General features: G+C 45.8%; 1 protein-coding gene, 1 long non-coding RNA gene and 1 other non-coding gene across 5 annotated transcripts; 1 reads left to right on the top strand and 2 right to left on the bottom strand.

Moving 5' to 3' along the window:
- Positions 1-11,084: 11,084 nt before the first annotated feature.
- IL34 (interleukin 34) lies at positions 11,085-364,190 on the bottom strand. Of its 3 annotated transcripts, XM_069654908.1 has the most exons (6): positions 363,541-364,176; positions 206,488-206,600; positions 165,386-165,466; positions 118,148-118,321; positions 32,379-32,508; positions 11,085-14,328 (listed from the first exon to the last, which is right to left on the bottom strand). In XM_069654908.1, the coding sequence occupies exons 1-6, from the start codon at positions 363,602-363,604 to the stop codon at positions 14,123-14,125; spliced, it is 768 nt and encodes a 255-aa protein (XP_069511009.1). In that variant the 5' UTR covers positions 363,605-364,176; the 3' UTR covers positions 11,085-14,122. The 3 variants fall into 3 exon arrangements, with proteins under 3 accessions (XP_069511009.1, XP_069511018.1, XP_069511024.1); XM_069654917.1 differs by lacking the exon at positions 165,386-165,466 and having other exon boundaries at positions 363,541-364,190; XM_069654923.1 differs by lacking the exon at positions 118,148-118,321 and having other exon boundaries at positions 363,541-364,188.
- TRNAG-GCC (transfer RNA glycine (anticodon GCC)) lies at positions 81,486-81,556 on the bottom strand. The gene has a single exon. It is a non-coding gene; the product is annotated as a tRNA-Gly (tRNA).
- A 42,299-nt stretch (positions 364,191-406,489) lies between the features above and the next one.
- On the top strand, positions 406,490-451,843 carry LOC138567313 (uncharacterized). Its single transcript, XR_011302169.1, has 3 exons — positions 406,490-406,784; positions 407,268-407,353; positions 451,716-451,843. It is a non-coding gene; the product is annotated as an uncharacterized lncRNA (long non-coding RNA).
- Positions 451,844-576,716: the final 124,873 nt, after the last annotated feature.

Genomic DNA, 576,716 nt, shown 5'->3' on the forward strand with positions numbered 1-576,716 from the left:
CAGTAGGCCTCACTTAAGGCACACCCCTCCACCTCTTTCCACCAACTCACACCTGCTTGAAGTTCGGATGGTACCACACCTAAAGCTTGGTCTCTGACATGAGGGCTACCTGCATTTCTCTAGTTCAAACCCAGCAGCAGCTGGGTCCACTTAACCTTTCATAAATTCAGTACCGTTCAAATGAGGGTTATTAATCCTGCTATTGCATTGCCTACAAGCTGAAAGTATCTAGCATGAAGCACTATGACCAAAGTGTTATTATATTCCATAATACAAACTATTACCAGCACAGACCTGAACGCTGTCCCTGCCCAAAATAAACCATTTGTTGGTGCCCATCCTGCGCATCTCTCAAAAGAAATCCAGCGCAAATCTTCTGTAGGTCTTGGCTAAGCTTCACTGTTTTATTCAGCCTGGCTGTTTCTGTCAGTGTACTTGAGTGGTCGCAGTGCAATCAGATTTTGGGGGTAGAGCCTCGGCAGTATGGGGATTTAGTGACTTCTCTGTCTGTCCCCCCTTCCAAATATCTATGCTCCTGACTATTTCTTAAGAGTTAATGCTTGCAGGTATCAATGGGCCCTTTAAAGGTCATGGATCTGGCACGCCTGTTCCAGCTTATTCTGAGAAGCTATATGGAGTGGTTGGTCATGCAAGGCATGCAAGAGAAAACCTGTGAAATGTAAGCCAGGATAGTGAGGGTGCTCTGAAGACTGAAGAGAAAGTGCTGAGTAAGTGTACAGATGAGAGTTGTGGGGTGCTGGCCATGGGGGAATGGGAAGGGAGGGACTGGGCTGCAGTAGAGTGTGGGACTGCAAAGTGAATAAGGGTAGAAAGGGTGCAGAGGACAGAAAAAGAGAGGAGCAAGGGAGGGGAGAGATGGGAACAAGAACGGAGTGCAGATGAAAGATAGGGATGTAGTACAAGAAGGGAAAACTCCAGGACTCAGCGCCATTAACTATACGTATGCTTGATTTTAATGGTCAATCAAACAAAACATTTTATTAGCCCTCTTTAGGTTGATTACACGTGTTTCGGCTCGCCTGAGCCTTTTTCAAATCAGGACCGTGGATAACGTGAAAGATCAAATCCCCAAGTCCAAAAATTCCTTTTGTTCTAAAATTGCACATGTCGGCTGGTGTCCATGCTCACGAGGCCTGCAAAAGGACGATTAGAAGTCGTTTGTTGAAATGATTGCAGATATATACACTACACCATACCTGTCTGTGCATTAATTGGGCCTGATAATACACACAGTGACCTCCCTCTCCGAGGTGCAGGCCGGCATGGGGAGGATTTATTAGAAGGAACGTGGGAGTACGGGCTCGACGCTCTCCCACTGCCCCAGTGTCATCTGCGCTCCTGTCTTGTTCCTCTCCAGGAAGCGACAGTCACAGCAGGCTGTTCCTGCATCAACTCCCTTTTCACTCAATCCTACCTGCATACCAGGTCTGAAGTCAGAATCATGTTATTTGGGCTATCTTAGCAATGCCAGTTCTGGTTTAGATAAAGCCATTGACTTAGGGATGTGTACTACAAAGCCCTGTGTAGTTAATAACTTAATTGGAGCTGGGAACATACTACTAGTGTAATACAAATGTCTTAGCCAGGGATGCCTTCATCCACTCTATTAGCACTATGCATGTCCTTCACTGAAGTCCTGCTAAAAACCAGCAATGGCAAGTGTTTGCTTGTCTATACCTATTGGGCATTTGCCAGGCACTGCTATTAAATGTCCAGGTACTTGCACCATTTTGCAGCTGCTACCATCAGTGGGTACCTAATACCACTATGGCAGTGCTTGGCAAGTGCCTTTTCCATGCCTACATTAAAGCCCAAATGGTTGGCGTTGCCAATGCTTGTTTTAAAACTGCATGTTTGTTACCCACCACCAGCTGACTAATGCATTGTAGACAAGTTTTAATAGCGGCCGCCATAAGCTGTCTTGGTGACCCAGAAAAAAATAAAGCAGGGCCTCGAGATTCAAACAGCACTTGTTCCGCTATCCATGTAAATCCAAAGAATACCCTGGTGCCGAGGTATGATTGCAGCCCATACACTGCTGTAAAGGGGCTCAAGTGGAATAGGATAGGATGGGTTGGCGAAACTCCATCAAGAATCTGCATTTAAAGCGCAGGTGAGAGTATTATAAAAGATCTCTCTAAATATCCATTGCTGGGAGGATTTTATACTCTGAACTGCTTTTCTTTTTCTTAATTTTCTTCTGTGTTGTTTTCTTTATTCTCTTTTATACTTTGATGATATATGTCATTTAATACATACTGCTATTTTAATTTTGTGAAAAGTCGAGTTCTTTAAAAAAGCAAAGTCCCCAAGGTGTCCCCTGTCCCCCCCAGATTTTATGGGTCTCCTACGCCCCTGAACGTGATAATAGTCGTGTTATATATTTCTTTATGGACTAGAAGGGACAGGCGAGTGTAGTGGATAGGCATCGTAAAAAATGTTTCTTTTCAACTGCACAGTTGATTAAACAGCATACTTGTGTCGCAATTTGATTGCTCAACGAGTTAAAAGCACCACTCTGCCATCCTCCAGGCCTGCACTTTCCAAGTTCAGATTCCATGTATCAGCCTTTCATCCTTTTGAGGGTTATAAATCAAGTACTATTACATTTGGTACTAATAACAGCTACTTTTTACAGCGCTTAGAAGAAGGATGAGTCAGACATAAAGCACTATACATACAAAAATAATAAAATACCAACTATTATGCCTGGATACAGGAAAATATAGGACATAGTGACATGAAAACATAGAGTATTTTTGACTCAACCAGTTGACTCTAAATAAGAAGCTCTGGGTCTGGGGCATCCATTCTGCCAGGCCTAGCACTGCACTCCAGATGCACCTTTCTGAATACAGCACATCAGAAGAATCGAAAGCACACATGAAATAAGGACGGTTTCTGCCAGGGGGTATTGAGATGGAAATGTCATACTGCAGCTCACAGTCGCAGAAATGTGCAGAGTTTATCTGACGAGAACATTCAGGGTAGGCTCATGGCTCAGGACCCCAGATACTGGTGGACAATTACATATGCTGGGCAACCATGAAATGATATTTGCAAGATTTTCGGTGTGTTCAGTTTCCAGATCTATCCTGCAAATCGTTTTGATGGTAAGTGCAATGGACCAACAGCATGTTTTTAGCTTAGCCCAGCTGCATCCAGAGGACCTCATCAACATACCTAGGCCCCCCATGCAAACTCAAAGGGAGAGTTTTCTCAAGTCCTAGTCGCGGTGTGGCTGGCACGGTGTAACAAATATCAAGGGGGCCTCACCACAATTTTCCACCGGCCTCGCCAAAAGCTAACAGTTAATCTTTTGGCAATGGTTAGACAATGTGCTCTCTTTTGGAAAGTACTGACATCCTTAGTTGTAAAGGCTAAGCATATCTTTAAAGGACATACTGGCGATGTTATTAAATGTAAAGGTTTTGTATGTAAACCATATACTATAAAAATAAATAAAAAAAGACATATAATTCATGTATTAACAGCAGTTAGGACCCAGGAGGCAGGACATTTTAAGACATAGGGGGTCATTACATGGTGGGCGGTAAGGGATAACGGGCACCGGTAAGGAGACCGGTGCCGCTAATCCCTTACGGCCCTATTCCAAGGTCCCTTGGCGGGGACCGCAAGGAACGTGTGGTCTGACCACACGACCCTTACGGGTCCCTCTAAGGGACCAGGGCGCTGGTCCCTTTGCAAGTTGCAAGCCCGTTATTAGCGCCCTCCCCATTCCCATTGAGCACTAGAGGGCTCAAATGGGAATGGGGAATGGCATGTTCAATGGGGACTTACCGGTCCGACCAGGGTCGGACTACACTACACCGGTGCCGGACCCGTTATTGGTGGTAGTCATGGCGCTAATAGCGCCATGACTACCACCAACCTCGGAATGAGGCCCATAGACAAACCATGTGCAAGCACGGTAAGAGGCTCCTGGGTATGTGTCAGTCAACTCTGAATGCACTCACTAATACGATATTTCAGAATGCAGCAAGGCTTCTCCTAGTTATCAGGTCATGTAGTATGGTTCTCTACTTGCCCAGTCCCAAAGTGACACCGATGCTTGGCACCCTCGCAGCTCGCGTGGACAATCCTTCCCGTCTCAAATGTCTAGATGAGGGTCCTATCCCAATGTTTACCCTCAAACCTGTCATGCCCGAACTGGTGACAGCAGTCATTACTGCTACAAACCTGACCACTTGTCCAGGCGTCCCCTATCCCTCTAGCATCCTTACAGTGTGCTGCCCTGCCACCATCCCATTCATCACAATCCCTCATCCCTATCCCCAAAGATTTAAAACACCTGCGGATCACTGCGCTTCTCAAGAAGCAATCTTTAGATCCACGAGAGGTAGGCAATTACATGCCCATCTCCAATGGTCCGATCCTCCTCAAAATTCTTGATAAAATTGTTTCTATTGAACTCCAGGAGCATAACCTTTCACTCAGTGATTTCCAGTCTGGCTTTGGGCCCGGCAGAAGCAGCGAAACTGCACTGCTGCATATAAAGGATCGTCTCCTACACATCACGGACCAAGGCTCGTCCGCTTCAGGCTGTTTCTTCATTTATCATCAGCATTCGATACCCTGGACCACACTATATTGCTATCACAGTTAATGGTTATCACAAATATGTCCGATTTCGTATTACGATGATTTACCTCATTCCTAACTGACGGTACAACCTCTGTCAGGATTAATCAGTCTGACTGGAACACGCATCAACTTGATTGCGCAGTCCCACAAGGAGCGTGTCTCTCCCCCCTTCTTTCTAACATCTACCTCAGACCTCTACTTGACTGGCTTTAGGATAATGACATCACGTTCCAGAACTATGCCGACGATACCCAATTCATCTTCGGCATATCACCCCGCAATTTGGACCAAGTCCATGCTAAAATAAATTACCCCTTGAATCATAATGAGCACTGGATGGACATTAAGCGACTTAGCCTTAACATGTGCAGAACGGAATGTCTCAGCACCTACGTATCTAGAAAGCCCAAATCACCCAATGGGCATCTGCTATTAGACAAGACCAATAGTGAACCCTCCCCAGTCGTGAAAAACGGATGCGCGTACTTAGACCAACATCGCTCCATGATCAGCCATGTGAATGAATTGGTTAGTGCGGCCAGTTACTATGTCATGATTTTAAGTCAGATCACACAATAAATATCGGAAGGTCATGGGGCCAGCATTGTCCGCTGCCCCCAAATAAGTCGTAAATAAAATACGAATGATCCGAAATGCAGCTGCACATGCCACGCCTAGAAACACTTGTGTTGCGGCCACTTTATAAATGTCACATCACATCATATCACATCATATCACATCATATCACATCATATCATATCATATTATTTATCGGACTCCCTCCTAGTATACACATTTCCCTTGTTCTAAAAAAAAAATCTGTTTAGTTGTCTGTAGTGGACAGAATTCAGTTCAAATCATTAATACTAGTCTTTAAAGCTTTGCAGAATGCGCGGCCAAAATACGTCACCAGTAAATGCCAGTGGCACTCTCCCTTACGCAACTTGCGCTCATCGCATGCCTGCCCAGTGGCGGAGCAAGGGCCAGGGGAGATCCTTCCAAGCTCTGGCATGCACTACTTCCGGGTTTGAGGAGCAGCAGTAACCTTTTGGCCTTCAGGAAGGAATTGAAAACCTTCCTGTTCGTGTAACCTTTCCCTTAGGTCTCATCCCTCCAGACCTGTACCAGCGCTTTTATGCCTCGGACGGAAGCAATATGCAAGCACCCATGGACATGGTCACTAGGGACGAAGGGAGTAGTGACGTGTGTATATGTAGGTTTATTGTAACATTCATAGCTTGCAAAAGGTAAAGGGCATAGCAATGATTGTTGCTTCATCTTTGTAAATAGAAGTCCAGTAAGCGGGGTGCTCCCGATGATGTGGGGTTCTCTCGCCTAGCATTGCATTGGGCATATGTCGTGTCAGAGGAAAGGTGTGGCGGGCCGCCTTCTTCAGTGGTCTTCATTATGGTCCTTGTGCGAGTAACGAGTAACGAGCAGCGAACGAGAAAGGGGAGCCGGTGATGCCACACCCCAGCTCCACTCCAGCAGATGTGCAATGGCACCCTTGACACCTGCTGTTAGCTCTTTTAAGAAACAAAAGCAAACCATGGGAGTTAGAGGTGACCAATTGATGTCTTTTGACAAGGTATTGTCAATCACATTTTAGGCTCTGCCCCGCCTGGCTGGGCTCACTACACTCCAATCTCCCAGACCTCTTGGCAGGAAGGTGCTTTTGCTAAAATGCCAGACTGGCATCATTGAAGGATTAAAAGCAAGACAATTCTACCCATTCGGGAGTCAACGTACCAGGGCTCTGTATGACGCGGAAGGATGATTATTACCTTGATATACCCACATTCGATAGCTCAGCGGGTTGAGTGCTCGCTGCTGCGATCTGAGCATGATCTACAGGTTGCAGGTTCGAATCCCGGCAAGGCCAACGCAGCATTTCATCCTTCCGAGGTTGATAAATGAGTACAAATTCGGTTGGGTGATATTGTATGTAAATATGTGCTCTGTAAAGCGTCTTGGATTAAGGCGCTATATAAATAACATATCATTATCATAGTCCCAGGTCTTAATGCTCCTCCACATGTGCGGTGCACCCTTGGGGGTGGGGTGGGGTGGGGTACACTTCAGTCCAGGACCAGCATCCACTGCACCTGGCAAATGTATCTGTCCCCTGCTTAGTCAAATTTGGGAGTCCACAGGCTCGGAATCCCAACCACTCGCACTACACGACACTGAATATAACTCCTTCTGAAATAGCCAAGAGGCTTAACTGACAAGCCTCCTGGCTGCCTCCTGGCTGCCTTCCTTTTTGTCTGTTTTACCAGCAACACCTTGCAGCATGGGCAATTCGCTGTACACAAGAGTATCTCTGGTTTGAGCTGGCGTGTGTTCTGGTTTGCTCTCATGAGCCTTGTTTCACATAGCCGCAAGGGCAGCGTCTCTGTGATGCATTGGCAGAGTCACTAAGCAGGGACTGGGAGAAGTGCATGAATAGCAGAGGGCATAAGCGAGGCCTTTTGTGGCAGAGTTATTTCTCAAAGGGGTTACATGGTCTGTAGGTTTGCCCAGAGCAATGCCAGTGGTAAAGATTCATTCTAAACCTTCCAGCCATCAACTATTTTGTCTTGCTGTAGTCACCCCGGGTGGGACTGGTATGCCCAGATGTGGGTCCTGTGCCTGCTGGACCTAGAGACCCAAGCTATTCCTCACTGGTGAGGCCCAATAAGGCCAAAACATGCTTGGGATGCTTGTGGTTGCAAGCAAAGGGGATGTGACCAAGACGTTTGGGATGGACTGCCCCTTTTGGGGTGGGACTAATCCTGATTTGCATATGCTCTTTTGCCTTCTGTAATGGCTTGGCAGGCGAAGAACGATGGTCTGGAGGGTTGCCCAGAGAAACGACAGAGGTTAAGATGAATTCTAAACCTTCCAGTCATCATCTATTTTGTTTTGCTGTAGTGACCACGAGTGGGACAGGTATGCCTAGACGTGGGCCCCGTGCCTGCTCAGCCTAGAGACCCAAGCTACTCCTCACTGATTAGGACCAACAGGGTCGAACCATGCTTGGGGATGCCTATGGTATCATGCAGAAGGGATGTGACCAAGCAGTGTGGTGGCATGAAGCCTGATTTGCATATGGTCTTTCCCCTTTTGTAATGGTTTGGCAGGCAAAGAACAATGGTCTAGAGGGTTGCCCCGAGCAATGCCAGAGCTTAAGGTTAATTCTAAACCTTCCAGCACCACCTCTTTTGTTTTGCTTACATTATTTAAGCACAGCATGAATTATTTTATTGGGTGGGGCAGCCATGAGTTTTGTATGTGCAACTTGCGGTTGGCGAAAGCTTACGTCGCTCTTGTGAAAGCTGTAATGTTCGAGGTAGGGTGTATGGTGCAGACTTAAAACTCACTGTTCAAGAACTACCCTGTCATGCGCTGATGCATATTTCATTTATAAAATATAGTATTTTGATTCGCTCTCCACTCTTCGCTTTGGTTGTTATACAACTCATCCATATACTTTTACAGTGTATAGCTATATTGATTTCTTAGTTCAAATTGTTCTGACTTTTCTTGCATTCAATGACAATTTGCACAGCAGTCTGTTATGTTTAAGACCAACGTCTTTTTGTTATAAAGCATATCTTTAGTAAATTCTACATTTTCAAACCAAACTTGGGAAATTCTAAATTGACATTCTTCTCTCATATATCATTCCTTCAAGAAACTGTGAAACCAATCTTGGGTTAAGATCTTCTAATATCTATTTGAGACACAGAGCATTTCTCTACTAGTAACAATTTTGTATCCTATACTCATAGAATGTTTGATTAGAGTTTTGTGTCACATGCCTGCCTATATTATTACTTCAAGAAATTGTGAGAACAATCTTGTGTTAAGATCTTCTAATAGCTGCTGGAGATAAACAGCACTTCTCAAATAGAATGTATGATGACAATGGTGTATCCAATACTCATAGAAACTTTATCAACAGTTTTGTGTCATATGCCTGCCTAAACACGTTTCACTCAAACCACATGTAATTGTGTGGACCTTTATGTGAGCTTCTTCAGGGCTTCCTGCTAGCGATGATCAAAATATGCTTGTTACCAATCAAAATAAAGGATTTTGTAAATGAAATATGCATCAGCGCATGACAAGGGAGCTCTTGTATAGTGAATATGTGATGGTTTTGATACACACAGGTTTGGTGTCATATTAAGCAGATTGTCAGAAATATTGTCACTCTAGAGAAAGATGCAATTGCACGCATACTAGCGCAACCAGGATCATTATGGGACCTGCTTAATTAGATTATGTATTGTACAGAGTGTTAACCTAGCCTGAAAGTGATTTTAGAAATGTTCATTTTGTCTGGAACATGGAATCATGTTTCCCAAATGTCTGGAAGCCAACAGGCTGACGTGGAGTCGCAAGCAATCACCATACTGCCCTTGCGCCCTGTGAGAAGAGAGTATTCGAAAAGACTGAGAATGTCTACTATTATTAGCACCCGATTAGCATTTGGTGTGGGTGTGACTGCCCGCAGGTTCCTCCAAGCTCGTGCTGAATCACACGATTCAATCCCGGGTTCAGAGCAATGCCTGCAGCTCACACCCGCTGCGCCATCTTCCCACCAGCGCCCCACAGCTCACAGTCCCCTCGCCAACCTCTGTTCGCTTCCCACGCCCATCCCACTCCCTGTCAGTTTCGCCGCTCCTCAAGTGCTCCTGGGTCGCCTTGGAAATTGCGGCCATCTTGGGAGAGTATTAATCACCCCCACCTGTGGACTTCACGGGCCAGTAATGGCACCGGACCCACCGTTAATGAGTGAATAACTTGGGCCCTGGCCTGCTATCGGCCTGTGAAACCAGCAGGGTGTCATTATTGCTGTATTAGTCACTATGCTGGTGCAGATGTTGACAATGCATTGGCGTTGCCATGACATGTGTTGCAGGGAACCTTCTCTTGGAACAACTAGAAATAGTTTATAAGCGCAGATAAAGCTCAGGTGAGTAGCTACAAAGGTAGGGTTTTAGAGCAGAGGCAGTGGAGTAACTTTGCTGAAAATGTTGGAGGGGACATGACATCTGAAGAAAAGGTGCCCCAACCAAATGCATGGGGACAAAATGGTATGCCATGAAAGTTGAGGGGGACAAACAGCCCTGTTCCCCCCTAAAATTACGCCCATGAGAGAAGCCTAGAAAAGTGGAAACAGACTGAAAATCAAAGACGCGCATGCTGAGAAAGAGTCGTAGGCAATCACCACACTCCCCTTGCAGCCCTGTGAGCAGCAAGCCTTGGAAAAGGCTGGGACCATCTACTTTCATTAGACACGGCCGCTGTTGCGATGCGGACAAAGCATTGGGTTTGCTGTGCCGTGTCTTCCAGGGAAGATTCTCTTGGAGCAGTCCGAACCAGTTTGCAAGCTCAGATAAAGACCAGACGAGTCACTGCAAAGGTGGGGGTTTAGAGCAGAGGCCACACCGAGGAACCCCTAGTTTATGGGTCGACAGACCAAAAACCTAAGGCGCTCATCCTTGGACCAGTGAAGGCAATACAAAAATTGAACAGATGATTTTGTGAGACTGCATTTGTTTTGTTAGTGTTGGCTATTAGGTGGCAGAAAACCCGCTGCCTATAACTTGAAGCTATTGTTACGGGCAGCGAAGCGAGATGAGATATGAGGTGAGACGCACAGCCTGTGGGTGTTGTTTGATCATTCACCCACCTCGGAAGGATAGTTCAGGGGCAATAACCTATCATATCACCCATTTGAATGCATGTGGCCATTCCTAGGCGCCGCCATAACATTGAAGGTGGAGGCGCTAGTGTTCTCTGTCATTCTTCATGGTCTCTATCCCCTAGCCCAGCTCAGCTGCCTCTTCGTCCTCCTTTAAAGAACATTTCTCTGCTTTCCCTAACCACCTTTCGCTCCTTATTCTCTCTCGTCCTCTTATTAGTTTCTATGAAGGCCTAGACTCTCTTCTATTGTTGCTTCTGTGGTCTTCTTCTCCCTTTCCACGTCATGGCGACTGCAATCTTCATCTTTCCTCTGTTCACTCCTTCTCTCGTCTGCTTTCTCACTTGGATTCCTGTCAGCGTAGCCACATTTCCACCCCTCCTTCTCATAGATCCGGGTCATCTCTCGACCTGAGCGGTTCACCTCACTCATGTGATACTGTGGCTCCCCTTTGTCCATCTGACCACTCTTTACTTTCTTTCTCCCCTCGCCTTTCTCCTATTCCGTGCCTTCCCCCTATCCGGGTGACATTCTCTGCATGTGGCCTGTGCGCCTTTGAGCCCTCTTATTTTCCCTCCTTGCCTAGAAACACTTGTGTACGGGCGCTTTATAAATGACTTATCATATCATATCTCATATCCTCACTCACACTTGGCTCCTCTAAGCCACGCCTTTATACGTTTGCCACACTGCGAGCACTCGAGGGAGCCATGCTCCCATGTATGCAAAATATACCATACAAAAAGAAATCAAGTGAGAAATGTTTACTTAAAACTTTCTTTTTAGTAGAAAATGAACAATTACATAATTCACAAGCAACAACTGTCATGAGTATGAAACATAAACACCATATCATTATGGACCTAAAAGTCAGAGGGCCTCATTCCGAGTATGGCGGTAAGGGATAGCGGCCACCGCTAACGAGAGCGGTGGCGGTAATCCCTTACCGCCATACTCCGAGTTCCCTTAGCGCCATGGTGCTTTTAACACCTGCTTTTAGCAGGCGTTAAATACCATGGCGCTAAGGGACCTTGATGTTAATTACGCCACCGTAATTTACGGTGGCGTAATTGACGCCTTCCCCACTCCCATTATGCCCTATGGGGCAAGAATGGGAATGGGGAAGGGTAAATGGGGATTGGGGAATTACCGCCCCGCCAACCTTGGAATGGGGCGGTAATTCCGCCAACCACCAAGGCGCTGCCGGTCCGGGTACGGCGTCAACCAAGGCGTTAATAGCGCCATTGGTTAGCGCCGTACTCGGAATGAGGCCCAAAGTCTGCAAAATGGCGTTTTATATAATGTATCTGGAATAGCTGAGATGTGTTCTTATGGGAAATCTGTGGTCATTGATTAAAGGAATGTTTCTATTATCACAATGTGAAAGGGGCGGCCGTTATATGTTCAGGTTCAGGCGGTCTCTATTAAGGAAAGGGAATTAGACAAGTCATTGTGTGTGTGTGTAAGAGGGGAAAGCATGGGTGCGAGGTGGGGAGTGGGCAGAACAGTGATGGGGCATTAGTGTACGTGACAGGATAAAGCACCCCCGACAAGTTTAGAAACAATGCAAAAAGTCCCCCTTTTTTGTGTCACCTCCGTCCTCTTGCGTCCTGAAGTCACCACCTCTGTGACATTTTGCATTTTCAGTATCCTTGCTGCTCTGATAAGAGGGAATGTTTCTGTTGATGAAATTGGCCCAATCAATCCATCAACCAATATCCTTACAGTGGAAAATCAGAAGAGGAAATGCAAAGACTCATTTGCATTTGATCAGACAAGCCCACCCCCTTCCTCCATTAAAAAATAAACACTCAGCGGCGCATGCACTTTTAGCTTTTGTGCAGGCATGTCTCTGCCATGATGGCACTATTTAACTATAACATGGCAACAGCTGGCACATCGTGCGAGTACCTGGTCACATGAAAACAGTGCCTGGCAAACATGCCTGTTTCAGATGCCTCTTATTTGAAATATGTGAGAAGAGTTGGGGTACAGCTTTTCAGGGTGCAGTTTACTGGCCTTCGCGTGCAAGGCCACTCTTGCCTCTTTCTCGATCAGACGTGCCTGAATTTACTACATGAAGTCAAAGAGTTGAGTGAGATTGTGAGGGTTTTGGGTGCAGCAGTGACACCAAGATGATGCTTCCCCAATGTGAGGCTCCAGCCAAGATAACGGGGTCATAGAGACTGGCCATGAGTAAGCAGGGGTGCACTGACCTCTGGGGAACTCTGGAGATTTCCCACTAGGTCTCTGCACCATGGGCTTCTTTTGTGTAGTATTTCCAAATGTTCCCATAGGAAAAGGGATGGGCTTGCTGAAAATGTGCAATATCGGGTCACTTTGTGAGTAAGACTGTGAGTGACGGTATGCCACATGCACCCAAAGAGGAAGGCTTGAAGAGCCCATGGATGCACGCATTTGCCCGTGCTTGGGTTTTGTAGAAGCTCACTTCTTGAAACATGTTCTTTCCTAGTATGATAGCAACAAATGTCCCCCCACTCCCTTTACTTGTTCCCCGCAGCACTATCTGAAATATTGTCAGGCCTAGTACGATAGTCGATTGTTTTGTTCCTCTCCCTCCTTTCTCCTACCCCTACCTCGCCTCTTGTTAATCTCCGGCTCTACCAGAAATGTCATCAGGCCTAGTACGATAGTTGCTTGTTTTGTTCCTCTCCCTCCTTTCTCCTCCCCCTACCTCGCCTCTTGTTAATCTCCGGCTGTACCAGAAATGTCGTCAGGCCTAGTACGATAGTCATTTGTTTTGTTCCTCTCCCTCCTTTCTCCTCCCGCGCCTCTTGTTCATCTCAGGCTGTACCAGAAATGTTGTCAGGCCTAGTACGGTAGTTGCCTGTCTGTTTCCCATTTCCTTCCTATCTGTGTTTTAGCTCTTGCAATATTTTAAATGTCGTCAGGCCGAGTACAAATGTTAATTTCACATTCTTGCTGTTCATGGCCTGTAAGAATGTCATTGTATTTCCCTTGTTCCCTCCCTTGCCATGAAGCGCTTTGAAACACATTGTGTATAGGCGCTATATAAACAGACTATCATATCATTAAGGGAGGCTCCTCACGCTGCCCTGCTGGCCCCACGCCCGTTCTCAGCAACCGTACTCATAGAGTAGTAGAGAAACCTACAATGTGAGAAACATAATTTTGGATCCGCAGCCAGGGGTGGACTGGGAACCAAAAGATGACCTGGGAATGTAGTTCAATGTGGCCCCATATTACAAAGTGTGAGCAAGCCCAAGCCCTTTCCCTTAAGAAGATGTGGAAACAATATAGGCAACCACACAAAAAGAGGCCCTTGGTGCAGAGGCCCCCGTCCGCAGCCCGTGTGCCATACATTGTCTGGGGATGTCCCTTTTCATAAGCAGTGTATTCAGGGTGTGTTTGTGTGTCTGGTGTATGTAATGTGTAACTGGTCCCTGCTCGCTACAGTTGTGTATCTTTCTGGGATATTTCAGGATCGAGACAGTCATACCCCTACTCCTTAGCCGCATACGGGGATCATGATCGCTCATGTAGTTCCCTACCTTGTGCTTTTCAAAACTCAAGGAGGCATCAAGTTGGGCAACTGGCAAAAAGGGGACTAGGAGGACCTCCGGGTAGTTGTGCCCACCAAGGTTAGTTTCATCAGAGGTGTTGACAAGTGCCAAATAAGCACTAGCCTACACCCAGGATGAGAGGCCAGGGTGTTCATCTCTTCTCTCAGTCATTGTCCAAGTGACGATGTCCTCTGAAAGTCTGCAAGGCTTTCTTTTCCCGGTCTTGGCACAATCCATTGGGGCTCGACGACACATTTCAGGCGTCCTTCACTCGCTCCGTCCCTCCACGAACCTGTCTTTGCTGCCAGGCTTTGCCGTGGACAGTAGGCCTGCGCTGCGGAAGATGCCAGAGGACTGGAGGAACAGAAGCGTCAGTGTGGTGAGTAGGCGCAAGAGTAGATGACAGATTAGGCACAACTGCATCAATATGATTCCGAACTGAAGTGGTGTCCTTAAAGTTACCTAGAAAGGGTGAAAAAAGGGGCAGAATGAGTGCGATGAGTAGCCAAAAGGTAGAACCATGGGCAGGGAAAGCCCAAGGGAAAAGTAGATGCAGGAAAAAGCGAGTAAACAGGGAGAAAGGACGAGAAACGAAGGGGAGGGGGAAATGAGACTGAAAAGGGAGAAGAGAAGGGTAGAGGAAGAGAAGTGCAGGAGTACAAGGAGGAAGGCTTGAAAAGTGGAATGCAAGAAGAGAACACATAAAAAGAGATAAGGGGAGGATCAGTACAAAGAATGGTGGAGAGAATATGGGAGAAACAATGAAAGATCAAAATAAACTTCTCTGCCGCCATATTCATGACTTACAGGTGCTGTGAACCATCTCAAGTGGGCGCTGATGAACTGTGGGAAGAATATTGTTGTATAAGACTGTGGGGTCGGTGAAGTGAGTGGTCCTGGGATGGGGTTGTGTGGCTTGGACACCTCTAGGGCTGCCTCATCTCCTACCTGTAGGACTATCATGCTATAGGTCTGGGCGGGGGGTGGGGCAGGGTGTAACGTGAGTAGTCCTAGCAGGGGAGGGTGAGGTGAGGCCCTGCCTACGTTCTATCCAGTGCTTAATTTGTGCGAGTGCTTTCCAGGGCTCAGCCCTGCACCTATCTTTGAGCCCAGGGACGTATTGGCCCTCATTACAACCCTGGTGCCAAACCATGGCGCTATTAGCACCATGGTTGGTGCCGGTGTTGTAACGAGTCCGCCATGGTGGAATGGGGAAATACCGCCCCATTCCAAGGTTGGCGGGGCGGTATTTCCCCATTTCACCATGGCTCTTCCCCATTTTCGCCCCATAGGGCTCAATGGGACTGGGGAAGGCGCCAAGTACGGTACCGCAAATTGCGGTACCGTAATTAGCACCGAGGTCCCTTTGCGGCACCCTACTTTAACGGCTGGTAAAACCAGCCGTTAAGGTCGGGTCCCGCAAAGGGACCCCGTAATCAGGCGTTAAGGGTTTAACGGCACCGACACCTTTTACGGCGCCGTTAAACCCTTAACGCCATGGTCGTAATGACCCCGATTGTCTCAAACTCACTTTAATTATGAGGAGCTGATAGTCAGTGCATCCATCAACCACAGTGAGCAGGTGGGAGCTGTGGCGTAACCCCAAATATGTCGACACTGCGACTGTGGGGAGCAGCTATGGGTGTTGGCAGCAATGGTGGTGGGGGGGGACTTCCCACCCGCCGTGTCACAGGAGTGTTAGAAAATATTTAGGCCCTGGCACTTATTTTTATTCTACAAACTACGCACTGCTTCTACCTGTAGGAATGCCATGGTACAGGCCTCTGGGGGGCTAAGTGAGTAGTCTTACCAGGGGGGTAGGGTGAGACCCCGCCTATCACGTCGTGTTGAGGAGGTTCAGGGGCAGGAGGGGGCCAGGCCTTCCCCATCTCCTACCTGTAGGAATGCTATGGTACAGGCCTCTGGTACAGGAGCCGAAACGGAGGGTGAAAAGCACGTAGGACAGAGAAACAGCAGGGAAGGATGAGAGAGAGAGAGAGAGAGAGAGAGACCTAAAACAGAGGAAATGGCCAAGGGAGACAAGGAAAGAGAGGAACACATAAAGAAAAGGGACAAGGAGAGCGCCAAAGACAAGAAGACGACAGGGAACGATGGCAAGATAACACCAGAGAAACTTGTGTGGAAGTGGAGAAACAAAGCGAGAAACAGAAAGAATTCTAAGACGAGAAAGAGAGCGAGATGTAACAACAAAATGGGGGGATGATAGCAATCGGGGAAATAAAGAGGGCGGTAAAGAGCCAAATGAAGGCACTGAAACAGGAAACAGAGAGAGAGAAAAAATACAATATGGCAGGGAGAACACACACAAACACGCGCGCGCACGCACGCGCACAAACGCACGTACACACACTCGCGCACGCAGGCACAGGCACATCAGGCACGCAGCAGAACATTGTTGTCAGATTTCATATGCAGCAGAAAGGCTTTCATGGAGTATTCCGAACGGCTTTCAGATAGGAAATGGTCGGTACAGTTACTGCGACCCAATTCTGTGAAACACTGCAGAGGGTGGTGGAAAGACGGCATAATCAATCACGAAATTTAACAATCCACTGTTTTAGTTTATCTGAGCAAATTGGGTATCTGATAATGGCCCTGGAAAATATTGGCCAACATTTATTGGCATGCATACTTTAAGTCCATCACATGTATGACTTCCTTGGTTTTCAGTCTCTGCCACAGTCACTCATTTTGTGATAGATTTCAAAGAAGCGGTAACTTTACACTGGTTGTATTCAGCTTATTTACGATCATCTAAAGCCTTTGTTTCATCAGTGACTGCTCAACAATTGCACCAAACCACATTGAAAATCACTGCCGAAAGCGTTATCTGAAACCCTGAGTCGCCTCCCTCGTCTCTATACTCACTTCAGCGAGGTCTTCTACACCTCCTACAAACGATAGCACCCGTTTCTACATCGACCAGACCCTCCTCTCCATGTCACAGCCGGGGGTGGAATGGAAACCAAAAGAGGCCCTGGAAATCATTTTCAAAGTGGCCCACATTAGACATTTTCAGCAAGCCCAACCGTTTTCCACGTGAACATGTGGAAATGCCACACAAAAGAGGCCCAGCGTGCAGAGGACTACCGGGGAATCTCCAGAGTCCCTATAGGCCAGCCCACCCCTGGTCACGGCCCTTTTACTTTGTGACATAAAGTGGATCCACCCATCCAATGATCTCTTCCTGAAGTATCCAACTTCCTGTTGCAACTCCCCCAGTCCTACAGTCGGTGGGGGGGCGGGGGAAGCTGTCATTATCGAAGGTGGGATTACCATATGTAACCTAGGCATTGCCCCAAGGTTGTCTCTCCTCGTCCAATACTCACATTGTTAAGTATGTACACACTTTATACAGGGGCCAAGACACATGCAAATACAAACAAAAACTCACACAGTGCTTTATTCATACGTTCGTACCAAAGGAAAAGTGTCCCTCAAGGCAAACCTGCTGCGGGGAGTAGTGTATTAGCCATGCTTCTTCCCAATTTACGCGTAGTGTGTAATGGGAACTAGAAGGGGTCGCCCTGCACACATTCCCTGGAGGGATTTCCAAGCCCCGGTCCATGGGCCTCTGATGACCCGGGTGGATCTGCCCTGTATGATGAGCGTAAAGGAGCACGCCCTCTTGCTCATACGTTTTAGGGATGCTCCTCCTAATCCACTTGCTAAGAGTGGCCATAAATGGTTTCAAACTCTTCCTACTCTGACCATAGGAAACAAAAAGCTTCTCACACTCCCTGATGTTCTACGCCCTCTCCCTGTAAACCAGAGCTCCTCAATTGAAGCCCAGGGACTGCACAACCCTCAGGGAGCCTAATGCCCCTCTGTGGGAAGAGCTGGCAAAACCACTTCTTCAGCAAAGATGAAATTGTTCATACCTTGGGCATTAAACCCGGGCAAGGTCTGAGAATGAAAGCCTCAGGAAAGACCCTGAAATAAGGAAGGGAACATACCAGAGCGCCCCAATCGCTGAGCCTATGGATAGAAGTTACGGTCGCTAAAAAGAGGGCTTTCCCTGACAGCCCTTCTAGCTCTGTTCCCTGAGGTGCTCAAAAAGGGGGAAGCCGCAGGGTAATAAGAACTAGAGACAGGTCCCAAGGAGGAAGTGGAACCTTAAAAGGATTTTCTCCTTGAGAAAATCCAGGATGACTAACGGAGGAGAGGACAAAGGGATCAACTATCTGGAAGGGCACCAATTTTGAAACCAATGACCCAATGCTTGCCATAGCCCTGCCTGGCGGACCCGAAGGGTATCTGAAACCTCCTCTGTGTGTCCCATTCTTATCAGTCCCTGCTTCTCAACCCGAGCTTGGACGGGGCCTGCACAGATAGGGCTCAGAAAACTAGGGGGAGGGAACAGTCTCCAAGCAAACACAGGAGCTTCCTCCCACTTCTGGAGAATGGGAAACCACTGTGGCTAATGAGGAGCTACCAATATATTCTCCTATATCTCTACCCTGCATTTGCCCCTCAGCACCCTGTTAAAGGGAGAAGGCAAACAGAAGAGCTCTGTCCTATGGAAGAGAAAGAGCATCCACCCCCTTGTCAAGGGCCCTCAATGCTGAGAGCAGTAAAAGGGGCACCTTATGGTTGGACCTGTGTGCAAAACGGTTGATGATGGGGGATCGCAAACTTCCTGCAGACCTCCAGAAAACACACCTCGCGAGCCAGCAATCCATGTGGAACAGGGAACCGCACAATGCGACTGTATGCTGCCTCATTGACAATCCCCTAGATGTGGTCCGCCTGGAAGGAATGAGCATGGGATTATGCCCACTGCGGGGACAGGGAGTGAGCATAGGTACCCTCTGTTTGCCTATGCAATATCTGGCCACAGTGCTGTCAGTTCTGATTAACAGTACATGGCCAGTCAGCCGGCTCTGAACATGAAGGAGCTTGAAAGACAGCACATACCTCCTTCCACGGGGAAGACTGACTGTTCAGGCTTGCACCTCCTCTGCCCTGTGCTGAGAGAGAAACCAGGCTGCCCCCCCTCTCTGCTGGCATCCATGGTAAGAATTAAAGTTTGCTGTGCTTCTAGCAGAACTTCCTTCTCTAAGGAAACCTTCTGTAAACACCAGTTCAGATCTGTCCACATGCATGGTGAACCCTCTGTGTTGAAATCCCCTGAAGACTGGTCTCTATATCTGTCCGGATATACCGTCAGCGGCCTATAATGTGTGTGTAGGCCCCCCTTGCAATGAGCTGGGCGATCTGCTGAACCGTCTCCATCTTGAGCAAGGTTGTGCGCAGTCAAACGTTGAGGCGTTTCAGATTCAGAATAAGTCAATAGACTCCCGAGACCTCCTCCACCATGAACACTCTTGAATAAAACCCTTTCCCCCATTTCGACCCATGATCTCTCAGTATAGCTTGACGTTTTGGTATCAGGTAATATTATCCCCATATATGGTCGCTGTAAATAATATCGCTGGGAAAAGGTCGTGGCGATATTATATGGGTGACCATATATATGGGGACAGGGGCAAAAAAAATTGGGGGTTGCGGGGGTGTCCCCCGCATGTTCCATGCAATAATGTCGGCACAAAAAACGGCAATTTTTCGGCGATATTTTTGCATGGCATGATTTTTGTGGCGACATTATTACATGGAACCGACGTTTTGCACTCTTCCTCGTGCCCCAAGCCTGGCCTAGGGTGTTGTCACAGTTGCTGGTGATGGTGGAATTGACATAATCTTCGAATAGGGCCCCTGTGCCACAACTCTGCACACCAAAGGGTGTTTGACCAATCCTTCCAAGCTGACCTCAATGCTGTAATTCCTCCCCTTATTGGCATTGTGCCCAAATTAGGGAGGTCTTCATTGTCAGGACTGCTGAGACTTGGATGGTGCCGGTGTTGCGGCTGCTTTGCTCCTGTCGCCATAGGAAGGTGGAACTTTGGTGGAACCAGCCTTCTAGTACTGCTGAGACCCCAATTTGAGGGAAATCGTCTTCGTGGGGGCCCCTTTGGATGGACCTTCAAGAGAAGAGGTGCATTTCTTACCCTCAAAGAACTTTTTGACTGGAAAGTCCAGCTTTCCTCCAAAAAGCATGCCCCCGGAACATAGCATTTTTAGTAAAATGTTCATCTCGCCGTTACCAACCTTCCGGTCCCTGACGTAAATATTGTAGCGACCCACCACTGCCATGTCCCCTTTTAGGGCTGCTGCTGTAAAACTCTTCATGGAGGGATCTGATGCCAACTGGATCTGTGCCTCCATGGTTGGAAGCATGAGAGGCGGGTTGGACGCCTCATTGATGGTAGTGTTTAGTAGCTATAAGCCCTTTAACGATTGTACAAGTTCGACCATGGTGCAAAGAGATACATTTGACCCTGCATAGGCTTTCACTCCAAAGGGTTCCTGGAGTCATATCCTCTGCTGCCATGACCTGCGTGGCCAATGAAATTTGGAATAAGTACTCTACCGCCTCCCTTTTACCATCTGCCTTCAAAAACAACTGGGCTTCACGCCAGCATTACATTTTCATGCTGACGTAAAACCAATTAGTTCCTATGGAATAAGCCTGCTTTCGGTGCCGGCAAAGGGCAGGCAGATTCCACAAGAAATCATTGTAAACGCTGCCTACCATGCACATTTGGCAGGCGGTGTTTATTCTATTTGCACTGCGGAGTGCAAAAGAGAGGTGTAAAGAGGCTCCCACTATCTATTTACACTTCTCATTTGCACTACGCAGTGCAAATGACAAATATTTCTCAGAGGGGACCTGTTTGCACATAAGTGCAAATGTAAGTGTTGCGACCCCGTCGTTGCAAAGAAAATAACGAAGGGAGGCCACGCACACAGACACGGACAAGGGGAAACTTGAAACCTCCTTTATTCCTTACTTTACATCAAGTGCCCCACCTTCCTTTTCTCCTCCCCTTCATCCTCTCCCCCCAGGCTTTCCATGGCCCCCCAACACCCTTCACGTACAGAGGCCCTTACTGGGATTGGCACCTACAGGAATATGTTTTGATTTGATTTGTTTATTGAATAGTTTTGTTTTAGCAGATATTTTCACCGATTTATCACAGTATTACAAATCTCGCATCAACCATCCTGCATGCAAGAAAATGCCGAATTCGGCAGTGTAAAAAAAAAAGGCAATCCCAAAATGTTGAAGAAGGGGAGCAGGGTTGCCGGGGTGTCCCCCTGCTCCCTTTCTTTGACATTAAGGGAATTCAGGAGTGGCGGGGGTGTCCCCCGCTTCTATAAAAAAGAAAAGCGGGGGACAAAGAAGGATATTCCGAAGGAAAAAACAACAGATCCTACGGCAGAAGTTCCGCCCCTCAAAGGGGAGGCGGAACTCTTGTTGCAGGGACGGAGCTGTGGCCATGCGAATGAAACACAGGTAAGTGATAAGTGGAGGTACGTTTTTAAGGGTAGGTGGTTGGGGGATATTGGGCAGGTTTTGGGGGTCTCTTAAAGGCCCCACTTGCGATTCCCGTGAGCCCCCAAACCCTCACTCAGCCGGAGACGTCTGCTGTGTTCGGGCTCCCTGGTTACACTAACGCGGCCGGGAACGCCCCCTTTATTTATAGTGCACACGGTGGAGTGCAACTTCATTCCGCCGCTTGCTATTCCCTTAAGGGGACAGCACCACACTCTTCCTTTTTCATGAGGACAACAAACTTACATTAACACTTCCAACAGTAACAACAACACCTCAAACAGTGGAAATGAAAACATATTAGCCTGCGGCACCCCTTTAATTACAGCCACCCTTGATCCCTTTAACGACTACAACGACCTGCGGGTCATTCAGAATACTTGTCCTACCAAGTAGACGGTGAGGCGAGCAGGTTTCCCTCGTCCTGTCCTCAAGGGGTACCTTCTGCTGGTCTCCGGCACGGGCGGTCCATCAGCAGGTGTTCCCTCGGCGGGAAACAACAGGAAAGGTCCAGCACCTCCACCCTCATTGGGTACCTCCATGCTGTCCTGCTCCTGGGGTGGGTCAGTCCTTGTGTCACTCAGTCTCTTAAACTCACGTTCCTGGTAACGGACGATTTGCCATCGGATGCTGTCACCATGGATCCTTTGACAGCCACCACGTCCAGAGGCTCCGGTTCATATGGGAGGGACAGCTTCCCGTGGGGATGCCTATTTCTTATCAGCACCTCATCCCCGGGTGCCAGGTGTTGTGGGCGGAGTTCTCTCCTCACATTTTCTTGCTCAGTCCTCAGCCGGCGATCATGCTCCACTTGCTGGTCATCGATAACTCCCGGCTCCTTCTCGACAACCTCTGGCAGCAGCCCCCGGGGGCACCGCTTGAACAGGGCTTCTGCTGGTGTCACCCCTGTCGATGTGTGGGGAGTGGCCCGGTAGACCCTCAGAAATTGGTACAGCACTCTTCTCAGGCATCGTCCTTGGCCTTGTGCTATGCGGAATGTCTTGTTCAAAGTCTGCATCAGCCTTTCCGCCTCCCCGTTGGCTTGTGGCCAGAGCGGGGTGACCTTCTGATGTTGAACCCCATACCCGTCCATCAACTCTGCGAACCGCTTACTCTGAAAGGGCTCCCCGTTGTCCGAGCACAGGGTATGGGGAAAAACATGAGCGCAAAGACTTTCTCGAGGGCCACCATCACATGTTCAAAAGCCACAGAGTCCACAAACTGCACCTCTGGGTATCGGGAGTACTCATCCACCACCATCAGGAAATGTGTACCCTGTGTGGTGGACCCAAAGTCTGCATGTACCACCTCCCATGGGCACGTCCCTGTGGGCATGGTCTCAATGGCAGGCTCTCGTTGTACGCGGGAATCCGCCTGGCACCAGACGCATGCGGCTACATGTTCATCGACCCACCGCTTGACCGTAGTCAGGCCTTGGTCTTCGCGGCCCCTTGATGTCCTTGATGGGCCAGACTTATTACCTCCTGGATCTTGGCTTGGGGGACAACAATACGGTCTCCCCTCAGCAGGAGGCTTGTGGCTGTGAACGACAGTTCCTCCCTCACCTTCCACAATTGTTCTAGCGCCCCTTTTGCTTCTTGGGTACGTCCAGCCAGGGATTCAAGCACCGTCTTCCACGACCCCTGTTGTATGGCGGTCTTCAGGATGTAAAAACATTTATTCCGAGCCACTGCTGCCTCCAGTTCTTCCATGGGCATGGCGTTCGGGGTGGCTGCTTCCATCACCATCTGCACATGGTCATCCGCTTCTTCTGCACATGCACCCGGTGTATCTATGCTGCCGTTCCTCGGGTGTCGGGACAGATAGTCTGCCGCATTGTTTGCGCCGGGTCTGTACACCAGCGAGACCCCGTACTCGAGGAGTGCGAGTATCCACCGTTCAATTCTCGCCGGTGGTTTTGACGAGGATCCCGCCAGAATGGGAAGCAGTGGCTTTTGGTCAGTCACAACAGTCACAGGCAGGCCTAGGACGTACAGCCTGAAATGCCTGCACCCCACACTACGGCCATGGCCTCTCACTCGATCTGGGAGTAGCGCTGCTCGGTGTCAGACAGCGCCTTTCTTGCATACGCCACTGGGCGAACGCTGTCATCCAGGCTGATCTGCATCAGTATGGCCCCCAGGCCGAACAGGCTGGCATCAACCATTATCTCCGACCGGAGTGTTGGGTCGAAGAACGCCATGGTGTCTTCGGCTGTGAGGGCGCTTTTGATATCTTCAAATTCCGCCTGTTCGAGAGGGCCCCACTGCCACGCCGTCTCTTTCTTAGTGAGGGCCCGTAGGGGCTCCGACCTGGATGCTAAGTTCTTGATGAACTAACCACAGTACATCACCATCCCAAGAAAACGCCTCACCTCAGACACATTCTCCAGTGGTCGGGCCTCTTTAATGTCCTTTACCTTCCTGGGGTCTGGTGACACACCACCCTCCTTGAACAAAAATCCAAAGAATTCGATAGTCGACCGCAAAAATTCACACTTTTCCCGATGGAGCGTAAGGCCTAGCGACTGTAGCCTCTCAAAAGTCCTGGCCATCTTGCGTATATGGTCTACCTCATTCTTTGTTAATAGCAGGATGTCGTCACTGATATTCAAAACTCTGTCCAGGTCAGCCAGGGCACCTCTGATGATATTTTGAAATACCTCGGCTGCCGACGACACCCCAAAACTGAGTCTCTTATACCATACAAGCCTCTGTGGGTGGTAAAAGTCGTGATGTACCTCGACTCTGGATGCAGGACGACCGTGTGTTATCCGGCCCTGAGGTCTAGCTTTGAAAAGAATCGAGCTCCCTGCAGTTCTGCAATGATGTCGTCGATGGTCGGCGTCAGGTGTCTTTCCCTCCAGATGGCCTTGTTGGGAAGCCTCATATTGACGCATATTTTTTCAATAATGTCCAAGTTTACTAAATTGTCCAGCTCTTTCTCCACCAGTTCTCTCAGATGTGTTGGGTGTCTTGACCCACGTTCAAGTTACTATGCTGCAACATTTGGTGCTGTGGGCTTAGAAAATCCAAGATGGCGGAAAAGCCCACATTTGCGCCAGAATCCGGGAAAACCACGCCATTTTGCGCACACAAAAATGGTCCCCTGACATGCCACCCACCAGTGCGAGTGGGGTGGGCCAGAAGCGCCATGAGTGAAACGTGGTGCCAAAGGAAAAACAGCAGTGCCGCTTTGAAATCACCTTTGTTTCTCTGAAATGCAAGCTAAAAATGCCTATTTTAAACATTGCAAGATATTAAAAAATCTCACTGAACACCAGCAGACATTTGGCAGAATGTATTCTTGTGTGCATACAAAATCTGGAAAGATGAAGAGCCCAAAACAATGTTTATAACAAAACTGGCTGAGCTGTGGATGTCAGCAGCTTAACTGAAATTGGATTTAAAACCACTAAAATTGAAATGTTTAAAATAAATGAGTGACCTACTTTTGAGTGTCACATAGGTTGCAACTGTTTAAAGGTCATAGTTTTGAACTTAGAAACAGCGTTCTAGCTGCATGTGTAAAAATTGTAAGTTTGATTTGAATGAAGAAAACTGGAACAAAAGTGACATTTAGCTGAAGCCGGGAGTGAAGAGATTCAATTTTGCCTGGCAACTACCCCCGACAGGAGTTGAAACTTGCCCCGCAACTGCATTCCAGGCCTGCCTGCCTTCTGCTGTTCCCACCAAAAGGAGATGACACCTCCCTGATTGAATCAGGGGAGGAGCACCTGGGAGCAGGGAAAAGAACAATGAGCCTTCCTTGGCTCAGGCAAATGTTAAATTAGGGGGGGTCGTAAATGGCTTCCTCTTGAGAGAAACTGGGAGGGGCAGTGCCTCTGTGAGCAACTTGAGTTGGAGGAAGTGGACAAACCAGAAATTCCACCATGTGCTTTGGGAAACTACACCCCTCTGGGCCAGAGCATAATTTTAAAAAGATGGATAATTCATAGTACAGACTTGTCACAATTATATAATTAATAACATTATTCTTGTGATTTTTCTGTGCACATTTTAAGAGGTGTTAGGACTCTGTGGTATGTTCTGGGGGGTAGTAGCGGAAAATAAGTTATTACTCTGAATGTCTGTATGTTAAAAATCTGACACTTTATCATCTGATGCCCATATTCTTTGTGCATGTTTGTGTAAATTCTGGAAAAGTTTTGAGGTTGTGTTCTTGATGAAAAGGGCAGAATTCTGTCATAAGTGGACACAACATCTTACAAAGACAGGGATCAGATGGTTTGGTGCTACAGAAAATATGTTAACTGGACATATAATATTAGAAAAATGGTACATAGATAAATATGTATTTGGATCAAAAATAGATTTGGGTGCAAATTGACAAGGGGAGTGTTCTTTCTGTATGCCATAAAATTAATGCCTGATGACACTCCATTCCTTCCCCCAATCAAGGGAGAGAGGAGAGCTTGGCCAATGATAAGTTGTGAGGGGCAGGCTTAGTTATGCCCAAGCACACACCCATTTTCAAAACACATAAAAAGAGACTGCTGTGGACAGGCAAGAGACTCACCTTCCATTTCTTGCGAAGCATTTTGCCGGACGACTTCAAGATCCAGAACTCAACTCCAGAACTTAGAATCCAGACTTCAGAACTTGTAGCATTGAGGCCTGAACCACCAGCTGAATCCTTTTTCAGCAGGCCTCAAAATCTTTTGCAAATTATTCAAACAGCCGGGCTGAGCTGTTTGATTCTACCTCGAACCCTGTGCCGGTACCCAGAAAGCAGTGCTGTATTCAGAATCCACTTGATCCAGACCAGCAGAACCAGAGACCAGACCGCTGTGAAGTGCAGAGCAGAGCTGACCCAGAGAGCTGTGACTTCAGAACCACCCGCCAGGAGTCCAGTCCAAACCTGATCAGACCTTGACGGCCTATTTCAAATTTATAGTGTGAGTACTCAGCCAGAACTGTGCAACCCAATCTCTTAGTTTAAAATAATCTAATTGAAACCATTTCCACCTATCTGGAACTGCATCATAGAATCTATCTCCACAAAATCGTCCGTATCTTTGGAACCGCGTGTGCTAGGAACGTGGTTTAACTTTCATCTTAAAGCTACGATGCTAAGTTTTCCAACACGCCTTAAACTGACTTGCTACTCCTTATAGTTCCTCCGTAATCGCGATTGACGCACTCGGAAAAAAGTGCCACAAATTGACAGTTTGCTTCATTTCAACCACGTGTAAAAATATCTGTCTTTTGCTTCCATTACTGAATCCCGTTTTCAACCTGATAAACATCCCTGAATCATTGGTAGGGCTGACCTGAACTGATTTAAAGTATCTCTCACTCACCCTGAACCTCTAGAGGGAATTTAAAGAATTTTCAGCATATTTTTCACTTCATTGCCACCACATTTAAAAGGATCTTGCCTGCTTTAAAATCATTCCTGTTTTCCTCTAAGCTCGCTGGGGGGAACTGGAAATTTGTATTGCATTTTGTATTCCTGAGAATTGTGCGCTCTCCTTCCATCTCTTTATCTTGCATAGGGGGGGGGGAATTGTCAAAGAAAAAGTGATCATATTATCTCTTGTTGAAATCATATCAAGTTTATTTCTGTGCTGCATTTTTCCCTCATTGCTTTTCCTAGAAACCATAAAAGTATTTTCTGCTACCTTATCCTCCCTATACTAACTCTTAAGTAATTAAATCAGTGTGCTAGTGTAAACTCATCCATTGTTGATCACTGTCATATGCCTAAGTGTGCTATCAAATATTAATTTATTATAAAAGTGTGATATATATATATTGTTTAATTTTTCCAATAAATCTTTTAAATTACAAAACAAACCTACTTCTCAGTGAGGTCAGGAGGATTCAAAGAGAGGGGAGTTATATAAGGGTTTATCATCCAGAGTATAACTTGTCATAAAAACATATAAATAAGGGCTTCCCTTGGGCATCCCAGACGAGGCACTGAGTTAGTGGGATTGCTGAATTGAAGTCACTTAACAGATGGAAGGGCACTCTGCAGTGTTTTAGGGCGATCGGCTGCACTCATCTATGTGCAGCCTCACTGGATCACCAGCCATTTGTCCGATTCCTTGGAACAGGGCAGAGTACTTATCCAGTAATTCATGTATGTCTTCCATGTACACGGAGTATGCAAAGCTTACAATGCCCAAGGCCTCCGTCGCGGCGCAGCTCAGCAGCGTGTTAGTGCTAAGTGGTGTTACATTGAATCTCGCCGTGACCTTTGATCCTGCATGCTCTACTTTGGCCATGAATGCACCATCGAGGGGAATCAGCTCTGATCCTCCGAATGTGAAGATGTGAGCCCTGGGTGTGACCAATTTTGGTGTCCATCGCATCATAGTTTCCACAGGCCATCACGTTGACAGATGCACCCGTGTCCACCAGCACCAGGACGGGGGACTTGTTTACCACAACAATGCACCTTGGTTGCCGTCTGCTTTTCGACTTGAGAGCCTCCACACTTGATAAGAAGAAGATGTTCTCCTCCTCTTCTTCCTCTTCCGCTTGGGCACCTTCCTCTCCTTGGTCGACTTGGGCCACATTAGGGGGGCGGGATTGACACAGGAATGCGGACCGTACTGGGCCTCTGGGCACCATTACTGGCAGAGACGCCTTGCACACCCGAGCATAGTGGTCAGCAAGGCTGCACCGCGCACTGGTTCTTCCCACCGCTGGACATTCAGCAGGGTGGGGCAGGTCATAGCCACACTTCTGGCACGCTTCCCCAGCTCTCCCACCCCTGTCGGGGAAGCTGCTGCCGGGCCTCCTGGCACCTCTGCCGCCACACCCCATCGCACATACCTCCTCTGTTTTCACTGGGCGTGTTCCTGCCTCCAACCTGGATGCACGTGTCTCTGAGACTTCATGGCAGCGCCCCAGTTCCAGGATGCGAGCATGGGTGGTCCCTGGTTCCCTCAGTACTTGTCGCCTTAGTTTCCCCGACGAACAAGCATGAAATAGGAGAGTCCTGATCATGTCATCTGGATCACCCCATGCACACTCCAGAGACAGGCGTTTCAAACGACCATAAAAAGTGTCCAGAGTCTTGTTTTCCTTCTGGCGAGCCGACAACATAACAAACCGCTCATAGTCTGCGTTGGCTAATGGGATGAAATGGTTTTGGTGGGTTGTCTTGGCAGCACCATACGAGGCATCAGCAGTTTGAAGTGACTCAAATATTTCCTGCACCACAGGCCCTGCAGCATACAGCAGCGTCGCCAGTTTACTGTCGTCGTTAGTCTCCATGGTGGCCCTGAAATACATGTTAAGGCGGTCCATCCACCGTTTCCATCTGGGCCCCAGACTGGATGGAGGGCCTGAGACATCAATCTCCGGGATTGGCTGGAACCTACATTTGTGCCATTACTTGGGGCACAGGCTGAACAACTGGTTTGTGCCAGAGGTGGGGGCTGAACTTGAGGTAACTGCTGGTCTGCAGGCTGCCCACCTCCTTGATCACCAGGTGCAATCATGGGTTAAAGCGCACAGGCATTCCCGCAAAGGAATGGGGGCCGCAACTCACCCAGCCAGCACAGTCATCGAAGGCCGTGGAGTACACCAATCCAGACACACACAAACAAAGTCCAATGTCTAGACCTGATGATGATGATGATGAAGATCTGTAGCAGATACTGCAGGCCACAGGGTCCACCAGTCTAAGATTGTGCTTTTACATGCAGCAGCTGGTAATGATGATGATGATGATGAAGATGACAATCCTCAGCTGCAGAACAATGTGGAGGATTCACAGTCCAGCACAGACGGTCAAAAAATTGAGCCAGGGAGGTCAATGGATCAAGCAGGCCTCAACATCCTTCCCCCTAGCACCTCGCCTTCACTCCACGTAACTCGCCCAAAAATAAAAAATAAATAACAATCTGGGCATGTGTGGGGAGATATAGCTGTCCGCTATCATTGTGTCCAAAAATTGGGCTTGGATGTCAATCACGGGCCCCACCGGAGCACTGCGAACATCCACTGCCTAGGTTTCAAAATGGCCGCCTGCCGCGTGGTATCCACCCGGCCCGCAGCATGGAATGAACAAGCCTTCTTATCCGCTCCGTTCAAAAATTGTTCCGAGTATCACCGCTGGGCCCAGGCAACATACCGGACTCATCGCCACTGTTGGGGGTCTCTCAATGGCCCCACTCGCGATTCCTGTGAGCCCCCAACCCCCAGAGACTTAGCCGGAGACGTCTGCTGTGTTCGGGCTCCCCAGTCGCACTAATGCGGCCGGGAAGCCACCTTTATTTATACTGCACGCGGCAGACGTCACTCCGCCGCCTGCTGTTCCCTTTAGGGGACAGCACCACAGTAGGGATCATGTACGTGATTATTTCGCTACTGGCATGTCAAACTCGTGATTTTCGAATTCGACATTTTCGTATACGAAATAATCAAGTACATCCATTTAATACACATTTGAAATAGATTTTCTACATTTCCTGGAAGGTATATTCTGCAATAGATCAAACACTCAGTCGTGCCTGTTAGGCCACTCTTTTGGTTGCACAGACCACGCCCCTTTTGTAAGTTCCTTAATAACTTGAACATCTTAGGTCACGCGACACGCCTCTTAGGCCCTGCTCTGAAATATTGTTTTGTGTCTTTTTAGGGCCAACTTCGATTTCTTATCCCACGTAAAGCCTTGTAGTAATGTATATAGTAGGGGATGAATTTCTGAACTAATGGCACGGCCCACCAGACTTTATGCACCATGAACCTTTATGGGGTGGGGAGTAAAGGGATTTGATGCAATGGTTGTGCAAATGTAATAGCTCACTCAATAATTACGTAAAAGGGAGGGTGATAGCAACGGATGGTGATGCAACTGGAGGTTATAATTATAATTGTTCTTTGATAGCGTCCTTAATACCAGCGAGTGGTATTTTGAGCGTGGGATCGGTATACGAATCTGTGTTGCGATGCCTTGTCTCGCTTCCAAGACAAACGTGTTGCCCCTGAGCTATCCTTCCTCCTTAAAGATAGATTACTAACAAAAACACAGGACAGTTATGTAAAATTGACATAATGATATATTGATATAGACAAAGAACTTTAAATGCTGAGCACCGAAACATATATGACGGGCCAGAACGGCAAAGCAAAAAGATACCACGACTTGTTATGTCTGAGTTTTCTCCTTAATTCCAGCTACATCCGAGGTATTATTGGACCCTTTCATTGCCATTTCCCAGTTTCTGAATCTATTTCAGGAGCAATGAGAATAGATACATCTTTTCAGGGAGGTATGTCCTTTTTTTGCAGAGTACTCTGGTGCACTAATAATACATTCTAAGGATGATGCACTTGGAACAATGTTGGGGCCATGGTGTCTCTGTTGTCCTTACTCTTCTTTTTCCTTTGCCATCTACTGCTGGTTCTCTCAGATACTCTTTTCCCACCTTCTCTTCTCCCCCTTCCTTTCCATCCCATATTCCCACACTCTCTTTCACCTGCTCCTCTCTCTTTATTTTCTGAGCTCTTTGATCTCTTGGAAGCAATAGGAGATGCTGACACTTACACTGCTTCTTCCTCATACACGCTCTTCCTGTAGGTAGGTTCTGGCCGGCATCCACTTGTTACCAGACAACTGCGCTCGTAAGGATTTAGCTTCAAAGCCTATTCTAAAAAGTGGGGCACTTGACTTGTTTGCTGAAAACATCTTGGGGCAACGGGACATGGGGCCTCATTACGGCTTTGGCGGTAGCCATGCCCTTAATAAGACATAAGGGCATGGCTGCCCCCAAAACCGGGTCCGGGTCTGGGTTCCCTGAATGGGGAATTACTGGGCCATTCTGAGTTTGGAGGGCCCGGTAATTCCTCCTTCAGGGAACTCGGGGCAGACCTGCCCCATTCACATTTGACCCCATAATGGGAATGGGTGCAGGGAGCTAACAACGGGCCGATTACGACCGGCTCGTTGTTAGCTCCCTGGTCCCCTCGCGGGACCCGGTAAGGACGTCTGGTAAAACCAGACGTCCACATCGGGTCCCGCGAGGGCACCTCGCAATGAGGCGGAATGGGTTTAACGGGTCCACATCCATTAGCGGCACCCGTTAACCCATTCCGCCAATGTTATAATGAGGCCCATGGTGTGCTAAACAGGGACTTCCCCCACTAAACCGGTATATCTGGTGGCCCTTGTCCAGTTCTCTGCAACCTGTGGCTCTCCAGGTATTTTTCACTTGGACGCCCGTGTTGTCCCAGACATTTGCAGAGCCAAAGGTTGCAGACCCCTGCCCTACTTTGTAGAAGCGGAATTGGTGCTACCTACTCCTCACAAATCCACACAGAGATACCTCTTTTAGCAACAACAACACTGGAATATCTCCCCACTCACAGCATTAATACTCCCAGATCAGCTTCTTTCCAGCATCCCTGTCACTAGTACTATCTTGATTTTTATTGCATCGCTTATAGTGCAAACCTAGCTCAAGAGCAGGAGAGCGCTTTAGAACAGGAGGATGCAAGCTTGGGCTTGGCAGTGTATACAGAAGCTCAGTACTTCTTGGTGGAGGGAGAGGGATGTTTATTCGTCCGGCAGGTATTGTTGAAAGAGCCACGTTTTCAGTGTTTTGTGGCGCTGGAAGATGGGATCGAGTTCCGGATGGTCCTGCCATGGCAGGAGAAGGACTGCTTGCGGGTGTTCTCTTTACAGGCTAGCTTAGACTCTACGTTTTTGATAGTTTTGCTACATGAGGTACTAACTTCACTGGTTCCCTTCTCTGCATTGCCCAATCCCAGAACAAACATTCTCATGGACCCTTTCATGCTGGCATCTTCAGAAAGGCATTACTACCAAATAATGGCCCACCGCCCATGCGGTTACTTCTCTAAGCCTTCATAAGGCCTTCTCATCCATGCAACTGCAGATCCAGGCTAATTTCGTGCAAGCCTGCCTTTGCACCTTCCCCATATTCCCCCGATAAGTACTTACACACACACCCCCATTCCCATGCCCGACATATGGCAAGGCTTCTGCACAATAACCCTCATACCGGGTTGTGCACTTTTGCTCTGAGCATTCTGAGGATGAGGGGCAATTTCTGAAAACGCCATGCTCTGCAGCTCCCGGGAGCAATACTCACATGCCTCCTTGTAGAGCATCAGGAAGACCTTGCGGCAGTTGTCCACGAGGGCTTTAGGGCGCACAGCCTTCAGGGTGTCTTTTGGCGCCGGGCTCGAAAGGCAAGTTATTCTGCGCATCACAATCCCAGACTGAAGATGCAGAAGAAAAAACAGTTGTTACACCAGGTAGTATAAAGTGCCCATGAAAGGGGTCAGGGGAGGACAGGTTAAAGGGGAAAGGTGGCGAAAGAGACAGGGACATTTCTGATGATTACGTAATCGGAACTGGGGACGCCATAATGTAGTAACACTACTGCACAGTACACATAATAAGCAACAGGTTCAATACCCAATGGAATCAATCAGACTAATTAAACGAATCTTCATCATGCGCATCCTGTATTGGTGCAATTGTGGTATTTTTGGTATTACCCAAATTGGTCGTTTACAATTGTTCGAATGAACAATTGACCGAATTTAAAGGGTCACAATTGACCTTTTCACAATTGACCGAATATATATATATATATATACATATATATATATATATATATATATATATATAATGGTTTGGTAATATATATGACAATGCATTACTTACCGTAAAAGCATTTCTGATGGTTGTATCTGCTTAGATTCACATGCTGTGCATAGGTCCGACATCCAGTGGTCACTGCGGAGTATTGCATTTTGTTTTTCGTAGTCGAAAAAGGGGACGTCGACAAGGCGTGTCTGTAACACTATCCCTATAGTGACGTGCGTTGTACCCACAATCCCTCACGCGTCGAGGTCCCTCTGTTTGTATTTTTCTGCCCTGAGGGAGCCTTTTAGCCGTGAGTGAGTACAGAAAAGAGAGAAATATATATAAAAGGATGTCTATGTTCCTTCCATCCGAGCGGGGAGGAAGGGTGGGCGCATGTGAATCTAAGCAGATACAACCATCAGAAATGCTTTTACGGTAAGTAATGCATTGTCTTCTGATGTTTGTTAATCTGCTTAGAATCACATGCTGTGCATAGACTAGCGAGCAGTACCCGGAGTTGGCGGTGGGTTATGAGAAGGAACAGTAGAAAAAAGATGTCTTAATACTGCCTGCCCAACCTGGGAATCAGATCTAGAGTGTGCATCTAGACAGTAGTGTTTTGTAAAGGTGTGCACAGAACTCCAGGTTGCCGCTTTGCAGATGGACTCAAGGGGAACATTTGCAATGAATGCTATGGAAGCCCCCGTGCCTCGAGTGGAATGTGCTCTTGGCTTGAAGGGTAGTTCTCTCTTAGCAAGAGTGTAACAGAGAGTGATGCATTGAACAATCCATCTAGATATAGTGGATTTTGAGACCACATCTCCTTCTCTTCCTGCTGCCACCGAGACAAAGAACTGATTAGTCTTTCTCAGTGGTCTGGTTCTTTCCATGTAGAACATGACAGCTCTGCGTACAGCTAGTGTATGCAGACTTTTTTCTCCCGAGCTGGAAGGGTTTTGAAAGAACGTTGGTAGTTCTATAGTTTGGTTTACATGAAATTTCGAGATGAATTTAGGTGCAAACCTTGGGTGTGTGCGTAGAACCACCTTATCTTTGTGAACTGTTACGAAGGGGTCTAGTACAGAAAGAGCCTGTAGTTCACTTACTCTCCTAATGGAGGTGATAGCTATTAGGAAAGCAGTCTTAAGGGTGATATCTTTAAGAGTTGCCTTGTGCATGGGTTCGAAGGGAGGGCCCATGAGTCTGGAAAGTACCACATTTAAGTCCCATCCGGGAGCTGGGTTAGCTATCGGAGGGTGTATCCTCTTTACCCCCTCCATGAAGGCTTTGATAACTGGTATCTTCCACCACGACACTTTAAGTTGGGAAGTGGTGTATGCAGAAAGTGCCGCTAGGTGGACTTTAATGGAATTGAACACTAAACCTGAATCCAGTAAATGGGTCAAGTATAGAATAATGTCAGTAGGAGAGCAGTCAACTGGGTTGATGCTAGTACCTCTACACCAGATAACGAATCTTTTCCATTTGCTAGAATAGCAGTGTCGAGTATTAGGTTTTCTGGCTTCCCTGAGGATGTCCATACATCTCTGTGGGAGTTGTAAATGTCCAAATTCTATGATCTCAGGAGCCAGGCTGCTAAGTTCATGGTCTGAGGGCATGGATGCAGTGTTCTGCCCTTGTCTTGTGACAGCATGTTGTACGGGCAGGGAAGTTTCACTGGGGGAGATAGGGACATCTCCATCAAGTGAGCGAACCATGGCTGCCGGGCCCACATTGGGGCCACTAGTATCATTGTAACCTGCTCCTGATGCATCTTGTGCACCACTTTGTTGAGAAGGGGAGTCGGGGGAAAGGCGTAAACAAATTTCCCTGACCATAGAATCGACAGACCGTTCCCCTTGGACTGGTTCTGGGGGTACCTGGAGGCGTAACTTTGGCATTGTGAGTTTTTCAGAGTTGCGAACAGGTCTATTTCCGGGAATCCCCATTGAGTGAAGACGTCTAAGACGATGTCTTTGTGTAATTGCCATTCGTACTCTCCGGGCAGGGGGAAGTCTCTGCTGAGTTTGTCTGCTAGAAGATTGAGTTCCCCTGGTACATGTTGTGATAGTAGGAACATGTTGTGTCTGAGAGCCCACTTCCATATATTCTGGGACAGTTTGGACAGTCCTGGAGAGTGAGTGCCTCCTTGCTTGTTGAGGTAGTACATGGCTGTGGTGCTGTCTGTGAGGACCATCACTGTCTTTCCTTGTAGCTGTTTCTGAAAGGCTTTCAGTGCTTTGAACACCGCTAGTAGTTCCAGCAGGTTTATATGCTTGGATGCTAAGCTCGGAGTCCAAACTCCGTGGGCCGTCTGATGGGATAGGTGAGCCCCCCATCCTGTAAGGGATGCGTCTGTGGTTAGAGTGGCTTCCACTGCGGGTGTGGCAAAAGTTTTCCCTAATAACAGGTTTTCTTTTGTCCACCACCGTAGCGAGAGAACCAAGGCCTGCGAGACCACCACTAGATCGTCCCATTGTCCGCTGGCCTGACACCACTGGCTGTAGAGCCACTCTTGCATTGGGCGCATGCGCAGGCGCGCGTGAGGTACCAAATAAATACATGACGCCATCATCCCTAGCAAGCGCATTGCTTTGCGTACCGTCACCTCTCGGCCTGCTACATAATGGGGAATCTGAAACAGCATGTTTTGGACCCTCTCGTTGGAGGGGAATACGAGGCCGTCCTTTGTTCGAATTAGAGCCCCTAGGAATTGTTTGATTTGGCTGGGGTCTAAGCTGGACTTCTTTTCGTTGATGGAGAAGCCCAGTTGGGACAAAAGGTCTACGGTCTTTTGGGTATTGGAGAAGCATGTTTCGTAAGAATCCCCTGTTATGAGCCAGTCGTCGAGGTAAGGGTATACCGGGATGGATAATCTGCGCAGGTGGGCCGCTGCCACTGCCAGTACTTTCGTGAATACCCTTGGTGCAGATGCTATCCCGAAGGGTAGTACTCTGAACTGGTAGTGTTTGTCCTCTATCTTGAACCTGAGGTATTTTCTGTGCGATGTCAACATTAAAATATGAAAGTATGCATCTTTCATGTCCAGTGTTGTCATGTAATCCCCTTGTGATAACAGTGGGATTACCTCCTGTAAGGTCACCATACGAAACTTTTGGGGTTTGACAAATATGTTCGCTGGGCGCAGATCTAATACAGGGCGCATGGTTAAGTCCTTTTTGGGTACAAGGAAGTACACTGAATAAATACCGTCTGTTACCTGTGATAGGGGGACGGGCTCTATAGCTTCTTTCTTCAGTAGTTCTTCCACCTCTTGAAGAAGAATGGAGAGGTGTTGCGGTGTCATGCGTCGGTTCCGTGGGGGTTTTTACTTCGGGGAACCGTTGAACTCGATGCAGTATCCGTGGGCTATGGTGGATAATACCCAACGGTCTGACGTGATTCCCTCCCATGCTGAAAGGAACGATGTTAGCCGGCCCCCGACCGGTGATGCATGGGAGGGGACCCGAATTTTCGGGTCATTTGCTGGTATTGGGCGTGGAACCTCTGGGGCTGGAGCCACGACCTCTTCCTCTGCCACGGCGTTGGCCTCTTTGACTGAACTGGGTGTTACCCTGGTTAGTGGGCCAGTTGGAGCCAGAGTAATATTGTTGTTGTTGGTTCTGCTGCTGTCTTTGGCCACGAAAGGAGCGTTTATTACCATAGCCTCGCCTGTTAGGGGGCCTAGAAATTTGATCAAGAGTCTTGATGGTATCAAACTCTTTTTTAGCATGTTCTAGGGCCTCATCTACTGCTTTCCCAAACAGATGCGTCTGTTCAATGGGTTTATTTATGAGGGAGGCTTGGGTTTCGGGCTTAAAACCTGAATTGCGTAGCCAAACGTGGCGTTTGAGAAGTATTCCCTGCACTAGGGAGCGGCCAGCCGTCTCAGCGGCATCTAGGGAGTTCTTAACGATGCCCTGGTTTACCAGTGTGCCCTCTGATATTATAGCTAGCAGGCGAGAACGCAGAGGTTCAGGTGCTTCCTCTGCTTCGCTGCGCAGCTTGTTCCACTGTGCATCTGCGTAGCTAGCTAAAAGTGAGTTGTTATTAGCAATTCTAGTAGAGAAGGCGGCGGAGGTCGTGATTCTCTTCCCCAGTGCGTAGAGTTTTTTGCCTTCTTTGTCTGGAGGTGCTTCACTAGTGGATAGTGGCACCCCTGCTCTTTTTCTTGTGTTGGTAACCACAAGGGAGTCCGGAATAGAGTGTCCTCTGATGTATAAAGGGTCAGAGGATGAAGGGCTGAAGAGCTTTTCTATTCTAGGGTTGACCCCTCTTACTAAAGCTGGGTTAGTAAGGGAAGGAGAAATTCTTCTTTTAATAGAAGCCAGGAGTGGAATAGATTGGCTAACAGGGGCTTTTTCTTTGATGACTTTTTCTACAAAGTCAATGTCTGGAAGAGTTTCCCCTGTATCAATTTCAAAATGCGCTGCTGCCTTGCGCAATAGTGCATTGAGGGAAGGTTGGTCATCTATGGGAGAGGAGTTCCCATGTGAATCCTTGAGAGGAGAAGGGAGAAAGGCATCAGGGTCTGAATGTACTGATGGGGATTGCCAAGGCTGCACTGACGGTGAATGCCAGGGCTGCGAGGTAGCTGTATCCTCTTCAAAACCTGTAGCAGTGGTATAAGGATCTTCTTCGAACCCCTCTTCCTCAAGTTCTACCTCTTCTTCTCCACCCAAACACTCCTCATCTTCTTGGAGGTATTGCTCCTCCTCAGTGAGGTCAACCAGCCTAGGAATCTTGACTCTAGGGTCATCCTGTGGCCATTCTCTTTGTCTTTTGTGAGTGGGTGGGTCTTGGTTTCCTAGAAACCTTTCCATTTTCTCCATGCAAGAATGGAGTCTTTCAAGGGTCTCATGGGGTACCCCTGAATAGTCTAGAGGGGGGAAATTAGTGTTTTCGCCTTCGAATCGTTTCGAACGCTCCCACAACGTCGACGAGAGGTTCCCGTCTCCTTCTGAAAAGCCTTCCACGTACGTTTGTCTTCGGCGACAATTCTCGCTAGGCTCTCGACCACGATTTTGTCCGTCGAGGGCTCTGGTGTCGACGTTGTGTGCGTTGCGCGTTGTACCTCGACGGTCGCTCTATGGAGCGTTGCGTCGGATGTTTTTGGGGTAGCGCCCGTGTTAGATGGAAGCCCAATCGCTGGTCGTGGCTGCGTTTGCGGGTGGGGCTTGTGACCTTTACGGTCTGCGGTAGACGCCGGAGTGCCCTGCGTCCCCTTCGGCGCTGATGGATCCTTCGTTCTCGACGAAGAAGAGCCGTGGGTAGTGTGTTTAGCCTTATGGGGTTTGTGTGCGTCCTTGTCGCCGGGGTGTTCATCCCCATAAGCAGGGCGTGAGCCGAGCCCGTCGGGGCCGGGGACGGACGACGAGGAGCGGGAGCGCTCCTTCTGGGGGTTCATGACTTCCGTAACGGACGTCGAGTTATCGCACTCCTCGTCACTTTCAGTAACAGCGGCAGCGGGTGAGGAAACTGACTTCGACATCGCGTAGTCCGCCCACCTCTTAACCCTACGTTCTTTAAGAGTCCTGGGTTTTAAGAGCTTGCAGGCTGCGCAGCTGTTCTCTATGTGATCGAGGGGTAAGCAACGATTACAGAGCTTGTGCTTATCTTTCCAAGTATATTTGCCCCTGCAGCGTGGGCAAAACTTAAATGGTGTCCTCTCCATAGCTGAGGCAATAATAGCTGGCGATAACAACCCCAAGGGAAAGAAAGGGGAGAAAGAAAGACATTCTCAAAGAGAAGAGACAAAGTTCTAACCCCCACTCTCCCTACTGTAAGTTGGCCGTCGAGGCCAGGCCACGTGTTCGGCAGCGCCGAAGGATCTCCTCCGCTCTTCCTCTCCGTCGAAAATCAGTTCGGCGGAGAAACAGCTTCACAGCTAACGTCGAGGGGGAGGGATCGTTATCAGTATATTAAGTTATGACAAAAGGACCGAGGTCCGTGGCAAGTATAGCAATGTCTCTCTAGGAGCTCCGCGAAAGGCGACCAGAAACTGGGCGGAAAAAAACAATCTGAGGGACCTCGACGCGTGAGGGATTGTGGGTACAACGCACGTCACTATAGGGATAGTGTTACAGACACGCCTTGTCGACGTCCCCTTTTTCGACTACGAAAAACAAAATGCAATACTCCGCAGTGACCACTGGATGTCGGACCTATGCACAGCATGTGATTCTAAGCAGATTAACAAACATCAGAAATATATATATGGGTTTTGGGGGGTTTGGCGTTGGGTGGGGGGTTTTGGGGGGTTTCCCCCCACATATATGGTACAATTGACCTTCACAATTCGGTCAATTGTGAAAAGGTCAATTGTCATTCGAGCAGTTGTAAAACGATCAATTCGTATACAACCGGTATTTTCATAGCTGAGACAGCAGAGGCCATAGCCGATGCATTTCGGACCACAGGTCCATCGTCAGTGGTCAAAGTGGGCGGGAGCGGTCGGGAGGCGGTGCTCCTCTACTTCTTTTAATTACGTTTTACCATTCCTATACTTTTATTTTAATAAGAAACAGTTCCGCAACGGTTTCGTTTTAAAGTAAAAGTCTAGGAAGAGGTTGGAACTTGCACTGTCAGGGCACTGCACAGGACGTTTCCTTGAAGAGCAGACACATGTGTTTTCGGGGTTTTATTGTGCATGGGAGGGGGCGCGGCGATGGGGTCTCTGGGGAGCGGTGCACGCCAGTAGGGAACATAGTTCCACTACTTCTTTTTGTTCACTTCGACCACTGTCCATCGTCAGGGTGCAATTGAATTGTGGTATTTTCATAGCTGAGGCAGCAGAGATGATAGCCGGTGCATTTCGGACCACAGGTCCATCGTCAGGATGCAATTGTGGTATTTTCATAGCTGAGGCAGCAGAGATTATAGCCGATGCATTTCGGACCACAGGTCCATCGTCAGGGTGCAATTGTGGTATTTTCATAGCTGAGGCAGCAGAGATGATAGCCGATGCATTTCGGACCACAGGTATATCGTCAGGGTGCAATTGTGGTATTTTCATAGCTGAGGCAGCAGAGGTTATAGCCGATGCATTTCGGACCACAGGTCCATCGTCAGGGTGCAATTGTGGTATTTCCATAGCTGAGGCAGCAGAGGTTATAGCCGATGCATTTCGGACCACAGGTCCATCGTCAGGGTGCAATTGTGGTATTTTCATAGCTGAGGCAGCAGAGATTGTAGCCGGTGCATTTCGGACCACAGGTCCATCCTAAGGGTACAATTGTGGTATTTTCATAGCTGAGACAGCAGAGATTATAGCCGATGTCAGGGCTAGTTCTGTCCTTCTAAGAGTAATGACACACCCGAAAATGATGCAAAGCCTGATGGGAAGGGGGAATGCCCCTCCATGTCAGGATGCCTGCTTATTCCTCCCCCGGTGCTCGAAAAATAAGTCCAAAAAGATTGGTGCAAGTCGTGAAATAGTAGCTGACCTCGGGGACTGAAAGGTGGCGAAAGAGGGCAGTCATCGGCAAAGGGTAGCACAGGAGAATTCCTAGATGTGCCACAGAGAGCAGAGTGCCCAGGAAAGGTGGCACTAGTAGCACAGAAAGTTGGCAGATGATAGCAAAGTCCTTCCGTTCATGCTCAGAAGAGTGCCCAGGAAAGGTGGCACGGGATGGTAGTAGCCCAGATAGTTGGCAGATGATAACAACGTCTGGCACACTTTGCACATCACTTCAAAAAAGTGCACAGCAGGCTATAAATACCCATGGAAGGTGGCATAAAGAGGACAGCTGTGCCCATGAAAGATCGCACAAAAAGGCAGCAGTAGTCACCGGAAAGGTGGCAGGGGTGGGTAGTCGAGTTCCATGAATGGTGGCACACGAGAATTTCAGAGTGCCTAAGAAGGAGGGCACAGGAAGGCAGCAGAGTGCGGTGGAAGTTGGCACAGTGGGCAGCAGAGTGCCAGGAAAAGGTGGGTGGCGCATGATATCATTTGAGAACCAGGAACAGTGACACAGAACTGAAGCTGTGTGCCCGGAAATGTGGTATTGAAGGGTAGCAGAGAGAATAAGAGAAGTGGTAGCAGAGTGCTTTAGGAGAGCTGAAATGGGAATGCAGACGCCAGCCTAGGAAAGATGGCATTGGAGGGTAGCAAGGGAAATAAGAAAAGTGGCACTTAAGGGTAGCAGAGTGCCTGGGAAGGTGAAACGGGAATGCAACCGAGTGCCTAGAAAGGTGGTATTGTAGGTGGCAGAGACAATCAGTGAAGTGGCACTGAAGGGCAGCAGAGCAGCTAGGAAAGGAGAGATGGGAGTGCTGCTGCATGCCTACGAAAGGATAGCCAGAAAGACAGCAGCACAGAGACAGGAATAGCAGCACCGCTGGGCCTCGTTAGGAGTGTGGCAGTTATTAGCAGTGCTTATACTGCCAAACAGAATTACAGTTACCACCAGTGTGAATGTTTCTGGTTATGGGTGTTTGTTACTCCCCTTTCTGAAGTACCATTGGACTTCCTTGGGGAGTGGCTGGGTAACACAATGGGGTAATACTTGTCGGGGTGGTCCAGAGGGGTCCCCTTTATTACGAGGGATTCATGTTGCGCATGCCATATTGATGACGGGGGGAGGGGGTTGGCAGTAAACTGGGATAGTGTTGCAAATCCATATGAATCGAATGGAGTAAATGATATGTTACTTCTAGTGTTACAATTATTTAGAATTTATACTTCTTCACGCACTTAGGAAAATACAATATCAAAACTGCAAATGCAATACGAACACAAATCCACACAATGGGGTGCTTTTCTCCGCAGTTAGCTGCTACGCATGCATTCTAAGTAGCAGGGACATTCTTGGCAGAAAAGAGAATTGGTTACCTAGTAATAAGGCTGTACAAACAGGGCAAGGTTTACAGTCCTTGCAAGGGAACATATGTTATCTTGCCCTTTGTATTAAAATCTTTAGAGGCGGTTAGTCATTTGTTTGGTGGTAATAAACATGAGGCCCGAGACCAAGGTCTGACCGTTAAGTGTTTTCCCATCAGAGGTTTATGTGGCCGCAAAAATTACAAGGTCTTTTTTTAAGATGCCAGGAGTCTGTGGAATGAAGATCGCAATCTGTAGTTCAAAGAAAATCCTGTTTATGCGGAACATCCTCTATTTGCCGAAATATGTCATCAGGGCCATGTGCAATCATATGTAAAGTTAAAGGCCTTAGGACAGTTATTACTAGCAATTCATTATGTTTACAATACCAATGTTTAACCATGCACTTACGTCATAACCTACTAGAATGAATCCTAAGAAGAGGTGTGTTTTGAATATGATCCGAAGATAATAATGAAGATAAGCCTGGCCAATGGAAAATGGAAGAATTGCGAAAAGATGTGATTTCTTGAAGATGTTTTGTCCAGTCATATTTGGGGGTGTATGGTAATAAAAATATCTGGGAGTGTTTAAAATTGTTGCAAAAGGTATATAAACTGCCAACTGATGTTGTATTGTTGAGACTTGGGTTAGTTTGGTTCTGCAACACGATCCAACCGCTCCACAGAGCTTTTGTACAATAAACTTGCTTTATGTACAACCACGCACTCACTTCTTGAGTGGTCGGCCTGTTTTGGGTCAAGGTGTTTAAAGGCCCATCCCCAAATACTGCCAGCACAATTACCGCAATTGTAAGAGGAGGAAATACCTCCGCTCACAAGCAGGCATTGTTTTGCCCATTGTGTGCAAACCCATAATCTGGTGACGAGGTAAAACAGGATGCATTTGGAAATACCACGTTTTATATTTACCGCTATACTCCTAATGAGGCAAGCTATCTGTCAATAACATTTTGGCCCGTGCAGACAAATATACCGAAGTCAAGGCAGGTTCGAGACAATAACATGATTTGGGAGAAACACTAGAATGCGCCGCCTCCCCACACCTAGCTCCTATACCCCAAACATGCATTCCATTCAGGATATGTTGGGTCAGGGCTGTTCATTTCCTTTGCATTCTGGGACTTGTAGCCCTGGATTTATAATGGTGAAATCCTAGCCTACAAGTCCCAAAATGCAAAGTAAACACTTAGACTGGACCACCACCTCCTAAACGGAAGGGAGTATGTTTGCAAGTATGTGCAAACCCTGCACTGCAATACCTCAACAACCTCACTGAATTCTTGGGATTTTGATAAAGTGTTACTGACTTGGGCCTAAAGGTAGTAAGGAGAGAGCAAAATAGAGCACCTGACTACACACAAGACTGTGGTTTCATTATCTCATGTTCATGTAATTGTCTAATGAAGGGCATGCTCGATAGATTTTGCTCCCCAGAAGCATCTATTACTGACTTATTTTGAAACAGCAATTCGAAATGTAATCAGGCTGAGAAAAAAGGTATTTCAAGTACATATGTAATGTTTGACTACCCACACCACTTAGATACGGTTCCAAATACTCACAGGAGAAGAGGGGAGCGAGGGGGAGGTGTGTGGGGGGGGGGGGGGTTACAGGGTGAGCAAATAGGGGAAGTTCCAAGACTTAAGATAAAATGACATGGTTGCAGTGGCGTGTCCAGACTCTTTTTGACTGTGGTGACCCAAGTGGGGCACTGACGTATGCAGGGGTGGCATGAAGTATGAGCGCACACACAGATAATGATCATAGTTTAGGATAATGGTGTGGCCAATCAGATTCCTGGGGTAGCAAGTGCCACCCCAGGGCACTCACTGAACACGCTTCTGCATGGTTGACGCCTACGAGCACCTTGAAGCTACTTCGAAGCGCTTATGGAGGAAGAGAGGAAAGAAGCAGGTAAGGTTGGGAGGTGATGTAGTCATGTTGTCAGATGATGTATGTACTTAGTCAAACAATAACAATAACTGTCAGATAAAAAGTGTGAGTACATGGACATATAATGGTAAAACCTGTCAGACCTTCAGAGCACCAGAGTATATGATACCACTATCTGGAAACATCTGGGACGAGTAAGTGGGCCTATGAATACAATAGGTGTCTAATGAAGTTAGTACTTGGGCATATATTCCCAACATCTGGAAATAATGGCAATTGCTGGCAAGTAGTGCACGTATATTTTCTTCTGACCTTTTCTTATGCTCAGTTGCTCCTCTTGTATTTTATTTATTTTAATTTCAATTTTGCCTGCTAATTCTGCTGCTAGGCCTGCCCTTTCACAGTTAACTGGATCATCTTATCGTTTCTAGCTTCATGGTTAATTCTTTATTTCGTTTTCTTCTCTTTGTGCTATATTTGCAATTGTATTGTTCATCGTTTCTTAATTTGTACCATCTCATTGATTATGTACAGCGCTTTGGTTTAAAGAGCTTTAGAAATTACATAAACAAACAAACATGCGCAAGTTAGCAAAATACCTCACAAACCGTGCAAGTTACTCATGGCAAAAGCTAACAGTGTGTACGAGTAACAGGACATGATGCAAACACCTTGCTCTATGATGCCAATAACTTTAATATAATGTAAGTATGTGAACATATGACAACACCTGGCAAATTATGGTAACCTGGCATGTGATAGTAACACCGGGCAAAAAAACATTTTCATGATGCACAAGGCAAAACCATTAACTTTGTCAATTATGGTTATTTACGTGTGCGCAGACATATTTTTCACATAAATAGCACACATGCATGATATTGTGTCCAGCCACTTACAAAGTCAGATGTTCTTTATGTATAAATGCGCATTTGACCTAATGTCTGTGTTTCTTCGTGGTGAGTGTATATGTGCTTCATGGCTGATGGATACATGTATGCTTTTCTACCGTCTAGGTGGTCATTCTTGCCATCTTTATCTCACACTGTGTTTGTTATTACTGCCCCTGCGTAGAGTATGGGTGATATGGTTGTCTAAGTGAATAACGCTTCTTATATTTACAATATTGGACCGGGGTAGGGGAAAGAGCTCTGAGTGGCATGTTCATCAGTCCATTAACAGGTGGAGGGGAGGTAGCTATTTGTCTACCCTTAACAATGCAATTTAATGGTATCCGGTCTTTCCATCGAAAGGGTTTCCATCGGAACCTTTTCCAATGAAAATTCTGCATCAAATGTTTTTGCATCGAAGGCACATTTTTTTGCATTGAATGCACGTATGGATGGGGTAAAGGGTTCTTTTTCATTGGGGTGGAGTTCTAAGGGTAAAAAACAGGGTGTTGGGGCGACCCCCCCAAACAAAATGAAAAAAAATGCATTTGATGCAAAAAAATGTGACGGAAAATTTTCGTTGGAAAGGGTTTCGATGGAAACCCTTTCGACGGAAAGACCATACACCAAATTTAAGGCGTGTGACCTCTAACAAACTACCTACTGTTTTTAAACGAGGTTGAGTGTGACTCAAGCAATGCTTAATCAGACTGGTGCGTAAACCAGAGCTGTGTGTGAGCCAGGATCTGTTTGAGCCAATCATGTCTATTACACCCGATGCCCCTGCCAAACCTCTTATGTGCTGACTAAGGTGTGCGTTGTAAGCTAAGTTCTTTGCATGCTAGACATTAGGCTGCAGCAAACAAGGTTGTGTGCATACTAGGCTGCTGTAATATCCTGTGATAGCATCACAGTGTAGCTACAATCCCCTTAAGGTGTGGTGGCTTAAAGACACCCGTGCATGCATTCAGGTGAAGACAGACAAAATATCGGTGCATTCAAACAATGCATGTCTGCCTCTAAGCTTGTGTAGGCAGACCAAGCTAACACAACAATGTGTGAGTACACATACTTCACCCTTTGGCATCCCAGACTAAGCCGGGACACAAAAGACTGAAAACGCTCATGTAGCTGAAAAAAAAGTTTCATTAGAGAACATGGAAAAGAGACCAGTTCAAATGGCCACTGTGCAAAAGCCATTTATAACCCTGGCATGCCAACCCATGCATTCCCATGCCAACAGTCGAACATCTATCACACCAGTTGAGTGTGACTACTGAGTAGGTGGCCCCCAATTCTGGCCCAATGACCTGTCAATGTCCACACGTTTTCAACAATGGTAACACTGAGCACTTTGTGAAAGTCTGCAGAGAACTGAAAGTATTCACACGGGTTAGGAAGGGAGGAATAGGCCCACATTCTGAACCTGCCCAGATAAACACGTTGGTCAGACCCATGAATAGCATAGCACAAGAGACGATGATGCAGAGAAGGAGGAAGATACTTTCTTCATCTTGACAGATGGAGGCAAGGCTATGGTGCTGATGCAAGCACTTTTTAAAGTAACTACTCAGGTTATGGACATGACTGCACAAATTGCCACCAGACTGGTGCCTTTGTGGCATTGATGGCGAAGGTGAATGTGATGGCTTCGGTTCTATTGCTTCTAGTGATACCGGGTCTATTACTCAACCCTTAGAGCTTGTTGCTGCTACAGCTCGTCAGAAAGTGGTCGCCAGTTTGGACTGGTAGACCCTTTAAGCGGGACGACCTGTCCAACTGATCAACCACTTAGTGATGGGCAGGGACCTGTGAGGAGTCAGTAATGCGAGATGGACAACTGCTTGTGTTTTCCTCAAAATTAAACATTTTACTAAAGAAAAAGGTTTCAAATAAATCCTTGCTAGTCCTACTCTATCAGGGAATTCCCTATCTAGTCTAAAGGCTAAGGGAATAACTCCTGTCATACACAAACTGGCCCTCACACTAAACAACAAAACATTGAAAGGAAATCATAAACAACATAAAAGAGTGAACAACAAACAACGAGTATTTTGGATGACCTTCACCTGTCCTGGGTAAATCCCAACCCCAGTGTTGTCCAAAGTCAACTTCTGGAATGTTCAAAAGGAAAAGAAAAGTCTTGAGCCAGTTCTTGTAAATTCCAAATAAAAACAAAAGTTGATCAAACAAAAATACACTGGAAACAGTTCTTTAGCTTTACATTAAAAAGATCCCATTCCAATTCCAGCCAAAAAATAGCACCAATTGTAATCCTGGATATCCACTTTCCAAGATTGTTTTGCCACAGTTGAAATAATAGATAACCAGCTTCTCCTTCTACAACTTTACAAGTGGTTATGATCTCTGCAGTGTATTTGGTGTAATTGTCAGGATGCTTCTTCTTGGGTTGTTGCTTTCGTCTTGACAACCACCCTTCTACTAGTGTTACCGTGGGAAGGTACTCCTTTGTTCCACAGTATACTACAACTTCAATGTAACATCCACTATTATACATTATTATACATAACCACAGTTTAGGTATTTCTGCTTTAACTTTATACTTCACGATTATTAGGCATATAAAGACAAGAGACTTCAACCTCTCCAGGTAGACAAGGCAGTCTTCTTTCCTATAATCCAAGAAAAGGGCAGCCTCTTCTGCCTTTCTTACCGCCTCTGCTTCAAGACTGACTCTCTCTCTCAACTTCAGCAGACTCAGCATTACAGATTATTTGTTCAATCTTCTTTACAAGCATGCTGCTTCCTTCCGCAGCTTTATTCACACCTTTTTGGTTCCAGTAGCTACCTGAAGCTGTATTGTCACACTTCCAAATTCAGGTTACAATGTTACACTTGTATCAGAAGACACCAGACCTTTAACAACTTTGCAGATCAGGTGGATAGATCCAAACAGGACTTGCTTCACTATATAAAGGGTTCGTCTCTTGGCATGGGTAATGCTTGTTCTTCTCATTAGAACAACTTCTCGGTTTAAAGAATAATTGTTCTTAATACTACAAGGTACGTCTTCCAATAAAAAACATATTTGGGCACACATGACCACTCTTTAAGGTAGATCTTTAACCTTAGAAGACTGCAAGTGATTATATTCCCACATAATATCACAGAAATGCTTTCTAACTCCTGTCTGGAATCACAATTGGCCACACGCGACCTTCCTTTGATGCTGTATGTACTTGTAACATTTGTGAAAATCAGCGTTAGGGTTTTCAGAAAGTTTTAAGCAGGAGTCCCCTCTTTAATTGGGGACACGCAACCACTCCGGCAACAGTAATAGTTCAACAATGGAAAATGCGAACACTGCTGCTTACATTATTAGTGCGCATGATAAATTTCAATTTTTAGCAATACTTTTCACAACGATGAACAGTTTACATCGCTTCTACTCTTACACTAGTTAGTTTAGAGCTGGTAACAGTTATCAGCAAGGTTTTTTGAGTGAACCTGAACACTGAGCTTCATTTACCGGCTCCAGGAAAACTACGGTTGCGGGTTCCTTCACCTTCCCGACTTCTTCCACTTCTTCTACAGCTCTCGGCACAGTTGGGACCCACACCCTTCTGCAGCACGGGTGTTTCGGGTCCCGCCACGTTAAATGGGAGTCTCCTTCACTTCTCCACCCCTCTTCTTGCTTTTGCTATGGGACTCGGGCTTCAGGACAGTCGCGGCTCTGCAATTACAGCTACTACGCGCACATGGGAAAAGCACGTCTTTCTCAGTGGAGCTATGGCAATGCAGACTTCGAGAACACAGGACCCTCTCAGAACTTGCAGGTGAAATATGTTGCGCCACGCTCCGGCGTCCTTTCTGTGATCACATTTTCTCATGAATTGCCAGCCGCCTGCTCTTCTTCTACTGCTAATACTGCCAGCCTTCCAGCTCCTTCTTCCTTCCCTCTCTTGCTGCAGCCTTGTATGCCTCCTCGATGGGGCATTTGGTTTCAGATCTAAGCCATTAATGTCAATTGCCTAACCCTTGCAAAAGCTGTTAGGCCTAATTGCCTGACTTCTACACCTACATGCTTCTTCAGCCCTCTTCTTCATCCCAGTCCCTATGGGATTCTGGGACATGTAGTTTACTTAATCAAAGTCAGGTTTTTCCAATTCTTTAATTTGGCAAAAAGTCATCAAAGGGGAGGGATTATGGGGAATGTTAAAACGAGTTCCTCCCAGTCTTCCTGGTCTGGGTCTCCCCCCATGTGATCCTCCCGCAGTACACCAAAAAACAGGGGCGGGATCAGAAAGCACCTGCCTTTCCCTGGCCACATGAGGAGGGTCCCAAACCAGGTTTCCGGGGAGATTCCCATCAGATTCTTCACAGACCCCTTCCTACAAGGTGAGTAGGGGGTTGTAGTGGGAGGGAGTGGGGAGAATGTATGGTGGGGCTATGATTTTAAGAGGTGTGTAGTTTTGGGTGAGAATAAAGCATGGTAGGGGTATAATTGTCTCAGAGCTTAAGGTGTAGGCATGCCCAACCATTTGGGAAGGAGGGAAAGTGAGACGCAGGAGTACTTACATACCCAAGTATATGCATCGTTTTAAATTAGGCTATCTTTCTGCTATCATAGTGTCAGTCATTTTCAGTTTATTTCGGATTACATATACTCCATAAAACATCTCAATAAAAAGACAATATAGTACATACATAAAGCAAAGAGCATAGTAGATTCATACAAATTGTCGTAAGATCATATAGTATTTTGTATTTGTATTTATTTGGCATTTATAGGGTGCTTTACTCCAAATCGCTGTACAAAAAAGTTACAGTACAATAAAAATGAGGATTGATTCAATTACAAACATTTTCAATGTAGAGAATTAGGACTGGAGAAGATTTTCTTAGAGAAGTACGTAATGAAGAGTAAGAAGTGGTAGATGGAGGGGGAAAGAGAGAGAGTTCTGGTGGTACGGTGCAAGAAGAGAAAACAACCAGAATCTAGATTAGGCACATGGAGGGCGAGGGACAGATAATAGAAATTCAGACTGACAGAAAAGAGAGCCAGTGGGGGCATAGAAAGAGACTAAAGATGACGGATAACTGGGTGCAAGACCTTAGAGGGATTTGAACACAATGCAAAGAAAATATTTGAGCCGAAAGGGAAAGGAAAGCCAGCCAAGCGGGATATCTGATAGAGAAGGCAAATAGAAGCATTGAAGATGGACTTAAGTGGGGCCAAACGAGCGTGAGGAAGACCAACAAGAATAGTAGAACAGTAAAAAAAGGCAAGAATAAATAAGAGATGAGATCAGGAGTTTGGTAGCACCAAATGTCAGAAAAGAATGAGCTTTATGAATATTTAAGAGATGGAAGTAACAGGAACGAGAGACAGTAGAAATGTGAAGAGAAAAGGATAGGTCTGTGTCAAGGTAGAGGCCGAGATTACGAGCAGTGGTGGAAAGAGATGAAGAAAAAGGGGAAAAGACAGAAGAGGGAGGGTAAGGGGGAGAGGAATAGTGGTGGCAGGGAAGAACAGAACTTCAGTTTTAGATGAGTGCAGGACAATGAAGTGGTCTGACATCCAAGACTTGATTGCAAGCAAACAGGAAGTGAAATTATCACGAATAGCCAGAGTAAACAAAGAGAAGGAGAGAAAAAGTTGTGTGTCATCGGCATGCAAGTGGTGAGAAATCCCAAAGGACAAAATAATTGCAGCAAGAGGAGCAGTATAAAGAGAGAAGAGAAAGGGGCCATGAACAGAGCCTTGGGGGACGCCATGAAAAAGAGGAAAAGTTTTAGAGGAGGAACCAGCCCAGGAGACAGAGTAAGTACGGTTAGAAAGATAAGAACGAAACCAAGCAAGAAAAGTCAGCAAACCCAAAAGAAGACAGAAGATACAAGTAACGTTTGATCAACAGTGTCAAATGCAGCAGACAAGTCTAAAAGTATGAGAAGAGAAGAATGTTTGATGTAGTGGGCAGAGAGCAGAGACTCACAAACGGAAAGAAGGGCAGTCTCAGTATAGTGGCAAGGACGGAAGCCATGCTGGAGAGAAGGCAGGATAGATTTATCACTAACAAACGTAGGTAACCTGAGTATAGGCCAATCGTTTAGAAAGGTAGGAAAGGAGAGAGATTGGGCAGAAATTAGAAGGAAGTGAGGGGTCAAGAGATTGTTTCTTGAGAATAGGGAGAACAGAAGAATGCTTAAAGCAAGAAGGAAGGATTGATGTGAAAAGAAAGGTGTTAAGGAGAGTGGTAAGATAGGAGACAAGAGAAGGATCCACTTTGGGTATTAGAGAAGAGGGAATAGGATCTGAAAGGTGATCCAGTGGGATGGGAGCGAAGCAGAAGAGAAGATCTCCAAATTATTAATGGGGGACAAGGAAGAGATTAAGGAGGTGGGGAAAAGCAGAGGAAAAGGATGACGGAACAATATCAGCACAAAGAGAAGCAACTTTAGTAGAAAAATAAGTTGCAAGATCAGAAGCAGGAAGGGTAGCAGTGAGTAGAATGGAGGAAATGATCAGTGGTAGGAGGTGTAAGTAGACGGGAAAGAGATTGAAAGCGACGAATGGGGAAAGCAGACTGTGCATGCAGATGGTCAGAGTAATAAGTATGTTTAGCTGCAAGAAGACCCTCATTGTAGAGAGAATGATAGGATGAGAAATAGAGGGAATCAGACTCAGAGAGGGACTTACGCCAGCGATGCTCCAGGTGGCAAAGAACTTGTTGCATTGAGCAGAGATGGGAAGAGAGCCATCGTTAAGGGGGAGCCCAGGAGACTCAAAGCTGAAGCCACCACAAACATAAATGCAACATTGTTGTATTTAAAAATGCTGTGGTTTTCTTTCTAAGTTTCCCGGGCTCCTCTGACCTCTAAAGCCTGTTTTCATCAGTCTGTCCCATAACATGAGTGCGCTGTTTGAGGTAGCAAGGTCCAGCAAACGTGGCCATAGTGTCACAACCGGATTAATCCCAACTGCTTTACGTATTGCAATTTATTTACATCAGTTATGGCTTTTCTTTTTCCAGCTACAATATATGGGGTTCGGGAAACACAACACCCCTGTAGTATGAGTACATTTCACCAATATATGATTTCCAAGAGTGGGCTTGAGCTAAAGAAAATGTAACACGTGTACAAAATGTAAAAAATGTGCTCACATGTCAATGGTTCCTCTATACTTCTCTCTTCGCCCACGGATGTCAACTGGTGCACATGGGAACTTTCATATACTGAGTAGACCAATAGTCTTCGGTGTCAATTATTTCTTGACCCTTTATCCCAATATGTGGACTTCTTCCCGACACATGTCCTCCGGATGAGATCATACATAAAAGAGACAACAGCTGTGCTGAATTTTTTTGAAAGACAAGCCCTCTGATAGAGCAAAGCAAACCCTGTTAAGCCTCTCTGCACCCAGATAGAAACTCTTTTAACTATTTGAGGCATTTTGGATAATTGAGACATGTGTCTTGAGGTCCCTACGATATCAATACGTCTTTTGACAGAGTTTGTGCTCACGATAAACATTTTCCTACACAGGACCAGTTCTTTATGCAAACATCTGCAATGGCCAGGGGCACGACTTTTGCACCCCATCTGGCTGACCTTTGTGTCCATTATGTTGACTGTTTTGAACAGAATGTCATCTGTAATGCGAGAAATCCCTACCACACCCAGACTGAATTCCGGATGCGATATATAGATGACATCCTCATGATCTGTGCTGGCACAGATGCAGCACTGTTTGTTTGTGAATCAATGAGCAGAATTGTTTTCTATGGTTCTCTCAAATTAATGACCGGTAGCAGAAACGGCGAGGACCACAAACTGAACAAATTTCTTTTGTATTAGCCTTCTCATTCATGGCCACTAAGATTAAAAATAAGCATGAATAACAAACATTGGCAGATCCAGATAATGAGAATGGGGCCAAATTAAGTTTTGCTTTCAAATGTGGTGTCAATTTCGAGATGACTGTTTTTCACTGTAAACCTGGAACATACACAAAGGTAAGACAGCATGTTGTGTCATCTGATAGGCCCACAACTCACTGCCCTTTGGTGGCTCTGCAGTCTGTCATTTGATACAAAGATCCAGAGACCTCATGGATTCCAAAACGTTTTTCTCGTTCCAAATCAGAGATAATGATCTACTTGATCGCAAGCTTCCTGCAATCTAAAATATATGCGATGACTTTCTGTGAGATAAAGACCACGAGCATAGAACATGTGTCCTGCTAATATCTGAAACCAGACTCTATCATGTATTGTTTTGGGTTGCCATTTTCGGAGATCATCAATCCCCTGGGGAGTTCAAAAAGGAGAACTCTGCGCATTCGGGCAAGCATTGTGAAAGTGCAGTCAGAGGTTTTGGAGAACTCTGGCAGTCTGACAGCGTGACAGTGGTAGAATTTAGAGTTCCATTTATGTGGCCTGGAAACTAAAAGGTAAAAAAGAAGAACGGCAAGTGTAAAAAACACGATTGACATTATAAGATTGGAACTTGCCAAAAGCAATTTAAGAGCTCGATTGCTGTGTGATGTATATTATCTGCAAAGTGCAAACATGCATGAAGAGTCTTGTGCTGCTGATGCAATAGTGGAATCTGAGCCGGCAAATAATGATTTCACCATTTCCTCAGCAGAAATTCTCTTAGCTGTACCGCTTGGTAGCGGTACAGAGCCACAACAATTGGAGGACTCTTTTAGTAATGTAACACACAATTTCACATAATCAGCTCCCTCCATTAAAAAAAAAAGATAACAGACTTTTTTCCTAGGCAAAGGAGTATGGGCATGGGTGATTTGCCGATGCCAAGGGGGATGTGTGAGGTGCACAGCCTATTCAGATTGTTAATTTAATAGCAGGTACATATGTAATAGTAACCATAAATACAATTTCCACGAAGATTGGAACAATACACTACAGTTAAACCCACTGTCGCCAGTAGGTGGCCCAAATGCACTCCTGTGGAGAAATCTCCCCTAATTAGCGTAATAAAGTAATACATTCACTCATAAGAAACATGTTAAAATAAATATATACCATTTAGTGATAAATTCAAAAATCTTTATAGCACAACACAATGTTTATGATTATAAGCATTTCAAACGAATTTCACCTGCATCTAAGTTGCAGTTCTACAATCTTATAGAAAACAAATGCTTTAACTTCTCGATCTCAATATCCTTAAGCGTTACCCAGTCACACTTCATTCTTTTTCATCAAAAAAATCAACAAACACTGAACATTATTCTTGTCAACTGAGGTAAGCCTGGAGATATTCAATTAGACTCCTCGACAAATTATTGCCAACGCGTTTCGGGATTCAGTATCCATCTTCAGAGCCATTATAGTGTTCTTCTAAGCTTGTATTTCATTGATTAACCTAGGTGACATGTATACAATTACTTTCTAATGACCATAGACAGTCAGTCAAATGAATGTTGAAGGATGTAAATTAAGTAAGGTACACTAACCTTACCATTGTAGACAAAGCACTCCTGTTTTTAAAACCTACACTACAAAGTAAGACAAACCTATGTAGCCATTCACCTGTCCACAGTATTGGTCAATTGATAAATGTACCAGCAACGTAAAACAGCTCATCTCTCAGCTGTAAAGGCTCTCTGGTCCTCAACAGGCTAATTCCGTCTGTTAGTGGTTTCCAACAAGATTCAAAACTTTCATCTTATTAGAAAGTGACATATAGATCAATTACTAGTCACTCCACAAATAGGGAGCCTAGTCCATTCCTTGCACCCAATCTACACACATTATCCCTTATTCATCTACTTACAGGTACAGAGTCTCCTCTGCGCCCGAAAAGGAACTCAGTTGAATAACCAAGCCGTGTGGATGTTCGCTTTTTTTATACATTCCTGACATCGGACAATCACGTGTCCTTCTGCAATAGGCGCCGGCAAACCGTTAGTTTGGCGCCCATCTTGTAAGACCCTACGTACAGTGTTAATTGTTTGGAACAACCAGATTACTGTCATGTTCCCAATCTAATATGTTATTTATTGATATGTTTCACTGTGGTAATAAACACAAAAAACGAAATCAATAACCGTTGCGGGACCCGGAACAGGCCCCCTTTGCCCTCAATTTCATCTTGCTCCCTAAATGTTGTCAAAGAATAGATATAGAAATATACCAAGGTCTCTTCATTAAATTAACAACTTATGCGGACACTCAATCACGCGTGCAGGTGGTAGCTGGCGTAACCCAAAGTCGGCGAGCCAAGCGTGGGCCCCATGGCCACTCCCCTCGCGCTACGAAGTCCATACTGTAACGAAGTTGAATGGATTGATCGTTTGGATTGTGTGGTACCAAGGGGGATGAACATTGAGTGTGATTTAACTTGCTTCATTTAGATTGATTGTTTAAATATGACCCGGAACAACCGGATTTGAAATTTTTCAGTGGTTAGATTGTGAGCAGGCGAGGTACGATCCATGTTGAAAAGCTATAATCCAGTAAAAGAGGGTTGGAATTGTCAAGTGGTCATGATTTGATGTATGCCATAAGATTTATTTACTAGCATTCATAAAGCACGCAGCAGCCCGTGGGCATTGTGGCGCTGTTATAGACAATTGTATTTAGTTGCATAGAGGAGAACATGCTTTGTTACAGTAGCAAAACATTATACATACATATTTACAGCAGGAAACAGAGGAAGCAAAGAGAAGGGGATAAGCGATGGTAGTGGTGGCAAGGTTAGTTGAAGAGCGAGGTTTTTAGTTCTTTGCGGAATGCTGCAAGAGAAGTCTCAGCTCTGAGTGCATTGGGTAGAGCGTGCCAAAGTTTGGGTGCTAAATGTGGGAAGCCTGTGCCCCCTGCTTTGTTCCTTTTGATGGGTGGGATGCGCAGCTGGTTGGCAGCTTGGGAGCAGGGGGCACCTGACAGTTGGACGTTGAGGATTTTTTAATCCCTATATTGTAGATATAAGGTATACTTTTCCTAACATATCAATGAGGATAGAGACAGAGAGGGTGTGTAAGAGGGTGAGAGGGAAGGTAATAAAAAAAGTCTTCCAAAGCACATGAGTAATTTGTTGGCTCTGGTTCCCCCAGTCACCCATGTCCTGACATGGTTTTTTTAGGCCAATTTGTGGACATGGTTGTAACAGCTACGGACTATTCTCTGGGGGTGGTTCCACCCGCTTACATTGAAGAGGACAACATTACTGCTAGCGAGCGTACGGCCTCACATGCTTTATTTGTGACCCAAAAACCAGTTTGGTCGATGGATCTCTCCTGTTCCCCTCAATCCCCGGGGATAACGGAGAGCCCTAGTCAGCCCGCTGTAAGGGGCATTGATAATCATAGAACACTTCCTGCTTTGCAGTATGTTTTAAACTGGTTTGTAAAAATACTAGAAGTAGTTAAGGAAGAAGTCAGGGCCCATTCCCTGATGGTTATTGACTTGAAAGCCGGACTGGAGTTCTGTTTGCAGTTAATTACTGACACGAAAGAACAATGTAAGAACACAAATGAAAGTTCCCTTGACTTTATTAGGCAACAGCTGGAAAGGCATTTGTCAATTTTTACGGCTTCCAAAAATAATCCATGTAAAGGTATACGATGCGAGCAGCACTCCGTTTCCACTACTGATGAGATTTCAAACTCTGATATGGACAGGTCAGTTGAGGTAATTGAAGAAGACGCCATGAGTCTTGCAAACGACACACCGCCCTCAACGGCCTTTCTACAGGAATTAATTGGGGGAAGAACCATTCCGGCCAGGGTATGGGAGAGAACTGGGAAGTGTTTCTTCCCTGGTAAATGCAGTAGTGCTCACCAGAAGGCAAGCAAGAAGAGAAAAGGACGAAAGGGGGCTGACATTCTACTAGTTAAGCCCAAAAATGCTGAACAAAAAAAAGATAAATAAAAGCTCTTTTTGAAGTTTCTGCGGTCCTTAACTATCTCGGAAGAGGATGAGGCCCCAAGTTAGGAGTATTAACTAATTATGCATGCTACTCCGGATCCTCCTGCCAAACCTATAGCTCCAATATTCATGCGGGGGGGTGGGGGGGGCAGGGAGAAAAAGAAAAGAGCAGAGGACCTAAATAAAGCATTGAATTCTGCCCTTGGGTCAGTGCTCACCGATGGCATCAGGTAATATTATCCCCACCAATAATATCGCCATATATATGGTTGTGGGGTATGGCCATAGAGGATATTATTAGTGGGGATAATGTATTGGGTTATTGGGACTGGGGGTTGCAGGGGTGTCACCCACTCCATTACAAAAATGATGGGGTTTGCGGGGATGTCCCCCGCAGTTCCAAGGCTTAATATCATTCATAAATATGGCGATTTTCTTGTATGGCGATATTTTTGCGGGGATATTAACACATGTAACCCTCACAGAGCAGGATGCTGTAAATCAACCTGATGTGTTATGTCCTCTTGTTCTACAAATGGAAGAGGGGGTCCCTTAGTTGAGACCGCAAATCGGGTTCCAGGGGACAAGGGGGCAGGGGCAGTCACCTTCGCTCCCATTACATTATGAATTACTACTGCAGAATTTGGACGGGAAGGGCACACCATTGCCTAAATCCTTCACTAGTGTTTTGGTCCAATGTGGTGACACCTTCTTGCAAACTAGTGGAAATAGTTTAGGTGGGGCCGCAAATTCTATTTCTGTGAATACTCAGTGCGACATGGAGGCTATGGGCAGTCGGGAGCAACCGCCTGTATTAAATCAGATAAGGTACATTATGGAATCTGTTTTCACAAAAAGATCATTTCATCATGAACAGAAGTACAATATTGGCCTTATTATTTGACATTCCTGATTTGAGGATTATTGCCACATCTTCAGAGTGGAATTGATTTTTTGAGGACAGGCTTGATGTCGCAGTTATTGACATGCCATCTGCAATAGTACAAAAGTACTTATTAAACAGTGTGGATAAGCTCAGACAAAAAACTTTTGTGGCCACAAAAAGTTGCAGTAGAACTTCTGTCTGACAACTTGGTGTTACAATTACCCGCTGTTGAAGTAAACATTCTCCCGGAAAGTAGTCGTTAAGGATAACCAAGTAGGTCAAACAGCCATAAGGGGTTGGTCCTGGGTAACAAATTCTTTGGCAGCTACAAGTTGCCTGGTGGGCACTAGGAGGCTAGGTTTTTAACATAATTTCATTGAACTCCCGAGGTTTTCCTCACCTACAAACACCCCAAGTGTCATTTCTAAGTTTAAATTGTGAGGAGCGGGCTTAACTATGATTCACAAAACATTTTTAAAATCAACTGTTACTCTTCATGGGTTTTCTACGGGCCAACAATTGGCTTTGGGGGGTTGGTGGGGTGACCTTGAAGGGGAGGGCAGAGGGGTTTAAAAGTGGCAGCTAAACACTCTGGGGCAAGTGAAATGCTGGTGCTATATGTTCTCGCGCTCTGTCTACTTGTGACGAAAGTAGCTGCAAACGGCCTTCGTTGTCCTATTTTGATGGTAAATACATATTGCATCTATATGGAGATTATGCAGGAGGAGCTCAAGGACAAAATGTAGGTTGTTTTGCTAAACTGGCAAACTCCTTATAATGGTAGATTGATCATAATGGTGGGGGATTTCAACACTAAGTGTCTGCTTCATACAACCTCAAGGGGGGCAAAAGTAAACAACCTTGGTAGGCAGTGGGCTGTTTCCTACAAGAAATGGGGCTTAATTCCACTGAATGGTAACATTGCTGGTGATTTGGAAGGGCCGATGCATTGGGCAGAGGGTCGCAAAGTACTAGAATTGATGTTATATTTGTTTCTGAGGAGTGGTTTAATTTTTGTAACCACTTTGAAGTATGTGACAGTTCACCCAGTGATCATAGTGTCCTTAAAGGGAAATTTAAATGTTGAAATACCTCCTCGGTTCCCATCAGGGGGCTATCGGTTGTAGTAAATGCAGGGAAAAATAGGCTAAAATGGACTGACAGAGTCATTGAAGGTTTTATGCAGGATATTAAGAGGAGTTGGGAAACCATACAACTCACTGAGATAAGTGAATGTGACAGCTAAGGATTTTTGGTTCCATGTCATTTCATTGCGGGATGTTTTTTCGCTGGGTTTTTACCGTGAATTTCTTATCGAAAAGACCCATTGAATTTTTTTTTATTTCTTTATGGAGGTCTCAACCCAACCCCCCATTCCCTTTCAGTTTATATCTATTACCAAAAAAAAAACACATCGCATATATATAATTTTTTAAACCCCGCCCAAAAAAAGTGATGTTTTTGTTTTTTATAAAAAATGTGTGGTAAAAAAACCACGAAAAAAACGTCCCGCGATGAAAGGACGCTGTACCAGATTTTTCTGGTAATATGCAAAGTACAATTCAGGCATATGCTTTACCAAACTTTAATAAATCAGATAGAGATACTAAATACGTGCCACAGGTACAGACTTTGAAGAGAGAAATGCGTAGGGCTGTACGACATTTATAAAAAATAGAACATCTGGAGGAGAAGCTTAGTGACAAATTGCTAAAGAAAAGCAACATTCTGAGAATAAAGTGAAAGCCATGTGTCTTCACATTAATCAAGTAGACGGTGAGGCCATGCTAACAGCCATCTTAAGTAAATCTGATAAAAAATGCTTACTACCAGAATGCTACTCAAGAAAACCCAATATTGGAATACATTTGGGAAGATCAAGTGTGCATAAAAGGACTGACTTAATCATGGTCCCTGGGAATGGTGCATTTGTGTTGCCAGTGGTTTTTGTATAAAAGATGCACTGTGTCACATATGCAGACGACAGTCTGTTAGTGGACTTTTCTAGGATGGGCAGTTCTTGTCTCTTGAAGGCCTTTGAGAGGTATTCTGAAAATAAATGTCTTAATAGTTAATGCAACAAAATCTAAAGTTTGAACTTTAAGTGTGGGATCTAAAATTCAAACCTCGAATTGGATTTTAAATGGTAATAAAATTGAGGAGGTCTCTAAATTGAACTATCTAGGGTTCCAAATTCTGGCTTCTCCAGGGAAAAAGGAATTGATCGACTTTGTGCTTGAAAAAGCAGGGTATTACAGCACCTAGATGAAATATATACATGTACACAAATATATATACATACACATATATATATATGAATATATATATACAGTATGGAAAGTTCTCTCAAGCCTGTAGTCGTTTAGTCGTTAAGTTCTATGAAGCAAAGGTTGTCTGACACGCAATAGGCCTCCACTGAGCGGTTCCAATGATAGTAATTCATTATCAACTAGGCATTCTATGGTTTGGAAAAGAGTGTTGCTGTGTGACAAATTATTTAATCCCCTCAATACTCGATTTATAGAGTTTTAGATGTTAAATGGCCTAAACTGTCAAACTCTTTTATGACAATTTGTAAGACACAAATAGAAGAAAAACTATTGCTCACCATAGAGGAAGCGATTGCAAATTGATCAAGGTATAAAGGCCGCCTATGGGATCACCACTGGTCAAATACTTGTGATAAACTAAGCACTTATAGACATCTGGGAACATGCGATCGCAAAAGAGGGCACATAGCGAAGATTGTAGTTAAGTACCCCTCATGGCATTTTGCAAATCTGATTTTGCGTTTTCGCTTTAATCTTTTACCCACAAATGAAAACTGTTTTTATGGAAAAATAAGGGGCGAAGTAGCCCAGAGTGTAGGTTCTGCCCAAAAGAGGTGGAATCTATAAAGTATTTGTTGTTGGTTGGTCCTATTTTACATAATCATCGTACACACTGTTTTAAGCACTTTATTTGTGATTTACGGGTGCTTCTTTGGAATTTTCTTTAGGAAATAATGTTTTTAGATCATTGTCCTATAACAGTTTTATTAACGTATTGATTTTTAAAATTGATTTATTAACTAATTAGCAAAAAAATGATATTTGGATTGATATGTTGTATTTATGTGATTGTGAATAATTGTGATGAATTTTGAAATAGTGTATTAAGGTTTATATTTAAACCTTATGACAGAATAAAGAAATAAAAAATAAACATTCATGAAGCTTTCAGTGAACATTGGGGGTGTCTTGTCAGTATAGTCAGATGCTTCAGAGGTGGAATCCTTCCGATATGCCTTTTGATAAAGAAGACAGTTTTCCACAACATCATAGGAAAGCAAATGATGAATATTTAAAGAGTGCCGGCAAAGACAGAAAGGACATAAGATACATATAAATATTGCATGCACAGATATATTGGTGAACCATATGATTAAACAGCCTGGGTTGTGTTATACTATGTTGGTTTGTTTTGTTTATTTGTTTGTTTGTTTGTTTGTTTATTTGATTTATATAGCGCACCTAACCCTTAGGTATCTGGGCGATTACATTTTGCATGGTTGCATAAAAACATTTGCATAATATAAGAGGCTGATACTTTAAAGGAAATTAGTAACAGTTATTTACAACATATACTCACTGAAGTGAGACAGGCATACAGTGAAATGCAGAGTTAAATTACTGACTGATACATGAGTATTTAGCTGCAGACAGAGTATTTCGAGTTAGCAGTGCAGGCTATGTTATACATCAAGTGAGAATAGCCATGTTTTCGTTTATTTTCTGAAGGTATAGAGCATGGGTGCACAACATACGGCCCGCAGGCCAGTTGCGGCCCGCCATGCCGTTTTGTCCGGCCCGCGAGGCACAAAGACTTTCCTAATGGAGGGCGGCCCGCAAGCAGCATCGGCCGCCCTCCATTAGGAAAGTCTTTGTTGTCTTTCGGGCCGGACAAAACACTGGCCCTCATTGGTTCAGTGCACACGAACCACGCAGCTCCTACGAGCCACATAGGGCGTGTGTGCTGCACCAATGGAGTGCCAGCACTACGGCTGGCGTGGCCAGTAAGGCTTGATGCTGGAAGGCATTTCAGCCTTGCTGGCCACGCCAGCCGTAGTGCCAGAAGCCTGGCCAGCATTCCAGCATGTCTGGGTAAGTACATGGGGGGGGGGCTGTATGTTTGTGTGTGTGTGTGTCTGACTCGGGTCCGTCCTGACTGTGTTTTTTTGTTTTTGTTTGTATGTTGAGATGCAGTTTGTGTGCTGAGTTGGGTGTGGGGGGTTCCGGTCTGTATGGGTGCATGGTGTATACTTGTTGAGATGCGGAGATGGGGGGGTGTGTCGGGTGTGTATGGGTGTGTTTGTATTTGTATGTCTGCAGTGTATGTTGAGATGCGGGGGTGGGGGGTGTGTCGGGTCTGCCTGAATGTGTTTGTGTGCAAGTGGATTGTATGTTGAGATGCGGAGGGGGGTGTGTGTCGGGCCTGCCTGGATGTGTTTGTGTGCAAGTTCAGTGTATGTTGAGATGCGGGGGTGGGGTGTGTGTCGGGTCTGCTTGAATGTGTTTGTGTGCAAGTGCAGTGTGTGTTGAGATGCGGAGGGGGTGTGAGGGTTGGGTCTGCCTGAATGTGTTTGTGTGCAAGTTCAGTGTATGTTGAGATGCAGGGGTGGGGTGTGTGTCGGGTTTTCTTGAATGTGTTGGTGTGCAAGTGCAGTGTGTGTTGAGATGCGGGGGTGGGGCGTGTGTCTGGTCTGCCTGAATGTGTTTGTGTGCAAGTGAAGTGTATGTTGGGATGTGGGGGTGGGGGGTCTGTATGCGTGCATGCTTGTGAGTTTGTTTGGTGAGTTGGGGGGTGGGGGGTTCAGGTCTGTATGGATGCATGGTGTATGCATGTGAGTTTGTATGGTGAGTTGGGGGTGGGGTCTGTATGGGTGCATGGTGTATGCTTGCGAGTTTGTGTGCTGAGTTGGGGGTGGGGGGGTTCGGGTCTGTATGGGTGCATGGTGTATGCTTGTGGGTTTGTGTGCTGAGTTGGGGGTGGGGGGTTCCGGTCTGTATGGGTGCATGGTGTATACTTGTGAGTTTGTATGGTGAGTTGGGGGTGGGGTCTGTATGGGTGCATGGTGTATGCTTGTGAGTTTGTGTGCTGAGTTGGGGGTGGGGGGGTTCGGGTCTTTATGGGTGCATGGTGTATGCTTGTGTGTTTGTGTGCTGAGTTGGGGTGGGGGGTTCGGGTCTGTATGGGTGCATGGTGTATGCGTGTGGGTTTGTGTGCTGAGTTGGGGGTGGGGGTTCGGGTCTGTATGGGTGTATGGTGTATGCTTGTTAGTTTGTATGCAGGGGTGGGGGGTTGGAGTCTGTATGAGTATGTATGCATGGTGCATGCTTGGTGACATGGGGCATAGTGTTTGCTTGAGGGGTGGGTGCCTTGGGGCATAGTGTTTGCATGAGGAGTGGGTGTCTTGGGGCATAGTGTTTGCATGAGGGGTGGGTGTCTTGGGGCATAGTGTTTGCATGACGGGTGGGTGTTATGGGGCATAGTGTTTGGTCGGGGAGTTGGGGCTATGGGGCATAGTATTTGCTTGAGGGGTGGGTGTCTTGGGGCATAGTGTTTGCATGAGGGGTGGGTGTCTTGGGGCATAGTGTTTGCATGAGGGGTGGGTGTCATGGGGCATAGTGTTTGGTTGGGGAGTGGGGGCCATGGGACATCGTGTTTGCATGAGGGGTGGGTGTCTTGGGGCCTAGTGTTTGTATGAGGGGTGGGGGCCATGGGGCATAGTGTTTGGTTGGGGAGTGGGGGCCTTGGGGCATAGTGTTTGCATGAGGGGGGTGTCATGGGGCATAGTGTTTGCTTGAGGGGGGTGTCTTGGGGCATAGTGTTTGCATGAGAGGTGGTGTGCCATGGGGCATAGTGTTTGGTTGGGGAGTGGGGGCCATGGGGCATAGTGTTTGCTTGAGGGGTGGGGGCCTTGGGGCATAGTGTTTACATGACGGGGGGTGTCATGGGGCATAGTGTTTGCTTGAGGGGGGTGTCTTGGGGCATAGTGTTTGCATGAGGGGTGGGGGCCATGGGGCATAGTGTTTGGTTGGGAAGTGGGGGCCATGGGGCATAGTGTTTGCTTGAGGGGTGGGGGCCTTGGGGCATAGTGTTTGCATGAGGGGTGGGAGCCGTGGGGCATAGTGTTTGTTTGAGGGGTGGGGGGCTATGGGGCATAGTGTTTAATAAAAATTAGGGGTTGAAAAAGCCTCCTGCCATGCCACGCCACGCCTACCGCCCCACCCACATTTACTTTTCGGCCCACTATAGCCATCATGTAGGGTACTTTCAAAATTCAACGATTTGTGAGAAGGCACTCCTGGCAACTGTGTGGACATTGAAAAATGACTGCCCATTCATCCAGGGGGATCACATCACAGTGGAGACTCCACACCAGCCTTTGCAATACCTCCAAAGCGACAGAATCCTGGCAGGAAATGTAAGTAATTCCAGAATTACCTCCTGGATTCTGTCCAGGCAAGGCTTTCCTGTGGAGGCCAGCTATGGCCAAAACAAGAAGAGTCCCCTCGCGCAAGGTCCGGCTGACTTGCATGATTGTGCCAGAGAAAACTGTCTCGAGGACGAAAGTCTCAAAAACCCAAGCCAACATGGGGGCGTATCTGAATTCCCCGCACAAAGTCTATGAAGAAGACAAGTGCGAGGGGATGCCACAGTTTATGTGGACGGGTGCTCCTACAAGTTGACAACAACGGGGAAAAGGAACTGGGGGCCAGCATTGGGAATGCCTCGGTGAATGATGCCCTGGAACCCTCCGCTGGGTACAAAATCGGTCCCTGCAGTAGTCAGCTGGCAGAGTTGATGGCTGTTCATCAGGCCATCCTCACTGTTTTGCAACACCGACTCCACAAACTGGTCATAATCACTGATTCAGATTATGTCCGGAACGGGTTTGTGGAGCACCTGATTAATTGGAAAACCAGAGGGATGCTACATGCTTATAACAAACCACTTAAACATGGCAAGCTAATTCAAAATATTGATGATCTGGTCACCTCTAATGGGAAGACCAATTATTGGAAAAAGATTAAGGGTCATTCCAGGATAGAGTGGCCAGACATAATTGGAAACGACCTGGCTGATCAGCTGGCCAAAACCAGAGCCATCCAGGGGCACCTCCTTGAGATCGAGTCCCTGTTGGGGGAAATCCAGGTCACTGCTGTCACCAGGTCCCAGACAATTGCTCACAATGAACTCTCAACTGCACAGTGGAGTAAGGAGACCCCAGATGCTGATTTAATCACGGCACAAAAAGGGGATCCGATTATTGGGAAATTTTACCAACACATTGAGGACCCTGAGAACTTTCCTCTGATGGAAACCAATTACATTGGGAAAGAGGACCTCAGGGTGTTATGATAGTTTATTTATATAGCACCTTTACACAATGTGTTTCAAAGCCCTTCACGACAAAGGGAGGAGCAAGGGAAAAATACAAAACATTCTTACTGGCCATGAACAACAAGAATGTGAAAAAACTATCATACTCTGCCTAGCGACATTTCAGATAGTGCAAGTGCAAAGACACAAATAGGAAGGAAATGGGAAACAGATAGGCAACTACCGTACTAGGCCTGACGACATTTCTGGTAAAGCCGGAAAATTACTCAAGGTAAGGGAGAGGGGAGGAGAAGGGGGCGAGGAACAAAACAAGCGTTGATAAAGTGTCCCAAAATGTTCCAAATGCAAGACAGTTTGTTGGTAAGGAGATCCATCTCTGGATGTGACCAGTGGGTGGTTCCTACCTCATTCCAAAGCCTGATGCTAAGTCACGCCAATGACGCGGCCACAGCCGGTCATTGGGGGTTTCATACTACTCTAGAAATCTTACCGGAGGTTGCATACTGGCCACACATGGGGCAGGACCTCGACCAATATTTGAAGGGGTGTCTTGTGTGTGAACAATTTCAGCCAAGTTCACTCACACACCCAGCTCGCTTCCAGAAGAGGGGGATGACACTGCCTTGGTCATATTTACAAGTAGATTTCATCTGGCCCGTGATTCGCTCCTCTAGGGGGAACAAGTACATGTTAGCAGTAACATGCTTGTTTACCAAATATGTGGAATGTCTCCCGGTCCCAAATTGCAAGGCAGAAACAGCAGCTGCCCTGATGATCAACCACATCTTCTCGCATTTTGGCCAACCCCAAAGGATTGAGTCAGACCGAGGAAGTCACTTCACCAGCGAAGTGATGACAAACATGTGGGAGATACTTGGGGTAAAAAGGAAACTTCATATTGCATACTGCCGGTCCTCTAGTGGGGGAGTTGAGAGGTAAAATAAAACAATTGTGAGCATTCTAAAAGAAGTTTGTGGCAGATTCTGGACCAAGTTGGGACATCTGATTACCGCTTGTCCTGATGGCCATCAGATCTACACCTCTTCTGCAACCAAAATGTCTCCATTTGAGCTAACGACTGGTTGAAAAATAAATGGTGCTACCTCAGCATCTGCTCTATAGAACACAAGAGCAGACACTGATAAATGCCTCCACAACACATGAATATGTAGAGAATATAAGAAAACACCTTCAGCATGCTTTTGCATATGCTCAGCAGAATCTGGAAAAATCAGCATTGGGGATGAAAACTCAATATGATATAAAAACAACCAAAAAGGAATACCAAGTAGGAGACAGGGCCTACTTGTACAATTTTCAGAGGAACCAGCCTAAGGAGAGGAAATGTCTTCCTTCCTGGCGCGGTCCTTTTGAAATTGTAGATAACATTTCACCTGTCGCCTACAGAATCCCCATCCCCAAAGGAGAGCTGTCAGAAGAAAAATGGGTCCACATTAATCAGTTAAAAAGTTGTCACCCTAGACACACTTTGCAGGTGATAGAGGAGCCCAAGGAAAGTCAAATAGAGGATACCCATGAAGAATAAGAAGCAAGAAAAAAAAAGCAGAAGGTAATAGGTAGTACTTTTCTTCAGTGTTATTGAAAAAAATCTGTAATGGAAATGTGGTGTAAAAATGTATTGTCTTTGTATTGTTAAGTGAATTGTTTGCTGATGTTGTTCAAGTACCCTCATGAATGTAAAATGTTTTTTTTTGGTCTTCAAACCTTCTGGGAAAACTGTCAGTGCAATATTCTAAAACCTATTAGATTACTAATTCCATTCCCTCGTAGACCGATGAGGACCTCCTCGGGGACCCGGAAAGGGAAGGAAGGAAAGGGAGTGTGGCTCCACACTCTCCAACAAAAGACGAAGGGAGGATCCTGGTGTACCACTCTCTGATGGAAGAAGAACTCCACCCGATGATCCCCACTTTGCCCTACTCTCCCTCAACAAGAGTCTCGGGAAAGCAGGGGGGAATCTGTGGGGTACATTTACCAGCCCAGCAGAACTCCCCTGAACCACCAAACTGCATTTCAGCAGTTACAAGAAGAATGGCTACGCTGGCTCTGCTGAGCGATATTCCCTTGCATTAAAAGTGCGCTTTGCAGTTACAAAAATAATGGCTGCGCTGTCTTTGCCGAGCACATATGGGGCGAGATGGCACATGGAACACCATGAGAATGGCTGCCTGTGTTTTCTTCATGTGCACCAAAGAAAAGAATTCAAAGGCAGCGCTGCTATGCTGGCAGCTCAAAACTTCCCACTGAAAAAGAAAATGTTCTGCATTTAAAATGACTGCGCATTGACGCCCTTTCCATCTTTTCAACATTGCACAGTTTGTTTCGAGTAAGACACATCCATGTTCATCCATATTCAGGGTGTACACCAGCAAATGGGGGCATTCCTCACTGAATGGCATGTTGTGTCAGGTAAAATCTGTGAAATAGCAGTGAACTTCACTCCAGGCCGTATGGCAAGCGCTTTACTTTTTGCAACAAAATAACACAGGCAAACCCTTCCCTCTCTCTCTTTGCTTATCTCAGTTTCAAAGGACCCTTGTGTTGAGCAGATTCCTGTGTAGTTGACTAGGGCCATAGAAATGCTCAGAATATAGATGCGAGAAAAACTGCATTTGAAAGGGACATTCAAGGAATATTAACCCACGTGTAAAATGGTGCTTTTGCCAAACAAGAAAATGCCTTTTAAAAAGTGAAATGTTAAACTAAGGCTTTGTGCTTGCATAGGAATGTGATGTGGGTTTGCTTTAAAATATATATTGCCTATTTATTCCCAAAAGACTTGCTTTTTGGTTAAAAGAAAAATAAATAAATAAAATTACTGTGAGACCAGCAGAACAGGTTTGGCAGGCTCTGACTACAAAGGGCCCTGCCTTTCCTGGGAACAGAATCACCTTCCCCCAAGTGGACCAGTCCCCTGGAAACTATGAATGGGCCAATGGGGAGAATCTAGCACCCTCGTCAGATGAAGCTGCACTGCTCCAGCCTGAGACAATGGACTGCCAGGCACATAGGTGTGAATTCCTGGTGATACCTCCCCTCAACTCAAACTGAAAGACTTCAAAGGTGAATCCATGGCAATGCTGGGCTAAACTGACCAGAGCCTGACATTGGGCTGTGGGCTGGAAAGGGATGCCCATATTTGGAAAACAAAGCCAGCCCAGTTGATTTCAGAGACTATTCAGTTTATGACATTTATTTCAGTAATTAATGTGAAATTATGACAATTTAAATGTCATGTTTGCGCCATTAAAATAAGACGTAATAGGTTTTTCTAGCATGTTGGGGGCGCAAACGCCAGGAAAATGTCAATTCTGGGGAAGATATACATGGTACAACTTTGAAACTTTGAACTTTGAAAATTAATGAGAACATGACCAGTGATAATTTGCATACATATATAAAATTGTAGAATTTTAGGTGAAATATTTTCCATGGATATGGTGAAAGATTGCCAGGATGACTAAGCAGCATCGCACCGTCTTGGGATTTGGATCAGCATGTGCCTTGTGAAATATGTAGTCTGCCCGTATAAGTTTCCTGATGATGACAGTTGTAAATGTGAGTGCTATGTTCCATAACTGATTTTGGCAAAAGTAACTTTGGTAGAACAAAGCACATTGTAAAAAACACCCACCATAAAACCGAGTCACTTCCTTCAGTCCAATCTGCTTCCAGGGAGGGGGCGACATACATAGACTAACCTATCCCTTTTTAGATGTATGTCTAGCTTAGTTCAGCCCACAGGGTAAAATCCTCTGATGTCATGCTCTTTATATAAAGGGGAGGCAGAGGAAACTCTAGACTCTCTTCTGACTGTTCCAGCTCCTGCGCATCCAGAGATCCAGACATTCCAGATTCACCCTGCAAGATTCCAGATTCCACTGCCAGGCCAGAGCTAGCTGATCCTATTCAGGCAGAACCACTGATCCAGAATTAAAACCCCACAAAAATCCCAATAATTCAAGCAGAGCCCAGCTGATGCACCTCACTATCAAGTGACCAGAATAGGCCCAGCTGTCCCCTTCTAAGAGAGCCTGCCGCTGTGTGCAGTGACCAGATATTGCCTCGCTGTCCAGAAACCCGGCCCGCTGTCCAAGCTACCCCATTCAAGTGCTTGTTATGAGTATTTCCCTTCCCCCATAACCACAAACTGCATCCATTGCTTTGTTCCCTTGTATTAGGTCCAATTCCATAAAGATCCTATAACTGCCCTAACAAAATCCTTAAAATTGTCAGAATCCTCTGTGTACCTTGTTCTTAGGAAAATCTGTAGTGATCACTATGTGTTAGCGCTGTTCTTTCCAATCCTTTTAGTCCGTGGTATAAGTCCCTAGTACTATTTTGAATAAATTAAATAATTCCCACATAACGAGACACACAGAGTGAGGAGGTTACAACTGCAGTTTAACCCTTTTCACGGGTAGTGTTTTTCATCTTGATAATCTAATCAAGAAAATATAGTTTTGGTAGAACTGGTCCTTTTCCTTTTGAAACTGATTTTCCATGTGCAATTGCTTTAATTTGAAAACCGATTTTTCCTTCCCCTTTAAAAAGCCCATCCTGTCATTTCATTCAGAGTTACCCTTTACCTTTTATATCCTACCTGTGAGGTGTCTTTGTACCTTAGCATCAAAACCTATTTCCGATTTTTAGGCTGATTCATGTAATTCCTCACAAAAGTGTAGCACGCGGCTGGCGCACAGCGTGCCCGTGCGAATGTCTGCGCCAGCCGCGTGCGATAAAATCAATTTCCGCGCACAGCGTATTCATGGATTTTCGCCTCCAAAAGCAGACGTGGCGCAGAGTGGCGCAGCGGCCCTGCAGCAGCGCCAGTTACGCCCCAAGAACGCCCTCGCGCAAGGAAAAGCCATCAAGATCGCAAAACCATCGCAAAGGGCCGCGCCAACCCTGGACCAGTTTACCGGACTGGCAAACAGCAAACGCAAAGTGGGGAACGTGTATTACGGGTTTCGGGAACACGCGTGCGCGAGAAGTTTCACACGCGATCTGGCTTGGGGGAGCGTGTGCGTGTATTTCAGAGGTGCGCGAAAAGTTTTACACGCGATCGGGCTAGGTGCGTGTATTTCAGGGGTGCGCGAGAAGTTCCACACGCGATTGGCCTGGGTGCGTGTATTTCAGGGGTGCGCGAGAAGTTCTACACGCGATGGTGCTGGGCGCGTGTATTTCAGGGGTGCGCGTGAAGTTCCACACGCGATCTGGCCTGGGGGAGCGTGTGCGTGTATTTCAGAGGTGCGTGAGAAGTTTCACACGCGAACGGGCTGGGTGCGTGTATTTCAGGGGTGCGCGAGAAGTTCCACACGCGATTGGGCTGGGCGTGTGTATTTCAGGGGTGCGCGTGAAGTTCCACACGCGATCTGGCCTGGGGGAGCGTGTTCGTGTATTTCAGAGGTGCGCGAGAAGTTCTACACGCGATCGTGCTGGGCGCGTGTATTTCGGGGGTGCGCGTGAAGTTCCACACGCGATCTGGCCTGTGGGAGGGTGTGTGTGTATTTCAGAGGTGCGCGAGAAGTTTCACACGCGATCGTGCTGGGCGCGTGTATTCCAGGGGTGTGCGGGAAGTTTTACACGCGATTGGGCTGGGTGCGTGTATTTCAGGGGTGCGCGAGAAGTTTCACACGCGATTGGGCTGGGGACGTGTATTTCAGGGGTGCGCAAGAAGTCTCACACGCGATTGGGCCTGGGGCAGCGTGTGCGTGTATTTCAGGGGTGCGCGAGAAGTTTTACACGCGAATGGCCTGGGTGCGTGTATTTCAGGGGTGCGCGAGAAGTTTTACACGCGAATGGCCTGGGTGCGTGTATTTCAGGGGTGCGCGAGAAGTTTCACACACAATTGGGCTGGGTGCATGTATTTCGGGGGGGCGCGAGAAGTTTCACACGCGATTGGGCCGGGTACGTGTATTTCAGGGGTGCGCGAGAAGTCTCACACGCGATCGGGCCTGGGGGAGTGTGTGCGTGTATTTCAGAGGTGCGCGAGAAGTTTTACACGCAAATGGCCTGGGTGCGTGTATTTCAGGGGTGCCCGAGAAGTTTCACACGCGATTTCAGCAGGGTACGTGTATTTCAGCGGTGCCGGGGAGTCCTACATGTGATTTGGCAGTGTGGGTCCTCCAAGGTGTTCCCTGTATACCCTCCACGGCCCCTGCAGTCAGCCCACACCACAGGGGACTACCCTGCATCCCTGGTCATGTCCCACAGGCAGCCCACCCAACATGGGCATGCCCCCCAGCAAAGGCACATGTCTCCTTGCTCTACTGATCACCAACTCATGTCCCCTTGCACCCCCACCCCCCACCATTGTGGGGCACCTGCCAGCAGGCCCCCACTCATGTCCCACTCATGTCCCCCTGCACCACCACCCCCCAGAATTGCGGGGCACCTGCCAGCAGGCCCCCACTCATGTCCCACTCATGTCCCCCTGCACCCACACCCCCCAGCATTGCGGGGCACCTGCCAACAGGCCCCCACTCATGTCCCACTCATGTCCCCCTGCACCTCCACCCCCCAGCATTGCGGGGCACCTGCCAGCAGACCCCCACTCATGTCCCACTCATGTCCCCCTGCACCCCCACCCCCCAGCATTGCGGGGCACCCTCCACCAGGCCCCCACACATGTCCCCCAGCCAACATGTCATCACAATCTAGATCCCTGGCCCTTATGGTCAGCCTCCAAATGCCAAACACCCACCCGAGTATTGCATCCACCCACTTAGAAATGGCAATAACATGATAGAACCCCAATTGCAAGTTTGGAAATGAACACATGTCCCTCACATACACCCAATGGGTATCAGTGAATCTCAAAACCCATATCATGATATGCATGAAACCAATGAGATGATACTACACATTGAAGTTTGATGAAAAAAATGTATTAAAAGCAGCATAAATGGAATTAAAAATAAACAAATGACAATGGGAATCAAAAACCAAAAGCAGCATGTCCATAAAATAATGAAAAACCACAAATCATAATCCAAAGGAAAGGTGTCCAAAGTCACAGTTCAAGAAAGTAAATCCAAGGTAAAAACAAAACCGAAAACCATTGCTCCATGGGTAAATCCAAAAAAAAAACTAAAATCCAACAGTCAACTATATACAGATAAACAATCCAGCGTCCATGATCCCAACTGAAGAAATGAAACCTATATAAAAATACTACCTAATAAAAAAACTATATACAAAAATGTGGTCCATTGTCCAAAAGGTCCAAAATAAATGAAAAAAGCAAAGGAAACCTAACACTAACTACATAAGTATTTACAAGGGCAGCGGGCTAGTCCGACGGCTCACTGGTTGTTGTCATGGGGCAGGGCATCATCGAACTCCTGTTCAATGGCTAGGAGGCGGGCATGTTCCCTGGCCCCGAGGTCTTGCAGGGATAATGCAGTGTCCAGCTCCAACTCCCTGCGAAGACCATCGAGGCACTCAGCCCGCCTCAGCGCCCTCCGCATGGAGTTCTCCGCCATGACCATTGTGAGCCGTTGCTCCTCTGCCCGCTGCCGCTCCGCACCTATCTGCTGGCCCAACCGCTTCCACACGGAAGCCACTCCCATTCCAGGGTTCTCCTGCCCTCCGGCCGATGCCTGCACCCCTGATGTTGATGGCCCCGAGCCATGATGCCTCCCACGTCGAGCCTGCCGCTGCCTCCGACGCAACTGCCTGTGCCAGCACGATGGCATCCAGGCTGATGGAATCCACCGACGCCGGCATGCACGTGCCCTGCCCGATGATGCCGTCACATCCTCCATCTGCTGGGGTCCAGTTGTTGGTGTGTCCACCCCTGCTGGACCTCCGACTCCCGACTGTGGCAGGGATGGGATCCCCACCGAGTTGGTTGCATTGGTCAGGGCAGGTCCACAGGGGACTCTGGTGGCATCTGGGCCGGAAGACGGCATGGAGTACGACTGGCGCATAGCCTCCACAGAGGAGGAGAGGGTCGCCAGAGTGCCCGACACATGTACGAGTCCCCCGACCATGACCGCTCCCAACTGGGCCACGTTGGCACGGTGCTCTTCGTGATGACGTGCGTGATCCCCCCGGGAAGCACGCACCTCATCACGAATGACAGCCGTGCGCAACGCGACACCAATCAGGACCTTCTCCATACGGCCAGGGGTCCCCTCGTCCGCAGGTGGAGAGGAGTCAGATGACATGGACATCCCCCCTACCTGCGAACGGGCCTGGGATGGGGCATCCCTGCTGGTGCATGGTGGTGCAGTCACAGTGTCAGGGACAGTGACATGCACAGGCACCTCCACGGCGACCTGTGATGCCTCCTGCCCCTGCCCCTGGACTGCACCACTTGCACCAGCAGGGATGCCCCCACCAGGCCCCATGTACGGCTCAGTAGCGGCCTCCTCCTCCTCTGTGGAAACCACCAACCTGGATGGCTCCACACCGTCTTCCGCCGTTGCAAGCCCCTGTGCGGGCTCACCCACCCCTTCCGCTGCAGCCGTGGGGCCATCCCCGCCGCTTAGCTCCACAGCGCCGTCTCCGCCCACTTCTTCACTTTGCGCTGTGTAGAGGGAGACATAGAACACAAGCATCAGGGTATTGTACAATGGTCCCCTAGACAGGAAGCAATAGCAGATGAGTGGCACTGTCAAAGATCACTTCCATCATGTCCCTCCACAACACATGGGTCAGTGCAGGCAAAACACATGCAGTAAAAGGCATGGCGCATGCTATGGACATAAGCAAACATGTCCAAGGGACTCTTGAAGCATACAATGTTGTTTTTGGACTCACATGCACACACTTCAACGTACTTTCATCCATCTGGACTCGTACACCCCAGACACAGTGGATGCAAGGATAACTAGGCTGCATCAGTGATTCTGAACATTGTCACAGACATGTGTCATGCATCCATGGCATTCACAAGTCACAGACACGCAGGTCAGAAACACAGGCATGGACACCATACATGTACATGGCATCAGCACCCACCCTCACCCCCACCCATGTCCAGGAACCAAGAATGGCATGCTCTCATGTGTCCATTCCGCATAGGGCTCCCCATGTTGCATTTAAACACATACACCAACCGTGTGCTTCACACATTACTGGTCTCACATGCATGACCATGATGTCCCTGCACACACACACGCGCGTACATGGCCTATGTCACACGTACAGGTAAGTATCAGACAACCAGCACACTGCAACATGCCCTGTCTCACACAGCAATGCTTGGCCACTTACCGCTCGACTCCAGACGGGTCTGCCTCTCAAGGATCTGGACATGGAGCGCTGGGCGTACGCGTTCCAGGACCCTCAGCTGGATGGTACTCATGCTGCCCCGGCCCCCCTCCACGAGGCGCCGGGCCTTTATGAGGGTCCTGGACCTCAAGTCCTCCCAGCGCTTCTTGACTTGCTTGATGTTGCGGGTTGCCACCCCCTCCGCGTTGATGGCAACCACAAAGTCGTCCCAGATCCTGTCCCGTCCTTCCTTGTCGGCGCGTGGTGATCCGAAGAGGGCATCATAATGCCCCAGGACAAGCTCCACCAGGACACCAACTTCCTTCTGACTGAAGCTGGTGGCCCTCTGCCCCTCTGGCTGGGGGTCGCCAGTGGTCTCGGATGGTGTTTGCCCCGACATGGTGACCCCCGAGGCAGGCGTGGGTGGGCAACTGGGTCCTGGGGCTGGGCTGTGGAGCGATGGTATCCCAGTCGGGAGTGTTCTGTTCCAGCAGGGGTGGACACAGCAACTGGACCCCTGCAGATGGCTGATGTGCAGGCACCAAATGGCAGGGCACGGTGGCAGCAGGCAGGCAGGCAGCAGCAGATGGCTCGTGGGAGGCTGCTCGGGGCTCTGGGGGGCAGTAATTCGGCCTTTTGGGCAGGAGCGTGGTCTTCCGTGTGCTTACGCGTGGCCAGTTTGATACGGAGTGATTTGGCACGTGAAAATTCTGCACGTCAGCGTGTAATTCGAGGAAAGGCCCTTAGCGCGTAAGCGTGTCAGCACGCATACGCGATTCCATTGGACCAAAGGCCCTTAGCGCGTATGCGCATCTGTGACGTATCGCGCACGGGCGTTGCCCTGGCAGGGCTTGAAGATCCCACGTGGATTTCCATTGTTCTGTATGTGCTTTTCGTGGGGTGCGGTGCGTGTGTTTTGCAGGCGTTGGGGTTCACACGCTATTACTTCACAGTGGGTGGGTGTTGGCTACGCGTTCTTCTACACGCAAGGCAGACGGTGAGTGGTACCCTGCTCCCCCAGGCCCGATCGCGTGTAAAACCACCCGCGAGCCCCTGAAATACACGTACCCCGCTCCCCCAGGCCCGATCGCGTGTAAAACCACCCGCGAGCCCCTGAAATACATGTACCCCGCTCCCCCAGGCCCGATCGCGTGTAAAACCACCCGCGAGCCCCTTAAATACACGTACCCCGCTCCCCCAGGCCCGATCACGTGTGGAACTTCTCGCGCACCCCTGAAATACACGCGCACAGGCCAATCGCGTGTAAAACATCTCGCGCACCCCTGAAATACACGCACACGCTCCCCCAGGCCCGATCGCGTGTGGAACTTCTCGCGCACCTCTGAAATACACGCACACGCTCCCCCAGGCCCGATCGCGTGTGGAACTTCTCGCGCACCCCTGAAATACACGCGCACAGGCCAATCGCGTGTGAAAATTCTCATGCACCTCTGAAATACACGCGCCCAGGCCAATCGCGTGTGGAACTTCTCACGCACCCCTGAAATACACGCACCCAGGCCATTTGCGTGTAAAACTTCTCGCGCACCCCTGAAATACACGCACACGCTCCCCCAGGTCCGATCGCGTGTGGGACTTCTCGCGCACCTCTGAAATACACGCACACGCTCCCCCAGGCCCGATCGCGTGTGAAACTTCTCACGCACCTCTGAAATACACGCACACGCACCTCTGAAATACATGCACACGCTCCCCCAGGCCTGATCGCGTGTGGAACTTCTCGCGCACCCCTGAAATACACGCGCACAGGCCAATCGCGTGTGAAACTTCTCGCGCACCTCTGAAATACACGCATCCAGGCCATTCGCGTGTAAAACTTCTCGCGCACCCCTGAAATACATGCACACGCTCCCCCAGGCCCGATCGCGTGTGGAACTTCTCGCGAACCCCTGAAATACACGTGCACAGGCCAATCGCGTGTGAAACTTCTCGCGCACCTCTGAAATACACGCACACGCTCCCCCAGGTCCAATCGCGTGTGAAACTTCTCGCGCACCCCTGAAATACACGCACCCAGGCCATTCGCGTGTAAAACTTCTCGCGCACCCCTGAAATACACGCACACGCTCCCCCAGGCCGGATCGCGTGTGAAACTTCTCGCGCACCTCTGAAATCCACGCACCCAGCACAATCGCGTGTAGAACTTCTCGCGCACCCCCGAAATACACGCACACGCTATTATTCACACAGCGGGTGTCCGTGTTTGTCGCGTACCCCTTTGCACGTCATTTGTCCAAGAGGGCCCAGTATGGGACATTCATCAGAGCTGTATATAGGTGCTTTATGTTAGCGCACAATTTGGCGCACATTTTTTTCCTGCGCAGGGACGCTACCGCCTGCTTTCGTGTGGCGGACATGTATGGGCCTGTGCGCGTCTTTGGCCGTGCGCTGTTTTTCCCTATTCGATTCCATGAATACGTGTTGTAGGCGAGCGTGTGGGTGTTCCGCGCACTTGCCTCCTGTACTTCCCCCGTGACGCCCACATTTTCACGAGTTGTTCCCCATTCTGCGTGTAATGCCCCGTATTACGCCTACTTTTGTTATGTGCGCCGCGCTATGTGCGAATTCGCTGTGGCCTTATCGCACGGCGTTCGATGACCTGTGCGCCAGCGTGCGCCAGCGTGCGCCGCACACTTTTTCAGCGCACATCCCACATTTTGCTCATGCAAGGACTTCCATGAATAGATGTGCGCTGTTTTCTATGCGATAATCGCACTTGCACTGCGATTTTCGCGATTTCACTGCGAATCGCACGTTTTCGCAGGCGTGCGCCATTTTTTCAGCGCACATTCATTCCATGAATCGGCCTGTTTGTCTTTTTCACCCATTTTTCAAGCTGTTTTGTCATTTTAAACCCGTGAAAATAAGCAAATGCAATTTCTCCACGTGGGATTTGGCTGCACTGTGTTTTTCCTTCCCAAGTCGATTTTCAAAACTGTATGCCTGTTATTAGTACATTGCTTTGTAGTTTGCTAGTGTTCTTACATATGTGACACTGCTATACTCATTTCTACCTCATTCATTCAACCGCACATGTAAAACAAGTATTTAGTAATTCTGAGTGCTGTTTTACTCAATTTCAAAGGTTACAATCCGATATTGCCTCCCATTCAGAGGGGGAAGATAGGATTTGGATCTGTTTGTTGCTTGGTATACCTGACTCCTTGCTACTCCTTTTTAGCCACACAAAATTCGGTTAACAGGGGTTTGAGGGAGCATTGCAGGGGGAAATAGTAACTGTGGTGCTATCAGAAAATAACTTCCAAAAAAGTAATCTTGCCCGTATTCAATTGTGCATTATATATCTTATGTAACAAGTTAAAACTAAGTGTATTCTATCAAATTACAGTGTAATTATCACCACACTGGTGATTGCTGCCCTATATTAAATTTGTGTGATGATTTTCATCAGAATTTAAAAATAAATAATTATTGTATTATTACACACCAGCCTGGTTCATGGTCCATTGTGACCCAGGGTGTTTGTAAAGGTGGGTCTGAGGCGGGCTGGGTACCTTCTCATACTGAATTCGTAATAAATAAAATAAAAGTGTTTTACTTGTGCCTGCCAATAGAAAGAGTCCTGTTCTGGAGTGTACCCTGCCTTTGAAATCATCAACAATGCACATAGATCTGCAGTGCAAGAGGAGCCTGCTGTTCCTGCCAGGTCAAAGGGAGGAGGAGCCTGAGAACAGATTCCTATAAATGGGGAGGAGTCAATCTTTGCCTTAAGTAAGAAACGGAGTCCCCAAAAACAGGTAATCGCTGAGAGGTTTGCAGCACAGCATCTTCCTTTCAAACTAATCTGACGTGATTCCAGCTAGATTCTGAGGAGTGAGACAAAAAAACGAGGGGGGGGTGAGGGGCGGCCACATTGCAAAGCAATATTCCGGGGTGGGTCATACAAAGAGCCTGACAGTCTCAAAACGCCAAGTAGGAAACTTTAAAACATGTCGGGCCATAGCAGTTAGTGGCCTAACAGCGATGGTTGAGTTTTCATGCCAGGAAGGAAAGGGATTGAAATCTATTTTACAGAATGTGTTAAATATAATTATTGTGCAGTCAATAAAAATATTCAAATATAAAATCTAAATAAAATCTAAATAAGTCAATGCACATTCCAGCCCCTCCGTTCCTTTTAAAGGAAATACAGGATGATTGCATATTCATATTATTAAATAATTCTAATAACAGTAGTTCAATATAATATGTTGAAAAATCTGAAAAGTATTCTCTATAAAATACGTTCTCTTCCCTTTAGTGTTAAAAACAAATAAGATAATTTCAATTCTCTTTTACTGAGGATGTGTCTCTAAACATGGCTGCTCGTCTGAGCAGTATTGTCACTCATCATTTTTTATTGTCGGTTAGGTTGGCACTGTCAGTTCCATTAAGCCCCGACAGGGCCCTGGCTCAAGGATATTAGGTGACTGCCAGGTGCATGCACCGGCTAGGCCTGGCCCACTCTAAGACCAGACCCCAACCCCCCAATCAACCCCTGCTCACTATGCACCATTCAATGTTTTTGCAACCATGGAACCATGATTGGCTAGCAACAGTGCCGGCCCCAGGTATACTAGCGCCCAGTGCATGATTTTTGGGCACCCCCATAGTCTCTCGCCCGGCCCCTCACCGTTCTGTAGACTATAAACAAATATCAGACTGCAAAGAAAAAAAAGTACAGTTCAATGTGGGAATGGGAGTAGTTGCTCGTGTACTCACCTCTTTCTCTGGGGTGCAGGGGTCAAAGTTTGCAGGGTGCTGCTGCATTTGAAAGAGACACAAAGATCTACACTTCAGCAAGTCAGGAAATGACTGTGAACAGGTTGTAGTGTGTTTAGGGCCACGCCAAGCGTAGTGTGATTTTTGCATAGACATTGGTGCAACGCCTCTGTCAGTCACTGTCATGTGTAACGTGTCAGTCAATTACTTTCTATGACTCACTAATAGAAAGTCATTGACTGAGACTTTACATCGGGGCACTACAGATACCCTTGGGTGATTTCTGCAATCACGCTTTTGCCACTTAAGAAGCCTTTTGCCAATCCTTCCTCTCTGTCAAACTATCACCCTATCTCCATCATTCCTTTCCTGGGCAAACTCCTGGAAAAGCTGGCCATCTCCCAGCTAAATCTACATCCTGAATCTGTTGGTTGTCTCAATGACCATCAGTCTGGCTGAAGAGCATTCAGAAGCATGGAAACTGCTCTCCTGAACACCCGTGAAGACTTTCTCTCCAATATTGACTCTAACCTCTGAGACAACCTGGGTCAGGCCCTTGCCTGGTTGACCTCCTTTCTCACTGATCGACCCTCCAAGGTCCAACTTAGGTCTTTCTTCTCTTCTATCCCTCTCTCTACTTGTGTTCCCCAGGGTATTAACCTCTCTCCCTGGTTATTTAACCACTACCTGGAACTTCTGGCCCACCGCATCTCTACCTTCTGCTCTAACTTTCAGTGTTATGCGTATGACTCTTCTTCAGGCTCCCCTCAGTCTCTACTGCTCCTTCTCTCATACCAGACTCTCCGCAATTCAGGAATAGTGTGCCTCTAACGATCTCTGCCTTAATGCCAGTAAGGCTGAGATCGTCCTTATTGGGACTCCTTCTCCCACCTTCCCTCTCTCACTCTGGCCACCCACCCTGGGCCCTCCACCAGCTCCTTCCAGTAGGGCTAAGAACCTTGGGGTCATCTTCGACTCCACCCTCTCCTTCTCTCCTCACATCTCTGATGTCTCTAAGAAGTCACACTATCAGCCACACTTCCTCAGAGGTATTCTTCCTTTTCTCACTTTCCCCCAGAAGCTCACTGTCTCCAGAGCCCTGGTCCTCTCTAGTTTGGACTATAGCAACAACCTCTTTCTAAATCTTCCTGCCTCTAAGCTTCGCCCTCTACAATCTATCAGAACAGGACTGCGAGACTTGTCCATGGACTCAAGCCCAGGGATTGTATCTCTCCAGCCCTGAAATCTCTCCACTGGCTCTCTGTGGCTGTGAGGATCAGGTTCAAGACCCTCTGCATCGTCCACAAGACTTTCTGGGACCGGGGATCACACTACATCTGGCTTTTTCTTCTTAAGCCTCTTCCTTCTCGAGCCCTCCACTCATCCACCTCCAACTCTCTGAGGATCAGACACTTTTCCAGGCAGAGAGTGGGAGGTAGATCTCTGTCCTCTGCTGGGGCCCTCCCTCTGGAACAGCATCCCTACCTCTCTCAGACTTGAGCAGGATCACCTAAGGTTCTGGAAGCAACTCAAGACCTTCCGTTTTGCTTCCGCTTTCTCTCTCCCTTGTTGATGTCCCTGTCTGCTGTGCATACTGGTTACCTGTCCACCCACTGAACCTAAGGGACCAGGCTTCTGCATGACCGGTTTCCCTTGCACTGCCTCCGGGCCTCCCAACCACTTGAGGGACTGTATATGCAACCCTACAGTGCCATGACTCTCTGCACTCATGAGCTACCTCCCGGCTGCACTTACTAGTTCTTTGCACTCTCCCTTCCCTTCTCAAGCCCCTGGCACTTCTTCCCCTCCCTGCCCCCTGCACTTGAGTGATCTGAATGACACAAGGCCTAGTAAGATCGTTGATTTGTCCTCCTTCTGTCCTCCCTTCCTTGTCTTGTCGCACCTAGAAACACTTGTGTACAGCCACGTTATAAATGATTTATATCATATCATATCATATCTGCAGCGCCCCTGTGCCACTGCACCACTTGATCGCCCAGCTAGCTCTCCCTAGCAAACTCCACTTTTGCAGGCAGACATACATGCATGTGGACTGAGGTCTCTGAGACATACCTCTCAACTTGCAAGCTTTTGGCGGGTGTCACCCGCCAAGTTTGGTACGGTGTCCAGTCAAAGGGTCGAATACATTGATTCGAATTACAATAGTTTCAAGTCAAAAGGACCGAAAAAAAGGTGGGCCCCCACCCAAAAAAAAAAAATAATTCAACCTTTTTTTTCTCAGTCCTTTTGACTCAAAACTATTGCATTCGAATCAATTGCAGTCGACCCTTTCACCTACAACCGCTTGGTACACGCCCATAGGAATCAATGGGCTTTCACCCGCCAAATGTAAAAACAGGTGTTTTCACCCGCCCAAGGATCATGAAAGGTTGAGAGCTAAGTCTGAGAGACTTCCAGTCAGAATGGGTGTCACTCAGTCAAGGCACCTTTGTGGGATCAGGAAGGAGCACACATACGAAAACATTTTCCCAATGGTGTGGAAAAAGCCTAAAAAGACTGAAAAATAACCACAAATAAGAAAAGAATAAATCCAAACGTGTTTTTAGTTATATATAATATGTTAAGGAATGTATTTGATTACAGGTTGTGGTATGCAACGAAAAAAATAACTTTAAAATGATATGATGAACCGGAGGGATTTTATTGCTAGGTAAACACATAGCTCTTTATAAGACCACGATCGGCTTCACAAGGATGGACGCGTGTATTTTTAAAGGGTTAATCTGTTGTGCTTCAAATGTGAAAGTATGAACGACTTAGAAATAATAATGTATTTGGCAAAAATACAATTGAATTAAAAAATATATAAAATTTGGAATTAGAAAAAATATTATGCTTGCATTGGCCGGGAATCGAACCCGGGCCTCCCGCGTGGCAGGCGAGAATTCTACCACTGAACCACCAATGCCTCAGCTGGAAAGTAATGTGCATATCTCCTTCATATAGCTTTACAGCAGCGCTGGGCAATGCACACGTACAAAAGTTATGATAAGGCAGTTTGTCTCCTTTCATTCAATAAGATTGTGCGTGAGAGGGGATGATGTGAACGGCAATTACAAGGTATAAGGGAAGAGACAGCGAAATACAGAGCTCGCCAGAGATTCCATGTCATGTGTAAGGGATTTCTCCAGTCCTGGTTTTATTAATTGTACTGCAAGTCTCCGACAGTGAAAGGAAAATCGGGACTGCATTAATTGCACTTTACACCTGGCGTGCTTACACAAATTGAAAACGACATGCGAACGAGATAAAACGTGTTATATACACGGGTCTCGTCCTTTAAGCGAAAAACAGTCCACTAGCTAAGAAAATGAAGGTGAGGAGAAAACAATTTTTTCTATATAAATGGGGATCTCGCTTTCATAATTTTTTTTAAAAAAAACAGGCTGGTCTTGGGGATTGTACGTGCCCGTTCTTTTGGTTTGTGGCGATGTGGAGTTAAGACACACACATCTCCCTTGACACTAACAGACACACCCCGCAACGTCGCTGCTGAAGTGAAGCGCTCAGTTATGTAACATCCAATTGGTCATGAAGGGGAGAGATCCCGATCCACCTAATGCCCAAACCTCAAAGATGCTTATTTACGTGGCATTGTAGGCAAGTTACATGTTTCTCCAGAGTCCAAACATACAGTTGTCAACCTTTGGAAATGAAAATGCGTTTCGCGTGTGTGCTCTCCATTGACATCTATTGGTGGTCAAGGGGAATTGCAGGTGAGCGAGCTGACTCAGTCACGTGCCATACACGCCAACATTCAGTTGCACCTGGGAGGGAGACTTCCTCGGGGAAATCGGGAGACATATTTCCCCATAGGAATGCATTGGGGCTACAGTTATTTTAGGCGGGAGACTGAAAAATAGCAATATTTTTCACCTCAAAATCGGGAGTCTCCCACCTAAATCGGGAGGGTTGGTAGTATGACGTGCTTCACCCGCCAAAAGCTGGTCAATTGACAGGTATGGGCCCATTTCAATCTGTAGGTGCTCATTCCAAACCTGTCAAACCTTTGCGTTGCCAAGGTAGGTGAAAAAAGGTATTTCTTTTTGTCAGATGAGCGCCCCATTGACACATGCAGGTAAGGGGATTGACGTTGAGTGATCTGACTTTGTGGCAGTTGAGTTGGCAGGTATGTTATCCAGTCCTGTTTTTTTTGTTGTCGTCTGAACTTTGTAGTTAGAGTTTTATAAAGGGAAAAGCAGCTGCGCTGTTACACGAGCTGCTTGCAGGTGTCAGCTTTTCTTTTTTCTAAACCGAATTGCTGACACTTGCAAGCAGCAGATGTAACTGTGCAGTCGGGCTGTCTGATGGCTCTGTACTCTGAAACAGTAGGTGGGCAGTCCAGCTCTCCTTCCTTTTGTTTGTGAGTAAATAGCCATCCCCAGCATGAAGCCATAGCTCTCAACCATTTGGGTCGCGAAGGCGGGTGAAAACACCCGATTTTAGTTTTGGCGGGTGAGACGCCCATTGAAATGAATGGGCGTGCTGGAGGCTTGGCGGGTGAGTCAGCTGTTTACAAGGCGGGTGACACCCGCCAAAAGCGTGAGAGTTGAGAGCTATGTGAAGCCCTTTGGCTTCTCATGCTGGGTAATGACTATTTACTCAGAAACAAAAGGAGAGCTGAGAAGTCCAGCCCTGCTCCTGTTTCCGACTACAGAGCCATCAGCAGCAGGCAGCACTTTCATTCAAGGAGCCCTTGGCTAAATCGTTGCACCACTTTTCTGCCTGCTCAGTGTGAGCTGGGGCATACTGGTGTCACACCTTTGGTGAGCCAAGCCCCTTGTTTTGTTTAAAAGTAGGGGCTGGCGCATCAACAGTAATAATGCCAGTGTGTCCCAGCTCTACATTTTTATTTTTATTCACAAAAAATGATGCAGGTAATTCTGTTTCTGAAAGGAACTTCTGCTCATCAACCCCCCGCCTCCCTTTCTTAAATGCTTCATGGCAAAATGATAGTGTTCATGTATATGTGCCTTTTCTGTACATAGTCTCCTGATAGCTCCAGCTCCAGTTCTGCAGTGGCAAAGAGCAGGTTCAAAGTTCACATTGGCATCCCTGACAGCTGTTGAGACACAGTCCCTGCAGGAAATGGTGGATTTTTAATCTCCTGCACCTCTGATCTAAACTATAATTATTGTATGCCTTAATCAGCCCAGTGGAATATACATCTTTAAATATAAGGCATGCTTGGTTGTAGCATGGTAACTACTAAGAGCACACAATTGTAAATCCACAGCAATTTGATATCACACTAGTGCTAGCACTGTGAGCAGGACTCAACTATGACAGGACTGATGTATATTGGTGTCTGGCCTGACTGTCCCCACCACAGCCATGTTTAACAATAGCCAGGATGCCACCCCTTTCATTCTCCAGCAGAAAGAGTAATGCCTCCCCCCAGGACACAGGAGCTTCCCACAGGAGATCCCCTGGGAACCGTGCACTGGAGTCCCTTTGAAGTCAGCAGACATAGAAATAGGTGGAGTTAGAGTAGCCAGAGAGGGAAGGCAGACCTGGAGAAGGGTCCCACCTTCTTAATTTCTGTCAGGGCTCTCTTCCTTTTTCCTGCGGGCAATGTACTGTGTATGTAATTAGACAACTACTGATATTGGAGCTTAACAGCAGATTTGCTTGGGACCAATCTCATGTGAGATTTTGTTTCTAACAGGAGAGCGGCACCCTCTCATTCTTTCATTCAATTTTGGACTTCTACAAGAACAAGAAGGATTCACTGGACCTCTAATGGAAGTACTGGCTACTTCAAAGTCCTCTGTCTTATAGGTGAAGAAAAATAGCATCCGAGGCAGAGGAAAGCTCTGTCCCCTAACCAGCCCCAGGGAGCAGTAGGGGTGACTGCTGTTGGACCCAGGGCTCACTGTTGGCTGCACTGGAAGTAAAGGATCCCATGTAGATAACATCCAGACTCCCTGCAATGGGAGTATATAACAGAAGGACTCCCCTTGTCCTGGAGCCCCTGAATTGGGACTCCCAGCAACCACAGAATCAAGGAAGCTACGCCTGACTTTCCAAGCATCGCCAAACAGCCTCACCGTCAGTTTGGGCACCTTCAGCACTGTCCAAGCGGTTGCATGGGAACAGCCAAAGTCCACTCGGACCGCGACAGACGTTTGCTTGATGCCGAAGTTCTGCATCTCCGCATCTGAGACCCGTCGAGTCTTCTAGCACCCTCGACTCAACATCCCCTGCCATCCTGACCTGCATGATGTTGCTTCTGCTGAACAGCACTCCATTGTTGAACCCGGCACCCCCACTCCTCAACTCAACATCAACCTGGAACTGAAAGTATCCAGACTCCTGGTGCAACGCTGAAAAGCCTGCCTCAATAGTGTTCACCCCCAAAACAATAACATTAAGTACTGTGCATAGGCCCTCTCCCCGTGGTCATCTTTCAGGACCACTGTGACTTTTAAGCCCCCTTCTTTAAAGATATATCCTTCAAGCAGTGACACTGTGCCAATTGTGCACCTGAACACCTCAGCTTATCTACCAAGAGTGCCCTTTCACCAAAGTCGGTATTCTCTGTATTCTCTCTTACATTGGTGTTTTTATCCTAGCGTTTTCTGATTAGTTGTTTGCATTTGATTGTTTCATTAAAAATGTATATTTTGGTAGTATCTTGATGGGGCATTCTTTTACTGTGAACTATTGTACTTATGTTTTTTGGGATGCTACTCTTGTCAGCTCACACGCCTCCTGAAGATGTTGCCCCCCGTTCTCCTGCAGTACCACACAAGGAGGTATACATTTCAGGCTGTGTCTGTTTCACCTTTATGATTGGGACCATAGTAGTTGTGTGGGGCTAAGTAGACGGTTTAGCTACTACTCATGGCTGTACTCCTGCAGAGCAGTAATCATTTCATCACATACAGTACATCCATTTTGTCCATGGCTAAACGTACTGCCACCCAGTGTATCACCATGTGCACAGATGGAATATGCCACTGAGAAAAACCGCTCAATCAACATGAGACTCAGCACTGTTAGTATGAAAAGGTTTGCTTTAATATGATAGCTCTTAGCTAACAAACACATACACACTGCTTGCTCCTACCAAATTCTCAATTTGTTTGTTCAAAGTTCAGGGTGCCAAATATTTGGCCCCTCATTACGAAAATGTCCACCATCTTTTTTCTGCAATAGGCCTTAACGTAAAATTAATGTCACCATTGATTCGTGCAATTATATTAGGCTGGCATAGGCTTGCTATTAATGCTACACTTTCCATACCCTTTTAAGGTACAGATGAGGGTTTAGCCCTTTTGTTTACTGTTAGGGGAGTTTTCCAAAACTATCCCAATGGTTTGTAGTTCCCCAACTCTTAGTATCAGTCTGTACGGATCATTGAAACTTGTTAGAGTGGCAGAGCAGCCAAGCTTATCATAAGAGGAAGATGTGAGCTGCAGGTAAGTACACTGAACCTAGTTAGTAATGCATATCAAAGAAACACTTACTCAATAAATGTACATTAAAATATATATGTATTATATTTAAACAAGAATCACTTTTAAATACTTAGCAAAATAAACCAAAACACATAAGATTACTGTAGAATACTTTTCAAAGGCCACTGCTTAGTTTGTAGTTGCTTGCAGTGACAATTGTTACAGCTTTTGACAGTAATGACAGTTCTATTGTATTATCAGTAATAACACACACTCGCGAAACTTAAAGTAAGTACATTTACTCTGCAAACTCACATAAGATAATTTTGTGGAACGAAAATATTTGGTTAGTGTAAAACTAGCAAGGCTCAAGGTTCTAGAGGCAGTTTCTTTGCACAGCAAGGCTTTTAAAGTCCAAAACACAACCCTAAGTAAAGGCAGTCTGGAGAGGGCATACAGTCTTGACAATCAGCAGAACAACGAAAACTGTGGATATTTTCAAGTCTCTGGTCTCTAAGATGGAAGTAGATACAACCAACATTGAAGAGCCTGTTAAAGGACTTGCTAAAGGGACAGACACAGCAACTTGGGTTAGAGGTAAGATGGGATTTGCCCTGTACAACGCTATGTGCACTCCCATGCTCTGGAGCGACTTTTCGGATTAAGGGAAGCATTGCCTTTTTCCTCACAGTACCTTTGGTTTGAAGAAATGTTTTTGGCTGGATTCTCCTCGATGTGGCAGTGCTGGAACCGACCGCCAGATTCCTTGGTCTGGTGACGAAAGGCACAGTGATGGACAGGACCTCTCAGCAGCAGTCTCGAGGGAGGACCTCGGGCCCGGATTTCCGCAACTTCTCTGGTCACTGTGTGGTTTTGGCACCTTTTCTGCAGCACCAACAAAGGACACGATTCGCCCTGACAATCTTGTTTGGTTCCTGGAGTCCTGCACTCTGGTGAGCAGACTTGGACGGGTCAGATTGTGTCTCTGGAGGTTCACCTGGAGCTCAGCAAATACTTGGATGGATTCAGCCTTTCCACGACGATGCCCTTCAATTGGGTCAGAGGTCTCCTGGTATTGGGGTTCCACATCTCTTGAGAGGCACAGCACCTCGGGAGATGGCTCCGATTAAAGATTGTCTTGGGACTGGTTGTTCCCACCAGTCAAAGGGAAGAAGTCATCCTCTTCGCAGTTCTTTTGTCACACAGAATACGGGGCCAGGATAGCAGTGGTCGCCTCTCGATGTTGCAAAGGGTCTGCAGGTATCTGGTCGTTTTCTTCTTTGGTTACTTCAGTTTCCATTGGCCGACTTGCCTTTCACCTCAGGAACCTCACATTGTATACAGTTTCGACATTCGCTCCTCTACAATCTTTCTCAGCAATGTACAGAAACGGGCAGGTGGCTTGTCCAATCAGGACAGCCAGACCCCCAGTGGGAGCTTGTTCCGTTCAGACACTCTGGCAGACAAAGAGCAGGGGAGTGAAAAACTCCTCCCCCAATTCCTGCCTGCCCAGACACATTGGAGCCTAGGCGAGGCCATCCAAGGTTTCCCGTCAAAGGCAAAACACTCACACAGGCCTCTCCCTCCCAGGACGGTAGAAGAAGGGCTGCCAAAGAACAACCATGCTAGTAAAGGTGAAAAAAGAAAGGAGCCTCCAAGTTAGTACTTGGGTGACCCTATTGTGCACTGCTGGGGCTATGAACATAGCCTGCGGTAGAAAATGCACAAAATAGTTCATAGAACATGTCCACTGCCACCAGCCATTACTAGAAGGCTGTCTATATGACAAAACATTCACAGGAGCAGAGAGAAGTATTCCCTTGGCACTCCACATAAGGTGGTGTGTGCCAATCCCTCAAACTATAACGTTTTAGGAGTGATACTAAGTATCTCTCTAGCCTTAAAACATGTAGTTAGTCTAGGATATAGAAATAATCTCAAAGGAGAATCCACATGGTTCCCAGCAACACTGCTGTGGGCTGCAAAAGTAAAATACAAAGGCCTTAAAAGAGATATGGAGGAAAGTAGACTCCATAGGACAGTAAAACACAGAGAACAGAGTTCCAAAAGACAGAGTCCATAAGAATGGATGAGTGGAAAAAGGCTGCACTCATTTAGGATAAAAAGAAACAGGTCCAGAAGTCCAGCAAAAAGTGATGGGGGTCTCACTAGGAGAGGGGGTGAAGCATACAAATTATAAATCTCCCTAACATTTACCAATGCTCTTCCCTTCGTAACTTCCCATTGCACACACTTTTACTATTTCCTACTCTGAGAGCAGCAAGATCCAGGTGAGCGAGGTAAGAGGTGGGACAAGGTGACAAGCAGGTAACGCATGTTTAGCTTTTCTGTCGAGAGGGCTATTTTGCATAATGTCATCACAGTGCCTGTTTGCCCACCTAAGCATGTCTCAGCTCACTCATGTGCACACTTGTTCCATAATTATTCCTCAGTCATGTGGCTCCAGTGATAATTGCACTTGCCATATTCAGCTGAATGTCTACTCAGTTCACATCAGCATGTGAGAAGGCCATATGCTTTCTGGTTCAAATTTGACCAAAATGATCGCCCCTCGCATCTTTACCAAGTGGTGAACGACTTCATCTTTAAGAATAGTTTCCAAGGAGTGCATGCAGGTTAGTCAAGTTGGTGTATACAGCATTCGTGTGCGTTTCTTCAGCTCTAATGTTCGTGCAGTAATCATCTGTCTTTACCTTTAAGTGTAACTGCTTCTGTTGACATCTCTGGCCAGGCATGTGTATGTTGTTTACAGATGCAGACCCTTCATCATCTTTGCCCTCTTCCATCTGCCCCAATTTCCTGCTACATCTTTTGTCCCTCTAGCGTGAGTCAGTGTATGATTGCGAAGGGGTTGAGTTTTCAGTGGGTCTTTGGTGTGACACTTTAGTTGGCAAAACGTACTCCTACCAACTTCTCTATCTTTTTGTTCAAAATATTTGGGTCCTCAAGATTCGAATGCCCTCCCTCTCTTTCCTGCCATGTCAGACTGTGCCGCAAGAGAAGGCTTGATTCCTGATTGATGCAGGCCGCACCCAGGACTGCACCAATCCCGGGTTCATGTTTCCTATAAAAGGGGTCAGATCTGATTCTCACTCCTATCATTGATTATGCCTGTAGGTCTGTTGGGAGTTGTAATCCAACACATCTGAAGAGCGAGAGTTGCAGACCCCCGCCCTATTAAATCCTGGGGCCTGAAAATATTTAATAGGTTTCCCGGGAATTTCAGTAGGAAGACGAACTGTTAATTTAGGTGCATAGATGGCCTAGAGTAATCTTGGTATAGGCACTAATGTAAAAAGGAATACTTTGTGTACAGTAATCCACAGGAATATCTTGAGTTCACAACCAGATTTATGGTCCAAGCTATTCCATTACTAACAGAACAATTTAGAGAAAAAGGTTGGTACCACTGGGAGCAGTACCCATTGATCTAGCACTGATGACCAGCGAGCTAGAGGTGGAACAAAGCATTGTTAGCCAGAGTCGTAGGCCTGGTCCACATGGAGTGTCCCTTACCAGTGGTTTTTGTTAGGGAGAATTCTCTGTTTAGGCTGAATTTCCTAACCTAGTGAGTCCCCCAGCAGCTTTGCTGGATTTTTGGGGTTTATTTTTTTCTCCTGCCAAGAGTGAGACTCTTTTACCCTCACTCTTGGACATGATTTGAGTGTGTTTCTTTGAATCTAGATGTGTTTAATGGGGGTGGGCAGTCATAATTTCGAAAAAAAAATGTCGACAAACAAAAATGTCGACAAAAAAATGTCGAAAAAAAAAATGTCGACTTTCGTTTTTTTAAATTATATATTTATTTTAGGGGTTCGGGAGTTAAAAAAAAGGGAAACATTAAAAAAAAATTAAAAAAGGGGGGTTGGGGGAACCCCCCATTTAAAAAAAAAATGCATTGAAAAAAAAAGTCGACATTTTTTTCGAAATTTTGACTTTCGACATTTTTGTTGTCGAAATTATCACTATAAACCTTTAATGGGCTATGGGGTCTGTTACTCCATAGGGTTTCATGTGTTTTTGTGATGTGTGTTACACAGCACCCTCTGTGCAGTAACACAGGGGTGTCATAGTGACCCCCCAGTATAGACTCCATACCCTGGGACTGACTACTGTCTCCCAGAGCATGTAAAGTCACCATTGACTTTACTAGTCTTAAATTCTAAACAGAACCAGTACAAACCATCATATTGTGGACGTACTGGCTGGGGCAATTCAATTGCCCCAGGGTCTGTTAGTCGAGGGGGCACGTCTCCGTCCCCCCTGATCGAGTTTTGGCTGGTGGCAGTGGATACTACTTTTTATATTCAACCGCAAATATTTTCCTATGGGATTTCCCATTGTTTTAGGCTACTATCTTTATTTAATTATTTAAGGTAGCCTCGAACATAGCGCCGGTTTATTTAATTAATATTAATTCTCCGGTTGGTATTTTTTGCCAAAACTTGATTCTAAAATGGCGTTTGTGTTCTCTTCTGTGACTCCAACCCAAGTCGAGCCCTTTGTTCCACTTTTTGGCGGGCTTTTCCATAGAAGCCCTCCAAAGTGGTGCCACTATGTCTGGGGTACTTAGGAGGGGTGGAGGGGAATTTAGGCACCCTGGACTGAGTTGCCTAGGCAACTCAAGTCGCACTCCGTCCTGATTGGCCCCGGCTCACCAATTAGCATGTTTGAGTGACAGCTAGGCTGAGTGAATGGGGGTTTGCTGCATAAAAGCAGGGCTTTGGGGACTGGAACTTCAGAAGTCGCCACAGGACCTAAGAATCCGACGAGGGAGAAGCTGAGCCGACCTGCCACGACACCACGACCGGTGGAGCCCTGCTGGACCGTCTCACCACTTTTCCCAATGACAGAGGAGATCTCCCGCCGGAGAGTCTTCTTCCTTTGACTGGTGTGGATAACCAGTTTCACCGTCTTTTCGCTTTCCCGACGTATCTCGTTGCCGCCTTGCCCGTGCTAAGCACCCCGTCAACCGGGATACCACGTTTTACCACGATCGCGAGATAAAGGTACCACCTTTTACCGGAAAACTCAGCGGCTGGTTTCTGCCGAAAAAAAAAATGTCGACTTTCGTTTTTTTAAATTATATATTTATTTTAGGGGTTCGGGAGTTAAAAAAAAAGGGAAACATTAAAAAAAAATTTAAAAAAGGGGGGTTGGGGGGAACCCCCCATTTAAAAAAAAAATGCATTGAAAAAAAAAGTCGACATATTTTTTTCAAAATTTTGACTTTCGACATTTTTGTTGTCGAAATTATCACTATAAACCTATAATGGGCTATGGGGTCTATTACTCCATAGGGTTTCATGTGTTTTTGTGATGTGTGTTACACAGCACCCTCTGTGCAGTAACACAGGGGTGTCATAGTGACCCCCCAGTATAGACTCCATACCCTGGGACTGACTACTGTCTCCCAGAGCATGTAAAGTCACCATTGACTTTACTAGTCTTAAATTCTAAACAGAACCAGTACAAACCATCATATTGTGGACGTACTGGCTGGGGCAATTCGATTGCCCCAGGGTCTGTTAGTCGAGGGGGCACGTCTCCGTCCCCCCTGATCGAGTTTTGGCTGGTGGCAGTGGATACTACTTTTTATATTCAACCGCAAATATTTTCCTATGGGATTTCCCATTGTTTTAGGCTACTATCTTTATTTAATTATTTAAGGTAGCCTCGAACATAGCGCCGGTTTATTTAATTAATATTAATTCTCCGGTTGGTATTTTTTGCCAAAACTTGATTCTAAAATGGCGTTTGTGTTCTCTTCTGTGACTCCAACCCAAGTCGAGCCCTTTGTTCCACTTTTTGGCGGGCTTTTCCATAGAAGCCCTAAACTTCTAAAAGTTCATAAAAGCAGGGCTTTGGGGACTGGAACTTCAGAAGTCGCCACAGGACCTAAGAATCCGACGAGGGAGAAGCTGAGCCAACCTGCCACGACACCACGACCGGTGGAGCCCTGCTGGACCGTCTCACCACTTTTCCCAATGACAGAGGAGATCTCCCGCCGGAGAGTCTTCTTCCTTTGACTGGTGTGGATAACTAGTTTCACCATCTTTTCGCTTTCCCGACGTATCTCGTGGCCGCCTTGCCCGTGCTAAGCACCCCGTCAACCGGGATACCACGTTTTACCACGATCGCGAGATAAAGGTACCACCTTTTACCGGAAAACTCAGCGGCTGGTTTCTGCCCTGGTAGTGCAACGACCTGCATCTTTCCTCCACGTCGTGATCTTCTCTTCCCCTGGACGACGCCGCAACTTGCAACCACTACCAGGAACAACTGCCACCGCTGGAGGATCCTTCCCACTTAAGGTACCGTGTCCCGCCTGGCTTCCCTTGCAACCGACTGTACGGGGTAGATTTAGCCCCCGGCTTTCGAACCTGGGTTAGCCTGGGACACCCTGGCTAAACTTTTCTAAGCCTCTCTAAACTCTTCTCTGAACCCTCTGCAAGACTTTCTAAGCCTAGTGTAACTGTGTGATCTTGGGCGCATTTGTGCTCTGCTCTCTCTAAGAGTGGGCCCAGCCTTTGGACTTTGGCTCACCAGTGGCTTTTTGCTCTCTGCCTTGCTAATAGTGTTCCTGAATCGTAGAGTGGTGTAATCCTGCATATTCTGTCTTTTTCCCTCCCTTTTTCACAACCTTAGTATAGTGCAATCTAGTTAAGCGCTCACCTCTGTATGAAAATAAGTGGTGTCTTACTGTGATATTCTAATAAGGGAAAAAGGGGTGTATATATCATAATAGTATCTGTGTTTAGAACATTTTACAATAAGAGTGCTGGAGTGTTTCAACTGTGTGTTTATAAATAAATAATTATATATTTTGATACCAAAGCTCTGGTCAGTGTTTGCTTGTATTATTGTATCTGAGTGCCTATTGAGTATACTTTGCATACTGCCTAACTCTTCTTGAGGGAAGTCTGACTGCTCAGCCACAGCTACCATGTAAATCTGGGTGGTACGGACTGCTACCAAGTGGGTTTACTGCTAACACCTGTAGTCTTAAATCTTTTGCAGTGGTCCCTAAGGGAACTGCACAGGTTTCTGCCTAACACTGGTGTACACGGTGGGATTTGTATTGAGTATACACTTTAGAGTGCTTGAGGATACCTTAGTACAACTAACCACAAAGCTTAGCACTGAAAAAGTAATCTTTCTAACATGTCAACTATGGAAACTTATAGTCAAGAGTCCCTTGCTACAAAAACTGCTGATTGTTTAAGAGTATTGTGTAAGCATAAGAACCTCCTGACTAAAGGCAAGAAAATGGAGTTAATAGAAAGGTTGTTAGCTAACCAAAGTCTGGATGATGGGTCTGAGGAACCTACCATGCCAGAAAATGTAGATAACAGTATAGAAATTGACATTGATCCAAATGTTGATAATCTTGAGCAAGAGCCAGAAGAGGAGGGTGAGGCTGCTGTGACTGTCCCCCCTAGGCCTCTGTCTGCCCTACCTGCTGTACCAACCGGGCCTTTACCAAGTCCCACACTAAGTCCTCAATATCTCGAATTAGAGAAAATGAAACTTGAACTAGAGTTCAAGAAACTGAATACTCTGGCTGAACAGAGACATCAGGAAATGAATCAAGAACTAAGGCTAAGGGAAATGGAGCTCAAACATGAGCTAGAAATGAAGAAATTGTCTGTCGAAAATGCTTCTCTCTCTGGCTCCTCTAGAAGTTCCAGTCCTAAAAGACCCCGGATGCCTAAAGAATTGGTTGGTATGTATGAGCCTAAGTTGGATGTGTTGGATTGGTTGTCTCTGTTTGAATATAATCATGGGCTCCAGAACATCACAGGAAATGACTTACTCACCTGGTTGTTCTCTAGGCTACCCCCTGTTGCAACTGATGTGGTAATGGAGTTGGGGGAGGAGGATAGGAAAGAGTATGAATGTGTGAAACTAGCTTTGATAGCTAGGTTTGGGAAGACCCCTTCCTAGTATCTTAAGAGATTTAGAACCCTCAAAAAGCATGATGGTACCCCTTGGGCTACCTGGGTGAGTGAGGGGTTGAAAAACTTAGAGGGGTGGATTAAGGGTTGCAAAGTGAACACTTATGAAGGTATGAAGAATCTTGTTATGTTGGAGTCAATTTATGATGCCTGCTCTCCCGAGCTCAGACAGCGCTTGGCTGATTCAAAGGAATTAGATTCCCGAAAACTAGCTAAGGCTGCTGACTTGTGGGTTGCCAACAGGGCCACTCACAAGGATTCTGGGGTAACTCAGAAAAAGGATGAGGGGAAACAGCCTAAAAAGGACTCCAAAGAGAATTCTAATACTGCAAATTCCAAAGAGGGCCCCAAACAAAACCAGAAGGGTAAGCCACCAGGGAAACCACAGCAGAATAGTGTCTCATCTGGTGCTAAACCAGAGGGAGGTCAGAACAAGCCTCCATTCCAGAAGGCATTTGGTAAATGCTTTGTTTGTGGCTCTACTGACCATGTGAAAGGAGATCCCAGATGCAAGGGTAAACCTTCAGGGATCCAACTTGCCTCCTTAGCCTTCGCTCCAGAAGAAGAAGTCCCAATGGCAAGTGGAAACTTTCTACTACTGGCTGATGAACCCATTGGAGTCTCAGACAGTGTTTCTTTAGTCTCTCTGGGGTTGTGGGAACAACAGAATTTAGATGTGTATAATTCTATCCCAGATAATACTAAAGAGTATTATAAGGACAGTGTCCAGGTAAATGGTCAGGAGACTCCTGCCATTAGAGACACTGGGGCCAGCATAACTGTGGTGGATGAATCTTTTTTCAAGGCAGAGGATGTTGCTAAGGCACCCAAATGCCTCACCAAGTTAGCTGGAGGGCCTGTGCAGATGTGTCCCCAGTTACCAGTTCTCATCCAGTGTAATGACATGGCTGTAAAAATACCTGTCAGTGTACAATGTGAAGTGCCAGGTAGGGTTCTGATGGGTAATGACCTGAAAGCTCTTGGAGTTGTGTCACATACCCCCAGACCACCTAGTAAGAGGTTACAGGAGCTCACAAAACCTGCAAAGGAGAAAACCCTGAGAGGGTTATCTCAGGAGATGATGACAGAGATCACTCCTTTGCCACTGGAGCAACTCACTGCAGTAACTACCCGATCAGGAGCAAAGGGGCAACCCAAGACTCCTAGGAAAAAGTCAGCAGCAAGCACTCCAGTGCTTCCAACAGTTACACCTGTAACTCCCCCTCCAGCTGAGGCTGAGAGGGAGGTACAATCCAGTATGGTTGAACTAGACTCTGAAGAAGAGCTAGTGGGAGGCCAAGAACTTATTGGAGATCTAGACCCTGAGGACCATCCTGAGCTGCAGTCTTTACTGGCAGAAGGTGTGCCCAGCAGGGCAGCTTTCCGTAAGGGACAAAGAGAATGTCCAACTCTGGAGGGTCTCCGCCAACAGGCAGCTGCTCAGGCTGATGGGCAGGAGCCTGGGAAGTATAGGTTGCACTGGGAAGATGGCCTCTTCTACAGTGAACCAACTGAGTCTGAACCTGGAGACTACAAACGCCTTGTAGTACCTCAAGAAAGCAGACAACAGTTCTTGCACTTAGCCCACGAGATTCCTTTGGCTGGTCACTTGAGTTTCAAGAAGACCAAGGAAAGGCTCTCACTCTACTTCTACTGGCCAAAAATGGGGGCCGAAGTAGATAAGTTTTGCAAGAGCTGCCATACCTGCCAAACTTCTGGTAAGGTTGGCGCCAAGAATGTGGCAACATTAGTGCCTCTCCCAGTAGTGGGAGTCCCATTTGAGAGGGTAGGGATTGACATTGTTGGTCCCCTTGATCCCCCTACATCCTCAGGCAACAGGTTTATCCTTGTTGTAGTAGACTATGCTACTAGATATCCTGAGGCAATACCTATGAGAACTGTTACAGCTCCGGCTGTGGCTAAGGCCCTCCTTGGTATTTTTACCAGGGTTGGGTTTCCTAAGGAAGTAATCTCTGACAGGGGATCAAACTATATGTCCCACTACATGAAAGCCATGTGGAAAACCTGTGGAGTTACTTACAAGTTCTCAACCGCCTACCACCCCCAAACCAATGGGCTGGTAGAAAGATTTAACAGAACCATGAAGAGCATGATAGGTGCTTTAGAGGAACACCTGAAAAGAAAGTGGGACCTTCTACTGCCATGCCTTCTCTTTGCTTATAGAGAAGTCCCTCAGGAGGGAGTAGGTTATTCTCCCTTTGAACTTCTCTATGGCCATCCGGTCAGAGGTCCATTGGCCCTGATTAAGGAGGGGTTGGAAGGCGCTCCCCCCCTCAAGCCAGTCAGAGTGACTGACTATGTGACAGGTCTCCGAAGGAGAATGTCACATGATGGCAGAAGCTAGTGATAACCTGAAAGCTGGACAAGCTTTGGTCAAGCATTGGCATGATCAAAAGGCTAACATGGTTGAGTTCACTCAAGACCAGCTAGTTCTCGTTATGCTCCCCACAAGGCAGAGGGCCTTGCAGGACAAATGGATGGGGCCCTTCAAAGTTGTGGGAAAACTTGGAGAGGTCAACTATCTGGTGGATCTGGGCAGACCCAGGGAAGCTCCTAGAGTCTTCGACACCAACCGACTGAAGGCGTACATCTCCAGACCTGAAGTAGGAACCTTGCTTCTAGCTTCAGCAGCAGAGGAAGAAGAGAGTCAGTCTCTCCCTGATCTCCTCAGAGGTGTACTCTTGGATGACAAAATTGAAGGAGTCAATCTCTCTTCAGATCTGACACCTGAGCAACAAGAGGAGTGCATATCTATGTTAAATCAGTTTGCCTCCCTGTTCTCACTCTCACCAGGCTTGACCCCTTGGGGACAGAACGAGATACTCACTGGTGACTGTCTGCCAGTCAAAAGCAGAGGATACCGAATGTTAGAAAATGTGAGAACCCATATCAAGGGGGAGGTCAAGAAGATGCTTGATCTCGGGGTAATAGAACCCTCTACTAGTCCATGGTCTAGCCCAGTTGTGTTAGAACCAAAGGCAGGGTCCAAAGACTTGAGATTCTGTGTGGACTATAGAGCTCTTAATGCAGTCACCAAGACTTATGCCCACCCTTTACCCAGGACAGATGAGTTGGTGGATAAACTTGGTGCAGCCAAGTACCTCAGCACATTTGACCTTACGTCAGGCTATTGGCAAATAGCCTTGACAGACCATGCCAAGGAGAAAACTGCATTTCCCACCCCAGTTGGCTTGTACCAGTTTAAGGTCATGCCTTTTGGATTAACAAATGCACCTGCTACATTCCAAAGAATGGTAAACCAAGTTCTAGCTGGGATGGAGGACTTCTGCATGGCATACTTGGATGACATTGCAGTCTTCAGCCACTCCTGGGAGGATCATGTGAACCACCTAGGACATGTTTTGCAGGCTCTTGGACAGGCCAATTTGACTATCAAAGCAAGTAAATGCCAGATAGGTCAAAGTAAGGTGGTCTACCTTGGACATGAGGTAGGAGGTGGAGAAATAAGGCCTTTGCTCAGCAAGATTGAATCTGTGCAAAATTGGACAACACCTACTACTCAAACCCAAGTGAGAGCCTTCCTAGGCCTCACTGGGTACTACAGGAATTTCATTGAGAACTATGGGACCATAGCTTCTCCACTGAATGTAATCTCCTCTCCAAAATTCCCTAAGAAGGTCAAATGGAATGAGGAGTGCAATCAGGCCTTTGAAAAACTGAAGAAAGCTCTTTGCCAAGCTCCAGTATTGAGAGCTCCTGACTACCACCAAACTTTCATTGTACAAACTGATGCTTCCAATGTAGGTATAGGTGCAGTCCTCAGCCAACTGGATGAGAAGGGTAGGGAGCACCCCATTTGCTTCATCAGCCGTAAGCTGAAGGATCCTGAGACAAGGTGGGCAACAATAGAAAGAGAATGCTTTGCTATTGTGTGGGCACTGAAGAAGTTTAGGCCATATTTGTATGGGTCTACTTTTGTCATTCAGACTGACCACCAACCCCTGAGATGGTTAATGCAAATGAAGGGAGAAAATCCAAAACTAATGAGATGGTCAATCTGCCTGCAAGGGTTTGATTTCACCATTGAGCACAGGTCAGGGTGTCACCATCAAAATGCTGATGGACTCTCGAGGATGTATGTCATCGACTAGAGGTATGAGGTTCATCCAGGAGTGGATTAAATCCTCCTGTCCCTTAGTCTGGGGGGGGGGGGCGAGTGTTAGGATGAATTTCCTAACCTAGTGAGTCCCCCAGCAGCTTTGCTGGATTTTTGGGGTTTATTTTTGTCTCCTGCCAAGAGTGAGACTCTTTCACCCTCACTCTTGGACATGATTTGAGTGTGTTTCTTTGAATCTAGATGTGTTTAATGGGCTATGGGGTCTGTTACTCCATAGGGTTTCATGTGTTTTTGTGATGTGTGTTACACAGCACCCTCTGTGCAGTAACACAGGGGTGTCATAGTGACCCCCCAGTATAGACTCCATACCCTGGGACTGACTACTGTCTCCCAGAGCATGTAAAGTCACCATTGACTTTACTAGTCTTAAATTCTAAACAGAACCAGTACAAACCATCATATTGTGGACGTACTGGCTGGGGCAATTCGATTGCCCCAGGGTCTGTTAGTCGAGGCGGCACGTCTCCGTCCCCCCTGATCGAGGTTTGGCTGGTGGCAGTGGATACTACTTTTTATATTCAACCGCAAATATTTTCCTATGGGATTTCCCATTGTTTTAGGCTACTATCTTTATTTAATTATTTAAGGTAGCCTCGAACATAGCGCCGGTTTATTTAATTAATATCAATTCTCCGGTTGGTATTTTTTTCCAAAACTTGATTCTAAAATGGCGTTTGTGTTCTCTTCTGTGACTCCAACCCAAGTCGAGCCCTTTGTTCCACTTTTTGGCGGGCTTCTCCACAGAATCCCTCCAAAGTGGTGCCACTATGTCTGGGGTACTTAGGAGGGGTGGAGGGGAATTTAGGCACCCTGGACTGAGTTGCCTAGGCAACTCAAGTCGCACTCCGTCCTGATTGGCCCAAGTGGTGAGCCGGCCGGCTCACCACTTAGCATGTTTGAGTGACAGCTAGGCTGAGTGAATGTGGGTTTGCTGCATAAAAGCAGGGCTTTGGGGACTGGAACTTCGGAAGTCGCCACAGGACCTAAGAATGCGACGAGGGAGAAGCTGAGCCGACCTGCCACGACACCACGACCGGTGGAGCCCTGCTGGACCGTCACACCACTTTTCCCAACGACAGAGGAGATCTCCCACCGGAGAGTCTTCTTCCTTTGACTGGTGGGGATAACCAGTTCCACCGTCTTTTCGCTTTCCCGACGTATCTTGTGGCCTCCTTGCCCGTGCTAAGCACCCCGGCAACCGGGATACCACGTTTTACCACGACCGCGAGATAAAGGTACCACCTTTCACCGGAAAACTCCGCGGCTGGTTTCTGCCCTGATAGTGCAACGACCTGCATCTTTCCTCCACGTCGAGATCTTCTCTTCCCCTGGACGACGCCGCTACTTGCAACCACTACCAGGAACAACTGCCACCGCTGGAGGATCCTTCCCACTTAAGGTGCCGTGTCCCGCCTGGCTTCCCTTGCAACCGACTGTACGGGGTAGATATAGCCCCCGGCTTTCGAACCTGGATTAGCCTGGGACACCCTGGCTAAACTTTTCTAAGCCTCTCTAAACTCTTCTCTGAACCCTCTGCAAGACTTTCTAAGCCTAGTGTAACTGTGTGATCTTGGGCGCATTTGTGCTCTGCTCTCTCTAAGAGTGGGTCCAGCCTTTGTACTTTGGCTCACCAGTGACGTTTTGCTCTCTGCCTTGCTAATAGTGTTCCTGAATCGTAGAGTGGTGTAATCCTGCATATTCTGTCTTTTTCCCTCCCTTTTTCACAACCTTAGTATAGTGCAATCTAGTTAAGCGCTCACCTCTGTATGAAAATAAGTGGTGTCTTACTGTGATTTTCTAATAAGGGAAAAAGGGGTGTATATATCATAATAGTAACTGTGTTTAGAATATTTTACAATAAGAGTGCTGGAGTGTTTCAACTGTGTTTTTATAAATAAATAATTATATACTTTGATACCAAAGCTCTGGTCAGTGTTTGATTTTATTATTGTATCTGAGTGCCTATTGAGTATACTTTGCATACTGCCTAACTCTTCCTGAGGGAAGTCTGACTGCTCAGCCACAGCTACCAGGTAAATCTGGGTGGTACGGACTGCTACCAAGTGGGTTTACTGCTAACACCTGTAGTCTTAAATCTTTTGCAGTGGTCCCTAAGGGAACGGCACAGGTTTCTGCCTAACAGTTTTAAATGAGCTGCGTGTGTTAGCCCAGGACTTTCAGAGCAATCCACCCACATGTTTCGCATCGCTGGACCGGATTATGAACCTCCCCACCTGTTAGGAAAGATTTCCATTTATGTGTAATTTTCACTCCAGTTAGGAACCCTACCAACTTTTTGCTGTTGTCTGACCATCTTAGCCTGACTTTTGCCAGTGGAGCACAGCCTTCTGCTGCACTCCGCTGTATTTTCGCTCACTTTGTTATGGGGAAACTGACATGCCCTTAAAGACGGTAAGTACTGGGAGACTTTGTTTCCCTTAGTCCTTTACTTTGCTGCTAGTTCTTAGCAACATTTTATCAGCGCACAAGGTACCTTACAGTACAGTGCAATGGGGTCTTCCTTTCATTTTTAAGGCCCTAGACACCCTCAAAGGATTTTTCTGTAGAATGTGTCTTGGACAGAGCTGGTGGCAGCTGTTATTTTTCCCATATTTTTAACCCTCTCTTGTGGACCATATCGCATTTACCGCATCTGGTCCTGGACAGTGGCTTGGCCCCAAAATGGCCATTCCACAAGGTCCTTTGTTCTGTCCTTTGGCCATCTTGTCCCTTTGCCTTCCCCAGGTCGAGCAGACCCGAGAAGACCCTTATTTGGTCATGCAGATCCCCACGCAAACCAAATCTTTTGCGGGCTTCTGCATGCCTTTTGCCGGCTTCGGCATGCCTTGTGTGTGTGCCTCCAGGATGTGGGCTGGACTGTCTAGTTCCAATACATATCCTGAGTGTCAGCGAGTCTGATGTGCTGGGACATCTGGCATGGCTGTATGTGAGCAGATCTCTCATTGGGTCCTCTTCGTGTTGGTGCAAAGGAGATTTTGGATAAGAGAAGTCCCCGAACACCCGTACCAGGTCGATCTCTTGAGTTCACAACGAACCCAGGAAAGGATCCAAGCATCCTGAAACCACGAAGCAGAGTTGAGGAACCGCTGGTGACACCCTGGACGGTTTGGCACCCTGAGCCCGCTGTTGTCCTGTTGGACCCTTCTGTTTCTGATCAAACTTAGGTCTGCAAAGGCGCTTCAACCCATTTGAATAAGGGGACCAATTATTCCCAGCACCTCCACCCTATCCTGAAAGCAAGCCTTCTTGGAAGTGTTCCTGGGCCAACCAGTGAGCTGACCAGCTTGCATGGGACCTTTGCTCTGGAACCGCCACTGTCTCGAGTTGACACTTGAGACTTTGGAGATCGTAAGCACTGGGTAAAAGGCACTCTCCTGCCGAGCTTCGTACACCTAGGCGTCCTATGTCTGGAATTAGGAGAGAACTCCTGAACCCGAGTGCACACGATCACAGTGTCACCCAGCCGTGATGACTGACTTCGAGGTTCCCCTGATGCTGTGCCCCCCTGTGCCCTGAGACAAGCTGCAATGAATTCAAATTGATCCCTTCACCAGGAGAGGAGAAATTGCCACTGTCCCGCCATGGAAGAATCTCTGGAACTCAGCCGCTGAAAGCTGCAGAGCCGCACAATTGCAGCATTTGAACCCGCAACCGAAGTGGACTTGGCTGACAAAGTTTGGTCTGGAGTGCGCCTAGGGCCAGGGAGTACCTGCAACCCTTCCCAGTGGCCCCTGGCGTATCCATCCATTGTTACGCACAAATGTCCCCCTGAGGGCCACTCTCCTTTATCGAGGTAGCCATTTGCTACTGTCCTATTCCCAACTCTTGGATCCTGTTCTACCCACTTGGGGAGACCCTGCTCGAATATTGAGAACTTATTCTTCAATGCTTCACCCACCTTCCTGAGTCGATACAGCCACTGCAAGAGACCCCTTTTTCGCTCTACCACACAATCGCGTGTGTCTGCACCGAAAGTACTTTTGAGCGCAAGGCTCCACTCTTCTTAGGGATTGGACAGCCTCTTAGTCAGGGTTTGGTAAGTGAAGGATTGCCTAAAGTATATTCGCACTGTATGCTCCCTTTCTTTACAGGTTGTGGACCCTTACTGTGTGCCGTTCCTTTAGGCCATTGTTAACTGTATATATGTTCTATAGTAGTGTTGTGCTGGTTTAAGTATTACTGCTGATCGTGATTTGTGTTTGATTTGAAAGGCCTTTAATAAATGTAAATGTATTTTTACACCTGACTGAGAGTAATTTGTAGTGCCCTTTGCTGTGTGTGCTCATTGTGGGCTTTCAATCACCTGCACCCCTCCTGAGACCTAGTCTCGACCGCTGCCAATGCTACCTTGAGTGGTCTGGCTTGTCCAGAAGGTTACCCCGTTCCAACGAACTAGGCTGGCCTTCTGAACCTCTGCCCACCAGGTCAGAGTTCAGAAATCCATCTTAACAAAAAGGTGTACAGCGGTGGGATAGGATCGAAGGTACCCAGTGTTGCGCACTGGTAAGGGAACTCGTATTACACTTACCCAGGACACATATTGACCTTAGTAGTAAAGTAGTGTAAAGTCCAAATGACCTATCTTTAATTATGGAAACAATTACCAGCATAACCTTAAATGCTTCTAGGTCAGAAACATTGGGAAGAATGCTATGTACTGAGAGAGGTTTGCCTGCTCAAGGTACAAAGAGTGAAATGAAGGATCATGGATTGGCAAGAGGTGCAACTCGATGCCATTACCACTGACGAAAGTGCAGAATGTTGTGGGGCTGCTATCACTGACAGATCTGACAGATGTCTTGCTGTACTTGTCCATGGTGCCCATGATGACAGGGATGATGTGATGTCCCAAGCTTCCTCTGCCAGCTCTGATGCTGATGCCATGCTTGAATTCAAGAAACAAGAACTGCTGTTTAAGCAGAAGGAGCTTGAATTGAACATGGCAAAGCTGAAAGTAGAGCAGGTAGAAAAACAGAAGGACAGGGATCACCAGTTGCAAGTGGCCAAGCTTCAGGTTTCAAATGGTGCCTCAAAGGGATCTGGAAATGGGTCTGGTTCCTTCTCCCATCCAAGGTTTCCTAAAGATCTGTTCAGTGTATATGATGAGAAGAATGACATTATGGACTGGTTGAATGCATTTGAGTATGCATGTGAGGTGCAAGAGGTTGTGAATGCTGACAAGATTACATGGTTGCTCAGTCGACTACCCCATTCTGGCTGTAGTGCTATTATGGAAATGTCTAAGGCTGAAAGAGTAGACTTTGCAAAAATTAAAGCAAACTCTCATCTTAAAGTTTGGGAAGACTCCTGCCCAATAGTTAAAGAGGTTTAGAGAGTACAAGAAGAAAGAAGGTAACACTTGGGTGTCCTATGTTACTGATTCCTTGAAGAACTAGACTGGCGGGTTGAAGGCTATAGGGTCTCCACCTTTGAGGGTATGATTTCTTTAGTCATACTTGAACATATCTTTGCATTTTGTTCTGAGCTTAAGCAGCACTTGGCTGATTCAAAGGAGTTAGATCCTAATAAATTGGCCATGGCAGCAGATTTATGGGTGTCACACAGAGTGTCCCATAAGTACAAGACTACTCCTGGTAAGCAGGAGATGGGGGGAAAAGAACAAGGATAAAGAGGGTGGTGGATCTGATAAAAACCTCCTCCCAAAAAGCCCACAAAAAGAAATTCAAGGCTAAATCCCAAGAGAATGTACAGGGTATTGGAAATTATCCTTCCAAGCAGAACTCTGGTTATAGTACGCCTCCCTATGTTCCAAAACCCAGTGGGTCTTGTGTGGCTTGTGGAGCAAATGACCAAGTGAAGGGGTACCCCAAATGTAAGGTCAACACCTTGGGGGTCCACACTGTGAACCTGGCCTTCCCCGCCTATGAGGAGGAAGAGATCACAGGGGCATTCTTCTCCTCAGACTCCTTCCCAAGTAGGATTGAATCTGAGGTAGTCCTAGTTTCCCTGGGTTCCTGGGAGCCAAAAGTCTCAGAGGCCTATGCTAGCTTTCCAGATAACACCAAGCACTACTTTAAGGACAGTGTGCTGATAAATGGGGTTGATACTCCTATCTAGGCATCATGGTATCCACAAAGATCAAAACACTGTATAAAGACAACTACATAAAAGTACTAGAAGCCCTGGAACAGAAGGTAGAGTCATGGATTTTACTTCCAATTTCCCAAGCCGCCCGTATATCCCTAGCTAAAATGGGTATATTGCCCAAGATGCTCTACATTTTCAATAACGTTCCAATGTGGCCCCCAGCCCGCTATTGGACTCGCACTAAGAAAATCATGATCCCGTTGGCGTGGGCAGGCAAACAACCTCGCATAGCATACGATACCCTAGCAGCCACATACAAACACAGAGGACTAGAATACCCAGAAATACAAATGTACTATCTAGCAGCCCAACTACAGTATATAGCGGGCTGGAACCCCTAACACCCCACACACAATGACAGCTAAAGTGGTCTCCCTCCCGGAAGACCTAATGGGAATGCTCTGGGGAAATAGGAGTGCGGGTCTGAGAGATGAGGTTCAGCCGATTGCTGTGTCGTGCAAAGCATGGGAGCGTGTGGGCCCCCTGTTGGAGGCCCCCCCAGCTATCACCCAGAACTACCGATATATAGCGTAAATGGCATCGCGCTTACTCACAAAAAGTCATTCGAGGAACACTTCCAAAGGTTGAAGGTGCAGGCACCTGGAGACCTGGTGGTAGACGGACTGCTCATACAATGGGAGGAGTTAAGAACTAAGGGGGAGCACAACGTGTTGACCTTGCTCCAGTATTACAGGCTCGGAGGGTTACTAAAAACAAAATGGCCCGATTTCCTGATTGCCCCTGTCCCCCATCTGGTCCAACAGTATGTAATCCAGCCTCTTAATATCTAATACACTAGTCTCAACCATTTATAAGATGATTAGAGATGGGAGGGGGATGCAGAGGCAAGGGTACAGGGAAGCGTGGGAGACCTCCTTAGACAAGGCGATGAGTAAAGATCAATGGAAACATATTTGTATGCAAACATGTCAAATTTCACTAAACGCCCTCTACAGACTGATTCATTACACAAGTCTACTACTCCCCATAAAACTCAGAAGATTCTAGCCCGAGAGCTCCCCAGTGTGCAAGAGATGTGGCAAAGAACTAGCAGACTTTTACCATATGGCTTGGGACTGTCCCCGTATTAGATCTTATTGGACAGAAGTTGACGATACAATGAAGGCAATGCTCTCCCCAGCACGGGGCTACTCACCTGCACTGTGGCTCCTGGCACTAATCGAGGGTGAATCCCAGAGTGAAAAGAGACTGTTGGGCATGGTCTCCGGTGTCGCCAGGTACCTTGTAGCTGGAACGTGGGACAAGAGCAAACCCCCCACATTTAAGGCTTGGTTAGAAAATATGAGAATGTGCAAACTTAGAGAAACCAGATACGCGGCGACACTACCCATCACCAGCCGCCCAATGGACTACTGCCCTCCGTTCCAACAATATCAAGCAGACGCTGCCCGGCCAGCACAGTCCCCTGAAGAAAACGGGTGACACTGTAAGTAGACCAACTGCGAAGAGAGTAGAAACACTGGTTTGCAGCTAACCAAGAACTAAGAGGAAAATAAACTAACAGTTGCATGGCGCGCACCACCAGTACGAGTGGAAAGACTATGGACCCTGAATGGTATACTGCTAGTCGAGAAGAGGGAGTAGGGGGGAGGGAGATGGGTAGGGTAGGAAGGGAGGTTGGGGGGAAATGTTAGTAATTGGTTGTAACTTGAAAATCAATAAAGAGCATTTTTTTTAAAAATGGGGTTGATACTCCTGCCCGTAAGGGTAGTGGGGCTAGCTGCACAGTGGTGGATTCTACCTTGGCAATCCCAGAGGAACTTGCCAGAGCTCCTTTGATGCCCACCAAATTAGCTGATGGCCCCCCTCTCAAGTTCCCAGTAATGCCTCTCAATCTTATTATCCATGGTACTATGGTCAGGATTCCAGTGAGCATTCAGAGGCAAGTCCCAGGTAAGGTCCTGCTGGGGAATGAGCTCAGGGACCTTGTCTTGTGGGTGGCACAGCAAAGAGACCATGCACAAGGTCACAAACAAGGGCTTCATTGGCCAAGACCAAAGCCAAGCCCAAGCTAAAGGGGAAACCCAAGGCTAAAGGAGTCAAGAAAGACAAAAGAGAGAATGAAAACATTCACCTTAACTCACCTACCACTAAGGTGGAGGTAGTTGGCCAAACACCTAAACCCGACGAGGAAGAGGTGTTGCCTGAAATTGTCAATCCACATGACCATCCTGAACTCCAGAGTTTGTTGGTGGAAGGTGGTCCTGGTAGGGTTGAGTTCAGTAAACGCCAACGCGAGTGCCTATCCTTGCAAGGACTAAGGAGACAGGCCTGCTCCCAGCTTGAGGGTGAACCTCCTGGGAATCACAGGATTTAGTGAGAAGGTGGGCTCCTCTACAGTGAGCCCACAGAGTCTACAGAATGAGACCACATGAGGTTGGTGGTTCCTCTTGCTGTAAAACCCTTCCTCTTGAAGTTTGTGCATGAAGTCCTCCGTGCTGGTCACTTTGGCATCAAGAAAACCAAGCAAAGGGTATCCATGCACTTCTACTGGCCCAAGATGGGGGTGCAAGTAGAAAGTCACTGCAGGAGTTGTGCCACATGCCAGTTATCTGGGAAAAGTGGCACAACAATCCAAGCCCCTTTGATACCACTCCCAGTTGTGGGGGAACCATTTGAGAGGCTAGGTATTGACATTGTTGGTCCCCATAACCCCCAAACATCCTCAGGCAATAGGTTTATTCTGGTGCTGGTCGACCATGCCACCAGATATCCTGAGGCCATCCCATTGAAGACTGTGACTGCCAAGTCAGTTGCAAAAGCATTACTTGTCATATTTATTAGGGTTGGCTTCCCTAAAGAAGTTGTGTCTGATAGGGATGGCAACTTTATGTCCAAGTATATGCAGGCCATGTGGAAGGAGTGTGGGGTTACTTACACGTTTTCCTCAGCACACCACCTCCAAATCATTGGCCTAGTTGAGAGGTTTAATAGAACTCCCAAAAGCATGATAGGGGCTCTGGAAGAGCCGCAAAAGGAGAAAAAGGGATCTTCTTTTACCATGCTTGTTGTTTGCCTACAGAGAGGTACCTCAGGAGGGTGTTGGCTTCAGGCCCTTCGAGCTTCTTTTTGGTCACCATATGAGGGGACCCTTCGCTATAGTCAAGGAGGGGTAGGAGATGCCTACTCCCCCTACCACTACCAATGTAGTGGACTATATGCTAGCACTCAGAAAAATAATGGTACTCCTAATGGGTCAGGGTAGTGAGAAGGTGAAGACTGGGCAAGCTCTGGTGAAACACTGATATGACCAGAAGTCTTCCCTGATCAACTTCCCACCAGGCCAGCAAGTCCTGATCAGAGCCTTACAGGACAAATGGTCAGGCCCTTACACAGTGGTGGAGTCACTGGGTGAGGTTAACTATTTAGAGGATGCTGAAAGGGCTGGACAGGCTCTAAAAGGGTCCAATGTAAATAGACTGAAGGCTTTCATCCCAAGATTTGAAATAGCTGCACTGCTGTTGGCTTCTGATGTACAGGAGGAGGAGCCTGAACCTCTTCCTGATCTGTTCCAGGGCAGTCCTTCACCAGGCCAGAGTTCAGAAATCCATCTTCACACCACCCAGTGCTTGTGCAGCAGTCCAGACAGAAGAAGATGCACAAGAGTATAAGCCCGACTTCCACACTGAAACATGTAAGGGCCTAATCACCCTCCCAGTGTTTCCTGCTTCATTGCTGAATGAAAGAAACCAATGCAATTGTTTATTCCTACATTAGCAGTCTTTTAACACAAAGACTGTATTTGTTGAGAGTTTATCTTGGCACTAAACGCTTATAGTCGATGTTTATTGTTACCCAAATCAATGGTACTAATTTTATTGACCTCAGAAGTATATGTGGCTGAGTAGACCTGCAGGGATTTGAACTTGGAACCATGAGGTCAAACACAGAGCCTCATAGTAGAAGCAGCAGTCACTGAGCCACAGACCCAGCTTAGAGGCTGAACATGTAATTACTCAGTGGAGGAAGTCTCTACCATGCTGCGCTGGTGTCAGTGCATCATGAGGAGGCCTCACAGCATCTATCCAGTTTGATAGTGGAGACTATCTGTGCACATGGCACCTCACCGTCTGCAGCCCTGAGTACCTGACCGTCCGGAGGCCTGACTAACTGACCGTCCGCAGTCCTGACTACTTGACCATCTGTAGCCCTGACTACCTGACCACCCACAGCCCTGACTACCTGACCGTCCACAGGCCAGACTAGTTGGCAGTCCACAAGCCTGACTAGCTGACCATTCACAGGCCTGACTACCTGACAGTCTGCCGTCCTGACTACCTGACTGTCTGCAGTCCTGACTACCTGACCTTCTGCAGTCCTGTCTACCTGACCGTCTGTAAACCTGACCATCTGCAGTCCTGACTAAACGAACATCTGCGGTCCTGACTGCTTGACCATCCGCAGTCCTGACTACCTCACCGTCCGCAGTCCTGACTACCTGACCGTCCGCAATCCTGACTACCTGACCGTCCAACGTCCTAACTACCTGACGGTCTGACTGCTTAACCATCCGCAGGCCTGACCACCTCACCGTCCGCAGTTCTTACTAATTCCCTGTCTGCAGGCCTGACTAATTCACAGTCTGCAGGCCTGACTACTTCACTGTCCACAGGCCAGACTACCTCACTGTCTGTAGGCCTGACTACTTCACCATCCTCAGGCCTGATCACCTCACAGTCCGCAGGCCAGACTACCTCACTGTCTGTAGGCCTGACTACTTCACTGCCCGCAGGCCTGACTACTTCACTGTCCGCAGGCCTGACTACCTCACCATCCGCAGGCCTGACCACCTCACCGTCCACGGGCCTGACAACCTCACTCTCCACAGTCCTGACTACCTCACTTTCCGCAAGCCTGACTACTTCACTGTCTGCAGGCCTGACTACTTCACCGTTGAACGCACAGTTCAGTTTTTTAAATAGCGCGCCGCCTGGCCAAAGCGTAACATTCAGAAAACGATACTGTAGTTGTGGGAGTACAACCATTTTTAGGAGTGCTACTCAGCCTGCAACTGTTATCGTAGTTTCGTCCAGTTGTTCAGTTTCAGAGCAGCGTCGCCAGGAAAGCCCCATAATTACGGTCAAATAGCAGAGAAACAGTGATACCTAGATATTTGATCTCGTTTGGGGACCATGCAAACACCATAAGGTCCTGTGGAGCTACCGTAGCGTCAGTCAGCGGAAACTCGGACTTAACACAGTTGACCTAGAGTCCAAACAGTTCCAAGAAGAGTTGGACAACCCGCATGATCAGAGCCAGGTTCACAGCAGGGTCAGGGACGTTTAGCAGTGCGTCATTAGTGTATAGCAACACTATTTGTCGGACTCCTCTGCGTGCATGACAATGACGAATATAGTTGGCCAGGGGCTCCATAACCACAGCAAATATCAGGGGAGAGAATGGGCAGCCCTACCTGGTTCCCCCTAGCGATGTCGAACGAAGTGGACAACAGCCCGTTCGTACAGAGCCAGGCCACTGAGAGCATGTAAAGCAGCTTCACCGATGAGAAATAGTGGGGACCGAAGTTGCTTTCCTCAAGTACTGCCCACAAAAATCTCCAAGACACAGAATTGAAGGCTTTCTGGATGTCGAGTGCCACTGCCACCGCCTGTGCCTCGGGGTCTATTTGGGCCAAGATGTCAAATAGCTGCCTCAAATTGAGTGCTGTAGATCATCCCGGCACAAACCCTGCCTGATCCGGATGGATGATGTGTGTCATGTATGGGGCAAGGAGGAGGGCCAATACTTAAGCAAAGATTGTCACATTGCTATTTATCAGTGAGAGGGGGCAATAGGAGCCGCACTGTGTAACTGGCTTATCCAGTTTTAGCAGCAACATTATGACTGCCTCCCACAGCGTAGGAGGGAGGACACCCAATGTCAACAGCCAACCGTGGGGCCAGTCGGTTTTTATAGCACTTATATCCATGGTCAGGCCGTACGAGCCGGGACCCTGACAGACGGAAGTGCCTCAATAGCAAACATTATGTGCTCCTTGGACATCGGCCTGTCCAGAGCCTCCCTGGCCTCATCGAATAGCACCAAGAGTGGAAGGTCGTCGAGGAATGCCTCCACCTCGGATATAGGTGCCACATCTCTATTGGCATATAGCGAAGCTTAGAAGGAGCGGAACACCTGATTAACCGCATGCGCAGCATGCACCAGCACTCAGCAGACGTCCTCCACTGCCGGGATGTGATGAGTCCCATTCTTCATAGTATAGTGAGTGGGGGTTGCGGGGGACACCACTGCAGCCTTCCGTTTAAAAAAAGAAAAGAAAAGGACCCTGCGGCGCCAGTTCCCGATCACGGAAGTGAAAGGGAACTGGCACTGCAGGAACCTAGCGTGAAGAGGAAGGTAAGTGGGGTTTGTTTATGATGGGGTTGTGGGTGGGGGTGTGCTGAGGGTGTGGTGTGGGTGTGTTGTGTGTGTGGGTGTGAGTATGTATGTGTGTTCGCATGAGAAAGGTGCAAACCTTTGGTAGTTCGCACCTTTCTCATGCAAACGTTCCAGTCGCGGCTAATTCGGCCGCAGTTGGATCACTTAGAATCGGGGGCAGTGTGACCCAGAGAACAGTGATTGGTTTATGGGAGATATACAGTTTGTAAGTGAAAGTGAACCTGTTTTTCTTTTACCAAGGATTTCCAGCCTGATGACAGGGAATATTCATGAGCATGTGAATCCATGCCAGACCCATACTGGAGAACAATAGTTAAGGTAAGTAACTTGTTCCTTACTCGCCCCTGCTGTGAGCTGTGGGAGAGCCTTAAACAAGTTGTTTTTATCCATCTGGGGACAAAGCACATACTATGCCCTCCCTGCCCCCTTATGCATTTGGGGCATCTGCATCTTCGCTCCACTTCCCACACCCTTCTTCACAACTCCCATTTTCCTTGCTAACACCACCGGCTGACCCTATTCCTCAACATGCCCCCACGAGCCTTCTACTCTAGGGACATTCACAGACGCCTCTTCACCCCTTCCGTCTCCTTCACCCTGTTCCTCATCAAATGTGCCATCGTCGTCCTCCCCCCTCTCATCATTTCCCAACACCTTATTCTTCTGTCCCAAAAGTATCCACTTATCCTTTCTTCCCTTCTCAATACATGCGTTTCTTATTCCGTCATTATCCATCCTGAGCAAGAAGTCCCCTGATTTCCATTCTTCTGATTCTTGTTCCGACACCCTTACTTTCCTCACTTCTCGTGAGGATACCTGCACCCTGTTCAGCTCTGCTCGCAACTCTGCCAACATTTCTTTGAACTCTCTTTGCCTGACACCTGCGTGTGCCGATACTTCAGGTGGGTGTGCATATGGGGGTGAGGGAGCTGTAGCCTTTGGTGTTACTGATGCTGAAGGGGCCCCTACCACAATGGGTACATAGGTTGGATTTGTGTACCCTTCTGCGGGACACGCTGTCAAGGGATATAATCCCCCTGAGCTCCGCTGGCTCACCACTCTCTCCGTCTCCTCTCCTGTACTTTCCTTCTTTCTGTGTCTGTGCCCCCACCCTGTCCCCTTGGTCCTCTATGTCCTGAAACATTCACCACACGTCCAAAATGTATTTTCTGTTCTGTAGCTGTTTCCCCTTATACTAAGCTACTGAGAATGTGGACATATGTTCCAAGACGCTCTTATTGTGGGAGGCGTGCTCTGGCCACGGACAGGGCATGCTCCTGTCTCCGCGACCCACTGCTTATGGTATTTTTCCACCCTGTCACGATACAGTGGCAGGGCCTTGTACATATACTCTATTGGTGTTTCTCCCTCCATGCTGGTGATGTCTATGTCTTACTGACCCCGCAAAGCTGTGCTGATATGCCGCGCACGCTGCCACTGCTTGTGACAAAAAAGAAAATGAACCCCCCCTTTTTCTGTCCCTCCATGTACACACACACACTACTTCACACAACCATCCCATGCCAGACCACGCCACGGCACACAAAATGAATGCCCCTGTTCTTCATTCAATAAAACACAAATACAATAAGCTAAAATAACAACCACTTCTTATTCCAGGCCCAATATTTACACATGGCGCACTAATTATATTTCTGTATTCCTCCTTTAAATAATATATTTTATCGTGGTGCCCCCTTCCCTCCTCTACGAGGAGGGGCTCTCTGCCTTACCTTTGCCTTACCCTTTCTTTACCGCATAATGCCGTACCAAAATAATCTCTTTACAATCCAACAACCACTAAGAAATAGCACAAACCACACCCACGTCACATCAACAAACTTGCGCTCCACGTGTTCAAGCCTCGCACACTTCCCCATGCATCTGTCCCCTACTGGTTATCGCTTACAAGAGTCTACTCATATGTGCGTGCTCACCCAAATTCCTCCGTCACAGCGTTCCAACACCGGCCTGCACTCCACTCGGAGCTGCGTCCTGCTTCAAAGAGCAGAGAGGACTTCTCTTACAATGGCTCCTGCTAAACCACTCGGAACATGTGTTTTTTTCAGGATCGGACACTGTAGGTGGGCACGGCTCCTTCTGGAGAAGCGGCCTGGAAGCCTACGCAAATACAGGGGCACTGGGATCACATCGGGGTCACCAATTGAAGTCACACCCCCGAACGCTCAAACTCAAAAAAGTACAGCCTGCTAGGGAAGAAAGGCCCAAGACAATCTTGTAAGCATAACAAGTTTTAATCTCACAAAAAAATGAGAGCAACAGTAAAGAACTCTGCTGGCAAGAACATTCTGCCGAAAAAGGGTACAAGCAGAGGCTTAAGAGGAGACACATCATCGTGACGCAATACCATACAGTAGAAACCTGCACGGCTGGTTGGTGTGCGCCCTAACAGGATCTGCCTGCTTCATAAGGGATGCCAGGTCATTGTTTTCAGCCCAGTCTGTCCGTCTTCCATCACATAGGTGCTGCAGCGATTATCTTCTTCTCGCTGACGAAGGTCAAAGAACAAATTAACTACACTCCTAACACAATGCTACTTTATCATTATACTGTGCACCTGGCATGCTTTAAGACTGGCACAAAGGAGGTTCTGAGGCACTCTGACCACCAGACACCCATTTCACTCACTTCCATCTGCGCCATGCAGCTCCAAAGTCTCCACCCTCATTTTGAACTATAACTTATCCCTCCCAGCACCTTGCAATACAAATCATATGATTGTAGCTCAAAGACGTGCAATGTCCATTCTCTTTGAACATTCAAGACTTGTTACTTTTAGGGTTGGTGGTCGAGGGTCACCTGGTGCTATGGAATTCAGCGATCTTGGGGCTTAGTCAGTTATATGGGCTATAACTCATGGTCGCCTGGGAGTGGGCCGAGTCATGCTTTGGCCAGTGTGAGATAACATGCACATCAGGCGCAGGTCTACGATCGCGGCCTTGTAGGGCACATTCCTTTCGGGTAAAAAAAACATCTTTGCAACACTGTTAGAACAATGAATGAGCTTTATGGCGGTTGGGGGTGTGGGTTGTTCTCATGGAGTTCGGGGCATGGCTGGATGTTTCTCTCATCTCGCAATTAGGGCCTAGTGCATGAAAATCTGCAGTTGCCGCACAGGCCTTATCTCCTAACTATGGTTACTAAGATCTACGCAAAATGGCAGTCTTGCTCGCGCTCTGTGCTACACTATGTGGGTTGATTATATTTGGGTGGGGTCCTACCGCCGCCCCTCCTCCCCCTGGTCCATCATTGTGCTTCAAATGCAACTTGCCTTACTCTAAACCGCTTAGGGGGGTGGGACGGGGACGCCGCCTTCCCAACATTAGCCAAAGGGCAGAAGAAGGTGGCAAAAAATGTAGATTTTGAAACATTAAGACTGGAGGGAGGAAGAATGCCCAAAAGGGTGAAGAAGGTGACAAGGAGAGTGGGGACTGGAAAGGAGAGTATACAGATCAGAGATGGTTATGAAAGGGGAGAAAACTGGAAGAAAGAGATACTGAGATTTTATAGAAAAACTAATTGCGGAAATTGACACCTTGAACAAAGAAATACGAGCAGGTGAAACTGAAATGGTAGATGTTGAAAGGGAGCCAATGAGGAAGCAGAAGCCTGGAAAAAAGGCAGGCAGAGAAATTAATCTGCCATGACTAGAGTCTGCGATTTTATGGAGAGGAGCTTTAGGACAAGTAGTTGCCCTCCTTCTCATCCTGTCAAGCACACCTGCTCACATCCAGGACTATGGTAGGTGGTATACTTGCTACCCAGACTCCTTATTCCTTTGCTACAGGAGATTGACGATTCCACTAAGAGAAAACCTTTTGAGGATCAGAAAGCGGGGATCCCAAAGAAAGACAACTGACAGCAGACCAGTATGACCAGGTCACAGAAGAGAGGGAGAACGAAGGGGAACATCCCAGTGAAACGAGTACTGGCCAGGTGTGAGGAATTCGACCATCCGCACAGGGAGAGTGCGCTCGCCTGGGCTTGTTTTTATTTTTTGATCTATGAAAATGAATGATGGGAGACCAACCTCTGAGAAATGAGTGCGACCATTCCACGCCCATTTCATCTGATTCCGTACCAAACACATAGTCACCTGTACTCTGGGAAGACACAGCCTACAGATTCCGTCTTCCCCTGTCATATTCACATGGAATGTGACAGCCCTGGGTACATCAAAGCATTCCAAGTAGGGGGAGGCACACCTTCCTCCAGCCATGAGCAGCCTAATTGAAATATCAAAGGCTCCATGGATCTGCATTCCTTTGTTCTCTGGCTGTTGGCCGTGCATAATAATGAGAGATAATTGAGGCTAGCCTGCCGAGTGGGCTTTGGTTGCCGGAGAGCCAACAGGAATGCGGGAATAACACCGCTTTGGTGTGCAATGGGTCCATTTAACGCTAGTTCCCACCCCTCTGTATGAAAGGCAGTGAAATGCATGTCTGGGTCTACTATTTACCATAGGCAAACCACTGCAGAGCTGAACCCTTTAAGGGGGGAGAAGTATGTGGATTGAGCTTTAATCAAGAGTCACAGAAGGCTCAGTTAACCAGAGAGACACTTTGATCTACAACAGCCAGGTAGGTGGGTGGGACCTAGGTATATGCTGTCACCCCCTTAACTGTCCTTTTGCAGAGCACGCTGGTCCTGACTTCATGCATAACAGAAGATTGTTGGTGGGGACCCAGGATTGGTTCATTAAGTTAGGCTTAGCCTATACCAATCGATGGGGCCCATTTGGCTTTAAAAGACAGCTGAACCCCTCACTTAGCAGATCATCTGAAGATTTTGCAAGGAGTAAGGACTCATTTGGACCCGAGCTGAAGGTACAGTCTACCTTACATCTTCCGCCAGAGAAGGAAGGTTAGGAGTTCCAAGAGGGAAGCAAGATCCCTCCTCTAAACATCTCCCAGGGAACAGAGAGAGGTATCAGACTCAGAGGACCCCTCCAGCAGCTCCAGAAAAGGTACCCAGCCAGCACACAACGTGCCCTGGTATGTTCTGACGGCAAGTTCCCTAGGTGGGAAGTGCCGGAGAGTCTCTGAACAAAGGACAAAGCTGTTGCCTGATAACACCCTCCTGAGCTTTGGGATGTCCTCCTTAAAAGGACACAAGCCCTGCAAAGAAGCTAGGAGGAGTGCCACACAAGAATCATCCAGCGTCCATCTTTTTAAGCACAATTTCGAGACTGTTGAGTCCTCGAACTGCATCCGGCTGCACCACTGACTGTTGTCACGTCGCAGTCACCAGAGCCGTCCGAGATGCCTTAACCAGCATTCCAGATCCGCCAACCAGAACGTAGACAACAATTCTTGGTCCTAAGCCGCTGCACCAGACATCCTGCAGACGTCTGTCCAGTCTCGCTTGACGAACTGCCTGTCGCCTTGTACCTACAGCTGTCTCCCACCACTAACTCTTGTCTCCAGGGCTGCAAAACGCGCTGGAACCGCCTGAAAGCTGTCGAGCACCAAGAACATCTTCGGCACCAGGTACATTGTGGTTCTGCCCCCTGGTCCTTCTTCGAAGGCCCCTAGAGACAGTTACGACCCTTTGCCCCTTTAGTGCTGAAACCAAATAATCTTGAACTGTAAGACTGATTACTTTACCAACTACCCTCCTGTCAGTATCCAGAGTGCATCCCTTTCCTTTGTGAAACTGTCTGTCCTCTGTGTTCCTTTACAGCGTGGGTTGTAATTGTAGTGTGCTAGAACTGTCTGTTGTAGTAATAATAAAGTAGATATTTTTATACAACCTTGACTGGACAGTCCCTTTTATTATTGGGTAATAATTGTATTTTTGCTGTCTTGCAACGAACCAACGATCCACAACCTTGCGGAGATAAGCCTGCCGTTCCGTCCACGTTGCCAAAATTGGACAAGGAGGTCTTATAATTCACTTGTATTGTAATCTGCTTGGATCCCGTTCTGGTGTACTAGAGGTGTGGGGTTGATTGATGGTTTAGAAACCGATAATAATCCATGGACCACTGGTGCCCCAGAAATTGATCCGTCACACCAGGAGTTACCAAAGAACCTGGAAGAAGCCATGTATGACTTCCCCTTGTTAGCAAAGCCCTGGGAAGGGAAGCAGAGGAACCACCCAAGACTAGAGAGAAGCCATGTCTGAACTTCTAGATTCCCCAGACTTTATGTTCAGCCATTGAACCCTGACATTTCAGTTGCACTTTATTGATACGCCGTTTATTGCTTTATTGCTACTCCATTTATTATTTTGCTCTACACTGTCAAAGTTCCCTAAGAAAACATCTTACACTTAGGTTTTCTGTGTTTGGTCATTTGCTCCCCATCACAGGCGTGACAATGTACGTAGACACACTAGAGTTACTGTACATATTTCATTGGTTAGGGGTCCCTCAGGCCCAACAGAATTGGTGGCGGTATGATAGTGCTTTGGTATCCAAGTGAGGCTCTATGAGGCAAATACATCATGCATGCCAAAGACACTCAGGTAGTGCTCCCTAGAATACACAAAAACCAGGGTTACAATAAGCCTCGTCTGTGCGGGAAGAAAAGATGGCGCTCATTTAAGGGAGGGGTACGGGATGAGTATTGCTCATTGTCATGTTTTGTAAGCTCATGACCTGTCACATTATGGAGCCATTTACACACATATAAGTGGGCTCATTATGAGTGAGCCGGTCCGGTAAAAATGCCAGAATAAATACCAGAAATACCAGCTCAGGCATTTTTTGGACCGGCTCACTTCAAGTCTGCCAGAAGGGGCTGAGATCTTACGCAATGCCTGACCTGCCGGTAGATAAATGACCGAATCACCAGTGCAGCAAATGCTGGTGCTTGTGATTCAGTAGTTCCCAATGGGAACTTACTGCCGTTGTCGGCACCTGTAATATCCCGGTAAAACCAAGCTATCCGGCGCTGGTAACAGTAAGGCGGGTTTGCTGGTAACTCACCAGGTTACCGGCAAACGCGTAATGACCCTCATTGTGTCTGTATGGCTTGCATCACCTCTCCCAAAAAGAGGGGTTTGTTGAGAAATGGTCACGACTATGGAAGGAAGAGCAGAAGCACTGGTAAATAGGATGTTTACGAGTTTAGGATTAGAGTAGGTATTTTTTCTCTAGGCATCAGGAAACATGTAACAAAAATCACATCAGTATCCCAGCCCATGAAAGGAAAAAACACTGTACCACAGCTGCTGACGCTACTGCCTGGTTATGAAATTCCACTCCATGAGTACACGGGTAACAGTATTGTTCTAGGGTTATTGGCAGCATCTGCTTACATAGGCGCACTGCACTATCGCTATCGCAGGACAGAAAGTGCCCAGGAGTAGGTATTGAACTGAGGTAAAGTGTGGTGGGGTCTCCCTTTTCTACTGGAGTAGGGATTTGCAAAGCATTTAATTACCTGCGGCTCGGGCATGTTTGCCACCATAAGGTTGATGTCCTCCTGCAAGCCTTTGGTGAAATTCCAGGAGGGGTGCTTGTACGGCGTTAACACTGCGAGAATCTTCCCAAGAACCTTTTGGCTCACTGAACCCCACAGCAGACGCAGGTCATCCATTTTGACTTGCCACTCCCTCTGCAAAGAGACAGGGTAGAGCATAAAAGGTGAGACAAATAACCAGTTAAATACAATAGCCTCACAGTGGCCTCCAGCCCAAACCATGCCACCAATCCACCAAGATGCCTCTACAAGTCTAACCCATCAAGGGCCTAATCCACTCCGTGGTTTCAGGATATTGATACAAAGGGCATTTAAATAGAATGGATATAAATGGGAGCAATAGACAATCTGGTGTGATGTTACTCTTGAGGCCCCGATTTGGATGCCTCTGCTTCACAATATGGCGCAAGTGCAGGGATCTCCCTCTCTACTGAAAATGGAATCCATACACTAATCTAATCTAATCGTGGGTGGACTGGGAACCAAAACAGGCCCTGGAAATAAGCTTCAAAGTGGACCTACATTGCACATTTTCAGCAAGCCCAACCCTTTTCCTATGAGAAAATGTGGAAATAAAATAGGTCACCATACAAAAAAGGCCAGGATGCAGAGGCCTACCGGGAAATCAGAGTTCCCCGCAGGCCAGTACACCCCTAAGAATCTGTCACACACTTCCTTATTTACAATTTATATATGATTGTGAGGGCAGTAGGTTTTTCAGAGATTGTAAGAATGGGCAAAGACTCAGAGAAAGGGCACCACCTGGAGCCTGAAAGATCCTCTTCCACACGGTCACGTGAGAGACACAGAAAGAGGAAGAGGCATGAATGGATCTCAGAAAAAAAGTCTTCTTGAAATATTTAAAATAACTATTAAGGAAGAAACAATCAAACTCTAGCAAAGGTATGGACACATTCCCATTCTTCATTCACCTCTTCATCTTCAGCTACTTGTAGTTCTTTGGATGACTTCTTGTACTCAGTGAGTGAGGAACGGAAGGGAAAATACTCGCGACAATGAGGTGTGGCTACAATTTTGTTCCAGGTAGCTACACAATGCGATCTGGTCTTCCTCTTCTTATCGAGGTTAAAGAAGCAATACTTGGAGAATATAAAGAACCAGATAACACTTCAGTCCCCAGATATTTGGCAAAGCTCTACCCATTGAAGTGGGAAAGAGATGTTCATGCCACAGAACATTCAGATGGCCACTATTCCTCTGAGCATGGTTGGGAGGTTTTCAGTTGCCCTAGAGGAAGCTGTTAAAGATCCTACGGACAGGAAAGAGAATGGGGCCCTGGTAAATGCCCATGGGGAACCCATTTGACATCCAGGATAGCGATATATTCCTTGTGCACCGCGGAATCAGCCCTTGGGGGCAAACAATCCCTACAAGACACAAGAGAAAGGAAGTGATCCTCTGCCGCGACTCCAGACTGTCAAATCACAAGTAGAATTTGTTTTGGAATTGGCATATGATGGTGACTCATCAAAAGACTATGCGGAGATTCCATCAATCACATATACCTTGTGGTCTTCTACTTCGACTCTTCTTGGTTGACTTTTTTGGTGTGTGTGTGTGTGGGGGGGGGCATTATGGGGGAAGTGGTGAGGTATGCGCAGGGTGGAATATATTATTGGGGAACCCCTCATTAAAAGAAAAAAATGAGGAATAAGTTGACCAAGAAGAGTTGAAGTGGAAGACCGTGAGGTAAATGTGGCAAAAGACAATTGCTATGAAGATTCCTTTTGAGGGTTGGGTGCTCTTCAGTGACTCTGTTGAGAACAAAGTCCATCAAGTTTTTAAAATGGATAAGCACATGGGAAAATTCAGGAAGAAGACAAGGACCAGACCATCATTCTCCTCCAAGAGGACCACTAGACCTCAGGTCCCTGGTCCAGGTTCCCGCATGGGAGCTGGGAACTGGCAGAGTAGATGTCCCTCATCCCCCACAATGAAGCACAAGTCCTGACACTAGACCAGTAGGCAGGTCACCTGAGATGGCTCTAGGACAAATGGTCGTCACAGTCTAGAGATCTTGGGTCAACAGACTGGTATGATGGGGGTACAAGATAGAATTCTCCTCCACACAGAGACCATCGGGGACCATCTGTAGTCATGTCCCTGGGGGACAAGTCAAGAGGGCAGAAATGCTTCAGGCTATTCCAGAGTTGTTGCTGAAGAAGACTTACAGATGAGTACCTTCACTGGACAAGGGGAAGGGGAAGGGATGTGCTCCATTCTATTCTTAGTTCCCAAACCACTGAAAGAAGCTCCAACAGTTCTTGAGGTTTTTCTGTAGGTAAGGGACACTACCAGTTCAGAGTCTTCCCGTTTGTGTTGAAGTCACCACGTCTGGTGTTCACAAAGGTCATGGGACTGAATGTTGCCTCTCTTCATCTGCAGGGGTCTAGGTGCTCCCCCCCCATTTTGATGATTTTCTGACCAAGGCATCACCCTAGGACCTCTTGGTTCAGCATGTGGAACTAACTTGCAGAATGTTATCATGGGGTTCCTGATCAACAGGGCCAATTTGCATCTTCTGCCGTGTCAGGATCTCCAGTTCATTGGAGCAAGGTTTTCAACTGCAGAAGGGAAGATGATGCTATCAGTCGACAGGGAGGACAGGCTGCAGGAATCTACTTTTGAAACCTCCGGGCTTGGCAAGGGACTCCTGCAAATACCCAAACTTCTGAAGGGATTTCCAATAAAGCAATCACTTTAGACCCTTGTTGCCACAGACGCTGGATGGGTTGTGGAGCTGTCATTCAGGACCAGCCTTACCAAGCGTTGTGGACAGGGCAGGAGGCATCCAGCTCCTCCAATTGGAAGGAATCAGAAGCAGCATCAGGGGTCCAAAGAGCATTCACCCCAATCAAGGTGAATGCAGAACAGTGTCTTATGTCAACAATCAGAGGAGTCTATGCTCGAAATCCCTGGGGCTTCTGGCACAAGAATTGGAGAATTGAGTGCAGTTCAACCTCCTATCCTTAATGGCAGTAAACCTCAGAGGAATGTAGAAATCGGTAGCAGCCTAGCTGAGCAGGGTTTTGAACATTTGCAGGAAATATGGGTTCCCCAATGTGGATATATTTGCATTCCTGCAGAATGTGATTGTCTGCGTTCAGCTACAGGTTCCCAACCACAGGTGCCTGGAGGGTGGATGCAATGTCTATAGTTTGCCCAATTCGGCTGCTTTATGCCTTCCCTCCTCCTCCGTTGAACCCAAAGGATTTGCTGAAGGTCAGGATCTCAGAAGCAGATATCATATTAGTGGTCTCATTTTGGATATGCAGAGGTTGGACTGGACCTAACGATATCGCCAGTATTTCCCCACCCCAGGTCTAGGGATCCCTGATGCCATTCTCATGGGCTAGAATATTCAAAGAAGTTGGTATGGGGGCTTGGAAGTTGAAAGGGAAAGGCTAAAACCCAGAGGGTTATCTATGGAAGTAACAAGTTCCGTTCAAAATAACAAAAAGCCTTCAACCATAAAGGCATATGAGAGGCAATGTGGAAAATGTGAAGCTTGGTGTAGGAATAGGGGTGTTTCGAAAGTCTTAGGTCTGGTTGGTTTCAAGCATCCTGCAATTTCTCCAGCAGTTTTTTAATTTGGGTTTCGAAGTGTTTAGATTGAGAGCTCAGTGTGCTGCCATTCGTACCCCTCAGAGAGGTTGGTGGGAACGACTCACAAGCCCAGGAGTTAATCAATAGGCCCCTGAAAAGGTTCTCCCTCTCTTGGACCTACACTTGTTTCAGGTTTGCCTCCCTGGTATCTCCCTCTGGTCCTCAGAGCCTTGCAGGCTGGCCCGTTTGAAACTCTGGAACACATTTCGGTACATTTTCTAACACTCAAAGCCATTTTCCCAGTGGCCATTACTTCTGCAAAACATCTGGGGGAAATCTGGACTATAACTTGCAAATTTCCATATCTGGTTGTTCACTCTGATGCCCTGTTTTTTAGATGTCACCCATCCTTCTGAAAGTGATTTCCAAATTCCATAGATCCCAGGAGACTGTCTTCCCATCCTCCCATCCGCCCATTCCTAACCATTTCTCCCCAACAGAACTGGGATGGAGTAAGCTGGATGTCCGCAGGGCAGTCCTGGCCTATCTAGGGAGGAGAAGGGTGTTTTGTTACTCTAGTAGCCTCTTTGTCACGTTTGGTGGGTCCTCTCCAGGTAGACAAGCTATGGTCCCCATGATTAGCCAATGGCTGAGAGAAACGATCTCCTTGGCATATGAGTCTTATGGTTCGGGCCCCCTTCCTGGAATACAGGGAAGGTCAACACGGGCTATGGGGGCCTCATCGGCAGAGGAAGAGGAATTTCTACTTAACACAGTTTTAGGACTGCTACGTTGTCAGACCCTAACACGTTTATTTATTTAAAAATGTTATGTACTTATAAAGTGGCAAAAGCTCTCAGGCAACGGGGCGCATCACAAAAAACTGGGTTACTACATAAAAGATGTATACAACCTAATCTAAACTGATCACCTTACTCATGATGGCCCTCATTTACCTGAAGAGGAATGTATTTAGGCTCCTTCTGAAGGCCCTATAACTGGGCTCGATTCTAAGGGGAAGGGGGAAATTATTCCATTCCCTTGCTGCCAGAACGGGGAAAGCCCCGCCCAGCCCAGTTGCTTGTCTTTGTGGTAGCACTATGATCCTGCCCAAAGCCTCTGATCTCAAGGGGTGATATCATGCAATCTTTTTCTTTATGTATTCTGGTGCTGTACCATAGAGACACTTATGCAACAAACTTAAGGATTTGAAATGAATCCGATCTTCAATCTTTAGCAGAAGGAGGTAGTTGGAAGCAGCTGACTCTTGACTAGCTTGCCAGAAATTCAGTGTGGCTTGACGACTTGACGACTGTTTGCTACATTCTACGAAGAAGTGGATGAAGTTGTTAGGTCCTTTCCTCGAATTCCTCGAATTCGAACGTCTGATCCGAGAGACAGTACACCGTCCGGGGCCAAGACCACGGTATGGAAGATTTCAGGGCTGAACGTCTTGGTGGAGCCAGAGGTTACGGCAGTGGCTGCTGGGACAGTGTGTTGCCAGCGCGTTGCCTGAGTGAGACGCCAGCTGTCTGTGAGCATCGGAGGAAAGGCTGGTCAGTTGCTCAGTGAGTAACGGAGAAACGCAGTAATTATGTTGAATCCAGCAGTGTGTAGTGTGCACTAGCAGCGTGCATCACTACTGCTGGCTTGTGGCGTATAGGGGTTTAGGGTATCACCTTGTGGTGGTTAGGGCCGCCAAAATATACAATCCCTTGCCCGTTTGTCAAGCGGCCTGCTCGATCAGCGCCTTTGATTAAGGCCCTTAAACTGGCTGATGCAGTGGCTGACCTTTAAATAAGGCATAAAATCAGAGTTAAAGAATCTAAAGTTCCAACAGCAGTCAATGTAATTCCAGTTGGGGATATAACAAAGCAGCTGCCTGCAGAAAAGTGCCTGGTTCCTGTAAGGTGTTGCAGAGAATGTGGGGCTAAGGCCCTTTGATCTGTGTACACAAGTAAGCTTAAGTACTGGGTGACTATGCTAGCTGCTATTCTTTTAATCGAAAAGACTATTAGTAGTGTGTTGTCGTAAAGCACTACTATATAGTGAAGAAGTTGTGCTCCTATTGCGGGCAACGGAACAATTGTAGATCAGCTAATCTCTACAACTATTTAAAACAGTCATTAGCTGTAAAGAGAAGCACTGCAATAGGAAAGATGCCTGCCTGTAAGAAGGGCGAGGCGTCTAATTATAATTTACGAAGAAAGAATGGGAAAGAACGTGCAGTGAAATCGGGAAGAAAGGATGAAGAAAGTAAAATTGAGAAATTTGCCCCTGTAAATGCAGGGTCCATTACTTCTAATTTTCATCCTAACCCGGGAAACCCGGGAAAAGAAAAGAATCTCACTCCACCAGAGATGGGCGATACAACCAGCATGAGCAGTAATGATCTACACGAGAAACAGAATGAAGAAGTTATTGACAACAATTCATTGTTAGAATTATGTTTGTCAGTGCAAACATGATCAATGGTTCCCCCTATTGTTATGGAGGGGGACTCACTGAGCTTGCTGACTAAAGATAACCATGAGCCAACTATTCACGTGGAGCAGTTGTCTATTTCACCAAATTTGGCGGCCCTTGCTGATCACACTGTAATAGAAGTCACTAGTGATTCCTTTTCTTGTCCAAATGCACTGATGGAACTAAAGTCATCGGTGGCCTTGCTCCAATTTGCCCTAAAGATCTTATTGAAGATGTGTGGACGAATATTGGAGAATATCATTAATCCTGCTCCCACCATCAATACTAACCAAAGCTTGATTGAAGAGGCAGAGGGCAATTTATCTGAGGAAGTAAGGCTGGCTGTGGAACCTAATATGATACAGATGCCAGACACAAACGGGGATAATAACTCTGAGATCTATTTCTCTCGTAAACAGCGAAGACTAGGTAAAAGGCCTGCGATGAGAAAACGGCCTTGAATGGTTGCTTCTTCTCTACCGCCTACGCTTCCAGTGGAAAAGCAGATCAAAAGAAACTAAGAAAAGAGCGTCAAGGGCTAAAAAACACAGTCAGATGAGTGAAGGTTGCCTAACAAGTTGGTTAATTCCTTATAGGGACGAGGCACCAGTGATAGTGGAAGAAATTACGGACCTTTGCCGGTCCTCTCTGGAAGAACAGCCCGATAAGATCTCATCAACACCACTCAGTACACGGCAAATCGAGGCACCTAGAGACTAAACAAACTTGATGGCGGCAGCCAAGGGGTCGGCATCAGAGGGGAGTAAGAATAATACTCTTTTAGTTAAGAATTTGTATCAAAGTAGTGACCACGATTGGCTCACTCGAACCGACTTCTTGACTAGACTGCATTCAATTCCCCAAAGAGTGCCAGGGGACCACTCCGGTGGTGATAGTGCGCGGTACAAATGTCCTTTAACATTAACATTAACATTAACATTAACATTAACTGAGAGTACTGCAATCCGCTGCCTTTAAATTTGTCTTGCCTCTCAATAGCCGGAACACTAATGTATCGGCTATACATTGTAAATTTCAGTCTACGCCCCAAATGATCCGGACATACAAAGACAACTTACTAGACGTGGAAGTGGATGCTGATCCTGATAAAGAGGACTTGACTTGTCCAAGGGAAGTGATGTTGATACCCAAGTTCAAACCCACTGTTCCCCCGATTTCAGCGGGCAAACCAGTACAAGTTGAAGACATTCAAAATATCCTCAAGTGGTTAGCTGAATCCCTGCCCGTGGCCCTGAATAAAGAATGAGATTACACAATTCTATAATGAATTGTAGAGGGTTCAGCCACCTACTTTCGTCAGGAGGCTCTCCCTCATTTATCACTAAGTTCTCGCTGGTTTGCCTCCAAGAGACATGGCTTACCACGCAAATTGCACTGAATGGGTACACTCTGTATCAGTCCTGTGCTAAAAAGGGTCCGCATGACAGACCTTATGGGGGTTTAATTGTTGGAATAGCTCATAGGGTCAAGTCCCGTCATATTTCTACAAAGTTGGATGATTTTCTTATAGCTGTGGAATTCGAAATATTAATTGAGGGACTGATAAAGTCCTGTTGTGGAATCTGTACTGCCCTCCCGGAGCTGTTCAGAATGAAGCAATGCAGGAAACATTGCATGGGGTCATGATTGATTGGTCACTAATGCAGGAAAATAAATGCATTATTACTTTGGGGGATTTTAACTGTCATATGACGTGTGGGTACTAGCCTTCGAATAATTCTAACTTAAAATCAGTATGTAAAATGTTACACTCAATTTATGACTATGTGGGCCTCCAATGGCTGAGTTTCTTTAAACAGTGGGGCATGGAAATGATCAATGGTCGGACGATTGTACCCTGGTAAATCAACATGGGAAAGTGGTAAAGCTAAAAGCACTCTGGACTATATTTTTGTCACCCCAGAAATTGCGGGAGTATTGAGAAGTATTTAGACGAGATAAATTGGACTATTAGAGTGGGAGAATATTGTCCTGCAGTAAAATCTGCTTTAACAAGGAAACTTGATTTGGGGGACTGGATAGAAAATTATGCCCGATTAGAAGGTCTAAAAAAATACCAGTTTGTACAGTATATGTTATATACTTGCAAAAAACCACAGCAATATTTGAACTTATGCCCAGCGATAAGACTAAGACGATTTATACTTTTAGTTAGGATTAATCAGCTCCCAGTCTTGGCTATTACTGGCGCAATCGGTCAGCTCCCCATTGCGGATCGCTACTGTCGGCTTTGTAAGGATAATAAAATTGTCGAGACTGGGAAACTTCTACTGACTAGATGCCCTAAAATGTTGATCATGTACAAAAGATACTACAATAAATATGTGCATGACATCGAATATATAAGGGAAGATATTTTTTGGTGGTGAAGTGTTAATGCTTCCAACTTGAAGATTTTTATTGCGATGTCTAACATTTGGCTTGTGATCGAGAATCTGCTTGGGATTTTGATTTACGTGGCTTGGGTGTGATGGGTATTTTGCTGTTGTCCATATGATGTATCGCCTGAGTAAGCAAGAAATTAAGTAGGTGTAACATAAAATATCAAGTCTATAATTATAAGTTTAGGATGTATTTTTTAATCTTTGTTTTTAATTATGCTAAGTGCATGATTTTAGTAGATAGGATTAATGAAGTTAGAAAATATTTTAAATATCTGTATTTGATTATGTACATGGATTATAAATGTACTTATTTATTATGTTTATGATTTATATTATATGTGAAAAGTTTATTTATAAACTATAACACATTAATAAAATAATAAGAAATCAATCTTTAGTCAGTGCAGTGCTATCCTGTCCTTTGAGAGGTGTTCACTTTTGGACTTTCCTTTTATTATTCCAATGGCATTGTTCTCCATGACCTGGCATTTTTCCAGACAGTTCTTACTAGCCCCGAGCATGAGTGGATTGCCGTAATCCAAACAGGACAAAATAGTGGCTCTTGCAATTGTTGCAGTGTTCTTCTCGCTCAGGAAAGGGCGAATGGCTCCGAGTAGGCGGAGATGAAGGGAGTTGCTCTTATGCAGATGATGTACCTGCGCATTTGCTCCCAACGAGGCTTCCATGACGAGTCCAAGAGTTTTTACCTGCCCCAACACCTGAATGCAGGTGTCCTTGATGACAAAAGCCTCATAATCGGGCCCTAATTTGGCTTGCACTTGATGGGTGCCAAATATCATCATCTCCATCTTCTTGCTGTTGAGGCACATCCAATTACTTTCCATACAGTTTTCTATGATGTTATATAGCATCGTGATTTTAGTGCTGTCCTCCAGGTAGTCACCGCCCAGCTCAACCACTAACTGGGTGTCATCAGCGTATTTTGTACAAAACGCTCCGAACCCTTCCAGTACCTTGCACAGACATCTCATGTACAGTTTGAAAAGGAGTGGGGATAGACTCGCCCCCTTAGGGACTCTGTACTTCCGTTCTTTATGAGAGCTGCCTTGGAGAATTCCCCCCCCCCCTCAGTGAATTTTGGCTTCTCTGTCAGCCAGGAAAGATGCCAGCCATGCAGTTGCTTCCTTAGAGCAGTTTGCCACATTTTCCAGGACCAGTTGTAGCAACTGGTGGTCTACTAGATCGAATGCCGCACTCAGATCCAGCAACATAAGCAACCCTATCTTGCCTTTATCCAATACACTGAGCATGTGGGTCTGCAGATCCAACATGGCTGTCTCTGTATTATGTGCGGTTCAAAAGCCAGATTGTTGGTCATGCAGGATGTGATTAACTTCCCCGTGCTTCTGTAGTTGAGCTGTTGCTAATTTATCCAGATCTTTCAACAGGAAATTGCAGTTCGTAATGGGTCGCACATTCCCTCGGTCCTTGGGGTCTAACCCTGGCTTTTCTATAAGGGGCGTGATGGTGACTGCTTTAATGCTCCTAGGGACAGAGCCTTCTCTAAAGGAGGCATTTGCTATTTTTGGTCAGTACTGGAGCAAAGATTTCCTTATTCTCAAGTATTATTCTCAGAGGGATTACATTCCCAGTGCATGAGGTTGATTGCTGCTAAAAACTTCATCATGTCTTCCTCAGAGATGTGGAGGAACTGGAAGTTCTCTACCTCCAGCTGACGATGTTCCCCTATCAATAAGGTTGTCTCTCTATTGGGGGTTTCCCTGGCTGTTATTACAGTATCTCTGGACTTCTGAATTTTCTGCGCGAAGGCCTTTTGCGCCATCTCACAGTCTTCCTGGATAGGAGCAAAAGGCAGAGACAGGGCCTGTGGCTTCTCAAAGGATTTTAAGATGTCGAATAATTTGCTCTTGGAATTGGAGGCTGATGTAACCTGCTTGTTATTAAAAAAATTCTTGGCTTCCCTAATTTCATTTTTATAATGTTGTTTGATGCCCTTTCACAATTCTTTGTTTGCCTGAGTGGGATGTTTGCACCACCTACTTTCCATGCCTCTTTTCTCTTTCTTGAGTTTAACTAGCTCACTATGGAACCATTTCTGATGGTTACTGTTTTTTCTTACCATCTTCGATTTTAAGGGGGCCTGTTGCTCCACTAGCTCTTGTATCGTGTTGGTATCTTTCAGTAACAAGGCTTCGCAGGTGTCCCCGTCCTGAAAACTCTCGAGTATCTTATTCATACACTGTTCCAATTGTGCAGGCCTTAAGTTCTTAAAATTCCTGCTTAGGACTTTTCCTTGACTATTCAACATTTTCTTGTGATGCAGAGTCTATAGTCTCTGATGTTTGTCAGACACTATAGACTCAATCTACACCGTCAAGAAGCAGGTGCTTTTGAAACTGTCATTGAGTGCTTGTATCCCTCTTCCCTATTCATCTTGAATAGTGTAATTTATGAATAAACAGGTGATGGATGGTGGCCCATTCATTACCTCAAGTGAGCAGACCTCACAATTAATTATTGGGACGTGGAAGGACTACATGGTGGTAATGCACGGATTACTCACCGGTAATATTAATTACTCAGAGTCCTGCTCTTCCTCATTGCAGTGCTTATGCCCTCTCTCCCTCGTGACTATTTGAATAGCAGGCCTCCACGTGCAGTTTAAAGTAACTGTCATTGATCATGTTAAGGGGTCTGATATGCCCTTGAGGGAGGAGGTGGGATCCATGTGAAGAAGCATGGAAAGTGAAGAAGGATTCCTATTGAAGAAGTAAGGCTTCTGTTATGAGGAAGAGCAGGACTAGGAGTAATGAAGATTACCAGTAAGTAAGCACTGCGTTGTACACATAGCCATGTTTTATATTGTGCAGGAGTGTCTGAGACTGCTGTAGACGCTGGGGCAATTGGACACTCCCAGCACATATTGCTCAACACTTAGAGAAAAGATCACTGTTTCTTGAAACTCTGAGGAGATGGTGTCCTCTTTGCGATTTTTTACAAATCTATCAATCCATCAATGTGTTCAAAAATTAAGGATGGCTTTGCAAACACAGTCTTTTTTTTGTATTAACCTCTTTATTAAGTATTTACAGGATAACTCAAGTGAATAAATATCAACTCCAGTTTTCTTAACATCGTGGTATATGAAATATACATTAGCACGTTAGCCTCTTTTGTGACAAAATCATCAAACAGATAAACAGTTTAAAGTTATTAAGACAAATATTTACATATCCATATTCAAGAATCTTTCCCAAATTTGTTCATACAGGTTTCTTTTCTTATTCCTTTTTAAGATTACCCTCCCTAATTTTGACATTTGCTGTAAATCTAATAACCATGTTGTTACAGAGGGCACTTGCTCACATTTCCAATTCTGCAGTATGATTTTTTTTGCCAAAAACGAAGCTCTGAAGAACCAACACCTTTGCGGAAAAGACATATCCGCAACCAGCTCCTCCTCCCCCAGGATATGCTTGCAAAACCATATTCCACATCAGTCATCAATACTTTATTCATTGTCAATGACACTCTGTTCCAAAATCCCCTCAAGCCGCAACACTCCCACATCATATGCTCAAATTATCCCACTATGTGTTTGCATCTCCAGCAAGCTTCTGATTCCAATAGACCCCCTTCAAACAATTTCTGTGGAGACACCTTATTTTAGATCTTGATTTGTCTTGCACCTTCACCTCATTTCTGAGTCTAGCACCTCTGACCATTTGTCCGGCCATTTCCCATTAGCTACTTTATATTGAGCCAGGTGTTTATATACCTTAGAGGCAATGTGGCCATTGATCTTGAATTCTTGCCACCAGTCCATCCAATCTTTGTATTCTTCTGGAATTCTATCCCCCACAACTCTCTTCAGTTTCCAATATTCTCCAGAAGTGCAATCCTTTCGCTCCTTATACGTGGCCAATCTTCCAAACGGGATCCATTTATTTCCCCTCGATGAGATCACCCAGCCATTGAACACCACTCAAAAGCCAATTCGACCAAAACAGCGTCTTCCCTTCCAGTTTGAACTCTGGGTTTAGCCACAACGATGAGATTTTGAAGCTAGAAACCTCTTTCTTGCACTGCTTCAACAGTCCTTTCCAGCATTCCCTCAAGTATTTGGTCGCCACTATGATTTGCAACCATTTGCATCTTTTGTTGTCAGTATTGCCTTCTGGGCCAGTGGTGTACACCTGCAGGTTTCTGCTTGCGTCCAAACATCCAAAGAATTCTCAATGAAAGGAAGCAAATTGTTTGCTCCAAATGTCAGGTGATAATTCTCAAAATCTTGAACAGCCAATCCTCCATTTTCAGTTGAAACTTGTAATTTCCATAACTTCAGATGAGGTTGTTTCCCTTTCCACAATAATGACTGTATCAAGCTCTCCGTTTTCCTCATTAACTTCTTCTTTGCCACTATCGGGATCCTACTCAGGATATAATTAATGCGTGGTGTTGAAGTCATCTTGATTGCGTTCACTCTCCCCCATAGGCTCAGTTTCAGTTCATTCCACCCATGTAGGCCATTTTCCAGGTTTTCAATGGCTTGATGCAAATTTACATCCATCATACGATCCACTTCCTTTGTCAGCCAAATACCCAGATAGCACATTTTCTCTGGGCACCAACTGAAGCCATAATCACTTAGCCGTTGACTAGTACATGTTCTAGAAGCCGGCATCGCCTCAGATTTTGACCAGTTTATCTTGTATCCAGAGTACTCATGAAAAACATTGATTTGATCCATAGTTGCCTGTACTGATGGGTCTATACCTTGTAACACCAGGAGCATGTCATCTGCATATAGCTAAAGTCTTTGTAATGCATCTCCAAATTGAACACCTTGGATTAACAGATCTCCTTTTATCTGTGCAGCTAGTGGCTCCATTGCAAGGGCAAATAGCAGTGGTGAAAGTGGGCATCCTTGTCTTGTTCCTCTGCCCAGTACAAAACTTTCTGAATCATAACCATCCATACTTATACTTGCCGTTGGTCCCGAGTACAGTAGTTTAACCCATCCAAGTATTTCCCCCAATAGAAAACCTTCTAAAGTGGCCATGAGGAATTCCCATTCAATGCGATCAAATGCTTTTTCAGCGTCCAGTGAAAGTACCGCCACCTCTGCCGAAAGCTTCCTATTTTCACGTAGTGTCAGGATCAATCTTCGCGTGTTTTCAGATGCATGTATCCCTTTAACAAAACCAGCATGTTCTTGGCCAATTATTGTCGGCAACAAGTTTTCCAGTCTCATAGCAATAGGCTTTGCCAGAATCTTATTGTCTGTATTAATCATGTTTATTGGTCTGTAGCTACTTAAATTCTCTGCTGCTTTCCCTTGTTTCAAGAATAATGAGATGGTGGCGTGTCGAGTGGTTGGTGGAAGTAAGCCTTTCTTCTGTGAGGAATGCAACATGGCCAACACCAGCGCATATACTTCATCCGGCATGATCTTTTAAAAATCTGCAGGTACACCATCCGTTCCCGGGCATTTACCAGAGTTTACGCAGCACCCTTTAGTTCATCTAGTTTCAGATCCTTTTCCAAATTCAATCTGTCCTCTGGCTTCAGTTCATTTAGGTCGCAACTTTCAGTATATCATTTCCTGAGCTCTGGGGTCAATTGTACTTCTGACAAATATAATTTTGTATAGTATTCTCTGAATTCTTTGTTGATCTGAGTCAGCTCAAGTGTTATAACTCCAGACAAGCCTTTGATTGCATTAATATATTTTTCATTTTCCATAACCTTTAGACGATGTGCAAGGAGACGATCACACCTCTCTCCTCCATCATAATAATTGCTTCTTGTTTTAAACAATAGTACATCTGCCTTTTCAGTTAGTAATTCCTCTAACCTCTGTTTTGTGTGTTTAAGAGCAGAATAAGATTTCACAGAATAACTATTAATTGCTATTCTCTCAATTTCTACAATTTCATCTTGCAGTTTCTTCACTTCCGACTTCCGTTCTCTTTTCTTTTTACTAGAAAGGCCAATCAACATGCCCATCATGTAGCATTTGAATGCCTCCCATACAGATTCCACTACTACTTTTTTCGTCCAGGTATTCGCCTTGAAAAACCTTGCTTCCTTCGAAATCTTGTCCGCAATCTCTACATAATCAAGTAGCGTGACATTCATCTTCCATGGACTAGTCTTTGGTAGTGGGAATGTTAATGGCATTTCAAGCGATAATGGAGCATCGTCAGAGATTAAAATTGTATGAATATCTCTTTCTCTGTAATTCTGTGTGCATAAACCTGAAGTCAGAAGCATATCTATTCGTGAGAACATTTTATGATGACCAGAATGAAAAGAATATCACCTGTCCAATGGGTGTTGGTTACATTCAAACTGTCAAAGCCTTCCGTTTCAACATACTTTCCATATTCATAGAGCTTACACATTTATCTAGCTTTGGGTCAAAAGTAATATTAAAATCTCCTCCCACAGCGAGACTGGGTTGACCTTTATTCTGTATAAACTGCGCCAAAGAAATATAAAATGTGCCAACCCCATTAATTAGGTGCATACACATTGCAAATACAATAAAATAATGATGCACACATTCTCCCTTCACTGTTCTTTTTACAATCCACCTAAGATAAGATCCTTATCAGAATACAAACTCCTATAGAGCTTGATGTAAATGCGGAGCAAAAAACCCTCCCCACCCAACCCTGTTTCAGGTTCTCAGCCTCAGATTCCAGCAGATGTTTTTCCTGCAATAGGGCTATGTCAGCCCTCAATTCGTTTAACCTGTTTAAAATTATTTTTCTTTTGTTTGCACAATTTGCACAATTTACATTGCATGACATTATTTTCAGGTTATTTTTGCTATAATGTGCTATATTTAAACTACTTGATACCATCACATTGAAGAAACAAAGAAACACATACATAAATAAACAGACAATACATAAAAACAACAATACATATATCCCCCTGGTTTTGTCAGTTACAACTCTTGTTAAACTCCCTTCCAAGAACTCTGTCCCTCCGCCTCCCCTTGCATTCTAAATAGTTCTAATTCACATCCTATGTCAAATTGAGTACCTAAATTCCAATCTCTCTACATCCCACAACATGTATTCCATAGGTGAACCAAACTATGCCTATACATACAAGTAATTATCATCACGCCTTACAACAGTTTTGTTCTCCGTAACCCAGGTCAACAGTGCCTCTAATCATCCCCAGGATCATGACTCTCCCTTTGATGCCATACACACGCAAATTGTAGCCCTCTTCGCCCCATGTTTCCACCTTACATCGTAGCCTATTTTTAATGCTGCATGAATCGCCTCGTTCATCAACAACAAAGTATTTTTTCTGATTCAATAAAAGTGATGCCACTCCTCACCAATATCCTCTTCGGCAGAATAATTCATGTCCTATAACTCGACAACCTTTTACAATCCATTACTTGCATTGGTGTATGTCTGTTCCCTGAATTGCTCTATGACATCCAACTCTATCCACACAATAGACCAGCCCCACCCTAGATCCCTCGTGCTTCCCATTTAGTTAATTTATGTAAAGTGCAGTCCCTGTAGCACGTTGCAAGTCACTTTACAATTGCCTCCCTAGGACAATTCACACACTGAGACACAGTACAACCCCTCCATACTTGCCTGTATGCCCAAATGAAAACCGTGAGATCTACATCACCGGAATGTCCCGTCCCCATGTTTGCAAGGGCACGCCCACACGTTTACAATATATTATCTTGCTAAACTTTAGTGCTTTAAAAACTTGATATAGTAATCTCTATTGCGGCGGCCGTAACGTGTGGCCTTCATTACAGTTAACTCCTTTATCTGCCTTGGTCTGTCCTTCATGATTTTCTCAGCTCTGTATGAATAATCCAAGTCACAAGGGCACACAATTTATTTTCCCAACACCTCTTTCAAGGCCCCGAGCACTCGTGTATCCAGATCCTTGTCCAGCTCAGGGCTTTCTTTTAATCCAAGCATGAGTAGATTTAGGTTCCTGTTTTCAACTATAGGAACATGTTCCTTTTCTTTAGGCCTGAGATTTCAGATCATAAGTCCTTATATGCCCTGAAGCTTCCTGCCACTTCTGAAGTCAAGGCTTTGTTGCCAGATTCAACATTTAAAACACACGCGCGCACCAGGAAGTGAACAGAAAGTGACTGTTGACTGTGTCACTCTGTTCGTGTGGAGCTCGATTTGCGAGCAGGAGGAAGGATTTCTTCGTGACGCATCCTGTGTCTTGAACTTGCCCCCTGAACACATTGTTATTGGCTCGGAACGGTGAACCCACCTCCCGCCCACCAGGAAGTGTGCAGAAATACCCGCCTGCCAGCGCACCAACGCGTGCACCATGAAGTGAACAAAAAGTGACTGTTGACTGTTCACTGGGCGCGGCGCTCGGTGCGCTGACTGCAACTAGGCATCCCGAACTTCTGTGACCCTTGTTTCACCGCTAGCCCCCCTTATTAACATCTTCCCTGAGCCATTGTGTAGAGAGTCTCCTTGCCTACCATGGAATTACGTTCATATAAAATACCTCTGCCAGATACAAGTGACCCCCAAGAAATAAACTCGGATGAGTATGCCCCTTCCAAACAAACACACACTGCCAGGACCAGCTGGGCATGAAAAAGGAAGATTATCACACAGCCCGGGTTGTTAACAGAAGGTAAGCTGGCAAAAATGACATCATTTTTTGAAAAAGTTGAAAATGTGCAGAAATCTCCGTTCGTACCTACTAAGAATAGTATGACTAGCAATGACATGGATATCTGTGTCGCTGAAATCATGGAAGATTTATCAGCTGCTTTTCCATGTCATGGCTGTAAATTATTTACACAAATCCTAATGCCCATAACACCTGAACTAGTCTATTCTACTGATGCAGATGAAAGTGATACCCATAGAGAAAAAATGTTAGCAGTCGAACCGATTGCAAACCCCAAAGTAAATAACAATACATTGAGGCAAATAGAAGATAGTGGTTCTCCATTCAGTCAGGAATCTGCCAAGAAAGAGACAGCTAATATATCTAATACAGATATACTACAAGAAGAGGTAAAGGAAAAATATGAGCCACTCAATCCTGGAGAGAGATTCGAAATAGATCCCGTGTCCGGGCTAATTGTTATTGGAAAAGTACATCTCACAATAGACAATAGAGCAAAGGATAACTTGATTACTCAACCTATAGCGAACAACGCCTGTGCTCACATACATGACATCTCTCATGATGCCAGCTTTGCAAGTATGAACACAGAAGAATTATTTCAGGCACTCGAAAATGTGTTGGTCTCACTGGTTGAAAAATGCGAATCTATAGATAACAAATTAGCTATTCGCTCCCTCCTGCTATATGATATCAGTAAAAGAAGCAACCAGAAATTATGTGATAGTAGCACTAATACAGATATTAGAATAAATTCAGAGCAAGAATTGTCTAAATTAAAAATAAACAATAAACCTGAAAAAGAAGAAAAGAATAAATCAAAGAATTAGCTATTAAAGATATTGGACCTCATTCCGAGATTGATGGTAGTCATGGCGCTATTTGCGCCATGACTGCCACCAATAACGGGTCCGGCACCGGTCTAGTTCAATGGGGACTTACCTGTGTACTCCGACCTTTGCGGGACCGGTAAGTCCCCATTGAAAATACCATTCCCCACTCCCATTTGAGCCCCCATAGGGCTCAGTGGGAATGGGGAGGGCGCAAATAATGGGCTCGCGCATATCAAGCCCATTATTTGCACCCTGGTTCCTTTGCGGGTCCCGTCCAGAACGCCTGGTCAGGCCAGACATTACTGGAGGGACCTGGTAAGGGACCTTGTAGTAGGGCGTTAAGGGATTACCGGCAGCAGTCTCCTTACCGGTGCCCGGAATCCCTTACCGCCCTACTCGGAATGAGGCCCATTGAATACAATATTACAGAGTATGATACAAATGAGAAATTTACTGGAAATATACTGGATCAAATGTGAGCCGTAAAACTAAACGAACACTGAAACAGAAGATGACTATTAAGAAAAAGAGATACCAATACACTGACAGAATTAAACAAGATGGCAACAGCTGAGACAGAAAAATACACACAAGTAGTAAGCAGCGAACCCAAAAGCATATCAATGTATAAAGAAGCTAATTATGTGGGAATCCATCAGGCATCCATACATGAACCACTTGGCAAAGTTGTTAGTAGACAAAAAACAAAAAAACCAGTAAGACTCCTGATACTGACTTCTTGATCCAGCCTAAGAATTCAAGCAAGAAGCAGTCTAAGATAAATAAAAAAAGTCCGATCAATACAGATGAGATCCAGGTAGATGTACATAAGCTATATGAAAGTATACCTAGCGAGGATAAAAGCAATGCATGCATCGGTAAAACAAGTAAAAAAATCAGCTAAAAATAATTTAAAAAACTGATGAAACGCCACAAATAAGAAAAAGTATAAGTGAAAATATTATAGACAATAACAACGCAACTGCACCAAATATGAGAGACACAATTAAGGCTCTGCAAATAGAAAAAACAGACACAACCAAGATGCTGGTCCTTAATCGAAGCCGCATGCTGCAAATATGCGTGTCTATAGTACCTTTGAGGATGATTGTCACAGAAGATTTCAAAATTGTTGACCAAGTAGTTAGCTCTACCAAAATTATCACTAATTTAAGGTGTCTTGATGAGTCAATACACAAATGTATACTTAGAAACCTGTTTGAAAATATTGGATATACATGCAAAGAAATATGTATGCCGAAAGAGAAGTATGAAAAAAAATGATAAAAGAAGCAGATACTAATAAGAAGGACTTGTGTAAATCCAATGAACAGACTAATTTAAATAATAAGAAACCTGTTAGTGACATGCCTGTGAAACCAATTAACCAAGAGATAGCTGATGGTTATTGTCAGTGGCTTCCATCAGCCTTTAAAGCCCATTTTGAAATGAGTTCCTGAAGTCCCCGATATCATACTTTCATGGAATACCCGAGGAAATTCTCACTACACCTGTGACGAGAGATTGTTAGATAACATAAAGACTTTTAGAATTATTGCCTTACAAGAAACCTGGCTGACTGCTACTGCGAATTAGATAGGCGTAGTAATCATGTTAGCACGGCTACACAAGGACCACGAGGCTGGCCTAAGGGCGGCCTCTTAATCTCTATTAAACAACCGTGGAGTGGAGTTAGACATCTGGAATCTACAAAAATTGTACTAGCTGTGACGGTCTCATGTAAGACGCCAGCAATAGATACATTTGTCCTCATTAATATATATAATCCTCCCGATGCTAAATACAGCAAAGAAAATATTGCCACGCTAACCAAAATACTTGCTGAAACTGGTAATACCATGCCTCTGATCATCATAGGCGACTTTAATGTAAGAATAAACTTTAGGTCTGATGTAGTCTTAGAGGAAAATGTATCCGAACCAATATCTAAAAACATTAATAACAAAGACGCCAAAAAATGGATCATGCTGTTAAATAAATATGAGCTGACTGTTTGGAATGGAAATACCCGAGGTGACTGTGAGATGAATGTGACTCAGACATCTGGAACTAGCATGAGTACCATAGATTACATGATTGTGAACAAAAGAGCGCGCTGATGGGTAAAGGATATGACTGTAGGATGCAGAGATGAAAGTGATCATCTCCCATTATATCTACTGCTGTCTAGTAAGATTTCTATGAGTGACAAATATAAAAAAAATGGAGATATTGGAGTAAACTCAGCAGGGAATAGAATAAAATGGAATCCAAAAAATATAGACAAAGGCAATGTTATTGCCCAACCCCTGTTGCAACAATTTATTGAAACATTTGACTCAAGCGAAATGTACGATGCAAACAGCATATTAAGCATGTTTGAACAACTGACAGAGCAGATAAGAGATGCCATTAGCATTAAACAGAGATACAAGTCCACAAATGAAAGATGGAACATAGAACATCAAAAGAAATTTGATAAAATGATACAATTAAAAAGAAAAACCCTCAGGAAAGATATCCGAAATTGTATTAAAGAGAATGATGTGCAAGCTACAAATAAGATACACAGATGTAAGACTGAGTATAGAAAATGGTTGAAACACCATTTTTAAAAAAAGGAAGAAATATGGCATTTGCTGGCCCATGCATCAAATGGCAAGAATTAGACCCTCCAGCTTATAGCGATTTTGCGATCCCACAAAATGCAGCGAAAACATCTGTTTTGCGCAAAAATTCCACAAAAACAGCCGTTTTGTGCAAAAATTGCATCTTTAAAAAAATATATATATTTGTTTTACATATTTTTTTTAAGTTATCTGCAAAAATTACTGTTTTAAAAAAAATAATACTCAGGGTGACAGGTACTCAACTTTTTTTTACACAAGTAATGAAATGCGCTAACACATCTCATCACTTGCGCACCAAAAAAGTGCAGCCCAATCCACAAGGGACACATGAATGGGCACATTTTATATGCGCGCCCATTCAGATGGCCGGCGTTTCTGTCAATTTAAAAGCGCATCCCTCACTTCCAAGCAAGATGCACTTTTAAATGTGCAGAAATTGTAGGCAACCCTATGCGCACGGGATGTGGGGCTGCCACTGCATGACAGGGTCTTTCCTGGCCCTGTCATGCATTTCTTTTAAGGTATGAACCGCTGCTGTGCCGCTTGCATTTCTGTTCCTCAAACAGGATAAAAATGCATTTTTTGAGTCGCATTTTACAGCGGCAGGCACCTGGAGGGCATGTCCCTGTGAAAGGCGCTAGGAGCTTGCAGAACACTGTCGGGAGAGTGATTCTATTCAAATTACTGCCCATTTTGATGACATAAATCTATCGAATGTTACAATTTTACCTATTTCGTCCAGTACTATTCGATCAATTTTTATAAATACTGAACATGTGTTGCGGGGGTGTCACCCGCTCCCCATGTTCAGTATTTGTGGTCTAGGGTGGTTTCAGAAGTGTTTTCCCCTTTTTCCTCACAATTGGAACCGGGGACAAAAAAAAGAAAATAACGAAAAAGGGACCCTGCAGAGTCGGATCCGACCCGCATTAGAGGGACGGATCTGGCACTGCAGGGTTGCAGGGGAAGTGGCAGCGACCAAGCAGTTAAGTAGGGGAGGGGGTGGGGTGGTGGTGAAAGGTACATTTTGGGTTGTTTGTCTGAAGTGCAAAAAAATTTGCAGCGAAATTGATTACGGTCAATTCTGCCTCAAATAATTACACTTCGGTCAAACAACCCAGAGCACCATTCAAGGCAGCTGGCCAACGCACAATTTGCGCTACAGCTCAAGCCTGTGGAAATGCGCCGGTCACCTTTGAGAATAAGGTGACCTGCTCATTTCCAAAAATGGGTTGTCTAAAAATAGCATATCCTCCGTTCTTTTTTTAAATGCCCCATTATTTGAGGAACTGGGTCAAAATCTACATTTAAAAAAAATAAAAAAATGGTTACACTATGAAAGAGGGAGAGTGATGGGTGAGATGTGAAGTGATAGGCAAGAAAGCAAAGGGAGAGCAGTGGGTCAGAGGAGGAAGCGCTGCACAAGAGATCAGAGGAAGCAATGATGCGGTGGGCCAGAAATCTGAGAGCGAGCAGAGGTACAGAAAGTAGAGGGAGCGTGTGGTCAGTGAGCCAGAAAGCAGAGAGGAAGCGGTTGGCCAGAAAGAGGCAGTGAGCTGCAGATTGGGAAAAAGGATGAGGGAAGAGTGTGATAGAATGGGAGAAAGGATGCAAGATGCAGAAGCAGCACAAAAGAATGAAAGACTGTATATTGCGGGAGGAATTGTAGATTGTAAGGTGTGAGTTGGGAGTATGATTTGGAGTGTGGCAGGGGCTGGGCAGTGCAAATTGTGACTTGACAGTGTGACATAGCACGTGAGTATTTGTATGACAGAGTGAGAGGTTAAGGAATGTAAGTTGTGATGGAGAGTTGGTGAGATGTGTGTTGGTGAGAGAGGTGTGTGGGTGTTTGGGGGATTGGAGAACATAGAAGGGGAATATTTTCAGCATTACAATTGATAATGATCAATTTAGTTAATATTATTAAATAGTTCAAAGAAGGTAGCAGGCGCTCCTCTCCAGAAAGAACATGGCATGATAACACGTGTATGGGGTTGCTTTTGGAACTCTTGTTCAGAGAGGAATTGCCATAGCGTTTCGGTGCTGGACTGCCCATGTGGGCGGGACAAAGACTGATATGCAAATGGACATTTCCCATCTGTGAAAGGTACAGTGAGCAAAAGCCATGTGCTGCAAACTCTCATCTCAGAACAGTTTATCATGCCATGTTCTTTCTGGAGAGGAGCGCCTGCTACCTTTTTTGAAATACTATTAAATAGGCATGAACATTAAACCAGAAATGTAGCCAAATCAAACACTGTTCTGCCAAGCCACAGACATCTGGGACTCTTCCTATTAAATTAATACAAAAGATACACAATAATGATACCGTGGCTCTCTTGTAGCCTTGTACTCCGCCTATTTCCTGCAATGTGGCAATCTTACATCCTCCAGTTAATACAAAATGTCCGCAAAAATGCCGCAATAAATTAAGGTTTGTGCCACAAAATTTGCCATTTCATGCCACAAAATTTGCCATTTCATGCCGCAAAATCCTGGAAGGTCTGAAGAATAGCCAAATAATGTGGGATATTATTAATGAGAAAAAAGAAAAGACAATCCCCATTAATTGTGTACTAGAATATAGTTGGATCACCCATGTCAACAATACAATTGGCACCCTAGGGAACGACGAAAATGAATATCAACTAATAAGAACTAAATGGGAGGGTAATTATACAGTAGATTCTCTAACCAACATAATAAGAAAATTACCCAAGTCCAGAGCTGCCGGACCTGATAGCACCTGCAATGCTCTATTACATCAGTCTCCCGAAAAATGGGCTAAGGTCCTTCATATTGTTTTTCAATGGATAGGAGCAAATGGGAAGATACCTGACACGTGAAGGAAGAGTATTATACTACCTATCTATAAAAAAGGCGACCGTAAAGACCCAACCAATTATAGGATGCTAGCCATGCTGGATATCTCAGCAAACGTTTTGGGTAAAATCTTGCTGGGTGAGTTGAATCAGTGGATAGCCAGCTGTGGGATCCTACCGGAGTACCAATCTGGATTTAGATTTGGGTCCTCTACTGCCCATAATATAGCCATTTTATTTAGTACAATTGAATATTCCTGGAAAAATCGAGGGCTGCTAGTGTATGTAGCCTCTATTGACTTCTCTGCAGCCTTTGATAGGATTGCTCGAAGTAAATTATGGGCCAAACTAGTGCGTTGGGGGAATACCTGGTGGGCTGTTCTATATGATACAGCTGCTCTACCAAGAAACTTCTGTTAGAATATGGTTAGACGGTGAGGGGCAATTATCGGAAGAATATCCAGACTTCACGTGGTGTAAAACAGGGGTGCACCTTAGCTGCTACCCTGTTTAATTTATATCTGGCAGATTTCCTTAAAAATGTTATTAATACGCATATGAACGACATTAAGCTAGGCAATCTTATGTTAAGGTGGCTGGGAAAGGATTACAGGCAAAATTAGATGAACTAGAAAAGTTTGCTATGGTTAATAACCTTGTTATCAATATTAGAAAAACTAAAATCATGAGGTTTGAAAGGAACCATTCTAATAAGAAAAGATATAATGGTGGGTGGTCATTGAACCCACAATCGATTGAAGTGGTTAACGAATGTAAATATTTAGGAGTTATTATAGATAATAAACTCACGTGGAAAAAACATTGGTTTGAAATTAAAAGAAAATGTATGATTGCAACCATGGCCTTAAGCAAGTTCACAGGCACTTTTTCAGTCGCAACAGTTGTTAAATTGTACTCGGCTAAAATTGTCTCTTGCTTGATTTATGGAGCTGAAATCTGGGGAAATAAATTCGGAAATGACCTAGATACATTTGAGGCAAAAATGCTGAGGATATTGATGCAAATGCATAAAACATTGCCCTATGATTATATATTGCTGGAATGCGAGTTAACCAGTGTAAGAAGTAGAGTGCAATTGTCTAAAGCCATGCTTTATGATATGATATGATATGATATGGCATTTGTAACGCGCCTATACACAAGTGTTTCAAGGCGTGACGAGGCAGGGGGGGGGAACAAGGGGAGACAGACAACAATCCTACTAGGCCAGGTGTCATTCAGATCGCGCAAGTGCAAGGGTAGAGGGGACTGGGAAAAGTGCAAGGGGAAGGGGAGAGGGGAAAGTGCAGTACATGGTTAGTAGAATACAAGATAAATAATAGCGCCAGCTGGTGGCAAGTGCAAGGAAAGTATAGTACATGGTTAGTAGAATACAAGATAAATAATAGGGCCAGCTGGTGGCAAGTGCAAGGTAAGTGCCGGGAGAAGGGGCTGTAGGATACAGAGACAGTCCTGTAGTGTAGGTAGGCAGTGCAGCGAAGAGTGGCTGGGCCAAGGACCGAGATCGGTGAGTGGCCCAGTTGCAGATTCAGTGCAGGTTCAGTGGTTTTAGCAGGGGAGAGAGGGAGAGAAAGCGGCGGCAAAGAGGAAGGTTTTGTGGTGCTTCCGGAACCGGAGATGGTTCTCCTCAAGTTTTAGGGAGGCAGGAAGGCTGTTCCAGAGGGAAGCCCCTGCTGCGGAGAGAGATCTACCCCCAGCTCGTTGCTTGGAGAAGCGGCTGACCCTGAGGTAGTTGGAGGCAGATGAGCGAAGAACTCGAGAAGGAAGATATTTAGGAAGAGAGAGTTGAAGGTATTTTGGCCCAAGGCCCCAGAAGGCCTTGTGGACAATGCAGAGGGTTTTGAACTTAATCCTCGCAGCCACTGGGAGCCAGTGTAGTGATTTCAGTCTTGGAGAGATACGGTCCCTGGGCTTGAGGCCAAGGACAAGTCTCGCAGTCCTGTTCTGGATGAGTTGCAAAGGGTGGAGAGTAGAGGCAGGAAGATTTAGATAGAGGCTGTTACAGTAGTCCAGCTTCGAGAGAACCAGGGCTCTGGAGACAGTGAGCTTCTGGGGAAGGAGAGGAAAGGAAGGATACCTCTGAGGAGGTGTAGCTGGTAGTGTGACTTCTTAGAGACGTCAGATATATGAGGGGAGAAAGAGAGTGTGGAGTCGAAGGTGACCCTGAGGTTTTTTGCCTTGCAGGTAGGAGCAGGAAGAGGGCCAAGAGAGGCCGGCCAGAGAGCTGCAGGGGAGGAGGGAGTGGGTGTGCCAATAAGTAGAATCTCAGTCTTACTGGCATTAAGGCAGCGGTCGTTGAGGCAGAGGTTAGATCCCTGGGGGACACCACAGGTAGAGAAAAAGATGTCAGAGAAGAAGGAACCCAGTTGGACCTGGGAGGGTCGATTGGAGAGGAAGGAGGTCAGCCACGCCAGAGCCTGACCAGTGATACCCAGGTTATCACGGAGACGGTTGAGCAGGATGGTGTGGTTGACAGTGTCAAAGGCAGAAGAGAGGTCGAGTAAAATGAGAACACAAGGGGTGTTAGAGTCAAGGTTTGAGAGCAGGTCCTCACGGATGTTCAGGAGAGCAGTTTCCATGCTTCTGGCAGCTCTGAAGCCAGACTGATGATCATGAAGACTACCAACAGATTCAGCATGGAGATTAAGCTGGGAGATGGCCAGTTTCTCCAGGAGCTTGCCCAGGAAGGGAGTAATAGGGATTGGGCGATAGTTAGCTGGGCAGGAGGGGTCAGAAGAGGGTTTCTTAAGAAGGGGGTGCACAAGGGAGTGCTTGAGGGGGGATGGGAAGACTCCAGAGGCGAAGGAGTGATTGCAGAAGTCAGCCAGGGCAGGAGCCAGGGAGTCAATGTGGTCCTTGATAGTTTTGGAGGAACAGGGGTGGAGCTGTTTTGACGAGACTTTCATAGATCGGACTTGTCTCGAAACCTCGTCAGCAGAAAAAAGGGGAAAGGCAGAGAAGGAGGGAGGAGGGGTGGCTGCAGAAGGGCCAGAAACTAACTCGGCTAGCTAATAATACTTTTATGTTGCGAATGATGGAACAATATGAGGCAATTGATACTAAAACTGATTTTGAAATGATAGATAGATGGAGATCAACTTACCTCAAATGGATAAACAATGAGAGCCATTGTTGGCTGCTATACTCTGTGGCCCAGATAAAATGCAAACTGAAAAAACGAATATGCGAAATAGATCGAGAACAAAGAATAGTGAATCTGGCAACCAAATTCAACAGTGGGGTATTTGTAGAGCATCTGCCATTAAGAGTGACTAAACCTAAATATCAGTTGGCGTATCCTAATTGCTCCACCATTCGTTGGTACTTGCTGTTCAAATTTAATTCCTGTTATGTTTTAGAAATATTAGGCGTTAGAGTGGGTATTCCCCGAGAACTAGGCTTTGTCGTCTTTGAGGAATAAACATTTTAGAATCAGCACACCACATAATATGTGTGTGCGAAAGTTTAGACAAACTACGGAGACAATTTTTGATGACATATGACAATTCAATGTATACTTGTAATATGCATACTATGTGGGAAAAGTTATTAGATGGGAATGACTTGAATCTAATTTTTTATATGATGACATTTTATGTGATGATTTTAGAAATTTTAAAAGAACTATCGAAAGATATTTTATATTATTAGATGTGTTACGATTCTTATGAAGTATATTTTTAGATGGAAATATTTATGATGTGAAGGGACAAAATATGTAAAACTTTATTGTTGTTTGCATATAATAAATAAATAAATAAATACTAATTATTTTGGTATTAGTATCGATAGATGGGAGGGAGCAGGAGCAGCTGGCTTAAGCTGCTGCTAGGTCGGCTGACATTCCAGAATCTTGCAAGCACAATCTTTACCCACTAGATGGCCGCTTGGTTGAAAAACTCATAGAACAGTGGTGATGGCTGGATAACGCAGGCTGATGAAAGTAGTCAGACGTCCAGGATGGACAATGCAGGTAGAGGAAAGGACCCAGAGACACTGTTCCTCTTTCTCATCGTTCCTTTCATGCACAGTTCCTTTTTGTCCTCACTCTTACACATGCACGAACATCCCTGTGCAGCACCAGGATGAAGGGGAATGGCCGCAGAAAGGTGAACGGTAAGGGAACTTGTTGCCAGAAATGATGGGGTGTGTTGGCTGGAACAAGAGCAAAGCGGGTGCTCTGCTGTTTTATAGACACAACAATATTAAGGGGAATGAGTACAACCCCCCTTCTCTAAAACGAGGCATGGTACCACCTGCAAGATAGGAGTAAAGACATGAACGCAGAGAAATGCAAAAGCACAAGCAACGGGAGGATAGCTCAGGGACAACATGCTCGCCTTTGAAGCAAGACGACATGGAGCAACGCAGGTTCGATCCCCGGGTCTGCGCTTAGAAACCTCTGGGTATTAAGAGCGTTATAAGTAACCTATCATATCATGATTGAGCAGTATATTTAGGCCATCCTCTGTTCCATCCCTCACTTTATCAGTCCTAGTCCTCAGCTCTCAGTCCTACTCCTCAATCATCATGCCTACTTTTCAGTCATCATGCCCACTCTTCAGTCATCATTCTTTGTTCAGTCATCAGCCCTAGTCTTCAGTCATCAGCCCTCATCCCCAGACCATGTTCATAAATCCTAACCGCACCCATGATTCCTAGTTCTCAGTTACCAGTCGTACTCATCAGTCATGATCCCTAGTCATTATTCCTCGGTCCTACTCCTCAGTCATCATTCTTAGTCATCTTTCGTCAGTCCTATTCTTCAGTCATCAGGCCCAGACAACAGTCATTTGCCCCAGTCCCCAATCATAAATCCTAACCTCAGTCATCAGACTTAGTCCTCAGTCATTGGTCCAAATCCTCAGATATCAGTCCTAATATTCACTCCTCGGCCTTCATTCCTAGTCCTCTGTCATCACCCTAGTCCACAATCATCAGTCCCAGTCTTCAGACATCAATCTCAGCCCACAGTCATCAATCCTACTCCTGAGTCATTGTTCTTAGTACTCAGTCATCAGTCCTTGTCCTGCATTATCAGACCTCATCCGCTGTCATAATTCCTTCTCCTCAGACCTCCTTCGTCCCCCTCAGTCCTCAATTCCTAGTCCTCAGTCCTACTCCCCAGTCACTATTCCAAATTAGCACATGGAAATGGTTATTGGCCTTCTCTAAAGTCAATTAGAATGTTTAGAGTGCAGTCAATAACTATTGGTATTGACTGCATTCTGAATATTCTGTTTTCAGAAGCGCAGAGGGAAACAATACAATTTCCAGGCAAGATTGTGTTTCAACCAGACCCTTCCTCTCTGGGAGGACCTTTTTTTGCTGCACCTTGTTATTTAACACGAAAGAGAAAGAGAAACGCATTGGAAAGTGCTTTTACTTTCTTATGGAGAAACTATTTTCTTTTTTCATGACACCTCATCCATGGTCATGTTGAACCTGTTCTAGGTCAATCAAGTTGCAATTAAAATGCTTAACTTGAATACAATACCATGTTATTTAAATACTGTAAAATAAAAACACATTTAATTTACTAACCCAGTTTGTCTATTTACTTTACCCAGTATTAAAGCAACTAGTGTTACTTGAGCACAACATTTCTAAAACATGTATTGCTCTACTAGTATCATGTGCTAATAGCCTTATAAGCCTTATAGAACTCAGAAGGGGTCATTATCGCTTGGGATAATGACCCTTCTCCAATTTATGGCCTCAGGCCATAACTTGGTGGCAGGTCATTATCCTGCGATAACGTCCCCCCATCAGTCTATAAGGCTATATTGTCAGTTATCAGCACTAGTCATCAGTCATCAGTCCTAATCCAGTCACCTGCCTCCTACCTCATCATTTCTGTATCCTGTTCCTCCCTTTTTGTCCCTCCTCATTTCTGATTCCCAGGTTTCTACACACCCCTTCATTCTGATTTGTTCAAGGTGACCAATAAACACAATGCTGTCTATTCTGCACACTGTAAGAAAACACATGTGTTTAACAACGTAGGAGGGAAGTGGTTTAGCTGACCTGTGCCATGGGAGCGGAGACGGGAGGGGAGAGTGGAGGGGTTAACAACAGGCCTGCCATACCGCACGAAACACCAACACATTAAAATTGGTAGGTGGATAAAAACGTCTTTTCTTTCCAGACTGGTTGGTCTGCAGCTCGCACCTGCCACGGGAAAACGTGGCTCCCCTGCTGTTTTCAGTTCTTTTTCCGTACTTATATCACTTTCTTTTTCAAATAATGTAAAACAAAGCTGTGCATGCAAGTCTAGAGTACGCAGATGTGTGTAAGCATGTGTTGCGGGATTGCGGCCCCGACGTTTTATAATGGCGCAATCCCATAGGAAAACGTTCTGTGAATCAGCCCCTAAGCTTCACTCTGGCAACTCTTGTTGCTTGAAAGGTGTAGTCTGCACAGTCTTAGACATATCCTCAATGGAAGGGGGTGGGCGGGGGAGAGAGATTTTACCCAAACACAGAAACACGGAAAAAGAAATTCAACATGACTGTTTGCTGCCCTCTGTATTTCGACACCCCTCTTGTAACTGGATTCTCCCAGCACCTTCCTTTTCTAGGAATTTTGGCTGACTGATTGACTTTGAAAGCCTTGGGGTCCAGGAGATTCCTTTCGACCACCATTTTCTCATGCTTGGTACCAACAGCTTGGTGTTTCTTAGAGGTAGGGCTTAGAGACAGACATTTCCTAGTAGCTTTACAGGATGGTGCTTGCGTCTACAAGGGAGCTCATTTTTGTCAGTGGGCGTAACATCAATGGAAGGCTTTTACGCCTTAATTTAAAATCACGCCCCATTTTCTTGCATCTGTATGGCGGAGAAGAGGGGCGGAACGCAACTTGCGTTTCCCCCACCTTCCTTCCTCTCCACCATACAAATGCTGGGGACCCCTATGGAGCCCGCCGGCTTTATGCACCTGCATAAAGCCGGCGGACTCCACAGGTATTCAGTCTACACGCTGCCTGCATTGCTCATAAGGCAGGCAATGTGTATAATTAAACTGTGCCTGCTAGGCTAGCATGGCAGGCAGCGTTTGCAATTACAATTAAACACTGCCTGCCACGTGCGCATGGTAGGCAGTGTTTACTCATCTGCATTGCAGAGTGCAAATGACCAACATTTGGTGGCAGGAGCCACCTACCTGTATGTCTACATGTAACTTCTTCCCACCGCCAGATTACATTATGGAGCAAAATGAGCTCCCAAATATTTCACTTTTCATCCCGACCTAATTTCTAGTGAGATATATCGATTTACCCAATGTTCTCCAAAGAATGTGGTTTCTTCTATTGATGGCTGAATTAGACGACACCAGACCACGTTCCGTGGAGGTTGCTAAAGAGGTGCAGGAGAAAACGAGGGACCTACTTACGAGTATCATGGCGAATGCCTAGCAGTGAAGATGCTCTCTTCAAAGACGGTGGTCTCTTGTAAAATTGCTCTTTTAGTTTTACTTGCAGTGAATGATGCATTCATATTTTTTACCGGACCTGTGATATACCAGTACTGTAAATGTCTTTATATACCTCACACATGACTGGTTTTGTAGTTATTGTAGCTCTGACATATTGGTTCCTATAAAGGAACTGAGGCCCTCAAATATGCACACATATTTGCGCAAGAGTACACCATTTGTTAACGTTGTGAAGGCGCACTTAGAGCCCTGCTCCTTTTTCCCACATAGTTATCCATTAAAACAAGTTATCATCCTCTTGTACAGATGACTTTTACATTTTTTAAAAATTCTAAACCCAATGAGGGTTTGGGGCGATATCTGGCCTGAGCACCGCTCCCAATCCTCTGCAGGGTGTCGGGTCTTTTTATGGTGTGAATTTAAATGACTCCTTATGATGCATGTGGCTTTTTTTCATTTAACATAATCGTATACTTTATTCGGGAAAAATAATCCATAAATGTTCATACACAGTGACAAATAAATCACAAATGCACATATAAAAAGGAAATACATTAAAAAGACCATGTTAAATGTTAAAAGGATACCGTATACAGTTCATTCACATGCCTTTTGATTTAAGCACATGTCCTAAATACATTAACAAAGCCCAGGCTATCAATTGGGAATCAGCGTGCAGAAGGCAAAGTAGTGTCAGTCTGCATTGTCTAAAAGATGTGAAAACGCTGGGCAAAAAAAAAAGAAATGCATCCAATCCTCAGCAGGGTCATTGCATAGCAAGCTGATTACATGTTTTGCATTAGGCGCTCCTCACGACTGCCATAAGCATGCAGGCGCCCTAAATGGTAGCTTTGCCCTGGTAATGAGCATTCATTCTTTCTTAAAGTTAGTCCAGAGCAGGTCAACAGAGATCATTTATCTTTGCCAATTCTTTCTGCTCTCGTTCAAATTGAAAGAGCTGTTTAAAATTCATCATATTGTTTGTGAAAAGGAACTCGGTCGGTTACTGTCAAAGGGTTATCAAAACCTCCAGAAGCATTTATCAAAGTCAACTATTTCTTTATATAATACAACCGCGGCACTAGCAAGCTGTTAACTTCACGTGTAATTGCGTATTTTAAGATCCTTCACGTTAGCCCATATTATTTTAAGCCACAGCTTTACAAATTCCAAATGCAGTTCGTTTTCAAGATGTGACGTCCCTAATTGCTTTTGCACCGAATAAGAAGCCCAGGTTTGCAAACCAAGCCGATTCTTCAAAAAGATGTTTTCTGCGACATGTTAACTTGATACACTAGACCATCTCCATAAACCAGCCCCATATGTTGCTATGGCCTTGGATTTGGCTGTGTAGACTCCGTGAAGTGAATCCATCGGCTGCGCTTTGCATGACCTGGAAATTCTGTTTATGCCCCCTAGAGACTTAGGGCCTCATTACACGGTAGGCGGTAAGGATTAATGGTCACCGGTAAGGGTACCGGTGACCGTTGACCCTTACCGCCTTATTACGAGGTCCCTTTGCGGGTTGGTACTTCAACGCCTGCTTTTAGCAGACGTTAAAAAACCAACCTGTAAAGCGACCTTGGTGCTAATTACGGTACCTCAATTTGCGGTACCGTAATTAGCGCCTTCCCCATTCCCATTATGCCCTATGGGAGCAAAAATGGGAATGGGGAAGGGCCTTGGTGAATGGGGAATTACCGCCCCCGCTCACCTTGGAGTAGGGCGGTAATTCCGCCATCCACCAAGGCGGACACAGTAAAATACCGGCGGCAACCATGGCGCTGATAGCGCCATGGTTGCCGCCTACCGTGTAATGAGGCCCACAGTCTTTTTTGTATGCACCTTTGTTATATGTTATGTGCCCTCTCTTCTGGGATTAAAGGTAAATCCTAAATATTCATATGGTATACAAAGTTTTATTGTCTCCTCAACCAACTGAAAGGTTGGGAACTTGATACTTTTCTCAACAATTTGGTGCACCATTATTGCCGATTTGGAGACATTTATGCCCAAGTCCAAATTTCCCATATAGTCAACATACGGCGGTTTTGAAGCAGTTGTAGTTGTTTCCACCATTGTGGTTTCTTCTAGAGCACATGTCATCCCACCTGCACAAGTGTGGTTTACCGTTTTTCTTATTTCTTTAAGAGGGTCCTTGAGGGGACGATTTAGTATAAAGACTAGTTCCAGCATGTTGCTCATAATGAGCCTCTCTGGATGTTCCATATTTTTCTTTTCATTTCTGGAAAAAGGTTAGTCAACATATGCAGTTATAAGTCTTTGCCAAGCTAAGGGTGTTCTCGCTATTAGGACAGTATCATCTGCATAAATTAACATGGCAACAGGAGTTTAATGGAACATCCGAAGAACAGTTAACCAAATAATCATGTAAATCATTATTATAAAGGGAAAACGAAAGGGGAGCTAAAAAAAAAGGGAGAGCTTGTCGGATATCTCTTTGCACCGGGCACCAAGTAGTAGAATGATCTTTGGGTCCAGCACAAACTCAAGCCATGTTATCTTGGTGCAAAACAACAGGGCACTAATTCGGTCCTCGGGACAGTTCATAGATTGTAGTTTTTGCCAATCTTTAGACCTGTTTAAAGCAGATCTTAAATCGATGAGTGCAACGTAAATTGTTCCCTACTTGAGATAGATGGCATTAGCAATAATTAAGTACAGGTTTAAATCTTGCTTGTTTGTGCCCAGGCCCTCACGCAAGCCCAAACATCACTTTGCCAAGATGTTTTCCTTATCTACCCAATCCTGTAACCTTCCCAAGACTGCCCTCCACATATTTAGAAAGTTGAGTCAAGGAGAGAGAGGGGTCGATAGGACTTGGGTGACTCCCTTGGCCCATTATTATGTATTGGGCAAATAGTGTCAGATCTCCAAGAGTTAGGCAAGGACTTGTACTATGGTTAGAGCTAAAGACCATTGCCAGCAAAGGGCAGGCTTTTATCAAGACCTGCTAGTGTATGGCATTCAATATTTCCCCAACTGTAAATCTGTAAAACCGTCATTGTCCCCACTTGTGGGAGCATATTCTCTGTAGAATATCACAAGACAAACCCTGGTCAAATGCATGTAATTCGGATAAATGCATGGCCCAATCATGGTCCTTGATAATTGTTTCAACGTGGACTTTGCTATTACAATAAATGGGACCGGAATTCACTAATTGCCAACCTTTCTTGGACCTTACATCCTTTGCTGCAACAGAGAACTCCCTCCAAACTAATGCATCTAAGTATTTCCCAATCTGAGGTGGAGATTATACCAAGGTTGAGTCGATTTTTCTATTAGTAGATCATCGCTTGTGAGAAATATCCTAGAAGGTTCAGAGCAACGTCCAGACACAACACATCGCCTAACCCCTCCCGCCCCTGCAAATACAATGGATTCCCTTCATAGCTACCTATGCTTGTAGACCAAGGCAGAAATGTGTTCCATGAAGAGGGCGATACCCTGTGCACTTCACAGAGATCAATCCTGCCGGTAAGATAACCCAGCACGTTTGGTGCCTATCAAGGCCTTTGTCCAGCTGAGATCTAGTAATGGAGAATCATTACACTTGGTAATAACAGCTCCTTTTATTGCCATGGACTCGCCCTGCCCAGCCTAAATGGCCTTAAAGGTCCTGCTAGTGTTAATGAATTTGGAAATGCAGAACCCTTAAATATGTCAAGCTTCGGCAGCGTCCCTCACTGTTTAGAAACTTCTCTTTTGATGGACCCTGTCTCAGCCCACCAGTGCTGGCATCGTCCTCTTTAAATCCCCTTTGTCCCTTTTCACTGGAGCCTAGTCTGGAGAAATAGCACCCCTTTAGTATCTGCGCCTTGGCATCTATTGCATGTCAGAACCAGCAGCGGAGCCAGGGGAGGGGTGGGGGTGGCTGCCCCCCTGCACCCCACTGGTGCCCAGTCAGCCCCCACAGCCTCCCGCTGGTACCCTATTATTCGCCCCCTCTGGCACCAAAAGCTGCCTCCGCTGCTGGTCAGAACCTGCCATGTCGTAGCCCAACTTTCCTATCAGTATTTTTAAAATAAATCAATTCTCGCATTAGCCTCCCAATGGACTAAATCATCCCCCAGCTCAACTCGACTAGCAGTTGGCCTCTTCAAAATAAAGTCTCAGCTTATCACCATAGCTCCGTTGGACTGGGTTTAAAAATGCAAACCTTTCCTATGTATAGAGCTGGCTGGAGAAGCCTGCCAATGGACTGACATTTTCCCAGATATCCAAGAGGCTCTGCATTGTTAAACTCTATAAAATGGGGTATAGTGATAATCAGACAGACTTTTTTGGGCTGGGGATAGGCCAGTCATTTGTCAGACTCCTGACATGTGACTGATCCTTCCCTGGTCCTCGATACCCAAGGTATCTGCATTCTAAAACTCAGTAAAAATGCTACTCTTAAATCCAGCGATGGCCTCGCAATCATCCACAAGACTTCATGCACATGCAGGCTCTGCAAGCTCCATGACCTCTAACTCCTCAAATCTATGGAGTTCCTGGCATGTCACTTTACACTCTCCCACTGTCAGATAAACTCCTACTTTCTCCCAACTTCACCCCTGTTCCCCGTCTTTCTTTAATTCCTTCCTGCTCACCTGGGGGTATCTCTTCCGGTTCTGCTCCAAATCTCCTTCTCCAGACCGCTTGCTCTCTTGTCTGATGATAAGACCTACCCCGAGAGGAAGCCACCCTGCCCCTCTAACTCGGGGCAAAGGGGGCCCCCGAACTGGGGTAGACCGGTGTAGGGGAAAAAGCCGAGCAGGCACAAAAAACCCTTGTTGCAGGTCTTGTAGTAGAGCTTGGCAGGACCACTGGGCAGGGCAAAGGCAGGAGGACCTACTTCAGAAAGCAGAGCGGCTAAGCAAAGAGCAGAGCCAGCAGGGAACCGGGCACAGAGAGAGTGCACGGGGAAAAAACACACGCTAGCCAAGACGAGGGAGAGGAAGAACGAGAAGGACGTGGGAGGCAATGAGGAGTGGAAGGAGAAGGTATGAGAAGGGAAGAGAAGCAAAGGGAGAGAACGGTGGCAGCAGCCACAGAACGGAAAACTGCAGCGTACCCACCCGGAGCCTGACGCGAAGGGTTGGATGACGTTAAATGGGCTCCGCAGAGGAGGGGCGGAAGACTAGACCGCTACATGCTGGACGCCGGCAGCGTGACGGCCGAATCAATGGCCGCCCCATCGCCAGCGTCTCCACAGCCGCCAACGGCGGCCGAGCGTGACAGTATGCCCCCCTCCAGAGCCGATCCCCCCGGGCTTACCCGGATGAGCCCGGTGAAAACTCCTGACTAGTCTGGGTGCATGAATATAGGAATTAGGCTCCCAGGAGTCCTCGGAACTGGGGTAGTTCTTCCAGGAAACCAGGTATTCCAACCTGCCCCTGCGATATCTGGAATCACGGATGGCCGATACTTCGTATTCTTCGGGCAGGGATTTGGCATAACTAGACAGCCCTGTAGCCTTCTTAACTGAAATGTGGGGATCAACAGGACGGAGGAGGGAAGAGTGAAAGACCGGGTGTACCCGGTGCATGGACTGTGGAAGCTGTAATTTATAAGCAACTGGATTGATCTTCTTGATGATCTTATAAGGCCCTACAAATCGGGGGGTCAATTTGGTCGAATGCACCCATCTAGACAAGAATCTGGTTGATAACCAAACCCGATCACCCTTCTTCCAATCAGGGCAGGGCAAGCGAGCCCTATCAGAAAAAACCTTATACTTGTGCCTAGCGGCCGCCAAACTCCGTTGAGCGGTAGAGTATGCGGCCGTTACATGATCCAAGGTAGATTCAATAGTGGGTATATTAGAGGGTGAGGAAAAAACAGGAAGTATACTACGAGGGTGAAACCCATAAGAACAGAAAAAAAGGGCTAAGACCCGTCGCCGAATGTACTGCGTTATTGTATGCGAATTCTGCTGTGGGCAGAAGGCTAACCCAATTGTCCTGATTCTTGTTGATGTAACACCTAAGGTACTGCTCGAGGGAGGCGTTAAGTCGCTCCGTCTGACCATTGGTCTGGGGGTGGAAGCCAGATGATAAAGCCCTTTCTATCCCTAGTCGGTGGCATAGGGCTCCCCAAAATCGAGATGTATATTGACTACTTCTGTCAGAGATGATTTTATCGGGAAGACCATGGAGTCTGAATATGTCCCTAAGAAAAACTTCTGCCATCTGAGCGGCAGACGGTATTCCTTGTAGTGCAGAAAAATGCGCCAGTTTAGTAAACGTGTCTATGGCAACCATGAGACAGGTCGAACCCTGGGATAAAGGCAGGTCTACAATGAAGTCCTTAGAAATCTGAGACCACGGTCTGTTGGGTAATTCTGGTTGCGTCAATAACCCATATGGTTTGCGGGTTGTATTCTTATTCCGTGCGCACACCATACATGTTCTACAGTGATGTCTCACATCCTGGGAGAGCGATGGCCAAAAGAATGAGCGAGAGATCAACTCTGTAGTTCCTTTAACTCCTCTATGTCCAGCGGTCACATGGTTATGGCCCCAGACCAGGACCTTCCGCTGTAGGGTTTTGGAGGGAACATACAAACGCTGTCCGACAAGCAAAAGTCCTTCCGACCAATGGATCTGTGGACGTAGATTCCCAGGTACTGAGGTGACTAAGTCCGGTCTGGTTACCATCTTGATTTCTTGCAGGAAGGAAGAAACTAATCCCACAATCCTGCTTCGGGGAAACAGAGGGTTACAGACTGGAGGTGTGAGGTACTCGGAAGACTGACTTCTGGATAAAGCATCGGCCAGACTATTCTGAGTGCCTGGTATGTACGTTATAGTGAAATCATACTGGCTAAAGAAATGTGCCCAACGGGCCTGCCTTGAGTTGACACAATCCATACTTCTGAGTACCTTCAGGTTCTTATGGTCAGTACGTAATACGAAAGGATGGGTCCCGCCTTGTAGTAGGTGTCTCCATTCTTCACAAGCGACCTTGAGAGCCAAAAGTTCTTTTTCTATTACAGAGTAATTCCATTGGCTTGTTGAAAGAGTTTTAGAAAGATAGGCTAACGGATGTTCCTTGCCATCCTTAAGTTGAAGGAGAACAGCTCCCAAGGCGTTGGCCGAGGCGTCGGCCTCAACTATGAAGGGCTGATCCTGATCCGGTTGAGACAGAATCGGCACTGAGCAGAATCTTTTCTTCAGATCCATAAAGGCTTGGTTGGCCGATTCCGACCAAAGAAAGGGCTTGGCATCCTTCTTCAGTAGGGCGGTTATGGGAAGCACGATCTGTGAGAAATGATTGATAAATTTTCGATAGAAATTGGCTAACCCCAGAAACCGTTGGACGTCCTTTAGGGATGCAGGAACTGGCCAGTCCAAGATGGCAGATACCTTCCTCGGATCCATAGAGATTCCTTTCTGAGAGAAGATGTATCCTAAGTATGGAATAGAGGGCTGGTAGAAGAGGCATTTCTCAAGCTTGACCAATAGCTGTTGCGACCGTAAACGCTGGAATACTGTCTGAAGATGACACACGTGTTCAGAGTCGGTCTTCGAGAACACCAAGATGTCATCCAAATAAACTATGACACTGCAATACAACAGATCGGAAAACAGGCGATCCATAAAGCGCTGGAATATGGCGGGTGCGTTTACTAGGCCGAACGGCATCACCCGATACTCAAAAAGGCCAAACGGGGTCCGAAAGGCAGTCTTCCATTCATCCCCATGTCTAATTTGTAGGAGATGATAAGCACTACGGAGGTCCAACTTAGAAAATATTGTGGAACCCTGGACTGCTTCCAGAATGTCTGCTATCAAGGGCATGGGGTAACGGTCTCGAACCGTGACCTTGTTCAGGCCACGATAATCAATACAGGGCCTTAGCTCCGAAGAATCCTTCTTAGGTATGAAGAAGAGAGAAGCACCGGCCGGGGATTTGGAAGGTCGAATAAGGCCATTAACTAAATGGGAATCCAAATATTTGCGAAGGGCCCTCTTTTCCATAAGAGACAAGGAGAACATGCGACTGAATGGCACCAGGGCATCAGGCAGCAACTCGATGGCACAGTCTTCCGGCCGATGTGGGGGTAGCTCCAAAACCGAGTTGTCTTTGAAGAGGTCCGAGAATTCAGTCAATTCCGGAGGGACCTTACAAATCTCGTTTACCCCTTCTTGTAGAGGAGTAAGGACCTGTACCGGCTCTTCTGAGGGATGGAGTCCACAATTGTGTTTACAAAATGAGGAAGTGAAGGCCAAAGTGTTCTGTGTCCAATCTATGAGCGGATTATGCATCCTCAACCAGGGGATTCCAAGAATTACTGGGAAATGCGCTGCTCGGATTAAGTCAAACTGTAGCTGTTCCGAATGGTGGAGGATGCGAACCGTCATGGTTTCTGTGGAGTGGGTGATAGGAACCGACGAAAGCGGGGAACCATCGACTCCTTCAACCTTCTGGACTTCCTCCCTTTGTACAAGAGGGAGCCCTTGTTTGTGTGCCCACATAGTATCCATAAACACTCCTGCAGCGCCACAATCCAACAGAGCCATGGTGGTAAGGACCTCCGTCGAGGTAGTCAATTGGATGGGAACTGCCATGAGACGTAAGTCCAGTGTGGTTGGGTGAGGAGCCACCGTCACTGTAAGATAGGGACTAATAGTCCGACCTCGGTCACTCGTCCCCTTTAGTTCCGAGGTCGTTCGTTTCCCGACCGTCTCGGCGGTACTTCGGGACAATTTCGAAGCAGGTGGGAATCCGAGCCACAGTACATACAAAGCCCCAATTCTCTACGGCGTCTTCTCTCTTCGGATGACAATGGAGTTCTGGCTGACCCGACTTGCATAGGTTCTTCCTTGTTGCTGGGGTGAGCTAGAGAAGGTAAGGAATGGGTACCTTGAGGAAGGGAGACAGGGGACTTATGCTTCTTTCTTTGTGCCTTGCGTTCGCTCAAACGATACTCAATCTGGGTGACTATGGAGAACAAATCCGACAGGGTTGTGGGACGAGCTATTCTTGCCAGTTCGTCTTTTATCTCCTCCTTCAGTCCACGACGGAATACAGTATACTGGGCCTGTTCTGGCCATCCTGCGGTGGAAGCCAAGGGCTTAAAGGTGGATATATACGTCAACAGGTCGCTGGAACCCTGTTGAACGTCCAATAGCTCTTCTGCTGCCACATGAGTAATCTCAGCTTGTTCAAAGGTCTGGCGCAATAAGGTCACAAAACCACCGTAATTATTAATCACAGGATCGTTGTTTGACACCAAGGGAGTGACCCATGCTAATGCGTTCCCTGTCATGTTGGATACCATAAACCCCACCTTGGTGTGATCAGTTGAAAACAAACTTGGTCTGAACGTGAAATACATAGAACATGCTTCCAGAAATTCTTTGAGGCGCTTCGGGGTCCCGTCAAACTTGGCAGTAGACAAAGCCATGGGAGGCAAATCGTGATCCCTGGGTTCTCGAGAAGTGATCAACTGTCTCAATGCTAGATTGTCAGCCTTAACATTCTGTAATTCGACGTTCAAGGCCTGGACTGCGGCCACTAACTCTTGTACTTGTTCGGGGGTGGCCATAGTTGCTTCCTGGCGTTGCAATCTGTCAGATAAACTCCTACTTTCTTCCAACTTCACCCCTGTTCCCCATCTTTCTTTAATTCCTTCCTGCTCACCTGGGGGTATCTCTTCCGGTTCTGCTCCAAATCTCCTTCTCCAGACCGCTTGCTCTCTTGTCTGATGATAAGACCTACCCCGAGAGGAAGCCACCCTGCCCCTCTAACTCGGGGCAAAGGGGGCCCCCGAACCGGGGTAGACCGGTGTAGGGGAAAAAGCCGAGCAGGCACAAAAAACCCCTTGTTGCAGGTCTTGTAGTAGAGCTTGGCAGGACCACTGGGCAGGGCAAAGGCAGGAGGACCTACTTCAGAAAGCAGAGCGGCTAAGCAAAGAGGAGAGCCAGCAGGGAACCGGGCACAGAGAGAGTACACGGGGAAAAAACACACGCTAGCCAAGACGAGGGAGAGGAAGAACGTGAAGGACGTGGGAGGCAATGAGGAGTGGAAGGAGAAGGTATGAGAAGGGAAGAGAAGCAAAGGGAGAGAACGGTGGCAGCAGCCACGGAACGGAAAACTGCAGCGTACCAACCCGGGGCCTGACGCGAAGCTTGCAACGCGCGGGCTTCCGGGTTGGATGACGTTAAATGGGCTCCGCAGAGGAGGGGTGGAAGACTAGACCGCTACATGCGGACGCCGGCAGCGTGACGGCCGAATCAATGGCTGCCCCATCGCCAGCGTCTCCACAGCCACCAACGGCGGCCGAGCGTGACACCCACACCGCAACTGCTACCTGGTCTGCCACCCGCCACAGAGTAATAAAGCCTACCTTCATGAAATCACAGAGCTCAACTGACAACTGTCAACCCTTCCATAAATGTTCACAATCAACCTGCCAAGAACTCAAGTACCGTATATTCCGGCGTATAAGACGACTGGGCGTATAAAACGACCCCCAACTTTTCCAGTTAAAATATACGGTTTGGGATATACCCTCCCTATAAAAAACAACACCCGGTGTATAAGACGACCCCCAACTTTTGAGAAGATTTTTCTGGGTTAAAAAGTCATTTTATACACCGGAATATACGGTAATCAAGAAAGCCAAACAAGCCCCCTTTAATCTCCAGCACACCCTCCACATCACACAACTCATCACTGATCCTAACAACACCAAAACCAGCGCTCTCAACCTACAACTCTGCATCTCCAGACATCATCTATGTCCCACCTTTACAACTCGACTGGGCCAACCACGCAGCCATACATATCAAGCTGCAGCACTAAAAACCCTTCAATTGAGGGCAACTGAAACAAAAAAAAAACCTTGGCGCTTATTCAAAAACATCCCCTGGACACCTTAAAAGAAAACCTCGACAACCATGCTTCCATACTAACTATTCATCCAACGTCAACATCATTCTCAACCAGCTCAACCGTACATTAACTAACTCTTCAAGACCCATGCACCATTGAAACTACAAAGTGACCAAACAAATCCATGAGCATCTTGGAATGCACAAGAACTTACTGAGAGTAAGCATGCCAGGCTCAAACAAGAAAACATCTGAAATAAAGAAGATACTACTAGAAGCACTCTTCGCCTTGAAAAGCCTCTGTATTAGCCAATAGAACACTCTTCGCCTCAGCCACAGCAAATTACTAAACTGCATCCATATCAGAAGCCTCCAGCAAGAGCAGAACCTCTTCAAGGCAGTCAAACACAGCATCAGCCCTCTACCAGAACCTTCAGTACCCAAATCTATAGGGCAATTCAACACAATCAAAATGTTCTTTACAGAACAAATCAACGAGATCCAAAGCCATATTGAGGACACCTTATCCACCATTTACATCCCTGCAAAGATAGGTCAATGCAACACCCATAGCCAATTCTCCTGCTATGCTCAGATGTGCTGAACAACCTTCCTGCCAACATCAGGCTCGTTCCCTCTCTCTTGTGATTTAGGAAGGAACGGAAAACTCTGCTCTTACAGAAACACTTTACCCACAAGTGAGTGCCAAAGACCTATAAGATGACCCTTTGCTCCCCCCACTATGTACCACTCCCTCTATTATAGAGAACTCTGTTGCTTTCTAGCTAGGTTTCTATAGGTTTTTAAATAACATACATACATACATACAATCTGAGAAAGAGGTCAATGCATGGTGAGTTGGGCTAGGGTTGGTCTATTGGCAGGCTCCCGAGATGTGGCTGACACTTCCCCAGTCCCAGATATGCAAGGTGCCTGCTTTCTTGCACCATGTAAACATGCTAAACTGAGGCATTATTTTGAAGAAGCCAGCGAGAGGCACGGTGAGCTAGGGATGGGCCACTCAATGGCCATGCTATTGGCATGTGACTCACTCTTCTCCATCCCACCTCTCCGCATGCACCATGATTCTTGTAAGTATGACCAAGATCTTGTTGGCACACTTTGTAGAAGAAGGCTTGGTGGTATATTCGCTTTTCAATCGGGGGATAGCTCAGGGGCAACGCATTTGTCTTGGAAGCAAGACAACTCAGCACAACACAGGTTTGAATCCCGATCCCTAGCTTAGAACCCAATCTCTGGTATTAAGCGCGTTATAAAAGAACAATTCCAATAATATTATAATCTGGGATCAACAGAACAGCCCACATTATCTTAAAGAAAAATCAGCAAATTGATATAGCCCACTAGAATTGGGTTAGGATGAGAGGTAAAACACTTTGTAGGTACAAGCACCTGCACATCCCTAGATTACCCCTCCGTTTGGGGGCCTCCAGGGGTGGGCAGAGTACATCTTTTCAGCAACAGGAGTTGCCAGAGACAAGCCATAATACGTAGTCATGGAATTTGGAAGTGCATCTCTACACCATTCTGCTTCCTCTAAACGTGCATGCACACATTTGTCATTCATTATCTGAAAGAGAAAGTGATGGCAAGTACAGGAAAAACAAACTGAAAATAGCACGAGAGAAAGGTTTTGCTATGTTACGTAAGAGCAGTATCCGGTCAGCGACAGAAAATACCTTTTCCCATAAGAGGACTTTCAGCCAATGTAAAACATGAAAGCCTGGGACCCAGCTTGGCAATTTCAGTGTTTTCTTTATTGGTGTTCAGTGTGTGCACTGCAGGCCTGCTGTTAACCCCTCTTCCCAGTCCCACCCTCTCTGCTCCCTCCAAGGGAAAGGCTAGCTAAACACTTACCTTCTAAGCTGTGTGCTGCAAACTCCACTCTCCTAAAATGTGTGTTCTAACAGTGTGCACAAAGGAAAATGATGCGCTCATTGGTTAACTTCAACCAATCAGGGTGAAGTGGTGTGTAGAAAAGATGGAATCAGAGAGGAGGGGAAGAAAGAGGGAGGAGCGGGCAGCAGGGTGATGCAGTGGCAGGGGTGGTGACTGCGGACTAGAACTGATGACTGAAGACTAGGGCTGGTGACTGAGGAGTAAGAATGAGGACTCAGAATTTGAATTCATGACTGGGGAGTAGGACTGATGGCTCTGGACTAGGAATGATGATGGAGGACTAATAATGATGAGTGGAGAGTAGGACTGATGACGGAAGACTAGGACTGATGACTGACTACCAGGACTTATGATTGAGGGTTGGGACTGATGACTGCAGACTTGTACTAATGACTCAGGAGAGGGCTGATGATTGGGGACTAGGAAGAAGGATTGAGGACTCAGGAGTATAACTAATGGTAAGGGATTAGGACTGGTGACTGATGAGTAAGAATGATGTCTGAGGACTAACAATGGTGACAGGGGTAGAACTGAGGACTATGACAGGAAATGATGACAGAGGAGTAGGGCCAATGACTGAAGACTAGGAATTATGACTGAAGACTGAGTACTAGGACAGATGACCAAGAACTAGAAATTATGGCTGAGGACTAGGATTTATTATAGGGAATGACAACTGAGAAATAGGATTGATGGCATAGGACTAGGAACGATGAGTGAGGAGTGGGACTGGTGACTGGTGCCTAAAACAGATGGCTGTGGACTATGAATGATGCCTGAGGACTGGAATGGATAACTGATGACTAGAAATGATGACTGCAGAGTAAGACTGATGACTGAGGACTACGATTGGGGATTAGGAATGATGACTGGGGAGTAGGACTATTGAGTGAGGTCTAGAACTGAGGAGTGAGGCATGGGACTGATGATTGAGGATTAGGACTGAGGACTGGGAAGAATGACTCCTAAATCGGGCTGATGAATGGTGGCTTCGAAGGAGGACTGGGAATAATGACTCCGGGATAGGGCTGACGATTGGGGACTATAAAGGAGGAATGAGGACTGGGGAATAGGACTGATGGCCAAGGACGAGGAATGATGACTGGTGAGTAAGAATGATGACTGAGGACAGAGATGGATGACTGGGGAGTAGGGCTGATGTCTACGAACTAGAAATGATTGCTGAGGATTAGGACTGATGACTAGGAATAATTACTATGGAGTAGGATTGATTGCAGAGGACTAGAAACGATGACTCAGGAGTAGGACTGATGACCCGTGACTAGGACTGACAACTGTAGACTAGGGTGGATAATTGAGGATTAGGAATGATGCTTGGAGACTAGAATGGTTGACTGCGGACCAGGACTAATGACTGCGTAACAGGAATGAGGACTGAAGACCGAAGAATAGGACTGATGACTAAAGACTAAGAATGATTACTGATGACTAAGAATTATAAATTGTTGTTGGACTGAGGGCTGGAACTGAGGACTAGGACTGATGGCTAGGAATGATGACAGATGTAGCAATGATGACTGAGGAGTAGGAATGATTATTCAAGACTAAGGATCATGACTGAGGGTTAGGACTGATGACCAAGGATCAGAAATGATGATGGAGGACTAGGACCGAGCATTAGGATCGATGATTGCAGACTAGGACTGATGACTGTTGACTAGGGGTGATGTCTGATGGCTAGGGTGGATGACAGAGGACTAGATATGATGACTGACGAGTAGGACTGATGAGAAAAGACTAGAACCGATGACAAACGATTAGAACTGAGGACTTGGACTGATAACTGAGGCTCAGGATGATGAATGACGAATAGGAATGATAACTAAAGAGGAGTGGCCATGACAGATGCATGAGTTGTGAAGAGGAGCATTAAAGTATAAGGAGTGAGGACAACTGATGACTGAGATCGAGGTTGAATGAGCAACAACAATGGCAAGTTAGGAAGAGGAATGACAATGTTCTAAAATGTTCAGTGTATGATGAGCGAGGAGGACTGACCTGTGAGAAGGGGAAGTGAAGAGTGAGGACTGATGAGTGAGGATGAAGACTCAGGAGGACAAATGAGGATTACGGAGTAGGACTAAGGGGGAGAACCGAGGATGTCCTAAAATGGATGCTCTGCAACAGCAACAATGGAAGGCACGCCACCCTGCCCATGGTGAGTACAGGCAGTTTTAAGAGGTAGTGATTCGGACGTCCGCCATTCACAATGTGGGCGAGACACATTTCATTGAACATGGTCAGTGTGAAAATATTTGTACGGACAGGGATTCGGAGGGCGATGATAAGGGAATGGCGTCTGAAGCCCTGGAACACAAAAACGAAAAGGAAAAACATTATAGTGGCTACACCATCCTTTATTGGGGCAACACTTGGAGAAAAAACAAACTTTAAGTAAAGGACTCAAAGCAAGGCTCTCCTTTTCTGCATGGATGAGCACAATAACCATTACGCCAATAAATCCCATCAGCCAGTGTGGATGTTGGGACACTCTTTATATCAACTCCTGGAGACCCAGGCCGCCCAAAATGCCCATCAACATTTTGCTAGGATATCAGCAACAGTTCCCCCTGAACTCCAAGTCCCAGAATGTCTCTGTCTACACTGCCTAGAATTGTGGATGGAGCGTGCGTCATGTGTGCCTAGGCAAAGCAAGAGCCGTTTAAAATCACAGGGGGGGGGAGAATACTTTTGCTACCAATCTATTGTCCATGCTGGGTTGCCACAGCATGGCAGGACTCTGTAGAGACGCATCACGCTGCCACCAGGGTTCGCATTTCACTCTAGTTAACTTGGGAGCATATGCAGGGACATGCAAGGTGGGAAACCTGCAAGGGTTTCTCTTCTAGAGTAGGCTCTGGGATGGGGCCTGTAGGATTGATGGCATATCTTAGGTTAGTAGGCTAGGACAAAACAGCTCCCTTCAGTTTGGGTATCCTCAGAACAGATTCCAGTGGAGAGAAAGCTTCGCAGGAGTTGTCTCCTATTTACTAATGTAATCCTGTTTGGGGCACTGTCCCAATGGCAACAATTTGTAGGGAGTAATTGAGGGGATTCACCCAACAAGCAATATATTAATGCAATTGTGAACCTTATCCATCTGCTTAAGAGTCATAGCGGAAACCTTCTTACCCTGGATCGACAAATCAAAAGCGACAAAAGACTCTTTGGTTTATGAAGAAAAGCTGTTCTCTCTAAATAGATCAACACAGCTCTCCTAACACCAAAAACGGAAAGAATACTGACTCCTCAGAGGAAAGAGAAGACATGAACGAATGGAGCAAACCTCTGGATGCCGAAAGGCTGGGCCCGTGCACATAGCTGACGTCCCTGGTGTCACAGTTAGGAAGGATCCCTAAACAAAAGTGAACCTAATTCACCCAGGAGCCTTTCAGACATAATTGTCACAGGAAAATCCCCTTCATTGACCACACCTTAACACGCACAGTCCCAGAGGGTTCGAAAGGATGCGACGGAAAAGTCCTCAAGACCTGCAGTGAAGCACAGGCAAATGCCGTAAACAAGGACAAATAGGATGCCACTAAAGAATTAACGTCCCGTGGTCATCCAAGTGACTTGATAGCTCACCTGCAGCTGAGTAATGTTGCTCTTCCGGAAAACCAGAATGTGAGGGACGCCAAGAGTGTAGTTAATCGGGAAGTTGTACTTCTGTGGAGAAGAAAACAACAGAAGACCAGTTAGGACCAAGGCATGGCAATCAACTATTTCAAACGGATCCTGGATCCCTCAGACAAGTCTGCTGCAGCTGGTATTAGGGGCCTGGGGCACTTTCTTCACCAACACTTTGAGGGTGATATCAATTGAGTGGATCAGACATGTCATTGCTTTAATGGAATGGCGGCACACATTCTCTGAAAATGAGCATCATGATTGTTCAGGTATGTGACGCTTTCAAATGGTACAAGAGCCACTGAGCATGGTCAGCAGTTTACCTTTGTGTGTGAGACTCCCAGCCAGTGAAAGAAATTACAGGCTCAGAGTATCTTAGAAAACTGAAAAATCATCAGGCAAAAAACCACACACCCTTGAGGGGCACACACACAGGTACAAACGAAAACACAAGCAGCCATAGACACAAGCAGAGAAAGGCACGCTCACAAAATGATATTTGCACACAGGTACAACTGTATTTATATGTGGATTTTGAGAAGTTCAATCCCACCTCAGGAGCAGTTAAGTAATGTGCAAAGAAAGAATTCTGCCATATTTGAGAGCGCAGAGGGGAAAGGGTGCAAGACGGTAGCCTGGGAACGAGAGTGCCGAGAGGGACAAGGGGTACAATTCAAGACTATGTACAAGTGAGGGAAACGTTCGGGCTGGGTGTTAGGCTAATCGGTCAAGAAAGGGAGAGTAATCTATGTAAGAGGGGGTGTTCATTAAGGGGATTTGATTTAATTTATACATTTGAAAGCGCAGCTCAGCAAAGTGGATTGTCCCTAAGCTCTTTGAGGAACCAAGCATTAAATGAAGGATGCTAATGATTTTTACAGCTCCTGTGTGCTCAAGTTAGTTAGATCGGATATACAGTTAAAGGGTGTTCCATAATGTAGGGGCCTGAACCGATAATTAACTGTCGCCTAACAGTTTGGATTTAGAAAGTGGCAAGGATGAGACCAGCAGACTCACGGAACAAAGGGATCTTCTTGAGATATATGGCTTGATTGTATTCTTCAGATAAAGCGGAACCAATTCATGCATTTATTTAAGAGCACGGTGGGGAATCTTGATAGAATGCAACCGCCGACTGACACCACAGAAGACCAATAATGTCTCTCTTTCAGAGTCCACAAATCAATTGAATGGCAGCGTTCTGGACCCTTCAAAAGCATTGGAGGTGATGTGCTGGAATTCCCGCATAGCAGTCATTAGAGGAATCCAATTTAGAGTCGTATGAACATCCTACAAAAAGATGGTGCAAAGTTGAAAGAATGAAAAGTACAACTCCACAGAGCTGACAAAGCCAGTGGCAGGAGTTCATAAGAATAGAATCGACCAGTCGTCTCGAATCACAACTCGTCCGCAAAGGGAGGAACCGCAAACAACCCTTCCCTTGTCACGCACCCACCCTCCGGAACTCGATCCCGGTATCGGCTTGCAATGCTCCAACAATTCTCCAAATTGCACATCTCACAAAACGTGCCTTTTTCAACAACACCTAACCTAGGACTAATCCCAATGGACACACATACCGACGCGCAGACAATGCACTACTGTGCTGCTGTTAAAAGATGCCAGCCCGCTACCCACACCTTATACAGCACTCTGCTGCTCTCGAGCTAGATCCACACTTTACACAATAAAATAAAATAAATAGATAGAATGAATCTGGCAATTCATATTTATATCCGAAACCCACTAGAACATTAGGCACTTCAGGTGTACCCCAGTAGGGATATATTACTTTAAAAAATCTAGATTTATCAGGAAGTTTGGTGGGATTCTGCATCAGGGGAGTAGGTCCTAACAACAAGACCTCGGCCTACGATGCATTTAATTTCAGTTTGCTTTACCTCTTCTCAAAATAGGTATTTCTAACCCCGAAGGATAAATTAGCAAAATCCTCTTCAAAAAATCTGTATATCATTGGCATAGACGTGATACTGGAAATTGAGAGACACTAGGAGGTCTATTGGGGGATGCAGGTGGAGAGAGAGACACGAAGAGAGACAGAAAGGTAACACTTTAGAACTTCATGCTTCACTTCAGCACAAAGTAAGCAGAATTCACCAATTTGTATCCTTGGATGGTGATTATGGAAAACAGAACCACACCTTTCTAAAGGGTTTGCTATCATTGATCCCACAGAATTCAAATGCTCCCGCATCAGGTCATGATTGACTGCGTTGAATGCTGCCCATATGTCTAACATCACATATGATATGATATATGATAATGATACAAATAATTTATAACGCGACATCATGCAAGTGAGATACGCAAAGGTGCAGGGGGGAGGACAAGTGCCAGGGGAATGGAAAGGGAAAGTACAATTAGGACAGTGATGCTCTAAGTAAGTGCAAGAAGGCAGGGCATTATAGGGTTCCAGATCCAGCCCCTGAGTGCGCGGTAGGCATAGAGGCAGTGCAGGGGCTACTGGTCAAGTGTGAGCCTGGTACCAGTGAGATTCTGAGGGTTGCCAGGCAACCAGTCAGCGCAGCATACAGGTTGGTCAGCAGGGGAGAGAGAAAGCAGAAGTGAAAAGGAATGTATTGAGCTGCTTCCGGAACCTCAGCCGGTCTGGCTAAAGTTTGAGAGGGGCAGGGAGGCCATTCCAGAGGGAGGCACCTGTAGAGGAGAGAGAAATACCCCCCACTCTCTGCTTGGAGAAACCTCTGACCAGACTGAGCGAAGTGCTTACCAAGGAAGGTGTTTAGGAAGAGAGAGTTGGATGTAGTGCGGGCCCCGGCCACAGAAAGCCTTGTTGCCAAAGCAGAGGGTCTTGAACTTGATCCTTGCAGCCACTGGGAGCCAGTGGAGAGATTTCAGGGCTGGAAAGATATAGTCCCTGGGTTTGAGGTCAAGGACAAATCTTGCAATCCTGTTGTGGATTAGTTGCAGAGGGAGGAGAGTAGAGGAAGGGAGATTGAGAAAGTGGCTGTTGCAGTAATCCAGCCTAAAGAGAACCAGGGCTCTGGAGACAGTGATCTTCTGGGGGAAAGTGAGGAAATGAAGAATACCTCTGAGGAGGTGCAGCTGGTAGTGGGCCTTCTTGGCAAGGTCCGTGATGTGAGGAGAGAAGGAGAGAGGGAAGTCAAAGATGACACCAAGGTTTTTAGCCGCACAGGAAGGCGAAGGAAGAGGGCCCAAGTAGGGCAGCCAGGGAGAGAGAGGAAAAGCGGGAGCATGGGGGTCAATGAGAAGGATCTCAGTTTACTGCCATTAAGGCAGAGATCGTTGGAGGCACGCCACTCCTGAATCGCGGCTAGGCAGTCAGGAATGAGCAAGCGAGGAGAGGAACCTGAGGGTAGTCAGAAGGAGAGCTGAGTGTCATCCGCATAACACTGAAAGTTAGTCAAGAAAGTCGAGATTAGATGGACCAATGGGGCCAAGTAGACATTGAAGAGCGAGGGTGAGAGGTTAGAGCCCTGGTGAACACCACATGTGGAGAGAGAGGTTCTGGAGAGAAAAGACCTAAGTTAGACCTGGGAGGGTCGGTCCAGGAGGAAGGTGATGCCTAGGTTCTCATGGAGACGATTGATCAGGATGGTATGATTGACCATGTCAAAAGCAGAGGAAAGATCAAGGAGGATGAGGACAGAAGGAAGGCTAGAATCGAGATTAGTGAGCAGATCTTCACAGGTGTTTAGGAGAGCAGTTTCCGTGTCTCTGGCTGCTCTGAAGCCAGACTGATGGTCATGTGTTATGTTTGAGCTAAAACATGGCGCTGGTGCGCAGTGCATTCTGGGGGCACTCAGAACCATAATGGATATTTATTCCATGCCTCAGTGAAATCTGTACTTACTTTGCTGAGAGCTGAATTTGCTTTGCTGAAAAAACATGCTTTCCAAACCTGGTATGCAGCCAGTCAAGGACATTCTGCTGGGAAAGCTGGTTTTGTTATGTCTTGCTATGAGTTATGGAACTGTTTTCCGTGGCGTTTGTTATTAGGATAGGAGGGAAGCGCTTTGCTCCTTGAGGTTACCGTCGGTTGACCCAGCTGGCAACCAACAGTCACTTATCAATGTGCAAGCGCATTGCTAGAAGGTTCGAGAAATTGCCACCCCTGTTTGAGGAGTGCATATATGCGGAACCCCTCAGCGGTCAGACAAGATAAGCACAAAGACCTCAGTCGGAAGGGAGACGCCTTTGTCCGACATACCTGTGGGCTGTTGTGCTCTTGGCCTGGCTGTTACCGGGGTCTTCCAGCCGCTTCTGGCAAGATGAGGGATTCAGTTACGCCCACAGGGATGTATTTTCTTTTGAATTCTCTGTCTTTTCTGTGATTTATTTCTGTCTTATCACTTGTTGCTTTGAGCTATGAATAAATAGCCGTATAAGTGCTCATTATTTTCTAAGCGTGCGTGTGGTTGTAAGTCATTGCGTCGTCTACCTGCGTTCAAAGTATTGGCTCTGCAACTGCGCTGGTGATTAATGACTGTCCGTGCACTCTGGGCGAGCAAAACATTTTGGCGCTGTGAGCAGGGTATTTGTGATGAATTGTTTCCAAATATCAAGGAATCTGTTTAAATGCAGATAGGCTTTGCTTTCATTGCAGACGAAAAATTGTTTTCAGTTGGCAGTGAGTGTTGGGCTGTGTTAATCTGTTTTTTTTTTTGTGTGTGTGCGGGCCTGCATGAGTAACTGCAGTGTTGAAAGGAGAAAGAAAAAAGAGAGGTTTTGCCAATTACTGTAATGATGAATAGCTTGTTCAGGAAAAGGGGCCTTCCCGCTGGCGGTGAATGTCCATATGTTATCATTCCAGGTTGGGCTAAAGGCCCATATGAAAAATTAGCCCAAGTGTGGGCGTGCGGAGCGGGACTGTGTGAAACATGGGATCAGGGATTGGGAGATGCTGATCCGTCTGATGTAATGTCTTGTTTACAACAGGTTTCAGTAGAGAGGGGGAGGAATGCACCGCGCTGGGTAGGTAGGGTTGGGTCCTCCTGTATGCCTATAGGAAAATGCATCAAAGAAATGTGGAAATGAAAAATGATATTTTGCGATTAGAAAAAGAGTTGGCTGCAGAAAAGCAGATTGTGTTAATGCAGCAGATTCAAATGAAACTTTTCAAAGATAAAGCTGATAAATATCAGGCTGTGGCAGAGAGGGCTGCAGTCAGAGTAGCCCGGTATAAGTATAGGAAAAGACGGGGAGGGGTCAACCAAAGAAAAGTGGCAGCTGTAATTGCTACCGCAGGTGTGGATTGGGATCCTGATAAGTGGGATGAAGACATTTTTGACTCAACAAGCCCAGAGAGTAGCTCGGCAAATGAGTCAGATCCCAAAGCGGAATTTAATCAGATCAGAAGACAGTGGTGGCTAAGCCAGTTAGAAGACGGCGAGCCGGGCCCCACCCGCAGAATCCTGCGGGCGGGGTTGTGGATTTAACCACGCTGGAGGATTACACCCAGCAAGAGGTTGGGGAAATCATTACTCGTTTGAGGCAAAAATCAGGGGAACCTTTATTAACATGGATGGTAAGATTGCTAGATGGGGGCGCCACAGGGTTGTTGGTAGATTCCACGGACTCACCGCGTTTTCTACCTTTGTCAACTGGCACCAATGTACAGGTGGTCTTAAGGGCAGGGCCACCCCCTGATGATAATGGCCAAGATTCACAGGTGTCTTTGTTGCACCTAGCAGCCCAAGCATGTAACCGTAAGTACCCCATTACCACAGATTGGCCTAGCGAGGAAACAAAGTGGTATACTTTGAAAGAGGCGATTCAAAAGGTCAGAGAGCATGCTATGAAAGCAGCAATTCATGTAGATGCTCCAGGACACAACGGGGCCGTGCCGCTCTCAGTTTCAACTAGAAATATGGTGACCAGAACTGCACCGCCCGCAGACAAAAGTGTCAGTATGACTTTGCTCGTAGGTATGATGGGCAAACCCACTGGTGAGGTAGTGGATGCCATTTGGCAACTGGGTGATTTAGGGGAGTGGGACAAGAGTGATAATAAGCCACGGTAGAGAGAGGGGCGTAGTGAGAGAAGAACTGAAGGCAGGAGGCAAGATAGTAGAGACTCCCGAGTGTCCAGGAAAGACATGTTTTTGGCTTTGTTAAAAGATGGTGTGCCACGAGAAGAAATTGATGGCATTGAAACTAGGGTAATGTATGAACTATACAAAAAGAGAGGGCTTGCAGCCAAAGAGCGCTATAAACAGGTTAAGAAACAGGTAGTAACCAAGCCACAGGAGGACACCTCACCTTCCGCTCCTCCTGAGGAAGAACAAGAAGAAGGGTCTATGGGGACACCTTCCCCGTACCAGCCAACATACGCTGATTTGAGGAAGGTGGTGAGTGCAATGCTAGAGGCAGAGTCAGTTCACACTCATTCAAAATGTGACTAGGGTCATGGCCAAGCTCCGGCAGTGTCTGCTCACATAAAAGTTGATAGACGGCCCCATGTTAATGTTAAGATTTTTTGGGGGCCAGGAAATATGCAAGGGGTGCGAGCATTGATAGATAACGGGGCGGAGGCCTCTCTGATTCATGGAAATCCAGCACGATTCAAAGACAGACAATTTACTATTACAGGTCTCGGGGGAAAGGAGACCCCCTCAGTACAAACTGAAGTGGAGATGAAAATAGGCAATTTGACTAGGCAGAAATACCAAGTGTTGATTGTCCCGATACCTGAGTACATAATTGGCTTTAACATTCTGGAAGGGTTGACTTTGGGACTTGGAGGTAAAACGTACCAGTTTGGGGTGAGTGCATTGATCTGCACACCCATTACCGTAGGAAAATTGAAGATGCCCCCAGTACAGGTGCCTGTAGCAATGAAGCGGGTAGCAATGAATCAATACCGCATTCCTGGGGGGCACAAGGAAATTTCAGACACCATCAAAGGGTATGTGGAGGCGGGTGTGTTACGCCCTATTACTACCGCATGGAACAATCCTCTCTGGCCTGTCAAAAAAGGGGATGGGTCTTGGAGGATGACGGTGGATTACCGTGAGTTGAATAAACACACTCCTCCCTTAGTGCCCGCGGTCCCAGATGCCATTACCTTGATTGAGAATGTCCAAAAGTTTGAGGGATCTCATTTCTCAAATGTCCCAAGATCATACTTGGAATTGGTGGGATTGGTTATTTTCATGGATTCCTGATATTAGGGGTACACTGCGTTATGCTTTTGCTTGCATTTGTATTATATTAGCTATCATAATAGCTTGTTGTTGTTGTATTCAATGCATTCCCAACTTAGTTCTAATGTTTCGTCGGTTCCAGAGACCGGCTCCTCTGCCACTGGGCTATGGAAGATAAATATCCAAGGGTGGAATTGTTATGCTTGAGCTAAAACATGGCGCTGGTGCGCAGTGCATTCTGGGGGCACTCAGAGCCATAATGGACATTTATTCCATGCCTCAGTGAAAAGCTGTACTTACTTTGCTGAGAGCTGAATTTGCTTTGCTGAAAAAACATGCTTTCCAAACCTGGTATGCAGCCAGTCAAGGACATTCTGCTGGGAAAGCTGGTTTTGTTATGTCTTGCTATGAGTTATGGAACTGTTTCCCATGGCGTTTGTTCTTAGGAGAGGAGGGAAGCACTTTGCTCCTTGAGGTTACTGTCGGTTAACCCAGCTGGCAACCAACGGTCACTTATCAATGCGCAAGCGCATTGCTAGAAGGTTCGAGAAATTGCCACCCCTGTTTGAGGAGTGCATATATGCGGAACCCCTCAGCGGACAGACAAGACAAGCACAAAGACCTCAGTCGGAAGGGGGACGCCTTTGTCCGACATACCTGTGGGCTGTTGTGCTCTCGGCCTGGCTGTTACCGGGGTCTTCCAGCCGCTTATGGCGAGATGAGAGATTCAGTTACGTCCACGGTGATGTATTTTCTTTTGAATTCTCTGTCTTTTCTGTGATTTATTTCTGTGTTATCACTTGTTGCTTCCAAGCTATGAATAAATAGCCGTATAAGTGCTCATTATTTTCTAAGCGTGGGTGTGGATGTAAGTCATTGCGTCGACTACCTGCGTTAAAAGTATTGGCTCTGCAGCTGCGCTGGTGATTAATGACTGTCCGTGCACTCTGGGTGAGCAAAACATCATGGAGACAACCAACATATGTAGTAAAAGAGCCATTACCAACTACGGAGAGCATTCCGTCACAAACCGATTAGAGTGACCTCTCATTTCCATGTCCGGCATGACATCCTGACTGGCAGGCGTCCAGAAAGTTAAATTGCTCCACATGAGCTCAGAGTTGGTTCACCACCATTTTCTCCTAAATTTTTGAAAACCAAGGGAGCCTAGCAATGTGCATGACACTGTTAAAAATACCTGGGTCTAGAGATGGTTTCTTTAAATGAGGGCAAGAAGGACATATTTTAAAGGATCAGCTATGACGTCATGAGCAAAGGAGGCAAAGAGAAATGCAAAAATATATGGAGCAAGCAATTCAGCATGTTCTTCGTTGGCCATGGCAGGAGCAGCATCAATGCGGCAATTAGTCAGGCATAAGGTACTTAAAAGATCGACAGTCTCCTCCTTAGGTGCCAGATCCAACAAGGTGTGTCCTCTTGGTTAGAGCTGCTCAGAGAGGGGGAATCAGTAAAGTGTTCTGCTTCCAGTTGAATCTGAATGCCCTGAACCTTTGAAGTATTGTAAGAATTGTGACCCCGCAGTGATGGATTAAACACTACTGCAACACAGGAGAACGAAGCACTGTAACACATTTCTGGGACTGTTCAGGGAATTCAAGATTTTATTAGCCAGGAATGGCATTTTAGCCTCAAAATCCCTTATCATAGTCGCTTGTGGCTTACCTGGCCATTATCATGACTGCATCAGCCCAAGATGCCCTGCAGGCTGCCTCGGCACGCCTGCAATCAAGTTTACATTGGGAAAGCTTTGGTATAAACCAGGAACGATTCTTTCTGTTTGAGCTCACAAAGGGGGTTACCAAGTTAGTGCACATTTGCAGAACAAAGATGATTAAAACAGATAATAGACTATGCAGGTTCTTGCAAGAGACTTCTAGGTTGGAGGATGGATATTTCAGCTATGTGGACAGTCACACAAAATGGACAGAGCACAGGACTGGTCTTCAGTTCTTTTACAGTACTGGAGCAGCAGTGGGGTGAGACTGGTGGCTGATGCTATGTTCTTTCAGAATTGTGTGGCACAAACACATGCAAGGACAAACACACACAAGTGGACTGATAAACCATGCATACTGTGATGAATCCAATGGAGCCATCACGGATTCCCCAGTGGTAACCTCCTCCCATGCGGCCAGCGAATGGCAGTCGCTACCTGATCCTGACCCTGGGGGCAGCTATATAAAGGAGGATCACAGGACAGGAGACAGCCTCCTAGGAGATGTCATGCTCAGGAAGAGGATCCCTTGATACCCAATACCCTAATGGCCTATTGCCATTCATTTGTATTCCCTTCTAGGGAAAATAGAGAAACCTTTTCCCAAAGCCCCTTTAACCAAACGTCCATCCCTGGACAAAAGAGTGCAATCTCCAAGATTGTCTTTTCCAGGTTTAATTATCATACATGTAGAACTGGCTCATCATTTGGAAAGATTGCAAGTCATTTGTCAAGTAATTTGCATAGGTCATCATCAATGGCCTTCAACTATCACAATTACCCAAGTACTGGGACGAGGAAGAGCAATAAGAGAGACATACAGAGCAGGATGGGCCTCAAGTTCAATGAGCATGCTAGTTGTTTTCACAAGGAACCTGTGTGCGGGACATTTAAAGATTGAAAACCAATTGCAAGAGGCTGCTGTTGGAAAGAATTTGTCTTACCTCTCTGCGAAGCGTGTGGTCCCTCGGAGCACAGACCGGCATGACAGAGCCAAGGGTCTCACCAGCAATGAGGAGGAGAAATGTTGGACGAGCAGAGCGTGGCACAGACACGCCAGGAACTGAGGGAAGATTCCGGGGTGGCTTCCGGAGAAAGTATTGCTTCACGGGACCTAAAGGAAGGCAGGTGTGCTGACGGGAAGTCGCGAGAGGAATGGGAACAACGTGGAAGCAGTCCAGAGTAGAAAGCAGGTGGCAAAGCTTGTCCGCATAAATGCAAACAGGACTGAAGACAACACACAGAGCCGATGAGTCATCCAAGCAAAGTAGGGCATTTCGGCGACCACGCCAAGCACAATTTGTAAACTTTAAAGCAACAGAAACAAAGACATTAAGAAGATTGTTTAAAAACCAAGAAGGGATGTTGCAAAATACAAGCCCCAGCTATATATGAAAATATGGAATGCAGATTTGGGGAAAGCCAAGGGAGAATGTTGACACAATCAGATACACAGAACCAAAGAAGATATATGCAATAGTGAAATTAAAAGAGGAACTTCTTATGAATATAAGAAAACCTGGCAGGTGAGTAAACAAAGTAGTTACAAGTACATGAGAAAACCTGGCAGGCACATTATCCAGCTGGCTGTAAGTGCATAAACGGTCCTGGTAGGGGAGCATACCAGACAGTTAAAAATCTACAGGAAGTCCCAAGGAAGGACTGTAGAGAGGCAGATGTACACGTCATCTATGGAGCCCACCCCCTCACCTCCGTCATATTGGAAGAACAGCAAGAAAGCACTGTGTTTGACACCTGGTATCATCACAATACCACATCGAACTTAGATGAGACGTTATGCACTGAGACAACCTTACCAAATGTATCCCCGAGAAGATGTGGAAGACACGAGTCTGCAGACCTGACTAAACATAGAAGAACTATTAGTAAAGTCTGACAAGTCTGAAGTGACATCTTGAAGAAGAGACGACACGTAGATGCACTAAAACTGATGTAAGGGTATCTGGAGAATGAAGATGTGACTAAAGTGACGGCATAAACATATATGCGAATAATGAAGAAAACCATTTAGAAGATAAGTAACTAGAGATGCAGTAAATGTATATACACAGAAATGCAAGGTAGATAAGACATCGTAGAAGCTTGCTAAAGTAGGAAATATAACGTGAGTAAAGCAGCCATGTAGAGAAAATGGATGTTGGCATTGTATAATGGTATCCAGTCATTTTACCGTACCCATTTTCAGAGTGGTGCATTTTACCGACACCAAAATGCCGAAATAATACAGAAAATGTCATTTTATATATATATATATATATATATATATCATTTTCTGTATTATTTCGGCATATATATAATGACATTTTCTGTATTATTTCGGCATTTTGGTGTCAGTAAAATGCACCACTCTGATATATATAATGACATTTTCTGTATTATTTCGGCATTTTGGTGTCGGTAAAATGCACCACTCTGAAAATGGGTACGGTAAAATGACTGGATATAAATATGGGAGTGGGGCAAAGGGTTAAAATGGATAGAAAAATGGGGAGCTTGAGGAGGGGTCAAATTAAAGAAAAATAAAATATCAGTATTTTTTTGGTGTCAGTAAAGCATACCACTCTGAAAATGGGTTCAGTAAAATGACATAACCCGTATAATAGTAAGTGAGAGGCCTAGAGGAGAAAGACCAAGGCTGCAGAGCTGACAGACACTGGAATACATAATACAGATGTTTTGCTTGGCTCAGAATCAAGGATGCCACAGCCAGAAGCAACTGCAAGGCACAAGAGGAGTCGAAGAGGATAAGACATATTTCTCTTAGATTAAATGTTAAATGTTAAAGGTATTTGTACCGCCACGGTCACCAACGGAGTTGGTCCCCAGGTGCTCTGGCAGATCTGCAAGGGAGAAGGCGGGATGGGTTAGTAGAGGGAAGAGGGAGTAGGATAGTTAGAGGAGTAGTATTCTGTTGGCAGCTTCAACTCGGTATACACCATGCGCTGAGCTTTGGTGCGCGTATTGGAGCGATGTCAGTTCTTGTGATCTGTTGGTGCGGTATATGTGTTGTTGCAGTGTGGTGAAGTGAGAGCGGCTTCCGGTGCGAGAGGTGGTTGTGTTAGTTTGTGAGTGAATTAAGTATGTAGAAAAGTGAGCTTTTTTGGTTATTGGGTTGTATGTTATGCAGCTAATCATCATAGTGTGGCTGGATGCCTCGATTTCGGGGTCCTGCTTGGTAAGGAACAGCTAGGTATGCGAGTCCCGTTAGTAAGTGCAGTCCTAAAGCACAGCTAGATTAGTGGGTACATCCTGTATGGGAGAATGGGCTACGCCTGGCAGGGGTTTAGGTTTTTGGTGTGACACGCTCGTTCTTCTATTCTAACAAGCTCTGTTTAGTGTTCTAATTCTGATGAAGTGAGTATTGTGGGGTTGGTGTCTGTTCTCCTCCTTGGGTTTTGGAACAGGTGTTGTGGTCTCCTCTTACAATCCTGTCTATCTGAATGTGTCTGCTGGAAGTTTGGATATGGTACAGGCCGGGAGGTTGTGGATGAGTCGTTTAAGTGCTTTCATCTCGGTCTGAATATGTGATCAGTCTTTAGTGTCCTCCTTTTGTGGCTGTTTCTCATAATGTCTTATGGTTTGTCGTAGGGTCCGTTCTTTGGGTTCTGTGCGTGTCTGTTTTTGGGAGAGACTGAGGTCGGTATCTTTATTTATCGTTGTTTAGCGGAGTGGGCATTCTTGTGCGTCGGTGTTGTAGTTACGCTGTGAAGAGCCAGGATTTGAGGAGTTTCCTGAATACTAGGTGGTTGTTTTGTTCCGTATACTCTTTGGTAGGTCATTCCAGGTTTTTTTAGTGCCTAGTGAGAGAAAGAGAATCCTCTGAGTTTTCTTCTGTTATAGGGTTTTCGGTTCCAGGTGGGTGTCGGTGCTTGATCTGAGTGTTCTTGTCGGCTGGTGTAGGCGTACCTTATCTCTCAGGAACTTTGCACCTTGTTTGTGTATTGCTCTGTGCGTGATGCACATTGATTTGAACTTTATTTGCTGTTTTTTTGGTAGCCAATGTAGTATTTTTAGTGCAGGTGTGATGTGCTCTCTTCTGGGTAGCTTGAGGAGGAGTCTGGCTGCCGCATTCTATATGCGTTGTAGTTTTTCTAGAAGTCTTTCAGGCATGCCCAGGTATAGGCTATTGGCATAATCTACTCTGGACAGGACCAGAGCGATGATGGTTGGTGTTTTGTTGGTGAATTACAGGAACAGTAGGATCCTTTTTGCTGCTCGCAGGAGAAAGAAACATTTCTTGAGTAGAGCGTTTACTTGTGGCTCTAGAGTGAGGTTGTTGTCCATCAGGACCCCTAGGTTTTTACAATTGACAATGGCGCTGGCGTGGTGTCAAGCTCTCTTGGCCAAGGGATGTAGTTGATGTCTCCTCTGCTTTTTGTAACAATCATTGTCTCTGTTGTGCCTGGGTTAATTTTGAGGTGGTCTTGAGTGTCTTGTATGTTGAAGATTATTTGAGCGACATCCGCATAGTTATAGCATGTGAGGCAGTGGGCCTCATTACGACCCAGGCGGTAAGTTACCACCTGGGTCGTACCCTTACCACCATGGTGGATGGCGGATTTACTGCCCCATTCCAAGGTGAGTGGGGCGGTAAATCCCCATTTCCCATTTTACCCTTCCCCATTCCCATTTTTGCCGCATAGGGCATAATGGGAGTGGGGAAGGCGCTAATTACGCCACCGTAAATTACGGTGGCGTAATTAGCACCATGGTCCCTTAGCGCCATGGATTTTAACGCCTGCAAAAAGCAGGCGTTAAAATCACCATGGCGCTAAGGGACTTTGTAATCAGGCATTAAGGGTCGGCGCCGTTTACGGCGCCGTTAACCCCTTAACGCCTGACTCATAATGAGGCCCAGTCTCTTTTGATGATTTTGATTAATAGGTATAGGTAGATGTTGAAAAGACGCAGGGAGAAAGATGATCCTTGTGGTACTCCGCACGTGGAGTCTCTTGGTTTGGACTTAAAAGCTTTCATCCATACGGTTTCGGTTCTGTTTGTTAGGAAATATTTGATCCATAGTAGGGCAGTATCTGTTACTCCTAGTCCTTCTAATCTCTTCATGAGGATGTCGTGGTTGACAGTGTTGAATGCTGCAGATAGGTTGTAATCCAGAATAGGGGTCCCCAACAACATGACTCCAGGGGAAGAACAGAGCAATGAGCACAAGAGAAAGAGGGGGGGGGGGTTCACGTGAATTAATCCCTTGAACAAATCAACGGAATAAATTGCTCACTATGTTGGAGCTAAATGAGGGGATAGATCAGGTCAAGGAGAATAAAAATTCAATCAATCTTTAATAAACATATATTCAATTACATTACACATGGTGCTGAAATCACGATAAAAACAGCATAAAAACACAGTCAATACTAAACATTTCCAATTAAAGTACATATTAGTCTAATAAGCATCCTAAAGTGTAAAAGTGGACACACTATGCATAAGATAATTCGAAAACATATTGCATCAGAGGACAGCTTAAATCTCAAATTAATGCCCAATCTATATTCAAAATCAAAATTATACTATCGAGGTCAGATTGGAGACAAGTATTGCATCCGTTTTAGTATACACTGATGCATTTCAACTTGTCTGTTTATAATAAAATTGATTTTTCGATTGGGGACAATTTTTTTACCTCGCAGGAAACATTGACTGTCCTGACCTGCGTGGGATGGTGCCCTCTATATATATATATATAATTTTTTGTTTATTCCTTTTTACTATTTTTCTATTTATCTATTTTCCTTGCTCTTTTTTCTGCCTTATTTTTGTTATATGATTTTGATTTTGAATATAGATTGGGCATTAATTTGAGATTTATTCTCCTTGACCTGATGTATCCCCTCATTTAGCTCCTACATAGTGAGCAATTTATTATGTTGATTTGTTCATGTGAACCCCCCCCCCTCTTTCTCTTGTACCGAATGCTGCAAATAGGTCAAGGTGAATCAGGGCACTACTGTTGTCCGAGTCTGCGTTTGTTTTTAGGTCGTCCCATATTAGGTCGTCCCATATTTAAGTAAAGGCATACACATTTGTGAGTGCTAAGTAATGCAAGATGGAGCAACCAAGTCTCCAGAGGCCGAGGAAAGTAATAGCACCCAATCTAATTGAATAAAATAGCACTAAATAAAAGGACAGAATGGACAAAATGGACAAAATCACAGTCTCTGTGATTCAGCACTGAAAAGCAAGGCCTATTCATAAAGCTCCACGCGAAGATAGCAATGTACCTTCACTCCCTTTAAAGTTCAGAGGAAGAGAACAGTCAGCAAGGTCAACTACAGAGAAAAAGCCTTTGGTTAGGGCCTAAATGATGAGTGATGGTAGGCTAATTAGCTAAGGAGGGCAGTTGTCTGACGTTGTTCCCTTGCACCTGGGTTTCATTGCTTACGTGCTGCTAACAAGCCGAATGTCCAAGGTTGGAAGGGAGTGCCAACCAATCATGAAGGCCTATGTGATGGTGGACTATACATTGTTGCAGAAGTCTATCTGCTGCTATTGTTATGCTATTATCAGTATTTTACGTAGTTAGAGGTTGTTCAAGCTGTGCCTACCAGATAAGGGGCAGCCAATGATGATACTAACACATATATGAACTATAGGTATATATGTTACCTTAACCAATCCTTCTGCCCGATAGCTTTTACTGTTTGCCACGTAGGATGACATCATAGCTGACGTACATTGAAGCATATAGCCTTTTGCGTAATGGAAGTGCGCTGAGAGTGTGTGAGCTACAATCTGTTTGTTCGCCAGGTTGCCCTACTTTATTGAACTGATGATAAAGTAGTATTTGGCCATATTCTTTGAGTCTGTCTGGTTATTTTGAACTGGTCGATTGCGGAAGAGTCGATACCGAAGGGCTTGAACTGAGCAACGGATGTAAGTAGAACATCCAAAGTAGCAAGTAAAAGGGGAGGCATTGTATTGCATGTGTAAATATATATGATAAGGAATCGGGAACAGGATTTATTTAAGAAGAAATTGCCTCAATACCTATCCTCAAGGAGCTAGAAAGGAACGCATCAAACTCCAAGTGGGGTATTTTTAGGGATTCCTGAGGCAAGGCCGATATGACGGATGTGTCGCACACTCCAAAATGAGGTATAATGGAGATGAGACACTTTTACTAGATAAAGTAATGAAAGACGATCATAGAAATTGCTCTGCACATTTGGTTGGGGTAATGAATCAGTGTAATTGTGATAAAAGAGGTTGAAAACTAGAAATATAGAATGATAGTAATAATTTGATTACTTATCAGACACTAAAAACAATTGGTTGGCGCCAATCAATTATAGGAGGGGAGCAGTTGAAAATCGATAGACAAAATAAGATTGTTAGGTTTTCTATAATAAAACAGGACGACAGTGAAGATTGATAGAATTGTAAACAAAGGAATAAAGAGAATATTACTGTATAGGCTTGGAAATTGTTTGAAGAATTGCTTTTGGGGTAATGGGTGGAGATTGATAGTGCTTGCCCGAATTGATTGATGAGACACAATTAATGAAAGTAATATCAGAATAAAACACCCAGTAAGCATTGACAATTAAAAATGATTTGTCATCATAGAGGACACACCTCTTTTATACTTGTGCAAAACTTTACCGAGGTACCCACCTAAAATTAGGAAGTATCATGCTGAATAGGTAAGAGGCACGGCTGACAAAATGTTCATGCCTTGGCCTCAAGAGGGTTCACTATCACGAACAGTATTGCAACACATGACAACATACTACATGCTAGAAGTTACAAAAAAGGTTAGCTATTTTAGAGCTATGGAAAATACATCAGAGCGAAAGATATGACGCACCTGAGAAGGAGTAAATGCTTGATCAGCATGAGCGGGAGTGTGCCGCTCTCTCAGCTCCTCTTTCTCCTTCTGAAAACAACAGTACAGATGCTGAAAAACAGGGATTCTATCCTCTAAAGGAGTTAAAAGCAGCAGCGGGTATATTAATCTGATATATGCACCCCTGCTTATAATAGTGAGATACTACAGAAGAAAGTAAGATTAAAGAAAGCAAATATATGTCCAGATGTAGTAAATGCGAGGAGCGTAATGAAAGAAGGGATAGATTGATAGAGATAAACAAACAGATCAAGAATACAAAAATGAGAGAATGCAAGTGAAGTGACAATTGCACAGAATGGGCCTCATTCCGAGATTGGAGGTAGCCATGGCTGCCTCCAATAACGGTACCGAGTCCGCCCTAATTCAATCTGGACTTACCGGTCTATTCGGACCTTTGCGGGACCGCTAAGTCCCCATTGAAAATACCATTTCCCATTCCCATTTGAGCCCCCACAGGGCTCAATGGGAATGGGGAAGGTGCAAATAACGGTACCGCAATTTGCAGTACCATTATTTGCTCCCTGGACCCTTTGCGGCTCCCACTAAGGCCGCCTGGTAAAACCAGAAGGCCTTAGCAGGAACCGCAAAGGGACATCGGAATAGGGCGCAAAGGGATTACCGGTGTTCTTAACGGTGCCCGTAATCTCTTTGCGCCAGCCTCGGAATGAGGCCCAATGAGTGGATGGAAGGACAAATATTACCTAAATTAGATGGAAAGGGTATCAATGAAGTTAAAGAAAGAGAGGAAAAGGAATGAGAAAGGGCATACAAAGATGAGAAGAAAAAGAGAGGAAGCGAAAGGAAGAACGAAGAAGGTATGAAGAGCATGTAAAAGAGAGCGAGAGAAAAGATGGGGAGAAGTAGAAATGAGAGGAAATAGAAACACAGAGATGGAAAAAAATCCCATTCGGTACTTGGAACGCGCCAGGTGCTACTGCCTATTTTGGTAGAGGTGCAGATGGGTCAGATCCAGACTCTCAGATTTTTTACGTCTACTACCATTAGCCAGAAGATTGCAGAATTTCCTGTGGAGAGCGGACAAAACATGTGTGTAAAATGAGACAGTCAGCAGGTGCCTCTTTGAAGAAATTCATGCCCGGGCCCCATGGGCGCCCCACGGATTGAAGGTGAACTGGTTTATTGGGGAAAAGTTGATACCTAAGGGCTCAAACTGAGCAACGGATGTAAGCAGAACATCGAAAGTAGCAAATAAACGGGGATGGATTGTAGTGCATGTGTTAATATATATAGTAAGGAAATGGTAACAGAATTGATTTAAGAAGAGATTACCTCGATACCTATCCTCAAGGAGGTAGAAGGTAACGCATTAAACTCCAATTGGGGTATTTGTGGGGATTCCTGGGGCAAGGCCGATATGACGGATGAGTTTCACACTCCAAAATGGGGTAAAATGGAGATGAGATACTTTTACAAGAGGAAGTAAAAAAAGACAATCATAGAAATTGTTGTGCACATTTGGTTGGGGTTATGAATATGTTAGTGTAATTGGGATATAATAGGTTGAAAACTAGAAATATAGAACAATAGTCATAATTTGCTGCTTATCATACCCTAAAAACAAGCGATTGGCGCCAATCAATCATAGGAGGGTGGCAGTTGAGAATCGATAGACAAAATAAGATTCGGAGGTTGTCAATAATAAAACAGCAGGAAAGTGAAGATCGATAGAGTTGTAAACTAAGGATTAAAGAGAATATTATTGTATAGGCTTGGAAATGTTTTGAAGAATTGCTTTTGGAGTAATGGGTGGTGATTGATGGTGCTTGCCCGAATTAATTGATGAGATATAGGGCCTCCTTCCGACTTTGGAGGTAGCCATGGCGCTATTAGATGTCTATGTGACTAAAGGGAGTATGGAAGGATCTATACCGAGAGAAACAAGGTATAGACCTGGATGACGTAATGATGGACAAGCATAGAACGCTGTCCCTAAGCAGACTAGATCTTGATGATGTGTAAAGGGATAACAGCCATACATGATGGGGTATAATGATGTCAGACAAAGAAAGGGAATAAAACGAGAGAGCGTGAGAAGAGGGCACATGGAAAAGGGGTTAAAGTGGTCACATTTAGAAGAACCGGAAATAAAAACACCAGAACCTATATCATATCCCAAACTACCACAAGAACGGTTGCAGGGTATAGGGAAAATGTCCTCAACTTTTGTAAGTATATTGTGGACATTGCCTGGATGAAAACGAGCAGGCAAAACTAGCTCCACCTGGAAGACAACAAGCGTAGGTGAATACGATTGTAGAACATGGTTCACACAATTCCAGTTATTAGAGAAAGGGAGAGGACGACCACAATATATAACTGGGCTGCAGATGGATAATGATAATCTAAAAAGCAAGTTACCTAGTTTGACTAGGAGCCTGTACATGGATTTATGAGTTTCAAAGAATAACAGCAGGAATGACATTAGCATTAGGTGATGTAAATGGCCTACTAGCAGCTATTTTAGGGAAGAGAGATGATGACGTTTGGAGACGAACCAGATATGTGACTATGACAGCACAAAACACGACACCTGATGGAGCGCCATTTATTAATTGTGGAGCAGATGTATAGAGAGCACTTAGAGCAAAGTATCCTGATACGTCAGATATGGGCGTGATTATGACAAAGAAAATGGGAGAGAATGAAGATCCTGTTGCTTAAATTCGGCAGATTCAAGAACATTGGCATCTTGAGACGAGAGAACCATTGGATAAAACAGTAGCATTATTTTATCATATTTTCTGTCAGGAACTGCCCAAGCCAGTGCAACGGCAGATGAAAAAACAGGTAGGGATGGAAGCGAATTAGAAAAAAGCAGAGAATAGGAAGCTTAGTTCCAAAAATATTGTACAAATTCACCCTAGAAGGAGCAGTACTGACGAGCGGTGAATTAGTGGTTACACAAGAGTTACAGCCTACACAGCCAATCAATGTAGGGTACCCAGTAAATCAGGGCGTGTACAATTTTTGGCCACGTGGTAGATGGAATGGACCTAGAGGACGAGGAGGCAGATTTCAAAACCCTCAAGATGGAGGAGGATTTAATGGAGGTCAGTCGAATCGATGTTGGAATTGTGGGAGAATGGGACATATGTCCAACACGTGTAGAAGTGGCATGCAGCAGAACTGGCAAGCTGCAAAATGGGGGATGGGCTATTTTACACAGTATAGTACAGAACCACTGGAGTATTATGCCCAAGATCACACACTGTATCAGACACATACGCCACAAATACAGCAAACGCAGCAGATTCTGCTGCATTCACAGTCACCACAAGGGCAATCACAGCAGGCGCATATGCAAAAACAACAAATACAGATCCAACAGTGCACTCCTAGACAAAAGGCAACGATACCACAAATATAGGAGCCCCACAAACACCTACAACCAGGATAGGGAGTGTGATAGTAGTGGGAGGAAATCCTTTTTTATAGGTGCAGGGATGAATTTATATCCACAATAGGAAAGCCCACAGAGTGAGCTGATGTGTTCAGTAGTATCAGTGACACCAGACCCCCAAGAGGAGCCGAGGGTCAGGGTAACGATAGGAGGCAATACATTTTCGTTTCTTGTAGACACAGGAGAAACTCGATCCTGTGTTCGGGAGGGAAAGTATCCAATGTTTGGCATTGACATGAATGCACAGGGATTCTCTGGGGCTAGAAGTTTAGTTCCTTTTACTGACAAATTAACAGTTTCATTAGAAGAACATGATGTATCTATGCCACTATTGTATTCTCAACAAACACCAGCTAACATATTATTTTTCTATTTGTATTTGATTCTAAAAGAACCTTTACAAAAGAAAATTTAAAATTGTTGTTAAATATAAATCCAATATATCACCAATTCAATGCAAAGTACACATGTTAAAAATACACACGATCAAAATCACATGACACACATCACAAACATCACATACGGCTCACTTATGGGCAATGTGGGCACTGGAGACTCACCAATATAGGAAATTCAATATTCAACTTTAAAACAAAGAACTTTAAAAAGTCCAACATTAAAAAAAACACACATCTTTGTTGGAGCGACTATTTCCATGTCTACATTGCCTACCAACAGTATTAATTACACATTAAGTGGCCATTCACCAAACCAAAGTTGCTATACCTCATCTAACCAATTAACTGGCCGGTGGTCCCTCCCTGATGTAATACTTTCAAAATGTGTCTCCACATCCAATATAAATCAATGTGTACCTCCTCTGATTCCGAGATTAAACAGTAATTCCAGAAGGCCGTTGTTCTAATAGAGTATGGGTTATGTACCTATTTACCCCATATACGCATATAGAACACCCCAAAGGTTTTACATTCTGTGAATACGTGTTAGCATATTAGGACGTGACTTGATGACGAAACTAAATATGACAATGGGCCTCATTACAGGTCTAGTGATAACCCTGCTGGTGCTACCGGCAGGTTGCAGCCAGACCCGTAACATTTAACCAGCGCCTGACTTCCCGGTGCCACTGGGAGATTACAACTCGGGCGGCTCAGGAAGTCAGGCGCAGTAAAATGTAAGTCCCCATTCCCATAGAGTCCCACAGGACTCTATGGGAATGGGGACACGGAAGCACTGGCACTGTTGCTAACAGTGCCAGTGCTTCCATGACCGGTCTGCCCACCGTGGCCACTGTGCCCAGCAGGGTCAGACCTGGCGGGCACAGCGGCTCTGGCAGGCAGACCTGAAACATGCCGGTCCAGAAACAACGGTGCCGTTGAGCTTACCGGACCGGCATGGTCCTAATGAGGCCCAATTTCATTTACTGACAAAGGGATAACATGTTCCACTCCTGGGATATATTACATGAGTACAAGAGAATTTATACTAGCCTTCACAGGCCAAAATGCATGGCAACGAATTCCTTTAGACAGAGAAGTATTTTTGTATGAAGTAAATATTTTTTAGACATGGCTTCCTGGATTCATAGGTAAATTGCTGAGGATACCTAACAAATGTTTGTTTAGACAGGAAATACCTATGGATGACAATCCCACAGAACTAGAGGCAGCAGTGGTAAGAGAGGAATGGGTGGTTGTTCATGGGAGGGATGATGAGTTGTTCAGAGATGAGTATTCATATGATGAACTAGTATTTTTTTGTAAACCTTACGTATTGGAAAAAGTTTGAGAATAGGGAAAGACCACAGAGAGCGGCATTGGTAAGAAATAAACCGTCATTTTTCTAGGTAGGTGCCAAGCATCTTATGGACCAACAGCCGAGCTGGAGCAGTCAAAATGATGCTTAAGTCACAAGCAATTTTACCACAAGCAAAACAGTACCCCATGTCCACAGGAGCAGATGACAGTATATTTGAAACCATTTCTGCTTTAATACAGCATGGAATACTAATACTATTAGACTCCATATCTAACACGGCTGTGTACCCAGTAAAGAAATCAATGGGGGGGGGGGTTGTGGAGATTTGTTCAGGATCTACGCCCCCTAAACACAATTGTCAAAGCAGAGTTTCCTCTGGTTCTGAATCCAGCTACGATATTATGTAACATCCCAGCTACAGCTAAATATTTAACAGTAGTAGATTTTTAAAAAAGGTTTCTTTTTGATTCTCTTTCATGAGGACTCCCAAGATTTGACTTCCGTTTTGTATGGAAATCAGCAGTGGAAACGTACAAGATTACCACACAGGTACTGTGAGTCCCCATCGATCCTTAATAGAGTCGTTCAGATGGACCTATGCAACATACCCATTGAGGGCACAATAATTCAGTATGTAGATGACATATTAGTGTGCAGTGAGTCAGAAGAAAAATGCAGAGAAGATACAGTTCAGTTAAGAGCAGTATTGGCAGGGAAAGGATACAAAGTGGACAAAGAGAAACTACCGTATTGCCAGGAAGAGGTCCTATGCATAGGACAGCTAATCTCTCGAGAGGCAGAGAAAAGTGGCACCCGAGAGAGCAGAAGCAATCATGAAAACTCAAAAACCTAAGACAGTGAGGGAAATGCAGCCATGTTTAGGCCTATGTAATTGTAGAGCCTGGGTATTTGATTACAGTACATATATTAGACGGTTTATGGTCATAGCATCGAATGCCAAAGCATCGAATTCCTTGCCATCTAAAAAAAAAGCATCGAAAAAAAGCATGGAATGCATTTTTTTAAAAAACATTTTAATGGGGGTCCCCCAACCACCCTTTTTTTAACCTTTCAAAACCCAATAAAATTAAAATAAACCCATACCTTAAAAAAACTTCATTAGATGCTTTTTGTAATGCTTTTTTTTAGATGGTAAGGCATGCAATGCTATGACTAGATACCATATTAGACCACTTTTGTAAGGACTTTAAAAAGCACAGCTAGGTAATGTGGACAGACGAGATGACAGAAGGATTTGAAGAGTTAAGAATGGCGATTTGTACAACCCCTGTGTTAGGGATTCCAGACTATAAAGAGGAGTTTTATTTATTCTTGCACTCAAATGGAGTGATAATGACAGCAGTCTTTACGCAGAAGACAACAGTCAGACACTGGCATAAACCATTACCTTATTACAGTGGAATTCTAGAGCCAGCAATTAGAGGTATTATTCTGGCGAACAAGCATTAGTTGCTGCTGATTTCGTAATTGAAAAGGCTGCAAGTATTTTGATGGGTTGTTCAATGACGTTATACGTCGAGCATTCCTTAATCGCCATTTTGGAGAAACCTAAAAAACTTGTTGACTACAATATGAGGTGATTATTTTGAACCCAGCGACATTCACAGCAGAACCAGTAGAGAAGGAGGATTATGTACATGAATGCACAATGTATACTGAGTTTTTTTTATGATGATTTTTCCCACGTTAAAGAAAATGCTCTAGGAGGGGGGGGAATTCTATTCATTGATGGTTCTTTGAAAATTGATCAAATGACAGGAGAAAGGCATATGAGATCAGCAGTAGTGAAGCTAAAACCGAATCGTGAATTTGAAGTAGTGACACATGCAAGTTTGCCTTCACATTGTTCAGCAGAGGCTGCACAATTAATGGTGCTTATCACTGCACTACAGAGATATGAGGATGAGGAAGTGACAGTGTACTCTGACTCCGCCTAGATGATGTCAACCGTTCACACAGGGTTGTCACACTGGAAAAGGAGGGGCTTCTTCCGCACAGATGGCACACCAGTTCAACATGCGCTGCTATTGGACAAACTTATTAAAGTACTAAAGCTCCCATTGGCTGTCGCCGTGGTCTAGTGCGCAGCCCATACTAAGAGGGCAGACATGATTTCTCATGGTAACAAAGCCGCAGAAGTTGAAGGAAAAAAAAACATATTTTCCAAATATATTTTGAAGTAGTGTTAAGCAAATGTCAGAATGTTGCATGATGATAAAAAGAAGGCTTTAATATGTTATCCATTGTACAGTTAATTGAGCTGCAGGGTCAAGGCCCGCAAGAAGAAAAAGGCTTATGGAAAAGGAGGGGTGGTCTTTATCCCCCAGAGAGGCTATATGGATACATGATAGTAGTGAAAAGCCAGTTATGCCTCTAGCATTATTGAGAGTTCTGCTGGATCAGCTTCACTATCCTGCGGATACAATCAGAGAAAATCTTGCTGCCACAATCGGAGAAGACTGGTTTTCACCTATTCATTAGAACATGTTGCACAGTTTATTGTGAACTGCATTGTCTGCCAGAAATTCACAGCAGGGCATACTTTGAGAACAGTGAGAGGAGCAATACCCCAGCCAAACAGAATTTGCATATATGTTATGTGGATTTGTTGCATACCTGCAATGGCTACATATATATGTTAATAGTAGTGTGTCCTTTTTCCTGATGTATTGAGGCAGGTCCATGCATGCACCCCAATGCCACATGTGCTGCCACATGTGCTGCCAAATTTCTCGTAAGTGAGCTATCTCCTAGATGGGGTGTATGTGAAGTCCTGCGGTCTGATAATGGGCCACATTTTGTAAATGAGATATTTAAACAAATTACTCTATTCTATTAGGCATAAAGCATACGTTTTCATCTGCTTATCACCCACAGGCAAATAGTATTTGCGAGCATTTAAACTGACTCCTTAAAGATAGGATAGCCAGGATCAAGATAACTTTGAAAAAGAGATGGCTATTTTGGCTACCACTTGCCCTATTTGCTTTGAGAAATTAGCCTGTCTCAGATCACCATCTGATCTTCATGAGTTGGTGACAGGATACTGCATGAGAGTACCACTTGATCCTCCCACTCAAATAGAAACTGATGCCCATAGTGTAGCAAAAACATTAGGGGATGGGGTGCATGATTATTTGACAAATATAACCGCTAGTGTTTCTTTTATTTCCCAACAGATAAAAAATTGGAGGAACGGGTTGAAAAAGATTGAAAAAGACATCAGGCAAACAATCAACCCTATTGATTTGCTAAAGCCACCTAGTTTGTATCCAGGGGACCAAGTGCTTGGTAAGAGTTGTGTACACACTTGGAATCAGCCCTATTGTGAAGTACCTTACGTAGTAGAGGGGATCACCCCAACTGCTGTGAAGATCCAAGGAAGATGAGCTTGGCTGCATCTGAATGACATAAAGCCTTACAAAGGAGAGACCCTTACCCCTCTGTCACCCATTGACAGTGAAGCAAGAGGAGATGTTCCGTGAATGCAGACTAGATTGGCTACCAAGAGCCAACAAGAACAGATGAAATAAAAACAATTTGCGCTTTCGATTATTCCCAAGTTTAAAGGGAACAAACAAACTTTGCAGTGTTCACAGAACTATTCCTGTTAGGTAAAAGAGACAGTGTTTTGAAGACAGAAAAAGAAGAAGGGCACACAACACTTTATGCTGCCAATAACGTTGCACACATTCTTGTATGCTGTTTTCACTTATATAGTTCAATCCTATCCAGCTCTAGTGAGATGAAACCTTCATATTGTCACCTTTTTTGAAAATCCTAAAACAGCCTCCATTCATCAAAGGATCATCATTGCAATACTATTACAATTTCCGTTATAAAAATGTGTGATTGTTATAAAGAGTCACACAAACTAAACGTTAAGAAAAGAGAATGGGAATTTTGCAGTTCGTAAGAAACACACTGTCAGCAAGAAGATCAATGAATTCTTTGCAGTATTTCTTGTAACTACGTTTTGCACAATGTGTTTTCTTTTCTTCCTTATTATTATAGCATTTCGTCAAGTTAGGTTTTACAATATAGATGAAGTGTCTGAAAATGGGAAATCTAGTTCTATCCCTAACAAAAGCACAAGTGATATTTTCCCAGATATTTCAAAACAAATTAACCGACTTAAGAGGGATGCTGGATAAGATCATGAGGATATAAATACATACCTTGATAATTCAGCCCATTTAAAAAATAACATGTGGTATGAACACATGAGTGAGGTGGGGAGAATAACATCAGATGAGAGCTGCCATGTATGTTCTCTCATTGCTTATGCCATGAGCACAGCCAGAACATTTATAGAAAGAGAAATACCTGCACATGATGCAAAGTGTCTCCGCAATCTAGCAGCATGCATGACAGGAGGCCAATTTGAAGGAAAATGGGCAACCTTGCGATGGATGTCAAAGAGAACGTTCCCATATTAAGACACTTACATAAAAAAAGCACAAGATGATAAAAGACCCAGGTTGGAAAAGCAGAATGCTCCTGTACTCATTTAGTGGTCTGACTGGAAGAGAGATGAGGATTGTTGACCAAAAGAGACTGGATTGTGCAGGCAGTTTGGAAACAGGTTGGAAACAGTTTGGAAACACTAGGATTGCCCGGATTTTGGGAAAGACCTCAGCTATTAGTATATGGACAAGCAGTCACTGGTACAGGATGGGAAAAAGGAATAGAATGCAGTGCACACTTATTGATGACAGCACCTGTGAAGATAGTGCAAATAATGAATGATGAATGCCTTAAGGAATGGGCCAAGTATTAGAAATTATTAACATGGGTTGAAAATAAAGCTGGGACTCTGTCCGTACTGCCGATGAAGAATACGACACTGTGTTTCAGAAACAGTGGTCTGATCAAAGCTGAAGAAAATAAAGGATGCAAGCAAATAATTGATGTACCAGGAATTAATGGAGGAACTACCGTGCTAATGGACCACTATTGGGCCTGTGGATCCAATGCTTATATGAACCTACCCAATAATTGGGGAGGAATATGTTCTATAGTGATAATACATGTTAATGCATTAGTGATCCCCCAAAGTGATCTACACATCACTGACATTCTGAAAATAGATCCACATCAAAGGAAGAAGATGTCATTCACCCTCACCCGGCAGAAGAGAGAGAACTATTTTTCAGCAAAATCAATAGTAGCTTATCACGACATTCCAGATGAGCACACATGGTTCAGCAGGATGGCAGTGATATTTACAGCCATATTTATGCCAGGAATTCAAACTGAAGTGAATGCCAAGTGGTTACAAATCACAAGGTGGGAGCAGCTACAAACAATTAACATGACAATAAAAGGATTTAATGCGATTAAAGAAGAATTGAGGGCCATCAGACCCATGACCCTCCAGAACAGGTATGTCCTGGACTTAATTATAGCAATGGAAGGAGGTATGTGCACCAAGATTGGGCCTTCTTGCCGTACATACAAACATGCCCATAATGTAGAAAATGGAACCCTGACAGAAGCTATAACTCTGTTGTTAACCCTGTATACGAAAATGGTGGAAGAAGTAGATGAGACCGAAGATGATGATTGGTTTTCATCTCTATTCTCGTGGGCTCCAACCTGGATGGCAAATACCTTCAAAATGTTAGGGGCAATTCTAGTGTTAGTGTTGCTAGGATTCTGTCTTATAGGAATAATCAATGCAAGAAGACAGCGAAGAAAGATATTGGAATGGAGATAATGATCGATGTTAAAGCAATGGGGAGTGAGCTTAATTTAATGTAAGTGACAGACTTCCTGATTGTGGTTGCTGCAGTGAAGGAGCTCTGGCTGTATCAGCCTCGGTATCACAGGGAAGAAGGGGCAGTCGTATCGCCCCGGGAAACACATTGGCATCCTTCCCACCAACCCTTCAGAGTTAGTAGAAGCATGGCAGAGTCAGATACTACACTAATCCGCCCCCCTCAGGATATTGGTTAATTGATTTCCATATTTTGCAGCAAGAGAAAGGAAATATTGTGGCACAAATATGTATATTGTGTGGTATTTACGCATAATCAAAGTAGTTATAGGTAGCTACCTAGTTCCATTTCTATTTTCTTTATTGTGCCTCTGAATTGCAAAAACTCTCACAAAGGGAGCTCCTTCAAGAAAGTGACATGTGGGGCTTGGAATATCTGAAATTGACATGGATTTGTCAGTCACACTAATTACAAGTGGCAGACGGGTTTGGTTAAAAATACTATATTTTGCACCTTTTTACTGGCATTTCACAAAGTTTGCAGCATATTAAATAATGGCAAAGTTTGCGATTCTTAGTTGCTAGTGCAATATTGCTTTAAGGGTGGTGGTTTAAAGCAATTCCATAAGATTTCCTGTTCCACAACAGGAGGATGTTGGAGAGGCTAGACAAGCAGTCAGTGTAGATGAATTTATAGAGAACATGGAGGGATCGGCTAGAGTTTGTGGGGTGAAGGTGCAGGTAATGTTTGTATTCCATCTGTTTGGGTCGCACTCTGTCACAGGAGAAAGCACCAGAAGCATGAAGTGCGCCCTGAGAATACACAGCAGCTCGATTTAACTGCATCAGTACCAGTTGGTGTCACACACCTGTCTGGTAACCATGTAAATGAGGATTACAGCGCAACCAGCACTGTAAAGGCACCAAAGTCTCTCTTTGTTGTGGAGCACCATGCAAGCACTGACATAAAATATCAGATAAGGCCCCCTCGCCTTTCCAGTCCAATGGGCCTCATTCCAGGTATGGCACAACGGGTAAAAAGGGTACTTAAATGTCAGTAAGTGGGGTGCAGCAGGGGAGCGTGGCCAAGCGGAAAACATGGTGGCCGCACACTACCTTTGCTCTGACGGAAACTTCTCTGTTCCCCCACTAGAGCACTGACATACTTTCTCAGGCACACTTAATCCATGAGACCACACTGACTGTGCAGCTTCCTGCCAGGTGCGGGAGTCCGGATTTTGGTTGGGGCTGCTACGCTGATCCCTGATCCTCGAATACAATAGGCTGCTGGAGCATGGCGCTGACCACCGTGCCTGATTGTGCCTGCTGAGCATCCTGGCTGGAGCCGGCGATGAGCTGTGGGGTGTTGGTATAGGTGAGGTAGGACTGGGCCACAACCGGTAGGGTGGCGAACCATCCTGTTTTCTGCAGAACTGTCTCGAAATGACAGCTTGGGTTCCATGTTCTGCAGACCCCCTCTCTGGGACGCTTAAAGTCATGCTTTTGCTTTGGTGGCCTGACAGAGGGTCTGCAGGATGCGGGACTCAACCTGTCAATTAGGCCTTTCCAGTGCTCACCCTTTAATGGGGAAGTTGGAGCTCGGGGGAGCGCAGCAGCTCTCCCAGGGATCTGATCCATTGCTCTGTGTCAATATAGAGCATTATAATGGGAGCCATTAAACAGTGATGTGTGGGAGGAGGACTATTAGCAGGGACTTTTGCTCATGTGAATGGGGTGATAAGTGAGAAGGGTGCATAATGCTGCACACTTTATGAAATAATTAGTATGGTTTTAAAACCCAAGGGGGATTTGTTTACGCTCCCATTTATGTGCATGGTGCAATTGTGACTTTCCATGCAGAATGGGGGGTGGGGGATAAAACTATAGCCATACTAATAGTTCTCAACATATTTCTATGACAATTTATATAGTGTACAGTTCGTTTATTATGAAAGGCTATATGAAGTGGGTTCTTTTCAAGGCATTGCTAAAAACAAAGTATTATTTAAGCACATGAAATCCCAAGCAAAACCTTACAAAATGTTCATATGAGGTAAACCGGGGAATAGAAGGGTTCAGTTACTTCACTTGTCCGTATCTCGGTTTCACCATTAAACTAAAATGTGATCCCGGGCAAATCATTTAATCTCGCTGTGTCTTATCTGGAGCCTCTGTAAGTGATTCAGTTCATACCTTATGTTAATATATCAAAAAGCCTAAAGACCTTAGAGTGGCTTTCTATAAAATAATAGTGCCATTCATGTGGTTAACACCACACAGGTATTCACCACTCAGCCTACTTAGGGCAACTTCTTGTAATGTCTTATGATGCTCCTTGCAATGCCCTTTTCTGTGAAGTCACTTCTGTTGGTTTCAACGCATATGCAATTTAGGAGGTTTGCATGTATTTTGCCCCAGTGGGCCTGGGCAGAGTTCTAGTAGGTGAGTTTTCTGCATCTGTAATGGCCCTGCAGTTTTTTTTTTATTGTTATGTGCATGTGTTAAAATATCATCATCCACTAACGTTACCAAAAAAGCTGATGGGGCGTGAATGAGACCGTATGAAAGCCTGTGTGCTCCAGCCCACTTCTAGTACGCTACCACGTCCAAAGTGTCTTGCAGAACCATTTTGAAAAGTTGGCCACCCTAGTAGGACCTGGTGCTTGCTCCAGTCCCCCGGCTTGTGGGGGAGGCATACTCGAATACGGCTTTGGAGGGGGAGTGGCACAGGTCATCAGATTATTTGGAACCAAGGCACTCCCCAGACACGGGGGGGAGGGGAGGCTGCGGCCATCTCTGCCAGAGAATGCATTGGTGAGAGTTGCTACGGCACCGCACCCAGTTCTGCATGTGCAGGAGACGGGAGCGTGACGTGTCTGGGCCATAGACAGGTTCACAGAAGAGGAGCCACGGGCCTTGATAAGTGTGTAGGCTTCACACAGATTACCTTAGAGCTTACTGCCTGGCCTAAATCTTCTGAATCTACAATTAGAGCCAGCTTGCTCAAGTGAATCGTCTCAATTCCTTGTCCCATTGGATGATCTGATTCCATCTTGCAAATTTGCTGTTCAACTTATTTTAACTTTTTCCCTGCGTATTTAAGAACTCTAACAGTGGATGTGATTCAACTTTGCCCATATATTTTACAGCATCATGGCTAAATAGACTAGAAATGGCAAATCAGGGGACATACTCTCTGGACAAAACTAAAAGAACCAAGATCCATACTGAAGCACAACTTCATATCAGTCCGGACTCCGACCCATCGTTGAACACACCCACTGCAAAAATCCAAAGGTTCCAAAGGCCGGCGAGAAACGCACTGATAAAATGGAGAACAATGCTTGCGAACGATCATATAAACTGGCCGAATTGCCTACTAGAGAATATCACTAGCTGTTACAACTGAAACAAGAAGATAGCAAAAATAGGGCTTGGAGGAACAACATATGACTAAGAGGTATCCGATTCACGTCCGGGATCAAGATTTAGAAGAGTTACTTCATGGCCTCCAACGATGTAGTACCCCTCCCTGTTGAAGAACACATTGTTCTGGACTGGCCACACGGCCTGTATTCCTCTTCTGAGCGCACAAAAGCCTTATCCGAGGTATAAACGAGAGTTCACTATTTCAATGTGAAGTAAGAGATTCTTAAGGCAGCCACGCTCTTTGTTTTTCAGGACTTAGTAATCTCGACCCTGGCCAAACGTTGTTCTTTTGAAGAAGTCACCTCATTGCTCAGAGAAATAAATATTGAATATTGCTCGGATTTCCCCTGTTCATTCAGCTTCTTCTATAAACCGAAACTGGTCAATTTCCACAGCGTGCAAGGCCAAATCCTTAGTGAGCCCAGGAGATTCATCCTCTTTGTCAACAGCCCAAGGAGCTACACCTCGCCCTCGAAGAGCTGGTAAAACTCCTAATGATTGGAATGATGCTGGGAAAACAAAGAAAACTCAATTTACTTGAAAGAAAAGTCCTCTCTAAATGAAGTTTATCAGTCATCAGCCTTGATGACACCGCATACTTTATGCACAGCCCAAGATAAACTTGTTCTCTGAAGTTTCAACATTAAAGCATTTATCCTTCGTGCTCCACATGGGGGAACTCTAGGTCGAATGGTCTCAATCTCGTGGCATATCTTAAGTCACATACAAGGTTAACTATGTTTCTACAATTGTGTCTCCTTTTTCTCGTTGTTAATGTGTTGTATATATTTACATTCCAAGGCCTGAGAGGCAACAAGAGTTATTTTGAATGAAAGGAGACGATTTATGTACACCATTTACTACAATGACTGTCCCCACCAGTGGAATGGATATATGTAATGGAACCTGAGAGACTTGGAAGTTCCATCTTAGGCTGCTAGAAGGGGCTTTACAGGAGAGAGCTAATCTGGATGGATGCTAACACTACTGCTCTCCTATTTACTATCTTTATCTAAACTGTAACTTAATAATAGAAGTTTCCTTTTATACAACAAGTCTTCTGCCTCATCCTTACCTCCAGTGTGAACTAGCTGATGTCTGAGGACACTTCAACTTATGAAATAGATGCTAAACTGGCTAAACTGGCTTGTAACCTGTTAATTGCGAATACTACAGCCATTGCTACTTGGAAAATGTTGGGTCTAAACTCCCCTATACAACGACAAAGTATACTGTCCCGTTTGGGCCATTTGTCCGCCACATACATTCTTTGACAAGAAACTCATCTACTTTCGATAAAGGATATTAATTTTCTAACTCAATTATTTGCTTCAAAGAAGGTTAAGAAATGGGCAGTGGCTCTATTAGTAGGCAGCGATGTCCCTGTTGTGAAACAGACCTGTCTGAATGATCCAGGTGACTGATAGCTATTGATTACAGTTCTCCTGCACGGGCACCAAGTGTTTATTATTTGTTTTATGTTTTATTATTTGTAATGCGCAAGCGTACCCGAGGGTATCAGGGCGCAGCCTTTACAAGAATATGCGAAGCTTGGTTACAGTAGTCATAGAATATACAGAGAGACATGAAGGTACACCGATATTATATAAATATCAACAAATAATTACATAGATATTATATACATATAGACAAGTGAGCGCACAAGGTTACAGTGTGTGTGGGTAGCACGAGAAGGGGCTAGCCTGGCGCTTAAGTATCTTTGGCGGCCTACGTTTTCAGCCATGAAACTACATTGGATCGGAAGTTCTGGTAGGGCAGGTCCGCTCTGAGATTTGGCTGTAAGGAGTTGCACAGTTAGGCTGCTTTCACTGGGAAGCTGTTACCCCCTATGGTGGCACATTTAAAGTTAGGGACAGAAAGGCAGTCTTTGTATGCAGTTCTGGTGGGTCTCAGGGAGGGTTGTCTGTGGAATCTATTTATCAGGTAGGTAGGGGCAGCATTACTAAGGGATTTGTGAGTGAGCGATGCGGTTTTTAAGAGAATTTTGTTGTTGATAGATAGCCAGTTGCTCTGTTCACTAAGTCCTGAGATATGCTCTCTTCTGGAGATGCCCAAAGCCGCTCTAAGGGCATTATTCTGGAGAGTTTGTAATTTACTAGTGGTAGCCTTGGATGATCCCAGATAGAAGGCGTTACAATAGTCTAGGCGGGACAGTATAAGGGCTCTAGCGAGGGTTAGGCAGCTAGTGTCAGACAGAAATAGTTTAGCTGTGCGGATTAATTTACACGTATATGCCGTGGAGGAGGCCAGGGAGCTCACCTGTTTTCTGAAGGAGAAATTAGAGTCCAGGTAAAAGCACAGAGTTTTGACCTCTTGTCCCACCTTGATGTTGTTACCATTGATCGTGAAGGAGTTGTAGGCAGGGCCAAGTTTCTTTAAAGTGGATGTAGTGCCTAGGATGATGAGTTCAGTTTTATCATGATTCAGGCGTAGTCCATGTATGGCCATCCATGCCTGGATGATGATGTACACCCTATTTAGCAAGGCAAAATCCTTTCCATAATCTCCAGAAAGCGGAAGGAGGATCTGGGTATCATCTGCATAGTTGGTGTAGGTGATACCGAGATGATCCAAATCATCGAAAAGGGGCTTGGTAAATATGTTGTATAGTGTGGGGGAGACACAGGAGCCTTGCGGGACGCCACAGGTGATGGGTATAGGGTCTGCGGCTGCAGTAGGTGAGAAGACCCTCATGGTTCTACCGTTGAGAAAAGAGGTAATCCAGGTGATGGCCTCAGCCGAGAAGTGAGCTGATGTGTGGAGGTTTGTGCATAGGACAGAGTGAGCGACCAGGTCGAAATCTGCAGACAGATTGAGGAGGAGCAGTAGGGCAACTTGGCCGTTGTCTCTGGGCGTATCGATCTGGGCTTTCAAGTCGATGAGGGCTGTTTCGGTTCCATGTTGAGGGCGGAACCCTGATTGTCTTGAGCCTAATAGATGGTGTTCTTCCAAATATTTCTGTATTTGTACATAGGCGACCTTGTCCAGGATTTTTAGTAGGAAGGGAACGGTCGTTATACGTCTGTAGTTAGTGGGTGTGGCTGGGTCAAGTGTGGGTTTTTTTAATAGTGGAAGTACCCAGGATTGTTTCAGATTGGTGGTGATGGAGCCAGTGGTGAAGGAGGTGTTAATCAGTTTCGTGATGAAGGGGGAGAGGTCGCGGGCGGCATCTTTAATGAGCAGTACCGGGCACAGGTCTCCCTGACAGTTGGAAGGTTTCAGAGACAGGATGATTTTTTCTACTTCAAGAATTGTAACTTTAGAGAAGCTAAAGTGAGGGAGATCTGTGAGCGTGGGCGTATCTGGTGTTTTTGAGGGACACTTTTTTACAGGAAATTTTGGTTTGGAGGGTTGCGATTTTGTTGGCTAGGGCACTTTGGATTTCTGAACACCAATTTTTGTCTTTAGTACAGGTGTCCGGAAGTACTATGGGGGTTTCAACTTCCTTAAGGATGGAGAATAGTTCCTTCATGTTTAATTTCGCTTGGGATATGCGAGAGTCAAAGGAGGTTCGTTTAGCCAGGTAGATTTCTTTTTTGTAGAGTGTGGCTAGTTTGGAGAGTTTGAGTTTATTCACGGCTAAAGGGGATTTTTTCCAAGTGGCCTCACAGTTCCTTTTTTGCTGCCTTAAATGTTTAAGGAATGGAGTGTACCATTTGTTTAGGTGCGTATTCGGTTTACTTGGTCTCAGTTTGAGGGGGCAATTAGGTCCAGCGAAGTGGCCATGATCTTGTTATATTCTTCAACCAGGGTCTCTGGGTCCAGGTTGTCTGGAAGTGTGTTGAGTGTAGGGAGTAGGTTCGGGATGAGTCTTTCAGCTGTCATATTCTTCTTATTTCTAGTGAGGGTGGGCGGGGCCCTGATAATGGGTGGGGGTCTGTCAGTAGAGAGCAGGAACGAGACCAGGTGGTGGTCGGTCCAGGCTAGTAGTGAGATATTTGTAATGTTCGCTAGACAGTTGTAATCAGCCACCCAGTCGAGTGTTCTGCCTTTAGAATGTGTAGGTGCAATACTTCTTTGCGCGGAACCTAGTTGCGAGAGAGTGTTGACTATGGTGCTGGCAGAATGGTCTTCAGGATCATTGTAGCCCATGTTGAAGTCACCCAGGGTGAGGACTTAGGTAGAGCTGGTAAGGTTACGGGAGAGGATAGTAGCATTGGCTTCAATCTATGGCCCCAATGAAGGCCAAGATGTCTGTATACAAAAACTGGCTTCTGATGTAGCGGCCTTTGCGGCAGGTTTTCTTATTATGGGGGGCCCTTTAACACTACACTCGACCCAAAGATAGACAAGATTCTTTTTCCTCCATCCAGAGACTACCGCAATGCCAAGCTATGACACACATGCTCAAGGAATTGAATGTTATTGACGCCTGGAGAGTTTTACATATGTCTGAAAGAGATTTTACATTCTTTTCCCCAGTTCACTGAGGACACTCAAAGTTAGTATCACCCATCATCCTTACCTGTTCCCTTGTTCATCAGGGAGACTTGACGATGTAAAGCCAGTTCCTGTGGGACGCCACAATGTTTCAGAGGTGTATCAAAAACGCATTGATGCATCACTACGCTAATGATGCTGGCGCGATTCCCATACAGAAAGGGCAGGAACCTGACTTGCATCCCATACAGCTGGTGACAGGCACGGTGGTGCGGTGCCATGATGTATTTCCCCTCCTCAGGCCAGCAAGTCCGGATTTAGCAGGATAAAACCGATGGAATTGGCAGTGAAGACGAGGAGCAGAGACATTACTAGCAGGTTCCCAAGACTTATCAGCGGGATGGAATCATTCAGGTACTGGAGATGACTCCAATGTATCCTGGAATCACATATGCCTTACACTTTGTACTCAGATCCAGAACAGGTGTTAATCAGAGGAGGGAGAGGTAATGACTCAGTGGGAAAATGGCTTTGGGTGAAGTGTTTCAGAAGAGACACATAGAAGCTAGGGTGCATCCTCTTCCAAGAAGGAGGCAGACGAAGACGGTAAGGCGCAGGGTTGACCTGAGCCAGGATAGTAAAAGGAACAAACTACTTAGGTCCCAGTTTGGTTACTGTGAGCCGAGTGGGTAAGTATTTGGAAGCTAACCAAACCTTCTGTCCTGTGGAGTATACCGGCTCCTGTGAACAACACGTACATCTGATTTCCTTTTGTGCACTTCCCTGGTGTCCATGGCCTTTTTGTATCCTTCAGGAATGAGATCCGCCAAGGCTCTTTATATCCTGGTTGCCCTGCGATAGGGTGAATGTAGATGCGTCATTACACTCATGACACAGTTGTGACACTCATACAGGAAGCAAAAAAAAAGAGGTGATGGCTGGAAAGTTTAGAATGAATCTTAACCTCTGACATTGCTCTGGGCAACCCCCCAGACCATCGTTCATCGCCTGCCAAGTCATTTCAGAAGTTGAAAGACCATATGCAAATCAGGTTGGTCCCACCCCAAAAAGTGCAGTCCAGCCCGAACTGCTATGTCACATCCCTTCTGCACCAGACCATAAGCATCCCCAGACATGTTCCGGCCTTGTTGGGCCTCATCAGTGAGGAGTAGCTGGGCTGCTACCATTGGTGGAAGTACCTGACTGATTTGCATATGGCTGGAGCCCTACTGAAATGGCGCAGACAGACTAAAAAACAGGGGTGTGGAAGGTTGCCCACAGCAATGCCAGTGCTTCAGATTTATTCCAAACCTTCCACCCATCACTTTTTTGGTTGTAGTTTGTCTCCCTATGTGAGAGAGGGTTTGCCCAGATGTGGGTCCCTTGCTCAGAGCGCCATAGGGAACCAAGCTGCACCTCACTGAGGAGGCCCAACAAGGCTGAAACATGTCTGGGGTTGCTTGTGTTTCCGTGCAGAGGGCACCTGGCCTAGCAGTTCGTGCTGGGCTGCTACCATTGGTTAAGTACCTGACTGATTTGCATATGGCTGGACCTCATTTGCAATGGCGCAGACGGGCTAAAAAACGGTGATGTGGAAGGTTGCCCAGAGCAATGCCAGTGGTTCAGTTTTATTCCAAACCTTCCACCATCACGTTTTTGGTTGTAGTTTGTCCCCCATACAGGAGGGGCAGGCACCTGACCTTCGTCCCATACAACCAGTGATATGCATGGCTGTGTGGCACGGCAACAGTTAGACTTTCTTCTTTTCTCACCAATATTCGTACCCCGCTGGCAGAAATCGAATAGGGCCAGGACTCCTAACTGATCATTCCCAGCAGCTTGGCAGGCTCATCAAATAATAATACCCCCAATCCTCCTTGGTGCCTCAAAGAGACGTTTTTAATGGACCTGGTCCAATGATAAGAAATAGTGGGCATCATTAACCAAGGACTTGCCCGCTCGCGAAGACTAGTAACAGTGTTAGTCCTGGTGTGTGGGACACTGGAAAGGCAGCACCCAGAACCAATGGAAGAAGAGAACTCCAAAAACCTGTGAGCCAGCAACAGCAGAGAAGGGGCAGGGGGTGCAAACACCCAGGAGCTCTAAGATCTGAGGTGCCTGAGGGTTCAAGAACCCTGCGAGTCTGCCACTGTAGGACTGACTGGACCTTTGATGCAAGAGGCAGAGTGGGGGGGGGAAACATTTACCTGGAGAAGACCATGCAGACTCTTATTATTACTGTTATCCTGTATGGGCAGTTCCTGTTACCCTTGGTTACCCACAGTGTGCACAATCCCTAATGAACCTGGTAGAATGCAAGCAATGTGGTCTTGGCATCCTTCCTGGTCTTTGCTGTGCAAGTGACAGTACACAAAAGAAATGTTCAGTTGTGTCATCATTGTTACATCACCAAATGTAGAAGTTGAAATCAATGTGTCTTGTTAATGAGCCTATTAGGATGCAATAACAGTTGTCAAATGTCACATGAGAGCAAGAGCTGGCACGTTTCATTTAAAGTGACAAGCAATGAAAACACTGAGCTTTTCCAGTCTATATATTTTTTCATGTCATGTTTAAACTTAATCCAAGTCCCCTTTAATTAGATTCACCATCACCTTTGTTTTTACTTCTCTTAGAAATTTAGTTTGGTGGGATTTCCCTCCAGTGGATTATTCTAAGCCACCCCTCGTCCCCCGGCACCCCCTTCCAGACACCGGTGAAGTGAAATACCGAGCAACCCCTTTTCACTTTCAACTCCAATGATGTAACACTGCCTCCGACCATGTTATTGTAAGTCGAGCTAGTTGACTACTGTAAAATGGTATTGTTGCAACTGAACAATATCACTGTTTGCTACTAATATGAGACTGAAGGAACAACTACTTACCAGAATGTATATACATTTGAAGTAATAACATAGAAAAAGCAAAAATCCTATCAGGAGAGCGTGTTCAGTGTTTCACATTACGTTTGTATTACAATAAAAAATGGTGTACCAGTAGATTGGGAAGTATGTGTTTATGGAAAAGAAATATTTTTAAAATAGGGATGTTTTTCCATTATTTTTGTTTGTTTTTTTAGGGATGTTTATATATTTCTCGCCTAACTCCACATTGAAGTGGATCGCTTCCCGCAGGACAAGATTTACATATGTGAGTAGCAGGTTACATAGGCACGCTGGACGGATGTTTTCACAAGTCACATAATGTCTGTGCTAATCACAAGTTTACATACATCGTGGTTTGCAATATGTATGGGAGTTGAGGTAAACAAGAAAAGGAGAGGATGATAAGGGATTGTGTGTACGCAGGATAAGGCGAAGGTTTGTCGGTTCCTTCCAGAAATGATGGACAGGAGAAGCGGGCCTGTGGCATGGAGCAGTTTGTTCCATAGGTTATGCCGCAGATGGAGAAGTCTTTTCTTCTGAAGCAGGTAATGGGAGGTTTGTAGGCCGGGCACCTCTGGACGCCCCCCCCAAACCCATTCTTATCAGGAACATGTGCCCAAGTGACTAGTTCCTGGGACATCAGGTGATCAGGATGCGCAAGTTGCTCCTTGCCACGCATGACCGAAGCTGATTGATGGATCGAATGCACGCAATCAGCCTTGTGCATTGGTGGCAATCCACCCATGCGCTCTCTGATTGCATGATGTTGTCACAGCTTTCCACACACTCGTGAAATGTGCATCTGCTAAATTATGGATTTGTGGTAGGTGCCTTATGGCCACAAATCCCAAATAATCCGACCCCTGCTCTTCCGCTTACAATCTTTGGGAATGGAGTAAGCCCATTGGTGCTGTGGCTGGTGCCGGAGCCTTCGGAGAGAGGTGACGTTTCTCGGTAGGCAGCCATTATGTGGCTGACTAGAAGCAGACCACGAATTTCGCAGGACCAGAAGTTATGCATAAGATCCAGAGTGTAATGGCTTGAACACTGCAGCAGCAGTGACAATAACCCCCCCCACCCCCAAATGAAATTGGAGTATTCTAAAATACCCAAGCGAAAAGCTGAGCTAGTCTGATTAGTCTTGCCCCCAAAAAGAGACCAACCATGGAACATAGGGAGCGGGCTGCGTCTAGAACCGACTATATTAAATACATTGAATTAAGCAGTTTCAAAGATACTGCACGTAAGTTCCCTGAAAGTGACATAGAACATTAAAGAATTGAGGGCTCTCAATGCTTCACTTTTACGGGAGAGTAAAGCATTGGAGGGCCGTACAGAAAGAACTGAGACCTACTAGACTAGAGAGTCACCTTCATAGGGATTCTAAATGAGTTCCATTGCAATTCGATGCAAGCATTCGAGGACCAGGGACAGGCAAACATGAAAGTTGAGATTGTTGCTGCTTAAGAATTGAGTCTAAGTGGAAGAGTCCACCACAAAAAACGGGACCACCTACTAAGAGACACAATTAAGAGTAGTCTGATGCTAGGGAAGGTGTGAAAACAGAAACGGACATCTTTTCCCAAGTAGCCACTGAAACAAGCATTCAGGGGCTATGAAGTCACAGCGGTAACGCACTTCTCTGCAAACCTTAAAGTAACCTATGGGAAAGGAACCCACATTTTCCAGAAACGAGGTCAAGGCCAAAATATTGATGGAACCATGGAGAAATGAGAAATAAGTGGACCCAGATGAGTAAGGCCAGAACCAGAAAAGGACAACACAGACATCAAAGTGTGAGTGTAACTCATATGAGTATCTTTGTGAAGAAAGGGGAAACTTAGCTGAGAATGTGCCGCCTTCTGTATGCAGCGAGGGCAATCGTGCATTGGCAAGTGGAGATTATAGAAACGATTCTTGCTGGCATGGTGAAGCTAAAAGACTTCCCACAGATATAAACTAGAAGGTTGGGGACCAGCAGATTAAGGAATTCATCTTTTCACCAACTCCATCCTTTCTACTCCCCAATAACCGAGTATGACATGGAGGAAGAGTCTAGACAATTGCTGTGAAGTCAGATCTATGATCCATTCTAGGGGCTTGCCCAAAAGATGTTTTATTCTGCTGCTTTCATGCACATGAAAACCGTAATGTACTCTTAAAAAGGAATTTACAATTACTTTCTGGAGAGGTATTTCAGATCTAGTATTACCTACACGCATATTTTTTATTTGGATCCTCGGTCATATCATGATTCTTGAAAATAACCACTGCTTAACACTGTGAGTACACTTCTCTTTCAGATATCATCCACAATCAAATAGAAGAATGGAGCACCCCTTTTAATGTGATAGATCTGACCTCAGTCGTATGTTATTCAGACGGGTATAGGAATCCTCCTCTTGGTGTGACTTGAAGTGAGTTGTACCATATGGAGAGAGGCAGAAGGACATCAGCTTTTGATGCGATGGCTATCATTTGATTCTGGCAATACATAACGCTATTTTAAGATCATGCTCTTGTTCTGTGGGTTACCATATAGTCTTGAGTAGAGTCAAGGACTGGTTATGTCGTGGGAAGATTATTGTTGATATTGAAAGGGGGTTTTAGACGGGTACCATAGAACAGTGCATGTTATCAGTGTTTACAGAGTAATGTAGCAAGCCTACTGTGTTAGTGACTCATAAGCATCTTACCATGAAGGTCACCCGATTCTCGTACTGGAGCTTTGCATGAAGATATCGTGGAACATCGCATTCCTTGGCAACTGCCTCCACTCTGAAAATGACAACCACCTCTGTAATGACACCTGTTGGAGAAAATGGCAGCGTCAATGACAGAACCAAGATACCCTCAATGGGGTTGCAACCCCAGCCTACATCTGCATGTTGCCTGGAGTATCCCATTAGCTCTTGTCCGTTACCCAGCCATGCTGATCGTTGCCACCCATTAGCTGATTTCACCCAGACTATTTCACTATTGAAATGTCCGTATGCCACAGTTCACCCCTTGCCCTCACTAACATCACCTCAGCCTTAGAACACTCTGTGTTATAATTGGTGCAGGGAAATATGCGTCCAGAACCTCACCTTGCTGGTCGCAGAGGTTTTAAGAGCCCATGGGCCTGATTACAAGTTTGTCAGCAGTGGAATCATGCAGACCCTTCTGGGTACTGGACATCTCCTGCATGTGGAAATGTTACACGCCACTGAACCCACAGAGGATGTCCCCACATTCCCTCTACAGTACACGCAACTGAACCCACAGAGGATACCCCCACATTCCCTCTACATTACACCCCACTTAACCCACAAAGGATACCCCCAAATTCCCTCTACAGTACACGCCACTGAATCCACAGAGGATACCCCACAATGCCTCTACAGTACACCCCACTGAACCCACAGAGGGTACCCCACATTCCCTCTGTAGTACACCCCACTGAACCCACAGAGGATACCCCCACATTCCCTCTAAGGTACACGCCACTGAACCCACAGAGGATACCCCCACATTCCCTCTACAGTACACGTCACTGAGTCCATAGAGGATACCCCCATATTCCCTCTTCAGTACACGCCACTGAACCCACAGAGGATACCCCCACATTCCCTCAACATTACACCCCACTTAACCCACAGAGGATAACCCCAAATTCCCTCTACAGTACACGCCACTGAACCCACAGAGGATACCCCCACATTCCCTCTACATTACACCCCACTTAACCCACAGAGGATAGCCCCAAATTCCCTCTACAGTACACACCACTGAACCCACAGAGGGTACCCCACATTCCCTCTGTAGTACACCCCATTGAACCCACAGAGGATACCCCCACATTCCCTCTAAGGTACACGCCACTGAACCCACAGAGGATGTCGCCACATTCCCTCTACAGTACACCCCACTGAACCCACAGAGGATACCCCCACATTCCCTCTTCAGTACACGCCACTGAACCCACAGAGGATGTCCCCACATTACCTCTACAGTACACCCCACCGAACCCACAGAGGATACCCCCACATTCCCTCTTCAGTACACGCAACTGAAACCACAGAGGATACCCCCACATTCCCTCTTCAGTACACGCCACTGAACCCACAGAGGATACCCCCACATTCCCTCTACATTACACCCCACTTAACCCACAGAGGATAACCCCAAATTCCCTCTACAGTACACACCACTGAACCAACAGAGGGTACCCCACATTCCCTCTGTAATACACCCCACTGAACCCACAGAGGATACCCCCACATTTCCTCTAAGGTACACGCCACTGAACCCACAGAGGATGTCCCCACATTCCCTCTACAGTACACGCAACTGAACCTACAGAGGATACCCCCCATATTCCCTCTACAGTACACCCCACTGAACCCACAGATGGTACCCCATGTTCCCTCAACAGTACACCCCACTGAACCCACAGAGGATGTCTCCACATTCCCTCTACAGTACACGTCATTTAACACACGGAGGATACCCCCACATTCCCCCTACAGTACACCCCACTGAACACACAGAGGATACCCCCACATTCCCTCTAAGGTACACGCTACTGAACCCACAGAAGATACCCCCACATCCCCTCTACAGTACACCCCACTGAACCCACAGAGGATGTCCCCACATTCTCTGTACAGTACACACCACTGAACCCACAGAGGATAACCCCAAATTCCCTCTACAGTACACACCACTGAACCAACAGAGGGTACCCCACATTCCCTCTGTAATACACCCCACTGAACCCACAGAGGATACCCCCACATTTCCTCTAAGGTACACGCCACTGAACCCACAGAGGATGTCCCCACATTCCCTCTACAGTACACGCAACTGAACCTACAGAGGATACCCCCCATATTCCCTCTACAGTACACCCCACTGAACCCACAGATGGTACCCCATGTTCCCTCAACAGTACACCCCACTGAACCCACAGAGGATGTCTCCACATTCCCTCTACAGTACACGTCATTTAACACACGGAGGATACCCCCACATTCCCTCTACAGTACACCCCACTGAACACACAGAGGATACCCCCACATTCCCTCTAAGGTACACGCTACTGAACCCACAGAGGATACCCCCACATCCCCTCTACAGTACACCCCACTGAACCCACAGAGGATGTCCCCACATTCTCTGTACAGTACACACCACTGAACCCACAGAGAATACCCGCACATTCCCTCTACAGTCCACGGCACTAAGCCCACAGAGGATACCCCATATTCCCTCTACAGTACACGTCATTTAACACACGGTGGATACCCCCACATTCCCTCTACAGTACACACCACTGAACCCACAGAGAATACCTGCACATTCCCTCTACAGTCCACGCCACTAAGCCCACAGAGAATACCCCATATTCCCTCTACAGTACACGTCATTTAACACACAGAGGATACCCCCACATTCCCTCTACAGTAGACACCACTGAACCCACAGAGGATACCCCCACATTCCCTCTACAGTCCACGCCACTAAGCCCACAGAGGATACCCCCACATTCCCTCTACAGTCCACGCCACTAAGCCCACAGAGGATACCCCCACAACCCCTCTACAGTGCACGTCATTTAACACACGGAGGATACCCCCACATTCCCTCTACAGTAGACGCCACTGAACCCACAGAGGATACCCCCACATTCCCTCTACAGTCCACGCCACTAAGCCCACAGAGGATACCCCCACATTCCCTCTACAGTAGACTCCATTGAACCCGCAGAGGACCCCCCATTCCCTCTACAGTACACGCCACTGATTCCACAGAGGATACCCCCACATTCCCTCTACAGTCCACGCCACTAAGCCCACAGAGGATACCCCCACAACCCCTCTACAGTACACGTCATTTAACACACGGAGGATACCCCCACATTCCCTCTTCAGTACACGCAACTGAAACCACACAGGATACCCCCACATTCCCTCTTCAGTACACGCCACTGAACCCACAGAGGATACCCCCACATTCCCTCTACATTACACCCCACTTAACCCACAGAGGATAACCCCAAATTCCCTCTACAGTACACACCACTGAACCAACAGAGGGTACCCCACATTCCCTCTGTAATACACCCCACTGAACCCACAGAGGATACCCCCACATTTCCTCTAAGGTACACGCCACTGAACCCACAGAGGATGTCCCCACATTCCCTCTACAGTACACGCAACTGAACCTACAGAGGATACCCCCCATATTCCCTCTACAGTACACCCCACTGAACCCACAGATGGTACCCCATGTTCCCTCAACAGTACACCCCACTGAACCCACAGAGGATGTCTCCACATTCCCTCTACAGTACACGTCATTTAACACACGGAGGATACCCCCACATTCCCTCTACAGTACACCCCACTGAACACACAGAGGATACCCCCACATTCCCTCTAAGGTACACGCTACTGAACCCACAGAGGATACCCCCACATCCCCTCTACAGTACACCCCACTGAACCCACAGAGGATGTCCCCACATTCTCTGTACAGTACACACCACTGAACCCACAGAGAATACCCGCACATTCCCTCTACAGTCCACGGCACTAAGCCCACAGAGGATACCCCATATTCCCTCTACAGTACACGTCATTTAACACACGGTGGATACCCCCACATTCCCTCTACAGTACACACCACTGAACCCACAGAGAATACCTGCACATTCCCTCTACAGTCCACGCCACTAAGCCCACAGAGAATACCCCATATTCCCTCTACAGTACACGTCATTTAACACACGGAGGATACCCCCACATTCCCTCTACAGTAGACACCACTGAACCCACAGAGGATACCCCCACATTCCCTCTACAGTCCATGCCACTAAGCCCACAGAGGATACCCCCACATTCCCTCTACAGTCCACGCCACTAAGCCCACAGAGGATACCCCCACAACCCCTCTACAGTACACGTCATTTAACACACGGAGGATACCCCCACATTCCCTCTACAGTAGACGCCACTGAACCCACAGAGGATACCCCCACATTCCCTCTACAGTCCACGCCACTAAGCCCACAGAGGATACCCCCACATTCCCTCTACAGTAGACTCCATTGAACCCGCAGAGGACCCCCCATTCCCTCTACAGTACACGCCACTGATTCCACAGAGGATACCCCCACATTCCCTCTACAGTAGACGCCACTAAGCCAACAGAGGGTACCCCACATTCCCTTTGTAATACACCCCACTGAACCCACAGAGGATACCCCCACATTTCCTCTAAGGTACACGCCACTGAACCCACAGAGGATGTCCCCACATTCCCTCTACAGTACATGCAACTGAACCTACAGAGGATACCCCCCATATTCCCTTTACAGTACACCCCATTGAACCCACAGAGGGTACCCCATGTTCCCTCAACAGTACACCCCACTGAACCCACAGAGGATGTCTCCACATTCCCTCTAGAGTACACGTCATTTAACACACGGAGGATACCCCCACATTCCCTCTACAGTACACCCCACTGAACACACAGAGGATACCCCCACATTCCCTCTAAGGTACACGCTACTGAACCCACAGAGGATACCCCCATATCCCCTCTACAGTACACCCCACTGAACCCACAGAGGATGTCCCCACATTCTGTGTACAGTACACACCACTGAACCCACAGAGAATACCTGCACATTCCCTCTACAGTCCACGCCACTAAGCCCACAGAGAATACCCCATATTCCCTCTACAGTACACGCCATTTAACACACGGATACCCCCACATTCCCTCTTCAGTAGACGCCACTGAACCCACAGAGGATACCCCCACATTCCCTCTACAGTCCACGCCACTAAGCCCACAGAGGATACCCCCACATTCCCTCTACAGTCCACGCCACTAAGCCCACAGAGGATACCCCCACATCCCCTCTACAGTACACGTCATTTAACACATGGAGGATACCCCCACATTCCCTCTACAGTACACGCCACTGATTCCACAGAGGATACCCCCACATTCCCTCTACAGTAGACACCACTAAGCCCACAGAGGATACCCCCACATTCCCTCTACATTACACCCCACTTAACCCACAGAGGATACCCCCACATTCCCTCTACAGTCCACGCCACTGATTCCACAGAGGATACCCCCACATTCCCTCTACAGTCCACGCCACTAAGCCCACAGAGGATACCCCCACATCCCCTCTACAGTACACGTCATTTAACACACGGAGGATACCCCCACATTCCCTCTACAGTAGACGCCACTGAACCCACAGAGGATACCCCCACATTCCCTCTACAGTCCACGCCACTAAGCCCACAGAGGATACCCCCACATTCCCTCTACAGTAGACTCCATTGAACCCACAGAGGACCCCCCATTCCCTCTACAGTACACGCCACTGATTCCACAGAGGATACCCCCACATTCCCTCTACAGTAGACGCCACTAAGCCAACAGAGGGTACCCCACATTCCCTCTGTAATACACCCCACTGAACTCACAGAGGATACACCCACATTTCCTCTAAGGAACACGCCACTGAACCCACAGAGGATGTCCCCACATTCCCTCTACAGTACACGATACTGAACCTACAGAGGATACCCCCCATATTCCCTCTACAGTACACCCCACTGAACACACAGAGGATACCCCCACATTCCCTCTAAGGTACACGCTACTGAACCCACAGAGGATACCCCCACATCCCCTCTACAGTACACCCCACTGAACCCACAGAGGATGTCCCCACATTCTCTGTACAGTACACACCACTGAACCCACAGAGAATACCCGCACATTCCCTCTACAGTCCACGCCACTAAGCCCACAGAGGATACCCCATATTCCCTCTACAGTACACGTCATTTAACACACGGAGGATACCCCCACATTCACTCTACAGTACACACCACTGAACCCACAGAGAATACCTGCACATTCCCTCTACAGTCCACGCCACTAAGCCCACAGAGAAAACCCCATATTCCCTCTACAGTACACGTCATTTAACACACAGAGGGTACCCCCACATTCCCTCTACAGTAGACGCCACTGAACCCACAGAGGATACCCCCACATTCCCTCTACAGTCCACGCCACTAAGCCCACAGAGGATACCCCCACATTCCCTCTACAGTCCACGCCACTAAGCCCACAGAGGATACCCCCCACATCCCCTCTACAGTACACGTCATTTAACACACGGAGGATACCCCCACATTCCCTCTACAGTACACGCCACTGATTCCACAGAGGATACCCCCACATTCCCTCTACAGTAGACGCCACTAAGCCCACAGAGGATACCCCCACATTCCCTCTACAGTCCACTCCACTAAGCCCACAGAGGATACCCCCACATTCCCTCTACAGTAGACTCCATTGAACCCGCAGAGGACCCCCCATTCCCTCTACAGTACACGCCACTGATTCCACAGAGGATATCCCCACATTCCCTCTACAGTAGACGCCACTAAGCCAACAGAGGGTACCCCACATTCCCTTTGTAATACACCCCACTGAACCCACAGAGGATACCCCCACATTTCCTCTAAGGTACACGCCACTGAACCCACAGAGGATGTCCCCACATTCCCTCTACAGTACATGCAACTGAACCTACAGAGGATACCCCCATATTCCCTCTACAGTACACCCCACTGAACCCACAGAGGGTACCCCATGTTCCCTCAACAGTACACCCCACTGAACTCACAGAGGATGTCTCCACATTCCCTCTAGAGTACACGTCATTTAACACACGGAGGATACCCCCACATTCCCTCTACAGTACACCCCACTGAACACACAGAGGATGCCCCCACATTCCCTCTAAGGTACACGCTACTGAACCCACAGAGGATACCCCCATATCCCCTCTACAGTACACCCCACTGAACCCACAGAGGATGTCCCCACATTCTCTGTACAGTACACACCACTGAACCCACAGAGAATACCCGCACATTCCCTCTACAGTCCACGCCACTAAGCCCACAGAGGATACCCCATATTCCCTCTACAGTATACGCCATTTAACACACGGAGGATACCCCCACATTCACTCTACAGTACACACCACTGAACCCACAGAGAATACCTGCACATTCCCTCTACAGTCCACGCCACTAAGCCCACAGAGAATACCCCATATTCCCTCTACAGTACACGCCATTTAACACACGGAGGATACCCCCACATTCCCTCTTCAGTAGACGCCACTGAACCCACAGAGGATACCCCCACATTCCCTCTACAGTCCACGCCACTAAGCCCACAGAGGATACCCCCACATTCCCTCTACAGTCCACGCCACTAAGCCCACAGAGGATACCCCCACATCCCCTCTACAGTACACGTCATTTAACACATGGAGGATACCCCCACATTCCCTCTACAGTACACGCCACTGATTCCACAGAGGATACCCCCACATTCCCTCTACAGTAGACACCACTAAGCCCACAGAGGATACCCCCACATTCCCTCTACATTACACCCCACTTAACCCACAGAGGATACCCCCACATTCCCTCTACAGTCCACGCCACTGATTCCACAGAGGATACCCCCACATTCCCTCTACAGTCCACGCCACTAAGCCCACAGAGGATACCCCCACATCCCCTCTACAGTACACGTCATTTAACACACGGAGGATACCCCCACATTCCCTCTACAGTAGACGCCACTGAACCCACAGAGGATACCCCCACATTCCCTCTACAGTCCACGCCACTAAGCCCACAGAGGATACCCCCACATTCCCTCTACAGTAGACTCCATTGAACCCACAGAGGACCCCCCCATTCCCTCTACAGTACATGCCACTGATTCCACAGAGGATACCCCCACATTCCCTCTACAGTAGACGCCACTAGGCCAACAGAGGGTACCCCATATTCCCTCTGTAATACACCCCACTGAACCCACAGATGATACCCCCACATTTCCTCTAAGGTACACGCCACTGAACCCACAGAGGATGTCCCCACATTCCCTCTACAGTACACGATACTGAACCTACAGAGGATACCCCCCATATTCCCTCTACAGTACACCCCACTGAACACACAGAGGATACCCCCACATTCCCTCTAAGGTACACGCTACTGAACCCACAGAGGATACCCCCACATCCCCTCTACAGTACACCCCACTGAACCCACAGAGGATGTCCCCACATTCTCTGTACAGTACACACCACTGAACCCACAGAGAATACCCGCACATTCCCTCTACAGTCCACGCCACTAAGCCCACAGAGGATACCCCATATTCCCTCTACAGTACACGTCATTTAACACACGGAGGATACCCCCACATTCACTCTACAGTACACACCACTGAACCCACAGAGAATACCTGCACATTCCCTCTACAGTCCACGCCACTAAGCCCACAGAGAATACCCCATATTCCCTCTACAGTACACGTCATTTAACACACAGAGGGTACCCCCACATTCCCTCTACAGTAGACGCCACTGAACCCACAGAGGATACCCCCACATTCCCTCTACAGTCCACGCCACTAAGCCCACAGAGGATACCCCCACATTCCCTCTACAGTCCACGCCACTAAGCCCACAGAGGATACCCCCACATCCCCTCTACAGTACACGTCATTTAACACACGGAGGATACCGCCACATTCCCTCTACAGTACACGCCACTGATTCCACAGAGGATACCCCCACATTCCCTCTACAGTAGACGCCACTAAGCCCATAGAGGATACCCCCACATTCCCTCTACAGTCCACGCCACTAAGCCCACAGAGGATACCCCCACATTCCCTCTACATTACACCCCACTTAACCCACAGAGGATACCCCCACATTCCCTCTACAGTCCACGCCACTGATTCCACAGAGGATACCCCTGGTTAGCATGCACAAGCAGTGTGTCATTCTGCGGCTGGGGTACACAATGCACAAGTAGGGGTCTGCTGCAGACCATAATTGCATAATATTCCTAGCTCAAATGGATGCACATTTGCAAATAGCATTGCATGGGATCTTTTCAAGGCAGCGCTGACACTGTAGCCGTCCACCGGCTGATTGCAATATTCAGATCCTGCAGATATGAGAGTCCATCTTGACTTCCTCTGCCGTTCACGTCGGAGATGGCTGGAAACTTGTGGATGGTTGTTATGTTAAGTTGTGTAATGTTGCCAATGTGTGGGGTTGGGGAGAGAGTGGTGCCTTTCGGCCTTGTGAGTGGTAATATTGATAAATTGCAGACTCGTATGGAACAAACCATCTCGATGTTGGTGGGGAGAGACCTATCTCATAATGGCTGCAAAACTCGCCATGAAACAGACAGAGGAGGCTAATCTAAGGGAGCAGGCGGTGCTTCGGGTCACTTCTGAAGCAAGGTGATTAGTTCTCCAGATGAGCACCACAGGGTGGTATAAATCGCAGAGTTGCACTTTACAAATTCCATGTGACATAACATTGTTCAATTACGGCACTAGTGCGTATTTTCCAATCTTGCAGACAAAAACCTCTGGACCTTCACAAGGAGCCAATGCCGTTTTTACTAAATGTGATCATGTATGGGTACGAACCACCACCCCCTACATTCAGTTAAAGGCGGTTTTCTGTGCTGTCTGTCGTTAATGTAAATGTCAGTTTAGATGGGTGGCATAGAGGCCCTTGCACTAGCACCACCATGGCACAGTCCTCCAACGAGACACAGAGACCTCCCTGTAAACAACATAATAGATCCAGGCCTGGCTCAATGGCATGACCCTCCGCAGCTTCCACGCGACCTCACCAATCATGCAAGGATTCTGCATCGGGTGTGGCATACCCTTCAAGACGGACATAAACATGAACATTACACCTGCATTGGCACCAACTATCCATTCTTCCGAATTTGGAGCTGTACTGTCCTGAAGGAAGGGTCAGGATTGTACCCATGAACTAGTAATCACTCCCCTGCCATGAACTAGTAATCACTCACCTGGATGGAGGCAACTCTCTTCTCGCTGCTGTCCCTGTCACCAATATGCCTCCTCCCTAAGAGCTGCCTGCACACTGCAGCTTGACTCATAGAAGACTGGAGAAGTAAGACTACATCACCCAGCCCAGACCCAGAGAGAACTGCACTGGCTACCCAGCCTGAAGACAGCCTGCATCCCCTTCAAGGCACCAAGTGCCAATGACCCCACGTAACCCACCAACCGGCTTACCATCTCTAGAGACCAACAAGAAGCCTAGACATGGGTAGATTGCAAATCAAGAACCGCAAAAAAAATGAAGCACCGGGAAGAAAGCCTTCTCTAACTGGGCCCCGAGCATAGGGAACAGCATTGCACGGGACATCAGACTGGCTCCCTTCTCAGAAAACCACAAGAAATCCATCTCTTTAAAGAATATCTCGTTGGACCGATCCTTGCAGAGCCTCCTGGAAGCAGACTGCATCCGCCTTTCCCTCCTCAATCTGTATCCCCACACTGCAGCCCTCTGTAGCTCTCTCTCTCCATATCCCCTACATTCTATCCATGTCATTGAATCCTATTACCGTTGACTGTGGTTGTACAACGCTCTTTTGATTCCAAGCTTGGTTCGCACTATATAAAATTGAATGCGTACGTACATACATACTGTCATGTGGTTGACATTGAATAGCATTCAAAATGGCCAGACAGTAGTATCTTTATCAAAAGATTTATTAAGTACTGTGCACGACCTGAGGCAAAACTTATGTAATGGTAGAGCCTGCACTACACTAAAATGGCCAGGATGGTTACTCTCCAGACTGTGGGCAGCCCTTCAGAAAACGTAGTAAAGTTAATGGCCCCGTGGAACTACAACCATGTGTCAGAAAAGGTTCACCAGTCCTTTCTTCCTGATCTCATAACTTTCAGTTTCTCACAAAGCCTCAGTCTCCCATAACTTCCTTGGAGATGTTCCAGGCACATCCCTGGTAGCGTGGAAACCTGATGGGGAAATACACACCTATCTCTCGTAACCAGAACTACTGTCTGGTAGAGGGACTCCCAGGACCCCCCGTGTTCATTTGCATATTTAAGTAACTTTGGGTCTCACCCTAAGTTACTAGGGGAATCCAGACGTGGACCCCTTGCTCACTATACTTAGAGGCGCCCTACTGATGAGGTCCAACCAGACCGAAACACGTGTCTGGGGATGCTGTTGGTACTCTTGTTCAGAGGAGAATTGCCTAGCATTTCGGTGCTAGACTGCCCCAGCACAGGACAAAGACTGATATGTGTGGGATATTTCTTCTCTGTGAAAGATAGTGAGCTAAAGACTCTGGGTAGGTCTCTCGTAACCAGGACTAATGTCTGGCAGAGGGACTCCCAGGGAACCCCCTTGTTAATTTGGCATACACACTTGACCTGCCTTCAGAGTCACACAGAAGTTGGCCTTTAACCAAGGCTTGGGTCTTATGACGTACAGGCGGCTGCACTGTAATCATAACTAGGCTCTTATTCCACACTTCATGACTCCTCCTCTTCTAAACTCCTTCACTTCCTTCACAGCTCACCACACTCTCATTCCTCCACCCCCACAGAGGTGTCCCTTAGTGATGTAGGGTCCAGCATCCTCTTCTCCTCACTACTGATCATCCTCCTCGCGCTTAATATAATATCTCTCACCTCCTCCTTAAAACTACCCCACTCCTTCTCCACACTAGTCTTTTCACCTTCTCCTCTACTTCTTTGACGTTCCTCCTCCTCTCTTCTTCATCACCTTCTACCACCTCCTCCTTCACCTCTGAAGATGTTCTTTCAAGTTTCCCCTTCACTTCTCCCTATCACCTCCTTCTTCTCCTTCCAGATCTGTCTCTACTACTCCACTCCTCTGAATACGTCTTCATCAAACATGTCCCTTTCTTCATCCCCCCTCCTTTTTTACTCCATTTCTATGCACTGTTCACCAACTCCTCATTAAGCATGTCTTCCTCTTCTGCACAACCTCATTCCAAATCTCTCCTGCTGTACCAGCCTTCTGGGCTCCTATCATCCAGCCTTCTGGCTATGTCCTTTCTCAGCCCTCTATGTCACTTACTTCCCCTTCTTCAAGAACTGCCTTTTCACGGCCTCCCATGTAGACTTCCATCTCCTTCTTGTCACATCATTCTGGGCCTTCCTCTCCCCATCCCCTGAGCCTTTTTCCTCCCAATCTCAAATCTCCTCCTTAACCAGATTTCTGTGTTTCTTCGCTGGCCTCCTGTCTCATGCTTTCTCCAGGCTCATGTCTCTCTCCTCCAGCCTCCTGTCTCCTGATCCAGCTCCGTCTGTAATCGTCTCCAGCCTCCCCTGCATTAGCTCTTCTTCTAGGCTCCTCCTACCACACACTTCTTCTGCCAAATGCTTTCATTTTTATAGGGCATTAGCCTCACCGTCCAGCCTTTTAGGGGCTTGAAATATTTTATTTGCTCTAGCATGATGTGGAGGATTTGGGAGTTGGAGCTTCCTTTGTCAAAGTGGTAGATGCTGGATTGGTAATAGTGTTTGCAATTCCCAACCTCTGTAAGTATTCATGAACATGCAGGACGGTCCTATAGGACTCCGCCAAATTCCCGCAGGGTGCTGGAAGTATCATGACGGAGCAGTTAATTCAAGTAGGCGGTAAGACTCAGGTAAATATATAAGCAACTCTCTCATTCCCTCCTTAGAATTAACACCCTCATTAATACACCCACCGGAATTGATCGTTCTTCTTTTACTCCGGACTCACCAACTGTCAAACCTGGAACCAGAATACAATTACTCCACGCCCCAACATTCCACATTTCACTGAACGCAGGAAGCCACACATCACCCTCCCTATAATGATGGAGGCATGAAAACCTTGTGCACTACCCGACGAAAGAAATGACCACCGCTGGACCCAACTGCATCCAACCATTCACATACAGACAATCCAAGAGATCGTCACTGCTATCACCACGACAACATCCCAAACCACCGAAACCAGAAAAGAACACACACTTAATCCAGCACAAACCTGGTAATGCACATAGCTATCTCAGAACATGAGGTATTACATTCCCCAATCATCTGGGTAACATTCAACATTTAGGGTATCATTCTCCAAAACCACGCATCCCCTGCCTAACCCAATCACCACAAGCACCAACCACACATCCCCCTTCTACAGAACACACAAACAAAGGAAAGGACAGGACAGTGACTAACACAACAGAAGATCACATGCAAAACAAATGTCAACTGCAAGACAGTAGTCACATTGCAAAGCATGCAGATATGGGATAACTACATCCATATCTACATGGCAAGGTAGGAATAACTCTTGACACCATTTTTTAAAAGTGGTATCTAAAGCCAATGGCATGCATACGACATGACACCAAGAACAGCACTTAAATATTTCTGGGATGTGTGCCGGATCGCCTCAACACCAGCGATTCGTACTCTCTTCTTCAAAGAATAGAGCATACACACACTGCCGATTTCCTATTCCCATAACAAAATTGCAAACTAAAATGACGCTGAGCAATAGAAATAGAAAAGGGCTGATGTCCCTTCACTATTTCCACAATGCAAAGTGAGCGGGAGGGACATGGCTCTGGATCTGGACATGAGTAAGTGGAGGAACATATTTATAATTAAATAAACAAACAAACAAACATGGTTAAGGTGGTGGTTGCCAGGGGGAGGGGAGAGGTATTCCATAGATGCTGGGGGTGAGGGGAGGAGAAAAAAATCCAGAGGGTTGGAGTTGTTGGGTGATGGGGTAAGCAGGAACTTATATTGACTTATATAGTATGCATTCCTAACCTCCTGAATGGCTGGTGTCCCTGCCCCTACTGCTATTACCAGTTACTGTCGAACTGGTGGCAATGAACACAAATGCTTCTTACATTTCATCATGGTGTGGCTTCTGGTGTTCATCCATGTTTTGACTAATGAATAACCATCATCGGAGCCCAGTTCAGCTCTTCAGAGGACGTTTTTAACTCTCCCCATCTCGTGGGTATCAATTTCCATAAAGTAGTTGTCCGCACAGAGTGGACCTCCTAAGTTTGCGCTTGCGTGCAATTGTGCCCCCTCTATGCAATTTTCCACACTTGTAAGTAGTAGTGTAAAAAAAGTGGTAAAACGTGCATGCTTGCCTTAACACTTTTTTGTACACTACGGTTTAAAAAATTCTAAATGCAGTCTGCCATTTACACATGGCAGACTAGCATTTACAACACATTGATGTGGAATCTGCCTGCAATTGTCAAGTGCTAAAAATCGGTGGATTGCACAGGAATCCATTGATTTTACACCAGAATGAAAGGTGTAAAACCAAACGTTTTGTAGGAGGAGCGAGAATGCACAGCAGAAACAGACATCCTGTTCTATGCCCTCTTTCCACCTGTAAAAGCTTTGGAAATCTCCCCGGCATACATAAAAGTGTTAAACCTGGCGTAAACTTTTTGTAATAGGCTTTAACACCTTTACACTCCAAGATACTTACACTACGCCTTGCAAAAGTGGAAAATAGCACACAGGGAACACACTACACATAAGTGCAAACATAGATGGTCCCACTCCAGACAACTCCCACTTCATGGAAACTGATGGCAATAATGATCCGGGTAGGAACAAAAAATCTAGGGTCTTACGACCGGGCCTTCCCATCTCTTAAAAGCACAGTTGCCCATCACCCTATAGGTACCCCAACGAGCAGGCCTAGTACAGTGTTCAGGCCGGTTTGGCCCCATATCCCATAACCATAGCTGTCTATATTTATCACACCCGCGCTTCGTCTGGTCGATACAGTGAGTAGTAGACCCAAAGGGGAGCAACAAACTAGAGTGCAGGACCAGATGACCTGGAGCACCACCACAGACAAGAAGAATAATTCAATCGGGCGATATAGTAATATAGGGCTACCAAGCACCCACAGGTACTAGCTCCCATTGGCCAATAATGCATAGGAAACACCTCAAATAAGAAGACCTTCTACAAAGAGTGAAATCGAACCAATCAGCAAATTGGAACCTTCAACGCCAGATGAGCCAATAAGAAGGCCATAAATGTCCACCACCTACTGAGTGACTTCAAGTTAGATTTCCAAAGTATCACAGAAACCTGTCTCACATCAATCTAGAGGGCGGATCTTAACACCATGATCCCCGAGAGATACAAAATCCTAGAACACAAGAGAGAGAACAAATCAGGAGGGGGTTCGGGCTAGTATTCCCATCCAAATGTTGCTCTTCACCCCTACGCATTATGCAATGGACCCCATTTCAAGCCCTACAGCCTGATGCTATCTCTGCTATGGCAATAGTTACGGCATACCACCCTCTTGGCAACAGTAAAGGTTTCTTAGATCAATAGGCAGAATGAATGACTAATCTCTCAAATTCTGCAAAGAAAATGGTTATCACAGGAAACCTCAATGGATGGCTTGAATGTACAGATGATAAAGCAACCAAGCCTTACCTGACCTACGTCCTCTCGTGGCCTCATACGCGGCATGCCCAGCCCCATTCACAAAGACAGCCGTCAACCAGAACCAATATCTACCTGTAGCATAGATCTCAACTCAAGGGAGTAAACAAAAGTGCAATCTGGCACCAGCCAAATTTACAAAAAATTCAAAGACAGCTAGAACGAAAGAGGCGCCACTCAACCAGAAAGAGGCCCTTGTTTGCCACATGCATGCTAGAATTTACTGGCAAGCCATCCAGCACAAAACTACCAGAGGAATACACTCAAAAGCATGAAAGCTCTAAGCAATACAATCCAACTCTTCCTTATCGTGACACAGCTGTCAAACCCCGACAACGCCTTCCATTTCATAAGGGTTTTGCCCGAAGTGTGCAGAAAATATAGCAACCTATTTTAGAGACAAAATGGATTCCAACAAAGCGACCGCTAACTTGCACCCAATCGTACCTACCTCCAACACTCCCTGCCCACAGTTGCAAGCTCTATTTTTGTGTTGTAGATCTCTTTATTGGGTTATATAAAAAAAGTACTGATCATAAGCATCCATCTTATGAATAAGACACATGCCGTACCACTTGTAAAGAGGATAACCATTAGGCCAGAGTTTACATGTAACATCAAGCTGCATACATCTGCCACGAAATCACAGCAACCTTCAAATGACCCGTTGCATGTGTATATTCCAGGAGATGTCCACTACCATCCAGTACATATGTGTGCATCAATATAATATCCCAAGAAATCAACTGATTTACATTGCACTGATTCCAGTATATATAATACCAGCGCAGATGTTAGTACACCATTAGACAACAGCATAACACCCCAAAGACCCCCACCCACTGAACTTTCATTGAAAAGTGTTAAAAACCTGGTTATAGCAGCATGTACTATTTCGTTCTGTTCAGTGAGAGGATGTATGGTGGAGCTGGGCATACCAAGTGACCAGTCACAGATAATCGCTTTGGTTACTCCTGCTCATGTTCACTCTCTGCAACCTTTTTCAACCCCTAGACTCTAAATTTTGGCCGGTACGATTCGGCATCTCGGATTATGGAGGCTAAAATATCAGTTTCTTTTTCACTGCATCGTGTCATGTCAATCATCCATTCCGCCAGTGCAGGCGGTGACCACCCATCCAGTACATTGATATACGGCGTTGTGCTACTAACAGTGCAAGCTGTAGAAATTTAGTATTCTGTTCCCTTGATGTTTATTGGGGATCTTTGAACAATTAAAGAGGAGATCAGGAAATAGGATTGTTAATAATTTTCCCGACCATATCTAGAACCTCTTTCCATTAACTCTCGATGTACGCACAGGTCCACGCCATCTACATGTCAAGCAATCAGTCAAAGCCACCCTTTAATTACTGGACAAGAACCTGAGCCTAATTGATCTCTAAACTGCTTATAACACCATGATCACAAGAGTCCCCCTTACAATTCTGCAAACCCCCATCAAATTCCAGAACCCATCATTGAAATAGATGAAGCCAGTCCTATAAGACCGCACATTACGGGTAAATCTGATTAAACCCCTCTCCTCCAATAGCCCCATTACCCTTGGAGTCCCAAAAGGCTCTTCCCTCACTCTTTGGTAAGTCGGTGTGTACAAGCGAATGCTTGCCAACTTCTTGGTAATGAATGTAGAATGTTCCCAATTCTACGCAGGTGACCCACAACTACTCTTCAAGGTCCATGACAAGGAGTGATACCGTAAAAGTGACTAAATCCAATGTTTTTGAGGAATAAGTGTGTTAGGTAAGAATTAGTGCAGTTCAACTGGTGTGAGACTACACAAGACCTATCCTCTTGGTATTAGGTAACCCACCTTTTAATATAGGCCTGTACTACACAAGTTGGTAGTATGATTCAGCAGCCAGGCTTATCTGAAGAGGGGTAATGTGAGCTGTAGAGCTGTGCAATTGAAATCAGTAAGTACAAGTATCCAAGTAACACTTACACACTAAAAGTCATATATACATATTTATGTATAATATACACAAGGTTTAAATGAGCATTCTTTAAAAAGTGTTATCTGCTAGTAACATTCAATCAAGGTTAGCATTCAGTTTTTCAAAGACAATAAAAGTTGGTAAAGACTTTTCTTCTGCTAACACATGTTGCAGCACATGGAGTGACTTCAGCAAAGGTCAGTATTGCACTTATCTTTGGTTACCAATTCAGTTATTGAGTTGTTTAAGGAAGGAAAGGTTGGAATCAGATTCAGAAAATACTTTCAACAGTTTGTAAAACAGTTACACTCTTCCAAAGGGAGGCAGGTATACTTTTATCCCAGCAATAATAGTGTCAACAATTAAAACCTATGAGGGAACGAGTACTGCCAAAGCCACTTGGTTCAGAAGAGTGATTTTAGGGAGCCAGGACTGCCAAAGTCAATGGCAAAAAGACAATAGTTCTGATGCACTTATGACATGATATGATATGATATGGCATTTGTAATGCGCCTATACACAAGTGTTTCAAGGCGTGACGAGGCAAGGAAGGGGAAACAGAGGGAGGACAGTGACAACGATCTTACTAGGCCAAGTAACATTGCGACTACACAAGTGCAGGGGAGGGGGAAGGGGAAAGTGCCAGGGGAAAGGGGAGGAGGTAGTGCTGTACATGGGATCAAAACAATAACAAGAAGTGCGGTGAGCAGGTGGCAGATGCAAGGGTAAGTGCAGACAGCAGGTGTTCAAAAGTGCAGGTAGGGGGAACTGTAGGGTTGCAGATACAGACCCAAGTGCATTGGTTTCCGGGAGGCAGAGGGGGTGTGCAACTGGGCAGGTAGGGACCTGCGCCCGAAATCAGAGGGTGGCCAGGTGACCAGTGCAGTATCAGACAGGAAATCAGCAGGGGAGAGGAAGAGAGACGGCAGAAGCAAAGAGAAAGGCTTTGAGGTGCTTCCGGAACCAGAGATGGTTCTCCTCAAATATCAGAGAGGCAGGGAGGCTGTTCCAGAAGGAGGCCCCAGCCGAAAAAAGAGATCACTACAAACTTGTTGCTTGGAGAAGCAATTGACCCTGAGGGAGTTGGAGACGGATGAACAAAGAGCTCGAGAAGGGAGATATTTAGGAAGAGAGAGTTGAAGATCAAGGCTACACCCCCGCAGGAGCGGTTGGACCTGGGCGCAGAGAGGATCATGTAGCCGTCACGGAGGAGAGTGTCAAAGCTCATGACAGAGCTGGCCGTGAACCATATGTCGGTGAGACCGAGGACATCGAGGTCAAGTTCCGCCGGAAGGCGGCAGATGTCATAGGAGTGTTTGTGTGGCAATATGGAGAAGGTTGCCATCCTTGAAAGATTTCCAAGGAGGGGTGCAAATCAGAGGTAATGCCCTGTGGAGGTGTAGAAGAAGCCCGAGGGGGGGTGCATAAAGGGAAGGAGGAGAGGGCAAGGTAGCCAAGGAGGAGGCAGCAGAGGGAGGCAAGGAAGCCGTTTAGGGGGGAGAAGGGACAGCAGGAGAAGAAAGGAAATTGATGAGGAACAGGAAGCTGTTTTCGGGTAAGAGGTTTTTGGATTGAAGTGTGTGATGTATGTGATACGATTGCTGGAGGGGGGTCCACCTTGGATTTCAAGACAATGATCCTAGATGATGATTCTGGGTTGTCAGATCTCTGTTCTGCCCTTAAAAAGTGGCTTTTTAGGGGTGCCATTGTGGGCAAGAAATTGGTACTTCAAGGTTGGAAAAGTCGGATTCCTCCTCTATATGTGGATTGGGTCCAAGAAATGCAAGGATTGAAAAAATGATTTATAAATTGAAATGCAAATTGACCTTGTATGATAAGATCTGGAATAAGTTTAATGACTTTTTTTTAAATGTTTTTTTTTTCCTTGGTTGTTTCTCTGTACTTGTATGGTTTTTCGATTTGCTATTTGTGATTGATGTGTTCAGTTTGTTTACTCTTGCTTATGTAAATAATTGTAAATATATATTTTTAAAAAATCTATCGAAGAGGAGAAGGTTGGCCTGAGGGCCTTGGACCAAGACAGTACCATTCACATAAACATTAATGATGACCTTAGAGGAGTGGAAGGAGGACAGGAGGGCCTCCCACCGGGTGCCACCATTAATGGGCAAGGAACAGAAAGGAGAGAGCACAGAGACCATATGCAGAGTCCATAGGTCTGGCGAGGGAATGACAAAGAGGATGTAAGTGAAAGGAGGCACTGGTATAGGTGTCAGCTATAGGGAGGCCTGGGTTGGCGACCTAAACTTCTTCCTACCAGATTTTGTGAGGAGTGTAGGATACTCGATAGCGAAGCAGTTAGAGAAAATAGGAGATGTGAAGATAGACCAACTTACACCTAGCTCAATTCATCATACTCTAGGTTCAAGGTACCTCAAAGAAATTCAGAATTATACTCTGCGTAGTAGTTCCCCTGCAGAGAATTGCTGAGGAAAATGCATTATGGAATTGTGATGGGGCAATTAGAAGCTTGTCTATGTGCCTCTTTATGCATACTCTTGCCTTTCACTGCATCATTACATCCCCCTTTCAATCCACTTCCCTAGGACATCCCCTCTATTATTCTTTCTTTCTTATTTCTTTCTCCACACCTGCATAAAGCAAAAGTATTCATGCATGTGGTGCCTGCATAAATTAAGACGTGGACCACTTGCTCACTGTGCTTAGAGAGGCCCAGCTACACCTCACTGATGAGGCTTGACTAGCCAAAACACTTGTCTGGCGTTGCTGTTGCTACTCTTGTTCAGAGGCGAATTGCCCAGCATTTTGGTGCTGGACTGCAAGAAGATGGGATCATACTGATATACAAATGGATATTTCTCCTCTGTGAAAGGCACAGTGAACTAAAATGTGGTTGTAGACCCTCCCGAGTGGGCACCTTCCAGGGAACAGGTTATTTGGCCGTGTTTTTTCTTTGCAGAGGGCCTCCCAGACCTTTTTTGTAAAACAAATGCCATGCCACAGTAAGGAATGGCTAGACTGGCTGCACCCAAAATGCCAGTCTAGCCACGTAATAACACATCGGGCCTCATTACGAGTTTGGAGGTAGCCATAGCGGCATGGCTGCTGGAGGTAGCCATAGCGGCATGACTGCCTCCAAACTCGGGTCTGGGTTCCTTGAATGAGGAATTATCGGGCCATTCCAACCTTGGAGGAGCCGGTAATTCCTCATTCAATTTACCCATCCCCATTCCCATTTGAGCCCCCATAGGGCTCAATGGGAATGGGGAGGGAGCTAACAACGGGCCCGTTAACAACGGGCCCGTTATTAGCTCTCTGGTCCCCTCATGGGACCCGCAAAGGTCATCTGGTCAGACCAGTCGTCCAGAGCGGGTCCCGCGTAATACGGCGGAATGGGTTTAACGGCACCGGCACCATTACCAGCGCCATTAAACCCATTCCGCATGGGTCGTAATGAGGCCCATCATCTTTTCTTTTATCAACCAGGATGATCTTTTTTTACTGGGCATCTATGATAGAGAACAAGTAAAAAATGTGTTGTTGCCGTGACCTGACCCCCACCCGCTCCCTGGCCCAGCACAACACACATGCGTGCACACATTCACACAACACATACACACACAGCATTCACTCACTAATTCACACGCACACCCATAAATCATACACTCACTCATCAACACACACATTTTACATAAAAAATAAATAATTTTAGTCTGGATTCAGCTGCGCTGTGGCCTCCTCGCCAGCTCCCGCACAGGAAGAACAGGAATCAGGAAGCATAGCACTTTCTGGTTCCTGCTCATGCGCAAGTAGGAGCAGTGATGATACAGCGCCCCATTCTGTTCTGTCTGTATGTGCGGAGAGACGCAGGAGCGCCACCTCGCACAGACAAACATGCAGTACCCAAATCTGCATCTCCAATGGGCCACGCAAGGCTGGGGAAGAAAAACACCCCAGACTTTCATGGCCCATTGGACATGCATGGCTGGTGCACAAACTGTCAAGAGAAAACTGTGACAGTTCAAACCAGCCCAGGAGCGCTCCCTCAGCTGCAAAAAGCAGCTGGGTAAGCTCTAAGTGATTACACTGGGTTGGCGCTGCTCTTCCATAAAGGGCAAGGGTTTTGGTTGGTCGACTCCTCTTTGCCCAATATGGACGAACTGCCCCTGGTCTACTGTACCTCTTAAAACACCATGCTCCTTCCTAGGAGTGTGCCTGACCGCTCAGCTATTCTACCACTCGGAGAGCCAGGATACTCTATAACCATCTCCCTACAAGGCAAACATGGGCTTCAAACCACAGAGAGGAACAAAATCTGGAGTGTCATCAGTCTGGGATGATCTGAGAATCAATGATGATATGAATGTACCCCTCGACATCTCAGCAACATTTTAAATGGTCCGCCATAAGGGTCTCATTGAAATATTCAAATGAGCCTGTCGGATCAATGCAGCAATATAGCCAGGTCTGGAACGTAATTCTTAACTAAAGAACAAAACCCCACTGCATGATCAACCTCACCCAAGTAACATGTGGCAGACCTCAAGGATTTAGCCTATCACCTCCCACCTTCAACTTCAACATGTCCCCGCTGATGAGAAACATCAAAGATCATGACCTCACCTTCCACAACTCTGGAGAAACCACTCACATAATTTTCAAACTCTCGCCCGATAAAAGCAATGCTCCACTTGACCACACGAGGTACCTCAACCAAGTGAGCTCCAGGCTGACCAAGAGCAGGCTGAAACTCAATCCCAAAAAAACATAAGTCATGATCTGCACCACTAAGTCATCAGCCCCCATATTCATCAAGTTTCTAAAGTGGTCAAGCACCTTGCATTCATATAAATCTGGGACCTGAAATAAAGGAACAGGTTAAGAAATGTCTTTTCACCTATATTCAGAAACACATATCCTGGCTTTTCTTACCTTCCACCACAGAACTTCATAGTCATCTTTGAAGTGCTATCAAAGCTGCACTATGTTAGCAGCATGTACTTGGGCACTCCAGAGTTACCCTTGAAGAAGCAGCAGAGAATACAGACAACTACTACGATGAAACGGTTCTATGCCTGTTTGTTCACCAGTTTGATTTTCGATCTCATTTTTAGCGAAACAATTCAATCGAAAAAACTCATGGGATATCGTTGTTTTTCTATTTGGAGTGATTCACGCACCCTCCCCCCCACCTTCCCTATATGTTAAACCTTACCCCAGCCCCTCCCTACACATTTAATCCCATTTCCCACCCTCTATATTTCACTGAGTTTTTTTGATGGAATTTTGTCGCTATAAATTCTATCGAAAAAATTGTCAGTCCCACGACTGTATACGGATTAAGCAAAAGTGAGCACCACAACTTAAATAGAGTACAGGAAGAATGTATCCAAAATAGAGTAGCACCTTAAAATCTGTCAAGACAGCTAAGATCCAGCAGCACTACGCTTATGCGAGTCCCTCAATACAATAGAAAAGACCAAGGAGAGGCCGTGTTCGCAGTCATGAGCACCAGACTGTGGAACTCGAGCCGAGAGGAATCCGCACATCGCAGGACCATCTCAGCTTCTGGAAAGCCCTCAACACTGGGTCTTCACTGGACCCAGGACATTCATGCTTCCCATGGAAATTAGGAGGATTATTGTGACTATCAACAGACAACTCAGAAGGTTTAGCGCAATGGGGTTTATTGCACAACAAGAATGGGCCACGTGTCTAGGATGGCCTGCTTGTAAACACGAGGGATATCCAAAGATATCAACAAGGTGCAATTCTACCTTGCTATGGGACCATGGTACAGCAGTCTGTCCCTCTCTTCCCTTGGGCTCCACTTTCCGGCTGTCAAATGAGAGGCTTCAAAACATCCTTGCACTTGGTGCTTATCTTGGCTGAGCGGTCGTTCTATCGGTTCATGATCCTGGTCTTGATTTCCCAGCTGGTGCATTCTACCTGTCGGGACCGAGGGAACCTGGGGTCACTGACCTCAGTTTCACCTTTGGGGAAGGTGGTGGGTGCCAGGTCTCAGTGAGCCTGAGTACACTGCGGTGCTGATGGCAGAGCATGCAACAATCCCAGCCAGCACTGGGTGGTCAGGCACCCATCCACAAGGTGCCTTTGGAAACCTCCATCATATGCCATCCTTCTGACCTCTCTAATCTTATACCTTCTCCTACTTGAACCTCACTACCCATCTCTGCTCCTGTACTTGATTCCCAAACTCCTACTCTTGTGTGATCTGTCTCTCTTCCCTGTTGGCTCTCTTGGTCACTCTTTAATTCGCTTCCTCCTTCCACTACACTCCTCTTCTGCCTTCCTCCACTCTTACTGTTGGTCTCCTTTCCTCCTGCTCCTCCTCCTCTGTCTGTATCTTCCCCTCTGTGGCTTACCACTTCCCTCCTCTTTCTCCTCTCACGTCTGGGTCTTTCTTCTCTCTTCCTCCCTCTCTTTCTTTTCACTCTCTCGTTATGTCTCCCACTACTGCTGCTCCTCCTCCTCCAACTCTCCTTCACTCCTGCTTGCTCTCTACCTCTCTGTCCACTCTCCCCGCCTTGGAAATGCCACCACTTTCCTCTGCCAAATGCCTAACTCAACTTGAAGCACTGCTGTATGTTTTTGTATGGGTGAAAACCTGCGCCCAGGACCTGTAAAACCGACTCTGCACAGCTGTGGAGCTAAGTAATTGAGCACAGGGATTGGCTCTGTGGTTTCACACGGGTCCTGTTGTGTCCTCATCCATGTTAATGACCCTGTTTGAATGGGAGCCAAGTCCCATTTCTACTGTTGTTCTTTTGTTGTGGGCCGCGCCCCACCGTAGGCAGGAAGAGGCGGGGTCACCGCCTCAGGTGCCAGTTTTCGCGCCGATGATTGAAGAGATAAGAAGCTACTTGACCGGCTCCCGTGTATTATTGTATCTGTGTCATTTGATCTGTTATATTGATTTATTACTGCATCTGACCATGTCAACAAAGAGGAAAGTACCTCTGAATCACTTCAATTGCAAGCCGTGCCACATTTCGACATGTCTGACACGAACAGCCTACCTCCCAGATGGGCCAGATGGCTAAAAGAACTACAGATCTACATCAACGCCTCTGGAGTGAGGGAGGAACGTCGTCTAAGAGCCATCTTGCTGCATTCATTGGGCCCTACGGTACGTGACATAGTATTTGAAATGCCTGACTCTAGCACTGACTCGTTTCAAGGCATCATGGACTCGTTGAATACATATTTTGCACCGTTAAGAAATGCTGACTATGAGAGACATATATTTCATACAACCATACAAGACAAAAGTGAAAGCATGGATAATTTCGTCATGAGATTGAGGAAAAGAGCCAAATACTGCGACTTTGACAGATACTCTACAGAGGAGGCCCTCAAATCGCAAGCCATTGCGGGTGTGGATCCCCCGAATTTCGCAAAAAACTATTGCAGAAAAGTAGGACACTGGAGGAAGTCCTGCAAATAGCAAGGGCTGACGCTGCATTAACACTACAAACTAAGTCATTAGGAAACATCACCATCACGCAAACAGCCAATGCAGCCCAAGTATGTCCCATTCGCACTCAAGCCGACTCGTCAGAACAAAAGAAATGCTACAGATGCGGTTTTCGGTTTCCCCACACAGGACCATGTCCTGCAATAGGTCACCAATGTGACAAATGTGGGGGTGAGAACCATTTTCAGTCGGTGTGCCAAATCATTACATTTTATCAGAGTGCTGAGCCTCACAGAGAGTCCTGGAGACAAGATGGCAGAAGGCCAGGCGAGAAAGCCCGCGCAAACACGCAAGCCAGCCGTCTGCGCCCAGCAGGAGGCGCTCACCCAGCTCGTCAAGGGAGCACGTGCCATCCACCCAGTGGCGTGAAGAAAGAAGGGACACATCAGCCATCGCAAAAGTAGACATCACTCTCAGCACCGCCAGCCAAGACAAAGAATCAGGTACCTGGATGAATCGCCGCAAGAAAGAAGAACGACCAGGTCGTCATCTTCCAGTGGAGAGAGGAAACATGCATATGTCCATGCCATAGGAAACAACACAGCTGCTGAATATAGTCCAACTCTGCTGCTGCAACTCAATGGACAAAATTTAGAATTCTTAATCGATACGGGGGCCACTGTAAATGTCATAAGCAACATAGTATACAAAACTCTTGAGGTGAAGAAAGAGCTAAGAAAAGCTGACACATTGATATATCCGTATGCTCCAACAAACCGCTAGATTGCAAAGGCATGTTCACTGCAAAATGCCAATACAAAAATCAAAGCCAAAAGGTACAAATCTACGTGATCAAAGGGGAAGTTCCAGGTGGAAGCATACTGAGTTTCGGCACAGCCATACAAATGGGACTAATCAGCATCATGTACCAAATCATATCCGCATACACGTCTAGCGCAAAAGACATGATTCAAAAGATGTTCCCCTCTCTCTTCAAAGGTTTGGGATGTTTAAAAGACTGACAGATCAAGCTACACATCAACCCGCAGGTACCACCAGTTGCTCAACACTATAGGGGCATCCTGCTTAACATACAGCGACAGGTTGAAGATGAGATACAGTCATTGCTACAGCAGGACATTATAGAGCCAGCATCCGGTCCAACACCGTGGGTCTCTCCGATAGTACTGGTACCCAAAAGAGACAATAAATCAAGCATACGCATCTGTGTGGACATGCGTGCCCCAAATGTGGCCATTGAAAGGGAACAACACTTATCCCCGCGCGTGACTGACATGATGCATCTATTACATGGGGCGACCGTGTTTTCAAAGCTTGATATAAACAAGGGTTACCATCAACTTGAACTTCACCCCTCATCAAGATACATCACGACTTTCTCAACACACCTAGGACTGTTCAGGTATAAAAGATTAAGTTTTGGAGTATCTTCGGCCGCTGAAATTTTCCAGAACGAGAATCATCAAATAATCAAGCATATTCCCCACTGTCTAAATTATAGCGACGACATTCTTATTTTCGGCACATCACAAGAAAGTCATGATAACACTCTGAGAAGAGTCTACATGGCACTTGAAAACGTCCACCTCACTCTCAATCCTGAAAAATGCGAAATTAGCAAAACGACGTTGAAATTCTTTGGCCATATATTTTCGAACAAAGGCATGTGCCCCGATCCTGAGAAGGTGCAAGCACTGGTAGACGCCCCTACTCCCACATCTCCATCAGCCATATGCTCATTCCTAGGGATGGCCAGCTACTGCACCCGGTACATTCAAGATTTCGCATCGGTGAGCACACCACCAAGGCTCCTCACAGGAAAAGATCGAGACTACCAGTGGACCCCAGAATGCGAAGAAGCATTTCAAGAGATCAAGGGTCGCATCATGGATGCTAGCCCGGTTGGTCTTGGAGCCATCCTGGCCCAATCCAGACCCAGAGCCTCACCAAAGTCACCAAAACGCATTGTGGCATATGCAAGCCGAAGCCTATCACCCGCCGAATGTGCATATTCGCAACCTGAAAAGGAAAGCCTGGCAGTCGTATGGGCATGCGAACATTACCATCTCTTTCTAAATGGACGCCCTTTCACTGTCGTCACGGACCATCAGGCGCTCACCACGATCTACGACAAACCCACGGCTAAAATGCCACCTCGCATAGCCAGATGGGGATTACGATTACAGGAGTACTCATTCACAATCGTGCACAGGCCAGGCAAAGACAATAATCCAGCAGATTTCCTGTCCAGATACCCTCTGCCTGCTCAAGAAGAGCGTCAATCCGCCAAAGCAAATCAATATGTCAACTATCTCGTTGACAACGCGCTCCCGAAACACATTTCCACAGCCCAACTAGTGGAAGCCACCAGCGAAGACAAACTCCTACAAATTGTGAAGCAGTGCATACAATCAGGCCGATGTCACATAAAAGACCAAGACAAGGCGGGCCTATCCTCCCAAGAGGAATCTCAACTGCGCACATTCAAACTTATACAACACACCCTGTCCCAATCCCCGGAGGGTTTGATTCTCAAGGAAAAAAGACGTGTGATCCCATCCAGTTTGCAAAATCAAGTTCTAGACATAGCACATGCGGGGCACCGCAGAGTGGTATCCATGAAACGACAGCTCAGGACAAAAGTTTGGTTCCCGAAAATGGATGAGATGGTGGAGAGTCTCCTCAGCAAGTGCCTCGCCTGCTAAGCGGTGGCTCCGAGAACATTCCCCGCACCATTAAGGCCATCTGACATGCCCCTACAGGTATGGGAGGAGGTGGCCGTCGACATGTTTGGACCCCTAGTAAATGGAAAATATGTGCTAGTCATTGTGGATGAAATGTCACGTTTCCTAGAGGTACACTTGGTACACTCAACCAGCGCCCAGGCCATCATCCCTGCCCTGGACAAGACATTTGCAGACTATGGAATTCCCACAACTGTAAAATCAGACAATGGGCCACCCTTTAGCGGTCATGATTTTGCAATGTTCGCAGAACATCTAGGATTCCAGCACAGAAAGATAACACCTTTACATCCCCAAGCCAATGGAATGGCCGAGAAATTCATGAGCAATCTTAAAAGGACTTTACAAGTCTGTTCCATCACCAACGGATCATTTATGCAAGCTATCTGCACATTGTTAAGAGAATATCAAAACACGCCACACAGCGCCACCGGTGAATGCCCGTCCACCTTAATGTTTGGTCGAATCATACGGACAAGACTTCCGCACAACCCCCATGCTCGTCCACCCCCACCATCGTCGAAGATGCACGAGCCAGTGACAAGGTGAGCAAGGACAAAATGAAAACTTACTTCGACCAAAGGAGACAAGCCAAACCATGCAGATTCAAGTAGGCGATGTGGTACTGGTACGACAGGACCAAAACACTAAGAGCACTCCTGCGTTCAGACCAGAACCCCTGACGGTGACCCACACCAGCGGGTCCATAATAACGGCAGCAAGCCCTCACAGAACCGTCATGAGGAATTCCTCGTTCTTCAAAGTATTCGAAGGAAACTCACCTTGTGAAACCACGACCACCACAGTCACAGAAGAATCCTCAGATCCAGAATCTGAATATAGAGTGGAAAATCGGGATGCCAGTGACAGCGACAGCGACATCCAAATGGACAGATCAGTGACACCGAGGCGAAGCCCCTCAAAACGGACAGTACGCAGACCAACCAGGTGGATAGAAGAAATTAACTAAGTTCTCTCTTAAGTGAGGGGGAGATGTTGTGTCCTCATCCATGTTAATGACCCTGTTTGAATGGGAGCCAAGTCCCATTTCTATTGTTGTTCTTTTGTTGTGGGTCACGCCCCACGGTAGGCAGGAAGAGGCAGGGTCACCCCCTCAGGCGTCAGTTTTCACACCGATGATTGAAGAGATAAGAAGCTACCTGACCGGCTCCCGTGTATTATTGTATTTGCGTCATTTGATCTGTTATATTGATTTATTACTGCATTTGATCCTGTCAGAACACAACAGGTCCCAAAGTGCTCCTAGAAGGTCTGCATAAATCTGTGGACTGAACCCTCAGTAGGAACAGCGTCCATTTTGTTTTCCAAATGCTTGCCACGGTTGTTGCCGCAGGTCATCCTCTCCGCTTTCGCCAGTGCACCATGGAATGCTGCCTGCATGCTTGCGAGGGCTACTCTGCCAGGCGCACGGATCGCTGCAGGGTGGTAACTGACTGTTTTTTGGGTTCTCTGTGCATTAAACCATTTCTGTATGTCCATGCCCATCTGCAGGACTCAGCGTCTTCACGCTCTCCTGTGGCACCTAATGCTAATTAGTCCCCAATGTTAGTATATGGGTGACAAGCTGGTTCCGGCCACACATCTTCAGGGCGAATTTGCTTAAAATCATGCACATTCTCTGATGGCCACCCGGCTCCCAACAAAGGTGGGTAAGAGATAAGTAGACGGGCGTCACAGGGATGGATCAGGAATAGGTGCTTTGGGTGGAGAGATAATAGGGCAGAGTTAGGAAAATGGGCAGAACAATGTGGTTAGAGATGGGCTGGAGTGTCTGGGGGCTCCCCTGTTTATGTCTTTCGGGCCCCACATCACGGAGCGTGTGTTGGCACCTGGCACCCGAAGCTGCTCCAGTCCCATCTACTAATCCCAAACATGAGACTTCTTCACACCACATACAGCGAACTTCTCACAGCTAAACGCTTTCCAAGCCAACACCTGTTATTGCATGTCCCGGGAGGTGGTGTGCGTCTGGAGGAGCATTACATGTTTAAGGGACGCACTCAAGAAATATATGCAAGTATGGAGGCACGTGGTGCAGCCATTTTCATACAGAAACAGTGAGTACACAGATGAGCTATATTAGCGTATAATTGGCATTATGAAAAGCAAAGCGACACAAACACCCTCAATGGCGTTTTGAGAGTGCAAGTAACAAGGCCTCATTATGAGTTTGGCAGCAATCCTGCAGGAATTAATGCCATCTCGGGAGGATAGCTCAAGGGCAACGTGCTCACCTTGGAAACAAGACGGCACAGAGCACCACAGGTTCGATCCAGGGTCCGCGCTTAGAAACCTCTGGGTATTAAGCGCATTATAAATATCCTATCATATCATCACATGCATTTACCATTGCCCCCATTCTGTCTGACTATGAGTCGGTTAACAGTTGAGTTAGTCCCCATTTTTTTATCCATTCCATAGAGATTTCATCAGATTTATTGAACGCGGTCATTCTGCCACAAGAAATACGACGATTTTTCGAAGTTAAGTGGAGGGGTAACCTCCAGCAACTTGCCTACTACCTTAGAATTCGTTGGTGCTAAAAAGTGGCAGTTAGGGAATTACTGCCACTTTTCTGCCATTTTTACCCTCACCGCCAAACGAGTAATGAGGCCCATAGAATGAATAACTGTATCTGTTCTTAAAAAGATTTTTTAAAGCCAAAACTGGAGACTACCAATTAATTGTTCGCGGCTATTGACCAATTGCAACTCGACATTTGCTGGCAATTTGTTTTTAAAAGGCAGTGCCCCCTCAGGTCCAGCCATGACAGAGGAACCTATTATTAGCAGGCGGGCCTGCGGCCATGCATACTTCCAGCACTGCCTTATCAACCTGGCTACCTCTGCAGACTGTTGCACTTCATGGCCACATTCAATGTGGTGGCCACAATACCCTGAAGATAGCCACTCCACTGTGTCTGATAGTGATTCTGCCCCACTGCGCTCATCTTCTGGGACACTTCGAAAACCAACTGTCGATGAAAGATTGGATGGTTCTTTTAAGCCTGGCACATCCTACCGCTGGAACTCAGACAGGATATTTCTCGTGATATGTTTGGGATTGCTATATCTTTTCTTTCCAGCTACTTGTTCTCCTCAGCACTACGATGAACAGCATGAGGCAATTCTGTGACGTGTTGCATAAATGAATATACTCCTTTTACTCACTCACTCACTCACTCACATACTCCCGCAATCACTATATGATATAAATTATTTATAACGTGCCTGTACGCAAGTGTTTCTAGGTGCGTTAGAACATAGCACCTTGGTGTCAGGAGTGGGACAAGCCCAACACAGTGCTTTAAATGGAAGTACAGAAGGGCAGATACTCACTAGCTTGGAGTACCTTCTTACTGTTGAGAAGTGCCAGTACTCCTCCATTAAAAGTATTAGCTTCCTGCTGAGAAGTGCTGGTACTGTGTCTTTCAAATAAAAGAAGTGCAGGTACTCAGGACCGGGAAGTACCTGCCAATTTAAAGCACTGGCCCAACGCCACAAAACAGCATTCAGGTGCACAGGCTGAGAAGGCAGGGTTTTTGAAGTGAGGTGTGGCTGCTTCTTACACCAGCAGGAAGAATCAATTTTCGAAGATGTTCACCACCCTTTCACCCATGTTTTGGGTTGCCAGAAACCGAGGAGACCTGCTTGCGAATGGTGCGTGCCATTGGATACCCCGGGGTTACAGCGGAGAAGCCTTAATGATCAGGGACACCTTGGCTTGGATGCTGACACTCTGCAAGAAGGCACATGCATCTGCAAGGGCGGGAATAGGCAGCCTGCTGCCGGGCAGCAATACATGCACGCAGCACAACAGACGCAGACAGTTTCGCCTAATTCCTGAGGGGTGGGGGGGTTATTACGTACCTTCCTCTTAAGGACTTGGAAGCTTTCAAAAGATCTCGACGTGGGCGTTGGCTACCTCATGTCAATTTACAAACCGGTGATTCGGAACTTTGAAGCAAGATGTTTCTGTTTGTGTTATGTGTGTGTGCATGTGCCACGCCCATGTCTTTGTAACAGGTTGTGTGTGTTGTCCGTGGGAGTGAGGTTGCTCTCTTGGGTTTTCATCGCAGGGATTAGGATGTGAAGGCATAAATCCCTGCTGTGATGCTGGAGGCAGATGCAGACTTCAGGCTGGACCTCTTGCCTCTGTAGGGAGCACGGTCTCAGTGTGCCCTGGCCTTTGGGACACAGATGCTGTCAACTCCTGCCTCAAGGCGGAAATGACGACATGACAAATGAACGTCATGAATTCACTGATGGTGTAGTGCCCTCAGGGACACGTCATTTAGGGGTCACCGAGGTCTCCCTTGAGACCTCTAAAAAAAAACATTTTTATGAATGCAAGCTCCTGGGCTGTGGCCAGCACTATGTGGCTCTTTACTTCTGGAGTGGCTGGCTTTCTTGTTCAGGCCCCTTAAAAAAAGAAGAAAAAGAAGAATAGGAGTGCCACAAGTCTAACACTTTCAGCACTGACCCTTAATAAGAAAGAATAGGAATACCAAATAATGTGTCTTTCTGGAATTCTATACATTAATTGCTAGACTCATTAAAGGTTTATTTCAGGCACCCTTCAGGATGTGAGTCACTGATTTAGTCTGTTCTTAAACGCCACAACTCAGCCTTTCATCCTCCTGAGGTTGATAAATGAGTACCAACACAGGTTGGATGATATTGGGTGTATATTTTTTCTATATAAAGCGCTTAAGCGTAAGTGCTATATAATAACACATCATTATCATTTGGTCGTGGACGTCTGCTTACATTCACAGTAATTTGGTGATATGGGCCTATACACACTGATCTTAATGATACATATGGCGATCCATTCTTGTATGAAATGTATATCACATTATAGTGATATCGTAACCATATTTTTCGTAGTGTACAATATGTGATGCCACTTCCTGTTTTGTCAACGGGTGAAAGGTCGTGTTCCATCGCTTCCTGTGCTATCACTTCGGGGTGGGGTCAAATGACATCACTTCCTGTGATATCATCACGGTCCAAGGGTTGTGTGATGTCACTTCCGCTTCCCCAGGCATTTTGGTGAAATGACGTCTCTGAGTGCCCTGTCAGGGCAGCATAGAGTGGACTGGAAATGCACAGTCGACTGCAGAACAAGGTGCACAGTGTCCTAAAGGTGCTGTGGAGCAGGGTGAAGGGCGAGTGTTGTTTAGGGTGGCTAACTTTACAAAATGGTTTTGCATAGCAATTTAGATGCAGTGGTGCATCAGAAGCAGTTTGTGGTGTGTGCGGCTCCAGACAGCATCATTCGCACCCCCCTTTCCCTTTGCCCCATCCACTTTTATTTTAACTTTAGTTGCAAAAGGCCTTTTAACTGAAGCACAACACAAAACAAGCACTGCCAATGGCAACAGTTTTTGCATTTGCATTGCCTTAGTGCTATTAACTTTTTGATCAAGGATAGGCGTCCCCTACCACGTAGACCCTGGTGAGTAACTAAACAAGTGAACAAGAGAGAAGGGGTAACGCGGAGCAAACTGCTAGAAAAATCAAGAAAGATGAGTAACCATCAATATGAGAGCCCAATGAGGGGCTAGGCCAGGTCAAGGATAGTATAAAATCAGATAGTCTTTATTATTCACATATTGAATCACATAGCATATGGTGCTGAATCCATGATAAAACAGCATAAAAACAGACAATAAATATGGAATATATACAGATAAAGTGCATGACAGCCAACTGATCTCCCTGCAATGCAGGATGAGTACAAAGTGCAATCGCCCCCCCAGGGAGGAAGAAAGAAAAAGACAGTCTTGTGGGAGGGTCACAGCAAATTGAAAGGAGAAAGGGACAGAGGGAGGGGGGAGCATAAAAATAAAGAAAAAGATACCTTGTTAGGGTCCTAATGCTAACCCCAGTCTCAAACTGCATGCACAGTCCAAATAATAATTCAACGTCTGGCTGCAACTATTCCATCAATTCAGAATAGAAGACAAAAACGTGCAAAAATTGCAAAATTACAACACCTCTCCAGTCTCATATTCTAGAGTGGCAGAAATTATTTTTACAGATTAACGGACAGGCTTGCAGTGAAAATTTAATAGAGGGTGCAGCCTGCAGCGCTTGTCACCATTTCGACCTAAACAGTCGTATTAACTGGAAATCGATGGTAACAGCTGCAAAATGGTGAGAGTACCTGGGCATATAATAGCAGTGCCTGACAGTGGTGCAACACCACTGAGCTGACCGGGCTTCAGTCTTCCCGTCCCGAAATTGTGGGCTATGTGGACTCGACCTGGCTGACCTACTGAGCCGTGGCCGGACAGAACAGGACATAGATCTTAAACGCCACCTGGGCTTCGTTGTTGACACAGGCTAGGCAATTACTAACGTAAAACATTTAATTGTTAGCACCTGCATTGATATGCATACATTTTTAGGAAATTGAAACCGTGATGTGGGGTTAGTACTTGTATGCCAGGGGAGTGATTGGAAGGGTAGGCGGGTGTTAGGAAAGGAAGAAGGCGATGGATATGGCAGGGGAAATGTGCACAAAATACACAGTAAACAACCTTGAATATAACAACGTGCATTCAATACCCAAGACTCGTGTATACCACTATATGAAAAGGAATGTAGGGTAAGCACTTAGAACCTCCTTATGACTGAAAGGAAAGTCGGCAACTCCTTACCCCCTATGCTATTACAGATACTGACAGCGCTAAGCCCACGTAGAGGGCAAGCAGGGACAGAATCTGTAAGCTGACACTCTAGACGGTACTGTATAAAGAATTTGGAAACAGTACTCACAAGGACCGGAATGACCACATGAATGCCAGTACTCACGAAGACCGGAAAGACCACTTGGATGTCCGTATTCACGAGGACCGGAAAGACCACTCAAAAAGTCAGTACTAACCCACAACCCTGTAAATCAAACAAGAACCCAGAAGGCAGTAAAGGCAAAGAGTGAGGATGACTAAATACCTAAACCCAAGTCAAGAGGCAAGAAGGAATAGTACAGTGTGGAAAACAAAAGATAATCACACAGGAGCTAGTTACAACAGCTTCCCACACCTAATAATAAAATAGGAAATAAATGTAAAAGTGGAAAGGAAAACATGGCATGGATCCCAATAGAAGGCAAGGATCAGGAGCAGTGAAAACGATATCAAAAAGGGAAACTTTCCCACCCATCCAAGGTGAGAAGGCAGGAAACTAAACCTGTAAAGGAAAGATTAATGCAACAAGTCTTTCAGTAGCAAAGGACAATTTCTAGGAAACAGTGAACACAGGCAATTGGGCTACAGCAAAAGGAAAGCTCAGAGAAAGGCTGCCTGCAGACAGAGAAAGGGAGAAAGGGATTTCCAAAAGGCAGAAATCAATTAGGCATACAAATACGAATTCCAGGACAAGGAACAAGAAACACTAACTAGAAACTGGGCACAAAAACTAGGAACCAGGAACAAGGGACCAGTCACGACAGGAACGCTGCAACAATGACCAGCGCTGGACTGAAGCAAACTGAGGCTTTTAAAGCTGCTTAACGAGCACACCCCTCAGGCATGTCGCCTGCTGCACCTGCAGCCACAGGTGTTGCCTATCCTCCACCCAGCCTTGTCCTGCAAGGGAGGAGGTGAGGCAGTGAGCCAGGCATTCTGGGAAGCATAGTCATTTGATTAAAGTAGCAGTAGCATGCTGGCTGCCAAAAACCTGGAATGGATCCGGAAGGGAAGTAATTTGGGAAATAAGGTTTTAGCGCTCCCAATTCATCAGGACACTGTAGCATAAGGTTCGGAGGAAATGTCCAGTAGGGAAGAAACCCCAAAACATGCCCCCAAGTGGCGGGAACGGGAGCGAAGGGAGCGAGCCGTGACACTGGGACAGGCGACTGCTCATTCTCACAGCAGTCCTTAAGTAGGTGCTTTTAGATGTAAAAGGGAGAGTTAACTGCTTGTAACATTGAAGCTTCACTAGAATAGTCTCATTAGAATGTTTAAAGAAGTTAGATGCCCTCCACACAAATAAGTGTGCCCCTCCCCCACCATCTCTAAAGTTAGCACCTCTCCCAACATTTGAAAGCTTAGCCCTCCCCTGCCCCCACCATAAATTAGGTTTTGTAGCACCCCTGGACCTGGCAAATGCCTAAAACGTATACACTTGCCAAAACTGTTGGCTTTGCCAAGATTTAGGGCCTCATTCCGAGTTCGGCGGTGTAGACAAAAATGGTGGTCCTGCTGCATTAGCGCACCGTAGAACAATGGGTTTGGAGGTAAGGTGGAGGAAAACCTCTGGCAGAAGGCTGTAGGTAATTCCTCCACCTTACTGTCAAAAAACGGCCAAATTGGCATAATTACCACTGGCGGTAATACTGCTGAAATCCCCCTGGAGACCATGGACTACTATAAATAGGGACTAACCTACCACCACTTGTAATCCGGCGGTAATTCCGCTGGACCAACTGGTGGTAACGGTAAACACGTTTGGTGGTATTTCAGCAGATTTACAGCTCAAATACCACCAAACTTGTAATGAGACCCTTATTTTTAACAGGACTTTAGTGAAGGACGCATAGTGCTTGTAAATCAAGTGGCTGAAGGCAGACCTGCTTTAGACATTTTTATTTCACCAGTAGCCCATTTACAGCTCCAACTAAGCCATTAACTCTCAGAAGACGGCTTTGAAAAAACACTGGTCTGAACTTTGAGCACAAAGTTCGATGGTAAGGCTTGTAAACGCAAGCTCAAAGAGTTCCCAGGAGGGTGTATTTTGAGTGGGGAGGGGCAGGAAGTGGGTGGGAAAGCCCATAGGGTTAGCATGGCTATCGGCAGTCAATGGGTTGGTACATAACCAAAGAGCAGCTACAAGCTTTGTGCCCTCCTCATTGGCCCTTTGTTCTAGCAATAATTTAATGCAATAGTTTGGGCTAGCCAAATAGCCTAACAAAAAAACACTATAGGACTGTTATGCCTAATGGGAATGACTGGTTAGATTTCTCTTCAAAGTGTGTCTTGGGATTTCCAAGGATCTATGCAATAAAACCGTATATGTATGTTAATCACTCCCAACCACATTCAACCAATTTGTTCAGGCGTATCTCTGTTCATTCATACACACACTCTCACACAACTGTGCCTTTTCATGATTAGCCTTTTCTAAAAATGCATGCTTCATACAGTAAATTATTTATGCTACTTCTTATGCACCTTGTTGATCTACTGGTGTAGCTCTACTTCAACAACAGTTCAGTCGTCTACACATGTTTCAGCCAGACTGTGCAAGCCTATTCAATGTGGCTCTCAGGTGGCTCCAGCCTTCTTCAGGACAAAGATGGTTGTTTCAATATTCCCCACATTCTACACCTTGATGTGTTGGTTTGCTTAAATATGGTTAAAATAAATATTCATATTACCACAAAAGAATTTCCCCATTTGTCAATTCTTGTTTTGAATAAATCTACTCATATTGCTTCCATGTGAAAATAAAATTAAAATAAAAACCTGGCCTACCTCCAGTAGTGATTCTGGTGGCAGGTTCGGGGTATTGGCAAAGTTCTTATTTCTCTTCTGATATCTCTATCAGTATGGATTGGGCCATCTGTTAATGACATGGTGAAGAAAAGTCAACAATTACTATTCTCTCCTCTATTGGTCCCTGTTCACACACTTCCACTAGCAGGACTCCCTATCCTATTGTTAAGATTAACTTACTTCATGTGCCGGACAAGGTTTCATCTTCTCGGTCTGGCCACTGCTGGCTTGAAATATGGGCAGGGTGCTTGGAGGATCCCCCACGAACCTGTCGGAAGGGGGTCTCATGGTTAAAATCAATACTACCAAAGGCTGAGAGGGGCTCTTCAGCCAGCGGTTTCTATAACGCTCACCCATTAATGTGACTTGTCTCTCTGCAGTGGTTCTATGGACAATGTCTTTGCTGTAATTTCTTCAGCGTTGTCGCTCTATAGAGAAAAGAGAGGACTGGAGCCAGAGTCAGTGCCCATATCTCGCCATTCTTTTTCGCACCATGATATGTCATTCTCATATATGCAGCGCATCTAGTGCTTGCAAGTGTGGTAGAGTTCTACGTGCTGGCGGGGACATGAACCCTGTGTGAACTCTGAAGGTTCAATTGGGCGATGCTAATGATGCTATTACTGAGTTGACACACAGCGGCAATCGCTCTCCGCGTGTACATCTTAAACTTTGGTTGCCCGCTTATACTCTGGTACCTGGGGGATGATCCCTCAAATATGCACCTACTTTCTGTTACAGCCGTCGTCTGATGTATCCTGTTCCTGGCACTGCGGATCAATGGGCCATAGTCTCTGGTTTCCGTGTTTACTATCACGGAGTAGGAACCTTCATCAATGGAGATAAAAATAGGACTGGTAGTTACCACGCCGGAGTGGATGGCGTTTTTCTTGGGCACTCAGTTATTATGCTGTCCACCTAGAAAGTATAGGAGAACACAAGTTTGTCACTCTAACATTGCATAGGTGATTAATTAGTTCGTTTTAGATGGGAATATTCAAATGATCCTTCAATGCACATACACAATGGATGTAGAATCAGGACTAAATGCCTATATTCGCTGACGTGACATCTGTCAGGATCTGGCAGATGCCGAACTGGACGTTACAGTCTATTGGCTCACCTGTTCTTGCTGGTGCAAGGTATTAAACCAGTATAAATAGACATGTCAGATTTGTACCCAAAGGCCAGAGTCTTTGTTCGCCGATCGATTTACATAAAAATAAGGTTGTTCCACTCCACAGAAAGGATGTTCAATCCATTGTTTACTGTGTTCAAACAGTAAATACCTTTCTGTTCAATCTTATGCAGTTGTGCGGCCAAATAATCACCCCGTGGTTGTGGTTTTAAAGTTTGTAGAATGAACCAGTGCAAATCCTCATCAGTGTGTCCCACCTTGATGTAATGTTCTACTAAGGGCTTGTTGTTAACCTTGTTACTGATGCATTATCTATGCTCAGATATGTGCTGTTTTACAGGGTGGGTGGTCTTCCCTACGTAACTAGGCAACTAGTTCAACTAGTTCAACTAGAGGCAACTACTCCCTTGGTTCTTTATAATTATAATTGTTCTTTTATAACACATTAAAGAACATCTACCTTCTTCTGCTGATCAAATTCATCAAAGGACACTGCCTCACCTGCTACAACTATGCCGATGATACACAAATAATATTCAAAATACAAGACCCTCAAGGAGAAATCACAACACTTGAGAACTGCCTTCGTGATGTATTCAACTGGATGAACACTAACCACCTCAAACTCAACCCAGGCAAAACAGAAATAATGATTGTCACAAAAGATGGAGGAGACAACCATTACATCCCCTGGCCAAGGGAACTCGGTACAACCCCAGCCCCATCGTCGACTGTAAAATACCTGGGAGCCCTGTTGGACAACAAACTTACCCTAGAGCCACAAGTAAATGCTATACTCAAGAAATGCTTCTTTCTACTGCGAGCAGCAAAAAGGATCCTACCGTTCCTATAATTTGCCAACAAAACACTAACCATCATCGCTCTCGTCATGCCCAGAATTGATTATGCCAACAGCTTATACCTGAGTTTGCCTGAACGACTCCTAAAAAAACTACAATGCATACAAAATGCGGCAGCCAGACTGCTCCTCAAAATACCCCGAAGAGAACACATCACTCCTGCGCTAAAAATACTATAATGGCTACCGATAAAACAACAAAACAAATTCAAAGCAATGTGCATCATGCACAGAGCAATCCAGAGCCAAGGCGCAGAATTCCTGAAAGACAAATTACACCTACATCACCCAACAAGAACGCTCAGATCAAGCAACCACATTCGCCTGGATCAAAAACTGTACAACAAGAGAAAACTCAGAGGATCCTCTTTCTCTCACCTAGCACCGAAAATATGGAACAACTTACCGAAGAATATACGCAAAACTGGAAACCACCTACTATTCTACTTCCCTGCATAACTAGATGGACACCCACAGGAGAGCACACACACCTGACAACAACAACAAGGGAAAACACTGATCCCGGACCCCAACAATCGATCAACTATACACAGAACCCAAGGAAGACAACCTACAACGTATCAAACCACAAAATGAGAGTTAACAGGATGACACTAATGACTGAATACACAGCTAAATCAAAACGGAAGACAAAAGAGGATTATCAACAGTACCCCTGACAATCAGTCCCAAGCCCAGCAGGCCAACGTCAAAAGAGACAGCGAGGGAATATAGGGGACAGCCAATCCACAGCACCAACATTAGAAGGGAAAGACTAGACATAACCAGCCCCAGCAACCTAAGATCCATACCACACAACCAGGAACGCACCTAAAAGCTAGATAGCCAAGATTCATAACCAACTACTAAGCACACCCACAGGTATCCCACCCAAATAAAACTATACTTGCGAGAACCAGAACATACAACCCACTAACCCAACCTCAAGTTTTTGCTTACTTAATTTAACCCGAGAACTCACACAACCATCTCTCACCTAGCATACCACAAAAACTCAACCACACTGCAACCACACATAAACTGCATGAACAGCACACGAGGTCTAGCTCAATCCGACACTTACACCAAAGCTCAGCACACTGTGAAAATCGAACTGAAGCCGCCAACAGTAGACCACTCTTCTCACTTTTCGACTCCCTCTTAACCCAACTAACCGACCCCACCCTCTTGTTACAGATCCGCCTGAGCACCTGGAGACCAACTCTGTTGGTGACATTGCGCTATATTAATACCTTTAACATTAACATTAACATTAATACCAGACACCAGTTTCTAAGTGCAAGACCGGGCTCCGAATCTTTGTTGCTATATGTTGTCTTGCTTCCAAGACAAACGTGTTGCCCGGAGCTATCCTCCCTGCCTAGAATGCAATGTTTGCAGGAATCTCACTTTTCCCCTGTAGAATTGTTCATAGTTTTCAGTTTCTGGCTGTACACCCCAGTGGTGGCTGGTGAATTCTTTATTTGGTGTGGCATAAAAACTTCCCCCAAATATGCCAGTGTGACGGTGCGTAGCAAGGGAGCCCGAACCAATTAAGAGGTGCTGGGGGGCTTCCTACCTAGACAATTATTTTTAAATAATGTCTTAAAATGGTGCAAAACTTGGTAAAATTCCAGTTTGCAATTGGTTTTCCACTGTAAAGAATGCAAAATCCAATAGATGTAAGTCACCAAAAGTGCAGAGGAGCATTTCGCCAAGACGTTTTCAGGTTGCTTTTGCCCACAATATATGCCAGTATAAAAACATTTGCACACTGGCCGCACCCATACATTTCCATGCTGGCTGCACCAACATATGCCAGTATTCCCATTTGAGCGCATATTCATGTTTGCTTCAACCATAATGCCAGTAAGGATACTATAAGAAATCATGTCCACTCTTGTTCTGCCAAAATATGGCAGTATCACCATTTAAGAACATACTACAGTTGGTTTTACCATAAAAAATGCCCTCCTACAGTATGAAAATATGTCCAAACTGGCTGCATTAAAATGCCATTCTAGCTATATAATAAAACTTATCATGCTTGCTTTATCGAAGATGCCCAATGCAAAATATGCCACAGTAAGAAATGGCTAGACTAGCTGCACCAAAATGCCAGTCTACCTACACAATAGGACTTATCATGCAAGCTTTATCAAAGATGCCCAATACAAGTGGCATACCACAATAAGAAATGGCTAGACTGGCTGTATCAAAAGGCCAGTCTAGCCACGTAATAACACTTACCATGCTTACTTTAACAAAGATGCCCTATACAAAATATCATGCCACAGAAAGAAATGGCTAGACTGAGTGCATTAAGATGGCAGTTTAGCTACATAATAACACTTACCATGCATGCTTTATCAAAGATGCCAATACAGAAAGGCATGTCACAGTAAGAAATGGCCAGACTGGCTGCATTAAAATATCAGCTAGCTATGTAATAAAACTTATTGTGCTTGCTTTATCATAGATGCCCAGTAAAAAATGCCATGCCTGTCCTCTGGTTCCTCCAGCGCCTCACACACAATGTGATTATGTGTGCATGTGAGGTGCTTTGGGGCCTAAGGGGTAGGCATGGCATTTTTTACTAGGCATCTATCATAGATGGGCAGTAAAATAAATACTTTGCCTGACACCCTGAAGCTCCCCAGCGCCTCGCACTGGGAGCTGATTTTGGCTGATGCACAACCCGCCTCCTGCCAAAATAAGCTCCACGTCCCAGAACAAACACACATGCACACACAACCTTCACACGCAGCATGCCATCGCTCATTCACAAGCACAGCCATCATCATATACTCACTCATTACACACAACACAAGCATACACACATACATACACATATTTAAATTAACATACCTTCTGCTCCGGTCCTGATATTCCCTCTCAATGCTCCACCTTCCACATAGCATGAACAGGAAGCAGGAAGCAAATAGCGCTTCCTGGCTCATGCGCCCAAGAGCTGGAGAACTCATGATGCGGTGGCCCGCCCCATTTGTATCTGCAAGGAGGCACAATAGCACTTCCCATTGCACATACAAACATGCAGTTCCACAGTTAGCATCCCCAAGGGGCCATGCAATATTGGGGAAGCAAAACACTCCCGGCTTTTCATGGCCCATTAGATATGCAAGGCTGGGGAGCAGAACTGTCAAACGAAAACAGTGTTTTCCTTAAACAGTTCAAGCCAGCCGAGGGGTGTTCCCTCCGCTGCGAAAAGCAGCTGAGGGAGTGCTCAGTGTTCAGACTGGGCTGACTCCTTGGCTCCTCCATAATGGGCGAGGGTGACAGTGGGTCGGCGTCCCTTTCCCATTATGGAGAAGAAGCCACTGGTACACTATATAAAAATCTATGCACAGGGTTAGTGTATGTGGAGACTAAATACTGTTGACTTTGAAGTCATGTACATGAACTGCACTGTTTTTAATGCAGCAATTTTGAACACATTAAGGGATCCATAGACATGTCCTACAATAGAAGGCTAACATGTAACCCAATTGCATTCTCTAGGGACAAGCGTCCTCCTACATGGTTCGCATTCTTAAGTATATAATTGCGTAGATCCTCATTCAATATTTAACAAACCTGTGTATTCAAAGAAGGAAGGAAAAAGGCTTATATGAAATCAACTGAAATGTATTGTTGTTCGGATGGATCCTCACCCAACACCCTGTGACGTAACAAAGATTATATTCAAGTTTGCTTAAGTTCCTGGGAGTCTTCACAAAACCAGGGAAAGCTTCAAGCAGTTCCCTACAGTGTAAAGCAGAATAAAAAGGTTATGTTTTTACAACATTATTCTCCATAAACAAACAACTCTAATTAAGTTGACATAAGTGCTGACGCGTTTCGGATTAATCATCCATCATCAGGGCTTGTATTTTCATTTCAATTTAGTGAAGTAACATTATCATTTCCATCTGTATACCTATAACACATGACAGACGGAAGTTTATTACTTTTACAACTTTTGGTTAACTTTTTTTTAAATTGGCATCTCAAACTTCTTTTTTCAAGATACAATTAAACTTAAGTCTCACTTGGCACTGACCTCAAATGTATACGGTGTGGCCTCGAAATAAATCCTGCCTGTGTAACAAATTAAACAAATAACACTAAATGATCCCACCTAGTCCTGTTCCTTTGCGTTAATCACTCAACCTCATGGATATTATGAAATTATTTCATAAATGTCATAATCGCGCAGCATGTTCTTCGCTTATGAGGGTATAGACTAGCCGGAGAATTACTCCGAATTGTCTTTTTAAGTTCTATAGAGGAATAAACATGATGAAACCATGTAAAATAAAATCATGCGTCATCAAATACACGCACATTTCTCTTACATAATCCCAGAGTGTCCTGCAATATGTCTAATACATATTGCCTTAGAAAGAGATCAAACTGCCACCCACGCAGCAAGAGAAGACTCGTCTACGGAATAGCAACATGTCTCCCTAGGATCGTAAATTATTCATCGAGGCCGTATAGCCGCGGCCGGTCATTTCACACATGTTAGGATGAAAAGTCTATCACTCATTCAAAAAAAGAAATACATTTAACATGAAACTTCTATCTTCACGATGCAAGGTGGCCGACCATGAAAACTGCCTTCCGCCTCACTCCTATGTATACAATATACGTTGCCAAGGCAACCTGACGCATGCGCAAAGGCATTCAATCGACGACCAGTGGCCATTTTGGTGTGGGACTTCCCACTTATCACAAATATAACTAGATGCCACTGCGAACCTCCCAATTGTTTACATTACTCAAACAGAGAGTGGGGCACCGCGGCTGCACATAACGGCCTGGTGCCCCGCCTCCGTGTTGACGAACTTGGGGTGCGCTGCAACCCAAATCGTGCATAGCTATGCACCAGCGGGGCAGTGCCCATCCTGCTGCTTGACACCACCGCCATGGGGCTGGCAATATCAGTCTGATTGGGACATAGAGGTCCAACTAGATTTTCGCCTATTTAATTCGCTACCCAGATGCCACCACTATCCACTGTGGCGCTGCCCCGTGTGGGACGTGCACGCGGCGGCATGATGTTGCACGCCGCCGCGTGCTGCATAAATAAACGGGGCATTCCCGGCCGCGGCAGAGCGACCGGGAAGCCCGAACTTAAAGGACGTGTGAGCTGTGTGGTCCTTTCAGGGTGGGGGCTTGCGGGCATGCATGGGGCAAAGGACAAACCCCCAACAGTGGCGACGAGTGTTAACGGATGCCCGGGCCCGGCGGTGAAGGCATTCTGGAATTTTTTCCTTGAAACGGAACGTTCGGATGTTTCGTTTCACGCCGTGGCTGCGGATCGTACACGCGGCTGGCGGCCATTTGGAGGGTGAAGGTGATCCAGGTCTAATTCCTTTATATTCTGCTTGCAGGCAGACTAACCTGCACGCCCATGCCTGGTTTGTGAATTTTACTCCAGTTTTGGGACTCCTACGTCGAGTGAAAGCTAGGGGAAGGACTAACATTGCAGGGTCTGTTTAGTCCACTCCACAGTTGTAGCTTAATTTTTGGAACATCCACACCCCTGTGGACTACGGCAAGGTGGAAACACAGCGTTTTTCTTTGTCCCCTTCATCATCAGGACGCTGTGGCTTCTTCTTTGTCCCCTTCATCATCACGAGGATGGCTGCAGTGGGTGTCTTCTTCTCTTCCATTGGTCTTGTGGCTGGAAGCTGTCCCAGGTGAGCGAGGGACAAGTCACCACCGCCTCTCCCCCAGGTTGGACTGTTGCTGTGCCTGGAAGAGGGGGGAGGTTTTGTCTGCATGGTGGTGGTGGGTGGTTGAGTTGCGGCCCTCGGGACACTAGGTGGGGGTGCCTGTGCGCTCAAGCCCATGAGTGACATTGATGATCAGGAGGGTGAGGCCGCCGTAGCCGCACAGCTTCCTCAGGACGGTGGCCAAGCGGCACAAAATCAGCAGGCCTTGCAGCCCCCAGTGCTTCCACTTCAACAACCAGCGGCGGCTCTACAGCTGCCCCCGCAAGTAGGTGTTCAGGCTCCTGTACCCCAGGTGCTACCGGTGGCACAGCCAGGTGTTCAGCAAGGACTCCCAGTCATGGCTCAGGCACGAGCCCAGGCTGCCCTGCAACCCATCCCTGAATTTGATGCATCAGGCCCACCTTCCAGCATGGGGCCCCGGTGGAGGAGGTGGGTTGGCCGCCTTGACATGTATTTCATGGCTGCTCAGGTGACGGACGACGACAGCATGGTGGCCACTATGCTGTACTCGGCGGGGCCTGCGGTCCAGGAAATTTTTGAGTCGCTTACTCTGGTGGACCAATCCTATGATGCGGCCAAGGCGGTGCTCCTTGCGCACTTTCTGCCCCTTGCCAACGTGGACTATGAGAGATTTGTTATGCTGTCGGCCAAACAAAAGGACGATGAGACACTGGACACCTTTTATGGTTGCCTGCGCCGCCTCTCCCTGGGTTGTGCATGGGGGGACGCGGAGGACATGATGCGCACGATGCTGATTCAGGCGTGTTCCTCCGGCAAGCTCAGGAGGCAGGTCCTGAGAGAGCCGGGCATCACTCTGCCCCGCATATTGGAACTGGGCCGATGTCATGAGGTGGCAGAGGCTCGCGCAAGCAAGATGGAGGCGGGGTCCCGCTCAATAAAGTCGGAGGAGGTGTGTGCTGTGTGGCGAGGCGGCAGAGGAATGAGAAGGCCTGGCAGAGGACCCCGGGACAGAGCAGGAAGATCAGGGGAGTCGTGCCAGAAGTGTGGCTATGACCTTCCCCATCCGACGGAGTGCCCAGCAGCGGGAAGAACATGTGGCAGGTGCGGCCTGCCTTACCATTTCTCTAGAGTGTGCAAGGCGGCCCTGCCCATGATGGTACCGAGAGGTCCGCCCGGACGTGGACTCCACGCCAGAGCCGACCACCAAATGTGGCCCAGGTAGACCAAGGTGAAGAGGAGGCCCAGGTGGACGAGGCAGATGAAGAAGAGGAAGAGAACATCTTCTTTGTTTCGAGTGTGGGAGTCCTGGAGGCAGCCGAGGTGTGTGGTGGAGGTTAACCACTCTCCGGTCCCGGTGCTGGTGGACACGGGGGCTTCGGTCAATGTAATGGCTAGGGGACACTATGACGCCCTTGACCCGCCCCCGGACTTGGCTAAGCCGAGAGCCTGCATATTCGCTTTTTGAGGACTACAACCAATACCGCTGGACGGTGCCTTCATGGCAAGTGTGGAGCATGAGGGCTCCCGGTTCAGGGCTCGGTTCTATGTGACCCCTGTGAGTAACAACACTCTCCTAAGCTGTGCTGCTGCCGAGGCTCTCAGAATTGTCAGTTTCGCATACTCAGTGTACTTGGAGGACATTAATGACCTCCTTGATAAGTACGCTGCCATCTTCGACGGCATTGGAAAGATGACCGGTGACCCGGTCAGGCTGCACATTGATGACTCTGTACAGCCCATTGCCCTGAAGCACCGCAGGGTACCGTTCCATCTGAGGGAGCAGGTGGACAAGGAGTTAGACAACCTGGTGAGTCTGGACATTATCGAGAAGGTCGAGGGCCCAACGCCCTGGGTGTCCCCTATTGTTGTGGCCAGAAAACCTAAACAACCTGACTCTGTCCGGATTTGTGGGGACATGAGGCTGCCCAACAAGGCCATCAAGAGGGAGCGGCATCTCACCCCTACCATCGATGACATTATCACTGAAGTACAAGGGGCCCGATTCTTCTCCAAGTTAGACCTACGAGCAGGATATCATCAGGTTGTCCTCCACCCCGAGTCCCGGTACATAACAACGTTTACCACCCACCGTGGGCTATACAGGTACAAGAGGTTGAGTTTTGGGGTGTCATCGGCTGCAGAAGTATTTCAGAACATTATACGGGGCGCCCTAGCAGATCTGGAGGGTGTCCTTAATATCAGCGATGATATTCTGGTGTTCGCTAGGACAGAGGTGGACCATCTGAGGAGGCTTGGAAAGACTTTTGAGAGGCTGCAGTCGCTGGGCCTCACCCTTCATAGGGACAAATGTGAGTTCCTGCGCCCCTCCATCGAATTCCTTGGGTTCGTGTTCAAGGAGGGGGGGTGTCGCCCGATCCGAAAAAGGTCCAGGACATTAAGAAGGCGCAGCCCACCGAGTCGGTATCCGATGTGAGGAGCTTCCTTGGTATGGTGACATACTGTGGCACTTCATTCAAAATCTCGCTTCAAGGTCCGAGCCGCTCAGGGCGTTGACGAAGAAGGAGTCGGTCTGGCAGTGGGGCCCACTTGAGCAGTCGGCCTTTGAGGACATTAAGAGCGCCTTAACAGCAGAGGACACCATGGTGTTTTTCGACCCAGCGCTGACGTCAGAGATCATTGTGGACGCTAGTCCGTTTGGCCTGGGGGCTGTCTTGACTCAGGTGGACCGGGACGGGAGCGTCCGCCCAGTGGCATACGCCAGCAAGGCGCTCTCGGAAACGGAGCAACGATACTCCCAGATTGAGCGGGAGGCACTGGCGGTCCTCTGGGGTTGCAGACATTTTCGACTCTATGTCTTGGGGCGTCCAGTGACCGTGGTAACAGACCACAAGCCCCTGCTTCCCATTCTGGCTGGGTCATCCTCGAAGCCCCCGGCTAGGATTGAGAGGTGGATGCTTGCCTTGCTTGAGTATGGAGTTACCCTGGTGTATCGGCCAGGGGCCAACAACGCAGCGGACTACCTCTCCCGGCATCCTGGAGTGCGCAGGGGAGAGGAGTACGACACCTGTGCGGAGGAAGCCGACGACCATGTTTGAATGGTGGTGGAGGGGGCCACGCCGAATGTAATGCCCCTGTCGGAGCTGGAGGCTGCCGCGGCCGAGGGTGAGTACTTCCAGATCCTAAAGCACTCAATGCAGCACGGCTCCTGGAAGTCCATCTTGGAGGCTCTGGCGGGGCGGACCCAGGAGGCCAGGACAGGGCTCGAGCAATTGTGGAAGGTCAAGGACGAGCTGTCCTTCTCGGAATCGGGTTCCTGCTCCGAGGTGATCGCATACTGGTCCCCCAATCCAAGATAAAGGAGGTAATCACCTTGGCCCACCATGGACATCAGGGCGCCGCCAAGACCAAGGCGAGACTGCGGCTGAAGGTCTGGTTCCCGGAACTGGAGAGAAGGTTGGATGACTTTGTTGCAGCCTGTTTGTGGTGCCAGGCGGCTTCTCCCATACAACGAGAGCCGGCCATTGAGGCGATGTCCCGGGAGACCCGGCCCTGGGAGGTCGTCCATGCGGACTTTGGGTCGTCGTCCGTAGGCACCCACTTTCTCGTAATCGTTGATGAGTACTCACGATACCCGGAGGTGGAGTTTGTGGAGTCGGTGGCCTTCGAGCACGTGGTTGTGGCCATGGAGAAGGTGTTTGCGGCCCATGGTTTTCCCCTCACTCTGTGCTCGGACAATGGGTCTCCAGTCCAAAGTGAGCTGTTCTCGGAGTTCATGCAGAGCTGCGGAATTCAGCACAGGCAGATATCCCCGCTGTGGCCCCGAGCTAATGGTGACGCTGAAAGACTGATGCGGACACTCAATAAGACCTTTAGGATTGCCCAGGGACAAGGGCAGCCACTCCAACGAGCCTTATACCAATTCCTGAGGGTGTACCGCATCACCCCACATGCCTCCACGGGGGTAGCCCCTGCAGAGGCTCTGTTCAGGCGATGTCCCCGGGGCCTACTGCCAGGGGTCTGGGAGAAGGAGCCGGGAGTGATTGACAACCAGCAGGTTGAGGCCAACAGGCGGGTCAGGATTGACCAGGAGAACTTGCGAAGGGGTCTTCGCCCCCAGTGGTTGGAACCGGGAGACGAGGTGCTCATTCGCAACCGACACCCCCATGGGAAGCTCTCGCTCCCCTATGAGCCGGAGCCATTGGACGTGGTAGCCGTAAACGGGTCCATGGTGACGGCCTCGGGTGGAAGATCTGCCGTCACCCGAAACGTCAGTTTCTTTAAGAAACTGGGTGATCCACGAACTGAACCACCACTGGACCCGGATTTGGCGGAGGTGCCGGAGGACGCCGGAGTTCCCTTGGGCACACCGCATTCCCCTGTCCGGGGAACTGCTGCGGAAGGACTTCCCGTGCCGGAGGTAAGCGGGAGGTACCCCCAGAGGGCTGGGCGAGGGAAACCCGCTTACCTCAGCGAATACGTGCTGGGACATTTGGACAGTCTGCCAGAATAAGGGGACCCGGGCAGCTGACATTAAAGGGGCGTGGGCGTAAAATGTTGCTGTTATTTTGTTGTGTGGTTTGTAGTGTTTAGTAATAAAAGCAGTTGTGTGTCCTCCCGAAAAAGGAGGAGTGTGGCGCTGCCCCTTGTGGGATGCGCACGCGGCGGCGTGACGTTGCACGCAGCCGCGTGCTGCATAAATAAACGGGGCGTTCCCGGCCGCGGAAGAGCGACCGGGAAGCCCGAACTGAAAGGACGTGTGAGCTGTGTGGTCCTTTCAGGGTGGGGGTTTGCAGGCACGCATGGGGCAAAGGACAAACCCCCAGCATCCACTAGCAAAAGAATCAACCATGTCAGAATCAGCCATGTCAGTGAGGCACTGCCAGCACAAAGAAATATAAAAACAGTACTGGAATTCAGAAAATAAAGACAGTAGCAAGTCCAGAAAGGCTGAAAAAAGAATTTCCTCCCTGCGAGATAGCTACAAAGGTGCTAAGGCTGCAATGCAGAAAATCGAAAACCTTCTGAAGACAGGTAAGAACAAAAATGAGGCCCCTAGGGCTCTCCTGGTGACCAATGTGCGGCGTACCATACTCCAACAAGGTCAAGAACATGGAAGCGCTACTGAAAAGAGTTCTGGCAGGGTCTCTGATAACCCTCGCTTATACTGGGAGTTTCCTTCTTGGAAGACCAGCTCCTTGACCAGCGCCTGGGACAATGATGGGGAATCGAGGCAGCGCCGTTCTTATGCGGGCTGGCGGGGAGCTCCATTTTCAACTGTTCAGCATCCCGCTTCTTCCTGGTTACAGGGTAGCTGCTTAATCCTCTCCTGATGTTAAAACAACTTGGAGAAAGCCTAAAATAAACATTCCATGTGATTTCCAGCCAAGCTGCAGATAGGACCTAATGGAAAGTCTGGTGGTGGTTGGTTTGGCTTGCTTGCAGCAAATTTAATCATTTAACAACATAAACAAACTAATGTTACAACGCGTGTCAATGGGAAAACTGCAGGAGATATAGGAGATATATGTTCTCTGTTCATAGAAATGAAAGGGCACAATATTTGCACTACTGAGCTACTTGCTTGTTTGCATGTGGGTGGGGTGCGTGCCAGCATGCTGGTTGCCCTTGCGTGTGCGTCACTAAATGCAATGATCGGGAAACACATCTATTCGGGGTGGAAGGTATAGGAGTTCAGGTGTTTGGTCTTGGTCATTTTGGATGGGGTCTATTGTCTAGTGGGGCCATTGCTACTAGATTGTATTAGAATGGAAGTGAGGGCAAACCTAGTGCACCCTATTGAATGCCAAAGTTGATGGTAGGGTGGTCGTAGCAGATACCTAGGGATCGCAGGTAGGAAATGCAGTTTGTGCATCAACACGCGGCACCCTTACCTCGCGGTCTGAATTGTTACACCAACGACAGAATGGTTAGGTCATGCCTGGATAGGCATTATTTCCCCATAGCTATTTTACAGAAGTTCAATCTGTCCAGACCAAGACAAACCAGTGTACAAAGAAAGTGAGGGTATCACAAGTAATTCAACTCACATACATCCTTATTCAGAGTAGTTGTTACCATGATTCATAAATTGGTCGTTTTCAAACTGCATGTGGTGATACAGGACCCAAACTAGTGTTGTGCCAGGTGCAATGAATAAGGTTTAAATCACATTAATATGTATGCCCTGGGGTGTGTAGCTATGGTGGCGCGGTGAGCAGATCTGCTCTGCAGTGATGCTTGCCTAACGATTCCTTCTGGCAACCCCTGTTGCACCATCGCCCGGTTATTTCACCCTCACAATGAGCGTAGCCTTTCTGGCAACATTTCTGCTTCCAACCAGTCGGTTGGTGAGGAGGTTAGTTGTGGTAGAAGAGCCTTGAGATCAAGATCCATCGCCTGGCACGCGCAGAGCTCCTGTGACAGTTGCCATCTAGAGGCGGGCACTCAGTGAGGGGTAGGTGACCTGAGCGATCTGGAGTGGACGCACCAAGTGCCCTTCATCATCCAGTGGACCTGGATGAAGCCTGGGGGCCGGGCCATGCTAGCTTTGACCTTTGCAAACAAAGAAACTTCATGGAGGACTGACCTGGAGGATGCACAAGAATTCCGCTAGAAGGAATCATGACCGTGAAGAATCTCAGGAGGGCGATCCCGGCACCGAGACCACAGAAGACATAGCTTAAATGTACTTCCTTTTGCTCTTGGGAAGGGCAGTTTCTAGACAATGGGCCTCATTACGTTGTGGGCGGTAAGGGATTACCGGCACCGGTAAGGGCACCGGTGACGGTAATCCCTTGCCGCCCTACTATGAGTTCCCTTTGCAGGTCCTTCCTTAACGCCTGTTTTTTTCAGGCGTTAAGGACGGGAGCCGCAAAGGGACTCTAGAGCTAATAACGGTACCGCAATTTGCATTACCCTTATTAGCGCATTCCCCACTCCCATTGAGCCCGATGGGGGCTCAATGGGAATGGGGAATGGCCCTGGTGAATGGGGAATTGCCGGTCCCGCCAACCTTGGAATGGACCGGTAAGTCGGAACGAGTTTGGAGGCAGCCATGGCGCTACCTCCAACCTCGTAATGAGGCCCAATGTGTTGCCGGGGCAAACAACAAATATTGAGCCCCCCTCATGCGTTTGCAGCTCACCCCTTAACACAAGCAAGGAAAAACCCAGTTTGGAAGGCGCTGAGGGGCAAATGTGCATCAATACACATCTGTCATATTTCATTTTTGTCTCCTTTTGGATGCTTCAGGCTTTGATCTAACGAACATAGTCTGTGTGTACATTAGGTGTAATTGGTTGCCTGTGTTGCAATTTCATGATGTCCGAGACATGGCAGAATAGGATTTGTTTAGGTCCACTTTTTTTGTTTGATGATTGTGCATGTTTTGTGTTATATATGATAAATGTGTGTTATCACTTTGTAATGTTGTAAGCTTTATTGCTGTGCTTTAGTAATGGCTTAAAGTTTATTGGTATTTGTTGTTATGATATAATGATAGGTTATTTATAACATGCTTAATACCCAGAGGTTTCTAAGCGCGGACCCTGGGATCGAATCTGTGCTGCTCCATGTTGACTTGCTTCCAAGGCGAGCACGTTTCCGCTGAGCTATCCTCCCAAGACGATGTTTTGTTTAACTGTATGTTCTCTAGTAATGCACTCCTGATGCATCACTGTCAGCTTAGCTGAGCTGGATCTGCTAATGCCATCAGTAAACTCGGTTCAGAGTCTAATGCTTGTTGTTGGAAGGAGTGTATTAGTAAGCAGTGCTTTACTGAACAGAAAACACTCAATAAATGAAATATTAATGATAAAGTCCATCTTGCAGATGGGTGTCTATACCAGGAAAATTATATCTTTAGTGGGGCATTGGAGGGTTGATGTGGCATATGTTGGCAGCACCTGAACATGTGGGCTTATGCCTTTGATATGGTGACCATGCAAACCTTGTGCTGACATTAGGGCATTAGTGGCTAGCTTTGGCCCATGATGGCAGCTTCTGTGAAGGTACACATTACGTATGGTGACTTACTATGTCATGTTAAGACGAGGTTACTGGGGAGTTCAAGACAGGTGGGGTGTACCATAGCCTATGGTGGTATTAATCAGGGACTTTAAGGCTGCACTTGACCCGTGTCCGACAAAGCCTATTGACTTTGCAAATGCTTGTTTTGTTAATGCTGTGCACAAATCCAGTATTCACATATGCATAAAGCAGCGCCAGGTTTGGTTTTAAAAGTGGTGTTAACTCTGCAGCCCAGAGAGGGTTAACACGCCACGTAAACTACCTGTAAGCTTACACGTAAGCAAATTGAATAGGGGTCTGCAGCCTGCAGCTCTCCACATGCTTTTGATTGCAACTCCCATGAGCACTTGCCATTCAATATGCTGGCTAGAGCTGATGGGATTTGAAGTCCAGAGCTGATGGGATTTTGTAGTCAAAGAGATCTGGACAGGTTGCAGAAGCCTGAATTAGAAAAACTACTTCGACCTTTAGATTTTTAGCAAGGGATTTGTGTGATCACAACATCACTCCACCATGGTGTGTCCTGAACTTGCATGCACTGCCATTCAGAGGTTGAGCATTAGGGCTTCATACTGCCTAATCTCTATTAAAGCGTAAGAGACCTCATCTAACGGCAGGCGAACGCGCCGACCTTTGAGTGGCAAATGGTGGGCGCCGCCCTTAGTGGGAGCTCCCACCCAGGCAACCAAGGAAACAAGCAAGGGCCAACAATAGTCCCCGATTTGCTGGGGGTGAGGGGGCCGGCACGAGGAAGCATGTCACAAGGGGGTGGCGAGGGGGGGAGGGAGAGCTGGGCCAAGAGAGGGGCGGGCTATATAAAGCCTTTGACTCCCCTGGTGCGCCCTGCCTCAACGGGGAGACCATCAAATGGGAGAGCAGCAGCCGCTACCTCAGTGTGACCCTGGACAGCAAACTCAACTGGGAAAGCCACATCGAAAATACTCAGCAGAAGGCAACAGGAAAGATGGCAGCGCTGTACCCACTCCTGAAGAGCAAGTCCATGCCCCTCCGGACAAAGATCAACGTCTACAAGGCGATCATCAGACCAACCCTGACTTATGCCTCACCAGCATGGATGACCTGCCATGAGCGACACCGGAAGAGTCTTCAGATAGTCCAGAAAAAGGCCCTGCGGATATCATCTGGAGCTCCAATCTTCACAAGGATAGCAGACCTTCACAGAGACCTGGACATCGAGATGTTGGATGAACATCTAGCGAAGCTGAGTAAGAACTTCTGCCAAGAACTGGATCAGAACCCGAACCCTCTGATCAGAAGACTCACTGCCACCACTGCAAACCCCTTCGACCGCTACCCGCGGCCCATCACTGCGAAGACCCTGTGAAACCAGCCCTACTGTGACAAGACCACACAGACCAAGAAGAATACAAACCCACGACTACCTACTCAACCCGAGAAGATGGAGTAATGAGGCTCAAGCCTCGGTATCCAAAAAATCACCGCTGATGGATAAAAATCTATCAGCAAGAAGAAGAACAAGCGCTGGTGCGCCCTGCTCCCCCTCACAGAATACGTAGAAATCGTGGTGTTGGCGTTCCAGGCAAACGAGTTTCCAGAGTTCGTGTTGCAGGAGTTTCATCATTCCATTCAGAAAGAAGTGGTTGTGTCCCATTTAGAGCAGAAGAGAAGGTACAGGCTAAGAGAGAGAGGGACTAACTCAATTATAATGGGTAGAGTATGGTAGGGGATTTTTTGTAGTGCGGCTGGCTGTTTTTAGGGCGTTGGGCGTTGGGGGTGTGCAGATAATGCGTGCCGCCATTGTGTCGTGTTGTTCGGGCCAGTGGTGCGAGAGCCGATTTAAGCATAAAGCATAATGGTGAAGGGTACACAGTTGCTACCAACAATCGGTTAGATAAAACAGTTTTGTGGTGTAATACACACAATGACATTCTAAGACTTAGTGGCGGCAATATTAAGCAGCGCAGGCAGCAGTAAAGTTTGAACGTGAGGTGGAGTTCAAAATAGCATAATATACCAGATAAGGGCGGAGGAAGAGACTCTGGAATGAAGGGAATGCTGGGTGTTAGGCAGGGGAAGCGGAATGGGTGGAGGGAGAAGGATCAATGAAGACGGGTAGGATGGGAATCCAAGAACTGGGAATTAGAATAGTAGCATACTAGACAGAATAAGGCAATAGAAAATAGAAGTGAAGGAAAGTAGTAAACACTAAGCACTAGAATTAGAATGTTAGAAGGGTAGAACAAGGAATAGAATTACAATGAAAGGAGGTACGTGAAATTGGTAACAGAAATAAAGAATTGAAGACAAAAGTGTACTGTGAATTAGTGTACTGTGAAAAGTAAACAAAGAAATGGCCATGGGTAGAAAGGGAAATGTGTATGGAGGGACGGTCTTACCCGGCAGGGTCCTCAGGACACTGACGGTGGGGGAGGGGGGGGGGTTCTTAAGAAGCGACACCCAGCATAGAATAATCCTGAGGTGTGGTGGAGAAACGGATCGCCTGTAAGATAAATCCTGGCTTTATGCAATAAAGCTTGCTGCGGCATTGTGACTTCCACCTTGAAAACTGGTCTTGCCTCTTTATTCCATGGAACCTCCTGGAGGTCTTGGCAGGGTGGGTGTATGGATGTGGTGAGGGTGCCTGCGTCCGGGGAGGCGCAGTTGTGGGATGTCCCCGCTAAGCTATATACCCGCAGCACCTTGGGTCATCACATCAGGGCTCTCCCGCTAGCACTCGTCACGCTCTGTAGAAACACCAGTCTGCTAACATTGGCAAATGCAGGGACGCCACTGTGAGCCCACAAGATCTACGGTAATTAAACCCATCAGAAAAGTCAAACTTTTTTACGATGTCACTGTAACAACGAGTTGAAAAAAATACTTACTGTTACAGCAGCCAAGACAATTCACCTTCTTTACAGAGAAATCGCAATGTTTTCCAGCTCATTAATGAGCCACGATCGTGCGCGCTGAAGAAAGAAAACGAGACTAAAATAACAATGCCATTAAGCTACTTTATTACACCTCCTGAAAACTTGGAGACGGCGCTTTATCAATCTGTGTGTGTCTTGACTGCATTTTTGTACTCCCAGAGGTGTGTCCTGCCGCGAAAATGGGCTCGAGTGAAGGAATAGTGAATGGCGAGGGAGCCGATGAGGTGCGAGTCATCAGCGCCGATCAGAGCCATCGTGCAGCCAATTCCAGCTTTTTACTCCTGGGAGCTGCTGAGCCCGGGACTCAGAGTGCGCAGCTTTATTTGTGTGTGTACATGAGTCCCTCTTCAAACAGACCCAGGCACGACTTCCCATGATGCCTTTCAGCCAGCATGCTGCCCGCTTTCCATAATCACTGCACATCAACGGTGCATCTGTCTATGGGGTGCCCTTCTCAGGGGCACCAGGGGGACATGGCTGACACCTGGTTCTTTTGTGCCCCTCCCCCCTTCTGCGCCTTGGGCAGCCACCCCCTGGCCCATCCCTAGAAACAGCACTGTTCTTGGGTCACTCATCTTGAAAGTGTCATTTAGTGCCTTATGTGTGTCCGTTTCTATGGTAGTGTATACCTTTTAGTTGTGTTTGTCACCTATAAGCCAAAACGATTGCATTTGAGCACTGCTAGGAGACAGGTGAGATATGAAGAGGGGCACAAAGCCTGTAGGTGTCATTTGGTTACTTACCCACCATTAATTGCCCCTGGCCATTCTCGTCCCTATAGCCAGTTCCACACTCTTTCCCCTCCCCATGCAACACACATCCTTCTGGAATCTCTTTGCGGTAGCTTTTTCAAGCAGTAACATCAACATTTGTGCTCAGAGTACCAGCCAGTACTATTTCAAAGCAGTCTTCTGAGAGTCAATAGCTTCATTAGAGCTGTAGATGATTCACGACTGGTGTAATAAAAATTCCAATGCCAAATGTACTGCCAGCCACTTAATTTCAAAGCAGTATGTGTGTCTTTCACAGAAGCCCTATGCAAAACAAGCATTGGCAAAGCCAACAGTTTTGGCTTGTGCACAAGTATTAGGCATTTAACAGGGTTGCTATTATATGCCCAGGTACTCACACCATTTTCTAGCTGCTACCGTTAATGGTCACTTAGTTCCCTTACAGCAGTGCTTGTCAAAGGCCTAACCGATATCTGCGCAAACGCTGTCGAAATTGCCAATTCTTGTTGAATTATGGGTGCTTTCGTCCAAAAATTGAGCCAGGATGTGTGATTGTGGGGGTGTGGTCCGCACTATGCCTGGAAATATCTTTGGTGATCTACGGGCAATAGTTGTTTAAATTATAATGCATATGACAGGGTGATTTGGGGGGTTTTCCCCATGGAATTATTCATGAAATGGGAGCAGAATGATGCATTGTTGGCGTATGGTTGGGCTGCACGTTTCCTGTCAAAGCAAAAGAGATTTCTTTTAAAACACAGTAAAAGGGGACATATGCTTGCACAATGAGTCACGCAAAACCAGCAGATATCCCTTTGAAGTGTCAGAGTTTGAATTTCCAAAAAGAGCGCTTTGAAGTAAGTGTTATGATGTGACATGGCATTTATAACGTGCCTATACACAAGTGTTTCAAGGCGCAAGGAGGCCAGGGAGGGGAAAAAGAGGGAAGACAGAGACAGTGATCTTATTGGCCAGGTGCCATTGAGATCGCGCAAGTGCAGTTCAATCATGCAATCCACATGTACACCTGGCCGCCTTCAGCTACAGCCCACTTTAAGCACATTATTTTGGGGCGGTAAAGTTTAGAGGTAAAGTGGAGAGTTCACCAACAGGAACATGCTGGAGGTAAATACTGCACTTTGCCACCAAAAATGGGCAGATTCACCATGTGGCATTACCGCTCGTGGTAAATCTGCCAACAAATCCCCACGCAGTCCTTTGGACTTCAAAAAGAAGGATTTACTCCACCATACCACCACTCAAAATCCCATGGTGATGCCATGGAACCGAGTGGCAGTAACGCCAAACGAATGTGGCTGCCAATTGGTGCATTTGCGGTTAATTTACTGGCAAACACGTAATGAGGCACATTATGCCCAGTGCATGTAGGGTGGCTGATGATTAATCCGATAAGGAGTAGTTTGTATCAAACAGAATGTCATATAAACATCTCTTCATGTTGGAATAGCATAATGGCCTGTCGAAGGGCCATTCCGCCTACAGCGCTTCGAAGCCATAACAAATGGCAGGAGGCTCCATGCAAATATCAAGCAACATAACATAACATAACATAACATACAAAAGGATATCCATCTGGAACTCCCCTCCCTCCCTACTCTGCTTGGTCACACATCCACCTCCACCTTTCACATAGTCTAATGAACGAATTCTGCATAAGGAGCCCAGGCTATATTTAGTTATTTATTTGCATTTTTATAAATGCCCATGGGCCTCAGAGCGCACAAAGAGACAAAGACAGACAGCAAACGTATAGGGGATCAGCAGGGGGGGGGCAAAAGAGGTGCAGACTAGGTTCAACCAGGATTCTGGTTGAAAAGAACCGTTTTTATTTCTTTTTTTAAAAAGAGCCAGGCTTTAAGTCATGCATTTATGTCCTGGAAGAAGATTGCATTGCAGCGGAGCTTGGACATTGAAGGTGGTACCCCCAAAATGTACCAGTTTATACCTAGGTTGGGTGAATGTGGGACAGGCGTAGGAGTGAAGCTCCCTACTGCCTACCTTAGGTTTTACTCTGGCAATGAGATGGATAGGACACACATTTTTTTTACATCTGAAGGAGAAGGTCGGGATCTTACGGGTGATCCTATGTAGAGCAGGTAACCAATGGAGCGACCTTCTGGCCTCCGAGATGTGGGCACATTTGGGCAGTCCCTGTATGGCTCAGACCGCGTTGTTTTGTGCAACCTGCAGGGCTTGAATATTGGCTTGCAAAGTGCCTGCCAGGAGACTATTACAATAGTCAAACCTAGAGTTGACTAATGCGGTAGCAAGCAAAGCACAGTTGTTGGTGGAAAGAAAGGGGCCAATATAATTAATTTGCTTTGTGATCAGGCTGCAGGATGATCGGATAAAGGCGACTTGAGGACGCATAGATAGCTCATCATCAAGAATGACCCCCAGCGTCTTCACCTTCTTCTGTACAGGGATGATTTTTGAAGCAATAATGAAGTTGCCGTAGGCAGGGTCTAGTTTGCTCAAGCAGACTTTTGATGCCACAATTAAGAGCTCAGTCTTTTTGCAATTAAGGGCAAGCGAATTGACGGCCATCCATGCCTGGATGGCTTTATAGATGGTATTAATGGCAGCCGAGTCCTGCTTGTCATTCCCACTCAACTGGAAGCCAACCTGGGTATCATCAGCGTAGTTAGTATATCGAGTCCCCAGTGCGTCCAGCATGTCAAGGCGTGGGCAAATGTAAATGTTAAATAAGGTTGGGGAAAGACAGGACCCCTGTGGGACTCCACATGTTTGGTAAATGGAGTCTGAGCTTTCTTCCCCAACAGCCACTCGGACAGTGCGGGGACCAAGAAATGATGCAACACACTGAGAGGCGAGAGGGGAGCAGTGGGCAACCTCCCCAAGCGTGTTACCGGAAGCGAGTGATCCACCAAATCAAAGGCTGCAGAGAGGTCCAGAGGTATCAGCAGGGCGCTATGAAAGCATAAGTATGTATATACTGTCACAACCTACTTTCAAGTAAGGCACCACCCCTTCGCACCTTGAATTAAACTAAAGTCTAGCACTACATGACATGGAATAAAATCTTAGTTATCAACCTTTCTGACATCAAGGTGCCAGGGCTTTTTTTTATTTGCCCTCTCCATGACCTTGTATTCTGTCATCAACAGCATTCACCTTAATGCACAGTCTATCCTTGACTATGCCACTCATTGCTCAGGCTTGATATTCACTGAGTTAATGTTCCGGCATTTGACCTGGTGTATAAATTATAGAAATGCCAGGCAAATAAGCCACCAAACCTCCAGGATTGCCAAAGCACTCTCTCACAACCCAAATCTCACAACGCTTTTGGACATATTTGTCTCCTCCCTTCTGCAGAACCATGGTCGACCTAACAGGACTGACACGCACGGATGCTATGACCAAACGCTCTTCCCCCACTGCATCCCTCCATCACTCCCTGTGTTTGTGGCATCTGTTTCCTGCCTTCCCATCATCTTATCTTCCCCTCGCTCCTTTTCTTTCTTCCAGCAAACTACAGTCTGCATACTCCTGGTGAGGGCCCAGTATGCCATTCGAGTGACAAGTCTAGGCGCTCGGAGACTACTGCAGTGGTGATTTGAAGCAGTATAAAAACCTATTACAATGAGCTAACGTTTGGCACAGTATTAAAGATGTCTAACTTAACATAGCACATTTCACTGCATTGCATTGCATCCCATCCCATTCAGGGTGTTTAGGGCAAACCAGGTAGCTAGTTCATCTTTATTTTACTCAAGATATGTGTGTCCAGGTTTTTCAAGGGGCAGCTGCCCTGGGAGGCAGCACCCCATATTGTAGGCACATAACATTTAGGGTATCATTACAGACATGGTGGTCATTGTGAAAACAAGCACAATTTGAAATGCCTCCAATTTTTAGAGTACTACCTGATGTCATTATAATTAGGTGCTGTTTTTAAAGCAGGAAATATTTAAAGTACTACTTGTTTTGACCATACCTGTAACAAGGCCCCTAACCCTGGATGAAATATAGGAGGCGCACCGAGTGAAACGGAGTAAACCAGATTGCTAATCCAGAGTCGACTCCCTGGCAAGGAAAAGGTATGGCCACTGTGCGATTGCAAATGTCACAATCAAACAGCACTGGTATAGCTGATTAGAAAATTGGGAAAGTAAAATAATATCAAGTGAGATGATGTAAATAACAGACATGCAATCATGGGCAATCCAGGCTTATGTTATGTTAATGAGATTCATCGCACGCACCGCTGCCATTTGCATTGTCTTCTGGCACGCTGGCGGATCTGAAAGGGGAGGTTAGGTTTGTGGGGAGAGAGGGCAAATTCAAGATACCTTTGCTGTTGTGTTGTTGCATTCAGGCCGGAAGTACCCTGCACTCTGTGTGTGTGGGTCTGTTTTTAGGTGTTCTGTGCTGAGGTCAGAGAGGCGTTAGTTTCCAGCGAGGAGCCTTGCGTGCCCACCGTGGTAGGATGCACCAGCCGGAACTGTGATATGTAAGTTGATTGTAGCACTGGTACTGTTCCGTTGTTTGATATCTGTTTGGAGGACTATTCAACAGCCTCCTAGGAGTGTCTTAGTATGAGTATAGTATGTTTGAGTGTAGTGGTTGGCAGTGTTAGTGCAGGGAGGTTAGTGGTGGTCTGGTTGGAGGGTCCATGCATGCAGGCCACAGTGACGTCAGTGCAGGGAGGTTAGTGGTGGTCCGGTAGGAGGATCCATGCGCGCAGGCCACCGTGACGTCACGGTAGGGGTGCCCGTGGGTGACGCCTCAATCGTGGTGACCTATGGGTGACGAGATGTCCTGCATCATCCTGAAATATACTGATATATGTGGATGTGGACAGTGTGCAGCGACTGACTGGTCCTGGGTGACGGTGAAGGGACACAGAGCAGACTAGAAGACAGAGGGAGTGGGTTGGCAGTGGGCGGGAATATTTCCCAAGGAGATATTAAGAGAGTTTTGGTGCCACTTGAATAAGGAATCACCAAAGCGAGACCTGTTCAACATAAAGTGGTATGACTGACAGCTATTTACCCTTCTCCCCACACTACAGCACTTGATATCTTTTACAGATACCGTTGTTGTGATTGATTGAATTGTGTTTTAGACAAAGATCGCGGTCTCACACTTGTACCTTGAACTACAATTCCCTTTGGGATTGTAGCCTGCATGCTCATATTAGCCTGGTTCAGGTGCGTCAGCGCCGGCGCGTCTGGGCTAAGCAAGTCTGCTGATATATGAAGAGACTTGCTTTCCCTCACACCTCATAAATGCTATTTTCCCCTCTCCCCGCAAATAAAAACTAGAAAGAGTGTGGTCTCACATACATACCTTGAACTACAATTGTAAAGAAACAGGCACTGCTTGCCTGGTTTAGGTGCAGTTACTAACGAGCCAAGCACAGCAAATGTATTACTTGTAGGCACTAGTACTGACAAATCCACTCCTAATGGTTACAGCGACATCACACGGCCTAGAAGGAGTCAGTACAATGACGGTATTATGGGTGCTAGTGTTAGTATATTAGGAATGTAGACAGATGAAGGGACTATGAGCCCCACATTGGCAGTGCCCTTTAATAATACCATGGATACTGTACCAGCTATAAAACTGCAGAATTGTAATGTACAGACCGGGCCACAATTACTAAAATAACTCCTAACACCATAGTTACGGCAGGAGGACAAACTCTAAATATATCCCTGCTTAACACCCCTTCTATGGATGAGCATGCCATAGATATCGGTGACTACATTCTAGATAATCAGATTGATATCATGTGTCTCACGGAAACATGCTTGCAAGACTATATTGGCCCGAATATTGGCCTGGACACCCCTTGAGGGCTATAACTTCTTCTGACAAAATAGAGAATATAATGAAGGTGGCGTGGTGGCTATTTTAGCCAGGAAGAATTAGGTCTCTTTCAGTGCCCAATTATGTGTGAGGGGTGCAAAATGATGTTACTTAAAGTCACTCCTTCTAATGATTGTGTTAACATCATTTTGCTATATCGACCGCCTAATGACATGCCTACTTTTAATGAGCAACTCTCTGACATATTAACCTTGCTGGACCGGCCTAATAGTTGTACTATTTTACTTGGTGAAGTGTAATAGATGGCTGGGTAACACCTAAGATACTGATGCCATGTTGTTAGAGCAAATGCTCCAGAATGGTAACTTTCGAATTCATAGTAAAGAGCCAACCCATGTCAAGGGCAATGTGTTAGACCGGGTGACAACAAGGAACCTTCACTTTAGCCTTTTAGACATCAGACCATGTGTCTGGTCGGTCCACCATTTTATCATTTTTGAACTTAAACTTCCAACCAAGCTCGTTCAAAAAAAGAATTTGCTTAAGAAAGTTGCTTGCAGGAATTTTAACAATCTGCATGCAGGAGGATTAGGAGATTGCGTAACTAGGCTCATGGATGTCACCTCAGACTCTGACTCCTCTCACTCATTGGCGGATAAATATGACAGCTATGTTACCGCATTATTAGACCGTGTGGCTACCAAGAAAGTAAAGATAACTAGAGAAAGGTCTAATAACCAGAATTGGTTTACTCCCGCCCTGACTGCTCATAAGCAAGAAAAGAGAAGAGCCGAACGTAAATGGGTAAAGGTGACAACAGAACAGAATAAGGATATATGGAAATCTTTAGAAAAAGTCTGTGAGAGTGAGGCATGTGAAGCAAAGAGAAGCTATTTTAATACTCAGATTGAAGAATCAGGAAGTGGTACTAAGACATTGGGCCTCATAAACCCGCCGCCACTGTTAATTCCGGACCACCTGATCCCGAGTCCTGCAGGCGGGAGGTTATCTTCCCGCCAGGTCTGACCTGGCGGGTTTAACAACTCCCGTCTGCAGGCGGACGTGGAAACACCAGCACCATCACGAGATGGTGCCGGTGTTTCCACTTCCCCATTCCCATTGAGTCCAATAGGACTCAATGGGAATGGGGATTTACACCATTCCGCCTCCGTGACACCCGGGACACCGGGGCTGTAATGCCCATTGTTTGAGATCCTTAGGGAATTAGAAAAACCACATGCTCAATTAGATCCATTCATCCCTATTAATGATGACTGTTCGGCGGTTCATTTAGCATTTGCGGAAACAATCAAAGCAGCCCATCTTAAAATCGTTAGTAACACGACAAAGGTCATTAATTCTAATATATATAAAGCTTCAGACACATTTCTATCCTTTGTCAGACCTATATTCTCCTTTTAGTCCTATTCAAATGCAGAATATATTGACGAAGATGCACCCGCCCTCCAACATGCCCTCGGACTACAATTCCATCTAAAGTCATCCTCAATAATGCTGAGTTCTTTACTCCGTTTCTGACACGATTTACTAATGCCACCTTTGCCCACGATAATGTTCCTTACAATATCAAAAATATGGCAGTCACCCCGCTGATTAGAAAACCTAGTCAGGATCCTAAGATTCATAACAATTTAAGCCTGATCTCAAAAGTCCCTTTTTTGCTTAAGGTTATCGATAAAATTGCACTGTATAATCCCAAGGGGATTTGGAAGAAACAGCTATATTGCATCATAGACAGTCGGGTTTCAGGTCCCAAAGTGCGTTGGTGGACCTGCAAACCCACATGTTAAATATTGTGGACAAAAGTAAATCGGGGCTGTTTATGCTATTAGATCTTTGAGCAGCCTTCAACCTCGTGGATCACCAGAGGCTTATTAATATCTTGGAAAGCACAGGACATTGTTCAGGAGAAACCATAACCTGGATTAAGTCTTTTCTCAGTAACAGGAAGTCTAAAATTTGTTTGGGGAATGCTACCTCAGAGGCAACCGGGATTACTTGTGGTGTACCCCAGAGTGCTTGCCTCCGTCCGGCCCTTTTTAATGAGTACATTCGCTCCCTATGTGACCTTCTTGAGAGCATGGGAGCGCAATTCACTGACTATTCTGAGTGGGAATTACGATAAGGACACTGAAAAAATTACACATATTTTTAAGAAAATTCAAGAATGGATGACCACAAAGCTGGCTTTGCCTTAACAGTACAAAGACCGAGCTGCTTATTTTTGGCTCGGTACAGGCAAGAGCTAAGTTGGGAGCTCACTATGTGGGGTTCTAGGAGAAAACTCTAGGAGTCTTTTTTTAAGCTTCCTTGGGGGCTGAGACTCAGGTGAATAATGTGGTTAAAAAGTCTCAATGTCACCTCAGGTTGCAGTGTCTAGTCAAGCCATACGTTTCTACCAAAAATTATACAACGTTAGTAAGAGTGACTATAATGCCGAGGCTTGCCTATTGCAATGCCTTATTGAGTGGCGCCAGCAACGGCTACATAAAAAAATTGGTTCCATGTGTTAATATCCCTGCAAAAATATCGCCATACAAAAATATCGCCATATTTTTGCTGCGATATTAAGGCATGGAACCTATGGGGGACACCCCCAGATTAATTTTAAGGAGCAGGGGACACCCCTGCAGCCCCCGATCCCAAAACCCCCAAAAATTGTTCCCCTGAAAAATATCCCCTATGTCAGTTCCTGACGACCATATATACGGTGATATTTTTGGTGGGGATAATATGTAGTGATACCAAAAAATTGCAGATATTACAGAAGGATGCATTTCGCATTATTAAAGGTACATCCAGGAAGGGACATATCTCTGTGTACAGAAGGGACCTACATTGGTTGCCTGTTGCGGCCGGAATCTGTTTTAAGGTCAATACCCTGACGCATAAATGCATCTATGGACAGGCGCTATCCTTTCTTTCTGAGAACTTTTCACAGCAGCAATCGACGCGAGCTACTTGATCCAGCAACAAACACCATGTCCTCGAAGCAAGTGTGCCAGAGGAGCTGGCTGTGCTTTTCCTGTCCAGGCGGCCTTGGCCAGGAACGAGCTTCCAGTGGACCTACGTAGGGAGGAGAACCCGTTGATTTTCCGTAAAAGTTGGAAAACATTACTGTTTATTTGATATGCTTATTTGGTACTTTACCTTTTGTAGGACGTTTGTGTGTCTGCCCTTTTTATGTGCGCCATGATACCTGCAGGCTTCGGCGCGAAACAAATAAACAAATCAAGTTAAAATAAGTTATCCCTGTTGATGTTTTTGTGTATTTCTTTTTTTGCTTCCCATCAATCCATGCATTTTGTATTTTACTTTACATGGAATTCTAGTTTAGAAGAAAGGGCCTGTTGTGGCCATTTGTGTATTTCCGCTTTTGTGTATTTTCTGTCTTCCTATCATCTGTTTTATACGGGCCAGTGAACAAAAGAAACTAGAATGTGCTTATTGTGTTCTACGAGAATTGCAGATGATTTGGAATTCGCGACGTTTTGAATGAGTCGTTGTGCTCTTGCTAGCACTTTGAAATTAATAAAGTTATACAAACTTGGTAGACTTTGCTGCTCATTACTTAGGCGGATCATTTCCACTTTAGTGTTGTGCATGTTTGGCAAATGTGCATGAAGAACGCAGGAAAAGGGCATTTCATGGCGCAGAGAGAGAGCTGCGCACGCAAAAGCACGTGCTTCATTTCACACTCGCTGTGGCCCTGTCCCTGAAGAAGAGAGTTGAACGGGCATAGGCAATGATTGGAGGTGGGTGCTCGGGAACCCCAAAATTGGGCCTAGCTCTTCCACTGCTCCCTTCAGGTTTCTCTGCTTGCAGCCACGCGGCCTGCGCTAGGTTCACATAATTTACCTCATCCTGCATGTAAGCTCGGGGTTCAGTTTAAATCTGTCTATTTGTAAAAGGGGGAAGTGTTTTAAGGGGGAGGGTTTAAGGCAGGCAGCCTGTGGATTTTTTTCCACGGGTTCGCATTTATTCACGTGTGTACACGGTATTTTGTTAGACCCATGTTCTGACTTGTTTGGAACATGCCACCGCAACTATATTTACAGGTATTACATGTTTTTGAAAGGGTGCCTCATAAGACGTTCTTGTTTCAAAATGCGACTTATTATGGAGGTTTAAGCAGGCAGAGGGCCGCATTACAAACTTGCAATATTTTCCGGCACCCGCCGGACCTGGTAATTGCCCATTCGCGGGCGCCGGAAAAAAGATGCTTCCCATTTGGCCCCATAGGGCTGAATGGGAATGGGGAGGTCGGATGCACCGGTGCCGGTGCATCCGACATGCTGTGCTCGCGGGTGCCGCTCTGCCCGCCAGGTCCGACCTGGTGGGCAGAAAGGCACCCACTAGCACAACTCGTAGTTTGCCGGTCCGGGAACTACGGTACCAGCATGCTTACCGGTACCGTAGTTCCCGGACTGGCAAACTTGTAATGAGACCCAGAGAGTTGTTCTTGACCGCTTTGTCATTAGGCCTCATTATGAGTCTGGCGGTAGTCGTGCCGGTAAAAATGGCACGGCTGCCGCCAGATCAATTATTTTTCCGGCGCTCGGCAATGGGGACTTACCAGGGCATTAGAGCCCCGGCGGTCCTGGTAATTGCCCATTGCCGGGCACTGGAAAATATGACTTCCCCATTCCCATTCAAGTCCCATTGGACTCAATGGGAATGGGGAGGACGGATGCACCGGCACCATTCACCGGCTGAAAGGCACCCGCTTGCAGAACTCGGAGTATGCCGGTCCAGTAGCAACGGTGCAGGTAGTTTACCGGCACCGTTGCTACCAGACCGGCATACTTGTTATGACCCCCATTGTCTGGAGTCTGTCTTAGCCCTCTTCCACATCCGGTTTCCTGTCAGGTGAGGCCTAAGCCTTTATTCCAAGATTTGAGTAATGGTTAACCTGCCTTGAAATGACAGAGGGCTTAACGCTCCCCTGAAAAGGAAGATGATTTCGGACTTACTGAGGGAATGGATACCAGACATTATAACTCTTCAGGAAACTCATTTGCTGCACAAGGGGTCAGGCACATTTTAACCATTACCATTACCAGCAAAACCCAATGGCCTCTGCTCAGAGCAAGACAGCTGGCGTACGTATTCTTTACCATAAAGGTTTTCTCTTCACAGTTTCTGACCACATGTTGGACAGAGAGCGTAGACTTCTCATACTTCAGGGCACTTTCCACGGCCATCCCCTCATAATAACAGTCAATGCTCCCGATCGGTAACAGCACTGGTTCTCACTGACCTCTTTCATACCCTGCCAGCCTCTTTAGGCGGTGAACTAATCATTTCAGGGGATTCTAATTTCGTTTTGGGTGGGGTCAAGGATAATAATAACTTTACAGAGAACATATTTACATACATTATTATTACCCAATCAAAATTGGTATTCACTTTAACGACCATGGAAGGATGAGTCCGCCGTGCTGGGATTTGAAACTGCAACCAGCCGATCAAACACAGATCAGAGCAATGATTGGTCAACCTGCTGAACTATCTTACTGGCATTGACACGAACAGGTTGGCTATGGCTCCAGAGCAACCTTTTGTGCGCTGAAGACTATTAGGGCTTACAGACAGCTGGAGACACATTTATTCCCAGGAAAGGGAGTTTTCATTTTTCTCGAACATACATGAGACTGTCACAAGAATTGGTTGCATGTATGTGAAAGGCTCTCTCCTGGACATGGTGGGTTCAGCAGAGTTGGGCCGTGTTAGGGTTACGGAGCACGCTGCCATGATTACCAGCCTGAATCTCTCAATGTCTGCCCCAAAGTCAAGGAAGTGGCACTTGAATTCCTCTTCACTTAAAGATCTGATTTATAAAAACAAAATAGGTTTGCAATCAGAACAATCCAATTGGGCTTTTCCGGAAAGTCCTAAAAACTTGGCTCTTCGCGTAAGACCCTAGTGAAGTTATTTCCTGCATGCAACTTGTATTGTAACAGCGCTTTGATTGATGCCCAAGGGTTTAGTGTGCTTTATAAATGTAAAAATAAATACATTTACAGAATACAATTTTGCTTCGACACAAAAAGATATATAATGTTGGATGCATTTAAAGCTTTCATGAGGGGCGCCATAATCTCTATCCCAGCCAATCTCTGTAAAACTAGAAAAATGGTGAGACTCTGGCCCATGAGCTGAAGGAAGCAGAATCGTCACAGGTAACATCTCTCCAGGCATTCGCTCTGTGCGTTGCAGGAATCAGCGCAATTCACTGATGACAAATAGAGCGTTGCTGGCACTTCAGAGGTTCACGCAGATCACAGGTGGACTCGGGACAGTGACCAATGCAGCAGAGCTGCCCCTGATGAGGCTGGTCATCCCACAGTATGGTACTGGGACACTTCCAGTGGCTTCTGACTGTGCACATCTTGTGAACGTTGATTTTCTTCCCACCAGCTCAAGGGTCGATGCACTGACAAGGGTCTTCTAGGATCAGTCTCAGGAGGATAGCTCAGGGGCAACGTGCTCGCCTTGGAAGCAAGACGACACAGAGCAACACAGGTTCCATCCTCGGGTCCGCGCTTAGAAACCTCTGAGTATTAAGCGCATTATAAATAACCTATCATGTCATATCAACACAGAGGAGGCAGGCTTTCACCGGGAGCAGTCCTCTGCAGCAGTCTACGGGTCTTCAGTATGATGCTCCTCTTGACCTAGTCCTTAGAGTCTTGGCTCCAGTCAACGATTGAGCTACACTGCTGAACAGCTGCAGGACTCAGCCTCGTATCCCAAATCCAGACTGGGGCCAGGCCCAGCCCACCAATGGAAAGCATCTGTGCCATTCAAACTGATACGGGCTGGATAGGCGCAAACCCCACATCTGCCCAGCTACAGCCATCTCCAGTCTGGAATGTGGGCTGGGACCAGGCAGATCCAATCCCCACATTCCTACCAGGTTACACACACCCTCACTTTGACTGGCAATTCAAACTGAATGTTGTGAAAGTGCATGCCTTAAATGGAATTTTCCTGATCTGAAAAGGCAAGCAGGCTGTCAAACAACAGGATGGTCAAAGGACAGGGAGAAAACTACATGTGACAGCCATTTTGAGTATATGGCACTCAAAATGGCATTATGTACTAAAAAATAAAGTGCACTGGAACAAAAGGTAGAATATTGTTCACCACCAGCCCATCCTAGGCACACCAAAAAGGTAACAAAAATGTTACTACAGGAAAAGGAAAAGGGACACAAAGGATTCATGCAGCACTTAACGCCCCCTAAGGGGGCAAAGCCCCATTCACTGGCAACCTTCTGTGCTGACCAGTGCCCCCAAAATATTTGCATTGAACAAGACAAGTAGAGCAAAAGGGCTTTACTTACCTCCAAAAGTCAGTACAGGGCTCAAGCCAGAGCAAACAGCTGTGGGTCCCACTGATGTCAATGTAAGGAAAGTTATAAAAAAAAGAACAATCTTTCCTAATAGATAGCCAGCTAGTTGAATTGGAGTAGCATTTTTATTTATATTTATTTAAGAACAGGGTGTCATTTCAAACAGAAATTACTTATAAAGTAAGCAATTGCAAAGCACAGACAGCCCTTGGGTAATGTGTATCGTTGGATGGAATGACGAATACCAGGTGGCGAAGGGTTAAGAATCGAAACCTATAGCAGGGAAAAGCATTGTGGGACATTGCAATATTCTTAACAGTAATTACGTATTTATAATTACATAGCGTTGTCCTGGAGGCAGAACGCTGGAGATGCAGGCTGGGTGGTTAGTTTGTAAAGGAGGGTTGTAGGTTTTGTGGGTGCCTTCCTTTACTAGCAGGTGGAGTTTCAGCTATGTTTGGTAGAGTTTACTGAAGAGATGGCCAGGCGGAAAACATTCTAGTGGAGTATGGTGACTACGGAAAAGGATTGAAAGTGTGAGGAGACACAGGAGTTCAAGAGGAAGAGTACAGTCAGATAGATTCAAGACCATGGGTGAATTTATTGGCAATTAACCATGTAGCATGGTGATGGTAGGTAGCCGTAAGTAAGGATCTGATATGATATGATAGGTTATTTATAACACGCTTAATGCCCAGAGGTTTCTAAGTGCGGACCCGGGGATCGAACCCATGTTGCTCTGTGTCGTCTTGTTTCCAAGGCGAGCACGTTGCCGCTGAGCTATCGTCCAGAGAGAAACTCTGCATAAGGTTATGTTATGGTAAAGGGATTTTATACCATGCTCTATCACCACCTGCGTGGTCACTTGCTGCTCTGGCAGTTCTGTAAGGCAAGAGGGTAGGGTGTGGGGGGGGGTAAGTTAGTAGGACTCAGCGGGAAAAAAGAGCAAGCTTTTGTTGGCAGCTTCAGTTCGGTTTACACCATTCGCTGAGCATAGGTGTGAATTTTTTGTTCCGCAGCCGTCATGTGCTGTTGTGCGAGGCTATGTGTGATTTGTTTTGTTGTTGCACTGTAGTGAAGTGCATGTGGTTTGTTGTGATGTTGTGGATTGGTGTGTTTAGTTTAAAGTGGTGTATCCAGAGGGATTGTAATTGTAATTGGTTATTCATAACACGCTTAACGCCCAGAGGTTTCTAAACGCGGACCCGGAGCTCAAACCTGCATTGCTTTACGTCGACTTGCTTTCAAGTCAGGGGCGTTACCCCTGAGCTATCTTCCCGAGATTAGTTTTTTAGTGGGGTTGGTTAGTGGCAATACTTTAACGTACCTATGAGTTTTGGCTGCCAGTGGCACATATCCCTGCCAATGTCGTACATTGAGGTGTGCTACGATTCCCACTCCTATTTTCTGTGCAGATGTGTGGGTCGTTAACAGGGCTATTTAGTGGCGATACCTTCTCCATCCCCTGTGTTCAGATTAATGGATGTGTACATCACTTTACCCCCTGGTACATCCTGGTGTACAGCAGCCATCGCGTCCACGGGATGCCTTTTCCCTGTGCCTTTGAGCTCCGTGGGCCCTGTGGTCTATCTGTTTGGTCACCACTTTTTATCCATTAATTCTAATGCCCTCTGTCTGTGGTTCAATTAAGTTGGTCTATGGGAACGGGTGCACCTGGGTCTCCCTCCGATTCGGAGACCTCTGTACTTCCCCGTCTTTACATTTGTGTGTTAATTCCATGGGGCGTGGGTGTTGCTCATTCAATTTCATCCTGTTCTGAGTTGAAGAGCAAGGTTTTTAGAAGTTTTCTGAATTTTAGATGGTCCTTCATGGATCGTATTTCTCTGAGGAGGGAGTTCCAAAGTTTAACAGCTAAGCAACAGAAGGCTGATCCACCAAGTTTTTTCTTTGTGTACGGGTTAGGTTTGAGGCGGACGTCGTCGCTTGATTTGAGTGTTCTGATGGGCTGGTAAATGGTGATTTTCTTTTGTATGAATTCTGCTGCCTAGACGTGGATTTCTCTGTGTGTTATGCACATTGTTTTGAATGTAATTCATTTTTGACTGGCTGCCAAAGTAGCATCTTTAGTGCAGGAGTGATGTGGTCCCTTTGTGAGAGTTTGATAAGTCTGGCAGCTGCGTTCTGTATACATTGCAGTTTCTTCAGTAAATCTTCTGCCATTCCGTGATATAGGCTGTTGGCGTAGTCTATCCTGGACATGATGAAGGAGATGATGGCCAGTGTTTTGTGTGTGAAGGAGAGGAATGGTATCTTTTTTATTGTGTGTAGTTGGAAGAATCATTTCTTGATTATCGCGTTTACTTGTGGTTCTAACTTAAGCTTGTTGTCCATTAGGATTCCAAGGCTTTTGACAATTTTGGATTGTGTGGGTGCTGTTCCTAGTTCTGTGGGCCATGGGATGTATTGGTTGCTTCCTCGGTTTTTGGATATAATCATGATTTCTGTCTTGCCCGGGTTGACTTTGAGGCTGTTAGTGTTCCTCCATTTGTAGAGTTCTTTGAGACAGTCTATTAGCATTGTATTCCCCTCTTGTACATCTTTGATTTTGGAGATGATTTGGGTGTCATCTGCGTAGTTGTATCATGTGAAGCTGTGTCTTTTGATGAGGTTGATTAGTGGAGTCATGCATACTCTGGAGAGGAGTGGGGATAGGGAGGATCCTTGGGGTACTCCCCAGATGGTGTCCTGCAGTGCGGATTGAAATGGCTTTAGCCATACTGTTTCTGTTCTTTTAGACAAAAAAGATTTAATCCAGAGCAGCACCGTGTCCATGATCCCTATTTCTTCCAGTCTCTTGATGAGGATGTTGTGGCTGACTTTGCCGAACGCTGCAGAGAGGTCGAGTAGTATCAGTGCTGAGTTTGTGTTGGAGTCTGTGTTGGTCTTTAGGTCGTCCCAAATGGAGAGAAGTGCCGTCTCTGTCCCTCTCATGGGTCCGAAGTCGACTTGTGCGTGGTCCAATCGTTGGTGTTTTTCTATCTGTTCCAGTGTTTGTTCATAGACATAGGTATCTAATAGTTTTGCCGGATAGGGAATGTTTGATATCGGTCTGTAGTTAGTGAGGCCTCTCAGATCGCCCGCTGTATCCTTGAAGAGTCATTTGATGTACGCATATTTGAAGGCCTGTGGTACTGTACCTGTTGAGAGTGATAGGTTGAAGAGGTTTATGTGTTATTCCGAAGGTTTAAGGACTGATTTATAGATGTCAGGTGGGCAGGGTTCCGTTGGCGAGCCTGCTTTGTTGCTTTGTTTCACCAGCTTGAGGAATTTCTCTCTTGACATTTGGGCAATGCTTTCCAGCTTGTTCTGTGGTTCCAGTGTAGGTAGGGGACGGTGCACGGTCTTGTTGATGGACCTACTTTGCATGATCCAATGTATGCCAGTGATTTTATTTTTGAAGTGGTCTGCGAGATCATCGCATGTTTTTTTTTTTAGCATGTTTATTGATTTTTGAATTACAACCATTTTATTACAATACAATATTCCGTTCGACATATGGCATATCATAATCATTGAATATCCCCCGCCCACACTTTCCCCACCCTCCCATTTACCCCATAACCAAAATAAAACTGTAACCACGGCTATGATCTGCTGAACATTAGCTCGCATTTCCTTCCCATTGATGCTGAATTCCTGCAGCTGAGCTCCGTGCAACCCTTCCCATCTCCCAGATCTCTCCCCTCTCCCTTCCTATCCAGCATCACCAGTAAATCAGGGGGGTTTGTCATCAGGTGAGGTGAAAAGAGTCTGTACTAATGCATTCCAGGTTTGCCAGCACCCAGGCCAGATTTATCATTCTATTTTCTGGCTTAGCTCCCTTAGGGCGCGCAAACACCCCAAGGTGGAAAGCTTTGGGCATCCATTCATATGCTGTCATGCCTCCTCTTCTCAGCCGCAATTCCAATTCTTGCCAGAACCCCTGGATAACTGGGCAGGACCAGAACATGTGTTCCATTCATTCCCACCTCGCTTGCTCCACATCTCGGGCACCCCCTTACTTCTGAGCCTGAGAAGTGCGACAATAGCTGTGGGGTCATGTATGCACTATGGAGTGTGTAAAATTGTGTCGGTTTTAGCCTGGCATTTCTTGAGACCTTCTTTGGGTATAGCAGCGCCCTGGACTATTCTGCTGTCATAAACTCTTTGCCTACTTCTGATTCCCATGTGATTTTTCCTCTGTTTGTGTCTTTGGGTAGCGCCTCTATTAGTCCCTGATACAGCCTGGACACCTCGTGCCCGCCTTCCGACACATCATATAACAGTCCCAGTACCCCATTTTCCTCGCACTGGGTTGGCAAGTCTGACCATTTTTCCTTTATTGCATGTATTACCCTGGAGTATGTCATTAACTGCCCTTTGTGTATCCCAAATGTTTCCTGTAATTGCTGGATCGCTAAGAGCTTGTCTGCGGAGAGCAAATCTCCAATTGTCACTACGCCTTTCTACTCCCAGTTTGTCCTACTTTGTATTAGATCTTCACTGTTCTCCCTGTAAATGTCTGTCATGGGTGTCTGGGGCAGAGCACATTTCTTTAAGTTTTAGTATCTTCTTGGTCCTGGCCCATATCTGCTTACCCAACTGCAACATACCCGGGGGGTCTTTGATCCTATCCTTTCTGAACCATAATACTTCTTTTAGTGCCACATGTTGCAGCTGTCCACCCAAGTAATAGAGATCAAAGTGCGGGAGGCGCCCATCTACATAGTCCCTACACAACACCTATATCGGCACCCTTCTTCTAGCACTTCCCCATATGAAACCACCAGTTATCGATGACAGCTCTCTGAAGAAGGCCCTCGGATAAGGTACGGGACATTTACAAAAGGGTATAACAAACGGGGGAGGGCAACCATTTTCAGGAGCGCTACCCTATCCATTACTGGGGAGGGTAGTTTCCCCCAGAACTTGATAGAGGCTTGTAAACTCGACTTCGACTTTAGTGTATTATGGTAATGAGTGTTCTTCCTATCATGCTAAATATCAACCCTAGGTACCTAAAGGTATGGACCCTCCATTGCAACCCCAGACATGGAAGTCGCTCTTCGTCTACGCCAGCCCAAGACACAAGTGGAAATAGGCAGGATTTTGACCTGCTCACCGAGATCCTGGACAGGTCGGCGAAATTCGCCATCACCTCTAGATACGACTCCAGGTTTTCCTCTGAGTGTTGCATATATAGCAGCCCATCGCCTGCATAAAGCGATATCACATAGTGCACGCCATCTGTGCAAAGCCCTATGTTTTTGAATTCCCTCCTTAGGAATATTGTCAGAGGTTCCAAGGCCAAAATATATAGCATGGGGGATAAGGGGCAACCCTGTTTCGTGCCTCTTCATATCGGGAACTAGTCTGATATACATTTGCCAGTACGCACTCTAGCTACCGGGCTCGACTAGAACATCTGGACCTATCTCATGAACTTCTCCCCTATCCCTGAGCTTCTCAAAGAGGCGAACCGAATCAAAAGCTTTGATGGCATCAAGTGCCACCACTGCGCAGCCTTCCAGCCAGTTCTGTGTTTTGTCTATTATTGCATTCAGCCTCCTGAGGTTTTCTGTTGTTGCCCTCCCTGGGACATAGCCGGTGTGGCCGGATGTATCAGTGTCCCAATCACCCTCTTCAGTCCCTCAGCTAAGACCCCTGTGAGGACCTTGGTGTCTTGATTGATGAGTGATATCGGACAGTATGAGTCACAACATTTCCCGTCTTTGCCTGGCTTTAAAATTGGGAGTATGATGAATTCTTCCATGCTGTGGGGTAATTTCCCTATTTCATATGCCTTTACAGGAGTTTTGAGTACTTTTGGGGCCACCTTATCTCTAAATTCCTTATAAAACTCTGCCGGTAGGCCATCTCCTCCTGGAGTTTTGCCCGTGGGTAGCATGGTTATCACCTCCCGTAATTCTTCAATTGTGAGCGGCGCCTCAAGCATCTCACTTTGCTCCATACCTAGGGCGGGCAGACCTATGTCAGCGAAGGTCTCTCCTATTTCCTGTTCTTTAGTATCGCCCAGGCCCTCCTGGGCTCGATTGAAGGTTCGGAAGGTCTCATTGATTTCCTTTTGTGACCTCCTTCTTTCTCCACATTCGTCTACTATTTCAGTAATTCCATCCCTGGTGTCAGTGTCCCTAGTCAACCGGGCCAATAACCTACTGGGCTTGTCTCATTACCCGTGTAGCTTCTCTGTATATTTGCGAAACTGTATCTTCCCAGCCTCTCCCAATGTTCCAAACATTTCTGCCTAAGTTCAATAAGCTTCCCTTCTGCCTTCATTCTCCCAGCCCCTGAGCTCTCCACCTGCTTGATCTTAGCCTCTGTGCTTGCCAAGTTCAGCTCCAGTTCCTTTCAGAATCCCCTGCCTTGGCTATGGAAGCTCCCCTTATTACCACTTTAAAGGTGTCCCATATAATTCCCCCTCCTTCGACACTACCCTCATTGAAGCCAACGTATTCCTCTATCTGCTGGGCCAACTCTTCCCTGAATGGTCCATCCTTCAAGGTCTCTACCCACGGTCTCCACGTGGGTATCGGGGCAGGTTGACTACTGAGTACCCACTCTACTACTAAGGGTTAGTGGTCTGAGAGGGTACTTTCTTCATATGTGGATCCTACAAATTCCTCAAGCTGGTCTATTCCCATGAGGAAATAATCGATTCCTGTGTATATGTTATGTATGCTTGAGTGGAATGAGAATTCTTTTATTTCTGGTCCTTGGATCCAACACCAAATCTCTTGTAATTCTAAGTCCTCCATCAGCGTCCGCAGAGCCTTGGTTGGGGGGGATGGTGACATGCATTTGACCGTCAGACCGGTCAAGACTCGGATCGATTGTACAATTAAAGTCCCCACCCAGATCCATTTAATTCCTCTAAAGGGTGCTAATCTTGTGTATTGGGAGCGAAAAAAGGTAGCATTTCTGTTATTGGGTGCAAAAGTGCCAATTAGACAGACCTCCTTCTTATCTAGGAACCTGTGTACCAGCACTACTCTCCCCTCGGTGTCTGTTTGAACTCCCACCTTCTGGAAAGGCACTGTGGGGGCTAACCAGATGAAACCTCTGCTTGCATAATTGGAATATACCGATCCAAACCCCTTTCCACCCCACTTTCTTAACATTTGAGACTGTTTTGCTGGTGTGAAGTGGGTTTCCTGTTATAGCGCTACTTGGATCTTTTTACGGTGCAAGTATGTTGCCACTCTCACTCTCCCCTCTGGTCTTTTCTTATTCAGTGAGTTGCACCCGCCATTTTGGTGGGGACTGGCACCAACTTTCCTCAGCCGTTTTTCCTCCGTTCGATCGTCTGTGGGTGTCGATTGTTGTCCAGCTGTTGCAGCCGTAGGTGCACAATGTTGATGCTTGTTAATCGAATTGCTGCCTGTCTGTTTGACATCACAGCTGGCCACACCCCCCCCCATCAGTGCCCCCCATCATTGCATGGTTTTTGGGAAGGTACCAGTGTGTTATTGCATCCAGGGGGATTTCTCATCTCATTTACAATGTTGAATAGTTCTTCCTGGGTGTTGGTGGCTTTTCTGATTCGGTCGTCGTAGTATTTCTTTTTGGGTTTGAGAATTTCCCTTTTGTGTGCTCAGATTTGTTTTTGATAATTTATTATTTTGGCTTGGTCGTAGTTTTTCCTCCATTCTAGTTCATGTTTACAGTTTGTTTTTTATCATTGTATTGAGGTGGGGTGTAAACCATCTTGCCACTTCTTTCTTTCGTGATGAGATGAAGGGTTTTTCCAGGTAGATGCTGTCTATTGTTTCGGCGATCCATTTTTGGATTAGTGGATTAGGTCTGCTTTTTCATCTAGGTCAGTTCCATCCAGGGTTGCGGTCGATGGTTTCAAGGATTACAGTTGTTCTTTTAAGTTACTGCTTTTGATGGTATTCCAGTTTCCTTTCCAGATCAGGGGGAACTTTTGGGGCTGTTTGGGTGCTTTAGATGATAGTTGGATTACGAATGGTATGATGAGGTGGTTGCTCCATGGTACTTGTATTCGTGGCGCGGTTGAGATCAATTTTTTGTTCGCAAAGATTGCGTTGAGAGTGCGTCCTGCTGTGTGTGTTGCTCCTTTAACCATTTGGCGTAGTTTCATTATCTCGAGCTGCTTGATTAGTGAGTTTTGTGAGTTTACATTCTCTTCTTCAAACCATATATTGAAGTCCCAGAGGATTATCATGTGATCATGTGTGATGGCCAGGTTTGTGATGGCTTCTATGAAGGTGTCTATAAAGGCGGTGTCTTAGATGGGTAGTGTATAGATGATTATGAATGTGAGGTTTGTTTTTGAGTCCGCTATCAGGTGAAGGACGAGGGATTTGCTGTTTCTGATGTTCAGCGGGTCAGCAGTTTTTATTTTCAGGTGTTCTTTGTAGCCTGCTGAAAGTCCTCGTCCTCTTCTTCCTTTTGTGTTTACCTGTGTGCATTTGAAGTTGTCAGGGAGGCAGCTGTGTAGTGTGACTTTGTAGTTGTCATCTAACCAGGTTTCTGTGATGAATAGGATGTAATTTCCACTGTTGTAGAGTAGATCGTAGGTCTATGAAGTGCGTTTGGACATTGATCTTGCTTTGATTAGATTGTAGTGTAGTTTTCTTTTTATCCTGGTTTCGTCTTATGGTGAGTTTCCTCATTACTCTCAGGATGTGAGATGTGTTCAGTAGGGTTTGTTTCGTCATTGAATAAATCGGTTAGGTTTCATATTGGGTTCCTGACGTCTTCTGGTTCCTCTTCTGTACCTCATTGCCATTGCTGTTGGTCCCCTAGAGTTCTTGTGATATTTGGAGTGAATAGGTTGTTTTCCCTTTTACTCCTTCCGGATGTTTCTCCTCTTTTCCTGTACTGTTCTGGTATCTTGCTGGAGTGTCTAGCATTGTTTGTGGTTGTAAATTGCTCTGGTGGGTGGTGTGAGAAACCTGAAGGTGTCTCACTGGCTTGTCCCCGGGAATCTGTCATCCAGGTGGCCAGGACACGGCCATTGCTATTGGATCTAGTTCCTGGGGGGGGACCAGTGAGGAAGGATCACCTGGGTGGGGGTCGTTCGCAGTGGGACACCGATGGGTGAGAAGCGATATCCCCCTTTCTTCAACACCTTTTCCTCACCCTCTTTCGTAGGACATTCAAAAACACTGCCCCCCCCTTTTCCGACACAAACACTTTTGCACAACATGAAAGACAACAAACTAACACCAGAGCCTTTTACCTGACATGTCCCAATAATAGGGTCAGGAAAAGTCAGGCAATTGACCAGAATCACACACACCTGACGGCCCTTTCCCTTCCCCACAGGGATAAAAGGTGGAGCAAGAAAGCACAGTATGAGCAAGGCAGACCCCACGACGAGACAGCTTTCCAGACCTGGCAGTTCAAGAGGAGGAGAAAGGCGGCAAACCTTGAGAGGCTGACGAGGAGAGACACGACATTGCCCGTCTCGATAAAACCCTGCGAAACCACAGAAGGAATCGTAAGACCGAGGCCAATAGCCCAAGTGTGTTGCAGCAGATGTCAATGGTACAGGCAGCATATTGATGCTGATAAGCCAGAGCGAGGGAGACTTGTGCTACCGTGATACCGGCCTTGACTCCAGTTACAAGAAAAGCCAAGTGGTTCATCACAGTCGGTGAGTTGATGGGAGAGCCGATACGAACCGGGCTGTGGTGAATGAAAGTCACAAAGTGGCACAGTGAGAGAAGTTCAAGGCACTATAAAAGAGTTAAGGGGGGACCAGCTGCAGAGGGAACCGCCACCACGTGGGTACTAATTTGAGAGACTCTGGTCAATCCCATGTTCAACGAAACTAGTGATACCAGAAGGCCGTAGGAGAGCCACCAAGACAGGTCAAAGTGGTCATGCAGGAGGTCTAGCAAAACGTCTTTGATCTATAAACTATTAAGAAAGCAAGGGAAGTGAATCTGCCAGCATTGAAAGCAAAATTGTGAGACAGCCCTAATGAACTTGGCAGAGGGAGGCTGAAAGATTCGGGAGGGGTCAGCACCCAGAAGAGGGGGGCCCAGAGAGGGGCACAGTCTAAAGTCCCAAGAAATAGTGGGCCTCATTATACCGCCGGTATCATATTTTTCCGGTGCCCGGGAATGGGCAATTACCGGGTCATTACGGCCCCGCCGGACCCTGTAATTGCCCATTTCTGGGCGCTCGAAAAAAATGCTCCCCATAGGGCTCAATGGGAATGGGGAGGCCGGATGCACCGGCACCATTCAGGAATGGTTCTGGTGCATCCGACATGGTCTACTCGCGGGTGCCGGTCTGCCCGCCAGGTAAGACCTGGCGGGCGAAAAGGCACCTGCGAGCAGAACATGTAGTTTGCCGGTCCGGTAACAACAGTAGCGGCAAGCTTACTGGTACCATTGGTACTGGACTGGCAAATTTATAATGAGGCCCAGTGTGTCGACAAACATGAACCCCGCAGAGGGATGTCCACACAGAACTGTTTAAAAAGACATTAAGATTTGTGAATGGAGGAAAAGCCATAGTATACTCGGTGGAGGGAGGCTAAAAGTAAAGAGGGGTCAGCACCCGGAAGAGGGGGACCCATGGGTGAAGAATCCTCACACTAAGTAAAACAGGAAACACACTTTTATTTTGTTGAAGGAACTTTTGTTTTGTTTTTTTAATACGCCAGGCCCTCAGAGGCAAGAGACTTTCAAGAGAAACAAGACTTGGCCATCGACGGCCCTGATAGCTGCAAGTGGACTGTCATCTCGTGCTGGGGAAGCTCGAAAGTGTACTGTGCTCCAAGATCCCACCTTACCCCGTGCTCAAAACATGGGGAAGGGAGACCCAAACTACCGCGTCCAGACATATTATTTCTGAACACTTCTTTCTTTTCTTGAAAACTATCCCATGCCCTTTTTGTATTAGTTGTAAGGTTTGGCAATAGGTTTCTTAGTATAGGCCCTTTTTATTTGGCACAATGCCTCTAGGACTGCCTTATTTTCATTTAATGGTCGACGCTTGCTCCCATTCTAGATTTAGGTTTAGATTAGGCTTTTTTCCAAACTGCATACAGTTTAATAAACACCCTTGAACTGTGATCACTTGTGTCTGTCTTTACTGTTGCCACCATGAGTTCCTTACAGTGGTCTGTCGTGAGGTATGGTGTTGGGTACAAAGAACTTTGTCGTGTTCTAAAGCTTGTTTTATTTACTGGCATGCTTATGGGTGTGTGTTCCGTTGCCATGTCTGTGTTCGTTGGTGTGGTGGAATGGTGTGGTTCCATTTGGTTTATTCTTTCTCCCAGCTTTCTCTGTAAAAGGTGCATGTCTCAAAGTTGAGTACTTTCTTGGTGGAACAAAAAAAAGAGAAGAGAGGTAGACCCAGAAGTACGTTAACACAGCAAACCTGTTTGCTGAGCACAAGAATAGAGAAAAGGATTTTAGTTGAATGGCGAGTGTGATGCGGGCAGAATTTGCTAATCTTTAGAAGGTTGAGTCTGGCTGCGGTGGAGGTGGCCATTATGGACTGTTAGAGTTTCAGGTTGATGTCAAAGAGAATCCCAAGGATAGGGGCCAAGGTTGAGGTGGTGAGAAGGTCAGGAGAGAATGTGGTGGAAGAGGAGAGAATGGGGATGGAATTGGTGAAAGGGAGAAAGATGACTTCCATCTTTAAAGAGTTTGACATGAAGCAGCTAACTGCTATCCAATGGTAGATGACAGTTTGGTACTTGGTCATGTATTTGGAGATTGCAGGAGTGAAGGAGGGGAAGGAGAAGACTATCTGAGCATCGTCAGAGGGGAGGTGATAATTAAGGATCTGTGATGTTTTCCTGCAGGCTGATTTAACCAAAGCCTGTTTGCCTGGGCCTGGTTTTGGCGCTGCAGGGAAACATCTGTCCCTTTCTGTGCCCCCATCCCTGTCTGTTCCTAATGCGGGGGACACCCAAGCAACCCTGCTCCTTCCACCACCCTCCTCTACCCAGGCCCTGTCAGTTTGCCTGTGCCATCTGACCCTCCCCATCCTCACACACTCACACTCTATCAAAGACACACACACCCCTAACCCCAGCCCCCTTCCTTACCTTGCACACCCACCCTCCATTACTTCCTGGTCCCTCACCTAGTATGTGTGCAGTAAGCGAATAAGCTGTTTCCAGACAGGCCGCCTTTTGGCCCGTCGAGGAAATAATTACGATGAAATTTGCATGAACAGTAATTGAAGCCAAATGAGAAAATGGGTTTGCAGAAGGAGGAGGTATATAGGGTGAAGAGGAGTGGGACTAGGACTGATCCTTGAGGAAAATCCACAGGAAGGGGTGTTGGGGAGGAGGAGCTGGAGTGCTATGAGATGGCGAGGAAGCGTTTAACAAAAAATAGGAGGACACCCAGTAGAGTATGGTGTCTTGAAGCCAAGGAGGTAAAAAGTTAAGGAGGGAGGGATTATCCACAGTGTCAAAGGCAGAGAAATGGGCTAAAAGGATTTGAATGGAGGAGAGGTGGGCTGTGGTGGGCAGTGGTACAAGAACTGACAATGTGGACGAGAGTTTGAACCGGAACACAGTTTTATGGGGTCAGAAAGCAAATGTGCTTCAAGACAGTTAACAACGCTCTTGAAGGCAGCCGTCTCAAGGACTTTAGAGTGGTTTAGAAGCAGAGGGGCTGGTCTGAATAATGAGGGTTTATCCGGTCAGCACTTTCTTTAGGCAAGATATGAATGTGGCTGTTTTGTAACAGACTGGCAAGATACCAGTTGGGAGAGATTGTTTGAATGAGGCGGAAAGGCGAGCAGAGGTGACAGATGCAAGTTCCTTAACAATGTGTGGTGCAAAGAGGTCCATTGGAGTGCAGGATGGGTTGGCAGAATGAAGGGAGTGTAGAAGTTCTGCGCGGGATGTAAAGGAAAAGTGAGATAGAGAGGAGAGTATGGGGAAGATGAGAGATGAGGAACATGAGGGATAGAGGTGGGAGGGATAGAAAGGCAGACAAGGTGTCCCGTATTGTGGTGATTTTCGTGGAGAAGGAGGGGTTAACGTCATTGGAAGAGAGGAGGAAATAGAGTAGGTCTTTGGGAGAGAAACCATGGGTTGGAGGGTCAGGGTAGTTTGCCAGAGAGCCAACTGAAATACAAAATAAGATTAGCGTAATTGAAGAATTTGACTGTGTCGAGATCTGTGGTTAGGGTCAGTAGGGAGTCATTGTAGACAGAGAAAAATGCGGGATCCATTTTTGTACCCTTGGCATAAGCAGCGATGCACTATTGTCCTCAATAGTTGGATGGCTGGGGAGATCCATGGTTGACCTCTCTGGCAGGAGTAAGTGAATGAGCGGGCAGAGTAATGATCATTGAATCTGGCAGATGGTGTATAGATGATTTTGGTGAAGGCAAGTTTAATAGAGTGAGCAAATGGGGGAGAGAGAGCTTGAGCGAGATGTTAACTTGGTCGAGGCAGAGCACCACAGAGTCAGGCTTGAATTTACATTTGGTAATAGATGAGGGAGGGGAATGGGAGGATGGCAGAGGAATAAAGATGATGAAGTCAATGAGTGGTCAGAGGGGGGCGGGTCAATTGTGGTAGAGGAGACAAGGGTGGCAGGTAGGAATATGAGATGGAGAGAAAGGCCTTTATATGGGTTTGGAAGCTATGTAGATTGACTAGCGAGTTGTGATAGAAAGCGTGATCAAGTTTGAGCTGTTGGGCCTTAGTCATTTGAAAGAGTTTGAAGTCCTCAATTATGCCAGCAGGGACTTCAGCTGGGAGCATTTTGAGCAAGTCATCAAGATCAGCGAAGAAGAATTTGAGGGTTCTAGTAGGTGGTAGATTAGGAGGATAGTTGAATGGGTGGGACCGAATAGTTAGACTGAGATATGCTCAAAGGAGGCGGGAGTGAAAACAGAGAATGGAAAGGGTACCAATTGTGTGTATTTGCTGATCATAAGACTAACACCACCATTGTGTGAGAGAAAGAGAAAGTCAGTGTCAGGTTTGCCAGAGTGGCACTGTCATGGGTAGGAAAGCACACTTTAGTGATAGCCACCATTGAAAGTTTGGTGTAATGGGAATTAAAATGATAAGTGAGAAATGTGTTTTTGCAGAGGTATTGGGCATTCCAGAGACCCAGAGTGAGGTTAATAAAGGTAGCAGGTATGGAGGAGGAAGTTGATGGAATAGATGAAAGGCGTTTGGGAGGAGAGTGAAACATGGGGAGGAGAGTATGGGAAAGTCCCCCGAGCCGGGAGAGCCCGGGAGACTCAAAACGAAAGTACCTGCAATTATAAATACACCATTGTTGTGTTTATGATAACACAGCAATTATAAATCCAACTGTGTTGTATTTATGATTGCCGTGGTTTTCTTTTTAAGTCTCCTGAGCTCCCCCGAGCCAGCGAAGCCCGGGAGACTTAAAAAGAAAACCACAACAATTATAAATACAACTTTGTTGTATTTATGATTGCAGTGGCTTTCGTTTCAAGTCTCCCGAGCTCCCCCAAGAGCCCGGGAGACTCAAAGCGAAAGTACCGGCAATTTTAAATACAACGTTGTTGTATTTATGATTGCAGTGGTTTTCTTGTTAAGTCTCCCAAGCCCCCCCGATTCAGGGGAGCCCAGGAGACTTAAAAAGAAAACCACAGCAATTCTAAACACAACGTTGTTGTATTTATAATTGCAGTGGCTTTTGTTTCAGAGCGAAAGTACTGGCAATTATAGGTTTTCTTTTTAAGTCTCCTGTGCTCCCCAACCCGGGGGAGCCCGGGAGACTTAAAAAGAAAGCCACAACAAACATAAATACAACAAGATTGTATTTATAATTGCAGCACATTTTCTTTTAAGAAAGTCGAGGAAATTATGAATACTTCGCCGGCATCTGGCAGAGTAGTCATAAGTTTCATAATTGCTGCGACTTTAAAACTCGAAAAGTCGCAGCAATTATGAAAACTCTGCCGGCAGCCGGTGAAGTATTTATAATTGCTCTGCCTTTCATTTTACATTTTCTGTGCTTCCCCGGGCTTGGGGAGCACAGAAAACATAAATTGAAAGTGAAGGCAATTACTGAGGCAGCCTCCTCTCTACGTATTAAACCCTGCTGTCTGGCAGCAGTAAACAAAAGCTCCCAATAGGTGGCTTTTGCTTGATTATTTCCACCAGAGCAGAGCTTAACATGAACAGAGGAGACTGCTTCATATCATAACATGAATGTCCTCATGTCAAAACTTTGAGCCTCATCTGCTCAAAATATTACATAGGAACTTTCTTGAAAAATATGTTTTATATATTTTTTTTATTATGGCCCATCTTGTGAGACAATAACATGTTTGAGTCAACTTTCCCTTTAAGGAATGCTGTGAGTATGAGCTGTCTCCTGAGCCCCCACCCTTCCAATCAACCCACTTGACATGCAAGTGCTAACACCTCATCACAATTTCAATTACCTAGAAATGTATGCATACGAATGCAGCTGGTAACAATGACATGCTTTACATTAGTAATTGTCATGCAACCACAGGCACAGTAATGTTTGCCAGTTCTCAGCATTGGCACTTTTTTGAGCCCTGGTACTTATTGTCCCATACTCAGTTTGATTATGTGGTGTTTTGGCAACTTTATTATTTTAACTGCCAGGCACATGATAAACACCTATAAAATCAGAGCAAAATGTATACGTTGATTGTGTTTAAAGACATCCTTAAACATTTGTCTCAGGTCAAGACGAGCATGTTATTTTATGTGTATGTTGATTGGTATTTGTAAATCACAAATCTACCGTAGTGAGTATATCTGTCAACCGCAATAGACCGCTGGGAGTTGCAGCTTTAACCCCATATATGTTGACAGCATGGCGGGTAGCCGTGGGTGGTAGCAATAGTGGCCGGGAAGCTGCCCATCCTGACATGTAATGGGCATGTTATAAAATATTTGAGCCCCTCCACTTATTTTTTCACAATTTAAGCACTGCACAGGCACCGTTTATTGTTATGTTATGTTATGTTACTTGGCATTTCTATAGCGCCTTATGTATCATTGGTATGATCTCAAAGCGCTGGTAGGTTGAACGCCCTCGGGAACCGCTGTTCAGTCAGTAGAGGGAGAGAGTGTGGTATGGTGCGTGGGCGCACCGGAAATGTGTGCAGCTGGTGTGGTTGTTGGATGAAAGCTGCTTCTTAGCGGTAGGTGTGGTGCTGAGGAAATCAGTTGGATGTGTTCAGTCTGGAGGGTGGACACCCAGACTGAGTTATGGCTGCGTTAGGCCTGAAGAGATGCTTAAGCTAGCTGGAATGTGCTCAGCTAGCTGTGTTTTATTAGGATGATGTGGAGTTTGTGGGGTCATGTTAATTATGAGAACCGCTAGACCGAATGTATCATAGTACAGCTGTGTTCTAGTTGAATGATGGTGTATAGGGGAGAGTAAGCGTGGAAGTTTGATATGGTGATTATCAATAAAGCGCCTGTGATCAAGCACGAGAGCAGGACAGTGGGCGTATATTTAGGTAAAATTTCTAAGTTCATCAATACCACAGTGACGCTATTAGGCACACTTTCTAGATTCAACTTTACCACAGTGACTATACTACAGAGACGCTATTAGGCACATTTTCTAAATTCAACTATACCAGTTACGCTATTAGGCACATTTTCTAAATTCAACTATACCGGAGTTACGCTATTAGGCACATTTTTAGATTCAACTTTAGCACAGTGAGGCTATTAGGCACAGTTTCTAAAATAAACTATACCACAGTTAGACCTTTGGGCACATTTTTTAGATTCAACTTTAGCACAGTGACGCTATTAGACAGACTGGGCCTCATTACACGGATAGCGGAGAACCATGGCGCTATTAGCGCCATGGTTCATGCCGGTAAAATACCGGCACCGCCTTGGCGGAAAGGGGAATTACCGCCCCATTCCAAGGTTGGCGGGGCGGTAATTCCCCCTTCCACCATTGCCCTTCCCCATTCCCATTTTTGCCCCATAAGGCTCAATGGGAATGGGGAAGGCGCTAATTACGGTACCGCAAATTGCGGTACCGTAATTAGCTCCCTGGGTCCCTTTGCGGGTTGGTTTTTAACACCTGCAAAAAGCAGGCGTTAAATCCCCCAACCTGCAAAGGGACCTCGTAGTAAGGCGGTAAGGATTTACCGGTACCGGTAAATCCTTACCGCCATCCGTGTAATGAGGCCCACTTTCTAGATTCGACTTTAGCACAGTGACGCTATTAGGCACACTTTCTAGATTCAACTATACCACAGTTACGCTATTAGGCATACTTTCTAAGTTCAAACTTTGGCACAGTGACGCTATTAGGCACAATTTCTAGATTCAACTATACCACAGTTACGCTATTAGGCATACTTTCTAAGTTCAAACTTTGGCACAGTGACATTATTAGGCATACTTTCTAGATTCAACTATATCACAGTTACGCTATTAGGCACACTTTCTAGATTCAACTATACCACAGTTACGCTATTAGGCATACTTTCTAAGTTCAAACTTTGGCACAGTGACGCTATTAGGCACACTTTCTAGATTCAACTATAGCACAGTTACGCTATTAGGCACACTTTCTAGATTCAACTATACCACAGTTACGCTATTAGGCACACTTTCTAGATTCAACTATACCACAGTTACACTATTAGGAATACTTTCTAAGTTCAAACTTTGGCACAGTAACACTATTAGGCACACTTTCTAAGTTCAAGCTTTGGCACAGTGACGCTATTAGGCACACTTTCGAAGTTCTACCTTTGGCACAGTGACGCTATTAGGCACACTTTCTAGATTCAACTTTAGCACACTGATGATATTTGGCACACTTTCTAGGTTGAACTTTAACACAGAGACGCTATTAAGGGACATTCAGTGATGTTGGGAATACCTTCTAAATTGTACTTTATGAGACATGCTACCATTTACAGTTCTGACTAAGTGTGGGACATGCTATCATTCACAGTTCTGGGGTAAGGTTATGTTAACGGACATTTGCACCACGCACTATCACCCCTGACGGCTCTGAAAAAAGAAGGGGGGGTGTTAGTGGGAATAAGCTGGAAAAGTGCAAGAGAGCAGTGATGTGCTGTTGGCAGCCTCAGCCCGGTGGGTCCGTTGACTGTGCTTGGGGTGTTTTACGGTTGGTAGTTGTTGTGTGCTGTTGTGCGAGTCTGTGTGGATTGTTTTGTTGTTGCAGTGTAGTGAAGTTTGTGTGGATTGTTGTGTTGTAGGCTTGTGGTTGTTTTTGGTTAGCGTTTGAGAGGTGTATGCAGAGGGGTGAAATTGTTAGTGGATTGGTTAATTGGCATTGCTGTCCTTGCAATTATGTCTAGGTGTGATGCTTGCTATCATTCACTATTCCATCTGAGTGTGGCACTTGCTAATCTTCAATATCCTATCTAGGTGTGAGGCAGGCTAGTGATCACGATTCCATCTACGTGTGGCACTTGGTAACATTCACAGTTTCATTTAAGTGTGGCGCATGCTAACATTCACATTTCTATCTAGATTCGATGCGGGCCAATCTTCACAGTTCTCTCTGGGTCTGGCAATAGCTAACATTGGCAAGTAAGTTCGTGTGTAGTGCAATGCAACCTTTACAGTCCAGCCATGAATACATTTAAGCTGGTGGTCACAAAATCTCTGTCCTATTCTGCCATGGTTCTGTAGGTCAGCCAGGTCAAGTCCATTTAACCCAAAATTACGAGGGGGTGGCTAAAGCCTGATCTGTCCAATGGTCGTAGCTCCACTGTTCAGACCGTCCCAAGAGGTCCTTTATTCTGCAACTTTGCATGTGCTGCAAGCTGCGCTCCCTCGTCTGCGTACTCTTGCACCTCAATAGGAAACACAAACAGTGAATGTTGCAGTGTTACACTGCTAACCTCCTACTAGAATTGTTTCAATTATTAGCAGCCCTGGCAATAATAGCCGAACATTTTTGTTAAGGGAACATACCAAAATAGAGAATGTTAAAATGTTGAGGCCGAAAATACCGAAATTCGAGATCCCAATGATACCAAATATATATGTGGGGGTGGGTTAAGTACATTTAAAACAAGTATGGGGTATTGGGGGAGCTGTGGGGGGGTCTACCCCCATACATATGTTGTAAAAAGGGATAACAAAAAGGTATTTTTGGCCTTGACATTTTATGTTCGCTGTATTCACATAGATCCGTTGTTGAGTCCTACTATCCAAATAAGATTTTGGGGACTGCTGCTGAACTGGGACTGGAACTTGTGCTTTGATAAGGCCGTAGTGACGCGTGTAATAAATACGCTGAGTGATATGTTACTGCCTGAAAGAAAGCAAGGGGGAAGGACCACGTGTATAATGTACAGTAGTTACAAAATATCTCTATCCTCTTAGTTATGATATAATCACCTGTGTTGAGCTGACCAGAGTAATCCCGCCCTTCAAGGTTCATTATTATCCGCTAGTAAACCCGCAAGTGCCAAGTGCCATCGTGTAACCTACAGTCTTTTCAATCAAGGAAACCAGTGCGTAATGTAGTTAGTGACGTATTCATGCAGTGCGGATCACGTCGTGCTGCCCTGTAAAACTTCCTGCGCTGGCCGGGGGGGTGGGGGGGGACGGGGACGGGGGGTTTGGGGGTGGGGGGGGTACGCACACCAGGTGAGAAACAACTTGGTTTTAAAGGGAGCCATGGTTTCTCTGACATCTTCCCAACAGAGAAACATAACCTTAATCAACCAGAGGCCAGGGCAATAAGACCCTCATACGTTTCTCTCAACTCAGAAGAACAGAGATTCACCATAACAGTGTCTGCTTTTGGGCTTCCAGGTTTCCCCTGAACCCTCATTGACGCAAAGGCGCACTGCATCAGGGACGGAGGAGAGGCATTTTAGGATCCATTCAAAGATGCTGGAAAGTGAAAGTTGGTGTTGGAAGGTGAAGGCTGATGCTGGAAGGAGGAGGTTGATGCTGGAAGAAGAAGGTTGGTGCTGAAAGGAGATACCTGGTGCTGGAAGATAAAGGTTGGTGCTGGATGGAGAAGGCTGGTGCCGGAAGGAGAACATTGGTGCTGGAAAGAGAACGTTGTTGTTGGAATGAGAACGTTGGTATTGGAGGGAGAAGGCTTCTGCTGGAGGGAAAAGGTTGGTGCTTGAAGGAGAAGGTTGGTGCTGGAAGGAGAACGTTGGTGCTGGAAGGAGAAGGTTGGTGCTGGAAGGAGACCGTTGATGCTGGAAGGAGAAGGTTGGTGCTGGAAGGAGAACGTTGGTACTGGAGGGAGAACGTTGGTGCTGGAGGGAGAACGTTGGTACTGGAGGGATAAGGTTGGTGCTGGAAGGAGAAGGTTGGTGCTGGAGGGAGAACGTTGGTGCTGGAAGCTGAAGGCCAGTGCTGGAAGCAGAAGCTGGTGCTGGAAGTAGAGGGCAAGCGATATATGACCCAGGGAGAATAGTAGCGATAAAAGGGGTTGTTACTGGTAAATCGTACTGTATTATGAAGTTACATCCCCCCAATGTTGATGCTGGTAATGTTTTCCCAGTGTGTTAGGTAAATGTATGCAACATAAAGTTGAGATCGTTTTTGGGGCAGTGTTTTTAACTGTTTGCACAAATGTTATATAGAGAGGTCATTTAGGCCGAAATACCACAAGAGAAGTGGGGCATGTAATGGATGAAATACAATTAAGCAATATATGGCAACACCAACATGGCCAAGTGCAGGAATATTCCCACTACACATAGACCCATGTTCTACACGCTAAAAATGATATGTGATTAGTTGTATGGGAGCGTGTCAGTTCTCTAAAGCATCTGAATATTTCACAGAATCTCGATCACTCGCCTTTCTGGACCCCTTTATGTCTTATTTATTTATTTAACATTTGTATAGCGCACAAAACCCAAAGGCATCTAGGCGCTTTTTCTTAAGAATTCGGTTACATTGGTTACTTGAGATAGCAGATTACAGAAATTGCATACTTGGTCACCAAGGTATCAGATTGAGAGGTTGCAACATTATAGATTACATATTACAATAATGTCATGCATTGAGATGCAGCAGTGTCAGAGTGAGGGTTACAGTGCTTTCTTACGGGTAGTGCTAGCTTTGTTACCAGTTACCTGAAGGGTGGTACGTTTACAATAGTTACAGGCAATAGTATGATAGTGTGGATAGGTAGTGGAATTCAGAGTGAGCAGATAGGGAGACATAGAGGCCCAATATGGACTGCCGGTGAGGTCACCAATCTTACATCAGTTGAAATCTTGGCTAAAGAGCCAGGTTTTAAGGTTTTTCCGGAACGACAATAGTGAAGGGTCTGTTCTCAGAGCTAGGGGCATAGAGTTCCATAGTTTGGCAGCAAACACCGGGAGGCTGGAGCCACCTTCTTTCTGTCATCAGAATCTAGCCAATGGATGCTCCGTTTGGTTGAGGAGATGTGTTCATGTTTGGGTATGTTGAGTGCTGCTCTAATGGCATTCTTTTGCACAACTTTGAGTTTGCTGATATTACGGGCAGTGGACCCTGCAAAAAGGGAGTTGCAGTAGTCAACCCTCGATAGGACAAGAGCTCTGGCCAACGTGATGCAGTTGTCAGTGGATAGGAAGGGCCTGCTGGCTCTGATCAGTTTAGAGGTATAAGCTGCTGTAGAGACGATGACGTTAACTTGCCTTCTTAGGGTGAGTGAAGAATCAATGTAGACACTAACAGGGTAATTCATGGAATAAATGTGCGCCGATAATGGGAGTGCAAGCGTGAAAAGCGCAGCGCACGCGTGCTAAAGCCACGCACGCAGCCGTTCATCGATTCATGGAATGCGCTGCGCTTGTAAAACCTGGGATGTGCGCCAAATCCGTGGGTGGCGCACGCAGACGCACACGTCACTAAAAGGAAAGCACACATCGTGTAGCGCTCACAAGAAAAGTGGGCGGAACATGGGGCGTAATACGCGGAATGGGGAACAACGCGTGAAAATGTGGGCGTTAGGGGGGAAGTACAGGAGTTAAATGCGCTCAACTCCCACACGCACGCTAACAACACGTATTCATGGAATCGAACAGGCGAAAGCCGTGCGCCAAAGAAGACGTGTTAATCCGGAAACACGTACATCAGCAGGAAGCAGGCGTAAGTGGCCCCGCGCAGCATAAAAGTGCGCACAAACAACAAACAAGCTCATACACTACGATGAATATAACGTTCTTCGCAGCAGTGGTCCTGGGACACCGCAGGAGGAGGAGGATAGCCAGGCCCTGCATTTCTTTGCACAGGACCAGCCTTTTGGGATGCCTGATGACCAGGTGTATGGGAGGTACAGGTTTCCACCACACATAATCCTAGAACTGGTCAGGGAGTGGGAGGATGACCTCACATCACCAACCCTGTGCTCCCAAGCACTGAGCCCCTTTTAAAAGGTGCTCAATGTACTGCACTTCTTGGCTACTGGGTAATTTCAGCAGACATGTGCCATAGTCGGGGGTGTCTCACAGGCCACGCAGTCACGCTGCCTACACCAGGTGTTGGCCATCATGACTGCACGCCCCTCAGTCCACAGGCACATATACATGCCCAGAACACCTGCAGAAAGGCAGGCTGTCGTCCAAGATTTTTACTGGGTGGCACACCTCCCTCAAGTGCTAGGTGCCGTTGATTGCACCCATGTGGCTCTACGTCCTCCCAGGGCCACTGAGCACATCTATCGACACCGCAAGCACTGGCATTCCATCAACGTGCAGGTTGTATGTGATGCCAAGGGAATCATCACCTCAGTATATCCCAACTATCCAGGGTCCAGCCATGATAGTTTCATATTCAGAATGTCACCCCTAAACCAGGACCTGGAAGCTGGGCGGCATGGCGACACATGGCTACTTGGTGAGTATAAATGCCTCTGCACATGCATGCATGTCAGAGACTGAGAAATGTGAAAACCCCACTAATGACAACCATTATCACCCCCCCCCAGGGGACAGTGCCTGCCCTCTGAGCACCTACATGATGACGCCAATTCGGAACCCCACCACACCACCCGAGGTAAGATACAACACAGCCCATATTGCAACCCGGGGCATAGTGGAGCGCACATTCGGAGTGCTCAAGTCACGCTTTCGCTCCCTTGACCGCTCTGGTGGGCAGCTGCTATATGCGCCCCTAGTAGTGTGCAGGATCATAGTGACAGCATGTGTCCTGCACAACGTTGCAACCCGGCGGAGCGTGTCGGTGGACATGGTGGTGCCCCCACATCCCCAACCACATGCACAGCTGCTGCGCATGGGAGGTGAAAGGGCACGTGGTGAGGCTGCCCGTACCCAGCTTGTGGCTAATTACTTCACCTAAAATCCCACCCCTGCGGAATGCACACAGGCCTGGCACATACCAGCTGACAATCAATGATGATGACAAAAGGGACAGTCAACTGCCACAACCATACCAGCCTGATATTGTTCACCTGGAAGTGCATCTCTAGCTACTTAAAGACACCCAATGCTGTGTCAGAAAAAGCCACACATTCATGCAGCATGAAGGACTACCCCCTTGCAAAATACCACATCAAAATAGTGGCATGTCACCCAACCCCTCCCCATCTCAGCTACCCAACACGCAGTGGCATGGCATGCAATGTGAAAGCAACCAAATGAATGCACAACACATGACACACGTGTCACAAAGTGCACCGTCCCAAATGGAAACAGGCCACAGATGATTTGCTCTCAGTAATGAATAAAAAACAACACACTTGAACAAATACTTACCAGCAAGACAAAACATCAGTACAGGATCAAACAGTGGCAATATATGACCGTAAAAAATTAAAGTAGTGCAAGTGTCACAACCTGACTAAGGCAGCACATCGACCACTTCCAACTGCAGAGTGTTGCTGGTAGGTAAATGTGTCAGTGTACTGCATACAACATGAACTGCATCTGCAAATGAGACGGGCTTGTTAAGACATGAAGAAGGTAATGGATGTAGAACCATATATACATCCACCATGCAGTGGAGAATTGAACAACAATCCCCAATAGGGATGTATACACAGTTTTGACTACAGACTGACCACACAATTTATGGGAGCCCAATGTCACTGTGTAAGTTACTGTCACTTGGTCGCACCGTTTGCGAGCCCATGGAAAGGGGAAGCAGGAGGGGTATGTGTGTCAGGAACCCAGGTTTCTAACCCAAAGACAGGACAAGCCTGCATGTGCCCAGCTGGAATACACAGTGGATGCCTACGGGAGCCACACAAAGCAACACATTGTAAAATAAAAAGAAAAGAAAAGAAAAATAAAAAATGGCCATGTGTGGACCGGGGGGGGGGGGGAGGCCACACAGGAGGGACGAGGTACAGGGTGCACCCCAACACCCACATCCGTGGATGTTGAGGAAAAAAAAACTCCATGGGCTCATGGCCTGCACGGCTACGCTATAGTGGGAGAACTGCCATTGCTGTCTCACCCTCTGGTGCTACATCAGAAGGTGGACGTGATATGGGAGGCAGACCACGCAAAGCCCTGGCATGCTCCTCCATGGCAGCAAGCATGCGGGTGTGAAAGGTTTGGTTCTGCAGGATGATGGTACGGTGATACCCATGCAGCACCACACGGGTATCAGGCATTTCTGCCTGCATGGCCTCGCGTGATGCCTGGATCTCCTGACGTGTTGCCTGGAGCTCAGCTGAGAGTGTGCGTGTCAGCTGCTCCAGCTGCTGTTCTGACCTTGTACTCCGGGACACCTCAAGTTCACACAGAGTATCTCTGAGGGAACTGTGTTCTAACCTCAGGGCTTCCCTGTGGGCCTGTGACTCCGCAGACATGGCTGTGTGCAGAGTCTCCAGTCCAGCCCGTCGGTCCCTGTCGGACGCCAACATGTCCTCCCTGTGTTACTGGCAAATGGACTCTGTTGCCTGCTGCGGGAGCTCCACCTGCCCTTCAGGGGGGAGAATGGAAGTGGCCACCCTATCCATGGCCTGAGCCATCATTTCACACGATGCTCCCTGTTGTGCTGCTAAAGTGTAGATGGAGTTCTCCCACACAGTATTGCCTGATGGCACACCGCCACCACGTTGGCGGGCACCACACCTGTTTGGGGCAAGGTGATGTGCACCTTGCTGTGCTGGCACTGCCTGAGGCTGCAAGCCTGCATTCCTCCTTTGATCTGCTGGCCCAGGAACAGGAGGAAATATTGTGGAGTGTGACCCTGCTTCTGTAACCGCCACAGGCAGACTTTCCAACACTGAATGCCCCATAGAGGGGTCTACCCCCAGTGCAGGTGGGTTGTACAGAACAGCATCCCTGCCAGAAACACTCACCTGCAACGGGACATATGTCTCAATGTCCGATTCAGCACCTGATTCATAGAGGTCTCCAGAGGTGTACCCAGAGACACCCATGGACGGTATGGTCTGCATGAGTAATGGGTTTTCACCCACCACCACCCCACGTCCTCCACTGGTGCCCGGTTGTGGCTGTGAGTACTCCTGGCTCTGCACCCTCTCCTCCTCCTCAACAGCATCAAGTGCCTCATCACCTGCAAAAACATGGAAGAAAAGTAATGAAAACAGGCATGAGCACCATAGCACACACACATAGGCATGATGAGGCAGACATTCAGTACATAAATGACACATGTCACACATGACAATAACTCTGGCACGCATGCACTGTCAGTGAGTTGGATGGGGAGGCAAAAAGCAGACAGTGAGGACTCCGAGATGGAAAACCAACACATGTGTTGCATGCTGGATAGCACTGGCATCACACATTAGCCTGTGAGTGGCATGGACAATCCACATACATGACACATGCCAGCACAAGGATGGCACGTAGCATAGCCATGGCAGATTTGACAAGGACACCCAGATGGTAGCAAATCAGTACTGTCACCCATCCATGTGAGATGAACATCATGAAATAAAAAATGCAAAATAGTGTGACAAAACACGCATGTGCCACACGCTGCAACAAAGCCAGTGTTGACTGATGCAGTGATGGCAGGCACATGGATACATCAATGGTTGGTCACTTCGACATGACAGAAGACAATTGTCATGTTCAACATTCAAACAGGGCCCCAAAATGATTGGGTGCAGGCCATGTGTAGGTGCACATTACTCAATCAGCCTGATTGGTCAAATCATTCCCATAATAAGGTAAGAAATGTGGGCCATTGTGGGGTGTAATCTATGACTGAAGTATGTCACATTTGGGGCAGTACGGCACAAAAATGTGTGGTAAAAATGCTAATGATTTCATCAATCAGGCAGAATGAACAGGAAAACAGTATGAACAATGTTGTGGCAAGATGACAGTTGAAGGGCAAGTGCAGTAATCAGATGCAAATTGTCAACTGCGGTCAGAAGGGATACTGTGAAACCGAAACCCAAGGCCGGGGAATGGTTTGGAGGGATCACATGGGTGACCCATAGCAGTCATGACTACACAGCCTCACCTGGCACTCAATCAGAGCACATCACCCAAGCAACATACACATGGATTGAACACACATGCATGGGCACTCACCGGACATTGATTCAAGATCTGGTAGGTCTCCCAACGCCTTGGATCTGCTCCTCTGTGATGAAGGCTCCAGCGATAGACTCATGTTCAGTGAGTTGTTCCTCCTCTGGTGGAGACCCACCGCCACTCACCAGAGTAGAGGCATGATTGGAAGCCAGCTTGTTCTTTGCTCTGCGTTTCAGGTCATTCCACCGCTTAGAGCAATCATCAGCTGTGCGCCTCACAAATCCAAGGGAATTAATGTGGTCCGCGATGGTCTGCCAGTGGGCCCTACGTTGTATAGTCGTAGTCTTGCAACCTGCAGTCACCACCATTTCGCAGCCATGGGCCGACACGTAGCCCACAAGTGCGTCTAGTTCTGCATCCTTGAAACTAGGCTTCCTTGATGTGCCGGAATGGGTAGCCGTGTCTGGGGTCCGAGCCTGTACCGCAAGAGCACCCTTCTTCCTCTAAAGGTGGCGCAGACCATGAGTGGCTTACACCGCTCTGATTGATAGGGGCTGAAACGCAGGTGGACTGGGCACTGGAAGTAGCCAAAGGCATGATGACAAAGGTCTCACTGCAGGCATTGGCTGCTGGGTGATGTTGGCAGGATCAACCTCGGTGTGATGGACTTGGATGAACACTGTCCTGGCTGGGAGACTCGGAGCTGGGGTAGATTGAGCTGCAGCTGCCCCTGCAGCCTCCTCACCCTGGCTACTTGGGGCAGCAGATGACATTGCTGCACCAGATCCATGTGGCCTGGTGACAGCAACTTTCACCGCCACACGTGGCTTTGACTTGGTGACACGGAAGTCAGCCTGGAGTCATCCTGTGCCAGTTCGGTTGACAATATGGGCCGGGTTAACAAGGCCTGAGCTGGGATGGCGTCAGCTACATCTCCCCGACCCATTCGGAAGGGAGGCACAGGTGTCCCTGATTGGTCCTCCTCACACTGGCCTCTTGGGCCACCCTGCACATCCTGGCCACATCCCTTACCACACCCACCTCTTTGAGGTCGGCCACCTTTGCCTCCCTTACTGCTTGGTCGCCTCCCAACCATGGCACTGATGTTGTTGTGCGAATGGGAGGTGGAGTAAACAATTGTCTTGGGCAATTGGGGTGAAAGGGGTAGGGTTGTAGATGGAATACATACCCTAGTGTTCGCGCAAGGCTGTCTGTGAACCTTGGGGGAAGATGACGGGTCACGCAATGCTCAGGCACCCCGAAAACAAAATTTAACGTGCATGCAACCCCTGGTAGACCACCTGCGTGGAATAAAGAACCTGCACTACGCTGTGGCACCCAGAAACACAAAGATAAGCGTACGCATGGTACACGCAGGCTACAATGACCTCTGAATGGGTATGCGACACATGGGGGCAACCACAGTTGAAAAATATGTGCGCGACTCACCGTCTGCCTGGAAAATGAATGTGAAAAAGACGCACGTGTGCGCGTTGGCAACACCCCCGCCAGAAGAAGAATTGAACGCTGTCTGAGTATACAGGGAGTACGAACAGGAACCGTTGTGAAGTAATCGCGTGTGAACCGACAAGAAATACAAGAATCACCCGCTCGCTCTCCACGAAAAGCACGTATAAGAAAATGGCATCCTACGCGTACCTTTTAACCCAGCCCACACGTGCAACGTCACTTACGCGCATACGCGCTAAGGGCCTTTCCTCCAATTACACGCAGTGACACCCGGACGTGCAGTTTTTGCACGTGTACAATCAACATGCACCCGTGTTGAGGGAAATGCCCTTGCACGTCACGTCACAGACACGCTTACGCGCTAAGGGCCTTTCCTCGAATTACATGCTGACATGCCAAATCACTCCGTATTAAGCTGGCCATGCAACACACAGAAGACCATGCTCCTGCCCAGAAGGCCATTTTCCTGCCCCCCAGAGCCCCGAGCACGCTCCCACCTGCCATCTGCTGCTGCCTGCTGGCCGCGTGCCCTGCTGTTGGGTGCCTGCACATCAGCCATCTGAAGGGGTCCAGTTGTTGGGGTGCCACCCCTGCTGGACCTCTGACTCCCGACTGTGGCAGGGATGTGGCCTCCACCAGCCTGGCCGCTGGGTCAGAGGCAGCTCCACAGGGTACCCAGGTGATACTTGGGCCGGAAGATGGCACGGAGGACAACTGGCGCATAGGGGGTTCAGTTGAGGAGTGGGTCGGTACAAGATCCAGCACACGAGGAATCCAGCACTGGTGACCCATCCTAGTAGGTCGACGCGGTCAAAGAGGCATCCCAGATAACGTGCAGAGTCTTCACGAAAACCCTGCAGGTCATCTTGCATGCCCCGTTGATGCAACGCCATCCCAGACAGGACAGGCTCAACACGGTCCCGGATTGCCACGTCCGCAGGGAGAGGAAGACCAGTTGTTGTGCGCTCATCCCCTCCCTGAAAACAGGTCTGGACGAAGGCATCCCTGCTGGTGCGGCATGATGCAGTCAAAGGATCGGGGACAGGATTACACACAGGCACCTCCACGGCGGCCTGTGCTGCCTCCTGTCCCTGCCCCTGGACTGCACCACTAGCACCAGTGGCAGATGTGACATGGATGGCAATGATATCACTGCGACAGGTGGTGGAGATGTACAGATGCATGTATGTCTTGTGGCGTGTGTGCATGTGTTCTGCACTCCCCGTGTTGCATGTGATGTCAGGCTAACCTTCGGCTGCTCATGCTGTTGTTTGTGTATGGATAGTGCTGCCTGGTGCAACATTCCTGTTGATTTGCTCATGTGTGTGAGTTGAAATGGTATGTGTGTTGGGGAAGGTGATGCCATGTGTGAAGTTTGACACTGCCACTCGTGCAACTGTCATGTGTGCATCAGGCCATTATACAGTGCCTTGATGCCTGTGTTCTATCTCTCCCTGTCTGCAGCGTCAACTGATGAAGAGGGCTGAGACGTGCTGTGGAGCAAAGCAGCAGAGATCGCACCGCCAGCCAGAGACGCAAGACCCGGCTCCTCTCCCATGTTATCATCTCGTCGGGGAGTGAGGAGTCTGGTGCCGTGTCCGTGGCCGCAGCTGCCGAGGGTAGCTCCAAGAGGCAGAGGTTGGAGGGGGACTCCTCGGCAGAAGGGGCAGCTAAGACCCCACAGGGTACAATGGAGGAAGATGGCACAGAGTCATCCAGGATGGTGGGAGGTTTGGTTGAGGAGGAGGCCGTGGAAGGGACACACCCCGGGTCTGCACGGGGGGATTCCACTGGTGCTAGTGGTGCAGTCCAGGGGCAGGGACAGGAGGCAGCACAGGCCGCCGTGGAGGTGCCTGTGTGTAATCCTGTCCCCGATCCTTTGACTGCATCATGCCACACCGGCAGGGATGCCTTCGTCCAGACCTGTTTTCAGGGAGGGGATGAGCGCACAACAACTGGTCTTCCTCTCCCTGCGGATGTGGCAATCCGGGACCGTGAGCCTGTCCTGTCTGGGATGGCGTTGCGTCAACGGGACATGCAAGATGACCTGCAGGGTTTTCATGAAGACTCTGCACGTTATCTGGGATGCCTCTTTGACCGCGTCGACCTACTAGGATGGGTCACCAGTGCTGGATTCCTCGTGTGCTGGACCTTGTACCGACCCACTCCTCAACTGAACCCCCTATGCGGCAGTCATCCTCCGTGCCATCTTCCGGCCCAAGTATCACCTGGGTACCCTGTGGAGCTGCCTCTGACCCAGCGGCCAGGCTGGTGGAGGCCACATCCCTGCCACAGTCGGGAGTCTTCTGTTCCAGCAGGGGTGGTCACAGCAACTGGACCCCTTCAGATGGCCAGCAGGAGGAGGATGTGCAGGCATCAAGAGGCAGGGCACAGGTACGGCAGCAGCAGGCTCAAGGTGGGAGCGATGATGGCTCGGGGCCATCAACATCAGAGGGGCAGGCATCGGCCGGAGGGCAGGAGGACCCTGGATTGGGAGTGTCTTCCGTGTGGCAGCGGTTGGGCCAGCAAATAGATGCGGAGCGGCGGCGGGCGGAAGAGGCCTGCTGGCAGGTGCCTGTCACGGCTGGGTGGGTGAGTGGGTGGGCGGACATGAGTCGGGGCCTGCTGGCAGGTGCCTGTCACTGATGGGTGGGTGGGGGTGCAGGGGGACATGATTCGGGGCCTTCTGGCAGGTGCCTGTCACTGCTTGGTGGGTGGGGGTGCAGGGGGACATGATTCGGGGCCTGCTGGCAGGTGCCTGTCACTGCTGGGTGGGTGAGTGGGTGGGGGGACATGAGTTGGGGCCTGCTGGCAGGTGCCTGTCACTGCTGGGTGGGTGGGGGTACAGGGGGACATAAGCCAGGGCCTGCTGGCAGGTGCCTGTCACTGCTGGGTGGGTGGGGGTGCAGGGGGACATGAGTCGGGGCCTACTGGCAGGTGCCCGTCAATGGTGGGTAGGTGGGGGACATGTGTGAAGTTTCCCAGGTGCATGGTGCCATGCGGCCTGCCTGCGGGGCATGCCCAGGGGTGATGGGCTGCCTGCGGGACATGGGGAGGGGGTAGGGACACACCAGGGAGGGACCACACTGCCAAATTGCGTGTGTAACTCCCTGCGCACCCCTCAGAATACACATACCCCTCTCGCGCTAGCAAAAACGCCTGTAAAACTTCCTGCGCACCCCTGAAATACACGTACCCCGCTCGCACATGGCCTATCACGTGTGAAACTTCCGGTGCACCCCCGAAATACACGTACCCCGCTCGCACAAGCCCTATCGCGTGTGATACTTCCCGCGCACCCCCGAAATACACGTACCCCGCTTGCACAAGGTGTATCGCGTGTGATACTTCCTGCAAACCCCCAAAATACACGTGCCCCACTCGCACAAGGCCTATCCCATGTAAAACTTCCCGCGCACCCCAAAATACACTTACCCCGCTCGCACAAGCCCTATCACATGTAAAACTTCCTGCGCACCCCCAAAAATACACATACCCCGCTCGCACAAGGCCTATCGCGTGTGATACTTCCCGCGCACCCCCGAAATACACTGTACTGGCCCTGTGAACTGGTGCAGGGTTAGCGCAGCCTTTTGACTGCATTAGGGATTTCAATGCCTTTTCTTTGCGCAAGGGGCGTTCTTGGAGGCGTAACTGCCGCTGCGGGATGTTCTCAGCACCAGCGCTCAAAATGGCTTTGAAATTCCATGAATACGCAGTGGGCCAGAATACTGTTTAGCGCACAAGGCTGGCGCAAGCTGGCGCACTCTCCCTCTCTGCGCTGCTCGCGTGCGCTGCCTCTGCGCTGAAATCTATGAATTACCCTGTTAATGTTTTTACTTCCTTGGCTACAGTTATGATGTTGCCATCAATGTTGAAGGATTTGTATCGTGTGAGTAGGTTATTCAGTTTAGATTGGCTGCCGATGATGAGTAATTCTGTTTTCTCATCGTTGAGACAGTGGCCCTCATTACGACCCTGGCGGAGTGGGTTTACGCCAGCGTTATTCGCGGCGGACCCGTCCGCCCTACTACGAGTTCCCGTAGCGCCATGGAACGTTTTCCGCCTGGTTTTTCCGGGCGGAGAAATCCATGGCGCTACGGGACCTTGATGTTAATTACGCCACCGTATTTTGCGGTGGCGCAATTAACGCCTTCCCCACTCCCATTATACCCTATGGGGCAAAAATGGGAATGGGGAAGGGTAAAATGGGGATTGGGGATTTACCGCCCCGCCAAGGTCGGCATGGGGCGGAAAATCCGCCAACCTCCATGGCGCTATCGGCAGCTTTCCGCCGTGCTCCGCGGTGCATTTAGCACCGCGATTTCCGCCAGGGTCGTAATGAGGGCCAGTTTGTTTTGCGCCATCCATGCTTGGATGGTAAGGTAGATTTTGTTTAATAGGTTGGAATCAGTGTCATAGGATCCAGTGATAGGTAAGAGTATTTGTGTGTCATCCGCGTAATTTTTGTATGTCACACCCAGTTTGTCTAGGCGGTCAAAGAGGGGCTTGGTAAACCTGTTGTACAAGGTTGGCGACACACAAGAGCCCTGGGGCACTCAGCTGTAGCCGAACCAACCCCGTTCTCCTGCGGAGGGGGAGAAGACTCTTGTTGTGCGGTTAGAGAGGAAAGATTCAATCCACTGTATAGCGTTAGGGGAGAATTGAGCTGCTGATGCCAGGTGTTGGCAGAGAATATTGTGATTGACTATGTCAAACGCTACCGATGGGTCGAGTAGGAGGAGGATGGTTAGGTTCCCTTTGTCTTTGATTTGGTCCATTTGGATTTTTAAATCTAGAAGTGCTGTTTCGTTCTGCGGCCAGGGCTTAAGCCTGACTGTTGGAGGCCGAGGAGGTTATTAAGGATAGAGCTCCCATCCCGACTTGGCATTTGGGGAACAAGGCATTATTGGATATCCCCATACCATAGACACAGAGGCAGACCAGGGAATTGTTTGAGAATAATAGGACTGAAGGGATGAATGCTGAAATAATTGGGAGGCCTTTAATTAGGTGTTCAGAGGGATCTGTGTATCGACTTCGTATGAAGCTTCGTATTTGTTCAATGATATTAGGAGCGCAGTGTGAGGCAAGAAACTAGCTGAAGTTCGATTGTACCTGCATGATAGGCAAAAGAGACTCATATCTTATGATGATGCAGAGTTCAGAGCTAAAATGTATGGTGAAAGAGAAGTCGGGAAGAACCCTAGTGTGGCTGCTTAAGAAAGCAAGTGGACAGGACAGCGATCATAGCTGTGCGTGTCCAGGTTGGCACACTCCAGAATAGGCAATGGGCTATAAACACAAGGTTTAGGTCTTATTGTCAGAAGCTGCATACTCAACTGCCCCTAGTAAAGAATCTGTGGATGTCCTCAGGCGGCTGGAGGACTGAGATAGACTGGATGAACCGTTGACCATCCAAGAGGTTGAATTGACTATAGAGGAGTTAACAAAGGGACAACACCATGTAACAACGACTTTCCTGCTGAATTTTTTTAAAGCATTTCTCCAGAACTGATCATGGTGCATGAGGGAGAGTACTCCTCTGGACAATGAGGGGAAAAGCTATTATTATACCACTGCTTAAACACTAGTAGGATCCCCCCCACAGTGCATCATGGAGGGCATTATGGATGTTGAACATAGACTTTAAAAGCCTGAGAAAGTGGTGGCCAAAAGGATCCAGGAGATAGTAAGTTTAGTTTATCTGCATCAATCTGCATTCATTATAGGGAGAAGCACGGCAAGCAACTTTTGAATATCATTGACCGTGCAATGGGAACTAGTGGTGGCCTTGCTCGATGCTCAGAAAGCCTTTGATTCTGTTGGATGGGTATATACGCAGGCTCCATTGGCACAGGGGATTAGCAGATGGATTAAGATGGATGAAGTTGCTATACCTGTCCCACAGCTAGAATGTGGACAAGGTGCTCTCATTGGATGAGTGGGAGTTGGAGAGAGTCACCTGGCAGTGTTGTCCACTGTGACCACTGCTCTTCACCAGAGTAATGGAGTCACCGTCGTATCATTTTAGGACTGTTTTCAGCAGATGGGGTAGAATAACAGATGGACAAGAAATTAAAGGGCCCTTTTTATGTTGATGGCCTATTGGTGCGCATGCAGGATCCCCTTTTGGGATTCATACTCTTTACAAAGGCGATTGGAAAATTCGGTACTATCTCAGGCCTAAATATTAATTGGGGCAAGACCTGTATATTTCCTTTGGGGAACACGAGGCAAATTAATAGGGGGAAGGTACCGGCGTGGCAGATAATGTAGGTGTGGGACTGATAGGGAGAATTCTCAAAAATGTGCTAATTCCTTCTACCTTAGAGACCCCCAGCAACTTTGCTGGATTTTGAGGACTTGATTTTTTTTTTTAACCTGGAGAGAGTGAGACCCTTTTTCCCACTCTCTCATGTATTTTACTGTGATTTTATACACTGTGTTTCTTTTCGGTTATGGAGTCTAATCAACTCTATAGGCATCATCTTTTACAATCGTGTCACACAGCACCTTTAGTACAGTGCCACAGGGAAGTCTTTCAGATTTCCCAAGGTTTAAATACCTTCTCTGGAATCAACTACTGTTTCCCAGAGCAGTGGAGTGAAATTGACTTCACTAAGTCCGATATAATTCTAGACCGAGCACACCCTACCTTACAATAGAGTACTAGAGGGGTTACTTAGTATCCCCTATGTCTAGTTACTCATGTAGCATTCATATGTTACCCTTTCCTCTCAGAATGGCTGGTGGCAGTGGTTTTGTAATGAACTACCATGATTTACCCCGACCGCGAACTGTTCGCTGCTCCGGTAACATTAAATCGCGGGAGCCATGTTTTTCAAAATGGCGCTGAGCCTCCTTTGTTAAAGTGGTCCCCGGCCTTCTTTTTTCGCCATTTCTTTGTGGAAAGGTCCTTCTCGGGTTTTTGTCTGCGCGGCAACCCAGGTTTCGTCTCTTTGTTCATTCGCCTTTGGCGGGCTTCAGGAGTGAAACCCGCCTCTGGCTCCAGAGTGTCTGGGGTAGGCAGGAAGTGAGGGAGGTGCCCGAAACTCCCTGTGCTTAGTCTCCTAGGGGACCCAAATGCACTCTGTGATGATTGGCTGGCTGACTGTCCGGCAAGGACAGCCACCCTGCTGGGTGAGTGGCAGCTAAGCTGGAATGAATGGGAGGGAACTGAATAAAATGTAAGTCTTTTGTCTTGGAAGACAGAGTCGACCACTGAACTAAGGAACTGAAGAAGAGCTTGAAGAGGACGACTGCTGCAACTCCTGGACCGTTGGTTTGCCCGGTGAAGCCCTGCTGCAGGTCCGAATCGCCAAGTTTGCATCAACAGAGAAGCCCTGCAAGGACGACGTCTCCCTTTGAGTTGGTAGGACCATCAACTCCCAAGTAAGCCACCTGGACACCCATCTCGGAGCTTGTTGCATATACTCAGAGTGCTGCAAGAAACCGTAGAGCCAGGGAGAGGGACACCAGAGTGTGTGCGTTGCTTGTAAACTGGCCTAAAGCTTTTGGAAGATCCTCCAGAATCCCATGAAGCAGGACTGACCAAGCCTGACACCCCTCAGTTGAGTGCGGGACTTCAGATGTGAGGAAAGTCCACCTTGACAGCCAGGAACCGTGCTTCTTGCTATTTGCTGTACCGCAAGGAGCTAAAATGTGAAACAGCCACTGAAAGTAAAGTTTGCCAGTTGCCAGATTTGACAGTGCCAATACAGTGCAGGAGTCCCCCGACGTCCTCCCTTTTGTCCCCACGACTGAGGCACAGGAACAGTGAGATCTGCAGAGCTATACAGGAACAGAAGTCTTCAGCTGCATCTTTTTCTTCTTTACTAAGGTACTGTGAAACTAGCCTAAGAGAACTTACCCCTTACTGTGAACTTCTGCAACTCACAAGTCTAATCAGCTTGTGGCCCTACATTTCATTCTTTTTTTAATCAAAGACTCCTAAGAACTTGTGCAAAGACTTTTCCATTTACTTACCTGAAGTGCTGCATCCAATACAAAGACCTTTGCCCATTGACTTTGGCTTAGTCTATTGAATTGAATGACTCTTCTATTAGTATCTGAAAGTATTTGCCCTGCTTAAGAATATTTGCAATTTCTTGTGTTCTAATAACCTTTGCTTTTTACAAACTATTGAGAGTATTCTGAATGCCAACAGTAAGGTATTAATGTCCCCAGCACCCTTGTTACTGAAGTCACCTGTGAGTGTAGGTTGTGTCTGTGGGCCATCCCAAAAGGGCCTTGTCTGATCCAAAAACTCAGAGTGTACAGTATTGAAGTATATTTGTGGTTACTATTCTATTGCTCCCTTCTAAAGAAGGCTTTATAACTGACTGATAAATAAAGTAGTTATTGTTTATGCAAGAAACCTTGAGTGTAAGAGTTTATTTGAATACCGGTAACTGTGAATCTTTGTGTAACTCCACTACAACTCACATTTCCCCTCTTGAGATAAGCCTGGCTGCTCAACATGCTACCAAAACTGTGTAGTACAAGCTTATACCAAAGGTTGGGTTGCCTGTACCTGTAGTCATAGTTGTTCTTAGTGTTCCCTAACAGGGACTCCTTTACTTACCTTGGAATCGAAATAGTGCACAACAGTACCACTATTTTAAAGATAAATGTTTGGAAAACTATTGAAGGAATTAAAAAGTCACTGGGCCTCATTACGAGGTTGGCGGTAACCCACAGGTGCCACCGGCGGGTTGCCGCCAACCCTGTAACACTGTTTCCGTCACCTGAGATCCCAGTTCCACCGGGACATTACAAGCCCCAGCGGCCCTGGCTATCAGGGGGCAGAAAATATTGTGCCCCAGAGGACTCCATGGGAATGGGTGCATGGAAGCACCAGCACTGTTGTCAGCGGTGCCGGTGCTTCCATGGCAGCCCTGCCTACCGGGGCATCTGCTCAGGCAGGCAGAGTTGTAGTCTGCCGGTCCGGAAAGGGTGCCGGTACGTTGCTACCGGCACCCTTGTTTCCGGACCGACAGACTCGTAATGAGTTTCTGGAGGGAAAACCTCCCATTGCTGCCCGGGGAAGAGTGGCCATTGCCAGCATGGTGTTCTTGCCCAGACTGTTATATACATTTCTGCTGGTGCCAGTGGGGATTCCCGGATCCTTTTTCAAAGAGTTGAATCCGCTGCTAAGAGCGGCGGTAGGGAGGGGCGGCATGCACAGACTAGGTTTCAATATGGTGAAAGGAGGACAACCAGAGCACACATGTCAGCCTTCAGTGTACACTCTGGCTTTTCTGCATCTGCTCTATGTCTAGGTCACAGATGCCCCATGTCATTAGGAGATGGCCATCCAGTTCTTTTTTCTTTCTTTTCTTGTATTATGAGTTTTGTACTCATTGGTTTATAATGGGAAAAGCACAACTAAAAGTGTCAGAATATGAAGTAAAAACAGGACTGGATTAGCATCTCCAAAACGACATGGGGCATTTGGGCACATATGCAAAGCAGCCCCTGTAACCTGAGGAAAAACACTCCTCCAACAATGTCCCAGCCAAAGAAGCGCAGCCCCCGAATTGAACGCTGCCCAACCCCGCTCAGCCCATTTTGTTTTGTTTGAAAATGTGATGTGGCAGGAATTTAGGAGAATTCCCCTCCCACAGGTGGGAAGGCCATCTACCCTGACTGCATGAGCCTTTGTCCACAACGAAGGCAGCCACTAACATGTAATGATGCTGCCTCTGGGTCTCTGTCACCTACTGGCACACCACCAGGCTTGAGGCTGATTAGGCAGGCACTGTTCTGAAATGTTTCCCATTAATACATGTTAACTTGGATAGGTGACAGGGGTGGTTTCTGCCCCAAAAAAAGGATTTCGAGCCATTTCCTTCTTTTCTTTGGTCACAAATCAAAATGTATTATTTACTGAAAACAGCCTTTATTGGATTGGTCTCCCAATTCTCTTGTGCTAGATCCAGATTTATAGTCAATTTCTCACAAATTCAAAATGTCATGTTGGAGCTGAATCCAAACTGTATTATATTGACAAATTCAAAACTTTTCAAAGTCATCTTTTCATCGTTGTAGCCCATCAACTTTGTAAATCAAAAACTAGTGTTATCCTTGGTTGTTATAGGTCATTGGTTCTGATTTTTTTTTAAAAAAAAGAGAAAATACATTGTAAAGATGTTTCTATATTCTGGTCCTAGAAAAAGAGAAAAAGAGAAAAATAAGTGGGCACCACCGGATAAATGTTATTATATTTGTCGTCTTCAGTTCGTATTTGTATTTCAAATTATAGCAAAGAGACATCTAAACACTTGCGGGAGCAGGCTGAGATGGGTCTGGAGTCACCCTGATCCAAGAAAACAAGTGAGGCAATAGACTAGATGAGAAACCTAGTCACACAACCGCTCTCCGTTTGTACCCAGACTGGGTAATTATATTTGAACAAACAGTTCCAAATAACATTAGTTTGATTCTTCTTAATTTCAGAATTGTTCATAGAAAAAATAATAAGTTCCAAGTCTTTGTTTATGTAATATATATTCTTTTATCAAAAAATCAAAAGAATGATCACTAATCAAATCTTAGTGAGGGCGCAGCTGACATGTTACTTTATACTAGTAGACTTCAAGTGCCAATGCATTTCGGAGTATAAAGCTCCTTCATCAGGGCAAGTCTATACTTATAGGAAACAATAACATCATCGAAAAATGCATACAATATACATAAAGCAAGAAATACATGATGGTATGTAATGGTGGCATAATGATAATAAAGCGCATAGAAGAATAATGTTTACATACCCCAATGGAAGAATTCGAGTCAAGGTGTAATATGTAAAAACAGAGAAAATGAAGTAAATAGAAATTAGTGTGGATTCGCGTTTACAATCATACAATTAATGTCATGGGCTCATAGGTAGAAGAAAATTACCTCGCTTAAAGAGTGGAGTCAGGCGCGTTAAAACTGGAAAGAAACAGTATCGAACACGATCGGATGCTGGAGGGAATCCAGTGTGCGATCTGTAAAAGCGAAATCTGCTTCAGTGGGTGCGGTTGTAAAAGAGTAGGTACACGGAGTGTAAGAAGCCACAACCGAAGCGGTTACCTGAGTTCAAAGAATAGTGTCAGCGGTGGACGCAGCGAGCCGTGGTGCATCGCTGATTGAAAGCGTTGCTAGGGAAACGGTAAGTGAAATAGGCACGTGACCGCAACCCGCTGGGCAAACCCGCGCGATGCGTGATGTGATTCAAATGGCAGCATACTGACGTAGGGGGCAACAAAGGTGCAAGAAAAACCATTACGGGGGCAGCAAGGGCTGAGGCATGAATATTAAAAACGAAAAAATAAAAATAAAAATAAAATAAAATGTGCATAACATAGACATAGAAAAAATACTCATCATGTGTAAACATCTTCATTATGAGTCAAACATAACCTATATAAGGCAAGTGTAATCAAATTCCATCATATTCAAAAATGTTATATAGAACTGAAAAAAACGTAATGTATCAAGACTAATAGATGTATAAAATAATGTGCATTCAGACAGCATAAACAATGTGTACGACCGATCCGCAGGTGGTGGTGCCAGGTGGTACCACCTTGGGTCCCAGTCGAATGACCAGGAGAAGCAGACCGCTTGGGGGGAATCATAATATTTGTAAAATGAAACAAGCAAATAAAACAAAAATGATAACCATGTGTATCTATGCTTATTGGCTAGTTGTGTTAGAACCTATATCATGTTTAAAAAAGAAGAGACACATCAAAACAAATGCATTTCAATGGTAACAGATTGACTGAAAGTTGAAGCATTAAAGATAGCAATGATAGTTAATCTCATCATTAAGACCATTGGGTTGCAAACTCCCAAGTTTGTCAATCCAAAAAGTTTCTCTCTGGTTGAGGCGAAGACTCATATCTTCATGTGGATTAATCTTGGTTAGTACTTCCAAAATCAGGAACCTGATTTGTGCCAAACCATGTCGCTTCTCACTCCAATGTCTGGCCACTGCAGAATTAGGATTTGAATTCCGGATGCACGAGCGGTGCTCATTCCATCGTATTTTAGCAGCTCTCGTGGATTGGCCGACATAATATTTACCACATGGGCACTTAATACCATATATTATGTTCACACTGTCACAAGTGCCGAAAGACTTCAGAGGAATCTTGTTGCCTGTGCGGGGATGGTTCACAACATTTCCTTTGATCACCATGTTGCAGTTAGCACAGTGTAGGCAGGGATATGTGCCCGTCCGTTGAGTGCTAGGTTCTTTTAAAGGAGGTCTAGTATGAACAAGTTCATCACGGAGATTCCTACTTCTTTGATAGGCGAATACTGGTGTTTGATCAAATAGTTTCTGAACTCTCACATCATCCTTAAAAATACCCCAGTGTTTTTTAATGGAATTCTTGATTTTATTGCTTTGAATCGAATATTTTGAAACATAGACCGGAGATTTAAGTTCTCTTTTGGATTTGGTGATATTGGTCAATAAGGTCTCGCGACTGAGGGCATTCACTTTCTCAGATGCTAAAAGTACCTCTGCCTGCTTATAACCCCGTGCCAGGAATTTATCCTTCATTTCGATTTGTTGGGCTAGGCACTCTTCAGGGTCACTCACAATCTTTTTGACTCTCAAGAGTTGACTGTATGGAAGATTTCTCAAGAGGCTGGGCTGGTGAAAGCTGAGACGGTGTAGCAAATTGTTACGATCAGTGGTTTTGCGGAACAGAGTTGTGCTGTAACCGCTGTTTCCCTTCTTTATTAAGACATCAAGGAATGTGATCCTGTCTTTAGATATCTCACTCGTGAACTGGATACGCGGATCAATGCTATTGAGGTATTCAAAGAAATCGGTAAATGTGGATTCGGTTCCTGTCCAGATTCCAAAAATGTCATCGATGTACCGTGACCATAAGTGAATATTGCTGTTCCATTCTTGATTCTTCAAAATGTGTTCTGTTTCAAATTTATACATGAAACAATTTGCATATGATGGTGCCATGGTGGCGCCCATCGATGTACCCGATGTTTGAAGAAAAAACCTATTCTGATATTGAAAATATGAATTTTCTGCAATGAATTGAAGAAGAACGATGATGAATTCTTTCTGAGCCCGGACCTCGGGTGTTTCCAGTAAAAGCCATTCAACAGATTCAATGCCTAGATCATGCGGTATGGATGTATATAGGCTCTTAACATCAATGGTATATTCTGGTCCTCCCATTTTCTTTCCAATGGTCCTCTGCGCGTGTTTCACCACAATGTACTGTTGTTGTGGATCATCAGGAGGTATCACGTCTTTAGTTACAATGGTCTCATCTATTGGCAAAAAAGAAATGTAGCCCTGTAGGGTTTCTCAGTGATTCACTATACAATGATTAGAGTGACAATTTTCCTGTATTGATGCATTGGGCCTCATTACACGGACGGCGGTAACCATGGCGCTATTAGCGCCATGGTTGCCGCCGGTATTTTACAGAGTCCGCCATGGTGAATGGCGGAATTACCGCCCTATTCCAAGGTGTGTGAGGGCGGTAATTCCCCATTCACCATGGCCTTTCCCCATTCCCATTTTTGGCTCAATGGGAATGGGGAAGGCGGTAATTACGTTACGGCGAATTGCGGTACCGTAATTACTTCCTAGGTCCCTTTGCGGGACCCATCCTTAACGGCTGGTAAAAGCAGCCGTTAAGGTAGGGTCCCACAGAGGGACCTCGTAGTAAGGCGGTAAGGGTTTACCGGCACTGGTACCCTTACCGGTAAATCCTTACCGCCGTCCGTGTAATTAGGCCCATTGTCTTTTACACGTCCCACTTGCTGGTTAAATTGCTTATAAGCAGTGTCTATCTGTGTTGCAAATGAAGGTTTCTTTCGTGTCTACACTCTGTATTTTCTAAAGCCAATGAAAGAGACAGCTGCTGTTTGCGGTCTCGACATGCTGAAGTTCATGCTCGTATTACAACAAAACTTTCTCCTTTAGTACATGTTAACTTGGACAGCACCTGATGTCATTATGCTAGGGTTACATGTTTGGCGTCGAACACTGCTCCGAACGGACCCTTCCCCGCCTTCCTCCCTCCGCCTCCTCCTCTGTCTGCACTTGCACGCTCTGAATGCTCACAAAGCCTATTAGCTTCACCTATGCCTTCCAGTGTATACATTGTTTCCTATCCCATGCTCCCCTATCCCCCCAACCTCCCCCTCTCCCGCTGCCCTCTGGGCGCTTTGAAACACAATTTATTTGTTGTATAAGCCCCTGACAAATGCCCAATAAATAAATCTCCCACCACACCTGAAATTTCATCCTAGTTTACCGCCTAAGATGCCACATCAAACCCAAAGACTGGAGCCACCACAAAGCACAGACCAGACACAGATGTAGCTGATGCAGCATATGCACACATTACCACACCCTTGAGGCAAAGACACTAGCCCTTGGACCACCCACACAAGCATAATGCTCAAAGGCAAGAGAGGAAGCATAGACCGGAAGCACAGCCTACGGATCCACAGAGCCACATCTAACAAGACTCTTTACCAAAACCACCCACATGAATACTCGCACAGCACCAAAGCAAACCTGCACTGCTCCCTCTGCTCACATGAGCCAGTCCCACATTTCTCCTGCAGAGAATAGAGGAGAGACTTGTGAATGCTGCTTTAAGAGCATTTTTTACTTCACCGTTGCTTAATACATTGATGTGTTTTTGACTTTTGTGCTTTGTTAGATCGTTATATGAATTAATCTTTTTCTAGAGCCTGTCCTGCCATGTAGGCCAAAGAAACTCTATATGTGTGAAAACTGACCTACTGGCTTTGCCAGTCCTTGTTTATATTGTATCTGAATTGTATGGTACATTCAATAAAAGTGTGTGTGTGTGTGTGTGTGTGTGTGTGCGCGCGCGCGCAGTGGTCGAAGTATACGAAAAGAAAGAGTGGAACTATGTTCCCTGCTGGCCTACACCCCTCCCCACAAACCCCATCGCCACGCCACCTCCCACACACAATACAAACCCCCAAACAAACAAATCTGCTATTTAAGGGATGTTCAGTGCAGTGCACTGAAGTGCAATTTTGAACTTCTTCCTACACTTTTATTTTAAAACTAAACCATTCCAGAACGATTTCTTTTTAAAATAAAAGTATAGGAACAGTGAAACTTAAAAATAAAAAGTATAGGAACACCGTTCCCGACCGCTCCTGCCCACTTCGACTTCTGTGTGTGTGTGTTACATTACATTTGTTTGTATGAAAACTGGAGTCCAAAATACATTCTCAAGTTTGCTGATTCGTCAAATGCCTTATAATTGTATACATGTTATTGTGTTATTGTAAACTTGTTATGCATTCGTTCACTGTGGTTTTGTCATGGCTTTGAAGTGTACATATAGGAGCACACAAGCCGTACACTACAGATTGGTCATAGTAGGTTACAACTGACAGTTGGGATTCCACGAATTACATGGAGGTAAGTATTATCCCTCCCACCTCCCCCCCTCCCCCCCACGGAGGCGTTATCTCTATTAATACCTGGGATTTATTGAGGATCAATTCCAGTCCTTTTTTTAAGCCCAGCTGTTGATGAAATATAGGCTGTGTATGGTGGTTACATCCCTGCTGGACTTTGGGCAGTTTTATTGATAGGAAGATGACGTATTGGCAGTGGCCGAAGTGAGCAGTAAAGGTCGGGAGTGGCGTTCCACTACTTTTATTTTTTACTGTTAGCAGTTCCACTACTTTTTGCAACCATTTCCGGAACTGTTTTTCTTTGTTAAACCACACTTCTCCACTTTACCACCCAATAGCAGTTGCAGTTAAACTGAAATCTGTTTCAACTCAATTAGCTGTTAACCAGCATGGCTGCAACCCTTAAAAAATGGGTTGCACTTTGCTCCCTTCCTGTCTACACTATACCCCGCCGGGGTCACAGTTCCACTACCTTTTTTGGTACACTTCTACCACTGCTTATTGGGAGATGGAGAGTCTCCCGGACAATAAAAACGGATTAGACAGAAGGCATAGAAGGGTCGTATACCAGAGGAACAGAGGGGGTAGGACAAGGACCGAAAGGGCAAAAGAGCAACGGGAGAGGGTTTTGGGAGCAGTGGTTCTTTCTTTTCACAAATTATGTTTTTTCTTGCTGCTGCAAAAATAATGAAACCAGTAATGTGTGGTATGAGGCTCCATGCCCTAGAATGTAAAGACCTTAAAGCAAACATTGAAACGCTATCTAGCCCACTTGTCCACTCTAAAATGGCTGCCGAAACAATGCAAGGGAACCATTTGCTACAGAAAATGGATGCCAATTTCGTTGAAGCTGACAGTGAAGGTCTAAAGTTGAAACCCCTTAACATGAAATTAAAAATATGCAGAGAAAATGAAAAGTGCACAGAGTTGCTCTCGTGATGGTCAACAGTTTGCACTTAAATTGCATTATTACTCAGCAAAAACGTATGATTTTATGAGGACATTAGTTGTTCTTCCGAATAAATTGCCTTTCTTGGCGCGGTGTAGTACAGCTTGATGCCAGGCAGAACTTTGTTCAGGAATGAATCAATTTCCCAAAGCCATTATATCTGCTAAACTGTGTGGGAGTCAGAACAATATACGTTCTTTTGCACTGTAGATTGTGGCCTTGCAAGACCAGGGAATGAGGAAGATTTAGCATTGTAAGCTTTCGTTTTCATAGAGGGGGTTTCCAGTGCGCACTTTTCAAGCAAATGAAAGCCGAGCCTGTCTCCATGGATAGCCACAGTATGCATCGCTCTTCATGGGGAAACTGCAGGGACGTCATCAGGGGGGGGGTTGCCAGGGGTTGCACCTGCGACCCCTGAGGTCTCCCTTGCTACTCCTGGGGTCTCCCTTGCTACCCCTAAAACAAATCTTTATTTTTATTTTTAATTGAAGCTCCTGGGCTGTGGCCCACGCCATGTGGCTCTTAGTTTCTGTAGTGGCTGGCTTTCTTGTTCAGGCCTCTTAAAAAAAACAGGGGTTTCCACAAGTGTAACACTTTGAGCAGTGACCCTAAATAAGAAAGAATAGGAATGACAAACAATTTGTCTTTCTGGAGTTCTATATAATAATTGCTAAACTCATTAAAGGTTTATTTCAGGCACACTTCAGGGTTGAGTCACTGATTTAGTCTGTTCTTAAACACCTCAAATTCACTATGCAGACGAAAACGTCCAGAAATCATTTAGAGTAAAATAAGCATCCATTTTGGACTATGTATTTTGCTTTTTGCAAGTTGCAATTATAGTATGTTTTGTTCTGCCATTGTCTGTGTTACGATCATCACAAGGCATTCCATCTCGGTGTCCTCGGTCACTTGACAACATCCGTGTCCCTAAAAGCTTGTCTATAGTGTAGAAATGTTTGACAATAGCACATAAAGTGGACCTTGATTTCATTGTTCCACAATTAATGCTTTGTTGTAATGTGTCTATCTTTCCTATCTCAATGGCATGCTGTTCAATATGTGTTAGGCAAGATTGTAAGCAGTACCCTTTGGGTGCACTACAATAACCTTGACCTCCTGGCAATAGGGACCCAACCTTTGGTATAAGTCTGAACTAAACAGGTTGGTAGTGTGGCTGAGAAGCCAGGCTAATCTCAAGTGGGGTCAATGGGAGCAGTAATGTTGTGACACAGAGTTTCACAATACAGTTATTCAAATAAACACTTACACTCAAGGTTTCTTGATAAAACAATTATGAATTTATTTCACGGTCAGTTATATAAGCCTTCTTCAGAAGGGAGCAAAACATGTAACAATTAAAGATACACTTCAAAACACGCTCTTAGTTTATCTGAATCAGATGAAACTCATTGGGGTTGGCACACAGACACTTCCTACACACTTAGGTGACTTAAATAGCTAGGACACTTTGGTAATTGATTTATCACTGGTACATCTAGAGCAATACTGAGTTTGGTGCAAAGATTAGGTAGGGGAATAAAACAAAGGTTAACAAATAACTCATAAACAGGTAAGTACTTTTGAAACTGCCCAATGTTCAGTAAATTTAGCCTTTCCTGAGGAAAAGATAAGCACAGAGTCAGAGGTAAGAAGAGTCACTCATGGAGCCAGGACAGCCAATGTTAATTGCACAATGTCAAGGGGAACTGAAGATCTTCTTTGCAGGTAGGTAAAAAGTCTTGCACAATGATTTTAGAAATGTTTGTTGAAAATAGAACACTTGTAGGACCACAAGCTGGGAGGCTTGTGAGGAGCAAAGCTATAGAAACTCTGCAAGGTAACCAAGACAAGTCTCAACTGAGAGCAAGCAAAGCTACACAACAAGAGGTAAGTTCTCTTAGACTTTACAGTACCTTTGGTTTGAAGAAAATGCTTCCAGCTGGCTTCTGTTCCTGTACAGCTCTGCAGATCCTGTTGTTTCTGGACCTCAGTCGTGGGAACAAGAGTGAGGATGTCTGGGGACTCCTGCTCTGCAATGGGACGGTCAGCGGCAGAAATGGGCAAACTTCAATTCAGCGGTCCTTCTGTGTTTCTGCTCCTTCACTTCGGGTCCAACAGCAGCAGCAGTGGAAGTACATCCAGTTCTGAGAGAATGTCCAGACGGGCTTACTTTGGAGTTGTGAAGAAAGGAGATTGTGGGAGTAGGGTCCTAAACAGGAATGCGCACAACTGGAAATATTCAAAAGGAAGTTCAGTAATGGTTGAGCTGCTGTCGTGTAGGTGGTAAGGTGATCTACCACTATCACCTTAAAGTAAATCAAATTGTTGAGGATTACCATCTACACAGGCTGCACTTGATAACCATACAGAAACCACTGGATGTGGTAAGTTTGCAACACAAAAGGATGGGGAAGTGGTCACAAATATGTTCAGCTGGTTTTTATTCAGAGGAAAAATTGTACATTCACAGAAAAAGTGACACACATCCAATGTGTTGGTTCGATCAAAACTTAAACACAGTAAACACCTGTGTATACACCGTTGAGTTTAAACAATTGTAAGAGAAAGGGTTTATACTTGAGACATAGTATATTGCCATGTAATGTCAAAACACATTGTTGAAGCAGGCTATATGCCAGGTAGCGATAAACAACCTGAATTTACTACAATTGTGAAAAAATGCTTTATGCAAACGAAGTGCCCTTTATACTAAAGAAATGCCAACACGTGTTTCAACCAAAAAGGCCGTCCTCAGGGCATACAAATACATATGCAGCTTGATAATTAATCCAAAAACAACCAAAGTAGGGGGTAGTGGGTCAAAGCAAAAAAGAGAAAGAAGAACCAGGAGAGAAGAAAAAATGAAAACATAACGTTAGGATGATGCGTGCAGTTAGTTCCTCTATTTATTAGTATAGTAGTCAAATCAATCAAGTCATACCTTGTTGTGATTGTGCTTAGTTAATTCTTGGTTATGCTTGTGATAGTTGGGGAATGAGTAATTCTCAAAAGCGTAGCTGGCCAGGTCTGTAAACTGTAAAGCCATAAAGCAAAATAGTGCATATTTAGCCTAAAGATCCTGCACTAATGGTTTATTATATAGTAATCACGTATAATTTGTAAAAAGTATATAGGTTATATTTACCGATCTTACAATCAAGCCGTAGAGGTTGCTCGACTGGTGTGCCGCTGATGCAGCAGAAATGAAGTATAGCGCACATGTTTAACGTGCTTTCCCTTTAATACCGGCCGTAATCTACAAGATAATCATAACAGCGTGTTTACGTGATTTGAAAATATAAACATGCTGAATCAACTTTGCACGAAAGAAAAGTAAGGAGCAGCTCTGGCTTACCGGCATACGCTCCAAATGTTCGTGTGCACAATGGCGGGTTGTTTCTACAATGCTGAAGGCATCGGCAGTGACCGGGGGTTACTATAGTAACCTCTACAGGATAGGTCAGGTGACATAGTCACGTGACCCAGTTGCTTGGAAACAGCTTCCAAGCCGGAAATAGTAGAAATGCTCATTTGTTGTGCGTTTACTTTGCAGAGATGCACTAATTCAGTGGAACCGCATTCGCCAATAGTGATACGGATGCTTGATAAGATCTGATATTTAATTATTGGTACTAAAAACCAACATGACATGAGAAATGGAAACGAACATTGTCCGCACAGTATACGTGCATGAAATGCGATAAGGAGGCTTGATATATGCATGTGTTTGGAACCTAGGCGGTTCACTGTAAGGATGTATAATAACAATTTTGCATTCCGCAATTAACTGGTGTGATGGACATATATTGATAACAGAATGGTCATGATTTATAGACCAATAGTAATCAGAGGTGTCGACAGGCATTTAATTACCCGTTAAGAAATGACGATAGATGGAATCTGAAGTTGGTTCATTAGACTATGTATATGCGCCTTGGGCATAGCCGGTAAGCCCTCTTAGAGATCATAGGCTAGATAGCATATGTTTAACATTAGATTAAAATTATCGAAATTGTCGAAATTGCCTCTGGGTTCCCATGGTAACATGACCCATTCCGGCTGGACGGGTGATGCATGACCACTGTAGCTGAATAGTTGAATCATGAGCAAGTACAAAGGTCAAATTCATCGGGCTGAATCTAGGTGTGAGAATATCATGTGCGATGGAATTAATGGAACTGATATAAAATATAAGCCTGTTGGAAGTATTGAGTAAAAGTCAGAACATTCAATATTATACAATCTAAAAGAACACCAACATTGGTACGAAGTGGCAAAAATACGCTTACAATTGGTAAATGATACTTGTCGTACAACTAGTAGCACCATCATATACTGATCAAACAGTTTCTGTCTCTAAATCTATTAAAATAGTCACATTGCTGAGTACACCTGATGCGGTGGATTGGTCAAATCTGTAAGTACTATCAGTATTAGCTAAACTTGTAACGGATAGGTTCAAAGTTATCATTTAAGGTAAGTTCTGAAAACTCCTGACATTGGTAAATTATCCTTGATTTTTACAATCCTTGATGTCTGTTACCTAGAGGAACCCATGGTAGGAACCCATGGTATCGGAACAGTATGCAACCAATTGGATTTCCGCAATTTAAAGACACACATTGAGTTCATGGTCTTGGTTCAAGCCAAGTGACAGGCAGCGTAGTTTGCAAATCATTCTTGCTTCCTGCTGTCGTAGAGTCAATTCTCTGTTGCCACCTCTCTGCTGTTGTTTGATATGTTTAAGTCCAGTAAATTTAATATCCTTGGTGTTGTCCAGTTGATGATGCTTCTGCCAGTGGGAAGCCAATGGAAGTCTGATATCCTGACTGCTGAGGTTATTAAGATGTTCTCGAATCCTAAAGCGAACTTCTCTAATCGTGCTGCCAATATAGATTTTCTGACATACACATTGAATACCATAGATGACATATTTTGTATGGCAATTGATAAAGTCAAGTATTTTGGTTTGAAGTCCATTATGACAGCTGAAAGTTTTTGTGGGTGCTAAGGCATGATGACAAAAGTTACATGACCCACACTTATAAAAGCCTGCTGGTTTTGAACTTGCAGTGAGCCAATTATCCTGTCCAATTGGATCAGGTTTAAGGAAAGAGGGACTGAGAATATTCCTCAACGTAGTTGCCTTGGTGAAGATAATGTTAGGTCGATCAGAAATGTACGATGTCAAATCAGGATCTAAATGCAAGATATGCCAATGTTTTTGCAATATGTACTGTATACATTTGTGATCACTGGAATATTTGGTAATAAAGTTAACGTGCTTGGGATATTGTTCACTGGGCAATTTTGTCTTCTATGTAAGTAACTGCGATCTCGGTATTTTCTTGACAGCTCAGTGGTTTTCCTGATTAGTTGGATTGGGTACCCTCTTTCCCGAAATCTGTGTCCAGTAGACTTACATTCTGATTGGAACGTTTCATCTTGGCTGCAATTTCTCTTGGCTCTTAACATTTCACCTCTAGGTATGTTTTGAATAACACTGTGTCTGTGGCTGCTGCTGGCATGCAATATAGAGTTCACTGCAGTGGCTTTCCTAAACGTGCAGGTTTCGATGTTATCAGATACAATATTGATTTTAAGATCTAGAAAAGTGATTTCTGCTGCGTCCATGTATCCTGTGAACTTGATGTCAAAAGTGTTATCATTAAGATATAGCATAAATGCTTCAAAGACTTCTTTACTACCTTCCCAAATGGCCAGGACATCATCAATGTACCTTTTCCAACTGATAATGTGGTGCTTGAAGGGGTTATTCTGAAAGATGTATCTTTCCTCAAAAAAGGCCATGAATAGGTTGGCCAAAGAGGGTGCATATTTAGCCCGCATCGCAATCCCTTTGATTTGCGAATAATAGTCACCATTTAGGAGAAACTGGTTATGCATGAGAGTGAATTCCAAAAAGCTTTTGATCATCTGGACATGTGTATAATGGGAAGCAGAGTAAGTTCTAAAACTAAAGTCAATCGTTTCCAGGGCCAGTTTGTGTTGGATTGATGTGTATAGTGCTGCCACATCCAAAGTCACTAGATAATATGTGGGTTTCCAAGAAATCCCTTGTAGTATTTGCAACGTGTGTGTTGTGTCTTTTAGATATGCTGGGATCTCAGGTACCAAGTGTTTGATACTGCTGTCTATGTAATCAGCAAGTGCTTCAGTAACTCCTCCCTGTCCACTCATGATTGGTCGAACTGATGGGAGAGTCAGAAAAGGTTTGTGAACCTTAGGTAAAAAATAGATCGTTGGCATAAGTGGTTTGGAAATCGATAGAAACGCCTTTTCATCATCTGAAAGTAATCCTTGGTTGTACCAGAGTTGAAGTAAGGTTTGTAGTTCTTGTAAGGTTAGTACTGTAGGGTTAGTAGAAAGTTTCTCATAACATCCCGGCGTAGCAAGATGTTCCATTGCCATTTTGATGTAATCTGATTTATTGAGAATGACATTGTTGCCTCCCTTGTCGGCTTCCTTAATGATGATTGAACTGTCTTCACATATGTCTTGTAATGCCTGTCGTTCCAACTTGGTTAAATTGTGTTTCCTGCTGCAGCAATTTTGTTGAAATCCATCTATGTGTTTGTGAATTTCCTTGGTGATTGACTTGTAAAATGTATCAATAACATTATCTCCAGTGATTGGTGGCATGAATTTCGATCTGTTCTTGTGTTCTTTGATGTCCATGTTTCGTTGATGGATGCCGAGTTCTGCTTGAATATCACTCACAGTTTTTAGTTCCTCTCCCATGAGGTTGGAAAGTAAATGGATGTTTTCTATTTCTTGTATACTTTTGGAACTGGTGGCTGGCAGTTGTTCCAGCGGTCTGTACGTTTCAACTTTGTTATGAAAGAATTTTTTCAATTTTAGTTTTCTTGAAAATTTGTAAAGATCAATTTGGAGTTCAGTCATGTCAGATGTGGCATATGGTGCGAATGAAAGACCATGATTGAGTACAGATAGTTGTTGAGATGAGAGGTGCTTATCAGACAAATTGATGACTAGACTTTTAATATGGACTTCGGTTTGGTTTTCTTGAAACTGGATCTGGTGAGTCTTTTGTTTGTATCTCTCCCGTCCTCTGCTCCTTGCTCCTCTTCCTCTTCCTCCTCTGAGGTTGTTGGAGTAGGGAGATTTTTGCGCCTAAAGGGACATTTTTTTGGAATCGAACTTGTTTGTTTTGGAAATTGTATGTTGATTGGTTACCTTTCTTATACCTTTTAATTTCCGCCAGGAAGCCTCGTCTGAGATGACGAGACCCTTCTGCATTTACCTGTTCTTCCTCATTGTTAGGGTTGGTAGTAGTTTCAATTTCTGAGTCTGTGTCAGATGTGACAGGTGACGTTGTAGGTTTGGCTATTTGTGATAAGTCCCAATCATATTTAGGTTGGTAGGTATACACTCTGTCATTTAGATAATCCTTTTCGTCTCTATAAAATTTCCTGAATTTGCGCAACTTGATTTCGTCCTGGTATTCAACTAGAATCTCATTCATTTTGGCATAATTCTTTTCTTTTGAACTTGCTGGATTATTCATTTCTGTAATTTCAATTTGTAGTTTATCAATTTCTTTGAGTACTCGTGCATGCTCGCGTTCAGCATGTATGACCAAGATTTTCATCATGTTCTCCGAGCTGGCTGTGACATTGCTTTCCCAGTCAGCTGCCAGATCCTGATCATCTTTATGTACAAAGTCCGGAAAAATTAATATTCTTAAGCCTCTTGGTATAATATCTTGCTGAATGTAGTTTTTGAGTGATACCTGTTCCCAATATTTATTAATTTCCTTTTTGCAAAGTCTCTCTAATTTGATAAATTTTTGAATAAGGGTTTCCGATACATTGGGTCTGGACTTAAAGGGGTTGGTATCTGAACCCCTAGGTGCAAACAGGGCAGCACTGTCCTCTTCTCTATTCTTAAAGTAATCTGTCATTGTGGAATTCAATGATAAAAATTGTTATTATTATTGTTGCTGGGTTATGGTCAGTGCAGCAGTCCACAGGGCGAGTAGTAGTGAGGAAAGGAGATTGTGGGAGTAGGGCCCTAAACAGGAATGCGCACAACTGGAAATATTCAAAAGGAAGTTAAGTAATGGTTGAGCTGCTGTCGTGTAGGTGGTAAGGTGATCTACCACTATCACCTAAAAGGAAATCAAATTGTTGAGGATTACCATCTACACAGGCTGCGCTTGATAACGATACAGAAACCACTGATCCAGCATGTTCATATTTTCAAATCACGTAAACACGCTGTTATGATTATCTTGTAGATTACGGCTGGTATTAAAGGGAAAGCACGTTAAACACGTGCGCTATACTTCATTTCTGCTGCATCAGCGGCACACCAGTCGAGCAACCTCTACCGCTTGATTGTAAGATCGGTAAATATAACCTATATACTTTTTACAAATTATACATGATTACTATATAGTAAACCATTAGTGCAGGATCTTTATGCACTATTTTGCTTTATGGCTTTACAGTTTACAGACCTGGCCAGCTACGCTTTTGAGAATTACTCATTCCCCAACTATCACAAGCATAACCAAGAATTAACTAGGCACAATCACAACAAGGTATGACTTGATTGATTTGACTATTATACTAATAAATAGAGGAACTAACTGCACGCATCATCCTAACGTTATGTTTTCATTTTTTCTTCTCTCTTGTTTCTTCTTTCTCTTTTTTGCTTTGACCCACTACCCTCTACTTTGGTTGTTTTTGGATTAATTATCAAGCTGCATATGTATTTGTATGCTCTGAGGACGGCCTTCTTGGTTGAAACACGTGTTGGCATTTCTTTAGTATAAAGGGCACTTCGTTTGCATAAAGCATTTTTTCACAATTGTAGTAAATTCAGGTTGTTTATCGCTACCTGGCATATAGCCTGCTTCAACAATGTGTTTTGACATTACATGGCAGTATACTATGTCTCAAGTATAAACCCTTTCTCTTACAATTGTTTAAACTCAACAGTGTATACACAGGTGTTTACTGTGTTTAAGTTTTGATCGAACCAACACATTGGATGTGTGTCACTTTTTTTTTTTTTCTGTGAATGTACAATTTTTCCTCTGAATAAAAACCAGCTGAACATATTTGTGACCACTTCCCCATCCTTTTGTGTTGCAAACTTACCACATCCAGTTGTTTCTGTATGGTTATCAAGCGCAGCCTGTGTAGATGGTAATCCTCAACAATTTGATTTAATTTGGAGTTCATTGGTCCTACTAACTCAAAGGGAGAAGCGGTCCTCGCAGGGCTTCTCTAGTCGAGGCGAATTTGGAGCTTCGGCACAGCAGCAGAGCTTCACCGGGCAAACCAACGGTCCAGGAGTTGCAGCAGGCATCTCTTCCAAGTTCGTATTCCTTCATCCAGTGGTTGACTCTGCCTTCCAAACCAAAAAGCCTTGCCTTTTGTGCAGGTTTCTCCCATTCATTCTAGCCTAGCTGTTAATCACACAGCAGGGTGGCTGTCTTGTCGGACAGCCAGCCAGCCAATCACCTTTGGGTGCATTCCTGTAACCAAGGGGATTGAGCACAGGGTGTTTTGGGCATCTCGCTTACTTCCTGCCCCTGCCAGACATACTGGAGCCAGAGGCGGGCTTCACTCGTGAATTCCGCCAAAGGCAAAACGAACAAAGAGACCAAACAGGGTTTGGCGCACAGAGTAAAACTCAAGAAGGACCTTTCCAACAAGAAATGGTGAAAAAAGAAGACTTGGGCCATTTTGACAAAATGGACACCCATGGGTGCCTTACTGCGGCTGTGAACGCAGCCCGCGGTAAAAACACACAATGGTAGTAAAAAGTAAACCACTGCCACCAGCCAATAATTGTAGAAAGAGTAACATAAAAATGTTACATGAGACACTGGACAAAGGGGATACTAGGTAACCCCTCCAGCATCCTATTGGAAGATAGTGTGTGCTGGGTCTAGAAAGTTACAAATGTAAGTAAAGTCAATTTCACTTCACTGCTCTTGGAAACAGTTGTTTATCCAAGAGAAGGTATTTAAACCTTTGGGAAATTTGTGAGACTTCCCTGTGCCACTGCACTGAAGGTGCTGTGTGACATAATGTAAAAGATGCTGCCTATGGAGTTTGTCAGACTCCAAAGTTAAAAGAAACACATGTCTAAAATCAAAATAAAAATACATGAGAGAGTGAGAAAAGGGGCTCACTCTTTCCAAGTAAGAAATTAAAAGTTCTTAAGTCCAGCAAAAGTGCTGGAGGTCTCTAAGGTAGAAAGGAATTAGCACATTTGTAAGAATTCTACCTAACAGTATGTTTGTTTCCATGTATGAGGTAACGAGTGCCCAGAGTACGGGCGGCTGTGTGAGTGCACTGCTTTCCCTGCACTACTCCAAATTCTTTAATACACAGTTATCAACCGTCCCAATGGTATGTATTTTGCCAACCTCTGAAGCCTGTAAAGTAAATCCACAGAGGCTTAACATGGGGATAACATTGCACCAGACTTGCAGATGAACTGGCCTGCTGTTAATTCTCAGTTAGCAGTTTAATGGTAATTGGATTTCTGACTTTGAGAACATTCACACATGTAATTTCTCATTTTAATATAGCTGGTAAAATAGCTATAGCCGGGAAGATAGCTCAGTGGGTTGAGCTTTTGCGATGTGTAAGTGATCTGCAGGTTGCAGGTTCGAATCTCGGCAAAGTCAACTCAGCCTTTCATCCTTCTGAGGTTGATAAATGAGTACCAGCACAAGTTGGGTAACATTGTATGTATATATGTTCTATATAAAGCGCTTAAGCGTAAGTGCTATATAATAAGACATCATTATCATTTGGCCTTGGACGTCTGCTTGCATTCACACTAATTTGGTAATATGGGCCTATACATACTGATATTAACAATACATATGGTGATCCATTCTTGTATGAAATGTATATCACATTACAGTGATATTGCAACCATTTTGTTCGTAGTTTACTTTAGAACAATGCTATGTGATGCCACTTCCTGTTTTGTCAAGGGGTGAAAGTTTGTGTTCCATCGCTTCCCTTAATGTCACTTCAGGAAGGGGTCAAATGACATCACTTCCTGTGATGTCATCAGAGGTCAACGGTCATGTGATGTCACTTCCACTACCCCTGACATTTTGGTAAAATGGCATCCCTGGGAAACTGGTATTTGATGGCATGTATTAAACTGGTTTCTTGGAGCCAGTCTGGACAGGGTACCAGTACCTCACATTGTATCGTACAATGCCTGACCAGTCTGGAAATGTAAATGTGTAATGGTGGATATCTGCCATATGATAAAACATTTCAGAAATACGTTTTTAGGTTACGCAACACTGATCTGAAAGGAAATACATTGAAAAACATTCGGAATAGCAGAAAAAGATACTATTGCACATTGCACATCAAGTGTGTACAGAACATGGACAATGGCACAAACATAACATGGGTGTGGAGTCTGCTGCACAGAAAATAACTTCATTTGTTGCTCATGCGTTTCTAAGAGAAGATTTAAAGATGGAGGTGTTCCGTGGCAGTGCGAATGCCACACAAGTCAGATTGTAAAGTAATGTAATGTGATCTTGTAAGGTACCTTTCTGCCCATTATGTTGGCCCTGATACACATGTCTTTGTAAGAAATGAAGGCAGGATGTATTAGTCGGATAGCAGGAAGGCAGATGCAGAAACCTTTGGTGTTGGTGGATGCAGGTCAGACATACCCGTTACCTGTGTGTCGACATGTAAATCTATATATTTGTGGTTGTTACAGACCGGGCAGGTTAGCCATAGGCATAACCCTCGCATTGTGGAGTGCAAAAAAATAAATAGCATGCTTGTTGATAGGAGATGGATAGGGTCTGATTGTGTTAAGTACACTAGACCTAAGAGGTCATCTTTCGGAGTGTGGCACGTGTAAAGATGTAAGATTTTAGAAGTGAGTGATTTGAAGAGTGATGGGGGGCAGAGAGGGAGGTGGGTGTTGTTGCTTGTGACTCTTGTCTGTACATTTCACTGAGATTAAGGTGCATCACACAGCAAAGGGTCCATGAATCAAAATGGTTTCACAAAGATGGTAGTACCAAGAGTTTTGAAAATTGCTTGTCGTCAATCAGGCCAAGCTTCTGGTGCACAATTTGTAGTGGATGCTATTATTTTTCATTTTCTCCAAAGGGGTTGATTGAAAAGTCATGTCTTAAGCTGTTTCCTGAAGGTCAGATGGTTCACTTCCAGGAGACAAGGTTTGGGTAGGGTGTTTCACAGTTTTGTGGCCAGAACTGAAAATAGGATCCTCCTTGCCGTGTCATGTTCAAGTTGGGAACTAGTACTAGTGTAGCACTGCTGGACCTACGCATTCTGGAAGGAATATAGTCCTAATAGGAGATAGGCGGGGCAAGGGAGGACCCTCTTTTTTGTTTAAGGGGGCCTGACTCAAGAGGTTGGGTTACGTAAGGAAACCAAAAAAGAGTCAGAAGCTACCCCTGTTCACAGACGCATATAGGGGTAGGTGCGAGTTGCAGCAGAGAGCTAGGTTTAGCAAATAGTAGCCAGGAGACAAGGTCACAGTAAGGGCAAAGTAAATCCAAAATGTATACTTTAATTAATATATGGACAAACATCTAAAAAATGCAGGCCTATAACTGAACATGAGGCCTTAAAAAGCAACACATGGGCCCGTGGGGGCAGAAACAATGATACGTTTAACTACACATTGTAGTGAATGTTAGTAACAAAATTATTTGTGCAGATTCATGTACTACTTAATAGTAGTAGTACGCCATTATTGTCGACACACTAAGCAGTTGGTGTTTCTGGTTCGGAATGTAAATGACCCTCAGTGGGTGCTGTATCGTGGCAAGTTGTCTGAAGGGACCGAACTGTCATCAGGACGAAGTTGGTGGGAGAGCAGGTAGTGTGAAGTACCTATAGAAATAGATGACATGATGTGTGTCAGGGGTAAGTGACCAGGGGTATAGATTATATTGCAAAGCTTCAGGTCGGGGACCTACCTTGATATGTCGTCTTGTGAACTTAAATGAATGGACGGCAGCCGTGCTTGGTACTGGCAGAATTAGTTGGATCCTGTTGTCTCAGAGAAGGGTATATGATTACCTTACTGTCTATATGGATGAATCATATTACAGTAGAGTGATTAATGTAACAAAGGGGTACCTGTTATGGTAAGTAAGACCAGGTATAAAAAGTAGCTGGCCGATGGTGCCGCGATGAGATGAATCGCTAGGCTAAGGTTGGGGTAACAGCATCGCCTTGAAATACAAATAGCCAGTATCCCTTTAGCAGTGGGAGATATAAAAAGTGTGCTTGTAGCAATTCTGGGGATCATGCAGGGGACGTTTGGGTTAAGGCTGGATATCCAGGAGTAAAGCTAGATGGTGATGTACATGATGGGGTGTACTTTAACGACATCAGAACACTGGTGTGGGCCGCAATTTGGTTGGCATGCCCTGGTGCTACAACGGATTTGCAGTCCATAATGCAGTGTACAATGGGGCATGATGAAGACCCTGCTCAATGCACTATGAAAGTACAGGAGATGTGGAGGGCAGTGACGGGGGAACAGTGGTACTGGTCAGTTCCGCTTTTATATTTTGTTAATAAACGGGGATTGCCCAAGGAAGTAAGAAAGCTCTCGAAAAGAAAGTGGGTATAGAGGCAAAAGGGTGGGCCGAAATACAGACTCTAATCATACATCACTGTAAGCGGATTAAAGAAAGAAGGAGGAAACGTCACAGAGGTTGCAGGCTGAGGAACTAAATTAGTACAGAAGTTAGCAAAAATGTAAGTTGAAGAGGCGGTCATGGAAGTAGATGAAACAGACTCAGCTGAGAAGGGAGTGGCGTGAACGGACGTGAGAATAGTAGCGTTCTGGCCAGGCAGAGGGAAATGGAATGGTAGGTCTCCCTCACAATACCCTAAGTGGTACCAAGGGGATCAACAGTGAGTAAGAGGTGGGTTTCAAGGAGGAAGGTGGGCAGAGATGGATTAGGAGGAATGGGGCTAAGAGGGGGGCAGGACTAGTTCAGTGTTAGGGATGTGGAAAAATTGTTTATTTTGGGAGGGAGTGCAGGAGCAGGGTAGGGGCATGATACCGTTTGTACACTCCCATGGTCCCAGCAGCACAGCAGCAACACTCTGCAGCTATCAGGACTAACACAATGATCTACGGGGTCTGCTAGAGGGTCTGCAATATCTTCTTCTTCACTGGTATTACTGCGTTCCCCAGTTCTCCCCTCCTCCTCCTCCTCACCTGATGAGGTAGAATAGTCCAACTTCTTTCTGCGGGAAAGTCCGACGTATGGTTTTTTCTTTTTTAGTAGATAGGGTCTGCCTCGGAAGGAAGCCACCGTGACTGCAAGATAGAGAGACCAACCGTGACTCCCCTCCGCGACAGCCGGAGGGGAAAAAAGCCCCTGGACGGGGAAAAAAAACCTTGGTCCGGAGTGGGTGCAGGTGTGAGGAAAATCCGCCGGATCCGCAGCGATGTCTGGTAACTCCTCCGCCGGGGATACGGGGGCCATGAGGCCAACGTACCCGTGCTGACCGGCGGTCGATGGCAGCAGGAAAGCAGGTGAAATAACACAGCGCCTGGGCGGAAGAGACGAGAGAATACCAGGGAAGCCAGGAGAGAACCAAGAGAGCGAAGGAAGGAGCAACAGGGGAGGAGGCAACGGGAGGCAATCAGAATAGCGGGAAGAAAATACGGGAGAGCAAGCGGGCAGAAGGGAGGAATGGAAAACAGTCGCCGGAGGGCAAAATGTAGTCACCAAAGGAAGGCAAACTAGCGCAGGCAACGGAACAGGAAAACAACTCAGTTGAAACGCACAGAGCCGCCAACTGCCGTGTGATGATATACGAATGGCAGCGGCCATCTTGGGAGACAACTAGACCGTGGCAAGCAGAAGGGAGAAAACGTGACGGAACATTCTAATGGCGTCCTTGTTTCCACCTTCTCCACAGACGCCAGTGGCTGTGACACCAGCGCCCCCGATGCCCACGTCAATACCATATGAGATACATCAAGCATATACACAGTTGCCACCACGGCCACTTCAGGCACAGCTGCCCGCCCCACCAAGCATCCCAACACAGGCTGTGCCACCAGGACAATCACATGGTTCCCAAATGCCTGATAGCAATGCCGTTCCTAATGGGACAGTGAAGCAAGTGTCATGGGAGGCAACCCTTTCACATACCCAGGTACAAATACATATCCTGATTATGACAGCTCACAGAAAGCTCTTGGTGCCCAGTCCTGTCCATGACTACCCACCCAGACGAGGAACCATTGGTGAGCGCTGAGATAGGAAATAAACAATTCATCTTCATGGCTGACACGGGTGCCAATAATTCCTGCATCAGTAAAGGAAACTTCCCGTTATCAGGTGAAACACTCGACATGCAAGGCTTCTCTGGGGCTGTGGCAACGGTTCCTTTCATAGAAGAAGTACCCATCAAAATAGGAGGCAAAGTGTTGCGTGCACCTATATTATATTCAGAAACATTCCCAGTAAATTTGCTAGGGTGTGACATCTTGAGCAAACTTAATATGACCATCTCCTTTACAGTTCAAGGAATAGTATGTGCTACCCTGGGACTGTGTACTGTGAGAGCAATGATGATAATACATGCCATAGGAGGGGAGGTGGTGATTTGTGGGCATCCCTGTTCATCCCGATATGTTTGTGTATGGGATTACAGTGTTACTTAATTCAGTGCCCCAGATTGGAAAAGTGTGTTGGGGGATACCATCTGATTTTATCTTTATACTCGCTGTGGCCCCGGAGCTTGTGGCACGGACATTCCTTTCACTGGACTTGAAAGGATTGGTGATGTCAGCGAAGAGGATTGTGGTAATTGGGACTGATTCAGACGGGTGTGAGTGGCGCACTGTATTGTGCATTGAGCCAACAATACCCTTGAAAGGAGTAACAGATACAGAATTGTTTGAGGACAGGGTTGATGATGCAGAAATAGTGCTGGGTATTTGCATACCCTGTGAGATAATGGTGCAATAACATAGAGTACAGTGTCCTATGATGGTCCTTTTGAAAGCGGCCCCTTTCACTGAAAACGACCTAGCACAGGTTCCTGAGAGATTATAGACAAACAGTGCTTACAGGGAGTGGCACCCGTCCGAATCACACTCAAACAAGGTGCAGTGTTACCCCCGGGTGAGACAATATCAGCTGTTCGAAGAAGCAGAGGAGGGGATAAGAGACACCATTTCCGCACTCCTAAATCGAGGAATTATTGTGCCCTCCAGATCCCCATGCTAAACGGCTACATACCCGATTAAAAAGGCAAAGGGGTCCAGTTGGAGAATGATAGAAGATATCCACACTTTGAATGACATTGTGCAAGAGGAATTTCCATAGTTCCACACCCTGCGACCATTCTGTGCAGCATCCCAAAGCAAGCAACACATTTTACCATTGTAGAATTAAAGAATGCCTTCTTTTCCATACACCTACACCCAGACTCTCAATATCTCACTGCATTTACGCACAGGGGAAAGCGGTACGAGCACACAAGATGTGTTCTACATGCAGATTTGGGAAGCATACCCAGCACTATCATTCAGTATGTGCATGAATGTAAGTATGACTTGTTAGTATGCAGTGATAATGAACAACAGTGTCACGCTCTTACAGCTGTTAGCACATAGGGGTACAAAGTGGATAAGGCTATGTTACAGTACTGCCTCCAGGAGATTCCTTACTTGGGCCAATTGATATCTATCCATGGGAAGAAAGAAAATAATACCAGAAGGCGCTGCATCAGTGCGCAGTGCTCCCCAGCCAAAAACTATCAAAGAAATGCAGAAGTTCCTCGGGCTGTGTAATTGCTGCAGAGCGTGGATCCTAGATTATGCTGCGTACACTAGGCCCTTGTTGCCAGGCCTTAAAGAAGCACAAAAGACAGACAATACGATAACATGGACAGAGGACATGCTCACGAGCTTTAACAAACTAAAAGAGGTGTTTTCCACCGCCCCATTGTTGGAAACCCCTGACTACACTCGAGTTTCACTTGTTCTCCCATTCTAAGTACTGGTATAAAAAAGGCTGCCCAAGCATTATTCAGCCCGGCAATGGTGCTCATATCGCTTATTGAAGAACTTCTAGCCTCCCAGGGATGCCGGGTGACCATTTATTCAGATTTGCCCTACATAACAACAACAGTGCATTCGGGGCTTGTTCGGTGGGAAAGGAAAGGGTTTAGGAAGGCACAGCAGCCAAACAAGCCCTTATCTCCCAGTGCCTAACATCTCAGAGTATCCAGTAAGAGCACATGGACGAGAGCAGTTGCCAGCACCATATATCTCATTTCCAATAGCACAAATTATTGAGTTGCACGAACGTGCCCCACAGGACGAGAAGGGGTTATGGTAGAAAAGAGCATGTACACAATCCCTACAGATTTATAATGGCAAAAGGAAAGCACAAGTAAAGTTGTTATGCCACACAAACTGTTGCTGGTTGCCTTCGACCAGTTGCATCATCTGTCTTATTTGTCAAAACAACATATTGCTGAGGATATACAGGAAGTTTGTCCCCAATCTGCAGAGGTTCTTACCAAAATGGTGATAAATTGCATCACATGCCAGACCAACAGTATTTGACACACCCAAGGAACGACACAAGGTGCACTACCTCGCCCTACTGGACCATTACGGGAGCTCCATATAGATTATGCTAATATAGGAGAGTGGTCCAATGGGCATATGTACTTGATTGTCATAGTTTGCCCCTTCTACCGGTGGGTTGAGGCAGGTCCTTGTGCACATCCAGTCGCTAAAAGCACTGCCAAATTCTTAGACGAGCCAGATAATGGCACCCATTTCTTTAACAAACTCTTTAAAGAAGTGACTGCGTTTTTGGGCATCAAACATCGGATGTGCACAATTTACCACCTCCAGGCCAACAAGATTGTGGAGAGGATCAATGGATTGCTAAAGGCTAAATTATCTAAGTTGTGTGCCGCCTTTAAGAGAAACTGGGTGCACTGTCTTCCCCTTGCTTTATTCAGTTTGTGCATGCAGCCCGGTAAGGATCATCACTTATTGCCACATGAGGCAGTAGCAGGCTGGCTAATGCACACACCTCTGTCTCCTGTAAGGAAGGCCTCTGGTGCTCACAGCGCAGCATCCATTCTGGATGATGAATTCAAGGATTATTTAACTGTTTTGACTAGATCCATCAAATGAATTTCTCAACAGATAGCACCATGGTGATCTGAAGAAACAACCAGCACTGTATCTGTTTTGGCAACATCACAGCGTCTTCAATTGTCTCTGTGTGATCATCTGCAGGTGGAGTGAACCAAGATAGAACGGGCCTTTTACCTTTGTGTATGTCACTCCATTTGCGATGTAGGTGCGGGAGTTGCGATATTGGGTATACCTTTCTGATGTCAAAAACCCTGAATGCCACACAACCCCCCTTACAAACCCAACAATAGTACATGAGTAGTGCCTAATAAGAGTGAGCATACATTTGCAAGGTAATTCGTGGGATGTACATATGTATATGAACTACATACAGGATTTCACAAATTGTCCATTTTAACTGAATGCAGTGTTGATTTACATTTTTATTTTATGCACTAATATATTCCCACTGTTTCAAGCAAATAATCTTTCTCACTTCCCTTTTTATCTAATAATGAAATTACAATTACTTATTGATGCGCCTATTACTATTGTACGGCATGAAGTGGAGAAGAGATAATACTGTGTTTTTCCCTGCATATATGTGTAAGATGCATTTCACATTGAAAATATTTTGTATTTTTGTGTTTGGTTAGGAATTTCATATGGTTGGAACATACAAAAGGAGGGATATCCGAGCGAGGTGTACCATGGATGGGTGTATATACCAGAATGAGGACAATAACACAATACTGGGAATTGACAATAATACACGAAAACTAAATATGAATATATTACCAGATGCAAAGTTATACGTGCCACATGTAAGCATATTAAAAACGTTTTAGGAGGCAGACCAAGAACAAAAAGTAGGATGAATACAGAGGATTAGGCTTTGACATGATAGCGGACATGCACCACCCAGAGATGAGTAACAGTTGGCATGTGGATATGAGCTCGATTGGGAAAACAGAGGGTAAATGGGAATTGTTATATTTGCTCCTTAATACCACATGCGTCGGGAGCCCCCAAGGTACTCATACTGCAAGAGGCTCCATTTTGGATGTTCAATCCCTTGTCCGTCTAGCACTATGTAAATTGCGAAGCACGTTCTAAGCGCACAGCGCATACACCTTGTGATGATGGACCCAGATGAACAGCAGTGTGCCCGTAATGTGAAAAGCCCACAGTGCTCACAAAGACCATACATGCAATTGGAAGGAGTGAAGTTTGTGGCCAATCAGTGGGAAGAGACTGTGATGAGCTGTATGTCAGGAGGAGTCATATGATATGGAAAAGAAGTGATCCAGAGGGTAAACAAGGCATGTCGAGTATAATGGGAGAAACACGTGGCAAAGCTAACATGGATTGAATTGACGCATAGGAGAAGCCAGTGAAGGGGTAGAAACAAGAGGAATATCAACTGTGCTTGTATAATGCAGGAGATGTCACTGTGGGTACCAGCGACAAGTGCAATGTGACAATAACCATTCCAGACCTCAAGAAAGTAACAGCAGAAGTGATGGATATGTACTGGGCTGTGGCCAGCAGGTGTTTCTGCACCTCCCACAATCAGGTGCATATGCACGCTGGCCACGCTGCACTCAGCTCTACTCGTGGTCCCTGAAGCACACCTAACTATGAGACCAGGTAGCTTGGTTACCCCCACAACACCACCAGGGCCAACCACCTCTGGATCACCACTGCAGTTCCCTGTCTTCCAGATCTTTGTAGGGAAAAAGGAAAATATACTTTTAAAAAGGAAAACGAGGTCTATCTGTCAAAAAACTCTGATCAATTGCTTCAAAAAATACCCGATCAATATAGACTGTAAAATAAAGAAGATAATTTTTCACTTCTCTGTTAGGGCCATGGATACTAACAGTGGCCAATGCCAAATGGCTACACATAGTTAGATGGGAGCTGATGGATCTGGCAAATGATACTGAACAAGAATTCAACACGATCAAGGTTGAACTGAGAGCCATACGGTTAATGACGTTGCAGAACCGGTATGTGTTCTATCTGCTCACAGCCATGGAAGGGGGCATCTGCAAAAAATAGGAGAATCTTGCTGCACCTATTTACCCCCAAACCATGCCGAAAATGGGTGTCTCACACAGATAATAGAGGCCTTACACACCATCGGAGAACATATGAAGAATATATGCAGACAGAAGCAGGGGTTCATAAGAGTGACTGGTTCGATGATCTGGCACCGGTGTGGATGGGAGCAGTTGTGAAGATACTAGCGCAAGTGTTGGTGTTAATGCTGGTGAACTTATGCACTTGCCAGTTGGGACTTCAATGCTGTGCTCAATCAGTCCCTAATAGTGTGATGATGAGGGTCTAAATTGGGGTAAGCAGTGCACATTGCAGTACAAAAGATGGGCAGGTACAAACAGATGACCCAAATATGCCCCGCAGGGTGAGAATAGAGTAAAGAATAGACCCCCCCCCTTAACAGTTACTATGGCACCACCTGAATCCAAAATCTATGAGAAACACTGGGTTGACTTAAAAGATGCAGGCTGTGTGCATCTTATTTGCACCCCAGATCAGTATGCTGAGGTGGGAGAAAGTTTGCGCTCAGTATGTAGAGTAAGGGTTCCCAAGAAAGGAACATGGAGGTATGAGGAGACTGAGAGGATGGCAAGGGAGTTCATTAATATAGGTTTAAAAAAAGGGGGAGAATGTTGAGGAACAGGGGTGGAAGACCCAGGCACCTCAGTGATTAAGGATGAGACGATTGTAGAAGAAGATGTTGTAGGGGAGCTGGGAGAATGGAGCGGGGAGAGGTTCACCCATAGAAGCTGGATTGTAGTGGACATGTAGTGAATCCTGGTACTAATATCACATGTGTAATGTGTAATGAGACTCCATTTTAGAAGTCAGACGTTAGAAGTTAGACGCTATCTAGAAATTGAGGCCTAGTGCCATAGCTATGCCAGTACGCTTAATCCCATCCCGTCCCGAGGGTTAGAGGGGTTTGCGCGTGTCTTCTGCTCGCAGCCCTGGCAGCCCTGCAGAAGGTAATTCACTGAAGACACACAGTTTTCCATTGTGTCTTATCATTAGTGCATGTAACCCAGATGAAATGTGCCCTGCAAGGCCAAGAGCGGGCCAGAGTTGATCTTTGGAGAGCTATCCCATGAGAAGGGGGGGGGGGGGAGGGGCGACGGCTTTAGGCCTTCGCTAGTCCAGATCTTTAAGTAATAGCGGCTAGGGACCCCCAAGCTGAGGCCACAAGCATTTGAGTGCACTGACCAGCCCAAGACCCCCGTTCATAAAACTGTAAATTGGCCAATCAATCTGGAAGATCAGAGAGCAGTGATGGGCTGCCCCCACCATCGGTTCATGTGATTTGTGCTGCAAGGTGCCAGGAGAGATAGTAACAAATTTAGGCTGCAGGTCGTAATGTTGTGGAGGTGCCGGCATGTCTGGGATGGTGCAGGGGTTCACGTAGTTCTGAGAAGTTATCACAACCTCGATCCGCCTCTCTCATGTCCTTGGTAACAGGTGCACTGTAGAGCTATGAAATAATAAATTGTTAAACTAAATTGCCAATTAGAGCCTTTTTACCTGATGACGGAGGAAGAGGATCACCACGTGGAAGGAGATAGACAGACGATGCTGGAACCATTTGCCTGGCATCCCGTATGACGCAGGCTATATGTGAATAAGGTCGCACCAAGCAGCTACATGAATTTGTAACCTATGTAATGTACATCACTCGTGACATTATGTATCTGTAAAACCCATTGCTTATGCTGTTTTTGTCAGAGCGTTCCGTGGCAGCAGAGTTCTTTGCTGCCACGTACTTGTATTTTTGTGAGATTAAACCTGGTTTTCCTTGCAAGAGGTGTGCCGGGCCTTTTTCCCTAGTGGGTTGCATTTATTCTCGGGTGTACGTTTAAAGGTTACCCTACATTATGAAGGAGGAGGTGACCCCTCCATGGTATGAACGATGGGCGATGCACTACACTCCTACAATCGCCTCGCCCAGGGATGTAAACAGCCATTGAGGCTGCAGTTCCCACAGTGTTTGAGCGAATGGCTGAAACAAACCTCTACGTCAGTTGTTTGAAAAATCCAGATGCAAAATTAGAATGCATTCAAAAAGGGAAGCAGCCATAATTGTTTCTTGTTGCTCACTGAGATTACCAACCGCTTGGTAAATATACCGGCATGCTCATGTTCTCACGATATCGTGACATGCTTTCAGCAAAACACCCACAGGGTCACTTGGAACAACCAGCCACCCGCTTGAAAGAGCAAGAGGGCTAAGAAAACGAATTCGAAAGCATCCGATGACAACATCTTCATATGAAATGTGTTGTTGGCTTCAGAGGAAATTCATTTGACAGTTCCCTTGCCATCCAATGTCCAAAGCAGGCCCGTGTGGAACAAGAAGGCGTGCACTTTGAGGACGAGCACAACACCCACCACTTCAGAGATCACGTTTGGTGTGACATGGCCGATTACATTGCGAAAAATGATATGCAACTAGGATGTAAAAGCACTTGTTGGTTCAAAAGAACCATTAAAGGGGCCCTGTTGTACATATTACAATTGAAATCCAATGGCACCTGGGAGAACACTAACGGGTTTGTCAACACATTTTTTAAATGGCTCCAAAGATGAGGCCTGCAGTTGGCTCCTGGGTACTGTCATTTTTCTCTCTCACCTCGCAGGAATCTTTGTACATCAATGGAAGCAATAGCTGCTGGTACGACCTAGCAATTGTTGACTTCACTGTATGAAACATTTCTTCGGAGGTGCACTGATACCATTTTTTCAATTAAAACTTCACCAGAAGAATGTGCTGTTTTGTAATGATATCTTTCAATGTCCTTGTTCCTCACATCTTCTTTCTTTCTTTTTTCTCTTCATTTCTTTCTCTTCCTCCATTCTTTCTGCCTTGTCACAGCAACACAGCTCTGCCGTGTAGCCATATCTTAATTTTTCCATTTTCTCCTCTTTTTGGTCATACTGATAACCAATACATGTGATAATAACGATAGCAGCCCTAGGCCTCTGCATGGCTTTAGGCGCCCACAACACTCCTTTGTGGGAACGTTATCCCCAGCATAGCCCTAGGCCTCAAGCTCTATCGCTTAAGAGAGAAAAAAATAAAAATAAATGGGTGGTTGGATTTAAATGAAGAAAAAACAGAAATAAATAAAGATATTGATAGATGAGAGGAAGAAAATAAAAATAATTGTTCAATGGAATGAAACAGCTAGAATGAGTTAACGAGAAATGAACAAAAAAGAAACAAAGAAAAAGTTTGGAAGCAAAGAAAGAATGAAAGCTAAAAAGAAGAAATGATAGAGTAAAAGATTCAAAGAAAGAACGAAAGATGGAAAGACACATCATGGAGGCCGGTGTCATCGATGGAACTTGCATACTGTTCTTATACCGCTTCAACCTCTCATTCCATCTGGTATGTTTAGCCTTTTCAATGACCAGTAATAAGTCACCGGGACTTAGGCTCCCTTCCTGCAAGCGAACAGTGGTAATTCCGATATTTAAGAAGGGGACAGAAGTGACCCTATGCATTACCAACTGATTTTGACCTTCAAGATATGCTAGAATTGCATATGTTACGCCGGGATCAGCTAGTAATTTCAAAATCAACTAAAAAAAAAACAAGATCATGACCATAGGAAGGAAAAGAGGAAGCAAAGTGTGTTATGACTGGAAATGAAACAGAGAATTATTGAAAGTAGTTGATTCTTATATATATTAAGGATCGCCCAGCAAGAACCTTCTATGATGAAATACTCACCAGAAAATGTGGAAGAAAGACTGGTGATTTGAGCATTTTTAACCGGAAACATTGGACACTCGATGGTGGGCTATTTGCATACATATGAAACCAGTGTGATTCCTGGCATATTGTATGGTTTGGAAGTCCTATATGAAAAATATGTTCACTGGCTTGAGAATGTTGAAGGCAAGCTTTGGCGGGCGATCTTGCGACTTCCCAGTGCCATACCAGTTGAACTGGAAATTGTCTCGCTATTGATGCTTCTGGAAGCTCCAATGCTGCAAACCATATGTGAAACTCTCGCTTTAATGGAGGGAAATTATGATATCCTCTTGGGCTTGGTGGCTTCTGGTGCACAAAAGGCTCCTACCAATTCAGCTTTTGTAGAATTGCAGAACACAGCGAAGCATCTACTTGAGGCAATTAATCTTGACCCATCTGATAAAAATGAATATAGTGGTATTCTGCAAGAAGCTAAAAAATTAAATCTGCTAATTGGGACAGGTATAATAATCTTTTGAGTCTTGCCAATAAAAAAAGATATAAAGAAAGTTTGTAAAACAAAACGTCACCCCAGAACTACCCCGTACATATTTATTGAAACATTGTAACCCTGAACTTACATGTTATATTCTTTATTTACACCTGAACATCCTTCCAACCCTAGAATACACTGGGTGCTGAATTGGCATTCTGTATGAGGAAAGAATTTGCCATTTATGTAAATATGTGATAGAAAGAGCTAGGCGTATCTTAACAGATTGTCCTAATTTATTCACATGCTATTTAAAAAATAACAAGTTTATTTGTTCGCCAGCCGGCATTGTCTCAGAACAGTTCTGGACCTGCATAAACTCAGCAGAATCTCCGGACATTACTGGGTCTTCTTTTTATATTCGGAAAGTTGCTGTAGACATTTTTGATAAGATCCAATTGAAAGATATGTGTTTTATCATTTGGTTGTTATTATAATTGTTTGTTGTAATGGAAGCTGTTGTTGTAGTGGGTGCACTTTGCCATTTGGACAGCAGAGGGCAACCAAACACTGATAAATTGCATCAGCTGTGTACAGGAACATACCTAAGCATTTTATATATAGATAAATTCAGGACTTCAAAAGTCATAAACAGCATTGATCGATCGTTGAAGCCAAATCAGAGTATGATCTAAGATCACTGTGTCATCTGCATAAAAAAGCCAAGAAATGGCCTCTGTACCCAGTTTAGGAGGAAAGTTAAGACACTTTTTAAGGGCTTCATCTATTTCAGCAACATAAAGTTTAAAGAGCAGAGGGGCCAATACGCACACATGTTAGAGGCCGCAATTGGTTTTGATGGATCTAGTAACATCCCCCTGCTGGCTCTAGTCTGACCACAACTGATGTATCGGTATACATTTGCTTGACAAAATGGAGAATAGCGGGATCAATGCCCCCTTTCTCTAATTTCCTCTTTTATATAGCATGAATGAAACAGTCAAAGCACCAGCATAATCTATACAACACAAATATAGTCTCTTGCTGGTGCAACGATGAGTGTCAGCGATCATAAACTGCAATGCCCAGATGTTATGTATAGTGCTACGTCCACACCTAAACCCAGTTTGTTGCTTAGTTGCTTAGCAAGCAAGTTGTTTTCCAGCCCCCAGGCATTCAGCCTAGAGAGGAGTAATGAAGCAAAAATGTTACAACTTGAATCAATCATGGCCAGAAGCTGATAATTGTGGGGATCCATTCGGGCACCCTTTTTATAATTTCTCCAGCTATCCACGATAAGTCCTAATCTCCAGATGGAAATAAATATTGTATATAGTAGGTGACCCCAAAATAATGTTTCTTTCTTAATTACTATATCAGTGATTTCATCCAGTCCCGGTGCTCTGGATGTCTTCAGCAGGCCAATAATGTCCATAATGTCGTCCCTTGGAAAATATTTGCAAGGAGCCCCCAAAATGGGGACCCTCTTACCATCTTCCAAGACAATTAATTATAAATCTTTCCAATGTGGGTCCCCCAGCATTCCTCATCATTGGGATTCATCTCAATGGCAATATCTTCAGCTTGATGGGTTCTACACAAATGCCAAAACCTTTTACTATCTTTAGATTTCAACATCCCATAAATCAGTTGCCAGTTAGCATTATTCACATCCTATTTGTAAGATTTTAACCAGTGTTTGTATTTAGTACATTGGTGTGCAGTCTGTGTAATGTTATCCAAGGTACTCAAATACAAAGAGCTCCTAATTTGGCAGAGATCCCTCTGCAACAATATTTTCGTTTTAATAATGGCTGCATCAAAAGGACCACTGGAAACTTACCATTCAGCCTAACAATTGTATTCATCATACAAAATTGGAGTAAAATGTTCAGTCTATCATATATGTCTGAATACTCATAATCGGAAGACTCTCAAACGATGACGGGATCCTGGTCTAAGGTGTAATTAAACTTCTTAATATTAGCTTCCGATCAAATGATCCAATTAACCTGAGGGCACACTGTGCTATGTTTCTTACATATCTGCGGATGCCTTGGCTTGGACATGCCCAACTCTAATCGAAGCATAGCATGGTCACTAAGAGTGGTACTAAGCATTGCACAATTCTTCACCAATTTCCTCACAGAGGCTCCTACAAAAAAGTAATCTATTCTGGAAGTTACTTTACCATTAGTCCAAGTATCAAGGTCCATGCCTACCACAGGTTTTGGATCTGAAAATGTAGCTCATATCCTGATAGGAAATCCACCCAGTTCTTGCCATTTACAATTTGTAGCTTGCAATGTACACCACTGTAACATTTCCCAATAGGATTTTGATCCACCACAAAAGTATTACAGGGATCTGAGGCTGAAATCAATGCAGTTTATGCTAGATTGAAGTAGGAGTTAAAATCAACTGTGACAATAATATGGGCCATAGGATAATGAACAGTCCTTGCCAGTATGCCATTTTCAACAAACCTGCGGATATGCTTTGTGTTTTTACCTCCCTGGGGGTCATATAGATTAATCAATAAGACTTCTAAAGAAAAATCATATCCCCTAAACTCAGCACATAATGCAAAAGGAGAGCTACCAGCCTTGGTATATTCACTCAGGGTTACATGTACTTTCACCCCTATACAAAGGCCACCAGAGGGTCGAACCTTCTCAGTCCTTGTGGTGGCTCTCCATACAGCCATAAACCCATCCAACACAAAACCATCTTTCATCCATGTTTCTTGTAACAGAAAGACATTGCTGTCCATTATAGCAGACAGTCCTTCAGGGTTGGATCCCCTACTATTCCAAGAGAGGAAAGAGCAAGTACCATTAGGCAGACACTGTCCATTTATTTGGGCTGCAATTGATTTGGATATCCACTGAGACTGTTCTTGGTCCAGTTGTTCCTTCACTCTACTGTTGGGTAGGACTCCCAGGAGGCTTAACCTTTCAGGCGACTCTTTTCTCTCATTCCCCCAAACTTGCTTCTGGATATTTTGTGATGCATAGTAAGATGTATTCATTATTTTAATTATTATCATTATTTTATTCATTACTAGGATTTTTTACATATAATAAAATCAAATCCTAGCTTCAATAATGGAGAAGAATGGAAAATGATCAGGTCTACAACAATTGGGGAGAAAAACTGGACCAGGGCCCAGTTATCTTCACTATACAGGGCAGGTTACTCCATGAATACAAAGTCCATCGGTGTTATAGATCTTAACTGTGGTACAAAATGTAATCATTGCAGGGTCTTCCCTGATTTATAAAGGCGCTGTCCGCAGTAGTAAAGAGGTCGACAACTGTAACAGTTTTCCCAAGTAAACCATAATTTAACAATGCAGCTGAATATCCAAAATTGTCATTATCCTTTTCCTGACTATCAGGTATGATAGTAGGCGTGCATCTCCACTCCTGCCCATATCATGGTTCATGTTAATTAATCTTATATTAGAAGCGGCTCCTGCATTCCTTTGGTTGTCAGTATGGTCTAACCCTCACGACAAACTGTCTCAAACCCCCATAAAGGATGTTGCAATGCTGACCCATATGAAGGAACTGAGATGTCTGATTTGTATTAGTACCAGTCCTCCATGGGTCTGTTGAAACTCTACTGTAACAGATATGGAATAATTAAGTCAGACAAAGATGTTTTGAAACAACAGATGCTAAGACAATATGATCTGACTCTTACAATTGCAAAAGAAAGGAAATCTACAGTAGATTGTGTGCTATGAATACTCTATTTCTAAATAAAAAGACCTATTTAAATGCTGTAATCACAACAACAATGACAGGGGTTTGCGTGGACCAAGTCCCAGCCCACACTGGAAAGTTTAAAGTTGTTTCAGACTTTAATTCCACCTGTGAATGAGATGCAGTTTCACACCGATCCAGCCATCATGCGTTGTTCTTCTGCACCTTATATAAAAGAGCAAAGCAAAGATGTATTGTCCCCGTGGTAAACAATATAAATTTAGTGAACTACAGGCTGGCATGTAGAGTCTACATGGAAACTGCAGACATATATGTTATTTGTAGTCTTGAACCATGTTTAAGTGATGTATTTAGATTTTTATGTTGTTTTATGAACTGTTAAATGAATGCATTTTATAACTTAGATTAAGTCTTGCATTATGACATAGTTTATTCGTTTAGTTGTATTGTTCCATGAATTTTATTCGAATCAATGTGATACCTGCAAATTAATCAATTTAAGAATGTTATCATTGCACAAAGTTTCTTGTGATCATGTCTACTAGGGGAAATGGCACCACAGAAGGTTGTGGGAAAGAGGGCAGCTCCCGAGAGTCAACTGGAGGCCTCATTTGTGGGGCTCTTTCACATTTCTTTTATTTTTTTACAAGTCTTTTAGTGTTTTCCACTGCTAATTGCTACAGTTTCTTTCAGATGCAATGATTCAGGACAGTTCCCTTTTTCAGGCATTGATTAGTTGGATCACAGTCTGCATCCAAGTGCTTGGGTTGATAGAATTATAAGATTAAAACAAGAAAAATAGCTCTATTCTTTTCTTCTGCTAAAGTACGTAAGATCATCAAGACAGTTGACAAAGTTTCTGGTAGGAACCATTATTGGCCCTGTTTATGCTACACTGCAAGACACCTTAAGTTTCTCACCCTATCTCTAGCGACCCACAGAGACATGATTGGCTTGATACACACGCTTTAGGGGAACAAACAGTGCATCCTGGCCCCCAGGTGTGAGCCCCCCTATTACTGCCCCAATGAACCTGTGCAACAAAATCATCCTTCCCCTTTCCTAACATCCCCTAACATTTGTCTCAGCAGGATAGCTCAGCGGCCTCATGCTCGCTTTGGAAGCAAGACGACACGGAGCAACACAGATTCGATCCCTGGGTCCACGTTTAGAAACCTCTGGGTATTAAGCGCGTTATAAATAACATATATCATACCACCAGGATTTTCTTCTTCCTGGTCTTTGTTTTGTTTTTTGTTTTTTATTTGGATAGTAAAAACGTTGCTCATACTATTCCTGTTCACCCACCCATACAGCGGGATCATGGAAAGGAGGAAGGGCGGATGAGGTCTGTTGTATGTAGGGGGGGGGCATACAAGATGGAAGTTCACATTGATCTCAGTACAGACGAGTGCCAAAGCAATAAAGCTACATTGCATAGGCAGGGCGTGCAATGTTGATTTATGGTCCTGGGATTAGGGAGGAGAGCACCGCCTGGTTGGAGTGGTGGAAATACATGGAGTGCAGGATGCCTGAGAGTTCACGGAAGTTACCGCTTTCAATGTAAGATGTAAGCTGGATGCATAGAATGTTATAGCGACAGCACTTCTGACATGCATGTTATACATAACTTAGTGTGTTAACAGCACAGCAGTCATTACCAAGACGGGCAACCTGTCTGCCATCAGAGCATTGGACATTGAAGCAGTTGATTGAAACATCTGGCCAGCTGTTCACTAATCTTTCCGATCGTGTTTAAAAGAAGACCATCATGTGTGGCAATGGATGCAAAGCGTTGTGCAAGATCTCAGAAAAGTCTTAAACATTGTGGGCATCACGCTGCAATTTGCCCTTGTTGTCCCACTTTCAAAAATGATCTTTCAGCAGAGAATACATTTGATTGAGTTAATTCTCGTTAAAAGATAAATTAGGTCAAAGAAATACGCCAAAGATAGCACTAGTACTTTGTGCTGGCCTGTGTTTTAGGTGTACCCTATTGTCTCTCCGAAGTTAAACTCTTGAATGGTCGTCTTGTTGTCGGAGATGTGTGTTGTATTGTTTCATGTTTTGTGTATTACAAATCTAGCGTTTTGAAAAGGAACATTGGAAAAAGAACATACAGGCATGCCACAAATGACCTGGAACGCCACCAACAGAAAAGTGATTTTAGCGGCCAGCGAGAGCACTGTCGTGCAAGGAAAGACAACAAGGAGAACGTGAAAGAGAGAGTGAATATAGGAAGCAAAGAGGCACATAGAGAAAAACTGAAATGCATCCAATTGGCTCCTCCATTTCTATGCATCTCGACTCCAATGTTGCCACACATCTGATCCTTTAAGCAAGCTGCCTATCCATAAGTGCCCTCCAGAGCTCCCGATTTCACCTGTTTCCCACGCCTGAATTACTGTCTAGACATCCACAGGGCTCCCCCAATGCACCTCTGTCTAGAGTCACATCATGCAGCAGGGCACCCATACTGGGACATGTACAAGGCATCTTTCTTGACCTCCAGCAGGCCCTTGCATACTAGTACTGGGTACACAAAGGTGAGATATACCTTACCCCAATTCAATTGCCATGGTCTGGAAAGCTCAAGAATGAACCTTCCGTTGCTCAAGGCCAAGCCCCGGGGTGCAGATAGTATGAGGAAGAGCAAATCTTGTAGAGTACTATCCATGCAGCATGTACCAGCTATCTGCTGTTGTCAATGATGAAACCCACGGAGCAAAAGCCGCTCGGCATCAGGTCTCAAGGGAAAGAGGACCAGTAAGCGTGGATGTGTGTTTGTGTCTTCGTCGTTTCGCAAACAGGGTCTGTCACTCTAGTTGGCAATTCTCCCTGGCTGGGTTTTTAGACTTGTGTCTTTGTTTTTAACCTAAGTCTCCCTAGGTTATTTCAGCTAGTATATTGGGATATTAAATAATTATGTACCACAAATAGAACCCACAAATAGAAAGCTAAAATTATGCCATAGGTGTTTCCTTTTTAAACACCATCTTTCACGTGTATATATATACCTGAATATGAGTGGCAATGGACAAATGGGGTTGAAACAATCTTTAAGATTGTAAATGTTTATTCAAAAATAATTTTGCTTTACCTTCTTATCTTGTCCCTTGTAGATAAGCGGCCCATCAGTGCATTCTAGACCTAGATTGGGAGTAGGCCGGTGTAGCTAGAAAATCGTACTATCCTTCTGTCTTCTAAAAACAACCCTATTCTCCATTTTCCACTCATTGACTGTGAAATCTTTTTTGCTGCACCAAACTTACACACAGTTGTGTTTTGCCCCCTTTTGGTGTTATAACAGGATACAGAAGATACATACATGGGTTACGCCAGTTCGAGTGTGCATTCCTTACACTTGTTTTTTTATTTTTTATTATTGAAACATCAGTCTACTATGCCTCAGTGCGAACATTGTGGCATCAGACTTTTATTACAACATGATGACATTCTTAAATTTTACTAAAACAATGCATGATATGCTGCTCCAACTTAAGTGCCCGAGAAAACGGTGGTCTTGGATTGGTCATAAGTTTGCCTCTAGTCGTAATGAATCTACAAAATCGACTACGGCACAGCTCAGTTTGACACAATGACCAGCCACAGCATATGACCACCAATCTCGGCCACTTGAGATCGCGGGGATATGGTTTCCTAAGTGCAGCATCCGTTTTGGTATGATCTGCGTACATTCAGTAAGAAGATGTTCAGAGGTTTGAGTTTCATTCAGGCAGAAGAGACACATGTTGTCGTTTACTTTGTTTGAGTGACGAAGCCACAGCATCTCTTTGGTTTTCACAGCGTTTAAAAGAAATCTCAGGAACTGGTCGCGGTGATGTCGAGAGGGACAGTTTGTTAAGTATCGACTTGGGACACTTAACTTGTGCGCTCCTATTCCACAGTCTAAGGTAGTCAACATCTTGAGACGTTGGTCATTGTTTTGGATCCAATACCAATGTTCAAACTTTTTTTTGCAGATTGCGGTCTCATTATAAGGTCATTCAAAGTCAGATCGGCGCCGAGTAGAATTAGTTCCATGATTTGTTTCCACTCTTTTAAAAGTTTTGATTTTCCTGAGCCTGGTCTCATGGAAAAAAATTGAAATGCTGGCAATGTGGGAATCAAATTCATCTTCCGCAGTGCCGTTAGAGATTTCCACATCACACAGGCGTGAAGAGAGTTTAATGAAAGTTCATACCTTATCTGAATCATCGAGATATAGGAGGGAAGCTTCAAAACACGCCGCCAGAAAATACCTTCCAGCTTCTGCCAAAACAAGACATATTCCACCCCGCTTCTGACCCAAAGGTGATGGCCGGGACTACTTTTTGAGCATAAAAGGTCAAAACGGGAGCTAATGTAAATTTCCCGTAGGTTTTGTTCAACAGCTGGCCTTGTATGCTAAATTGAATCATTCGGTTTGTCATGTCGATCTTCCAATGATGTTGAATGTTGAATTCCCAAATATCTTATTGAGTTCACTACATCCAGATGTTTATTGTCAATTTTCCACGTAAATGGAGTTTGTTTTTTGATGTTTGTTCGACCAATAATGACGATCTTGGTTTTTCCTGTCTTTAACGCTAAATCGTTGTCATTCAAATATTCATGTAAATTTGTTAGTTGCCGTTGTAAGCCTATCTGGGTCCGATCTAAAAGGACCACGTCGTCAGCATATATAATGCATCCAATTTCAGTATTGTTTAGTATAGGTGGAAAACATTGCACGTTTTTGCGATGAACTGGGATGTCAGAAATAAACAATTTGAATAGCTCGGCAGCCAATGGGCATCCCTATTTCACTCCCATATTCGTTGATATTTGGTTAGATAGGGTGCCCTGGTTGTTTAGTCATATGCTGATGACTGTTTCTGAATGTAGTGCTCTAATGGGTTCAATCAAATTACTGGGACAGTTCCAGTTTATCAGTTTTTGCCATAGTTTGGAGCGACTGACGCTGTCGAAAGCACCACGTAGGTCAATAAAAGCCAAGTATAGTTGTGTTTTTGCCCTCAGACTTTCAAGCTTTAGTATGGTTAATAACAACAGGTTTACTTCCACACCGACACCTTTGGTAAAACCAGTTTACCGAATGTCAGGAATTTGCTCAGACACTGACCATTCTACTAGCTTTTGGCGTAAGAAAGAAGCAAAGATGTTGCCTATAGTGTCCAGCAGGGCAGTCGGGCGATAGTTGGTGGGATCCGCCCGATTGCCCTTTTTGTAAATAGGGACGATGATTGCTTCACGCCAAGAGACTGGCATCGTCATTGAGGATGACAGTCGTAAAAACAATGACTCGATGAAAATTGCCCATTCCTCCTCATTCTTTTTCAGCATGATATTTGTTATTAGGTCTGGGCCTGCTGCGTGTGAGTTTTTCAAGGTCCCTATTGCAGCTCTAATGTCTTCAACTGATATTTGCAGGCCACATGATGTCAAATTATGTTCTGCAACTCTGGTTACTTCATGGAATGGGTTGCTAAAGATCTTTGCAAAGTGAAGTTCCCATTGAGCAGAGTCGATCCCATTGGACAGGATAGATTGATGTTTTGAGTTACCTGTATTCAAAATTGCCCAGATTTCATGTGAGTTCTTCTGGACTAGATGTTTCATTAGTATCTCGGCTTTGTCTTGCTCAATTATAGTTTTTTGAGATTTTAACCAGTTTCGATATACTTGATGACGCTTGTGAATTGCAGTTTTGATCGCAATTACGTTGGTAGCTGCATTTCGAGACTTCTTCAGAATTCTCACGTCGCATCGCCTGTTTGGCTTGAGTCAGTATCATAGACGACAAATGTTTGTGTTTTAGACCCATGATACAATTCGAAACTTTCACAGTGACAAAGTCTGAAAGTAAGAGAACATAATCAACCGACATCACCTCATTGTGGAGACATTTCTGACTGAATTTCTGGATTTTAGAACTGTCAATCCTAAGGCGATTACCACCAGTGTTTACAGAAATTGGAATGTTGTGTTTTCTTCTTTCGCTTGTCCATTCCACCATACAAGCCAACCGAAGAAGGTTGTGGTCACTGTTTGACATAGTAGATATTGTGAGCGTCAAGTCCTTTTCGAATAAATTTTGGGGAACCCAAAAATAATCAATGATTGACTGTGCTTTATGGGCAGACCACGTTTGCTGGGGTGGTTGATCACCTGGAACGTGTCTGTTGACCATGTTACAGTTGCGGTTGCATAGTGCCTGGCTCCACTGATGCCCGCGACTGGTTACTTCATCATAGGGTAACAATTTGAACAGCTGGTTGACAAGGTCATATTTGAACCATGTACAATTTAGGTCACCGGCACAGATTATTGATAGGTTCTTATGCTGCAATAAGGCTTTGTCAATACGAGAAGTCATTGATTCGAGAAAGGACTTTGTGCTTATTTTTTTTCGGGTTCCAATACCGTTTAGGATGAGCAGGTGCTTCCTTGTATCGAAGTTTTTGTTGGTAGATTGAAGCAAGGCGCCCTGCACAAAAGGATTGGGGCTGAACGAGTCGATAAGCCGCCACCAAATATTTATCCTGATCATCATCAATAAACCGGAAGAAGGACACTCGTTTGCAGTCGCTGATGGCTAATGCCGACCGGCTACGTCATTATGAGTGATGTTTTTAGAGGCCTGGTTTGTATGCAGTCTTTTGTATGCAGTCTTTTGGTGCCTGGAATTGACATTGCTTGACGTAGGTCAGCGCGTCTTTGCTCTTGATTTCTGAGAGAGGCAGTCCTCAGACTAGTGCTAGGCGTGTCAGGCCCAATGCTCGTCGGTTCAACGGATATGTCGAATCCGAAAACTAACAGTTCGTCTGAAGCATTCAGAATGGTGTTACGAACTGAAGCTGAGGTGATATGCAACAGGACTTGATCACAGCACCTTTCAGTGGCATACTCAACAATTTGAATATCGTCTGACGTTATTGTGCGAAGCGATGGAATGCAAGTGAATAATTTCAGCACATTGTTGCGGTTCAAATTCAGGTCATGATCTTCCTGATGGAGATTTTGCAATCTCAGTTTACAATTCAAGGAACTTGTGCCAGAACTTAAAGATGTAGAGGCACGTGAGGAATAGCGGACTTGCTTGTTTTCTTGAGATCTGGTATATTTGGGATTCAGTAGTACCAGCATTTTAGAACTTTGCTCAGAGACCATTGACCTATGATCAGACTTCTTGTCCCAACGCACCTCAGATTTTGAGGTTCGCGGGGGACCAGCGTGAGAGGCTTCAAGGGCCACACAGGGATTAATTGTGGATTGGTCATTTGAAATTTCATCAGAGTATGTGGAGAGATCACAGATGTCAATCGTAGTTCTAGATGATTTATTTGTGATGCTTTCCGAGACTGAGTCGACTCTTTGTCGTTTACTAGGAGGTACAACAATGCGACCAGGCTCCTTGGTAGATTTGTCCTCAGCAAGAGCGAATTTTTGAACGCCCGGTTTGGCCGGGTCTGTTCGGCTGAATAGACCTAACTTGGCATCTGCAGATACGTTTCTGATGAAATTCCGTGACTTCAGAGTCCGAACACTTTTCTTGGTAACGGGCCCTCTTTTCCCAAGCACTGGTTGTTTGATGTGTAAGCTTGGAGTGCTGTCAACCAGCTTCGTGGTGGCCTCTATCGATTTAGCTGAACCTTCAAAGATTCCAAAAGAGACCAGAGGCATCACAGAGATTGAGCTTGAAGTTTGGCCTTTGGCTTGTTGACTCATTGTTTGGACAGGGGAAGGTGCATGGCAAGGTGCGTCCAAATTTGTTATTCCAGCTGAAGTGTCCGCACTACAGGGGAGTTTTGCTTGAGCAATGGGCCTCAATGTCAATGCAACGTCTGTTCTGTTTATTGGTCATTGTTGTAATTTGCCCGGGTCTTGAATTGGTTTTGGGCGCGTGCCGGCAGAAGTTACGTCAGGATTTACAGCAGACGTTGAAGTATTTTTTGTGACTCGATGTTTAGGCCCATCATAACAGAAGAATGTCGCATCCATTTCACGGCATCAAGCAAGCCGTCCGATAAAGTATCGTTCTGACAGTGATGGCGTGCGGCGAGATCGCTTAGTTGCTCTTGCCAACGCAATGTGCGTTCTGCTTCTTGTGTCAGCTGGGTTTGCAAAAAGTTTGTTACAGAGTCAAAGTTATCCATCTGTTCCTTTAATGTTGTGATGAGTGAAGTCTGATCTTTATAAGCCTTGTGCAGAGACTCGTACAACTTCAAGAATGGAAGTAAAGCTGCAGATGAGGCTGCCAAAACATTGTTGTATATCTGCATTGCTGCAGCTGAGGAAAGACTGGGTTTCAACTCAAAACCAGTCTTATCAGCTGAGCATGTGTGCAAACTATTTGCAGTCTCTGATTGTGGGTCGCTGATTGTTGATGAATTCCCGATTTCGTTCGTCACGGTGTCTTGCAATAAATGCAATGAATTTGACCGTGATCCCCCATTTCTCTGTGGACTCGATGAATTCTTGTTATGGGATTGCACTCGAAGCTTAGAGTGCAATGTGCTTAAAGATCGATCTGCTACACCGTTCAAAGATCGGTTGTCACATGGTGTTGGGCCAATATTGTGCCGTTTTCCCATCGAGACACAACCGGACTCCCCTCGAGATATTTTCAATTGTTCAGTATTAGCGTTGTTATTACGGCGAGGTGAATCAACTGGAAGTCTTTGATTTGCAGTATGGTACGCACGGCCTAATGGTAGATGGCCAGTGCGTGGCATCACATCTTCTTTGGCAAATCGGAACTGTGTGTAGTTAGGAATGCCGTGTGACATCGTTTGTAAAGTTGTCTTTGTACTATCCACTTGGTTGAAAACTTCAGATTGTTCTTTCATGTTCAATTGATGGATGTTCTGTCTGACGATGTCGGCAACGGACGAGCAGCCAGCCAAGATTACGTCATCGTTTTCAGCGAGCGTAACTGGCATGACTGTGGGCGTTGTTACTATGGAATCATTCAGGGTTTCGTTTCCAACGTCGTCTTGGGAAGCTTCCATTAGCTCTGCATCCGTTAATTCAAAAGGAGAGAAGAATTTGTCAGCTGTTTCATAAGTGAGTTGCTTCGACGACATCAAGGTTGTGTCAGTAGGTGAAAATGTTCTTAATAGACTCAAATCAATGGGAGGTAGTTCGAGTAATGTTAATAGAGGTCTTTGTAGTGGATTGTCAGTGTGCAAAACAACTTTATCTAACAAGGCAGGCACAGCTGCTTCTTCAGGTTCGCTCTCAGACACGCTGAACTCCCCGGCGTCATTTGTTTGATTGTGAGCAGCTTCGAGGGCCACAGAAAACTGTGCTACAGCGTTGGAGTCAGCGGGAGCTTGGGTCGGCTGACAATCAGGATTGTCAGGATTACCAAGTGGTGCAGAAAGACCGTTTTTAGTTCTTTCTTCCCCAACCCCTTTTTCGTTTACTGACCAGCTTACAGGTATACACAAACTAGCCACAGATGAATCTTCAAGGATTTTACCCGTTACTGAGGGGATCGTGAAGTCAGATGGTAAATCAGTGCATTCAATGAGTTCTGGTTGTTGACAAGGTTCCAATGATTTCTTTAACACTCGTTTGCGTAGGACGGTGCTTACCTTGGATGTATCGGGACCAGAGTTTGCCTTTAAAGCAGTCCACGGATTCTGCATCTGGCGTTGTTGAATGGTCTTGCATCTGGTTTGAGGCCCCGTCTGACCCCCCTTGCCTGATTGTGCAGTCATTACGATCAGCACAGCACTGCTCACAGCTCACAGCCACGGCCAGACGTGGACTGACGTAGACTGACTCTACGCTCAACTCTGCGCGCTGCATTTTTTGCTGCATTAAATTACCTACGTTTAGGTGTGTCCATTACTCCAACATAACCCTAGTGATATGTAGCACTGCACAGCATGGGGTAAAATGTGTATGTGTGGGGATGCGGGTTGCGCATGTGTGCTGCAGGTCATGGGTTCCAATCACAGTGACATCACTCGGGGCGTTAGCGTGCGTTGATGAGATCCATGTCTTGCCTGCGGTTGGCTGTTTCCAGTCCTTCTAAAATTGCTTGGGGGTAGTGCGGCTGCGGCAGAGATCTGTGAGTAACTACAGGTGTTATGTCCATCATTGGGATTTAAACTGCTCTGCTGCCATTTGCATGGTCTCCAGGCGCTCTGGTGGAACTGAGCGAGAGGAGGATGGGTTAGGTTAGTGGGGAGTGAGGGAAAATGCAGATCAGAAGTGCCCGGGGTTCTGCATGCATGTCAGTTTCCAGGTGTTCTGTGTCGAGGGCATAGAGACGTTTGTGTGCAGAGGGTAGCCATGTGCCCATGGTGCTTGGATGCATTGAATGGGGCTGTAGAATGTAAGTTGATTTTAGCAGTGTAGTGTTCTGTTGTTGATATCTGTGGAAAGGGGTGGGCAATTGGCATGTGTTGGTGGCTTAGTTGGTATGCATTTTATGTGCTGGAAAGTAAAACGTGAGTATGCTAGTGCAGAATGCTATCAGAATTTGATTGGCAAGCAAATCTTAAACTACCTCTAGGAGCTCATAACATGGCATGGTAAGGCAGGGAAAGGACATGGTAAAGCAAAAGAGGTGATGGCCTGAAGGTTTAGAGTTGATCTTAACCTCTGGCACTGTTCTGGGCAACACTCCAGGCCATCGTTCTGCCAGGCCATTGTGAAAAGGGTAAAGACAATGTGTAAATCAGGCTTAGTCCCACCCAAAGGGACTTGCAGTCAAAATGGTACCATCCCTATACATTTCTTGAGAGAAAAGGTCCCTTGAATTCTGTGGTGGCCCAACCAGATAGAAGGAGGAAAACCCAATTATTTCATGTGAACTTGTTGAAAGAGTGGAAGGTCAGTCCAGTGGAAGAGACTACTGTGACCATAGCCACTCTACTTACTGACTAAAGCCTAGAACATCAGTTGGTCCCTGACCATTTCCGCCTCTTCCAACAAGAAGACTGTCATTGTTTACTTGACCAATTTCTAGAGGTCTTCTCTGAACAACCAGGGAGAGTACAGACCTATTTTCATTATAACAGGACACCAGCTGGGCAAACAGTATTTCTAAAGCTTTACTGAATCCCAGAGGCCCGAAGACAAATCATCAAAACGGAGCTCCACAAAACACTCAAGGTCAACATCATTGAGTCTTCAGAGCGCCTGGGGTCCTCCCCTATCGTCCTAGTGGCAAAACCGGACAAGCCTTGGAGGTTCTATATAGATTTAGATGCCATAAATTAGCTAGCTCATTGAGAAGTTAGGGTCATCTAATTATATATCCACTCTGGACTTAACCAAAGGATAGTGACATGTACCCCTAACACCCTCTGATAGGGCAATAACACACCTTTTCTAACCCACAAGAGCTCTTTCAGTTGAAAGTACTCCCCTTTGGTTTACACAGTGCTTCTGCCAAATTCCAGAGGCTAATGGATAAGTCTTTAAGACCCTACTCTATTCTGTTTGGGGCGTACTTGCATAATATTATCATACACAGTCCTCGTACCATCACTATGTGATAGCAAGAGCCCTCAGAAGAGGCAGCTGAACAGTGAACTCAAAGAAATGCCATATGGCCTAGGCAGCTACAAAGTACCTGGGCTACTTTGTGGGAAACTGACTGATAAAAACGCAGGCAGGAAAAGTGCAAGCAGTGCAAACACTAGTAACTAAAATCAAGAGAGACCTGCAAGCTTTTCTGGGATTGACACGCTACTACAGCCAATTTATACCACATGATTCCACCTTGGCCGCCAATCGTAGAGACAAGCTAAAGGAGTCTCACCCACAAAAGCATGTCTGGGAAAAATAAGAACAACTAAGCTTTGAAGGGTTGAAACAAATCTTCTGTCAAGAACCTGTCTTAAAAATGTCTGATTTCAATCAGGAATGTATCCTGCAGACCAATGCCTCTAACATCAGGTTGAGGCCATACTATCACAAGAGCATGACGGCCTGGAACACCCCGTCTTGTACACAAGTCGCAAGTTGTTCCCTAAAGAGCAATCAAACGACACTGTGGAATTGGAAGCCATGGCCATTAAATGGGCAATCTTAAACCTGCATTACTATCTGAAAGGAAGAAGATTCTGGCTTGTGACTGATCACTCCCCTCAAACCTTGATGAGTGTTTGGAAAGATTCCAATGCCAGAGTCATGAGATGGTTTTTAGATCTTCACCTTTTTCTTTCTAGGTGGAACTTCGAAAAGGGAAAAAACAAACCAAATGTGGATTTTTTTTGTCATTTTCCGCTTTCCAATCAAGGGGGGGGGCTCTATTTTAACTGGAGGGGTATGTAACAAATCTGGACCATTAGTCCCTTCTCCTACAGAAGTGAGCCCGCTAAGCAAGACCCTTCTTAGGGGTCTGGGCAAGTGGGACCTCACTGGAAGTGAATTCCTTCTCAGGATCAAGGATTCCCATTCCGATTAGGAACTCCCAGTCCAGCGAACGTTATCTAACTATATGGGAATTGGAAAGAATGTCATTGCTTCTGTTTTGAATCCACCAAGCACTGGCATTTCTTCAATCTCTTTGGCTTCAGGAAATGCTGGATCTCACCTGAACTACACAGTCAAAGAGCGCTGATACACCCCTTTTGATTCTGATGACATGCATAAAAACACAAGGAACTTTGAGGCAGGGCGGAAGAATTCTACGCAGAGGCGAGCCTCTGACAGAGAGATATCCTGGAGGGTCAGAGCCCGAATAGACCACGAAGCCAGCCGAACCGTGGAGAGCGACCCAATCACTAGCCGGACACTGGAAGGCTGGCTTCCTGACTGACCAAGAGGTTGGTGGCCTGGGGCCTGTTAACTCACGTCGAGACCAGAGTACAGGGGAAAGCCTGGAATGCCGAGCTAAGCTGAAGAAGTATATTAGCTGCAGAGCCAAGCAGCGGAAGGGACGCGAATGCTCCTGAATTGGTAGAGCCACGGGGAGAGGCGTACAGTGACATTCGGGGCTGGAAAAGTCGCAAAAGTAATGGGAGCTTGATAAACCTGAGTCAGCAGACGCCCTACCTAAGTCGAGTTGAAGCAAGCCTAAGGCAGGACAAAGACTGATATGCAAATGGATGTTTTCCATCTGTGAAAGGCACAGCGAGTAAAAGCAGTGGCTGCGAACTCTCAAGTGGTTAATAACCACTGAACAGGTTATCATGTCTGTTCTTGCGAGAGAGGGGCGCCCGCTACCTTTGTAAAAATAAGACAAAGACAATTTTCTGGAGCAAAAACATGTATTTGGTCTTTGGAATGGTCTGTTTTACTCTCACATTTCAGGTATAAGGTATTTTTATGTTTTTTTAGACCCACCGAAAAAAATTGAAGGTGTTTGTGAAACATACCTCACTGTTCCAGCCATGGGGATGTCAGACGAGACCACAACGATCATTCCTAGTAAGGGTGCAGCGCATACGTGGTTGCCTGGATCCACGAGAGCTGTATGCATTGGCTTGATTAAGCTTTGTATGGAATATCCCTGGGTTTTGTCGTGCTTTTTCAAATCACTGTAGACAGCATCCCATTTCATGTACTGTGCATCTGTGCCTTAGCATGCTTGCACGCATGTTGTGTGTTGGAGCATAGAAATTAAGCATGTTAGTTCAGGGAGCAATCAGAGACCTTGATTGACAATTTAGAATCCCCCCCAGGGGCAACAACTTAATCTTTCAACCTTTTAAAATTAACAAAATTGAGTAATGCTAACACCTGTTGCTACAGGATTTGGGTTTTCCAGGGTATGGTTGTTTTATATAAATGAGTGTATTCTTTTGTACCCAAAATACCTTCTTTTCAGCTTTCTCCAATTGGGAGGCAAGTGGGTGTGTGTTTTGCTTGCTCTCTGCCCCCTCCCCACTCTCTAAAAACAGGAAAACATCCCAAAAATATGAGATTGCCATTTGCGTTGAAGGGGGCAATTGTAGAGGAATATGTTCCATTCCCACAGGGAGGATCTCACTGCGATTTCTGCAGTGTGGAATAAAATGGGCGCTAATTGTGTCACTGACACTTTTTTGGCAGTAACAGAATTACCGCTGTCTTTAGGGCACCGTCGAATTCTGAGTTTTACCTTGAAGTGGAGTATTTACCTCCCGCATCAAGACGGATCTAAATCCTCCACTTTAAGGTAAAACATCGCGGGAGTTACCACAAGGGAAATAAGGCATACGGTAATACCGCCAAAATCCCCATGGAGTATTATACGCACCAAAAATTGGGATTTAAACCACCTTTGCACCACTCGTAAATCCGTGGTAAGGCCACGATACAGAGTGGCGGTAAAGGTAACCGAGTTTACGATAATTGGCCGGATTTAGTGCAGAATTAACCCCCATATTCAAGACAATCCATCAGAACTGTGCCAGTATTAGACATCTTTCTTTCCAGCAGCACTTGCTCGGGGGCTGCTGGAGGCTTGCCTGGCTCAAGAGGTCAAGAGGTTAAAGGATGTGGCCGGGCTAGAAGGGTGCTGGCAAGGGACAATGCAAGGTCGTGGAAGGTGTCGGAGCACCAATTCAACCCTGCAAACACCAAGAAGAAGAAGAAGAACCCTGCAAACACCTTGCTGGACTGGCGCCAGTAAGGGAAGCTTTCATTTGCACCGGCGACACTTGTCATAAGCAACGCGTACTCTATGGAGTGCTGGCGAAAGAGTAGGGGGCGGCTTTTAGCTACTTACCCAGCAGCAGCAGGCAGTGCACCCAGGCGCGGGAGTGGCGCACCGTCCCCCGGAGGTGGGTCATGCTGCCCGTCAGGTCCAGCCTCACATGTCAGCAGGCACAGCCAGGTGAGCACCGCTGGGGTCCGGCATGCAGCCCATCTCCTCTCGGTGAACCCCCGCCCCAGTGGCGGCGCCCCCGCACGGGCTGGGCTCTCTGCTGTGGTGTTCCCAGCGGCGCCTGCCTGCACTGCCCGCGAGGCGCGTGACACACACTCCAGGCAGAGGCACCCCTTCCACTGCGGGGCGCAGGCAGCCGGCGTGACTCGGGGCTTCTATCTTCTGATCGCCTTTCCTCCGTCAGACGGTTTCCGCCTCTTTCCTTCTCCGCTCCCTTTGTATCTTTTTTCTTATTGCTTTCTGTGTCTCTCCATTCCTTTTGGACCTCTTTTCACTTAGTAGCTTTCTGTGAGTTATGAGATTTCACTTGTGTTGACAATCTTATTTTCTTTCTTGCGGGTTGTTTCCTTCTCTTTGCTATACGTCTTTTATGCGTCCTTCTTATCCCTCACCCTCACAATTCTTTCTTTCATTCTTTCTTTCACTTTCGTTCTTTCCTCCCTCCGCCCCTTCTCCCTCCTTTCGGTTTCTGTCTTTCAGCTTCCGTTGCACAAACACTAGTTCAGCAGTGATTTTTCTGCCCCCCACAGCCAGCAGGTCCTCTGTGGTGTCTAGACTGGATCCTGCCAGGACCGAGGGAAGGGGACAGAGCCACCTGACTCTGGGACATCAACCCCCGCAGCCCCCTCTTTTCCAGACAGTTCTAAGCTGTAATCATGGTCCTCACTATTCAGAATCAGTGGCCATTTTGCTCCCACTTTCAATACTAGTGTTAATAATGGCACCATGCATAGCTTTCCCAGTGAGGTAATCAGTGGCACCTTGGAGAATTGAAATAGACTGTAAATATCTACATTAGACCCCCAATTGAGATCTTAAATTGGCTGATGTAGAACAAATGCCCCGGCACCTGAAAAGGACGGTCCAGTCTGCGTGCCACTTTTTGAAGTGTCCGTACAACAGTCCCCCCCATACACTCCCAATCACACCCATGAACAAATTCTATCCTGCCCAGATCCCACCCTCCCCCCATCGCCCCACTTTCTGGAATTCCCCACTGCCCCTAAGCCCCCGGCCGAGGTGGAGCGACACACCACTGATAAAAGCGTAAAAGCGTTGACCACCAAAGCACATGTTCGTGTTGGTTTTGGGGGCAATGGCAAGATTGTTCCAAGCCTGCGATAATTTTCTCATGATGTTAGTACCAGCACACAGTGACCGGTGTTGCAGAACTGAAGCTACCAGAGGCGCATCAGAGCTCTCTTGCTCTTTTCCCTCTCAAACCCACTAACTAACTCATCCCAACCCCCTTCCTTTTCAGATCCACCTGGGTGCCTGGAGACTAGAAGGCACAAGTCCTGAAAATATAAATGGGGTGCAGGGCGAAATTGAGGGGATCCCCTGCTTGTAGCCTAAAATAGCCCAGTTAGCTTGGCACCAACCTACCAGGAGCTACGTTTAGCTCCCCAGGCCAACTGATGCAAAACAAACACACCAATGCGAATGTAAATCTTGTGCGTTTGGGACAATCTGTAAATAAGCATTAGGACAAATCCTATATGACATTTAAGGCAGGAGGGGTCATAACAAATAAGCAAACTGTTAAGCTTCCATCTTGTGTGGAGGTTAGATTTGCGGAACGCTATGTATTAGCTCCTGGTTCCCTGGTGGAAGCTCCTGCTCCGTTTAATGCCATATATCTAGGAAATGATTTACCTCCCGCTTATCTAATCTTCATTTTGAACGCTGTGGTGACTCAACATCTGCAGTGACAAGCAACATCACAGTGATCAGATGTTAAAGTAAAACGAGCGAATTTCATTCAAAAAAACGAAAGTGCACATGACAAACAGGCCTTTGCCTCTCAGAAGAATAATCCTGAACACCCGCCTAGAAAATAACCCAAGCGAGGAGCGTTTCCTATAGGGTTGCTTGCAAAGTATAAAAGTTGCACACCTTTCAAACCTAAAAAGCTGTATTCAGATATTTCCTGCAGAGTACAAGCCTTCATTAGCATCATGATCAGAATGTCACATGATCTTGTGGATAAGTGTCTCACCTTTGGCCTTAATGATGATCTGTGTTTGAATCCTGGCTTCAGCACAATGGATTTTCCCAGATCAGGGGAGGAACTTTTGCGATTCTGTGACAATCCAGCCCAATGCCATCAGTGGACATTTAATTGTCAGGTATATTATTTACTGGATAGTGTTGTGATACAGTGTGGTGCTGTGTAAGCCTGGGTTAATCTCCCCAAGCCCCTTTCCCCTCTCCCCCACACAAATCACTGTGTCCTCAATAGCCTATTTGGATGGCCTTCACGTCAGGATCTTCTCACAATCCATGTTGTTCTACATATTAACGAAAACAGACCCACCACTTTTATGGGGACTTGCAGTGGAGTAAGGATTAGATATCTGAATCGCAGGTTTAGATTCATTCATACATACACTTGGTGGTCACCTAATTGTAATTGTAACACGTTATTTATAACGCGATACCGCGCTTAATACCCAGAGGTTTCTAAGTGCGTACCCGAGGATCGAATTTGTGTTGCTCTGCGTCGTCTTGCTTCCAAGATGAGCGCTTTGCCCCTCAGCTATCCTCCTGCGAATGATCAGGGGGCTGCTTCATTCAGTCTTCAGCACATGCAAACTCCAGATGTCGATTCAACCTTGAATCTAGACATCCCTGTTAAAAGGATCCTATCTGATAATGGCCACTGAAATCTGGGAACTCATATGCTCTCAGAACCATGACCACACATGGCTACATCTGTATCACATGTACCCTATAACATTGGAAACAATGGGGCTCTTTATGAGTTCAACTGTAAAACAGGGTAAATACCGGCCTGATGGTTTTACCATTGTTAGCGGGGCATTCGCCAGAATTACCGGTGTATCACGAGTTATCAGGCACGTGCACCCCCCTGCCAGAAACCGTAATACCGACACACCAGTATTACCAGCAAAACAGCCATTGGCCAGTATTACTGGCCGATTCATGCCGGTAATACCAATGCCACCTTAGTAATTGCCTGAATCACCGGCACCGGAAATACCGGCACTGGAAATAACGTCACCGCCAGAACAGGAAGCCCGCCGGTGGCCATCTTTAAAACACAATTCGCCCCGAATCTCCCGATTCCTGCTGCTATCTGATCTCAGAAGAACTTCCAACTGCATGTACCAGCCAAAGAAGCCCTGGGTACCAGAACACCTGCCAGAAAGCTGAAATTCACAGATACAGAGCTCACTGCATTGGCTGATGCAGTGGTAGAGCAGTCAGAAGCACTGTTTGGAAGTAAGCAGAGGAGAATAAGCGTGCAAAGGAAGTCTGCCGTATGGGCAGAAGTGATAGAAAGGTTGATGGCTGTGGGGACCGTCCACAACAGTGCAAAGAATTGCTGCAAAAGATGGGACGACCTCAAGGCAAGGGTCTGCAGCCTCATTGCAAAGCACAGGAAGGAGAGCGGCACCACAGGAGGAGGTACAGTCGAACCCCACCGCCTCATGTCATGGAAGAGGGCATCGAGGAGGTTGGGAGCGCAGAGGCTGGAACAGGGACCCAAGGCGATGGCAGTACGTACAACCAACACCATGTACAAGCAAATATGTCCGAATGCATGCATCCCCCAGCAGAGAAGCAACAAATGGGCAATGGAATTGGTCCAATAGGTCAGTCACTGCAAATGGTCAGTCAACACACATGTGCCAGGGCATGCGAGTAGATGTAGCCGTGAACAAGCACCATATCCAAAACGTGCAGACCGATACATGGACACACGAGAAGCACCCATGTGTGCCAAGGGAGGCCATGTCATTAATTGATGCCCCACTACACATACCAAAACAAACTACTTTGGCAGGCCAACAGGCAATGTGCACTCCCACCACCCACATGTAGGAGCACACATTAGAGCCAACACACCCAAGTAATCCACACGAAATGAGCAGCTGCAGGATACACACAATGTTGCATGAGGGTAATGCAAGCCTGCAGACATAACTGCTAGATGACTAACAGCATGCCATTCTATTACCAAAAGGAACACAGTCCAAGGACATTGATGGGGCCAGACAATCTACATCTAGCACATCAGCCGCATCCAAACATGCAGAGGCCACCACCCTTGCGAGCAGAGGCAGAGAGCAGGACAGGGCTACCAGGCCACCTCCACCACCATCACCTCAATCTCAGCCACCATCACCACCATCTCCACCTCCGCCACCATCACTACCATCACCATCTCTGCCTACCACTGCAATGGGCACGCCAGCAGTTCCTTTGGCTGCCGCCATCCCCATGGCAGTGCTCTGTGGTCCCTCCACTGGCCAGCCAGGAGCCGCGTCAGTTGCCATAGCCACCTCCGCTAGGCCTGATCGAGCCCCTGTCAAGAGACACAGTGCTGCCGACTCTACTATGTCCGGTAGTGGCCGGGGCCAAAGCACACCCACCTCACCATCACAGGCAGTGTTGCTACCAGGTTATCGTGGCAGAGCCCATGTGACCACAACTGATGAGGAGGAGAATGACACCTCATATTTCGTCAGCCTGCTACAGCCTCGGGTCACCTCACAGCCCACCACCTCTGCCGGTGCCCAGTATCACAGCCTTGAATGCACACCTGTGTGCCATTGAGGATCGCCAGGCTGCAATGGCCGATCCTGCAGGCCAGCAGCTCCAAGAAATGCGCGTCAGGTGATTTGGGAAGCTGTTTTGGTGTGGGGCATTTCACGATTCATGTTGAACCATAAAACACACTATCACTTCAAGCAATAACAGGGCATTCCTCTTTTTCATACAAATGATTACTGTGATTGTGTAGAAAAAGGTGCATGGGGAGTGCAAAGTGGCGGGGGAAATGAAAACAGTTCTCTAGTAGTTTCTGCTGGGCCATGCACCCATCCCTGGCCTCCATGCCCTCAGTGCACACGTGCATGTGCCCAGCTGGCACTGCAGCTTCATCCTCTGAGGGAGGCATGTCCAGATCTGGAGGCAGAGATATGTTGTGCCTCAAGCAGATGTTATGCAACATCACACAGGCCAGAACAATCTATCCCACCTTGTCTGGCCTGTACATCAGCGTGCCCCCAGACCGTTGCAGGCATCTGAATCGGGCTTTCCAGAAGCAGAAGGTGCGCTCTATTGTCACCCTGGTCCTGCCATGGGGCTGTTATATGCCACTTCCTGTGGCATTTGGGGATTCCTCACATGGGTCATCAACCACAGAAGCTGCAGGTATCCAGAGTCACCGACAAGGGGGAAAGACACATTTGTCACTCATGATGATCGGCAGTTGTATTGCCTGTTACAGCGGCATCTCAATAATCAGTCTGTGCATGCAGGTCCCATGAATCAATGTGCCACACTGTTCCACATTCCAGCCCTTGCATGTAGATTGTACTGCTCAAAAGGGATTGTTCAGTCTGACATGCTACTACTTGACACAGCTCACGGCCAACACTCATTGTTTCTTGGGGATTTGACAGACAGGGCAGCATGTCCATGTATGGAAAGTGACGGGAGTCTGGGTTACATGTGCACGTCCTCTGTGTGGCATCCATGATGGTTTAGTTTTCCTGCGGTACTGAGTGCATGCCGTGTTAATTGGCAGGATAATGTCCCTCAGTAGCTGTTTGGCATTGTGTCGTTCCATGTATGGGGGTGTCATTGGGTGCATCATTTTATGCCCACACCATCGGCACCATTTTTGTTTGTGGGTACTGCACCTAGTCGTTGGACAACCTCCTTTGTTCAAGCCAAGTGTGTCTGAGCATGGGCTGCCTATTCCGGCCAACTGAGTGTCATTGGGGGTACTGAGCTAATAGAGACTTGCTGTGCTATGTTGTGTCTCGTGAATGGACGTCGACCTTGCTTGTTTTTGGTGTGAAATGTTATTGTCTGTCTTGTCCCCAGCCTCTTGTGGCTGCCTCTAGATAGACATTTGAAACCCCTAAGTGGCCAGGCGCACCACTTTACTGCCATTGCATGTTGATGGGTGTGTGGTGGTGCATTCTGGTACCTGTAGTGCATTGTGTGTGGATGTCCTGTTGAGGTTGCAACGGCCTGGCCAGTGACTGCTGCTTTTCCACTCATATGCTACTCCTGTGGGATGCAGCCTGTCATTTGTGGGCTGCGCTGGTGGGTCCTGCTTGTACAGGGCCTTTTCAGGACATGCAAATTCACAACATTGTTGCACCCCCCCTTTTGACTGTCACTCGTACAGCAAGGTAGGTGGGATTGTAAATGTAGTCACCCAATACCCACGTCCTTTGTCCTTTGTGAGGCTTGAGGCTCCATGTACGCCAGCAGCGGGCTGTTCCACAGGACCATTGCATCATGGGTTGATCCTGGGAACCAGGCACAGCAGTGGGTGATGTTAAGATCGGCGTCACAGGTGACCTGGAAATTCAGTGAATGGAATGGAATTGCTACCAGTTTCTGAAGAGAGGGCAGACTGCGAGATGCCATGCAGCTGGCTCACAGAGTATTGGAATGTTCCAGTGCCCAAAAAGTGCAGGACCGACACCAGTTTTACCAGCGGTGGTAAGGCTGTCCTGATGCCGATCCTGCTCCCAATGTCCTGCTGTATGTGGTTGAGGAGGTCTAGTATTGGGTCCCTGTTGAGGCGGTACAGGGTGTGTATTTCTGTGTCTGTAAGTGCCCATGGTGTGGCCCTTGCACGGGGGATCACTGCACATCTTGCGTGGCATCTCCTCCTCACCGCCTTCATCCGCATCATCTTCCTCCTCCTTCTCTCCATGGCCTCCTGCTGCCTCTGATGGTACTCCAGCTCCTGCAACTCTAGGCTGTTGGGAAGTGTTTTGGGGGAAGGTGTGGCCCTTTCACACTCTTCCTTTGTCTACTGGGTGCACCTCGGTGGGTTGGGTGCACCTGTGTGTAAGTGATTTCAACCCAGCACTTCACCTAAGTCAATGCCTAGCGTGGGATGCGCAATTGAATCCCTTAATTATTTATTTATGTCTATAAGTTCTTTTATTTCTGAATGATATACCCTTATATCACGCCCCTCTCTTTGAATCAAACCCCCCCCCGTCCCCCAGGTCACACTGAACCAGGAAGCAGGCTGTTTTGCAAAGTTAAAAATATTTATTTTATGTATTTCACAATATATATATCACACTATTCTAATGGTTATACAATGATCACCAATGGGGTGATGTCACAATAAATCTCTTTAATCACACGGAGTAATGATAGGAAAAGTAATGCAGCATAGAATAATACTTTGTGTGGGTTCAATCAAAATGCAATGTGATTACTCTTTCCCCCTGCACACTACTCAATCCCCCCAATATGCAATATAAAGAGATGGAAGGAGAGAAAACAGGTTTCATGAATACAGAATTGAACACAGGAGTATCAATCCCAATTTCCCCCCAGCAAACACAGAGAGAAACAGGAATGATTGCAAACTGGTCAAAAATGGTTTAAAGTTGGCTTTGCATGAATGGTAAAAACACTGAAAATGGATTTAATTCACTAAAATGGTTTCAATACTAGTGGGAGCCGCTTTGTATAGTTTCAGACAAACACTAGTAATGATTATTGAGTAACTAGCAAGTTGAAAACTTAATTCTGAGGTTGGGTGCAATGAACAGGTATTTCACACGCGATAGTTTTGAGCCAAACGAAACATTTGCGGCAAACTTTTCCGCGCGCGGTAAGCGCGATTGCGGAATAACTATAAGGAGTTGGGACACTTAAACTTTGTTTCTAGCATAAACGGTGAAGAACTTATGAAGGTTTTTGTGGAGGTCATTTTTTTCACAAAGAGTCAAAATATCAAAACAAGAATGCACTTTTTAAAATTAACAAACAAGGTTTCTTTACACTAGGGGAGACTATGAAGATGCAAACTACACGACAGTGCAGCCACCAGCCCAGGATATCACTGGATGGGTTGGTCTGCCGAGACGCTCGCCTTTCTTCAGAAAATATATCAGCGCAAATATGATTTTAACACTACTATTACAAAGGACTATAGGGTAAGAGAAAGAGTTCAGGCAAGACAAAAGGAGTTTAAAAATGCAGTTCTGGATATAAGAGAATGGGTTTGGATAGGATTACTTATGGATAATACACATGCTAATGACACTCCTATGCTATGGATACTCACTACCAATGTTTGGAATGGACCCGTCCGGGAGCTGGTCAGGGAGACTTTCTGGATAGGAATTCTGCTAGCACACCGGACTGGACTCAGGGCGCTCTGGTTCTGCAATCAGCAAGGCACTCTGGACACAGCACGGTGGGACTGGACTGGATCTCACAGGTTCTGGTTCGCAGCTATCTGGTCACAGCTCGGCTCAACTGGGTTGGATCTTTGGATTCTGGCAAGAATTCTTAGCAAGAAAGCAGTACAGCACAGACAGGCTGTTCTTTTGTTCCCTTAGAGGTCTGGGGTAAAATCTGGTTTCTGGATTTTTTAAAGGCCAAGCTGAGAATGGTTCAGCTTTGGAAATGGGCCTTTCTGCTTTCCAAGTTCTGGAGTCTGTAGTCTGGAATATGGATCACTCTTGCAAAGTGCTCCGCCAGAAATCGGTTGGTGGGTGAACGTGTGTGTGTCTAGGCCCTAAGCTGTCTCTATTTCTGTATTTCCTAAAGGGGTGGGTATGCTGAATTCTACTAGGCACACCCCTAGGTATTCTATTGGTTAGGGTCTTTCCTCTCCCTTGATTTGAGAAGAAAACAGAGTGTCATCATGACAATGGCCCTCATTACGACCCTGGCGGAAAGTAACTGACATGACCGCCATAGCGTAAATAGCGTTTCCGCCATTGCACGATGGAGCAAAGTGCGGCCAATTCCGACCCATCGGGCACGAGCACCACGCCATGGCAGAAGTGCAAAGTCTGCGATGGCGGAAATGACCCCAAAACGGCCCATTCCGCCGTCGTACGGCGCCCTAGGTGCAATTCCGCCACCCATTTTAGCGGTCACCGTAATGAGCTGTCAGCGCAAATTACGGTCACCGTAAATATACGGAAACGGAAGTAAAAACATGGGGCCGGAACGGGAAACAGGACGCTGTACACCTATAAAATCAGAATCCCAACACAACCATAAAAAACCTACCCTGAGACACATCCCAACCCGTTAGCCACCCCATAATAAAAAAGAAAAATGGGAAAAGTTGCTAAAAAAGCGTGCGATCGCAAGCGGCAGGTCCACTTCTCCCATGAGGAACTCACCGTGCTCACAGAGACCCTCCAGGAGAACGCTGCCGTCGTCTTCTCAACGCAAATGACCAGGACGGCACTTGCGAACAAGAAGGACATTTGGGCCCTGGTGGCACAGTGGGTAAGTGCGGTGGGGACCGCACCCCGCAACCCACAGCAATGCAGGAAGCGATGGGACGACTTGCGGATACGCGTCCGGAGCATACTTTCAGCCAACCGCAACATTGCCACAGCTACCGGGGGAGGATCTGATTCACCCATCAAGTTGACCCCCTGGGAAGAAATCTGTGCCTCCACCATTGGAATGGAGAGCATAGAGGGAGTCGGAGGGATGGAGAAAGGAGTGCAGACATCCGAAGAATCAGGTAGGTGGGCCAAATTAAACAACGCTAAATCCACAAAGTCCAATCATGTGAAGCACCATGTGTCCCCATAGTGCAATAGAAACACATGTCCAGGAGAACGTCCACATACATTGCCATGATAGCGCCCTGTAAAAGTCAGATTAAATACATAAATAAGTAAAAATCCTAAAAACACCCTCTGCATGTGCAGCATGCACACCCAAACTGCAGGCTGCAAAATAACTGCACCCTCTATCCACACGAAAATGAGACCTCCCCCAAGGCCCTGACCCAAATCACCCTCAGGTACTACCCCAATGCATGTGATACATTGCCATTCCAATTACAACAGACCCATAAATAACGCTTGCCCTCCTTTACTCCACCACAGGGTCCGAATCAAACGACGAGCTTCAGGACACCCCTACCAGCACACCTGCAAAGAGGGCCAAGACCAACGGCCAAAGACCCTCCACCTCAGCTGCACGGATCAAGACACGTCAGCAGCACGAATCGAGTGGCAGCACACTGGAGGGGACATCAACAGGCACCCCAGCAGCCAGCATGTCCACAACAGCAGCACCACAGGTCCCCCCAATGGATGCCACAGAAGGCACTGCTTCTGGTGGCAGCAGCACCATAGGTGACACTGCTTTCATGCCAGCATGCTCCGACACAGAAAACGGTGCTGTAGATGTAGGATCCATCCATGACCTGTCCCAATCCCCCTGTATGTTTCATCCTGTACACCATGAGGAAACCCACGCAGGGGCACCCACAAGACGACGACTGGCCAACCCCCACAAGGCCTGTGGCAAGGCAACATGAGGTGATCAGCCCCTCTGTGACACCACCGGAAATGGCCATGGCCCAGCAGAGGCAACAGTCCCTCGAGCAGATGATAGTGCAACAGCAGCAACTGGCCACGCTCCTCAAGGAGCATGCTGATGAATGTGGGGGTTCTAAGGCAGCCATTGAAACATCTACTGAGACACTTAGGGCAGAAATGGAGCGAAGTACAGAGACACTAAGGGCACAAATGGAGGGAAGCACCGAGAGCCTGAGGGGGGAACTGCATGCGACGTCCAAAGATGTATGTGGTGAACTTGCCGCTGTGCGCCGTGTGCTCACTGAGCTCTCACAAACCCTTAGGGACATGCATGGACGTGAGCAGGCAGAGACATCATCCGTTGCAAGTTCCGTCCAGGGCAGCCCCCAACGCAGATCTGGGAGGAACCTGCGCTCCACAGGCAGGGGTGCCCCTGATACCCGGAGAGGGGGCTTGCAATAGCGTCTGACCAATGACAATGAGCATCTCTGGACACTGGTGTTCTGGGGGGAGGTAGGAGGGTGGAGGGGGTGTGTAGGGTTCTTCCGGGTGGCGGGTCGATTGGGTGTGTAATACCATTTCACATTTGCAATACATATATACACATTAATCCAATGAGATGTGTGGACATTGATCTTTGTGTACGAGGCCTTTCTTGGCGTACAGGCCACATTGTGCATGTTCCCGACACACACAGTGCTACAAGTCCCGTGTCCATGTAACAGCCACCAGGCGTGAGTACTAGAAGCATGCATCTATGATATTCTGATGAATCTCATGGGCCTCCTCTGCCTCGCGGACTCCTTGAGGTGCTGCCACATCCCCACCCTCATCATGACCATCTTCAGGTGCTTGCAGTTCTGCGTCAGGGGGCATGGCCACATTTCTACGTACGCACATGTTGTGTAGCATTACACATGCCATGACCATCTTTGCAACCTTCTCATGGCGGTACAGGAGTGCCCCGCCAGACCTGCTGAGGCAGCGGAAACGAGCCTTCAGTAGGCCGAATGCCTGTTCTATGACTACACGGGTACGTGAGTGGGCATGGTTGTAGTCCTCCTCATGCCGGTTCTGTGGGTTCCGGATTGGTGTAAGGAGCCATCTCTTCAGTGGATACCCGGCATCACCTGTATGTGGACAAAGAAGGATGTTTGTGGAATAACATTGCTACGTACGCATCCCCCCCCTTCCTGCCACGTCATTGACGCATCACCTACCCCACATGCATTAAATGAGACTCACCGAGTAGCCAGGATCGGTGCCCTGCGTGTCGCTCCATGTAGCGTGGTACTGTAGAGTTCCTCAAGACCATAGAGTCATGGGTTGATCCTGGAAATCGGGCACAACAATGTGTAAAGACCCTGTTGGAGTCACACACCATTTGTACATTGATAGAATGATATTGTTTCCGGTTGCGGTACTGGACCTCCATGGCATGTGGGACAACCAATTCCACATGGGTGCAGTCAATGGCACCAATGCAACCCGGTATGCCGCCAAGTGCATGGAATCCCACTTTTGCGTTTGTGAGCTCCTGCTCCGAGCGTGGTAAACAGATGTAGCCGTCTGCGTGCTTCAGGAGGGCATCACGCACTTGGAATAGTGTCCGTGACAATAGTGGCTGTGAAATGCCATGCAACTGTCCGACTGTGTGCTGGTAGGTGCCTGTGGCCAGGAAGTGGAGTACAGACACCACCTTCAGTAGGGGTGGGATGGCGGTTGGGCTATCTATCATGCTGACAAGGTCAGCGTGTGTCATGTCGACAATGGCGGTTATGGTGTCCCGGTCCAAACGGTAGAGGGTGTGGATCTGCTCAGCAGTGAGGTTGAACGGATTGGCACGGAGGCGTGGGATTGCGGGCTGCCTGCGTGGTGGTAGTGGCTGTGCTGGTGGGCCTTGCTGCCCCTGCCTTGCCCTCCTCCTCCTCCTGCGTCTCCTCTGTGCGGCCGGTTGTTGCAGTCGTTGTTGTTCGTCTTCTTCTTGAAGTTGGAGTACTTGCAGTGCTATCAGGTCCCCCAGGCCCAACATCGCTAGTCCTGTCGGTAGCATTTGGGAGTGGGTGTGGTTGTGGGAGGGGTTTGGGTATGCAATTTATGTGTTTTCAGGCTGTATAGCCTCCACCTGTGGTGATTCATTTCACCTGTGCCAGCTGCAATTACTTTTGGGCGAGCACGTCCCGCACACAACGCTGCTATTTGACGCATGGCATCTTGCAATTACAATCATGTATGTGATCCCGATGGCAGTGGAATATTGGTTAATATGTTGATTCTGCTATGGTCCCATTGTTTCACATACTATTTTTGCAGTCGCGGACAAACTTGTGAAGGGTCAGTGGAATGTAGTACTCGATCAACGGTGGACCCTCATGCAGCACTGTACCGACGTTCACCGACGGACGGGGAGTCCCATTAGTGATTGAAGCCAGTTGCCATTTTCACACACAGCCGCACTACATAGATGTATTTGTGAATCCAAGCGTTCACAGATGCCTTTTCGACGTGATGTTGCAAATGAGGAATTCGAAGGACAGCGCTTTTGCTTTTAAACTAGCGGCGAGGAGACGCCCACAGGTCTGACTGGAAATGTAACGTTCTATTGTTGAATGTCCTTGGGACAGGGCCCATGACGAGAATGCAATGATTGATGTGAATTGAATGGGATGCGCAATAGCGTAGTGGACGATGAGGCAGGACGTCCCCAAATACATGTTACTTCACTACACTAGTGTACCGGGCAGGAGCACAGTGGATTTTGCAGACTGCATTCCGCACAGACTCAATGGAAATTTCAAATGTAATGTGAGTAAATATTCAGGCGTTTCTATTCCGGGATGAGGGAATGATGAATGGATGCATGGACAGATGATTTAATTGAGGGTTTGTCATGTGCATGGCTTTTTGATATCTATCCCCTTCCCCTGCGCTATGTGATGCAAAGCTGCCATAGTGGGTCCATCATCTGTCTGCCCTTGTTGAACCCTCCCTGTCTTGACGCGCCTTCAGACACTTGTGTCTGTGCACGTTACTAATCACATCTAATGGATTCTGTTTTGACAGACGCATGCACACATACACTCGTTAGTAATAGTGTATTGAGCTCGATTTATGTCGTTATGATTCGCAAGTGCTTTTTTGGTGACATTAATCCTTTTGAGTGTGCTAGCATGCATATGGTTGTATATTTAGTGTGTTGAATGAACTGAGTAATTCATATGAAGTTCGGATGCCCATGCTATTATTTTTTTCTTTTGGGTGACAGGTATCTCCTCCCCTTTTGCCACTGCCATCTGTACGCCACTCCTGCAGATGGCTTTTACACTCGACACCTGCAGCTTCGAGTTAATCAGTGGAGCACCATTACGATCTTATGGGACGATCGCCAATGGGCCACATGCCCTTATGCAGTACTAGTGGCTAGGAGCAACATATGTACCTTTCAGCTGGACTAGTGCCTACTTCATGGGACTGCCCTGCGGTTCTAGGCGCTTCCGTGTTGCCTTTTTGGTCGTAAATGTAGGCCCTGTGTACCATGAAGGAACAGGGCGTCACACAAGTAGAAGCTGGTCATTCATTGCGGATGCAGCCCACAGTGATGGAAATCATTTGGGAGTTAGTTTGCGAATAGCTGTATGGCCTTGGTGATTTGGATGTGCATTAAAATTATGTTCAGATATTGACCGTGTGGCCTTATTCTTTACTAGTGATGTTGCATATTCCGATTTGTGGCGCGATGTATTGTGAGATGATCTGCATTGGGTTCCGGCTTCTGAGCGGAGTTGTGTGGTACTGTACTGGCCGCGTTTGCCTACGAGGAGTTGTGCAATGTGGGCAGGGAGTGGAGTACAGGCACTCAGTAGGGCCATGTACGGTTGGTTCGCGATGCCGTAATTCTCACCATGGCGGTAAGGTACTTTCCGCTATGCTTGATGGCGTTGAGTACATGTCCGCTAGGGTCAGAATTCGCGTACCGTTGCGCCATGGCGGAAATTACGGTTTTGCAAGGCGCGCGTGCGCGTGCTTGGTGCAGTTAGCGTTGGCGTTCACTACGGTGTCGCTAATGGCATCGTACTTTACGGTGACGGGTCATGATCGCAACGAGTGGTATTCGATGGCGGTATTTCATTTCCACCTTCGTTTTTGGAATTCCACCAGGGTCGTAATGAGGGCCAATGTGTTTTACGATCCAGGGAAAGCTCCCTTCTGTTTTTGCACATGAAATCTACCTTTCATACAAGACATATTTACAATTTTACAAACTTGATAGCAATAGCATATCTCTATCCCATATTTTGTGGAGGAAGTATTCATCGAAGCCCCGTCACAGTTAGAGCTTGGGTCTAGATTTGGCAATTTTGGTCTGGTACCCAATGTCAGATTTGTCCACAATTTTACACATATGTGCGCATGATATCTGGGCATAATCCTATGAAGTTTCATGTTTCTGACATCACCACATTCGCTACAAAACCACAATTTCTGCAGTCATGTCCCTGAACATAGCACAGAGTTCTGAGTACTTTTAAAATGTGACCAAAAATTTCACATTAACAATACTGTAATTTTCCAGTTTTTACAAATTTGCACAGTCCTTTGTCAGTCCTTTTCAAAAATATACTTTTCTGTGCTTTAAGAATAAACAAAACTGTCTGTTCCCGCCCTCAAAGTTTCTGGTGGCTCAAGATCAATCACCGCCTCTTTCCTCTCACAGGGGCTTCTATTGACACTTGCATCTGCATATCTTTTCAATCAATGACGTCCTTTGTCTCTCCCAGGAGCAGCAGTGGCGTCGCCAGGAATCAAATTTAGGAGGGGCGCAGAGGGGGCCAAAGACAAAAGTAGGGGGGCACAGACAAAAGTAAGGGGAGAACATATTCACTGCTCTTCTTAGGTAGGAGGGGCACATGGGGGGCACAGGGTTTCACAGGGAGGGCCCCTGGCCCCCCAGACACCCCCTAGCGACGCCACTGAGGAGCAGCAGCCCAAATCCCCTCCCCTCTTCATTAACACCTGAATGTGAGTTCCTGGGCCAGAGAGCAGAAGGGAGGTGCCTTTTGTTGGGGCGAGTTGTGGAATTTGCTTTGTAGTTTTGGCTGGCATCAGGCTGACTTTAAAAATCACTTTGTTGAAATTTTTCTTTGATTAAAATAAACTTACATTTTCAAAACAGGTAAACAGAACTCTAATTCCAGTCTTTTAAAACATAGATATTAAGTAGTTGCAACCTATATTCCTTTTGATAGCAAGTCACTTAATTCCAACCATTTGATTTTAACTGCACAGCTTTAAGCTTCCAATGCAATTAAATGACAGCTGTCATACAGACGGCTGGTGGTATTGCGCCCATATTTTGACTGATTTTAAAGACAAGCACACCTTTTAATGTGGATATTCTGGTGACAGCTTCTGCTTTTCCTTACATTGTGTGCTTATGTGGATTCCTTAAATAAGGTGACGGTAACACCCAGCAAGGATGTTGGATATTCTCTGATGTTTTGAACCATTATTTTGTAATTTCAGCAACCAAGGAAAAAAAGGATTTCAGAGCACTTCTGGGTTTCCTTGCAGTAAAGCACTGCCTTTCATGTAGTTTCCATTTTCACTCTGTGGGCAGCCCAGTGACAGGTTTCAGCAGTGTGGTCTCCTGTTCCACCACTGACACAGGCAAAGTAGATTGGCAGCCATCTTTCTAGTTTCACAGCTCAATTTTCATAGGTTTAGCGCGCATAGGGCTCTTTGCGGCCATTTTGCTCTTTCTGGTGCCACCAGCACACAGGGATGTCGCAGGGCAGATACTAGTGGGTCAGTACATCCCACAAGCTCCCCCATCGCGATTTGGGTTTTGACCGCCCATCAAGGGGAAGTCGCGAGATTGGGATGATCAGTTCCTTTTCTTTCTGGTCCAAATGGCAAAATCATCTGCATCCCCCATCAGTGGTGGATCGACCGGTTCTCCTCGCCAATTCCTGATGAGAGTATGGAGCGATGCCCCGGGCCCCTTGGATCTTTCCTTCCAGTCCCTGGGTTGTTCGCCTTGGTTCTGGGATCTATGGTTTCAATTCTATGATGACAAAGCAGAGCATATTTGTAGGCATTTCCCCACCACTATTTATGTAGTGGGACCGATACGTACATTTTGACAAATCAGGACAATCTTTTATATTTGGAATTTATTGATTATACAGATGGAATAGTTTTTTATAGTTGGGATTCTAGAGAGATGGAGTGACCCCCTCTGGGGTTCCAGAAAAATCCTCTACTTGCTGCAGAGTGTGCCTAGGATGGCAACACTTCAGTTGGTTGATATGGACCCACTTATCTTCCCCCTCTGCCAAACTGCCTTTGGGGATGCGGATTTTGTAGGCGACTGGTGAGATTTTGTCTACAATTTCAAAAGGACCCCTCCAGCTAGGCAAACATTTGCACTGTTTGGCCTGGTTCCTTTGGAAATTGTATAAGTAGACCCAGTCTCCTACATGGTATTCTTTTCTAGTAGTCTTTAGGTCATAGTGGGTCTTCATGCTGTCTGCAGATCTTTTCTCGATTTCGCTGAGTATAGGCAAAAGCATGTTGAAGGTGTTTTCTCAGATTTTCAACATACTCATGAGTTGTGGAGGCATTGATCAATGTCTGCTCTTGGTTTCTGTAGAGCAGATGCTGGGGAGGCACCATCCTGCGTCCAGTCATCAGCTCAAACGGTGACATTTTTGTTGCAGATGAAGGGGTAGATGTGATGGGCACCAGGACAAGAAGTAATCCCATCGAGGCCCAGAATCTGCCACAAACTTTTTAAATATGCTCACAATTGTCTTGTTGTATCCCTCCACTACACCACTAGAGGCTAGCCGGTAGGCAATGTGTAATTTCCTTTTGACCCCAAGTATCTCCCACCTCTTTGTCATCACTTTGCTAGTAAAGTGGCTTCCTCGGTCTGACTGGATCCTTTGGGGTAGTCCAAAACGCGAGAAGATGTGGTTGATCATCAGGGCAGCTGCTGTTTCTGCCTTGCAATTTGGGGCCAGGAGACATTCCACCCACTTAGTAAACAAGCATGTCACGGTCAACATGTACTTGTTCCCGATAGAGGAGCGAATCACGGGCCCAATAAAATCGACTTGTAAATCTGACCAAGGCAGTGTCATCACCCTATTTTGGAGAGGCGCACGGTGTGTGAGGGATGTTGGCTGAAATTGTGCACACACAAGACACCCCTTCAAGTATTGGTCGAGGTCCTGCCCCATGTGTGGCCAGTATGCAACCTCTCTTAAGATTTCAAGTGTTGTATGAAACCCCCGATGACCAGCTATGGCCGCATCATGGGCGTGACTTAGCATCAGGCTTCGGAATGAGGTAGGGACCACCCACTGATCATGGCCAGCTAGGGATCTCCTTACCAACAAACCGTCTTGGATTCGGAAATTTTTTGGACATTTCATCAACACTCTGAGGTCCTCTTTCCTTATGTAATTGGTATCCATCAGGGGAACGTTCTCAGGGTCCACAATGTGTTGATAAAACTGACCAATTATTGGATCCCCTTTTTGAGCCGTAATCAAATCAGCATCTGGGGTTTCCTTACTCCATTGTGCAGTTGAGAGTTCATTGTGAGCATTTGTCTGGGACCTAGTGATAGCAGTGACCTGGATTTCCCCCAACAGGGACTCGATCTCAAGTAGATCCCCTTGGATGGCTCTGGTTTTTGCCAGCTGATCAGCTAGGTCATTTCCAGTTTTGTCTGGTCCTTCTACTTTAGAATGACCCTTGATCTTTTTTCAGTAAATGGTCATCCCATTCGAGGTGACCAGATCATAAATATTTTGGATTAATTTCCCATGTTTCAATGGTTTGTTATTAGCACATAGCATGCCTTAGGTTTTCCACTTAACCACGTGCTCTACGAACCCGTTCTGTACATAATCCGAATCTGTTTGTTTGTTTGTTTGTTTATTTTATTTCTAATGCGCTCCAGACCCGTAGGTAGAAGGGCGCAGCAGGTAGGATAATGCGAAGCTTACAAAGTTACAAATTATGCAAGATACAGAAAAAAATTATACAAATTATACAAGATACAGTAATAATATACAAATTATACATAGTTCAGCAGGAGAGAGAGGAAGGACCAGTGTCATACCTGGGACTAGGGTGGACCGGTGACTAGTGGTCGTTGCAGATAAAATGTTGGATGGCGTTCCTTCTAAATAGTGGGTAAGGTTGGTCTACTCTTAAGTTGTTTGGTAGTAGATTCCAAGTTTTAGCAGCCTTCACAGGGAAGCTATTGCCACCAATCGTGGTTAGTTTAAATCTAGGTACTACTAGACAGTTGGTGTTGGTAGCTCTGGTTGGTCTGATAGAGGTTTTCTTTTGTATTTTGTTCATGAGGTAGCTTGGGGCGGCATTATTGAGAGCTTTGTGAGTCAGGGAGATCATTTTTAATTGTATTTTATGGTTTGTAGATAGCCATTTGTATTGGCGTCTGGTGGCGGAAATGTGAGCTCTTTTGTTTATGCCAAGCGCTGCTCGCAAGGCGTTGTTTTGGAGCGTTTGTAGTTTCTGGATGGTTGATATATTGGCAGGACATTGCAGTAGTCGATCCTGGAGAGAATAAGTGCTCTGGCCAGGATCATGCAGCTATTGTTGGAGAGGAAAGGCTTACCTGCTCTTATCAGTTTGCAGGTGTAGGCAGTGGTGGAGGCCAGGGATTTAAGCTGTTTATCGAATGAAAGTGTGGAATCCAAGTAGAAGCCAAGGGTTTTTACTTCCTTGGAGACCCTAATGGTATTTCCATCGATATTAAAGGAGGAGAATTCCTGGCCTAGTTTTTTGGTATTTGTGTGTGTTCCCAAGATGATCAGCTCCGTCTTGTCGTCGTTCAAGCACAAGCCATTGGTGGCCATCCATGCTTGAACAACGAGATATACCCTATTCACCAACTCCGAGTCCTTCTTATGATCCCCAGAAAGTGGGAGGAGAATCTGTGTATCATCTGCATAGTTGGTGTAGGTGATACCCAGAAGGTCCAAATCGTCGAACAAGGGTTTGGTGAAGATATTGTATAGGGTTGGTGAGACACAGGATCCCTGGGGAACACCACATAATATGGGGATAGGATCAGCTGCAGCCGATGGGGAAAAAACTCTCATTGTTCTTTCGCTAAGGAAAGATTCTAGCCACTTGATGGCCTTAGGAGAGAAGTGGGCAGCAGAGTCCAGGTGCCTGCAAAGGACCTTATGATCGACCAAATCGAATGCGGCTGAGAGATCGAGTAAGAGCAAGAGTGATGTTCCCCCTCGATCTCTCAGCTCATCGATCTGCATCTTTAAATCGATTAGGGCAGTCTCCGTTTCATGTAGTGGGCGGAAGCCAGATTGTCTAGTTCCTAAGACCCTGTGCAGGTCAAGGTGTTTTTGTATCTGGATATAGGCGGCTTTATCCAGTATTTTGAGGAGGAATGGCACAGTGGTAATGGGGCGATAGTTGGTCGGGATGAGTGGATCTAAGGTCTGTTTTTTGAGAAGTGGGAGCACCCAGGAGTGTTTTAAATTAGCAGGGATAGTGCCTGATGTGAAGGAGGCATTAATTAATTTTGAAATGCATGGTGAAAGGTCTCTGGCAGCATCTTTTATTAACTGTGCTGGACAGATGTCGCCCTTACAGTTGGACGGTTTGAGTGAGAGAATAATTTTTTCTACTTCTAGTGGGGAAGTTTTGGAGAAGTGAAATTTGTTGTTTGCCTCAGGTGAGTCACTGTGTGTTGAGGTGTTTGGGGAATACTGTAGATTGAGCATGTCTTTTTTTTTGTTGTATTTTGGTTTGGAGTGTATTAATTTTATTTGCTAGCGCATTTTGTATGTCTGCGCACCAAGTCTTATCCTTGGTAACTAAGTCTGGTGTGGCTATTGGTGACTCTAATTCTTTCAGTATGGAGAAGAGCTCTCTCATGGTAGAGTTTGAGTTAGAGATCCGTTCATCATAGGAATTCTTTTTGGCAAGGTGCACTTCTTTTTTGAAATGTGAGGAAATGGAGGTTAGTTTTATTTTCGATTGGAGGGCATAGTCTCCAGGAGTTTTCACTTTTTCTTTTTAGAAGTCGTAAGTCTCTTAGTTGGGGCGTGAACCATTTGTTAAGGTGCGCTTTAGGTTTACTTTTTCTGAGTTTGAGCGGGGCAATTTTGTCCAGTGTACTAAGCATAATCTTATTGTATTCTTGGACTAGAGTACTAGGGTCTAGGTTGTCAGGTAGAGCGTTTAGCGTAGGTAGGATAGCAGGGATGACTTTTTCCGCTGTAATACTTTTTTTATTTCTAGTTAGACATGGTGGTGCTAGCAAAGAGACCGTCGGGGAGGGTCTGGCTGTAAATAAGTTAAAGGCCACGAGTGAGTGATCTGTCCATGATTGAGGAGAGATGGTGGTGATGGAAGCTGTGCAGTTGTAGTCCGCTATCCAGTCGAGTGTTCTCCCTTTGGAATGAGTGGGTTGGTTAACTTTCTGAGACAGGCCTGAGGCGTTGATGATATTGGCTATATCTAGGGCTTGTTTGTCCATAGGGTCGTTAATGCCAAGGTTAAAATCTCCTAATAATAGAAGCTGGGAGGTAGGTCTAAGGTTGTTGGTAATTAGACTATACAAGTCCTCCTCAAAGGTGCCGAGAGGACCTGGGGGTCTATATATTAGGTGGATTGTGAGAGTTTGTATATTGTTTATCTGGAATTTAACCGATATATTTTCACAAGATTGTAGGATTTGAGGGGGGGATGTTCTGAGAGAGAGGCTCAATTTAGAGATAATGGCGATTCCACCACCTCGTGAGCCGTCCCTATCTTGTCTTGTTATGGTGTAACCTTCTGGAATGGCTAGCATTAGCGATGGGCCAGCTGCGTTGTGTAGCCAGGTCTCGGTTACTGCCAGGAAATCTAGATTATTTTCTGTAATAAGATTGGCTATGTCGAGGGCATGTGCGACAAGGGATCTCACATTGAGGAGTGCTCCTTTGAGTATTAATGTCTCTTTAGACATGTTGGCTTGGCTGGGGGTGGTTAAGTTAGTCTCTATGAGCTTGTACTTTTGACTTTTAGTGGCATTTATTATGACAGTATGGTGAGGTTTTCGTGGGTAGTTTGTTTTTGGGTTAGTTGGTGGTATAGTTCTTCTCGGTGGTTTGTATAGTTGTATGAGTCTTGCGCGAAGTTTAAGGTTTCTGTCTAGTAAAGTGCGAGGGAGGGAGGTGGTGGTTTCATCTCTGACTCTAATGTTATTTGGTAGAGAGGTGGCAGGGTTGTTAGCCGTTATATTGGACAGCGTGCGTGGGATAGGGTCTGACTCTTGGGTCATGGTGATAAGGAGTAGAGTAGCAGCTATGATGCTGTAGTGCAGTAATGGATACAACATGTTCCAACGAGTCAAGAGATGTGCCCAGGGGTACCTAAAGTAATGGCGGTGGGTTAGGACTAGCTAGTCTTGTGGAGTTGGTAGGTGCAGTAGTAAATCATAGGGGCTAGTCTGTTGGCACAGCTAGGTTCAATGGCAAAAAGCAATCAATGGCAGGGCACATATGGGCTAAGGCAAGGCACATATAGGCTAAGTGAGGCATTCAATAACAGGCACATATGGGCTAAATGGGGCATTCAGTGGCAAGGCACATATGGGCTAAGTGTGGCATTCAAAGGCAAGGCACATATGGGCTAAATGAGCCATTCAAAGGCAAGGCACATATAGGCTAAGGCAAGGCATTCAATAGTAGGCACATATGGGCTAAGTAGGGCATTCAATGGCAAGGCACATATGGGCTAAGTGTGGCATTCAAGGCAAGGCACATATAGGCTAAGTAGGGCATTCCGTGGCACATAAGGCTAAATGGATATGTAATGACACGCGCCAATATGAGAATGGAGCTGGACACAGGCAATAATGAGAAGTTAGCAGCAGGTAATACACACCGATATTCAATGTTTTACGGTATGCTACGGTATGGCCAGAACAGTGGTGGTTAACAGTGGCAGACTTTCGTGAGTTGGGCAACCTAGAATCGAGTATCCACAATAATGCAGGAAACACCTAGATTCGAATATCCACGATAGTGCAAAAGCAGTGGTGGGTAACAGGCCGAATTTCATTGGTTATGCAACTAGTATTGTACATGACAATAGGAGGGAACATGACGAGAATGAGCCAGACAGCAAAGTTGTGACTGTGGTGTAAGTTGAGCTGTTGGGCTGTGGGAGGTAGGAGATGCAGTGGGCTGGGCACTAGCAAGTGAGCACAAAGGTTAATTGCAGGAGTAGGGCTGACCAGTTCGTGGAGTTGGTGTTGGACAGCAGTGAGGATGGCTTGATGCACAGCCATTAACTCTGCCACTTGACTATTTCGGGGACCAATCTTGTACCCAGCAGAGGGTTCAGGGGCATCATTCACCCATGCATTCCCTACACCGGCCACAAGTTCTTTTTCCCCGTTGTTGTCAACATGGTAGGAGCATCCATCCACATAGACAGTGGGCATTCCCTCAGTCTGGTCTTCTTCAAAGACTTTGTGTGGAGAATTAAGGTATGCCTCCAATTTGTCCTTGATTTTAAGACTTTCGTCCTCGAGACAGTTTTCTCTGGCACAATCATGCAAGTCAGCCAGACCTTGCGCGAGGGGACTCTTCTTGTTTTGGCCATATCTGACCTCCACAGGAAAGCCTTGCATTGACAGAATCCAGGCAGTAATTTGGGAATTACTCACATTTCTGGCCTGGATTCTGTCACTTTGGAGATTTCAGAGGCTGGTGTGGAGTCTCCACTATGATGTGTTCCCCCTGGATAAACGGGCAGTAATTCTTCAATGCCCACACCGTTGCCAGGAGTGCCTTCTCACAATCGTTGAATTTTCCCTCCGCAGAGGATAAAGTTTTACTCGCATAAGAGATTACTTTATTGACCTTGTCATCATTTTGGTACAATACTGCAGTCAAGAATGTATTTGAGAACCCTGTCTCCAAGAAGAACTCCTTGTTTTTGATAGGGTAAACTAGGCAAGGCGCTTGTGAGAGACTTCTCTTGAGTTGTCTTACTGCCTCGGCTTGTTCTGGACCCCACTCCCACTTGACCCCCCCTTCAAAAGATGGATCAGGGGTCTTTTGATCTCTGCATAGTCCTCAATGAACTTTCAGCTGTGATTAGTCAGTCCAAGGAGGCTCCTTAGTTCCCACAGAGTTGTGGGGTCTTTTAATTTCCAGAGTGCTTCCACTTTCTTTTCCTGGGGACAGAGACCCTGAAGAGTAATCTCATGTCCCAAGAAATTGACACAGGTTCTACACCACTGTGCCTTTTGAAAGGAAAGTTTTGCTCTGGCAGCCCTCAACTGGGTCAGAACATAACGGATCTCCGCTATGTGTTCCTCCACAGTTGAGCTTTTGATTAAAACATCATCTACATAGGCCAGGGGACCCCTTTCACCCAGGTCGGGCATGGCCTTATGTAGAAAAATGTTAAATTCATTGCCGAAGTTGATGTATCCGAAGGGAGTCTGGGTCCATGTGTACTGCTGCCCCCCGAAAGTGAAAGCCAGCTTGTATTGGTCCTCCCTACTGACAGGTACAGTCCAGTACCCATTGATCAGGTCTATTGCAGTGAATACCTTAGACCCCTGGATCTGGGCCAGCCCTTGGTCAATGTAGGGAAGAGGCCATAGGGAAGTATGGACCCGTTTATTGAGCTCCCTTAGGTCGGCGCAGAGTCTCCACTGGCCGTTTGGCTTCGAAATCGCCAGCACCGGATTATTGAAGGTGCTGTGGACTGAACGGATTATCCCACGGGACTCAAGGTTCTGAATTATTTCAATAAGGGACTCCATTGATGCGAGAGGCAAGCGATATTGCTTCACAAACACTGGAGTCATGCCAGGGTCTGTGGGAATTGTTACTGTGTGGAGATGTCAGTGCGACCACAGTCATATGAGCCCACCGCAAAGAGATCCTGAAAATCTAAGAAAACTTGTTTCAATTTTTGCTTTTGCTCCAGACTCTCACAGGCATCAGCTAGGTTGACTCTCTCTTCAACCATCTGCCTGAAGCCTGGAAAGACTTCTGGTTTTGCTATCTCAGCGCCTCCGGCAGCTGGGTGGAGAAGCCCCTGGTCAAAGTGCTGATTTGGACTGGTGGCTTCAGGTGGGGCAGGCAGTCCTCGCGGACTTGGAAAATCACCTCATCCCTCCTGAACTCACAAGTCACAACTTCCTTACCATAAGGGCAGGAAGTGTACACCAGGAAGTTCCCCCCATGCCGGGTGAAGATCCTGTCTGGTGTTGTGTCGTCATCACTATCACTGTCAAAACAGTCCTTGGGGATTTGTCCTAACAGTTCATTACCTAAATCTATGGAAAAATGTCGGTCATCAACTGCCATTCCAATAATGGTGCCTGCGGCTAGAGGGATACTCTTTAAGTCGCTGTTATCCACCTCTATTGGAATGGTGTTGTGTTCTATATTGACTAGTGGCGTTGGGTTTACCCCCAACCCCTGCTGTTGGAAATAGGCATTGAGATGAATATAGGCATCAGGATTTTTCAATTTCTGTCCTCTTTTAACTTTCACTTCCAGGGAGAATTGTCGGGTCCTTTCTGGGATGGTGACTTCCTCTCCAATCTGAATTTCAACTGCATAAGGCAGCAGTTGAGCTGACCTAAATGCTTTCTCTGAGTCATCAAAGCCCATGGGATTATCTGCTAATCAGGACCAAGCATTGAAGTTTATTGGGTCCAAACTAATGGCAAAGCGATTGAGAATGTCACTGCCTAAGTAAAAGGCAGCAGTGACGTCTCGCACGACCCAACAATTATGGACTATGCTCTTGTTGCCTATGGAGATTTTGAGCATACACCTGCTTGGCAGGAGATGTTTGGAATTGTGTGTTTCCAGATCCATTTCCCATTTGCCTAACAGTTTAAATGTGGGAATGGCTGGATCTTTTTGCGGAACATGGCTTCGCTGATGAAGCTCTTACCGTTGTTCAGATACACTCGGGAGAGAACAGAGTCCCTCCCTTCATTTAACTGAATAGGGATGAACAACTGCTCTCCAATTTTCTGAATATCAGCCAGGCTTTGAGCTGATTTCTCATCTTTCTGGACTGTAGGAGTGGGATTTTCTGATTGTGAATTGGTAAAGAATTTCAGAGTGTTTCCATCCAGTGTGGAATGCCACCTTAGACTGGAAGGAAGGTTGACTTTCCGAAATAGAGAGGACCCCCCATCACCAGTTTGTTGTCCTACTGCCATTACTTTCATGTTTGGGATTTGATTATTCTGGAAGTGAAATTATACTTGGTCAGATTTGTGTTCAACCATGTGGCATGTGCCGTTTAAACTAACATGGTTGACACTCTGTTTTAATTTTATTGGTCGGCTAGTCTGGGTCCAGAGGACCTTGTTTACACAATCTATTAGTGGAGACAACCTTCGCAGGAGGTCATTCCCTAGTAAACAAGGGGTGCCCTCTGGAGTTACATCTATGACCGGGTGCTTTACCCTGTGTCGCCCAATTTTAATGTCCAAATCCGCAGTCCCCTCGACGGGAATTTCCTTCACGTTGAAGTTCTGAAGTTGTCCAGGAAGAGGGGTGAGAGGAATTTGGTATTTCTCCCCCCTTCCTGAATTCACAGACAGAAGGGTAGCTTGGGATCCAGTGTCCACCAGTGCCAAAATTGTACACTGCCCCTGTATCTGGACCGGGGCATAGAATCTTCCCTCCTTCTCCTCAAGGGGGCACAGATAATGTACATTTTTGGACAACTGGTGGGTTAGTTTCTTGGTTTTGGACACTGATAGAGAGGTGATTTGGGCAGGATTCTGTTTGGAGTCTTGGGAATCTGAAAGGAAAAGGTGACAGCTAGATATGGGAGAAGTTTTGGGTTCTTCTGGTTCTGGGCTGCCCCCCCTTTTTGGAGGCAGTCACCAGGATGGGTTTGAACCAGGGGATTTCTATGCTGATGATTCTGGGGTTGGATGATGGGCGGTGCTAACTCAGTCCCCACATCTACCCAGTCTGGATTGGGATCCTTTGGGACCCTTTTTTCTTTGGGAGGAGTTCCCCCATCTCTGAAGGAGAGGATCATTTTCCCAGGATCCTCTAAGGATCCATCTCCTTCAAATTGGAAGATTTGTACCTCCTCCTCAAAATGGGTCTTTTTGGGCTCTTTATTTCTCCTACCCCCTCTCTGCTCCTTGGATTGCAGACTTTCAGGGGCAGGAGATTTTGGTTTCCGGTTTCTGGGTTTCCAGGGGCTTTTTACAAGTGGGGAAGGAAGCTTCCTCCAAGGGTTTACACCCCCCTTCCCCTTGTGCCTCCTCCCTGGGAACCAGTGGGTTGTCAGGGTTCTTCCCCCGTCATTGCTCTGGAGCACCAGGTCCTGGGTTTGAGGCATTCTGCGCCGGCATGCTCATCTGAGGGTTCTGTTGAGCCCTCAGCATGCGACCCAGATCCTGTGCCATGTTTTGGACCTGGCGCTCTAGTTGTGACACGCGCTCAGGCGATACAGGGTTCTGTTGCCTCCCCTGGGCTGATCCCGGGAAGGGTAGCTATCCCTTCTCCCAAAATACCCTGGGTTAGCAAAATTTGGGTACCCCTCCACCCTTGGCCTCCCCTCTCCCGGATTAGGTTGTCTGGGCTCAGGAAATTGGGGAAAGAAGGATGGATTGTTTTGGGGTTGAAAGTTTTGCGGGTACCTCGGGAATACATTCTGTCCAGTATTTGGGAGATTACTGCCCTCCTGGTGGAAGTGTCGAGGGATGTTCCCTGGGTTAGCTGCTGTTTGGTTGGATCCCCCAATTGGGCTGGAGGAGTCCACACATAACCCAGGATGGGTCTGTTCCCCTTGTAGCGGGGGCTGATGTAGTGAGGGGAGTTAGGGGTCCCATTTGTGGGTTTGCCTCCCTGACTCCCTGTTTGTGATTGGCCCGAGGGCCTTCTGGGCTTGGGGTTGTTTTGATTCTGTGCAGGCAGGTTTTTAGGCCCCCCATCTCTAAATCTACAATGGGGGCAACCTTCACCTCTGCCACCTTAGCAGCAGCAGGAGTGTTGGTTGTTTTGGGGCTTTTTGGATTATTTTTGTTTTCCACTGGCTTTTGCACCTCATAAATGTGTGTGGCTTGTTCAATGACCCAGTCTAGTGATCTTTTCTCGTGAAAGTCTCTCACTAGCTGGGTCATGATGTACTTGGGGAGAGCATGAAAGAAAGTATTCACAAACTCTTTGCTGTCAGTGCGCACCCCTCTGGTGGTCTGCGCAAAGGCACGCTTTAATTCTTGAACAAATTCTTGTGGGGCCTGATCTTCCCCACATTGCAAGTTGTAGGCTGCCTTGCGAGCCTTCTGAGGATTTCTGTGCACAGAAAAATGTTTCAAGATGGCCGCCCGATAGGTGGACCATCTAGAATGAATCTGGTCCTCCAGCGGCGCAAAGAAGCTGGAGTACTCGGGAGAGAAGGTCCATTTCACATATTGAATACAGCTTTGGCTGTCCTAAAAATTGAAAATTTCCATCATCTGTACAAAGAGCTCTAGGTGCTACCAAACTGAATATTTCGTGTTCTTATGATAGGGTGTGATGACGCTCCTTATCGCTTTGATTTGTTTTAGGGGATCCTTGAGCAAGGCTCTTTTTACCTTGTTGGCGTTTTTGGTTTCGGTGAACCTGGTCCACTCCTCCTCTGACTCAGAGGCACGCTACCAGAGGTGCCCGTCTGGTCTTCTAGGCTCTCCCGGATTCTGCGAGCCTGGGAATGGTTGGCAGAATGTGGGGGCCTAGTTTCCTGTGTCCTGGGGTGCTGAGTCTTCTGATTCCTCCTTGCTCCCAGGATTTGATGAGTATCCCCCCCTAAATCTTACAGCACTTGGGAACCCATACCCAGATGCCTGTCCATCCATTCCTGGGAGGTGCTGATCTATGAGCCCCATATTCCTCATTGGATTGAGGTCTGCCATCCCTGTGGCCCTTGGCACATGTGCGCCAGTGGACATGGGGCTGGCAGAGTCCAGGGATTGGAAGAGATGAAGGCCTCTGGTACTAGGGTTCCTGAAGTTATGCTCAGGTGTTTCCGTTTCCTAGCAGACCTCATCTCTCTCAGCCCCTGCTCCCTGTTGCCATGCAAGAACCTGAGCTTTCTGTTCCTCTATCAAGGCCTTGCTAGTTTCTATCAGTTGTTCTTGCATAGCTACCTGTCTGTGGAGCCTGTCATTTTTCTCACAGAGAGCCTCATTGTCTCTCTGTGCTTCCTGTGCGTTTTAGAGTATTGGGCCCGTTTTTGCCGCAGGAGGGTTACCTCCTGAGTCCTGTCCATACTGACCTGGTCTTTCCTTGCTGGAGCATCTTCCAACCTCCTGGTGTGCTCTAACAGTTTCTCATGGTCTTTTTGAAGGTCACCCGGTCCCTGAGGAGCCAGGTGATTTCCTTCTATCTTCTCTTTTAAGTAATTGACCTCCTGGCCTAAGGTGTCCCTTTCCTGAACAAGAGTATGCCTCTGTGCAGCCAGGTCGTCCCTCTGTCTTTGGAGTGCACCAGCTTTCTGGTGCTCTTCATCAAATTCTGCCTGGGTGTCCAGGTCTTTCAGGATTCATTTATTATTCTCTTCTTTTTCTTGGTCTAGGCGGCTTTGCAGGGTGGCTACCTGCTCTGCACATACCCTGTTAAAATGTATTTACTGTTCCAGCTTTTTCTGGCTCTGCAGCAGAGAGTCCAAACTTTCTTGGTACTCCTTCTGCAAGGCCAGCATTTTGGTATCCTGCTCTACCTTCTCCTGCTGCAGGATACCCATATCTTCTTTTATTTTTGTCAGGTACTGCCTGATTTCATTTTCTGACTCATGTCCAGATCAGTTTGGGCTTTTCTAATGCTTGCAGTTGCTTGTTTGCCAGATCTTGGCCTTCGGCATATTTGTCCTGTATTGCTCCAATATGGAGGTACAGATATGCCGCTATTTTGGCAAACTTACTTTGCTCTTCTTTTACCTTAGGGGCCATATACAGTTCACTCAGTGCCATATGTAATGGACCCTGATCTTGCCATCTGTGTAACCCTGTTGCAGTGGTCTACTCTTTAATTCCCTGTAACCACACATTCTGATCATGTTCTGTCCATTCACCCCTGAGAAATAGTTTGTGCAGTAGGTGTTCTTTAGCCATATTGATTTCTACCACGGTCGCCATTCCGGAAATATTAATTTCCTTTCTGATTTACAGGAGTTTATTTTATATTTACAAAACAGAATAAAGTCCTTAGAGCGTTCCTATTGAGGGGTGCTTTTCACAGTGTAACACAGTGTGGTAGCCCAACAGGGTTTATGTACCCCGTTAGTGAGCACACTGTATTAGGCTGTCACAAGTGGTATGTCTAATTCAGAAATCCCGGCGCACGAGCCCCCAATCTTGTAAGTGATTTTAAACCGGCACTTCAACTAAGTCAATGCCTAGTGTGGGATGCACAATTGAAATCCTTAATTATTTATTTATGTTTATAAGTTCTTTTATTTCTGAATTATGTACCCTTATATCACGCCCCTCTCTTTGAATTCCCCCCGGTCACACTGAACCAGGAAGCAGGCTGTTTTGCAAAGTTAAAAATATTTATTTTATGTATTTCACAATATATATATCAAACTATTGTAATGGTTATATAATGATCACCAATGGGCTGATGTCACAATAAATCTCTTTAATCACACGGAGTAATGATAGGAAAAATAATGCAGCATAGAATAATACTTTGTGTGGATTCAATAAAAATGAAATATGATTACTCTTTCCTCCTGCACACTACTCAATTCCCCCAATATGCAATATAAAGAGATGGAAGGGGAGAAAACAGGTTTCAGGAATAGAGAATTCAACAACAGGAGTATCAATCCCAATTTCCCCCCAGCAAACACAGAGGGAAACAGGAATGATTGAAAACTGGTCAAAAATGGTTTAAAGTTGGCTTTGCATGAATGGTACAAACACTGAAAATGGATTTAATTCACTAAAATGGTTTCAATACTAGTGGTAGCCGCTTTGTATGGTTTCAGACAAACACTAGCAATGATTATTGAGTAACTAGCAAGTTGAAAACTTATTTCTGAGGTCGGGTGCCATGAACAGCTATTTCACACGTGATAGTTTTGAGCCAAATGAAAAATTTGTGGCAAACTTTTCCGCGCGTGGTAAGCGCGATTGTGGAATAACTATAAGGAGTTGGGACACTTAAACTTTGTTTCTAGCATAAACGGTGAAGAACTTATGAAGGTTTTTGTGGAGGTCATTTTTTTCACAAAGAGTCAAAATAGCAAAACAAGAATGCACTTTTTAAAATTAACAAACAAGGTTTCTTTACACTAGGGGAGACTATGAAGATGCAAACTACACGACAGCGCAGCCACCAGCCCAGGATATCACTGGATGGGTTGGCCTGCCGAGACGCTCGCCTTTCTTCAGAAAATATATCAGCGCAAATATGATTTTAACACTACTATTACAAAGGACTATAGGGTAAGAAAAAGAGTTCAGGCAAGACAAAAGGAGTTTAAAAATGCAGTTCTGGATACAAGAGAATGGGTTTGGATAGGATTACTTATGGGTAATACACATGCTAATGACACTCCTATGCTATGGATACTCACTACCAATGTTTGGAATGGACCCGTCCGGGAGCTGGTCAGGGAGACTTTCTGGACAGGAATTCTGCTAGCACACCGGACTGGACTCAGGGCGCTCTGGTTCTGCAACCAGCAAGGCACTAAGAGAGCAGCACGGTGGGACTGGACTGGATCTCACAGGTTCTGGTTCGCAGCTATCTGGTCACAGCTCGGCTCTACTGGGTTGGATCTTTGGATTCTGGCAAGAATTCTTAGCAAGAAAGCAGTACAGCACAGCCAGGCTGTTCTTTTGTCCCCCTTAGAGGTCTGGGGTAAAATCGGGTTTCTGGATTTTTTAAAGGCCAAGCTGAGAATGGTTCAGCTTTGGAAATGGGCCTTTCTGCTTTCCAAGTTCTGGAGTCTGGAGTCAGGAATATGGATCTCTCTTGCAAAGTGCTCCACAGCAATCGGTTGTTGGGTGAACGTGCGTGTGTCTAGGCCCTAAGCTGCCTTTATTTATGTATTTCCAAAAGGGGTGGGTATGCTAAATTCTACTAGGCACACCCCTAGGTATTCTATTGGTTAGGGTCTTTCCTCTCCCTTGATTTGAGAAGAAAACAAAGTGTCATCATGACGATGTGTTTTATGATCCAGGGAAACCTCCGCTCTGTTTTTGCACATGAAATCTACTTTTCATACAAGACATATTTACAATTTTACAAACTTGATAGCAATAGCATATCTCTATCCCATATTTTGTGGAGAAAGTATTCATCGAAGCCCCGTCACGGTGAGAGCTTGGGTTTAGATTTGGCAATTTTTTGCACTTTTGGGTTGGTACCCAATGTCAGATTTGTCCACAATTTTACACATATGTGCGCATGATATCTGGGCATAATCATATGAAGTTTCATGTTTCTGACATCACAACAATTGCTACAAAACCACAATTTCTGCAGTCGTATCCCTGAACATAGCAGAGTTCTGAGTACTTTTGAAACGTGGCCAAACATTTCACATTAACAATACTGTAATTTTCCAATTTTTACAAATTCGCACAGTCCTTTGTCAGTCCTTTTCAAAAATAAACTTTTCTGTGCTTTAAGAATAAACAAAACTGTCTGTTCCTGCCCCCAAAGTGTCTGGTGGCTCAAGATCAATCCCCGCCTCTTTCCTCTGGCAGGGGCTTCTGTTGACACTTGCATCTGCATATCTTTTCAATCCAGGAAGTCCGTTGTCTCTCCCAGGAGCAGCAGCCCAAATCCCCTCCCCTCTTCATTAACACCTGAATGTGAGTTCCTGGACCAGAAAGCAGAAGGGAGGTGCCTTTTGTTGGGGCAAGCTGTGGAATTTGCTTTGTAGTTTTGGCTGGCATCAGGCTGACTTTAAAAATCACTTTGTTTACATTTTTCTTTGATTAAAATAAACTTACATTTTCAAAACAGGCAAACAGAACTCTAATTCCAGTCTTTTAAAACATAGAGATTAAGTAGTTGCAACCTATATTACTTTTGATAGCAAGTCACTTAATTCCAACCATTTGATTTTAACTGCACAGGTTTAAGCTTCCAATGCAATTAAATGACAGCTGTCATACAGGGGGCCGGTCGTATTGCGCCCATATTTTGACTGATTTTACAGACAAGCACACCTTTTAATGTGGATATTCTGGTGACAAATTCTGCTTTTACCGGCATTGTGTGCTTATGTGGATTCCTTAAATAAGGTGACGGGTAACACCCAGCAAGGATGTTGGATATTCTCTGATGTTTTGAACCATTATTTTGTAATTTCAGCAACCAAGACGGAAAAAAGGAATTCAGAGCACTTCTGGGTTCCTTGCAATAAAGCACTGCCTTTCATGTAGTTTCCATTTTCACTCTGTGGGCAGCCCAGTGACAGGTTTCAGCAGTGTGGTCTCCTTGTCCACCACTTACACAGGCAAAGTAGATTGGCAGCCATCTTTCTGGTTTTACAGCGCAATTTTCATAGGTTTAGCGCACATAGGGCTCTTTGTGGCCATTTTGCTGGTTCTGGTGCCACCAGCACACAGGGATGTCGCAGGGCAGAGACTAGTGGGTCAGTACATCCCACATGTGGCCTTATTTCCTTCGCATGCGCCCATTTACCAGCATCTCTGCCTTGATTCTGATGGTATTACCTGCAAAAACCACATGTATTACTGGCAAATCCCGACTACAGAGGACCCGATAATACTACCATCCTCTCTGCAATGCAAACATGCTGACTGACAGGAGAGGGCCGCTCTTCTGTCAGTCAGTGCATCTATGCTGCTAGCATAATACTAAGAGGTGGCAGGGCCAGTCTTCCGGCTGTTCCCTAAACAGAAGACCGCTCTCCTGTCAGTCAGTGCATCCACACTGTTAACGAAATAATGGGAGGCGACGGGGCCAGTCTTCCAACGCCTCTCCTTATTACATGCTACATTTCCTGCTGAGCAGAAAAGGCTCTGCAACAAGAAAACAAAAACAAATGTGTAGCAGCGTATGTGCCTCTGACCGGAGGCAGGCAGCACAGTCCCCTGTGCAAATGAAGCACGATGGTGGACGTTGCTGCTGTGCTCCATACCACTCAGGCGAGGGGGCAGGCCCCCCCCCTAAAATGGCATGCTGCAACTTTTTCTCATCTTACTGAACATGAGCAGTCTGTCCAACAGGCCCCCTACTTCCCCAGAGATAATGCACCACCTCATCAGAGATCATTTTGTGGGATGTTGACCCTCAGGGTACACGGGCCTTTTGGAAATCACAAAATCCGCAAACCCGCAGCATTTGTGAAGCAGGGAGAAACTATATGTGAACGTTACCGCAGAGGGATCCAAAAGGGGGGGCTTAGACGTGCTGCGCTACAGTAGGCTCCGCGCAACACCAGTTTTAACAGAGAAAACAAGCCTGACCAATCGATATAATTTGTGTACAGGGGTCGAAAAAAGTATTACCAGGAAATGCCATATTAGATATACATTGAGGGAAAACTTAGAGGAAAACAGTAGTAATCCCTCAACTCTCACAGGCCATAATTATTGGATCAGATGTTCCCCGATGTAAACAGTATTTGAATAAAGCACAAACCAGAACCCTCATAACAAGAGGTGAAGCAGAAGAAATCAAAATGTGGGTATTCTATCAACTGGTGGCAGGAATGGCGTCACTGGAATGGTTCCTTAGGCCATCAGCTCCACTAGCTCTCTAGGAAGAATTTAGAGGGGTCATTATTAACTTGCTTCTCCACTTATTCCCAACATGGAATATGGCAGATACGGGTAGGGGTGCGTGGCGAAGTGTGTCAGTCACTCACTGCCCACAATACGAATCTGCCACAAGCTATCTTGACTATCTGTGATCATGTGAGCGGGACAGTGGATCAGCAGAAGAAAGGAAAAAGCCAGAAGACCAGCAGAGCAAGGGATTCCGGCTGGAGAGGCAAGACCCTGGCGTGCAGTGCCAGGTGGACGGACAGGGATTCCTGCTAGGACGGAGAGATGCTGAGGGGAAGTACCCGATGGACAGCAAGGGATTCTGGCAAGAGCAGAGAACCCCCGATGAGCACTCTGTGGTGGATGAAGAGAGAAGCCTGTTAGAGCGTCAGAAACTCAGGGCAGACACATGTGAGAATGGACGAGAGGCCACATTGCATTCTGGAACTTGTAGTGGCGATTCCCAGATTCCTACCGGCAACTACTGTGCACGGAGGAGATGAAAGCAACACAGCTCGATGAGAAAAGCAATGGTACATTGTGTTCCAAAGCTGGAGTGTGGATCCCAAAGGTGAAAAGCTAAAAGCAACACAAAGTTGCATCCCGGAACGGAGGTCCCCAAACATACACCAGTGCATTTGAGCATATTGGTCAAGGGAAAGAATGCCCATTGCATCCTGGAACTTGTAGTGCAAGTTCCCAAAGAGACAATGGGCCTCATTACACGGATGGTGGTAATGGTTAACGGTCACCGTTAATGGTAACGGTGACCGTTAACCATTACCGCCTTACTACGAGGTCCCTTAGCGGGTTGGTGCTTTAACGCCTGCTTTTTGCAGGTGCCGTAATTAGCACCTTCCTCATTCCCATTATGCCCTATGGGGCAAAAATGGGAATGGGGAAGGGCAGTGGTGGAAGGGGGAATTACCGCCCCGCCAACTTTGGAATGGGGCGGTAATTCCCCCTTCCACCAAGGCGGTGCCGGTATTTTTCCGGCATGGACCAAGGTGCTAATAGCACCTTGGTCCATGTGCTAATACCGCCATCCGTGTAATGAGGCCCAATGACATACATTTCGTAGGAGCTGCTAAAACAATTACCAAAGAACATCCTGAGCGCCGCGCTACAAGGAAAACAAACATGTCTGTTTTTAAATAGAATTTCCACTTGCAACGCCAGAGCTTTCAGACCCTTTTTGCAGGCACTTACTTCTGTGTGCACAGTTCTAGGCGTAGAAGCTGCAGCGACTGCCTTTGTGGCAGCACCGAGCCCTCCCTGCCCTTAGTGATTGTCTTTCAGAAGTAGCCTCTTCCGCCCTCTGCTGGTGGGTGCTGTGTGTTTCATTTTAGGCCACTTTAAGGCCTCTGGGCAGGCACGGCTGAAGATGTCTGGAGGCCCAGTAAGCTGGTAGTTTAAAACAATCCTAGCTGACCCATGTGCTTTAGAATTTCCCACACATTTCCCCCCAAAACGTGCCTCCATATACTTGCCAAACAGATTGTGATAAAATGACACACATTGTGAGTGCGGGCCTCTTTTTTGGTGGCTGGGATAATCCTCTTTTTTGGTGGCTGGGATAATGTTTTGTGTCAGTCCAGTGCTGGTCACTTGGATGTGAGGATGGTAAGATCATGGCACTGCCACACCATCCACCCGCTGTGCCTGCAGTGATTACCTCTGTGTCCCTCTTCACTGCCCCATTCCTATTCTTCCTCATGTATTTACTTCGTGAAAGTTCCACCATAATCCCTCTGTTATCTTTCTTTTTCGTGTGGCCTCTGAAGGGTGCCAGTCCCCTTCCAACTTCGTGTTTTGTTTTCCGTCTTCAGGACTTTATAGAGGGTCCTGCTAGGCAGTGGAGTAACTTTGCTGAAAATGTTGGCGGGGACATGACATCTGAAAAAAGGTGCCCCAGCCAAATGAATGGGGGCAAAATAGTGTACCATGAAAGTTGGGGCGCCCATGCTGCTAGGCTTCCTCCTCCCCCATGAATCAGCGTCTGTACGGAAGGTTTCCCCCACTGCTTGGCTTTGGGACACTGAATACCTTAGCGCTTTGCAGGCTGTGGACTGCGTGCTTCTGAGGAAGCCAGCAACAGGGTTCTTCTTAAGAAGCGGGAACATTGGCTCTGTGATTCCCTGCATTAACAGAGGAAGGACAGAATGTTTTGGTGACAATAGGAACATTTTGGGAAACACTGAAGCACAAGGAAGTGGAATCTCCCTCCTCAACCTCCACCTCCTCTTAACAAGCAAGTGCTCTAAGAGTTTGTAAGGGTGTCCCTAATTGTAAGGGTGTTCCTAATTGTAATGGTGTCCCTAATTACACTCACACCAGAATAAATACACCCCTCTAGGGAAATAAGGCCAAGAGTCTATCTTGTAAGGATAACAAATTAAATTTTAAAGAAATGAGGATGGGAGCAAAGAACTCTGCTCCCTGAACGGTCTCCTTCTGTCCCTCACCCGCTCGTTTCTCCTCTCACAGTGATGCCAGGCAGGGGTTTATATGCTCCTGGCTTGCTGCAGTTGTGTCACTGGATCCGGCCCATGGCTCCATTCCAAACCATCCTGCTTCCATGTAAGGGATGCTGCAAAGTCTTCCTTTCTTCATTTTCAGCTATTTCTGTCAGGACATGCTACTTGACATATTGCTACCTTACATAGAAACGCACTACAGCCCTGCAGACTTGTACAAACCTTGAGGCCTAGCCCCAGGAAAAACCTAAACATTTGTATAACTAAATTCAATTCATTCTATCCATATTCCACTCCTTCTACTCATGTTTTTATCTGGTTCTATGATCTCCTTTAAACCTTATTTTCATAATTCTGCATTGTGTGCATCGAGCATGTAAAATCCCATTTTAGCATGCATGGGCTCTTGACAGACAGCAAACAGCTGTCAGTGAATTTGTGCTGCTAGTGCTAGCATGAACACAGCGGAAGCCTGTAGTCCTACTTTTAGCACAGGCTGCATTCTTTCCGGGAGAGAGCTTGCCTCTACTGTGCTAAGATTGTAGAAATGCACAGGATTTGACATTTACAAATGTATTCAGCTAATCTTTAATTGTGCTTTATATTTAAACAATAACTACCCTTTTCAGTGCCTGCCCATGTCTGTGTATATGATTATATTTGCATATAAAAGCCTTCCCAGTGCCCCTCCTCCCCCATCATAGTGCCTGAAGGAAGTCAAAAGAAGTCTTGCCTAATTCTAAAGTACTTTGAGGTGCGGAAACACCATACTTCCTTCCCAACAAGTTCCAAGCTGGATTTACGGATTAAGGACCTGATTAAGGAAACGCTGAGGGCTGAAAGTGGCTGCACATTTCAGGATGTCCAAGAAACACAATGAATCAGTGGCTCTGGTCTTCTTCAAGCAGTTTCTTATTGGAAGGAGAAGGGAAACAGCCTACTGGCAAATACCTGGGCAAGGAGGAAGTGGCCAATTGAGATTTAGGATGGCCACAAGTGAGGCGGTGGAAGAGGATCCCACGGTGAGACAGTTAAGCGAGGGCTGCCCATGATTTCAGGCATCCGGAAGAAGCTGCTGCAAGAGTGGAAGAACCCTGGAAAGATCAATGTGCCATGTTCCATGTAGAAACTCTGTCCATTCACAAGGGAAGAGGACACTATGCCTACTGTAGGAAATATTTTCTTTTTGCACCTTTCCCTCCATAGATTCTTACAGGACCCCCCAGTCCTTTTGCTTATTTTTGAACCTTGCCCTGACTTTTGGTGGGTCAGTAAAGCTTTCTGTTTTACTTACCTTGCCTGTTTTGCTCATTCTTATGGGGAAACTGACTAATAGCTAGGACTGTCAGTACTGAGAGACTTTGGGGCTCAATATGAGTTCCCCCGGTGTGGAAAAAATGCTGGTAATTCCGGCACTGGTATTTTTCTGGTAGGGGCAGTGATTTATCGGCAGGCCTAACTTGCAAATCAGCAAGCGCACCTACTGTTTTCATCGTCTGGTATTACCAGGATATTACAGGTGGCAGAAAGGGTGGTTTTAGTGAGTGCCATTTTACGGATTCTTCCTTTTAACACCTAAACATGAAAGCTCATCGGTATTGTTGGGGAGATAATTGCAGTTATTTGGAAACTAAGCAGTTTAAATCTGAATAAACTGCTTTCCAAAATCAGCCTGATGAAATCCTTCCTAAAGTGCTTTCCTTGTAGCTTACATAAGAGATTTGGTGGTATCACAGTGGTAGATCTGCCGAGAAGACGTGCTGAAAGATGGTGGAGAAAGACGGTGGAGTAAAGATAGCTCTGCAAGTAATTTGCTCCCTTGGAAATCTCTAGAAAAGGTATATAGACAGTAAATTATCGATGCCAAGAATGACTTTTTTAACAAAGAAATAGAGAAGGCTGCCAATAGTGCTACGAAACTTTTCTCTATTTTCAAATATTTAGAAAAACCTGACATATAACCGAATCTGATCTGTAGGGCAGATGGGGAGTACCAGAACATTCAAGAGCCGTTCCTTTATAAAAATTAATGTAGCAAGGGCCAACATTTTAGATAATCCTTCCCCAGATATTACATATCCCACCCTGGCTCATACCCCTATTTGTAATACAGGTGATATGTTTAATTTTAACCCTGATTCAGTAGAGGAAATGGAGATGATATTAAAAAGGATGCATCCGACATCATGCCCTAGCGATACCATCTCCTCCAAGTTTGTCCTTGATAATCCCAGTTTCTTCATCCCATTGTTTACCCGCTTCGTGAATGCATCTTTTCTCCACTGTATAGTACCAGATGCCATCAAACATGTGGTGACCACACCCCTGATAAAAAAGATTGGGGCTGACCCGGCTAACATGGGGAACTTTAGACCTATTACAAATGTTGCCTTTTTATAAAAATGATTGACAAAGCGCCTACCGATCAATTCCAAGAATAGCTGGAGGCATCAAATGAGCTGCATTCCAGACAATTCGGATTTCGTGCCAATCACGGCATGGAAAGCGCATTGGTGGATCTTCAATCACAAATGCTGGATATGGTGGACCAAGGTAAATCCGGTCTTTTGATGCTTTTGGACCTGACCTCGACCTTGTAGATCATAATAGATGGTTTTCAGCGTCACAGGCCGATGTGCTATATTCTAAGAACTCCATCATATGGTTTAAATCCTTTATGGGTGACCGCATGTCCCACATGGTTATGGATAAAGCATCTTCGCCTCAATCTAGAATCACGTGTGGTGTGCCACAGGGTGCCTGTTTGTCACCCTCCCTGTTTAATGTATATATACGCTCTTTATGTGAGATTTTGGAGGACTCTGGGATTGCATTCGCAAATTATGCAGATGATACTCAGCTCCACATAGAATTAACAAGCAACTATCTATTGGATTTAGGTAAAGTACAGAAGGTCTATAGCGTCATCAAACATTGGATGACTACCAATTGACTATGCTTGAACGGCTCAAAGATAGAGGGCCTCATTACGGGTCGGGCTATTCCAATTCAGGTGGCCGGGAAGTCAGGCGCCCGCGTAATTTTGTTTGGGACTCCATGGGAATGGGGGCACAGGAGCACCTGCTCCTGTACAAACTCTGTGAGTGGGTGCTGTCCCGCCCAGCAGGTCTGGCCCTGGCGGGCAGGATGGCACCAACTCGCAGAGTCGTACTGTGCCGGTCCGGTAACAACGGTGCCAGTAGGCTTACTGGCACCGTTGTTACCGGACCGGCACAGTTATAATAAGGCCCAGAGTTTCTTATCTTTAGCTCTTCCCAGGCCCGTGAAAAACTAGACCCTCGCTTCTCTTGTTTTTGTTTAGAAGATAATGAGATTAAAATTCAGGATAAGGTTAAAACTCTTGGGGCCTCATTACGATTTTGGCGGTAGCCATGCCGCTATTGGCGGCATGGCTGCCGCCAAAATCGGGTCCGGGTTCCCAGAATGGGGAATTACCGGGCCATTCTGAGTTCGGAGGGCCCGGTAATTCCTCCCTCCAGGAACCCGGGCCTGGACCTTCCCCATTCTCATTTCAGCCCCCATAGGGTTGAATGGGAATGGGAGAGGGAGCAAACAACGGGCCGATTACGACCGACCCATTGTTAGCTCCCTCATCCCCTCGCGGGACCCGCTCTGCACGTCTGGTGAAACCTGCGAGGGGACCTCGTAATGTGGCGGAATGGTGTTAACGGGTCCGCATCCTTTTTGCGGCACCCGTTAACCCATTCCATCACTCTTGTAATGAGGCCCTTGGTGTCTTCTTTGAGGCATCTCTGGGAGCGGATGCCCAAGTAGACAGTGTGGTGAAAACATCTCAATATCACCTACGGCTGTTAAGGGCTGTGAGGCCCTTTGTCTCCCCTAACAATTGCGAAACTCTTGTAAGGGCAGCTATCATGCCTAGAATAGATTACTGTAATGCTCTTCTCTGTGGAGCCAGTACAATTAATTTACATAAGCTTCAGGTTCTTCAAAACGATGCGGTTCATATGGTAAAGCATGTCCCTAAAAGAGGGCGTGTGTCATGCTTAAGTATCTTCACTGGCTCCTGATCCCACCAGAATCACGTTTAAACTGAACACCCTAGTTCATAGGTGGGGTTTTGGTCTGGCCCCACGCTACTTGAAAGAATGCTTGAAGCTGCAACAATCCTCACGTTCAACCAGATCGGCAGGAAACTGTAGACTGATCTGCCCTAGAGTCAAACGGGCAAGGTGCGGGGGGGGCGCTCGTTCTCTGTGCATGCTGCTAAGGCTTGGAGTTCACTCCCACGGAACAGAGTCTTGCTGTGTTTTATAAAAAAGGCTCAAGGCCCTGCTCTTTACTCAACTGTCTCTGTACTTCTTTTTATGACGCCCCTTCTCTCTAGCGTGTCCTGTGACATTTTTGTTGTCCTTGTGTTCATGCCTGCGCTTTGATGCCTGTGGACTTAAGGGCTATATAAATTTGTAAACATAAACATACCAGCAAACAGAATTACCATTACGGCCCCTTTGTCCGGCGGTGATATCACCGGATTACAAGTGGTGGCGTGTTAGTCCCTATTAATTGGAGTCCATAGGACTACATGGGGGATTTCGGGGGAATTACCACCGGTGGTAATTCTGATGAAATTGCCTTTTTTTACAGAAAGGTAGGAGCTTTACCTCCAGCTCTTAGCTGGAGTTGAATCCTCCACCCCTCCGCCAAACTCATAGTTGGGTGGTGTAGTAATGCAGCAGTAACTGAATTGCTGATGCATTTTTACCACACTGCCCAACTTATATTGAGGCCCAATGTATGCTCTTTTGGTTAAACTGCATACCCACCTTTGAAGTGGTTGGAGTGCGATAGGGCACTTCAAGGTCACTAAGGTTTCGTTGTTTATGGAAGAACAATAATTGCACGCAAACTCTGAAGCATCTGTTTATTCTCTGTGAAAGCCTGCATAATTTAAGAGAGTTGTATCTTACTAATTTCGGGGGTCATCAGGAGTTGGGCAGAGTGGTAAAAATGCAGCGGTAATGCTATTACCGCTGCATTACCGCTCTGCCCAATCCCGAGTTTGGGCGGAAAGTGGGAGGTTTACCTCCAACTTTTTGCTGTGGGTAAAAGCCTCCCTTTCTGGCCATTTGTGGTGCTATTACCGCGATGCAAATTGCACCGCGGTAATAACGCCCAGAATGTCCCATTGGATCCAATCGGCCCAAAGTGAATGGGGATTTACTACCACCTTACCCCCTCCAAATTGGGATCCGGCACTAATAGAGCCAGACTGAGTTGCGGTAACACAATTTGCGCTGGCGGTATCCTGGCGGAATTACCGTTGGGATATCTATATGATAGAGCCAAATTTGTCTTAACCTCTTAATATTGTAGACTAATGAGTACTGAAATCAGCTTTTACTAGACAGGCAGGTTTTGTTGGTTTTTCTCTCTGTGGAATTTGTGTATCCATATTGGTACCTTCTAGATATGAAATCATTCCTTTATATTATAAACCACAACACAATAAACTGTAAATGAAAAACATATTTGTACAAGTCTCAGCATACCAGGTTTTTGGTATACTTCATGAATTAAGGAATGGGACGATGAAGCGGGCCCTGGAGGCAATGCCTGATAGCTTGCTGGTAATATTCATTACTCATAGTCATACTCGTCCTCGTCCCAGTACTTATTCTCGCCTCTCACGCCTGAAGTATGTTATGTGTGACTAATTGGTTGTGAACAGGGGGCTGAGACCCTTCATGGGCCACAGGAAGAAGAAAGAGAAGAGAGGTTGAGACGAACTGGTGGCAGGGTGGAGCCTTCATGAAGTAAGTATTGGGACGCAGAAGATAAGGACTCGGAGTGATGAAGATTGCCAGTAACTAATCCAGGCATTACCTGCTAAACACTGTCCATAGATTTCAATATTGAGCAGGGTTCCGGCAGTGTCTGAGGTGCTGTTGCCTTGTTTGCCCAAGTTTGCACTCCAGCAGCTCCGCATTCCTCGCGGAAGATGCCACATATTTCGTGCCGTAATACATGTTAACATAGACTTCTATTTAAAAGTCTACATTTTGTTAGTGTACTTTGGTTTTAAAAGGACCAATTATGTTTGGAAAGACTTCTCTTTACAGCACATTTCCCTCCATTTTTATGGACCCTCACATTTTTTTATTTGAATTTTTGAATCTGACCTGCTCTTTTTGCAGTGCAGTGAAGACTTCAGCATCAAGGGGACCAAGTTACGAGGAGAAGTCAGACCACGACAAGTGTGTCCCCTCTGCGTCACCATGCATCGGTGGCCGTTGATTGAAACAGCTTTTCTGCAACCAATCCCTGCATTGAGGTATTCTGCATTCTCCACCCTGAAGACCAGGCATTGCATGTGTCACCTACAGGAGACGTGCTCGAACCTGCAACCCCTGGGCATCAGGGAGCAGAGCTAAAGGTGGGAAAAGTGACCTCAGACCCTATTCAGAAGACCGGCTAAATCCTAAGAAGAATCAGAGTACGTGGGTGAGTTCTAACAGTACTTACCTGAACCCTTGAATCCCTTTTAAAAGTTTGGTAACTTTTATAACAGTTGGGCTTTGCTGCTGCTTGCTCGCGCAAGCATTCCAAAAGTGAGGAACAATTATATTAGCTAGCTAAACTTATCTTCTACCCTTTGGAACTCTTCATTGGACCCCAGAAGCACTCCATTAACTTTTTCCCGTTGCGCAATACTTTGGTGCACTTTTAAGCGCAAGGCCCCATGCATTTTAGGGATGTTAGTGCTGTATCTCTGTAATGCTGCATAATACTACTTACCTTCCTTTGCAGGGAGGGGTTTGTTATGTCTTTTGTCCTACTCCAGGGATTGTAAATGTGTCTTTTATTTAGTATTGTGTGATATTATTACATGCTTGTACTCATTTTTCATAGCGTTATATGGCCATAAATATTTTTTATAACATTGTCACACTACTTATATGTATGTTTGTTTGTTTGTTTGTTTAGTTTATTTGTAGAGTGCTCCGGACCCGTGGGTAGAAGGGCGCTTAAGGACACGGTTACAGGAAAAAGATACGAATTTACATTTACAGGTACATCAATTACAAAGGATTTACATAGTACAACAATTTGCATATTATATAGTGCAGGTATGGTTGCGGCCGTTAGATATTCGGGATGATGGTGGATGCTACTCTTTGTTCAATAACCAGCCAATAACAAGTTTCCTGAAGATCGGGAAGGACTCTGTGGTTTTAATTTTGAGTGGTATGGTGTTCCAAAGTTGGGAGGCTAGTACAGTGAAACTCGCGCCTCCTGCTCTTTTAAAGGCATATCTGGGAACTAGCAGGCATAAGGAGTTGGATGATCTAGTGGTTCTGGATGTGGATTTTAGAGTGAATTTGTTGGAGAGGTACGGTGGGGCTAGGTTCGTTAAGGCCTTATAGGTGAGGCAGATAGTTTTGAGGTCAATGTTTTGCTGTATGGAGAGCCATTTGTACGCTTTCCTGGTAGTGGAGATGTGCTCGCGCTTTGGGATGTTGAGTGCTGCGCATATAGCATTGTTCTGGAGAACCTGGAGCTTGTTAGTTACAGATTGGTTGGCTCCTAGGTACAGGCTGTTGCAATAGTCTAGTTTGGATTGAATGAGTGCTCTGGCCAGAGTGAGGCAGCTGTCGGGGGATAGGAAGGGTCTACTTGCCCTGATTAGCTTACCCGTATAGGCAGTGGCCGAGGCGGTTGAGTTGATTTGTTTGGAGAGGTTGGAGTTGGCATCAAGGTGGAAGCCTAAGGTTTTCACACTTTTAGCAATAGCGATGGTGTTACCGTCTATGATAATGTTCTTATAGCTGGGACTGAGTTTAGACAGGTTGTTAGGAGAGCCGACCAGCAGAAGCTCCGTCTTCTGATCATTCAGGCAGAGGCCATGGGTGGCCATCCATGCCTGAATGATAGAAAAGATTTTGTTGATCCGGGTGACGTCCGCATTGTAGTTGCCTGAGATGGTGAGGAGAATCTGGGTGTCATCTGCATAGTTTGTGTAGGTGACACCCAGACGGTCCAATTTGTCGAATATGGGCTTCGTAAATATATTATATAAGGTGGGGAGACACAGGAGCCTTGTGGGACTCCGCAGGTGATGGGGATAGGGTCAGCAGCACCTGTTGTGGAGAAGACTCGCATGGTTCTATTCGCCAGGAAGGATTGTATCCATGCGGAGGCAGAGTGGGAGAAGTGGGCTGCGATGGAGAGGTGGTTACATAAGATTTCGTGGTCGACTAAGTTGAAGGCCGCTGAGAGGTCTAAGAGAAGTAGGATGGCTGCATTTCCTTGGTCTTTGATTTCATCAATCTGGCTTTTGAGGTCAACCAGAGCAGTTTCAGTTCTGTGTTGAGGTCTAAAGCCAGATTGGCGTATACCTAGCAGTTAGTTAGATTCCAGGTACTCCTGAATCTGGAGGTAGGCGACTCTGTCCAAGATTTTTAACAGAAAAGGGACAGTAGTGATGGGTCTATAATTCGTTGGTATGGCTGGGTCCAGGGATTGTTTTTTTAGGAGAGGGAGCACCCAGGATTGTTTTAGGTTGTTAGGGACAGAGTTGTTAGCAAATGAGAGGTTAATTAGCTTGGTGATAAAGGGGGAGAGGTCTCTGGCAGCGTCTTTTATTATTTGTGCAGGGCAGCTGTCCCCTTTACAATTAGAGGGTTTTAGGGAAGTGATGATTTTTTTTCGACTTTCTTAAAAGTGAAGCCTATATTGGTTTTGTTAGGTGTTGGTGGGCTTAAGCTAGGGTTGGCGGTTTTGTTGTTGGGGAGTTGTTGGCGTTTGTTCTCGATTTTGGTCTGGAGTCCTGTGATTTTATTGTTGAGGGCATTCTGGATGCTGGTGCAACAGGGTTTATCTTTTGAGCAGTTGTCTGGAGGGGGATTGGGGTTTTCTAGCTCCTTAAGAATTTTAAATAATTATTTTGTGGCGGAGCCTGCCTGGTCAATCCTGACGTCATAGGCATCTTTTTTGGTGTGAATTATCTCACTTTTGTATAGTGCGGAGATGTTTTTAAGATTGGATTTGTTTTCAGGTGATGGGTTAGTTTTCCATAATAGTTCTAGTTTGGCTTTCTTTTTCCTGAGTAGTTTGAGTTCGGGAGTGTACCACAAATTCAGGTGGTTTATTGGTTTACTTTTACGTAGTTTCAAAGGGGCAATGGTATCAATGGCGGTTGCCATGGAGTTGTTGAAGGTGTCGACTAGTAGGTTAAGGTCAGCATTGTCCGGTAGAGCATTGAGGGTGGGTAGGACCAGGGGTAGTAGGGCTTCGGCCGTGATGTTGAGCTTGTTTCTGGTAGGGCAGGCTGGTGCCAGGAGGCGTTTCTTCGGCGAGGCCTGGTTGGTATGAATTTCGAGTGGGATAAGGTAGTGGTCGGTCCATGTAAGAGGTTGGGGGTCCTTACAGGTGCTGTTGCAGTTAAGAGTTGCTACCCAGTCGAGAATTCTGCCTTTCTGGTGAGTTGGAGAAATGCTAAGTTGAGCGAATCCGTGCTCATTTAGGGCGTTTGCTAAGGATGCGGCTGGTAAATCCTTGGGGTCATTGTAGCCCTGATTGAAGTCACCGAGGATAATAGTTTGTGCTAGTGGCTTGGAATTTTCAGTAATGAGCACTGTAATGTCTTCCTCGAAGGTACCCGAAGGGCCTGGAGGTCTATATATATAAGGTGTAGTGTAATCGTACTTGTGGGGGAGGTTTGTAACTTGATTGTGAGTAACTCGCAGGATTTAAGAGATAGGGTGGAGACTAGTCTGCAACCTAGTGTTGTTTTGGAGATGATTGCTACGCCTCCTCCCTTACCATTGGGTCTGTCGGCTCTGAGGATGGAGTAGTTGGCTGGAATGGCTAACGATAAGTGTGGTCCTGAAGCCTCATGTAGCCAAGTTTCCGTTAGGGCAAGGAAGTCAAGATCATGGGTTAGAATAGTGTCAGCAATTTCTGTGGGGTGGGCGGCCAGGGATCTGGCATTGAGTAAGGCTCCTTTTAGGGGGAGTGGGTCAGGTGCATTAGGGGTCTTTGATTTCTTCTTAGTTTTGGTGTTGAGTTTGGTCAGGTGGATGCTATTGGTAAGGGGCAGCCTGGTGCCTAGTCTGTTGTTGCGGGTGGTGAGGTCAGGGTTGGTAGAGCGTAAGGGTTCTGGAGATTTCAATGTGGAGGGCCCCGTGCGACAAGGAGCACTAAATGTGCTATGATTAGGAGTCTTGTTAGAGGTCGCATTGGTAGGGGAGCTGTTGTCTACGGAGAAGGTAGGGTGGGAGTGGTGGTTAAGTGGAAAAGGTGGCTGGGAGGGTAGGAAGGGCGTGGGGCAGGGGATTGGGTAGTGCCTAGGGCAGCCTAGCTTGGCTAAGCCATTGTTGACGGTTGTGAAGCTGTTGCCGGTACAGTGTACATTGTCTGGCATGATGCAGAAAGGGAACATGGTGAGAGTGAGAGTGAACCAGGTGATCATGGTCTGGGTGCGCAGCTACGCAATGCAAGTCTGGTAATCACTAGGATTAGGTTACAATGGGGTAGTACCTAGATTTGAAAATGCACTCTGCGGATAAATGCTGTGCGGTAATAGATAGGGGTACATGCTAGGCATAGAACATGCTGGGCATAAGAGTGGAGCAGTAAGTACAATGACAAAAGATGGTGGGAGCAGAGATGGGCTAGTGGGGGCTTTTCCTATCAGCATGAGTCATGTGTACAGCAGTGTGTCTTTCGAGCCACCTAGGTTCAAGATCATACGATAGGGCTAGGATGCAGCAGGCTAACAGCTAAGTTCAGAATAGCACAGTTTTGCAGAGAGTAACATCTAAGCACAGTTTTGCAAAAAGGCAATATGGTAACAACTCAGTTCAGAATGGCACAGTTTGGCCAAAACTTATGTGATGATAAGGGAGATGGGGCAGCTAAGGGGTGGCATGTGGAGGGGCCCATTTAAATAAAAAGGTTGAGAACTGTTTCATACAATAGACGGATTTGGGTAAGGGGTCCGGTGCACGCTGGCTTCCACACTCTAGCCTCGTGGTCAGGTATACTTAGCCACGGTGGGAACAGCGTCTGTGGTGATTTGGAGGTGCACGTGACCATGAAAACAACCCGCAGAGCCTTCTTCAAAATCCGTCTTGAATTCTACAGATGTGAAAAATCCACTTGCATCCAGATGTGCGCCAGCTGCCCGTGTCCTAGGCCTACCCCTCCCGCGCACAGACAGGCGCCACCACACCCGCTCTCATGTGCTGGGCTCTATGGCGCAGGCGTTGCGACATGCCTGTCTTGTCTGGGCATATAAAGAAAGCGTGCCTGTATGAAAATAATATCCTGCAAAATAGCTCAAAAGACAAGAAAATATGAAGACATTGAATGTGCTCGTGCGTCAGCCAGGAGACTGGACGCCTCAGGTATTACTAGGGGAGCGGGCGAGCCCTCCATCGCCACCTGCTCCAATCACCTCAAGCCTCCATTTTCACGCTATGCGTGTTCCGGCCCATACCCACTGTACCTTCACTCTCCCACTGACCGCACTTTTAACAACTGCCCCAATAATTGCTGCAAGCTCTTCGGCAGGGTAATTACCACAGCCTGGACTCAAACTCAAATACTGGTAGGTCTGCCTCAGCCCTTCTTCCTTGCAAGTTTGACAGATTGAAAAACATTACATTTGGTGATGACAGCACCATGTATTACAGTGCTTAGAAGCTGAAGAAATCCAGCATAAACCGCTATATAGCTCTCGGATACCATTATTAATTGACATGTTCTGGCCAACCGGATCCTTTCTTTCCGCTCAGTGTGATGCTGACTTTTAAAGGAAACTCAAGACTGCTCAGCTAACGTGACAATTCTGCCTCCAGTTACACTTCCTTACATACACAGACAGATCCTATATATATATATATATATATATATATATATATATATATATATATATATATATATATATATATATATATAGATCGATCTCTCCCTGTCCTCCTCTCTCTCTCTCCCTCATAACATTTGTAAACTGCGGTATAGTTGTGCCTGTCTGCATGTAAGATCATTACACCCCTCCCCCATGCATGGGAGGACTGGCCAAGGGAACACAGTGGCAATTGCCCCCCAGAATGGCTGGGCTGTTGTTTCCTGGGTCAGTGAGTAAAAGAAGAGACACTCGTCTTGATTTCAGCCATGCTGCAGATGTACCTGGGCGGCCCCCGCACATGGGCCTCCAGAGTGAGGAAGAGGGAGAAGCGCCTAGGCCGCAGGCGCATGTGTAATTCACCCAGTGGCAATGTATGCATTTAGTTGACAGGTTCTGCTACACTGGATGGTAATATTGGCACCACTGCGGCCTCAGCAGCTTATGACGACTCCTATTTGACAAGGAAGTAAGAGACCATGGGCCTCATTGCAAGTATGCCAGTCCGGAATTACTGTGTCGTTTCCAATCCGGCATTCTCCAAGTTTGCCGGCGGGGTGAGCTGGAGGTAAATCCGCACCCCTCTATGGAACAAGTTCAAAGTAATTCTGGACATGGCAGATTCTCTGCTTGTTTCCCTCCCCTCTTTCCACTCCAGTCGGGTCAGCTCTCCATCAGCCATTTTGAACAATGGCTCTCAGAAGCTCTTAGCCCACTCACCCCTATCAGACCCTTTTCCAACAGACAAGGCCTCTCCCCCAGAGGGTTCACCTCAGCTCTCAAATGTCACAAAACCCAGAACCACATCCTTGAATGCAGATGGCGGGCAGACTCATCGCAGCAGAACAGAATAGCTTACATCCAGCAGCTCAAAGTCTACAGGGCAGAAATTAGAAGGGCCAACAAATCTTTTTACTGGAATAGGATCAACATTCCCCAAACCCCTATAGGGAACCCTATAAAATGATCACCAAATTCAATGCCCCTTCCTGCACCTCCTTCACCCACTCCCACACCGAAGCACTCTGTTATTCTCTCTCTGACAACTTTTACAACATAGCCCTGGAAAGAAACCTTGTCATTGGCACTAAAATAGCATTGCTCCCACCCTCCCATCCCACATCCACATCCTGGCTCTCAGACCCACCCTCTGACCGCTCGCTCTTCTCCTCCTTCTCTCCTATCTCCCACCCAACATTTCTAAAGTTACTAGCTAACAGCAGACCCTCAGAGTTCGCTGGATACCCTTGCCCTCCTTTTTTAAAAGAAATCCTATCCTCAACCTCTGCTGGCAACATCGCAAGATCGATTAACTCCTCTCTCGCTTCTGGAACTTTCCCAGCAGTTTTCAAGACCTCCTACATCAAACCACTGCGCAAAAACCCACACTTGACACCCTTTTACCAGCCAACTACAGACCTATCTCCAACAACTGTTTCATAGCTAAACTAATCGACCGAACTGCCTATACCCAGCTACGCCTTTTCACAGAAACCAACCTTTTCCTCGACCCCGCTCAATCTGGCTCAGACCCCTGTAAGGAACTGACTCATGCCTGGTCTCCATCTGGGATGATCTCAAAGGAACCTGAGATTTGGTAGGTTGTGCCACTCTAATCCTTCTCGACCTCTCGGCGGCCTTCAACACTATTGACCACCTCACCCTCATGGACAGACTCTATGCTCTCGGCATCTGGGATGCCACCTTGAAGTGTATATCCGCCTTCCTGTCCAACAGATCCCAAATAATGCACATGCCTCCCTTCTCCTCGACTCCCTGCCCTGTTACTCATAGAGCACCACAAGGTGCCTCTCTCTCCTTTCCGCTCTTTAACCTCTACCTGAGCCCCCTCCCCGCTATCATTCGTTCACACGGGCTAGCTTGCTGCAACTACGCAGATATCACACAAATCATCTTCAAGATCCCAAAGGACCCTGTCAACACCACCCCCAATCTTGCGTCATGACTCACAGAAATCGACCACTGGATGACTACTAACCCCCTCCATATCAACCCGGGAAATTGAAATCATGATCTGCATGAAGACTGCCCTCTTACCCCAACCCACCCCTTGGTCGCTCTCTCTGGGCCCACCTCCTTCTATCTCCAACACAGTAAAACACCTTGGACAAACTATGGACTCAGACCTAACACTATCACAGTACATCAGCTCAGTGTCAGAATCCTGCTATCTACACCTTTGCATTCTCTGACACATCTTCCCCCACCTGACCTTCCCACACAGAGTTGCCACAATCACAGTTATCGTCCTCTCAGCGCTTAGCCTATGCTAATACCCTATACCTCAGCGCCCCTGCATTACAACTTAGAAAACTCCAACAGGTTCAGAACACTGCAGCAAGGCTCCTTCTTGTCATAGATCCCAGAGAATACATCTCACCCATCCACTGTGTCCTTCACTGGCTGCTGATTGGGCGTCAATTCACTTTCAAGGCAATGTGCATCACATACCGAGCCATGCACAACACAGGACCAAAATATCTTCAACACACGCTCAAACCCTATAGGCCCACCAGAAACCTCAGATCAGGCACAGCTCTCCTCCTGGTCACCCCAGTCGCTAAATCAGCCAGAATAGGTGGGTCTTCCTCATCCGTCCAAACTCCCACCATCTGGAATTCGATTCCATTTAGCATCCGCCGCATAGAGAACCACCTAGCTTCCCGGAAGGCACTCAAGACCTGGCTCTTCCCTTCTGCATCTTGACTAACCTAGTCCCCCTCCTGGGTGAACTACCACCCCCTGACCAGCAGGTGGCGGCACCGATGAGTATGACACGATCTGCACACCCTCATTGCGACTAGATATCAGCTTTGACTCTCAGATACGTATAGCACTCCATCTCAATTGAACATAACGGTATCCCTCCAGGGGCGCAGCCACCCACCCGCATACAACTGCAAAGTTCACTACTTGACTTTATAACACACATCAGTGAAAGAAATTCGGTCCAGCTGGGCATATAATCAGTGTCCTGACTCACCTACTCTCCTGACAGCCTAACACAGCACTCATCCACGAGACAGATCTCCATGGGTCACTAGCAGGGACTTAGCCGCCCCTGCCTAGCTTCATGCTGGCTAAAATGCACACACATTCTAAAATCCTCCTTTTAATTCTCACACCTTGGACTTCGGTCCTCCAAGGGCATTCACCCAGGGCGCTTTGAGACCATGCCAATGGTATTAAGTGCTATGCCAAATGCCATATAGCATAACATGAACACAGATACATCTACTTTACCCAGTCAAAATACTCTTTAACTCATCACCACAGTCAGGCAAACTTAACATAAACACCACCTTCCTTGAAAACACAAATAAATATGATAGGTTGCTCTTACTCTTTCTCCATTACCAGATCCTTTGTGGACTCCCCTTGCAGTGCTCTCTGCTTCCATGAACTGAAATATGCAGCCGACTTTCCAAGAAAGTGCATCTAGGGGGCATAATAAAAGTCAATCCCCTCGCGTCTTGGGTCTGCATTTTCCAAGTGCAGACACAGAGACACAATTACTAGCAAAACCCCCACCACTTCTTCTTGTCGCGACTGGCAGAGGCTGGGTAACAAATCAAGGTGGTCTACATTTACATGTGAGCCAGGGAAGGGGCTGGGGGTGACAAGGAACTGGTGACTGAATGTGGCAAGAGAAGTGGCTGCGTTCGAAGTAAGGGAAGGGGGTTGAGCTAAGGGTTAAGGGATGGAGCAAAGGAGCAATGGAAGTATGAAAGTTAATTGTAAGGGAGGCTGGTGTAGGGGCATCAAGGCTGTGGTGGAAAGCAAGGGTACTACCCCCGCATTCCACAATTGACAACTTTATGTGATCCTAATCAAATCACTTTTCATCACTGTGCCTTGTTTTCTGAACTGTCTGCAGCTGTCTCAATCATAGGGGTTCATCATTTATAGTGTTACTCCACGAATAAATATTAACCATTTATGTGATGCATACTGGTCGGAGGCAGGATGCCAAGTGAGGACCTTATGGTGTGGGGGTTTGGGTAGACAGGGTACCAGCTATGTTTTTTGGGGTGGGGATAGCAGGAAGCAAGGTATGGCTCTTTTGCCGTGCCAGCACATGTTTGACTCGTAGAGGGAAGCCAGACCCCCCTGAGTGGTCTCTACCAATGGATTCTCCAGCTTCTCCACCTCTTTACATTGGTCTAAAACTAAAGATGGAAAAGTATAAATGAGATGTGGGGAGATATAGCCTGCTGTGAAATTGCAAAATGGGACACAAGGGCACCTCATGTCCCAGCGTTCCCATTTTACCAGATTATAATGTCCTGGTGAAATAATTTTACTACACTTTGTATGTGGAGGAGGTTCCCTGGGGCCTGTCTCTCAAAAAAACAACAAACATAGCTGAAAAATATGTTGCCTAAAATAAAAGTAACGTCAATATTATTGACTATATATAATTCAGAATGTGTAGGTGGGGGAGAAGTTGTTATTGAGTTTAGTTTTTATGGATGTTGGGGCCGCTGCATTGTCCGTCTTGGGCCACTGTACAATGGGCCAGAATATTGTACTTGCCCCAAAGACCTCCCTTGCCCCCATGCACCCTTGACAGATACCCTTTCCAGTCCCTTCAAGTCAGAATAATTGGCTTTGCCAGTTCTTGTTCTGACCTCATATTTGTAAAGGCACTGTGTGTACTTCTTTCGATCTTCACTTGCCTCGGTAAAGAAAACATACAATGTACAGTGCAGAAATGACATAAGCTGCGCATACGCTCCAGGCGAAGGGCGTGGCAAAACACGAAGTCACAGAAACAGTAAAAAGGAAAACGATGAAAGAAAAATAAGTTCTCGGAAAGAACAGCAAGAACAATCATTGGGCCTCATTAAGTCTGTAGCAGTGCGGAGAAAAAGTGGAGGTAATTCCGTCTTACCACCGGAGGTAATACCTCCAGTGGTAACACCGCCAGACCAAGTGGCGATAATGCTAATGCCCACCAAACCTGTAATGAGCCCCATTATCTTTATTATTGGTGCACACACAGATATTGGTCTTAAGTCGACCTGGATGTCCAATTGGCTTTGCTCTCTACTAACTTTGTAGTCAGGCCAAACATGTTACTAGCTGGAAAACAAAGATAGTCACCACTAAGAGGCTCAGGGCAAGCCTGGAAGAAGCTGAGAATTCATGGCACAACACCTTTGCGAAGGAAACCTTGGCTTACATACTTTACAAGCTTCATGGAAGGGAGGGCTGCGCTCTGACGAGGAAGATAATACATGAACATGAACTGGCTCTATTTGCTGAACCATGACTTTGTGAATCCTACACACTGCGCATTCTCACAGATTTTTACCAATTCTGCTACACTGATCCAAACAAGTATCGGCAAAGCCAACAGTTTTGGCCTTTGTGTAGTTATGGAAAATACATTTTCCAGGCACTACCATAATGGTATTCCCTCGTCTATGATCAAAATAGCAGGGAAATGGTGTGATTTCCTGGGCATAGGATAGCAGAAGATGGCAAATACATAGCTAACACATGAAGACAAGCCAACACTGTTGGCTTTGTCAATGCGTGTGTTTAACAAGCAAGGAACAGATGTAAATCAAGTGGCTGGAGGCAGACTTGGTCAAGACATTTTTATTACATCAGCTGTAATTAAGCCCTTAACTCTCAACAGACTGCTTAGAAATAACACTGGCACACAACAGTTTGATGTTACTGCGTGTTGCTGATTGTTAGAGCTACTAAGAGGATGTATTTTGGGCGGGGAGGGGCAGCTAGTGGGTGGGAATGGCCTTAGGGATTAGCATGGCCATGGGCAGTGAATGGGTTGTTAAATAACCAAACACCCACAAGCTGTGTGGCCTTCCACAGATGTCATCTCCCTCCTAGTTCTACTCCACTTAAATAGGTTTGGCATATATGTGGCAGATAATTGTGAAAACTAAGTAGGTGAAATCTGTGAATTGCATGGCGGAGGGGTAGACAGAACCATTACAACCACTGCAACACTGGCAGATGGGGCAGTGTTGCAAACTACCAAACGCAGATCCCCAGGTTTCACTGCATACATGCAGTGCAAGGTCCAATAACTCGGGATCACCCATAAGTGTGCAGGGAATTCCTAAACTGTATATACAGTGCATACGTGGATCAAAATGGCAGGAAAAGGCCCCACCGACCGGACATGTTATCTTTCAGCTTTTCACAGTGCCCTTTCTACAGGGCTCCAAATGAGATTGAAAATGTTTGCCAAACATAAAGGATTATTGGAGAAAACATCAACTACGAGCAAAGAGCAATATGTTATCTCCAATAAAACCATGGGGATACCAATAATCAGTTGTTGAACTCGTTAAAGTATGATTTTGCTGCCCAGGTTGTGGGTTAAGGGTCCACCTTCGTCCAACAGGCCAAGCAAGCGGGGACGGTGGCCCCTTGGATTGCCCATAGGTTGGAATTTTAGCTCAGGCTTTGACGTTGGACTGTCCGATTGGACATCGACATTTGCATTCTGCAATTAACCATGGAACAGCTCAGGCTGCTGCGCCCGACTGACCCTGCCGGGCGCAGTGGTCCCGGCAGGCAGAGTTGCCATGGAAGCACCAGCACCATCAGCAACAGTGGGACTCAATGGGAATGGGAACTAACATTTTTCAGTGCCTCACATCACGGGCCGCCGGGACCTGTAATGCCCCGGTGGCATCGGGAAGCTAGGTCCCGGAAACGGTGTTACGAGCGCGGCGGCAATGAGGCCCAATGTGCGTTTTCTAAAGACATGGCCATTACGAGTGCACCCCTTTAACATCCAATGCTATCCCAGCTGGTGTTCCTATTCAAAAGTGCTCATCAGAAATACTTCAAATCCAAGAAAAATTGTGTCCTCTCAGAACTAGCACACTTACCGGAAATACAAAGGCCGGTGAAATATTGTTTCCCTCGTCACGAGTTGGGCGGTAACCCGACTGAGATACTGCCCAACTGTATTTGTGTTACCGTACATAATAGCACCGGATCAATGGTTGGGCAGTAATGGGTATTCCCCATTCCCCATTGGGTCCATTTGTCCCAATGGGTAATTTTTGGTGCAATTACTGCCGGTGGTATTACCTTGCGGTAATTGCGCTGAAAATCAGCATTTTCCTGGCACATTTACCCCCAGCTTGGAGCTCGGGGTAAATGCTGCCAACTCATGTTTGGACGGTCCCTTAAATGTGGCAGTAATAGTGTTACCGCTGCATTCAGGGGCTACCGCCCAGCTCGCGATGAGGCCCTGTGTCATCATAAATGCTGAGTCATCCAGTTGTGCCTTTGAGTAAAGCTATTCCATCAGAAAATCCCTAACCGAGTTCGTATTTGTATGTACTTAAGAACCAAGGTGTTCTTTAGAAGAGAAACGACTTACTAAGTAGACAATAACAGAGAGCGGAGGCAACCCCTAGAGTAAGGTGCCTCTCCATTAGTGCATAACTGAGTTCTGAAGGGTAGGAGATGCAAGATGTATCCAGGTTGAGGACTGGAGGACCTTCCCATATTTGTTAACGCTGACCATCTGCGACCTGTAGTTACACATGTATAGATTACATCCAGTGCTCCTGTGGGCGAAATGTAGGAGATGTGGGTTGGGGGGGCTAGTTTGGCTAGAACTAGTGTGGAAGAGTTGGGGCGGGGGCATTCCAGCAGCGTGGGGCATTTAGGGAGTGATCCAATGTGGGAGGATATCCATTCTGTGATATGGTGCCCATGCGAAGTAGAGTACCCAATGGAACCTGCCCCTCAAAGCACAGACGCATCGTAATCAGGCCAGAAGAATGTCCCATCAGAAATACCGTCCACAGGAAGAAACCAGGTCCCCAGCTGCAAGAGGAGGGACGCACGCTGGGTAGTGGGCCATTCCAAAAGAAATTGTCTACCGTGACGGAGTGTTTGTATGATTTTACTGCCGTTTTAAAATGGATTGATGGCACAAATTCTTTCTATCTCTAAATGCCAATGAACGATCGATGTTAAAAGGAAGAAATCGTGTTAATCACGGCACCTTTTCCATAAGGTCAGATTCGATCAGTGAGGAGCACAGCCCCGCCTCCTTTATCTCTTCTAGCACCTGATATCCTTCAACCCCCGGAGGGCAGGAACCACCACCAACCTCTGACGCACCTGGCTACTTCGGCCTAATACCTCGACTATCCTTATACGTCTGCCTAGCAACAAATACATCTCCCTCCATCGAGCTGTGCAGAGCGCTGCAGTCTTTTCTACCCTCCCCCCAAACCCACCTTTGTACCATCACCCCCATACCCAGACATAATATCTGGCTTTCCTGCACCCTTTCTCGGAAATAGAAGCTGCCTCGCCAACACTAGCCTGCCTTGCTCTCCTGAACCCTCCTCCTTCTGCCCAAATAAAGCAACTGCCTCTTTTGATGCCTCCTCCCTAAACACAGAAACACTACCTGCATTTTCTTCAAACATACACACTTTCAGTTTCAATAAATCAGTAGCTACCCATTGGGGATGGCACACAGACACTTCCTACACCCTAGGGTGACTTCAATAACTAGCACACTGTGGACAATAATATATCACTGGAACATTTAGAGCAATACTGAGTTTGGTGTCAAAAGGAAAAGGTTAGGGGAGGAAACAATGGTTAACTAATTTCTCAAACAGGTAAGCACTTTTAAACGCCCCATGCTCTGTAGATTAACCCTTTCACAGCTATACAAGTAAAGAATGTGTGACGTTTTGGAGGGACAGAACAAAACACAAAGTCAGAGGTTAGAAGAGTCGTCAGGGAGCCAAGACAGCCAATGTCAATTGAGCAAAGTCTAGGGGAGTGGAGGCACTTCTTGAAGGTAAGTAAAATGTCTTGCACAATGTTATAGAGAGCTTGGTAGAAAATTAAATCACTGTTGGGCCACATGCTGGAAGGCTTGTGAGGGGCAAAGCTGCAAGCATCTCTGCAAAAGGCAGCAAATGCAAGTCTCAACTGACAGCAAGTAAGCTACACAACAAGGGGTACCCCTTAGTTCACAGTACCTTAGGTCTGAAGAAATTGGTTCCAGCTGGCTTGTTGTAGTATGGTAGATCCTGTTGTTCCTGGGCCTCAGTCATGGGGACAAGAGGGAGGACATCTGGGGACTCCTGCCCTACGATTCGAAAGTTTGCGGCAGCAATGGGCAAACTTCAGATCAGCAGCACTTCACGGTTTCAGCTTCTCATCAATAGCACCACTGCGGGTTCTTGGACACCTTGTAGGCTTTCATTGCTTCTGGGGTCCAGCACTCTGTTGAGGTGGCTCAGGCTTGGACAGCCCTGCTTCGAGGGAGTCCGGAGAATCTTCCTGGAGATCCGGTCCGGCTTAAAAACGATACACTTGATTCTCGCGTTCCTCTCCATGGCACTCGGTTCCTGCAGCAGCAAAGGAAGTACAGCCAGCAACGAGAGGATTTTTCCAGATGAGTTAATCTTGGGGTCAATTGGTCCCACCAACCCAAGGAGAAAAGTCATCCCTTGCAGGGCTTCTCTAGTCGAGGCGAATTTGGAGCTTCAGCACTGCAGCAGGGCTTCACCGGGCAAACCAATGGTCCAGGATTTGCAACAAGCTTCTCTTCCAAGTTCTTCTTCGGATTCCTTCGTCCAGTGGTTGACACTGTCTTCTGTCTAAAAGACCTCACCTTTTATGCAGGTTTCTCCCATTCATTTGCAGCCTAGCAGTCACTCACACAGCAGAGTGGCTGTCCTCCAAGGACAGCCAGCAAGCCAATCCCCTCTGGGTGCATTCCTGGAACCAAGGAGACTAAGCACAGGGAGTTTCGGGCACCTCCCTCGCTTCATGCCCTGCCAGACACGCGTGAGCCAGAGCCAGGCTTCAGCAGTGAACCCCTCCAAAGACAAAATTAACAAAGGGACCATAGCTGGTTTGGCACGCAGAGTAAATTTCAAGAAGGACCTTTACAATAAAAAGTGGCAAAAAAAGAAGACTGCGGCTATTTTGACAAAATGGGCACCCATGGGTGCTATACTGGAGCTGCGAGCAGAGCCTGCGGTAAAAACACACAATGGTAGGAAAAAGTGAACTGCTGCCACCAGCCATTAATTGTAGAAAGGGTAACATAAAAATGTTACATGAGAAAGTAGACAAAGGGGATACTAAGTAACCCCTCCAGCACCCTATGGAAGATAGTGTGTGCTGGGTCTACAAAGTTACAAACGGTAAGTAAAGTCAATTTCCCTTTACTGCTCTTGGAAACAGTCGTTTATCCAAGAGAAGGTATTTAAGCCTTTAGGAAATCTGAAAGACTTCCCTGTGCCACTGCACTGAAGGTACTGTGTGTCACAATGTAAAAGATGCCTATGGAGTTTGTCAGACTCCAAAACCAAAAGGAACACAGTGTTAAAATCAAAGGAAAATACATGAGAGTGGGAAAAAGGCCTCACTGTCTCCAGGATAAAAATGAAAAGTCCTAAAGTCTCTAAGGTAGAAGGGAATTAGCACATTTCCGAGAATTCTCCCTAACACCCCAGATCTTTTCCAGACCTAGCAACCCCCCTGCTCCATAGTAACCACTCGAAGCATGAAGCATGCTCAAATCCTGGCTTGGCAGACGCATTGCTTCCCCCACTCCTCAGTTCCTATGTGTACCCTTCCAGATTTACCATCATCACCCCTGCTCCTCTTGAACCCCCAAAGCACTAACAGGCTGGCAGCAGTGGTCCAGACTTCATAACTGCTGCCCCAGCTACTGTGCTCTAAAGTCTAGACATGGCAACAGAGGCGGGCCAGGATTGGTTAACAAGTGGGGCCTAAAGCTAATGTAGTCTGGCCCATCGCAGTGACATTAACACCTTCAAATGCCCACAGAGTGCTGCTGAGTGGGCATTTACAGATTTTGGGTGGGCCTTGCCCACTCAGGCCCTACCCTGTCTACGCCTCTGCGTGGCAAAGCCCTCTTAACAGGCATTCAGGCATTCACCCTGCCCCAGCTGCAACTTACATCTTCACTGGCATGAAGAGATCCGACCATACCACCCAAGTCCTTGGGGAACTGCACAAGCTAGCCGTCAGACAGGCCTCATCATCAAGGCGGACCACACCACTTACAAGACAGTCATAATCAATGACTTTTGATTCCTGGCCCAGAAAATGAAGAATCCCGAAGGCCAATACAGCACCACAAGCCATGACACTGCCAGACTTGAAACCAGGAATTGCAGGAAAGAAAATACGAGGTCAAAGGCTTCCCTGTGCTACACACCTCAACTAGGGAATGCAAATACACTTCTCTGCATGCTACACCCCACCCCTGTATCCTCCCTCATGCCCCTACCTTCTCCCACCCCGACAGCAGCAATTGTTGTCTTACTACGCCCACCGATCTTCCCTTTTTCCCTATACATTCTACACTAATCTACCTGTGCCGCTCAAGTGTGCAGTGCTGCATTCCCTATCATTAAATCCACCTAGGACCATGTACAGCGATAGAGAGCAGATCTTCCAACATGTACCAATGACCTGCCGGGCATCCAGGTTGGCCGATTTAGAAGGATCTCTGGATGCTGTTAACCTGGGCTCCTTTCCTCCTTTCCAGAAAATATAAAACATCAGATCTTGGGGCTATCAAAACTGCAAACAGGGATTGGTGGAATGGATGTGAGTGGGAGGTGGTCAGTCCTAGTGTTGTGACGAGTTTGTTCTTTAAATCCCAGGATCGCTGGCGGCAGGAGTACTATCTTAATAACGCACATCCAGTTCGGAAAAAGAGGCGGAATCTAACAATCTCTGATCTATATACTTGTGACGAGGGAAGCATCTCTTTGACCTATTTCTCATTTGAGTGCGTGTTAAATGTTCGAACTAGGAGAAAATAGATCTATGTGATCACTGCGACCACACACAATTGCCACGGCCGAAAATGCCGACTTTTTCCTTTTTTTAATTAAACCCCCTTTACACCACATAGATATGCAGGGGGAGACCACTGCAGACCCCCATATTACTATAATATCCCATACCCCGCGCACATATATATGTGGTGTAAAGGGGTTTAAAAAGAAGGCAGGCATTTCGGCCATCGCAATTGTGAGGACGATATTTTGGCCATTACGAAAAAGTGGACGATCCTTCTGCGCGGATAACATCAGAATGGTTAGGGATGTTGTACTATTTTGTCAAAGCACAGAGATCCTGGCGTACAGTTCATGGTGGCACATGACATATTTTGGGTTTGTAGGATTTGTTGTAGGACTACTGGGTGAACAAAAGTATAATTTGTCTATTCTCTTTTTTTTTTTTTCCTCTTCTTTGTTCCCCCAGGGTGACTGTATGGTTTAGTTGCATATTCCGCCCAGGTAACCAGGAGATTAACCATCTGCATATTCAGATTCAATAAGATTTGATCAGAGCAGTAGGCAATTGTGTAGTATATTAATCATTGACTGCTGCATGTTGGAATGTCTTCCATTTTGTATTATCAAGTGAATATAATTATTATAAGCGATGATGCCTCCTTGGTGCCATGGAAGGCCACCCAGCACGCTGCAGCATGCCTCATTCCATGTCTAAGCAAATGCCACCACATCACTCCCATCCTTAAGGAGCTGCACTGGCTACAGCTTCAAGCATGCATCATGCTCAAGGCATCCTCAATCACCTACACATCAGTCACAACCAAAATGACACTAGCTGAGAAACCCACACTCTCAGTAGCCACAACATCGCCGGACTGAAAATGAATAACTGCAAGAAGGAGAAAAAACAGGAAAGGGCCCTTTCCTGCTGCACAACGTCTCTGGAACAAGTTACTGATGCAGGTGAGAATAGTAATCTACAGGACAGACCCAAGGACACTATTACTCCAAGAGCATCTCGCCAATTGCTGATCACTCCACTCAGCCCTAATTCACCCGCTCTGGGGCTGTCCTTCTCCCAGCACGCCTCCCCATCCCAGGTCCTCTGCATCAATGTAGCTTGTGTCCCTCTTATGAACAGCATGCTGTTCCTGCCCAGCTATGTCTGCACTTTACAAATTCCACCAAAAGAAACAATGAATTGTGTTGTTTCTTTCGTACAATAATGTATAGTGGTAATTAGATCTATCTATATAATTCTTATATTGCGCCACTCGCCCAAAGACCTCATGACCTGTATGCAGGAGGATTTCTTTAAAGTAGCCTTGCCATTGACGTACGCTGGTTTGGTGCATCAGTGTCACAGCAATATTGATCCAGCAATCCCAGCAAAGGCCCAAAGTCTCTTCTCCAAGACATGTTTTCAGGTGATGAAAATGCTTTTACTCTTGTACTCTCCTCATTCTTCCAATGTAACTGATTACACAACTTGATACTCGCACAGGTAGTGCTGAACATATCTGTGTCACAGCAAAATGAAACTGATCCAACTCACTCACGGTGAAGGAATCCTCTAACTCTTCAAGGGGACACTTCGACAGGTAGTTGGAAGGATTTCTAAGCCCAAAGAAGACATTGGAGAGTGCCTGCTTGCACAGATCTTCAAGGCCAAGGGACGGTACACAACAAACTGTCCATTTCATCTGAGTGGTTAGTACTACTGCGTGACTCTAGACTGTAGTGCCCTCATTGCTGGCAGACAACGTAGAAACTCTAGCACACATTGGACATCAGGGGATGGCTGAAACTAAAGCTTGCCTACACAAAGAAGTATGTTTTTTGAATCTGGGAGAGTAGGGGCTACCTTTGGGGCCAGGCCTCTGTGAAACCCGATAGACAGCCCATTATCAGGACACCACCCCATAGAGGTGAATAGGCATGGACTATAGGACTCTGCTGTCTGGCCAACACTCCTGGTACCTAGAGGTGGAATTCCTGCCTTTTATCACAGCCCGGAGTCGGTGAGATCTGATAATGGCCTTCCATTCCAATGGAATGTCTTCCACGATTTTATTAACAGACTGGCCATTCCCAAAACATGCTTGCCACATGTAAAGCGAAACTTAGAATGCTTCATGGGAACACTGAACAAGGTAGTCCACATCGCACACGGACAAAGCGAGGCCTGTTTTTCACTTCATTATTTCCTCAGAGAATGCAGAACGATGCCCCATTCATTTACGGTTGTTGGGCCAGCGGATGCCCTGATGAGCAGACCAATCATGGTAATGATGCTATCTCACCTTTATCACCCATTCCTGGTCATTGATCAAGAAGAAATATTGAGGAAGAGGAAGGCGAATAGAGTAAAGAGAAAGTACATCAATGTGCCGAGCCAGATACATAGGGGAAAAGGAGCAGATGAAAAATCCTCACCAGATAAACAGGATCTAAGACTTTGCCCCTCATTAGGAGTATGCCGGTCTGGAATAACTGTGACAGTAATTCCATTTAGCTGCAGGTTTCCGGACCGGCATAATCTGAGTTTGGTGGTGGGGTGGCCGGAATTACCTGCAGCTCCGAGCTGCCGGTAATTCCGGCACCCCACCACCAAAAAATGCCGGTATTACCAGCAATTCCCCCATGGAGGAATGGGAAATTACCACTGTTGCCGGCACTTTGAATATGCTGGTAATTCCAGCATTCCAAGTGCCAGTAATGGTATTACCTTTTGGTGGTATCCTGCCAGTTTTACCTGCGGGATATCACCAAACCCGTAATGAGGCCCTGTATCTCGAATTCAGCTTTTTTCAACATCTGAATTTTGTTCTTTTCTCATGTTTGCATTTTTTAAGCTCTGCTCTGCCTCGACAATACTCCACTTTGGCCTTCGAATCCTCCCCTCTATCCCTCATGTATGTTTTGGGGTATGTTCGAAACTGGTTTTCGAAACCCAATTTTGTAATCAAGTAGTGTCTGCTCTTTTATAGCAATAGGGTGGCAATGGCATAGGCCCAAGTTTTAATGATGGGCCCCAGCTCTGTAACTACTCGATCCGGCCTGCCAGATCAGGTATTATTGCTATTAGCACCCCAGGTTTTGAATCCAGAAATCCAGGGTGCTTTCAGCAATGTATTTTGCTTGAATGAATGGGATGCCGTAGATGGTTACCATGGATCTGGAAGGCAGGGCTCCATACGGAGACCCTCTTCCATTTCCATGGCAGCCAGAAGGGACACGGGGCGGCAGCAACGGATCGCGTGCAGGGGGCATTGGAGTGCTGGTGCTGAATGAATCAGTTAAGTGGGGTTGGGGGTGGCAGGGGAGGGTGGGGCTAAGATGGTAGGATGGGGAAGCAGATATCAGGCTGCTTGGGAAGTGCATGCCAGGCAGTGTTTACTTTTAATTGTGAGCACCGTGGCACTCACAATTACAATTAAACCCTGCACGACATTGAGCGTGCTGGTCAGGGTTTCATTGTTATTTTACATGCTGGTTGCCATGCAAGCATGGCAGACACTACAATGGATCCCTATGGGGGGCGGCCTGCTTTATGCATAAAGCTGGCAGTCCCCAGCATTTACGCCGCAAGAAAATCCATGTGGCATAAATGCTGGAGCATTTTTATGGCAGAAAGAAAGGGAGGCGGTGGAAACACAAGTTGAGTATCACCCCTGCTCTATGCCATACAAAAGATTGAAAATTAGCCATAATATGACTGAATGACGTAAAAGCTTTACGCAAGGCTTTTACGTCATTCATTTACGTGATGTGCTCATTGAACATGAGCTCCTTTGGGATCAATTTAATGAGATTATAATTTACAAAGAGTTGCACACCAACTGCAGAAAAAGCAATCTGTACCACTTTGCAAACAGCTCAAAAAGTTAAGTGACAATGAAATGACACCTCACTTCATTTTAAAATAATCTATGTATTTTGGTATTATCTTCCCAAACAACCCCCCTTTCTGGGACTTAATAGGATAAATATAAATGGTGGCTAGAGATCGAATATCATTTAATTTGGCTGACTTTGAGTTTGTGCATTTATACTGTGCTCCAGACAGAATTAACTGTATAGAGGCGCAGATGGACAACAAAGCCTCAAGATGAGGTGCAGGACCATTCGTACACAAATGCTCTCTCTAAACTGGGTGAATTCTATTTAAACAAGTGGGCTTTAAGAGCCTTCCGAAACCGGGACATTGACTGGCAGGATCTAATCTCCACAAGGAGGTCATTCCATAGTTTGGGTCCAATTTGGGGAATTTTCATACTCACTTTGGATTAATATCTAATGGTGCATGGCCAGCAGAAACCCTCAAGTGTTCCCAGGGAAGTTTACCACTTTTTAAAGTGTAACATTTTCCCATGCATATGTCATGACTATGGGCCTCATCACGACCTCGGCGGTAACCCTTAAATCCAGCGGTAGTGCTAATACTGCCGGATTTAAGGGTCCGCCGAATCAGGGCTTCAGCGGATTTCCCCCCAGCTGTAAGTGGGGGGAAATCCGCTGAAAATTTGCGCTATCCCGCGCGTGATCCCGCGCTATTAGCGCCGGGGGGTATGGCGGGCGTGCTAATAGCCCCTGTGCTAATAGCGCTAACGTTACCGCCCAAGTCGTGATGAGGCCCTATGTCACACTGTTTGATTAGCCCAATATTTCCATTAGCCTGCCTTATATCCATCCCCTCATATAGAATACTCCCACCATTCTTCATTGCATGATTAAAATGTCTACATTTGTGACCATGAAAAATGTGGAGATCCAATCTGCTCTTAAAACTCTTGATGCTAAATTGTTTTTATTCCTTAATTCACTGTAGCAACCAACCACCTAGAGGAGATACGGATTTCTGTGATCTGTCTTTACAGACGCATGTCTGGGTAGGCGGCATGGATATATGGCATATTAATTAATAATGTTATGATTGGTAAGATCTGTATTGCTTTTTAATAATGATAGGAAGTGTGGATTTGGTGTCATATTAAAGAAGAGACTCTCAGCTTCGAAACTCACTGGGCCTCATTACGACCCAGGCGGTAAGTTACCGCCTGGGCCGTGACTTTACCACCATGGCGTAAACTACGTTTACGCCATGGTGGTTGGCGGACTTACCGCCCCATTCCGAGGTCGGCGGGGCGGTAAGTCCCCAATCCCCATTTACCCTTCCCCATTCCCATTTTTGCCCCATAGGGCATAATGGGAGTGGGGAAGGCGTTAATTACGCCACCGTAAATTACGGTGGCGTAATTAACATCAAGTTCCCTTACCGCCATGGTTTTTTACACCCGCTAGAAGCAGGTGTAAAATCCGCCATGGCGGAAAGGGAACTCGTGATTGGCGGTAAGGGGTCGGCGCAGCTAACGCTGGCGCTAACCCCTTACCGCCAGGGTCGTAATGAGGCCCACTGAGTCCTAAGTTTGTAACTGGTATGGTTCCAAAGGTAGGAGCCAAATTTGTCTCCATGTGTTATGTAATATTTGAACTTTAAGAAACCCGTATAGGGGAATTACACCTGGTACACTATCAAACGTAAAACAAACATGAAACTCCCCTTGATTAGTCTAGCACCTCTAGAATCTAAACATGTACATCTCAAATACCACATCTTTCTGTATATCATTTATTCTTTAAAAACACAATGGGCCTCATTACAAGTAGGGTGGTAAGGGATACTGGGCACCGGTAAGGAGACCGGTGCCGGTAATCCCTTACCGCCCTACTATGAGGTCCCTTAGCGAGTCCCTTCTTAACGCCTGGTCTGACCAGGCGTTAAGGACGGCACCCGTTAAGGGACCTGGGCGCAAATAATGGGCTTGGCATATGCTGGCCCGTTATTTGCACCCTCCCCATTCCCATTGATCCCTATGGGGGCTCAAATGGAAATGGGGAATGGTTTGGTGAATGGGGACTTACCGGTCCTGCCAAGGTCGGACTGGACTGGTAAGTCCCCATTTCACCAATCCGGACACGGTACCGTTATTGGTGGTAGTCATGGCGCAAATAGGCCATGACTACCACCAACCTCGTAATGAGGGCCAATGTATTTTAGATTTTTGAAATGTATGCAAACATACCCTTATGGCATCTAGAACACTTTATAGTGACCAAATAGAGGTATAACAAAAAATATCACCACACTATGTGTTTAGTGACAGTACACAACCTTTAAAACAATTTAAATCCTAAGTCTATTTCTTCGGAATAGGAGTGACCGAACTAGTTTCAGTTCTTTTTGTTTTGGACCTTCTTCAGGGTATGTTACTAATGAACCCAAGAGGGGGTATGTAGCATTCCAAACGTACTGTGTGCTGTTGAACGACAGGCTCATAGACTACTCTGAAGACTCATAGTTGTCTGCCTGTAAATAATTAGAATTAAAGCAGTTGCTATAGTTGCTATTTTATATCAATGCAAAATTGTGGAGATTTTATCGATTGAAAAGGTTGTATTTCCTTACACGAGAACAGATCCTTAATTTCAGTGTTTATGATACATGTAAGGTAAGAAACCACCATCATCCTAGAGTGGAGAGCATCAAAACATGTGTAACTCACTGGTCTCTAACACACTCATGTTATTTTCTTTAAAATATGAAATCCACTTACTTATGATGTATCCAGATCCACAAGTATGAACTGACCAGTGTCCATGAGAATGCTTTAAAGTGATCTGTACACTAACCAGCCAATCAATTAATGGGCTGGTAGATATGAACTAGAGAGAAGACAAGAAACAAGACAGAATGACATTGAATCACTCTCTGTCATTCTAGAGATGAAAGAATGACAGGTGTTTAATAGTTAAGATTTTTGATCAACTTGGCCAACAGATACGGTACCTTGTATCGCCGTCCAGGTCATTGAATCAAAGTAAAAGGCCCTCTAATGTGAGGGAAAAATCATCACAGGGCAGAGAATGAGCTGCCAATGCACTTGTGGATAATTGTAATTGTAATTGTTTATTTGTAAAGTGCTTATACACAAGTGAAGTGCTTCAAGGCAGGAAGGGTACAAGGGAATACAGTCGGCATTCTTAGACCTTGAAGATTCTGAATGATCTACCAAAAATAACTAGCATAATAGGCCCGAGGCATTTATACTAGTGCAAGTGCATGATGGGAAGGAATGAGGAGAAGAGCATACAATCAATAAACTACCACACTATGCCTAACGACTTGTGTGATAGTGCAAGTGCATGACAAAGAGTGGGTAGAGTGGGGAGAGAAGGGTGGGGCGGGTAATAGGGAACCTGTGCTCAGACCAACTCTTAAACAACAAGATTAATCATGAAATAGGGCGCTAGTCCCAATGAAAATCCCCTCAGTAAGGAGTTTGCCAAAATTAAATCCTACACCAAAGACACTATGCATATCATCACAATGGTGGAAGGACTCTCTTTTGAGTATGGACATAGAATCCTTATATACAAACGGACCACAACAGAAGATATTGGAGATAGTGAACATTTAGAACTTCACGTTGGTGTTGTATCTTTTGAACACTGAGAATTCATTACGTGGTGTACAGAGATGACTTTAGTGAGAAACCTTTCTGTTTTCAAGATGCATTATACCACGAAGTTGAAGGAATAGCCATGGGCTCTATAGTGGCTCCAAATGAAGCCAATTTATATGTCTAACATTTTTAAGAGCAATACATCTATGCTCTTGATAACCAATTTCAACGACATATAATAATATGGAAATGCTACATAGGCGATATTTCCATAGTCTGGGATGGTTCACAAGACAAGATCCTTATTTTCTCTCAGTGGCTTAACAGCCTAGACCTTCAGCTACACTTCACATTGACTAGTAGCAACTCATCTATTGACTTTTGAGATATTTCCATTTTCTGTGATGGATGCACCCTCAAGATTAAGCCATTGGATAAACCGGCAGACAGCAAGCAATTCCCTCTTAAATTCGAGAAAACCTACTGTTATGAGGTAGCATCAGAGGAAGTCACACAAAAACTTCCATGAATAAGAAACACAGAAATTAAATGAATTGTTCTGATGTAAGGTTATACAATCTATTTTATCGATAAACTATCTTCAATTTTGCATTGATTTATTTATTTTTATTTATTTATTTGCATTTGTATAGCACACATGCAGCCCAGAGGAATCGTGGCGCTGTTACATGAATGTGTAGCAGAGTTTTGGTTTAGGATGGTTACATGCGACCGTGAGGTCTCTTAGTTACAGTACATAGGTAAAACATACAAGAATTACAGCTGAAAGCATACAATAGGTATCCAGATGAAGAGTTTGGTTTTGATTGCTTTGCGGACGGCTTGGTGAGACTCAACCATTCTCAGGTGAGGGGGTAGGGCATTCCAATGTGAGGCGGCCATCATGGGAAAGCCGGAGCCCCCTGCGCGGACTCTTTTGGTCTTAGGCACCAGAATCATGTTGGAGTACCTCTCCCTAAGAGGTCTTGTGATGGTGTGCTTAACAATTCTTTGGACAAGGTAAGGGGGAGCAAGATCATGTAAACATTTGTGTGCGAGGGAGAGGGTTTTGAAGATGATTCTCTGTTTGACAGGGAGCCAGTGAACCTGCCTTCTGATTTCAGAGATGTGCTCTTTCCTTGAGGTTCCAGTGGCTGCCCTAAAGGAATTGTTCGGAGCCAATTGGAGTTTGGCCAGGTTTTTGCATGAAGTCCCTGCGTTACAATAGTCAAGTCTGGACCCAATTATGGCCCTAGCAATGGTGAGGCAATTCTGGCATGATAGGAAGGGTCTGGCTGCGTTAATAATTTTGTAATAGTATGCTGATGAGGTGGCAATGGAGTTCACTTGTCTGTCCATGGTGAGATCAGAGTCTAGATAGACACCAAGTGTTTTCACGTGCTTGGATACCTTGATGAGTGTGTTGTCAATAGTGAAGGAGGAGTAATCCTGCCCGAGGTTACCCAAGGTGGTGGGTGAACCGATGAGTAGGATTTCAGTTTTTTTGCTATTGAGGCATAGCCAGTTGTTGGCCATCCAGGCTTGGATGGTTGAGTAGATGGAGGTAAGATTGGACATATCTGCCTGGTAGTCACCTGAGAGTGGGATTAGCACCTGCGTGTCATCCGCGTAATTGGTGTATTAGATGCCCAGGGAGTCAAGGATGCTAAACAGAGGTCTCATAAAGAGGTTATATAGAGTAGGCGCTATGCATGATCCTTGTGGAACTCCACATTTGATGAGGCTAGAGGTGGCACATGCTGAGTCAGAGAAGACTTTCATGGCCCTTTCTTGGAAAAAGGAGGTAATGCAGTCGCAGGCTTTAGGAGAGAAGTTGGCAGCAGTTGCGAGGTGGTGGCATAGGGTGTTGTGCTTGACCAGGTTGAACGCAGCGGATAGGTCAAGAAGCAGGAGCAGCACAGGGTTGCCTCTGTCTCTAAGATCGTTCATTTGGTTCTTTAGGTTTAGGAGATTCGTTTCTGTGCCATGACGTGGGCGGAAGCCGGATTGCCGCAGGCCTAGGAGACAGTTCTCTTCCAGGTATCCTCTACATGATATTTTAAATTTGCCTCCATTGGCGCACTCGAGGTGCCCTATACTAAGATGACCGCCGCCCCTGCACTGTGGGGCCCTCATCTATGCCTGCCTCTCCCAGGCCAGTAGCCGAATGCTGATTGGCCCACATACTGCTCCTAAGCAGCAATGTGATTCGCCGACAGGCGGAGCCGGCAGACGGAGCCGGAAGTAAGGCGACGGAAAGAAGGCTTGGCACTAACTGAGCTGACCGAGCGTGCCGCGCTGCGGGCTGCCCAGGTCTTTGCTCTCAGGCGGTGCTTCCGCTGGATCCCCTATCACAGGAGTAGGATCAATACGGTGAGCCTCCTAAATATCCCCTCTACCTCCGCAATTCCCACCAATTTCTAGTGACCCACCGTATTACACACCTTACCTAGGCGATCTTCACGGATAACCTTGACCCTGCATACTGGCCTAAACACCAGTCGGATTGCGCAGTTTTCATGAACAATGTATTACTGCTATATTGCTACCATTATTTGAAATAATTCTCACTTCGAGTGACATACTTGTCCGGCAAATCGTACCACTATTGTTCTCCGTACACACAGGTGCATAGTTTTCACCTTGCCTATTGTGATGTTGTGCTACCTAGCCACTGATGCCTTTTGCACATAGGTGCACAGTCGTTTCCAGCCCATTGTGACAGTGAGTGATTTAGCTACTGCTGCCTACTTGCACACAGGTGCATAGTTTTCACCTTGCCTATTGTGATGTTGTGCTACCTAGCCGCTGCTGCTGCCTTTTGCACATAGGTGCACAGTCGTTTCCAGCCCATTGTGACAGTGAGTGATTTAGCTACTGCTGCCTATTTGCACACAGGTGCATAGTTTTCACCTTGCCTATTGTGATGTTGTGCTACCTAGCCACTGCTGCCTTTTGCACATAGGTGCACAGTCGTTTCTAGCCGATTCTAACAGTGAGTGATTTAGCTACTGCTGCCTACTTGCACACAGGTGCATAGTTTGCACCATGCCTACTGTGTTGTGGAATTACCTAGCCACTGCTGCCTTTTTGTACACAAGTGCATAGTTTCACCCTGCCTATTGTGATGTTGTGTTACCTAGCCACTGCTGCCTTTTTGCACATAGGTGCATAGTCGTATCTAGCCCATTGTGATATTGCGAGTCCCTGCTACTCTACAAAAGAAACTCCCAAGTACACTACAGATAGCCAACTCCCATCCCCTCTACTACCCAATCCAAGCTAAACCATGCAATGTTGGTTATTATTCATGATGTTTCCCTTTTGTGCCATCCCGTATGACACACTATGCACAGGTTCACACTTCCTTCGTCTTGATAATGGCCTCTCCAGAGCAGCCTGCCCCCGTCATCACCCCATCCCGTGTCCTACACCTTTCCTGCCCCGTACCACACCATTCCCTAATCTACACCTCCCGTCCAATAACCGAATAGAGCACAAAAGCATCCTAAAGACACTAAGGGACATCACACCTCACTTAGCACCTATAACAACCACCCCAGTCTTCAGTGCACTTAGACACACTAGACTCAGATCACGGACTCTTACAACCACCTACCTTAAAACCAGCAGACCTTCCAAAGCCAATCAATCCAAACATACCCCTATTCTAGGCATCACAAGAACCCAAAGACTTAGAGCTAGAATCCCTAACCTGCCTCGAACTATCACTTGCACTAATCATGCTAACGCAAAAGGTATACCCCTATCAAGAACCCAAGACAAACACTCTAAAAGTCCTATCATAATCAAACAACAATCTAACGCCACAGAGACTACCAACATGCACCCACCCACCCCAACCCAAGAGCCGCCCCCAGCCACACACCTCAAAGCAGCTCTCATTAACGCGCGTTCCATACCTGCTCACGCCACTGAAATTCATGATCTCATTATTGAGCAAGAATTGGACCTATTTATAGTGACAGAAACCTGGCTCCACCAAGCGTCCGGCCCCTCGCTCGCCATTGCCATTCCCCCAGACTACACCATTCTCAGAACAGATAGAACGAAATCAGTAGGTGGAGGAGTAGCCATCATTTCCAAAGCTAGCCTCAATCTAAGAACCAGCCCTATCGAGAGCCCAGTCGGCTATGAAGTCCTGCTAGCTAAACTAGCCACAGACCACAAAACTACTATAAACTTAATAACCATCTACAGAGCACCTAACACCTTATCTCAACCTGAACTAGATATACCACTATTGTTAACACCACTCATAAAACCAAACACAAAATGCCTAATACTAGGGGACTTGAATGACCCCCAAGACCACAAAGCAGATGCACTACATAGTGCACTCAAAGACACGCAAATCGTGAACACCCCTACCCATACAAAAGGGAGAGCGCTAGACTGGATACTGCATCTTAACGCCACAGTATCTCTTGACTCCATCTCCACGGTGCCATGGTCAGACCATCACTGCATAATTTCAACGCTGCAAATAAAATCTCCAAATCAGCCATCATCGCCCATAAAGCAGATGCCTTTAATACTAGAATTAGTAACGCGTCCTCCGACAGCAAAGAGTTATTCACCATACTCAAGGAGCTGGAGAATCCAATCCCCATAATCAATCCAGTCAAACCAAGCAAAGAATGGTGCACCACCATCCAAGACGCCTTAGCCACCAAAATTAAACTATTACAAAACAAAATTATCTCTAAAAGAAATCTCCTGTCCGACAAATATTCCACGGCCAACCAGATCTCCACTACCTCAGAAAACACCGCCTCTCTCTTCAACTTCACACCAGTCTCGCAAGACACTGTACTCAAGACTATTGCCAAACTTAAAGCGTCCAACTGCAAAGGAGATAAATTCCCGGCACACCTAATTAAACTCTGCACCCCCACCCTCACGCCCATAATCACCAATTTCGTAAATGCCTCATTCATCTCCAACCAGGTCCCAGACAGCATTAAAGCGGCCTGGGTCACCCCCCTACTAAAAAAGCCCACTCTAGACCGACTAGTGCCTACAAACTACCAGCCCATAACGACTGTCCCATTCTTACTTAAAATCATTGATAAAATAGCTTATAACCAACTACAAACTCACTTAGAACAAAACAATCTGCTAGGAGCTAGACAATCAGGCTTTAGGCCTAATCACAGCACGGAAACAGCCCTCCTGGATCTCAAAATCCAATTAGACTCCATTAGGGACTCAGGTAAACTAGCCACACTACTGCTACTGAACTTATCAGCAGCATTCGACCTGGTAGATCACGATAAACTATGCAACACTCTAAAAAAAGATTTCAATCTTTCCAACAACGCCACATATTGGATTAAATCCTTTCTCTCCGACCGCACATCCAGAGTCACGATTGGGAATTTTGCAGCTGACCCCATAATAGTACCCATCAGAGTCCCCCAGGGATCCTGTCTCTCCCCCACCCTCTATAATGCATACACCAAACTCCTATTTTCAGCCCTAGACGATATGGGTGTCATTTACACCAACTTCGCTGATGACACTCAGATCCTCATCCCTATCTCAGGTGACTACACCCAAGACACCCTCACCATTAACAAAGTCTATTCCATAATTCAAAACTGGATGGCCCTGAACAGCCTATGCTTAAATGACGAGAAAACGGAGGTCCTCATTGTGGGCTCCCAAAAAAGAATAAGAACCCTCCCTCCAGACTACTCTCACATTAATATTGACGGCACCCAGATCCCAGTGCTTAAACAAGTCAAAACATTAGGTGTCTACATCAATGCCAACCTCTCCATGCATAAACAAATAGCAGCCCTCTCATCGTCCACAGCATACACAGCAAAACTCATTGCACTCAGTCACCAATTTCTCACCCCTGTAAATTGCATCACACTAGCTAGAGCCTTGATCTTAACAAAACTAGATTACTGTAATATCTTCTTCCTAGGAACATCCAAGACTAATATAAATAAAATCCAACTACTACAGAATAAAGCCCTTAGAGCGGCCCTAGGGATTAAGAAATCAGAACATATATCCAGCATTAGAAGAGATAATCACTGGCTGCCTATTGAAGCAAGGATCATTTTCAAAACCCTAAGCATCGTCTACAAATGTACCACCAACAAAGCGCCCAGCTACCTCAACAACTCCATCAAAAAAAAAATCTCAAGCAGATCGCTGAGATCGAACACTTTGGCCCTCTTAGAAGTTCCGCCATACAAATATAACAGAGCAGGAGGAAGCAGTTTCAAAGTTCTAGCCCCTTCGCACTGGAACACCCTTCCGCTGAGCATCAAAAACGAGGACTCCTTACGTAAATTCAAAAAAGCACTGAAAACCTGGTTATTCAATAAATATTAACCACCCAAGCCCTTCCCTACCATGACTAATTTTACTACTTAGGATAGCCGCAATGCTGGAATAGGCCCGTTTTACAACGGTCGGGCGATCCCACCAAGTGGAAATTGACTTATGACTACATGATCTCCTGTAACCATTGTATAAATATGTATTGTTGTTTTGTAACTGTAACATTGTATAATCATTAGTTACCTTTCTGTACCTTTCGCCGTGATTGCGCAGGGTCTGGGCGAGTAACAAATGCAATGAATAAATAAATAAATAAATAAATATTTTTGGACTTGCAGGTAGGCTGCTTTGTCCAAAATGATTAGAAGGAATGAGACAGTCGTGATGGGTCTATAGTTCCCAGGGATGGTGGGATCAAGTGATGGTTTTTTTAGGAGTGGGCGTACCCAGGCTTCCTTGAGGTTGGTGGGAACATGACCTGATCGGAAGGAGGAGTTAATGAAAGCAGTAAGGAAGGGTGCAAGGGTGGGAGCTGAGTCTTCGATGAGCTGGACTGGGCACGCATCTCCCTTGCAGTTGGAGGGTTTGATGGACTTGAACAGGGTGATGACCTCCGATTCAGTGATATCTTTGAAGTCAAATGAGGGAGAGGGTTTAGGTTTCGGGGTAGTGGGCACTTTGCTGTGCTGGTTGGCTATTAGTAGTTTAAGAGCTTTTTGATGTCCGATGATTTTAGTTTGCAAGGTGTTAAGTTTATCTAGCATGGCAGACGGGATGCTGTTAAACCAGCTTTCATCCTTCAGGAGCGTGGGTGGAAGGGTGGATGGTTTTTCCAGCTCTCTGAAGATAGAGAATATTTCTTTGGAGCAGGATTTGGCATTGTTTATCCTAGAGTTAAAGGACACAGCTTTTGCCTTAATGACATTATTTTTGTATGACTTGGAAATGGCCTTGAAGACCTCCGTCGTCGTTTCAGAAGGATTGGCTTTCCATGCAGAGAGGGCAGACCTTTTCTCTGAGCGTTGTTTAAGCAGGTCCTTGGAGAACCAGGGGTTAGAATGTTTGATTTTCTTGGCTTTCTTTAAGGTCAGTGGGGCGATGGCGTCAACAGCTTGGGTGACGATGTGTTTAAAGGTGCTGGCTAGAGTTTCTGGGTCATTAGAGGAAGGGGCCTGTAATGCGGGCACCATGAGGAATGGTGCCAGATTTTCGGCAGTCAATTTGCGAGAACCTCTGGCGAGGGCTGCTGGATAAGGGGTGGTGGGCACTGAGTGACTTCTTTTCGAGGTGAGATTGAATTGGATATAATGGTGGTCAGACCAGGGGATAGGCGTGTTGGCAGTGATTAGAATAGAGCAGTTATGATGACTGATCCAGTCCAAGGTGCGTCCTTTGATGTGGGTGGGTTCAGAGCTTTATTGAGGGATTTGGCGTGGCAGTCCTTCGGGTCGTTCAGACCTAGGTTTAATTCGCCCAGGAGAATAACTTGGGAGGTCTTTTTAATGTTGTCCGACAGGGAGAGGATGAGAGATTCTTGGAAATCAGCACTGGGACCAGGAGGTCGATACACAATATGCATGGTAATGGTGCAATTGCGGGAGATGTTGATTGTGAGAGGGAGGTAGTCAGAGTTGTGCCCAAGTTGTCCTTGGGTTTCCCTAATACTGAGGGTTTCCCTTGCGATGAGGGCCACTCCCCCACCTCTCTGGTTAGTACGGTCTTCCCTAAAGATAGTATATTCTGCAGGGATGGCTAGCGATGGAGCAGGGCCTGAACTTTCGTTAAGCCAGGTTTCAGTGACTACTAGGATGTCGAGGTTGTCTTTGATGATCAGGTCGTGAATGTCAAGGGCGTGTGCAGGTATGGAACGTGCATTTACCAGTGCACTCCTAAGAGTATAGTCTGAGAGCGGTGTGGTGGCGGGTGATGTTTTGGGAGTTACAGGTGGAGGCACAGAGTTATTGTGTGGTGCAGTAATACAGGCATAGGATGTGGGCATACACTTGTCAAGAGGAGCAGGCAGTGCAACATTACAGGCATCGAATGTGGGCATACACTTGTCAAGAGGAGCAGGCAGTGCAACAATACAAGCATCAGATGTGGGCATACACTTATCATGTGAACCAAGAGCCTGTGCAGCTTGGTCACGAGTAACACGTCTTGCTCCTTTAAAGTGGTTGTTGTACCATTTGGAGCATCTCTTGTGGGTTTCAGGCGTGGGTAGCAGTGGCATAGATGCTACGGTGCCTATGGGTACCCGAAAGCGTGATCGCATAGAGGAGATGGAGGTCGCTGTAGCATGGGAAGTTCTGCGCGTTGGGCGTGGATCTGTTGCATCCAGTGGACCGTGATGTGATTTGTATGAACGGGCCATCTGGGGGGGGCTCCTGATCTCGATCCTATAGTTATGGCGCTGATGCACGGAGCATAGGTGAGCAAAGGGGAGTGTGTGCTCGTAAACGAGCGTTCCTGGTACGAGAAGGGAGGGAGGTGTGAATGGATCTCTGTAAGCATGAGAGGTATGCAAAGGTGCTCTTACCTTGCGGCATGCATCCGGCACCCTCGAACGCTGTCGAGCATGCGGAGAGCTGCAGAGAGAGATGACAGCCTTTTTTCCTGGCCTTCCCTTCACGGCTTTGCCTCGTGGCGGGCCTCCTCTCCCTTTAAAGCAGGAGAGGAGGGTGCAGCGAGGTGTGGGGCCCAATCCGGACTTGCAGGCAGTTTCATTGTGGCGGTTACCATGGCTACCAAAGCGGCGTCCATCTTATGTGTGTTTCGGGCCTCGTGGCTGGTAATGGAATCAGCTGGTGCTTTCAATAGAGGCACGGCATTGGTTCTTCCTGCAACCATAGAGGCATAGGTAGGTGTAGTTTTGGCGATGTCCCCTCGCAGCGGAGCTGCAGAGAGGGATGACGGCCTTTCCTCCTGCCCTTCCCTTCACGGCTTTGCCTCGCGGCGTGCCTCTTCTCCCTTTAAAGCAGGAGAGGAGGGCGCAGCGAGGTATGGGGCCCAATTCGTAGTAGTAATAGTGTATGAGCCTGTAGTCCAACAGCACTCAGTACGCTTGGAATGCTAAATACCCCATCCTGAATTCTTTAATAACATACCCCCGAAGAAGCTTCACAACAAAAAGAACAAAAATTAGTTGAGTCAATCCTATTCGTAAGAAGAAATAGATTTAGGATTTTAAATTGTTTTTAAAGTATTTTACTGTCACTAAGCACATAGTGTGGTGATGCGTTTTTTATACCCCTTTTTGGTCACTATGAAAAGTTTTAGATGCTGTAAGGGTATGTTTGCATACATTAAAATAAACATCGAAAAGGAATTGTGCTTCAGAAAGATGTGCTATTCCTGCTGTCCATTTTTAGATTCTAGAGGTGCTAGACTAGTCAAGAGTGGATTCATCTGTGTTTGAATCATGCACTGTATTTGCCTAATGAACATCTCATTCTTCAGCAGGTGACTCGTGTAAGCAAATCTATATAATGGGTTCAGTGAAAGATTGAAGATGAGATGGTGGGCCTATTTTTTTGTCTGCATTAGCCTAACAGATGGCTAGCTTTATTTCTAAGCAGAATTCAAAATCACCTTTGATGAAACAAAACTTTTTGAAGCTCAGTAATGAAACTAACAGGTTCAGACTAACATGTGCTAATCTCCAGACACACTGCAAATCTCAAACTATTGAAATTCTAAGTTATTTTTTAACAGTCCCATGGAAAATACTCCCATGGTGTGGGCTACTTTGTTCTGAGGTGAAACACTGGTGAACATGAAGTCAGCACAACATCGGGCTGAAATTAACCCAAGAGTGGTCCAAACCAATACAAAGAACCACTGCTTTTTCATTATATTTACCCGATAAGATGTTATGTGTATAATCCACCATGTTTTTGTAAACTTTGTACAATAATCTAACAATGGCACGGAAAAGAAATAAAACATTACATTAGAAAGATTCTGAACGGAGTGATGATCCATTTTCTTCAATTCATAACACTTGACAACATCCTACCTCTTGCCTTTAGTCATTTTGAAAGGTATTCATATCACACAGTCCGTGTTCTCCAGCTAGCAGAATTATATTTTTGGCATATTTGGGTCCCTGGTTTTATCAAATGTTCCGTTCCAGTGCATCAAGCACAGTTCTCCATGAATACAGAGAGTGTTTTCACCTTGGAACTTTTCATCATGTCCTGCTGTCAATTTACAGTTCTTCAAAATCAGTCTTTGGGGTGAAAGGTACTCCAAGCCCAATATTGTTGCTGCAAAGGTTTAAGTTGTGGCTATATCCCTTATATCCATACCATGTGTCGAGTGTTGTCTCACAGGTGCGCAGATGACTACCTGCATCCCACAAGCACACCCTATTCGTAACAATTAAATAAATGTGACATAAGTGAATCAAAAAAGGTACTGCCCAGCACCTTTCATTTTGAATTCAGATCATCTTCATTTGCCTTTGGTTCGCCCCCCCACAAACCCATGTGTGTATGCATGCTTCTGGATGTAGAAATGAAGGTACATGTGACTTTCAAAGAGGTGACACGGAGTGTGGGCTTGTCCTACACCCCCACAACAAGTACAAGATGTTTTGCATGCACTATAGGATAGGAATGTGTATGTGTAATAGCTGGAGGGTCCTCCAACACAATCATGCCATCACTTACCTGCCCAATGCATACCCTCTTTGCGTGGTGTAGGACTGAGCTCTCTGATGTATACATCAGCTTGCCTGTTTTGTCCCCTCAACATTAGTGATGAAACACTTGCAGCCCCATTTAAACACCATGGGGGTCATTACGAGTATGGCGGTAGGGGCTTAACGGCACTGTTAAGGATGGCGGTGCCGTTAAGCCCCTACCGCCATATTCCAAGGTCCCTTAACGGGTCCCAGCAGGAACGACTGGTCTGACCAGCCGTTCTTTGCGGGACCCGTTAAGGGACCTTGGAGCTAATAACGGGCCTGCAATTTGCGGGCCCGTTATTAGCGCCTTCCCCATTCCCATTGAGCCATATGGGGGCTCAAATGGGAATGGGGAATGGTTTACTGAATGGGGATTTACCGGGTCCTCCAAGGTAAGTCCCCATTCAGTGATACCGGACCCGGGTTTGGAGGCAGCCATGGAGCTAATAGCGCCATGGCTACCTCCAAACTCGTAATGACCCCCATAATGACCGGCTTTCTGCCAGTATGCTATCTCCACAGAGGAAAACAATCTATGGTTTACCATGGAATGTCCCTGATTCTGTCACCAACTAAAAGCAGAGAAATACCAGATAAATCCATTGCAAATGCAGTTTGGAGCGTGTATGTGGCAGGCAGCATGCACAGCATTTGCACCAGAAGGTGCAAGAAAAGGGCACCTTTTTCACTTTGCGTTGCAAATTACAACAAAAGCATGGGGAGGACCTGTTTGCATGTAAGTGCATTTGTAAATGGACATGTCTGTGCTATCTACTTCCGTTCAACAATCATTTTCCATAATGTGTGCATGATGCCAGCAACTTCACACTGGAAATGTGTCATCCGTTCAGAACAGTGTAGCTCCAAAAGGGGTTGCCAAGACATGAGTATTTTTCCGTGCTTATGTGTGGGTCTATCTGCTGGAGTAATGTTACCTACAGTAATGGCCAACAAATGCATAGAGAACTCTGCGTCCAATCGTAGTGTTTTACTTGGGCGTGAATGTCTGTGTCTTATGTGCCACCATACACTGTTTGTTTCCCAAGTGTGCAATCAGTAGGGTGGCTAGCTGGTTGAGAGTATCATACAAACCTAGTCCTCCTATACAAACAGAACAATAGGCCATTATTCAGCACATGATTGCCACATTATATTACAGCAAAGCAACAGCCATATACTACAGTCCAGGTTTCGAAACTGAGGGGAGCTGTGAGCTTTGTAGCTCCTGCTTCTAGCCTAGGAGAGCCTGGTTAGCTTGAAACCCCAAAGGACGCCTTACAAACACAAGGTTCAAAATTGAGGAGAGCTGGGGCTATTTAGCTCCTGATTCTAGCCTAGAAGAGTCTGGTTAGCTTCGTACCAACAGCTACCAGGAGCTACTATTGGCTCACCGGGCCAACTCATGCCAAACAAACACCTATGTTAATTTAACTACGTTTGGGACAGTCAATAAATAAACAGTAGGACACATCTATACAACATGTAAAGCATAAAGGGACATACAGAATGGAGAAAATGATAAGCTTGCATCTTATGTGGAAATGAGATTTGAGGAACAATATTTACTAGCTCCCCATTCCCCAGTGGTAGCTCCTGGTCAGTGGTCAATGCTGGATACCTAGGAGCTGCACTTAGCTCCTGCTTATCCAATCTTAATTCCGATCCCTGCAAACATGCATACATGACATAAACTTTAAGTATTTGAGAATGCTAATAAAGAAGCATTAGGACACGTCTAGTACACATTTAAACATAATGAATCATCCTTAATGGACTGAAAGTTAATGTGTGCTTCTCATGTGGAAGTTAAATTTGCAGTGTGCTGGGTATTCGCTCCTGGTGCTCAGCGGTAGCTCCTGCCCACTTGGTGATGCCTGACACCCAGGAGCTGTTTTTAGCGATTGGTCATTAAGTACAAAAGACCAGCTGATCCACATACCCATCCCTGTGAGTCAGAATTACTCCAGCAATGAACCATCAAGCAGACATCATACAGTGCACACCAATTTGGTGCACACATGTGTGTTATACATGTGTATCATGCTTACATTGTTCCATGTACCTTCGATACTGACAGCGGGCCCTTAACTAGAGGGGACTCGGGTAACATAGTTGAATAAGAGGATGCGGATTAAGGTGATGGCAATGGTAATGCCCCCGTGGAGTGGGCAAGCCAAGCTGGCTATGGATACAAAGAGGAGTCTGATGCTCCACAGGACACTGTCCCACTACCAGCACCATTGGGATCCAGCCCTCCTCCAGCAGTAGTCCACCAGAGAATGGGCACCAATACACTCCCACTGTGATTGCCACTATGGACACTGTCTACATGGTCGCATGTGACACCTCGCAGTTGAGGACTGGGGACACTCTAGTGGTGGGGGAGATCACCACTACTCCTGTGGACCCATCTCTCCCTGGACCAGTTTGCGAGTCTTCTGCACCTTCTCCAAGGATCAGGGCATTGCTCTGAAGTGAGGGGCAGGCATCTACCACCCGATGTATACCTCCTGTATCCATCGCACCTCCTCCTGGGGCTGACAATATCGTGGCAGGCATAATCGAAAGAATTTCAGCCATGGAAGTAAAGGGGAGGGATATGTTGGAGATTTGTTTATCTCCTGGCTCTATGTTGAGGCATATCCAAGAATCTCTGGAGGATATATGGCATGAATTTGAAGCAGCCAACCGGCTTAGGACAGATTTGCTTGAGGAGATGCAGGCAGCAAGTTGGGACATTAAGGAGGATGCTAAGCTTGTCGAGAGCAGGCGCCTGCTCTAGCTGCTGCTGCAGCATCTGCAGAGGTCTTTTCTCAGGCAAGGGAGGATTCCAATCCATGTGTTGAACGCTTGCATGAAAATCTAACGCAGGTGTACAACAAAAAGGTTTTGTAGGTGGAGCGGGACAGACGAGGAGAAAACAGATTTCTCATGCTGTCTCCCACTCCGCCTGCAGTGCATGACCCAGAATAGTAAACCAAGACATAGGGCCTCATTACGAGCATGCAGGTCCGGTAACAACGGTGCCGGTAAGCCTACCGGCACTGTTGTTACCAGACCGGCACACTCCGAGTCTGCGGGCGGGCGGGACGGCACCCACCCCCAGACTTTCCCGGGAAGCACCGGCAACGTTATTAACGGTGCCGGTGCTTCTGTCATCCCCATTCCCATTGAATGGGGATTAACATTTTTCTGGTGCCTGACTTCCAGAAACACTGGGGTCGTAATCCCCCAGTGTTTCCGTGAAGCCAGGCACCGGAAAAAATCACAACTCTGGTGACAGCCTGCAGGTTTTACCGGCACGGCTACCGCCGGAGTTGTAATGAGGCCCATTAACTGTTTTGCGCCTTGGATTTACACCTTGGTTTATGACTCAGAAAATAACCCTCTTTGTGGCTCATTTGTAAAAAAAAAACGCTGATTGCATGCATGAGTCAGTAAATGTTAGCACTTATGTTCTGTTAGATCCCCTGCGTGAAATGTTCAACTTTCACAAAACGGAGTGGAAATGAAAGAGTAATAACAGGCGTACTTCTACACTTTCAGTTTACTCTCAGTTTTGTGAAAAGCATAAATGCTGTTTTCAAATTACACTTTGCAGATAGCATTTACAATGGATTCCTATGGAGTCCAAATGCTTTTAGCGGATGCCAAATGCAGTCGTATCCCATCGGAATCTCGAGCTGCTGTAAAAATGACAGAATTGGCAAGTGGAAAGAGAAAGTGGAGGAGGAAATTAATTAATTAATGTTCCCTCCTGTCTCCTACTCAGCTGCAAGGGTTATTCAAAAATTAAGTGAACAGATTAGCTAGCATACGTGTTTTATGCTTCTTGTTTATGCTTATTTTACTGCACTGAGCTTTATAAAATGAGCACTTTGTGTTGCTGCTCGCCGATAAAGGCCGGTGGATCCAGTCATTGGGCCTCATTCCGAGTACGGCGCTAACCAATGGCGCTATTAACGCCTTGGTTGACGCCGTACCCGGACCGGCAGCGCCTTGGTGGATGGCGGAATTACCGCCCCATTCCAAGGTTGGCGGGGCGGTAATTCCCCAATCCCCATTTACCCTTCCCCATTCCCATTCTTGCCCCATAGGGCATAATGGGAGTGGGGAAGGCGTCAATTACGCCACCGTAAATTACGGTGGCGTAATTAACATCAAGGTCCCTTAGCGCCATGGTTTTTAACACCTGCTAAAAGCAGGTGTTAAAACCACCATGGCGCAAAGGGAACTCGGAGTATGGCGGTAAGGGATTACCGCCACCGCTCTCGTTAGCGGTGGCCGCTATCCCTTACCGCCATACTCGTAATGAGGCCCATTGTATATAAATCGTAAATTGCCCGCCGGGATCTGCCAACATTAACATTGATGTGCTTTGTGGTCCTCTGCACACAATTGTACAGGTCCACAAGCCAGAGTGGACAAGGAAAGAGTAAAAATAAAGCAACCTCCCTTTTACTATTTCCATTTTCCACTGTCTCAAGGAAAAGGAAACACTGCCTGCAAATATGCTTTGCAGGCAGCCTTTACTAGCGTATTCCTGTCCAGCTGGCCTTGCCCAGGTGTAAAACCAAGGTTGCTGGGGAGAATGTTCAGTGTCAGTCTTAATTTTTTAATTCCTTATAACCTGAGACACCCCCCTCCCCGCACTTTTGCTGGACTCTGGACTTTTTTGATTTCAATCTCCTGAGTGGAACTTTTTGCCACTCACACATTCTTTTTCTGTGACTGGGATTTTTAGTCTTACTGTTTTATGGAGTCTGCTAAACTCCATGGGCCTCATTACAATCTTGGCGGAATGGGTTAACGGGTGGTAAAACCAGGCGTCGTTACCGGGTCCCGCGAGGGGACCAGGGAGCTAACAACGGGCCGGTCATAATCGGCCCGTTGTTAACTCCCTGCACTCATTCCCATTGAGCCCTAAAGGGGCTCGAATGGGAAGGGGGAAGGTCCGGCCCGGGTTCCCTGAGGGAGGAATTACTGGGCCCTCCAAACGCGAAACGGTCCGGTAAATCCCCATTCAGGGGACCGTGTCCCAGGTTTGGAGTCATCCATCCTGCCAATAGCGGCATGGCTACAGCCAAAGCTGTAATGAGGCCGCATATGTTTAATAACATACATCTGCGTTTTACTTTGTGACACCCAGCTCCCTCTGTGCAGTGTCACTGAGGAGTCTTTTGGACTTCTCTTTAATGTTTAATGACATTGGGCCTCATTCCGAGTAATTTACGGTGGCGTAATTAACGCCTTCCCCACTCCCATTATGCCCTATGGGGCAAGAATGGGAATGGGGAAGGGTAAATGGGGATTGGGGAATTACCGCCCCGCCAACCTTGGAATGGGGCGGTAATTCCGCCATCCACCAAGGCGCTGCCGGTCCGGGTACGGCGTCAACCAAGGCATCAATAGCGCCATTGGTTAGCGCCGTACTCGGAATGAGGCCCATTATCTTTTGTGAACTACATTTCTCAAGAGAAGTAAAATAACTGTTATCTTACTTACCTTTCTCTTTGTGGGTCCAGCACACACCACATTTTGTGGGGTGCTGGAGGGTTGCATTGTATCTCCTTCTCCCACTTCTCATGTAGATTTGATTTTCTTTTGAGTTTTGCCTTTGTCTGGTTTCAGTCCTGAAGAGTGTCTCTGGGAAGGTGGGAAGTGAGGGAGGAACCCGAAACATCACTGTCCTTTGTCTGTAGATGTGCCTGACTGAAACAATTGTAACTGGGTTGCAACCGCAGGTGATTGACAGCTCCATGGGAGTGAATGAATGAGTTCCAGCATATAAGGCAAGGATGTATGTACTACAGGCAGAGTCAACCACTGGAACAAGGAATCTGAAGCAGAAGACAAGCAGAGATGCCAGCGGCACCTTCAAGAACCGCTGAAGTACCCGTGAAGCCCTGCAGCTGCGCTGACCCTGTTTTCATCTCAACAGGAAAGACCTGTCAAAGATGACTTCATCCTTTGAGCTAATGAGACCAACTAGTTTCAAGACCTTCTTCATTTTGGGCCATCCCCTGATATCCTGTGATTTTCCTGGGCTGCAGAAAACCAATACCCAGGGTACCTGGATTATTATCAAGTGCATCATCTTCCAAAGATTGAATCCAGCTGAAACGTTGCACGCATCCGTGTGGACCTCCAGAGGCAGGAATTCTTTACCAAAATTCCCCTCACAAGAGTTCAGGACCGAGTAATCGAAGAGAATGTAACCAGCGATATTCATTTATTCTTGATGCTAAGAAAAATGCGCCAAAACCACAAAGAGCCGCTGGAGTGAGCTGATTCCTTTGCTGCCAACTCCTTCTCCGAAGTGCTGCAGCAGAAGTCTGTCAAAGGTCCCCCCCTTGCGTCACCACGACCAAAGAGCAGGAATCAGGGTCTGTATCGTTGCACCTAGAAGAGGACCAGCTACATTTTCATCTTCACTCTTAATATAGTGTGGGGCTTGGATTGTACTTACCGTATGCCATTTTCAGTGCTCCTTTGCTTTGGGAGTGCTCTTCTCTTCAATTGGGTGTTGACATCAACTCCTCTGTGCAGGCCTCACAGCCTGTGTGCTATCAGGAAAGCTCAACTTGAGCTCCTGTGTTTTCAACAAGAACAACTGACTGGTTACTTAACTTTCCCCTGAAGAGTTTTATCAGTACTGGTACTGTCCATTTGACTTTGGCTTTGCTGGTTTCTCAAAGGTCCATCTTCTTGATCCTACTAGCTTGGCAATGCGGGTTCCTCCATAAACTTTAATTGTGAACGCTTTTATAGTTAGGAAACAGACTGCCTATAACTGTGGGCTGGATATGAAAAATTAATGAAGTTATTCACCTGCATTATTGTTCCTTCTATAATTTGATTCCATTTCTAATTCAATGTTATTGCTAGTTGCTGCATTTTAGATTTGCTGGTGTGCCTTGTGTATATATAAATAAATATATAATAATATATTTTTAAAGGAGTACGTGTTTTCTTGGGTCACTGTATTTACTGGTTTCACTGTACTGCTCCACAGCTCACATAACTCCCTCCTAAGATAAGCCTGGCTTCTCAGCCACTCTGCCGACTTGTGTAGTACAGGCCTATATTAAGAGTTGGGTGCCTTACGTTAGACTTTAGAAAAACGTAACTAACAAAGATGCATTACAGAGGAATCAATTCGCTGCGCGTCTGCATGAAAGTCTCAAACAGGCAAACAAAGTGTACTGACCAGGCAGAGGAGGGCTGCACAGAGATCTTTTCTTCGCTCTCTGGGCCCCTCTACTATCTCGCCACTGCTGCAAAATGGGGCAGAGTGGGAAATGGAGACATAAAAGCATTATGCCTTGCTTTTATGCTTCTGTTTACTGTTCCACCCACCCCCATTTAAAATGTAGCTGTATACAAGGACATTTCACGTCACTCTGCAGGGCTGAACGGTGCCTGTAAGGGACACAAGGACACATCAATGCCCTCTCAACAACTTGTACAGTGCGGTCATGTGGTGAGCGTTCAGAACTGGAGTTATGTGTTCGGGTGTGGTGGGCATTCGTATCAGCAAGGTTGTTTTTAACTGTCAGTTACTGCCAACAGCAAATCTTGTTTTGCGCTGTCCCTGTTTAACTCCATTCCATGTTGATGTCTTGGCGGTGTCAAGCAGGGACAAGACAGGCCTGTTCCTGAAACCATAGATTGTTTTTATACAGAACTGTCAGTCAAAGAGTTCAGACACCTGGCCTGGCTGTATGAAATAATCATTGACTAACACAACAGTTTTGACTTTTGTGTAGGCATATGTTAGGCATTTTCCTGGTACTGCTATAATGGTACTTCCTGGCCATAAAATGGCAACAGCTGGAAAATGGTTTAAGTACCTGGGCGCATGATGTCAGTGCCTGGCAAATGCCAACCTAATACCTATACACAAACCAAAACGGTTGGCTTTTCAATGCTTATTTTTTTAAAAGACCTCAGTGCAGGGAACAGATGAGGGTCTTACTTACAAATCAAGTGGCAGAAGGCACACAACTTGTCAGTTAAGACATTTCTATTACACCAACATCTCATTTATCACTGCAGTTAAGTCATCAACTCTGAGAAGACTGCCTAGAAAAAATGACTCGCAGGTCCTACTATACAGCACAAAGCTTCTTGTTTCCTCATGATCGAGCTATCTCACAAAGATCCCAGGATGGTTTTCTTTGGGCTGACAGGGGCAGGTAGTGGGTGGCAAGGACCTGGGGGTTATGGCTATGTACAGTTAATGGGTGGGTAAAGAGCCGAATAATACCAACACACTGTGATCCCCCTCACATCCTATCGCCTACCTATCTGTACTGCAATGCAATAGTTTCAACTTACAAGTAGTGTTAAAGAGTCACCTAATAGCTAAAACTAAAAATGGAAATCACTCTATACGCCTACAAGGCGAGACTGCTGAGAAAACAATGGGCCTCAATACAGGTCTGCCGTTCCAGAAATAAGGGTGCCGGTAGCAACGTGCAGGCACCCTTTCGGGACCGGCAGACTACAACTGTGCCTGCTGGCACTGTTGCGTGCTGCAGGTCTGGCCTGCCGGGTGCAACGGCCCCGGTAGGCACATTTGTCACGGAAGCTCCGGCACTGTTACTAACGGTGCCGTTGCTTCCTAGTACCCATTCCCATGGAGTCCTATGGGACTCCACGGAAATGGGGGCCAACATTTTCCACCGCCTGATATTCTGGGCTGCCAGCCCTTGTAATGTCCCGGTAGCACCGGGATCTCAGGTGGAAGAAACGGTGTTAGAGTCCAGCAGCAACCCACCAGTAGCACCCGCGGGTTCCCGCCGGACTTGCAATGAGGCCCATTGTCATGAAATTGACAAATACTACAGGAAAAAGAAAGGATAATGCATTTTTACCTGCAAATAGCAATCTTGAAAACCGATGCCCAATGTGCTCCCGGTCTATTGTAGGCTTGCAAAAGCAGCTGTCGTCTATGCATACTTTTTACATGAAGAGCCATGGCTATCATCCTAACCAATTTTAGAGACAGAAAGCAGCGGGTGGCTGTCACAGTTTCCAGAACATTTAAAACCATTGTTTCTTGTGGTGCTAAACCTTCAAGAATTGCTTATTGCTACAGAGAAATGTTCTTGCACTTTGTCCTTCTCGGAAATAATTTGAATATTAGAAATCGAAACCATAAACCTGGACTCTAACACTTCATTTTCCTTTCCTTTTCAGAATGTGAAGTTTGTGTGACAGGTGAACAGGGACCGGCCTAAGGCATAGCAAGCAGTTTTTGTTCTGAAAGTCCACACAAAGCAAGAGTTAGTTACCCAAATCTGTCTTTTTCGAAGGCAATTAAAATATATCACAAACTGGTTTTACACTACCAGCCTTATTTGTATGTGTTCTTATTTGACAAACCAAAACGTTGTTGGTTCTTTTTGAATGGCACATTTTCCTCACATCACATGTCATGCATGCCTTTTTGTCAGACAATGAAAAACAACCAGGTTACCGTTTCACAATCTTTTGTGTGCGTTAAGACATTTATAAAACCCATCAGCCATTTTGTAAGCCTTCTGCAGACAGAACTTCCTTCTGGTTTTTGTAGTATTTCATTCAAGATGGCTGGAAATAACGCTACAGTCGTATTCTTTTTGCCTAACATATTTCTATAAGGAAGTTTTACAAATGTCTGAGCACCTTATTAAGTTATCTCCATAACACTGAGTATTGTTAGAAGCCAATATGAGGAGGGGGTGTGGCCAAATGAGACAGCGCAAACATGTCTCCCCGAGAGCCTCCATAAAATATGGAATTCGAGGGGCCGTTGGAGCAGCCCTAGACCACGCCAGATTCTTAAAAGCAACCAAAGATGCCAGAGCGCTTTGTAACCACATAGACCGTGGGAGAGCTGCACCAGCGATGCCAAAGCCAGAGTAAATCACCTCGAACAAGCGCGACCCTGCTGATCCAAGATGGTACCCGTGGGACGAGCTTGCAGGCTGGTAGGGTATGATTGGGTATACGAATAAGGTTCCTGAGCAGTGTCCCAGGCTCATGAAATGAGCAATGAGATCTGGGCCGCATTACGAGTTTGGCGCAACCCGCAAGTGCTACCGGCGGGATGCCGTCAAACTCATAACACTGTTCCGCCACCTGATATCCCTGGGCCACCGAAAAAATACAACTCCCATCGGCTCAGGATGACAGGCGGCGGAATGTCTAAGTCCCCATTCCTGTGGAGTCCCATAGGATGCCACGGGAATGGGGACACAGAAGCACTGGCACCGTTTCTAACAGTGCCGGTGCTTCTGTGAAAACCATGTCTGCAGGGGCCGGTGCCCCCCGCAGGTCAGACCTGCTGGGAGCAACAGCCTCTGCAGGCATACTTGTAGTCTGCTAAGCTTGTACCAGCACCCTTATTTCCCGCCCATCAGGCTTGTAATGAGGCAGGGTGCACACAGAATGTCTGACACCTGAACCCGCCTGTTCCCGATCCGCCTTGCACTCGTCGTGGAGCCCGGGTTGGAACCTAAGCACAGGATGAAAAGTTCAGCCTGAGCACAACTAATTCGTGAACCTTATGTTTATTAGATATTTGAAAAGAGATCAATTTGAATAAATGCTGCGAGTAGGGCTGCAAGACGGCTCCTATGCCTGAGGCTGAATAGAAATCTTAGCGTTCAAGAAAAAGCAGAATGCCGTTACACTGCGCCCATCCCTAATTGTCACTTTGTTTGGAGTAATGAGTAGGTTTGATTTTTTCGTGGTGTTTATGAAGAAAAGGAGGAAAGAATCTCTCCAAACTTTAACTTGATTTGGTAAAGCCTTTAATTTCAAAATTGGTCGTAAGAATTCATTGACATTCTTCTTTGCTAATAACGCAACACAGGTTAAATTCCTCGACATGTGTTTCTCTGTCATACATTGTCTGACAGTTCTTCAGGAGGAAAACCAAATAGCCTCACCTACGGCTTTAAATATTTCAAAAACAACTGTGAATCAAAAGTAAACAAAACAATTCACTAAAGTACCTTACAATAGCTGCAAATTATCATCATTTTAAACATTTTGCTACAAAGGCACATATTTGTTGCTTATTGGTTTAAGGACTAGCACTTGTTTAGTTGAGAAAAAAGGTACTCACATAGGTATATATGTTGTTGCTTAAAGTAGTTTGGCTTAAGTGGTTGTTTTTGGACCAAAGATTGTGTAGTAAGCCTGGGTAGAGAGACGAGATACCCTAGTTTTAGTTTTGGAACAGATTTGTTTAAGGTTGCTTATTAGGAAAATAAAGTCTAGCAATATTTGTGCGTAAGTGTACTCTCCCTCTTATCTTGGTTTGCTTTTGTCTGTACTTGGAAACAGACTTGCGTGTTGCTCTATCGGATCATGGTGTGATAACCTGCGGTCCGTACACGGCATCACTGAACGATAGAAAAAAGCCGGGTTCGTGAACATGTGTCCCGTACTGTCACGTGAGCACGAGGCCGTCATTTTTGAATCGGGAAAGACTCAGCATTTGAGCTGCTTGATCAAAATTGAACAAATTACTTCATAGTGAAATATTCAGGCGATCACTTCTATTTGAAAAGTATAGACATTAAATTGCTTACTTTTTTGATTATTTAGAATATTTTATTAGCCACACTCTGTTAATACGATCACATGATCGCTGATCCTCCATCTAGGCTCCAGTTTTATAGGGTACAACTCTTGTGTCTTATTGTCCTTAAAACAATATGCATGTGTGTTGCTGAGACTAAAGGAGAACAGTATATGGTGAATAAGAAAAAGGAAATGCAGAAAATTATTGAGTACATAATATCCTGATTAAATAGTTTCCACAGTGAATGGCCAATTTGGAATTCACAAATTGTTGTGCTGATTCTTACTGGCTGAACAGCATATTAGTCCATACTTAGTTCAAAGTAGATGTATCATCTCTGCATCTGCATTCAGTCCACTATGGCAAGTGTCTAGGGTACAGATCCAAAATGCTTCTCTGGATCTTCATATTTTCTCCAAATTGCCCCCTCTCTGTGGCTTGGGGATGTTTTCTATTACATAGAATTTCATTGTGTTTTTAGGTTCATTAGTATGTTCTGTTGCATGGTGGTATCCTAGAGGATATCTTAGATCTTCTTTGATCATAGCTCTAAAATGTTCTTGTATCCTGGTTTTTAGCATCCTTGTCGTGCTTCCTACATAAAGTTTGTTGCAGATACATTCTCATTTTCAAATTACAGATTTAGTATTACAATTGATGAAATCTTTGATTTTGTGTATTTTGCCATTAGGTAATCTTATGTCTTGTTCTTGATGGGTAGAAAAAGGTCAGCTGATACATTTCCCACATTTGTAGTTTCCTTATAGGGGCTGTGAATCCCATAGCTGTGATAGTCCTTTGCTTTGCTTTTGCTGGTGAAGTGAGAGTGGCTCAAAATATCTTGTAAGCTTTTAGCTTTTCTGAAAGTAATGTTGACTTGTTCATCTAAGTAACGTGAGATATCTGAGTCCATTTGCAAGATGTGCCAGTTTTTCTTTAGAATGTGTCTGATTTGTTTGGCATTTGTAGAGTAAGTGGTGATGAACCTAAGCTTTTTGCAGTGATCTGTTGTATTTATAATGTTTTTTGTTTACAAGGAGATCTGTTCTTGGCCTTTTTGCTGTTTTTACATATGTCTTTTGGAAATGTCCTCGGTTGTAACCCCTTGCTTCAAATTTTAACATTGAGTCTTTTACATGTTTTTCATATTCTTGTTGCTCTATACAATTTCTTTTGATCCTGAGCATCTCGCTGTCATGGGCACAGGCCCCAGAACACAAAAACCAAACCATCTAGTGATGGGGGCAATGGGTCACTTGACTCACTTATGTCCCTTTGGGACCCATAAACACAGGGGCCCTGGCTGTACTCAGTCCTGGCGCATTTGGCGCCAGGCTCATATAGAGATGTGAGCAGGAACACTTTATTTCAGTGCAGGAGTGCTTTCACTTTATTTCAGTGCAGGAGTGCTTTCACTTTATTTCAGTGCAGGAGTGCTTTCACTTTATTTCAGTGCAGGAGTGCTTTTATTTTGCAAGAATTTTCCAGGAGCTGAAAGCCTTTATTCCAGAGAACATCCTCATGTGCTGACTCATCAGGTGTGGCTCCCCAGGCCTGATCTTCATGTGCTGACTCATCGGGTGTGGCAGGGTGTGGCAGGCAGGCTGAACCTGGTGGGCATGGCTTCAGAAGCTCAGCTATATAAGCTGCTCCATCCTTAAGGCCGATGCTTCGCTTTACTGTGCACTCGCGTGCAATGTGACGCTCACCGCCGCTTGCACCAGTTTACTTACCTTTGAAACCAGGCGTTCTCCTGCATACTCACCTCCAGGAAACTGGTGCTTCATCGCTTCATCTGCAGACTCATCTCCTGACATCCAGTGATCTTGATCCCGATGCCGCAGCACTGCGCTCCGCATCCACGAACTCGGACCCTGTGAAGAAGAAGAAAGACAAGGTTAGAACATACGTCCTAGGGCTGCGCCGCATTTGAACCCTGCGCGCCCCCAGTTAACAACTTACCAGCTACTGTACCGCTGCAGCTTCATTCCTCATTCTCTCCGGCTGCCACCTCGAGCTCCGCAGCTTCTGCCGGGCCGGCAACATCACCTGCAAGGGAAGAAAGCCAAAGAGCAAACATCAAAAGCGGAACGGACTGCAAAACAAGACAACAAACTTTACAATACAACAAAAACAGACGAGGAAAGACAAAGGTAAACAGGAACACTTACCTGAAGTATAGTGGCTTAGTCGCAGCAGGACTGTACTACCATGTGCAAGGGACCAGTGAAGGAACTCGGTCCAGATCATACAAGTGCCCCTGCCAGAAGCAGCAGGACGGAGTGCTCGCCAAAACTAATCAACAGGTGAGCTTTCCAGGGACAGCGCATCCCACAGGTACCACGGTTTGGGAGAAGGGGTCTGGAAGGGGATCAGGCGCACAAGCTGGCACACTCACGCCCCCTATTCTCCACGCAGGAGCAGTTCCGAGAAGCATCACCTATTACCACCAGTCACCACATAAGCGCAGAGGGTGAAATTGGACCCGAGAGACCTCACCTCGGGAGGGATGCAACCATGCCCCAATGCCTTCGCAGAGACCAGTTGAGCGTAACACTTGCCATAGGGAATATTCCTAATAACATGTTGTGGGTGATGGCTATCTGCATGAAGTATTGTGTTACCAGCCGTTGGTTTTACAAGAAGGGTTGTATGTATTTTGCCATTCTTAACATACAGTTCTAGTTCCAGAAATGAATTGATGTTCAACTTTCATTGATCGTAAATTTCAAATTGTATTGATTTGCATTGAGATATTCAAAATATTTTGTCAAGCTTTCGGTGTCTCCATTCCAAATTAAAGGGACATCATCGATGTACCTGCCCCAAAAAATGATATTGTTGTGTTGGGTAAAGGCTTCAGGTCACCAGGCATGCTCTAGTTTAAAATAGCCCGCATAAAGATTGGCATAGGGCGGGCAAATTTTGCACCCATGGCAGTCCCTTGTTTCTGCCTGTAAATCTGGTCGTTAAACAGAAAAATATTGTTATGTAAAGTGAAATCTAACATTTCCAGTAACATCTCATTCTGACTATAGAAAGAGACTGACCTCATCTTCAAAAAGTTGTTTGTTTTTTCTAAGCCTTTATCATGGGATATACTGGTGTATAGGGATGAGACGTCTAATGTAACAAGTCTATAGTTGGGTCCCCAATTTATTTCCACCAACTGCTGGATTACGTGCTTTGTGTCTTTGATAAAGGAGGGTAGGCCAGCCACTAGTGGCTGTAGGTGTGTGTCTATATATTTGGAAATAGGCTCAGTAATGGAACCAATGCTATTTATGATTGGCCTAAAAGATGGGAATGATTCATAAGGTTTATGTACTTTAGGTATAAAATATATGGTACCTAAAATCGGATGTTGATTACTTAAAAAGCTTCTTTCATTATCAGTTAGTAGTCTCTGATTTGCCCGTACAGTCATCATTGTTGCCCAATCTTGAACCAGTTGTGGGATAGGATTATTGCTCAGGTTTTTATAACAGATTTCTTGATTTAAATGTTCCTCTGCTGATTTTAGATACTCTGTGGTGTGCATCAATACAATATTGCCTCCTTTGTCTGCTTTTTTAATTGTAACTTCTGGGTTTTTGCTTAGCTTGACAATTTCTGTTCTTTCTTACCAAGTCAAATTTTGTCTATGTTTAGGTAAATTGCCTGAGAGAGACTGACATCTTAGTTCTTGGATAGTTGCTTTGTGAAAAACATCTATGACATTTTCTTGTGGTAGAGTTTGAATGAATGTTGATTTTGGCCTAAGATTTGTTTCCTCACTAAGGTCTGTGTCAATAGCCAATTCCTCCATTACTGTTTTTAACGTATGGACGTCTTCTTCTGCTCCTAGATTTAGTAATTGAGCTGTATCTTCAAAATGAGAGTATGTCTTTTGATACCTTGTGCTTGAGAAAAGTATTTTTTTAGTTTAAGCCTTCTGCAGAATCTATAAAGACCCGTATTTAAGGTAAAATAGTAAGACGGTGCAGATGGGCACAAAATAAGGCCTTTGTTTAGTGCTTTCATCAATTGTGGTAAAATATCCAAATTGGTGAAGTTTACTAATATGTTTTCTTGTGAGATTTGTGATTTTTGACCTGGTTTGGACTCTTTTGCATTTGAAGCCAGAATTGGTATTTTTGCCCCTGCCCCTGCTTGTGCTGATCTTGTCTGTATGGATGGATTGGTAGTACCTTGTGTTCTTTGATTTCTGGAGGAAAATTGGGTAGTCCTCATGCTTTTGAACTTGATATATTCCTCTAAAAAAGCTGATGAAGTACCACTTGAGATTACTGGTGTGGTGGTAAGTATGGGAGTAGATTGTTCCAGATCAGTATCATTCAAAGACTCTGCTTCCGATGATGGAGGTGTAGTGGTTGTTGGCTGTAAGAGGGAGAGTACACTTACGCATAAAATTGCTAGACTTTATTTTCCTAACAAGTAACTTTAAACAAATCTGTTCCAAAACTAAAACTAGGGTATCTCGTCTCTCGACCCAGGCTTACTACAAAATCTTTGGGCCAAAAACAACCACTTAAGCCAAACTACTTTATGCAACAACATATATACCTTTGCAAGTCCTTTTTTTCTCAACTAAACAAGTGCAAGTCCTTAAACCAATAAGCAACACATATGTGCTTTTGTAGCAAAATGTTTAAAATGATGATCATTTGTAGCTATTGTAAGGTATTTTAGTGAATTGTTTTGTTTTCTTTTGATTCACAGTTGTTTTGGAAATATTTAAAGCCGTATGTGAGGTTGTTTGGTTTTCCTCCTGATGAACTGTCAGTCAATTTATGAAAGAGAAACACGTGTCGAGGAATTTAACCTATGTTGCGTTATTAGCAAAGAAGAATGAAAATTAATTGTTACAAACAATTTTGAAATGAAAGTCTTTACCAAGGAATCTAACTTATGTTGCGTTATTAGCAAAGAAGAATGCAATTTATTTTTGACTAACAATTTTGGAATTAAAGGCTTTACCAAATCAAGTTAAAGTTTTGGAGAGATTCTTTCCTCCTTTTCTTCATAAACACCACGAAAAAATCAAATCTACTCATTACTCCAATCAAAGTGACAATTAGGCATGGGCGCAGTGTAACGGCATGCAACTTTTTCTTGAACTTTACTCTCTAAGCACAGGATGGGACCTGTAGGGTGCCCTGAGCAGTGTACCGAAGTGCGGTTGGTCCCGGCTCCCAGAAGCATGAGGAGGCCTATCCTCAAAGAAAAGCCACCACTGTACTGAATTAGGATAAAGGTCTTGGGAGAATACATGGACGGAAGCGAGCACCACAGAGCCTGCAAATTGTGCAGACAGAAAGTGGACAGTGCTTCCCCCTCAAAGCCCAATCACAATTTGATCCGGTCCACAGTCAAGACACAGGAGAAGTGTAGAGATGCTGGACCAAGGCAGAACTAAACACTTAACCCTGCGAACCAAGAATACGATGCAGCTACATGGACCCGGTAAGTAAACAGAACAGGGGTTTTGGGGAGGAAGTACCTTAACTGGAAGCTGATACACGGAACCGTGGGTCCAGTGAGATTCCCACTCATCCAGATCGCTATTATATGACAATCCATTTGCGAAGAACCAAATGGCCAAAGGAAATAAGCCTGTGAGAAACACTGACATCACCACAATGCTTTAACCACAGGAAAAGAGCAAAACAACAAAAAACGTATTGGCCCTAGTACGCAACCCCGCAAGAGATCATGAGGATACAGGCATGTTGGCCAATAAGCAAGACTTACAGGACCGGTTGGGGGAAATCAAAAAAGAAATTCAAGGAGGCATAGCCGATTTAGCTAACAAGATAACAGAACTGGACAATCGCATGGAGGAGGCGGAACACCGCATAAGGAAGCAGAGGCCACAGCATGTGAACAATCATATGAAGCAGCAGAGCTGATCAAGCACCTGGAAGAATTAGAATTGAAGTGCAGAGCCTTGGAAAACAACAGATGCAGAAGAGCTGAAAACTTTTTGTACAGGAACTATTCCCATGCTTGCTGATGATGGCGGACAATGCTGATTTGGGACTAGACTGCACGCACGTTATAATGCCACATTCAAATCAGATCTACCTCCAGATGTACTCACACTTATCCAATATTACTCTGTCAAAGAAAAGATCATGGAGGCAACCCAATGAAAAGCTGTGATACACTTCAGCAGGGCCACAGTACAGGTGTTCAAAGACCTGGCATCGGCCACCTGGTTGAAGTGCTCTCAGACCGGCGACTTCATGACTGTGAGAAGGGAAGATAGTGTACAAATGTGGGTTTCCCAGCACGCTCGTGCTCACCCCTGAAGGCAAGAAATGGGCAATCAAGGGAGTGAAAGAGGCAGAGGAACTGTTGGTACCAGAAGACACGGGTAACAATTAATATCCATCCACAACGCACAACAGTCAAAGCCAAACGACGGCTTAGAACATGGTCTAAAGTCAAAAGATCACGCAAAGCGCAGCAAAGAATGAAAACAGACAAGCAACTTTCCCCAGCACCATGGAGCAACATAATGACTGGTGCAGCGGAGGTGCAGCTAGTACGGAGCACTAGACTATAAGCCTATCCAACGACACCAGTGGAACTGCAAGCTTGACTCAATAACCACGATCTGGCGCTAAGAAGAGCAAGTTGACCCTAATCTCCTGTGTACGGCAAGGCCCCTGAGGTTTTGATAACGTCTTTTGTGTTGAAGTGTCAGGGAGAAGTTGGAGTTTGGGTGGGTAGGAAAATTGTCCACGTTTTTTAAAAATGTGGTTGAGACAAGACACGGCAGGAGGTGGGGGCAACCGAATTAGGAGCAAGATATCGATAAATATAGCAGGGTACACTTGTCGAGTCCCCTCAGCCCGTAGGTGCCCATAATGTAGCAGTATGTATTGCAATCCTCAATGTGCAGGGATTGAACTGCCCAGCCAAGAGGAAGTCCATAATTCCAAGAGGAAGTCCATATGCCAAGAGGAGTCCATAATGCCAAGAGGAAGTCCATAATGCCAAGACTCGTTGACAAAGACATTTTGCTAGCAAAGCTGCAAGAACCTCATCTGTGTCCCCAGGAAAACATAGGTAATACAATAGGACATTCCCCACACAGTTTCTAGAATAAAGCAGATCAAAGAAGGGCGGCACAGGGATTGTGCTAGCTAGAAAGGTCCCATTTAAAAAAATGGACCTGCTGCAAAGCTCCACGGGGAGATGTGTAAGAGCGCAAGGCTCACTGTTCAGACACCCGTTTACACTTATATCACTGTACGCCTCGAATATGAAGCAGGGGCACTTTAAAACACAATTCCTCTCAGAGATGGAATTCTTTGCGGAGCGACAGAGATTTTTACCTAGTCCCGGACTCAAATAGACATAAGTCGCATCCCCCCACGTCAGTGGATTTGATACATGCATTAGCTCTAGCAAAATTACTCAGGAAATGGGCCTAATGGACATCTGGAGATTCTTACTCGCAGAAAACCGCGACTGCACATATTTTGCACATGTGCACAGAAGCTACTCCAGGATATGTCTACTTTTGGCCTTCTTTACTATAGTACCATGATATGATATGATAGGTTATTTATGACTTGCTTATTACCCAGAGGTTTCTAAGCTTGGATCTGGTGCTCCGTGTCATCTTGTTTCCAAGGCGACCATGTTGTCCCCGAGCTATCCTTCCGAGACTACTACTACTACTCCCGAGCTATGTATTCCCAAAGCACAAATCAGGACACAAATAATGTTAGATCCAAACGATTAAAATTAGAACTAACCATTGTGAGACTCTCGCCCCAAGATAGGCCCCCATAGGGCTGTATATGCCCCTATTCTGAGAGACCCAGTTCTAAAATGGGAAATAGCAAAAGTCATGGATAACTATTTTGCATTAACACCCTTGGCGAGGGAGCCAGCCAATCAGGTGGCTAGGAACGCAGGCTTGAACCACCGGTGTAAGCCTGCGTTCCAAGCTGCTTGATGGCTGGCTCCCCCCTGCCGCCATCTTCCCCCCACACTCAATCCCCATTGTTTTTCTTCCCCCGGAGCATTCACACCTTCCTCCCATATTCCGTCGGCCACCATGGAAAGGGAAGTGGAGCTCTGTACGGAGCTACGCCTTCACTTTCCTTGGCAGCCATGTTCGTAAAGGAGTTTCAAATGGATTGTGCCCTCCAACGTATTCCTCATTTTAGATGTATTCCATCCAGCTTTAGCTGCTTGCTTTGGAATATAATGTCGGCAGAGGGCGCTGTGTGTCAATGTCGTTGAGTCGATGGTCCCTCCAAGGCCTCCTTCGAGGGGGACGTCATCGGGTATACAAGTAGCACGCGCGTCGCCCATTGGCCTCAGCTCCGTTTTTTCCGCGGTACATGTTGCTTCGGAGATTCGGCGCACCTCGAATTCTGTGGCGCAGTAAATACTGAAGAATATTGGATATGTCCTTGTCATCGACTCCGACTCCGACCCCGCGATCGGGTTTCAAAAAGTGTAAATCTTGCAGTTCGAAAATGTCCATCACGGACCCGCATCGAGAATGTCTGTGGTGTCTCGGGGAAGGCCGCGACATGGAGGCCTGTACGAAGTGTCAGGCGATGACGGGGAAGACCTTGCGAGAGAGGAAGGGAAAACTGCAGGTATGTCGTAAATCCGACCGGAAAGCCTCTAGCATCGAGTCGAGGTCCGGTGAGGAGAAGTCTCCTCAACAAGAAAGGCATCGGTCTAGATCCCGAAGCGATTCCCATCACTCTTTGTCTTCAACGAAAAAATCCAAGAAAATACAACACAGGTCCCCTTCCATCTCGTCCTCTGATGAATCCCCAAAAAGGATGAAATGCCGCACAAACCATTCTTCTTCCGAAGAGTGGCAAGCATTCAGGATGAAAATGATGGCGGTGTTTGAGAAAGCGAAGCCTCGGTCCGCGCCTTCTTCGGAAGCCGGCTGGGAGCATTATCGCTCCGACACTCGCGCACCCTCGAGCCCGGGTGATCAAAGGAGGAAGGATCAGGAACCTTCCAGGACGCAGAGCGAAAAAGACTGCCCGAGTCGAGTCGAGCGTTCGAGGTCACCGATGCCGTCTGAAACCCGACGCACCTCAAAGGGCAAATCTTCAAAGAGCGCCTCGACGCCGGCTGCATCGACGACCACTATTCCGTTGATGCCATTGACGCCTTTGTCGACGTCGACCCCGAAGTCCTCGGCGCCAAAGGTTCCAAAGCCTCCAGTTCAGCCAACTCAACCAGAAAAAGGAAAAGAGAAGGCTGCAAAGCCTGTAATGCCTTCAGGGTCCACTAACACACCTCTGCCAGAAAAGGTTTTTAAACCTCTTCCTAGGAAGGAATTTTTCAAGTCCCTGACCTCAATTTATGAGGAACAGGAGAGATCTGATGAGGAGAATGTACCCTTTGGACTGGAATATGGTACCCCAAATGTCCCAGAATGCCTGATTTCTGCAGAAAGCAGGATGAGGGACCTGGTGGAATCCTTACATAATGCAAGTGGCATTGATACATCGCCTGAAACAGATTTTGGCAGGCCAAAACCAGGGGAGCATGCCAGTCCCTCATACCGTCAACTAATGACAAAAGTGGTCGATTATTTAGAATGGGCTAGACCACCAACCCAATTCATCGACGATGATTTGACTGATATATTGGATCATGGTCCCACCGAAGATCCAATCCTAAACTATTAGGTAACCTCAGCCTTTTTCGTGCGCAAGGACAATCTTGGAGGGGACGATCCTATTGTTACTACTCCTCATATGGAAAGGCGAGAAGAATAGCTGGTCAAAGGGGCCAGAGAAAGGCCACTCGCCGTGGACGAGGAAAACGTGCAAAGCCAACTCCAGCTGCAGCCTCTTTGCCATTAGCGGCTGCAGCAACCACCACAAAACCACTTTGAGGACTTGCATCACAAGACACCAGTGAGAGGCAGGCTGTCACAGCATCTGCAAGAATGGTGAGCCATTACTTCCGATGTTTGGGCTCTAGAAATAATAGCTCATGGTTACTGCCTTCCTTTTCTAACGCAACCTCAAAGCAATCCACCAGGGAGACACCTTTTGAAGTTTTCAGACCTGCTACTGCAGCAGGAAGTTCTAACCCTGCTGGAGAAAGGTGCTATAGAGCCAGTACCTGTAGCGGAGAGGAACAAAGGATGGTACTCCCCTTACTTTTTGATCCCCAAAAAGGACGGAGGACTGAGACCCATCTTGAACTTAGGAGGCTTGAACAAGCTCCTCAGGAAGGACAAGTTCAAGATGGTTACTCTTTCTCAGATCCTTCAGGCCCTGCAACTTCAGGATTGGTTGGTGTCATTGGACCTCCAGGATGCTTATTTTCATGTGCCAATTCATCTCAAGCACAGAAAATACCTGAAGTTCATAGTTGGCGACTCACACTATCAGTTTCGAGGCCTTCCATTTAGATTGACCTCCGCCCAAGGGTCTTCATCAAGTTAATGGTGGTAGTGGCAGCGCACCTCAGGAGAGGGGGGATTCACGTCTACCCCTGCCTGGACAATTGGTTGATCAGGGCACGTTCTGCCGAACAAGCACTGGATCATCTGAAAGTCACCTGCCACTTCCTCCACAGACTGGGCATCTCCCTCAATTTCAAGAAGTCACAAATGACACCTTCCCAACAGCTCCAGTACATAGGGGCTGTATTAAATACATCCTTGGGAAAGAGCTTGCCTCCCAAGTCGAGGGCTCAAGACATTTTTCAGATGGTTTCCAAATTCCAAAATGCCCAAAGTCTCCAGGCCTATGACTTTTTAAGGTTGCTGGGCCTCATGGCATCCTGCATCTTCCTAGTGCCATAGGCACGCCTGAGGATGAGATCCCTTCAATGGGCTCTAAAGACTCAATGGTCCCAGTTCTCAGGTCAAATTTCGTATTTTCTTCAGATTCCGAACAGGGTTCGGCAGGATCTTCTGTGGTGGACTTGCATGGAGAATATCCGTAAAGGAGAAAAGTTTTGGCAACCATGGCCGGAGATTACAATAGTGATGGACGCCTCACTCATGGGGTGGGGAGCTCATGCCAACGAGCTGACAATCAGCGGTCTTTGGTCTCCACCTCCATCGGAGTCCAAACTACACATCAACCTTCTAGAGCTGAGAGAAATCAGACTAGCGCTGAAGGCTTTTCTACCATCTGTCAGAGGAAAACATTTCCTGATAATGACGGACAACACAGTGGCCATGCATTATCTAAACAAAAAAGTAGGTGTAGGGTCACTACCTCTATGCAGGGAGGCAATGCAGCTCTGGCATTGGGCAATTCAAGAAGGAATCTCCTTACCGGCAGTTCATCTAGACGGGGAGGAGAATATGACGGCGGACGCTCTGAGCATGCAGAGCACAGTGTCCCAGGAAGTCATTCAAGAGATCTTAGCCCTTTGGGGAACCCCTCAAGTAGACCTATTTGTGACCGGAATCAACCAGAAGTGCGAAAGGTATTGCTCAAGGAAATTTCCCCGGAGAGGAGCCCTAGGGGACGCGTTCGTGGTGGAGTGGTACTTCTCACTATTATACGCGTTCCCTCCGATTCACGTCATTCCTCAGGTCATCAGGAGACTGAGACGGTTCAGAAACTGCATGATCCTAATTGCCCCGGATTGGGCCAGGAGAACGTACCCGGACCTTCTAGACATGTCAATCTGTCCTCCGTTACGTCTTCCTCAGAGAGAGGACCTTCTCTCACAAATGGAGGGCCAGGTTCTCCATCCAGAGGTCAAGATTCTCAACCTTCATGCTTGGTATCTGAAAGGCTGAGATACAAGGATTGGGACCTTCCAGATGACGTCATGGAGGTGTTGCTTTCAGCAAGAAGGCCAGCAACAAAATCTCTATACCATTGCTGTTGGAAAAAGTTTTGCAACTGGTGCAGAGAAAAGAATGTTGATCCTTTTCTGTGTTCTATTCCGGAAGTACTGTCCTTCCTCTTGTCCCTAGAACATAGAGGTCTAAATGTTGGGACCATTAAAGGTTATCTTGCAGCGCTTTCCATTTTCAAGCGCTCGTCGGAAGAATGCTCCTATTTCAAAATTCCTTTAATAGTACAATTCTTAAAAGGACTCACCAATGTGTTTCATCCTTACCCTTTCCAAGTACCAATTTGGGATCTTAATCTGGTTCTAAAATTCTTAATTTGTGCCCCTTTTGAACCCTTGAACACTTGTCCATTAAGATTACTAACATGGAAAACTGCTTTCCTAGTTGCTTTAACATCGGCAAGAAGAGTGAGCAAATTGCAGGCACTGTCTTCTGGGCTACCCTATGCCGTGTTCCATAGGCACAGAGTGGTATTAAGAGTTAACCCTAATTTTTACCTAAAGTTGTGTCCGATTTTCATTTAAATCAAACAATTATTCTACCCACATTCTATCCGCCACCTCATCCTAGTAAGGAAGAGGAAAGATTGCACAGGTTGGATCCGAGAAGAGCTGTAAGCTTTTACATTTCTAGGCTTTCCAAGCTTAGAGTGGATAATCAACTTTTCATTGGCTACACCGGAAGGAAATTGGGTCAATCGGTGTCAAAACAAACCATATCATGTTGGGTTGTGCTTTGCATTTCAGAATGCTACAGATTGGCGGAGAAAGACCCACCAGAAGGCTTAAGGGCCCATTCCACCAGAGGCATCGCCTCTTTGACAGCCCTTCAAAGAGGTGTTGTCATAAAATCAATTTGTGAAGCAGAAACTTGGTCATCACTGCATACGTTTTAAAAAATTCTATAGTCTGGATGCTTCCAAGCCTAAGGAGCTGAATTTTGGGAAAGTAGTGCTCTATTCAGCCATATAGGCTATCAAAAAAAATCTACTCCCTCCTCCAGAGAATTTTCCATACTGCTTTGGGAGTCTATCTGAGATGAGGAATACGTTGGAGGACACAATCCATTCGAAGAACAAGTTACTTACCAACTGGTAACATTCTTTCGATTGGATGTTCCTCCAACGTATTCCTCCTCTCCCTCCCATCCTACCCCTTTGTAGATTTTCCGGGTTATTGCCACTTCAACTCTTGCAAGGCTAATACCTGACTACCGGCACAATCTACACAGTAGAACAAGAGTGGGGGAAAAACAGAACAGAGGCCAACGGGCGTTGCGCGTGCTACTTGTATACCCGATGACGTCCACCTCGATGGAGGCCTTCGAGGGACCATCGACTCGACGACATCGTCGCACGGCGCCCTCTGCCGAAAAATGTTTCCGAAGCAAGCAGCTAAAGCTGGATGGAATACATCTAAGATGAGGAATACGTTGGAGAAACATCGAATCGAAAGAACGTTACCAGTTGGCAAGTAACTTGTTCTTCCTTCTTACAATGGGACACATCTGGCGACCCGTTGTAGGAAGGAACATCTTGTTTTTTTAGCACCCTGGGTTTCCGCTTTGGTAACCCGGGGTGCTAATGGCCTTATGTACCTGTTCCACAGGCAACACCGGGGTATAACGGCGCTGGGCCTACATTAATGGCCTTTGCTTTGCTTGTCCATTAACTGGGGCTGCAGGCCGGTATCCCTGGTGTTGCCTGTGGAACGGGTACATAATGCCACAGAAAACACTAGGGAGGCTAGTCAGCCCTATATAGTCTGGGACACAATGGGCCTCATTACGACCCTGGCGCTAAGGGATCCCTTAGCGCCTGATTACGAGGTCCCTTTGCGGGGTTCCCACCTTAACGGCTGGTTTTACCAGCCATTAAGGAATGGACCCGCAAAGAGACCTTGGTGCTAATTACGGTACCGCAATTTGCGGTACCGTAATTACCACCTTCCCAATTCCCATTATGCCCTATGGGGCAAAAATGGGAATGGGGAAGGGCCATGGTGAAATGGGGAAGTACCGCCCCGCCAACCTTGGAATGGGGTGGTACTTCCCCATTTCACCATGGCGGACTCGTTACAATACCGGCAGCAACCATGGTGCTAATAGCGCCATGGTTTAGCGCCGGTGTTGTAATGAGGGCCAATGAAAGCAGCGGTAAGGGGTGAGCTAATCGCATGCGCATCATCCTATACTAAAACGCACAAAAAATATCGTGAAAAACTGGAAAATGCGATCCGGATCTGCAAAACTGAGCAAAATCATCCAGAGTCACAAAAGTCTTTCAGAAACCTAAAACTAGCACACAACAACCTTTAACATCACCTGGCAGACAAAACAGCTTATGCCATACAAAATAACAGGTAATATTATTATGTCTACAAGAAAAAAATCCAACAAAATACTAGTACAAAAACTGAAAGACACAAACAAGAAATAACAACCTCGGCCTGACAGACAGCAATGGCACAATACAATGTGAAGACGGGGAAAAGGGTGAAAACATTAAGCAAAACATCAGAACCTTAATGGCAGGGGAATCACTAAGCCCCCAAAAACAACAGGCATTCTTAAGTACGGGGGATCTTCTACTTATTTCAGAGCAGGAACAAGAAGAACTAGACAACCCCATAACTTTTGAGGAGAAAGAAGAGGCAAACGCTGCCCTTAAAAAGAAAGCTCCAGGACCACCTAATGGCTACACCACAATATTTTACAAAACATAAACAAATCTTAGTTGCTTAAAGATATGACTAAAACCTTTAACTCCTTCCTCGATACTGGGTCAGTTTCATCAACGATGGTGCAATCGGCAACCATTTTGCTCTAAAACTGGGACAAGACCCACTAGATTGTGCATCAAATAGGCCCATCACACTAATGAACAAAGACGCAAAAATGTACTCTAAGATTCACACCTCGAAGCTGGCTAAAATAATACCGTCTTTGGTGAAACCAGGCCAAACATGTTTTATAATAAACAGAATCAGATTTCACAAAATCAGAAAAGTGCTGGATCTGATAGAAATCACGAAAAAAAGGGCTTTGAGTTAGAATTATAGCACTCAATGCCAGCAAAGCATTCGACCGGGTTAACTGACCTTACTTACAACGCACCCTATAAACTTGCAACGTTGGCCCAGGAATCCTAAAAATGCTAACGGCTAACTGCTACAGACCCACTACTAAAATGATGATTGATAGGAGGTACCATGGTCCTATTCTGATAACCAGGAGGAAAATGCAGTGATGCCCTCTTCCCCACTATACCTTACTTATTATTTAATGTGTTTGGTTCTAAAAGAACCTTTCACATATAAAAAAGACCTTTACAAAATTCATAAAATTCACATCAGAATTTCATATTTGCATAATTTAAAAAAATTACAATCTGCTTCTTACGACGAGCAGTTTTCATAAAATCGTGATAGATCAAAATACGAGTAATATGGCAATAGAATATTTCATCACATCCTGAATAATTACAATTGAATTAAACAGTTAAAGGGGTAGTCCACTCAGATATGTTATTGGCCCAATCGATCGGGCATGTATTTTAAAGCATAGATCGATCGTTCTTAAAAAAATTCCAATGCAATTTACCTGAGTTTTTCTCACTTTAAGACATGCGAAAACAACAGGTCGGGTACCACCTCCTTGTGCTATTCTCATTCGTTGATCCATCGCCCTAGGTTAAAATGCCATTGCGGCACTAATTCAGATCACCCACCCCCAACACTGACCTCACTAGACGCTCACAACAACCTTCACCAATCCCCAAGTTCAGCTAGTAGACCTTGAGTTCAGCTAGCAAATTGGAAATGCCCCCAACTGAAAATTTAAAATTCAGCTACATATGGTTTCAACCACCGAGAGGGGACCTATCATTTCCAATATTCACATTGTGTTGAATGTTTAGAGAAAAAGTTTTTTTCTTCTTTCAAATGTTCTTTTCAAATGTGTATAATTAATTGTATTTTGTTCTATATGAAAAATTGTGTACATTAATATGGATACCCATCTGTTCCATTTTTGTAAATATTGTGCTTGCTTTGGAATTTATTTTTAGCCAATTGTGCTTGGTAATTTACAGACCTTGCTTGTGAGCAATAACAAAAAAATAATAAAAAGTTACTTTTGTATAAATTCTTAAACAGAAGTATGAAATGGTGGATTTGAAAGACCTATCCCAATGAAGACTTAGGTGGACACATAAAATTATAAAAATCATACCTTGGAACTATTTCAGATAGTTTGTGCCATACTCTTGGCATTGAGGAGACTACTATAAATAGAATTTATATGTATGTTTAGTGAACCTGTCAGGACACCTTTTTGTTTTCTGTTTCAGTGATTTCCCAGTCCTTGACAGAGTAGGGAATTACCCTCTAGTATATTATTATCACCAATCTTAATGACATTAGTGGGCAATGTAGCCAAACGTACCCTGTAATTACTAACATCATAACGTTAGGTAATGCAGAACCAGGAACATAAACACACACATGCAAGACAGAAGCAAAATGATAAAAACTATTTTGTAGAAAACAGCAATAGTCGGGAGCGTAACAAGTACTTTCAATTTTAACATAACGCTGAAAACAGATCATTAAGTGCACGAAAACATGGTTAACTTTTTCCAATAGAGGTTATAGCTAGCGAACATCACATGATTCTCAATTTTTTGGTTAACTGTGAATGGTAATCTTATAATGCTAATTCCATTCATTGATCGATTAATCCCAATCTTTGCATTCTTCACAGAAAGTTATCTTCCATCGTCGATTTCTGATCAAGGCACATGGCATTCCATTACAGAGAAGAAATGAGCGGTTTACATTTCAAATGCAACACTTTCATATCCGCACGTTTTCAGAACCTATAGGCTGTCATGTTGCTCCTTCTCTGCAACTGCAAAATGACAGATTGGTGTCTGCCGATCATCCCAGATAATGGTTATCACAGATGCGTTGTTGATGATTATTGTGCAATTGCGGTTAAAGAAGCTGTCGACCGGTAAACTGTACCCATGACAGACACACATCGGTATAATATAACTATGGAAAATCGAGAATGCCAATATAGATTTCAGTACCCAATTTATAATTGTATAGACACAGTGCATAAATATTATTTTAAACTTTGCTTACATTGTGTCTTGTGTTTCCATTCTCCCTATGTGACGGATGACCAACTGCTTCGAAAGACAGATCTCAGTAATAGAAACTTAACATTCCTACTTAAGCTTTCAATATAGTGAAAAATATCACATCCTTGTGGGTATTTGACATATTTCTGCCTTCAAATTGTTAATGTGGTGGATAGAAGGACACATAACAATGCAACCCTTCATCCAGCGTTCACAGCGTGTCAGAGGGAGTTTCGATTGGGGAAGACATGCCACAAAATTGAACAATATTAATGGCAAGCTGTGCAGTGAAAAACAACAAAATATTTCAAGTATCCCACACATGAAAGTATGTAGTTCCATTTCAATGGTATCAATGCGCCTGTTTCCACAACACGTACATACTCTTTCAAAGATGACCCTGGGCGAGGTGCAGACAGACTCGGATTTCCCCTTATTTCAATAGGGCAATGACCAAAAAAACAAAAAAAAAATAATGGTGTCAGACAGTTTTTTGGGCCAAAGTGGGCCACTTCTTTAAAAAAATTCCAATGCAATTTACCTGAGTTTTTCTCACTTTAAGACATGCGAAAACAACAGGTCGGGTACCACCTCCTTGTGCTATTCTCATTCGTTGATCCATCGCCCTAGGTTAAAATGCCATTGCGGCACTAATTCAGATCACCCACCCCCAACACTGACCTCACTAGACGCTCACAACAACCTTCACCAATCCCCAAGTTCAGCTAGTAGACCTTGAGTTCAGCTAGCAAATTGGAAATGCCCCCAACTGAAAATTTAAAATTCAGCTACATATGGTTTCAACCACCGAGAGGGGACCTATCATTTCCAATATTCACATTGTGTTGAATGTTTAGAGAAAAAGTTTTTTTCTTCTTTCAAATGTTCTTTTCAAATGTGTATAATTAATTGTATTTTGTTCTATATGAAAAATTGTGTACATTAATATGGATACCCATCTGTTCCATTTTTGTAAATATTGTGCTTGCTTTGGAATTTATTTTTAGCCAATTGTGCTTGGTAATTTACAGACCTTGCTTGTGAGCAATAACAAAAAAATAATAAAAAGTTACTTTTGTATAAATTCTTAAACAGAAGTATGAAATGGTGGATTTGAAAGACCTATCCCAATGAAGACTTAGGTGGACACATAAAATTATAAAAATCATACCTAGGAACTATTTCAGATAGTTTGTGCCATACTCTTGGCATTGAGGAGACTACTATAAATAGAATTTATATGTATGTTTAGTGAACCTGTCAGGACACCTTTTTGTTTTCTGTTTCAGTGATTTCCCAGTCCTTGACAGAGTAGGGAATTACCCTCTAGTATATTATTATCACCAATCTTAATGACATTAGTGGGCAATGTAGCCAAACGTACCCTGTAATTACTAACATCATAACGTTAGGTAATGCAGAACCAGGAACATAAACACACACATGCAAGACAGAAGCAAAATGATAAAAACTATTTTGTAGAAAACAGCAATAGTCGGGAGCGTAACAAGTACTTTCAATTTTAACATAACGCTGAAAACAGATCATTAAGTGCACGAAAACATGGTTAACTTTTTCCAATAGAGGTTATAGCTAGCGAACATCACATGATTCTCAATTTTTTGGTTAACTGTGAATGGTAATCTTATAATGCTAATTCCATTCATTGATCGATTAATCCCAATCTTTGCATTCTTTACAGAAAGTTATCTTCCATCGTCGATTTCTGATCAAGGCACATGGCATTCCATTACAGAGAAGAAATGAGCGGTTTACATTTCAAATGCAACACTTTCATATCCGCACGTTTTCAGAACCTATAGGCTGTCATGTTGCTCCTTCTCTGCAACTGCAAAATGACAGATTGGTGTCTGCCGATCATCCCAGATAATGGTTATCACAGATGCGTTGTTGATGATTATTGTGCAATTGCGGTTAAAGAAGCTGTCGACCGGTAAACTGTACCCATGACAGACACACATCGGTATAATATAACTATGGAAAATCGAGAATGCCAATATAGATTTCAGTACCCAATTTATAATTGTATAGACACAGTGCATAAATATTATTTTAAACTTTGCTTACATTGTGTCTTGTGTTTCCATTCTCCCTATGTGACGGATGACCAACTGCTTCGAAAGACAGATCTCAGTAATAGAAACTTAACATTCCTACTTAAGCTTTCAATATAGTGAAAAATATCACATCCTTGTGGGTATTTGACATATTTCTGCCTTCAAATTGTTAATGTGGTGGATAGAAGGACACATAACAATGCAACCCTTCATCCAGCGTTCACAGCGTGTCAGAGGGAGTTTCGATTGGGGAAGACATGCCACAAAATTGAACAATATTAATGGCAAGCTGTGCAGTGAAAAACAACAAAATATTTCAAGTATCCCACACATGAAAGTATGTAGTTCCATTTCAATGGTATCAATGCGCCTGTTTCCACAACACGTACATACTCTTTCAAAGATGACCCTGGGCGAGGTGCAGACAGACTCGGATTTCCCCTTATTTCAATAGGGCAATGACCAAAAAAACAAAAAAAAAATAATGGTGTCAGACAGTTTTTTGGGCCAAAGTGGGCCACTTCTTTTCTGAAATAAACAGAATTTGAATACAAAACTGCTGGGTTAATATATATAGACGGCAAGGGAAGGGATGGGCAGGAAGGGGTGATTTCACACTTTACATCACTAAAATTCCAGTATGCCACGAATTAGTGCAGTTTTGAAAGGCTTACTGGCTTCTGTGTATATCTATTCCAGCAATCATATTGATTTCTGCATTGATGCATGCACGCCTGGTTGACCTCCACATGTGGACCTCCACAGTAATATGTAAATGTGCAAAGGCCACAGGCGATTGGTCATAGTGCACATTGGCAATACATACTCTTTCACTCGATATTTCAATGTTGTCTAACACTGTGGTACATAAACCTTTGGTCTATTGCTATCTGCAGCCACTTAACATAATTCTTACTTTCCAGCAAGGTTAGACTTAATTTATTTTATTTATTTATTGGTTATTTGTAAAGCGCCTATACAAAAAATGGTGTTTCAAGGTGCCATAAGACAAAATAGGGGGTGGGTGTGGGGGCAAGGAAGAAAAAAATTATAACGGTCCTACTATGCCTTTATTTGTCAAAAAGCACAGCATGCAAAGGGCACACTGGAAGGAAAAAGGTATTGCGTTTTATGCTTGAAGAGCACTTGATCACACAATGGCTGCAGTGGTGAGTACAAAGTAAAATAGATTGCTGAGCACTACTACCATATCTATGGCACAATACATTGGTCAAGTCAGACTACAAGTCACAGAGGCAGACATCTTGGAATATGTTGAACCTAAGAGGAAATAGCAAATAACAGCAGCATACTGACCAGTAGGTACATACAAAGAAGACAAGGGTCAAGGTTGATAACATGGGAACAATTCTGAGCATGTTAATAACTGGAAGAGGCTTTCTGGTGCTAATTACATCATAATAAATATTGAATCGACAAAAAAATGAACACACATTACTAAAGTGCAAGTACAAGCTGCAGAGTTTGACCCGTAAATATTCAATTGTCATAGAGTGCAAATGCAGACGACAATAAAAACCAAGGTGGCAATAAAGTGCACTTGCAAGCAGCAAAATACAGCCAACTGAAAATCCAAAAAGATAATATGTAGGTACAAGGCACAAATGCTAACCAAAATGGTTGATAAGATTCATAGTACCAACAGTTGTGCAAAATAAGCTGATGGGCAAACAATGAATAAAGCACAAGTGCACAGTAGATTCTGTGATTAAAAAGCATAATGCAATAGCGGTCCAAATGAAGACCCAAATGAATGTACACACCTCCTCCCCGAATGCCAAGGAACAGTAAGCCCAAAGGGAATGTACCGGTAAGGCAGAGCTGCCGACCCATGACACTCAGAACTGCCCAAATGATAAGCCCAAAATGGCAGTCCCACACTAAGTGAGGATAATGGCACCCAATAGAAGAGAACCTACTGCAGCCAAAAAGCAGAAGAAATAAAAAAAAAGAGAGTCAAGGGAAAAACAAAAAATGACAAAACTCAAGTGAAACAATGAAATAGACACAAAATAATTGAAGTAAAAAGGGGGACAGCAGGAGAAAACACAGGTCAATTGGTACATGCATCATGGATAGCATAAAAAACAAAACATGAAATATGTTTTGATCCCTGAAAACAGCCAAATAGGAACAGTGCACTAATACTAACACCATCAGACACAAAGAGACAAAAACACAGACCAAATCACTAGACTAAACTCCTATGAAGGTGTATAATTCTTCATCTAAGGGACCTTAGTGTCAAAATCCAAAATCAATTTAGTCTCTAGCTGGCGTAGCTGAAGAACTCGGTCACCCCCTCTCGGATTAATCGCTACACATGAGCAACCCCAAAGAAAGTTAACAGCTGAGCATTATTCGTGTGATGTTCTTTGAAATGCTTAGACATGGGTTAAGAGGGGTCAGATGTCTTGATGTCCCTCAGATGTTGGAGGATTCTAATCTTTAATTTACATGTGGTGCTGCCCAAGTACCACTTGCCACAGGGGTAACAAAGCACGTAAACAACAAATGTAGTGTCACACGTAATGAGCTCCTTAATGACACAGGATAGGGCAGTGACTGGCTGCATATGGCATGGGTACATACTTTACATTTATGGCATTAGACAAATCCTGAGGGTAATGCGGACAACCAGGTAGAATTGGTGGCAATCTTGGACTTGGGCTGCAAAAAACTCTTGACAAGTTTATCTTTCAATGAGTGTGCTCACCTGAATGTCAAAACAGGGCAGGATGCATACATTACACGCCCTGCGGCAGCGGGAGTGTAGTTATGGTTAATTTGCTAAACCCATAGGAAGAGCACTTTTTGGGTGGCTTATAACTTCGCTCCTCCTGGACAAATCCTTGCCAAACTTTGCAAAAAAAAGCATATGGCCCGCTCTGAATTTATTTGGCAAATTTGGTGATGTTTCATCAAGGGGGGGCAAGGTTTTTTTCCTTAGACATAATGGGAACGTTTTTGTTTGATCACGCATCCAGACCAAACCGCTGGATGGATTTCACCTAATTTATGCCAGGAGCGGCGGCTTGGTCCTGAAAGCGTGCTTTTGTAAATTTCGTGTAAATCCATCCAGTATTTTTTTTTTAAACAACCAAACGGTTGGTCCAAAAAATATGTGATATGTGGCTCCACTTTGCGGACCCATGTCCCTGTTTGGTCCGCGGACAGCATCCAATTGGCTTAGAAGGCGATGTGATGTCCGTGGACATCGGACGTGCCATGCCCCCTGATTGGATGGTGAAAAGCGTGAAGTGCATCAGATTTCTGGAAACGTCCGCCATGTTGGATTCGCTGACATTCCAGCAGTGTCCGCGGACACCGCAGTAGAGAAATATAAAAAATACAACATTGCACTTGTCAAACTTATCAAACAATCTTTGTGTAGGTAAGGGGTGATGAGGACGGGATGGGATATGGCCGTAAGAAACCAAAAAACTGGTATTTTCACCCCAAAAGTCTGCGAACAGTCCGGATGTTCGGGGGCAGCCCTGTGATGTTCGCAAACAGTTTAGAATTTCGGGGACATCTGTGCCTATTTCTGTATTATTTGGATGGCTTATAACTTTGGCGCCACTCAATGAAACTGCATGAAATTTTGGTATTGTATTCTAGACTTGAATGGCTTTGGAAAGTGTGGAGCTGTTTTGTCAAGAGGGAACACATTTAGAGGTGGGGGTCCCAAAATATTATAAAGGCTTCTAAATGTATTGCCATTTGACGAATCTGTACAAAAGTTTGCAAAACAATTTTAAATATAGATATAAATGTTTTTGTAAAGTTTGGTAAGATTTTCTCAAAATGGGGCTAAATTAGATGGGGGTCTCAACATTTTAAGGTGGCTTATAACTTTGTTGCCGTTTGACGAATGTGCACAAAAGTTTTCAGAAAGATTATAGACCCAATCGTCAATGATTTTGTAGAGACTGAATGGATAAATTTTGATACTTTGGAAAAAAAAAACATGAGCGGGTTTCAAGCAAACTCATGTAAGGAGCATTGGCAAGGTCCTTAAAGCATAGTTTTGCAAATGTGCCAGTGTTTTATTTTTTGACAAGTGTCATAATGTAGGTACAAAAAATAGTGATATACCTCTGGTGACTGAGGTATATATAGCCTGTGGCCATGGGCAGTAACCAGATTGTCTGGGTGATGGTATAAGGTCATGACCCGGACAATCTGGCTACTTGCCGTGACCGCAAGGGACGGAAAATGGTGTTAAAGTGGCCATGTCCACCTGGGACTGGCTATGTGGTAATGTTATTCAAAAGTAGGATTGGTTTGAAAGGGAAAAAAAATGTGCTTGTGGTAATATGGTGATAGGGTTCTGACTTTGCCTTCTGCAGGCTGCCATGGAAAGGGAAGAAAGGCTCTGTACGGAGCCCCGCGGCGTCCCGCTGTAGGAAGAAAAATCTATTTTTTAGCACCATGGGTTCCCGCTTTAGGAACCAGGGGTGCTAATGATCTTTATCCCCCATTGCAGGGGCTGCAATGGAGGATAATGGTCTGGAGCCCTCATTATTTATTTATTTATTCATAACGTACCGAAGCCCGCAGGCATCAGGGCGCACACAGACACACTTTGCTTGGGCCGATAACTTGGGCTGCCGGGCCATTATCCCCTGTTCCGGTCCCTGGAACTGGGGATGAACATCACATTATTCACATTAGCATAACACAAAATGCTGATGGAAATGTTGGAAAAAGCGTCTTGAGTCTATGTACTTTGCTGAGAAATGTAAAGTAGATGGAGTCGATAACATTTCTTTTTAGTTCTAGTTCTTTACTGTGAAAGGTGGTTCCTAAAGGAACCTTTCTTTTGTTGTTTTTAAAAAGAAGATGTTTGCAGGAGAGGTTAGAACATAAGGTGAGAAGGGAAATGAGGGAAGAGACACCAAGCACCAATATGGAGGGGCAGGTGGACAGGGGAAGATGTTGCACATGTGTTACTTTGAAGGTAGTGGGCAGTGTTTCTCATGCTCCTTCATTGCAGCTTGAAAGGCACATCGAAATTGCTTTCCCCTGCAGAGTGGTGTGTTGCAGTATAAACAGAGAACTCTTGTCTTCCAAAGATATGGATCAACAGCCCCTTTTTATTATTTGCAAGGTACCTGGTGGAATTCTGTGTGTGTGGTTACAGTATTGGTTGAGGAAGATGATGTGGAGGAAGACAGCCTGACACATGCTGAGAAAGGAACAATCTTTCTGAGAGCATTGCGGTAGTTGGATTTGGTGTGGCAGCGCATGGGGGTGGTCCCGTAGGAGTAATGTCCAGGTAGTCCACGACTGAGTACAAAGATGCACCCAGTGCATTTCACTTTTGTAGCTTTAGCCTTTGGTACATTCCCAACAGTGGTAAATAATTGCCACACCCATGATTCTCTGTGGGTGGTAGAGGTAGGCACTTTGTCTACCCCATCTTCTTGGTCCTCTTCATTGTCTTTGGAAATACTGCGCTTTTTTAGTTGTGTGCGTCCTGCAACTGGTGGTGGTGGTGGTGGCTCTTGGGGAGGAGGGGTGGCAATAGCTGATGCCATTTTTAAGATGAATAGCAGTTTTGCTCTTATTCTTCCAAGTATGTGCTTTGTACTAGATTGTTAATGGATAATGAGTAAGAATAGGTGTAGGAGCTTTGCAAGGGTAAATTTTGAAATTGAAAGTTCCTAGAGCAGTAGAAAATGCAGTTCCGAACTGTCCTAGAATCAAGGACCCAAACGTGAAGTGCAAACGCGTTCATGGACACGTCATCATGCCACGCGCAAGCGCGTGATCACGTGGCACTGTCCAGAAGGTCCACAATTACGTCAGACGTTTGCGGACGTCGACGGAAGCAAAAACAGTGGAAAAAGTATAGAAGTGTTAAAAATTATGCTAGAATGTTGGAAATGGCAGAATCTTAAGGTGAAATGTTGTAAAGTGGACAAAAGCTTTGCTATATTGGGGTAAGTATGATATTAGTAAGTTGTAGGAAAATAGCATGCATTGGTAAAAACTAATGGAATTCTCTGAAAAAACAGTTGTTAAAGAAACGTTATGGTTAAGTTGCACCAATACAAACCTATAAAATTCAATGAAAAAACTTGGTTAAAGGGACTTTATGGTTAAGTTGCACTAATAAAAACCTATAAAATTCACTGAAAAAACATTTTTAAAAGGACGTTATGGTTAGGTTGCACTAATAAAAACCTATGAAATTCAATGAAAAAATGTTGTTAAAGAGACGTTATGGTTCAGTTGCCCTAATAAAAAGCTATGAAATTCAATGAAAATGTTTTGTTAAAGGGACGTTATGATGAGGTTACACTAATAAAGTTAATGGGACGTTATGGTTACAAGTAAAACTGAAAACCCCCAGAAATTCCCCAGTTATGGTAAGCTAAGCAACCGTAACCCACGCCACCACCGTGCACTGCTAAGACTTACACCCAGGACATCAAAGGTGACATCACAAATGTTTTTTCATTGAATATATACGTATATAACAAAATGTCACTATGGAAACCATTAGAACATTTTAAATATAAAATCACAGTTGAAATGGATGATAACTGATATTTTACAATTATATATACCTCTTGTCCATGTGTCTCATCAATTTTGACCATTTCAGTAGTACATTCCTTGCATATAACAAATTTAAAGAACATTGATTAAATTGTTAAACAATTTAATGTTAAAATCTTTGATCTAAAAAGTACATCTTGGGAAAGTTGATTTAATGATTGTCGACCTTACAATATAAGTTGAACTATGTAAAAAGTTATGGTTAATCATCTGATTAAAATGTTTAAATTAGGATTTACATAAAGTCGAACAATGTGTACATGTAACATTTTAAAAATACATTTTTGAAAACTGAACCTGTTAACCTTCATATATGTCACATGGAGTTGGTGTGAGATCATCCTGCAAAACATATTAAATTGTGGCACCTTTAATGCATTTAAATGTTACTTAGTTTCAACAATAAACAATTTCGCTAAGCAGCTAAAGTTTATAAACAAAAACATACATCATTCAGATAGTGAAAGGGTCTATGTTATTCAGTGACAAAGTACATTTTCTGAAGGTTTACTTTCATTGTTGCATGTGTTTCTGCGATAAATACCTCAAGGTTGTTGATGGAATGCTTTGCAATTTGCTGACAGTATTGCAAATTATCAAAATAATAAGTTATCTTAAATGACCAGTTGCAATAGAAGCATAGTGTGTGGGTGAAGTTAGAGGCCCTGCCTATATAACAATAATTGCAAAAATACAGAGGTAACATAAAAAAATTACATGTAAAAGATGGTCGATATTGACAAACAAGTCTACAAGCCAGTTTGCATGGAAAGATAATATTATACATAACAATAATCAATATGTTTTAAGTTGACATTGAACATATGAAGGAATATTATAAAGAAAAAAGGTTAGTGAGGTTGCTGTTGGCTCCGGAATAGTGGTCCATGTAGCATCAAGGTCCTTTAATCGATGTATATATTCATATAAAAAGAAAATGGACATTAGTATTATAATTTAGACCACAACAAAAACGATAAAAAAAGTTTTTGTGCAAGTTGCTTGGCCTCACCATTAGGATGTTGTACGTATCTGTGGTTTCCACCATGGTAACAGTCTGTAATTCCACAAATACGGTCTACGTAAAGACAGACATAGGGCCTCATTACGAGTCCGGCGTTAACCGAGGCGGTAAAACCGCCTGGTTAACGCCGGACTCGTATTACCGTTCCGCCTCCGTGATTCCCGGAATTACCGGGGCATCACAACCCCGGCTTTCCGGGAATCACGGAGGCGGAATGGTGTAAATCCCCATTCCCATTGAGTCCTATGGGACTCAATGGGAATCGGGATCATGGAAACACCGGCAGCATCTTGTAATGCTGCCGGTGTTTCCTCGTCCGCCTGCAGGCGGGCGGTGTTAAACCCGCCAGGTCAGACCTGGCGGGAACATCACCTCCCGCCTGCAGGGGTCAGGATCAGGCGGTCCGGAAACAACGGTGGCGGCGGGTTTACCGCCACCGTTATTTCCGGACCGCAAGGGTCGTCATGAGGCCCTAGTCATATTTTTATGACATAGTCATATTTTTAAAATGACCTATTTTTAAAGGACACGATGTGAGTGTATGTTTAGAAAGGCTCCCATTGCAATGAACTATTCAAGTATCTCTAAAGTAGGGATACACAAAGTAATGTAAAGTTCCAAATGTACAAACCACAGTACATTGTGTCACGAAGGAAACTTGTGTAGTAAAATATCAATGGAAATATTCCCCAAAAACTGAAAACCATTCATCATGTTACCTGTTCACAGACTATTTCAATATATTTAGTGGTCATTTATAAGACATATTATACAGGCAAATTTAGAAAATGTTAAAATATATTTAAAAATTCAGCGTGCACTACTCACCTGGGTCAACGTGTATTGGGAATGTGCGTATAAAGGGAATTGCCTTAATCTGTGCTGAAATTCAGTTGGAACTGCATTGGGAAGTAATTTACGAAGGAGTCTACAACAACGCTTTTTAGTGTACTGTTATAGTTCAGACATATCTTCTGAGTAGTGCATGCTGCAGACTCGGAATCTATTGCCCCTCAGATCATTCAAGACATCCTTGGCACTGCTCTCATTTTCAGACACTGGAAATCCGCAACTCAAGAGCCATTTTCTTATTAAATTTAAATCATTTGAAAATACATTCAAGACTGTACTCTGACTTTTAGCATGGCTGTTATTAGTGAACCCAAAAAGTCATTGTTGGATTGTCCCTATGATCTGTTAAAGAAATATAAATAAATATTAGTATTAAAAAAGTATCAAAGTGAGTAAATCAAACATCATATTCCTTTGATAATAAAAAAAATGTACTTTTTAAAAAATGACACTAAAGCAAACATGCACTACGAAAGATTACATTTGGGAACAATACTCTGTAATGTTATGTGCTAATTACAGCAAGAATAATGCCTAGGACGGTTGATAATTGTGTAGACATTTTGAATAAGATAAAATGAGAATAGAGTATACATTGAGTGTAAAGCAATATAAAGTGGCCTAGCAGAGAACGTTGACACTACAGAAAATAGTAAAAGTTGACTAACCGTTGCTTAGAACAGATGAGCCGACTAAGCAAGCAAGGTAAAAAGTGGAGAGCTGGTGATATCCGTTGTCGATCGCACAGATGTTTTCTTGTTAACTCCCACATTGTTCATAAAGGATTACAGAAAGGTGTGTGTATGTGCATGTAGAGGCCGAGCAGGCCTCTATGACAATGTTTGACCTTCTCAATCCCGCCAGTGCAGCCCCCTTGCGATTGCACGCCCACAGGTGCGAACTGCCATTGATAGCGGAGGGGGATGGATGTGGATGAGGTGAGCGCAATTGGCCGAGAACACAGTCAAAAGACACAGCCAAATGTTGATTGAAGGGATAGGGTCTTCAAAGGGGAGTCTGGAGACAGCAGGTCTTGGGTGGCCGTGTGGATAGGGTTCCCATGCAAACCTTTCGTGGTGTACATGGTATTCGGCACCTTGAGCGTTCCCATCCTCCCAACCCCCTTGCAAGTGCGCGCTCAGAGGAGCGTACAGTCATTGATAGTGGAGGGGGGATGGATGTGGTTGAGAGGAGCACAATAGGCCCAGAAAACAGCCAAATGACACAGACATATGTTGATTGAAGGGACACGGTCTTCAAAGCGGACTGTGGAGACACTAGGTCTGGGGTGGCCATGTGGATAAGGTTCCCCATGCGAAAGAACCCTTTGTGGTGCACATGGTTTCAGCACTTTGAGCATTCCCATCTTCCCAGCCCCCTCACGAGCGCACGCCCACAGGTGCGAACAGACATTGATAGCGCAGGGGGGATGGATGTGGATGAGGGGAGTTAGATAGGCCAGTAAACTTGTTGAAGCACACCAATCTTTTACGATACTCTTAGATGTTTGGACGTGTTGTGGACTTAACTAATTTTTAAATGTTTTAATTTAGTTTGGTAAAGTGAATGGCAATGACACTACAAATTATACGGCTGTGGTGGAGGTACTGTCTGTGTAAATCCACGGTATTGTCTGTAGTCACTGGGGAATTCATCACAAATGGCTCGAACCACACAGGCAGTATTACTTGTCGAACGCGAAATTCAAGTCTCCCATGAATCCACCATGTAAAGGCATGATATGCCACAAGTCTGTACCACCTGTGTAAGAGATAAAGAAATAGTTTACTTGAATGAACCCAACAATTACATTTTTTTGGTTTGGGGTACCTTGTAAAACGTAAGGCATTGTTATGCTTTAAAAAGTACCTTTCAAGTACTGACACTACTTGTGATTTCAAGTAGGGATCAATTAGAAATGTGAACGCACATTCCAGCAAAAACTGTTTGGGAGATACTTCCATGTGAAATAAACATAATTGTTCTGATTATAAATCTAAAGATGAACACTTTGTTTTCAGATTAAAATGAGTCATTTATTCAATCTACAGAAACATGGTTTTGTCAGTGATCCAGCAAAGTTATATTGATGTAGGGGAACAACATATTATGTTAGCCGTCTCTGTCGTCAAACACCCAAAATATATAGAGTGAACATACTCGTTACTTGGATCACGAGGTCGACCTATGGCTCGAAGTTCGTGCTTGAGGACCATCATCATTCGTAACACGAATCTTGTAAGGCAAGCAGCCCTGAAGTCATGCAGTTCGGTAACGCACAGCAGTGGTGTACTTTCTTCGGGAATGTAGACCAAGGAGCCAGAGTTTTCTCTGCAAGAGCACTTCTCCACCAGAGTAGGCATAAACTCACAACGATGGCAGGTACACCAGGTGGAAACGTGTTCCATGCGATTGGTTTCAGGCTCCGGTGATTGATCCTCATGACTTTCATCTGATTCCACATCGTCTCGATTTTTTCTCTTTCAAGGATTTCCTCTTCTGAGTATTCAGGCTCATAGAGGTTGGGCTGAATTGTTGCCATAGTTCCTGAATAGTGAAGCAGCACAGACTCAACAGTGAGGTACATAAAAACGTGTTTGTTTGTATACAGTAAAGAAAACAGGTTTGCCATTAACACTGAATGTTAAAGAACGACAAGCAAAGAAACAAACATGTTACAATACCACATTGCGAAAAGACAAGATTAATAGGCTCAAACTTTAAAAGTTTGCAAGGACACATATTTAAATAAGGTTTGGTAAAGACATGTGTCCATAATATAAGAAATGAAGAGCAAATACTGAATTCATTCATTTTAGGCCGTATAAGTACAATAGATTGTGCACAGAGGATGTTGGCATGAGACATCCATTGGGGTTATGAAATGGGGCTTGAGCATCTAGTGATGTCAGCGTTAGGGGCGGGTGATCTAAATTAGTGCCGCAAGGACACTTGAACTTAGGGTGATGGATCAACAGACACAATTAGCACAAGATGGCGGTACCCGACCTGTCATTTTTGCATGTGTTGAAGTGAAAAAAACCTGGGTAAGTTCCATTGGATATCTTTTTAAGAACCTTCGATGTATGCTCTAAAATACATGCCCGATCGATTGGGCCAAAACAATTTCTGACCGAACTACCCATTTAATTATGTTTTCATACCTTCTTAAATCTTGGGAAATACTGTAGTTAAAAATGTAATAACCGCTAATGACAAGGAGGACTGTCTGTCCATAACGAAGGTACGCCATCAGTCCTCAGAGGATATGACTTGGTAATCTTTTAGATACTGCTAAAAATGTGTTTCCTAAAATGTACTAAGCCTGGACATTCCAAAATAATGTGCTTCAAGGTTTTCGATTTCACTTTGTTCTTCACAGAAGCGACATATTCTAAGATACCTTGTAAGGTGAGAATGAGCACCCAAGTTCTCTTTATTGGGCATTAAATTTTAGCGAAAACTGAAAAACTGACCTCTCATCCGTGCACTAGGAAACGTTTTAAGCAAAAAAGGGAGAGTGTTAAAAGCTTTGACTTCAACAACAACATAGTGGAACAATTTGTAATGTGTACAGTCCTCTATTGTTTTAATCCAATCAGCACGCCATCATTTCCTTTTAATTACTTCAGGATTATCAAGCAAGGTGTTGCTGGACGAATCAATATCCCTTAAACTGGTTAGGGTACTTTTAACCCACAAACACAATTCTGTATCTTTGGAATTGAGTCTTTGTTGAAATATTCAAACAAGGTAAACTTCACTGGGAGTAGGCATTTCCCATAAAACTTTACAATTGCAGATAAAGACAATGTGGCTCAAAGCGGGTTTGCCATTTGCCAGTAAAAAAGCAGTAATACCGGTCTGGCGAGGTGACCGGCGGAATAACTGCTGTATTATGAGTCATCGGGCACATGGAGCTCCCTCGCCCGCGTCGGAAACGGTAATACCGGCTCGTGGTATTACCAGTGTCCACGGCCATCGGCAGGTAATACCAGCAAAATAATGGCAGTTATACCGTTGTGCTGGTGGTTCTGCCGTCGGATATTCTGTTGCTGGTATGGTATTGCTGCCAACTCACTGGAACAGTAAAAGGTCTGGTAATCAGATTTACTGTCACTTTCACCATATAGCAGTGAACTCGTAATGAGCCCCAATGAACACAGCTCATACCATAAAACAGATGCAGGGACAAAATGAGGTAAAAATAACACTGCGCCAGAACAAACCCTCCAACTGATGCAAAGAAAATTTCAAAGGACATGGCATGGTTTCAGTTCCATACGTTCAAACTGGGACTACATTGCATTTATAAAATGTAAACAAAGGAATAGCAGAGAATCTTCAAAATCTCCCGTTAATCAGCATGTCCGGTGCTGCTAAACTGATGACCTTCTGTTTTAAAACAGACCAAACTTTGGAGTTCTTTTGTCCCTTACTAACGTAAAACCCAAGTAAGTGAACGAAGGGACCACCTCCAATGAACCTGAATTTAAGTGCCAGCTGACATTTGTAGCAGACCTTTTCGTAGAAGCGTTCGCTTTGTTTTGGCTGTATTTATTGAAAGATCATTAGTTTGCGCATAACTTTGTTAACCTTTGCAAACCAATGGCAGTCTGGTCCACAAGGACCAGGTCGTCAGCGTAAAGCAGTCTTTCACACGGAAGGGAGCCCAAACGAGGCGGAAAAACCCTGATCAGTGGAGATTTCCCACCAATGTCCGAAATAGACAGATTAAATAAACTACGTATGCAACCCTACTTTAAACCCCGCTCTGTTACAACCGGCTCTGAAAGTCCTGCCCGTAGTGTGGTGTTAGTATGTAAGACTTTCAGAATCTCAACTAAAAGGGATAGGCAGTCTGCCCCACTTTAATAACTTATGCCATAACAAGGAACTGTTTAAACTATCGAAGGCAAGGGCAAAATCCTCAAATGCCAAAAATAAGGGACAACCGTTAGCAATTGCCCTTTCCTTGAAGCGATTTATAAAGAAACCTTTAAGTGCGGTGCCCACTCCTTTGATGAAACCGGACTGAAAAATGTCAAATTTCCTGTTGCTGGAAGCCCACAGATCAATTTGTTGTCGCACTGAGGAAGCAAAGATTTAGCTTAGGGTGTCCAGGAGAGCTATCAGCCTTTAGTTTTTGGGGTTAAGCCTTTCTCCTTTCTTAGAAATAGGGACTTCCCCCACTATTTTTTGCCCTATACATGGAACCGGTGGTCAGGAGAATAAGAGCTAGTCCAGACCTTAAAGGGATCAAAGTAGGAAGGGAAGAATATAAGGTCACGCTATGTGCAGTAGACCTCCTTCTAAAATTGACGAACACTCATAAATGTCTCCAGGCCATGTCATGGGAATTCCCAGAATTTGAACAAGCCTCAGGCTTTGCAATAAACGTTCAGTTGGTCTAGACATTAGTAATCAATGGCCCATCTGAACAAGGTCTCCCAGTGAGATGGGGGAAAGAACACAATGGAATATCTGGGATTGCACATTCCTCGATCTATGCAAGAGAAATATAACGTGAATTGTCCTAAGCTGCTTAAGAACCTTGATGGAGACTTGATTAGGTGAGACAAACAGGAAATACCCTGGCTGGGCATAGTGACAGCCGTTACAATGAATCTGCTACCCAGACTACTCTTCATCTCTCAGGCCCTCCCAGCCAGGATACCGATCACGGCCCAACACAGACTCCAACAGAAAAATCGTAACCTTAAATGTCGAGGGAAAAAGCCAAGAATTCCAAAATCAGTGATACTAAGTAGGAATGGCAGGGGAGGAGCTGGAGCATCACACATAATAAGATACGCAATGGAAGCTCACTTACTCGCATTTTCTGCTGCGAGACGGGGATTCACTGGACTAAACGGGTCCAGCTAGAGCAGACAGTAGATCCATTCCCACTATTTACTGTCTTACACATGGACACAACTAAGCTTCCTAAGAACAACACGTCGCTATCATCGACAAACGTATCCCTCTATTACTGGAAAGAAAGGATCACAGGCACGCTGGACAATTGGCTGCCAATGTATTTAAGGACATGGTTACTGCTCATTGGACTCTGTCAAGATAATCCCCTATCGGTATATAAGCCGAACGCAGTGAGCAATTTTAATCTGACTTGAAGGGGAGAAATTCAACTGTTGATGTTATGTCTTGTTAATTAAAATGTGTGGGTAGAGAAGCCAACAGAACGTGCGAGTTACATGTGAAGGGGTAACGTAACACGTCAAGGCATACAGGAAGTAACCAGAAGCAGGGCACGCCGATACCGATAAGCATGGGTGTAATTTTAGGGGGGACAGTGGTGTTTGTCCCCCCCAACTTTCATGGCACACTATTTTGTCCCCATTCATTTGGCTGGGGCACCTTTTCTTCGATGTCATGTCCCCCCAACATTTTCAGCAAAGTTACTCCACTGCCGATAATCAGGGAAGAGGAAGGCACTGAGTTATCCAAGGTAAGGACTGAAGATATGTATGTCTGAAATCCAAAATTCCCGCATTATTGCATTATATGTCACAACCAATAATGTTAAATAAAGCCATTTCAAAAGACGATGTGACGGTGAGGCGTGGAAAGGAAGAGAGGACAGAATGTTTTCCCTAGTCCGGGTGCTGGCCCAGGCCATGGCTGATTTTTTTAACATTTGAAAACCTGTGAAATAACTTACTCTCACTGCCTCAAGACCCCACCGGCATATAGGCTGCACTTCCATCGCACTACAGGGCAATCAGGGCAATCCCCAGACCCAGTCCCTGCCCTAACACCTACTGAACCTCTAGGCACAGCGGCTGAAACAGGTGTGCATTGCCTGGAGATGCATTGCTTTGGACAGGAACAACACTCCTCATCTGCAGTTTCTGAATCAAAAGCAGACTGCTAGTTTGGACAAAATAGCCAAATGCGTACATTATAAAAATGAAAGCAACCAGGAAACTGCTGCAAAAGTAACACTACTTCAGTTAGCAAAACTCAATCACATTTTTTTGCAGTGCTTCCAGGCAAATATTGGGTTCATGCCAGAGTTGCAAAAACTCGTGTCAGAAACAAAAACAAAAATGTATGTGAACTACAGCTGGCAAAATGTACCAGAGTTGCAACCAAAGTGTGTTCTCCTGGGCATATCACATTATCTCAATGAGGCTTTTTTTGTCTCTATTCACATACTGCTTGTTCTTAAACCTCAGGCATCTGAGCACTGCTTGTTCTTTCCCATAGTGTGCTGTGCTCGTTTATCAATGTATGGCCTTGCCGGGATTCGAACCCACGCGTTTTTCCTCCCAGTGCCCCGCAAATCCTAGCGGAAGTGATTTCCTTCTCCAACTTCTGGTCTGACCTTTGGAAGCATTCCCGGCACAATGACTGATACTTGGGTTTATTTTTCATAATTTAAACATGCTTTTTTGTCATGCTATTAATCTGAAATGAATTGAGAACAGACTCCAGACATCCTGCCGGGACTCAGCACACACGTTCACTCTGCTATGGCACAGAGAAGGCATTTGATTTGATGAGCCGGGAGGTTATAAGAGGCCCACGAGACTAAACTAAGCCGTGTGACCGGGTTTACTTCCTTCTCAAGCTGCTATATATAGCGCATGACGTGTCAAGTGAAAAGTCTCCTTTTTATTAGTTCGCTTTAGCGAGATGTTTAGCGAGAGCTCTTATTTATTGCTGATTAATTTCTTTAGAAATACAAAAAGTATTTCTCAAAGTCAAAAATGTGTTTATTTCGACATATGCCATAACACTTTTTAAAATGCATTCCCGTTAGGACAATACACATATTAAAATGCATACAACACTAAAAAGTTCGTCACCCTAATATTAAAACCTTAGCTAGTCTCGCATTTTACATAAAATAACAAAATCCACCTCAAGGTCATCTGCGTCATCATGCTTATGTCCCCTGGGACCTTACCAGTGCATTCCTCCTTCGCCCTGCTATTGATCGTAACCCGACACCAGGGCCGGCCTCAGGGGTAGGCCGCCCTGCCATTCAGCCCCCACCACTGCAGGTCGGGGGATCTTTGAAGGTCTCCCCCTAGCTGGCAGGGTGGGAGAAGCCACAGCGGGCACCCTATTGAAATGAAACGACCTCCGCTCTCTCGAGGGCAGCGCATTTAATAACAATAAGGAGCTGATACTTTCAGCCCCTATTGAAAAATGTGGCACCACCTCCCCACCCCCCGCCCCACATGACCAGGGGCGCATTTGTGGGGAGGGCGCCACATTTCTGTTTTGTCACCTAGGGCGCTGCTAAGGCCGGCCCTGCTTGGAACAGCAAATCTTAAATCAAGAATCAACGTTGATTTACAAAGTACTTCTGTTTGGCGCATGACACCTTGACCTTTCAAATCAGTTCATGGTTCCGTCTCCAGTGGCCTCTGGGCGCTGCAGCAGCTGCGGTCGGGCCCACGGGTTGCATGATGCATCACATCAGGGCAGTTTCTCGCCAACTTGGTGCCCAGGGCGAAACATCAGAACGCGCCCCCTCCCGTCCACTTGGCTCAGTCACTCACAAACTACGGTTATAGGTTATAGTATCGAAAAAAAGGATCAACATTTTTTTTTTGGGGTGGGGGGTCCTCCCCCAAACACCCGTTTTTGGTGTAAAAACACATTTTTTAAGCTAAACTAGAGCAACAAAAAAAAAGATACATTTACATTTTTTTTCGATCCTTTTGTTTTCGGTCGAATGCACTCTCACTTTTGGCATTCAAACCTTTTGTTTTTGAAACTTTAACTGGACACCACAAACTACACCTCTGTCGTACGACAAAACGAGCGCCTTCAACCATTTGATTTATATATCTTCCATGCACTGAAGTCCTGTCTAAACATACTTCGGCAAAGTCACCAGTTTTTGCTTCTGTACAGGTGTTAGGTAGGCCTATGCCAGGCACACATATGCCTAGATAATCACACCATGATCCATCTGTTGCATCTTATGGTCAGGTAGCACCATTATGCCTATACCATGCCTACACAAAAGCCAAATCTTTTGTCTTTGGCAATATTTGGATTCAATTGAATTGACTCAGCCTATGATTACTGGCAACTGCAAAGTGTATTGAGTTTAAGGTGTGGGTATGGGCTTGCTCAGAGTACTTGCGTTCTGTTTTGCTCATTTGCTGTTACTTACAAATAAAAGTATTCATTAAGAGAAAGGATACAGTATTTTAAATTAACATTAAACACCTGTCATGGACACATTAACTTCCTGTACTATTCATGTAAGAAAAATAAAATGTTTACCTTCTGACAATGCATAGAGCGCTCTATTGCCAATCAACATAGGCATAAACTATATTTATAATTCTGTGTTTAGTGTAAGTGATGATTCACACAACACTAATTAACATGTTCTATAGAGTTGTAGGTCAATTAGTATCTTGTTTAGTTTACATGCACAGTTGTATCAAAGATGTTTGCTAATTAATATATTGTTTTGCTATTTCTTTCAGGGATAAATCTAGTGACATTATAGTTTATTATTCCAGCCAATGTCTAGTCTGGCAACAATGCGAAAAGAGCCATTGAACATTGTAAACCAAAGGTCAAGCTCCGCATTGTCCCTTCCCCAACAACCCCCACCTGTCCCACCATCCCACCCACTCCATTTTGGATGCAGAGTACCACTAGTTCCTTTTTTCCACATCCACCAATGGCCCGAGTCCTGACATTCAGGGGCGCCGAGGATGCGGGTGCTCCGGTGCCCAGGCACCGACCGGGAGAAAGAATTTAGAGCTGAGCCCCCTCAGGGCCAGAGAGAAGGTGCATTATGAATGGCCCTTTGTTTTGGGGATCCATACTGTCTCTCTCTCCAGCCCTGGAGTGTTACCTTGACAGTTGAACTGCCTTGCCACCAGCAGGCCGCCGTGAGTCACTGCAGCCTGCTGGTGTGGCCAAGGCCCTGCACGTGCTGTGCTGATGCGCACATTTGAAATTTGAAGATAAGCCTTGTCCACCAGGCCTCCTAGAGGGGAGAGCGTAGGGACAGGCCGCGGGAAGCTGCTGCTGCTTGTCCTTGCAACCAGCGCTTATGTTTCATGTGTGGTCGCATGCTGTGCAAGGCAGCAGGCAGGCTGCTCACTTGTAGCTGGCTTGCCCATGCAGTGCAGACACAATGCCAGCCCAGCGGCAGCATGGCCTGAGAAGTTGAGGAGAAATGTTTATTTCTTTTAATTATTTTATTTTTCCCTATCTTTCAGCCTGCTCCTTCCTTTCCCCACCGAATTTTCCTTCTCCCCTTCTCCCTTTACTAATCCACCTCTTTTTTATCCCCAGAGCCTCTTTTTTCTTCTCCCAACACCCCCCCAGCCCTTTCACACTTAACTCACCCCCAATGGAGCATCGCTCCCACCCACCAACCCATACACACATCAGCCACCTTCCCAGAGCAGATACGTAGGTGTCGCCAGGATGCGCTACTTTTTCTCTGTAGCACAGGTGCGCAACTTGGAGAAGCTAACCTTAGAGACTGCAGCGGATGGGCGAACTTACTTGTGGGTGCACCCAACTTCTTTACATATTCTAAAGATACTATTCATTGCATCTTAAATGTTACTGTGTGAATGAACTGTCGTCTTCTGTCCCCCGTGCCCTGCGAATCACTCCCTGGCCCTTCCATGAAAGTATTAGCAACACCCTATCACAATTTAAATTGCTGAAAAATGTATACATACGAATGTAGCAGGTGCTAACAATGAAACACTTTACACAGGCCGGCCCTATGATTTGCAGAGCACTGGGCGGAAAAAGATGTGTGTGCCCCCTAATTTGCTTAAATAGTGACATGAGTGATATCCCAGAATGAGTCTTTAGCATGCAAAGGTGTCATGGGAAGTTAAATCATAAACATGCTGCCATGGTAAGGTAGTAGAGTAATACACTGTGAAGTCCAGTATATGAATTGTCACTATTAATATTTACCTGTGTGGCAATATGAGGAGCGGGGCTTTTTTTGAAGTAGCAGACAGTGTGAGCTGAACATCCTGTAGAGCCTTCTAATTTTAGCAGAAAAGGCATAGTGTGATTGAAGGGGTTTGCCGAGGAGCAATCACTTTGATTAAGTGGTGAAGACAGGACTTGAGAGCAATATGGAAGTCAGGGGGCCTCATTACAACTCAGGCGGTAAGGGGTTTACGGCGCCGTAAACAGCGCCGACCCTTACCGCCTGAGTACGAGGTCCCTTGGCGCCATGGAGATCTTAACGGCTGCTTTTTGCAGCCGTTAAGATCCATGGCGCTAAGGGACCATGGAGTTAATTACGCCACCGTAATTTACGGTGGCGTAATTAACGCCTTCCCCACTCCCATTATGCCCTATGGGGCAAAAATGGGAATGGGGAAGGGTAAATGGGGATTGGGGACTTACCGCCCCGCCAAGGTCGGAATGGGGCGGTAAATCCGCCAACCACCATGGCGTAAACATAGTTTACGCCATGGTGGTAAAGTCACGGCCCAGGCGGTAACTTACCGCCTGGGTCGTAATGAGGCCCAGGAACTTTAACACATCTCTTCCCAGGTGTAATTGGTAGAAATACTGACTGGAAAGCTAATGGTGATTGTGTTTTGCTAAGTGAAACTAACTGATGTTTTTGCAGCAGTTTCACGATTGTTTTTATTTTTATTGTGCGTATAGTTGTTCATATTGTCCAAATTAGCAATATGCTTTAATTTCAGAAGCTACAGATAAGGATTAAACACACGCTTGTCAGAAGAAAATAGTGCAGTGGTTAATCTTTCTACGCAATATAAGAACTGGTTGCCTTATTACAAAGTTAATATTAGAAATGCCAATTGGGATATGATCTTTAAGATACTGAGAACCAATGATGCCAAGCGGTTCTGGTATATTTATAGACAGTATTTAGCCGGGGACAATCTTATTAAAATTAATGAAATTAGTATAGAAGAATGGGTCAGATATGTCCACAGGTATTTCTTTGAGGTAAAACTTGAACTCAGACCCATTTCTGCGATTAGAGGGGGAAGCTTGAGACCTTTCCCCTTTAATATTGATGACATATTTAGGGCTATCAAGAGGATTAAGGTATACAAGGTATACTGATGGGTTAGCCAATGCAGTAATTAAACGAAACGCGCACAGAGCAAGTCCCGTCAAGTCCCTCTTTGCCTCTTCGCCGCAGCGTCGTGGATGAGTGGACTTCGGGATTTGCTCAGAATTTTCTTTAGCCGCAGTGTTGCGATGGGCACCTCACTTAAATCAGGTATGTCGCAGGGGCTATTACCTTTAAAACAACCGACAGCCATAAAGGCTGCTGTGATTAATACTAAAAATTGCATACTAAATCATACGTCTACCCCAAAGTCCGCGCGGAAGGCTGCAACTCTAAAAACTTGCACAAAGGACCATATGGATATCAGGAAATTCTGCACAGATCCTTTGAACGTTGCAGATGATGCCGTCACGTGAAATGGAGTGAGTACTCTTGGATCTGCTCTGATTGCTCCTTTGGTTAATGTTGGTCCCCGAACTCTGGTTCAAGGAACATACGCCAACTACCATCTCAAAGCTTAGTCATGCACCAATTGCGGAACTACCGAAATTGAATACTTCAATAACTGACAACAGCCTTTTGAATATTATGCCGCTTACTGCTCCAATTGAAGTCAATATGAGCATTTCTGAGGGGGTGGGGGGTGTCTGATGCTGTAATAATTGATTTGAACTTATCTAACTCGTGTTTTTCCCCGCAGCTCCTCTCTGATAATTTGTATAAATCACCTGTCATGTTCTCCAGCATTAGTTCTTGTTATTCTAGCAGTCCTGTATCATTTTGTTTCCCCACACCGCGTAGAGTTTGCGCTACACTGGCGATTAGACCCAAAGGAGTCCCTGTAAAATCGTCAGTAAGCTCTGTGCCAATTATACCAACAACCTTCTCGGCACCTTACAATAAAGCAGATGATGTTAATCCTGCACCAACTAGCCACACCTTGGTGGAAATTGCACTGAACACTATGCAACTCTCTTTATCCACCTTGACTAAGCTATTTGACACTGTTAACACCAAAGTAAACTCGCAAGCAATGCAAATTGAAAATGTGCTTTTATGGCAACAAAAACGTACTCAGAAATTATGAGATAAATGTCAAGCCCGGTCAGCTATAGCCCCAGCTTTGGCTACCTGTACGGTGGCAACAAGCATGGAGCTTGATTACTCTCAGTCTCTTCAATCCCCAGGGTCAATGCCTCAAGGACCTAATTTGTCATTTAACCCAATTCCACAAATCACTAAGATTATTAATAATTTGGATTCCACTTGTGATAGAGTAAAGTTGCAAAAAGGGCCAAATAGCCCATCGCAGAGCAAAGCTCATGACTTAGCTGCAACTTCTCAGGAGATGAAGGAATCGTCACAAGTTGTATAAACTATCTTTGCGAAAGATGCCAGAGGCAGCATAAAACCAGCTGTAGTCTTGCATTCTAAGTTGTCAAAAAATGAGCCCAATATAACCAATAAGAAAGGCTCAAAGACAGGAACTTTCATCATAAAGCTGAAGTTGCCAGCTAAAAACTCTATAGCGAGTGCCAAAGCCATATCTAAGAAATATCAAAATATGAAGTCTAACAAAGTGAGCATAGTTGAGGGCGATCTTTCTGGTCAGCCCCCGTTGTATGAACCCTTAAACGCTTTAGTAAGGGAGGTAACCTTGCAACAAAGGCAAGAAAGCCCCAAAGTGGCGACACCTCAACATGCTGCGTCAGTTAATCCTCTTATTCATGAAGACCTGACCTCATCTGCTAATTTCAGGGAGTACCATCGTCACAGATAAGGAAAGCAGTTGATGCCTATATGAGCAGTCAACCGGCAGCAACTTTGCCTAATGACTCCTGCATTTCCTTGAGAATTCCAGCCAAAACTAACACTAAAAGTGTTTCCTTTAAAGATCAAATGGAAAACGAAATACATCTGCCGGGGCAAGTAGCCAATACAATGAAATCAGCAGGTAATATAGAAGACAGTTGTGAAAAAATAACAGAAAAGGTGCCTGTTGAGGTGGCTTCTAATCAGCAGAAGCATTATTTTACTGGGTTTATTGAGAAAGAGACTTTAATATCACCAGATGGTAAAAATGCCTTGTTAGCCCAGATTGCACCTGAAATCATTCAAATAATACAAGCCATCTTGTGCACTAATATTAATTCAATAAGAGCCCCTGTTGCAGTAGAGAGACCTGTTAAATTGGCAAGTAGTGGCCTTCTTGAAAGTCATAACAAAAAGTATCCGGCCAATTTCTCATTGAAGTTGGCCTGTAAACAGAGTCCTTCGGTCCAATATGACCTGAACAGGCGGTCTATCTTGGCCATTTTTTCTGATATACCGACACTTGAAGATATCACCACCACTGATTTGGTGCTGGTGGAATTTCCAGTGAAATCCAACTTACAGTGTGTACGAATTTGGATGAATTCCAGGTTGGTCCAAAATACCATCTGGCTTGCTAAAAAGGAACAGCTGATTATGGGTTTTGTTCTTAGTACAGAACCTATAGTGGGCAGTGAGAAGGGAATGAAAATACAATATCAACCCAGAAGTACATGCTCTAACCTTGAGGCTCATAAATCAAGAACTTTGCTGGGTAATATGGCTGACTGCAGACACAACAATCCCAATAGCGTTTCCTAGCTAGAACAGCTTCCTAATCATCGAAGCATCAGGCTTTTAAGTTGGAAAACGAGAGGATTCTCCCATTTGATGAATAATAATGATAGTCACTTGACCCAATATGACATATTGATGCTTCAAGAAACTTGATTCGTGACAATTCCAGTATGGGACAATTATGATTTATTTTTAAATACAGCTCTCAAGGCAGTGCAAGGCAGACCATTATCTGGCTTGCTCATAGTTATCAAAAAAGAACAGAGTATCTGTGCAGAAGAATGGGCAATACCAAACGAATTCATGCAGTTGGTTAAAGTTTTAATTCAAAATGACACGTACGGTTTAATTAACGTATATTGGAATCCTGCGGGAATATCGGATGACAGCTTTATAAAAACACTTGGTGAACTGCTTAACCTGATAGCAATGGACACAACAGTCTCCCGAATTAAAATCGCGGGAGACTTTAATCTTGAGTGTACAATTGAATATGCTTCAAAAAATAAATCTAGATTGGCAAAATAGGTAACATTTGCATCCAACTATAATTTGATTCGATTGAATGGAGCGTTTCCATCCGATATCCCCCCACGACCTAAGTGGCAGCGAGGTAGGAGCTGCTCAACATTTGATTATATATATGTGAATATGTACATGTTCCACAGCATAACAAAGTTTTGCATACAAGAAAATAAGCATTGTGACCATAGTCAGCTTGTAACTCAATGGCTAAGTGTGAATTCTACTGTAACCACGCAGAGGGACCTTTTGCATGATAACCTAATGGTTAATAATAGGGGTAACCACCTATGATGGTCTGCTAAATCATTAATATCATTGAATAAGCAATTGGCTTCACAATGCCATGAGCATCGAGCAGATTTATCTGAAACACAGCCTGTTTATTCAGACATGTTACAGCATTTCCAAAGTACAAGCAACAGAGGCATGTTTAGTCTTCAAACCTTACGACCGAATATACATATGTATGATGCGGCCACTAGAGCAAGGAAGACTGAATATCGTCGGCAAAAGAGAGAAGCCCTTAAAAAAACAGCTAGAGAGAGAGCTTCGTATTTGATTAACATCAACACTAAATATAAAAACTGGCTAAAAGCCACTAAAGTCAAAAGATATCAGCTTGACGGAGAAAGTATGTTGACAGCAATTCAGACCAAGAGCATGGCTGATACTTGGTCTCTGTTAAATCAAACAGTGCATCTTTCACAAACAATTGTACAAGCAAACAATGTTACTGAATAGGTTTGGAGTACTCATCTTTTGGAACTTTATGCGTCCCTGACAAATAACGTTGCTCACATAACTCAATGCTGGGACAATTTCAATCAAAAATTTGATTTAGAGGATATTAAATTTTACATAAACAAAATCAGTAAGTCAGGAGCCTGTGGTCCAGATGGACTGTCTAATAGGACATTCAAGAAGCACCCAGAGCTATGGTCTAATATATTATTAAATATATGTACATTAATCAATTTATTACAAACTATTCCAGCGTCGTGGAAACGTTCAATACTTGTTCCCATTTATAAAAAAGGATACCGCTCTCAACCAGCTAGCTATAGACCAATTGCTTTATTGGATGCCCCGGAAAAAAAAAAATTCAAGACTGATTTTACGGGACTTTAATGAATGGACGTGTGAGAATCAACTTTGTGACCCACATCAAACAGGATTCATAGCAGGATTGCGCACCAGCCCGAATTTAATGGTATTGAATATGTTAAAATCAAAATATGCCATCAAAAATCAAAACCTGTATATAGCATATATAGATTTCCGCTCTGCGTTTGACTCTATTGATCGTGAGATTCTATATTGCAAACTTATCTAACATAATTGTCCCGCCTCTATATTATCTTTGATTATGAGACTCCATTCCAACACTTCAGTACAGGTGAGACTAACTTTAGCAGGAAAACTATCTGCAATCCTTAATACATATCAAGGTGTAAAGCCGGGATGCATATTGGCATCAACAATTTTCAATTTGTTCTTGCTTGACCTAGGTGAAGAACTACAGTCTGGGTACTGCGATGCCCCCAAAATAGGGAGTTTCGCATTTACTTTATGCTGACAATCTTATTCTTATATCTCAAACACCAACCGGCCTTCAACTTTTGCTTAATAAACTGGACAAGTATGTAGTCGGTAACAACTTGATTATATAATCTTCAAAAAACACAGATTATGGTTTGTCGACCTCATAAAAACACCAGAAGAAAATCGGACAATTGGTACCTTCAAAACGAATGCTTAGTCAAAGTTCAGCAGTATAAATACTTGGGAGTAAGCATTGTGGAATCTGTATCTAACAAAGCTATTGAATTAGATATGTGTATCAAACTACAGTCTCTAATATGTCAAGCCAAGGTACTAAAGGGCAAAATTGGGAAATTTACCCTAACACACATTATGACATTTTATCAACAAAAGGTGATTCCTAAGTTATTATATGGAACAGAGACTTTCTTGCTTCAAAACATTAATTGCCAAATCTCGTTATTGGAAACAACTACTGAATTTACCAGCATCTGTGCCGCTACCACTAATTAGGCATGAGCTTGGCCTACTCACACTTGAAGTACAAGTAAAATGGAGAATGGCAGCCTTACTCAGGAAAAGTATTCTAGGGCTATCATCAGGTAATTTATTGGGAATTGTGGCTGAACATCTAATGGAACGGGACCAGAAGCTTACTAAAATGTGGTGCGACTATACATTAGAAGCACTAGCTGATGCCTCAATAACCTTAGATCTACTTTTGACAAATACTGAACGCGGTAAGGCAAAACTGTATCAGAATGACTGGATAGAATATGGCAAATTGTGTTTAAACTATAAAGATTTCCGGTCCAACCCATTTACACACAAGCGTTTTCACACAATGGCTGATTACCTTGTTAAGTGCCCTGTGCCTAAACTCCGTAATCAATATCTCAGGTTCAGGTTGAATCTTTGGCCAAAGAGGGAAATCTTGGTGAGAATTAAGTTAATATCGAAGGAACTAAATTACTGTCGATTTTGTGAAAATAAATCTGCCAAAGAAACGTTAGAGCACTGTCTAACGGTTTGCCCTAGACTATTTAATCTTAGGAGAATTTATTTTAAAAAAGAATGTGCAATGTTATATGGTAATATGGAAACAAGCATGATATGGCAACATCTTTTTAATAATCCCAAATTGATAGTTCGTATATCGATTGTGCAATTTTTGAATGCAATATTTCCTGAAACTAATGAAAAACACATAGAATAATAGGCTTAGTAGTACATTCAAATTTGCTTTGTGGTATGGACTGGAATATTGGAGTTTTGATTCTGTTTTAAACAAATATGTTGTTATTTATGAGAATGTATATAATTCTGATACCCCTTTCAAGTTTCTTAACAGTGGTGTTGCCTTTTTACCCTTGTGATATGTGTTACAATTTTTGGCTAATATTGTATTTCACATTTTGATATGTTAAAATTAAATTGTAAAAGTTGATTATATCAGCTAAAAACAATTAAAAAAAATGTAAAAAAATTAAACGAAACCCTGTGAAGTGGGCTTTTTTGTTGCTCAAATTATTTGTATTGATATAGGAAAGTGGTGACATTACAGAAAGTTGGAGGAAATTCATCTTAGTCCCTATTTTACAAAAAGGGATCTAGATTGATGTCTTCCGAGTATAGACTATTGGCCATGTCAAACACATGTTGCGAAATATTTAGCACTCTTTTATTGAAGATCATCAATACAATGATAGTGGAGCAAAATATTATTCCCTACCAGCATCAGGACATAGCACATTAAACAACATGTTCACGCTAAATTATCTCATCTCGGACACCCTAAGTGATTCAGAAAAGTATCTCTACCTATGTTTCATTGATTATAGTGGATCATTTGATTGTGTGAATAGGGGAAAACTTTGGTTGAAGTTGCAGAAATGGGGCATTTGTCCGGTGGTGCTGCATTTCATCAGAGCAATGTATTCTGCAACTTCCGTCACAATTTGTGTTGATGGAAGTGGAACTCTCACACCCCCTGTCCTCACAAATAGAGGGTTAAACCAGGGATGTGTTATCACCCCTGTATTGTACAATGTGCACATAGCCAGTCTGTCCTTGTTTAACTGTTTTTCTCCCAAGATAGGGGAAGTGGGAATAAGGTGGTTATCCTACCCAGATCCTACCCAGATGACACTGTTGTCTTGGATAAGACCCCTATTGGCCTACAAAGATTATTGGACACAATATATGAATATGCCTCTAACAATGATCTTGTTATAAACATTCAAAAGCCTAAAGTCATGATGGTAGGTGCCCAATCCAGGAAAAAAGAAAATCTTTTCATGGAAGATAAATAATAAATGGGCCTCATTCCGAGTTTGGAGGTAGCCATGGCACTGTTTTCGGCATGGCTGCCTCCAAAACCGGGTCCGATTTTGGTTTGGTTAGATGGGGACTTACCGGTCCATTCCGACCTTGGAGGGACCGGTAAGTCCCCATTTACCAAACCATTCCCCATTTTCATTTGAGCCTCCATAGGGCTCAATGGGAATGGGGAGGGCGCAAATAACGGCCCAGTGCATGCCAAGGCCGTTATTTGTGCCCTGGTCCCCTAACGGGAACCGGAAGGTACGTTTGGTCCGACCAAACGTACCTTACGGGTCCTGTTGGGGGACCTCGGAATAGGGCGCAAAGGGATTACCGGTACTGGTGTCCTTACCGGTGCCCGGTATCCCTTTGCGCCCAATGTCTGGAACTTGTGGATACTTACCCATATTGGGGCATGCCTGTAGTTAGCCATCTGACTTTGTTAATGTATGACAACATATTATCCTATAGGATGGTTAACTGTTAGAATGTTATCAGAAGATATCTCACAGCAATGGGTGGTTATTCAATTGAGGACTTCATTGAAATATATAGATATAGTATTATTCCTGGAGTACTGTATGCATTGGAGGTTCTAAATGACAGATATGTGCAATGGCTCGATAAACTTGAGGAGAAATTCTGGAATCCAGTTCTTAGACTTCATGGGGCCGTCCCAATAGAAGCAATTAGATGTGAACTAGGAATTGTTTCACTGTCCACATTGAGGAAAGTACGCAGTGTCAAACTTTATAACAGTGTTATGCAACCATCTCAATTGGTGAGCCTTTTTGGCATCATAGCTAATGCTATTCGCGCTGGTCATACGAATACTCTTGTGAGCACTTTGCAGAATACTATGAATTCCTTTTTTATTGAATATTAGCATAAACAATATTGATTTTAATAATGACGAACTTCATTTTAATAATATAATGAAAAGGAACGCTATCGAATCGGATATGATTAATTGCTTGGAGTACTTAAATACCCAAAAAAGATATGCCTCCAATATTAAAGAAGGATTTAGGCTTGGTACGCCATGTGATTATCTGTTAAGACAAGACATGGAAAAGCTGATTTTAGGAGATGTATGATGTTTTTACGTTTTAATATTCTTCCTTGTAAAGAGTATACTGAGGGTTGGAGATCGGTTCCGTTTGAATTGAGGAAATGTCGATACTGCGGTGCCGAGGTAGAAACAGTGAGACATCTACTCACTGGGTGCTATAAACTTGGTGGGCTATATATCAAGGGATATGCTCACCTGGTATTCAATTTGGAAATGGTAACTAAGGATCAATTCTGGGCTACTATTTATGCTGCACAATCTCAGGTGTATATTGGTGCAGCGTATTGCATTTGGAAGAAGACTTTATGTCATTCTATGTAATTCCTTTTATGCAACCTATGTAATCTTATGTAATGTTTTTATATGTTTTGTATGATTGATAAGGATTTAATAATTTTCTTTAACCATGTGTATAAGGTTTTAATTAACCGATTTGCACAATAAATATTTTTTTAAAAAGATAAGGGTTATTTTGACAAAATAAATATCTCTGAGCAGATAACAACTACGTTTATCAAGTGCTGCTCAATACAAAATGAGAAGTGAACCTTATTAATCTAACCCCCATAAAACAGCCTTGATTGGAGGGGGTGATCAGGCCAAAACTGTTTGCCGGGTGGGGTAATAGCAGGTTATCCTATAGCAGAATGTTGCAAAGGCAACTCTGCAGGTTAGGAGACTATTGTGAGATGTTATGTTCATACCTTACCGTAAACCATATAGTTGTTTTCCCATTCTTTCTGCAACATGTGATGTAAAAGGTGTTGTTTTGACTAGGGGGATGAGTATGGCTCCCTCGGAACCCAATCCAATGTCTGCTTACAGTTCACAGTTGTTGCAAAGAATTATATTTGTTTTGTACTATGTATTTTTGAATTTAAATGTATTAACAACAACTGGCTAATCTATGTTGGAATTGGAAATGCGTCTTTCATTTTTACTACACTATGTTCTGTCCATATTGCATTTCTACTGAATGCAGCTCACACGGTAATGAAATAAACCTACACATTTCATTGTCTAAAAAGCTATGTTGGAAATGGAAATGCTTTTCATTTGTTGGTTATGTAATGTTATGTTATATTGGGTATTTGTATCCCACCTGTTTGCTGCTGTCAGCAGCTCATTAGCGATATTGTATTCGGTAGCCCTTTTGATCACTAAGAAAAATATGTACTTTTCTGGTTATTTTGGAAAAATCATGCCGAAATATGCATGATTTTGACAGGGTTTTTTCAAAAATGTTCTCACGGGTGAGATCCCCCACATATCCCCCTGGTCAAGTTCAAGCTTACTCGCTGCGCTCGTTTTCTACATTGTATAATTACATTAATTATGTCCCACCCCTTTGTAAGCCCACCAGCTTCCCCCAGTCAGTTTGTCAGCCCAGCAACCAGCAGCAAGCGACTGGATGGCTAATGTGGCAAACAGGTAGCTCTGCAGCTGCTCCTTAAATACAATTTCTCACTCCACAGCAAGTATTTGGCTGTATTTCCAAAGGCTTTTCTTTGTCTTACACAACCTCATAAAGTATTACCTAGCACTATTGGAGGAATATTTACACTTTGGAGTGTCAGTATAGCTACGTGTCAGCAGTACTTCCAAATGAGTATGAGCAGTATAGTATACAATATTAATGCTCGAAAGCGCAACACAGCGCATGTGTTCATATGATCTAGTTATGTGACATCTAAACTTGCCATGGCATGAGCTCTAGCCCCGGATCTTTTACAAACCTAGCAAAGCCCCTGCCTAGCGACAATTAAGTTTCCATGTTCTGCCTTAAAGACATATTATATTAATTAATCTTGATCAGCCACCACCTCAAGTAGGTGGCGGGGTAGCAGTCATCTTTAAATCTGAATACAGTTTCCAGACTCACCCTTAACCATGAGCTTAGTCTGGAAGCTCTATTGGTTAAATATACAAGCACTCTGCACAAAACTTGTCATCTTCTTCTTGTCTATCGCCCTCCTGGAACCTACACTGGGTTTCTTGACCCATTTGTTGACCTTGTGGCAGAGCTTTTGCTTAATTATACTAATTTGATTATCTTGGGTGATTTTAATCTTAAAACCAACAGCCCTAGACCCCAGGCGCTTGATTAGTTCTTTGATAGTTTAAATGACCTCAACATTCAGCAGCTGGTGACGGAACCCACACACAAATTAGGGAATACTCTTGATCTAGTGCTGACCAATGCTAGTCTGGTGGTCGTCTCCTCTGTAGAACGGATACTGTGGTCTGACCATTTTCTGGTTACATGTACTCTTAAAAATAATCAGGTCCTGCCCAAAACTCGTCCACTGCAGGTCTGGCAACGCAGTTGGCGTTCTGCTGACCTGCAGGACCTTTCCAAACTTATTAAAAGTAAATACCAGACACACACCCACCCCTCCTTTTCTACTTTACTCTCGTCTCTGATTGAAGCTGGGGATACAATTGCCGCTTTACGCCACATTCAGCCACACAGGCTTCCCACTAAGCCTTGGTTCACTCCTACACTGAAGGTGGCACGCCTTAAGCTTCAGCAGACAGAACGTAAACAGCGCATTGCCTACGACCTTAATGCCAAAGCTCAATACAAAGCCTGCTCAGTTGCCTACTTCTCTGATATTCTTGAAGCTAAAAGACTGTGTTTCACTCAGACAGTGGAGTCAGCCAACTGTCTTCCTAAAACTCTTTTCTCAGTAGTCCACTCTCTCTCTTCTTCTGAGATAATTACTCCTGTTCTCCTGTCTACACAGGATCGTTGTGACTCTTTCGCTCAATTTTTTATATCTAAGATTGCCACCATTCGGACGGCCATTCAAACATCCCTGTTGTCCTCTACCTCTAATGGCTGCTCTATTTCAGTAGGTAGTTCTACCACAGTATTGGAATGGTCTACCTTCCCTGTATTCTCTGAAGAAACAGTGATAGGCGCCATACAACAGAGTAAATCAGGCTCCTCTTCCGAAGTTATTCCGTTAGCAGTTATGAAAGAAATTGCTGGGGCCATCCTTATGGAACCTACTACATTGGTGAATGTCTCCTGTCAGACAGGAGTCATCCCAGCTGAACTTAAAATTGCCACAGCTATCCCTTTGATAAAGAAACCATCACTTGATCCCTCAATCCTTTCTAATTTCTGTCCCATTTCACTTCTTCCGTTTTCTATGAAACTGCTCAAATCTCTTATTTCCCCTCTTCTTTCCTCCTTCTTAGAGTCATCTACACTGCTCGACCCCCGCTCAATCTGGCTTTGGGCCTGGTCGAGGTACGGAAAGTGTATTAGTGTCAGTCCTAGATGGCATGGCCAGGCTGGTTTTTGCTGGTGGGGTTGGGGCCCTGATTTTGTTGGATCTTTAAGCAGCCTTTGATACGGTTGATCACCCCATCTTGCTTTCCCGCCTGTCCCAGATCGGGATTAAGGGACAGTTCCTCTTGTGGTTCTCTTCCTTTCTGGCTGATCGCACTCAGGGGCTCTCTCTTCCTCCTTTTCTGTCTCGCTCTTTCAATCTTACTTGTGGTGTGCCACAGGGCTCTGCCTTGTCACCCATTCTCTTCAATTTCTACATCTGGCCTCTTATCTGTCTCATCCGCTCCCTCAGTATCAGGTGCTATTCTTATGCCGACGACACCCAGTTCCTAATCCGTCTGGACTTGGATCCTACCTAGGTGTCGTCGCGTTTCCATCATTGCCTAAATGCAGTAGGTGAGTGGATGAGCGGGAACTGGCTGAAGCTGAATGGGGACAAGGGGGACAAGACAGAGGTGCTGGTGGTTGGTGCCCCCCCTGATCTTTCACTTTGGGTGTCCTCATTCTGGCCCTCTTCTCTTGGCTCTATGCCGGTTCCTGTGACAAAGGTTAGAAACCTTGGTGTTATTCTCTCTGCTTCTCTTTCAATGCACGATCAAGTTTCCGCTGTGTGCAAGACAGGCCACTTTCATCTTAAAATTTTGAAAAATGTTCTACCGCTTCTTCCGCCCACTCTTCGTCCTCCAGTTGTTGCAGCTATGGTGCTTAGCCGTCTGGACTACTGTAACTCGGCGCAACCTAAGGGTTTAGTGCAGCGGCTACAGCGCCTCCAAAATCTGGCAGCTCGTGTTGCCACTGGATCTCCCTATGGAGCTCATGTTTCCCCGGTGCTACGTGCTCTGCACTGGCTTCCGGTTAGTCAGAGAATAGAGTTTAAGTCATTGTGCATTGTTCATCGAGCACTCCACGGACTAGGAGCAGAATATCTTCAGTCTAAATTTGTTCATTACCACCCTGCTCGTATGTTACGCTTCCCCACAGCGGAGCTGCTGGTAGTCCCCTCCTTCCGCCGCAAACGCATTGGAGGCCGGGCTTTTTCTATTGCAGCAGCTCAAATTTGGAATAATCTCCCTCCTTCCCTTAAGGCTATACCCAATCATTTTGCCTTCAGAAAATCCTTGAAGACCCTTTTATTCTAAATCTTTTGGATGTACTGCTGTTCATCCTCATCTTTCTCCTCAGCGCCAAGATACCTTGGTGACAGTGCGCTCTATAAATTCAAATAACATAACATAACATAACATATTTAACTTGATTGACTTTTCTACAAAACTATTTACCTGCACATTCCTATTCTTCAATACCCAGAGTGCCCTTTTCTCCCAAAGTCTGCATTCTCTGTGCATCTCATTACAGGGGTGGGTTTTTATTGTCCTTTTAGTTTGTTTAAAGTCTTATTTTAATAGAACCTTAATTTGACTTTTCTTTCCTTTTTATATTTGCTGTACTGTTGTTTTACATGCTTCCATGCTGGCTTAAAACCCATGGAAATGTATACCTGACCTCTGCCATTTGCTACCTTAAAGAGCGCTGAAGTCAGTTACAAGTATGGCCCCTTTACCAATTCTATTCAACATTTCTATGAGCAACCATGCAATCAGACTATATAAATCTCAAATCGTGGGGCACATGTTATGAGATACAAAGATTAGCTGCCCACTGTACGAAGGAGACCTGATCCTCTTGTTTTCAACAGAGCAGGGCCTATGACAAAGCCTAGACATATGTAAAACAAAGAACAAAGTAATGGCCCTCCATAGAAAAACAGAATAAGAACCACCTAATACCATTTTGAGATACAGGAGAAGATTACTAGACACATACTCAAATATACTTGCATGGGAATAATATTGAGCGCCTCCACAACCTTCATCCAAGCCATGATGTACCAACAAGAAACCCTCCAATGAGTAATCAAGGCGGGACTCTTGTATGGCAGTGAATTATTTGGTCACACAATACACCAATTCGGTCACTAACCGGACAAAATCACCTCCTGCTGTTCTGCAAAGAACTTCTCAGGGTCCACAGAAACCCTCTCAATAATGCCTGCCGAGCAGAACAAGGGGTTGCACCCACCACTGCTGGATATGGAGAAGCGGGTCAAGCGGTGAAGAAAACACGCATGCATGAATCTGGGATCCAGGCCACCCAGAGAAACAAAAGAAACATGGAAACACACCACCTACATCTGCTTGTGGAAGAGGCAAGGCAAACATGTACCACCCACTGGAAAACTGAAATACAAGCGTAAAAAGCTAAATGAAATGCAACAAACGTCTACACCACAGGCTGCCAGACGAAAGAGAAGAAGCCCAAATACAGGCATCTAGTGACTGCAGTGACCACAGACTAGGTAGAAGCAGAAACAGGATGCCCCAGGCATACCTGGGTAGCGGAGCAAGAGAGGATCTGTCAGCAATGTGGCCTAGGCTTTGCAGAGAACAAGAGCCGCTCACTAGCTCTCGCACTGTTCCAAGTAGGGGAAAAACAAGCGAATGTGAGCGCGGGAATCCTGAAATCCTGAAAGATCCGCACCTTCACAAACCCCGGAGATGCACGGAAGATCTGCATCCTGTTGGGGGAAATCAGAGCGAAGACAGGCAAAGGGGCAGAATACCTTGCAACCCTCAGCACTGTCCCAGACACAAGATCTCGTATGTACATGGTCCTGCACCTAAAACGTCCGCAAAGCTTCAGTGATATTTGTGCTTTCACGGTGTCTATAAATCCTCATTATATTGCATTGCTTGCAATTTGCAAGCATTTGCAAAAGTCCTCCCCTGGGGGGGAGGGAGCAGCCTCCTCAGCTTCGGCAAGCTACCTGCCATCTCCACAGTACCCTTCAGTACATAATGATTTGGTTAAAATATAAAGCATGCAGGCTGTGTGCAAACTGAGCTGGTTGCATGCTGCCCACTTTGCACATCTGGGTGTTTTCTACACAGAAGTCAAACGTAAAGCAAAACAAGTGGATGACGTGGGCAACGAGGGCCACATAGTTGAAATAAAAGTGGGTGTTAGCGGATCTCTAAAGGACCATGTACGTTAAGGTAGAGGTATGCAATCCTTGGCTCTCCAGATGTTTTGGACTACAGCTCCCATCAGCCCTAGCCAGCACAGTCAATTGTGAGGAATCGCGGAAGTCGCAATGCAACACATCTGGATAGCCTCAGGTTGCAGACCCCTGTTTTAAGGAATGAGGCCAAGACACAGGAAGAACTTCTTATGACTGACAGGGAGCGGTCGGAGAGGAAGGACCCTAAACAAGCAAAGTCGGTCTCTTCATTTCCTGCCGTTCCCAATTCTGTGATACCAGCTGATGGTCAATGGTGTGAAAAGTGGCACCAGCCTTGGCTTCCCGAGAGATTTTGAGAGAAGGTGAAACGGTACCGCCAGCGGCTAAAGAGATCCAATCCTGAATTGCCAGGGATCCTATGTTGCTGAGGTATCCCATGCTGGTTGGACTGGAAGCCCATTCTGAGATGTACAGAGATGTAACGGTGCCGTACTTGGATCTGAGCTGCCAGAGTATGCGTCATTCTGAGGTTCAATGGTCAGATAACACTCCTAGTACTGGCGCCGAGCCTGCTTCTTAGTGCTCTTAGTTTTTTCAGGGATCAGGCCCTGCCAATCATAAGACACCTAAGTACTCCAGGCCCATTACATTATTGATGAAACAGCCATCCGCTGATCAGCTAATCACCACACTAACTGACCAGAGGGCCAAACTTCCATATTTACAAGAGCCGCTAGGCAGGCATATCCTTCCAAATATCTACAATGTGACATGAACTATCTCAATTATGCAGTGGTGGTGGGGGTTGCGGGAGGTGGAGTTCCATAACTCTTTTCAGCCAGCACAAGAGAGGCAATAGCCCTCGTTACAAGGTTGCCGGCAGGTGGCAGCCTACCGAGCACCTCGGCTTACCGTTTCTGCCTCCCAATATCCCGGTAATCCCAGGATATTATGGGCAGCGGAGGAACAGTAAATTACCTGCTGGTAGGGGCCTGATCTACCGGCAGGTAAGGCCTGCTGGTAGTTCACTGCCCCTGCCGGCAGACTCAGAGTACGTCGGTTCAGAAAAGGTGCCGGTAACCGCTGTTACCAGCACTTTTTTCCAGACCGGCATGGTCGTAATGAGGCCCAATGTCCATGATTGTTAGGCGGCCTAATACGGTTTTTGTTCTCTCATGGACATTGTTTCTATGCACTGTGGATGTGGGCCAGAAATGGCTGGCTGAGTCAACCCCAATCCCAGCAATCACACCAGCACAGTGCAGGTTTCTCCCCTGATTGTGGAGTAATGCACCACAGGCAGTGTACTAAGACATTTCTCGAGGTGCTTAAATTGAGGTTCCCCTGAAGAATTGAGAGATCGTGATCCCTGCCGCTATCATGTCTCACACACAGGCTGAGGTGGGATCCCAGCAGCATCCTGTGCAGAAACGCAGGGATGGTTTGCAAGGAGGTTTCCTGTGTTAGGCCACTCCCCCTTCTGGGCACAGGGTGTATGGTTAGACCTGCTGTCACCCTCCTGAGGAGAAAACTGCTGATGGTGCTTCCAGGTAAGTGGCTTTAAAATATATGTGTGTGTGTATGTGTGTTTCTGTAGAGTATGTGAATATGTATATGTGCATGTGTGGCAGAGGAGGAGCGTAGGGCAGTCACACAGAACACAAGCGGCATCAGGGTAGTGTGAAAATGTGCTTTACAGAGTTATACTGGCATCATTTTGGGTCTTTATTTTTTGCATGAAAATGTGCTTGGCAAAGCTATTCTGGCAGGTTTTCGGGGCACTTTGAGCATGAAAATGTGTTTTCCAGTTCAATACTGGCATACCTTTCGGGCACTTTGAGCATGGCATGGTTTTCATGACAATGCTGTTGTATATTGTGGGGCACACAGAGCCTCAAAACAATGAGGCACTTTAAGCTTAAAAACCTGTTTTACTCGACAATGCTGACATATTGTGCACATGAGAATGTGTTGGTTGCAAAATACCCCTTTGTACTGTGTGTGGCCTGTCGTCTATTGTTTGCTCCCCTATATAAACCCCCCAAACACTCTGTCTTTGTATATTGTTATAAAAAGTGAGCTGCGTGTTTGGCGTGAAGCGGATCTCTATTAAGTCTGCTCACGGCGTTTTTTGTGGAGTCTGCTTTCCATTTCCACAACTGAGGAGGACGTTCTTCCTGCTTATAAAATCTTTCCACCAGCAGAGCATGGCGGAGTTAGCTAAGTGTTTGGTGTTCGGGGGAAGTGGGCACTTTACAACAGTGTTCGTACAGTCACATAGATTGAAGACCAGCGGCTACTGCACACTCTAAACGATCAAATCAACGAACTGTAAGTCGCTCATTGTTTGTGTCGCTGCTATTGCTTGGTGCATTTGAAACCATATCGACTCCTGGAAGCCCCTAGACAGATAGTGGCTGAAGAAGTGAACAAAATGGTAAGGGCAAATGTTATCGAACCTTCTTCAAGCCCATGGTCCTCCTGTATTGTATTGGTCACAGAACCTGATCATTCTTGGAGGTTTTGCATAGAGGTCCGACAGGTCAACGCCATCTCTGACTTCGATGCCTATTCCATGCCACGCATTGACGAATTGATTGATAAATCGGAAATGCCACCTTTCTATCAACCCTAGATTTAACCAAGGGTTACTGGCAGGTCCCAGTACATGGTTTTTACACTCTATCCACGTTATCTATGACATTTTTGCTGACCCATTTTAAAGTGGGCATGAATGCTGACGTTCTGTTTTGCACCATTGGCCACATCTATAAGGTAAAACCTAGTTTCATATCCTTTTTGTCCCATTGACTTATGTTGCAAACCACTTATTGTGCCTTCTTGTTTTTGTCTTTTACATTTATCAACTTTGAAACCACTACTGATTGGTATGTTCTACCCTTATTTTTTTCATTAATGTGTGCTTTGTTTGATCTATTATCAATATGTGAATGTATTACGTTACATATCTGTATAATTGCTTAAATTACTCGACTTGACCTGAAGAAGGAAATTATTTCCGAAATGCATTGGCATATTTAGTCTGAATTACGTATGGATTGTGGCAATTGCTCCCTCACTAAGGATTCATTAGTGATAGCTTTATTTTTAAATTTCTTTGGATAAATCATTATTTTGATATAAACTACCAAACAGACTCATCTCTCTATTTTTGAACAAGTATTATACATTTTGGATACCTGAGTATACTGCTTTGAACTTTAAATAATTACGTGCCCAGGTTGGGCCCAAATGAGAGCGGCTGTGTGGCCCAGTGCTGTTACTTGGTCTCTAGCTTTTGTTGCAATTTTGAGTCCGGGTGTCTCCAGACTTGTCGAAGCCAGCTCCTTCTAAATTGTGTGTATTTTTTGAACATTCAATCCTTATTTTATATTGACTTGAATATTTGGAATATTTTTTATATTTTGTGGTGCCCCCTCTCTTCTCCGTTTGATCTTTTCAGGTCCCAGTACAAGAACCTGATAAGGAAAAGACAGCTTTCTCGATGCCCCTGGGACTATTCAGTTCAAAGTCCTCCCTTTTGGCTTACACAGGGCCCCGCCACTTTTCAACGACTTATGAACAGCATATTACATTCCTACTCTGATTTCTGTGGGGCTTATATTGACGACATAGTAATTTAAAGTACGACCTGGGAAGACCATCTTTTCCATCTCTTTACTATTATGAGTGCCCTCAGAGAAGCCGGCTTAACTGCCAATGCATCCAAATGTAAGCTGGCACAATCAGTCGTGAAATACCTCGGCTTCTTTGCAGGGCATGGCAGTGTCCAGCCTCAACGAGAAAAAGTGAAAGCCGTTCTAGATAACCCCACGCCTAAAACCAAGACCTCAGAGTATTCTTAGTGTTAACGGTTATTACCGTAGGTTTATCCCTAATTTCTCAGACAGAACAGGTAGGTTGACAGACAAATTAAAGAACGCCGAACCCCAGAAGATTCATTAGACCAACGAGGACGATGTGTGTTACAACAGCTTAAAACAAACCCTGTGCCAGAACCCGATCTTAAAGGTAGTAGATTTTTCAAAAGAGTTTGTGTTACAAACTGACATCTCTCTTATAGGGTTAGGAACAGTTTTGTTACAAGTTTTTGATGGATTAGAATGCCCTATGCTATTCAAAAACTTTTCCCACGTAAAATAAACTACTCTGTGTTAGAATCAGTGGCCCTTGACATCAAATGGGCCATTACCCATCTACGATACTATCTCCTAGGAAGGAAGTTCACTCTCATCACAGATCATTCTTCATTAGTGTGTATAAGTCAGCGAAAGGACTCTAAACCTCAAGTCATTTCAATGGTTCCTAGACCTGCAACCATACTGTTTCACTGTGGAGCACTGTAAAGGTAAAGCCCATGGGAACGTTGATTTCCTTTCTCAGTTTCCCTGTGAAACAGATGCGGCTACATCACATAGGGCAAGGGCATGTGAGAAACCAGAAGGTGTCTCACCCACTAGTTCCCTGAGATCTGTAATCCAGATGGCCAGGACACAGGCATCGCTTTTGGATCCAGTTCCTGGGGTGGACCAGTGCGGGAGGATCACCTGGGTGAGGGGCCTTCGGGGAGTGGGACACCAGATGGTGAGAAGCGGGTTCCCCTTCCTAGTTACACCTTTACCCCATCCTACCATGTAGGATATTTAGGATCGCTAACCCAACCTCTTTTACAACACAAACCCTTTCTCACAGACAGCCCACTATGAGGGAAAACAGACTAACACCCAAGTCGTTTACCTGACGTGTCCCAATACAATGGTCAGGCAAGGTCAGGCCATTATTGACCATCACACACACCTGTCTTCCATTACACTTCCCCACACAGATAAAAGGCAGAGCACGGGAGCACACTCGGAGCGAGGCAAGGCCCGCGAGGAAACAGCAGTTCCAAGATGGCAGTTTAACGAGAGAAGAAAGACGGCAAAACAGAAGGGAATCACAAGGAGGGAAGTTCCCTTGACCTTTTCAACAAGGAATCAATACTTTTCTGAAACCTTGAGAATAGAAAGCGTAAGAACAGGAAACCAGGCTGAAGAATCCCGCCTTGTGTGTCGGAGGTACCCGGGGTCCTCACGTGTCAATAATCAAGGTGGGGAGAAACGCCAGCTGCCGTCGTCCTGTCCTAGCCAAAGCAGCGTCAGTGAAATCAACACAGCCGGTGAGTTGGGGAGACCCATACAAGACCAGTGTGTGTTGAAGCTAAGGTTACAAGCAGCAACATTGTATGGCGAGCGCTGGAATGAACATTGTTAAAATATGTATAATAAAGGACGCAAGTAAAGTTAAACTGCTGATGAGTGATTGAACATTTGAAGCAAGATACAATACCTTTAACAGAATGGTCACGCACTGTGTGGTTGCTCAGTCGAAAGTGTCTGTAAGGTATCCAGCTGAGAATTGGCAAACTGAAAGTGAGAAAGAGATCAAATCAAGAAGAGAGAGAGTAATTGTGAATTGAAGTGGTCCTGCGACATATTGAGCAAAATCCCACGCACAATCGAAAGTCTTCGGTTTTTTAAGTAAAGAAAGCTTGGAAAATGGATGAAGTTGGTCCGTGCCCAGCAGAGGCAGATCAATTGAAAGCTTTGTGTGGAAGTGGGTCTGAGCCCGGCAAAGAGGGACCCAGTGGGACAGTAAAGAACCCAAGAAGGTTTTGTGTTAAAGTGGGTCTGAGCCTGCCGGAGGGGGACCCGCAGTGAACCGAAAATCACCCAAAAAATTGTGCATGTGAAATCCTAAGATGGAAGGAACTTTGGTGTTTGCAGGCCCTCTGAAACAAGAGACTTTGAATGGCAAAGAGACTTTAGCACAGACGGCCCTGTTGCTGAGGTTTTGAACTGCATTTTTGTGTCAGAGAAGCCAGAGAGTGGGCTAAGCTCAAGTGTGCCGCCTTGTCCTGTGCTGAAAACATGGTGAAGGGAAGCCAACGGCTAGAATATCCTGACATATCATTTCTTCAACACTTTTCGTTTTGCAAAATATTGTTTCCCACACTATTTATATTTAGAAGTAAGGATTGGCAATAGGTTTATTAGTATAGGCCCCTTTATTTTGACAGACTCAACTGTGACTGCGCTATTATTATTTGATGGTCATAGCTTGCTCCCATCGTTAGATTTAGGATTAGATAGGCGTTTTTCAAACCAAATTGAAGTTCAATAAACACCCTTGAACTGTGATCACTCCACCACCCAAAACTATAGGGCCAATATTACATGCAGGGTTTGAGACATATAGCAAAAAACACCAGAACTTTTTGGGTGTAAAAGCTAAGACGCCTCTGCATGTGTTCTGAGCAAAGCATGTACGCCAATGGTTTGATGGCAAGAGTGAAAAAAGCAGTGTGTTCCCCTATTTATATTTAAATATGTTTATTGCCATTTATCATTTTACGATTTTACATGACATTCAAATTCGCCATTAGTAATTAAATTATCAGTGTCTTTGCAATAAAACAATAACACTTTTAGCAGAACAACATTAACTGTCTCTGTGTTTTGTCCTTGTGTATCAGTTCCATTTTCCCCTATGCAGCGTGAAAGGGGGTGAAACCATGCCGTTCACCACCAGCCTGGCAGCTGGGTCAGCATACAGTAGTTTCATTACCAATAGCAGGTGAGAGCAAACTCCCATGCACTGCAGAACAGCAAAGAGAAAGGACCCGCACAGAGAGTCGAATGCCTTTTCGGCATCCAATAGCATGGCCACTGCCTTTGGAAGAGAATAACGAACAAGCACCAGAGGTTATGTTGCGTAGATCTTCCACTAATCAAGCCCGACTGGTCAGGCAGGACCAGTTGTTCATCAGTGGGGACAACCTGTTCGCTTGCACTTTAGCAAGGATCTTGTTTCAGTGGTCAGCAACAAGAGGGGTCTGTAGGACGTGCACAGTCTGCTATCCTTCCCTAGCTTGTGGATCAGTGTGATGATAGCTTCTCTTGCTGTGGGCAGGAGCGTCTGTTTCACAGTGACTCCTGGTATCTTCCACTGAGGTCCCATCTGGCCCCAGTGCCTTTCCACTAGGAAGGTCCCAGATATCCATGCTGATTCCTTCCATTATGATTATGGCTATTAAGTCCGCTGTGGTGCTCTTCCACCACCAAGGCAAGTTCTATTTTCTCAAGATATTGTATGATACTCTTACTAGAGATTACTTTGGGTCTGTTATATAGGGCTGAGTAGAAATAGTAGTACAAATGCACCCATGATCGCCTCCTGATTAATGTGCACTACCACATTTTCAATGATCTCTGTGATCAGGACCGGATTTTCTCAGATCCAGGAGAGAATCCTACCAGGCCTATCCTCTTCACCATATCTTCTAGCCGAATACTTGTGACCCAGGTGTCTAATTTCCTTATTTTCTGCCCCCATTTCGTGTAGCTTATCCTTGATCTTGACAAGTGTGCTTGTTGTGTGCTCCCTAACGTATTCTGCCTCTTGTTCCCTTAAGGCCCTCTCAGCCCTGACCAGTGTACCTCTGAGCGTTATCAGGACTCCTTAGCTATATACAACCTCCTTAAATACACTTGATATGTTTCCCAGAGTATAGACATCTCATCCCCTGAGCCCGTTTATATCGAGAAATTGTGCCATGTCAGAGCGCAGGTCCGTTTTGGATGCTGCATCACTTAGCGCATCTGGCTTAAACTGCCAAGTCTTGCTAAATTGCTGAGTGTCTCGAACAGACCGCTCAACAGTGACGTGGGAGTGATCAGACAGCGTTCATGGCAGTATGCTGCATTGTCTTACCCAAATCTTCAGCCGCTTCAACATAGGCCACTTGTCTATGCCGGAGTGGGAGTGATGGACAGTGGAGTAGTATGTGTATTCGCGCTGCTCTCTGCGCATTTCCCCCTGCACATCCAACAGTTCATACCTGCCAGACAGCATTAATAACAACCTAGCTGCAGTGCTCAGAGGCCTGACCATATCCGATGAATGATCTAGATGCAGCTCTACAACTGTGTTGAGATCACCTGCCAGACACACAGTGTAGTCTATAAACTCCTGTAACTTGATAGAGATGTCATCAAAGAAACCAGGGTCATCCATGATAGGCGCGTATAGATTGACCAGTACTATGCGGTGGCTAGAGGTGGATCCTGCCAGAATAACGAAACTCTCCTTAGGATCCATTAGTGCCTGTGCTCCTAGAAGCCTACTGCCCTGTGAACAATGGCTAAGACACCTTGGGAGTGCATAGTGTATGATGCGTGCCATTTCCGGTGCGACCCTAACCGCCAGAACCCAGTGTGCCATGCTTGTGTGAGGTGGGTCTCTTGCAGCACGATTACAGTGCTCTGATGCCTCTTAAAGTATGCTATTATTGTACGCTGTTCCATGGGGCTAGTCATTCCACGCTGAAAGCAAGATGCCAACCTTATGCTGACCGTCACTGGGGAGCACCATCATTGATCTTTAACAATGTTTTGAAGACCTAATTTAATCTGTTTGTTTTTCTCTTTCCTGAGCTATGTCGCCCATTTCTGCTTATATGAAACTGTGAGCCGTGACAAACATCCTGTAATCTTTGATTGCTTTTCCACCATATCTGAACCAGCTTTGCTTAAACTGATGGAGTCTTGACGTCCTTCAGGTTCACCCTTTGACATTTGCCCAGCCAGTATTCTCAAACAGTTGAGATCTTGTGTAATCTCCGACCTGTGACTCATTATTAACCACCACCAATGATAGCGGGCAAAGTTCCTGATCCATTTAAGATGATCTCACAGTACAACGTCCTTTCGTTGCGGGATGTTTTTCGCTGGTTTTTTTACCGCAAATTTTATTTCAAAAAAAGCCATCGATTTTTTTTAGAAAATGGGGGGGGGGTTTGGGGAGGTTGGGCCCCCCCCAAAAAAACATTTCCGATGGGTTTTTTTAAAAAAAAATCACGGTAAAAAACCCCGCGAAAAAACAACCCGCAATGAAATGACATGGAACCGATCTCACAACTCCCTTATATTGGGAAACTAATATAGGCCATGGTAACATCACAACTACAATCTTTTGCTGATGAAGCAGGCTGGCTTGATGACGTTCAGACTGGTTTAGCTCTGGATATAATACTGAATCTGCATTGTTAGCTGCGCAAGATGATATGATATGTGATATGATATGGCATTTGTAACGCGCCTATACATAAGTGTTTCAAGGCGTGACGAGGCAGGGAGGGGAACAAAGGGGAGACAAGACAACGATCCAACTAGGCCAGGTGTCATTCAGATCGGGCAAGTGGTCTAACATGGGTGGATGCGGCAGGTAAAGGTGTGCTTATCTTATTAGACCTATCTGACCTATTTGCGTCCTTTGATACTGTGGACCATAATATTCTTCTGAACTGAATCTACAAGCTTGGATTTCAGGGAAAAGCTTGTGAATGGATTCAATCGTTTTTGAGCAACCGCAAACAAATAGTGTCCCTTCCCTTCTTTTCTTCTGCCATGAGAGAAGTCACTTGCGGGGTTCCTCAGCTTTCCTCCCTTAGTCCTTTACTTTGCAATCTCTACATGACTCCTCTGGCAGATCTAGTGCATAGCTTTAACCATGTCTTGTATGTAATGATTCGTATGTATGCAGATGAGACCTAGTTCATTTTGCGTTTAGGTAATTCCAACGTGAACCCGATCAATACATTTAAGAGCTGCCTTGAAGAATTGACGATATGGATGAACGCTAACTTTCTCCAATTAAACAAACAAAAAACAGAAATAATTGCAAATCAAATAAGAGGAATCCACCTGCACACGAATCCCTACAAAAGTGGGACATCTGGTCCAATGTGCTGGGACAATGTCCCAAACCATCCCATCTAGTATGCAAGCTTGGTGTCGGGTTAGAGCTTGCGCTGTCCTTAGAGGAGTATTCACAGATTCAAACGCATAATGTCATGTTCACCCCCTACTCAAAAAAGGAGCAATTAACCATGTGATTTATCAAAAATATACATATTTTAATTTTTCAAAAAACATTACACTTAACAATTATATTCTAAAAAATGTTTAACAAAGACACCATACAGAATTTGAATCTGTGAATACTCACTCTTAGCAAAGAGGATAGGAAGCTGGTTTGTGGGAATTTGTAGTTTTGGTGTCTAACCGTCCTCACCCACCCAGTCCCTAAAAAGAGGACTTTGTGTAGCTCACAAGTACGGATGGCTGTCCTTAGAGGGACAAATCAGCAGAGTCTTGAGTAGCTGCTTCTTTCAATGAAAAACTCGAAATGGCGTCTTGAGCTAGTTCTCTTTCTCTGAGAAGGTACAGCTCATGAATATTCAGTCGTCTTGATTATTGGAATGTCGTTTATTTGGGGCGCCCTAAGAAATCTCTATCCAAATCGCAACATCTTCAAAATGCGGCTACAAGGTTGATTTTTAATCTTAAGAAACACGTTCATATTTCTCTCGTCACTCTCTGCATTGGCTTCATGTAGTAAAAAGAGTGGAATTGAAAGGCCTGTGCTTGACGCAGAAGGCCTACAACAAACCAGGTTCCCTCTTAACAAGGATACATGTTTCCCAGTAAGTACCTTGGTGGCACCATCGTTTCATCTCTGCTAAACTCTTGGCTTTTCCTACATTCCAAAGACATAAATGGGGCGGCTGCACCTTTGTTGTTCAGGCCTCGACACTTTGGAACTCTCTTCCTTTTACAATTCGTAACGAGTTTGACCATTACATCAGGAAACACTTAAAGACGTGGTTGTTCCCTAGAGTTTAGGGCCTCATTACACGGTAGGCGGTGGACCAAGGTGCTACTAGCACCTTGGTCCATGCCGGTAAAATACCAGCACTGCCTTGGAGGAAAGGGGAATTACCGCCCTATTCCAAGGTTGGCGGGGCGGTAATTCCCCCTTCCCCCATTGCCCTTCCCCATTCCCATTTTTGCCCTATAGGGCATAATGGGAATGGGGAAGGTGCTAATTACGGTACTGCAAATTGCGGTACCGTAATTAGCACCCTGGTCCCTTTGCGGGTTGGTTTTTAACGCCTGCTAAAAAGCAGGGTTAAAGTACCAACCCGCAAAGGGACCTCGTAGTAAGGGGGTAAGGGTTAACGGTCACCGGTACCATTACCGGTGACCGTTAACCCTTACCGCCTTCCGTGTTATGAGACCCTTTGACTCTTTCCTGGCAGCCAGTACGTAGATCTGCCCTTAGCACCTTGATGCTTCTCCTGAGGCGATCTGTTGCGCTTTACAAGATTCCTACCTACCTACACAATAAAAGCTTGGCGCCACGGTTTATTTATTTATTTATATAGCGCACCTAACCCTCGGGTATCTGGGTGCATTTTATAAGGTTACACATTGAATTACATAACAGACAAGAGAAGCAGTGCATAAGTTAGTTACAAGTACATCACAGAGATAAAGGAAGTTTAACAATTAAATACAGATTAACAGGGTGAGGAATGCATTTATGATGCCTCCTGAGTACGGAGTCCATTTTTTGCATTTTTTCTGCAGCAGAGGAATGAAGGTTAAGCTCTTAGGGCTACGGGCAGGGAGTTCCATAGTTGTGCTGCTAAAACAGGGAAGCTACTGGCCCCCGCTTTCTGTAACTTGAATCTGGGAACCTTAAGGCAGTGTAGCTGTGAGGACCTAGTGGGTCGGTCTGATAAGTTTCTAGTGAATTTGCAAGTCAGATATTTGGGTGCTGAATTAAAGAGGCATTTATGGGTGAGTGCTAAGTTTTAAATGCAATTCTGTCCTTAACTGATAACCACTGGGAATTACGTCTTGCCGATGATATATGATGAGTTCTTGGGATGTTAAGAGCAGTTCTGAGCGCATTGTTTTGAAGTATTTGCAGTTTTTTAGGTTTCGCTTGTTGGTTCCTAGGTATAAAGCATTACAATAATCTAATTTAGATTAAATGAGCGCTCTAGCTAGATTAGTGCAGCTTGCTGTCAACAGGAAAGGTCTGCAGGTGTTTATTAGTTACCAAGTATAAACTGTGGCAGAGGCTGTCGCATTGACTTGTCTAGTCAGAGTCAGAGAGGAATCAAGGTTAAATCCCAAGTGTTTTCACTTCCTTGTACACATTTATATTGATTCATCTATATTCAAGGATTTAAACTGGTTGTCTAGTTTATTTAGTTTGGTCTGGGAGCCAATGAGAAGTAACTCAGTCTTATCATCATTAAAACAGAGGCCGTGTGTGGCCATCCATGCAAGGATGATAGGATAAAATCTGTTCAGCATTTTCGTGTCAAGAGTCGTAGTCCCCAGTGATAGGGATGAGGATTTGGCTGTCATCTGCATAGTTACTGTAGGTGACACCCAAATGGTCAAGGTCATTGAAAAGGGGCCTAGTGAAAATGGTATAAAGCGTTGGTGAAACCATGAACCCTGTGGTACTCCACAAGTCACCGGTGCTGGATCAGCCAATGCAGTCGGTGCGAAGACCCTCATGGTTCTGTTGTCAAGGAAGGATTGAATCCAGGCGGTTGCTTTAGCTGAGAAATGAGCTTCTGAAAGAAGGTGTTTGCACAGCACTTTCTGATTGACTTAATCAAAGGTGGACAACAAGTCTAGCAGGAGAACGAGGGCTAGATTACCTTTGTCTTTTTGTTTTGGTCGTCCATCTGAGTTTTCAAGTCTAGCAAGGCAGTTACGGGCCATGTCTTGGTCTAAAACCCGATTGTCGAAGGCCAAGAAGATTTTTGGTTTAGAAATATGCCTGTATCTGTAAGTAGGCTGCCCTGTCTAGGATTTTCAGAAGGAATGGTAATGGAACGGTTATCGGTCTGTAATTCGTAGGAATATCAGGATCAAGGTTGTTTTTTTTTTTACGCGTTCATGGACCCGGAAGATAGACTTCGAATGAGACGGCGCCTCCAGTCCAGTATCTTTGTGCTGAAATTCAGCTTCACATTGATAATATAGACTCTGCACAGCTAGTTGCTCTACTGGGTGAGAGCAAGATTGGCATCTTGTGAACAAGACGCAAGCAACGCACTTTACTGAGACCCTACACTTTGTCTTTTGCAACACGGGTCAGAAGATCGGATATTACATAAGCGCAAATTAATCAGCACTATCCGGAGTTGGGACGTTGACAGTCGCCTGACGTCTGACAAATGTGAGCTGATTAATTGCAGTGCAGCCCGAGAACAAACAGTGCCTTACTCTGAGAGCTCACTATCAACCATGAGACAGGTGCAGCCTGTATATCGCTTTAGTGATGAATAATCTGGCTTTATAAGAGAGAAGCTGCCGCATGCTCTGGATAGCCACTAAGGGTAAGCTATCTTTTGGAGTCCTCTGTCTAGAGTTCCTTGAAAGGAAAGACTGGAATTTCTATGAATTCAACCAAAGCACTTTGATCTGAGTAGATCCATTGAATGCAAAAGTATCAAGTCACTGCTACTATGCAACGATTCCAACTATAATTCCGCCCCTGATGAATTTCCATGGATTAAACCCCTTAACAGGATGAGGAAAGAAACATGTTGGGCTTGTTTTAACTATTGTTTAAATGTATCATGTGTGAATGAATGAATAACAATTCATGAGAGTGTGTGTGGTACGAATGACGATGAGTGGGAGAGCAATTAATTGAAATATGACTATGTGATATTACACTGCATAAGCCACGTAACCATCTAAGCCCCCAATGTTGGGACTGACTTGTGGAATTGCTTTGCATTAGTTCTGTGCAGTGATGTTATCTTCAATCATTTTATTAGCTCTCTTTTGTTTATTTGTATTAGAGGGTATTTTTACTGTTGATGCATTTAATTTGTGAAATGTACTTGTGTATAATACTAATTAAAATATGCAATTGTTTTAGATCTATCAACAATGTCTTCTTTCATCTTTGATGAATTTGATATGATTTGAGGACATGAGATAGTCTTTCCCGTTACCCCAAGAAAGTGGTAATTTTCGGAGTCACAAGCCTTATTGTTGTTGTAACAAGGGTTCAGCCCTTAATGTGATGGTTTGCTTGGGACTCCATTTTCTCCCTCAACCTCCCTTTTTCTGTTCTTTTGTGGGTTTTCTTACTAGCGGGAGGACCCAGGCATCTTTCAAATTAGATGGGACTGTGCTAGTTTCAAAGGATGCGTTTATAAATGTGGTGATGAAAGATGCAAGACCTTTCACTGCCTCTTTGATAATGGTTGCAGGGCAGATGTCCCCCTGGCATCTTGATGGTTTGAGTCTAGTCATTATGCCTTCTACATCATTAATGATTAGAGGGGAGAATTAAAATGGGTTGCATGGTTTTGAGGAGAAAGGCTGGGACTCAGGTAGATGTGAGTCGGAGGTGATAGTAGGTTACAGTGTTATACATGTTTACAGATAGAACCTACCTGTGGTGTCAAGGTTGAAGGGGTGTTTTTTGTGAAAACGTGCACATTACTAAGGCGCAGGACAATTTGGGGAAAAAACCTCTGCACTTACAGTTTAAAGATTGAGCGGCCACCTCTGTCTGGGGTGGACTGTGGGAACGACTAAGTAGCAGTTTACACCATGACATTCTGGACCTTCTTTGAGGCAAAGTATTCAAATGTAAGACTTAAGCGGATATTATTAAATAGAAACAGGGATGCCATGACGTATAGGTGCTTCAGTGATATTTAAGCAACAATTATGAGATTGGCCCAAGCTCAGTGAGCTCCTTCAACGAGGGCAGCGGGCCTTTTTTGTGAAAAGTACTGTGATTGAGCAGTACGTCACCATTGTTTTTCCACAAACAAAATAATCTAACCAAGACGGCAGCTATGGAAAAGGCAGATTGGCACTCGGGGAGAGTCGACCTTCCAGTTCTGAAGTAGTTTGAGAGGGAGGTAAATGGCTGGTGGCAGTAAAGGGGCAGAAGAAAGGGGATGTTGAGGAGCAGATGTAGAAAGCTCGAAGCGGCAGCAGCGAGAGGCTGAGCAGCTTATAAGGCTGCTCAGAACACAGGTGTATAACTTAGATAATGCCTGTGATCTGAGCAATCTGATTGGCTGCCCTGCATCCGCTGGGTGCCTATGTTCCTACAATACACTTAGAAGGAAGGGCAGAAAACATTGCTGTGTGCCACATGTAACAAGGCCTTCAGGGAGGCCCTGTCAGAGGAGGGAGGGAAGCCTGCACTCCGACCCCTCTGCTGGGTGCCCGAGTGCGGGCAGGGCCCCCTCCCAGGCCCTGCTTAGCTGGAATACTGGCGGCGGGACAGTGGCAGTCCCCACCACAAACCATGGAGCAGCAGGACGAGATGCCAGAGAAGCCGGCCGCTCACAGCGGTCCAGCATGAAGTACAGCTTTATTTATTATTTTATTTATTTAGCATTTGTAGAAGTGCACACAGCCCGCAGGCATCTGGGCACTGGTTACAGTAAGAGGGAGAATGACAACAAGGACGGGAGAAAAACAGAGGGTGGGTCAGTTGAAAAGGTGAGTTTTTAGCTTTTTCCTGAAGAGTTCAAATGAGGGTTCGTCTCGCAGGTTAGTGGGGAGCTTGTTCCAGAGAGTGGGGGCATGCAGTGGGAAGCTGGACCCACCTGCCCTTTTAGGGTGGAACTTATGGATGGCGAGCCAATGTTTGTAGGCAGATCTCAGTGGCCTAGTCGGTGAGTGTCTATTGAGCTCAGTTGCAAGGTACGAGGGGGCATCGTTGGCGAGACAGCAATGTGTAATGGAGAGGACCTTAAAGTTAATTCTATCCTTTACCGGAAGCCAGTGGGCAGATTGTCTTACTTCTGTGATGTGGTCACGCTTTCAATGTCAAGTGATGCACGCAGTGAATTTTTGGATTGTCAGAAGTTTGTTCACGTTTTTGAGGGAGGTGTTGCAAAGCAGTGAGTTGCAGTAGTGAAGTTTTGAGCAGATACGGACGCGGGCAACTTCAAGCCGGTTTTTGGCAGAAAGGAAAGGTCGGCTGGCAGTGATCAATTTCGTGGCATATGCCGATGAGGAGGCTATGTGATTGACATGGCGGGTCATGTTGAGGAAGGCATCCAATCAAGCTCCAAGGGTTTTCACTCTGGTGGCGACAGGGACATTGTGACCATCAATGGTGAACATTTTGTATGCCTGGGGAAGCTTGGCTAGGCGTGAGGTGGGGCTGCTGAGGAGTAGCTGTGTCTTTTCATCGTTCCGACAGAGGCTGTATGTGGCCATGCAGGTTTGAATGGTCTCATAGAGTGAGTTTATCCTAAGAGTGTCCTGTGTGTAGTTGCCATAGAGGGGGACGAGGATCTGTGTGTTCTGCATAGCTGGTGTATGATATGCCAGAAGAGTCCGGAAGGTCAAAGAGGGGTTTTGTGTACATATTTTATAGTGTGGGGGAGACGCTGGAGCCTTGTGGTACTCTGCAAGGGGTTTGGGTGAGGTGTGCAGAGGCTTTGCCGGCAAAGACTCGGGAGGTTCTGTCGGCTAAGAATGAGGCAACCCAGTTGGCTGCGTCAATGAGGAAGTGGGCTGCTGATGTGAGGTGGTGGCAGAGCATTTGGTGGTCCACCAAATCAAACGCAGCAGAGAGGTCTAGAAGCAGAAGAAGATAGAGGTTACCCTGGTCGTTGGCATCATCTAACTGGTTCTTGAGATCGAGTAAGGCAGACTCTATTCCGTGCTTTGGGCGGAACCCAGATTGCCGACTGGCCAAGATGTGGTGGGATTCTAGGAATTCCTGTATTTGTAGGTAAGCCACTCGGTCGATAATTCTTAGCCGGAATGGGACAGTGGTGATGGGCCGGTAGGTGGTAGGAATGGATGGGTTGAGGGAGGAATTTTTTAGTATTAGGGAGATCCAAGATTCCTTGAGGGCAGGAGTGACAGAGCTCGAGGCAAAGGAGGAGTTGATGATGGCTGCAATGAAAGGGATTAGTGGTTCGGAGCACTCTTTTACGATGGGTGTCAGACAGATGTCGTCTTTACATCGTGAAGGTTTGAGGCCTCTGATGATGTTGTCAAGAGTGGGGATACTGATGGGTTGGAACTTGAAAGGTGGGATGTTTGTAGGGGCTTCTGGTTGAGGGGTGAAAGGCATGACTGCTAGGATGCTGGACCGTTTGGTTTGCGATCTTCTTTTGCGGTAGTGAGATTTTGTTGGTGAGGGTGTCTTGGACAGTGTTATGATATGATATAAGTCATTTTTAACACGCCTGTACACAAGTGTTTCTAGGTGCAACAAGTCAAGGAAGGGAGGACAGCGGGAGGACAAAACACCCATCTTACTAGGCCCTGTGTCATTCAGATCGTGCAAGTGCGGGGGTAGGGCAGGGGAGGAAGAAGTGCCTGAGGCAGGGGAAGTGCAGGTAGCTCCAAATGCTGCCGGTAAGTGGCTCATAAATGCATAGAGTCAGGGGACTGTAGTGTTGCAGATACAGACCCTTAAGTGCTAAGGGAGGCCCTGAGGCAGTGCAAGGGCAACTGGAGATGCAGGAGCCTGGACCTGAAGTTCAGTGGATGGCCAGGTGACCAGTGTGCAGAGCAGTCAGGGACATCAGCAAGGAAGAGCGAGAGAGAAAGCAGAAGTGAAAAGGAAGGTCTTGAGTTGCTTCCCGAACCTTAGGTGGTCTTGCTCAAGTTTGAGAGAGGCAGGGAAGCTGTTCCAGAGGGAGGCCCCAGCAGAGGAAAGAGATGTACCCCCCACTCTCTGCCTGAAGAAGCGTCTGACCCTCAGAGGGTTGGAGGTGGATGAGCGGGGAGAGCTCAAGAAGGAAGATGCTTAGGAAGAGAAGTTGGAGATAGTGCAGTCCCCGGCCCCAGAAAGCCTTGTGGATGATGCAAAGGGTCTTGAACTTGACCCTTGCAGCCACAGGGAGCCAGTGGAGAGATTCCAGTGCTGAAGAGATATGATCCCTGGACTTGAGGCCAAGGACAAGTCTTGCAGTCCTGTTCTGGATAAGTTGTAAAGGGCGGAGAGTAGAGGCAGGCAGATTTAGAAAGAGGCTGTTGCAGTGGTCAAGCCTAGAGAGGACAGGGCTCCGGAGACAGTGAGCTTCTGGGGGAAAGTGAGAAAAGGAAGAATACCTCTGAGGAGGTGCAGCTGATAGTGTGACTTCTTAAAGAGGTCAGAAATGTGAGGAGAGAAGGAGAGGGTATTTGTATTTTTGTATTTTTACATTTATATCGCGCACATGATGGACCAAACCATATAGCAGCACAGTTGGAACAACATATTCTTGTAAAGCATAGCCAGACCCAGAAAGGGAAGCAAACAAAAACACAGGTGTAAAACAAACCCTGTCTAAACAACAATGTCTTCAGGACCCTACATAACTGATATAGTGATTCAAGGGTCCTGATTTCTAATGGAAGCGAGTTCTACAATTATGGACCAAAGACAGCAAATCTTCTATCTCTCCTTGATGTATGCAATGAGTGAGGGATAGACAGAAGATGGCAATCACTGGATCGCAGGTGTCTTGTAGGTTGGTATGCAGGGACGTCATTTAGGTGTCACAGCTGCAGCCCCTGAGGTCTCCCTTGCTAGCCCTAAAATAAAAGTTACTTTTTTTTAATTCAACTGAGGCTCTAGGGCTGTAGCCAGCAACATTTGGCTCTTTGTTTCTGGAGTGGCTGGTTTATCTGATAGCTATAGCTGGTAATATAGCTCAGTGGGTTGAGCGCTCACTGCTGCAATGCGTGTGTGATCTGCAGGTTGCAGGTTCAACTCCCAGCAAGGTCAACTCCGCCTTTCTTCCTGCTGAGGTTGATAAATGAGTACCAGCACAGGTTGAGTGATATTGTATATATATTTGTTCTATATGAAGTGCTTAAGCGTAAGTGCTACATAATAACACATCATTATCGTTTGGCCTTGGACGTCTGATGGCATTCACAGGAATTTGGTAATATTGGCCTATACGCGCTGATATGGTGATCCATTCTTGTATAAATGTATATCGCTTTACAGTAATATCGTAACCATATTTTTCCAAGTGTACTAGAAAATGCTTTGTGATGCCACTTCCTGATATGTCAACGGGAGAAAGGTTGTGTTCCATCGCTTCCTGTGATGTCACTTCGGGTGGGGTCAAATGACATCACTTCCTGTGATGTCATCAGAGTTCCGAGGTCTTGTAATGTCACTTCTGATTCCCCTGGCATTTTGGTGAAATGACGTCCCTGTTGATATGGTTGAATCATTTCCCTCAGATATACTGGGACAAGGCCATTCACACATTTAAAAATTATGCAGGCTGCCTTAAATCTAATGCAATCTTCTACTGCCAGCCAGTGTAAAGCACAGCGGAACGGTGAAACATGGGCGGTTCTGCCTAACTTAAAGATCATCCTAACTGCTGCATTTTGTGCTTTTTGGAGTCTTTGAATTTGTTTGGACGGAATACTGAGCAACTGGCTGTTGCAGTAATCGAAATGTGCATTAGTCAAGGCACCCACCACCGAAGCATGATCCTCCTTAGGAATGTAGGGAAGTGCCTGCCGTAGGAGTCTCAAAACATAATGCACCACCTGAACCTTTACTCCAACCTGACCTTCACTACCCAGATAATCCTGTCAAACACAGCCCAAGTTCTTAAGCCTAGATACGAATTTTAGATTTGTTCCCAGGAGGGTCGGAATAGGCAGTCTCTTGGCAGCAGTTAAAAAGGGTCTTGGTCCGAACAAAATAAGTTCTGTTTTGGCTGCGTTTAGTTGAAGTTGATTATTGGACATCCAACCACTCACTTCATCCGGACACTGCCCCAATCTACTGAATGCTTCATCAAAATTGACAATCCTGATTAAGATCTGAGTGTCATCTGCAGAGGAGTGGAAAGTCATCCCATGTCGACTCAGAATCTCCAACAGAGGACGCATGTACGAATTAAACAATAACGTACATGCGTTATTCCTGGGGGACTCCACAGTTCAACCTATTGAAATCCGAAAGGAACTCACCCAGTCTCACCTGCTGATGACGATCTATCAAAAATTATCTGATCCAACCAATAGCATGCTCAGAAACCCTTCCTACCACCTGCAATCGATCTAGAAGGGTATGGTGATTCACTGTATCAAAGGCCGCGGACAAGTCCAGCATCACCAAAAGGGACAGCTCACCTCGATCCGCAGCCCTGAATAGGAAATCCTGTACGGATAGGAGGGCAGTCTCAGTCCCAAATCATGGTCTAAAGCCTGATTGGATCATGTCCAAAAACGATTCTCGCTCTACAAACTCATGCAGCTGGCTGGTGACCACCATTTCAAGGATTTTTGCGGGCCAAGGGAGACCCGCAATTGGTTGATAATTCTGAAGGATCTCTGAGTCCAGAGTAGGTTTTTTCAATAGGGGTGTAACTATAGAGCATTTTAAATTATGAGGTACAATCCCATGCATCAGAGATTTATTAATAAACCTCGTCACAAAAAGAGTCAGGTCTGACGATAAACGTTTTGCTGCATAGGCAGGAAGAGGGAACAAAGGGTGGAGTCAAAGATGACACCAAGGTTCTTAGCCTCAAAGGAAGGAGCAGGTGGAGGGCCCAGGGTGAGCGGCCAGAGTGAGAGACGAAAGGAGGGAGCAGGTGTCCCAATGAGGAGGTTCTCCGTCTTACTGGCATTAAGGCAGAGATCATTGGAGGCACACCATTGTTGAATTGCAGACAGGCAGTCTGGTATGAGAGGAGGAGCAGAGGTGGCTGAGGGCAGCTTGAAGGAGAGCTGAGTGCCAGCCGCATAACACTGAAAGTTAGAGCAGAATGTAGAGATGCAGTGGACAAGAGGTGCCAGGTAGTGGTTGAAGAGCCAGGGAGAGAGGTTAGACCCGCCTGGGCAACACCACAAGTAGAAAGAGTGATAGACGAGAGGAAAGCCCCAATTTGGACCTGGGAGGGTCGATCAGTGAGAAAGAAGGTCAACCAGGCCATTGCCTGACCAAAGATGCAAAGGTTGTTTCAGAGGCGATTGAGCAGGATGACGTGGTTGACCGTGTTGAAAGCAGAGGATAGATCAAGGAGAATGAGGACAGAAAGAAGATTAGAGTCAAGATTAGAGAGCAAGTCTTACCCGGTGTTCCGGAGAGCAGTTCCTGTGCTTAGGCTGCCCTGAAGATAAACTGGTGGTCATGGAAACAACCAACAGATTCAGTATGTAGATTAAGCTGGGAGATGGCCAGTTTTTCCAGGAGTTTTCTCAGGAAAGGAGTGATGGAGATCGGATGATAGTTTGCCAGAGCGGAAGGAGCAGAGGTAGAGTAGGAGTATCGGAGTGGTAATGGTAGTAGTGGCAGAAGTAGTAGGAGTAGTAGTTGAGTGTAGAGACAGTAGGTAGTGGGAGAAGCAGAGTAATGAGTAAGTGAAGTAGGCAGTAGAGCGGATGTAGTTAGTAGAGGGCGATAGCGAGTGTTAGTGAGTATAAGCATCAGTAGTCTGACAGTAGTAGAAAAAGGATGGTGTTAATAATGGAGTAAGAACAGCAGTAGAGTATTAAGAGCAACAGCGAGGGGAGAATAGTTGTAGCTAGTTGTAAGTGTAGAGAGAGAGAGAGAAAGAGAGAGAGAGAGAGAGAGAGAGAGAGAGAGAGAGAGAGAGAGAGAGAGAGAGAGAGAGAAAAAAAATAATAGAATAACTGCAAGAGTCAAGGAAGTAGATGCAGAGAAAGGAGGGAAGAGAAGAGAACGGGCAGAGGGGTAGCTGGAGGAAAGATCAATAGTAAGTTTAGGAGTAAGATGAGAAGTAAGATCAAAGTTGGAGGCGGAAAGGCAGAGTGAGAGATCGGAGGGATAGTGAAGTGGTGGGCGGAGAACATCTTAAGAGACCAGTATAGTGAAGAGTCCGATTTGAGCAGGTGTGAGAGAAGCGAGAGTAACACCGGGCGGAAGAAGGTACAATCCCTAACTCTCTACAACACTAAGTGGGCTATGAGAAGGAGAGTTAAGAATCAGGTAGCCAACACAATAGGGAAGCTACACTTAGCCCCAGGAAGAACAATAGACAGTAGGGGTCACCTGGCTGTAGTACTAACAACCCCTAAGGGAGGCCTGCGGTAGGGAAGTGGGGACAATGCCGGGGTAGATACGACAGAGAGGGGCGGCCCTGGCACCAAAATGCCAAGCTCTGCTAGGCCCCAGATACCTTTGCCCAGAAGGTACAACCATCCTGTCTGTAGAGATTTTTAAATCAACACCCTTGGACTTGGTATTCAAGTCATCGTGGTTCTTCGTGGCGGCCCGACCCATCACACACATCAAGGAACAGTGCATGATCTGAAAGAACGCAGTGTCCCGGACCAGCATTTTTCCTTCAGTCTCTCTCAATCTCCCCCTGTCCCTCCTCTTGCTGGTTTCCTTCCTTCCTCCATTATTCAGGAATTTCGGGGGTGTAGCGGGATAGCCACTCTCAGCTGTAATAAGCTATTTGCAGCTTTGGGAAATTCTTGTTTTGTTTTAATTTGAGCCATGAACCTTAATTAGCAGAAGAGAATGAACGGTCACAGCAGCGCCCTACGCAGAGCTTGGAAATGAAAAGACCCCTTTGTAAACACAACATTGGTTGGTCGCCTGACAACAGCTCATCATCACTGGCCTGCCATTACTGGGGCTCATGAATATGGAAAACATCTTTACAGAGATGCGGATCTTTGCGGCAAAATTGAGTCATACCAGAACAATAGATACACTGAGGGCCAGATTCTGAGGTGCATGCAAAAACAGAAAAGTGTTCTTCCATGAAAGATGAACACGTTCCTTAAAAGCACCATATTCTGTTAAAGCGATCATGTGTCAGCCTGGTATGAAACCCACAACGTTTGCATGCACTTGATTCAGTGCTTGACAACAGCCTTAGCAACCATGAGGAATGCAGGGCAGGCACTGTGAGGGATTCTGCTTCCCAAAGCACTGGTTTAGATAAAAGAAAAGAGAGAAACTCTGACACCTCTGAGGTGTGGTTATCCTCTACTGCCCCCTAGGCTACGGAGTGTTTACAGCAAAGACACTAATTTTAGAATGTGTCACTGATTTATTATCTATTTCATTATAATAAATCACTTCCCTCTATTTTCAAAGCGTGAACTGGGACCCATGAAGGCCTGGTACTGAATTCTATCTGTTGAGATTTTGGGCCTGTTATCTATTTGCTTTCTTCCTTCCTTGTAGAACTTATATGGACCTACTGCTCACCTGTTAGGGTAGACGCCTGTATTATGTGGAGAGGATTAATGCCAACGCCTCATCCCTTTACCCTTGTTTTCTTATATACTACTGCATGTGTGGTGCATGTTCCTATGTACTCATTGGAATGTTATTTAATCATAATGCAATACTCAATAAATATATAAATATCACTATGGTATATTAAGAGTGTGTGTGTGGAGGGGTGGGTGTACGGGTGTGTGGGGGTGGTGTGGGGGGTGGGGGTGTGTGTGAGTGTAACTCGTAGTACCTTTGTCCTACTAGTCTCGGTAGGATAGCTCAGGGGCAACGCACTCTCCTTGGAAACAAGACACTGCAGAGCAACACAGCTTCGATCCCTGGGTCTGTGCTTAGAAACCTCTGGGTATTAAGAGCGTTATAAATAACCAATTACAATTAACAGCCCATCCACCCCTAAGAGTGAAGACTGACTGCTCCGCTTCGTGGCCTCTTGGCTTCCGGTCTCACTTGGAGGACACTCAGTTCTTCCACTCGGGATAGGCCTCCTCTACACATCCCTCGCCAGAGAGCTGTGGAAAAGACTCCCTAACATGTATCAACATCATCAGAGGCCCATTTGTGCAGAGTTTGTGTCCCTGTGATGAACGTGCAAATGGAGACACACACACCCGTTTCTACCAGTTCTCTAGAAGAGGGTAAGGCTCAAGGAATCAGTCTTGGAGAAGGGGTTGACAGAGCAAACATATACTGGTTTATGACAAAGTCCCATGTTTGGGGCTAGTGGGTGGGACTGGGGTGACCCTGGGGGCCATGAAATGCCCCTCGCTCTGTGCTGCAGGCCTCACCGGGGTAAAGAGAGGGGTCCTCAGACTCCCCTGTCCATCCACAGCACCAGCTGTTTTTCCCACCATGTGGTTCTGCACTGTCCTGGGCATCATAGAGGTGAGCTACATTATGGACAGAACGGTAAGAACATCACCGCTGATCTTACTGTTCGTGGAGGGCTTGTCCGGATCTACGTAATAATTCCCCTCCACCCCTTCCTTACATGTGGTGTAAAGGAGGTTGGGGAAAAAAAGTCGGAATTTCGGGAGTCGGAATTCTGAGGGCGACATTTGGGCCCATTACCCATACACATGCTATATAGAGGAAAGCTACCAGGGTAGCTCGGCCAGGTTGAGAGACCGTTGCTGAGATGTTATATATTAAAAACTGCTTGTTAGTCGTTTGACTTTTTGCAAGGGTATTTCAGAAGCATGTATTGGTGATTAATTAGTTTGGCAAGCATATAACATCTTTATAAGTATAACCTGTGATAAAACACAAAATAAGGGGCACACAAATTACAGGGCATGTGTGTGGAGGTCCCAACAAAAAAAGAAGCACATTGCAAAGAAAACTGGTGAATGCAAGTTTAAGCAGCATGTTTGAGTTTGAAATTCTTTTTTTTCCTATGAAAGAGTAAGATGCACATTTAGAAACCAATAGTGTGCCCAGCATGTAGAACGTTTGCTTTAAATAGTGATGGCCCCGGCCTCCACCCCAGTGACAGTGATGGCCCATTAAGTCCCGTGGTTTCCCTTTCAGGCCAGAAGAAAATAAACAGGCTGACAAGGGAGCCTGCAAACGCGCGAGTGAGGCTGGGTGGAGGAGGGCAGCGCAGATTAGATGGTCGAACCCACCGCCTAGCTTCCCTAGGCGAGGTTGGGGGCTTGGTAAAGATTTGCGAGGGCTAAGGCGGGCCGGGTCCAAGATCCGGCCAGACATCTGATGCCGGATCTCGGACCCGGCAAGAGCCGGCCCATTGGCCAGCGGCCCAACGCTGCTAACAACTTATAAGGGAGTCAGGAGTGCAGAGAGCAAGCAGAAGTTCACTACATAGCGAGGCAATGAGGCAGGACGGAGGCAAGAAAGTAAAGTGAAGGTAGAAGAGGGAGAAGGAGGAGCAGAGGTAGAGCAAGGAGCGGAGGGGGGAGGATGAGGAGCAGAGGTGGTGTGAAAAGCAGAGGCGGGACAAAGACGAGCCGAGGTCGAGAGAAGAGCAGAAGAAGGCAGAAAGGAGCGGAGAGGAGACTGGTAGTGGCTGGTGGGTGAGAAACAATCAGAGGGAAGAAGAGGAGCGGAGCAGAGGTGACAGAGAGGAGTGCAGGCGGGAGAGTGCAGCATGGAGCTGGAGACGTTAGGCGCAGAGGTAGACGAAAGAGAGGAGTGCAGAGCTGGGGAAGAAGAGGAGTATGGAGAGAGATGGAGGAGGCAGAAGGAGGGGGGAGATAGAGAGACAAAGCAGAGGAAGGTAAATACGAGAACAGGGAGGAGGAGAAAGAAAAGGTGACCAAGAACTAGAGGTGTAAGGAGGTCACACGAAAGAGAACGCGGAGGAGGCAGAAAGTTAGAGAGGTAAGAAACCAGCTTTGTGGCAGAACATCAAGGAAGCCAGAGAGTGGCAACGCGGGAACAGGGCGAGGAGGATGACGAGACGGAGGGACGTAGGAGAAGGGATAGAAGGGGTCACCCAAAGCAGAGAGTAGGGGGAAGGGGAATTCCCAGAGTCTCCACCCTGGGGTAAATTAGGCAGCGGCCGAGAAGGGACAGGCGTCAGCTGAAGGCCTGGAAGAAGCAGCTGAGCCAGAGAGCTGCAGTGAGTGGGAGAGAAGCTTGTTTAAACCTGAAGGGTCAAGACGAATTCCCATCAAGATGACCCATGACACCAGCGGTGATCTTGCCAGCCAGCATTCTGATCTCCTGGCCAGTCCAACGTAAGATACACAACAAAACTCTGGAAGGTTCAAAAAGAGGTGTGCAGCACTCAACCCCCCCCTCCCCCCCAGACACTGTCTGTCTGCGAACGTTTTGCTAAAAGCAGTGTGGTGGATTTGCTAAGGGCAGGAAGGGCAGGACCGAGGGCCGTGGCTTGGCCTTGAGTTGTCAGCTGATCACAGCTCATAGACTAATACTTAAAACAAATGAAGATATGAGGATGTCACTTCTAGCTTGCCGACTCAAATGATCTGTTCAGCTGCTGCCAAGAGCCTTCGGGCAATGGAGCTGGCCGCAACATTGCAGAACAAGTCTGGGTAGAAAAGCCCATTCCTAAATAAAGGCAGCAGGATCTCCCTTTTGAAATGTAATGCGTAGAGCAGCATGTCCTATTCGGCTTCTTCTGAGCCGTATCTGACAAAGGTGTTGAACAGGAAATCCCAAAACCTCTAAGGTACACAGGCCCATTCCTAAGCAAATTAAGGCATATGGATTTTACTTCTGAACTTTGTTCGACCAAATATAGGGTTGTACACGCTTCGACCAGCTATAGGTTCAGAGCCATGGGCTATATAAGAAATGAAGAGCCGAGAGGGGCCCTAGTTGTCAATTGCAGAGTTGTATCCGTTCAGATATTTGGTACCCACCATTCAAACATCGGGGCATATCTGAGCCTGGCAGCTGCAAGCCTCGCTCTCTGAGGCAGTCAGGGGACCCACATCACTATCCCCGCTCCATCGGTTCCATGTGTTAATATCCCCCAAAAAATATCGCCATACAATAAGATTGCCATATTTTTGCAGCGATATTAAGCCATGGAACCTGTAACCCCATAAATTATCCCCACTGATAATATTGCCTATGGCCTTACTGTCATGATGCCCGCTCCCGGGGAGCCGGTTCAAGCCCGGCGTCCCCGAAAGCGGACATCCAGTCCCCAAGGAAGGACCCAGCAACCCCATATAGGGGCCCTTTGGACAGTGTCCTGGAGCCTATGGCGCCAGGCTCATAAAAGACTTCAGTCCTGGCGCCATAGGCGCCAGGCTCATTATGGGAATGCTTGAAAATCGCCAAGGCTCAGTCATAACGGCAGCTCCGATGGGCTTTGTTTTTCGCTGAATTTGATTTTGTGATTACCTATCGACCTGGCTGCAAGAATGGCAAAGCAGACGCCTTATCCCAAATTGGAATGGGAGAATCTGATACAAACTCAGAACCAGTACCAATAATTCCCGAACAGAGGATTCTAGGCATGACTTCGTTACAGACGCTTGAAGACATTCAAGCCAGAGTGAAACAACTCCTGGACCCTACAACCTTACTGGAATGGATACAAAAGGGATCAGACTTTACCATACATAATGGTTTACCTTATTTCGCAGGACGCTTATTCCTGCCACTTAAGGAATTACACGAACTAGTTATTTCCGGTTATCATGATACATTAATAGAGGGACACCCCGGTATTGCCAAGACAGAGGAAAAGGTGAAACGACAATTTTGGTGGCCCTCTTGGCGAAAAGATGTTAAATCTTTTGTGATGTCCTGTGGTGTTTGCGCCCAAAATAAAAGTCAAAAGAAAAGACCAGCCGGTCTCCTTCAACCTCTAGACATACCACCAGCACCCTGGCACACCCTATCAATGGATTTTATTATGGACCTGCCTCCTTGTTCGGGGTGCAATATTATTCTGGTAATTGTGGATTTGTTTTCCAAAATGGCCCACTTTATTCCTTTGAAAGGTTTACCTTCAGCTTCTGTCCTAGCCAAAGAATTCCTCGAAAATATTGTTCGGCTACATGGATTCCCATCTATACTAATCTCTGACCGGGGAAGCCAATTCATTTCCCACTTCTGGCGCAAATCTTGTCAAATAGCGCAGATCGACGTAAGATTATCGACCAGTCACCACCCACAGACCGATGGTCAGACCGCGAGGACAAATCAGACCCTTGAACAGTACTTACGGTGTATGTTACAGCAATCTGAAAGCAACTGGAAAGACATTCTTTGGATAGCCGAATACGCATATAATAATTCGGTACACTCTGGAACTGGCCACAGTTCTTTTTATACTTTGTTTGGGCATCACCCTCGAACCTCAAACCTTGACTCACCTCAGAACCTCGGAATGCCTGCAGTAGAACATCTTCATTCTACAATTACCCAAGCCTTCAAAGAGGCAACTACGCATTTACAACAAGCCAAGAGAAAATACAAGGAGAATGCTGATCTACATCGGAGTGAAGCACCTCCGTATCAGATTGGGGATCAAGTGTGGTTAGCTACCAGACATTTACCACTCAAAGGGCCTCGAACTTTTAACCCAAAATATCTGGGACCTTTTTCTATTACGGCAATAATTAACCCAGTGGCTGTTAAACTTGATTTGCGAATTCACCCTGTTTTTCATGTGTCACTTCTGAAACCAGCGGTACCCGGAACCCGACCACTTAAACCTCCAGAACCTATTCTAATAGATGGGGAGCCCGAATTCGAAGTGAAGAACATTTTAGACTCAAGAATGTTTAGGTCAAAACTGTTCTACCTAATTGATTGGAAGGGGTACGGACCTCAGGAGAGGTCGTGGGAACCCAGCGACCATGTGCATGCACCTCGATTAGTCAGGAAATTCCACCGACTCTTCCCAGACAAACCAAAACCCCCGGAGGGAACAACATTGGGAGGGGCCTTGGGGGGGAGTGCTGTCATGATGCCCGCTCCCGGGGAGCCGGTTCAAGCCCAGCGTCCCCAAAAGCGGACATCCAGTCCCCAAGGAAGGACCCAGCAACCCCATATATGGGCCCTTTGGACAGTGTCCTTGCGCCTATGGCGCCAGGCTCATAAAAGACATCAGTCCTGGCGCCATAGGCGCAAGGCTCATTATGGGAATGCTTGGGTGCACTTACCTGATGCAGACCATGCTGCAGGATCCCGGCCTCCTTGAGGCCTGAAAGGAACTACTTTACCTGTGGGACTAATTTACCATCCGGGCGTGGTCGGGGAAGGATACATACCTGATTGGAGGAAGGATACATACCTGGAACTTCTTCCAAGGCTATTTAAACCCCACCCGAACAGCCACACGTGCTTCGCGTTGTTCTGCATCTAGCAGCTGGACGCTCACCGTGTCTGCTCTTGCATCCTGACTTCTGCCACGCCTGCCAGCATCCTGGATCACCTGCAAAGGAAGAGAAGAAGAGAACAGAAGAAGGAAAAGTCCTTACCTGCTAAATCCGCATCCCGGAGACATCTCGCCGACAATCCTGAAAAGGAAGACTTTAATTTAAAAGCTCATTGCGTCGATCGCTGCAGCACCGCATTCCACTCACCTTTACAGGGCGCCTCCATGTTCAGCAGCGATCATCCAGATTCGCAGTCATGCCCCAGCGCCTAGGGAGAAAAAGACCAGAACAAAAGGTGAGAGAGAGAAGGGAATAAGGAAAGCTAAATCTCCATGTTAAGACTTACCTGTTGATTCATTCCCTCTTCATTTCGGGTCCGCGCCGCATCCTGGCATTTCCGGACCCCGGCCCCTAAGGGGAAAAAGAGACATCAGCGTTAATGAGCGAATGAAAAGACATTACCAAAAAACGTTCATTAAAGACTTACCTGATTTCTACAAGGATTTCACCGCGCATCTTGGGTCGGTGCCTGTTCCCCGGCATTCCATACCCCGGCCCCTATGGCAAAAAAGACACTAGCATTAGTACATTAATGCATGGACACAAGGGGAACCTCTTATCAAAAAAACTTACCTGGAAGCCAAGCAAGTTTGGTTCTCACCAATCCGAAAATCCAGTGAAGTAACTGGATACCAACGCGCCCCTGCATCAGAAGCAGGATGGAGAGCTCGTCCTTCCAGACCCTAAGAAGGATACTTCTGCGAGCCAGACAAGCCAGATTTGGGGGCCCGGTCCAGTCCATCTTCCGAACCCTGCGCATCACCTTAGAAGAGGTCACAGCAGCGCGAACCAGGCCAGCGCCTCCGTGGGAGTCAGGTGAGCGTAACACTTACCCCACGACCATATATATAACAATATTATTGGTGGGGATAATATTACCTGATACCGCTCCATCCTGCAGGACAATGTTACACTGTTGGACTTTGTACTGTATTTACAAAGAGGTTCCCAGCATGGTCGCCCTTGGGGATACGGCAGACTAAAGCCCTTAGGCTTATAAACAAGGACCTCACACGCCTACCTGGGCAAGTAGAACTTTGGGGCAGGCCAAGCCAGCGAGGGCGTAGAGCTCGCAGCGGCACATACACACTTGTGTACCAGACAGGACTTGCAACATTATTTCCTTTGATCAAAGAACTCGGTTCTCTTTAAGGGATAATGTTTTTGAATAGCCTCATGAGATAGTCCCCACCCTAAGGCAGAAGAGCATGCGTGAGTGACCAGGGGATACTTCCCCATACTTTCCTCTGTCCCAACCACATAGTCACGTACCTGTACCCTAAAAGTGTGTTTGTTCCTGCTCAAGCTCTGCTCCGGACTCTGATTCCTGTTTGTCGAGGATCCTTGGGGTAATTAAGATCAAAATGGCTTTACCCCTTTCCATTTCCTCTAGTTCTTTGACTTTGTCAGGTTGGGTTGGAAGATACATTTCAGAAACCAATTGAGCTTCAGGCCCCTGCCAGGTCTATGAATAGTTCAGAACTTTGGTTAAACAAAAGTACCTTCATTACCCCATGGTTTTCCCTGACAGTCACTCTAGCCCCAACATTTATACCACGCTTTACCATTAGGTGGGATTTGGCATCAATCTTTCCATAGGTCCATTCAGGTAGCTCTGTCCTAAGGCCTGTGGAAACTGGGGCTCAGCCATTTATTTTAAGGTCTACTTGAGTCATACTATACACATCCTTGTACTTGCACCATTCTAGATGTTAAAGCATGCACACTCTGGGGGCTGCAGGTCTTGGGTAGGCTTCTGGAACAGACTTTATAGATCCGACCTCTACCACCATCTATCATATAGCCGAGTGGGGTCCACAATGGTGCCAAACACAATTCATAAGTTAAGACTCATTTAATTTAACATACAAATGTTCGTTCCTGAGTCAAACCCAAAACATAACGTGTCAGTTTAGTCTTTTCTCAACAGCTGCAAGCGTGTCAGTCTTAAGTATAATCTCTCTGGGCTTCTTCCTTCTTGTCTCAGGATGTCGGATGGATACAACCACCTTCACTTCACCTTGTGGCTCATGTAGACATTGCTGTAGTTAGAAGTTGACCTTCTATTCATCTTTAAGAACCCGAAACCCGGTTTGCCTTCCCCGGTTTCTACGGATGAGTTTACAAAGGATCACTTTTCTAGTGTCCTAACCTCCATCTTTACAACTTGTCTACTCCTGCTCTGGATCTGCTCCACCGAATGACACTATGTATGTGTTCCTCCTCCGACTGTGGGCTTGATCTTGGTAAACAAGTTGGGGATACCAGGTATGTGGGCGCTGTGGCTTATGAGTCAAAGGTGTGTGAGAAAAAAGTTGAAATTGATCAGCTGCAGACTGTGGCACCCTAGGCTAACCCCTGTCCAGTGTGGTTTAAAGGTAACAAGAAAGTGCCAAGTACACGCGCTGTTACCGATAAAGTCAACTGTGAAACACATGTTTGAAAGTATAGAACAGCAATATTCTGTAAAGAAAGTGGTTGTTTATTCCGTGGTCCCATAATTGGTTTACTGTGCCAACACGTGTTTCGACCTTGACAGTCTTTTTCAAGGCAAGTCAACAAACCACTTTTGGGCTGTGCCCCTTGAGTGTAACTATATATGTGTTGCCTGTTCCTTAGCTTCAGATGCAAGCGTGCAGTAGTCCCATAGAACTAGCGTGTTACAGTCAAAGAATATTCTGTCCATGTCACGGTGCAGATATTAATTCTTCTCGTGATCCAAAATTACTGATATCGATCATTATTCATTACGGGTAATTCCTGCGGCTAACCCTGCCATCGTCCGGCATCCATGTCCGAATGCAGCCTGGGCTTGACCCTCTTCAGTCACGGTCTCACCCCTACACCATTGAATTGGGCCAAGCGTGAACTCATACCATCCTGGTCATGCTGGCTATGGCATGGCTATCCTCCTGTACGTCCTTCTGATGTCTCCAACCACCCACCTTCGGATGTTTCAAACCACCCTCCTCCTGATGTCTCCAAGCACCCACCTACTGATGTTTCAAACCACCCTCCTCCTGATGTCTCCAAGCGCCCACCTACTGATGTTTCAAACCACCTTCCTCCTGACGTCTCCAACCACCCACCTTCTGATGTTTCAAGCCACCCTCCTCCTGATGTCTCCAAGCACCCACCTACTGATGTTTCCAACCACCTTCCTCCTGACGTCTCCAACCACCCACCTTCTGATGTTTCAAGCCACCCTCCTCCTGATGTCTCCAAGCACCCACCTACTGATGTTTCAAACCACCCTCCTCCTGATGTCTCCAAGCACCCACCTACTGATGTTTCAAACCACCTTCCCCCTGACGTCTCCAACCACCCACCTTCTGATGTTTCAAGCCACCCTCCTCCTGATTCTCCAAGCACCCACCTACTGATGTTTCCAACCACCTTCCTCCTGACGTCTCCAACCACCCACCTTCTGATGTTTCAAGCCACCCTCCTCCTGATGTCTCCAAGCACCCACCTACTGATGTTTCAAACCACCTTCCTCCTGATGTCTCCAACCACCCACCTTCTGATGTTTCAAGCCACCCTCCTCCTGATGTCTCCAAGCACCCACCTACTGATGTTTCAAACCACCTTCCTCCTGATGTCTCCAACCATCCTCCTCATGACTTATCTCCCTTACTGTCTCCAAATTCCTACTCTCTACCCTCTTCCTCCGAACTCCTTTCTCGCTCTTTGGCTGACTCCAAACGTCGGCTGCCGCTTCCATTCCAAACACCCACACTGCCTCACTAGGAATGTGGGCATACATAGCCCTGCGACCCAGCGCCTGGGGTTGGGCTTCCTATGAAGGTCTTCACCTGTGGATCTGACCGAATGAGGGGCTGCGATTGGCTGTACTGGATTGATTCACCAGTGTTTGCTTTGGAACTTTGGGACCATACCAGGTCTTTAAAAGTTCAGTTCAGTTAACCTTGATTTGACATAAGTCTTCAGGTAAATACAAAAACAATAATCATATAAAATACATCCTTCTCGAGATGGATAAAACTTTCAAATATGTACCTAGCTGTCAGAGGAAGAAAACTTGCAAGGAGTTAGTCTTACACATTTAAAACCGTAACCTTTGCCGACTCTGCAACAATGCTGCGGAGTCTTTGAAACACTTGGTAATTGAATGCACAGCCTTAAACCTTCAAAGAAGTCTCTTCTTGGAGACACATGCACCGCAAAATGGGAACATGGAAGAGTGGTGGCAGGGAATTCTGTCTGGCAAGAATTACATGACTATCTGTGCAACAGTAGACTATTTTAGCAACATTTTGACTATCTCTGTGTGATGATGTAAGACGGAGCCCGATTTTAATCGTGCCAGGATAGCTTAAGAAAGATGTGATGTGGAACCTACGGACCCTATGATTATGAAAGTGGGAGAAAGACAATCTAAAGTGTGGAATAAACTGAATTTACAATAAAATAAATGTAAAAAAACGTAGTGCTAAGGGGCGGGGGATACAAATGCAGCTTCCCTGTTACCTCTGCCGCTGCGGCCATATCACCAGGCTGCAATTACACGCTAGCTGAAGCTAGACTGGTTCCAATTGATTGTATTGGCTGGCACCTACGTAGCCGCGCGTGATATATGTATTTGGCTACCCGGTGCATGACACATATATCGTTAGTAGATCTACACACTGTCATAGCATTAGTAGTGCTGCAAATAAGCAGAACATTAAAAACCGGTTTCAGATAGGCATTCCCCCCCCCCCCCCCGAGACTTTGAATTCATCACAAATTAGCATAAAATGCAAAGCAGTTCCCTCTGCACTCCCACAAAGCAGGCATACGCCCGAATTCGCTTCTCCATAATTCTTTGTAAAGGATGCAACCCTCAATGTACCAAATCTAAACTCCGGATAAAGCGTCCATGCAGAAGATGGGGGAATGGCATCTAAGCAAGGTTCAAACCCAAAATCAGGTTTATTTATGGGGTATCCCAGGGCCAATCCCAACCCCAAGCTTGATTCCTCCATCGTCCTTCTAGCTAATATTAGGGCTGCCTTTTTCACCTTCATAGCTGGTGCTTTGTCGATTGAAAAGTGGTCGGTCCACGGGCTGCTTAAATCTAAGGCCACTAGGGTGTTTTTACATGGACTAGCCATGGTAACGCTTTGCCACCCTCAGCCTTTAGGACATGTTCTAAGGCCTTGCAATATCTGGTGGTGCCCAGTGTACCCCATATCCTGACCCAGTACATTACCGGTCTCAACAATGCCTGATCCTCAATAGGACGTAAATCAAATGCCACATGGAGCCGGGCATTAGGGGCGCCCTGCGACACCTTAAGCGCTTTTTTAGAAATGTATTTTCAACTTTATTCAGGAGCCGTATGTTGGCTTCTCCTGAAATGTCTGCACCGCAGAGGGCCGACGTTTTGTCCTGCTTCCTATACTTTTCGAGTGCACAGGATACTGCACCCCTGCCGTGTCTACATAAGAAGCTTCACACTGCTCCACTGTATTTTTGCAGGAAATACAAGCTTTGTCAATACAGCCCAGTCTCTGAAAATCTAATGCGCAGGTAGTCTCCAACCTGCTGCCACCTGCAGAGATATTTAACTCTCGACATTTGATATTCCACGGCCTGGAGGTCAGGATCTTAGTTCTTTTCTACATTTAGCGATAAACCCAGCTCACTACATTTAGAGGAATCGCTCCATAGTAGATTTTAAACCCATGAGGGAGGTAGAGAGGAGAACTGCATCATCTGCAAAAAGTAATGCAGGATATCTATCACTGGCCAATTTAGGTGGATCCAGGCAGTGTTGCAGCCGTTCCTGAGTAACCTCAATGTAAATGCAAAAGAGTAGCGGAGCGAGGACACAGTCCCGTCCAACACCTGTTTCCAACCTCAAACGGCGTGGTGACCTCGCCCGCCACCCATATGGAACCACTGCCTGGTTGTCAAGCTAAAGAGCCTGTAGGATGGAAAGTAGATGTTTAGGCCCTTTACTTCTTTCCAAGACGTGCCACAGCACGTCACGAAGAACCCCGTCGGAAGCTGTTTTCAGATCCACGAAAATGGCCTACAGCTTGACTCTCTTAAGCACTGTATATTTTTTGCACCAGGAGGAATAAATGAAACCCCTGGTCCAGAGTACTTTTTCCAGACTGAAACCCAGCTTGGAGGTTATAAATAATTAATGAATAACCTCTTCATTGCCTGCCCAATCCTGGAGATGTCTCAAGATAGCTTTAGCAAATATCTTCCCCAAGCTGTCTAATAGCGAAATTGGTCATAAATTGCCCAGGGTATCCCTTCGTCCCTATATATATATATATATATAGGAACAATTTCGTCCTTACGCCAAGACGCCGGGACTTTCTTCTCACAAATTGCTGCATTGCAAAGGCGTAAAAAGCAGAAGGGCCCAAATAAACGGATCATCATTAAATAGATTGCTGGGAATTCCATCTTGCTGAGGTGCTTTTCCGCTCTTTTGCGTCTTGATTGCCTCCGCGATTGGGTTAAAAACCAACCCCCTCCTCCTGTTGGCTCGCGTTTTTAAAGCCTTTAAAAGACTGATCCGCCACCTTGGATGCGGCGAGCTATCCGAGGGGCGCCTTCTGTCTGCAAGGAGCCGGGACCCTGGGCTTACATCCTGCAGCAGTGTCACCTCCGGGCGAGCAAAGGAAAGGCACGTATGAATGCAGCACCATCTCTCCGCATGGGCTCCCTGGGCTCGCGCGGCAGGCACAGGAACACTGCGTCTGTTTCTGAAGCAGACTTACTGTTCGATTGCTATCGAGATATGCGACACGGTTTCCCTTGATCAAAGAATGTTTTGAAATGACCTCATGTGAGGGTCCTCTGCCTTAGGGTGGGGGCTATGTGTGGGTGACCATGGGATCCTCCCATACTACCCCTGTGCCTCCTCGTTCACTTGCTGGGGGAGGCATTCCTCTTTCTCTACGTTCGGTCTATTCTGTAAATCGCTGGATTCCCATCTACTCCAGCGGGGTAGGTAACAGGCTGATTCTATTCAAACTCCATCATATTGTACTGCTTTTATTGAGTTGATGCTACGTACAGCTCTTTGGATTAAGGCACTGTATAAATCTCAAATAAATACCAATAAATACACAAAAATACAAATGGTCCAGTACTGTCGCCTATGGCCTCCTACACATGTTGCAGTAATGATATATAATGTAAAGACCAGCATTCCCATTAGCTGCCATCATAGCAATCTACACCGCACCTTAACACTCTTTACACTACTGCTTCTGCGACGTCATTGCACTATTCAACTTTGCTAATAATCGAACAGTTGCTTAAATTACAACTACCATTTGCATGCACTGTGATGCTCGTTTTCTCCGATCTAATCAGACTACGGTCTACCAAATTTCAACCGCCAGCGCTTCAAAGCCATATCAAAATGGCAGTAGGCGCTACACAAATATGAAGTAACATAACATATGCCAAGCTTATCCTCAGATGTCCTGGTAAGGCCATACACATCATGCACATGTACAGTTGGAGCCCCCATGTGACAAGGCCAGGCTTCAATGCCCCAGAAATGCCATCCAATGACTTAGATGCATGGCATATACACCCCATGCAAAGTGCAGCATCACATACGCAGGTACGGCCATCATGTACCCAGCATAACTTCAAATGCACAAGTAGTGCCATAACATGCCTCACATGCATAGTATAGTCACCATGTGTCAGGAGCAGACAGTGTCCAATTGCTGCCATTACAGGCCAAGCACAGCCACAAAAACACCTAGTGAGGCCTTCCTATGCCATGCATGTCCAGTGGCTGCCATGATCGGCCAAGCCCACCCTCAAGTCCAACAGCAATGACTACCAATGCCAGTAAGGGCCTTGTACGCCTTGTGCCTGTCATCAGGTGCAAAGCGCAGCCTCGCATACCCCAGTAATGCCATCCAACTGCAGTGAATGGCTCATGGTCCGAGTTGCGGCCAGAAAAGGACAAGTATGACCTTGAATGCTCCGGAAATGCCATCCAATACCAGTTAAAAGTGTATACACTTGGTGGGATCAACCATGTGTAATGTAAGGCCTCCTGTGGCAAGTGGGTGGCATATGCCAATACTGTAAAGCTCTCCCCTCCCCTGCCACCACCCACCCGCTGCTCACCACAGACCCTCCCCCCCTGGCACTTATGTATGTGCAGTTGGTGTCCTCAGACAATCACCACAGATTTGCCTGCATGAGCAGGCCAGGTCACCCCACAGCACATGCTTGCCTGATGCCACTGCCACATGGTTCTGTCTTTCTCTCTGCAATGATGAACCCAATGTGTCGAATTGCTGAGTTGTTCCTGGCCGGGTAAGGTGTCGAGCAGTAAGGTAAGGTGCACGATTTAGTTCGATTTGATTCGTTTTTATAGAAAACTGTAATGTATTTTATATGGACATTTTATGAGGAGGATTTTGTAACTGAGATATTTTGTGTAGAATCTGGTTGTGTTAAAGTTTGTAAAAACTAGTGACACAATGAAAAAAATGAAAACAAATGTGCCTGGTCAGTTGGCATATGCTTTGCCGACTGACCCAGACTATTCTGTCACGGATGGCACTCTATTAAGAGCGGCACAGGACACCCAGAAAGGGTTTGGGTGGTTGTGCCAAATTAAAGTGGACAGATAGGAACACACACAGCGGAAATGAAAGGGAGCGAAGAGTAGGCAAGAGTACAAGGGAAAGGATACAGAATGAATACCCTCTTGGGGTGTATGCAGATATAGGAAAAGAGTATTCCACGAACCTTGGAAATACTCTAGCCTTCTGCACAGTTTGCTATAACAGAGGCCCACGCTATTTGCTCATGACTTGGAACAGCAGCTATGGGTGTCTGTGATGTAGAAACGAGACAAGGGAAGGGGCAGAGGTTGACTGATGGGAACCAGCAGACAAGCTCTGTACAAAAGGGTCTACAAACAGTACAAGAGAAGATACAACAGACAAATCCAGGAAAGGAGATGATAGCAAACTAGCAGAAGGATATGAAGGGAAAGTCGAGTAACAGGATAGGATGGTAGAGGACAGAAGGGTAGGTAGAGAGCTCAGAGGAGCAGGAAGGCAATGAGTAAGCCCACAGGAGTGGGACTGTAAGGTAGAAATCCCAGAGGAAAAGGGCTTAGGGCAACAGAGTAAAGCAGACTGCACGGCAAGGAACCCAGAAGGGTCGGGCAATAAGGAGTGAACCCTGTGGGGCAGGGCCGCTGAACGTAGAAGGTTGCAGAGGACTGTAGAGGGCTGCTAGGCCGAGGACCCAGCGGGAAAAAGGTAGGGGGTAGGCAGCGGAGCGCGATAAGCTGCAAGTAGGAAGCCCAGAGGACAAGGGCTGTAGGCAGCCGGAGAAAGGTAGGCTGTAGAGTAGGGAGCCCAGAGGACAAGGGCAAAGGCAGCCGGAGAGGCAGGCTGTAGAGCAGGGAGCCCAGAGGACAAGGGCTAAGGCAGCCGGAGTGAGGAAGGCTGCAGAGCAGGGAGCCCAGAAGACAAGGGCTGAGGCTGGAAAGCAGCAGAGCGTGATCAGCTGCAATGTGGAGAGCCCGGCAGGGCAAGGGCGAAGGCTGGAAGGCAGCAGAGCGTGATCCGCTGCAATGTGGAGAGCCCGGCAGGGCAAGGGCGGAGGCTGGAAGGCAGCAGAACGTGATCGGCTGCAATGTGGAGAGCCCGGCAGGGCAAGGGCGAAGGCTGGAAGGCAGCAGAGCGTGATCCCCTGCAATGTGGAGAGCCCGGCAGGGCAAGGGCGAAGGCTGGAAGGCAGCAGAGCGTGATCCCCTGCAATGTGGAGAGCCCGGCAGGGCAAGGGCGAAGGCTGGAAGGCAGCAGAGCGAGATCCGCTGCAATGTGAAGAGCCCGGCAGGGCAAGGGCGAAGGCTGGAAGGCAGCAGAGCGTGATCCGCTGCAATGTGGAGAGCCCGGCAGGGCAAGGGCGAAGGCTGGAAGGCAGCAGAGCGTGATCCGCTGCAATGTGGAGAGCCCGGCAGGGCAAGGGCGGAGGCTGGAAGGCAGCAGAGCGTGATCAGCTGCAGTGTGGAGAGCCCAGAGGAGCAGGGCTGAGAGGTAGGGAGCATGGAAGGCTATGGCTGGAGGCAGCAGGGTGGAGCAAGCAACAAGGCAGGGAGCCCAAAAGGCTAGGGCTGTAGGCAGCAGGTGTAACAAGCTGCAAGGCAGGGACAAAGCAGGAGTGAGGGTAAACAGCATACAAGGATCCGAAGACAGACGCGAAAGGGGGAGGAAGGACTCTCAATGCAAGAGGCTGAGCCACTGCAGACAGAAGCCTTATATACTGCCTCGCCCAGCACAGAGGCAGGCTAATTGGTAGCACCTGGCTAAGCGCACCTGCAGGCAATCGGCCACCTCCCTTTCTGTTCCTAGGCTGGTGGAAGCAGGGCAAGTCCCTAGGGCTTCTGGGGGGTGTAGTTCCTTTGATGACAAATAGGAACAGCCAGGAATCGATGTTTGTAGCCAGGTGCATTGTGGTATACGTAGTTTGTTGGAGTCTGTTGTTAATAAATGATAAGCAAATAGTCCATATAGAGCGTAAATGGATGCGCCCATGGCGCAAGCATGACATATACATTCGTAACTTGCAGGTGTATCGATCCCTATCAATCGTTTACAAATGATATCCAGGTGGCCTTTTCTGTGGATTTACAGAAAAATGTGCTGCACGATGCATGTCAAAGGCGATTCTGCGAGGGAAAGGAGTGTGTCATTAAAATGTGAGGCTGTTAGGTAAGAACTGATCCAGTCACACTGTGTGAGACTACACAAGACTTCTCTGCTTGCTATTAGCTAACCCACCTTTTGGTATAGGTCTGTACTACACAAGTTGGTAGTGTGACTGAGCAGCCAGGCCTACCTCAAGAGTAGTACACGTGAGCTGTAGAGCTGTACAGATTAAATTAGTCAATACAAGTAACCAAGTGGCACTTACACTCTCAAGATTTCAGTTATAAATATTTATTTATTTACACATCAGTTTTAGTTAAGCATTCTTAAAAAAGGGGGTTTGTAACAGTCAGGCACGCTTTGGAATCACTTTACAAAGTCAATAAAGTTGGTGAATACCCTTTGGGCATGCCAATACATTCCTCCTACACCCTGAAGTGACTTCAATAACAAGGATAGTATTGCATTTATCTTAAACACCAATACACTTTTTAGACTCTTGGTTTCAGGAAGGAAGGGTTAGGAAAATAGAAAGGTTATAACATACTTTCTTATGACAGGAAGACAGTGTGAATCCTCTAATGAAATCTAGGTATACTCGTACTCCCCTAACTCATCCATTCCCAGACTGCTCCGCAATGTAATAATTCTAAACAACATTAAACGACAAAAAGGGGTACCTTGGCTTTCCTCCAATCTGAAATGTAACATTTCAAGATTTAACAAGTACATACATTTCTCAAATAACATTCTGAAAGAGCTGGTTTCGGCCAACAGGCTTCGTAAGTCATATGCATATTCCTTTTCCTTTTCCTTTTCCGGCTACCCTCATTTCTCCGACGTCTCTAAGAAGTCACACTACCAGCTGCACCTCCTCAGAGGTATTCTTCCTTTCCTCTCTTTCCCCCAGAAGCTCACTGTCTCCAGAGCTCTGGTTCTCTCTAGGCTGGACTACTGCAACAGCCTCTTTCTAAATCTGCCTGCTTCTACTCTCTGCCCTCTGCAACTCATCCAGAACCCGATTGCGAGACTTGTCCTTGGCCTCAAGCCCAGGGATCATTATCTCCCCAGGACTGAAATCTCTGCACTGGCTCCCAGTCGCTGCCAGGATTAAGTTCAAAACCCTCTGCATTGTCCACCAGACCTTCTGAGGCCTGGGACCTCAATACCTTCAACTCTCTCGTCCTAAATATCTTCCTTCTCGAGCTCTGCGCTCATCCGCCTCCAACTCCCTCAGGGTCTGTCGCTTCTCCAAGCAATGAGTTGGTGGTAGATCTCTTTCTTCGGCTGGGGCCTCCCTCTGGAACAGCCTCCCTGCCTCCCTGAAACTTGAGGAGAATCATCTCCGGTTCCGGAAGCACCTCAAAACCTTTCTCTTTGCTTTTTCTCCTCCTTTCCCCTGCTGAATTCCTGGCTAAACTGAAACTGCACTGGCTACCTGGCCACCCTCTGATCTCAGGCCCTGGTCCCCTCCCTCGCCAGTCGCACTCCTGCACTGCCTTCCGGGTGTGATGCTGGAAATGCATCGGAGGGACAGGGCCTCCGTATCCTTGTCCTTTACTGCTTCTTATCGTGTGTTCTGTCGTTTTTTCCGTGCAGGAGTTCATGTGGGACTCCTGGCGGTGCAGCTCTCTCTCTTTTGGTTTGGTGAACGGACCCGTGGGATACCCTTATGGCACCCATGGTGGGGGTACAACCCTGTGCCCCTAGTGTATGTTTTTGGGCACCTGTGGGTGGCCCGCAGAGCAGGGTAGTGTGCGCCTGACTATAGCCGACCCTTTATCGTCCAGACGGATGCCTGCAACACCGGAATTGGAGCTGTCTTGTCCCAATTAGATAACAAAGGGAGAGAACATCCTATCATATTCATCAGCAGACAACTCAATGGTAGAGAACTTAGGTGGGCTACTGTTGTAAAGGAATGTTTTAGTATAGTTTGGAGCCTTAGGCATTTTAGGCCCTACCTTACGGGGTCAACCTTCAAGGTCCAAACAGATCATAATCCCCTGAAGTGGCTTATGCAGATGAAGGGTGAAAACCCGAAACTGCTCAGGTGGTCCATTAGCCTGCAAGGGCTAGACTTCACCATAGAGCACAGAAAAGGGAAGAGTCACGATAATGCAGATGGCCTTTCCAGAAGGTATGTTGACCGTCTGGATGAGGGTGTCTATCCCGTGGGTGATTAGGCACCCTCCACCTCAGTCTGGGGGGGGCCACTGTGATGCTGGAAATGCATCGGAGGGACAGGGCCTCCGTATCCTTGTCCTTTACTGCTTCTTATCGTGTGTTCTGTCGTGTTTTCCGCGCAGGAGTTCATGTGGGACTCCTGGCGGTGCAGCTCTCTCTCTTTTGGTTTGGTGAACGGACCCTTGGGATACCCTTATGGCACCCATGGTGGGGGTACAACCCTGTGCCCCTAGTGTATGTTTTTGGGCACCTGTGGGTGGCCCGCAGAGCAGGGTATGGGCTGGTGGCAGCTCCATGCTGAATTTGACAGGTGCGCGGCGTACCCTCCATTTTGGGATACCCCGGTCCTGCCATTGGTATCTGTTGATTCCTGATGGAAAACAAGATGGCCCCGGTGGCCTCTTGCTTTCTATTACCCATTACCTTGTTTTCCCAAAGTCCTGGGAAACCCTGACTCTGTCCCTTCCCCCTGACTGGCTGTTGGATGGAAATGCCATATATGGTGTTGTTGTGAAGGCCCGGCCAGACTAGCTGGAGCCTTTCCGGTGATGTATGTTGTGGGTACCTCCTGTGGGTGGGACCTGGCTGAATAGAGTGTGTGAAGAATATGCATTCTGTGTTGTGGGTGTCTAGTATCTGGTGGTTGACACAATGACTGAGACAACCCTGCCCGAAACCGGTATGAATGCAGCTTGGAATGTTGAATGGCTCGGTACTTGTCCCAATACACATAACTTGTTGTGAGTGTCTGGAGAGAAGTGAATGGCCTGAATACCTCATGTGCCTGATTGGCTGCCTGCCTGCATGAATGCCCGTAGTCGTGATTGGATGCTTGAGTGTGACCCAACGGAATGAATGGGAGATCAACAGTATATCTGGGGACCTCTCACTGCTAGGAATCGTGTTCAGAAGCTGAAGTCCACTACGATGAGTAACCGGAGTAACTGACGCTTGACCTTGAAGCCCTGCTGGACGAGAAGAATTGCTGTTGCTCTCCTTCGCAATCTGAAAGCTGCTGTGTTTCCAAGGACTGACCCAGAGAGGACCTGGTAAGGCGACCTCTTCCCGAGCTACGAGGGACCATCGTGCACAGCTGATTTTTGCCAACGCTCCCTGGTAGACAGACCTTCGACAGGCTGCCGACCGGATACGGGGACTGCTGCGGAACTCCAAGGAGAAGCACTCGGACTGTTGCCCGCCACTGTCGACGACTGCCGTCGCCGACCGGAGCCGCCGTGCTCCCGTTTGCCTAAGAACTTCAATTGATCATCGGACGCTCTCGTCTGCATCATCACCCGCTTGTCTCCCGCTGGAGAAGGCCGGACCGTCGACGCGCCGAGGAGCATCCACCGGTGGGTTTCCCGCCACCTAAAACCACAGAGACGCCGACAACTCGACGCCCTTGCTGGGCCACAGTTCTTCATCATCTCTTTGCGGTCCAGAACTATCATCACCGAGGTGCCCCGCACGCCTCTTCCTTGCAGGATGCCAACGCTCTGTCGTCGACGAGCACCGCTAGGAATGAAGCTGCCACTTCCCTGCCGTAGTTCACCCTGTTCACCGTCGGACATTCGTCGACCCGTGACTTCTGCCTTAAAGGGAGGGCACTCAAGACGGGCCGTTGATTCCCCGACACCGAACGCCAAGTTCCCCGACACCTCTCGACGATCCGTGGCTCCCGCCTGAAAGGGAGGCACTCAAGAAGGATCGGTCGACACATTGTCTGAGAACTCTACTCCACCAGGTACATTGGGGGGGTAAAACCTTAATAGGAATAAGTGAGACTATTGAACATATGGACTGGGCTTGTGCGATATATCCTTATTTTACAGGTTGCCCAGGTGGGGGGGATCTCCACACAGAACTGTGCCTAGGCGTAGGGGTCAGCATTCTGCCTATGGTTTCAACCATTTTACGTCCTGCCTATCTCTATTGCTGGTTTCATCGTTATTAATCTGTGTGACATTTTAACCGTACAGTTGATGCACTTTAATGAGATTCGATAACATTAGTGGTACCACTTTAGAATTGTATATATTTATCATTATTGACTTCCGAGTAAAAAGTGCGTTATTGTGATCGTGTACATACCTTTGAATATTAATTATATAAAGACTGTGTTTTCAGTAATACAGTGTGTGGCCATTCCTTTGTGGGGGTTCGGGGACTACACTGTACTTAAGAACCAGCCCGCATCACCTCCTGAGAAGCTAGGCCTTGATTGCTCGTCCATTGCTATCGTAATAGAGAATCTTGGCTGGGGTCTTCTGTGCCTCTCCTCTACCATATAGAGAGCGGAAGTACAGACACCCCCTACCAGTCTTTACACCGGGCAACCCCCGTGCTTGGTGACTGCCTTCTGTATCCCTTCAGTCCCGCTTTCAGCACTTGACACCCGATGTCTGCACTTACCCTTGCCATTGCCACCAGCTGGCCGTACTGTTTACCTATTGTTATTTATTCTAGTATCCCATGTACTGCCCTTCCCCCGCTCCTTCCCCCTCGCACTTTCCCCTCCTCCTTCCCATGAATTTGCACGATCTGAATGACACCTGGCCTAGTAGGATCACTGTCTTTGTCTTCCCTCTGTTCCCCATCACTGCCTCGTCGCGCCTTGAAACACTTGTGTATAGGCGCGTTATAAATGCCATATCATATCATATCATATGCCTTTCCCAGAAGTAAAAGTGTTCAACAAATTGCAATGCCAAAGCCAATGGATTCAGAAGAGTGCCTTTCAGGAGCCAGGACGGCAAAAGTCAATTGGACCAAGTCAATAATTCTGATGCACTTCTTCTTGAATAAAGTCTTTCATAAAGTCAGATAGTTCAAGAAAATCACTGGAGGAACACAAGCTGTTAAGCCTGTGCGAGGTGAGTTGAGATCAATTCCAAAAGTTAAGCCAGTGCACTTCTTAAGTGAGAAAGCACGACTTATGGCAAAAAGGTAAATACCCCAAGCCCGCACAGTACCTCTGGTTTGAAGAAAGTGTTCCAGCTGGATTCAGACTTGCTACAGCCAAGCAGACCCTTCTTCCTGGGCCTCATCAGTGGAGACAAGAGGGAGGACATCTGGCGGGTTCCTGCGGCAGTACTCACGAGAGGACTTTGTCAGCTACAGATTTTCTTAGATTCAGCTGCTCTTCGTGGTTTCAGCACCTTTCAAACAGCACTGATGGAGAACGAATATCCCCGGTTGGACTTTCCTTGCTGGTGAGGGGACTCTGGATAAGGATTTCCTGCTTCTGGAGGGTCCTAAGGAGGCTACTGGAGCTTTTGGGCAGATTCCTTCGATAATAGACACTCGACCCCTTGCATTGGGCAGATGCCTATGGAGTGTGTCAGACTCCAAAAACAGGGACAGCATAAAATCCTAGCCAGGGAAAACCACAGGATAGTGAGAAAAAGGTCCCACTCACTCAGGAGTTAAAATTAAAAAGTCCTAAATCCATCAAAAGAGCTGGGGGTCTCTAAAGTGGGAGGGAATTAGCACAGAAATGAAAATGCTCCCTAACAGAGGCCAAGGTAGTGGGGTTGCCTGTGATGTCACGTTCCATAATTTAATTTCCTCTGCTACCTGCACTGATTCTGCCTGGTTTATCCTCTTGCCACAGGCATTATGTTGGCAACGTCCTACTAATTCGGTGAGGATGGGAAGAGGCGCACCCTTAGTCCCTCCCCTATCCCTTCAGCAGCCATTAGGAAGCTGCTGAGGAACCAGCGGTTGAGCAATCAGTGAGAACTTCTCTGTCACAAATTTCCCAGTAGTCTGGAGGAATAGGGACTAATACAGGAATGCCATTTAAGGGTCACCAGCAGTTCCAGCTGCTACCCCAGGCAACTCATGTGTTATCCCTGACATGGTCTTTGCAACTCTGGCTTCAGAAAATATCTTCGTTGTGTTCAGTGAATATGGGCCACACTGTTTTCTTAGTCAGTTTTGAACACTGGCAAAAGCAATAGCAGAAGTCTATCTTCCCTGGCATTCAGGAATGATACAATATGGATAGCAGCAGAGCAAGCGACCACCACACAAAAAACAGGCACATGCCAGAGAGAAGCGCAGAAAGCTTCAGTCATGCACTGAACAGGTACCTCAAAGGTACCTTCATTTATGGGGTACTGCCCGGATCGCCCCTATTTTCCCTCCTCTTCAACCTATTAGTTGAATCCATCATACAGCCTCTTAGCAACCATAACATCAACTCTCACCAATGCGAAGAAGGCATGCAAATGCTTTCAAATCTCCTTCCTCCTCGAAAGACCGCCCCCTCAATAACTTTCCCTCCACCATCACCAAATGGATGGCCAACCATGTCCTCAAACTCAGCCCATTCAAAACTGAAAGCCTCCTCATCTGTTTCCCATCCAAAGCACAAACCTGAACTCAACCCCTTGATTGATATACTCCCCAAAGACAACTAACACATAACCCCCTCCACACCAGTCAAATCCCAAGGCTTCACCATAGACCCCCAAGTAATCCTCAAATAACACATGAAACCTACAGCTACACCTCCTGTACAAGATAAGAAACCTCTGTCCCCCCCTGATAATTTTCATATCACAGTCCAGGCACTAGTTCTATCCAATCTAGACTACGGAAATGCTATCCTCACTGGACTCCCAACAATACTCTTGTCCTCCTGCTAGCCACACAGAAAGCAGCCCCATGACTCATACTAGCCCTACCCAAACACTTACACATTGCCGCAGCTCTCTTCCACCTCCACAGGCTACCAATAACCCAGAGAATTGCTTTCAAAGCACTCTGCATCGCATACAGGGGCCATCCATCTCACAACCCCATCCTACCGTCACGACAAACTGAAACCCATCCCGATAAAAACACAAGACTAGCCAACCAAAACCTCCTACACATCCCGCTCTGCAAGCTAACCTGCACAAAAAAACGAGCCTCACTCAATGGGCACCCAGAGTCTGGGACGCTCTCCCGCCCCACATCCGTGCCACACCCTCCATCACCATCTTCTGCAAAAGTCTCAGCATGTAACTCTTTCCCTGCGTCTAACCAAACAGACCAACTCCCCTGCTGTCATTTGTCTATCCTAACCATCCCTTTTGAACTTTGTAAGGCCCTCTGGGACCCTGTGGGTAAGGCAAGAGCTGTCTAAATACTTTAAAAATAAATATTTAAAATAGGAAGCAACATTGCAAGAGGCTACCACACAACAAACAGGTGCAGCGTGAAAAGCAGCAGTGCCAACCTCCCCTAGAGGCACCCAAAACAGTCATAGCCTAGCTAGGCACCAGTACTTTAAAGTTTCCAAAAGTATGAGCTTTCCTCATGAATAAAGCATGCACACATAATACATTGGCATGACCAGCACAAGCCTCCCTCACAAATAGAACATGTACAGGAAATGCGTAGAGAGTGCCAGAGCAAGTTTTCCCCAAACAGGTGAAACCTGGACCGGCCAGTGCAAGCTTGGCTCAAGCATGCACAGAGAGCATGGACAGGCCTAGTGCAAGCTTGGCTCAAACATGCACAGAGAGCATGGACAGGCCTAGTGCAAGCGTCCCTCAAACATGCACAGAGAGCATGGACAGACCTAGTGCAAGCTTCCCTCAAACATCTATCATATCCTGAATGGGTAGTGCCAAAGGAAGATTTCCCCAAACAGGTGAAACCTGGAGCGGCCAGTGCAAGCTTCCCTCAAACATGCACAGAGAGCATGGACAGGCCTAGTGCAAGCTTCCCTCAGACATGCACAGAGAGCATGGACAGGCCTAGTGCAAGCTTCCCTCAAACATCTATCATGTCCTCAATGGGAAGGGCCAGAGGAAGCTTTCCCGAAACAGGTGAAACCTGGACCAGCCAGTGCAAGCTTCCCTCAAACATCTATCATGTCCTGAATCAGTAGGACCAGAGGAAGCTTTCCCCAAACAGTTGAAACCTGGACTGGCCAGTGCAAGCTTCCCTCAAACATGCACAGAGAGCATGGACAGACCTAGTGCAAGCTTCCATCAGACATGCACGGAGAGCATGGCCAGGCCTAGTGCAAGCTTCCCTCAAACATCTATCATATCTTGAATGGGTAGTGCCAGAGGAAGCTTTCCCCAAACAGGTGAAACCTGGAGCGGCCAGTGCAAGCTTCCCTCAAACATCTATGATGTCCTGAATGGGTAGGGCCAGAGGAAGCTTTCCCTAAACAGGTGAAACGTGGACCAGCCAGTCCAAGCTTCCCTCAAACATCTATCATGTCCTGAATGGGTAGGGCCAGAGGAAGCTTTCCCCAAACAGGTGAAACCTGGACCGGCCAGTGCAAGCCTCCCTCAAACATGCACAGAGAGCATGGACAGGCCTAGTGCAAGCGTCCTTCAAACATGCACAGAGAGCATGGACAGGCCTAGTGCAAGCTTCCCTCAAACATCTATCATGTCCTGAATGGGAAGGGCCAGAGGAAGCTTTCCCTAAACAGGTGAAACCTGGACTGGCCAGTGCAAGCTTCCCTCAAACATGCACAGAGAGCATGGACAGGCCCAGTGCAAGCTTCCCCCAAACACCTATCATGTCCTGAATGGGTAGGACCAGAGGAAGCTTTCCCCAAACAGGTGAAACCTGGACTGGCCAGTGCAAGCTTCTCTCAAACATGCACAGAGAGCATGGACAGGCCTAGTGCAAGCTTCCCTCAAACACCTATCATGTCCTGAATGGGTAGGACTAGAGGAAGCTTTCCTCACAAACACATGAACATGGCATTGGGTCACCGTAAGCTTCCCTAACAACCAAGTGCACAGAGAGCTTGGACAGGTCTAGTGCAAGATTCTCTCTCGAACAGATACAGCATCAGTAGGACCAGAGCAAGCTTCTCTCACAAACAGTTCCGTGTGGGCATTTCTTCACATAAAATGTCAAAGCAAGCTTCCCCCACAAGCAAGTACAACTATAGAATGGACAGGGTCAGTGCATGTTTCTCTCACAAGCGCGTGCAAGTACAGTATGGACAAAACTACTACATATTTCCCTAGCAAATAGGTACATAGACAGCACAGGTAGGGCTGTGCCAAGCTTCCCTCACAGACGGGTACCACATGGGCAGGGCCAGTGCAAACTCCATGCAAACTGGTACTGTTATAGCATGCAAGGAGAAGTGTATGGGCCTCATTAGGACCCTGGTAGTCCTGTAATGAACAGTGCCAGTACGGGACCGGCACCGTTCATCACGGGATGCCCTATTGCGAGGCTTTCTAGACCAGACGTGAAAAGCGGGACCCGCTAGCAGGCCAGGATGCTGACAACAGGACCGTCATTAACAGGCCCGTTGTTAGCATCCTCCTCATTCCCATTGAGCCCTATGGGGCTCAAATGGAAATGGGGATTGATTTTTACAGGGTTCAAGAAAAAGGGCAATTACCGGGACCGCCAAGGTCGGCATAACCCGGTTATTACCCTTTTCTTGGACCCGGTAAAAAATCATTACCGGCGGCAGCAGTGCCCTTAGTAAGGGCACTGCTACCGCCAGGGTCGTAATGAGGCACTATGTTTCCATTACAAACGTGGACACTACAGCATTGTCAGAGTAACTGTTTACAAGGGCCTGTGCAAACTTCTTTCATAAATGGGTACATGTGTAGCACATGCAGGAACACTACACGCTTTCCTTGCCACGTTGGTACAGATACAGCATGAGAAAGACCAGTGCGGCACCTCCTCCTGAAATGGTACGGGTGCCGTCTGGCCAGAGCAAGGACAAGCTCCACCTGTAGACATACAGGGAGGGGCGTGGGGGTCTGCTTTCACATAACCCTCTCCCCGAATCAGCAGCTCTTACCAGTTACCACGTGCTGGCTGGAGAATGGGCTGGAAGGAGTGGGTGCATTGCGGAAATTTGCCTGCTTTCTGCACTCTGTATGTCAACATCTCACTGCTGCTCTTCTCCTACCGGAAGGGAAGGGTCACGTGAAGCAGCTGAGCGCATATGTCTCTCGCTCTCTCTTCCTTTTTCTCTCTCTCTTGCTATCTCTCTCTTTTGCTCCACCTCTCTCTCGCTCTCTCTCGCGCTCTCTCTCGCGCTCTCTCTCTCTTGCTTCGCTCCTGCTTATAAGTAACCTCAACTATCATCGTAAAATTAGCAGTATTCTGCAAAGACCTACCAACATGCTCAGTTTAAGTCCTTTCACTTTCTTTAATGTTGGGTCAGCATTTTAACATCAGACAACGCGCATACAACATTGGACAGGCTGTGAACTATATACATTTACCTTCAACATACACATATTATCAGCCAGAAAGCTTATCTTAGTTTTACAGCATTCACTGGATTAACCTACACTAACCTACAGAGGCAAGCCAAGGGCAGCATAGTTAGGCATTGCTTTGCAGGTTTACAATCAAAATTGCAAATCTATGGGGCAGCTTCCCTTTTTAACTTTGAATGTAATGCTAGATAATGCGTGCAGCTGTGAACTAACCCAGGTACAAGCAACTGCAACTTGCGTGTTTGCCAAAACTAAAGTCTATTTATTCCTGTAGAATTTGTATAATTGCATGAACAAATATACTTCCATTTAATGCAACAAACCAAATGTGGGGTTAAGACCCAGAGGCAGCACTTTTAGCACAGTTTAAAAAGTGTAACTATTAGATGGTTAATGCTGATTAAAATGTTTAAGAAAACATGTTCCGCAAGCACAGCACACTTCCTATTGTGACATTGGGCCTCATTACGAGTCTGGCGGTAACGCTGCCGGTGCTTCCGGTGGGTTTACGCCGGACTCGCAACACTTTACCGGCGTCTGGCATCCCGGTGCCATTGGGACATTACAAGTTCCGGCGGATCGGGAGCTCGGGCGCCGGTACATGTAAATCCCCATTCCCATGGAGAACTCCATGGGAGAGGGGAGACGGAAACACTGGCACCGTTGCTAACGGTGTCGGTGCTTACGTAAAAACTTGGCAGGTGGATGCTGTTGCGCCGGCAGGTCAGTCCTGCCGGGCGCAATGGCCCCTGCCCGCAGACTTGCAGTGTGGTGGCCCAGCATGGGTGCCGGTACGTCGCTAACGGCACCCTTAATTCCGGGACGTCACACTCGTAATGAGGTCCATTATGTGGAAAAGACCATCCAACTCCTTGTTGCTGAGTATGCTTGAGGCCCCTTTGCGCAGCCTATCTCCCTCCTGCTCCTCTCTTTGATGTGTCTACGTCTGTCCCAGACTGAAAACCGGTTTCAATAGGCAAGTGCTCTGCTTCCACTACCAAGTTGACTCTTAGACATGTGAGCACTGTGGGTTGGGACAAGGCACCCGGCTATTTTCAGGAGGGCATAATTGTAGCTACTATAGCTCAGATTGGTTTACATTTCTTTGGTGATTAATAATACGAGAGGGGGAAATCCTGCTGTTTGGCGCCACCTGCTAGTCACCACCCTAGGCAGCTGCCTAGTTTGCCTTGTGCTTGCACCGGCCATGTTAATACTCCCGGGACATGCTGCATGTCCTGCCTCAGCCCAGGGTGCTAATGAAGAGACAGCAGTGGGGTGCATGTCATAAAGGCAGAGCCTGAGAAATTGTCGCCACCCTGACAGGGCAAGCCTGAAGAGGCAGATGTTTCGGCAGCACAAAGGGAAGCTGTGCAGAGGTGACGCAGGGAACTGGCAGTGGAGTAGTAGAAGGCGGCCAGAGTGAGGAGCAGCAGCGATGCAATAAGAGGAGACCACACGACGCATAGTGGCAGGGCGAAACTGTGAAATATAGCCAGGAGTTTAGCCAATGAGTGAATGTCACGACACTACCTGCGGTACTAATAATCCTGATTGGCCAGTGGACGATTAGAGGTGCCACCTTGGGAGTGTATTGCATTATTAATTCAGCAGTAATACCTAGTATTCAGATATTCTTTATTTTAGAGTTTCCTCTGTCTAGCAGCAACAGAGCTCTTCCAAACTGGGTGTGAATAGTGTATTCTTCTATCGTGCATCCCCGTGTGTATATCTGTTGGAGTTTGGATACAGCATGGACCAGTCCACTGAAATCCAGGCACAGGGTGACTGGATCATTTCAAGCCAGGAAAAGCCGAGTATTTCCAAGTCTAGTTTAAATGGCCAATGTCTTCTATTTCAAGCAGATCAAGGATGGAGCAGTTGCCGGCCCAGGGCACTGCTGCCCGGACTGAAGGCGACCAGTGTGAACACCCAAAACTGTGAGAGGTAATATAGGAAGACAAAGGGAGAGCCTCAAACGGAATGCAGGGTAATCCACAGAGAGTGAATGTTACACAGCATGAGAACCTACCTATGTATCCCCCAGAGGCGACTTCCCCGCATCAAGACACTCAGGTGAAAACTGTGCTTGTGAAAGAGACTACAATGAGAGCACCCAATGCTGCTTCATGTCATTACAGGAAATAGGAGCGTGTAATTAATGAACTACTGCTTTCAAGCAAACACATTCTTTCAGCAGAAGTGGCAAACCCTGCACATGCTGAACCCCAAAAGCAGAGGAATGCCAGCGTTCTTAGGATTGGCTCAGTCTGGGCTGGATGTGGGTAGCATTGCAAGGGCACTCCTAGAATCTTCCAATCAGGCAAGGAATGGTTTAGAGCCACTGTCAGGATTTTTCCACGGAGCAATTCCTTACTACTGTTGAGAAAGTGTGGCATAGCCTGGAAAAGCTTACATGCTACAGTGAAACATTGTCCTGTGTAGCGCAGTAAGCTTCGGATTAAGGGTGGCAGTTCTGCCAGGTTGCAGAACACACATGCCTCTGTTCACTTTCCCCATTTAAGAAACTTAAAAAGAGTTTCTAGTCCTAAAATGTATTCTTTTCAACATCCCTCCAGTTAGAAGTTCCCTTCCACCAATGTGCCTTGATTACAAAGGTAGGTAACCTCCAATTCTCTCCCAAATTGCCACCATTGGAGATTCCCATTGTTGACCATTAATGGTTAGAACAAGAGACATGGGCGGTTCTGAGCCTTCGAAGCCTGGACATTTTCTAGGGCCCCTTTATGCACGCACATCAGTTAGGGGCTGGCGGCAGCCTTTTGACAGGTGGTGCACGTGCACACCAAAGAATGTAAGGGGTGCAAACCAGCGGGCTGCTGTGAGATTACGGCTGGCCTCTTTGCCTTGGCGGTTTCATGGGTGTTGAAAAGACACACAGAGCACCTCTTAAGCCATTGGCCAGTGCTAAGCTTTTCAGTAATCATCCGAATACGACACCTCCCCTAATGCCTGCACTGTGCTGCAGTTCCCCTATTGCTTTCAGGGTAGCTGCAGGGTGACCGGGTCACAGTGACCCAGTCCCTGATGTGGCATGGGCCATGGTGGGTTACAGAATGAGTACGACTGTTCTCCTTTCAGGCAGCTGACCCGACCCTTCACCCCACTCATAAGCAGAGGGGCGTGAGAACAAGAGGCAGGATAGAAGAAAACTGGGACAGAGATGGCCGGGAGACACACAGGCAAATGTCGAAGAAATAAAAAGCAGTTTCTATATTTTTAATGGTGGATCCAAATTAAACACTTGTCCACCTATCCAACGTACAACCACTGACCTCTGCCCACGCCCAAATCCCTACTACAGGCATACCTCAGTCCACACCAGAATCCCTGCTGCAGAGCTACCTCCGCCCACACCAGACAGCCCAGCAAGCAGCAAGTGAGACTGCAACCACTTGAATTTCGCTCGTCGCTGCTGCAAAAGTAAATAGGATGTGACCGTCCCTGCCCAGCCTGAGACTCAGCACGCGCATCGCTGCCTCAGTCAGCCTGCTCACTCATGCTCCATGCTCGCTTCGATGGCAGTAGTCAGCAATACTGTGACTGGACTCCAGGGGCTGCACAGCAGTGCACTGCACAGGGGCACATGCAGTGTGTTTCTCACCTGGGCAGTGCCTGGAGCTGTCACAAGGTGTGGTGAGGCCCAGGGCAAAAAATTGGGTGAGGCTCCTGTACCATTTTTTGCACTGGGCCCGTGGAAGGACCACTGCAAACATTTAACGTGAGATATCTCCCCTTGAGTTTATATGGAGGAACCCAAATATGTGTAATTATTCCAACTGCAAATCAACTACTGAAGAAAGGATTTTGCCAGACTAACTTTTGTATCATATGCATAAAGATATATAGGATGGTATGACGGCATGTGGTGTGTCATACCAGCATTAAGGAGCATCCTGCCCCTGTGTGCACATTAAAACACACATCATAAACAGTGACAGACAGATGGTGTAAAGTTGGGGCTGGTGAATTTCTGTACTGAAGAGGCTTAAATGTTTGCATCAATTATGCAGGATCAACGAAGCACAGTGAACCAAACCAAACAAGGGGAGCTTGAGGGGTGTCTCACTCCCAAGAAATCTTTTGAAACATTGGATTAAAATGATGCATTTTACGGCACTTTCTTAGCAAAATTGGGTAGAAATCCATACAGTTTGAAATTGGTTTTGTACGGAAGCACATGAAAAAAGCCACTAGTTGCAAGTCACCAACTATGCACAGGAACATTTTCCAATACACGTCATGCCGTTTTTGCACACAACATATGCTAATATAAAAATATATTTGTGCTGGTTGTTCCCATTTATGTCCATTCAGGCTGCACCAATGTATGCCATTATTACCATATAAGGAGTCCCAGCCAGTAAAAGAAAGTATGTTCAGACTGACTATGCACCATAAATGTTATTACTGACTAGACTGGCCTATATTCAATGTGGTTCAGTTTAGCCAAGTAGTATATTTGCTTTACCCTTGATGCATGCTCCTGTAAATCAAGGGCAAAGCAAAACAAGAATTGGCAATGGTAACAGTTTGGGTGTTTGTGTAGACATGGGAAAGGCACCGCTTTATTGGTATTAACTGGCAGTTGATGGTAGCAGGTGCAAAATGGTTTGAGTACCTGAACATCTAATAGCAGCGCCTGGCAAATGCCTCATACTTAAGCACAAGCCAAAACTGTTGGCTTTGCCATTGCTTGTTTTTAACAGGACTTCAGTGAAAGACCTGTGGCGCTTTAAAATCAAGTGGCTGAAGGCAGACCTGGTCAAGACATTTTTATTACAGCAGTATCATGTTTACAACTTCAATTAGTCATCATCTCTCAGAAGACTTGTTTGAGAAACCACTCACAGACACTTTGAGGGCAAACATTGATGGTAAGGCTTGAGTGAGGTTAGCTCAAAGAGTTCCATTGAGGAGGTGTTTTGGATGGGGGTAGGCAAGAACTGGGTGGGAATTGCCCTAGGGATTAGCATGGCCATGGGAAGTTTTCTGCACTGTGGAGGCCAGTATGAGGGCAAGCTAGCTCCCCCACCGCTGGACACATTAGGGCATTTCTCAAAGGGTCTGTGCCCCTGAGAGGTCAGCAGGGCTGGGATAGACTTTGCCAGTCTCACATCAGGCTATGATTAACCACTGACAGACTAGACTCTGCAACAGCCCTATACGTCTTTCAGAGGTATTGGGCTGTCAATATATTTATTCTTAGACCAGTACATGTTTGTTCTCAGAGTGGATCACAGGGTGAGATGCCTGGGACGTTTGAAGTAGGCACATTTTATATTTTCAGATTTGCTGCAAAGGTGGAAGGCTATAGCTAATTTCAATATCAGTGTTCTTAATGCAATATGTGGATTCTTCCCTCTGTTTCAGAATAGTAGTTGGCACCCCTTATTAGTTTTGGTTATTAGGTGGTGCCTAAGCGCCACCTATGAGCTAAACCTATTACACTGGATTACATATAGGAGAGATATAGGATATCAGGAGAGGCACACAGCTTGTGGGGGCTGTTTTTTTTATTGACTCACCCTTAACTACCCCATGCTAATAATCCTGATCGCCATACCAACCCACAACCTGCATCTTCCCAACCAAAACATGTCCTCATGAGAACTCTTTGAGCAATCTCTATATAACAGTAACACCACACTTTGTGCAGTAAAAGGCCTTACGGTGTTGAGAGTTATTGGCTCAACTCCCCACCTATCTTGAGACTGGAGGATCTGCTGCCTCCTTTTTCTTCCCCTGTTTGCTTGCACATCCATTGCTGCCAAACTGCCTAACCTCCCCCACCCCCATTCTTCGCTCCCCGGTCCGTTGAATCTCTGATTTCCTCAGTGTGTACTCACTACTTATAAATCAAGTGGCTGAAGGCGCACTTGGTTAACGTGTCTTAACCAAGTGTGCCTTCAGCCACTTGATTTATAAGTAGTGTGTGTGTCCTTGCATCTCTTCCTTGCACTGAAGTCATATGAAAAACAAGCATTCTCAAAGACAACAGTTTTGGATGGATTGTGTATAGGTATCATAGGCGTTTGCCTAGCACTGGTATCATTTGCCCGGGTGTTTACACCATTTTGCAGCCATTGTGGTATCATGGTAAAGTATCACCATTCAGGCAGTGCAGTGCATGCCAAATGCCTATGCCATCACTACACAAAAGCCAAATCTGTTGGCTTTATCAATGCTTGTTTGTAGTGGTTTCATGCAGTACATATCACTCTTCCGTGTTATTGTGGGTTCATGCAGAGAATATAATTTGTCCATGTTATAATGCATTCCAAGATGGAAAGTTTATATTTTACCCATTTCAATTGTGCTTTATAAGAGCAGAAATGCACCTTAAACCTGAGTGTTGTTTGGCAGGATGGCAAGAGTACATCACACCCTCTTAGAAATTTGGAAGGTTGGCAACACTCATTCTGAGCGTGGTGTAGAAGGCCAGCAACAGGTACATTTTTTCTGGTTCTTTAGCTTAATAGGAGACGCTGTTCCTTCTGAAAATGATGTTCCGTAATCGATTAGTAAAATGTACTCCATCCTGCAGGTCTAACTCCCACAGCGCGCGTGTTTATGTGTGTTTTTGTGTGTGTTATGTGTCACTTCAGTCACAGTATACAAGCTCTCAGAGTCTTTGACTTGTTATCGCCCTATTTATCAGGGATATAAAGCAGTCAAGCCAAAAGATGGGCCACTGTCCAATAGCGGTTAAGCTCGCTCAGAATTGCCAGAGATCCATGAGACCGCGCTCCCTGGGCCTCTGCAGGCGTTGAATGACGGTCTGTCATTGAATGGGCTGCAAGCCCACCACCCCCCCCCCAAGTGCGAGGCCTGGGGCAGTTTGCCCCACCTGCACCCCCCTCGTGACGGCCCTGTGCCCGGCACTGGCAGCCATTCCTGGCTGAGCCAGGAATTATGTGCAGCGGCAGACAGTGGCAGTGCACAACAAGAGATTCTGTGGCCATTATATCCCCCCCACTTAAAATTGTGGGGGGGAATTTGTCCCCCCCTATCCCACCCATGTCCTACGCCCATGTTCCAACCTGACCTCTTAGGGGATTAGAACCCGTGGTCAGCAGTTTAAGCATAGATCTCTGCAGTAGGCACATTAACTCAATGGCTATCGTTGCTGAATGCATTTTGATGTATGGCACACCGAGTATAAAAGGTACTTTCTCGTCCACCTGCCCCTATACCCCAGCACACATATACACACTAGATAGATAGATAGATAGATAGATAGATAGATAGATAGATAGATAGATAGATAGATAGCGAGAGATGCTGTTTTTAAGCTAGACTATGTGCTATACAAGGTTCCATGACATAGCCTAACAGAGCATAGCAAAGCGTTTCACTCTTTCTCCTGTGGCACAGTACTCTGGATGCCCCATGCCATGGAACAAAGCGAATGATGGCTCTGCTGAGGCCAGTCCTCTGTACTGCAAGGGATTGCATCATTTGCCCAGCATCACACACTGGAGTTAAATAGTGAAACTGGGATGTTAACACACTTTACAGTTCAGGCACTTGAACACATGCCTTCTAAACTCCACTTGTTCCACATATTTTCATTTGGGATTTCAAGACCTACAATAATTCTGTCACATAGAGCAGGGCCCTCACGTTTCCCATGGCCATGCGCGAGAAAGCCACTCAGTCCTGTTTTATGCTCGGAATTCCTTGACTTTTAGTTTGTTTACCTAAATGTCAAATAGGTAAGAAACAGACTGCAAATCCCAGAATCCAAAGGGAAAAAACAGGACTGGATGGCCTCACGGCTGGCTGCTTGAAACTTGAGAAATATGATAGTGTACTTGCAAAATACACATCTCAAATGAAGGCAACCTTACAATATGCACATTCATAGAGAAACATGTTCAGCCAAAGGGATATTGTTTTACCTTTGTAATCCACATGCTGACCGGAAATGCAAAATAATACAAGTCCGAAAAAGCATTATTTTACAACACATCTTTAATCACTTTGAGAATTAGGGAAGCAAAGTTTAGTAACATCACTTGGGTAAATATTAACTCTGTCACAAACTTCCAGAGTGCTATTGTGTATGGTATTAGGAACATTTCTCAACTAATGCAAAGCACTGCATCCTGACTAGGGTTTAAAAGGGAGCTGGCTTTCTTCACGTTTGCATATGTTGGGCCATTGGCACTGATGGGAACCCTATTGGCTAGGTAACAATGCCTACATATGTACACACGAAAGATCAAAACAAAGGAGTAATTGTGCTGCTGGCAGTCCTTTACCGACCTGCATTAAAGGGCTGCCACTGCCAGCACTCCTTTCCAGGATGCTCTGTGGACGCAGATGATTGGGTTGTGTCAACAAACCAAATTACCACTACTAGGCTCTGCGAGAAACAGGCACTGAGGGCCAGCCTCTGCCAGGCCCCCTGAGCGCAGACCAAGAGCTGCTGCACATGCTGAACTTGCCTAGCCCCGCCCCGATTGTATGGCACGTGCCTAAGGGGCCTTGTCTGTTGGCATGGAGAAGGTTAACTTTTTTCAGGTCCACGGCAACTCGGCACACGACCCGAGACGGTTGCGTCATAAATCGTGGAAAGAACGCCCTATGAACTAGAGGCGGAGGCCAGCCTGCTGAGGGCAATCCCTATAGGAGGCCATGCTCTGTGTACAGCACAGTACTTGGCTCTGTTCACTGGAGATGGAAGCTCAGGCCGGACATTCAAGCACTGCCAGTTTCCCAAAGCACAGCTAGGGGGGCACACACACACACAGCGCCTGGGCTCTGCAGGTCATTAAGGTGCTCAGGGTGCAAGCACATTTCTTTTATCAGTGGTAGAGCCTTTCACATGCATGATGGACCATTTTCAACTTAAAGAGCTCGCAAAGTACCAGTTACCTTGCAAATCTGAGATAGTTAAGGTAAGCAACAAAACACACCCATTTAAAAATGTGTTTATGTCCATGATGACTACTATCTTGACATGCAAAAAAATAAAGTTTCTTTATGTCAACTAATCACATGATTTCAACATGAATAACAACGAGCTGGAGGTTTGTTGCATAGAATTTCCACACCTATGTGAGTTTATTACACAACTTCATTTATTACGTCTGACTAGATTTTTCAGGTTGGCATTATATTGCATTCTGGGACTTATAGTTTACCATTCAGGATGTGATATTCTTTTGACTTAACATGTTTCTATAAGGATGTACATGTTTTCATGTGGCTTAATTATACAATATGTGTTTTTTTTAAGTACACTCTATAAGACATTATTACTGTAGGCCTTGACATCCCAACTATTTGTACCGTGTAAAGCTTGGAAGGGGTGTGTCAAATCTGCAGAGTGCATTAAAATCCCTGCTTCATGGTTCAGCCAAGGTTTGTGATCCTGGTCCCTCCTACCCGCACTCCTACCTTCACCCTTCAGCGCCCCAGCCCCGCCATCTGTTCAGCCATCCCACTCCCTCCTTTTTGGATACAGCAAGAGTACCACTAGTTCCTTTTTTCCACTTCCATCACTGCCCTTAAGAGCACCTATGTCGAATCCTAACCCATCTCCTCCCCAGAATTCCCTCCCTCAGAGCACCCTCTACACTTTCAATGGATACTCTTTGGGCACCTCCACAGGCATTCCTTCCATTAACTGAACCCGCCAGTTCAGTCCCGCTGCCTTCTTAGCTTTGTGTCCCTAAAAGATTGCTAACAATCCTTCCTTAACTTGCCACAAGAATTGAACCCTGCCACCTTACTAAACTCCTCACTAATCTAGCAATCAGGAAAAATATTTTTCCCAAGGAATATTCGGGCCTCACCGCACCCCTTAACCTATGGAAATGTCTCCCCCTACCATTTTAACAGTACCCTTAATCCAACCTTCAGACTTCTGAATTCCCCCAACCAATGCAACCATTCTGTCAAATAAACCACTGTGCCGAAAAAGGACAAGTCAACTCATCACAGAACATTCGAATCACATCAAGCCCACGTGAAGGGCAAGTAAACTCAATCCTGCTGCAACATTCCAGTGGCCTCAAGCTTTACCTCCTTGTGAAGAACAAAATAAACTCAAACTCGCTACAACATTCCAATCGCAGCAGGCTTTACCTCCTCATGAAGGACAAATAAACTCAAACCTGCTAGAACATTCAAATTGCCACAAGCGTTACCTCCTCACGAAGGACAAGTAAACTCAAACCTGCTAGAACATTCAAATTGCCTCAAGCTTTACCTCTACTTGAAGGGCAAGTAAACTCAATCCTGCTGGAACATTCCAGTGGCCTCAAGCTTTACCTCCTCATGAAGGATAAGTAAAATCAAGCCTGCTGCAACATTCCAGTGGCCTCAAGCTTTACCTCCTCCTGAAGAACAAAGTAAACACAAACCTGCTAGAAAATTCCAATCACAGCAAGCTTTACCTCTTCATGAAGGACAAGAATACTCAAACCTGCTAGAACATTCAAATTGCCTCAATCTTTACCTCGACTTGAAGGGCAAGTGAGCTCAATCCTGCTGGAACATTCCAGTGGCCTCAAGCTTTACCTCATTGTGAAAGATAGGTGAACTCAAGCCTGCTGGAACATTCCAAGGGCCTCAAGCTTAACCTCCTCATGAAGGACAAGTAAACTCAATCCTGCCTGAACAATTCAATTGCTTCAAGCTTTACCTCCAAGTGATGAACCTGTAAACCTAATCCTGATGGAACCTTTCAATGGCCTCAAGTTGTACCTCCTCATGAAGGACAAGTAAACTCAATACTGCTAGAATTTTCAAATGGCCTACAGCTTTACTTCCTCGTGAAGGACAAGTAAACCCAAGCTTTCGGCAACATTCCAATCGCCTCAGGCTTTACCTCCTTGTGAAGGACAAGTAAACTCAATCATGCTGGTATGTTGAAATAACCTAAAGGTTTACCTCCTTGTGAAGGGCAAGTAAACTCAATCCTGCTCGAGCATTGCAGTGGCCTCAAGCTTTACCTCCACGTGAAGGGCTGGTAAACTCAATACTGCTGGAACATTCGGTGGCCTGAAGCTTTACCTCCTCGTGAAGGATAAGTAAACTCACGCCTGCTGCAACATTCCAGTGGCCTCAAGCATTACCTCCTTGTGAAGAACAAAGTAGACTCAAACCTGCTTGAACATTCCAAATGCAGCAAGCTTTACCTCCCTGTGAAGGACAGATAAACTGAAACCTGCTACCATTGAAATTGCCTAAAGCATTACCTCTACTTGAAGGGCAAATAAACTCAATCCTGCTAGAACATTCCAGTGGCCTCAAGCTTTACCTCCTTGTGAAGGACAAGTAAACTCAATCCTGCCAGAACATTTCAATTGCTTCAAGCTTTACCTCCACGTGACAGATCTGTAAACTAAATCTTGATTGAACATTTCAATGTCATCAAGCTGTACCTCCTCATGAAGGACTGTCAAGATGAGACTCTGCGATGACTATAGATAACTCCATCCCCAAGCACCGGCAAGGGAGGGTTCAAAGGTACTCCCTGACCAGCTATTGAGGCCACGGGTGCGGAAAACAGGAACACGGGTACCGAGGCAGCTGCAAAGGAACAGTCAATCAAACGTGAATTACAAAATCAGTAATGTGAAAAAATGGCCTTTTAACAAAAGGAATAAAGTGACACCTACCAATGGATTTGCCTGAGTGGATGCTGTATGAAAGGCAAATCTCTAAGTATGCCTCCCCTTGATGGACACCAGTAAGGAGGGAACCCAACAGCAGCAAGATGAAGTGGGGGGTCACAGAGATTCGTAGCAACCCAGTACCTGCAATGTGCCTTGGATGTTACCAGCACCTGATGATAGGAGAGAAGTGACAAGCTCCCAGGAGGCACAGATCAGTGTCCAAAATCACCTTTGCCAAACGGTAGTCCAAGAAGAGGTCCGTCATCCATTGGCCAGAAATCCAAAACAGTGAAGTCAATAAGTCCAAATCACCAAATCCAAGGGGAAAAGCAGAATTGGGTCCAAAAGCATTAACAAGGTCCAAAAACCGGCGAACAGAGTTCAAATAGTCCAAAAGCGCCACTCACCGCAAAGAAAACAGCTGAGAAGCGTTGTAGTGTGTTGCCGGCGTTCTCTTATACTGAGAAACCTCCTTATTGGTCACGTGATTGCGTACTTACAGGATCACGTGAGCGGCGTTGTGTGTAATCACGTGACCGGGAAGTAACAGTGGGCGTGATTTGCGGTCTGAATCGGCCGTGACTTGAGAACCCTGGAGCGCTACCACAGCCACAGCCGCCAGGTCCTCAAACACCACCATCCTGCCACGGCCTTTCCAATACAGCGGGGCGTTGTTGTGCATCCCGCTGCTGTTGTGAGGGGAACCTGGTGCAGGTACTGTGATGTGTGGAGGATCTGGGCGGGACATGTGCGAGTGCAGGAGAGGATCTGGGCGGGACATGTGCAGGTGCAGGCATGACAAGGACAAGTAAACTCAATGCTGCTGGATTATTCAAATGGCCTACAGCTTTACTTCCTCCTGAAGGATAAGTAAACTCAAGTCTTCTGGAACAATCAAATCGCCTCAAGCCTTACCTCCTCGTGAAGGACAAGTAAACTCATTCATGCTGGAATGTTCAAATGAGCTAAAGGTTCACCTCCTTGTGAAGGGCAAGTAAACTCAAGCCTGCTGGAACATTCCAATGGCCTCAAGCTTTACCTCCTAATGAAGGACAAGTACACTCAAACCTTCTAGAACATTCAAATTGCCTCAAGCTTTACCTCTACTTGAAGGGCAAGTAAACTCAATCCTGCTGGAGCATTCCAGTGGCCTCAGGCTTAAACTTCTCGTGAAGGAAAAGTAAACTAATACCTGCCGGAACATTTCAATTGCTTCAAGCTTTACCTCCACGTGATAGACCTGCAAATTTAATCCTGATGGAACATTTCAATGGCCTCAAGTTGTACCTCCCCATGGTGGACAAGTAAATTCAATACTGCTGGAATATTCAAATGGCCTACAGCTTTACTTCCATGTGAAGGATAAGTAAAGTCAAGCCTGCTGGAACATTCCAATCGCCTCAAGCCTTACCTCCTCATGAAGGGCAAGTAAACTCATTCATGCTGAAATGTTCAAATGACCTAAAGGTTTACCTCCTCGTGAAGGGAAAGTAAACTCAATCCTGCTGGAACATTGCAGTGGCCTCAAGCTTTACCTCCTTGTGAAGGTTCAGTAAACTCAAGCCTGCTGGAACATTCCAATAGCCTCAAGCTTTACCTCTACTTGAAGGGCAAGTAAACTAAATCCTGCTGGAATATTACAGTGGCCTCAAGCTTAACCTCCTCGTAAAGGCCAATAACCTCAATCCATTCGGAACATTTCAATTGCTTCAAGCTTTACCTCCATGTGACGGACCTGCAAACTTAATCCTGATGGAACATTTTAATGGCCTCAAGTTGTACCTCCTCATGACAGACAAGTAAATTCAATACTGCTACAATATTCAAATGCCCCACAACTTTACCTCCTTGTGAAGGACAAGTAAACTCAAGCCTGCTGAAACATTCCAATCGCGTCAAGTTTTAGCTCCTCATAAAGGACAAGTAAACGCAATCATGTTGGAATGTTCAAATGATCCAAAGGGTTACCTCCCCATGAAGGGCAAGTAAACTCAATCCTGCTGGAACATTCCAGTGGCCTCAAGCTTTACCTCCACGTGAAGGGCAGGTAAACTCAATGCTGCTGGAACATTCCAGTGACCTTAAGCTTTACCTCCTCATGAAGGATAAGTAAACACAAGCCTGCTGCAACATTTTAGTGGCCTCAAACTTGAACTCCTTGTGAAGAACAAAGCAAACTCAAACCTGCTAGAACATTCCAATTGCAGCAAGCTTTACCTCATTGTGAAGGACAAGTAAACTCAAACCTGCTAGTACATTCATATTGTCTCAAGCATTACCTCTATGTGAAGGACAAGTAAAATCAATCCTGCTGCAACATTCCAGTGACCTCAAGCTTTACCTCCTCGTGTAGAACAAAGCAAACTCAAACCTTCTAGAACATTCCAATCGCAGCAGGCTTTAACTCATTGTGAAGGACATGTAAACTCAAACCTGCTAGTACATTCATATTGTCTCAAGCTTTACCTCTACTTGAAGAGCAAGTAAACTCAATCCTGCTGGAACATTCCAGTGGTCTCAAGCTTTACCTCCGTGTGAAGGATAAATAAACACAAGCCTGCTGGAACATTCCAATGGCCTCAAGCTTTACCTCTACTTGAAGGGCAAGAAAATTCAATCCTGCTGGAACATTCCAGTGGCCTCAAGCTTTACCTCCTTGTGAAGGATAAATAAACACAAGCCTGCTGGAACATTCCAATGGCCTCAAGCTTTACCTTTACTTGAAGGGCAAGTAAACTCAATACTGCCATAACATTTAAATTGCTTCAAGCTTTACCTCCATGTGACAGACCTGTAAACTAAATCCCGTTGGAACATTTCTATGACCACAAGCTATACCTCTTCATGAAGGACATGCAATCTAAATACTGTTGGAATATTGAAATGGCCTACAGCTTTACTTCCTAGTGAAGGACAAGTAAACTCAAGCCTGCGGGAACATTCCAATCGCCTCAAGCCTTACCTCCTCGTGAAGGGCAAGTTAACTCAATCCTGCTGGAACAGTCCCGCGACCTCAAGCTTTACCTCCTCGTGAAGGATAAGTAAACTGAAGCTTGCTGGAACATTCCAATAACCTCAAGCTTTACCTCCACGTGAAGGGCAGGTAAACTCAATGCTGCTGGAAAATTCCAGAGGTCTCAATCTTTACCACCTCATGAAGGACAAGAAAACTCAAACCTGCTAGAACATTCAAATTGCCTCAAGCTTTACCTCTACATGAAGGGCAGGTAAACTCAATCATGCTGCAACAGTCCAGCAGCCTCAAGATTTACCTCCTCGTGAAGGATAAGTAAGCCCAAGCCTGCTGGAACATTCCAGTGGCCTCAAGCTTAACCTCCTCGTTAAGGACAAGTAAACTCAATCCTGCCTCCAAGCTTTACCTCCAGGTGACGGACCTGTAAACTAAATCCTGGTGGAACATTCCAATGGCCTCAAGCTGTAATTCCTAATGAAGTACAAGTAAACTCAATACTGCTGGAATATTCAAATGGCCTACAGCTTTACTTCCCCGTGAAGGACATGTAAACTCAAGCCTGCTGGAACATTTCAATCGCCTCAACTCTTTACCTACTTGTGAAGGACAAGTAAACTCAATCATGCAGGAATGTTCAAATGGCCTAAAGGTTTACCTCCTCGTGAAGGGCAAGTAAACTCAAGCCTGCTAGAACATTCCAATCGCCTCAAGCTTTAGCTCCTCGTAAAGGACAAGTAAACTATTCCAATCGGCTAAAGCTGTACCTCCATGCGAAGGATATGAGGAAAATCCATACATCTCCTTATTTACTTTCTTTCCTGCCCTGTCCAGTGCTGATTGCCTCTGTCCACACTTTCCTAGGCTGGAACGAGGTCCAGGCCACTGTAGTATTCTGCCAGTGTTCCCTTGTGCGCATAGCCTTTTTAAGCCTGACACTTTCACCTACCCAATTTCTTTTAACTTTTCCTACACAAGCGCAACTGTTGTCAATATTCCGTAAACCATCTCTGTTCTTATTTTGATGATGCAAGGGAAATCCTCTGCCCCCCTTTCCTGCTCCCTATTTCTCCACCCTAGACCTGACCTCTTTTAGTCGCCACCACCTCCAATACTCTAAACGCCCTTGAAAAGGCACAAAAACACATCTTAAATAGGCAAATCTATGCCCTGCGACGTGCATACATCCCGATCAACAATGGTCTTTAACAGGACTGCAATCACCTCCCTTAACCTCTCCTCCTCCATCCTTTCCCTACCCGAACCCGAGCATCTTTCGACAGATTTTCCCTGCTGATGATCCAAAGCCCCAATACCGGTTTCCCCCAAAAGGGTTTAATAACAATGGCCCTCATTACGACCCAGGCGGTAAGTTACCTCCTGGGTCGTACCCTTACCACCATGGCGTAAACTATGTTTACGCCATGGTGGTTGGCGGATTTACCGCCCCATTCCAAGGTGAGTGGGGCGGTAAATCCCCATTTCCCATTTTACCCTTCCCCATTCCCATTTTTGCCCCATAGGGCATAATGGGAATGGGGAAAGGCGCTAATTACGCCACCGTAAATTACGGTGGCGTAATTAGCACCAAGGTCCCTTTGCGGCATGGGTTTTAACGCCTGCAAAAAGCAGGCGTTAAAATCACCATCCCGCAAAGGGACCTTGGAGTCAGGCGTTAAGGGTCGGCGCCGTTTACGGCGCCGTAAACCCCTTAACGCCTGGGTCCTAATGAGGGCCAATGTTTCTAGCAAGTGCTCCAGTCACATCGCGTTGCCAATCAACGGCACTAGAAACCTCATCCAATCCATCATAAGGCCCTCCATGACTCCTGGTCCCAGCGGCCTAGTCCTTGTCCCCATCCCTGTGAATTCTGACAAAGCCGCGTTACAAGCCTTTCGCGCAGCTGAAATTAAGTAGCCAACTAGGCCCACATCTCCTGAGGCATCCTAGGTGTACTCATCCCCACCACTGGAGCCAGCCCGCAGAATCTCGACACCTAGGGACAAGACCAAGGGTGTGATTAAGGGTTTGGTTCCAAGTTTCCACCAATGGCGCTGAATCCTCCACATTCCGAGCTGATGTTACTCCCCATTGTAGAGTCCCATAGTTATCTTTTTAACACCTTCAAGGATGATGGCAGCCCAGCAAAGGTTAAATACGCTGCTACCAGTATGGACACTTTTTGTTTTAAGTCTGGAGTTTGCCAACCTCCAATTTTGTCGTTGGTGGTTGCATCGGCCCCTGACCACGCTCTGCCACCTACTCTGACTGCTGATAGTATAATAACTTTCTCAATACAATGACTTGTTCACTATAAATGCTACTGCAACTAGCGCCGTGATGCCTAAGGGTTTAGAGCGCTGCTACGAATGCAAAAAAGAAAATAAATCAATCAATAATCCACACAGGTCTTAGCTGCTACACAAACATTCCACAGTCCTCAACTTTAGCACTCACCCCGGGCCTCCAGGACCACAGAGAAATGAACGATGTTTGCCCCCGCCAGAAATCAAATTGTCATACCGGCTCTTTTTTTAATCTGCTCTCGAAATTCTGCTTTTATTGGCATAACCTCGGCTTGTTCCTATCACATGTTTATTCCAATGGGCCCATCCCTCATGCCAGCAGGATACTAACATGTAAACATGCCCTCTCATGCTGGGCAGGGATGCTCTTCTGCCTTCCTGTAGCACCGCCTGGCCAAACACAGATAACAGCATCTCTCTCACCTTGAGAAATGGCAGCCTGCATCTGGCCTGCCTTGAGTTGACATCTTTTATTCACAGTTTTTCACTATCCCACCTGGTGATGGTGAAAGGCGATCCTGGATTGGAGCATCAGAGTCCTTCAGGGAATCCACTAATTACGGGCTTCATTAATTGCCAGTGGCTTTTGATCACACATGGTTCGATCACAGGGGACAGGATCCAATTGACTGTGGTGGCAGCAGGTCAAACCATGCCCTTGGCGATCAAGCTGCACGTGCAGCAGAGCACCTGCTGCAATATCTGATGCTTCAATCTCAACAAAGCCTTCTTGCAACAGGCAGGCTATTATAACACAAAAGTGGAGAGAAAAAGCATGTGTCAAGCTCTGGTGCACCAGTCTTCTTCTAGTCCCAGTTGGAACACAATGCGCTTAATCCACAAAGAATACCTAACTCGTGAAGCACAAAGGATGACTTTTTGATTGACATGATTCTAAAAAAGGCACAGAAAGGTGGCGCGCCAGGGGGGAACGCAAATGATGCGCTGGCCAAACCCCTTGAATCAATTGGTGTGGGGTGTTTGTGCCTGACATTAATTAAGCTTTATAGCCCAGCCCAGCTGGGGTTATGGAGTCAAAGATCCGAGCACAGCACGGGTGTTTAACAAGCTTTACGGGCCCATGACTCCAGCTACGGCCAGAGAATGTGGTCTATAAACAGTGGTGGAAATGGAGAAAAATTGGTGGGGGATCCCACAAGGGTGGGGGGGGCGGTGCCCGAGGAGGCGGGGTTAAGGGGACGGAGCTCCCAGCTGACCTCCGATCAAAGGAAATGTACAAAATAATAATTTAAAACGGCACTATTTCTTTGATGCTGCTTCTTTTCCAAACTATATATCAATTCCACTTTAAACCACTTCCATGGCACTGGTGATGAGTTACTTCACTAAGTGGTTAATAGTTTTGACCAGTTTTGCTGAGTAAATATTCTTTAAAATGCACAATTTGCATTCCATTTTATTTTTTAAAAACTCCCCCTTGGCTTCTATTCAAACTGTGATTTCTGTTCGCCATAAGCAACGTTTTCCTTTGCTTGAACCACACCCAGCACAGCTCCTGCAGCTCCCCTCTGAAATCAGTTGGGTGGTTGCATCCTGTGTGATGTCAATAGGGGTACTTATTTATGCAATGTTTGTTGGATACAGGTATCTGACAAACATTGCATAAATAAATAACTCCAGTGTGCGGCCCTTCTGGAT

Source organism: Ambystoma mexicanum, chromosome 1p (genome assembly GCF_040938575.1).
Source record: "Ambystoma mexicanum isolate Mex_15411 chromosome 1p, UKY_AmexF1_1, whole genome shotgun sequence".
Classification (NCBI taxonomy): domain Eukaryota; kingdom Metazoa; phylum Chordata; class Amphibia; order Caudata; family Ambystomatidae; genus Ambystoma; species Ambystoma mexicanum.

Excerpts from the sequence above, each read along its gene's own strand:
- IL34 (XM_069654908.1), bottom strand. The coding sequence starts at position 363,604 with ATGACCCACCTCCGGGGGACGGTGCGCCACTCCCGCGCCTGGGTGCAC. Across the intron at positions 118,322-165,385 it reads GCAACATTACTCAGCTGCAG|AGGGAGTGGCAAGTCAAAAT; the intron begins GTGAGCTATCAA and ends GTCTCTTTGCAG. Across the intron at positions 32,509-118,147 it reads CAAACATGCCCGAGCCGCAG|TCTGGGATTGTGATGCGCAG; the intron begins GTAATTAAATGC and ends CTGCATCTTCAG.